Source organism: Myiozetetes cayanensis, unplaced genomic scaffold (genome assembly GCF_022539395.1).
Source record: "Myiozetetes cayanensis isolate MyiCay16 unplaced genomic scaffold, myiCay2020 scf12, whole genome shotgun sequence".
NCBI lineage: Eukaryota > Metazoa > Chordata > Aves > Passeriformes > Tyrannidae > Myiozetetes > Myiozetetes cayanensis.
The window spans coordinates 26,843,832-27,418,316 of NW_026086826.1; the positions used below are offsets into that span (position 1 = coordinate 26,843,832).

Genomic DNA, 574,485 nt, shown 5'->3' on the forward strand with positions numbered 1-574,485 from the left:
TTTGCCGCGGCAGGGCGGGCTGGGCTGAGGGGGCGGCTGCCCTCCCTCCGTCGCTCCTTCCCTCCCTCTTTCCCTCGCTCCCTCCCTCCCTGGGCGGACCGGAGGCGGCCGCGGGAGCCGCTCTGTCCGCGCTCCGCCGGCGCTCTGTGGTTTAAGATGGCGGCGGGGGCTGCGGGGGCGAGCCCGTGAAGCCGCAGCGCGGAGCTCCGCGGGCGCCGCCGGGTCCGGCCGCGGGAGCCGCGGGAGCCGCGGGAGGCGCCTGCCGGGCCGGGGGCGGCGGGATGTGAGCGCGGCCCGACATGGGGCAGCAGGTGGGCCGCGTCGGCGAGCCGGGCGCGGGGCTCCAGCACCAGCCACCGCCGCCGCAGCAGCAGCAGCAGCCGCGGGGACCGCGGGGGAGCAGCGCGGCCAGGCCCGCGGGCCGCCGGCGGGAGGCGGCCGGGCGCTCTGCAGAGGGAGGATTCAATGTCTTCACCCAGCACGGTGAGCGGCCGGCGCGGGGGGAGAGGGGCGCGATCGGCCTCGCTCCCCTCCCTCTTTTGTTGCCGTGGGTTTACTGGCGGAGGGGAGGGGCGGGCGGGGGGAGCGGGGCACACACCGCCCAGGGGGATGCTCGCCCCGGCCGCCGCGTCCTGGGGGATGCTCGGCCCCAGAGGAGCTTTATCCCCCCGGAGCTCGGGACCAGCCACAGCGGGAGTGGGTGGCACCGCCGCGAATCGGGACTCGCGGTGCTCGGTCGCTGTCACTGCGGCGGTTCCGAGCTCTGGTTTTGTTTACAAAGGTAAAGGTAACATGTGCTTTGTCTTCTTGTCTGTTTGCTGAGGCGTTTGTGACTTGCCCTTCTAGATCTGCGAGTCTCTATATAGCTCCTGGCAGAGCGAACAGTTTCGTTTTGTCTGGGGTGTTATAGCTGCCATCTGATTCTCGGTTGAAGTTTTTGCCTGTCCACTTCTATTCTTTCTTACTGCTGTAAACGCATACGGGAAATGTTTAATGTAACACGATTCGTTTCTATAACCTCTTTGGATGATCCTGCAACTTCAAATCCCACTTTGCAACCACGGTTTTTTTATTATACCTATTTGTGCATTATGTTAAGATGTTGCCAAGTTTTGGAAAGTATGATCAACTGTCTGCCTTGACAAGCACGTTGAGAATAGATGTGCGGATGCACCTCTAATCCTAAAGACCTGAATCAGCTCTGGAGAGCTTGTCTGGCTTGGCTTTAGGTGGAGAGGGATGTCAGTGTTTATAAAGAAAGGCTGCTCCTGACAATACATGTTTTCTTTTGCTCAATACAATGAGAGTAGGCAAAAAGATTAAGGAACGTGCAACCAGCAGTCTAAAAGTAAATATCATCTGCTGGAACTGCTGACATGTAAGTATCTATCACAACAAGAGCACAGCACTGAAACTGGTTCCTAAAAATCTCAGCGTTATCACAGCTTTGGAGTTCAGGGAGCACTATCAGCTTTAAAAACAGAACCAAAACAGAACATGCTTGCTGAATGCCTGACCCACTATTACTACAAGTAAAACCAAGAGTTGTTGTTTTATTACATCTTTCAACCTTAGTGTCACCAACTTCACGTTTTACTCTGCCGTCTTTGTATTTTTGTACATTAAAAGGCACTTTGGCAAAAACATTCATGTGGTAAATCATGCTGTACAATCACAATGTCAGGAGATCTCAGAAGTTATGCACATACCCCCCTTCTTCCAGTGGGGTAAGTCTGCCTTTAGCAGCAGAGCAGGATTACTGTAGAGACTGCTGAGTTCCCTCCTACTCCTGTCAAACTGTTTGTCTGTGTTTTGGTACCAAGATGACTCCTTAGTTCCTGCTCCCAGAAGGCAAGGACAGAAAGGACGTTTGTGGGAAGTACAGTACAGCGTGTGGGGATGTGTAGTGACTTCAGAATAACACAGTTGACACTGACTCAAGCACTGCTTTTCGTTTCTTGCTGCGTGTTTTGGTAGTGATTTAGTTCAGCATCCTGAACAAATCCTTCCAGCTCCTCCCTCCGCCCTGCTAAATTTTAAAGTTAGAAGGTAGGGAGCATTGTTGACATGCAGTGGCAGGGAAATGAAGAGGAAAAGGTTTCTTAAGCATGCATGCAGATCAAGACAAGTTATGTGCCCTGCCAACCCTTCTGCTCCGTCTTGCATAGAACTAGAAGCAAGAATGAGCCTGGAAAGCCAACACACTCTGAATAAAACTGTTCAGTGCCATGTGAAAAGAACATTGCTCGGTGATAAGAGTGATGGTATCTTTTAAAATAATTTCTCTACTATTTGTATTGCATAGGTTATCTACCTCAGCAGGAAGATAACGGATACAACTTAGGTTTTTGTTGCTTCTGTTATTTTCTCTGCAGACTGTAAAGGAAGGTGTGTCAAAAATAAGATACAGTGTTTTATTCTGTTGGATCATGTAAAAGGGGTGGGGTTTTTTGGCAGTCCAGTTTTTGAGAGTTTCAGGGCAGGCTTCAAACTCCTATTCTGTCTTGGTGGTAAATTGTTCCCTGATTACATGCACATTTTACTAGGAATGAGTGAACAACTCAGTATTCATAATCTGTACTAAATACCAGCCAAAGGTGGGTACCTATTTCAGTGCTTGTCTTGGGCAGTAACTGAAGATATATGTTCCTGAATCTGTAGTTGAAACTGTTTCCTGTGATCCTGACTCTCCTTGTCCACAGGGATCTCTCTCAACTTGTATTCTTATTTTTCATGTAATGACCTTTCTGCCCTGTTTTATTCAACCTGGCTTTCTTTAGGTGAATTATACACCTCTGCTGCTAAAATGCTCTGGTTGCTGGTGATATTACTTGATCCAGATTCCTCTTTTTATAGTAATTTCTTTCTGAACCCGACCTTCCATCCCATCTCAAGGACATGTGTTCACAGTGTATGAAAAGTGATGGCAAAAGCACAGGGTTCTGGGTGAGCACTCTTGGACCAGTGACTAAACCAGCCAGTCACAAGATGAGCCTGGATTGGCTTTCCTTCTCATGGATAGAAGGAAGACAACCTGTTGACTGTGTGAGACCCTTGCAGGTATAAATCCCTGCCTCAGCTCGTGTTGGCACATTTCAGACTACCCTGTGCCAGGAGCAAACCATGCTAAGTGCTCTTGCCAGACTTCATTTTGAAGGGTTGCTTCTTTGGGGTTGTTTATGAAAAGGATGGAAATAAACAATGTTTTCGGCCTCAGACCCGTTTTGCTGACAGGATTTTGAAGGATACCTCGTATCAAATAAATAAAGTGTAAAACCCCTTATGTTAAGCTACTGGAAACCCGAGACAGGCATTTGTACCCAACTAATTTGAAGTGTAGATATACTTGAAAAATGGAGAGATGGAGTTGAGGCAGCTTGTCCTGAGCTTTGCTCTGTTACAGTTGTGTAGCAGAAGCTCAATGGGAGCAGGACTGCAGGCACTCCCTGCTTCAGGATGTATTTTTATAGGAAGCAAGGAATTTGAAGGTGTTTTCTGTTTTATGGAAAGAATAAAGAGATCTGTATTGTGGCAACCCCCTATTCCCTCATGAGAACAGACACCTCAACTGCTGGGGCTTTGAGCTCACCGTGGTATTGAATTCTGTGAGCACTGCTATGAAATCGAGCAGGGAAGTCCTGAGCAAGCTGATACACCCGTCATCCATTAGCTGTGGAGCAGAGTTCTCCAGGATGCAAAAAGATAATCGTGGATTTTGCAGTCTGCTGCAATTAGCCCTTCAAAACACCCCTTTGTGAGCATTCCTGACGTGTCTGTGACTTATAAAAGCAGGCATTGGATCATCAAGCACGTTGGTTGCTATTAATGCAGTAGAAAGGAAGAGTGTAAACAGAAGGATTATTCACCACTTGTGTTCCCATGTACTCCCTCAGAACTCAGTTGTACCACAGGCACAACAACTCCAGAGAGAAAAGCTTCAGCAACACTAGTTAGGATCAAATTCTTATAGGTCAAGGCAACCAGAAGAGACAAGAAGTACTTGGTACCATTACAGGATGAGCTTTCTTTCCCTTCCAGAGCAGGAACAGGGGAGAGAAGAGCAAAGTAGGTTATCTCCTTATCCCTTTGAGTGGTTTGTTTGAGGAAAGGGGTACAAGCAACAACAACCAACAACTTCCAAGTTGCATGGGCTCTACTCGGCTCCTCGTACGACCTTTGAAGAGTGACACACTCTTAATTTGCTTTCAGAAGAGCACTGATAACACCCTACTGTACCAAGATACTCTTAGGAATGGTGTTAGCATGCTTTTCATCTCTGAAAAGACTTGCTGAGTGTTGTAGAGCACATACTGCAGGAAAATCAGATTATTTAAATCCTGGCAGGGAAGTCTTTCCAATACCTGTTTGCGATACTGCTACAGTTGCCTTGGTGATATATTTTGGGGTAGTGGAAGGCTCTGCCACACTTGAGCTTTTGATCCAGCAGGCGCAGGACATTTGTTCCCTGTTTTGTTTTCTAGAGGAGGAGTTTAGCAACCTTTTACTATGAGCATCAAGGTCAGGCAAGATAAGCCTATACTTTTAAAAATAAAATTATCATTAAAGCTCCCCTAAGGCAGTCGGAGTGCTATGCCACATGATAAAAACATTCTAAAATAGGAGGAAGCATAAATAACACTGTCCCTTTGAAATTCAGTGAAACTGAAGGGCTGGATACAGGAAAATGGAAAGAAGGGGAGAAAATAGGGTCAGTTTAACAACTGCACTTTGTGGGCTGCCTAAAATGTGCTTTATTTTTCATCCCAGTGAAATGCAGCAAGCTCAGGCCAGAACTACTTGCCCGCAGACTTTCCTGTCAGTAAATGCCCTGTGCAGATGGAATATAATCACTGTATTCAGTGCCTGACTTTTTGTACTGTAAATCAGAAATCTTGTGGGACCATAATGTATAAATAACTTTTAACTAATTATTTGGGGAATAAAGGATAGTTCAGCTCAGTGTCTAGAGAACATTTCTTGCAGAACATGAAATTATAGGAGGGTTCTCTGTTGCATCATTCTCTATGATATCTAAATTATTCCTGCAGATTCAGTTGCATTCAATGTTGATTTTTATACCTTGTGTTAAGCTGAGATTTTCACTTACTGTACTTTGCAAATGAGAGGACTATACCAACTCAGTGGAAAGGACAGTATAATACAGACTACTGATCTAATTCCCACTATATGTTTATTCCCTGTGTACTTTGCACATAGACAGGGAACACAGTCTGAAGAAGGCAAGACTGAAATGAAGTTACTTCAAAGTGTTTTAGTCAGAACCAACTTAAAAAATCAAATTTGAAAGCCCAGACAGATCTCCAGCTTCTCAGTTCTCCCCATGTAGCAGATGGTGTGGTACAAGTTGTTCTAGCAATATTTCACAAACTTGCTATTGCTTGTAAGTGCAACGTTTTGCAAAAAAAAAAAGAAAGAAATTGTGGGAAATTTTTTTGGAAATAAGGACATGGCCAAGCGACCAAATCAGTGAGAACTGAACGTGTAAGCTCTTGGACACACGAGCAAATTGTTACAAGTGGCTTCAATCATCTGTTTTTAACCGAGCAGGACCGACTCACACGATTAGAGTTGGGAGGCAGTTGGCATCTCCTGGAGATGCTCTAGCAGGGGTGGCTTCAGCAATATTTTATGGCTGGTACTAATTACAGATTCTGGGACAGCAAGCTTGAAATCGTGTTTTCTCCTGTGTTCAGGAGAAGTGACCTGTTCTGTGACCCACTTCAGCATCTGTCCTGTGTGTTTCCTAAAGCAGACCAGCCCTTGCCCAAGTCAAAGCCTACTTTTCAGATCTTTGTTTCAGGGCTAAAGCTTGGCAGTCGCTACTGTGATTTATTGTAGCCTGTTCCTCTTACTTGCCACAGCTTAATGTTTCCAATATACTTACTATCCATAAACTGTCTTGTAAATACTGCTGACAGCTGACTAATTCACACTCATAAGAAACTGTGTCAAAATCCAACTAATATAAGCCAAGAGACAGCAGTTTGCACTTACTCCAGTAGGAAGTTATTACAAGTAATACAGTCTAAAACAGGGTTTTGTCTAGTGACTTGCTGAGCTCATTTTCACCTGGTTGTATTTCAGAAAGCCAAGGATAGATGACCAGAGACCAAAGCCTCACCTTCACTCTTAAGTGTTTCAGAGTCTAATATCCCAAATCCCTGCTTGCCAAACCGTTAGGAGCACTTTCACCGGCATGTAATTATGAGTGACGCAAAGCTTGCACTGCAGATGGCCCTTGGACTGGCTTTGCAGGTGAATCTGCAGCGTAGGCTTAGAGTTCTCTCCTTAACAGCATTCAGAAAAGTGTTTAATGGTAAAGAAATATTTCTCATAGTAGTTTGGACCCTCCAGCATCATCTTCAGCACAGCAGGAAAGGAGCTTGCACTGAGTGGAGTAACCCCATTGACTTGCTGGGCCTGAAGTCATGTGTGAAGTTCTCTCACCATTACTGCATCATCCCTCACATTGCTCTGGTTTTGTGGTTATGAAATACTTCATTTTAAAGGCTGATCTTGGTATTACCCATAGAGATTATTCTCCCTAGAATAAGTGACACTTACAAAACCATTGAGGCTTCCTGTTGGTAACACTGTAAACCACAACAACGAATCTTAGTTGTATTACCCATATCTGCTTAGGAAGTTGCTTGTGCTTTGTGGGCTCTCCATAAAGACATGTGCATCTCCCAGAGCAATTGCTTTTCTGCAGATGGGTATAAATTAACTTTTTAATAGGTGGCTTTCAGTATCAGCTAAACCAGCACAGGAATTCTGAAAAACAGCCCAAAAATAAAGGCCTTTTTTTTGAGAGGGGACAAAGACGTGCAGAAATACTTCACTAAAAATCAAATTGGTTTTATTTCAATCTTCTAGTGCTCTTTAAAGACCAGTTAAACATACTTCTTTTAAGACTGAACCTTTTAAATAAATTCCTTTCCTCTTCTCCTGTACTTCCCACCCAAACATTGTCCTTAGGATCTTAATATGACTGCTATTTCCATTAAAAGTAACTACATGTATTAATAAACTTAGAGCTTCAATTATGTTAATTTGAAAGTTTTCTGTGACAATGGTGATGTGACAGTTGGGACTATAATTATGTAAGAAAAGGAACCCTCATTGTTCCTATAGGACAGTTCTGCATCCCTCATCCTTTAATTTGATAATGGTGCTGGATTGGGTTCTGGTTTCGTTATTATTTAATACCAAAGTGAAACTGTAGTAGTGTCTTCTTATTAGAAGCTGTATATGGCAAAGGCATAGGAAGCATCTTCTGCTGCTTTTGGGTCAAATTAGGAATCAAATTAGAGTTCAGGAGGATAAGAACATTCTGGATCTGTGACCCTGTGCACCTCCCAGTGTATTTCTCCTTCCTTTCTCCCACGGTAATCCCAACAACAAAGCATCAAGTTATGTCTTGGCTGTTCTTATTTGTCATCATCTCAACTAAGATCAGCACCATGGCTAATTTTGAAACAGGTGTCAGGCTTGCTTGTGGTTGAAAGAAATCATGTGACTATTGGCTAAATGATATTAATATTATACATATTGGAGCATTTGGCATAGGTGATGAAATATTCCTGGTTTTCAGATTCTCTATTCAATTAGACTCATAATTTTTGGAAAATTTGGCTGCAGAGAGCAGTGGACCTCACTGAACACACCAAAACATCCAGGACTTGCAAAGTGGAGAAACATTTCCCCATCACAAACTCTGTGCACTCCAACATGGCCCAGGGTAGAAGCTTGTTCCAATATGGTCATATCCAAGTAGATTAGTATTGCCTCCTACATGAACCCCAAATATCAGGGGTCTAGAAGGTGTTTATAGAGCACAGATCTGTTTTCTAGACAAAGCTCCCAAATATTTGTACCTTCTAATTCTGCAGCCCCTGGACTGTGAAGATAACCCTTCAAACCAAGCTGGAGTGTAAATCAGTGTGATAAGGCCTTCCTTAGCTTACAGGGTCAGCTCGGTTTCTCCAGATTATTTCCCAGCCTTTGCTGCTCAGGGTTGGTTTGGCTCACCAGCGGTGTCAGGGAGTTAACAGGACTGTTCAGTTTTACTGCTGCTATTCAGGAACCCGTGGGAGGCTGCGCGACTGATGAGAATATCAGTTCTGTGCCGCTGCTCAGGAAAGCCAAGAGCAGGAGTAGAGAGGAGATACAGCTACACTGATATTCCTGAAATTTACTGAATAATAGAAGAAAGATGGAAAGCATTGTTTAAATTAGCCTTGAAGGGGTTTTATAGGAAATGATTTTAAAGTGTTGTTTCCCATTCAGCAACCGTATATGTCAAAACTGGCCAATTAATGAAGCTGTAGCGACTGTTTAGCAATAAAGTCTGTTTATGCAGACTTTTAAAAATTGATACAAGTTATGTCATCTAGGAAGAAGGAAATGGACTCTTCTAAGAAATCTGAATAACCTTGAAGATGTTTTGAAATAGTGTCGTAGCTTCCTTCCTCCATTTAGTCACTGAGTACAGCAGAGCTCAAGGCTATACTGACCTGAGCTGGTTTGCATAAACATGGAGTTACTCATTGCTTGTATTTAATGTAGTTTTTCCTAAGAAGACAGGTTGAGTATTAATAATTTTTCTATGTCCATGACTCCCGGCAGTACAACTGAAAGATAAATAGTATCCTTTTACTGAGAGCCGATTTGTGGTCCCTTTTCTCCTGTAAATTAAGTTTTTTCATCTATAAGCTGGCAAATAAAAATACTCAGACTAATAGTTGGCAGCTCCCGGGCTCAGATTTGAAGTGCTTAAGTTAAAATAGTACATTCTTAAAACTTGAACTGTAAATTGCTGAATGTCCTACATGTACTGTTTGGAATATTGTTGATATTAATAAGTCAAGTCTTAAGTTGAGCCTGTGTTTCAAAAGTTCTCTTACAGAAGCAACCTGATCAAAGCATAAAGACTGGGGTCTAGGTGAGGCCTTGAAGAGATGCTCTGAAAGTGGTTTCTTGGAGTGATATCACTCAATTCCAGTTTGTTTTCAAGCCTGCTTTTTCACTGACTTAGCACTGATAAGCTACAATGGGCTTTATAATTTGTGGCAGTAACATCTTAAACAGAGAGAGCCAGCTCTCTGCAAGCCCCAGAGGGTTCCTTGGCTTTCTCCTGAGGGGGCTTTTGGTGGGTTTGTCACCTCTTTTTGAGGCAGGGAGATGTGAACAGCCTGGGGAGGGATGAACAGAGCTTGTGTAATCGATACCGATGTGAAACCTGTGCTCTGGCCTAATTACCCAGTGAAGCACAGCAGAATACTTTTTCACCAGTCATCAACTGTATACTTGTTATTTGGGATTGTATTTGTTGGTTTTACATGCTTTTCATTTGCGTGGGTGGTGTTTTTATTTTTTTTTTAATCCCAAGAGTAAACAGAGAAAGCAGAGGTACTTTGAGATTAAAAAGGCTTTATCTACAAATAGGAAAACAGTATATAATGTCTTGCAGTGCTAGTGTTTCGAGTTATATTTAGCAGGTTTTTTTTTTTTTTTAATTCAGGATCTTAAAACCCCTGCAGATATTAAAATTTGCAACACAGCTATGAGCTGATTTTTCATGTTAGAAAAATCTGGGATCTATTTTTTTGACTAATCTAATAAATTTGAGTCTGGTATAAACTACAGAAGAACAACTAACCTGTTTTTCATAGATTTTTTATTCCAGAGATGCATTAAATGCCTTGGGATTGATGTGCAAAGTCAGTAGATGCTCAGATGATGATTTGGGAAACCTGCCATAGCTATCCTGTGAGACAGAAATCTAGAAGTTTAATCCTTGTTACATCTGTTTTGTCAGCTGTTTTGTCGGAAAATTTTTTCATCTTTAGGTTACCATAAGTAAATATTTTTTCATTTCTTTAGGGGTAAAATGTTCAAAGATGTCACTGCCCTCTGAATTGGTGATTAATTATGATTCCTGCATCAAGTTGGAAGTACCAGTGGTCTTTGAGAAGCTGAAATAGGCCACAGGGTTTAAGTCTGTCAAGTTTGAGGTTGTCTGAGGCTTTGTGCAGAAATTCTGATTCTTATTTTCTGTGTAGCTTCCTCTATTTTGTTGTCAAAAGGTTAAGCTAAATCTGAAGGACACTTAGTACGTGTCTTCCCATCTACACACTGATAGCAGAGGTGCAGTGACTTTTTCTGTGTGCCATTTCTGCTACATAAAATGTTTTTGTCTCGTTTTTGTTGGTGGTGGCAAAGCCTGGAACTGCTCCTGGGTGCAGCCTGGCTCTAGAAAAATGCTCAGGGGGGCTCTCTACCTGTTCTGCTACAGGTGGGGGGCTCAGCCCTGGTGCTGTACTCGCTGTGGAAGCTGGAATGCCTCAAGGCCATGGAATTACAGCTGTTCAGGCTCAGGGGAGCAGTGCTGGCTCTGTCCTGTCCCCACTGGGCACTGCTGTCCCCAGGTGCTGGTTATTGCTCATTGCAGCTGCAGTAACACAACCACACCGGGACAGCTCTTGTCTGTGAGGAGCCTCTTAGGCAGCCTTCCCCCTTTGTGCAGCCTTCCCCTCTCCACACAAAGCTCCCCTGGTTCTCCGGGATCAGGGAAGCAGGCTCTGGGACACCGCATACTCAGCAGGCAGCAGGTGAGTTGCCCGGTACTGGGCACAGTGGGGGAGCCTGGGCACAGGTGGGCTTGGTTGGAAACTGTTTTAAAATATAAACTGAGAAGGTAAAAAGATTTCTGATTTCCAGCGATTTCCAACCTGCCACGAGAGGGTGCTCCAATGCCTTAATTTATCCATGGTTTAAAACTTTTTCTGCTAGGAAAAGTGGGGTGTGCTATTTAACATTACTGTGCTACAGTGTTTTAAAGTAGCTGTTGGTTCGGGAAGGCAGGCAGGATCCACACAGCAAAAGGCAGATGTGGCTGTGTTAGGATGGATCAGAATACATGTTCATTGTGCTTTTGCCTTTAAGAACTGGACTGCTTCCTTTTTGGTTATTTTGTTTCTGTTGGGCTTTATCCGGGATAACTTCATCTGCCAGCAAGAGAAGTTTCCCAACTAGTTTATGTGCAAGTGTGCAGACAGCCTTTTGTGCTTGAAAAGACATCAAATCTGATACTTTTACTAGGTAATCTGAGCCCTCGAATTAAGAGTCACTTCTCATTGCTTCTGTGAACTGCTCGTCTGTTAAAATGGCAACAATGCTCGCTTGGTTTATGAAGCTGTTTAGGCTTAACTTCAACATAAACAAACACAGGAAAGCTGTCTGCAGGCTAAATTAAATAATTAAATATTCAGAGTGCACTCTTGTCTCATCCTGTAAACTGTTAGAGAAAAGTGTTTGATGTGGCTCTAGCCTGCATTTCAAAACACCCGTGGCATGGTAATAGGTCCGAGGGATGGTTAGCCTTTGTGTTAATTGTTGGGCTTGAAATAGAAGCTCAAAGCACTGTGCTTTGTTGGAGGTTGTCTCTCAAACATCCCTAAAGAGACTGAAGCTACAGTGAATTAACAACAGAGAGAGAAGTTTAGAATAATGTCTTTGTGTTCAGCAGTAGAGGAACACAAACACAGAGAATTGCAGTAAGCATTCATGCACTTGGGTTGTTGGCTGGGAGACAGGATCTCTGCAAAGAGATCCCTGAGCTGGTGTTAAGGGCATGTAATTAGCAAAAAACTAAGATCAGCTGCCACTACTGTGGTTAGTCCTTGACTACTCAGCTGTGAGGTGGTTGTTACACTCAATTGGGATGCACTTGTGCTTTGTTGGAAAACGCTTATCATTCCCTTTAATATGAGTCAGTGAAAGGCCATAACCACGTTCATCAGTCCTAAACCAGACTACTAGAAAGAGATACAAAAAACACAACCAAGGCAGACTTCCTGTCTTGCACACACATCATTCGAAAAGCAAAGGCATGACTTCTGGTGTGCTGTAGTTGTCCTTTTCTTCTAGCCCAAACTTTCCTAATTTGATCCAAAGTTGAGATCTTGTGCAGCATTTCAGGCCTTGGCATCTGGCTTTGTTACATACACCCCTCTGTTGTTTCCTCTTACAGGCAGATTGACAATATTCATCACAGTTAGCCCCCGAGTCTGCAGAGAGGTTACAAAATGCTGCAGATACAGCATTTTGGTTTCTTACTAGAGAAGCAGACTTTGGTGTGTGGAATAAACTGCCCTGGTACCCAAAAGTGAAGGTTACCCCTCTAGGGACTGTGCTTGTAGAAATTAGATAATGGTCCTGTGTGTTGAGAGCCACTGTCATTCCACGGTGAATCGGGTGTGACAGGAGGGTGTCTGAGCTTAAAGGGAAACGGAATTGAATGGCCAGGAGTTGGTGCTGGTGACCAACTCGGAAGGACAGTTTACTTTCCTACGAGCACTTAGCATTCTTACTCAGCCACTGGTGTCTTTGTTTGGAACCATATCTGTTCTGGAAGTGAGACAGGTGATGATGCAAGTGTCCTTCTGTCTGACTCTGCTCTTAGGGAAACAGTTCGTTCCCAAATTCTATGGCTTTGCTGACAAAGGATGTCAGCTCCAGAACCAGGAATACAGATATGCGGGAATTGGAGGAAATGGTTTCTCCCTGTGAAGGTACCATCTTTGTTTAAATATGTAGAAGATATTGGCATGAGTAAAAATCCCTGCAGAACAGTAAGTTTATAAGAGGAAGACACTTATCCTACAGGTAAGTGAGGCCTGAGCACACAAGATGGTTTCTGCAGCAGAGCTGTGGATGCAGTGCCCTTTCCACGGGCCCCCGTTCTCCTTTCCAAGTTAACTTTAGTGACTTTCTATTATGCTTTGCCCTATGACAGGTTTTCTTCCCTTTTTTGATGCTTGAACTTAAAGCTGTTTATTTTAATCCTGCTTCGTCAGTGTGAGGAGGAGTAGGAGTTTTTGTTTAGAGAACATCAGCAGTTGAGACAGTAGCTATTTTCAGAGTCTTGTATGTCTTTGATTGAAAGTGTTATTTATTAGTTAGACTCTGCAAGGGATTTGTAATGAAAGCTCTAAGTGTTGCACTTTAGGAAGGATGGCTGATCAACACCAGTCCGAGCCCTGCTCTGCCACAGCTTGCAGTCTGATATTTAGCAAGTGACTTTTTCTTTGCTCTAAGCCTTCTTCTGCAGAGTACAGATTTTACCCTACTACTCTGTAGGACTGTCAAGAGGATAAAATATCAAAACTGTGAGCCACTCAGTATATCAAGTACTACAAAAATATCCCATGTAGTATCAAGTCATAATATTAGCATGCCCTGACTGAGAATGTTGTGTGGGCTGTGAATTTAATGTGTCTGAGAATAGGCATTTCCTGCTGGGTACAGCCTGGTTGGCACTAGTGAGGGTAGTCACCACAAAACAGGTACAGCCTCGGCAGAATCCTGGGATTTAATACCTTATCTTGTGCTTCTGTCCTTAAATTACTAACAAAATGTTTCAGTAAAAGTTGCAGACACCTAAGCAGGAGAGATGGTTATGTGTTAGAGGGTTTGGAAATAAATCTTACTCGAATTCATATCCTCATTGGGAAAACATCACTGCATCCTGTCACAAATCTGGAGATCAGTGATCTAAATTTAGAAGAGCCTCACCATTTGGGATGAGATGCTCATGCTGCTGTTTCCTGTCTCTTTGGGACTAAAGGAACAGGCACATCACTGGGTGACGTGTGTGCCCTCTCAGCTCTGTGTGGTAGCACTCAAGGAATTTTAAATGTGAACAGATACTCCTGCTCACCTCAGGCCGAGTCCCCGGGGAGCAGTGCCGGGTGCTTTGAGGAGTGTGCCTGGGAGACAGCTGCACTGTCACTGTGTGTGTGTCTGCCAGGGCCTGTGCTCTCCACAACCATCCCCACCCCAGAGCTCCAGACAAAAACAGGAGAAGAATCTCAACAGCTGCACAAGGTTCAGTTTATGAGTCTTAATTAGGGTTAGGAGTTGTTCAAAGGGTTTCTTTTCATAAATCTCTAATGATGGTTGTAAGGGCCACACACCCCTGTTCATGTTGTCAAGGTAATGCTCATGTCGTTATAGAGGTGGAGTTCTGGTGTCTCAGCCTGAACCCTCTAAACATAAAGAATGCTTATATAGACCTTTGTTTTCCTTTGCTCTGCCAGCACATTCTCAGTTCTCCTTCCCCTTTTCCCCTGCCCAGGTTGCACCTTTTTTTGCACACGCTGATTTTTCCAGTTGTATTTTTCCCCTAGAGTAGGGTACCACCCTTACATGATATACTGCTCTCATAACATTGGCAAAGGGCCCACCAAAACTGCTGTGAGACCTCCACACCCAGACCTGAATATTTTTCCTTGCCAGTTTAAAGGAACAACCTGCATTTTACGTATTTGTCTTAGATTACAGCAGCCACCTTCGGGTATTGAGAACAAAGCCGAGACTGTCGCTTTTCCCGTTATTCTCTTTTATCTGTCACTGTGTAGGAAGCCCTGCCCTGGCTTTTAGAAGTAAAATCGTTAGATTCCATATAATTTATTTGAGTGAGTCATTTAGTTCCACTTCTGTTGCTGCAAAATCTACCAATTGTGTCTAACGTAATTTTCCCTTAATGGGGCCAACAGTACCAGCAGTGTGAAGTCTCTTATAAATAATCTGCCTATAATATTCACATTACAAAATTTCCAGAAGACTCATCAGGAATTTTCAGAGTAAGTATTTTTTTTCTGTGCTGGACAGCTGTTATGAGCTGGTCTAGGAAATACTTGTTCTTGAAGTAAACTTTTACAGGTTAGTACCTACTTTTATCCTGCTCATCTGAATGACAATATGATAAGGCTGAATGGATGAAAACTGCTCAAAAAAGGAGTTTGTCCCCACCACACTGGACTTGTCTGATTTAAGGGTGATTTTTTAACATATGTTTTACTTCAGTGCCTGTTGAGTTCTTGGCCTTGGTGGCTTTGTACCATGTGACACATGGTCACACCTGCAGTGAAGAGCTGATGGTGACCCAGTGCCCAGAGAAGCAGCTCTGCATTGCTAGGTGGGAACTAAAAGTTGGATAACCAAATGCTTTATGCCACCAGTATTTCTGCCAAAGGAGTCTAGTTCTGTCAGTTAATCTGCCAGTCTAATTTCTCTATTAATTAGGAAGGGAGTTCTTACCCTGGTAATCTTCCACTGCTTTTTAATTAGTAACACATCAGTATTTGAACTAGGTCTAAACAGTCACGTTTGACATTACTAAGAGAACATGCCATCTCAGGTTAGTCAGACCTTCTGAGGGCTGATTTCACTTGCTGCATTTGATCATGACAATTTGCTGTTTGCCATTACTCAGTCTCTGGCGTCACAATCTGAGGTGTGACCCTGCCTGTTTCATTTAGTCATTTTTTTTTTTTTTAATGAAAATGAAAAATCTTGCTCTATGCAGGTCTCTGCTGGATGTTCTCCAGGCTCTCATTTTTTGTACCTCAGTCATTGATTTGTGTGTTGTTCAGTGGTTTTCCCTTTTTTGGGGCACAGGTCGTGATGAAAGCATAACTTTAAGGGGTGTTGGCCCCACAGTCTCTGCTGATGCATCATGCAGGAGCTTCAGCATCCTTGCTGGAGGAGCTTAGGTATGCTGGGTGCTTCCAGTTTTCTAAATTTCAGCTCTTGGTTCAGTTTTTCAGGGACTGACCATGCAGGCTTTATAAAAATTTAACACTGTTATGCTTGTTTTTGTGGTTTATTTTAGATTTTAAGAGACTCGGCTCTCAAAGCAATAATAGGTCCATATTTCCTTGCCTCACTGTTTTTGACAGTTTTGGCACCTGCTCAGTTCCATAACCAACCCAGGAGGTTGTTACTTCTAAACAGCTGATGCAGCTCAGTTATACTGACTTATAAATGCTTAAAGTAGCTTGAAAGCAGTGGGAAGACTGTGGCAATGATGTAGATGAGCAGGAAACGTGTCATTAATTCTAAAGACCCTTCAAATAGCTTTCAAATATTAATTAGCCTCTGATTCTGTTAAATCCTTCTAAGCTGAAAGAGCCATTTTAAACCTCCATGGCACAGCAGCTTGCAGTCTGGAGTTAATGGGATCTGCCTCTGGATGCTCCATGGCTTGCCAAAGAATAACTCTTGGGCTGAGGTTGTAGTTTTTCTCAAGCTACTTCTTCCTAAGAAACTTGCAAGTCACAGCAGGGTGGAATTCCAAAAGAGAGATGCCCTAAAAGGCAGGGTTTAGTGGCATCTCCAGAAGCTGGGAGTGACTGTCTTGCAGTGGTGCCATATAAGAGGTGCCCATAAGGATGAGACAGAGAAGCCCTTGGCTGGAAACAGAATCTGCATGGGATGGTGAAGGTTCTGCTTTCTAACTACTGCACTGAGGAGAGCTGGGGATATTTAAGTGTCTTTAGAATACAGGACCGCCATAGGTGACTGCTGTAAATACTAGAAATGCAACTAAAAGATCTTCTCCCAGGCTACCAAAACTTGGGAGCAGCTTTGGTTTCCAGTACCTGGAAGTATGAAAGGAAGAAGGCAGAATCCTGTCGCTTTGCTGTAAGAGGCAAAGTCAGAATTGAGGACAAGTTCACCATGATTTTGGTGGCTCAGGTGGCTGATTTGCAGTAGGTTTGTACTCTAAGAGGCTCAAGAGAAGATGTTTTGAGAGGAACACATGCAGGACTGCCTGCTGTTTTGGGATTTCCAACTTCAAGACAGCACCTGGTGTGCTGGTACAGCTCAGCAGTGAGCCCTGGTCCCACAGGAAGCACTTGGTGTGGCTGGCTCCTGAAGGGATACAATATGCCTTGTGTAATCCAAGCAGTCAGCTGTCCTGACAGCCTGTATGGGCCAGCAACAACTGGGAATGTTTTTGTGTGGAGTGGGAGGAAGAAGGAATGAAATGGAACTCTGTTGAATTAGAAAAAAAAAAAAGAAAGAAAAAATAAGAAAGGAAATATCTTAATTGAACAAGATAAAGGGACCTTTCTTGGCCTTGCAAACCAGGAGGTGTGGGGATGCTGGATTAAGTTGGCACAGACAGATTTAAGTCTCAATTTCAGTTCAAAATTTACATTTCATAAAAGAACACTCCTAAATTAAGCAGTTTTACGTGCCTCCTTTAAGGCAGCTGTATGGCTCAACTGGCAACAGTCTTACCATGGAACAGCAATACTCTTTTGTCAGAGATCCTATTTCCCAGTTTAGGTTAACTCATCTTCCACTTCATTAATTTCCCCATTCCTTGATGGTGATAGAAGAGTACAGATACCACTCCTCCTGTGGGCTGCAAGTACTGTCATGAGCTGTATGAATGGCTTGATTTCTCTGATTTATTTGTCTTTAAGAGATATTTTTCTCATCCACACATGTCCTGTATCACTGCTAACTCCTGTCAGCTTGACTGGCAGTTTCTGTGCATTTCTGCCTGTCTGCTGCAGGTGTAAAATCTCTTATCAGTGCCACAAAAAGCATCCTGCTAGTTTGTAGTGGGCTCTACTCCTTGGAAAAGCATCTATCTTACTATCCACAGTAAAATCCACAAAAAACAATGTTGTACATGGATGCAATTTAGGAACTAACCCACGCTTTCCAGCACCAGAGGAAACGAACTGCTGAGTGAGCCGCAGTGTTACACCTCCCACTGGGAATTTCCAGCCCTTTCCCTCTTCCTTCCTCCCTCAGAATATATATATATATATATATAGTAAACAGGCTAAATTAAGCACTGGGGGAGGTGGCACCCCAAGGCAGGAGCAGTTCCAGAGGCTGAGTCTCCTCAGTTCAAAGCAGCTGACAATGCCCTGACCAATCCTCTGAGCATCCCTGTCGTACCACCACGGCAGGGGAGACTGCTCAGACAGCTATGCTGGTATTAAGTGGGAGGAATGCTCTTTAAATAACTACCAGTGGGTCCTATTCCCTGAGTGTGTCAACATCGAGTTTTTGTTTCACCCTCTGAACAGGAAAAATTAGTCAAGAAATTGTGTGGCAAGGAAGTGACAAAGATGACGTTTTGGGTTTTCTAGCTGCTGGATCTGTTTTAGCACGTGGCAGATCCCTCCCTTGTCACTTTGCATTTCTATTCATAAACCTCCAAGCAACAGATGAAAACCAGAACAAAAGAGGAATAGATTTGCTAAAATCAGGGGAGTATCACTCTCTTGAACCTCCTTACTGAGCACTCCAAAAGAACACCTGTCTGGGTTTTTGTGGAGTATTTGCATTTTGAGGGGGCTAAGGCAGCGTTGCTCCCTTCCCCTCTCATTGCTGATCTTCTCAACTTACTGTGCATAATCCAGTCCTGAAAAGCCTGCCTTACTCTTACAATATACACTGTCTGCCTCTTCTTATCCCAGATGAATAACAGGTATTGTGGTGCCAATTCTATAAAGTGGGATTTAATTTAGTTAGGATAGCCTCACAGCCCATTATGATCCTAGATAAATCCATACAACTGTTTTCCTCTTTCATATTTCCCCAGCACAAGGAGGAGATGTTGGCAGTGTTATAGAAAACCAAACCATTAATTTTAAGGTTAGCACTGTAAATTGGCAACAGATCTCAGTTCTTGTGGGGATTTGTCATTTGACAAATTATTAGATTAATTTGAAATTGCAACTACCTCCTTTATGATATTTATTTATTGATAGATCAGATTCTATCCTTGTAGCCTGATCTTCTTGCTAGCCTAATTTGAGGTTATTCTAAGCATTTTCCCTGCAATTTCTGCTTTTTGAGATGGCCATCATTAACCTAGTCAAAAGATGTGGCCTAATGTTTCTGGGAAATTAAGTCACTCATTTCCACACTGTTGTACTTTGTTTGCTTTTCTTTTACTGCTCTGAAAACAAATTAGCAGAAACAACATCATCTCTGGGATGTTTTTGCTCTGTTGGCATCCAGGCACAGTCAAGTTTCCCATCTCCTGGGTTATTTCTCCCTAGAGCCAATTAGACTTTCTTTAACCAGCAGTTTCCTTTGCAAAGTCATTTTTGTCTTTTTTAAGACCTCACCTTAGGGTAGCAGTGTCTGCTGATTTAACCACACCATACTCTGTGCAAAGCATGGGTTGTAGATAGAACTTGTTGGAAGATACCGATGGTTTTGCTTAGAGAATGTGTGCTAGAAATGAAGCAACTCTCAAATAGGAATAAACTCTTTCACTCAGCTTTCTAACCTTCCTTCAATTCACCTATTTCTTAATTAAAAGCTGCTATCAGGCTATGACAAATGATGTGAAGAGGAAGAAAGCAAATGGCAAGTCATAAACTTGCTAATAAGTAATTAAAGACAGAATTGCAGGAGATGCAGGCTGGAGAAGTGGTCCAGGATTCAGTATGAACATGCAGAAGGTGGGACACAGAGGAAGATGGTTCTGGCTTTGCATGTGAGGTACTCAGCTCTGAGCTGCCCACTGTAACAAGAGAAATCAATCTCTGAGTTGTGGTAATCACGGCAACATTTAGAATCATAGTCCAAAAAGCAGAGCATTAGGAATAGAAAAATATGTAGTTGTGCTGCTGTATAGAGGTATGGTTTGAGTCCTGCATGTCCTTCTGATCTGCTTTTTTTGGGGGGTGGGTGGTAGAGCCGGAAAAATCCAAAGGAGGGCTGTTTAAAGGTGCCCAAAGGCAACAACATCAGACTGCCCAAGAGAAACCCTTCAGCCTGGAGGAGAGGAGTCTGAGGCAGAATAAGAGAAAGACACATAAAAAATAGCAGGAACAGCACCAGCAGGTAGTGATCATTCAGAATTTGCCCTGTAAAGACTGAGGATCATCCAGTAAAACCAGAAGTCCTGTTCAGAGCAAGTCAGAGCCTGTTGTTTGTTCTGCACCGTGCAGTGGAGTCACTGGTCACACAACAGTGGGATAATTGTTTGTGTGGTGAGTTCAGTTTGCAGTGCTTGAGGCAGCAACTGCACAAGAGAGGGGAAGGAGCCTGTTAGTTTAACTACAACACCGCCAGCTCTGGCTCAGAAAGACCTTGAGCTACAATATGTTGGAGGCTTGGGAAGCGTTCTGGAATACTCCCCTTTCCCCAGGCAGTGGTGACAGCAGGATGCTGGGCTGTGTGACCCAGCACGGTGGTGGCTCTGTGCCTGAGGAATCCCAGTTGTCAGCTGGCTGACATTTGACATTCTGAAGTGTTCTGCTAAATCCAAGGGGCAGGACTTAGTTTTCCTATCATACTTCCTTTAAATGTTCTATAATTTGGATGTTAGCAATCAAGAAGTACTTTACGTCCTGAAAGATAATCCCAATGCCTGACTTTACTGTAGATGTAAAGCACCTTTAGTACTAACAGATGAAATGCATCTTTTTTTATCTTTGTATCTCAGCTGCATAAAAGTCCTTCAAGTTTAATATATTGGCTAGCTTTACCTCTCTTCAAGTAACTTTTTTAGAAGGAGTGTTTTTCTTTTATTATTCTGTTTTTAAATACCAGATATGCTGAATAATATCCATCACAAACCTACTAAATTTGATAAACGTTCTCAGTCCAGCTCCACTTAACTGTAAATGAACAGATAAAGATTATGAATAAGGTATCTTCCTTTTTAATACAACTGATTTTATTTCTACACCAGCAAGTCAAACAGTGACTTTTATGTAGCTTTGATTACTTTGAAGGAAGAGAAACTACAGTAGGACACATACAATACTCCCAAGAGCTGTAGTAACGCTGCCATAACCCAGAAAGGGTTTTCCAGAGGCATTATTTCCATGGGTACATTCCTGTCCTAATGCTGAGTTCAGACACGAGGGCTGAGTGCTGCTGTTAGACCTGGAAAAGCAAATGCAGTGACACAGCCTGAAACTGCAAAGCTGGGCTTGGAATTCTCCCTGTGGCTCGTGTTTCCCTGGTTATCCAGCAGCTGTTGGGAATGGGCTGGTGAATGGAGCCCCTTGTCTGGCCTGTGGAGCCAATGACAAGTGTCTGGCTTTCCCAACGGGAAGTGACCCAGCAGCCAGGAGCTAAGTTTAGTGCCATGGGTTTGTTTCTCTGACTTCATGTGCTGCCCCCACAAAGGGAATCAGCCCGTAGGGCTGAGAAGGAGCAAGACAACTAAACCTCCCTCAGCCAGACTCTGGGGCTCTCCTGCCAAGCACCCACATTAGGAGTTTTCCTGGTTCTGAAGTTAACAGCACAGCATGCAATTTTTGGGCAAGTATTCGTGCTAAAGCTCGGCTTTTTTTGGAGGAGAGGAAACGCTGGTTTCTTTTCTAAGACAAATATATTTCAAAGGAGGCAAGATCACAAGGGTATTTTAGTCAAATGAAGTAAATATTTTAAAAAGGAACCCCCTTCTTTGTTCAAGAGAAGAAAATGGCTGTGGACGATGGTTTGAACAGCATCTTGGTTGCTGACAAATGAGGTTGACAGTTTGGTGCTTTATTTTTAGCTGGAGAATTTTTTTTTCAAACAGAAGCACTGTGTAGCCTTGGCAGCTGCTGCATATTCGGTGTGGGTGGATGGAACTGAGAAACTGCATCTGTGCTAACAAGCTTTTTGGGATTCCATTAAAAAATTAAACTCATGTACTGGAAACTGAAGCTGTATCAGCTCACCTGGGGAGCTCTGCCCTCTGAATATCCTCCACAAGGTAAGCAGTGCTGCCTGCCCAGGGCACTTGCAAAATACTTAACTTGGGCCTCAGGATGACATCAACTCAGATTTGGGCTGTTAGATCGACGTTATCTTTCTCTCCTGAGGTGGCAAGTCAGTGAGTTAGTCTTTACCCTCTGCTTCCAAGTTTTCCCTTTAACTGGAAAGGCTAAAAATAAATTTCAGAAAGGCAGCTGAGAAACAGTTGAATGTGGTCATTGTTCCAGGTGCTGAGTCTAAGGAGAGTGCCTAATACTGTAAGGGCTTCCCATAAGAAGTTGTTATGTCACTGGGAAAGCAGCTTGGCCATTTATGTCATGATAGCTCAAAGGTCTGGTCAGTTGGTGCTTTACATTTGCAAAATAAACCTCTTGCCACCTCAACTTCGTGAGTGTGGATATTTCTCACTGCCTTAGGGATTGGCTGAGCCTTGTTTTCAAGGGGTCTTTTTGTGGAAGAGCTCTTACTTCAGATGTTTGTGTTAACACTGGGAGTAAATAGCAACTTGTTTGATTTCCTTAGAAGTAGATAATATCTTGGCTTTGATGTGGCCAATAGTAACAACTCCTCAGGAATTCTGTTGAAGTGTAATCCACATTAAGCAACTTCTCTCCCCAAGTACTGATTTAAAAAAAGTGCTCAATGACTTGCTGTAAGTTGTCATAATGTTTGGCCATCCCACCTTTCCTGGAGAAGGACTGGGTGACCTAATCCTCCTCACCCTTCACACTGGAGAGGTTTACTGGAACTTGCCACAACACAGAAAGAATGTCAAACAGCCTTTTGAGCTACAGATTGCCAGTCACCTCTGAAATCTGTGTGTCCCTTCATTGCACTCCTTTCCCTAAAGCCATCACTGTGGGAGTAGTTGCTGGCCACTGTAGGCAGGATTCAGAGGAAGAGACTGAACTTCAGTACTCAATGGAAAGAGGTATGTGATCCAGAGCATCAACAGCTGCTGGTGGCTCTGCTTGTTTCTCGATCCTCTCAGTTGTAAAGCTGGCAGGCTTTTATAGGAGCTGAGAAAATCCTCAGTAATTAAGGGAACAAGCTTTCTGGTGCAGTGTTTAGGATTTTGCAGAGGTTACATTTGTAGCTTTTTGTTTTAAACTCCTTTTTATACTTGATTTTAGTTACATTAAAAGATCTTTCTTCGAGAAAGTGTTTTTCTTATTAACTGTGGTGCTGTTGGGTTTTTGTTCCTCAGCCAGAGGCACATTTAAAGAAGTCAGACTGGCACTGTGTGTGGTGCTTCTGACTATTCCTAATATCTGCTACAAGATGTGTCTGTCATACCTTTTAACAACTGTTATGTCCAGCTTTCTTGTGCTCACATGGGTTCCTCACCCTAAAGTGTTCTTCAAATGCATCTAAACCCCTACATCATTTTGCTGGCTCCATTTATACCAGAACTGCCTTCCTGACAGAGCTCTGTGAGGACAGAAAATGCTGAGTTACCAGTGAACACAATCAATACTTCATCTACTTGGAAATTCTTTCTTAACAGCAAAGCTACCGAGTGCTTCAGTAGATGGTTCAGTCACAGCCTGTACATTGATCCATGAAGAGATTTATGCATCTTGCATTCAAGGAATGAATGAATATTTCCTAGTGAAGACTGTGCAGCTTAAGCTTGATTTATTTCATATGGATTCTGCACCAAAAAGCTACTTCTTTACCAGAAATTAATCAAGGAAGAAATAGGGAAGTGCTGCATTAGGTTGATAAAGGAGAAATGGTTGTGTCAGTGACATCTGAGCAAAGACATGGGCTGAGGGACACCTCTAGTTGAGAACATTAATAACAAAGGAGGGATGACTGGTACCAGGGAAACAGAAGACAGGGTTCTTTTTATCAACATTAGTTTCTTATTTTTTTAAATCTCAATGTAACTAAATACTTGTAAAGTTCATTAGACAACTTGAATTCTTCATACACTGGTGTAACTAAATCAATTGAGATCCATTTGTCTTTCCTTCTACCAACTAAAATTTGGTAACATCAACCCCCCAAACCTTGTTTTCCATTGGATTTTTATATCAAGCTAGCTAAGAAACACATCTTCTAGGTAGAGACCCACCACTTTAACCATTATATCATATCAGCACTTTATGAAGTTGCAAAATTAATCTGTTGCTAACAGGTGAGGTGTATGGAGAGCTTTTAGGTTCTTCCATGTATTTCTCACTGATAGCAAAGGTCACTTCTGTAAGCCTTTTCTGTGTCAGATATATTTTGATAATTGAGGCAAGACAGTGCTACCAGCTTGGCTTGAAATATTTCCTTTTATATGATATGAGCTGTTCATGATGCAATTCTGTCACTGACTGAAGTCTCCTCCCTTTCTGTCTCTCCCAGACTGGTACCATAAATAGCAACCTATTCCTTGCCCATCCCAAGTTCTTGGCTCGGAGTTGTATTTCTTGGCTCCACTCAGTGGGTTGTTTACAACACTTCAGCCTTGCCCCACTCTGTGGGAGGCCCAAGGACTAACCATGGATCTGTGCTTTGCTCAAGCAAACCACCTTATTAAGAGTCTGGTTGCTTGCAGGAGAGGAACACCTAGGAATGGCATTTAGTCAGTGCCTGCATTTTCCCAAAGCCATATGGGAGCTGTCTGGCCCCTTTAAACTGGGGTTTTTCGTGGCCACATGAAAAAAGTCAGAAATGTCAGAAAAAATGGTCAGCAGAAAGACCAGGTGGTCCTTTTGGGTAAAGGGTGAAGTCTGTGACAGGGTAAAGGAAGTTCATGCTGCTTCCATGCTACCACATTATTAGACAGCAGAAACTTGGCCTGCTGTTCAGCACTGGTTTGCTTTTCAGAATGCAGTTTGTCTTGAGTATTTTTGGTTAGTAGGAAGCGCTGAGACTTGGCTTCAGAAGCAAAGCTGCTGTAGAACTTGATACTGTTCCAATCGTGTCAGCAAAATAGGAAACCCACTTGCTGCTGTGTTATCAGTTTTGTTTCCTCGTATTCATTAAGGCAGAAGTCCTCCCACTAACAAACCAGTTAAAGATCTGAAAGTCCATGATGTATGTTTTGAATATGAATTGGAAAATACCAATTATACCAGTAGTTGTTATGTACTTGATGGTCTGCTTTCCCTGCCCTGAGTTGACCAAGGTCAGTTCTTTGCTAGCCTTAAAAGCAAGCTCATAAAATGAGTCTATCTGTAAAGTAGCATCATGGATATTTATATTGGAATTTAGTTTAAAGACTCAACAGTGAAAATAAGGCGAAATACATGGCATATGCAGGGATATGGGTGGCCTTGTATTCGGGTGTCCCTGTGGGATAAAGGGGTGTGGGAGAAGGCAGAAGATCACTGTGTGAGTATAGGCACAGACTTATACACCCTGTGGTGTTTTGATGGAAAACACTAATATATCAGATTGAGACTGTTTGCAACAACCAGTATTTACCCTGTAATCTTTCCTTTGTCTCTCTCCCTTCCATTGACAAACCAGTCACTTTGCCCTGTGGCCAACAACAACAAATCCTTTTCAGAGCTGCATTTTCATTTACACATTCTTTTCTTTGATTAAGAGACACTGACAATTGGCTCTGAAATTCAGAGTATAGCAAGATTTTTAGGAGCTCCCTGAACTGGGCATTTCAAAGTAGCATAGTCACCAAGGTTTCCTTTTATTCAACTTTTTCCTACTGCTGGAAGAACTAGAAAAATGGTTCTAAATGGATGACTTAAGTTGTACAGGAAGGGTAGCCACTCTCAGGAAACAGCTTTGAAGGGCACCACAGGGAACAGTGTAAAGAGCTGGGAAGAGCTGCTGTGCCTGAAAGGTGGATTCTTCCACTGAGGAAGTTTAGTGTACTAGAATTAAGATTTTATATTGTGCAGTGTGAAGGGAATAGGAACAGGATGCAGATGTGGTGGGTGCAGATGTCAGAGTGATAGCCTGCAGCATAAAATAGCTATCTAGGAAAATCAGTTGTAAAAGAAATAATGCTCATCTAGAGGCCAGAAAGATGCTTGATTTTATTCTGCCTGGGTGCACTTGACAGGATCTTATGGACTGCTCTGCACTCCCTGTCCTTTCCAGTGGGGAACACCTTCAGGAGGGTGGCTGAAGGGTGCAAGCATAGAATTACCCTCTTGCAGGAAACTTAACAGCCAAAATATTTCTCAACCATAACGCCAGTGCTGGCAACTACATGATTCCCATCAGGAGCTTGTTAACACACCAGCCAATCATTAGGCTTTGGTTATAGACTCCTCTGACAGAGGCTAAAACTGATAGAGGATAAAGTAGAGAGACTTGCAAGTTACATTAATCCAGCCTAACTTTCTGCTAATCCTTCATTGTCCCAAATACCAATTACTCATCTGTTGTATTTTAACTAAGAAGTAAATGTGATATTTCAGCTAAGGTTAGTAACTATTTACAGCTGAGACTTGTCTAGCCACAAATCCATACACAGCTTGCCCTTTCCTGGTACCTTTTCAGATGGAAGGGTGTTTGTCACAAAACTTATCCACGTGTTTCTAAGGGCTGTACTATCAAATTCTGATTGTTCTTTGTGTATTAACACATGCACTAAGCTTAGTGCAAGTGCCAGTGTCATTCAGAGTAGTTGGAGCAAATAAGAGGGAAGAAAACAGTAAACTGCAATAAGCAAAACAAAGAGGGAAAGAGAGGAAAGCCCAGGAGCTTTCAAGTAAAGGCATCTCAACCTCTGGCTACTGGGCAGTCATGCTGCAGGATTCACTGAGCTTGGTTTTGGAAGAGGAAGAAGAGAGGTCACCCACTTGACAGAACTGTAGGACACCTGCAGACTGAAGGTATTTCTTTGTCTAGTTATTTTTTCCACACACATTAAGTGCTGGTTGCAAGGGGGAGTGTTGGTTAACCCTCCCATGTCCACCTGTTTGGAGGAGCCTGTGCTGCTACAAACCAACTCTGCTGGAAAACTAGGGCTTTTAAAGAATTCATCCAACAAATCTTGGGGTTTTGAGAGGTAGTTTGATGAGGCCCCAAAAGGGCCTCATCAAACTACCTCTCAAAACCCCAAGATTTGGGGGACCTGTTCTGAGTGTTACTAATCAGCAAATATGCAGCTCAGACAGGCCTTGCTTTCTGTGTCTTTCCAAAATCCTGACACATCCAAGAGCATTCACATGTACAGTGCTGGTACCTCTCTGAGATGTGTGTTTTCACTAACATCCTTTCCTGTTGATTCACGTAAACAGTGCTCCAGGAGTGGTATGTGGAGTGGAAAAGTGAATCAATCTGGGCGGTCCCTGTAACGGGTGATCTGCTTTGTAATTTGTGCAAAGGAATTTCTCCAAGGAAACTGTTTGCTTTCTTCCCAAACACTTTGTTGCCTAACTCTTCGTGGAACAAAACTCTGTCTCTGTAGCTCATCTCAAAATCGTTTCAACTTGCAGCCCACATCCTCTGTTTGCTCAGCATTCCCTGGAAAGCTCCACCCTCACTCCCAGCTAATAACCACGTTCACCCACAGCTCGATTTTCCCAGTCTCTCCTTTGCCCTCCCGGGAGCACTTCCTTTCCCACTGGCCCCAGCCTTGTGAGCAGCTGGTGAAGGCCTCTGTGCTGGCAGTGGCAGCCCGGGATTTGTCCTGCCAAGCAGCCTCTTTTCCCGCTGGGAAGCACATCATGAGCGTGGGGACAGTGCTCTTCCAGTCCAGCAGCTATGGCAAAGAGGGGAGGCTGCTCTGCTGCCTCGGCGAGGGAGCCTCTGAGCCTGGCATGAGCTTCTCAGGTAGGATGCTCAGGGGTATAATCCTGTCCTGTCCCTTTCCTGGGTGGGAAAGTTCCTCCAAGTGTGGGTCCTTTCAAGTCTGTCTTTGTCTTGTAGTAGGAGACCAACCACAGGCAGGTCTGAGGTTACCAGCTTTTTTTACGGGGATTGTAGGATTATTGAAATGCTTCTTTTCTACGAACAGTTACACTGTATTTCAGAAATAGAGGCCACTTCACTCTGAAATTTATAATTTAGCACATTTACCTGCTCTAGGACCAAAGAGATTGGTAACTGAAGTGTTGGCAGCAGGGGTGGGGGACAAAACACCACTTACGTGGTGGCTGAATAGGAAAAGCATTCATATCCAGAGAGAGGCAAATTGTATTGTGGGAATAAAGGAAAGGAAGGCAAGGGATGAAGTGTACCCTCCTTGCGTGACTGTGTATTACTTGCACACGACGTGATGATGTAAGTTTTCCATTGTACAGGAAATGAAAGTGATAATACATGATTTATGGTCAAAAAGGAGCTGAGGTAAAACAGAACTTCCCAGCTCATTTCCTCACTTCTGGTGCAGACACAGCTTGCAGACTGTGAATTATGCCCCTCAGCCGGAGGGGCATAATTTGCGACGTGCTTTGGTTATCTGAGTTTCCTGAATGACATCTGTACAGTGATCACACTCCACTGACCTTCCACAGCCTGATGTACTGCAGGGTGTAGATCCCACACTGTATGGAGCAGCGTGGTTATTCTGGACTAACAGCCTGCAAGAGGTGCTTTTATGTCCTGGTAAAATCCCCTTTAGCAGATGTTGGGTAACCTTTACAGTTCTTTAAGCATCCAAGTCACTCTAACGTGACAGTGAAGGAAGTTAGGGAGACACGAACTCTTAAAAGCATTTGATTTTTAGATAATGTGATTTTTGGTAAGCACTGTAGCTAAGTGATTGAAGCTTCTCATCAAACATTAACTTCTGCAGGCTTTTTTTGTACATCAGGTGGGTGTTAAGAACGTGTGCCAGCCTCCTAGGCATTCCCGAGGAAGTGGTGGGAGTCCCACGTCTGCTCTGACTCCCCCCAGCCAATCCAGCACAGCCCCAGCTTGGATATATTTTGGGAACTGCCTGCTTTGTGTTTGCTCCTTAGCAAAGATGCCTAAGTCAGAGTTCTCATACAGCACATTTGACTTTGCTTAAGGCACTGAAACAGTAACACAAGCCGTTGTAGGAGAATAAAGAATGTATTATTTAATTAAATATGTATTTTTACTCCATAAAGAGAGCTGGGTTTGGGAACTGGTGTTCTTTCTTGGAGCTTAACAACTGGACATACATATGCACACACCCAGCCCTAAAAAAATACAGTGGGATGTTAGCAGCCATGCTGTAATGTAGGGGGGTGAGCATTGGGATTTCTTATTTTCCATGAGAGCACCCAGTCTGATGGGTTAATATGTTGTAAAACTAATTGCAGTTGATAGCTAGGAATAAGAAGCATATGTAAATGTTGCATCTGCAGGCAGTGCAGTCAAGGAACTGACATTTTGATGGCTTAATCTCTAGTCCCTTTTGTTCATGCCAGAAGAACCTTGATAGAGGCTATTTTGGCAAGGCTTGGGAGGTATGTTATTAAGTAATGGCATGATGAACAGGTTATGCAAGCAACAGAACTCTGCATTGTTACCAGAAATGCAGTCAGAAGCTACTCAGCTACATGTTTAAAATGAAAACAGAACAAACTTCAACCACTTACTTTCTCATGTACCCACAATAGTCGAAAAATTGCATTAGAGGCTGGAAACCCCCCTTATCCTCATTTTCCAGGCTTGAGCTCTGTCCTGTGACACAGCTTTGGCATGTTACTTTGCCTGTTACTTGGCACAGGCTTCTTCCTGTTTTGTGTCTCACTGACTTCCCAGTTTTCCCATCCTGTATTGGATTTGAGCTCTTTGTTCTCTTTTCAAGTGCCTTATAGACCAGCTTTTGCTCACAAGTGTAAATCTCAGGGGCCTGGGCAAGGGGGTAGGTGACCACAGCACGTGTTCTCTGGCACTGATCTGACTTCTCAGCCCCTCAGAAATGGGCCAGAGCAATGACTGTAAGATAAAGAAAGCCTCAAAGTGTTTGTTTGTTTGTTTTTAAAGAAAACTTTTTATGTTTAATGCATTTAATGAAATCTCTTCACAGTGTACATTTTCCTAAGTTCAACAAGAGAATTCAGAAATAGATACTGGGACAGGTACTTACATCAGTTGTGCTATCAGAGAAAAAAATATTTAACTTTACACCTTCATATTTTTTTGCTCCCTTGAGCAGCCCATGTGTATAAAATCCCAACATCGCCCTTTCTCATCTTAATATTGAAGTTCATTCTGCTTCATGTTCCTAAAAAACCTCTCTGTGGGTTAGAAAGCCAATGAGAATCTTGACATAGCACTCCCATGAAGTGATCAGGCAGCTTTGCTTCTTACTACAGTTCCTTTTAAAACCCCGTGGATTTAGAATGGTTTTAATCATCACAAAAACTGTAGGGACTTTTTTTCTTTTGTTTACAAACACATCTGATTCCCCCCCTGCTCCCTTGAACTAACTTGTCCTTTGAAACAGCAAAGGAGAATTGCCTGGGTATTCAGAAAGGCTGCTGCTAAACACCCACCATCACCTGTACCACCTTCTGTCCCTGCCATCTCTTATTTACACAGCCCTGGAACATGTTACAAGTCATTATCATTCCTGTTAATCCTGACTCAGTTACTTACACATCTCATTTGTGTCATAATTCTGCCTTACCTGGATTTGTAATGCTGGTTTCAGATCCAGGCTTGTCTACGCCCACCGTGGGAACTATAAAGATATAAAATGTAACATTTTGGCATTGAAAAGTTTCCTTCACTGCTTCATGTAATTTTAAAAAGCACTTTTAATTTTGCAGGGTTTTTTTATATATATGAATGCTTAAAAAAATTTCAAGTAGAGGCATATAAAAATAGAATTATATATAATAAATAATAAATAATTTATATATGTAGTTTGCTACTTGGTATCTGGGTAGTTATTCAGCTTTTCCAACCCATCCTAGAAGGAACCTGTAGAATGAAGAGTCCACAATGTGGGATTGAAAATCACTGATTTAAGAGTCCAGACATAGTGTTCCCTTTCCCTAAGGGCACAGTGTGCTGTAGGAGCTTTGCTCTGCTGTACACTGGGGTTTTATTTAAATCTATTTGATAAACTTGATCCATTCCACCAGAGGGTGGTGGGGCACTGAAGAGGCTCCCCAGGGAAGTGGTCATGGCCCCAAGCCTGACAGAGTTCAAGGAGCATTTGGACAAGGCTCTCAGGAGCATGGTAGGATTGCTGGGGTGTCCTGTGCAGGGCCAGGAGAGGGACTGGACGATCCTTGTGAGTCCCTTCCAACTCAGGATTCTCCCTGATTCTACAATTTACAACTGCACCCAAAATAACTGGCTCTTCTGCTCCTTTCCCAGAGGCCCTGCACCGCCCCTACGGCTGTGACGTGGAACCCCAGGCACTGAACGAAGCCATCAGGTGGAGCTCCAAGGAGAACCTGCTCGGAGCCACTGAGAGCGACCCCAATCTCTTTGTTGCACTTTACGATTTTGTAGCAAGCGGAGACAACACCCTCAGCATCACCAAAGGTAGGGCTGGGGGTCACACAGCACCTGCCAGCCTGGAAACTGAGTGGCAGAAAACAGAAAGTGGAGTCCTTGCCCGGATAGAAGTGGGAATAATGCAGTTAGGGAAGTTTATTCCCTGAACTGATGGCAGGAAGCAGACGGTCTGTCCCTCCCTGGTGCTGGAGGGACACCTGCCGGGCAGTTTTCCTCGGACAAACACAGTCCAACCCACTCCTGTTCCAGGCTCCCCAAATCACTGCCCTGTGAGATACCTGTTGCAGGGAGGGGCAGAGGGAAATGGTGGCATTGTGGAAGGTGACAGAACTCAGCACTTTCAACCGGGGCAAAATCAAGAATTAAACATTGCACAGAGACTTTCTGGTCAGTGCATATGTCAGAACATGCTGCAGAAGTGTTTTAAATCATGTGCCACTTACGGCTTCAAGGAGACAAACCTCATCCCTCCAAGAAGATAAAGTCTTTCTAGTCTAAAAAGCTGGAGTACAAGAAGCTTTTTTAGTTCACCACTCTCACTGCAGTAAATTAGGGAGCAATATCTGTCTGAAACTTTGCTTCCTAAACACTTGATATGTAGCAGTTTAGTTATGATTTTTACTGTCAAACCACAAACCCAGGCTCAACCGATGCTGAGTTTCTCCCTCACTGAGACCCAGCAGCTTGCACTGTGCTTACTCTGCTTTCTTCTTTCTGTTCAAAGGTGAGAAGTTGCGAGTCCTGGGTTATAACCAGAATGGCGAGTGGAGCGAGGTACGTTCGAAGAATGGGCAGGGCTGGGTACCAAGCAACTACATCACACCAGTGAACAGCCTGGAAAAGCACTCCTGGTACCACGGGCCGGTGTCCCGCAGTGCAGCAGAGTATCTACTGAGCAGCCTCATCAACGGCAGCTTCCTGGTGCGGGAGAGCGAGAGCAGCCCGGGGCAGTTGTCCATCTCGCTCAGGTACGAAGGACGTGTTTACCACTACAGGATCAACACCACCTCGGATGGGAAGGTGAGGATCTCTGGAAGGGTGTTAACTAAGGGGTGGTGCAGAATCTCAAGTTGCAGGCTGTTAAGGGAGGGGGCTGTGAGAGAAAACAGGCCTGCTGGTTTATTAATATAAGAAAAGAAGAAGTATTGCAAGAGTTTGGTGGTAACTCACCAAACAGCACTTTGGAGAAGTGCAGACAGTCCTTGTCCTGGCTGAAAGTATCTAAGGAGCGAGGGAGCTGTGGTTGGAGGTGGTGATAGCCCTCCACTGGTCCCCTTACAACAAGCAGAGCTTTGGTAAGTCGGCCATTTTAACCTAGATTAATATGTTGTGTTGAGAGATGCAAAAACAGGCCTTGTGCTTGGCTAAGACTTTCAATTTCTAGTCCTGTAAAGCACAAGGCAGGAGGCAGCACAGCTCTTAAGTGATACCTTAATTCTAGCTGCCTTCTGCAAGTAAAAGTCTCACAGATTAATAATCATTCGCCCAACAGGATGAGAACAAATATTCTAAAATCTGTTTCTCTGATTCTTTAAGAAGAACATGTTAGAACATTTTTACTGTGCCTGTTTTCCAGTGTTACTGAAAGCTTCCAGCTCCTTTCATTTAAGCAGATTCCTGGTTGTTTCTTACTAGGTCTATGTGACAGCAGAAAGCCGTTTCAGCACCCTGGCAGAGCTCGTGCACCATCACTCAACCGTAGCAGATGGCCTGGTGACAACTCTGCACTACCCAGCACCCAAGTGCAATAAGCCCACTGTCTATGGAGTGTCCCCCATCCATGACAAGTGGGAGATGGAGAGGACTGACATCACCATGAAGCACAAGCTCGGGGGAGGGCAGTATGGCGAGGTGTATGTGGGGGTCTGGAAGAAATACAACCTCACTGTTGCTGTGAAAACATTAAAGGTGAGTTTTCAGGTTTTCAGCACTGTTCATTTGGTCACCATTTATGATAAGAGGAAGGAAGTCGTAGTATTTTAAATTACACCACCTAATAATATGAGTATCAGAAAATGGAGTGTGGTGATCTGCATAAAGTCCATGCTTGAGAGTAGCTTTGCAGATCAAAGGTACCTTATCAGACCTACACCAGTGCATGCGGCTTAGAAACAAGCTGGAATTTTGGCCCAGCAGGAACTGCATGTCCAAGTCAGATCTGTAGAAATGGTTACCAAGTCAACTTCCCTTCCTCCAGAGGAGCTGTGGAACCTTTAAGAAGTCAAAGGAATTGGAAATATCTTCTACAACCTCTCCTCTCCTCCTGGAAAAATTCACCGTCTCCATCTGCCTTTTCTTTTCAAAACCTTCTGTTTGCTTCAGCATTAACAACTGCAATTCTGTGTGCCCCCTAAGTAAGGGAGCTTTCAAACTTAATTGTTATAGCTAAGTCAGTGATCCTGAGAGTCTTTCACCAGACACAACAACCAGGCACTGCAGACCTGTCACCTCACTGTGCTCTAGGCCAGCCAGGCAGCTTTGCAGGGCTGTGGCAGTTTGCTTTGGTAAAAAGCCACCAGAATGGAGACAAGGAAGCTGTGATTTATATTCAGCCTGAATGTGTGGTGTTAACCAGACCTTGGACATGAAGATAAATGTTCCCTTCTTTTTCCTCTCTGTTTATCTAGGAAGATACCATGGAGGTGGAAGAGTTCTTGAAAGAAGCTGCTGTGATGAAGGAGATCAAGCACCCAAACCTGGTGCAGTTGTTGGGTCAGTGACATACGTTGCTTTTCTGTTCTTACTTAGTCTTCATTTTGGGAAAATTTCATCTTGTTTAAATGCAGTGGCAGTTTTTCTGTATTTATATAACTTTTTGAATCAGGTCAGGTTATGGGGTGGTATTTTTGACGGCTTTATATAATATTGGAGCCAAGAGACACTAATTTTAAATAAAACATCAAATACAGTCACTTACATTAGTAGACAACTTTGCTGTTGAGGCACGACTACGTGTTACATAAAAATTTGCAGTATCATCCTCCTGTTAGTTTGTGTCCTTGGCCCCAGACATGCTCCAGGGTTCAGCTATCAGGCTCAGATTCCTTCCCTGCCCTGTTGAATCAAATTTACAAAATTATTTTCCACGACTTATTTGCCCGAGAGAACAGAACAAAATTGTAAGAAAATTGGAAGTGAAAGGAAAAATTATATGGGAAGCACAACAAATACTGTTCTTTGTACTTCTCCAGTGAGAGACATTTATAGAACAGGCTGCACTGAAGAGAACAAGTTAGTCCCTAATTAAGCAGAAGACACCAGGTCGCTGCTGCTGTGAGGGACCCTGTGTATCACCAAATAAGTACATGAGATCAAAGAGCACATGACTGGAAGAAATCCACGGGCTTTACAGCTTGGCTGAGCCCCCTTGTCTCACTGGCAGATGCACCATATGATGATCATTATTAAATAGTCTGCATAGCTGTTAATTCTACAAGTACAAAGATTCTTAAGGAGACACCCTAAACCTCTGCTAGTGTTTATTTGCATCTGGACTTCTGCTGCTTTCAGGAGTGGAGCTGTCAAGCCCAGCCTAGGATGAAAGAAGAAACGTGAAACATGTGAAGGGTTTTACTAATGGCAACTATTCTGTACCCATTTAAAAAACAGGCACAGATGAAGTGTCTGCCCAGCCCTGTCTGGTTCCAGGAGCAGAGACTCAGAGATTTGTCATCAGAGAGCTGCATCTTTGCTCTTTGTGATGCACAGCACAGTTGTGTTTCACTCCTGCATATGCAGAAGGGTATGAACAGGCCCTCGGTGCTGCAGGGGGAGTTCACAGAGATATGACAAGAGTATCCTGTTGCCCTCCTCCTCCACCAGTACATGCTTTGTACAGTGACTGCAGCAAGTAGTCATCCCAGGAATGTGTGAGAATGCTGCTTCAGGAGCAGGTCCCACCGTGCTGATTCCTTACCCACCACATGGGAGCGCTTCAAGTTACTCTGTAGTGACATTTCAGTCTGGAAATCTTGCCAGCTGACAGGTACCTGCTTCCAGTTGGCCACTCTTCAGCTTTATCAAGGCAGGGAGGGGAAGAAAAGGAAATTACATGTTCAGAATATGTCCTGTTTCATCCTGTAACCTTCCAAAGAACAGAACTATTGCTTCATGTCTATTATATAGGAATAGCAGTGCTTCCATAGACAGTTCCTCTCTACCCATAAAGTGGATGGGCAGATAAATAGACAGAAGCACTGAGTTTGACGTTGGGCTGCATTGACCTGGGTCTTGCAGATGGAACTCCTCACTTTTCAGAGAAACACTCATCGGTCCAGAATCCAATAAATGAACATTAGATCAGGAGCAGTGGTAAGAAAGGGAAGCTTTATTCACATGCTCCCCTCCCCCTCCACTGCCAGGTGTGTGTACCCTGGAGCCACCCTTCTACATCGTGACGGAGTACATGCCATATGGGAACCTGCTGGACTATCTGCGGGATTGCAACCGGGAGGAAGTGAGTGCTGTTGTGCTGCTCTACATGGCCACCCAGATCTCCTCTGCCATGGAGTACCTGGAGAAGAAGAACTTCATTCACAGGTGGGTAAAGTCACGTGGAGCTGCTGCAGTTTTAGACGGCAGTGATGAGCAGACACCAGCGTGGTGGCCCAGAAATTCCTGATTTTGGGGAGGTTTTTTCCAGAGTTAGGTTTCACACTTATCCATTGGCTGTTGGTTTCAGTACTGCCTGCAGTACCTTCTCCCCAGGACTTTCACAGCAGACTTACCATCTTGTGCCTGACTTGCCTAACAGCAGTTGGTGTTGTGCTGTTACCCCCTGTGTGCCAGACAGTGCCCACCTGAAGTGCTGTTTTATTCCAGATCAAACCATGTCATAAACCAATTACCAGTGTGTGGTGAGCTGCTAATCTCATCCTGTCCTCAGGAACCATAAACTTCTCACAGCTATGATGATTGGAAATTGAATAGAATTTAAAGAATTAACCCTAATCCTGACTTACCTCATTGCTCCTAAGAGTGATTCCCCTCAGTTTCTGATACTGTTCAGGGCAAAGATCACCTTGCCTTTACCTACTGTGTTCATAGAGTGCTTCCCAGCTCAGGAGAGTGAGACCCCTGCTCTTTCTGCAGTAGTGTCCTTGTTTCCTTTGTCCAGGGACCTGGCAGCACGGAACTGTTTAGTTGGAGAAAACCACGTGGTGAAGGTGGCTGACTTTGGCTTAAGTCGACTCATGACGGGTGACACCTACACAGCCCACGCCGGGGCCAAGTTCCCCATCAAGTGGACGGCTCCCGAGAGCCTGGCCTACAACACCTTTTCCATCAAATCAGATGTGTGGGGTAAGAAAACTCACCTTCAGCGCTCTTTTCCTGTCCATTTTGGTGTTCTCTGCCAGCCTAGATGGTAACTTGCTTTCTGACCTGGGCAGAAACGTGTGGGGAGGAGGTGGTCACATGCCAGGCCACAACTTTGTGAATGTTTTTACATGTGATGTCTTCACCTAGACTGGCCTGAGGTATTTGTGAGGAAATGATGCTGCCTCAGGCTTTAGGGAAGGGCACAGCATAATGAGCAACACAAGAGGAGGGCAGACTTACCACCAGGAGTTCTGTTTTCCTCCTTTTGCAGCCTTTGGGGTGCTGTTATGGGAAATTGCTACCTATGGGATGTCACCGTACCCAGGCATCGACCTCTCTCAGGTGTATGATCTGCTGGAAAAGGGCTATCGGATGGAACAGCCGGAGGGGTGCCCTCCCAAGGTGTATGAACTCATGAGGGCATGTGAGTATCTTCCAGTTTGGGGGACAAAGCCTGAGGGTGTGGGAGGGAGCCTGACTCCAGCCACACCTGATCCCCAGCACGGCACAGAAAGTCAGGGTGGACTTCAGTAGCTGGGTAATGAGGAAGGATATCACTGCTTAAAAATCCTTCAGGAAGCTGACAAAAGCCCAAAAGCTGGGAATTCATGTGATATTAATGCAAAGTGAGCAGAATGCCAGTCACTTCCCAGACCCTCTGGTGATACCAACAGACAGTGCTTCCAGAGTACATTCCTCCAGTGTGGGTTCAAACTACAGAAATGACACTTTTCTTCATGATCCCCTTCTGTGACTTTCCAAACTCCATCTAGGATCAAAGATGGGTCTGCCTGAATTTCAGTGTTAAGAGCATGTGAGCAGGATGTTGCCTGCAGTTTTTCACACACAGGTATCTGTGACTGGGCTGGATGTGTTTAGTCCAAGCACCCAGGGTAGCAAATCTGGAATTGTCCTTTGCCTAGAAAAAATCAGAAGGAGAGAAAGGGAGAGCAGAAAAAACAGTGGAGGGTGCAAAGAGCTGGGATTTTTAGAACTGATTCCTTCTTTTCAAGGTTGGTTTGTTAGGATGCAATAGGGTGACTGACTGCTATGAATTAATACCTGTGAACGATTCTACAGCTGCTTATCAGTAGGTCAGAGTCTGACTCCTTGGGCAGAATAAAAATTCATCTCCTGCCCACTTCAGGCACTGAGACTTACTCTGCTTTCTGACATTTCAGGCTGGAAGTGGAACCCACCAGACCGACCTTCCTTTGCTGAGACCCACCAGGCCTTTGAAACCATGTTCCACGACTCAAGCATCTCAGAGGGTGAGAGCTGGTGTTGTTTGATTCCTGAAACAGCACTGGGGGTTATCCCATAGTGAGAGATGGAGAGAGACAGCAAGATGAATGCATATCACAGTCCCCTGCTGACTGCAGCAATTAGGTCACAAAATATTATTCTTCCAACCTTCATTTTTAAAAAGTGTGCCTTAATCTCTGGATTTTCTACTTAGCTACTTCAGGGAGTAAATCTGTGCAACTCAGCTCTCAAATACAATCAGCCAGGAGGTAAATACTGGTGGGGGGTGTGATACTACTCAGCAGACAGGCAGAAGTGTCTGAGCATCTGCTAAATTTTTAAATCGAATATGAAACTGATCCATCCATGTACCTACTACAGAGGAAAACACAGCAGATGGAATTTTACCAGGGAGGATCTGTAACAGGTACATCCACATTTGTGTGGCCAGGAGGTTGTGAGGGTTTTTCTCTTTGTTGGTTTTTTTTTTTTTTTTTCCCAGTCACATACCTTTTGTTGGTGTTGGGAAGGAAACATGTAGTCTTCATTTCCAATAGGGAGGTGCAGTGCAAAGCAGCTTAGATCCAGATCCAGAGAGGACACAAATTTTGGGAATCCCAGGAGCATCAATAGGAGGCATCTTGATTAAAAACAGAGGGAAATGCATTCAGTGCTGACTTTAGCTCTCCATCAACCCTTAACCCAGCATAGAGTTCGATTTGTATTAGACCTCTTGTACAGATCCTACTCCTTGATTTTTTGGCTGAATTTGTAAAGATGCAAATGAGTTTGAAATCATCATGAAAAACATCTGACCCTGAACACCTCTAGACTTGAACAAAAACTAAATCCATAAATTATGTATTTCTTAATCATAGATCTCTTCCTGCCAGTCTGGATTTTCAGTAAAGACCCAGATCATTTTTTTCCCCCCTCTTCCTCTGCTGGTCTTTGTTTCAGCTATTCTCTTTTTTTTTCCATACAGAGGTAGCAGAGGAGCTTGGAAGAACAGCCTCCTCCTCATCCATAGTTCCTTACCTGCCCCGCTTACCAATGCTTCCCTCCAAGACCAGAACACTGAAGAAACAGGCGGAGAACAAGGAGAACATTGAAGGAACACAGGATACTGTGGAGCACTCGGCTTCCAGCTCAGCACCAGGTATGGGCACTGGGACAGGGGCAGTGAGGCCACAAATTCTGGGGTAAATTCCCAGAGAAACAGAAGAAAACCAAACAACATGGCATGGGAAGGTGATTTGTGCTGCTGTGTCACGAGGGCTGTTGGCCACCTCAGCAACCCAGTTATTTATTAGCAAATAGAAAACACTGCAGCTTTTCCAATGTTCTTTTAGTAAATCCCGTTGTATTTTTTTCTTTCATATTTAGTTTTGCTGCTTGCTTTTAAATGACAGCTTCAAAACGGAAGCTGACAATTCAATAAGAGATTTTTTTTTTAATACTTACGGTATTTAGGAAGGAGGGGAAAAGTACAGGAAGGGAGTAAGAAACTGGAATAAAAGAACAACTGTTTTCTGATGTCTCTCTCCAAAGTGGCCTCGTCAGTATAGGCAGCATACAAGTCACATGCAGAAATGGAAAACGTTAAAGAAAAAATAAAATAAAAGTGCTCACTTCCTCTCTCACTCTATCTCTGCAGCAGCTGGGCAGGTAACTACCCCACGTCCATAAAGCCCACTGCAGGACAGGGAGCTGGAAATGGAAATAGATGCTGCAGATTCACACTTGTTTCTTCTGCCCAGGTTTCATCAGAAGCACACAACCAATAACTGGGTCTCCTGCGCTGCCCCGCAAGCAGAGGGACAAGTCACCCAGCAGCCTGCTGGAGGATGCCAAAGAGACCACGTTCACCAGGGACAGAAAAGGTGGCTTCTTCAGCTCCTTCATGAAGAAGAGGAATGCTCCCACGCCTCCCAAGCGCAGCAGCTCCTTCCGGGAGATGGAGAACCAGCCCCATAAGAAGTACGAGCTGACGGGTAACTTTTCCTCTGTTGCTTCCTTGCAGCACGTGGACGGGTTCTCCTTTGCTCCCACGCAGCAGGACACGAGCCTGGCACCCCCCAAGTGCTATGGAGGGGGCTTTGTGCAGAGGACCTTCTACAACGACGATGGCACAGGGCCCAGCACTGGCGGGGCCGTGAGCACCAGTGGAGGGTGGTCGGGCATCACTGGTTTCTTTACACCACGCTTGATTAAAAAGACACTGGGTTTACGAGCAGGAAAACCCACTGGCAGTGAAGAAGCTTCAAAGCCTTTTCCAAGGTCAAACTCTACATCTTCCATGTCCTCAGGGCTTCCAGAGCAGGATAGGATGGCAATGACCCTTCCCAGAAATTCACAGAGGTCAAAAATTCAGCTGGAACGGACTGTGTCCACCTCCTCTCAGCCCGATGAGAGCACGGGGAGGGCCAATGACCTGCTTCCCAAAAGGTTTGACGAAGGCCCTGCTTTGACCAGAGAGAGACCAAAAGCAAAGCTCTTGCCGAGGGGTGCCACAGCACTCCCCTTCCGAACTCCCTCCACACTGGAAGAAAAGGAGGGTCCAGGGCTAGCAGCAGCTCCTAAGGGAAAAGAAAAAAACAGTGGCCCACGACAGGGGGCCCTTGAGGATGGCGAGAGGCCGGGGTGGTCATCTCCAGGCAAGGCTGCAGCAATACTTCCAACCACTCATAACCACAAAGTGCCAGTCCTAATCTCACCCACTCTAAAACACACTCCAGCAGACGTGCAGCTCATTGGCACAGACTCTCAGGGTAATAAATTTAAGCTCTTATCTGAGCATCAGGTCACTTCTTCCGGCGACAGGGACCGGCCCAGACGGGTAAAACCAAAGTGTGCTCCACCTCCACCACCAGTGATGAGGCTCCTCCAGCAGCCGGCTGCCGGCTCCGACACAGCGGAAGAGCTGAGCCCCGCGGCGGGAGCGCAGCACGGACTGGAATCGAGTGAAGGGAGCAAGAAGGCGGCAGCAGCAGCAGCACCTGTTGGTGGGAAAGCTGGGAGGCCCGTGATGCCTCCACCTCAAGTGCCTCTGTCATCGTCTTCCACGTCCCCAGTGAAGATGGCCAACGGCACGGCTGGCACGAAGGTGACGCTGAGAAAGACCAAACAGACAGCTGAGAAAATCCCCGCAGACAAGATCAGCAAGGAGGCGCTGCTGGAGTGCGCGGATCTGCTCTCCAGTGCCATTGCCGAGCCCACCCCCAACAGCCAGCTGGTGGACACGGGGCACCAGCTGCTGGATTACTGCTCAGGCTACGTGGACTGCATCCCGCACACCCGCAACAAATTCGCCTTCCGGGAGGCCGTGAGCAAACTGGAACTCAGCCTGCAGGAGCTGCAGGTGTCCTCGACGGCCACCGGCGTCCCCGGGGCAAACCCCGTCCTTAATAACTTATTGTCATGTGTCCAAGAAATCAGCGACGTGGTGCAAAGGTAGCTACTTGTCCATCTGGGTAAGAGAAACACTCACGGGGAGGGGGGGACTTTTTTTCTGTACTGATGCTTTCAAAAGGAAAGACTGATACTTGAGTATGTGAAGTACCTCAGATCACTGAGTTCTCCTCACGTTTACAGGTTCATCTCAAAGAAATGGGGATGGAGAGGGTAGATTAAAGCTGTAAGGGGCAAACATCGAGGATCTGTCTCCACCTAATCAGGCTGATCTGCTTGGTATGGCAAGGGAAGGCAGTTTCTTGCTCCTCCCTTGGAGAGGCAGCAGAACCGATAGCAGGTTCTTGCTCTGGGAAGGATGGTTGATGTGGCAGCCAGAGTACTGGGGTGGCTGCAGGCTGCTCTGCTGCACAGATCCTGCCCTGTCTGCACTCACGGGTGCTTTGCTCTCCCAACAAGGCAAAGGAAAAGCACTGGGGCTCCACTGGTACCGACGGCCGAGCAGTCGGAGACGGAGGGGCTCCCGGGGGGGGTCACGTGCAGCTGGGGGGAAGGTCTAATGCACTGACAGTGTTCAGAGCTGCTGGAGGTGGATGTACTAGCCTGGATGGCTTAACTTCCACAGCACTGTTGCTGCTGTAATGAGAACTGCAAAGTTAGTTAATATATGAAACTATCCCTTTTCCCTCCTGTCCACCTCATCCACCACATGTTCTCATCATCATTGTGTCGGAAGCGTCAGGGATGCTGGGCAGACTTACCACTGGAATACCCCCTTCCCCACCACACAGCCTTCACTCACTGATACCTATTTCTAGTGGTCTAGCACGGGTGCTGCTTGATGGTCGTTTTTGAGTAGTTTGGGGCTTTTGCACAACTTGCCAGTGTTGTTGTTGGTGTGGGTGGGTTGTTTCTTTTTTAAGCTCTAGGTTGTTTTTAACTTGTTACCAGGTTGACTCCCCATTTCAGTTTGATCCCCTTGAGGACCCACTATAGGTCAGGGTCCCACTATAGGAGCCTCTGCCACCCCTGGCTGTTCTCCACATTCCTTTAGCAGTCCCAGCACTGCAGGGCAAGCTGGAGAGCCAGGAAGTACAGCCCGGCTTGCCCCCCACAGGGATTCCCCGGAACTGTCCCCACTCTTCACACTGCCAGATTCCTGAGATTTGTTCTAGCCCTTACCGGTCTCACAGGCTTCCAGCTTTCCCTGCATCCAAGGGTGACAAAGTGTGGCAGCACACAGGGGAACCACAAGCATCTCTATTTATTTATTCCTGTATTTTAAAGGCTAGACCAGAATCCTGTGCTGTGCTGTAGGGAACATGTGCATAAACTGTGCACTCCTCTGCTGAGAGGTGACAACAGAAGTTATGGCTCTGCCTTGAAAGGCCACCACTGGGTCTCTGATGCCTTCTCACAGTCCCAGAGCGAGAGCAGCCGAGTGGTTGACATTATCTCCCTTGGTCCTGTACTGTTTGTAGGCTACTGGGGCCTCACAAAGCTGATCTTCTGTGTCTGCACACAACTCCCCGAGGTGTAGATGTGCAAGCAGGGAGACCTCAGCTGTTGGTTTGTGAGAGGAAGGACAGAGGCCTGATACCTGACTCCAAATAAATGTCACCCTGCGCGCTGCTGCTCACTTCACACTGTTGGTGACAGAGGATCTCGCTTGCTTTGCACCTTAAATCTTTTAGTTCTGGCTAAAATGCTCTTTAAACTTGTTTTCAAAGCATGACTGTGCTGCATTTAGAGTGTAGCTGGGCCAAGTGTGACTTTAGAAGATGGACACTTCCATTGCTGTCTGGAAGCATCACCCTGTTGGTGCTTGGGAGCAGGCTGGGCTGTCTAAGTGGGTGTCCCTGCTTTATCCACAGAGCACAGCAAGACAGGGGCCTTGAAAAATCTTTAGAAATGGGCTGGTGTCTGAGAATCCTCCTCTTATTCCTGGTCTGTGGCAAACAACGTTGTGTCACGGTGTGTGGAGGCACAGCAGAGGGGCAGCATGTGAGGGACAATGGACCACGAGAGCTTCCCTGGCCAAGTGAAAGGAGAGGGGACAAAAAGAGCCAAGCAGCCCCTTGTGCTGTCCAGTTCTGCCGCAGGATCCAGTGTGCCCAGGATCCCCTGGGGGCTCTTCCACAGCCACACCCAGCTGAGCACCAAACCCTTTATCTTGTAGACTTTACTGAGGGCTTTTGTGGTTTACCTTATCTCTTTCAACCATCTTTATGGCAGGTGTGCATCCAAACTATCTGCCTTTGGAAAGGTGACCTGCAAAGGGAAGGCTGCTTGTGGCATTGCTTCACATGGCCTGTCAAACAATCAGAAGGATTTAGAAGGTAGGGGAGCTTTCTTTGGGGCAGAAGGGCAGGTTTTGCTTGGCCTGGCAGACAATCATCTGCTGTGGTGTCATCCTTGTGCAGCTGCTCAACCAAGGACAAAGGGGCTCAAATTGCAGGGATTCCCAGGGGAAGGGTATTTTAACCACAACATTTTAAGGTTTAGTCCAGTTCTGATGAGTATTTTTTAAGCCTTTTCTTTTCCTGAATGCCAGTCTTCCAGAAAAGCTCCAGCAAAAGTGATAGAACAGCAATATGGAATTTCTAACTACTGAAACTGCCCTCTTGCAGCCCTTTCAGAAGAACCAGCTGTGTCCCAGTAAAGCACTGGTTCATCTCCACTGGCCATCCCCACTTCCTTTCAGATGCCACTTCGGTTTCTTCTTCCCCCCACAGAAGAGATGGGCAGTGGGACAGGGCAGCATCCAACTGCTTTTCCCGAGTCACAGAATAGCTGAGGTTGGAGGGACCTTTGGAGATCACCTGGTCCAAACCCCCTGCCCAAGCAGGGCCACCCAGAGCCCCTGCCCAGGACAAGGCCCAGGCAGCTTCTGAGTATCTCCAGGAATGGAGACTCCACAACCCGAGTGCCCAACACTGGAGCCTGTTCAGTGCTGATCCCTCCTGTGGTGGAAAAACGTGGGGATTTGCCTGTTGTCACTCCCATGGAGAGCATTTTCCCTGCTCTTACCTATCACCACATGTCAGGTAGGTAGATGCTGGCAGAGGTAGTGCTGACCTGACAGTTGGTTCTTTCCCCCTAAATCAGAGGCTGCAGAATTGCTGCTGCTTCTGTGTTTTATTCCCAAACTGCCCTCTGGCAGGATAGCACAAGGATGCTATCTGGGGAAGCTGGTTCTGCTGTAAATCCCCACCTAGTTCTTCTTCCTTCCACTGCTGCTTCCAAAATTGTTACTGTTCCCTCTCCCTTGAGCTAGGCCTGGCTTTCTCTTCAGCCTTAAAGGTCTCCATTGTGGCCAATTCTCTGCTTTCAGCCTTGCAAAGGACCGTATGGCTCGTGATGCTTGTTACTTGTCCCAGTAGAGAGCATGTCTTGCTCTACTGGTTGGGGCAGGGGATGAGGCATAAATCCTGTTGTTTGCTCTCCCCAGCACTGTCAGGCAGCCATGGGGGCACAGACACCCTCACAGCTGGGCACTGGTAGGGGCTGGAATTTAAAGTCATTGTCTTTGCAACAGGGGTGGCACCACATCGGACACAGTAACGCCAAGCACAGAGTGTGTGCTCAGAGTGAGCTCAGTGGGGCACTTTCTCTTCCTACCACTGTGGGAATCAGCTGACTCATAGGTGCAATTCTCTCTTCTTCCTGCATTTACACCCTTTTTGATCCCCAAGCAGTGCACTCGATTTAATCACGTTCTTTGTTAGCGTGGTTGGGGTGAGGCTGAGCCAAGAGTCTGGGCTTTGGGACTGCACCAAATTTAGCCACTGGGAAAGGGGAACTGAAGGGAGCAGCACTGCTGATGCAGAACACAACAGGGAGGGAGGGCTGTCCTTGTCCCCCTCACCCAGGATGTTCCTCCTGAGCACCACCGGCCTCGTGTCAGTGACGCACAGCCCAACACGTGCGTGTTGACATCCACCACGGGGGCTATGCAGGAGTTGTGGGGCAGACCATGCTCTGTGGGCGGCAGGAACTAAACCCCACAGCCAGGGGAGGGACACAGAGCAGCCCCTCCCTACAAGGCAGGGGAGAATGAGGGGTGGGATGGGTTACACTGTGCAGCCACAGAGCAATCCCGACCCTGGTGTCCCACCACTTACCCGAGGCAGGCTTTGACTCTGGGGCAGCTGTAGCTGTAATGAGCACCAACAGCTCCAGAAGAAGGTTGCTGCAGGGCCCACAGGCTGCTGTCTCCTCTTGTTACACACTCAGCCCAGCCTGGCTGCTAATGGGGAGCTGGCAGGTACTGAAATGTAGTGACTGCAGCACACATGGAAACCTCCACCAGCGCTGTCCCGCACCAGTGGGCACTGGGATCATGCTGCAGTTCCCTGGAGTGTTGAATAAGGCCCTCAGCCCATTCCCTGGAGGCAGGTAATGAGGTTCTGGGACAGCTGAGTGATTATCACCCCTACACACTGAGCAATGTCTGTACCAAAGGAGGTCGTTCTACCCATGTGTCTGTTGTGAGGCCGATGGGCTCGGCACCGCACGTTGTTTGTATTGGTAGTGAACTCATTGAGGGCAGGAAAGGATTAAAATTGAACACATTAATCACCAATCACTCTACCAGTGTTGTCAACTGGTCTTGTTTTTTAATTGTTATTGTAATATATTTTGGTTGGTTTTCTAATTTAATTCTCTCACTATTGTCTGACTGTGAACTGCGAACAGTGTTAAACTTGATGTAAATAAGGCCCTTGGAAGGGCCTCTTTGCCTGTCGTTCCACAAAGTTTTGCCAATTTGCATTTTATTTTAAATAAAGGTTGCAATATTTTATTGGCAAAAACCACTTGAGTAGATGCTGCCTTTTTTTTTTTCCTTAGAGAATATTTGAAGCTGCTCAGTCCTAACCTGAAGTTTTTTAACTGGGGAGGAAAGAGAAGATTGTTGTAAGCCTGTTTTAAAAAGAAAATTTAATTCTGCCAGATTGCCAAAAAAAAAAAGGCATCTTTATTTATATTATTGAAACCAAACAGTGTTGCCACGGTGTGGTCAGAGATCGGTGTGGTCAGAGATCGGCTGTGGCTGTTGGGGTTGTGTAATCAAAGCTCCCTCAGCTGTGACACACACACATGACCTGGCAGAGGCAGGTCTTGCATCACCCTCTTAGTGACACCACCACCTCCCTCACCAGTCTCAACAGCAAGAGCTGCTCAACAGGCCAACCTCACACCAGTGAGACATTCACTCTGAATTCCTGCCACCTCAGGCAGTGTCAGCCTAACCCGGACAGCTGGAGGCATTTTTATATTAAAAATAAAATCCCAGGTTATCCTGGCTTTACTCAACCTTCTGAGCAACTGACCTTCAACTAACAACCTGACAGACTTTCTGCTCAGGTGATAAAACACAACCCAAGTTGTGTCCTGTGGGACAGCATCCTCCCTTCCCAAGCTGACATTCCTGGATCTATCTCTCTCTGATGTTTCCCAGATTTCTGACACCTGTGATTAAGAGATTAACTATAAACAAGTCTCAGAAATGCCAGATCCCACACGCCGGCACAGCCCTAAGGTCCTCTCCAGACAAGAGCTTAAGCCAACTAGGGAAGAACTGGCTCGTCCTCCTGCCTTGGACTATGAAGCCTCGTTAGATAACGGAGCCAGCGTGCCCGGTGGGAAACACGGACCCAAAGTCTGCAGTGAGTCTGGTCAATCTTTTCCCAGAGGTCGTGCTGCTCACTCACTGGCACCACAAAGCAGGTCAAAGCTTAAAATAGACCAAAGGTCCCCCGTGGGGGTGGCTGGGAAGCCAAGCCCTGTCCTTGGCATGCGCTGCTTCACTCACCGCCAGCACAGCTCTGTTGGAAGGGAGTTTTGACCCAGAGGTCACAAAGTGATTCCCGTAACACTGTCGAAATTTTTTGGAGCTGCTGTAACACACTTATCACCTGGCAAGTACCCAGACAGCAAACAGGCCCTTGTAATAATAATAATGCTGATACCAGCCAAAAAACCACAGCATGAAACATGAAAAGAAAAATGAAAAATGGAGGAAAAAAACCAAGCTTCTTGGATCTGTGAAATCCTGGATTCACCTACAGCCTGTTCCTTCAGCCACCATCCTGCTCACCCAGCCCTTTGCCCCTGGCAGAGGAATTCTCTCCCCTTTTTCATTTTGCAGTGAAGCAAAAGGGGGGCCCTTCCCCAAACTGCTTAGAAAATGATTGCAACAGAAGTTCTCCTCATCCCTGCACTGCTTCCATACAACGGAAGACTCCAATGAGAGATGGACACTCTGAGGTGAGAAGCTATGGATTTGGCATCTCCAGAGGAGATTATTCATTTTCTTCATGCACAAACATGATCCTGGCCCATGTGTCCCTGAGCAGCAAACACCTTGGGAAGGCATGAGAACAACATAAGGAAAAACTTAACTCCAGCAAAACAGTTCTGTGTGATCTCGTAAAGTGACAGAACTGGGGACAGGGACGAGGATGTGGCTTCTGCCACACTGAATAGGACCAGCCTGTCCCAGGCCTGCTTTCACCACAGGGCAACAACCCAAAGACTTGGACATTCCCAGTCCTCACCCACATGAAACAGATCTGTCAGCACAACCCAATCTCCCCTTCGGGCCACTGCCAGCTAAAAGGGACTTAAAACACCAGACAGACTCCAAACACAGTCCCCGTGTCCCAGGAGTAAGGCTGGGTGGGATGCACCTCTCTCCCTGCAACAGCCTTTGGAGTAACGAGGGATTGAGTCTCTGTCCCTGGGCAAGTGCCTGGCTGGGTCACCTGCGTGCCCTACCCGTGCAAGGGGAGCAGCTCCCAGAGTGCAGAACCACCTCCAGCACACGTGTGGTCCCACCTGGTGGTCAAGGGAGGAAGTAATTGATGCGCTGGGGCACGGATTTGCAGCCCTGTGCAGAGAAGAGCTTCTCCTCTTTGGGGACAAACACCATCGTCCTGGCCACCTCGTCCAGGGTGGCCTCGGAGTAGGGAAGGTCCCGGGCCAGGAAGGCGTCCCGCGCACAGAGCTTCACGTGGTGGAACTCCAGGGGCAGGAATGGCACCAGGAAGTCGATGAGGTTCTCTCTGAGGAGGTGGCTGTGGGCATAACTGTTCTCTGCAACAGAACACAAGACAAACTCAGAAGCTTCACCCGAGAGTGTCCCCGCTCTGCAAGGCAAGGCTTGGCTCCGAGGGGCTCATCCAGCCCTATGTGGTGGGAGAGAGACACCCACTTCTACAGAGCTGGCCGGCACTTGGCCTGAGCACAGTGTCCCTACAGCTCCTGCCAAGAGACACCTGAAGCCCCAGAGAAGCCTTGGTGTTGGGCTGCCTCTCCCTGGCCGTCTTTGGGGCTCAAGGGGGCCTAAAAGGGCTCTGAGCTCCCTCCTCACATGTCTCTGTCACAGCAGTGCTGTGCTCACGGGACCCAAGGGGCTCACAAAGCCAGTATCCCCCTGGCTGGGGGTGGAGTAAAGGCTTGTTCCCAGTGCCCAGCCCTGTGTGGCACCTGCTGGGTGGGAGGTTTGCAGTCAGAACTGTCCCCAGCATCCCACAGGCTCTTACCCGCAGGCTCCTGCAGCTCCCGCCGCAGCTGCTGCTCCAGGAACTCCATGGAGATCTCCTCCCGTGCCCGGCCGGCTCGCCAGAAGTCCAAGGCGACCTCATTGATGGTGTTTCCACCAAGATTGCTGTGGACACAGAGGGAAGTCCCTCGAGTGTGGCCCCAGAGAGGAACTGCTGAGAGCTGCCAGCAGCCCCCCTGCAGCCAGGCCCCAGCACCTCAGTTAGCAACGGAGGATTCACTGTCTGGGATCAGCACATGGACCCAGCCCTCTTCCCAAGGAGCCCCTTTTCATAGGCACTCACACAGCTGTGTGCCATCCTGCCAGCTCAGAGCCAGGGGCAGCAGAATTCTCCATCGCCCTCAGTGCCCTGTCCTGGCTTGGGAAGCCGCTGATCTCACAGGTGGCACTTTGATCCACACTGAACTGTCAACAAACCACCACTGAAAGTCCAAGTCAAAGGGCAGAGCACACAGAGGAGTCCCACTGGAAGCAAAGGTCCAAGGCAGAGATTCAGGCAGCAGCACAGTTGGCAAAGCATCCCCTGCCCTGGAATAAAAGCAGCAGCCTCCATACAAGGACTCCTCTGGACACCCACCTTGGGGGCAGCTCTGCCCTGGGGGATGAGAGGTCCTGACGGCTGTTGAGGGTCTCAGGGCAGCCCCTCACCCTGGAGAGCAGGTCCAGGTCAGGCTGATGAGGGGTTTGCTCCCAGCCCTGAATGCCCCAGTAAACTGGAGATTCTGGGAACCACCAGTAAGCGTATGGTGGAAGCACCAGTTGGCTGCAGAGCTTGTGTGGGTGGGAGGCAGGGAGGCTGTGGGAGGGACAGACCTTGCACCCGTCCTTTCCTCTCGTGTCAGAGGCTCTGCAGCCCAAATGGAGGGGAGGCAAAATTAAAAAGCCAACACTGTTCCCCACCCCCTGCTGCCTTGTTAGGGGCAGAAGAGCTTGTACTGATCTTGCTCCCACCCAGACCACGGGAGAAACAGCCCCCTTTAACTGAGGACAGGCAACCAGTCCCATCCTATCCCCAACTCTCACACCTGGCCAAAGGCCAAAGCTGCAGGACCATGCCAGTGTCCACGGGAGCCCTAGAGCAGAGCCAGCCCTCCTACAAGAGGTCAGTATCACACTGATCACACTGCCAGCAGGGATGATGAAACCCCAGGGATTACACACTGCTGCAGTTCAAGGCACCCTGCTCCCTCTGCTTGGTGGCACGAGGTGGGTGACATGTCCACTCCTGACCTTCATGGCTTTGCCAGGCAGGACACGAGGTCAGCCCAGTGCAGCCAACAGCACTTTCACCCCGTGCCGAGCAACAGGGCAGGACCTGCCCCTCCAGCACGGCTCCTGCCAGAGCCCCACTCAGGTGGCACTGGAATGGGGTCAGTTCCACAGGCACTGGGCACACAGACAGCTCCTCCACAGGCAGGGAAACCTCCCCAGGGAACCACCAAGCTGGGGTTAGAACACTTGCCTGGATGGTGGGAGGTGGAGGAGCACTCTGCCCACCTCCAGGCGGTGGGAACAGCTCCTGCCAGAACCAAGCTGAAGGCTGCAGTTTCAAAACTGAGGTGGCCCAAGATGCTGGTCATTCCATGACATTCCTCAGGGGCTACTTTAGACAGGTGCCTGCCTCACATCTTGGCTTTGGGATGTCCCACTTCTCCCTGCAGCTGCATCCCACCTAGGCTTGGGTCAGGGACAGCACTGGGCAAGTGCCCAAGTCCTTTCTCCCTCTGGATGGGAAAGGAACTAACCAAACCACAGGATGTGCTGATGCCAGGATCAGCCCTCACAGCACCTCCACCAGCAGCCATGTCCAGGCAGTGGGAACCCCCCACCTCCCAGCAGAGCACAGGAACTTCCCACCAAGACCTGCAGCCCCTGCTCTGCCCCTGGAGTGTGACATCTGCTAAGCCAGGCAGGGTGACACCATGTTGACTCTCACTCTGCTTCCTCATCTCAAAGCCCAGATGCTGGCTCAGCTATCCCAGCTCAGCTGGACCTCAACTCCTCCCATGAATGCCCTGCTCCCAAGGCAGATGCTCAGCATGAACAGGCAAAACTGACCATGGAGGCAACCACCACTTGTGGGAACAAGACATCTGTCCCCTCCCTGCAGCCTGAACCCCTCACATCGCACACTGCAGGGGATAAATTCCATCACTTGGTTCCTCCCCATCCCTCTGGGAGCCCAGAACTCACCTGAGGAAGAGGAAGATGGACCTCTGTTGATCTGCCTGGCCCTCGTTGCCGTAGGGAGCCATGAAGGGCCTGATGGCATCCAGGAGGCTGGAATGCAGCTTCTCAGCCTCGTCGAAGATGAACAGGGACTGCCTGCAGAGCTGCAGGGTCTCGCTGAGCTGCCGCTGCAGCTGGGCCTGTGGAGCAGCAGGGACAGGGGTCAGGAGCCCCTGGGGCTGAGCCAGAATGCCACGGGATAACCCTGGCTGGCAGCCAACAAACAGCTGATCCCTGGTGCCCTCCCACCCGGGACAGGGCAGAGAACAGGAAGAGAAAAGGCAGGAAAATGAGTGAGGCATAAAAACAGTTTAATAAGTGAAGGAAAGAGGAAAGAAAGAAGTGAAGTGGTGCAAAGGCAGCCAGCCACATCTGCCACAAACAGAATGGTGCCCAGTCAGTCTCTGAACAATGGCTTCCTGCCTCAAAACCCCTCCCCCTGCAGTTTTTATTGCTGAGCACAACAGTAAATCACATGGAATATCCCTCTGGTAACCTGTCTGGTGTGCCCCTTCCCAACATCTTGTGCACCTCCAGCCCACTGACTCCAGGGGCAGAGTGGGAGAAGGGGAAATTGAAGGCTGTGCAAGCACTGCTCAGCTGTACCCTGAACACTGGAGTGTATCAGCACTTTCACTCACAGCCCAAATTTCACAGCACTGTGTGGGCTGCTGTGAAGGAAATGAACTCCATCCCAGCCCAGCCCAGCACATTGGACCTTCCCCACGGACACACTGTGTGGTTTTGGCTCTCACCTTGTAGGAGTCCAGGTACTTGTGGTGGGGGAAGTGGAGGAGGGAGATGAACACCCTGACGCAGTCGCTCCTCAGCCCATCCCGGTACAGGTGACCGGCCACCATCCGGGCCACAAAGTTCTTCCCGGTGCCAGACCAGCCATGGAAGGACAGGACCAGGGCCTTCTCAGGCTGTGGGCTCTGCAGGAACCTCTGCACCGCCTGAACCACCACTTCTTTGGCCAAGTGCTGCCCGTGGAGCTGCTCACTGAGATCTGCCTCTAGCCCTGCACAGAGAGAGCAGCAGCTCAGCCTTAAACTGCCAGCCCAGCTGCTGCAGGTGGGAATAAAGAGACAAAAGATAGCAGGGCTGCTTGGCCAAGAGGAGTCTGAAGGGGCACTAAAGCCACAGGCTGCCTGTGCCCTGCCTGCATCAGTCTCTGGCCCCATAAAGACACAAATTTTCCACTGACTCCTGTTTTCCTTCAGGAAGAGGCGGAGGTGTTTGGCAGATGCAGAGAGCACTGATGCCCCAAGGCCCTCTGGAGCTTCCAGCAGAGGGTTTGGATATCGGGAGTCTCAGAGACAGCAGAACACAAGGACACCTGCTCATGGCTTACACACAGCTCTGGGTGTACTCTCCCAACCTGGGGCAGGGTCCCAGGTCAGTTTGGATCCCCCTGCACACGCCTGGGAGTTATGGGATGCAGGCAGAGCTCATGGCACGCTGGAGCGGATACACTGCAGAGCAAGGGACAAAGGCCTCTACTCTCAGAACTACAAATAAGTAATGGGACACAGGACTCAGCTCAGCCTCTCACCCTCCCACAGCTCAGCACCCTGCTCTGAAATGCTCTTTACTTACATCACTTGCTAAAATGCACTTCTTGTTAAAGAAAAAAAAAAAAACAAAACACCAAAACAAAGAAACAACAAAGCAAGCTCAGCCCCTACCTGTGATGTTGTTGACTATCCTGCAGTCTCCTGTCTCGCAGCACTTGCCAAAGCTGCAGTACCAGGCAGAGAGGATCTCCAGGTAATCCTGGCCCACCAGAGGTAAGCTCCAGCCTGGAAAAGGCAGCAGGGTCTGAGCAGAGATGTTCCAGCAAGTGGCTGGAGTAGTGGCTTTTGAGCAGACATCCAGCTGAACCCTGTTAAGGGCAGCCTCTCCCAGGCGCAGGGACTCAGCCCTGGCTGTGGGGCGGGACAATCAGCTCGGAACAGGCAGCACCTGGTTCGAGCTGGCACCGAGAGCTCGACGGGTGCAAGACGTGCCTGGGGCAACGCGGGGTATGCTGAGGAGGGAGGTGCCCAGGGCAGGGACCCTCGGGAAGGGAGAGGCACCACCACAGGAGTTGGGGGCACAGAGCCCTGTGCTGGGGTAGCAGGGTGTTCGGACCCGGTGCTCATTCTGGGGCACGGCAGAGGGGGAGAACGGAGGAAGGTGCTTACCTGGGCTGGGACCGGGCTCTCTTTGTTCCTCCTTCTCCTCGCAGCCCTCCTGCCACACCTTGCACGCCAGGTACTGCCAGTACTGCTTGGAGAGGGCACTCACGGCTCCCAAGTGCTTCTTCACGGCCTCGTAGCCCTCGTAGCTCGCCCTGCCCCGCGGAGCCCGCTCCCCGGCGGGTCCCTGCCCCTCTGCCCGCGGCCGCCGGGGCGCTGGCGGGGCCCGCGGGCTGCCCGAGCCCCCCAGCAGCAGCACCAGCAGCATCAGGACACAGCAGCCCAGCCCCAGCCGGGCCGGGGGCCCGTCCTGGCCCATGGCCATGGCTCGGGGGTCCCGGGGACGGGAGCTGACCCTGCCCGGCCCTGCGGGATCTGTCCACGGGCTCCCGGCCTCTCTCCAGCCGTGAGCTCACTTCCCGGCCGCCCCACAGGGCGGGGCTGCCCGAGCGCGGCGGGGCGGCCTCGGCACGGCCCGGCCCCGGCACGGCCCCGAACGCGGGACAGCCCCAAACCCGGCAAGGCTCGGGGATAGCCCCGGCCCCGGGACAGCCCCAAACCCGGGACGGCCCCGCGACACCCCAAAACCCGACCCGGCCCGGCCTCCGGACAGTCGGACTCCGGCCCCTCCTCAGCTCGGGCCAACCCTGGCCGGGAGGGGAGGGAGCTGCAGGGATGCCCAGGGAAGCTCCCGGACACCGCTACCAGCCTGATTTCACCGAATATCTGTTTCTGATTGCACAGAATATTCCGAGTTGGAAGGGACCCCACAGGGATCATCGAGTTCCACTCAGCCTGCTCCCACAGAGCTGCAGCAGGGACAGTAAGTGCCTGAGGAAGGCAAATAATCCATTTTTTTTAGTAGCCCAAGGGCTCGGCTGAAGTTTTGCTGCCACAGACGCAAGAGACAGCGGTACTTGTTCATTAGTGCCATTTCCAAGGGGATCCCAAAAGAACGGGCATAAAAGAGGGAGCAGGAGGCAGTGGCTGAGCCAGCCTGGCAGCACAGGTTGCTGCACTGGGCTGTCCAGCCTGGATTTGTTCCTGCTGGGCTCCAGGTTCTGTTCAGGAATTAGATCAGAGCTCTGGGACAGGTACAACTCACAGCCACCACCAAGCTCATCACCATCATCCCGTTTGCTCCTCACAGTTTCTCCAAAACTTTGAAAACCCCCTCCTGCAGAGGGAAGCAGAACTGCAGTCCTTAGGGATAACTGTGCTGTGTCAGGGAATCCTGGAATCCCATGTAATCCCTGGCTCTCATTTTGGAAGTGTGTACATACACACAACACACACACTTGGCTGTGGGGGGAAGATAAAAAGTGTATAAAGCCCATATAACTTGCATTTTACCTTAAGCTGTACCCACAGCTGGCATACTGTAAAAGAGACTGAGGCCTCCACAATTACTGAGCAGCAGGACAAGGTCACCCACAGCTTATCCTGAGACAAGGCCAGGATGCTTTGGAACTGGAAAGGATTTCAAGGGTGTCCCACATGCTCAGAAAAATAAGAGGGATAATAAATGCGATTCTTCCAGCCTGGAAATTCGCCGGTACCGGTAAATGGGATGAGGGATACAGCCCAGGCATGGAGTGCATCACCATCTACAGGTGGCTGCAAATATTACACAGTGGCATTAAAAATACTGGGATTAAAAAGTTGCCCCCTCCAGCTTCAAAAACAGGCTAAAATCTGAATACCAGTTGCAATAACTTAAACAGAACTAAAAGCAGTGCAGCATATTAAAAAAAAAAAAACCCAAAAAATTTAAAAATCAAACTCACTGTAGCCATATAGCAAATTAAACTGCTGTCAGCCTTCCTGGAAACTAATTTAAGCACCTGAAGAATTTATGTACATTTATAAAAAAAATTCATAGCTGTACCATTCCAACTCTGACCTCCCAGGGTAAGTGCTTTAGCTGAAGAGAGCTCATCAAAAAAGAAAATTAGGAAAGATAAACTGACTGTCCAACACTGCTCCAGCTCCACGGTGCCAGGGAATAATTCCTGGGATGTCGCCTTGCCCAAGTGCTGCACATTGTTAAGAGCTAGAAGGGAAAATAAAACCAGTTGTTTAATAGGCCCTGGCACAGGTTGCTCAGAGAAGCTGTGGCTGCCCCATCCCTGGAGTGTCCAAGGCCAGGTTGGATGGAGCTTGGAGCAACCTGGGATGGTGGAAGGTGGAACAAGATGAGCTTTAAACCATTCCAAGAGTCTGTGATCCTAACTATTCCCTGTCTGACCTGCCCCTGCAGGTAACAAAGCACTGAAGTGTTGTGGGGGCAGAAATTACCCTCCTTGAGTAATCCAATGCCCTTTGTGGGGCCTCAGGGAAGAAATTATCCCCCTATTAGAAGGGATGCTGCAGGAGTCTGCAGGAAATCCCAGAGCACTGTGCTGAGGAGAACTCGCTCCTACCTGCCTTGGGAAGGACGGGGTTAGGAAGCACCTGGGTTTTTTGGTTCCTCTGCTGAAACCCTCACTGCAGTACTTGCTCATCTTCAGCTGAGTCTGGCAGAAGCAGCCAGAAGCTGCAGGGACCTGCATTTTCCCCAGAGATGATGGAAGGATGAGCTTGTCACTTCATGGCTGGTTATTTGTCAGTCAGTCCTGGTGAGCAGCAACCACCTGGTTAAAACTCCACCATGTTGGGTCAGCTCAGCTCTTACAGCACAGCTGCCATCTACAAAGAAAAACAGCACCACCAAAATGTGGTAATGCCTGGCTTATTCCACCCCCCAGTGCAGCTCAGGACAGGCAAACACTCAGAGGGAACCTTGCACTCCAGGAGTTTACACACAGGCTGTATCCATCCACTGCCCAGGGAAATGCCACGCACCCATCTTTTCAGGATTTTTCCAATCTCCATATAGCAATTCCTTCTGCAGATCCATAGCTGCACTCTGACAGGAGGCAGGAGAAGAGGCTCACTCCAGAGCTCAGTATAACAGCTGTGGATTAGATCACTAAATAAAAAAAAGATCCAGAATAAAGGATATGAGGCGAGTCCTTTCCCCTCCTTTATTTTTTCCCCCACGAAGTCTTATCCCCAGTCTCTTAAAAATTTTGACTCTACAAAGAAAGAACAGGTCACCAGTCCCACACTTGGGATATATGAACTAAAGACTTCATTTCTATTTTTTAGATTCAATAAAGAAATCTGTAGGGAAAGAATTTGAGAAGTTCAGGGAAAGTGCTTATTTTCAACCCCTTTTGGTTCTCCATTGGCTCAAAGTTGTTTGTGTTCATTCTTCTGTAAAATTACATTCATTACATAATCAGAAACACTTTAAAATCTCCCAGTTAAAGGAATTCTCACCCTGTTACTAAGGCCAACCACTCAAAAAATACATAACAGCACAACAAAATGCTTGGAACAACAGCTCTCCAAAGTGGTGATTTTAGCCTGTCAGAACTTAAAAGCATCTGTAGCTGTTGAACTGCTCAAACACAAGCAAAAATCCTGTCCTGCTCCCAGAGCAAACCCCCGGAGCACCTCAAAAATAGAGATAGAGGATAGGAAAAGTTATTGCCAACACACAATGCTAGGAAACAAAAGAACTCCAGAACATCCTCCCCCACAAAACCCCATAAATAAACCCCAAAACCCAGTTCTTACAGAATTCAGCAATGCTGAAGTCCAAAGTTTCAACTGAGAAACTCTAGTTTAAAGAAAAGCAGGTTCCACACAACCATGTTGATGCTACAGGACAGGTCAACCCCCGACATCCACAACTGCATCACCTCCTGCCTCCCGCTCACTAGTGGGGTATTGAGAAAACAAGTTCTGACACAGCCTGAGTAAACCTCTGCTCTCAGTGGGAGCAGATTTTGGGGGCTGTTTACCTGCTCTGTCTCAATAAAAGCTTAGGAAAACCAACCATGAGCACCTGCCAACTCTGCAACACCTCTTGCCAACTCCATATCCATCCCTTGCTCCATGTAACAAAGCCAAGCTGTTGGGACACAGCCAAGAACTCAGCTCGGGTGCTTGGCAGATGCAGGGCCATGGGATGCACTGTCAGAAAACCACTCCAACCTAGGTGTGTTTTTCTTCTTTATCCCTCTGGGACATTCTTCTTTCCTTCCCAATAAGGCTCTTGCAAACAACCTGCCTGCTTTACCCCGTTCTCGGATATACATGACTGGAATAAAGCCCACTGACAACCATTAGCGAAGGAATAACTGGGAAACAGCAGCAGCAAAACACTTTAAACATTCAGCCCACATGTTGGAACAAGAGAGAGACAGACAGGGGAGGGAGAGAGACTTAAACAATCCATCAGTGTTGCTTTATTAAAATCTTTATTCACACAATGTTGCTTTATGTGGGATCTGACCCCGGGGGATACAAGCAGAAAGTCACGATAACGTTCTGTTTGCTCATTAGCAACCTCCATTTGTGCAGCAGCTCCCGGGGGCATCCTCTGACAGTTCCAAGAGGGGTGTCTGTTTCCAGCATCTTGCTCCAGCTGCCGCAGCAAATAAATTACCTTCTTAATAAATTAGCATTTTTCAGTTGAAGTTTGTTTGGCAAGACACACTCCAGTTCATCAGCTGCTGGAAGAGGAGACGGCTCGAGTGTCTCCTCCACCCCACGGCTGGCTCAGGAGGGAGGAGGTGAACAGCAGATGGCTGATGGTGCTCTCTCTTTAATTAGTTCTTGATTTCTGTGCTTCAGGCACTCTGGTATCACCGATCTCCACAACACAACCACTGTGTAACATCTGGGGCCAGCGGATGACAAGCGTGCACAGTGAACAAGGATCAGAAGGTGTCACGAAACCCTCACTGACAGAGCACAGCACCTGCCTCACAAACCACGTTATTTTTCAGAGATTCAAGCAGACCCTGCTGGCACGTGGCTGCTGCTCCTCATTTCCCTTCCAATGGTTACAGTTTAAAATTTCTCAGGGTTCTGTATTCGAGCAAAACGACGCCAGCTGCCAAAAGGGCAGAAATTATCACAAGGCCAAGATCACGTCTTCCTGATTTTGGCTAAGAGAGGAATTTATTCTCCTTTCCTGCTGCAGAACACCAACCTCCAGTAGTGTTACAGCAACCAGAAGCATCAGTATCACAAAGAAAAAAGCAAACACAAAAAACCCAACCATTTCTTGCTTCCTCTTACTGATGATGCTGGACTTCACGCCCTTTGTTCACAAGTAAACCAAAATAAACCAATACCCTGCTTTAAATCTTTGACATTCATACTGGGGAAAAACTTATCCCAGTGTTCCATCTGACAGCAAAAGTTTCAGCTTAGAGCAATATGTAAGTTCTCAACAAATTTAATGTCAGAGACAGAAAAGACCTTTTTTTGAATCCAGTATTAAATCAAATGTAAATATCAAGAGTGATCATATGGAAATCAAAACATCAAATTGTGGTAGATCCTTCCCAAAATACTAGGAGCTCATGATTAAGCTCAAAGAGAAGAACAAGCTTTTAGAAATGCTACAAGCCACCACCATGTGCTTCACCATCTCCCCTTTGGGTAAATCATCTGGAATTTCCTGGGGAACAGCTGATTCCAGTGCTCGCTCCTGCCTCAGGGGCACCTCCAAGGCTCCACCCACAGCTCCTGCAGCCTGTTCTGCTGTCAAGTACAGTGACAAAGAGGCACAAGCTTCACACCAGTGTCCTCAAAGCTGGCTGTGCATTACCAGCCTGACTAGTAACTCCAATAAATAACTCCAGATCCAAGTATCTCCATCCCATTACCTCATCCCTCTGGGCAGGTCTGTGATGTGTCCAAGCCCAGAAGAGAGACAGAAGAACATAAAATTCAGTCCCAGGTAAACAGTCACGTTCTGCTTTCAAGATACTCTGCTCATGCAGGAAGAAAAAGACATTAACAAAACAAACCTGCAGTTTTCAGATGAACTCTCTCCCTGACACTCTTGGATCAGGTGTGGCCCGGGTGCAAGAACAGGAAGCAGCTCCCTGCCCACCAGAGCTGGAGATCCTGACAGACAAATCAAGGAAACTGCCTTGAACTGACATTTTGCTGCCCTTGCTCACAAGTCCAGCAATCCACAACCACTTTGGGAAGGGAGTTCTCTCCTTACATTAAGAACCACTCTGGCTGAACTGAGCACGACACAAAGCTGTTCAATTTGGAAACAGTGACGAAGCTGCTTCACCCTGGAGACACAGATTCTATCCCAAGGGGACAAGTTTTATGGCCACAAGCTCATGGGCAGCACAGGCTGAAGTGCTGAAGGATGACAGGACTGGCACAAGACAAGTGCTGCAAGCCTGCCCTGGAAAGCCAACCTGCACCAACTCTTCCCCATCTACAGCAAAACCATCAGTCACATGGAGCAGCAGGAAGCTCTCTCAGATGAGATGGAGAAGAACAATCACAGCTCAGGGGTCTCTCCACTCTCCAGGTTACTCTTGGTAACTCAGGAAGCCCAGCAAACACCTCTTGCCTCAGCTCAACACGCCCAGAGGCCCCACATACCACAGGGCTCACAGTAAGCAGCACGGCCTTGCTACACAGAACCTGCTTCCAAGGACAGATCCTGAACTCCTCAGCTACAACAGAATAGAAGTTTGGTTTTTAATATGGACACAGGACTGCAAGGATATTTTCTCCCCTCAGACCTTGCCAGATTCCTTAAAAAACAGTGACAGGACACATGGAAACTTATGATAACCCCTTAATTATCAAGTGCTGTATAACCACCCTGTCCTCTCCTAAATCTCCAACCCTGTGGATAAATCTTTGATAGGACTTCAGCCAAAACACTGAAGCATTATCACATATGAGGCAATGTGATAATTTCCTCACTTTTATCGAGGAAAAGCCAAATGAGCAGCAGAGGTTCCCTCTCCCACCCTCATGGCATTTGGAAGAACATCCCACCCCCGGGGGGGTGGCACAACTCTTCAGTCTAATAATTATTTTATTCACCCTTTCCTCGTTCTCTAGAGAAGCAGTAAAATGCCCAACCAGCTCACAGCTGATTGTGTACAACCCTGAATCAGACAAACTCGCCAGAGTACCCTGGGGGAAGAGAAGGGGAGAGGACTGGACTGTTTATCTCCGTTTGTCCCCTCTGGATTCAGTCCACAAATTAGTGTCTGTATTCCACACACTCCCACCAACACCAAGAGCCATTTTTATGCAGTGCAGTGCCCACTGCCGGCAATGGACACACCACCATGGCCAAGATGCCATTCCAGGTGCTGAGCCATCCAAGGGCCCAGCTCCCACCTCTCACTGCTGCCACCTCTGTTCCTCTGGCTCGGGAGCCTTCCTGATCATGTCAGTCCATCTTGGCCACAGCCCTTCTGAACTGATTGTGCTGTTTTTCTATCGCTTTTTTGTTTTTTTTTTTTTAAAAAAAGAAGTTCCATCTGCGTTCCGCTACAATTACAAGTGAGACAGAGTCATCCTGTCTTCCACCAGCACAACATCTGGCCCAAACTGGTCCGTGCACTGCTTCACTGTAGCCAGGATGCTGAGGAGCCGCTGGTCCAGGGCGTCCAGGTGCGGGTCGGAGAGCACAGGGGAGATGGGGTCATGCGACATGGCGGTTTTTAAGGCAGACCTGAGCACCCCGTTCTTCAGGTAATTGAGCCTGTTCCAGGTGGACACCCGGATGCTGCAAAAGAAACAAACACACAAACACATCACACCGCTGCCCAGCTGGGGTCCTGCCTGGAATAGCAAGGCCAGCCTCCTGAGGGAGGTTACGCAGGATCTGAGCGAAACTTGGACACGGAAGGTGAAGAAGAATCAATCCCCTGTGACACAACTGATGGTACACAGGAACACCTCCAGCTGCGAGCAAGGAGCGTCTCCAGTCCCGAGGCCTCCCAGATGCAGTTTGGAAAGGAAAGAAAAGGAAGGAAAAATCAACAGTCCGGCTGTTAATTCAACACAAACTCACGTCGCCTCAGGAAGAGCATCACTGACCAACAATTAATCACAAAGGACAAAAGGCTGTTGACTGAACCTCCAAGGAAGTGAACACAGAAGTGATTCTTCCTCTTCACTGGCCACTGAACTTGTTTGTGTTGTTGTCATAACTCATGTCAACTGTCGTGTTCTGTGAAGTCTCTTGGGATTCTCCCCCAAATCCTTATGGTTTAGCACCACTGGTCCAAACTCTTGGTTTTGAAGGCCTCTAATAACCCCAGCAACATAAGCAAGTGCTGTAACAAACCTACAGTAAAAGCAGTTATGCACATGAATTCTTACATAGCATTTGCCTGGTACCAGAAAAAAAGAGTACCTAAAACCCAGGAAACTGCAAAGTCTCTTACAGAGATAAACTTCTCTTCTGGTTGCATTTGGGGAAATTTAGATGACAGAGACTGCAAAAGATCCTCAGTAGAGCAGGAAATTAAGCATTTGTTTCAAATTAATGGAGGGAAACTACAAAATTTGAAAATCAACTGTTCTCTCTATGGACTTTAAAAGAACCTGACAGAACACAGGCCAGGTGTACTGCAGAGTGCATGGAATCTTAGTGGAATCTAAGTGGAAGCAGAATAAGAGCTCAGGCTTTCTGACAAGTTCCCAGATCTAACAGGCCCTGAGGAATGTGGGAGACAGAACCTTTCAAGGACAACCTGAAGGAACTCTCAACTAAATACTTAATTTGGAAGGCTTAAAGGAGATAATGTTACCTTGAAGTATCAAAACCAGGAAATGGATGTATCAGTACTTTCTGTCCAGGAAATTTTCATAGAATCCTAGAATTGTTTGGGCTGGAAAGGACCTTCAAGATCATCCTGTTCCACCCCCTGCCATGGGCAGGGACACCTTCCACTAGCCTAGGTTGCTCCAAGCCCCATCCAACCTGGCCTTGGACACTTCCAGGGATGGGGCAGCCTCAGCTTCTCTGGGTGACCTGTGCCAGGGCCTCCCCACCCTCACAGGGAACAATTTCTTCCCAATATCCCACCTAACCCTGCCCTCTGTGAGTGTGAAGCCATTCCCCCTTGTCCTGTCACTCCAGGTCCTTGTCCCTAGTCTCTCTCCAGCTCTCTTGGAGCCCCTCTGGGCACTGGAAGGGGCTCTCAGGTCTCCCTGGAGCCTTCTCCTCTCCAGGCTGAACACTCCAAGCTCTCCCAGCCCGTCCCCACAGCAGAGGGGCTCCAGAGGAGCAGCAGTGGCCTGGTGAGAGAGTGGACACAGAATGGAAATCAACAAGTCACAGCCTCTAAAGATAAAACAAACAAACCCACAGGTCACAAGGCCAAAGCAGAAACAAAATCCTGCAAAGAAACTACAAAGGGTTGAAAGGAGCCCCCTGAGCAGGGCTGCAGTCTGCTTTAGAAATAATTTTTTGGAAATGATTCAATTGCCAGACACGTTGAGTCCTTGTCAGGGAGAGCTCAGAGTGGGATGTGAACTTTTATTTGTCAGGAGCTGGATGGGGACAGCTGCAGATGCAAAGTACCTGTCACAATGCCTATGGAAAGATCTGAACCAGTGACCTGGAGGTGAGACCACTTTCTGCAGCCAAACACCCGCTCTAGTGCCCTCATGAAAATGCATTTCTCAGCTTCTTGGGCAGTGACAATACATCACACACACAATACCTCAAAACCAAGCACTGAGTATCCAAGCAAACCTTTTCGGGTTGCCAGAAGGCTTCAAACTTAATTATACTGCAAACCTAAGGACACCAACTGCATAAATAAAGTGAACAGTACCCCAGCATTTCACTTACATGCAGCACTGATAAAGAGGAGCCAAGATGCTTCTTTCATCCAGGGCAGGGTTTCCAAAGCTGAAAGGCAAAATTAAAGCCAAGTGAACCACTTGAACTCCTAATGTTGTTCTCAACATCAAGAGCTTTGTAAAGAATTCGAAGAAATCAATACTAGGCAATTTTATGCTCCAAGAGATCAAATAATTTAAATTAAAATACAAACAGGCTATGGCCAATCACAGATACAAATCTCAAAAGCATCAGCTGACGTACCAGGTAAACAGAAGGAGCACCAGCATACCCAGTTCTGTATGAGACCAAGGCACCTTAGGAAGGAATTTCAGAAAGGTCTAGAAATGGAACTCATCTTGTGATTTAGGGGTAAGGAATAATTGGTATTCTGGGCACAGGGAATGGGAGCTTTGCCTGTCTGACACTGCTGGGCAGGGAAGGAACCAAAGAGCAGCCACCATCAGATCAACAGTTCCACAAACAGTGTGATCCACTTGAACATTTCGTGCCCACACTTTCTGAGGGAGGTCAGCCAGAAGACTTTCAGAGTATTCCAGGCCTCACCTAAACACATGCTGGTTTTATTTTGTATAGTTTCACCCTCCTCATAATACTGTTTTCAAAACAGAACTTTCTCCTCAACAAAGCTAAGTTGCAGAATTACTCAGCCCAAGTCATTCTGTTATTAGTAGCTTTAAAACTGGAATAAGCTCCCAGGGAAGTGGTCATGGCACCAAGAAGCATCTGCTTAGCCATACACTCTTAATTTTAGGTAGTTCTAAGAGGAACAAGGAGCTGAGCTCAATGATCCTTCCAACTTGAGATCCACCACAATTTCATGAAAAAACTGTCCCGCTATCCCTTATTTCAAAGGAGCTGAAAGCACCTCACTCAAGTCTTCAAGAAAATAACTTACTGGGAGCCTGCAAAGCCACACTAGAAGTGTTTTCATAGTGTTATAAGAACAAACCATAATGAAGTGGCTTGCCCTTCAAACACCATATTCACTGCCAATGAGTAATCCATTAACTTCTTTCCTCCAAGAACATTGGCAGTACACAACAGAAAGACAATTTTTGCCTGCCATGGGCAGGGACACCTTCCACTATCCCAGGCTCCTCCAAGCCCCATCCAACCTGGCCTTGGACACTTCCAGGGATGGGGCAGCCACAGCTTCTCTGGGCAACCTGTTCCAGGGTCTCATCACCCTCACAGGGAAGAATTTCTTCCTAATCTCTCATCTACACCTCCTCTCTCGCACTTTGAATGCATTCCCCCTTGTCCTGTCAGCAGCAGAGCGTTTGAAGGACCCCAATATCTGGTGGGTCATTTCTGATAAGAAGGAAAGCTCGGCACAAAAGACATTAATGAAAAAAATAATACTTCCCTGTCCCTCACCTTTTGGCATTGTCCAGCAGGATGAGCATGCTGGCTCCTTCGTCATCCTGGAAGCTCTCGTAGTGGTGCCGGTCGGCGTTGCCGATCAGGTAGTCGAAGATGGCCGTGTCGATGATGTCCAGCAGCCGAGGGCCAGAGTCGTAGGGCGAGGTTTTCTTCACAGCGTCGCAGTAGCTTTCGTCGTATTCCCACCTGCAGCCAGAGAGAACCCAAACAGCCCTTCCAGGAGCCATCCCTGCACCCCAGTGGGAGTTACAGCTGCCCTTCGGACACTGAGGAGTGCAGGAAGAAAAGCTAAGCACAAGCACAGCAGCCCATGCTGTGTAAAGAAGGAAGAGCTGGACAACAGTGATCCCTTAGCAAATGAGTTAATCCTCAGGAGTAAATCCTGCATTCACATCCCAGCGTATGGAGCAAGGTGTAGTGCCAGTGCAAGGATACACATCATCTTCCTAGGGAAGACAAGGTCAGAGTTTGCCTGCTCAGCGCTCACAGCTCAGCAGTGCCTGGGCTGCCTCGTGGCAAGGTTCACTTGCCTCCCTCAGCTTCCAGTGAAGGACTTCAGCACTGTGTCTGTTTGCAGTGCCTGGACCTGCTTCCATCTGTCTGGCTTTCCAGAGACCCTCTTCACTTCTATTCTCTAATGCAAATAATCTCATCATGGTTAGTAAAGAACCCTCTGTCCTGAGCAGGGCTTCACCTGTGTTCACTCTCCTTCAGAGTTGTCTCTTTCCTCCCCATTTCCCTTCCAGAGTATCTCACCTTCTTCTCCACTGACAAGATTTCGAGCTTCCCTCTCATCTCCTCTCCTTCTACAAGTGATGTTGTAACACGGATGTCATGTCTCAGTTCTCCAAAGCTAGGCTTTTAAATGTTCTCATTTTCTTCTTTACAGCTTTCAAAACTATTCAACACCACCACCAAAACAGCCAAATCTCTGGTGTATATCCTTTCCATCTGTCAACCTAAATAACAAGTACATCTATAACATCTTCCACGTAAGGACTGAAACAATCCTTCACAAAACAGCAGTGAAATTGGAAATGCCTTAAGCCATCTGTGACTTGGAAACAGAAATGGAGGAAACAAGCTGGAGAGACTTGCTGACATGCTCACAATTGCAGAGACTCATCAAAGAAGGAAGATCAGAATTTAATTACTAGAACTGACACATTCCCCACCTCATCTTCTAATGGTCTGGAGCCTGACCTATCTTATTCCTTCCTCCAGGTATCCAAACTAGAGGGGCCAAAAATGTGTCTTCTCAATGTTTCTGACAACAGGTCACACATACTCCTCAAATGCTGTGTCTGGTTCCCTCTTTCTTTTGCATCAAGGTCCAACTCACATTCAACTTGCAGCACAAATCCACAAGGCAAAAGTCTCTGACCCTCCTACCTCTTGTGCTGGATAAATTTCTTATGCTGCATCCCTCTCTCCCTCAAGTGTTTCTCTTTCTCTCATTTTACTTTAGAGCAGTACTTAATCTTCTTGCCACAATTTTTCAGACAGACTATTCTCTCTCTCCTCATTTTCCATGGAGTCTTTCAAGACAGGCCTTTCTCTGACACTTATTTCTGATCATTTATATTGTATTAGCACAGGCCTTGGAAGGTCAGGGATTTTATCTATTGCACATCCATTAAAAATTACTTACACTAATGTGACTGTATGAATTATGCTCAAAAGGTCAACTCAGGACAGAGTAGAAGCAGTTGGAGCAGGAAAAAAATTCTTAACAGTTTTATTTTTCCATAATTACCAGGCACAGAAAAAGGAGAGCATGACACCTAGAACGTTTCATTTTCCTGATGTTCTCTCAAAGGCAAATGTGCAGCATGACAAGGTGCAAAACACCAGAACTTTGTAACCCCATCTGAACGAGGCAGGAGCGAGTTTCAATACAGCAAAAATCAAATCAGCACAGGAATCAGGGTAAAACCCCACGTAAGGAGGCAGTTTATGATGAAAAACAGCCTCTCAATAGCAGAAACACCTCCAAGAATTCAGCCCATTCATTACTGCAATATACCATATACTGAACACAGCTAATTTTGACCTGCTGGAAAGGAGAAAACATCTGTTGCTCAAAAATCAATCCATGCATTTAATACTCTAAAACAATTCAGTGAGGTCTTTAGATGAGGTTCTGAGAACAATCACATCATTGGAAATCAATGGATACTTTAGATCAAGGACTAAAAATCTCTAAATAAAAATCACTTGTTAATGACGAAGATTTGGAAAAATTTACTAAGCTAAAAAGCAGTTGCCCTGGTCACAGCAAAAACGTCCCCAACCCACGTACTCAGACACGTCACATCTATTGTACAAGATGGGCAGAGTTCACATTTGTCTTTCTCTAAGGATTCTTTAGATGCTGAGCCTGGTCACCAAATATTAATGGTATTTAAAGCAAGGAGCTTTCCAGTGCCTCCCTTCTTAAGCTAAACCAGCTCCACAGCTCTGAGAAGAAACTACCAGGACCATGACATCAGGTGCTACCACATTTCAGAGGGACAGAGGGCCACAGTACCAACAGAAGGTTCAGTGGCACAAGAGAAGAGTCTTGGTTAGCCCACAGCCAAGATTTTCAGAGCCTGCAGTGCCCCTCCCACATCCTCCTACCTGGCGAGTTTGCCCTCCCGGTAGGTCCTGCCCCAGGGGTGCCGGTGCTTCTGGAGAGGCCACACGTCCGGCAGCCACAGCGTCACCGAGCCCTCCATGACGTCCCCGTCGGCACAGGCTGGCTCTGTCTCCCGACAGTAGTAGCACTTCCCATAGAAGCAGGTGTTATTGCCTTAAACCCAAAAATAAACCGGTATCAAAAGGGCAGAACTTAATCCGAGGAATCCAACTGAAATTCAGGGGCGTGTTGTGGCAGCAGAGCCTTCCCCGCAAGAGGATTTCACTGCACTGGACCACCTGCTTCCTGTCTCAGAGAGGGAGAGGTTCCAAAGGGGTTTCAGAGGCATCCATTCATTCCAAGCAATTAAGGACTAATATTCAAAGGAGAGAGTAATTATATTTTCTAATGATTTTACCGCACCAAGAGTTAATACACTGCACCATCAACAAGATTTTGTGATCCCTTCCTAGTCCTTGGGACCTTGACCTGGCAAACCTTGACACTGCTGGTTTTTCACATTTTTCACCTACTTCATGTGTTAGATTTGCCACCTTTTCGAAAAAGTTGACTTAAAAGAGACAAGTTAAAAAGAACACAGCAGAACTCCAATGGATTTGGAGCCCTGAGCCTTGCACACATCTCAGCTACTTGAGCAGGGGAGACAGAAACAAGCTGTCACTCTTAGGTGATGCAGGAATGCAGATCTGTCAAAGCTTCATCAGTGTCTTCTGACAGGAGAGGAGCACCAAAACCCTGCAGCCTTTAGCCTTAGCATCAAGTAATCCACACAACCTGGATTAATAGCTTTAGTTTAACCTTTTCTGTTTCCCCCTTCTAACCTGCCTTTGCTTGACTCTTGCCAAGTTAAATCAAGTTCCGTGTTCACAGATGTTCCTCCAAAATACTCCTCGACTATGTCTCCCTTTGTTGTGATTCCACTTGTTCTCTATCTGTGTTTCCTTTGGCTCTGCATCCAATATCGTCCCCAGACCAGGCTCAGCTCACCCAAAGATGTGTTTTTCACTTTGCCCCACCCTTCAGCCAGCACTCCTTCAGAGCCCTCCATCCAGACCTGGCTCTTGTGCTCCCAATACCCCATCAGACAAATTGAGCACGTCAGAAATTATTATTATTAACCACAAAGAGCTTGCAGACCACATCTCTTATTTGTATGGAAAGCCCTTCAAGTCTCACTTTCCATCCAGGGCCTGCAGCAGGTCCAGCAAGAGACAGAATTCTTTGAGATTGCAGCTGCAGCTCTAGCAAACCTGCACTGAACAGGCATGAATTATCTTTTCTTCAAAACCTCAGAAACTTGGTCCAATTGGGGTTGACAAGAGATCACAACCTTTTTCTCAAATTCACCCATTTATTTGGGTCTTGCTCTGCACAACAGTGAATCCAAGGAATCTAAGGACAGGCAATGAAAATTTCTGGAGCCAACTTTTCAAGTCAGCATTTCTACTAGAAAAAAACCAGCTTAGTTATCTTGGCTAAAATTCAAAAAAGTAGAGTCTGCTTGAGGCAGGCACCCACCTGAATGCAAGGAGAGTTTGGGAAGGCTGAGTTCCTCCCATCTCTGAGTTACACCTTGTAACTGGCAGTGTGAGATTGCCAGCAGTGCTTGTAGGAATGTACACAGGCACACATTTACCAACTGTAATGAACAACCATCTCTAGAGCTTTCTGATTAGAAAACAAAACAAACGAAAAAAGAGTAATAATTGGATATTTTATGAAAGCCTGAAGGAGTTAAGGATGCAGCATAAGTCATTTCTTGGTGCTTAATGACCACCTGGTAGGAGTTCCCATTAGTAATTCCCATTAAGTGCCCTCACAGCATTATTGCTGTAAATAACACAGGGAAGTTGTGACATGTTTGGTTCTAAATGCTCCACAGGCTCTGATGGCACAAATAGCATCAACACCAACTGACGTGTCAGCTCTACAAATTATCCCAACTCATCACTCTGTTTACGTTAAATGTGGTTTTTTTCCCTTTTAGGTCTAACCACCTCTGACAGCAGAGAGAAAATTCTTACTCAAAAAAAACCAAAAATCCCATCTGCAACAGCAGCATGAGGGAACACAGAGCAGTTACAGAGGAAAAACTACTTGGAGAAAACCAAGTCCTCCTCCCCCGCCAAGCCAGGTTATACAAGCCCTGCCTTGGCAAAGACAGAGACTTCCCAGCTTCCTGCACCAGAGTTAACTGTTCTGTAGCTGTGTCAGCCTCCCACGGCCCTTCTTCCCCATGAAACCTGTTTTCCTTTACTGGGCTGAGGAATCCATGGAATGCACTCACCCACAGTCATGAAGGTGCCCAGAAGCTGCTCCGTGGCCACCGGTTTGATCTCCGTGCGGAGGTTCACGAACCTGCCAACCACCAGCGGGGCCCGCCGGAATCCCAGGATTCTGATTTGGGGTGAAAAAATACAAAAAGAGAATTTGCAACACAGGCAGCAGTTCAAAACTGAAACAGAACAAACCTACACTCTCTGTCAGAGATGACTGAGACCGAAAAATCAAGTTGGAGCCCTGCAGAACCTCTTTTCTTCTCCAAGCAAAGTAAGGAAACTCACTTTTTTTAAGTGCCTGGATGTTAAACTTGCTTTATAAGCCATTGGTGACACTTTTTTATTAAAGCCTTTGCAACCCAGCAAAACAGGATGCACCATGCTCAGAACTCAGACCTCACACCAGAAATACCCATCATGTGTACAGGCTGCAGCAATAAAACCACATGGCCTGTGGGCTGGTCACCTGCAAGGATCATTTATCATTTGTGGGAACCACTATCTATTAAAAGTGTTGTGTTGAAAGCAACCAATCAAGGAGTTGTTTTCTGTGGCATGAGGAGGGAGAAGGGAAGAGACAACGGCAGAAGAAAAGTGAATGCCTGAAAAGTGCCTGGAAAAACAGAGGTGGGAAGAACAATCACCAAACTTGCAGTTACAAGATCCAGGTTCCAGTCCCATGTGTGACCACAAGTGACTTGGGTATTTGTAATGGAGTTTTAAAAGTGCTTAAAGGACTACGAGGATCAGTACAGATTTTAAGTCTCTTCACCTCCAAAGGGCCAACACAGTCTTCCTGTAATGAGGAGACCGAGACTGTGCTCATTTATTCCAGATGAAACTGCATCTCTAACAGCATTTCACAACTATCAGCATTACTGTTTGGCATTTTCTGTCCCATTCTTCGTATATCCTGTACTTTGTTTTTTTCCTGTAATTGCACCTCCAGGTCAGGTCCACAAAACCACCTGGGTACCTTGAATACAATTTATACATGAATAGCTGGTTTTCCTGTAGGAAATTTTATTTATTCAGTCTAGACAATAGGCTTCACTTTTTGGTGTACTGGACATGAACTTAGCACATATATTTGGTACTCCAGACTCTTCCACAGCATTTGGTTAAGCTCTTTCTTCCCTATAATATTAACTGTAGTGGTTTTAGTGCTCATTCTCCTTTCCAGATTTTTCACAAAAATCTAAAATGTTAGGATCTTGCACAGACCTTTGAAATGAAGTGTCACCGAACAGCTGATTTTTATTTTTGCCTTCAATGTGCTATGTTGGCAGGTTGGAAACAGCTCACACCTGAGGTGCATTCTTCAAGGAGCTCTGATGAAGCGTTTTCCCAAGATAATAATGCCAGGTAAGCCAAGAATTCCATACCTATCCAAGTGAAAGGCTGCCACTTCTGCATTGTGCCTGTCGTAGCCAGCGTAGGGTTCTCCTTCCACCACATAATCCCTGGCATATCTGCAATTGAAACAAGTCAAATTAAGTGATTCTGTGCAGAACTTCCATCAATTTTGCTGTTCAGAGCAACAATTTAATAACAGTGCTACCTTAGAGAGTCTCTGGGTTCCTTTCCAAATGACTGCTAATGGGAGGGGGAAAAACCATCCGCGGGATTAAAGTGTCCAGACTGTTGAAGTGGTAAATAAGGAGGAAAGATCAGTGATGTACAGTGGTCTCCAGAGCTTGGGAAGCAGTGCCTATTCCAACTAACGAATTTTAACCCAACCATATGCCAAGCTCCATCTAAGAACAAAGAGCACAGAGCCAGCTACAGAACAGGGGGCTATTTATACTGGAAAGCAGCAAGCCCACAGACGATTTTGGGGTTAGAATGGATTGTACATTAACATGAAAATACAGTCTGAAATTATGGGAGATGGCAAATGGAATCTTACAGTAGAGAGAAAATCAGCAAGCGTGAACCTGAGGACAATATTGGATACAAACAGAGCCTTTATTCTGGTGGAGAAAAGGCATCATGAAGAGCAAGAAACAGAAATTAGGCACCCATTACAACAACTACGGTGTGTTTTGGTCAAGTGGCAGGCTTTTTGCTCCCTTTATCTTTTAACAGATGTTACTTAGTCAAGGCAGACACCAATTTCTGAGTTTCCTCACATCTGAATCAGTCCTAGGTACTGTTTTAGCACTGTGCTTCAGGTGAGTGAGAAATCAATAATTCTCACAAAAATCAAAATCAAAAAATCACAATCAATACTGAGCAAATGGGTCAAATGCAACACATTTTCCAATAAGCCAAGGCCTATTTTCTCATTTCCATCTATGGATCAAATCGTGCAAAATGGATTATTTCCAACAGACTTTGGGATCAAGTAGCAAGAACAGTGTAGGAGAAGCCACTGAGCTCTACTTGGATGTTTTAGCCCTGCTCAGGGAAGGTGTGGGTGGCACAACAGTTCATTTCCTCAGCCTGAGCAAATGCTTCAGCTCAACAGAGAAATCAGCAGGGCAGGATGGCAGGGGGTTTGTGGGAGGAGGATCTGACAGATTCCTGCCAAACTGGAGCAACTTATTTCACATACACCACCAGATGTGACGGGAGCAAGCCTTAATCATTAGTAAGTCAGGCTTTGAAATGAGACAGTTCACCCTCAGGACACCCTCAGAGCAGGTCTCTGGTAGGTACCTACAGCAGGCTCTTGGAAACATAGTCACTTCTGGAAAGCTGTAGAGCTAAAATTTGTTGGTAAAACCCAACCAAACCCTTTGTTTCCATGCACAGTAGGCAACTGGTTCTTTCTAGGGTAAAAGCAACAATGGAATTCTGTCTTCCCCAACCAGTAAGTTCAGGAACTGTTTAACTCTTTTTAGCAGTAACTTTGACAGAGCTTTCGTGTTTAAAGCCAATTAAATAGACTCTCTTGCAGTGGCAGAAAAGGACTCTGCCCACAAGCCTGGCTGTTCAGCACTCACAAACAGAACATCAGCCTGCCTGTATGGCCAGGGCCATCCTATCAAGTGCTCTTATAAACATTCCCAACTGCACGTGTCCTTGATGGAGCACAGTCATTGTGTTCACCTGCACAGCCATGGCATTATGGGAATGCAATGCTCAGTGAAACACTTCACAGCTCTCACCCACACAGACAGCACCATGGAAATGCCGTGCAGTGGTGGAGCATTTACAGGACACGCTGTCTGTCACACGTGGGAAAGGCTCACGCTGCTGGAGCACAGCCTGGGCCCTCGGGGAAGCTCCAGCCAGAGCAGGAACTGGCTATACAGAAACAGGACTGGGAACTCAAGTGCAGGGCAGATTTGTGTTCCCATTCTCCAATCACAGAATCCTACTACAGTTTGGGTTGGACCAGACCTTAAAGATCATCTCATTTCAACTCCCTGCCATGGGCAGGGACACCTTCCACTAGCCCAGGGTGCTCCAAGCCTTGTCCAGCCTGGTCTTGGACACTTCCAGAGATGGGGCAGCCACAGCTTCTCTGGGCAACCTGTGCCAGGGCCTCCCCACCCTCAGGGAAGAATTTCTTCCCAATATCCCATCTAACCTGCCCTCTGTGAGTGTGAAGCCATTCCCCCTTGTCCTGTCACTCCATACCCTTGTCCACAGTCCCTCTCCAGAGCTCTCCTAGAGCCTCCTTAGGCACAGGAAGGAGCTCTAAGGTCTCTCTGGAGCCTTCTCTTCTCCAAGACTGAACACCCCCAGCTCTCTTAGCCTGTCTCCAAAGCAGAGGGGCTCCAGCCCCTGGAGCACTTCCATGGCCTACTCTGGACTCCCTCATTAACAGGACAGAAAACTTAATGGTTGCTCAACCCAAAATCCTTTGGGCAGAGATGTCCTCACTCTGTGATGACACCACCTCCCATTTGCAGTGCACTCCCCTAAAACACACCTCCCTTACTTTTTAGCATCTTTCTTTTTTCTCCTTTTCCCCCAAGGCAAACAGTTCAAAAAGCTTTACAGCCATGCACAAGCCTCTTCATGAATGTTCAATCATGTCAGATTTCCTTGTGGACCACTGTAAAGAGAGGCTGTACCAAAGAAGTCTCACCAGCCACACACTGCTCCTCCAGTACTCAGCACTGGTAGACAGGAAACTCTGACCTACCCAAGCCATTTTTACAGCCTTCATGCAGCTACACCAGACACCCAGATCTAGTTTTAAGACCACTGTCAACTTGAATTCCTTCCCTGTTCTTGAACTGCACTTTCTCCTGGCAGTCTGACATGACCCTTACTCAGAGTAGGCAAGGCTTGTCTCCACATTGCCACAATCTGCACTTCCACAGTCAGGAAGACTCAGAAACATCAGATGTAACCAACATTCCCCCAGGACTGAACACAGGGATTATTCTTTTCACCTAAAGACAGGTAGTTTTGAGCATCAAGACTGTGCAGCCTGTATCAGAGAGGCAGCTGGCACAGCAACCTACTGTTAGCAGAGCACCAGCAATGCTCCCCCCTGTCTGTCTCTCAAGTAACAGGATGGCCTTCCCATTTACAGGAATATTTGTAACTTAAAGGTGGAGAAAAAAAAATATAGATATGAACAAAGCAGTTATTATTAATGCAGTCACTGAAGGAAACATTCACCTCTTGGGTTTGAAGACAACCTTCTGCCCTCCTTCAAGTATGAGCAAAGCTTTCAGCTGGGTCCCTTTGTACCCCACGTCGGCTTTGATGATCTTCTTCGTGGTCATGGCGTGCATGACAGCGCCCAGCTCGGGGGTCTCCTCGGGATACACCTCCCGGGGCACCACCCACTGGGCGGCGATCTCCCAGGGGGACTGCAGCGTGTGCTCCAGCCGCGGCTCCAGCTCCACCTGCAGGCTCCCCATCATGCGCTGGAAGGCGCGCTGGTCCTCACGGTTGGCGGCTGAGGTGTCCAGGTTGTCGATGAGGAAAACCTTGGTGAAGATGAAGATGACGAGCAGGATGGCCAGCAGCACCACCCGCTGCTTCAGCTTCATGGTGCCCTTCCACCCTTCTCCCCTGAGCCTGTGCTTCCGAGCGTTCCAGGAAGTCTGTTGGAGATCAGGGTGAGGAAGGGGATGTCAGTTAATGGATTTCATTCCTAACTTGCATTGTGAAAGAGGTCTCGCCACTGAAGCATCTCCTGGTGCCCCTAAAAATAAGCAGAAAACAAACTTACAATCCTGCACATCCCACCAAACTCAGAAGCAAGTTTATGTTTGGAACGTAAGCCTGCATTTATGGACACTTGTATCCTAAGGCCCAAACATTTCTAATAGAACACATGGGTTTGCTGCATTCCTGCAGCCTTTCCATGATCTGCACGGAACGGGAAATTGCTGGATGGCATCTCTGTGCAGCTGAAATCATGGCAGCTGCAGCTACCATGGGCAGGATTTTGCAGAGGGCTGTAGTTTCCCATTGCACACATACTCTTCCACTGGTGTGAGATGCCATGATCACTGGTCACCTAAAGACCTGTCCCTCCAGGAAAGCTCTCAGGTAGATTTTAACACAGCTGACAGCCAGTGAGAACAGCTGCACAGCCTACTTTCCTGAAAGTACATAAGGGCAGAAGAGACTTAATTGTTTACTGCCTTTCATTTGCTGTCACTATAAGTTACTCAGATTTTTTCCATTCTTAAAAAAAAAAAAAAAAAAAAAAAAAAAGGGGTGGGGCAGGGGATGACATCTTCACTTCCTTGTGGTTGACTACCTTCTGCAGTCAACTGTAAAACCCATAACCACAATCTCAACACTAAATTAACAAGAAAAAAGTCCCACACCACTGATACTGCTTCAATGTTAGTTCTCAGCAACCTCACCTGCAACAGTAAAAGCTCCATCTGTGTTTCCATATTTACAGTGGGCTGCATGACATGTCTCCCCCCTCAACAAGCCTTGGCCAGGGCAGGGTTAGCAAGTAAGGACCACAGAAGGCACCACCACCTGTATTTCAGTGACGAGGACAGAAGTTACTTTTCTAATATTGGCTGAACACAATCAAAACCCAAATGGGAAGGGACACTCAGACACGTCTCTGAGGAGCGCTGGGAGCCAGCAGGGATTTCTCTTTGCATGAGCCATGCTAATCAAACCCTGAACAGCACTCTGAGCCAGGGAGGGCTGATACAGAAAAGCCTTCTCGTGAGACTTAACAATAAGAGTGTAAACCAGCCATTATTAATCGTGTCACTGGAGAAATGACCTGCACAGGCTGAAGTTCATTTACCAGCACAATCACAGGCTATGCCTGACAAGGCACGCACAGGTCACAGCCATCAGTGCAGGACTGGGGCTGGCTCAGGCTAAGAGTGTTTGCATAAAAGGATGTGCAAACCCACAGATGACTCCACAGCACCTTAAGCAAATTTACATTACAGGCCCATGGCAGACCCAGCCAGCCCCGAGGCTCTCCCACCTCCCTATGCATCCCTGTTAACTTTCACAGACCCAGCTGCAAACCACCTGCTATGGCCCAGGCCAGCCCCACAAAGAACAACCAGCTAAACCACTCAGTCACCAAGAGGGACGAGGAAATTCAAAGTGATGGAATGTCAGATATTCCTGATTTCACAATCCCTTTTGTCTGCACAGGGACCAAGTTGAGCACTACCCAAGTTACAGGTGGCACACTCTGATGAAGCAGAACCAGGGCTTTTAGCCCATTTCACCACCCAGATTGTTTTGCCATCATCATCCTGCCTCAGGTGACAGCTCAGTTCAGTTTGGTCCTTTCCAAGTTACACATTTTGCCTCTTAAATACTTCCTACAGAACTTGTCTGCTGGAGCAGGAGAGACAACAAAAGTCTCCTCATCACAGAATCTGCCAAGTTAGAAGAGACCCCTCAGGATTATCAAGTCCAGCTCCTGACCCTGCACAGGACACCCCAAAAATGAGTTAAAACTGGCAGGTGAACAACTGGTTTAATGTTGACAGTGACCACCCACACCAACATAGAGGCCCAAGGAAGGGCAGGAAGGGGTGGAAGAAGCCTCAGGGATGTTTCAAACTGGGGCTGTGGGCCCCTGTTAACTGTGTAATACTGATTTTAATCTACTGGAAAATCAGTGCTTGTGCCCATAGGGAAAGGCAACAAATCATGTGTTTATATGGAAATTAAAACATTATCTACTTCTGTTTTGGCTGTACTTTTCCAAACAGCCCAACAACCTGAACATCACCACTGCAAGCACCAGAATGAGAAGCACAGACAAGAAAGATGCACCTGACCCAAAAGCCCTCATTCCTGCAGATACAGACCCAGCCAGCAGGAGATCCCTAAATAACAATATTATTCTTAAATTTAAGCAGGAAAGTCAAGCAGATCCGGCCGTAACTGTTCCCTCTCACTGTAACTGCATAATTCACTTCTTCAAAAACAGTAGTTCTGCATCATTCTGAACACTGCTGTTATCAAGATCTGCTTCTATTCATCTTTAAAACCCATTAGAGTTTGTAAGGAGCTCGGCAGAAGAACACAGTTCATTGCAGAACAGTTATGAGAGATGAGTGTATGTACACATACATTTTAAGAAAGCCTCACAGCTGGCCAACCAAAGCACAGGGCAGGAATGTTCCACACCTTTGCAGCTCAAACTGGGCACTCACTTTCCTAGACTGATTTTCCAGAATGCTGAGTTTCTCTAGGGATATTCTTCCTGGGAGTGGGGGGAAGCGGGGGGGAAGGAGGGATGAATATAACTACAGTCACTTAAATTAAAGGTCACTTACTTAGTTTATCTTTTGTGACAGCTTTGAAACTAATTTTGGTTGAAAACCTCCAACGAGGTGAACAGCATTTACAAAACAAAAATAAATTAAATATTTAACTATTTGCTGGTGAGTTGGCTCTGACTTTGTGCTGCCGTCTGAGGACATGAGTCATCGGCTGCTTTCCTCCAACAAACACCACAACACCCCTGAGGTTGCCATGCAATCCATTTCCCAGGCTACCTGCACAGCCTGCACTTCGCTCCTTGGCTGCCAGTGTTACACTCACTGCTCTGCAAGCCAGGAATTGAATCCTTTTATGTACAAGTTTATCAAGACAGCAAGGACTTGAGCTTTACTGTCTTAAATTGAAGATGCCAAGAGGGACAGCCTTGAGGTGGTGCAAGAAAATATTTATGCAGTTTTGGAAGATGGTGATTTGAAAAGGACAAGTCTTTGGGAAAGACTTGGATTGGAAAAGAAGATTGTGAGAGCTCCAGAAGTGTAATGCTGGTCCTGGAATGAGGACAGAGATGGGAGAGGTGGTCACAGAAACAAATGAAGTAACAACAAACCCCCAACATTTTAAAAAGGAAAAAAAAGGGTGAGCCGTGAGCAGAACTCAGCAGAACGAAGGGCAAAAGGGTCTTGGACAAGGACAAAAGTAAACCCAGGGATGATCTCATGAGGAGACACAAAAAGGAAACAGTTCCACAAACTGCAGGGGTGAGAGGATAAGGGAAGGATCTTCAGGTTTGACAAAAAGGGGCAAAGGGAAGGAGAAACTGCTTAATTCTACATAGGAGTCACAGGAATACGGGATGCACAAAGCGACAGGATATGCTCTTTGAACCTGAAGGCATCAGAGAAGGAAAACCCCAAACTTTTCAGAAGTCAAGTACCATTTAAGTGTCCAACCAGAGCTGACAGGATACAATGACAGAATAGTTCCTGTGTAGCTCCAGTTCCAGAACACACATTCCCTCCTGCTCTTGGGATCAGCTGCTGATCTCTTACCAAGGTCAGTTAACCCTAAAAGTGGGTTTTTTCCTTGGGTTTCTGCTTAGCATTATCTCCAGCTACCACTACTACACAGAAGACACCATTCAAAGAGTTTCACTGCACTACCACTCAAACTCCATCTCCCTGTCAAAAGAAGCACAGAAAAAACTCCCTTCCCTCTCTACCATTTTACCACACTCCTGGATCAACCTGGAAAAGAAAACAGCCAGAAATAAACAACCCAACCAGCTTTTTAATGCTGTAGTCAACTGGCAGGCTTGCATAAGAAATGCTTCTTGTTTTTCATTACCTCTTCAGGGCTATTTCCTGATCAGTTTTGTCTCTCATTACAACCAGGTCTCTACTCTAAGCAAGCAACGAGTCTTCCAGCTCAATACCCAAATAACAGCATCTCCTCAGTATCACAGCGGGGTCACACAAACACCTGAATTAAAGCACATCTACTGGCACTAAATACCAACATCACACACTCGACACCCAGTTCAGAAAACTGCATGAAACTTGCCTCTTACAAAAAAATCACAGCTACCATAAGCAAGCCCACAAAGTTAGCAGAGGAATCTCAGAAAACATTTTTTATTGGAGTCACAAGATCAACACCGTGCTACATATCACAGCCTTATTTTTGTATCTCAAAGCCAGAAAGCTGCTATCTCAAAAATTGCATGTACAATTTGCAAGGATTTTGTTATGCTCCAGATGACAAATCAAGTCTGAGGGCAGGCAAAGATTTAGCTTGGCAGCACAAGTACACAGAATATCGTAGTTCAAACAGACACTGATCTGAAATAGATATGGTGAAGTACACTCTTAATTCCTGTTTAATGCATGCCTTTTTTCTTATATACACTACACCTTTTGGGATTGCCCATCAAAAGGCCTTTAAAAGTTCTCCAATAAATCCTGGAAAGCTCCTTCAAGAAACAGTGCATACAGTAGTGACATTTTCCTCTTCCCAAAATGTACTTCAGTCTCACCAGATCAATCTTCCTTCCCATCCTCCCCTCCCTGGTCAGCTCCTTGGTGGCTCATGCCTCCCCTCTCCGTGCGAGCCTTGTTATTCCCGTTTCCACAGGCAGGCTCCCACAGACCTTTCCCTGGATTCCTCAGACTCATTCTGTCACTTCCACTCTCTGTGTGCTGCCTGCCTTGTGTACAAGTTTAGTCATCCAGTGCTCAAGGCTTCCCACATATTTACTTGTCTGTTACTTCTCCTCCTCTTTTCCTGTTAAAACCCTCATTTTATCTACAGGCAAAATCTCCATGACAGGCTGTGCTCAACCGTCCCGCATGCACAGCTAAGCTACACCCCCGGCTGGGAGACACAGTGCAGAGAAATATGAAAGGCCACGAGCATTTTAACCACTGCATTATCTCTGCCTGCAGCTGTAACAATCAGCAACCGCCTGATCTGTTCTCACACAGCTTTGGAGAGAGACAAAATCGTTTTGTCCATCCATCTGCCCACCTCGCCCCGTTATATCCCTTAGGAACTCCGGAACCCAGCACCTGCACATTCCTGCTGAATTTGTCAGAGGAATACCTCCAAGGGCCTTACAGATACCACAGGCCAGAGAGAGGGCAGAAGCCTGGAGAAGCCAAGGACACCTGGGTAAATGTCCTTAATCTTTCCCAGCTGCTGGCCACTCAGCAAACAGGAACACTTGACTCATCTGGCTGCACAAACAAGGACGGGGCAGACTGGGATATGGGCAGCACCTGGGAGCAGCCCTGGGGAGGCAGAAGCTCCCAGGCCCCAAGGCTGCTGGGAGCCAGGCAGGAGCTGCTAGGGTAGGATGTAGCAAACAACTCCTCGGGAAGCCAGGCTGCGTGAATTCTCCACCTTCCATCAAGCACAGTTTCCTATGGAAACAAAGTTTATATAATCACACTTTTCACTTGGATCCACTGGTTAATTCCAAGCACATCTGAGAGGACAGTAGATGTTTTGAGGACGGGGTTTATGTGTTTACTGGGAGCTGGCAGCTGGGGAATGCTGCAGGAAGGGCTGTGGCACTGGCTCAACAGTTGCCTGTTGCCCTTGGCCATCTGGGCAACCAGTGTGTGAACAGCTGGAATGGGCAGGGAGCTGGGAATGCCAAGCAGGGAGGGAGGGATTGGAAGCACTGCAAAGTGGAATGGCAAAGGACACAGAAAGGAGGCAAGGGTACTGATACAGAGGGTGCTGGGACCTGGTCAGAAAACGTCTGGAACCACCCTCCCTTTATGCCCATCCCAGATACTGATGTTCTACCCAACCATCACAGGTCAATGAAACGAGATGGAAATGTTTTAGAGAGCCCTGTTCCCCTTGCAGATGAAGCCAAAGCAGTGAGAAAATTCTGCAGTTTTCCTTCTCCACTCAACATGCTTATGTTGATTCAGCTCCCAGATAACATGGGCACCAAAAATTTACCCAGGGTCCGTGTACCAGTCTGACATCCAGCAGCAAGGAGCCCCTCCCTGCTATAGGATAACGCCAATCCATTTCCCCACTGCCGAGGAGAAGCAGCAGTCAATGAACCAGAGGACAGAGATCCTGGTGTCAGAACTGAGCTGACAACTTTGTGCGAGGAAACAAAATCCACCTCACCCTCCTGAGACTTTGTACCGCAAACAGAGCCGAGTCCTGTAGTGACTGCGTAGGTCAGACCTAAGGACACGAGGGGTGCACAGAGTCACTTTCAAATCAAAACAAGACACAGCATTAATGCCTGTTCTGCAATAAGTACCAAGTGGGATCTATTCACTGCAAGAGTGGAATCTACATTTTACAGTTTGCTCTGTTTGCTCAGCCCCTAAAGCACCATGGATGTTGCAGGACCAGGGCCTCGGTGGGCACGAACCAAGGAGCTGCAGTGCTTATGCACATCTGTATCCAGAAAGGACCCAAAGAGAGATGCCCTTTAAAAAGGGTTAAACCCACAGCTTTGACAACCCCAGTCAGCATTTCCAGGAACAGCACACATCTCAGCTTTCACTGCGGGACGATGACCTTTGCCAAGCAGCGAGTGGCACTCGGAGAGAGCCAACGGTGCAGAGCAGATGCTCCAGCTGTGCGGAGCTATGTCCCCGGCTCAAAGCGAGCATCCAGACCAGGAACGCGCTGCAGGAGCGCGGATCACAATTCCCACTTGCGGCCCCCGCGGAGGTGGGGCAGAGCCGGGGGTACCCCTGAGCTGACCTGAACCTGCCACGGAGGGCAGGAGCGGGTCCAGGGAAGGGAACGCAGCTAGGACAGGGTCTGGAGCAGCAGGAGCGACTGAGGGAGCTGGGGGGACTCAGCCTGCAGAAAAGGAGGCTCGGAGGGAACATTCTCACTCTCTGCAAGTCCCTGACAGGAGGGTGGAGCCGGGGGGGCTCCGCTCCCAGGAACAAGGGACAGGACACGAGGGCAGAGCCTCAGTCTGCCCCGGGGAGGTTCAGGTGGGACATCAGTAAGAACCTCTCCACTGAAAGCCTGGTCAGACACTGGAAGGGCTGCCCAGGGAGGCGGCGGAGTCGCCGTCCCCGGAGGTGTTTAAGGAAAGGCTGGACGTGGCACTCAGCGCCACGGTCCGGCTGACAAGGTGGGGGTCGGTCATGGCTCGGGCTGGATGATCCCGGAACAGTTGTCCAACCTCGCCGATCCTGTGACTCCACACCCACAGGGTCCGGCCGCAGGGCCCGCCGGAGCCCCGCCAGAGCCCCTCGGGGAGCAGCCGCCCCCTTCCCTTCCGCCGCCAGGCGCGGGCGGCCCCGCCGCCCCCCGTGCCCGGCCCGCCGCGGCCCCGCGGCCCGGCCCGGCCGCGCCCGCCCCTCAGGCCCCGCCGCCCCCGCCGCACTCACCGCGCCCGCCGCCTGCCCGCCATGGCCCGGCCGCCGCCGCCGGCCCCCGCCCGCACCATGACATGGTGCCGCCCAGCGCCGCGCGCCCGCCCCACGGCCAATGGGCGCCCGCCCCGCCTGCCGCGCGCCGCCCGCCCGCCAATCAGCCGCGGGAAGGGGGGACGCGGCCGGGCGGCTCCAATGGGAGCGGCGGGGGGGGCCCCGCCAATGGGGCGGCAGCGCCGTTAACCCCCGAGCGGCCGCGCCGGTCCCGCTCCTCGGCTGAGGGGGAGGAGCGCGGGGTTTAGGGGGAAAACAAGGGAATTGGCGTTTTTGATACACGTATATCAGATTTATATGGAAATACGGGAGCAGAGACTGTGGCAACGGGTCCTGTGACAACACACACCCCTTTGTGAGAGGCACTTGGCTCCCCTGAATTTGGAATTATAGCATTATGATTAAGAATTATAACCCTATTATACAGTGTTATTTTATATATATATAGTAGGAGTATACGGCCCTGTTATACTATATGTTATGACACTATGCGGTCCTAAACAATACACCACCTTTAAAAAAATCTCCAATCAGTAAATGGGAAATCTGCATCCATAGCATCAATAGTTTGTCTGTGCTACGCATCCATAACATCAATAGATTTCTATCTATCTGCCCAAGTGCTATCGCATATAATGTATTAATTTAAATTTATTTTGCTGCGTTCACACGCTCCCGCTGTAAAACAATGCTCCAGTGCTGATTAAATTTCGCAGGCATCGCTGGAAGTTTGGCAGGGGAGGCGCAGCTGGTGCAGCGCCAGCCGTGCTCGGCAGGAGCCACCACCCAGCAGCATTGACATTGCTCCCACCAGCGCCACGGGGGGAAAGGCGGCGGAGCAGGGGCCGGCCAGGCTCGGATGTTCCAGTCCCACACGCAGGCACCACAACCACAGCCCTTACATCCCCTTCCTCCACAGCTCCCGGCTATCCAGGACGTTTTCTCCATTGTTTCCACTCCACTTGCTGGTCCCGATCTTTTTTTTTTTTTTTGGTCCCTTCTCACAGAATCACAGAATCCATTCTGTCAGAAAAGACCTCTGAGATCATTGAGCCCAACATAATTGACTGCAGTATCTTGGGCTGCTTCGAGACTGAAACCAATCCTGCGTTTGCAGCCCGGTGTGCCTGAAGTAGACAATGAATATGTTTCTCTCCAGGAATCCTCCCCTGCCCTTGTCCGTTTTCAAAACTCAGAACGAATACTTTTAATGGGACTTTTTAAAAAAACCCTTTGAATAAAATAAATATCATACCTAGTGCTTTCTGACTTGCTGCTCTGAGCTTCCAAGCTTCCAGGCATCCACACATGGGATACTGCTCTCGTGCAATGTTATTGCTGCAGGGAAAGATGCTTAAATATATATATATATATATTAATAGCACAGTTTTATTGTTATGGACTGCACCTCTGCTAACTCCTCAGCCGATTAAAGTTTTAAACCTAACCACAATTATGACTTTCATTATTAATCAGCACGTCAATATTTAAGTGCCAAGGAATTGCCTACAACTATAGAAGCATTAAGAGCTGCAAGTGGACAAGTTATTTAGGTTATGGACAAGCCGTGGAGCTGGGGATGGAGGATGGCAGAGGGACCAGGAGGAGACAGGGCAGTCGTGATGGGCCATCACCTCCTGAAGCTGACAGGCAGAAGAGCTCTGTCATCCCTTGCCAAGGAGACAGCAGACTCCAGGGAGATCAAGAGAAAGAGCTGATGGGTCTGGGGCTGCCTACAAAAATCTGTAGGTCATGGGAACAAGGACTGTCTCAGGCTGGAGAACAAGGTCTCACTGGGGTAAAACAGCAGTCCAAGGGCCGTCCCAAAGCTGGGGCTGGTGTGGGAAGGAGGACAGAGAGGCTGTTAAATAATTCTATCTGCTCCAGGAAAACCTCTGAGTGCTGAGGAGGAGAAAGCTTTAAATCAACATACACACTGTCACCAGATGCTGCACAGATCTTCCTAATCAAAGAGGTGTGTGATCCTGGCAACAGACTGAGATCAGATTTAAACAATACAAAAAATCCTCCTGAGTCAAGGACACCACTCAGACCCAGCAGAGCATGTTAAGCATCGCTTTGCAGAAAGTATCTGTATAAAATAAACCCATGTTTAATGGAAACAATAAGCTGAAGTTACAGAAATTATATCAGACAGGCTGATGCCGAGATCAGGTGTCAAGCAAAGCCTCTTGGATGGAAACTCTTCAACTAAACAGGTGCCACCCCCAGCTCTTTATTCCTCTCTGCTAGAAAGTGGTGAGAAGAACAGGTATCAATGCCTTGAATTCCCTGTGCAGAGGAGTTCTGGGATACTCTGAAACAGGAACGATGAAAGAACATCAGAGAGATGAGACAGAGACTAGGGAAGGACAGGGCAGGTGAGTTGACGAGCGCAAAGAATTCTTTATACCAGGCTTGGCTGCATCCCATCCCATCAGCATGGTGGTTAACACAACTTGGTGGCCACCCTCCCCATGCCTTCCTTGTGGTGCAGCCTTGAGGCAAGAGGAGGAGCCACAAGGTGATTGTTCAGTGGCAAGATGCCACAAGAAAGTGACTACAAAGTGGCAAAGGGGTCCCTCAACATACGGTCAAGAAGGCCAGATCCTTAGTACTGGGATGAGATGGATGGGATCCAGGTTTGGACAAGGTGTGAAGCCTGCAGGAGTCTCCCAAGCAAACACCAAACAGCAAGGGTGGTACGTGATGACTCAGCCAAGGTGACAAGGTTTGCTGGCACCCAAGGAGCAGACAGGCCAGGCAGGGCTTGCTCCTCTCTCCTGGACCTGTCCAAAGGGAAGGACAGCAACAAACCTCCCTTTCCCGATCCAGCCTGAGATAATACACCCTCCAGCTGCTGGTCACCGTGGGCAGATGAAGTCATCAGCACTGCTGAGAAGTTCTGCTTCAGGGAAACATCAGCAGGGTTTGTGTAGGTGCTCTGAGCTACCTGGGTGATTTTGCCCGAAGCAGATATGGAAATGCACACCCCAACTGCTCCCCAGACAATGCTGGATACAGGAGCTACAATAAGAAACTACATGTGTCAGTGTTTCAATAGAGCACCACACCCTGAAGCATGAAGTTAAAGCAGTTATGCAAGGGATTAAAAATCTTTTTATATCACTGTCAGGCTTATTTACAAAGTTGTAAGTGTATAATTAAATATTTGGCTTTTTTTTTCCTCCAAAGCTGTGTGTAACTGGAAAGACAAAAACATACATTTAACATTTAAACTTCCTTAATTGCTTTTAAATGTCACTGCAAATTAAACAGTGTTTATTTGCAGTCTAATTGACAGCAGCACCAAGACATCACCTCTCCACCTGAGCACAGAGGCTGGAAGGGAACAGCAACACACATTTGCATTGTACAAGCTGGTTTTATACTCCCTGCCTCCCCACCAGCACCTCTGCGTACCTTTGATGGCCCTATGCCCGCTCCTCCCTGTTTTCCTGCATGAGAGATGATGAATCCCAACTTCATTCCCTGGTGGAGTGGTCACCAGCTCACTACACACAAAACCTCCTCATGGAGACAGGGAAGAGTCCTGGTCCCTTGGAAGAAGAAAACAAAAAGCATTTAAACAAAGTCCAGATGTTTGCTGGGGGCCCATGGAGCAAAACTGGCACTCTCTGCATCCTTCCACAGAGGCTGTGCCAGGAGAAGATGGAGAACTTGGGGATCATTAACATTTTAAAGTGAAACTGCAAATGTAGATTGGTCATTTGATGAAGCATCAGTGACCAAAGTCAACTTTTGGAAGGTAAAATCTGGTGTCCTTGCCCATGGCAAAGAGGTTGGAACTGGATGATCCTGAAGGTCCTTTTCCAACCGAAACCATTCTGTGAATAAAAGCAGAGTGCATTGTTCCAAGCCTTGGGAAAAAGAAAGGGATGAAAGGGGCTGTCTTGCTTGGAAAACAAACTCTGCAGAGCCTGATAGTGCTAAGGAAAAGGGGTAAAACCTACAGCACTGAGATCTTCCCTTTCTCACTTGAAAAAATTCAAGTTTCAGAGATATTGGACTAAAGCAATTCTCGAGCTTCTCATAACAAGTCAAGCCTGTTCAGTTGAGAGGCTGAAACAAGTGACTGTGCCGTGCCAACACACCAGCCAAGTTTTTGTGTACCTTCCTTCTTCTCCCAAAATAATTCCAGATATTTAGATTGTAACTAGCTGACTTCAGAGCAAACTGAGGAAGTTGGGCAGAGGCTCTCATGGCTCTTCCTGTCTCCTTCTCAGGCTGTCAGCAGATCACATGGACGTTTATCTCTGTGGCCTTTATCAGATTGCTGGGGTGAAAGTCCTTCCTTCTTCACGTGAGTCTTGTGAAAGCTCAGTTGTTGTGAGAGAGGTCAGAGCAAGGATCCCAAACACAGCCTTGAGAACTGACCTGGGGAACTCATAAGTAATTTAATCTTGACCCCAGCTTGGCTGCTGACACAACAGCTACAGTTCCAGGGAAGGATGAGAATTGCTTTCATGAAAAAGGCTTCTAATTCCTCTCCTTGTGGGACAAAACATCGCTCAAACTTACCCAACCTTTATTTGAAAGGAGCAATTGATGCTGAGTGTCCTCCACAGGTACCAGTTGACCCATACAGAAACCCCCCATGATGGTTTCCCTCCATGGCTGTAGGGAACTGCTGCAGACTGCAGGGGGTATTTCTCTTTCATTCAGAAGAAGACTGCAGTGCTGCTCAGGGGCAGTAAATTCAGGAGAAAACCCAAAGGAAATAATCCTCTCTGAACAGCAGTCCTCTGGACCTAAGTCAGCTTTGCCGAGGGGCAGCCCCATGTTACCCCATCCACAGCTGGCAAAAGTGTGGACTTTGCATTTGGAGCATGACCAGAAGAAGGTTTAGGGGTTTAGGGACAGGGAGAGAGCACGCCCAGCCTTTTTGGGGCTAAACTGTTCACATGTTGAGTTTAATCCTATTTCCATAAATGTTTCCTGTCTTGGAAGCTGGACCTGTCCATAACAATCTTTTAAGTGTCTATAAATACTTTTCATCTCAAAGGTTTTTATGAACATGCACACTGGGGTGTGCAGAAATCCCTTCCTTGATCACTGGGGTTGGGCTCACGCTTGAAAACCAAGCGACTGCTTGGCCAGGTCAGAGCTCCCCATGCAGCAGCTTTGCAGAGCACATCAAATACTGATCTCAGCAGAGATGAAAGCACAGAGCTCGAGGGAGGGTTCACACGGCAGGTTAGTGAAGTAAAACCATGCTGCAATTTGGCCACAGCCCCGAAATTACCTATTATTTTGAGAAGTGAGATGGGATCTTTAAAGCCATCGATACAGTGGAGCTCAAACTTCTTCCAGGATGGAAGTCATCTCCAAAGATGGATGAGGGCTTAGCACTGAGGCTGATCAACCAACACCATTCCTTCAGTGGGAAAATGATTCCTGAACTGTAAGACTAACTGTATCCAGCCTTGCTCAGCCACAAAGATCAACAACCCCAGCTCTAGTGAAATGATTTTATGTGGCAATGCATTTCTACTGCATATTCTGTCTCGGCTCAGCCCAATTTGTCTCAGTTTCCCCTTCTGCAGACAATGTAAACCAAAGAGAATTGAACACCTTATCGCCCTTGGATGAATTTAATTAGACCAGGGAATTCCTGAGGTGAATAGTGCACTTGCAGCACTCAGGTGTTTCAGACAGAGGATGAGAAACGTGAGAGCTCCCAGACTGCCCCCAGCTCCCTGCAATGCCTGGCTGCACTCAGCTCACCAGGAGCCTCCTCCACAACCACCTTCTCTTCTTCCCAATCTTTAGTCCTGGGATAAAGGGGATCCTGTGCTCAAAGGGGAACTGATCCCTTTTCGACGGGGCTGCCCTCTGCCCACAGTCAGCATGAAACACAAGCACAGGAAGGCATAAGGACACACTCCCGAGAGCCAGACCATCATCTCAGTGACTCGCAGCAAGAACAAACACTAAGTTGCTGCTCTGAATATTCAAAACACACATTTACCATTAAGCCTTTTAGCTCCTGCATTTTTAAACAACAGTCCAGACTGGAAAGGGAATGATTAGCATCCTGACTTCACCTCAGCACAGAGCAGCTCCCTCCAATGCTTCCAGCTGTGCAGAAGAAAGTCCTTACGAAAACTCAACCCACTGCAGGCACATTCTTCAGATCTTGTAGAATATTCCTTATCATCCTCTTTTTGGCAAATGAGCTTTTGCAGCTCCAGCTACAAGATTAAAAAATAAAAATCCTTTATATCTTTTCTATTAGAAATATTTTTTTTTTAATCTGACTTAGAAGATGGCAAAACTTTCACTGGAAAAAAATTGAAGCTTTCTCTAAAAGAGGACATGAAGGAATATAATTAATAGCCTATAATATCAGGAACAAGGATCAGCAAGCCCTGCAGAAGGTCCCTCCACACATCTCCACAGGGTGTCAGTGTTATTTCAAATTTGGGTCATTTTTATGCTGGAATCAGACTAATTTTCTCACCACATTATTTTTATGAGTCTGCTCCTCAGAGAGCTGCTGCCACCACAGGCTGCTTGTTACAGAGCTCCCCCTTTCCTCCCATATTTTTCATTCAAATTAAATTAAAACCATCTAATTAAAATGAAACTTCTTAAAATGGGGAGACAAACACACGGTCATGGTGGTCTGGGGACAACGGGGTCGATGTTCACCACTACAAATCTGCTACCAGTTTGCTGGTGGGTTTCCCAGTTGCTGCAGGACAATGGCCTTTCAGCAGATGATCCAGAACCCTTTCACAAGCACCCACCCAGGGCTGTACACCCTTTTCCTTGACAGGTACGTGGCCACCACGAGCATCTCTGGCATGACCCATTCTGTGTTTGATGGCCTTTTGAGAGCTGGCTCCGAGGCAGAACAAAGCTGTTTAAGTTGACCCTTGCCAAAAATTATTTTCCAGACACGTTACTAACCTGGCTGTGCTGAAACAAGGTCCCACTGTACTCTGGCAGCTGTGGCAGATGTGTGGTGTGACACACAATATCCCCTCCGGGTGACTGCCCAGGCCAGCTCCAGTTCTTTGCAGGGCTCTGCTGGGATGGCCTCAGTTCCAAAGTCCCCCTTCCCAGCAGCTCTCTTCAGCTTCCAGTGGTCCAGCCTGCCTTCTACAACACTCATGTAACAGCTCCCCTTCTAACCTGTAATTATGAGAGGGTTACTGGAGGCACAGATGGCTGGATGTCCAACAGGGACGATTCCTGGCTCAGGAAGTTTCTGCAGTTACCAACTACTCAGCATTTCAGTCGTCACATTATTCAAAAGTGTGCCACTTCTTATCAATATTAAGGACATCATCCCAAAGAGCTTCTGCTGAAAGCAACGTGCCTGTAAAATGACAGACAACACATTGTGTGTTGGCCCTGCAGAGGACACATTCTGCCTCAGATATCAGGCAGCAGTTTGACAAACAGGGGTGTTTTTCAGCAGAACCATCAATTTAAGGTGCCCCTGCCACGCTCCTCGCTATTTATCCTCCCATCCCTCTGCCAGCCCTGCAGTTGTGCCAATACCACAGCAATAAGCTGAATAGCAGAACTGGCTTAAATTAAAAATAATCAGTCAGTATATATTTAACCCAGATTAATTATCCCATCTAATTTACCAACTGACTGCACAGTAGCTGTGCCACCAGGAAGAGTATGGAGGAGTGGTGGGTAGGAAGGAGGTGTTGGAACTCAAATCAGCACAACAGCGATGTTCAGTCTATGCCCCTGGAGTCTGACTTGCAGTGGAGTAACAAGAAGATGAAAGCCCAGATCTCCAAAAATACCCAAGGGTCCAATTTTCCATAGAACACAAAATGGTTTGGGGTTGGAAGGGACCTTGAAGATCATCTCATTCCAACCCCTGCCACAGGCAGGGACACCTTCCACTATCCCAGGTTCCTCCAAACCCCATCCAACCTGGCCTTGGACATTTTTAGGGATGGGGCAGCCACAGCTTCTCTGGGCAACCTGTACCAGGGCCTCCCCATCCTGACAGGGAAGATTTTCCTCCTAGATTTCAGCATTTTCATGTTCCTCTTACATAAGCAAAGAGCAGCAAACAGCCCATTCCAGAGCAGGGCAGTGGAGCTGGAGAAGGGTCTGGAGCACAAGTCTGATGAGGAGCAGCTGAGGGAGCTGGGGTGGCTCAGCCTGGGGAAAAGGAGGCTTGGGGGGGACTTTATCACTCTCTACAACTCCCTGAGAGGAGATTTTAGCCACATGGGGGTCAGGCTCTTTTCCCATGTAACAAGTGACAGGATGAGAGGCCTCAAGTTGTGCCAGGGGAGGTTTCGATTGGGTATTAGGAAAAATTTCTTCATGGAAAGGGTTGTTAAGCACTGGAATGGGCTGACCAAGGAAGTGGTGGAATCATCATCCCTGGAAGCGTTCAAAAAACCTCTGGATGTGGCACTTGAGGACACAGTTTAGAGCTGAACATGGTGGCAGTGCTGGGTTGATGATTGGACTTGATGATCTTAGAGGTCTTTTCCAACCTTAACGATTCCATGATCTTAAAACAGCTGGTTCTTTCAGCTTTCCCCTTCCACAGCAGAGCAGGGCACCAGGCAGGGGAGCAGCCTCACAGCAAGCCCAGCTCCTGCTTGAAGCTACCTGGTGGTCTGCAGAACATAAAAATGTAAAAATATTTTGGAACAGCTGCACTAGATGATGGCAGAGGAGGAATATTGACTGGGACCGCTGCGGCCGTTCCTTAAGTCTTTAAAAATGAAACATCACGGCAGCTATTTAGTATGGGGTTTGAAAATTCAAATATTGACAGAAGGAAGTTTTCCAAAGGATGCCAGCAGCTTTTGCAGCAGCCCCAGTAGTAGAAACACTGCGGTGTCAGATGTGGGCTGCAGCACAGACCAAACCCACACGCTCCACACAGGCAGGAGAAGTTCCAGCTGAGCAGAGCAGCACTTTGCCCTCCCTGAGATGTTGGGCCGTGCACTGGAGCTGGGGTGGCGAGGGCTGGAGGGTGGAAGGGAGAGGCTAAAATGCCCCGAGGAACTACAATCACACTTGCCAAATCCTGCGTTTTACTGGAGAAGGGAGAGAGTGACTTCACTTTCTACCTCCCCTTCCCCACTTCCCCTGCCCCAAACAGACAGATGTGGCTTTGCGAGAAATTAATTACAGATGGAGGCTGAAAAAAAGGGAAAAAAACCCCGCTCTCAACCACAAGGCTTTTTCCTCTGCAGACTTGAGGATGGATGGGGCGACCTGGGAAAACTGGCAGATGGAAAACCCATTACAGATGTGAGGTTTGGAGAATAAGGTCGAGGGACAATTTGAGAGTTGTAAATTTTAACTTTGGGGGTTTAAACGCATTGCTTAGCAACACAAAACAAATAGGAAACAAGAAGCCTCACGAGAGAGAGATGCTTAAATATTTCAGAATCCCTTTTTGAGGTGAAGACTGCATTACCAGAGACCTAAGGGGCTGCTATTCTCAGCAGCTACAGTCAAGTCAGAAGGAAAATGAGGACCGTAATCTCATTTCCACACAGAGAGGCATTTAACTTATTTTGGTTGAGAAAAAAAAATATTTGTTTGTTGCCATTCCTGTTTTGCAGGATTAGAATACATGGTGCATTCTTAAGTACTTTGCTACCCAGGAAATATTCTCGTAGCATCTTCAAATACATTGCAAAAACATCTTCAAATACATACAAGTACAAGTTGCTTTACTGGGCATGTGTATATTGTGTATGATCATTGCTACCATATGTCTGACCCTCGCTCCATGGTCCACTGCCTTTTTATGCTGCTGCATAAATCATCTCCTAAAATTCCTGACATCTCAAAGGATGGCAGGGGCCTCCATCTCCAGGGAGAGGAGGAGAAGGGTGAAAAAGAACAGATTACCTGGAAAAAAACGCTGAATGTTTTACGCTATTTCTTCGCCATGAAGAGAAAAGAGTAAAAGGAAAGAGAAAAAAAAAACAATATAAAAACAAACCAAAAAACATTACCAGCTTTGGAAGGTCAAACATTACAGTTTTGGCCTTTTTTTTTTTTTTTTTTTGATCCACTGAAACACTGGAAATGCAAAGTAAAGCAAAGCACGAAGCTTCTGAATGAGCCTGTGGCCAAAGCCTCACCTTCTGCAGCAAAACACTGGGAACTCATTAAATATTAAAAATATTAAAAAAGTAATTCCCAAGAAACCAAAACTCCTTTCAAAAATTCTGTTCTTCTAAGAATCTGTACAAGAAGCTCTTCAAATACATAGAGACACATTTATATACAACAAGAATAAGCATCGAGTAGTTCTTTGCCTTATTTTGGGATATTAGCCCACAGTATTACCTCTGGGATGTGCTGAACTGGTGGGAGCATGCTCTGATCGTCTCCTGAACTACTGAATGTGACATCATCGTTTTGCTTTCATGAAGGAGGTCCACATTAGTGGAGTTCAGAACTGACCCAGACATTCCCACTTGCTTTTGCTGCTTGAGTTGAAAGGGATACACCAAGACCAGAGTTTGGGGGTTTGTCCTTTTCTTTTTTTTTTTTTTTCCTATATGAAAAAGCCAAGCACACAAGCCCAACCATAAATAACTTGGAATAACTGATGCTTGCAAGAGTTAAAATCAGTAGGAAAGCTCCTTGGCAGCTTAGAACTCCAGGTCAATAAAACAGCTGTTCATATTGATACACTTAACCCTTCAAAGTCAATGAAAAAAAAAATAAACAAGCATAATGGACAGATCTTGCTTAACCTAATGGCCAGAATTATGGACAGCAAAGAGTACTTAGAGAAAAGGCATTCTGACACAGAATCCCAGAATGGGTTGGGTTGGAAGGGACCTAAAGATCACCTCATTCCAACAGCCCTGCCATGGGCTGGGACACCTTCCACGAGACCAGGGTGCTCCAAGCCCTGTCCAACCTGGCCTTGGACACTTCCAGGGATGGGGCAACCTGTGCCAGGGCCTCCCCACCCTCCCAGGCAAGAATTTCTTCCTAATATCCAATCTAAATCTACCCTCTCTCAATGTGAACCCGTTCCCCCTTGTCCTGTCACACATAATTCTTCCAAGGAGCGCACTCAGCTTTGCTGTTCAGAAAAGGTGAAGTGTCAACATACAGGCCACCTGGAGCTGAGAATGTGACAAACATCAATACATTTTGAAAAGCTTATCAAAATATTACAGGGCAGGGCTACTTGTAAAGATGAAGCCCAGCTTCATCTGGGCCCAGGAGAGTCATGTACGAAAATCTGCTACAGGAAAGATTTCAGAGAGATACTTTTAGTTTGGCCTGGGACAGGAGCAGAGACCACAAGCAGGCTGATGGTGAAAACACTGTGTGGTGGGTACATGTGCTCATGCTCCCTTTTTCCACATCCCTGTCCAAAGCCATGTTGCAGGACTGTCAAGACTTCTTCCCTCCACTGTCCTTGCATGACTTCTTTTTTTCCCCCCTTTGCACACCTAAAAAGGGAAGGAGCATATTTCCAGTCCCTGAATTAAATACTAGGTTATTAATTCACCCACATATCTCATTTACCAGACCCAATTTGAGAAAACACCTATTTCAAAAGTCTCTTGGTAGAGTAGCACCAGAAGATGACCTTAAACAAGGTCCCAGCAGCTCCCTGAAGTTTTTTACAATCAGTTAAAACTATTTGACAAGGTAGTAAATACATGCCAGAAACTGATGGTCTCATAAAAGCACAGACTCCTCTTTGCTGCTGGTAACGCCACTAACCTGGGGTAACACTGGCTGGAAAGTTTTACAAAATTCCCTCCGAGAGCCAGAGGTCCAATTTTTTGGGTTTAAAAAGACAAGGAAGCCTGGCATCTTACACTGTAAAAAAGAGTCTGTATCATTTCCTTTATTCTCCTCTCTCCCAAATTCTCGTGAGTCTTCACTGCACAATGCAAGAGAGCAAAAATAAAACACTAACTCGTTATTCCATCTTTGCCAGTTGCTTTTCCTTGAGATGAAGCTTCTTTTTCCGTCATGTTCCCGTCACAGACACGTTGTGAGGCTGGTCTGCTGCAGCAATGCTGCCCAGACTGCCTTGCATTGTTTTAGGAAGAGAGGACTATAGAAAAGGCACAGTGAGAAGTGAGGCTCACTCTGTAGGATTTTTCACCAGGATAAAGGCAGGAATTCCTACCAAACCCTGGGCACTCCTGGCCAGAAGCATTTCCCCAGCCAACGATGTGACACCAGGTCACTTCACACGGGGAGCTCAGCAAAGGGGGAAAAACCCTCAGAGTGGGTTTGAGTGAAAACAGCCTGCTAAGAGTTGCACCCGAATTAAAGAGCATTATAGTGTGGAAACTGAAACCTCATCAGATATTCCACTGGAAAACAGAAGGAGCAGCTTCTCCAAGCGCGAGACAGCGCTGCTGCTCTTGGAGAGCCAGAGGGAGCGGCAGCCAAGGGGCTGGACAGGCTGAACAAGCCTCACTTTTTTGGATGCTGCTGAAACTTGCCACTGTTGGTGAAACCCTGGCTTTGACACGAGCTTTGGGCAGAGGAGACAGATGTGGGGCAGGAGAGATGACGGGGAAAAGGAGCACGCAGAGAGATAGGGAGGGAAAGGGGCTGCTCTGTTCCCAAACCCCTGCCTGCCCCATCCCTCCTGAAAAGGCCCCTTCAGCCAGGCCTATCTGTCAGCCTCCAACCTGCCTTTCAACATTAATGATGCTCTTTGATTTTATTCATTCCTGCTGGAGGTTTTTGCTTAAATATAAACAGCAGAGGATTTCAGCTGGAATTAAAAAAATACAAATAAAAGAAATAAGAAATTCCCCAAACCTCCAGGCACATCTAAAAACCCATTAAAAAAGACACAACAGTACCAGCCTCATACATACCACAGCTGCAGTGATTCGCAGCAAAAGTAAGGGAGGCTGAATGTGCTACTGTTTTGTTCCAAAATAGGGACTTCACACTCAGGTGGGAGATCTTGAAACCTGAAGGAGAGAGTGAGAAATTCAGTGATTCCCATCTTTCCCACCTTGATATTTCTGCTTCTCCGTGTGCTGGGCAGGCTGGACACTGGGAGCAGAGGCTTTTGTGAGGTCCCCAGGACTGTGGGAAACACAGGCAGCTTTACACGAGGATTTACAACCAGTAGGTAAAGAACAACTCAAAAGGTGTTTTATTACTTGTGATGAGGGACTATCAAAGAAGCCACAGGCTGCTTTGCCAACTGTTTGGTGTTGTTTCTTTAGTTCTTATTGGCAGTGCTCTTGGCTGTTGCTCTATTTTTCTTTCCCCTCCCACTCTCTCTTATCTTTCATCTTCCAGCCTCCAACATTAACTCAGTTGCAATGCACCGAATGTTGGAAATTAATCCACATGGATGCTGGAGAAATTCAGCTGCTAAAAAAAAAAAAAAAAAGAAAAAAGGCAGCAGCTCCAGCTCCTGAAACACAGAGGCCAGGATGATACACACACAGAGGCCAGGGTGTTACTCCAGCACTTCACCACAACATTGGTTGTGCAAAGAGAAAATGAGCACTTGAGTTCTACATGAGTTACCAGCAAAGGCAGAGGTTCTTTTGCATGGATTTTACCATCCCTGTTTTCTGGTTTGAAACACAACCAAAGGATGAACAGCATTTCCTTCGGTAAGCACAGGCTTTGGCTTTGACATGTCCCACCTTTTGATTAGCAGTAATATCTTGGTTTCTTGACTTCTTTGTACATGAAGAATGGAACCAGATAACCAAACAGTGTGTGGAAATTATATCCATTTACCATATTCTTCTGCTTTTAGCATTTTTCAAACACTGATCAAAACAAAAGCTAAACTTGCCCCATGAGAGGCACATGTACAGTCGCTGTGAGAGACAAGGACTGGCCAGATTAAGAAATGTTGATGAATATTGACTGACACTTGTTTGCCCTGGGGGAAAATAAAGATGCCCAAACCAGTATAGTTCTGTGTTACAGCATCAATAGAGATGGACTGGCTGCCTGTGTGACTTCAACAAAAAAGAGGAGAGAGGGAGGTGGTGTACCCTGCTAATCTGTGGTGGAGGATTTAGAAGCAAATAACATCTATTAATCTTTTCTAGCTTGTATGTACAGATGTTTCACTTTTTGCAACACTATTTCAAGTTAAACCCAGATGGTGCAAATCAAGCTGTAATGCTCATTAAATGTATTTAAAAAAAAAAAAAAAGCCTTTTTATTCCATCCCTTCAGCATTCCAAGCAGTTCAGCAGGGCAGAGCACCCACCCTGAGCAGAGATTGCAGATGGCACACTCCATGCTGGGAGCAAACAGTCCCAGCACTGGATCTCTGCAAAGGGCTCCTCCAGCAAAGACAGACTGCCAGACCAGTGTCCTTCTGAAACAGGAGGCAGTGGTGTATGCAAAATGCACCCAATTTCTAACCTTACAGGAGCTACAAGTATTGGACCATGTACGTGTATCTTTTTAGAAAAATAAATATTTTTTTTTCTCTTAAATAAGAGTTACAAAGCATTTTGGATACCAAAACTGAATTTTAGAAGTAATTTTTTTTTTTTAAATTCTACCTTTACCAAGAATCCTCATAAAATTGCCTGTACATCTTTTCCATAAATTACACTCTTTGCAGTGACCATTCAGTTCTATACAGACCACTGTGTAAATGACCAGTTAAAGCCCAAGCAAACACTCATCTTGTTTTTCCAATCCCACCAATTACTTTTGTATTTACTCCCATTTATCTTCTGGTTTGCAATGCTTTTTCTTGGTCTTACAGCCACATTAACTTGCTACTACAATCTTTTCTACTACCAAATTGTTTAGAAGAAAGACCTATGTTTTTACTACATTAAATGTGAAAAAAAAAAACCAACCCAAAAGATAGAAAACTGCAGTCCAATGTAAATCATGATGGGACACCGATAATAAACGAACCTTTTTCATGCCAGATAAAGCAACAAATTCTCATTTTACACACCAAATAATTTATCCTCAGCCAGAAAGACACTCAGTCAGACATTCAAACAGCCGTCTTTGTACACACAGAGAAGCTGCCAAGTCTCCATACTTGAATGATCTCATAGACTCTGGAAAAAAAAAAAAAAGACAAACAAAACATTTTACCATACTAGCTGAATACCCAGGGGCAGAAAAGGATTGACTTGAAAGCATTTAAGTGGTTTGGGTCCTAGTACAGATCTGCAGACAAGTGTGGGGAAACAAAGTCACAGAAAAAAAAAAAAAACAGACCTAAGCAAAACCTCCTTTAAGTTTTCTGGCCTGTAAGAGTGCTGTCAATGAGGAACAAACACCCATAAATATTTACTGCTGCTGTCTCCCCGGCTCACACCAAGCATAACTCATACCCATTTCTCAAACAAGGAAAATGAAACTACTTGGAGCACGTAGTGACAGGACAAGTGATAAATACGGACAGAGAGCAGGGTTAGATGGGATATTAGGGAGAAATTCCCCCCTGTGAGAGTGGTGGGGCCCTGGCACAGGTTGCCCAGAGAAGCTGTGGCTGCCCCTGGATCCCTGGAAGTGTCCAAGGCCAGGTTGGACGGGGCTTAGAGCACCCTGGGCTGGTGGAAGGTGTCCCTGCCCATGGCAGGGGTTGGAATGAGATGATCTTCAAGGTCCCTTCCAACCCCAACCATTCATGAAAATGTTTGCAGCAAATGACAAGCACAGCTGGAGAAGTTAAAGTGTAGAGGCAGTAAAAGTGTAGATTCAGTTTTCTGAACCATCAGAAAAAGGTGATCAGTTTTCACCTACAATGCCTTTCCCTTTCGGTGAGAGGCACTGCTGAGTTAGGAGGGGGAGGAGAACGGGGGACAACACGGACACAAGCAAACAAGAGGACATTGATCCATGTGCTGCTACCGAGCAGAAATATCTGTGTGCAACCCCGCTGGCTTGGGCTTAGAGCTGAGCACAGATAGTTACTGAGCTCAGCCTGGTTCCCAGCTGTGTACACTGGAGCTGATCCTCCACCTGGGGAAATTTCCACAGCTCCATCAGCCTGTGAACGATGACAATTTTACCAGCTGGACACCGGCTACGTTCGGGGTTTCCAAAAACACTGTGGTGCCTTTCGTGGTGCCTGTGTGCAACCAGCCCTGAAAGGGCCCTCGAGGTGCATCTCACCCTGCTCACACGAGACACGGACATGCAGAAGTCTCAGGATTAAACAGCAGCTGATGGGTCTGGATTTCAACTGCCCCAGTTGCTGGGTCAGGATGGGCTCAACTTCCAAATGTGCCACATACTCAAACTAACTCCCACTTGACAAGAGGGACTCAAACAGTCCATTATAGCACTGAAAATCATGTCTCTGCAGGTTAAGCCAGGCACCAAATATGCATAACTAACCTTAAAATAACCCCAACAAAACACCACACAGGCACAAGTCACTTGCTTGGCCTCACAGAGTGAATAAACTGCACAACATGGACAAATAGCAGGGAGCATTATAGAGAGAGAATGTGAATTTCCTTGAAGCCTTACATCCTGTTATCTACAATTTAACTTGGTGTCTCCCCATACTGCTTTCCACAGATGAGGAAGGCGACCTCAGATGTGAGAGATCTCTGTCTCAGCATCCCTCACCCCATCCAGCCTCTCCACCAGCAAGGCCTCCAGCACCCCACAACATTCACCCACACCACTGGACTGGCACCCGACACTGCCGTGTCTTGCGTGTCTGGTGTGTGGGGTACAACCTCAGCTCTGGGGCTGTGTGGGAATGCCCAGCCATGCAGGACCAGCCCACACCCTGCACACCTGCAGGCACTCCCCGCTCAGCCCACAGCTCTGGAATATCTCTCTCCAGTCCTTTCTGCATAAATCAAGCAGCAGGGAGGCTCAGAAACATGACGAATACGTTGGCTGGAATATCTCCTGTTGTAAAGACACAGGAGGAAGGGGGATACTAAACTAACCTTGCCTTGGATGGAAAAGCAGCTGGAATTTAATGTTCTTGGAAGCCAGCCCTGGCTGTTCAGACATGGATCTGCCAGGGAAGTCCCCAGTGGAGGCATTGCTCATTCTCCAAAACTAAAACGTCAAGAGAAAGCACTGGAAATCATTAAGCACTCTGTTCAACATGTCTTGAACAATCTCAGGCAGGGCAGGAGGAGAAAAAAAAGAGCCTCTTGACCACTAACACAACAAATTCTCAGTGTTAATATAAAACAGAGGGGGGATCATCAGCAATCCAAACAGGAATTTTGCTTAATTGTGTCAATCTGAAATGATCCATCAAACCAGCCTTAAAAAACGACAAGAAGGAAAAGGAAAATAAGATAAATAAATAGAAGTGTGTTTGGCCTGGGCTTTCAGGGTCTTCACTATTACAGCCCACCCTGTGCAACTGCCCTGCACCAGCTACACCCCCCCGACATGTGGCAAAGCGTGCTTGGGCACCAGGAACGCTGAGAGGGGGAGAAAAAGCGTGGCTGGGGTTTAATCCCATGCCAATTCAGACACAGGCACCAACTGGAAATACATTCCTGGAGCTAGTGCTTCCCAGCCCTTCCAGGGGAAGGGAAGATTTTCTGACAGATGTTCTGCCTCTCCAAGCACATGGCTACAGTGAGGTGCCCTCTAAGGCACAGTGTGGAAATAACACCACGGGCACCTCCACCTCCCACCAGGAATACAAGGGACTAAGTCATGCCCACTGAAATAATTAAATTAATTGGCCATTTTTGGAAGAACAAAAGAAAATTTGGTAAGTGGTAGGTTAAACTGGATAGGTTTTTTTTTCTTGCTTGATGGTGGAAAGATCTGTACTTCCTAACAAAATCAGGTTCTGTATTTCACGAGTTGGGTAAACTGGTTGCTCAGTGTTGGCTAAACTGGTTGCTTACTGTTGGCTGATCCAACAGGTGCCAGAAAGAATTTCTCTTTTTTCTGTGTGATCCAGAAAGCATTTGGCAATCTCTTTTGGATGAAAGCTGTAACAAGGAAAACAAAAAAAAAAATCATTATTGTTCTCAACTGAAGAGTCAATCTCTCAGGAATCAACAAGGAAAGTGCTCCACATCAGCTAAACTTGATTTTTTTTTCTAGTTAGGATCAGCAGTGCTGGAAAACACAGGTAACAGCATTTTCCTGAATGGACTGCTGCAGGTTGATGAATAATTTAAGTCTTGTGGCAACAGAAAAAATAGACTTTCTCCTATTCCCTGAATGCCTGGAGGGGTTCTACCCAAAGGGCTGCTACAGAGCAGATGGCAGGGACAGGTTCTGGAGCAGGCTGGAAGATGACAACCAAAAGGATCCCCAAAAGCAGCCCTGAGGGTGTCCTGGTACAACTACTCGACTTCCTTGGGAGCTGGGGAAGGAAACAGGAGAAGCAGAAGCCTGAGGTACTAGAGAGGATTTCCCCAATTTGTTTATACACATGTACCAATGGACACATTCCAGCAGGAAAGATACATATTGCTTTAAAAAAAAAATTAATAAAAAGAAGCAACAAAATGAGAAACAGCCTTTGTGCATTGGGATGAGACACCTCTTCCAGACCAGGCTTCCAAGCAGAAACAAGGCACATTTATTCCAGTATTTAGCAGCATATATTGGGGTTGAATTGATGGAATTAAAAAAAAATAATTAAGTTTTATCCTCCCACATGCTGACTGGTATAGGAATTTTCATCTAAAGCAGCAGCAGATCACCAAGACAAACACATTCACAGGGATTTCTTATCAAAAGTCACTTTAATACATTCATTTTAGTGGTAGGAAAAAAAAGCTCTCTACTGACACCAGCAGAACACAATTTCCATTTAAAATGAAGAGCGTGGCAACTTCAGTTTTAACAGAGATTTAAGTGTGCTGGCACTGTCAACCAACTGTAAAGGCACTTGAAGGCTTTGTTTCATTTTTAACTTAAAAAATAATACAGGAACAGGACACACTGTCAGTGCTTTCACAGATCCAATCCTACTTTCCGGGTGTGCTAATGGAAGCCTTACAGTTCTCCATTCACATGACTTCAATTTGGGTTACCACAAGAAATGCGTTATGACTTCAAACCTTCAGCCTGATCTTTTAGGAAAAATTAAAAGAACATTTTTCTGTGGCTTGTAATTAATTACACAAAATCAACTGCACAAAACATCTGTTTGTCCATTGTTGTGATTAATGTTCTAATACCAACAAAGGAATCAGAGTTCAGACTTGGAGAAGCTGCATCAGTTAAACTTGTATTTTCAGAGTAGCTGATTAAACCCCACCAAAAAAAAAAAATCCCAAACACTTAGGGGTTTGTTCCCCACTGCTCCTTTGAGGAGCTGTAGCAGGAACTTAGGGGTGTGAAACTTTTTATCTGCAGCCAGATTATGCACATCTGTTCATGCAACAATATTCTCTTATTTTAGCTTTTCCCTTTCCATTTCTTGCATTCCAGTATATGGGTAAAGAGCAGCTTCAAGTTTCACAATGTGGGAATAATACATTTTTTAAATAATAAACTGAATTAGGAAGTAGATTTAAAACAGTAACATAACCTTAAAATATGAAGTGTTGTGTGCCTAAATGGCTCTTCTTAAGGAACCATGAGAAATTAAAATTCATCTAGTTACCAGCATCCAGAACAGCATTGACTTAATCCAATTTGTTATTTCCTTGCCAGCAGCATATTTTTCCTTTAAATCTAACTCCCTATTACATTTTCATTGCATATCCTTGACACTGAAGGAACAAATGCAGGGCTGATACCATCAGAGCATTCAGTGTCATTATCTAACTAGAAATGACAGGCAGAACAATGTATTAAAGAACTTGTGCTGTGCTGAAGGACTGGATGAGCTCAAGGTGAACTGGTCTGATGCATCCCAGAAGCCTCCTTTGGAAGCTTTTCCCACATGCACAGCAGGAGGAAAAAAAAAAAGCCCAGTGTATTTGCTGGTTTACCTTCAGCACTGAAAAAGCAGCACTTCAAGGATCAAACAGCAACACAAAGCACTGAGGTAGAGAAAATAATAAATGTATAAGCCTTGCAGGATTTGTTACCTCCTTTTACTCTTGAAAAGGACCAGAACAAGGGGGTGAATTAAGAATTTTGTGTACTTTCCTTTTTATGCTTTGACCTAATAAACCATTTTTCCTTTGCATTTTTAAATAAACTATTTTACTCATACTTTCCCTGGCCACATGCAGGCAAACAGAATGGCAAGAGGACCAAGGGGTTACCCCTTCTGAGACTGGTAGAAGCCTCAGCAGGAGCAGTGGCCTCTGTCACAGCTGTCCCAATGCCTCATTAATCTTAATAAACCACTTCTTGGGAGCAGGACTGATGTGCTATTGGAAACTCTTCACTCAGTAAGCTTTGTGTAGATACTGAGTTTTTTTTTATTTTTGACATTATAAGCTCCTTTGGGTGCAGGAGATGGTTCTGTCTGCATGGAGCCCCACGAAACCCCTGGGGTTCCACATCCACAGACACCCACCTACAGCCCTGGCAGTACCAGCATTTCAACGATTTGGGCTGCCCTGCATTTTTCTGGGGCTGCCTGGGACACACAGCCAGGCCACTGATGGGCTGCACCACCACCCCCCACCACCAGTGTCAAGAAAAATGCTTTAAATCAGGATAACAGACAGAGTTTTGCCAGAAACACCAGAGCAGGTGTGCTCTGGCAAGTTCTGCCTTGATTATTTTATGCAGTTTTGACCCACTGCAAAGTGCACTGGACACAATCAGCAGAGCTGGCCTGTTCTCCAGCCTGGCACTGTTACTGCTGGCTGATGTTCCAAACTGGGCAGTGAGGCATCACCACACTCCTGAGGAACAGCTTCCCCTGAAACCTCAGAACCAGCAAGGCACTGAATTTGACATCTCTCACTTGAACAAATGTGAACTGGAAGCACAGCAGCACAATTAGTATGATTTAAACAAGTTCTTGTTTAGTAAATATTCATTAGATGCCATAGTAGCAAGCATGATATGTCTGTGTATATTGGCTAGGAGATATTCTCAGATATCCAAATGGCCAATAGATTTATCCTGAAAGTTTCCTCATTCCCTTTAGGTTCTCTGAAGGGACCTCACAAATGACCTCATTGTGGTCTTCCAGTACCTGAAGGGAGTCCACAAGAAAGATGGAAAGAGACTATTTACAAGGGTCTGGAGTGACAGGATGAGAGGGAATGGCTTCAAACTGAAAGAGGAGGTTTAGATTAAATATTTGAAAAACAATTCCACCCTGTGAGGGTGGGGAGGCCCTGGCACAGGCTGCCCAGAGAAGCTGTGGCTGCCCCATCCCTGGAAGTGTCCAAGGCCACGCTGGACAAGGCTTGGAGCACCCTGGGCTAGTGGAAGGTGTCCCTGCCCATGGCAGGGGTTGGAATGAGATGAGCTTTGAGGTCTCTTCCAACCCAAACCATTCTGGGATTCTATGAAATGAAATGCAAAGCTGTGAGCAATAACCCTGTGTGCCAACATCCCATGACACATTTTGACTCCTAAAAGTAAGTAATAACACACAGGTGTCTCTGCCAGGACTTAAACCAAGGTTTAAAGGAAAGCCTGGGGAATATTTCCCATTGGCTCTCTGTTGGTGTGTTCACACCATGTTGGTTCTGCTCTTTATCATCTTGCATGCATAGCTTCTACCTCTGCTGGAAAAAAGGAAACATTAGCAGAAACATTTTCACTGTTAAGCCCTCATCATGTTGAATGACACTAAGAAAATGAAACTGTAAAGCTTTCAATACATAACAGGCATCAGGAGTCAGGGGTTACCTTACCTGGCTGAAAGTTCATTCCCCTGCAGGCTGTAGGTTGAGTCCTTCCTCTGAAGCCTCTGATACAGCTGTCAGAGCCAGGGAATAAGAACAAAAGCAGCACTGGTGTAACATTCTGGATTTAATACTGATGGAGAGCTGATTACTGAGGTGAGAGTGACTCAGGCTTACCAACAGCTTACTCACAGTGTTTTGGGTATGTAGTGCAAATCAAAAGTTTATAAAATGTTTGCCAACACCAAATATCCCCAAATCAAGAAATTGTAATAAATCACAGCTATCCCATTTAGACTGGTTTGCTTTGAGTAAATCTTAGATACATGTTTATACTCATTAAAGAGCATCCTGCTGCTTCAGAACCAGGAACTCAGGATTTGCATTTGCTGTTCCCAGTTCTGTCATAAAACACTACTGAGCTACTCACACCAGCATCAATTTGTCTCCAAGCCACTGCTGTGGGACTGCTCCTGTATGAGGCAATGGCTCCCTCTTCTCATGAGCTGTTTCTGTATTCCAGTCACTCTAAAACATTAAATCTGCAGTCAGGCAATGAGCAACAGAGGCCACTATTTGCCCTTGACTTGCATCTTCACTAAGCCATGAATTAGTTAAATGTTTAGGTGTACTGTTTGACTTTAAAACAGTTCAGCTCCTTATTCCTTTTCCACAACAGAAGTGAAACATTTTCCTACCTGAAAAGACAGAATGAAAGACAGATCAGCACTTTGCTGCTGGCTGTGTTGGTGTCTCTTTAGCTTCTCTTTAGCTTCATAAATGGCTTGGACTCATTTTGTGTTTTGCTACACATAGACAACTCTCCTTTTTTAAACCTGAAAAAAAATACACTTTCATGTTTCCCTTTGCAGATCTCCTTTGAGAGAGACCCTTTTGAATGCTTCAGAATCAAAACTACACATGGTTTTATACGCTGGGATTTTTCATCAGGTGCCTGGCATGCTCTGCCACACAATACACACCATGTAAAACCCACTTCATTTACAGAGCAAGATAAATTTACAGAGCAAAGTAATTTAGCAAAGGCTGGTTTTGCACAGCAGTAACAGTCTCTTGTACCAGCCCGGGAAGACAAGCTGAAGGTTTTATTTTGGATCTGAATTTTATCCTTAAGTACCAAATTGAACTAAAAATGAAAGAGGCAAACACCAGTGTAAAGGTAAATATCACCCATGTACGGATGTGTGTTTCAGTAATAATGCTCAATTTAAGGGAAAAACTAATAAAAATATTACTTACAAGTTAGAAGCATGGATGCAATCTTCTGTATTCAATTTATTTGCTGTTATAAAAAACATCTCTCTCCTCTGTTCTGTCAAGGACAAAACAGTATCATCTGCTTACATTTTTTGCTACCTAACATTCTCACTTACAAAAACTAAGCTTAATATATATAAAAAAAGAGAGGATGGGAGGGTGTGTGGGGGGAAATACCAGCTCCTTTCAGCTTGGTTGTTTCATACATTGTGGTTTGGTTTCTGCTTCTCCCACAGATGTGAATCCCTCTCCTCCCACTGTGGTTCCTTCCCATGCAAAAAGATTAAAAAAGCCCCAACAAACTAAAGATGAGGTTACAAAACCAAGGATATTTCAATTCTTTCAAATCATTCTTTCATGATCTTTTAACATTCAGTTAATGGACTCAGCATATCTCCTTGGCAAAAGACAGCAGGAAGTAGAAATCATTCCACTTGGGAAGCAAGGAAAGATCAGGTGCCTCTCCCCCACCTGTGTCCTCACTCTGTGGATTGGAGGCCCTCTCCTGGAAACAGCATTCTGAGAGACAGGAGCATAAGAAAAGAAGCAAAAGGAGTCCTTGATGTGTTCCTTGATTTAGGGAAAAAAAAAAAATAAAAGAAATACTCCAAAGAACTCTCGCTCCAACCACACAAAAAGAGCTTTCAAAAGGAACTAAAAAAAAAAAAAAAAGAGGAAAATAGAAATCAACAGCTAATTAATTCTGTGTTTCCTTTCACACTACTGAGCACAAAGTGTTTCCTAAAACTCAATAATCTGGAAATAAGAAAAAAAAGGAGGGGGTTACAAAAAAACTCTACTTTATTCCTTCTCTCTTTGTAAATACATTCAAAACGAGTTGTTCCATTCAGGAGAAAACGAGAAGGAGCCCAAGGCTCCCCCTCTGACAAGCATTTCACAAGCTGACCCCACAGCATTTCAACCCAGGGCTGCACGATCCAGCTCAGTAAGGCTTCACAGAGTAACAAAGGTACACAGAGGGGAGAAGCAGCACCAAACAAAGAGCTAAGGAAACACAAGGCTCTGCATGCCATTCATTCAATCTTCATTTTCAGTTTATCTTCCGTGGAGTTGCTCCTCAAGAGCCAATCTGCCTGATCGCTGCTTTCAGCCAGTTTAAATTTATCACGTCTTTAAATACAGAGAGACAACTGAAAAGAATCTGATAAACTACCACGGAGAGAAAAACCACATCATTTAACAGAACAATCTCTGAGACCAAACATAAATCTCTTCAGTGAACTGTATTTCCCTGCTAGTTTCTGGATTTCTTTTGTACCAGCAGGAAACGGTGTCTTTACATGCTTCATTTCAGAGGTTCATTAAAAAAAAAAAAAAGCCACCAAAATTCCAGCTGATCCCAGTACCATTCCCAAAGAACAGTCATATTCCACACTGCAAAACCTGGATGCGGTCTCGATGCAAGGAGTTTCAAGTGAGAAATTAAAACTTCAGACACAGGCCATCTTTTAAATCATTTATTTCAGTAGGAAAGACTTTTGAAACCTGTTCTTCAATTCATTTAAACTAGCTTATGCAAACACACGATTTTCACACGCACACACAGAGAATAAAGTATTAAAAAAAGGTGAAGAGAAAGGCTAGAGGCCAAACTGCACATCCCTCAGCAAGATCATAGTGCAATCCCTCTACCCCTCGAACGCCTCACGCCAGCAGGGAACGTTAAAAATGGCTCGTGTTTACTGCATGACACCTTGATCCCCCTGCCCAGTGATGGTTGGTCCTTACAGCACTATTATAAAACATATCTGTGGTTTCCTGGTGCTTTCCCCCCCTCTGCACAGCAGCATTGGAACGGATACGCTCCTGTACACAAGGAGCCAGAAGTGCCAGTAAGACGAGGCACCCCAGAACCCTTTATTCCAACAGTTTAATCCATTTATACTGCTTTTCTGCCTCACAGTTTCAGCTGTGAACAGCTTTGGAATGGTAAGAAATTCCTTCAGGAATCACAGGGGAAGGCCAGAACCTACCCAAACAAACAGCAGTGATACACTAATCGAACACACAAAGGAAAGGGAGTATTCACGGTGCTTTCAGTCACTGCAGAGCAGGAGCAGCCTGACTGCCAGAACCACGCCAGGAGCTGCAGCAACTTGCATTTCATCTCCTGCACTTTTTTTTTCTTTTTCTTACCAACATAACTTCAAGAAAACTCATCAGCCCAGTTCTGCAAAAGGCATGGCTGAACTAAGTAATTTGTGGTTTTTTCTCCTTTGACCCAACCCTTCTACTGTCTTTGAAGATTCTTAGAAAGCACAAGACTAATTTGCAAATAATCCTTCTGACATCTGAATTTATAAAAAGACTGCATAAAAAACTGCTGTGTTTTTGTAAGGATGTATTCCAGGAAAACAAATATTTAATTGCATAAGAACAACACATTCTTTCTTTCATTTCCCCTTCCAAAGCTTCTGAAACCTTGCTGCTAGAACAGCCTCTTGCAGTTGTTCCAGTGAAGGGCAGTGCTCTCCACATAGTATTGGCACCAGAAATACAAGACACAAAACTGAGCTTTTGGGATATTAAGACCAAGATTTATCCAAGTCTCCTCTTTCCCCAAACAGTTTTTTCCTGTGGTGTTTATTTCACATTAGCAAAAAGCCTGTAAGGAATAAATCTTCTCATGAGAATGTTCTTCAGTGTTTACATCCAAATGGGAGAGAGAAAAGCAAGCTCCTTTCTAACAGCGTGAGCTCTTCAGCTCGTGTGGTCTAGACCATGACTTGGACTACTCTTTTCAATTTTCCCCCCTACTAAATCTACTCAGAGACACACCAAAATAAAAATAAATTAATTCTTAAGAGGTCTGAGCTACTTCTGACAAAAGCTGAACACGCCCAAGCTACCAAATACCTCTGCATTTTTCCTAAAAAGAGGCTATACACACACAGGGAAAAAAAATAATAGTAAAGAATCTCAAGCCAAGCTATTTTACACCGACCAAAACAACTGTCTGAACAACTGTCTGCTGCAGAAATGCAATGACTGCCAGGAATGTCACCCCTTGGAGGACACAGCCTGCAAGGTCTGCCCTGGTGGGACTCTCAGCACGGAAATAAAGGAATTGGTCTCCAAGATAATAATAAGGCACTGACAAAAGTCCTCCTCAAATCCAAGCATTCGCCCTCCTGATGCACCACAAATCAGAATGATGGGTTTTAAAATACAAATTCCACATCCACTCCTACAGATCCTTTCAGTGACAACTTTCCCAAGCCAAACCACCTCATGCACAAGACACTTTTAGAGAAAAACAAAAGAAAAAGGGTAACATTTAAAAAGAGTAACAAAACTTTCACAGCTTGTCTTTGCAAAGAGAACAGGCAATTCACTGATGTGATTTAGTACCACTCCTGGGGTCTTGATGCTGCAGCAGGCAGCACACAGAGCTGGCCACGGAAAAATATTGGAAGTACCAATGCTGGTGAGTTAGAATATCAAAAAAAGGGACAAATAAAGAAAAACGCCACTGATAGAGCCAGAAGAAACAACATCCCATGATTTACCTTATCTTGATTTGGGTAAGATTTACTGCAGTTATCCAAAACCACAAGATCAACTTGCCTTTTGTCACAAGGGACCTCAGCTTCTCACGTGCCTCAGCAGCACAGAAACCTGCAACTGGTTCTGCTGGGAGGGAAAGGATCTGCTGTTAACATGTGTTATGTCTGATTCTAACAGAGGAGTACTATTGTTGGAAATGTATGAATTCAAACAGAGGAGGCTGATGTTGTAAGATTAGATTAGATGAATTCACTTCCAGTGAGGAACAGATAACTAATAAAACCCTGCTGTGGTTTTTAATGCCTTCTTCTGCTCCCAGTATGTTTTCAAATGTGCACACTTCTCTAAACACAATTTCAAAGCTGGGTGCTAAAGCTGATTCATTAAGTATTTATGTGCATTCATTTAGTATTTGTAGTTTTAATGCCTATAACTTGCACCTAAATACTTAATGAATCTTAACAGCTTGAGTAACACTCCTCTGGCATGAAACGTCTGCAAAACGAAATAAGTGTCTGGGATGAGCTATGTTTATCCAAAATATCAGGATTTTTAATAAAATAAATCTCCTTATTTGCTTTCTAAGAACACTGGGATAGAAGTCAGGTTTGAAAAACCCAGCCAAAAGTAGCACAGATTAAATAAGAGTTAGCAGTGAGTATTCAACTACCAGTGCAACGTTATGTGTTTCTAACGCGCTGCATCAGTTCCATAAACCAGACATTCCCTGGTTTTCAATCTTCCCCAAAACTTTCAGTTTAGCTAAAAAAACTGGGTGGCTGTCAGATGATTCACATTTACATGTGAAGTCTCACTGGAAGATCTACACTGACTAATTTTTTGCTCACATGCCACCAAAACAAGGAATTGCAATGGGCATCTTTAGTTTCCAAATCAAAACATTCAGAAAAAAACATGGTGACAAATATCAGCTGAAGTGTTTCAGCAGTTATTAACAAGATAAAGAATTAGAGCAACACTTTGAAAATAAAAATCAAAGAAAACCTGCCAACTGTCTGAAGTAGTCTGGATGACAGTCTTACCTGAACACCATGAGCTCGTTGCTGTCCTTGTTTTCTCAGCACTAGTTTCAGCTATTTAATTTTTTTAACTCCCTTTTTTATTAAAAAAAAAAAAAAGGGCATTACAGTGTCTATGACTTGTCCGTGTCTTTCCAAAGCTGAACTGAGGCAGCTTTCCCTCAGGGAACAAACCCTCCCCCTCTTTCTGAGCACCATTTATCTTCAAATACATAACGTGACAGTGTTTCTGTGTAGCCCTGTAGGGCAACAATGGGAAAGTAGTGAACTACTCATTGTAACAAGTGCCAAAAATGCTTTCTGTGTTGTCATTACTCGCTCCAGTTATTATGGCCACGCGTTTTAAGGAACTCCTCCCACAATATTCCATCTCTCCCATGGATCTCCCGTATTGGAGGGTGGAAAGCAAGGAAGAGTAGGAGGCCTAAGGACAATGAAAACTGGGAACAGCAACAATTCATTAAAGGATGATTTGTGAACTGTTTTCCCCACCCTCCTCCTACCATAAAACCTAACGAAAAACAGCTGGAAAAACACAAAAAACCCCAGTAATAAATGACACGTCCTGACCTGGCTCTGTCCTTAGCAAAGCTGTGTGCTGTCAGGCTGTGGCTCCCCGGTGCATGTTTCCTTTCACTAACAAAAGAACAGATACAGTTATGCTGCAATGAGCCCAGAATAGCTTATTTAAAAATTCAGAATCCACAGGCTTATTGTCCGCAACGCTTAAAAAAAAGGATGCACATTATTAAAAAAACAAAACAAAACAACCAAAATCCACTTAGTTGTTGAGAAGAAACACACTAAGTAATTCTTAAACCAGAAAAAAACCCCTCAAAACTAAAGTTGTGCAAAGTCTACTAAATAACACTGCTGGCTATGAAGATGTTGTCCTTACTGCACACCCAACGTGGGTAAACCTGGGAGATGTGTGAATTGCAGGGGGATTCAGCACAAGCAACCTCTTCCCAAAGTTCACAACTTCAGGGTCAGAACAGGCTATTCAATGCCCATAAAAAAAAAAAAAACAGCAACAAGAAAACTGCAAAGGGTCTCAAATTCTCCGAGTGTTTGTGGTGTAATTCCGACAGAAGCATCTTTCTACTGTTTTCTTTCTACCAAGAGCCAATTCAGAACAATTCCTGGAAACATAAACCAGCCTGTCACCCTTTACATCACCAAGTGGTTGGGGTTTGTATGTTTGGTTTGGGTTTTTGTTTTGTTTTTACTGTGAGACTGGATTATCCTTCTTTTTTGCCCACCAGAAATCAGAAATTAATCATTTCCATTACGAGATTAATTTGACTCTGGAGAAAAAAAAACCAAAACAAACCAGCCCAAAAGTGAATTTATAGGCTTCTACTCAGATGCAATAAACAAACTATACATTTTCAAAATAACAACTACTAGTAGAAACCTTTATTAGATAATCAGAGAACTCTGAAACAGACTGGTAGGTAGCTTGTTTCTTTTTTAAAAAGGAGAATTCATGGTGGAATCTGCAAGCGTATTTACGGCCACTAAACCACAACGTCAACGGAACAGTTACTAGTTTTTCACAAACTTCAAAGTTCTGATATCGGAGTCATATCTTGGGACAACGTTTCCTTGCTTTACAAAGATCATATTTTTGAAGATTAAAGAAAGACTAATCATCCAGGAAGCTAGCTGACGTCAAGGAAACCCCAAGAAAGCAAGAATCAAAATCTTAAGCATCAAACACACACATAAAGCACAGCTCCCTTTTTACAATCATAATGTTTTTCTCTGTGAGTAATTCCAGTGACCAAGAATGATTCCTGCCAAGGATAGAATGGTCCCACACCTTTTCTCTCCTTAGGTTATCCTACCTTCTAATAAATTAGTTATTTGCCTGAAGATTAAAAGAGCTTCTGCACGTAAGGTCTGCTTTAGGCCATGTTATCAACACCACACGACGTCAACTATTTCGACCAAGACAGATACTAAAATCAATTATTGCCAAATGAGAATGTGAAAGCTTTGAAGTTGTGCCTCTATCTTCTTTAAAATGTCGATCTTAAGTGATATTATGAAACACCACACACTAACAGTGGTCCCTAACTGGTCATTAGCAGACACCCAGAGAAGGAAAGCTGTACCCAGGTGTTGGTGTTTTGTCACTCAACCGGTGTCTGTGGGAGAGCCACAGGTATAGAAACAAATGGGAAGAAAACAGTCAGCTCTGCCCCAACAATGCTTTCAGTTTTGTCTCTTACACACACCCCCTGACCACCCCAAACCACGTGTTTTTAACCAGGAATGAGGTCCTGACGTACCAAAGCAGTATTCAGTGTGTAAGTGCTGCTGTCGGGCTCCTGTGCAGGACCAAGGTTTGCAAACTCACTGCTGTTTCAAACTTTATACCTGTAGGTCTGAGAGAAATAACACTGCTCCAGGCTAAGAGTGCCTGGGACAAGCTCCCATCCAGAACTCCTGGTAGAGTCTAAACAGCATCTTTAGGACATGCAGTATCTCTTCGACCCGGTTCGTACACAGCTTTAGACACAGCTCTTAAATACCAGTCTGTTTTCTTAAGAATGCCTAAAAAGGTGAGTTATTTTCAAAATTAGTATAAAGTTAAAAGAAACTCAAACTAGCTACAATCTACTGAACTCAAGCACAGCACCGCCAGAAGTTTCACACACACTATTTGGTGTTTCGTGTTGGTTTTCCTTTCACTCTTTAAGGCAGTGGTTTCCACAGGTCAGTTCAGAGAACATAACGAAGCATGGTCCATGGCAATTCATGTCGCAACTCCATTTTTCATCTGGGGGACTCTGCTCCCCAGCCATGAGTGGTTTTGTTCAGGGCTCCAGAGTTCAGAGATCGAGTGGACAGGCTCTGTTCTGGCACAGATACAGCTGGCACGTTTTTCATCAGGACCTCCTTCTCAGTTATGAGGTGGTTCAAATTGGTCTTATTTTTTTGTTGTTTTGAATTAGCCTGTTATTCAAAGGTCATCAAGTTGGCAGGAACCTGAAAACAAAAACGGAAATGATAGAAGAATTTACTTCAGGTAGTAGCTACTTACATTCAACTGTTTCACAGCCTAGACACCTTTTCAAATGCACATTGTTCTGCCTCCAAAAGAGGGAAGGAGGAATGCAACTATCAAAACATACCTAGAACTGTAGAAAACCCAGGTATAGCTAAAAAATAAAACTGTTTCAGGGGCTATAATTTTATTATATGGCCACAGAACTTATTAACTTTGATGACATTTAAGATTTGTCAGCAAAAGAACCTTAACATGACAAATCTCAGTACCAAACTTACACAAGCCCCAGCTAGAGAGTTCTTGGCACACTGAGCAGTGATTGATGTAGGCCCTCTAGTATTTTTGAGATTAATTTAAAAAAAAACGAGGCATAAACACTTGCCTGAGCTTTTCCCATAGGAAACCTGAATTGCCTGCTGCAGATATCACTCCCTTTCATGAAGATTAAAGCTACTTTGCAATACATTCGTTTACATTCCCATTTCCCCCCCCCACATCAGGAACTTGCCTGACAGCAGCATCTCTTGTTTACTCAGGTTATTAAAGAGCCAGCACATTCCTGATGACAGTCAATAAATACCCATCTGGGTCAGATTTGAAACAAGCATTTCTTGCTTTGCATCTGATCCTGATGGGTCCCTTCCAGCTCTGCATATTCTGTGATGCCACAATTTATCATTTACCTGTAGAATGCTCAACTGGGTTAAAGTTTCACCATTAAAATCAAATATAGTCCCTATTAAAATAGTTCCCAGTATTATTCAGCTGGGTATGTGTTTATATTCTATTGAAAACACATTTAAACAGCCAATTTTTCTAAGGGAGCCACACTTAACAGTGTTAAATAGTATTGTTAAACCTTATTGAATAACACCCTGTCTTCAGGGGGCATTTTCAGGCTTGCCTGGAAGTCACCACTTGTTTGCAACACTTTTCTACTATTTGCACTATCCCCACATTCTCCAGCCACAGGAACACAACTTCCTCTCCTCTGCACTGTCTCAAATACCTTCACAGGAGCTTCTGCAACCCTCCTTACTCCTTTAGATCTCTCTCAGAGGCAGAACTGAACAAGAAAGCATAGAAGGATGTGGGAAGGTCTTTTTGGTTCCCCTTGAAATTCAGTGGTGTTTCTGCTCTGGGAACTCCATAAAAAATGTACAAAGGAAAAGGGAGAGTTCAGGGAGACAAAGTAACTTAAAAAGGATTTTGCTGATGAAAAAGGTCAATAAAAATTTATATGGGAACAGCATTTAATAGGGGTTGGAGCAGTCTATCTTCCTTTTAGATTCATGGAAAATGCTACCTTCGCTATCAAAGACTGCAAAATGTACCAAGGACTAAACTACTGTTTACACATTTTAGGAATACATAACAACCAACAGAAAATATGCACGTCCATGACCTGAAAGAAATGGCAGTAGAGTTACCTGGAATTGATATTGAATTCTTCAGTTTACAGCTCTTATGTAACTGTACAAACAGCCTCTTTCAAATGGGCAGTACAAAAACACTGCCACTTGGACAAGTATTTTAGAGCACTCCTTCCATTTCCCCAATTGCTTTAAACGAGCCTCAAGATAGCCCCAAATCTTTCTTCATTGCCACAGAGTTTGCAGAGGGACAATTGCAAGCTCAGGGTACATCGCTCCTCACACAAAGCCCTCCGTGACTGCTTGGGCAGCTCGAAAATCCATCAGTTCTGACCTCTTAAAAGCTCACTCCACCCCAGCATTTTGCTCTCACCTGTTGTCTGTTGCTTTGGCAGGCAGCACTCAGGTGTTTGAACCAGAGCATTGCATTCATTCTGTTCCCAGCTTGAAATTTATACGAATTTCCTAAGTGAGAAAGAGGAAAAGAAAAGCTGATGAAGAAACACAAACAATGCTATGCACTTAAATCCTACCCTTATTCAAATACCTCAAAGTTAAGATATTATGAGAAGATTTAATAACAGAAGGTTCATATAACTTTACACTTTGGAATAGGTGCAATTGTTTGACCTAGTGAGGAGAGGTTGCAGCTTCCTGCCTTCCTTTCCAACATTCTAGATATCAACTAATGCCAGTATCAACTAGAAAAGAACAAAACATTCCTCAGAACCATAAAAAAAGGTTTGTGCTCATTGCCACTATTGCAATTTGTTTACAATACTATAATTTTTTAATGAAGTGCAAGATATCACTGAAACACTCTCTGGAAGGCTGCACTTGAAAATGTTGGAATATTGTTCCTGAACATACTGATACATTTCAGAGCAGTGTTTTCAGTGCCTGCTGTTACACAGTGCTTGCTCAGGTTCAGCAAGGCCACGTGTTACACAAACTTTTCAGGTTGCTGTTGCAGAGTTCAAGCTGCCAAGCATTCAGAATTTACACCTCGTATCCGTGGTGCTAAAGTGGATGTTTGGAAATAAAACATACTAAGACTTGAAGCAGACAAAACAATAAATAATTTTAAGCTCCTTTATCAGGACTTCTGACAATGCTCTTTCTGCACAGTTCGAAGTGCTACGGAAAAGTAACATTTTCTTCTGAGCTTAAGCTGAAACCAGGGTGCTGTGTTGGAGTGCTGGAAATCCACAAAACAGCCAAGAGCTCTTAGGGCTTTTTTCCTAGTAACAGCACTACATTTGAACAGATGGTTTGATTCTTGTTTTGCATTTGAGAGGAGAAGGGACTGGTCAAGCAGCTAGTATAAGCTGAATCTCTTTTTTTATTGTTAGTTACATTTTCACACATGTGAAAATGCCTCAGTGTTCTCAATATAGTTTGGAAGAATGCAGAGGAATACTTCCAATAAAAATCACAACTGGAGTTGTTAAGGGTTTGGAGGGTTCTCAGTACTTAATGAAGACTCTAAGGATTCTCCACAGATTCTTGTTCCCACAGCATTCTAAAGGCAAAGATGACACGCTGGAGAGCAGCTGAAATTGCAGGGATGTAACAGGATGTCACCTTTCACTTGCTCATTTAGTTGCTTATAAATGACCTCAGCAAAGCAAATGCTTATTCTGGGAATCATGGCATCCTTACCCTTCTCAGAGTCTGTCAATAAGAAGAGATCTGGGTGCTCAGGGTCATCTGCCATCATCACCATCCAGCCCACCACTGACACGTTCTTGCTCGGCGTGGATTTGAACTGGAAATACAGCCAGAGGTGTAAAACTGAATTAAACCAAGAGGTTTCAGCCAGTTCCTCTCAGTGCCGCTGTCAAAGACTGAGGAACTTCAAATGAAGCACAGCACTTCATACAGTTAATTAACAAAATTCCTGTGAAGTTAGTGACAACAGACCTTATCACAATTAATGATATTCAAAACAAATTAAAGGGAATATCACAATCTGCAAAGACTTGTCACACGTCTAAACTGCACTGCATGGAGTCAATTCCTCACCACATTACTGCACATTGAATGTACTATATAGTTCAAAAGAAGGGTATTATAAATGCAAAGCTAATCCCTCCACTGTTGACAAACAGAAGAATTGAACTTGTCTGTTCCACAACTATTCAAAATTAACACATTATAATAGTCTGTAATTACACATAACATGAGTCCTGGGGACAAGATAACACTACTCTGTAATTACATATTATGACATGATGAAGAAAATGGATCAAATGAAGATGCAGATTCAATAAAGCAGTGCCTAGAATACCATGTGCTCATTTATCAACAAGATGTTCAAAATTTTGGGGCTCCCCTCTTCAAAGTGTTGCTCACACACTGACAGATAACAATACCTGTCTCTGCTACAGTAGTCTCTCTCATGACAGCTCCTCGATCCCACTGTTTTTCATTCACCTGGTCAGCATTATTTTCTACTTCTCAGGCTTTCTGAGTTCCAAGCTCTTCTCACCCATTAAATCCAATGTATTTCCAAACCACAAGCTTCCTTCTCCCTGGTCTCCTTGTTTACCTCTCAGTAGCTGCTCTCCTTATATGCTCAGGCAGTCCCACCCACTCCCCAGTCTCAAATTCATTCCGTTCTCTCATGTCTTTAGCTGCCAGGTCTCCTCTTCCTGCATTCATGGGTCCAACAGAGACTTTTCCCATCAATCCCAGCACTCCCACCCTCTGCAGTGCTTTTCCTCACTCCTTTGCACAGAAAATCCAACTCTGCTCTATCCTTGTCCTTATCAGATGTGTTTTCCTCCTGCTTTGTGGATTCCCATTCGAACCTCCTTATTAGCACAGTAACTTTGATCTCTCTTTAAATATATTATTAGAAATCATAAAACATCCCTGAGACTGTTTTAGTTTTAAGCCATTAAAACTAACCTGTAGTTCTAAAATACTTTTATTCTTCATTCTAATGCCACATGGCTGATGCACAGCATTAAGCATCAGGTTACTTCTGTTTCATTATAGAAATATTGCTTTAATATTACAAAAATAGAGCTCTAGTTCAAGCAAAGAAAGTATTACTGCTAATAAGTTTGAGGGCGTCATGAGCAAAGTAAGAGACTGTAAGAATATTCTCTGCATGAGAATATAATTACTTTATTTATAAAGTTCCATTGCAAGTCCAATGTCAGTTATTCTAATCTGTGCTATGGATTAACTGAAAACCTGGAATGTCACAGAATCATCACAGAATCCCAGAGTGGTGTGGGTTGGAAGGAACCTTAAAGATCATCACATTCCACCCCCCTGCCATGGGCAGGGACACCTTCCACCAACCCAGGTTGCTTCCAACCTGGCCTTGGACACTTCCAGGGATGGGGCAGCCACAGCTTCTCTGGGCAACCTGTGCCAGGGCCCCACCACTCTCATAGGGAAGGATTCCTTCCTAATATCCAATCTAGAGCTGCCCTCTGTCAGTTTGAAGCCACTGCCCACATAAGTTTATCTGTCTGGCACTTGGAAAACCAGCTGCATTTTAAACTTCAGTTTAAAATCCATCATAACTTGAAGAGAACAAATGTCAGACTGGTACTTGAAAGAAAAAGCATTTTAACCAAGTTCAAAATAGTTTAAGAGTCTGGTCTCTCTCTATATATACTAGAGTTAAGTAACTCACTGTCTTTGGGGGGTGGACACGCCTCAGAAGAGGAGGAAGTAAATTATAAAGCTCTATCAGACAACATTTCATTACTGTGAGGGCTGGATAACATAACTCCTTTCCAAACAGAAACTACAATTTCTTTGAAGAGTCAGTAAGTAATGTTAGTCTGTAATGAAAAGCATTACAGTATTTTATCTGAGAGAGGGAATAAAGATAAGGAAATGGAATAAAAGAAGGATGTAACTCATGACTTCTTAAAAAAAGTGTATATTCAGAACTTGCTATTGGCCTGCTGATGACACTGCCTCAAAAAAAAAGATGTCACAGCCTACACTTTAAAGGGACCTGCAAATTACAAACTTCTAAGTAGTCCTAAAGCATTAGTAGGTCCTTTTCAAAGACAAAAATTTTAGTCACAAAGCAGTTTTAATATGTTACAGACCAATAAGGAACCTTTTGAATGGCACTCCTTCCTAGAGTTTCATGAAAACAGCACATCTGGGCTTTCCTATCTTAGTTATACATCCCAACAGGTATCCAAGACATGGCACTGCCATGCAATTCCAAACTGCTGCAGCTCCTTGCTTTTTCATTTCATTCAAAACAACTAGTTAATCATGGTGCTTCTCCAAAAATCAAACAGCTCCACACAAGGAGAGTGTTTCCCGCCAGCATCAGTCCGTCACCACTTGTAACACGTCAGCTCTCCATCCCTGTGCACGGCTGGATCTGAGTTCTGTGTTTACACAGTCCCCCAGGGCAGCTCATTCTCCACTGATGCACAGAGCCTTGCTAACAGCAAGCCTGCTTTGTTAACATGGAAGGAATGAAAGCTTCATTGTAATTTAATGTTCCTGGTTCTTATTTGCTTTTTTGTAATGTAGGCCACTGGAATGACTCTTATTACACACATGGAAAACTGCACAGCTCTGGCACCAGGCAACTTCATGACTGAGAGTTGTTGCTGTTGTTCTGAGCTCAAAGGCATTTAGACATAAATCTTTGAATCAAAAACTCTGAATTAATCTGTGAACAGACTTTTCATTCCAACCTTTTAGCACCTACAGATCTCCTCCTGCACATCTCCCGCTGAGATTTTACAGCTTTCTAATATTCAGATCATTTTCTCGGTGGCTGAACATCCCTCTTAGAAGGACAGAATTCTTCTTTGGGGTGTTTCAGTGAGAGTGCCTGAGCTACAACTACCACATTTTCTGGACTGCTAATAAATGGATCTAATTCTGATTATAACATGCAATGGAAGGCTTGGAACAAACAAAGGTTCATGCTCAAGCATGAGGCCTCCGAAAGTCTCCGTTTCCTTTCCAAGTACCTACAAACACAGAAAAATCTCTCACACACGCTATATCATCACAGCAATTGGCAAGATTCTGCAGTCCAATCAGTTTCACCAGTTATTTTAAGGGTGTATTCACATTTTTCAGGGTGAGTGCTCATTTTAAGACTAAGTTCCAGTGGCTGTCCTTCGCTAAAGGTGCACGAGTGCTACAGTTCTGTCACAGAGGCTTTTTGGTGGGTACCATTTCAGCATATGAGATAAAACCTTAAGCACTGTACACACACTCCTGTCAGACTGTGCTGTGCTCATTATAAACATGCTGATTATACACAATTCTCCATTACTGCAGTAATAACTGAGAGCTGTTCAGTATTTAAAAATCAAGGTTCATTATACCTAGTCGCCTTTCTTAGGAGATACAGCACAAGAAAGTTTGTCACATGCAGGTATTACAGCATCTCTTCCTCTCAACCAGATTCACATCTGGAACACACACAGAGCACTGGATTCACTCCTTGGTGTTTGACCACAGGTATGAGAAGAAGAGCTGGCTTGCCCATGTCCTAAAGGGAGGGGATTTCTTGCCCTTTTTGCTGAATTACACAGGGATTTTAATGATATAATTTTCCAAAGAGGTTGGCTATTATAAGCCTGGCAGAGCTTTGACTGCTGGCCCATTCCAAGCGCTCAGCCTGAGCTGCCTGGAGCAATTGCAGCAGCAGAATGGTCACAAGCATGCCTGTAATCAAGACACGTTCACCACGAGAGCTCCAGCCAGGAAACTTTATATAGCAGACTGACTCTTTTGTTGCCAGCGTTCCTTTCCATGTCACAGAGGCCTTGAGAAAGGAAGCAGAGAAGACAGTTGTTTAAATGGCTCCAGAAGATGCTTGGAATATTTTGCTGAGGTAAATCTCCAGTGTATCAATCTTTGAAAAAGAAGCCTGATTCCATGCAGACAGTTAAAAAAACCCCCAAACCTAGGTCTAACCTTGAATCTCCTTATTTTGCAGAGCAAACCTCTTAGGAATATCACTGGATTGTATCTGGAGGATATACTCATGCTCCAGCTATCTACAGATGATTGACCATCTGCAGTTCATTCTCTCTGGATTAACTTTCTTTCTGAAACTGCAACCACAGACCCCAGAACAAAAGGTGAGGCCTTGCACAATAACCCTGCAGTGAAATAGATGGGAATCTATGCCATGGATAGTCAGGCTCAAAGTGCAACACAGGTAGAGCAGCTGGACAAGTCACTGACCACTCACCTCAGGCTCCTACAGGCGTTACCACGTTATTTTCCACCTTAATTTCAGCATAAAGATCATACTCTGTGCTATAATAACCTCTGAAGCAAAGGTTCACTGTGAGCATTCACTGGGAACTATTTATCCAAATAAAAGACAATCCAAACCACAGTTAATAGTTACTACAGTATTTTCACCTTGACTGCACCCGGGAAACCGGATCAGAGACTGAGAATTCACAACGGGCTCTGCATCCACAAAACAGAACAAAGTATGTTCACTGCCCTCCCTAAAAAGCTCAAAGCAAGACATGAGCTGTGAACAGCCAAATCCAAGGTTGTGCTGGATAGTTCAATCCAACCTCACAGAGCCAACTATTAAACAAAAATTAATCTGCTCCAGCAGTCACTGCCTTTCACTACCACCCCTGCTCCTCCCTTTCCTGGGAATTGCCTTGCTCAAACTCCACTCAGCATTTGCAAGCCACGAGGCTGGCAGGTTCCTGGTGGGAAATCCTGCCAGCATCCTGGACTCAAATGTCTCCTCTCCTCTATCTGCAAACTCCCTTAACTGCTCTGCTGGATCATCCCTGGACAGAGAAATGTGAGAACATCAGGATGTGAGGCAGATTTTGGCTTCTTAGGCATCAGCCTCTGTTCATCAGCAGTTTAGTTGTTGTGGGTATCACAACACATCAGTGGCTCGGGGAATATTAAAAGTCAATTCATGAGGTTCAGCAAATAATTTCTCAAAGAGCGCTCCAAATGGCTGTGACTGCATTTCGAGCCAAAGTAAAGGCTTTTGCAGGAACAGAGACTCAGGAGGATCAGGTACCAGACTTTTCACCTTTTTCCTTCATTTACTTTTGTCTGAGAAAGGGCAGGACCATTTAAAAGATGAAAATCGTTATTCTGAAGGAAACGTGTAAGCAAATGGACCACAACAAAAATTCAATATACTTGATTTCCAAACACTATAACTACCCACTATGCAATTTTTCCAAGTTCTCTAAACCTGCATGTTATTTAGATTGTTTTAAAATGTTAATACAGAACAGTGCAAAAGAAGTTTCTGAATGAACAGATACAAGTCTGGTAAAGTCCTCCATAATTTTGTGGTGGACAGTGGACAAGAGGGACTTAAAAATGCACATTCTATTCTTAAGAGAAAACAAGATGCAATTTTGGCACAAAGCCTGAAGGAATCACAGCAGTAACAGGAATACAAAGTCTGACATTACCAAAAATTTCTTTTCCGTTTCTCGGTGTTTCCAGAAAAAACAAGCAACTAACTGTGAGTGACACAAAGCCAGCACAAGTTCTCTCTTGGTACTTTTTCTTTAATACTTGGCATTTCTGCTCATAAGAGCTTACAAGTCTGCTCTTTCCAGCTACCTTTCCTTTTAATGAGGCTGAATCCTTCCATAAAGTTTTCACTGGAACCAGAGAAAAAATACATCCAAACACTTCTCCCAGGACAGCCAGGAGACAGAATGCCTGGCTAACAGCCCTTTAGCCTGGGCTGGTATTGTCTTAACTGGCAGGACAAATTAAGTAGGATCAGTTTTGATCTCACCCAAGCAAAGCTAGTGGGGATGGACAGCAAAGAAACCATGCAAATATTTCTACAAGTAATTAGCTATTACTAAACTACTCTGAGTATTAGAATACTGTTTCCTAACAAATTTTCAATAGAAGTGGAAATAAATTTATTTATTTTTTTTAGATTAAGACAACCTTACACACCAACTTTCCACACTGCAACTTCAACTATCCAGGAGCCTGCTAAGCAGAAATCTTAAGCTTCAGATCTCTACCCTCTGAATATACAAAATGTTGGGATAAGAAAGCAGTATTTTGTACCAAAAAAGAAATAAAGTCCCTCTCACAAAGATTCCATAAGCACATCTCACTCTGCAAAATGACATAAGCTTTATGCAAAGCAAATGCTTTTCAGTGACAGTTGTCATAAATTAACCTAAAACACAGGCCAAGTAAAGTAAGTAAAGATTCTGAGTAGTGAATGAACTCAGAAGAAGATTCAAGTAACTCAGATTTTATCCAGCTTCTTAACAGAACCATTATAATGAACCAGGAGCATTAAACAGGAACTATGCACATCATAACATCCCCAGGACAGGTCTAGAAAATCCTCTGACTCCTTCCCCACAGGAGCAAAGTATTTTTAGCTTCTTTCAAATAAAGCTGCAGCAAGTAAAAGGGATGCCAGCATCACTGAGCTCTCTGTTGAACAGATGAAGTGTTTTGTGCTAATGGAATACATGATTATCCAGAGAAAGAGAATAGTGCAGTTTTACCACGTGAAATCAGTACATGTTTAATGTTGTATGCTGTGACCTCCCAGCCTTTCCTCACTGGTTCTTGGTTGGATTTCAAGTTGCTGCGACACTCAGATCATCCAAAGAGGATTTCTACCTTAGAAAAGGAACAGACCCAAGGACACAGTTCCCTTCCTTACAGACCAACAAATCCAAAGAGACACGTGGCAGATGCAAAGCAGATGTTCTCGGTGTAGCACATAAACGTAAATGATGTTTCCCTCGGGTATATCCATATGAGGTGACAGATTGACTGGGAGACAGGACGGTGCTGACCAGAAATCAGGCAAGGCCTGAGCTACTCTCCGTGTTTACATCAGGAAATCCCATTTTAATTTTGGCAGCTGACACTGGAATAGGCCTGGTTTACGTACATGTTTTCTCTCTGTGGCCTTCAGGGATTTTGCAGCGTAGTAGAAGAGTTGGGTTCCACACAGAGCTACCCAGTATTTCGTCCAAGATGCTACCTGGGGAGAAAAGAGGGAAAAAACCCAAGTGCAATGGGTAAGTGAAATGGTTCGTTACACTGAGCTGTAAAACAGGAGGCATCACATCATCCTGCAAGAACACGGCAGCACTGACTGCCCAGCCAAGCCATCAGCCACGTTTCCAAAGCTGCTGTTTGTTATTCGTGCAGGCCTGTGGATGCAGGAGAAATCCAGAGAGCAAGAGAAAACATGTGCCTTTCCTCACTGATCTGGGAAAAATGTTCTGCATCTCACTCTATACTTCCTGCAACCCCTACTGAACACTTCACTGGGTCAAACTGGTCATTTTCTTTTCCATTTTGGGTACTGCCATAAGGTATTCTCATGAATAGGTATTTTGATTTATAATTCATGATCAAGCATCTGCAGAGCAAATGCTAATGGTTATTACCAACTGATAAACTGTCAGGATTCACCTACTGTTAAGGAAGACAAAACACAACTCTGTCCTTTAAAGTGATTGGTAATCCCAGAAAATTTTACGTAGCATTTCCTTCTCTCCTACTCCCTAGATTATGGCTATAGCCTTATAAACTGAATAAATGTACCAAACAGAAGAATGAAAACTCTGGCAGTGACCCTAAATCTTAACCAGCAAGGCAGAGGAGACCTCAGACACTTGAATTAGTTGCCCAATGACCATTTTACTACATTTATAACTGGGCAAAGGAAGAAGGTGGGAAAATTAATTAAAAGAAGTATCTTACTGTAGGTTTTTTGCCTTCTTTCAACAAAGTCTTCCTCCTGAGAACACCTTGAATAGTAACTGCTCCTGGATACAAATGAACAGCCAAATCTTCAGATTCTAGGGAGCTGAAAGGAGCATGTGAAGATTTGTGTGAAAAAATATTTCTCCTAAAGTAGTTTTCCAACCATTACCAAAAACTAATGCAAATACCTTTATTGTAATTTAGAAATGTCAACTTTTTATTTATTGGACTTCATTGTGGAAAAAAACTTCGGCTATTAGAAGGAATTGCTGTTGTGGAATTTACACTCGCAAGCAAAAAAGTGATCAGAAAAATTAATTAGCCAAGCAGGTAATTAAATCCTTAATTAAAAAAAATTAAAACTCAAAACACAACTGAAAGACAAGAACAATTAATCTTAAAAAGCAAATGTCTGAAGTACATTTGTACAGTTACTGTACATGTTAAACCTCTCCTTCAGCCCTCGCAGGAAAGATTGGAGTAGTTTTTGGTTAGAAACACTGGGATCATTAGCACATCAAAACCAAAGCACAGCTCAAACATGCAGTCTTTAAAATATTGGAAAGCAGGAAGAGTGGGCAGAAGCAGGAATAAAGAGCAGAAACCCAAACCACAGCTTTAAGGTTTTAATATAACTGGTGCTCTAATTGCCTGCCCTACGTAGGACCTGAGAGCAACGGGCTGAAAGAAATGCCAGGTACAGCACTGTGGAAAGAAAACTCAGCTTGATTAAAATTACAAAGCTGACTGGCTCAAAAGCCATTTTCAATCAGAGAAAAGTCACACAAGGAATCATTTCAGCAAACATCAATCAGAGCGTGTGGCTGAAGGGCTGGACCAGCAGCTTTCCAGAAAAGCCAAAAGATTGAACAGCACCCAGAAATCATTTCCAAGTAAGTCAGGATTTGCTGTTTCATCCATCCTAATGTTCACCAATGTTCAAAGTAAGCCGGAAATCTAGCAAACCTCTTCCCTGCAGCAGCTACTGAGGATGATGACATGGAGACAATTTTGGACACTGACAGGTGTGAACATGAGCTTATTCAGTGAGACAACGCTCGGTTCTTAACGTGACAAAGGTTTCACAGTTAATGGCCATCTCTTTCCCAGCTACAGTGACACAGAGCTGGAGGCAGGATTTGCAGTTTAATTTGTCAGAATAATCAGTTATGTTACTCTGTCAGCTTGCAAATAATACTGTATATAATAAATTAGGGGCAATTTGAATGTGTTATTTTAGGCATATCTCTGATTTCAGTGAAGAGGAGCAAAGAAATTCAATGCAGAACTGCCAGCAAATAAAACACGTGGAATGCCATCCATAGCACCAGAAGCAGCTTCACTGTCCTCATGGGAACTCCCAGCACTGCTCCACAGTGGCAGGCAGTGCAAAAGCTACCCCGGCCAAACATCTTTAAGCCTTGGCAGAAAGACCCCACGGTTCAGAATTTGGATTTGCAGACCAGAATGAACAAAAGTCCTTATGGTGATACAGAGTAAAGGCATAGGAAAGTATTCACATCTGAAGAGAAAGGTCTCTACCTTTTATTTTGACATGTAAGTTAGAAAGATAACATCAGAAAACACCCACTTAATTATGAAACCAAACCAAATCACCAACACCAGAGGGAAGGTTGGACACCTCTGTGTGCAGTGGGATTGTACCTGCTGGCCTTCATGTGGCCTCGATGGCCATTTCGTGACACTCTTGTCCCCGGACCGAGAGAATGGTACAACCTGTTCCTGTTGGATTCCATTATAAATTGTATGTATTACATATACTTTCATCCACACAAACAGCACGACTGCTAAAACAGCACAGAACTATTTTGGTGTGCATATCACAAAGCCACTTCTTCCACATCAGAAACAGAGGATAATTTCGTTCAGAAAAACACATGCAGAGGTAGATACCACGAGTTTTGATTTCAGCAGATGTTCTCTTTGTCAGAACTCATAATACTGTTTTATTGGCACTGAAGAAGAATATATTTTGAGAGCAAAGTCTGCATTTAGTTGTTAGATTAAATCAATGTAAAGGAACCACACTAATAAAACTTGTCTTTAAATCTGACTTTACATGTTATCAGAAAAAATGGTTTCAATTTCTATGAGGATGCACACACACAAGCTGCACAGAAAGTAGTCATTAATAACACTGGATTTATCCCAATTTTGCCAGAGCTGTTAATTCCAGACAACTAATGCCTCTCCCTCACTTAAAGAGTCTTATAAAGAATGGAAACCCACTGTACAGACCGAAACTAGAGAGACGCCCTCTCTAGTGATCTTACATTTTAACACTTGCATGTCAGTGCGTTAAATTCCAAAATGTGCTTCAGCATCTTATAAATGAAGGAACAGACTCCAGGTTGCTGCATATCTCTAGGAATTTCACACCCAGTGTTTGGAATGTCTGTAAGGAACCCCATCCCCTTCCCTGGAATCAGGCAAGAGAACTCACCCTGAAACACATGCAGGGTGTTCTCAAAGAGCTCTCTCAGGAAAGAGGGAAGTATGGAAGGGCAAGTGGAATTTGGAGGAGGAATTCCCTGACTTAACTGTTTCACATGGAATAAACCCCCTCTCTGGGGGGTTCTGTTCTCATTAGGACAGGGATGAAAACTCTCTGCTTTGACTCAGGATCCCCAGGACAGTTCTGAAGGGTCCTACCACACGTTTCAACCTGACTAAAATTTTTAAGTTTCTTATGCTAAAAGCACTCAGCTCACCATTTTGTCTAAGGGCTTTTCCATGTAACTTTTTATCTTTGAGAAATCACTTGAATGATTCCATAAGGTGGCAGGAAAGGAAAACCTTCAAAAGGTTTTCTTATGTGCCCTGTGAGGCAGCCCTCAAGTCTGAGATTCCCTTTCTGACCCTGTTTTCTGTCTATGCTTGTGTGGAATGTTTCCATTGATCACCTAATGGAATCATAAGGGCCTTTCCTCACGTGTGTATCCATATTTACTGCATGAAACATCCAAGAGTTCACCTTTGGCACAGAGACATTTTCATGGACTTCTTCCAAAATTAGCACAGAACCTGAACTGCTTCAGTGATTTCAAGCAGAGTATAAGGCTTGTGGTAACAGTGGTACCAACTATAAAGTTCTTCGACAAAAATTCCTACGAAAAATGTCAAAGCATGGTAGGAAGGGTCATCCATGGCAACTCAGGGTTACCTGAAACATCGTTACAGAAGCAAAAGGCACAATTTACTGTGCATCTTGCTCATTTGTGGGAAGGTGAATATTGCACCTTTTTCTATATTAAAACTCCAGCTGTTGGTCTTCTTCCACATTCTCAAATGCATCATGGAAAAGGGCTTACACTGTCAACATCACCTGGGCCTTTGGAAGTGCTGGATAAGGAGCAATATATTAATTCTGGACCACAAAGGCAGACAGAGCAAGGGGCATTTCTGTGTTTTCCTGTGTAACACGGGGAGTAACAATGAAGTGAAAAGTAGAGGCAAAAGAGGTGACAATGTCAATGACAAGAGAGTCAAGGGATCACGAAGGGATGAAGTGTCTTGGGGAAAGTGAAAATGAAAACCAGATGGGTCACGTGAACAGCACACACACGAGAGATCCACATATTTAAAAATGCTTTGGGGTCTAAGGGTTCTCTGGCCCAGCTATTTAAATAATGTGTGCAATGAGTAAATACCCAATTAGACAAAAGTCCTGTTAACTACTAATGAGCAGAAGGCACTTCTCTGCTGCTTCAACAAATCCTGTGAACTTACTACAGTTTTTTAATGTTCTTACACACAAAAGACCTCTAGATCACTAAAATAAAGCATCATTTTGAGGACTGGGTAAGAAACTGTAGGCAGCAACGTGAATAGAGAAACACAGGTTTTTCTTACCTTTCAAATGCTGGCCAGGATGTCTCTTCACTGAGTTCAGAACCATCACTGCTACCTGGAACAAGATAAGAATGAATGACACTATTTCATCATCTACAATTGATCCATTTCAAGGATGTCTCTCAACACAATATTCAAGACTAAATGTGTAAAAAATCTCCAGTAAAACACTGCAAGGAAAATACTTTGTAATTTGCTTCAGGGATTTCACATGAACTGAGGCAGAGATTCGAAGGGACAAGGTCTAGGTGCACATTAAGAAGTTGAAGAAAAGGAGCACTAGTAAATGGGAAAGGCATTTACAAAATTTAAAGAACACCAAAAATGAAGATCTGTCTGATTAACACAACAAGCATTTAAAAAGAAAGGTCACTTACTGAAATAATTCCCTATGAAGTCATAACATGGTCATAACACTGAAGTGCAAATTCATTGCTGAGTCTCCAATACAGGATTTGAGAAGCCTTAAACAACTTTTTAAAGCTATCTCCCACTTAATCTACCAGATCAAAACAGCATTACTTCCTTCTGTGCTTTGTAAACTAATCCAATGTTACCACAAGTACCTTATTTTCAAAACACTGACAGTAGAGGAAAATCACAAAATCCAGTATCTAATGCATCCATCTTGGCATGCCTACAAATAACACTATAATTTACAATTACAGTAAATCCCATTAGCCTGAGAAAGACTATTTAAGTACAGATACAAGGTGGGTGTTATCTGTAATGTTGTTCAAAGTCAGTAAATATGTATCAGTGTAGAAATACTGTTAACAGAATTCAGTAGCTTCACTCACTAACTGTACCATGCACAATGTTCAAAGGAGGAATTTACTCAGTTATTTTCAGACAAACCAGAAAGCAAACCAATAAAAAAAAAAATCTAAATCAATGCATCTTATTTAAGAGTTCTCCCAGAGAAACAGCAGCTTAAAATGGGAACAAATTCCCAATAATTTTACACAGAAAATCAGCAGGGGAAAGTTGTGCCCTGAAGGATAACAAAGTCTGGATATTCACTGAGTAAACACAGAGTAAACATGGGGGCAATAAAGAGTCACATACAGCAGGAGCAATTCCAGCCAAGAGCCATGAAAATCTCAGCATGGGCTGAAGTTTTCTCTGTGCAAAATCCAAGAGAAAAGATGTGCCTTTATGTGCCAACTCAGCTGAGATGCCTCTTTTGCAAACATCAGCTCAACAACCTCACATTAACATCATCTCTAAGGGATGGTGGATGACTCGGTCCCAGCTTATTCTGAATTTTTCCTCTAAGGAAAGTGCTAACCTGGTTCACACCAACATGACAGTAAAAGAGATTTGTATTGTGGAAGAAGTTAAGAGACATGAAAGTGATGTTGCAGTGGAGCTGCTGACTCCTAAGCTGGGAATAAAGGGCTGCAAGAAGTGAAGTATTATATTCAACAAGTAAACAATTCAGGTGGAACCTGCTGTTCCAGTAGAAGTCTTTGCAAAGTTCCAGAACAATGCTTATAATTTCCTGGGAGAAAAAAAAAACCTGTCACTTAATATTTCCAGCAAACTCTACATCCACATCACAGTGAGGAAATCAGTGATTTATTTTATCCTAACAAAACCACAGCAACACACACCGTCTCTTCAAAGAAATAAGTAACGTGGTTTGGGGACGAAGAGACAGAACGAGAGGTAACAATTCAGAGGCAACTTGGGGGAGATATTTGGGGTAAGACCTCCCAGCTGACTGTCTGGTAGCAGAATCTCTTCCAGTAAAATTTTCAAGTGCTGAAATCCTTTCAGCAGGTGGAATCACAGTTAGGAAGGGAGGTTTCAAACTCGCCTATGAAAGAAGTTTTCCTTGCATGGAATTGAGATTTTTCTTTGTGGCTACTTGGAGTAATCTGTCCTGCAAAATGGTGCAGCAATTCCTCTCAAGTCATTCATCCAGCACTGAAGGAATTAGGGACACTTAGAATCTTATTTATTTCCTTATTACTGCTTAGATTTAGCTTTATACTAACAAGAAGTGCAACTTTAATATGACTTTAATTGAGGCCCATGTGATAAAAATCCACGCAATTAAACCCCAGTAATAAGATTGTATTCTGAAGTAATTCTTTATATTTAAAGTAGGCTGATACATTAAAATTCTACCTGAAATGACAGTTTGATGGCAACTGTATTAGCTTTGCTAAGGAAGCTGTAATTCAATTGCTGTACTAAGTATACTACAGAAAGATTTAAAAGCTAGTGCTGCTTTCTAAAAATGCAAAGCAATTTTAGAGGCAGAGCTGAAATGTCATCTGTCAGAAAGTGACAATCCTTGCCACAGTATCAGTACAGTTACAAAACTTGGAAAACTTTGGGGGCTTTGTAAACAAAAAGTTTCACTTAGAAAGTTTAATCTACACAGAAATTGCCAACTGCACTTCTAAGAGCAGCGTCAATTTGTCAGAAACTTGGGGCAAACATCACAGATATTGATTTAATGTTTATATTGATGCCTAACACAGGTTGTAAAAAGTTTTAACAAAAACCTGGAAAAGACTGAATTTTAGCATTTGACTATCCCTCTAACATCCAGATAGAGTTCTAAAAAACTACAGGAGGTATTTTGAAAATCGAAAGAAACCCCTTTCCTGAAAAGCAAAAGAATATACATTACACCCTCCTTCCAAAACAAAACAGAAGTAAAAGGGACTGTTTTTAACTCAATAAAAGTTAGATGTCTAGCCAAGTTCTGTTTAAACATTAAGTGCTCTATTTGACTGTCACCTCAACTGGAAATATTTCATTCATTCAGTATGCTAAAAATATATCACCTTCTTAAATTCTTCTCAAGTATGTACTCAGTATTTGAGTTTTTCCAACAACCTCGAGCAAGTCTTCAGGTTAAACTTCATAACAAATCCTAGGTAGTGTAAGTCCTTTCTATTAATGTTCTAAACACGTTTTGGCTTCATGTAAGAAGGCCACTATCTTCCTGGTTTTCTTCATTGATAATAAAATAAAATAACTCTTGTGCAGGATTTAAAAAAAAATAGAATATCTGGGTTGTGTTTATCTTTACTCCTTAACATGAAGGCTTTTTCCTCATTTAGGAATAACAGCACAATTGACAAAATCGGTTTTTTTGCCAACTGTGCTGGTGATTATCAGAGAAGGTTCAGGATTGTTTAAGGAGCTGCAGCACAGCAGGTCGGTTCAGATGTGAATTTCCTGCTCACATCTGTAGATGTGCACGTGCAATGTCTGTGCTCCCGCCACACAAACAGCCTGAGGTTCCCAGTTATGGGACAGGGAATGCCTAAACCACTCCATACCCGTTCCCCCGGTCACGGCATCCTCTCACTGCCCCAAGTCTGGGGATACTGAACACTTAACACAGGCTTCCTTCATCCAGGAGTCAGTCCCCAAAGTCAAACAGGTGTTAATATAAACAAACCAACCCCAAAGAGTTTAAAAAGTATTCAGACTAAAAATTCTTTCCCCTTCCCAAAATCTGTCATCGACACCCTCTTGTCTCCAGCCACACCGTGTTTCCAGGCCTGGGGACTGCCCTGACAGAGCTTGAAATTCTAATGTCAAAACACAAAGAATTGGTCAAGAGGCCTGAACATCACTGGCTGTAGCACAACACAGCCCAGCTGACATCACAGAGGTGGGCTCCATGCCCTCAAAGTTCTGTTCTGCTCTCTTGGGTTCGTGACCATACTGAAAGTCCTCATATAGAGTTCATTGCCATTTAACTACTGTAAAGTTTAACAGCTCAGCTTTGGCTCTCTAGTTAACCAAAGACTCAAGCTGCATCATGCCAGGGAATCACCAGAAACCTTTAATGCCATCATTGATAACGATGTGAAAAACTAACATAAGCAAATAACCAAATGCATAAAGATGGGGCAGAAACAGGGGTTGTACAACTGCATTAACTGCAACACCCCCAGAGCACAAGCCTTGGACCAAACAACACTAATAAGGATTGGGGAACAATTGTCCTCCTAGAATATATCCCTCTCCTCCTCTCAAATCCAGGCACCTACATGGGCATTTTTAACCTCTAATATTATACAGCTTTCTCATTTACCTTACCACTAATTAAGTAATTCACAATAGCAAACCAGGGTATCCACATTCAGGGATATTTAAAGGAAATATATTAAAAACCCCAACATATGCATTCTTCCTGAAACCTTACCCAAACTTTGATCTGATGACTCAGAGTCCTAAACACCTGAACAGCAAACTTGAGGGTGAGGAATCAAACACACACTGAGCAGAGGTCTCCACTACTGCACAGGCTGCCAAAACCCCTGAAAGGAAATGCACACACCATACACCTACACCTATACTTTTATTTAAAGAGAAATATAATCCCTTGTAGAATTCAATAACTTGGAGGTGGTGACTTGAAAGAGGGATTCATTAAATTCCTGATATTCTCTTATGCATTTCATGCCAGTTTAGGTTTGGAAATGCCCTGTTCTTACAAAGGTACTTTCTTACATTAATTCACACATTCAAAACACCTTCCTTTGGCTCTGCAGCATTAATTCCTCTAAATGTATTAGAACAAGGGTTGAAGTTATTCTTAACACAGAAACAAAGCCCAATGTCCAACAGCCTTAGTTTTTCCACAGCTTCCATCCATATCACTGTAGATCAGGAAAAATAAGTGGAAAAAGAAATAAACAGTTTGAGAAAGAAAACACTCCAAAGTTAGAATGGAATTTGCCTCTAACACTGCTACAAACACAATCCATACCCGCTTCCCTTTGACTTTTTAAACACCTGAAGTTACATTCTCAGTTTCAGCAGAGTATTTCTGTGTTCACACCTTGAGACACCTGTTCTTAAGCAGCAGACATGAGACAGCACTCTTAAAAAAAAAAACCTGCTCAGCAAAATGACTTTGCATCCACACAGAAGCAATGTATGAAAAGAGGGGCCTATTTTACCCTGTCCCTTTGCTACAGAATTATCTGAACAATTAGCCATTGTAAACAAACTCAGCTTGAGAAAAGAAATTCAGCAAAATAGCAGAGCTGAACTGTAAGAAATGGTGGAAATCCAAAGCTTCTGAGAACATTAATGAAACAATCTTATTGCTGCAAAGATACTTCAGAGCACCCTTAAGCAACACAGAAATACTTTAAAAGTATAAGAAAATGGGGAAGTAATAGAAAACCATATATTCTTAGGAAAAATATATTACAGAACACAGGAAGTTTGTGCTGTTTGTGAGTGGAACCTCAATCTAGAAAAAGCATCTGAATTTATCCTCCTTTTAGGTGAGGAGGTGACAGCAGCCAAATAAAGGCAGAAGAAACAGGTGTTTGGAGTATGCAGGTGGTTCCTTGGACCCAGCCAAGAGCAATGCTTAGACCTTAGAAGGGAAAGAGCATACACAGTGACCTCATCAAAACACAGCCACTGCAGAACAAAGACACCTTGCAGCTTCAGGACCTGCTGCTAGCAAGGAGTGGGGATTCTCAATAACCTCTCACTGCAAAGTAAAAGCACCTGTCCCAGTTTACTGAAAGCAGATATTCTGGATTGTCTGCACAAAACAGACATTTTCAGCACTATTCTGTCTGTGTTTTCATGTGTTGTCTCTCAAAAGTCTGTTTGCAATCAAGAGAAATACAGTGGGGCTTTAAGGACTCAAGTCACATAACCTCTTTTTAGCCACCCATCTAAGAATGAGATTAATCATAACCTTGGAGATCATAATTCTCTTTGTGATTATAAAGAGCTCTAATTATCACCAGCTCAAATGCAACTGTCTACATTATGAACATCTAAAACCTACAAGAGACTATTATTTCCTCTTGATACATTGCTGAACTCAAGAGGACATTTCCCATCTGATACTGTATAAAGGACTGGACAAGTGTTTCTTCCTTCTAATTAGTATAGCCCTGGCACTGCTGAAAAAAGATTTCTCACTTCTGTTCAGCTGACAAACACCTGTGTTATAAAGGAAGATGGTAACAGAACCAGATGGACATCTCCCTCACTCCAGCACAACACACAACCCTCAGCTGTGGATGACAATCCCATGGTTTCAGGAGCAAGAGCTGTTTTGACCAAAGCACAAATCATTATTATAAGAGGGGCCAAATCTTTTAATATTTTTTGAGTTTCAGGTTTTTTTACAGAACGAGTTAAAAGCACACAATCACCCTCCAAGCCCTGCCATGAAGAAAAGAATCTGATAAAGGTCTCTGACCGTGGCTGTCATGGCACAGATTGGCCTGTTTGCAGCAAATCCCCTACCTGGGTCACTTTCTGCACTGCTGCTGCTTTAAGAATCGTTCACTGCAATGTAAAACACCCACTTAGCATATCCTTCATATCTGAAAGACTAATTGATGTAAAAATGTTGGGTATTCCCTGCACCATTCCCAGAAGGGACTCTGCCAGTCCTTCCCAACACAACACAACCAGAATAGTCCATTATCCCTTGAAGAAGGTGTGTTTTTAGTCTAAACTAACACACACTTCTGGGTTCCTGCAGACACTGATGGTACATTGCTGCTGCTTTGATATTGAACACAGAGGTAGATTATATCAGATCCTCCAGTGTGGAAGGACTGGAAACGCCTGAACACCTCTGAGCCCTCGAAACACAAGGGCGATTTAAAGAAGCATTACAGTCGTCTTTAAAGGCATATTCAAGGTGCTGGCATAGCAGAAACTCTGTCCATGTTTGGAAGAGGGATCATTTATCCAAAAGGTTAAGTCCTATATAGGCTTATATGTAAAAAAGGTAGTCCTGTTCCTGGAGCAAGAGGTTTAAATCCACGTTTACGGGCAAGGTGAGGAATAACACTCTTTTCAGTGCCCACATTCAGAAGACATTTTCCTGACCATCTTTTGAAGTTGTGCTGTAGAACACCATAAACCTCCTCTCTGTTGCAGTGACTGTACTATTTCCAAGTCCTGAGTAAACAGACTACTTCAAACATGATGGAGGAACTCAGCAGCTTCAATCAACTTCCTTAAATCCTGCTGAGGCAGCAGCACAGAATGCCAGGCAACTTACACTTCCAAGAATTCTGCAGTCACGGATACTGCAAACCTCCAAAACTTCCTTTCTTCCCCCCATACGTATTTCTAGCACCTCCACCAATCTTTTGTGCCATTGAGACTTCCACAATCTAGAGCAGCAAAAGTTATAATGCTGCTGGACTGTCAAAACAGGGATAAAACAGAAGTATCCGAGTGTGGGGAGGCTGGAGGTGGAAGAGAATGGGAGAGAGGAAGTTTTAACCACAAATGCTGATCTTGCAAAAAATGCACGAGGGTTGCTGTTTTACAAGTGATTTATACAAGTCTTGTAAAGTGGCAATTTTGTTCCTACTACATGGAATCAGTAAGGTCATGGCTGAGCTGGAGAACAGAACTGAAAAATTCAGAGATGAGATGGAGCAGGAAAACCCCCTTTTCTCTAAAATATCTGGATGGAGACTGGTTCTCACTTGTATCTCGTGAAAAACTGCCTGTCAGCCCTGGCAAACCTTCCCTGCTAGGCTCTAATGGAGGTAAAGAAATAATCTACCCTGGAAGAAAGGATCAACTGCAGAGAGTTCCTTAGATATTCAGACAGAAAACATGAGTAGAACACTGCCCTGAGACAAGGGTAATGCTACATCTCAACAAAGGTTGCACACATTTGGTCTAATGCCACAGATTCACCTATTAATTTTTTTTTTTTTTAAATTATTGCCTCTAGATAGTTGACTTTTTTCCACATGAACTATTTAATGTTTTCTCGGTATATGGCCTTCTCCTCAAGAAAATAGGTGTACAGCTCTTGAAAACAGCATAATCTGAAAATCTGTGACCTTGTTTCTCTCCATGAAGGCTAAAATGCAAAAGTGTTTTTTAAAATTAAGTTCTCCAACGAAATGTAAAACGCCACAAAGTTTTTTTTTATTACCATAAATGCATAAAAAACAAACACCACTGAATTCTATCAAGCTAATAAATCTGAGAAAAAGGACTGTTATAGAGGTTCCACTTCCTAGCCCTGGCTGCAAAGAGGTGGATATAAGAAGCATTTGTCCTGCCCTCCCTTCACTTTAAGGATTCTGTGCACAACAGGAAAAAGGAGCAACTCTTGTCACAGAAGACACTCAGGAAGTAGAGGTTCCCAAAAAAGAATATCACCCTAAATATACGAAGATAAATAAGTTACCAATATTAAGTAGACTCTGACATTTCAAGGTATCTGAAGGTGAGATTTCTATTTACTTCTGCCCAAGTCAGAAGTATTTAGAAATGATGCTCTTAAAACTGTCAGCAATTTACAGTTCTCACTGTCAAGTCAATATGGCATTTTCAATAGAAATCCAACCAAAAGACATTTCAGAGTTGGACTGATGTCAGGGAAAAAAAAAAAGAGAATAGAAAATCATGCCCTGCACTTCCTTCCACCTCCCATCAAGGAAGGGGAATATCAGATGTTGTATCATTAAAGGGAATGGGGAAAAAAAAGTGCCTTTTTTATAATTTCCCAGTTCACACTGTGTAAATTATTCCACCCTCCTCCACCTACATTTCCCACCACTGTCCTGAAACAGAATCAGTATTTCAGAACAGTTCTGCTGCAGGCACAATCACCGACCCATCGTGCTAAAACCTTCACTAGGAGAACACACACTGCATGGGAAGGTTTTCAATTCCTACCTATTGAAATTCCACTGGAAAGGGTGGAGCTCTCAGCCTGCCCTCGGGATGGGACGTGGGGCTCCATGACGCTGTCATCCAGGAGGTGCCTGGGGCCCGCGTTGGGGAATGTCGCACTTTTAAATTCCGCCGTGTTCATCTTGTGTATGAAACTGCAAACGAGCAGGGACAGGGTTGTTACAGCACTACCTGGGATACGTTTCAGGAGCTGTTGGAACACCCTGAAGGATTGCAGGCAGGGTGTTCCTCATGCCAAACTCAATCGTGGCCAAGTCACAAGCAATTGTGCACAAACTACGGGAATTGCTGGGTTTAAAACTTCACCAAACTCACATAACAAAGACAAACTCAGGAGTACATTAACAATTACTTTCAATATCCTAAGGCATTTTTGTCTTCCTATAACACACAATTGAACTGTAGAACTGCATTCTAGCTCATTAAAAGTAAGTTTACACAACAGAAGTTATTAATTTCTTGATAGTTACAACCTGGCATTTTGGAAAGATCACAAGGTAAGTGATGACAATGATCAAAGTATTAATTAGAAGTATGCCTGGAAAAAGGTGCAGATTTTAGTGCAGCCATTACTACACAAAGTTATATGAAAGTCTACGAAAGAGGTCTCCCTATAAAAATACCAATAAAGCAGTTATTTCAGGTTGAATTTGAAAGAATTACACTGGCACTGATTTGTTGAAAGTGATAGTTTTGTCATTCAGAAAGAGTCATTTTGGTTAACTCATTGACTAGTCTTATCATCATAACTTCAGTCTTCCTATTTTGACTAATTCTCTTGGATAGGGATCCCCCCCTTACAGTTCTGAGCCTGCTCCCTGGCCACAGGTCAGTCTGTAAGTGAAGTTCTGCGTACAAATCATGCTACTTTTTAAAAGCACAGCTTTTGTAAGGAAACATGAGACATCACAAAATTCGAGATGATTTTCAGATTAAACAAAGTACTGACTTGTATCCCAGACTGTGACATTTCCTGTGCCCGTGGGGTATGAGGTTCCGAGGAGAAGGGGGTGTTGGTGGTAGCAAAGCTCCTTCAGCTGCAACGTTCTTCCGTCCACTCTGTGGAGATGCTCCCACTTCAGAGCCTGGGAAGGGAAAAGACATCACTCCTGAGTCACTTTGGAATTACTGTCAGGGCTACTTCTCAGAAAATCAAGGAAAAGTCACACAAAACTTCCTAAACTCAATGCATAAGGGACAGCCTGCAATAAAACTCACCGATAGACCGATAATTAAAAACCCTGCACTTTAGATCTTTTGCACAGGATTAAAATCAAACACCCTTAGTTCAAACAGACCATCCAGTTACAAATATTTTTTAATCCTAAAGGTTGCTGCATTTGCTACACTGGCAAATGCCACTGATTCTACATTTTCAGACTCCTGCCTTCAACCACTTTTGGCATTGACCAAGAAGAATGTCCGATTTTGGAAGCATATCCCACCATGAAAAGTTTAGATGAAGGCCCTTCTGTCTAGACACAACAAAGAATGAATATTTAATTGCTCTTCACCCCAAGTGACACTACCAAGTTAGTGCCACAATACATACAAGAACCTAAAAAAATTACTCAATTCCTTCTTTACAGATCACCTTTAGACTTTTTATTACAAATATACAGTGTTTGAACTTCACACTTCTTTATTGGTCTCAGGCAAATATTTTCCACGTTCACAACTCAAAAATAATGCCCAGGACAACCTCAAGTCTTCTCACATTTGTTCAGCATTTACCTACTAAATCTTCTCTGGAAGCAGCAGAGTGGGGGGTGCTGGTCCCTGGTTCTATCTTTAATGAAAGTCTGCATTAAAGAAACATTAAAAATTACTTCATCAGGAAACAGAAATGCAAGCTTGTGAAAAAGCATTTTTTCAGTTTACAGTTGAAAGCTGCCTGCTTCTACAATTGCAAGAAATGCTATGAAGTTAATACAAACTGTGCAGAGTTATCTTCAGCACACACCGTTTCCAAACTTGATTATTTGGTTCATACAGAGCAGGTCAGGTTTGCAACACCACCAGGACCTCCATGGCCCAGGGACCTCTGGCAGATCCAGAAACTCAGTGAGGATATTGCTACTCCAGCATAAAACCCTGAGAAGAATTAAAAAAAAAATATACAACCACTCCCCCCACCTTGACTAAAATATTTATTCCTGGCACACTCTTTATTTTAAATTTTTCTGTAAAGCTTAGTGTGCCAAGCCAAGCCTTTTGTCTTTACTGGCCCAAAAGCCAAAATCCTTTTGTGTCTTGGAAAACACATTATCAACTTGATTTCATCCATAATTCAAGGTTTTTCTGTAACAGGCACTGTTTAATGCCATTTCCAAAAGTCCCACAAGGAAGGCACAGATGTCTTTGTTCTGATGAGGAATGACAGTAAGCTATCTCCAATTATGGGATCCATCTTATTTACCGCACAGTGTTACAGTTGAGCCAGATATACAAAGTCTTTATCAGAAGACTAAACAGCCCTGAAAGTAAGGGCTTGGTACAGTCTGGTATAGCAAAGGATGGAGATAAGCCATGCAGCACGTGGAAAAGGGTCTTGGAGCACAGGGTCCTTCAGGAACCTCAACCACTTGCAGCTGGTTCATCTGAAGTGCATAATCATGGAATCACAGTATGGTTTGGGTTGGAAGGGACCTTAAATCTCGTATCATTCCAACCCCTGCCGTGGGCAGGGACACCCATATAATATAATACAAGTACAGTCCTACAAGTGACAGGTTTTGTGTTATAGAAGTTACGTTATGTTGTCTCAGTTGTAGCATTTTGTACTTACTTGTAATTGTCATCTTCTACAAACTTTTGTAGTTCTTCTATGTACTGCACTGAGTTGAGATATTTTTGGACGTGAGGCAACATAGGAATATCTAGAGAACAGATGACATTTATTATTACAATACCACTCATTGGTAAGCAATTTTCCAGAAACTATTTAAACAGATTCAGATCTCCTGACTTTTTATGTGAGATGAAGGTACAAACTACAGTCTCTGGTGATACTGAAATTTTAGAACTTGATAGCAAATCTCACGTGCTGAGCTGACACTCCCCACATCCACAACCCCCAGAGCTGCTTATCAGGGCACACGTGAAGGAAAAGAAAGACAACTTCCCAGGCCAAACTGAAGGCCCAAACCTGGACTGTAGAGGGCTCTGTCTGAGGACTCCTCCACAGCCCAAATTCTCTTGATATTGAGCTTTCAGGGAAGCCACAATCCTGTGCTAGTTCATATTCCACCATTGCAAACTCAGCCTTACAACTTTACTAGAATACGAAGGGGACTGTGAGGGAGACATTTGAAGAAACAATACACGACCTGATCCGTGAACAGAACTATAAATGTCCAAAAGACAAGCCAAATGTATTTTATTACCTCCAGTAAAAGTACTACTCCATATTTTTAAAATTCACGGTCATAAAATTATGAAACACACGGCTACAAGCTTATAACACACCAGCAAAACTACTGTCAAACAGGATGTACTCCACATTTATCATCAGGAAATATGTCCTGCAGAAATGTGTGTGATGTAAGAAAAGGGTGATTTTATTCTGTCTCCTCATGCTGATGCTCTGTCTCAACACCAAAATAAACCCTGACTTTTGGTCTGAGAGGATGAGGGAAGGTGTTCATGGCATTCCAATGAGCTGGGCCTAACTTAAATTGCAGTACAGCAAACAAATATTGAAGCTTTTAAAAAGTTCTTCTCTCTAACACGGCAATGTTTCCACAATAGCTCACCATATTCACAGGACTGCTGCAAGTCTGAGATAATTCGGAGAATGTTGTTCATTAAGTTTGTTCTTTGCTCACTTTCCAGAATGCTCGCTGTGGATGGGTAGGCAGAGTCAATATATGTCAAGTCTGACAGATAAATACCTGAAATAAGATGGAAATGAAAAGTTTCTTTACTTCCATGTCTCACACTTAACAGAAAAAAAACCTCACCAACGGTATTGTGAAGAATTTTTGCTTTCATTGACTGATGTTCAAACAGGTCTTTAATAATGTCATTATTTCTAAATCTAAAAGGTCATGAACAACTGCTCACAAACCACACCTTCACCACAGCACCAATGAACAATTCCCTTGACAAATATGAAGCACCCTGAACACGCAACGCTAAAACACCTGATCAAAATTACGAATTGTTTAGGAAGTTATGACCTCTTTCCTCCAATTCAGCAATTAAAATATACTAGAAGGAAAAATTGTATCTATAACCCCCCTTCAACTGAATAAAAGCTCAAACTCAACTTGCAGCAACGTGGGAAAAGTTAACAGGGAAAAAGGGCACTCAGACTGAAATGTGGAATGGATCCAACAGCCTTACAGATAAGACATTTTAAGTCTTCTACCTGCCTTTTTCCCCTGCACTGTTTGTAACCTTACTACTCTTTCAATCCCCTGAGCATATACAGACAAAAATCCTCCTCCTTACACACTAATGGTGTAGATAAGACACTTATTTCTAAATGTAACTCCATTTCTTGAACTTCACCCAAAGACTGATCATTCTGCCTTCAACTAAATGAAACACATCCTGACCAACTCTGCTATTAAGAGGAACTGTTCTTCATCCCCTGCATCTTCCACAAGATACCCAAACTAAAAAAAAAAAATACACAATCTTAAATAATATTACTTTAAAAACCCAATTTCTGTTAAAGGGAAGTTTTAAAATTATATTTTGCTTCACCTCTCAGCCTCGTATAACCAAAATCATAACAAGGAGTTTGGCTTTACAGGTGGAAGACTATTAATGCAACCTCACAAGAGCAGCAGTTGTGTTTGTATAGCACCTAACCAGCACAGTCCTCAAATGTGAGCTGGGAAACTCTGGGCATTCCTCCAAAATCAACACGCACACACGCGTGTGTGCACACACAGAAACAAATTAAAATACTTGTGGTTGAAAGGTGACATATAAAAAAGTGAATAAAAAGGTATTACACATGACCTGATACACCACTAAATCTCTCAATTTTCTATTCTGCTAGAAACGGTTTATTAAAAAATAGAAAGGATAATCAGAACCATCAGGCAGCCCAGTTTAATTGCCACGCTACGCTGTGTAAGCTGTCCTGAACCTGACTTTATACCAAGCTATGTCCAAACAAGCCTTAAAAATCCCAAACCTGCTCAGCCTTCCACAGAAAGGAGTAAATCATGCTTATTAACTATAATTAAGGAAATTCCCTGTAACAGGCACCTGCACTATTATGCAGGATTTTGTAAGCCACTGTATTTGTAGGATTATCTCTCTGGATGACTTGCTCAATTAAGCACAGGATTTTTCTTTCAGCTAAATGAACAACTCTCCTGTGGACAGCAGCTCTCTGAAGCTACTGGATGCATTGTTATGAAATCTAAAATAATTCTGAAAGCACACAGGGGTAGTTCTCTTTCAAATGTGACTGGCACAGCCCTTGTGAAGAACCCCGAAGGATCAATGGCAGCAAACTGAACGTACCCAAGTGCTGGCTGAGCAGGGACAGAACCCAGCCCAGACTGTGCATTGCCCAGTGGATCTCTGTGGCTTTTGCTACTTCTAACACCGGTCAGATGTTATCAAACATTGTGATACCTACCCAAAACCATCACACACACACAGAGTTTTAACATTTTCCACATGTAGGGGAGGTTTCGTGCCTTTAACGACCGGAGTTGTTTCTTATTAAGTGAACATCAAGAATCGAACGCAACATTCTGTCGAACATTCTTCTAGACTACAAATGCTTCATTTTCCCTGTTGTATCCAGCCAGGCTGCCCCTTTTATTCCCAGCAACACAAATCAGGTTTTATCAGCCTGAAAGAATCTTTCTTCTAAATGAAGCCCAGTACTGTAATAACTTGAAAGGCATCTTTAGGCAGCGTAGTAAAAATGTTTGATTTGTAATTGCCTGCTGAACTCTTGCACAGTCCGTTGCCATATGGTACCTCCCTTCTACTGGCAAACAATCTTTCCTTGTTCCTGACTTCTCAGCCTCCCTACCCCCTCCTTTTCTGGAGGGTATGGATAGGAAATCCGAAGGAGGAGTTTCTCCTGCTCTCCGAGTGCTCGCGGTGACATCATAGGTGGGCCGAACGGCTGAGCCGAGCGTGTGTTTGTTTAAAAAAAACACTGTCCAAAAGTGATGTATATGGAATCTGGGTCAGCTGGAGCTGGTTAGAGCACTTCTGCTCTGTTCTGTGAGAATAAAACACTGCAGTTTCAAAAAAACATTTCCTTCTCTCTCCTGGAATAACGCACAGCGGAGCATTACTTTTTTTCCCTTTTTTAAATGATTAGGTAGTTTGGTTATCGTATGGAGAAACCCAATTCCTCAGTACAGCTTGGATCTAACAGAGAAAGACAAAAGCAGTTTTCAGCTCCAACTGCAGATTAACAATCCACAGCATCGGGTAATACAGGAAGAAAAAGCAACTTGGCCTCTGGATTTTCCATCTCCCACAGAAGCAAAACCAGCTGGAAGACTTTTTTTCTTGGTAAGTTTTAAAGTTATTCTTACTTGCAAGTTTCATTTCGAGCTATTTGTGAATGCTACATCTCCCTCAACACACAATTGTGAAGAAACAAATCCTTCTCAGCCTTTGAGAAAAATTTGACAACTGACATTAAAACTCATTTTTGTGGCATTTGGTAGACTTTGGAAACTTGGAAAGCATTAGAAAGGACTCTGCATAAGAGCAGAGACTAACTCGTTCCAGTTGTAAGGGTGAACTGGTTTCAGTTGTTTAGCTGTATTGTTATCTACAGTTACAGAAAATTAGCACTCCCAGAGTCTTTGCTAAGCATGTAATTTGGGTACTGCGAACATACGAACGTGAAATTCCGATCCTACCAGAAAGCAAAAGCCAAAACCCCTATCGATTTCAGGGAAGCTGGATTCCACCCAACACCACAGCATAGACCTTGCATTACTAGAACTAGAAAATGGATACCTCAATAAAACCACTGTGAAAAGTCCCAGGCAAATCAATGCACATCTGTAAGTAGCAATCGTTGTATATCGTTTCAAGTCCGTTTTTATTTATGGTACTTCCGAGGAGTGGAAGTTGCCTGAGCTGTGGAGCCAACCGAGAAACCAGTCCTGCATTGATTCCGAACATAATCAGGTCTGTAGCACAAACAATTGTGCAGCTGAAAATCCAAAGACATTGCTGCAACAGGCACTAAGCCCTTCCTTCAATGATTTCTGGGAAGTGAGTTGTACCTCAACTGAACTGCAGTTTGTTTCTAAATCAAGATCCATTTCGTAAACATGAAGTGCAGTGTACAAGGCAACACTATATTAAGTGGAAAATTGGGGGGTTTGTTATAGTTGTTTGAGGAGAGGGAGGGGGAAGGACACTGCTGCAAGTCAACGATTAAAACAAGAGAGTTATTTACAAACAGCAGACAAAAGCACAGATAAAAAAATCACAAAAAGACTTGCTAATACGTAATCTACTTTTTTCCTTTCTTCATGCTGACTTGGAAGCTAAAATACAGTAAATAATCCAGAACAATGGAAATTATTTTAAGTTATGTATTTGCATGAACTACCTCAGAGATGCCTGACACAGTAAGAGAGAACCAAGGGGTTGATGCTAAAAGCAAAAGCAAACTATTACAGAAAACAAAATTAATTAAGATTTGGTAGCTATGGGAGGAAAAAAGTCTGAAGCAGCCTTGAGGAACAAGAAAGATGGATCCTTTCCAGGTTTCTGAGCCCTTTTCCTTACTATCCTTTTGTGCTTATTTACATATGAAGGAGAACAATCCAAACAACACCACCACCACCACAACCCCCACTGGAGGCACATCGTGTGCTCCGGACACCAGGCTCAGTTCATTCATCATCAGCCAAGGCTCTGATTTACGCTGCTTAGAACAATTCCTAAATCTCCCACAAATGAAAACAGCTGAGTCAATAATTTTAAAGCAATAAACTGGCTATGTGCAAGGTTTTAACTCTCTCTCCCCTTTGCTGCCTTCCAACTCTGGAGTTCAAATTTTGAGATGTTTATTTTAAGACAAATAACGCAGTACTAATATTTCGCTGCTGCCAAAAGAATGATCTGAAGTAGGGTGGAAAAATATACTATTTAAAGTTTTAAAGGAATTTGAACCTTTAAACTTTTGGCAGTAACCACATGGTTATCAGGTCTTAATTATGGTTTTATTGGGCTTTGTTTTTTGTAATCTGCCCTGTTGGTTTAGGTCCTTAACATTTATACAGCAGTGAATGAAGTAAAATTTCCTATAGCAAACATAGCTAGATGGCTTAATATCTTCAGTATCTGTTTTAAAGAGAACTCTGGAGCCCCTAAATGACACATTTCCAAAGACAAAAAAAGCACCATTTTGTTGTACCTGCCTGTTCAAACAGTGCAAACACACACAGTGGCTGCCAACACACGTAAAGGAACCCTCACGTTAAAAAAAACTCGACCAAAGTATCTGGAAACATTCTGAAATTGTGCTGTGCTCTCGGAATATCTACCATGACCAGACTTACAAACCTCTTCTGCAGGGAACTAAGAATTCATCATTCTAAAAAGTGACGTTTTCAATGAGTACTTCAAAAGCCCCTTGACAACTTTTTGGTTGCCTTTCCCAAACAGAATCAGACTCATATTCATCTCCACAAGGCGGAATTCTGTGACTCAATACACCACAGCTCTGACAAAAAAAACCCAAGAACTTATTATTCCTGGATCCCAGTCAATACAATTGGAAGTAATCCTGTTATTTCAGCACAGGCAGAGGGACTTCCCGGAAAAGCCCTTGTTTATATAGGGAAAAGGAACTTACTTCAATACAGAGAGACACTGAAAATCCATGTGGACATTTCTCCTGTAATAAGATTGTCTTCCCCACATCACTATTCCTTCTAATGTTATGGGTCCAGTTTTAAAGCTAAAAAAAATCCAGAGAAATCCTTACTTATCCTGTGTAGACACAGGGGAACATAGTTGGGTTTATTGATTTCAGCTGCTTGGGCAAAGCTCAACAGAAATGAAGGATGTATAACATCAATAACTGGGATCAGAGGATCTTTAGTCTCAGTATTATAATTTACTCTCTCAAAGAAACCTGGTCCTCTTCCTGTTACATATAACAGGGCATTACTGGTGTTCACCACTTGACCATATTCTTTTAATAAATATTCTGAATAAAGATAAGTACTGATACAGCATTTTCCATACAAAGGGAACCCTCGACTCACATTTACCTGCACCACCTCTGTCACATTCACCCCTCACACCCTACACTGCCCAGGGAGAAGGAGAGCCTTCGGCAGCTCTGGAGGAACACACTCCAATTTGTGTCGTGGGTTTCCAAATTCTACATCCTGCTGAACCTGAGTCACAGCAGTATAACAAAGAATAAATAGTTTGTTGTGCAGCAAGCTGATAAATGTCCAATATATACCAACTTGCACACATCCTCGTCCCTGCAACTCTGTCTTTGAGATAAAATATTTTGAGGGATAACACGGTCTGTGTTACAGGAGTCAAAAATAGTAGTTACTGGTTTGTTTTGCTCTTTTAAATTAGAATTTTTGTTCCTTTAAGCACTTCTAAAAGTAGTAAGTCCAAGATTAATTTTGAAAACAAGTTGGGTTTTTTTGCTTGGGGATCAATCTGGAAAAAGAAAGAAACGAGAAGAAAAGAAATGGCATTAAATGTAAAATGGTATTGAAACTCTGTCCACAGCTCTGAGTGTTTCTGACAGGCTGATGAAGAAGCCTGTGAAGCTATGAATAATTGCACATTTTCCCCTGCAGAAGCCATAAAACACCCGTGTGTCAGAACAGACGTAACACAACTTCTGCAGAAACCTGAGCCCCACAGCTGGGTGGCCTAGAAATGGGACAGAACCAACTGAAGCGACAGCTTATTCCAATTTAAAAACATGACAGTTAATAAGGAGTTAAATAACGTATTTTAAAGCAATAGTATCCACAGATTCCAAAGGTCTGCAACCAGGTATTCCAGCAGCACCACTCAGCAGAAGCAACTCCAACCTTGCAGGGGGTGTTGCAGCCTGTGGTTCTGTTTGATCAACTATCTCCTAACAGTTCTGCCCCTACCTAAACATCTAAACCTGGGAATCTGGGACAGAATGTGTCTGATTCAAAAACCCTGTAACTATTTCCCCAACTGTAATTTTAATTTGTCATTCAGGTCTTACATATTAAGGCTATCATCCTGTGATACTTTGGATAAACAGCTCCTATTTTTTTAAGCTGCTTGCCAGAAATTTCTGAAACAGTATTTTCATTTCCCTCTAAGCTGATTAAAACTCCAGGTAAATATGTTGCTCAGAACCTATTCTTGTATAACAAGTTAGGCACTAAGCTACTCAAACACGACAAGCAGCATTTTAAGACATTTAATTTTTTCAACACCAAAGTTTCCGTGGGGGCACAGACATTCCTTACCAGGTAGATTCTCGGAAGAAACTCATCCCTGCTTATCTGAATGTCTCCGTTTACTGCAAGACATTTGAATCATTTGAAATTCTAGAGCATAATCTTATGCAGCTGCTGCTTTTGGCTGTGCTGTACTAGACCCTGTAATTCATTTAACGGTCTGACAGCACATATATAAGACACAGAACTTGTAACTTTAACACGTAAGGGTAAAAGTTCAAAATGAACACATTTAATATTAAAAGAAATGCAGAAAGCAGACTGCAGCAGAATACATGGTCAGAACATGGGTTGTGTTGCAAAGTGTTTTGGGTTTGAAAGATTCATTTAGGTTTTAATGTATTTCAGGGGAAAAAAATGTGCTGCTGTGGGGAAAATCCCCAGTCATTCATTATTTCAGTAACTCTGTAGGGTATTTAAAAGCTACCAAGAACTAAAGTGCTATTCACTTTCTTGGACTATGAAGTAGCTATTATATACTGTGAAAATAGTAAAGTACTGGGCTTGTGCTAGGGCTTCATCCCCAACCACATGCCATGAAGCCACTTTCCCTCAATCTGCAAACACTGAACATAAAAGCATTGAAAAATAATTTAAGGAGACGTGAAGAGTTTTTAAGCTTCAGACAATGAATTCAGCTCATCCTTGTCAGCTCAGAAACCACACACAGAGCAGTTCCCCACATGCTTCCCATGATTCATGTGAACATTTAACCTAATGAACTTCCAAATCTGAGCACTATTCAAGTGATTAATATTTTAACTGTCTGAAATTACCAAAGAAAAACACACAAGCAGCTCTGGAGAAAAGTGATACTTTTTCCTTTTTTTTTTTTTTTTCTTCTTTAAACAGAACACTTTCAGCAGAGAAATATTAACAAAAATTTTAAGTCCTGTTTTTGAAAAAAAAAAAATTACTAGTAGACGCCAAAATACCTATTACTACAAACGAAGAGAAATTACTTTTTTGATATAAACTTCCTCAAATTTATGTGCTCCCTCCATTCATGCGGGGTAAAAAAATGGGGTTTCAGTATGTGTTAAGTGCAAGTGTTTTCTCCCCCTCCCAGAAGCAGAATTGCAAGACGACCTTCAAGCCAAGTAAAAAGGGCTTGTAGAAGTAGCCTGGCAAGGAAAGGCAGATCAACAGCTGAGGTAAGAACAGTCATCTGCTTCACAAAGCAAACAAACCATAAAAAGAGGGGGTTTCCCCCTTATTTAAGTGCTACCTTTGTTTATCATCTCCAATGTTTAAAGCTAAAAACATGGCTCAAAGAATTCCCAGATTTTTATCATTTTAAGTCTTTACATGAAGTTAAGAGAAAGTAATTATTTTCCTTTAAAGATGAATGAAACACTTCAGTGTGGTATTTATAGCGATAACACACCTGGCATTTCACTATTATTCGGATAAAAATCTTCTCAAAAAATACAAAAATAGCATGACAACAATTTGAAATGGGCATCTCAAGGCAAACAAATAGGGACACACGTGCAGAACAGTGTCCCAAGCTTTCCTTACAAACTTAAAGTTACTTGAAAAAGTAATTTTCCCTATGTAAGACAACTACCTTAAGCTAATCTCCTGCCTAACACCAGTGTCCAAAAATAGCGTTAAAGATGTATTTTTCAATACTACACCTTTGTATATATAAATTTGAAAAAATGGGATTACATATGAATAGATATTTATATAGTATTTAGCAAAGTATACATCTATACACATATAAAGCTAAGAGAGGACCAGAAATGTTTCTATAATCCAAATTCCAACATTTATAGAAATAATTTTGTCTACTTCCCTTCCATGAAGGGATTCTGCAAGCACTGTGCGTTCTATAATCTTGTGCAGTGAGCAGAGATCTGAGCAGTCCAATCAGTGTAACACACAATCTAAGCAGAATATTGTTTCTGAAAACTTAACTGTTGCAACAACTCCTCTACTAAATCCCATTTCTAAATTTTAGTCTTTGCTGCTCAAAACAGCAAGCTAATCTTTGACAGCAATCTAATGGAATCTAACTCCAAGAGATTCCAAAGGCTTGGCTCCACACCTTGGCAAATTCACCAGTTCAGGTAGTTTATCAGTCAAGGAGCCTTAGTTTTGCCTCTGATTTCTGACTTTATCTTTTATCTGTTCAGCAGTCTCCTGACAGTCACCACGCTGGTGGTAAAATGAAGATATTCAAGTGGACTTTGGGTGTCCTGCTGTTCCTGCTGTTGTCCATCGGGCGCTGCACGGAACAATCCACGCCGAGCAAGACGCCCCAGCGGAGACACCCTCGCTCAGCAGAGGGTGGGGAGGAAGGGAAGAAATGTGGTTACACCTTCTTGGTCCCAGAACAAAAAATCACAGGGCCAATTTGCGTGAACACCAATGGACCAGCTGGCGGGAACAGGAAGGACGAAGTCACCAGGATGGACATCGAGAACCTGAAGGACGTGCTGTCCAAGCAGAAGCGGGAGATTGACATTTTGCAGCTGGTGGTGGACGTGGATGGAAACATCGTGAATGAAGTGAAACTACTGAGGAAAGAAAGTCGGAACATGAACTCCCGGGTCACCCAACTGTACATGCAGCTCTTGCACGAGATAATCCGCAAGCGCGACAACTCCCTCGAGCTTTCCCAACTGGAAAACAAAGTCCTTAATGTCACAACAGAAATGCTGAGGATGGCAACGAAATACAAGGAGCTTGAAGTAAAATACGCAGCACTGACTGATCTGGTGAACAACCAGTCTGTGACAATCTCGCTGCTGGAAGAGCAGTGCTTGAGAATCTTCTCGCGACAGGACAGCCACGGCTCCCCGCCCCTCGTCCAGGTGGTGCCACAGCACATTCCCAACAGCCAGCCCTACACTCCCGTCCTCCTGGGAGGTAACGAGATACAGAGAGACCCGGGATACCCCAGAGATGTAAGGCCACCACCTGATCCAGCCACTTCTCCTACGAAGAGCCCTTTCAGAGTGCCCCCACTGGCTCTGATTAATGAGGGTAAGTTACCCATCCCTGTGTGTCTAACCTGGGATCTCTCCACTCCTGAGGGAAATTGTCCCCACTATCAACACAGAACCAAGAATTCAAAGTACCTGGTACAGCTCACCCTTGCTCCTGATTTTCTCTCCCCCTCCCACCTCCCAGGGAAGGCCTGAGTTTGCCAAACAGCCCATTTCTGCATAAGATGAATTTGTTGAAATGGTCCATATTCAGAATTTCAGCCTGAACAATTTACACCTTTAAGTCACAAAATACTGGGGGTCATCTCTCTCCAGCTGGGTTTGAGTTACAGGAATGAAAATTCAATATTCACGTAAACTTTCCACTATTTACCTGTTTCTTTGATGATGCCTGTCAGCCACAACTTACAGTAGCAGGCAAGGGTGAATAAGAGAAACTAATTAATCTTAAACAAATTAAGTGATTATAAATAGTTCCTCTTTATACTTACTTATGCACGTTTGCCAGAAGATAATCCTGCAAGAAAACTTTTCATCCTTCTATTCTGACCTGCTTTAAAATGAACATCTAAATCCACCATCACAGTGGTGCAGGAAGTCTTGGAGTGTTTGGTTGAAATATTCAGGAGTGATAAGTTTGAAAGGATAATTGAATCAAGGCTGGATCCAATTAGGTGCACTCAGCTTTGAAAATTTAAAATCAGTAACCACAATCCCAGCAGTTAGATGTCAGCAGGGGATGGCAAGTTAAACTAATACCATAAATATTATGAATACATATTCAGGAGACTGTATCACATCTTCACATATTGCATTCTTCAGGTCAGTAGATAAATTCATTTATCACTAGCAATCAAAATCAGTGACAAGATAATTAACTACCTCTGAGGTGCCCTGAAATTGTGTTTCTCACTTTATTAAATAGTTGACAGAATTGTGATTTTTTTAAAGAATCCAAGGATTCAGAAAAACAAGTTCTCAGACATCCATTCAAGTGCTTACCCTTGGCTTCTGTTAGCACAGCCAAAGAGTTTGGTTGGGGTTTTGGGGGTTTAGGTTGTTTTTGTTTTCTTTCCAACTGCCTTCAGTCTCAGTTCAAAGTTAACTTGGTTCCAAAGATGAAGCCAAATATTTGTGACTGTCCTCCAGCATTACAACCAACCAGCTGCTGATGTAAAGAACAACTATTTTTATTCAAGGCCTGTAGAAGATTTGGGCTCGAGCCCGACTAAAATGCCAGATGTCACAGGAATTTCAACTGCACCTCGTGGCACAAAGGAAACAGCTCTTACCAAACAGCACGTTGAGGTCTGCTCAGACAGCACAAGCATCATTCTAAAAAAACAACTTCCTGCTCCCCAGCAAAGCCTCACCTAAAGGTTTTGTTCTAAATACATCTTTTTCTCTCTCGATACATGCCTGCTGCACAGAGAAAACGAGCAGTATTATCCCCTAAATTATCTACCCTGCTTTTCACTGACCCCTTAACCCCTAAAACTTCAGAGTTTGAAGGCATTTTTGCAGGGGAACACAAAGAAATCTCAGAACACTTATTTTAACCTTCTTCAACTTCCTTTAATGCTGTTTGCTTGAGTTGGAAGTTTAAGTGTTTCTTGCAGTGCCTTGAGAAAAGGAGGATTGAGAATTGCAACAGTTGGCAGAGCATCAATCATCAACCCCCCAATTCCAACACAATGCCCAGTTATTATCTCTGACTTTTAAAATTAAGGTAAGCAGATTTTAACAGTGCACAGAATGAAAACTCTGTCATAGAAAAGCCACCTTTACAGTTAAAAGATAATGACTATTTATAATGTATAAAGATGTCAAAAAAGACCAATGAAAACCAAACAGCCCAATTAAAAATAGGTCTGCTAAAGGCTTATGTCAGAATAAATACCTGAACAAACAAGTAGGTACAGCTTCATCAGATACAGGTGGTGAAAGCTCCTTAAAAATACTTGCACACAACATTAAGTTTACAGAAGGGTCAATGAGCATCTTAATACTGTGGGTAGAGACTAAAACTCAAAATACATGGGGAATAGAAGGATGAGGTTTTATTTTGGGGTATTTTGGTTAATTTGCACAAATTCTGCTCTAAATTTTGAGGAAGGATAACTTTACTGTGAATTACAGTTGTCACAATTACCTTATGTTTAATAACAATCAGTGCCCCCAACAATTACTGCCACCACTGTTGCAAAAACTAGCTTCCAGCTAACCCAGTGCTTGAAAATTACACATCCTCCCCCCTCACACCCCTACTAATACCTCTCAGTTAACAATATAATATATTAATAGTCCAATTTTATTTTGCACTTTTCCTCTACTGTTGTCCCCTCAAATCCTCTGTATGAAGCTTACACAAGCACAGCTTCCCTATCATCTGCTCAAGATAACATTTGGCCTCCTAATGTTACTACAGCACCAAGTAATTAAGCTTTCGACTTAAAATATTTAATCCCTTTCCTTCTCTACCACATTTAATTTACCACAGAATATCATCTGCACTAAATCATACATCTAAACCACAGTTTTAGAAGTGAAATATTTAACAGTTCATCTTCTCAAGAGTACTTCTGCCTTAGAACTGTCTCAGTGACTTGGTGAACACAGGTTGTTACAAAAGAGTAGATGTGTGTGAGATACTTATTCCTTACGTAGATAATCTATAAAATCTGTAAGAATTTAAGCAGGAAAATCATGCTTTTTTCATTAGTCAGAGCCTCCACTCACACCAGCACTGTGAAGAACATTCCACTGTTTCTCCAATCTCAGCATTTCCACTGAACAAGATCAGTTCTTACAGCACGAACTTGAAATAATTAATCAAGAATTTGCTTCTAAAAAAAAAAACTTCAAGGCTCTACACCAAAAATTATGGGATATGCTGGATTTCCTAACACTAAGAGCAAAAGTCTGACATCGCCACCAAAACATTAATTTATGATAAGCAAACAAACTTGAGCATCAAAGTAGACAAGTTGCATCCTGTTTCCTTAATGCCAGCTGCATGCTAGAAGTGATCCAAGTGCATTATATAAACAGACTGGTAGAATTCTGTCTGCCTTAGAAACTACTTAAAATCACTCCAAACATCTGCTTAGGTCTCTCATAGAGAAATGGGTCCTCGATTCCTCCTCTGGTAGAAATCACGTTAGGTAATACCCAGATCTAATCGAGCTCCTCTTAATGTTCAATTAACATTACAAAAAATTAAGAATTGATTGTTTACACTTCTTCTAAAGCAATAACTGTTTTACAATAATACTTCTGGAACAACATCCCTGTTCAGTTGTAGAGCATCCAAACAGTTCAAGGAAAGGAAGTGAGACCCAGCTTAACTCACAAAATTATCTATCTTGTGGACAAACTCTGCAATTTTCACAATCTACCTGGAAATTTTAATTGTGAACAAGAGAAAAAGCATTCATATACCACAGCTACACGATTTCATTCCTAAACTTCCAATGGAAGAATGGGAAAACCATCACAAATCCTGCCAGTGCAGCAGAACTGGCAATGAGGGCTCAGTGCCTGTGACACCCCCGGTACTTCTGTCATAGCCAGAAGCTCCAAGTTCTCCTCATTAGATACACAAGCTTTATATAGTCTAATTAATACAAAATGTTTTAAGGATTTCTTAATTATCACATACTTGTCAAACTGGAAACTACTACCTGAATATCTAAGACAAGGGCAATTTTCAACTTGCTTTTGCCACACAACCTTAATCTGCAGTGAAGGTCAATCTCCCTCAACCTCTGCTTTTGATTAAAGAATAATCTCAACAACTGTCTCCTGTGCTGCTTTGCACATGAGCTGCTTCTGTGACTGATGAGTTCTCTCTGAACTTCCAAGGATGTCTGAGCAAATTAGCCTTCCAGGAGGAGAGGAAAGCTGTAGCTAATTTATTTTCAGCTATACTGAGTTTTCAAACATATTTAGGGCACTCACCACTAACCAGCCATTAGAACACACTTTGCTTTTCATTAGTAAATAACCAACCTCTCTAAACCAACTGAAGCCATGATAGACAAACAAATTCTTTTGTAAAAAGCAGAAAATAAAAAGTATTACCAAAAAATGAAAGGCAAAGCTTTCAGAGATATGAAAACTGCACCCTTCTCACAGAACCACCAGATGCCCTTCTCTAAGTAACATTTGTAAAACCACTATTCACATGGACTAAAATAGAGCTTTCAACAGGAACAGCATTTTTGTAAAGCCACAGCCCTGAAAAAAGTTTAAGAGCCCTTTTAGCTCCTCAGAAATCCTTCTCCATTGCTTATTTCTTCATCAGTACCCATCTACCTGTATCACATCTGCATGACCCAGGAACCTTTAAAAGATTCCTATCCACAGTTAACAGCCCCATCCAAAACACTGGGTAAATACATAAAGGCAAAACATTGTGCAGTGTAAGAACTCTCTCTGATTAAATTCCACGTCTGTAGGCTCTGGTGGTAAATATTTCTTACAGCAGCTCCCAAACTACTTATGCATTTAGAGGTTTAGTTGGGTATCCTGAGTTTGTTTTGTTTTTAATTTCCAACAGTTTCAAACCGATGCACGAGGATAATGAAGTAAATTGATGTCTACCTTTTGTAAAAAAGGAGAAAATAATCAATAAAAATTATAATGCACTTCAATATCAAGAGAAAGAGTATAAATCTTGAACAAGTAGACCTACCTAAAAAAATTAGGTGTTGGTAAACAAAATCTATTATTTATTTAGCAAAATGAAGTTTTTGCTTAAAAATATGTAAAGAGAGAGGATATGTTTATTTATAGATACACAATTAATCTCAGAGAGTAACTTTTTGCACTGTTTTCCATGGTACCTTTATACTTTAATTGAATTACTGACTTTCCATCACCAAAATATTCCTGAACAATGGGCACTGCACAGCCAAGCTTGAATGCTTACAGTGTTTCTTCTCCAAAAGGTCCATTCAAAGACTGCCAACAAGCCAAGGAAGCTGGACATTCCAACAGTGGCATTTACATGATCAAACCTGAGAACAGCAACGAGCCAATGCAACTGTGGTGTGAGAACAGCCTGGACCCCGGAGGATGGGCAGTTATTCAGAAGAGGACAGATGGATCTGTCAACTTCTTCAGGAACTGGGACAGTTACAAGGTAAATTGTGGAATGCAGAGAGTCAGTGGGTGAAGAAGGATAATTGGAAAGAATGGTCACCCCTCAGAGGCAAACATATTTCAGTGGGAATGTCCTGTTTTTCCTCAAGGCACAGTTAACTTTGTGTGAACCAACCTGTTGTCTGAAAAAGCCTCTATTTGTGATGCACAACACAACTGGGAGACACATGTTGTTCTTCACAGTGACTGGGAAGCCATTTATTACAAAGCTCTAACCAAACACATGATTTTTATTAACACACTGAGAACTGCAGCAAGTACTTGTAAAGCTTAATTGTCCCCCTTATGAATAGGCAAACTCAGTCAGTGGAATTATTCATTCAAACACATTAATAGATTTGCAGCATCGGGGCCTCAACTTAAAAACAGTCCTAAGACTGAACTGAAGGAAATAATCTCCACTTGTAAATTTAGGTTAGAAATGTGAAGATGTCAGGTTGGTGAAGGGAAACACATTCCTGTGTGTTACTGGGATATTCTGCACTAGCAGGCAGAATGCCCAGGATGAGCAATGGATGCTGCTTTGGAGTAATTACATGCTGAACAGGACATTTGAACAGCCATTTGGTTGGGCTTTTTAAATAATCATGTGCTGACTTCATACACGCAGGACACGTTTTTCCCCTGGGATGCTGTCTTCATCTGAAATGGATGTGCAATTGCCACCTGCATTGTACCTGCAGAGACAACTGAGCCACGTTCAACTCCAGCAGTAATTTAAAAATAGCCTCGTGTATACAAAGGAATTGACAAAAAAAATCAGCATAAGCACTTCTGCTTCCTGCACTCTTGGAACTTAATGGTTCAAATATGAATCATTAAATCAATAATGAATACATAAATTATTCAATCTATCAATAATCATTAAATTAAATCAATAGTTACTCAAAGTCCTTGCTTCTCAGAACAGTGGGTGGTTGGTTTGGGAGCTGTTAAACATTACAAAATGTAATAAGGAAGTTATGGAGTGCTTATAAAGTAACCATAAACATTGTGGTTACAATGCAACAGCAAACATTAGTAACACTGGTGTACTTGGGCAGAAGAGAGAGAAGACAGGAAATAACACTTCACATCTATTGTGCTGGTAGTCTGTGATTTGAAAGGAAAGATGCCTTTATATTTAATTTCTAATAAATCCAGTAAAGAGTACAGATGAATTATGTGATTAAATTCACAGTACAAACCAACACTAGTTGAAATACAAAGGCAGCAAAAAGTTATTTGCCTTGAACACTGACATGGTTGATCCAGAAATGCCTTTTTCAAACTGGAAATATACCCCTAAAATTCCATTATTCATCCATTCTTACAGATTCCCTCAGCTTTGTCAAGAAATATATTGTTTTGGTTTCCCTGAAATTCTCACCCCCCTTACCTTAAATAGAAGAGGACAGCCCATAACACAGAAATTTTGCTACCTTTACTGATTCTGGCAGCATCTTGTGCAGCTTAGCAGTCCAAGTGCAGCAAAATAAGGCACTTAAATGAATGTGTTGAGCAGTAATTCAAAAGTTTAAAGGTTTCCAGTACCCAAATTCCACCGGTTTATAACACTCCAGCTGAGGAGTGTTTTGACAAAGAAGAAAAACTAAGCCCTTCTGATCTTTGTTCACACAGAAAGGATTTGGAAACATTGATGGAGAGTACTGGCTGGGACTGGAAAACATCTACATGCTCAGCAATCAGGATAATTACAGACTATTGATCGAGCTGGAGGACTGGAGCAACAAGAAAGTGTATGCCGAGTACAGCAGCTTCCGCCTGGAGCCCGAGAGCGAGTTCTACCGGCTGCGCCTGGGCACCTACCAAGGGAACGCGGGCGATTCCATGATCTGGCACAACGGGAAGCAATTCACCACCCTGGACAGAGACAGGGACATGTATTCAGGTAAGGAGGGGAAAGGTGAGGAACACTCCATTAGTTGTACCATGTTTTATAAACAGCACCCAGAAACAGGATGTAAATCCTGAGAGAGTGGCTCTATTTATTGAAAGGTGCTTCAAACCCACGGGGACACAAATCACACTGGCAGTGCTCCCTCCAAGCCCCTGCACCAGTCAGAAATTCAAATTCTATTACCCTCACTGCGAACACACCTCAGCAACTTTGTTCAGTTCAAGGTCATCCTCATCACTTGTGTGTGACTGCACAGTCAGAATCCCTGTCCAGGTGATCTCCAAGTTGTGTTGCTCCCACACAACAGTAATCACCAGGAACTAAAGCCTCTGGACATCACGAAAGGAACTGCAAGTGTGCAGAGGCTCAGTCACGTACCAATACTTGAGAAAGGGGCAGATCACTGGTTTTGTCCTCCTTAAAGCACACTTTTTTGCTCCTTTCCTCCAGCTTTCCCCTTAGCAGTAAAGGAAAGGTTGGGGACTGCAATACTTCAACTGCTTTTCCTCCGCTGTAAATAACCATAAAGCTGGACAAATCCTGCAAACTCTCAGACAAGCCTGTAACAGTAAAAACACAAGTTACAAGTAAGTCTTTGTGGAGTTGTGGCCCCATATGCTGCTTGGGGCTGTATCAGCTCACGTGGTTTCCCTTGAAGTATTTCTAAACAGCACATAACCCAAGTTCCTTGGATGTTAGCTCATGGAGAAGCAGTGTTGGTAGCCTGAGAAGAGTTATCTCCTTCATTTTCAGCTGTCCCACTAAACACAGCGTCAATAATCCCCACTCCACCCATGGCTGCTGCTACAACAGAGCTTACAATTCAAACAGAAGCAGCAACTGAAGTGCCCACGACAGGCTGTGAGGCACCTCCAAGTGCCCCCTGAGAACAAGTCACGATACAAAACCATTTAGTAAATCTCCATTTCTCCCCTTCAGAGCCAAGATTCACCCCTTTCCCTCTGTCCCACAGGAAACTGCGCTCACTTCCACAAGGGCGGCTGGTGGTACAACGCGTGTGCCCACTCCAACCTCAACGGGGTGTGGTACAGGGGAGGCCACTACAGGAGCAAGTACCAGGATGGAATATTTTGGGCTGAGTACCGGGGAGGCTCCTACTCCTTGAAAGCAGTTCAGATGATGATCAGGCCTATAGACTGAGGAGGGAAATCCCACAGCGCTCAAGTGATCCCGTGCAAACTTCCCGGTGTTTGAGTTCCAGGAAAAAAAAAAAATAAAAAATAAAGTATTACTTTTTTAAATCATTATTTTGCACAATCTGCCCCTGCAAAAAGCAGGCCTACAGTTTTCCTGTCTTCTTTTCCCTGTTGTATTCCCCTCTCCTTTTTTTAGAACCCTTCTCTACTGTGACAGACGGTGGGTTTTTTGAAACACAAATTCACAAAAGCAGATGTTTGTGCTTGCAAAGCATATTTATCCTTTGTTCAAGACCAACATGCTTTATATAAACAGTTGTTGAAGCTGGTAAAAAAACCTCCAGATTTATGACAAGATATAAGCTTTTCCACTTCAAAAAGCTTATGCTCTTTCAGGTTAGCTCAACCCTTCAATGTAAATATGTGAAATGACACTGTCTTGCTTTAATGTGAAAATTGATTAGTTATTTAACAATTTATTTAAAAATGTGGATATTGCTTTCAATGAAAAATCTGACTTCACATTACTGTTTGATATTTACTCCGAGAAGCTATGCAAAAAATTGGAGACATTTTAGCTTTGCCAGCAGAGAGATTTTTGCAACAAATAATTATTTCAAAATGAAGTGGCAAATCAAACATAAAATATAGAATTCCTGAAGGAATTCTCTACACCACTAAGATCTGCAAGTCCTACCTTCTGTAAAACACTCCCCATATAAGAAAATTGATTTTATGAAATTATTGGCAAAACTTCAGGCAATCAAATTGCTGGGTATTTTTTTTTACTTTCAACCTCCATATTCAAACATCCTAATTAAACCAAAGTATTTCTTGATAGTTTGAACTTAAACGGCAAAACTGAAAGTCTTGATATTAAAATCATGGTTTGACACTTGGAGCCCCTTCCCCTGCTCCCATTAGGAGTGATGAGAGCAGATCAAATATTCACACAGAGTAATTTAGAGGTCCAAGTCTCTGAACATCAGAAGTTTTTGTCCAACACAGATTTCTGCTGCCACAGTAAAACAAAGGTTAGAAACCAGCTCTGAGTGTGTTCTCCCTGTCATCCCAAATTTGGGCAGCTCTTATGGCACACACGTTTCCCTTCCTCTATGTGTTTATAACTTTTGACACTGTCTCTCTTGAATTTTGTCTCTTAGAGATAGGATTTCCACTGGAATTGATAGGTAATTTAGGAAATTAAATAGAAAATACTTCCGAAATTGGGTACCACAAAACATTTGCTTTAGTTTACCGGAATCTCAAAACTAAAGCTTTCTTTTTGTTATATAAAATAACTGTACTTAGTCACACAGGTTGCCTAATTGTATTTAATATTACATAAAACTAAATATGCTGTTCTGAACTGTAACCAATGTATTTGTTTAGCACCTCATATGTGCCTCCAGGATTTTTAAGGAACTTTGCCCCTATTTAACATAAGAAACCCTGACAGCTAAAAGAATAATCTGATTGTTACGTTAAATTAGTCGGGATCAAATGATAGGGAAAGCTTCACATGTGATTCAGAGAAGAGGAAACAGCCTTCTGCTTTCAGAACACACTCTCTGGAGTAGATAAAGCTTCATTGATAATATATGGCTGAAAGGGTTGTAATTAAATCTTTGGTCAAGAGATCAAAGCCAACAAAGTTTCACCAATATTTAATCGGGGTTGGCAGCGGTGGGGAATCAGTCCCAGCATATTCCATTCCCAAATTCCAAGAACTTTAACTGACACAAATGTTTACTATTCCCATTCTGAAATTGTTCTTCATGTAAGGAATACTTGTTTGTTACAAATATCACACAGACCTCATTGACTGAGTGTCCTACAAAATGCTTTTTATTTGCAAATGCTTAAAATTCAGACTCTCTATAGCCTATCCTTTTTTTCTGTGGTAGCTGGATAGATGAGGAGTTCAGGTAAACTTAAAAGCTGAAAATGCCCTCCAAAATGTTCCTTTAATGAACACTTCTGACAGCCTTAGTTCATTCAACCAGCAGATTTCCTCTCCTTGGCAGAGAGTTTATTTTACCCCGAAAATCTCTTGCCTGCTACAAAAACAGTGTTTGTTTATTCAGTGTAGTCAGTGAAATGTGTACTCTGCAGAAACCCCAAAGTAAAATTAGCTTGCACTCAGCCTTTTAATTAAATCTTATATATTAGACACGTAAAAAGTGAGTCTTCCCCAGTTTAAAGCTGCAGGATGACATTAACTAAACATTATTACAAAAATACACCCAGAAACCTCAGACTGTACAAATGCTGAGCCCTGAAAGGAAAGACTTAATTAAGTTGCCAATTTAAGATTACGAGGAGGGAAAGCACAGCATCTCTTTAACAGGTTGGTTCATACCCTGTACAAATATTCACTTTCAAATGCCTGTAACTTTATCAATTTGCAGCTTTTGGGTTGAACTTCCTGAGCAGGGTGAAGGACTTCAAGAGTTCAATGTTTTCTCTCCCACTTCTTTTAGAGATGATTTTGAAAAGTGGTTGTAGCATCCCCTTAAACTTCTTGCCCTGGACATTCTGCCTGTGAAGGACAGAGCCTTCACCACTCCTGTATCAACAGTCTAAATTTAACAGGCAGACCCCAAGAAAGTTTAACATGACCAAACCTGAAACATGGTTTTCACATTTATTTCCAAAATCTATTGCAAGCACTATCACTGAAGTGGCTGAATATTCAGCTTAATATACTGAATATATTTAATAACCTGTTTTCAGCTTTTCTGTTTCTTGTTATAACTCCTCAAAGACAGCTACAAGAAAATATTTCACAAGGTAGTTCTGCTTAGTTAAATAAAAATCTTACTTCTCAAGATACGGCTCAGTTGTTTCATTGTGCAATCTCAGATTAATCAGAACTCTATGATAAGACATTTTTATTTCCCCCCCATAGCCTCAGTTAAATGTGGAAGGGCATCATTATCTTGTCCACAGCAGGTGAGGTATTAAGACAACAATCTGTACTTCTGTGGCTCTGCTGCCATTGCAAAAACAAAACTTAAAAGCTTTTTTGGTTTAATCTTACAGTGCTAAGATGGTCGTGAAAAAACCCTCTACACTCACATTTGATATTTGGTTGCATAAGGGTAACCCAAATATCCTCTGAAGGGTAAAACATTGATCCTGGGAATTGCAGCTGAAATTCTTTTATACACTCACTTTCCCTCATGACTTTCCAAAAGGAGCCTCCATGACCAGTGCAGCAGTATTCCTTCCAGAAATTGTAACCCAGACTGATAAGCTTAAAACAGTAACTAAACCAAGCAACTGAAGTTTCTTCTGTTCCATATGACTCTCACATGAGCAAAAATGTCTTGGAAAGGAAATCTGAGAAATAACAAATCTACTCAGGTCTTAATGGAAACCAGAGTTTTGATCAAATGAAGAAACGTGGACTCAATTTTCAATCCCCCAAGATGGATACAGATTTATCATGACTGCAGTTTCAAGGCAATTTTGTTCTTTTTGCCACTTATTTCATTTCACAATTAATTTTAGAGAGAGTGCACCAGTGGGCATTTGCTTTTCCTCTGGAGAACTAAAAAAGGCTTGAGAACATTCTTTATGTCACTGGTAAGAACTGATATCACATGAAGCCAGGTCCCAACACATCCTTTAATTCCAGCAGGTCACAGCAAAGAGCATTTCCTCCCTTCTAAATAGAAAATAACTACATATTTCACTTCAAACTTTCAAGTCAAGCCCAAAGCTTATTCTAATACACAAGTTAGACCAAGAAGCTTCTACTGTCCGGGGGAAAATAGCTGTAACTAAACAAAACTGAAAAAGCTGCTTCCCAAATTGGCCTTGGGACTCTTTATAATCAGCAAGAAAACAACTTGAGCCTGGCTCCATGTTTCAAAAATCATGGCACGTGGGTCAAAAGCATCTGGAAGGTCAGAAGCATTTCAGAACTGTGGACCATGTGTATATGCTGTGTGTGTACACATGATGGGAAAGCTACATGTTTAATCACATTACATTAGGTTTGGCTGTTTTTCTGCCCCCTTTAAATCAGGTCCTGAATGAGGAACATTAAAATTACTATTGGTTCCTCACAGCAAACTATTTTTTTCTATTTAAGTACAAAGCATGAAAAATTCAACCTGTTAATCTTGACAAAGTTAACAGCCCAGTTGAGTAAAGGAAGTATCAAACTGCAGGAACAAAGACATTACAGTTTAAGAGGTCTCAGTGACCACAAGAAGTCATCTGGAATTCAGGTGTAAGAGCTACTCATACCTGCAGAAGTACCAAAAAGTGGATACACGTTTCCTTTATTTTATGTGACTACCAACATCTTAAGGTATCAAACAAAAGCTACATTAAAAAAAAAGCACACTGATTACTTTAATGTCTTACTTTAAGTAACACTAGATTAGCCTGGCAACAAAACAAATGCATATCAAACACATTTATCTGGTTTTTAGATACTCAGGAATGTAATTTACTAATAATTACTCCATAAAGCTGAGTCAGTCATAACAACACCGTTTCTTACACCAGTCACCTTGGTGTAACTAATGCAGCAATATCTCCAGATTTTAGCATGTCCCAAAGCCCAAGCTGTACATTTATTTATCTCAGAGGTTGGTGATTTATAGCATCTCATAAATTAAAAGCCCTCATCATTATAACAGTCAAGTATTTAGCTGTAAGGGCACTAGCAGGGGTAACAATTTAAGCACTTCTCCAGAAGTCAATCAGCGTATTTGTACAACATGTGGGAAAACAATTTCCTAGCAAACTGATACTGCATGTAAAACCTGAAGTGTTTGTGAGGTTTAACAGGTATTTTCTTGCTGAAATTCTGTCTTGCCACATACAGAGAGTACCCAGAATCAACTGGGGTTATAGACTCTTTAATGAAGTATTGAAACAGTTTCATGAATGCCTAAAAGATGGTGTTTTGTTTGTGTAATTACTGGAGAAATATGCTCCAACTTACCTAAATAGGGAATACAAGGAGTCATCTTCAAGCTGCTGATATAGTCTCTAAGCCTTTTGTAATTATCTTCTTTACTCATCACATACTCCAACTTGTCAAAGGTGGCTTTATCCTTCCGGCTCAGTAACTGGCGAAAGAAAGAAGAAGGGAAAACCAGGTAAGCTTAAATTTGATCATTATGATTTCTCTTTTATCCTTATAAGCACACATCTCCATTTGTCCACTGCTGTTGTTATTGGCTGGGTTTTTTTTTTTAATACAACTGCCTCAGAATTGCAGCATTTACTCCACCAGAATGAGCAGGCTCTTTGGATCATCTCGTGACATGCTGACCCTGTGTGACTTCCCCCTGTGCTCACAGGGCAACTCCCACCATGCCTCCACTTCCTGCATGGAGGCAGAAAAGTGCAGAGCACATTAAAGGTGTTTCTGTGAGGGCAAGGAAGGACCCACTTGGCAGTTCTTCAGTTTTAGAGCTGCTTCTTTTAAAAATAGTTTTTCTTCCTCTGTCTCTTGGGCTCAAAGGATGCAAAGAACACTAAAGAGATGTACATGGGCAGAGACAATGAAAGCTAAGGCTGACAGTTCACAGCATCAGGAAAGGACTTGGACCCTTCTAAATTGCAGTTTGTTTTCTAGTTATAGTGTGCCAACCCTGAGCACAACCTTTCTGAAAGGCAAGAAAGGAGTGATGAGGTTTCAGGGTGCTGGTAGAGCAGGGTAGGACTCGCCTCGCTTCAGATTTTAATGATTATTTGCTTCCATTGCCCAAATCCTCACTGGTCATCTACAATTCCTTTACATTAACTAGAGAGAAGTTGAGTATTCTGTTCTGTGAACTTCCTGGCAAGGTTCACAACTCTTTTCCAGTTTTGAATGGGGCAAATCACACACTAAAAGCAGCATTTATTATTCTCCAGAGTTGAAAGTGTGTGCAGGCAACAGGCGAGACAAACTTGAGGCAAATTCAGACATACCGTCAGAAGACATGAATTTCATCTTTTTTAGGAACATTAGATTACCAAGCAAATATTTAATGGCTCCTTTCTACTCGAGATTCCAACCATATTAGGTGGCCTTTTTTTTTTATTTTGCAGGGGATGAATACACTTGCAGCTCTTTTCTTGACTGTGTAAGTCGAGTTGATTGAGGGTTGCTACAAACCATCTCAGAAATGGAGAAGAAATCCTTCCCTGAGGAAGGTTTTGGAGAGTTACTGCATAACTTCCTCAAATGACTTGACTCCAGTAATGGCTTCAAGTGCCTTTTCTTGCTTTTAATGCACAGAAAGCCAAATGCTTAGAATGATTTCTAGAATTTATAAACTGAACCTCCAGGAGAAGGACAACCACATCAGTCTGTAGTGCACAGTGCTGGGAGCTCTCCTGTAACTTTGATTTTGTAAAGCTTTATGTAAGGTGAGGAAAAGCAAGTGCTTGGGGTTATATGAGAAATCAAACACCTGCAGAAATGGGGGAGAAGTTACCTGGCATTTCAGAGGTCAGAAGGGGGGAAAATTTAAACACTGATACATGCCAACATCAAACAAATAATCCTCCTAAGTGCAAACACTGGCATAACCAGGCAGGAGGAGAAACTGGGGACTCCCAGTTCTGAATGGCATCCTCATGGTAGTAACTAATATAGTTGGTTTTGATTTATGGTTACAGTTACATTTATTTAGAGTCACGTACAAAAAGAGATTTAAAAGTCAATTTGGTATCACAGTTATGTACAACTGTTGAGGCATCAGCTCCTTGATATGACAACATCAGAGAAACAAAAGTTTTTGGTATGGAGAAGCAATGTCTTACTTAACTGTGCATTTGGAAAATGTTCCCAGAATTCCAGATGAGTATCCCAGCAGGAGTGGATTATATTCAGTTTTGGTAACGTTTATCAACTGAACAACATTATCATGCAGTTATCAAAGAAACACTTTTTGTAACATCCAAGGACGTGCTGACACGTGTTCAGTGAAAATTTTCACCTCTTTTTAATGATCTATTTATATGCATCCCTTGCACAGGAGTATTTCAGTCACCTGAATGTTTCTGGCACACTTCATGTCACAGCTCATCTGAAACAGCTGGAAAACTACACAATGTATGGCTGAATCAAGGATTATTTTCTAAGCTCTGAGGCATCAGTGAGCAAAAGTAATTCCTGATATTCTTCTTATCAAGGATACCACATAAAAATTATATTAATACCAGTCAAATAACGGAAGTCAAATAAAGACGGTTCCAAAGAACACTGTTCTTTCACAACTGTGCAAATGCAGAACTACAAATATACTGTCCAATGCAGTTTTAACTATGAAAATAATTCTGAAAACTCTGAAGAATAAGTGACAGATTTAGTTATCGGTCAGAGAAACAACAAATCTCTTTATGGCAACTGAATCAAGAGTTTCTGAACATCTGCTCTCCATAGCAAAAGAAAAATTCCAACAGCATAAACCCCTAAATGATTAAAGTATGACCCACTTTGGCATTCAGAATTTTCCAGCAACTAAATACAAAGTAGCTTCTGGTCAAATTAGAAGCCTCTGCATTTAGCAGAATCTGCAGGGAACCATTTTTCAAAGGAAAATATTTCTATGCTAGAATGGAAAAAATATATCCAAGAGGAAACCATAGACTTCAGAGGAACTAGAAGCATTATGCACGCAGTAGAATAAAATTAAAACTATCCATAATAATTACTGCATCCCTGAAAACAGAGTGTTGTGTTTTCCTACGGATAAATGAAGAATGTTGTATTTTCCTGAGAATAACTCAACCCCCCTCTGCTGTGCTGCTGCTCCACTTACCGCCCACGTCTTGGTCAGCCTGAAGATCGGAGCGCTCTGTAGGCCTGACACCACTGCCATGAGGGCATGGAGATTATTCAGCTCATACAGCTTCTGAGGACAAAAAAAAAATACATGTACAGCAACAATAAACAACATTCCAAGTACTGTCAATAATGGCTACAGAATAAATAGCATAAAAATGAGGAAAGCTGGCAAGTTCTTAAATGAAGAGTTACGGGGAACTGCTGTGCTATCCAGACCACTTTTATGGCACCTCCTAATTTTTCATTACTGTATCTACATGGTTTTGAATTAGACTGTACTACCTGTTTCATAGCCCACTGAGAACCCTTAAAAATACCTATACAGACACACATCTTGAGTAATATATTACAAATGCCAGAAATTTTTTGACATTCAAGCCTAACAAATTCCTTTCATAGCATTTGACAGCATTTTAAAACTTCACATGCCAGAAAGGACAACCCAGTGGTGAATGATGTCATCATGGCAGTACTTCAAGTTTATGCAGCTACCAAGGCTCTGCAACAAAGCACCCAGATAATACTGCTGCAGGATGAAATCAAGGAGTTAAATTCCAAAAGCCACATACCTGGAGTGTTCCTTTCACTGAAGGACAATTTTTGGGGTATGACAACTAACCCGTAGAAAGCAACAACTCGATCAAAACTGAGTAGAGAAGCCATGAGGGTAAGGGAATTTGCTTTAAAACTCTCTACAAAACACTGCTGTTAAGTGTTTTTTCTTACATGTTTGGAATTTCCCTCCCTTTCCTTTTTTCTTTCCCTCTGTCCCTAGCACCATCAATCTGCCTTGGTCACCTGGTACTGTCACAAAAGTTTAAAAATGGTCTGGAAGAAAATTGTTATTGAACCTCTTCTGCAATATCAATTATTCTGGTAGGCATGAGTACCCAAATATCCAAAATACATTCAGGCATTTTTGGTAGAGTGCACACAAATTGAGGTTTTACCCCTAACAAAGAGACTTTGATACAGGGAAATGGACACTCAACCACTGTACTGCAAATCCTGCTGAACACATCTGGAGCAGTCACCAAGGCAGGTCAGGATTCCAGACAGAAAAAATAAGGAACCCTTCCTATTCACAAAATGGTGGAAGTCTTTTTTTCCTGCTTGAAACTTAGCTTACCCAAGTTTTCTTTCTTAGGAGGCCTTTCATGAGGTAACAGGACAAAACCAGCTGGACTAACATAATACTGAATAAATGCTGAATATCAAAGGAGATCTTCTATTTGGGAGGATGAAAGCAATACTGCAAGGATGGTTTTCTGGATAATAGTTTTGGAGCAGAGCAAATGATTCTCTCTTACAGCTCCTATAGGGCAAAGCACTCATGGGCATTACTCAGAAATGCTGCTTTTAATGGCACCTTAAGAGCAATTCCAGTCTGGGTGCTCAGCACCCCACGATTCTACTGACAGTGGAAGTCTGCCCACATCTACTGATGAAGTGCTTCCCTCTCCTCATCCTCTCTTGGGAGGATTCTTTGGTAACCACGTGTAAAGGGCAATCAGTATTTTGTGGGGCAAGGTGGGAAGGGGGTGGATATTTGTCCTGTACCATAGTTCTACCATTCTTCTAAGTGGTCCTGCTGGAGTTTGTCCCTCCACTTACACAATAACCCTTCTTACTCACACAGGGACTCCAAACAAGGCAAAGTCCATTGTCCTAAAGGACAATGTAGCTGATTAAAAAAGGGAAAAAAGGGCTTTCCCAGCTGCTGCCAGCACTGAAACAGAAGTCATCACCCACCAGGATAGCCTGGGAACGCTGGGGGAATGCAACCATCAGGTCCAATTAGTTCATGCATAAAGCAATATTGATGAGATACCATTAAAGGACTGAGAGCTCTACAAGAGATGTCAGCACAAAGAATTCACTGTGGAGTGGATTCAAAGCTTCTCTGCAGAGAAGTTCATTAGTGTGACCCCTGGCACCAAGCTGCTCTGATACCAGCTTTGGGGTACACAGGAAATCCTTCAAACAGCACTGACTGCAGAACCTCCCTGTCAGCAGCTGTTTGTGAACCAAGCCAAGATAACACACACAGCGAGCAAGTTAAAAAGTTTCTTGGTTTTTGTTACTGGGATTTTTACAACTCCCAGGTAGAGCCAAGCTCAATTATCTAAGTGTTAGAGCACGGAAAATTAGCTTGCTTTGCCAAAATTTAGAGTCAAATGCTACAGAAGTAAAATATTATTTCATTAAAAACAAGACAAGGAATGCATTTGAATACAAAATTATTGACATAAGTTGTACATCTTTTGTGACAGGTAACCCAAGGTGGTCACAGCACTCAGCTGTAGTAACAGGCACCCACCAACTGACAGCAAAAACTTGGAAAACATCCCCCTCTTCTCACTGCAGGGGAGAAGTTTCACTCTGCTTTGAAGGGCCAGGACTGGTTCACCCACACATCACTAGAGATTTGCTGACCCTTTTCCTATGAGTGTCAGTCCAAAAGGTTTTAGGGAAGATTGACAGCTCCAAAATATTTTTGGAATTCAAGTATATTTTTGAAACTGTATTTATTAACTTGGTATTATTTATGCCACAACTGGAATAAAATATAAAAGACCCTTTCCTTCCAATGGTAAAGGTAAAACTATTTTTTTATATATATATAGTTAATAGTTCATATATAAAAACTGTTTCTGTTCTGATTGATGCTGTTTGAACTGATTCCACACACAGTATTTTGGTTTAACCAACACTGGAAATCACATCTGGTAAATTATAGTATCTAATAGGCAATATGTCAAATAAAGCATCTTTGCATTACCTTAATTAAACTAAATCAGGTACCAGAAAAACATTTCCCTGTATGTATTTTCGAACTGACCAACCTAGGTATAAAACCTTTAATCTTGGTGAATCCCTTTCCCAACCCAAATTCTTACCTTCGCAGTTTTAATGTAGTGGCTCAAAACCTCAGCTCGTATTTTCAAAGTCTGTGCATGCAGAATCTCTCTAACAACCCAGAAGCTTACCTAGAAGGTAGAAAGATTACCTTTTAAAAAATACAGAGCTTCAACATAACACACTGAATAGTTTTATTTATTTTTATAGAAGCACAATCTGGGCAAACAGCCTTGATTTCAGGCTGAGCTCCAGGGTGAGATCTCACAGACTACAAACCAAATGGCAAGACTCTCAAACTTCAAACAATACCCTCCCAGGAAAACAAAATTACGAAGAAATTTTATGAGAAGTCTACAGATTGAAGGAATAGAAACACTAAAACTGAGTTATATTCGTTGGGTTTGCTTTTCCACAGCTTCAAAGCTGCACTACCCAATTCTCAGATGAGCTGAACAGCTTCGACTGTAGTTCACTGACAGTTCCAACACCTCAAAAAACATCCATCCTGAGCAACACTGGAACATAAGGTAGGAAGTCGCTGCTATACCCTGGTTTATAGTTTGTACCCTCATTTCTGGCTGTGCCCATCACCTGCCAGTGGACAGCACAGTTCCACACTGCTGGGTAAGTCTGACAGGATTAACTTCCCTGGGGTGTGAAATCACTGCTATATCCAGTGCGTGTAAAGGATGGTTGCTGCACTTCATACTTACAGGAATGACTCAGAAAAACCTGTACTTTAAAAGTGTTTTGTGAACATTCTAATATTTTGTTTTCTCTGCTTCCCCTCTGCCCCCACAAAGAATGGTAAGAAATAAACACCTTCATAACTGTAATAAAGCAGTAGCAAAGAATTAGCCAATGGTAACAAATACTGCAGCTTTTATTCGTGTATTCACTACAAGTTAGGAAAAAATGACTTATCAAGGTACAGCATGACTGCTATTTACAAAACTGCTGGAAATGATGTAGGAAGAAAGATACCTTCTCATACCCAAATGCCTTTCAAGCTGTCATGTTGCTTTGATTTTTAAGTGATGCTAAAGAACTTCTTGTAAACTAACACTGTGTGTGTATTCAGGTTCCTGCCCAAAATTTCAATTAAAAAAAAAAATGAAATATCCTGTTTCACTTTGTCCAGTGTGACAGGCTTAATGAAAAACAGCATGAGAGGATCCACACCCCCAAAATGATTACATTTGCAGTGAAGTTACAGTGATCTGATGACAACTGGGATGTTTAAAACACAACAGCTCTTTGGAACTGCAAAATGAAAGAATGACAAGAAAACCCACAAAAAAATCCCCACAAACATCTCCTCACATGACAAACACTTTCCTTCAGTCTGTTTGTCCAAGGCTGTGTTAGCCAGGAAAGAATTCACCATGGAGCTCAGGTTTCTGTTTCCTTTCTTTCTTCTTCATTTTCTTTGAATTTCCTTAATTTCCTTTTTTTTTTTTTTTTAAGCAAACTATCTCCAGATAAACTGTGTTGTCCTCATCAATAAAATACACAAGTACTGAAGACATGAAATATTTGACAGCACTTCAAAATTCTGTCAAAAAAAAGCTTAACCTCAGTTTGATGCTCTGCTGTAGTAACACAGCTTAAGAAAAAGAACTTTTTCCCCTTGACTGACCAATGAGTTTCTAAGGAGATACCTTCCCTTTGAAGATCAAAGGAATTTAAATTTTTAACATAGATTTTTGTATCATAAAGACTCAGTTAGAGACAACACATGCCTTAAAAATCCAAATCTCTTTGATTTCAGGTTAACAGTGTCCATGTAACAGGAGAATGCTTTGATAGCCCAGACTGAGAAACGCTTGCTCAAACCAGAAGATGCTCAAGCATTTTCACAAGGATGAAAAAACCAATTTACTCTGTTGGTCCTGACTTCCGTGAGAGTTCACAGTGACTGTGCCACACTAGTGCCCTTGTTTATCCCAGGAAGCCTGGTTTCCATCCCAATCCCAGCCACGCCTATCCCAACACTCCCAAGCTCCTGCAGGAAAAAACAAACCCAAGCCAGAAGAAAATGCAAAACTTCCTTCGGAGCTCAGAGCCAGCCAGTCCCTTCAGTGACAGAGTAAGCAGGAGATACAGAATTAAACCCACTTCATCACTTCCATTTCAACCACTTTCACTCTGATTTGATGTGTTTTTAGCAAACACAGACACTGGTTTTTGGCTGGTCTTGTCTATTAACTGGTATCTTTAGACACCCCCATAACCTAATGTATTCCAAGTATTGAAAAAGAAATCATTCAAATGGACCCTTCCATTAATTCTTCATGTAAATCCTATGTATTTGTTTAATACATTGTGGTTATTTTGCTTTAACTCCTCTCTCACTGCATTTAAATGTTATTCTACCAATATCCATCAGCTGGATGACTCACAGTCTTTGAGAGCAGATCAAAACCGCATTTCAACCCTTGACATATAATTGCACATTTATATTCTTCCCTATTAAGGTCAACCCAGAAAAACAGGCTTCACTTTAGAACATATCTGTTCTTGAATCACATCTTAAGCTTTTTAAATTATCTCATGTTTGCCTTATCTGAAATACTGGTTTTGTTATACTGGTGCTTTGAAGTTCATAGTTGTTGCTTCCAAAACTAGTTGTGCTTTCTGTGCTAATTAGAAACCAAAATTGAGAACCTCTCTTTAATAGTTTCTCACTTTCTCTTCAAAGTATCTTCCATGCACACTAACCCTCTTCACCACTCCATTTCTTAATTTCTGATAGGCCCAGTCAAATCCATGGCAATTCAGCAACACTACAATATTCAAAGACAAACTTCTCTTACACATAATGTTTGCATTTGGGTTAAAAAGAGACACAAAAACCTCAAAACCAAAGCCCCAAAACCAGAGCCAGTAAAACACAAAATCTGCCTTTTGCAAGTGGAATCTTTTGCTTTAAAACTGGTCCAGTGTATTGAATCTAGCTGACTAATTTCTCTAATATTTTAAGCTCTGTGGCAGCACAGAGTTCCATTTCCACTTGACTAAAAACCTCAAGAAGGAGGTTTTCAATAGAGATAATCTGACAATCAGGAGAGCAATAGTGATCTTTACACAAACAGTTACCTTAGGTAAAGTGTTTGTCTGAAACATATGATAAATGTTTATTTTCAAAGGTAGAACAATGATCTAGTCAGTAAACTTGGCAACTTTGCCCTGACAGATTTACCAGTAACAGCAGCAGTGTGCAAGTATACAACCCACTTTCAGAAGGAAGTGGAGAAAGGCAGAAATTGGAGTTTAAAAATAAGAAATTACATATTTATGAACAACACTCACTAGTAAATGTGTAGATCTATGGAGTACCATGTACCAGTGTATTCCCTGACAACAAGAGAATCCTGGCATGGAACGATTCGATCGATTCCTCTTCCCTGAACTGGATCTGTTTTTACGGGCACCACATATAATTATCATATAACTCATGCTGGAAATACCCTACTTCATCCTCAGCGGACTGCAAACACAGAATCACTGCTGCTTCCAAAATGCTACCAGCAGATCAATCTGCTGTGAGGAAGCTCTTAGTGATTTAATATTCTCTTTACTCGAGAAGTGAGAGCTGTTCATGGTTTTCTTTTGGCAAGTTAGGGGGAGGAAGAGACAGATGCATAATGCATAATTTAAACCCAGTGAAATTTCAAAGGTTAACAGAAGTTTGATGAAATGTGTTCCTGCTTGAGAACGCCAAAAGTTGCAGTGATTTTCCTGATTACTTATTTTAGGAGGACTAAGCTTTAGAACCTCCCCAGGTAAGTGGAGCAGAAACAATCCCTGTCCCTCTCCACTCCTTCTATGCACAAATAGGACTCATCAAGGCTTTCCTTGATGCCAGAAGTGGAAGTCCTTATTCCCATGATACGTTTTCCCCTCCTTCCTTCTGTCTACTGAGCACATTTTACCAATTCTTTGGTATGTCTAAAGTGCCCCAAACAATAACAGCTGAAAAGTGGGGGCCTTGATGAGGTAACTGCCTGACACAGCCCTCACTACAAAAACAGCCCAGAATATTCAGCAAAATTAACATCACTTGGAAGAGACAACTGCCATGAATTCCAGTAAGTGCTGGAATCAGTGCTGTATGAATGAAATTAATATGCCAAGTATTGGTGTTCTTACACCAGTCTGTACACTCAAACAGGAGCAACTTGAAAAGCTGTATTAAGAAAATTTCAACCAAATGCAAGACAATCACCATCACCAAAATAAAATAACACTAGCAAAAAAAACCCCCCAAGTCCTCAACCAACACCCCCCCCCTCCCAGATCTCAAGAGATGATGTGATCACAAGAAGTTTACAGTGTAACATTTTCTCTTTGGTCAAGAGGAAAATCGGGTCCAAAACCCATGGTCAGGCAAGGATTTAAGTCATCAGAAGGTTAAGACATACTCTGTGTGTTTTTGATGAGAAGTTACAGGATTTGGTCATATCCTGAATGTGAGCAATCATGAAAAGGGAGAAAATACTCAAGAACTCACAGGGAAAAAAAAAACAACCCGAAAAGGTTAGTTTGGTCTGATTTCAGGATAAATAACAAAGATGTCTGTAAGTCTGAGACTGGGTACAGAGGTTAGATCTGGAAGAGAGCTTGTAAGTTTGGGACACTATTAAACATTTACAAGAGGAGAGATGAGAGGAGTAGAATTACTTCACCTGAAAGAGAAAATACAGCATTACTTAAAAAGCATTACAGTTTTGAAACCTGGTTGGCCAACTGCATAGCTGGAGTCCTCCAGCTTTAATTGTGGAGAAAGCTAAAGTTCTATTCTTCCTTTAAAGGTTGATTTTATGCTGAGAAATTGTTAAGAAAATCATAAATCTCAAACACGCTACCTGAAAAATCTTGAAACAAGTCCTGCCAAAATAATTACCTTGAAAAAATTCTGCCAAACGGAGAGTTAAAGAACAAATTCTTTTGTACAGAAAAATCGTTCAAGTTTGCCTAGAATCCCCTTAAAAAGGTACCCATACTGACAGCAGGCTTCTATTTCTAGGGACAAAAGCATCTATGTGAAGCAAAAGACACGAACACAGAAGGAAATTACATCTAATTACTGCTCCAGAAATCCTGCATGGTAAGCATTTAGCCTGTAATTATGATTCTGTCTTTATATAAAGGACAGCCAGCATTTATGGGGAAAATAGGCACTTTTCATCAATTACTGCCATTTAAAACAGAATCACAGCTATTTCTTCAGAACTGGCTTGGTCTTTCTATATATCCTGCAGATAAAGTGTCTGCTATAAGGAGTTCCTTAAGTTCTCAAGTAATCAGCTGTGATCCAAAATAAAGGTGATGTGCCAGAACACTTAATCCCACCGACTTTTTAAAATGTCTACATGTAATAACACTGGAAAAGAAATAACTCACATGATTGAATCTTCTGGTGAAAGCAACAGCATTCGGTGCAGAACTGTATTTCTCTTTTTTATTCCAGCCACAGCTTGCCAGCTCCTGGGAGAACAAGGATGAAAATCCACTGCTATAATTTAGTGCATAACACATGATCAGAGCCATGTAGAGCCATAAATCTCTTCAGTTTCAAAACAACTTCACAGAGCGACAATACATTGAAGTGATCCAGTTACACTCCTTCTCATTCCTTTGGCAAACTGGTATTCCACAAGTGGAATTTTTTTGAGTGACTGGATTTCTACAATTCATCTTTTGTTGAATTAGGCACTTGGATAATTCACCTCTTAGTGGAAGATTCCTTTTGTTACCACAGAAAATCCTGCCTTAAATGTGGATCTCAGATAGAGAGCAACATGTTCTTTTGTTTTTAACCACCTTCTGAAGATACTTCAAAGCCCACTGAAAAGATACACCTTGTTCACTCAACCTGAGACAACCATTGTTTTCATTTGGCATGTTAATAAGTGCCCCACTGCCCTGGCCCTGCACATCTGAAGGCCCACATGGTGCAGACATCAGAAGCAACAAATTTGGGAATCCTCCGGCTCTGGAGTGAAAGCACACGGCATTGGACACTGCAAACCAAGAGACGCCGCTCCTGACTGGACAGACACACATCCAAAGCCTTTCCCAGGGCTCTGCAGACCCTCAGGCCTGTGCTGTCACTTCAACAGTTTAAGCCAACACCTACACCACGTCCAGGGACAGACACAGAGCTCTGTCAGTGCCAAAAGCAGTGTTTTCCCCTCCCTTTAAGGAGATGTAAGAAATGCTTCTCCACCTCACTAGCAAGACCTCTCTCCCCTGTACAGGTAGCTTTCTTTTCTCCTGCCTATAAACTAAAATATTTCTCAGCATTACTGACTGACCCCTCTGCTCCAGGGGTCACTTGTTAAGATCCCCTTACCCCTTGCTAGAACCAGTCTGTCTAAACTCACTGCCCTTGAAAAATACTCTTTTCTCTGCTAAACAGACTGTGCTGCCTATTCCATTTCTCTATTTCAGGCACAGTTCTAGGTTTTCCTCTAGAATCCACTTATTCTGCTATAAGTTTCAAACTGAAGTGTTCACCACAGTGACTTCCTTAGTCTGCCTGTCAGCTTGGGCACAGGAGCTACATCACCACAACCATCCATTTCTTATTTTATGTGATGTATCTAAAATGAGGTGAAAACCTGAAAGATTCAGGATCAAGAATAAAACCCTGAACTTCCTTCGTAACTCATTTTGGTTTTTATTCTTTTTTGAATACAGAGAAAATTTTATTTTCCTCAGCAAAATACTATGGGAACACTTAAATTATGACCTATATTACACAGTAGAAAGAGAGATTGTGTTTCCCACTAAAAGCTTTATATGGGTCAAAGTGAAAGTTTCAAAAAGAGGTGAGAAAAAGCAAGGATTAATAGTAGAACCATTCTACCACTTCAGAATTATCAGAGATTAAGAATATTCAATAAGTGAGGGATTTTTCACTGCCTAGCCTGGTGAAGCAGAGGGGATGAAGAGGTTAAAGACAATAACCCAGTGAAGACTTTCAGTGTGAGTACATATGGGCAAATAATTTTGGATCATGTATTAAAATATGTAAAGTAATCAGATTTTCCAATAAAAGCAAGCTGATGTGTTCTGCAAGGGGACATCTGGCCCTTGGTTAACGTTAACATAACCAGCAGGAGCAGCACAACTGAGCAAGGCTGGGACTCCTTTTTGCTTCACAGTCACTGCTCTCTGGAAAGCCACAACCACTCCAAGAAAGAGGGACTAAAAAACAACACCCCCCTTGTCACTGCCAGGGAAGAGACACAAATCTTATGATTGACTGGGGGAACTCCCATCTTTATTTTTTGTTTTTTTCCTAAAAATTAAGATGCAAATTGGCTGCTTTCATATGGACAGAAGTTTGTGTCAGAGAGGTGTGTTCCTTACTACCCTCATTTCTTATTCTGCAGTCTGTTAATTATTAATTAACAAAGAAACAGTCATTCCTTCTCATTTCTTTTCTCAGGAAGTAGTTGCAGGCATGTTTTGGGATGCAGAAAGGTGGTTTCCACAACCCCTTGGAGTGATAAAAGCTTGCTTAAAGCTCAGGCAGAGGGTCATGTCACTATATAATGTCCAAGCCATGGTAACAGGTCAAGTTACCAAGATGAAGTTCTGATGTTGCTTTAAAAAAAAAACAAAAACAAAACAAAACAAAAACAAAAAAAACCCAAACAACAACAAAAAAACAAACAACAAAAAAAACCCACACCCCAAACCAAACCAAACCAAAAAGACCTATAATAATTGTAAAAATATGGTTTCGTACAGATGCAAAAAAGGAATTTTAAAATATTAAAATACATTTAAAAATACTGCTCACACACCCTAAAGATGGTGAAAAGTCATCTCCAGTAATTTTTAAATTAAGCATCTTGGAGTACATCTTACAGGACCCTCATCTGGGAAAACTAAGGAACATACATCTAAAGGCTCTAAATTTCCATTCAGATACCATTCCACAAAGTTTGGGAAGTAAAGAGCCTGTATGACATAGATTTGCTGGTGAATTAGAACAATTTGTCATAAAACACCCTGTTCTTAAATCTCAGCACAGTGAGAAAAATGTTGCTCCTCATCTCCCACTGCGCATGCAAGATGAGAGCTCTGAAATTTGGTATCAGTGTCAGCAGATCCTGTTTTGTTTTCTAGTTTCAAATTCCACAATGCTTGAGTGTACACGTCAAGGGATGGGTAAAGATTTACAAGCTGGGTATGGCAGAGTCAGGTAGAAACTTGAAGGAAACTCAGAAATCCCCAACACTCCATTAACCTCCTGTCAAAGACACCTTTAGGCAAAGTAAGTCTTTCCATGGCTGATTTTCCCTTCTGCAAAGCAAGAGAAAAGTAATTTCATTGTGTCCAGCTTCTTCTGACCTGAGAGCTGACCTTCATAGCCCCTTTCCTTAGGGGATTAATACAATTTACAGACACATCAGACAACAGACCTCTGAGTGGCTGTGTGGGAGCACTGATGGACAGTGCAACCTGCACCCTGCCAGAGCCTTCAGCTGCTTCTGTGTCAACACTTCAGAAGAGCCAAAACAGCCACCCTTCCTCATGGATATTTTCCAGGGAAGACATCTCATCAATTTTTTCTTATGCAATACCTACAAATTTCTGACAAATAATGACTTTCTGGATATATTCACCTACGCTCCAACAGTTTTTTTTGCATATCCTTAGAGTGCTTTTAATTGGCAGAATATGTTTCTCCTGATCTTCTAAAAGGGTCTCTTTTTTTTCCAAGCTCTTTTCCAAAACTTTAAAGCATTTTTCCATTTTATCTGACTCTTCTAAATATTCTCCTCATATTCGTGTTTGTGTACTACTTTTTCCAATGTTAAGCACTGCTGTGATGTAGGTTCAAATCAGATCAAATGGGAAGCTCTTTGAAAGATTAAACCACCCAAAAATCCCACACAAATCCCACAGGGGCTGGGAAATAGCTTGCTGAAATCATATAAAAGCTGAATCACGACAGCATTTTCAAGTACAGATCAAATAGCAGCTTTCAAAAAAAACCTGGAGGTGCACAAATGATGAAATCAATAATCCCAACCAAGAGACTGAGCAGGTTTCTCCACTGGAAGCAAAATATTGTTCAGTGTGTCACAAGAGTGTCATGACAGCCTTCTACCAGTGAAGGTGGCTGATGAGCTGAGAAAGACTTCTACAGTGCTGGTAAAATGGACAATAAACTGAAAAATAAACCCTCAGAAGCACAAAGCAATACCCACAGGAAAATGCTAATGGTACAGAAATAAGGAAAAAATTAATAATTTATTACAGTCACTGTGAAGATACTGAAAATATCAGTTCAAGTTCAGCTGAAATCTGAAAGGAATTACATAAAAATAAACCCAAGAACACAAATCATTGATATATTACCCTGATAGACCCACAAATCACCAACATCTTGAATGTTAAGATGCCATTACAATCATTTTTGGTTTTCCAAATAGGATATGAACCAGTTACAGGAGCACAGGACAGGATGAAGTATCAAACAGGTATCAGCAGGTGAAACCCAAAACATTATGATCAGAATAATCAAATCAGGATGTTTTTCATTCAGAAGCACTGAACCCCAGATACTTCATCTCCAGCACTAACTGAATATTTAAATACCAATATTATTCCCCAAACAAACTATTAGTTCCAGATATTCTTGTGTTAGAAACCATCTGCCCCAGAGCTACATTAGCTGGGACAAAAAATTAAGATTTATAGACATACACTTTGCAATTCCAGAATTTGTACTCTGGCATAATTTTTTTTCATTTACATTTGAAAACAAGGCCAATGAAATACTTACCTCTGGCTGAATTGCTTTAAATACAGGCACATCCATTAGCGTTATTTGACCCTGGAACAAAAATTTTAAAAGTCATAAGTTGAGATCAAAATTAACCTTGCATTCCATTAAGGTGTTGTGCTGCTTAAGAACTGCATTTGTTCTGTTTCCTTTTCTCATTTGGCTCTCATTTGGTTGCTGATTTCAGAGGTTTTGCCTCCTGCCTCAGGGTCATCCTGCAAAACCAGGCAACGAAGTGCTCCCAACTTTGCATAAACAAATAATAAACTAATTATGAGAAATTCTCCTCAGGGATAACCCTGCAGTTACAGATCCAAGTCAGAGCTCGAACTCAGTGTGGAAGAGGCTGCTCCAGAGGACAAGGAACCGACTTCAGCTGCTCAGGGGCAACTCCTCTTCAAACTCTGCATGTTCGTGCAGGTGCCACACAATTCTATCAGAACACCCCTAACCTTTTGCAATCAATACCTCAACCACATTTGATTAACTAAGCAAAGTCATTGTTCAGTTGCTCAGCAACAATTAAAATTAAACAGAGCCATCTCTCTTCACATCTCTCTCAGAGCCAGTGAGCACATCTTCATTCTGGGATGTCCGGTTAGTTTTGAAAAGCATCAAGTCAAAGACCAGTTTTGCATTTTGAAGCATATTCACAGAGCCTTCTTTCAAGCTTATTTAATCCTGTATAATTTAGGATTTCCTTTTGACTCCACAGGCTGTCAGAGAAGGCCATTTCTTTTCAAGAGTACAGAGGCAGCCCAGAAATACCAGTGCCATCCAAGTTAGATATCACAAATATCCTTCTAATGATGAATCCAGGGACCTTGTTGTGTTCCCTCAGCTGTCAGCTGCACAGCTTTATTCCCATTTCCTTGAAAACAGCAGCTCCCCATTTGTACACTCCAAGGTACACACTGACAGGTTTGTGGCTCTCACAAATTGCCACTGCCCCTGAATGACACTGTGCATGGTGGAACAGCTCCTCAGAGAAAGTCAACCTTGCAGGAAATTTTTAACTGGGATGCTGCAGTTGAAAGCCAGCAAGTGCAAAGAGATCCACCTGCTCTAATGATGACCCAACCTGCACTCAGTAGCACATCTCCTTGACTTCTAAATCGATCTTTGGATAGGAATTCTGACAATAAGCATTAAAAAAAAATCACACAGAACAATTTTCTGCAACCAACACACTGCACACGATCATCTGGTGTTCTGCAGTTCAACATCACACAAGTAACGAGCCCTTTAAGTGTTTTGTTTTTACACACTTCCTTTCCTGGGCTCTGCTTTAGCCAGTTGCTCTTTCTTCCAAACACCACCAAGTTGGGCAGAAAGGTTCATCTGCTGGAGGGCAGGAAGGCTCTGCACAGGGACTGATGGTCCTGGGATCACAACAATCCCAGGCAGCACGACAGGCTGGGGGGAGAGTGGAGGGAAAGCCACGCTCTGGGAAGAGCTGACTCTTCTTTTTGATTTCCACAGTGAAGAACCCAACACCTGAAACAGCAGCCACAAATCTCAGTGTCCTGCCTCCCACTTGCCTGCTTATAAATATCGAGCTGTCTCAGCAATGTATTACTGTCAGTGAATGTGGCTGATGGGACTCCACACTGTGCTATTCCACAGAGGAAATCAATAGGAAAATCGGTTGGGGTTGGGAAGGCGGAATGAGAAGAACGGGCACTTCAATAAAATTCCAATCTAAGGTGTATTAAAAGATCCTTTCAAAAGACACGGGCATTTCAATGGTTATTAATATTTCACTGCAAATCCTCCTTACTGAAACAAGATTACAATAACAGCACAATAGAAACGAGCCAGGAAACTGATTCACTGTTCACAGAGCTGAGAAAATGCTTAAAAATAAATGTCTTTCTTCCCAGCCCTCCAGCATCTGTCCTCTTCATCAGCCTGAACCGCCTCAGCTAAATCTGACTGCTTGCTTCAGTAGCAACTCCCAAACCAATTATTACTTTAGACAGGCTCAATGCCAAATGTTTATGAAATAGAAAGTTTTATTAGAACTTCACAGTAAAATTTCTAGATCAAAAATAAAGGCACATGTTTCACATGGGGATATTAAAAAGGGTATCTCAACACTGAAAAAACAGATGTCAAGGGTCAAGATTAACAGTCATGAAAGTGCTATTATGTACATTAAAGTATTTTTAAAAGTCTGAGAACTCAAAACGCTCAGTAAGTTCTAACAGAGGGAACCTCTTTCTTTCAGTATCACGTTGATATCAGGCTGATTATTTTTTTTCTTTTTGCTGGTTTGGTTGACGTGTTTCTGCTTTCACTAAAATCTTCAGTAACTGCATCACATTAGCACTTGTTCAAGAAACATCCCTTATTGAGGTGCCTTTCTTAAAGAGCTTGAGATTTCCATTAGGAGTTCCAAGTGCTTAATAAATTGCTCATAATTCAAAGGAATCAAGCCACTGAGAGCTGATTATTGAAGCTGATGGATGATTTGACTTTGTATGTGTGACATTGTAACTCACATTAGAGTTTAAAAATACCTTTGACAAAACAGACTCTTTGAAACATTAACTTGCTCACATTTATAAGTCTAATAACTGAATTTTTACCCTTTTACAAGGTGCTCTCTCACCGCTAAGTAAAAAACAAAGCAAACTGAAAGGCTGGTAGTCTAATTAATAGCACTTGAAATGACAAAACTTCCAAAATTATTTCAGATTTTTCTGTCATGTGCCATTGCTCAGCTTTAACAGCAACAAAAAACTTGCCCAGCTCAGGGGAATTTAAACCCCAACAAACAGAGCCACTAGTTTGGTTCCTGCAGTGAGAGAGATACAATGCACTAACTTTTCTCACTCCAGCTCCTTAACCCAGCCAATACAAATTCCTGGAGAGCTTCCCTCTCCCAAATGTGGTTTCATGCTTTAATATTCAAACCAAAAATTGTAAGTGTTCACATCAACTTGTTACATGAAGCTGGCCAACCATAACTTCTCTGTTTTTTTGGATTGTCAGCTGCGTAGATTTAAAAAAATTAAAATTATTACATGTGCAATACAAAGCTGTGAACTTGTCCTTACTTATCTTTTAAACAAGCATTCTGATCATGCAAAGATAGGGAAACTTGATATTTTCTGTCCTCCCAGAAGTGATATGTCTATCAAGTTCATTTATATATTACAGTATTCCTTCATTGCCAAGGCAGAGAGGGAGCCAAATGGAATTTCTGTGTCTGTGTTTGCCCTAGATCCTAGATAACAGCTCTGGAATATGATTAGAAGAGGTATGTTTTTAATATATAACTAATATATTTTTCCCAATTCTCAGCCACTTGAAGAGTTCTACAAGGGAAAAACCATCTTGGAAAAACAGTGAATGATCACTTTCCAATTAACACACCAGAACAGTAGTTGGGTAGATATTTCCCCACCCCTGCCCAGCCAGGGGAGTTTTGCCTGTACAGGAGACCTTTCCTGGGGACAGTCTCCAACAGCCAAGTTCAAACATATTTTATCTCCCGGGGGTGTTGAGCAGTTGGACTCGTTAACAATTAAGTACTTCAAACTACTAAAATTATGATCACACAGCTCCATATAAAGAGGTTTTTACCCCTCTCTTGGGGAGATCTGTCAGGTCAGAAATTTTACATCCAGACAACTAAGAGTTGCTTTTCTGTGTCCTGCTTCTTGCAGGAACACGGAGAAGCTCAACAGAATGAAGTTTTAAAGAGTTTCCTGATTTTTTCTCTTTGCTATGAGTACACCTGGATTATGCTCCTTCCAGAAAACCCTGTAATTTAAGAACTCCCAGATCCACTTAAGACCACTATGTTAAGCTCCTCTCCATGCTCCTATATGAAAATTCCCAATGGATCTGGGCTATGATCCCACCTTTCTAGTCCCTAGACCTTCTCAAGTGTGAACTCTTTCTATCAGGCCACTGCAAGTTTTCCTGACATGTCCCTACCCTAAGGACACTGCACTTCCCACACAGTTTCTGGACAGACACCCTCAGTGTAACAGGAAAAACTAAGTTTCTGTTTGGGATGAAAAAAAAATAAATAAATTTAAAAAAAAAATCAAATGTCTGCATTTTGGTTATTGATGGTTATTGCCATCACCTGATTTTCCTTGAAGCCATGTTGGTTCAAGCAGCACTTCATAAATTGTTCCTTAATCTGAATTTTTAGAAGGAATTACATTTAAGCCTTCCAACTTGGCTTAGCACTGTCTCTCTGAGCTGCCAGGACACTTTTCCCTCACTGAAAAAATAGCTAAGCCTCTGTTAAAGTACGGCATCAGTAGGAGAATAATTCTGCTGTCCTGAAGGAACACCAGGGGATTCGAGTTCCTGTGTTGAAACTCTCCTTGTTTTCTCACAACGTCCACTCCAAAACTTTCATCATTAATAGCTCCTCCACATGCCATAATTAAGTTGCTGCTTCTTGCTCTCGTTGGGAACATGTTTAATATTCTTCTGTAAAGTAAAGCTAACAGGACATAGGTAACTTGATATCTGACTGTCAGAAGAACATCCCTGAGAAAAACTCCTTGTTTCGACCGGACGGTTTTTAAATAAACTCTATTTGTGTATTGTTTCCAAAATAAGCAAGATCTTCTTCCAACAACCATTCGACAAAGCTCAACTGGAATCAAAAAGAAAGAAATGCACACACATCTCAGCATGACCTTACTCCACAGCACTTCCAGGGACCAGGGTGAAGAATAAAGAATCCTTCTTAGATAACTCGGTGGAAAGAAAAAAAGCAATGGATTTATACAGCTGTGCTTCCCTTAATTCTACCTCAAATATTTACCCCACCGTGGCTAGGCCGAAGTATAAAATGGAAAAGTGAGTCAAAAAGTAATAAACAGGCAGATAATTAAACAGTAGCTGTCTAAGAAATATGAATTTACCGTAAAGCAAAAAATAAATATTTCTTCAACCTGAGGTTCCCCAGCGCCTTAATTTGGAGCTCATGTCCCCAGGTATTTTCCTTTTTCCCCCTCAGCCTCCCCTTTCCACTGCCACTGCACCACTAGCATATCCCACCCCACAAATTGTGCCCTGTATGCTCCAAACCACACTCCTCCCCTGGCTGAAAATGGGGAGCATTCACTGGGACCCTGCACACACAACGGGCCAGACCCCGCTGGGCAGTTCTGGCACCAGCCTGGTTGTGGCTTCCAGTCCACTCATAAAGAATTGAGCAGGGACCAGCCTCAAAGCAGGTATTTTAATCAGAGATGGTCTCAATTTCATCTACAAAGACGTCTGCAGAATCCTTGGCAAAACACAAACGTGTCCTAGTTCATATTCACTGAATTTCCCCAAAATCTACGCAATGTGCAGGTATTCAACACGTGCCCAAGGGGGGTGGTGTAAGCTGCAAAGTTATGAGGCAAACTATAAATCTGAAAACAGCAGCAGCTTGGCCTGAAGATCTCACCCCTTTCAGCTGTAACTTGGTCCTTCCTAAAGCAGCCTTCAACCTCACAAAGAACTTAAACCATCCAGTTGGTAACAACAGTATAACTGACTGTTACACCTAAATTACAACAAGAATTTCCATTACAGTTTAAACTGCAGCCCTTGAAGGGCTGGTAGATTTTTGCTTCAAAGTTAGTGTGAGATAAAGGACCATTACATGGAAAGGCACACCAGGATAACTGACATTCAGGGTAGTGTTAGATGACTGCCAAAGGGGAGAATATGGAAAGAAAATCACCAAAAATATCTGCACTCGGGTTTCTGTTTGGCTTGGGAAGTGGCTTCTTGAAAATACAGGATTACGAGTGATAGCTGTTGTTGTCCAACTTGCCTCTTACCCACTAACTGACTAAACAGATGGAGTTTTGAAATAACAATGATGTCTCTAAGTCAGTGGGAACTGAAAAGACACCTGTGTGTCTCACTGGTACTGAAACCACTGGCATGGATCTTATTTCCAGTATCTCTGGAAATCTCAAACAATTACCTTTCAGAATGCTGATCTTTTTCTGCCCAGATAACTGTGTGTGTCCCATCTGTACACAGTGACCTGATCAAAAAGCAACATTATCATAAAGGTACAGGATGAGACTTCACAATACTCATGTTGATTTGTTAAACTCTCATCTTTATGCTGCCCGTGCCTTGGAATTCTTTTCCATTCCAGCCAAGGTTTCCTGGCCATTCATCAGACAGCTGTCTAACCAGCTCCTGTGCAACAACCTGCTTCCCTTGCTCTTTTACTGGTTTTATCACATTATCTTTCCTCTCAATGAGCAAGGTACTTGGCCAGCCCCCAAATCATTCAATCAGTGTCCCACTTTAAAATTAATTATATTTTTTTAAACAGTTTTCATTCAGCCTTCCCTGGTGACAGGTGTGTGTAGTCTGCACTGCATCCATTTTACAAGAGCTATCAGTAAACTAAAAGCTTTCCCATACTTTGAAAAAGAAACTGGTACCATGTCCAATCCATGCTGGTGTCCTCACATTTAACACTGAAATCCAGATTTTACACTTCTCTGTTATAGCAGGACTAAACCCAGGAAGAATGAGGAAATGGCCAATAAAATAAACACAAGTGGAAGGGTCAAAGGTATTTTTCCTCCAAGGTACCCAAGTTTTTGGCAAATTTACTTACTTCTACCACCTTCAGCAAGAATGATCAGAAAAAGGCAGCACTCAAAGCAAGCAAGTGCTACTGGAAAAGCAGATAAACCTGCCTGGGGAAACAAACATTAACAAAGAGGTGCAATGAAACACTGAGAAAGAAATGAAAATAATTATTTCCTTGCCAAAGGGCTGAATGATGTTTTGCTCAATTGCTCAGAATTCTACCTGTAAGATATTTCATATCCATTTACAGTAAATAAAACCTGATATGAAGAACTAGATACTTGGAAAGGAAAAAGGTTGCGAGTAAAGATATTTCTTTTGGGGAACTGAGAAAACAGCAAAATTATACCAGGTAGAATAAACCCAAAACACGAGCATAGCTTCAACATTTTATTGTGAAATTCTTAATTAAAAGATTCCTAATTGGGGACAGTTTGAGACAAAATTTGAAAACAGTAAAACTACTGGATTTTAATATAGATTTCTATCTAGTTAAGATTTACTAAGTAGGTAACATTTAAAACACACAAAGTAAAAGGTTTCTGCATATGAGAGATGAAGGATTAGACAGTAGAGCAGAAAGACTACGAAATGTGATACAAGACAAAGCATTTTGGTATATTTGGCTGTCCAAGTGAGTGACAGCAACTCCAGAGAGACTCTTTGCAGCTCTGTTCTGCTGCTCCACAGCATCCACTGCTGGTTGAGCACCAGGGCCATCCAATGAACTCATTCTGGCCCCAGTGCACAATTCCACTTGAATTCAAGCCCCCAGCCCCTAATCCCTGAAGTACTTAGATTTCCTTTATGTAGGGAAATCACAAGATAAAGCTGAGAGGACAGCCAGCCCCCAAACCCTTCTCATGGAAGGTAGGTGATGCCTTGCCCAGCTGTTCCCATGCAAAGCAGAGGCCCAAAGCACACGACAGGAATTAATCCCATTAACTCTCCAAGAAAAATTTCATGTCTAAGTACCTGCCCCTTCATAATCCAGCTGCTTTGAATATTCAGTGTGCTCATTAAAATCAATCTAGCCATTAATAATTAACAGAAATAGTTATTAATGATTACAAACCGGAACAAATTTAATTAATGGGAGTATTTTGTGACCCATAATTACCACATATTGATGATCTCCCCAGGACAAATCCTTGTGGATCTCATCACTTGAATTATAAATACAGTAAGAGCAATAGGTTGTTAGCAATCTTTCTAGTAACATACTTGAATCACCTAGAGGGACCATCTGTAGTCCTAATCCTTACAAGTAGGGTAAAAATAAAAAAGTCACCCAATTTTTTGGTTAAACACCTCCTTTCTCTGTACACTCCAAAAAAAAAAAAAACCCACAACAAAAAACAAACCACCACAAACAAACACAACAACAAAAATAAACCACTCCCTACAGTAAGAATTAACAGAATTAAAATTAAAACATCTTCAGAAAAAAAAAATACAGCACAGATCAAATATAGTCTTGCAACTCAACTCAGCACAACAGTCCTGCAACTCAACTCTGCATGTCAGAATAAAGATGCATCATGTAGATTTAGGAATCTTTGGTCTATGCTATGTGTAAAAGTGTGAAAAAATTGTTGGGCAGTAGAGCCTGAGAAGATTACTTACCATTAAATAAAATATAGACAATGCAGAACTAAAGCACAGGATCTGTTTTTAAAACCCACAGAAGGCAAGCAAAAAGTACACAGAAATGGAGAAGCAGAGGAAAAGCTGCCAGGAAGATTCACACAGAAAGCAATAAAAATGCCTGGAATTGCTCACCGCATATTCCTCTGGAGTGACCTTTAGAACATCAAACACCACGGCATCAAAGCTCTTCTTCAGCTCAGCTGACCCTTTGTCACTCAAGGACTCAGAGCTGCTACTCTTCTGCAGAAACAAACAAAAACACTGAGGATATTTTGGTCCTCTCCTCTTCTTCTCCTCGTCTTTTCTTCTTTACACCCCCAAAAGCAACACTTCTGTTCAAACAACACAGTTCACAGAATTGTCATACTGGGTAAGTTATCAATTAAAAGTAAGCCACAGGACACACTTTCTCCTGACACAGACTGCTAAAGTTCTCAAGGCCGTGGATATGGGTCCTTGAAATAAATTCTTGTCCGTTTTTAAGCACTTCTGTTATAAGGACATATAAAGAAAACACTCAATTATCTTGTCCACTTATAATCAGATTCTGACAGTATAATCTCTCTGCAAAACCTGTTTTTGAAAACACCACCAAAAACTCCAAACCAAGCAGGCATTTTCAGTAACCAGTGTACTTAGAGACACATTTCAGCTACAAGTCCTCTCTCCTCCTGGTTAGTCAAGATAGGAGAAAAAAAATATATATTCCTTGCTGAAAGCAAATTCATGTAATTTTGCCAAAATGTATTTTAGTCAATTTTATCAGACATCACATGAACATTCAAGACTATTTTGCTGAGTAAAAAGGTGGTTTTTCTTCCAAGAAAATTTTTCAGGTGCTTGCCCAAAACCAGTCAATGGTTCATAAAACAATAATAAGGGAAGTACAAAAATTTGTATAAAAACAATCGGTGGTCTTGGAGACTGATGTCAACTGTCTTGCTTAGATATTGACAATATTTGTGAAATTATGCTGGAGATTATTTGAATCCTTTTGATAACAGAAAACTCTGGTTTTCCTTTCACCTTGTCTGTGGTGCTTCCCATTTCCACGTGCAAGTGCGTAGCACACACATCTGCTAACCAAGTTTGTGTGTAAATATATAAACAAGCCAAACTCCTTTGGTAAGGTCCAGTGAAGGAAGCAGCTACAGTCAGGACTATTGACTTTGCAGAGTTCTAACTTCAGCCCAAGCTGCCTTTTCTTCAACAAATGCAAAACTATATTAATTTCAAAATAAGAGGCACCAGCAGACGAGGCCAATCTCCACTGCTGGGATGACACACACGCTCTCAGCTGTTCATTTCTCGAGGGCAGAAGCTTTGGTGGGCAGGAGGGTCCCATATTTATACCAGAATATAGTCCAAGAGACAAAGGGAACAACTTTATTCCACTGCTACTGTGCCAGACTGTCCCTAAACATACACACACACAAAACATTTCCACAGGCCTTGCCAGCCCAGCTTATTGCACTAAGAGCATCTTTTCTTGTTGAAACTTGAAAAGAAAAGTTTTTCTTGTCCAGATGTGATAGAAGAGAACACAAAAAAGGTAGTTTGGTTATGGTAAGGCTGTAAATGTTAGCTCATGCTCCTTTTTGGTATGCAAAGATCAGAACTTGACATTGTTCACATCTAAACTGGGGGTGTATGAAACCAGCACACAAAACATGAATCTGTTGGATGAGACCTGTGAAAAGGAAAACATTTTAGTGCATTTGAAGTGAAAATAGAGTCCTTGATTCCCCAGTAACTGAGGTTTGCAGTCCTTACCTCTGAAGCAGTAGCTGCAATGTTAACACTGCTGGGCTGTCCGTTCATCAGGTCCATCCTGCCCACACCATCCGTCTCCAGCCCTACATTTACAGCAGCAGGATCATCTCCAAGGCAACCGGATAACCATTCCTGCAAGGAGCAGAAAGTCATCAGAAACCACTTGTTCCTGCGTTTTAACCAAGAGACGGCATCCAGAATCCTTAACAAAATTAAAGGGCTCCCAAAAACGGCTACACCGCTTTGAGGTCCAGACTTTAAACTCTTACACATAATTTAAAATTACCTATTTAAAAACAACATAAAGAACCAAAGGTTCCATTGAGATCCATCCCTTACTGGCAGTATCAACTTATCATATTCTTTTCCTGTTATTCCCTATATACCAGGAATCAATATGTAAATGTATACAGCAGCTCTAACTTAAGGTTAGGTCTGCAACATCAGTTCACAGTTTTTTCCTTTTATTACCAACTTTAAAAAGTTTATTCCAGATGTTAACTCTATTAGATAACTTTGATAAGGTGCTATCCAATCACTTCCTATCTTATATGCCTCTTTACCAGCTTCAAGTGAAAAATTACCATATCAAAAGCAATTAAAGAGTGCAAATAGAATTTATACTTTTCTCCACAAATTACCCAAATTATTGTTTGGTAAAAACACCCAAAACAAACAAAAACACACCAAGGAAAACCCCACACACTGACTTTTAATGCATCCTTTCAAAAATACTATCACTTTTCATTTCTACAGAGAAAAATGTTGCAAAGAAATGGAAAGCTTTAGCACCCAGTATAAAAACAGTAAGAATACCCAAAACTGAAGTGTTACAGAGAGTAAAAATTGGTTTATGCTTAAATTTAATGAGCTCTTAGTGCCCTCTAGTGTGAAAACTACTATAAATCAGCTTCCTTAGGTCTATGTCTGTAACAGGTGTGACTGTTTCCAGAGTTGCTCTTATTTATGAAATTCACTTTAGGTTTGTAGTTTAACTCCAGTATTCCATGGTCTGCAAATAAATGGAGAAGGGAAGTGACAGGGAGCTGGGTAATTCCACATGACAAAACAGTATTGCAGTAGCTCACGCTCTAGGCCTCTAAGGAATGAAATAAAATAACCTGGAAAGCTGTGTCTCCAAGTGACTGTCACACAGACAAGCCTGGAAGGCAAGAAATTGCAATATTTAAATAATAAAATATCCTCACAAAAGTAGTAATTTTAAAGTAGGAATGCAATACAGAAAGCAGGGCAACAGAAGAGAGCCATGTGGCAAATTTCAATCAAATGCTTCAGCTTCCACTGAATTGAGTATTCCACTGTATTTTTGAGTATCAACAGTCCCATCTGAGCTGTACTTCTGCAATTCAGAGCAGCCACCCACATTCTACCTTTCCTTGTTTTGGAAAAACTGATGGGACTGTCTTATTCACAGGACAGAGGATGCTGCATTTCACTTTAACATTATACTCCCAGCCTATTTGCTCTAATTAAGAGTGATTACTCCACTAAAAATGCACTTAACTGCACTTAAACTGGTGTTACATTAACAGAACACACAAAGGGAAAAATACACCTCATCTCTGCCTTGTGGCTGTCACTGCTGTGCTGTCCTTCCCCACCTCAGTTACCCTTCAGATTATCCTGTGTGGAATGTTGCCAAATGCCCAGTTCCCCAGTGCCTCTCCCCTCTGGTCTTTCCATTTGCTGGACAGAAAAGCACGGAATAAAACCAAGTGATGTGTCACAACTTTCATGTCCGTAGTGACAGCAGAGGACAGAGGTATCACATCTTCAAAGCCAGTTGCAGGCCCCCCCTACACATTCAAAATAGTACAGCTGTCCCAAGGTAATCTCCTCTGCTAAAAAAATTACCCTGCAAATATTTGTGGGGGGGTTTTACCTGTTTTTAAGGAAAACTGACACTTTGCACAACTCCCTCATAATATCTGGCCCATAACACAAGGCAAATCTTAATCTAAATCTTATACATTTGACCCTTGGCTCACACAGGCTTCAGCTGTTCCCCTTCCCCATATTAATGGGAGGCAACAAGGGGGAGAGAACTAGGAAAGTGTTTCTGTGCAAGGAAAAGCAAAACCTGAAGTCTGGGGTGGTTTTTCTGGGAGGTATTTGGATGGTACTCTTTAGAATAAATTATGCATATCATAGAAGCCTGTGGAGTCGGCAGAGCAGCCTCAGTTAAACAAAAGCAAACTAATTCCTCTGTAAGCAAGTGTTAAAGGCCAGTTTCCTAAATTATGAGTCTCACAATCACCCACAGGCTCTCACAGTAACTTCCTCCACGTACTTCCTAACAGATTTCCACCTTAGAGGATCTACCTGGAGGGCACAGCAGTGCTGCACGTTGATCCAGGTTTTCCTTTTAGACCTGGTTACTGTGATGGGAATTGAGAGAACTCTGTCCCTTAGTCAAGGAGGGTTGAAATTGCCCACCATGCAAAGGAAAGACTTCTACAAGGAAAGGAAACACTGGATTTTTTTTTTTTTTTAAATAAGTAGAAAATCACTTAGGAAAAAAAAAACCCCAAACCTGCATGCAAGGAAAACCGAGATTACAAAATAAAACATCTGCCCCCAGGCTGTATCCTAACAAAGCTGTCCACACAGTTTTGTGCCCACTGCTGCATTACAAGAGTATGGTTGAACACATTTATACCTTTCCCTGCTTTGTGTCTCCACAGTAAGCAGCTGCATAAGTACTGAACTGCCATAAACTAACATTCATCAACTTTAAAGTTCCAGGACTTGCAGCATTTGAAGCGTTGTCATGTTTAATGCAGCTTTACCACTCCCATAAGAATGACAAGTCACAGCAATGGTTTTGGCCAGTGCATCACTGAAGACAGTTATTGAAAAATATCCTCACACTGGAATAATTAAATCATTTGCTTCCTATGCTACTCTTCTGCTCGACACCAAAATAAGAAGGAAACAGCAGTATCAGAAAGTAATCAAGAGCAGAGCAGTGCAGATAGCACAGCTGGATGTGTGGAATGACTGTGACAGTGAGTCACAGACTTTTCACTGTGTACCCTCTATATCCAATTACCAAAACTGAATTACACTGAGTAATTTGAACTTTCAGTCTGTTTCTCCTCTCCAATTTAATAAATGCCTCTAGGCTCAGAAATGGAATTGAAAGTGTTTTATAGGATACACAAAATACTTAAAACATGCATTTATGCCAACCTGAAGCCTGGACATGCTATGTGGTATTTTGCTACCTCTTTGTGCCATGCCTACTGTCCAGTGAAAAGCAAACTGAAAATACTGATACTAAAGATTCCTCACACCCAAAGAATGAAAATATCTAGACTATTGTTGTGGTTTAACCCCAGCCAGCATCTCAGTCCCACGCAGCTACTCACTTGCTCCCCCACAGCGGGATGGGGAGAGAATCAGCAGAGTAAAAGCGACAAAACCCATGAGCTGAGACGAGACAGTTCAGCAGGGAAAGCAAAAGCCCTGTGCTAAAGCAAAGCAGGGAATTTATTCACCCTTTCCCAAAGGCAGGCAGGTGTTCAGCCATCTCCAGGAAAGCTGGGTTCCATCCTGTGCAACAGTGACTTGGGAAAACAAACACCATCACTCTGAACGTCCCCCTTTCCACCTTCTTCCTCATCATATCTGCGGCCTGGAATATCCCTGTTGGGGTCAGCTGTCCCAGCCATGTCCCCTTGGCCCAATCTGCTGTGCACCCCCAGCCTATTTACTGCTGGGGTGAGGAGCAGAAAAGGCCTTGACTCTGTGTAAGCAACCAAAACATCCCCGTGGTATTAGCACTGCCCTCAGCACACATCCAAAACACAACCCCACACTGAACACTACAGAGAAAATCAACTTTAGCCCAGCCAAAGCCAGCACAACTAAGCAGGGGCTGCTGCCTTCAGTGAGTTGTTCTGCAGATTCACCCAGGGTTGTATTTGATGACCATTCCCTTCCTACCACTGACCTATAGATGCCCCAAAAGGGCAGCTCAAGAGGCTGAGCAAGGGCAGTGCCACAGGAGTGAGTGAGCACAGCTGACTTCTCTCAGCACAAAGGGGACCAGAGGGTGCCCTTTGTTTTAGACAAACAGCTCTGTCACAGGAGAGATCAACTGACTGGATCACAGCTGAGTGAATCAACCAGTGGTGTAAATGCTTCTCCCTGAGTTCATTAAAAAGTGACTGTGTCCCAGGGTTATCCAGAGCAGCGTGGGGGAGTGAACACACAGTTCTGCCCAGAGTACAGAACTAAATAACAAAGGAATTTCAGAGAGCCTGAGCTGGCTTCAACACACATATTCCTCCTGGTGGCTGGGGACACCCAGCATTGTGGCAGTGAGCACACTCCAGAGACCAGGAAGGGGCATCACATTGCTATTGTGTTTCAACTGCTTTATTGCAATTGTTGTATTTTGCTAAACTGAACTTGTATTTATATTGTGATCCCAGTATATTTAGTATCACATTGCTAAATCAGAAATCCTCTGTAACAGCAACTGTATTCAGATTGTTAATTTAACATCAAACATGACACCCCTTCCATGTGTGGAATGTCTAAAAGAACCTGGCCAGGGAGTGTTGGACTCTGCCAGGTGTCTAACACAACACCTACACTGCCTTCCATAGCAGCTGTTCTTGACTCAGCTTGGGTCACACACTGTCCCAAAAATACACAAAAATACAAACAGCATTTTAAAAGACAACTCTAAAGTTACATTAAAAACTTCCTGTGAGAGCAAAAGCTTTGAGGAAACAGCCACAGTACAGTTTTGTGAACAGTTCAAGAGTCATGATGACCAATATCCTCTGTTCTTATTCATAATGTCAGTACAAAGTGTCACTTGTTTCAATCACAGATCCCCATTAGGAAAACAGAAGTGCCTTGCATAGATGCTGATCAACAAACATGCAGAGCCACTGCAAAAGGCTTTGGGGACCAAAGAACAATAAGGACCAAAAAATCAGTCCCAGACACAATGAACCTGAGCTCCTGATATGGTGGAAACATCTAAAGATTAAAAGAAAACTTACTGTCTAAAAGGTAAAAGCTGAGACAACTCCTAAAAACCAACAACAACACAAGGAAAACAAACAAACAAAGTCAAGAAATCAAACATATTTACAAAAACCCACAAACCATACACTCCACACCAAAACAAAATATAACCAACAAACAAAAGCTCCACAATGAAGTGGAAAATCACCAAGGAATAGGCCACGGGACAAAGAACGTTCATCCAACTAAGAAAGCAGATTCTGCCAAGTAAAACCAAACTGCACCTTCCAAAATGTATCCTTCAGTTTTACACCCAGGTCACCCAAACAGAAACCCAACCACGTTGCTGTACTGTAAGATTAAAGGCAGTATGCACAGATAAAGAAGAAAAATGAAACTCACCTAAAGCCATGCCTTAATTCAGTTTTCAGCAAGCAGGTTAATATTAAGAGGCAGCAAAACTGATAAAAATAGAAACTACCACAAAAGAGAGGAAATAAAAGCCCAAGCAACTAAACATAACCCCATCCTCCTGCAGGAAATATATCACTGAATAATAAAATCCCAGACCTGGAATCACACACACCACAAAATCTGCTGACACAGGAATCTTGGCAAAGAGTTGGGTAAATTGCCACTAGTAAAGACTGAGATAAAGGGCACCAGTGTAAGGTACACATTGGGCAGAGGTATGACAAAAACAGATAGAGGAGTTTAATATTAGAGAAGGAAGAGATTATCAACAGTTATTAAATATGCAACACTAGTACAAATATTAGAGTAATAAAACATTTGGCAGTACAGGAAAGCAATATAATAGAGGACAAATAAAACTATCTGATGGACAGAAGAATAAAAAACTCAAGTCAATCGTTAAAGGACTCTTGGAGCTGATCCCTGTAAAATTTCTGAGTTTCAGTTGGAAAAGATGCCATCAATGCTGCAAGTGCAAAGAGCCACAAGAGATGTCTGCAGGAGTTATGGGCCAACACTACCTGCAAAACATTCCCAAGGAGACACTGATGCTGCACTCTGCAGTTCTGGTCACCTGGCTGCTAAAGCATTTCTCAGTGCAATGTGTGCACAGCAGGGCTTGCAGGGTCTCTGAAGGCACCACTGCAGAGGTGCAAACCAGGAGAGCTCAGCTTGCCTGTGCCACCACACTGAGATCTGCTCGAGGATACACCTGCCACGATTAAATATCAGCAGGGCAAACCAGGACTGCGAATGAAATGAAAATTTACGCTCAAAATCAGAACACAGCAATCGGATTCTTAACAGTTTCCAGAAAGCATCAGTAACAGCAAAGTCCCCACAGCTGCCTGAGCTGATCCTGGACTCCTTCCTGGTGGAAATCATGTCCCATGGCTCCTGCAGCAGCAGCACAGCTGACCCAGTAACACAGACTCCTGCTCTCCCTGGTGTGATCAGTCCTGCTGCAAACTCAAAGCACTTCTGTCCTCACACAGATCACTTGTGCCACACATACATTCCTTCCCTAAGCATCTGCTGCACAACAGTCACAACAGTATCAGCTGGTTAAGCTCCCAGACAGATGAAATTAGAATCCACAGAATAGTAAGGAAGAGAATAAAGATGCTTTTTATTATGTTTGACACTGAAATTTTATATTAAAAAAAAAAAAGAGAGGCTTCATTTAAATGTGTTCATTTAAATTCACATTTTCTGCTCTTACCTTAGAAAAGTCTTTACCTGGACAACTAAGTAAAACTGTTATTCTTTTAGAAGCCACCACCCACACACAGCACTTTCACTATCATGTACATGCCCCTGTTCTGAACAGCAAGAACAAGTTGCTTTTATGCACCTCATTCCCTGACTTGGGGGTAGCAGGGGAAAGAGAGGTAACATCAAGGTAATTCATGGTCAGGTTTTGTCTCATTCATATCTTAGTTTCCAGCTATCAAGATCTTTTCTCCATGGTGCTCCAGTACCCAGTGCTCTCCTTTTTAATCTTGAGAACTGGTACAACCTGTAGCTCCCACATCCTCAGATGAGATCAAGAAAAAAAACCAAACCAGAGTATCTTTCTCTAGGGCACAAGCTACTCACTCACCAAACCCCATTACAAAAATCAAACCATTAGCTGAGTTTGTGATCAACTCGCAGCAACAATCAAGAGGTTCAGCTCCAAATGGAAAGTTTCCCGGGGTAGTTACACACAAATAGAAAGTAGATCCTTACCCTTCCGACTTCCACACTCAGGAGCAGCTACTCCTCAGAGCCAAGGCTTCACTGGGAGATATTCTAGCACAAGGTAACAGATTGTAGCACCAGCACTGGTGCACAGCTGCAAGCAGTGGCAGATCCAGGCCCTCACACAATGCAGGCAGGAAGCAAACAGAGGGATCATTGCAGGCAACAAATGGAGTAAGCCAAAAATGTGAACATGTGCACGTGGTATTTAAGTTTAGCCTGAGGTCCTTGGCTTTCTGCTAACAAAAGGTCTCTCCAGCACACTTTGAGTGTTAAAAGACAAAACATAAGTGCGGTGAGTAAATAACTGCACAAAACCTGAAGAAGTTTGTGCTCACAAACTACTTACGGCTTATCAGGTCCCCAGCATTTGTTTCTTCAGAGTTCACCAACAAGCTTCTGTGTGGGGGTTCTTTGGAAAGGACAGGGTACAGGAGAAAGTTTTATTCCTTCGGATCTGGCTCCTACTTTACAACTGCTGTCAGAGCAGACTGAACCTCGGAAGTTATGAGACATGGTTTGTTTTACTTCCCATGTGCCAAAACAGTAAGCATGAGGAAACCAAATTATTTTAGCACAGAAGATACATCAAAATTATAACAAGGCTTTACTCTGCTCAGTCTCCTCTGCAGAATTCAAGCCTACCTGAAGTTCAGTCTGTCTGAACAGCAATTCTTCTAATGCCTGAAGAAGAAATCCAGGTTTGCTCAGTGAGGAACCAGAGGAGGATCCTTCCCCACCCCAAGGACACAAAGCAGGAGAAATCATAACCTTGAGACATTTCTGAAAGATAAGAGCCACTGATTTCTCTTTCCAAGAAGGAGAAGCAAAAAGAGGGCAAAGAAAATAAATAAGACTTAAACTAGAAGCAGACATTTGTAATTAATTAGGCAGTTCTAAAAGATGATAACCTTTCCCCAACTGGTTTTTCCAAGACCTCACCACATGGCCATGCAGCTCAGTTTTGTTTGCAAACAAGAGGAGCAGTAAATGATTAATGTCCTCTCGATTAACTGAAGCTCAATTTGCAAAATGTTTTTATTACATGCCTAGATGTGCAGGCACCACATCAGTGGAATTAATAAAGAAGAACACATTTGTGGACAACACTCTGCACAGGGAAATCATACTTAAGAGCATGTAACAGCAGAGCACTGAACGCTGCTAGTGTGGACTTCAGGATCCAAATACTCTTTTCAGAGGTACTTAGATCCATGTTTTCCCTCTGTTTGTGGATAATCCCAATAAAACATAAATAGGGAAGAATCATTAAGACTGTGCAACAGCAAAAATATCACAACATATTCCTGTTGTAAGTCTCTGAGAGCTGCTTCCATATTCTTAGTTTTAATTTTTTTACTTTTTAAAATTATTTTAAACAAGGCAACACTAACAATTCCAGTAGAAGACAGATTATAACCGTCTACATTCACCTATGCAGGTCACAGGTGTTGTCTCAGAACAGAAAAAGGGCTTCATGAGAAGAAGATTTGGGGAAAATATATAAAATTTTATGTACAACTCCACACCGCTAAGTCCTGAAACAGGAGATGACAACTGACAGCATGAGCTTTGTTACTGTCAGCTGGATACAGGAACTCTGACACCAACAATCCCCACAACTCTCCCGCTAAAAGCACAGATAGGCACATACAAGAACTGATTCTGAGGATGCAGACAATGCTCTGTGCGAACCTGCACATCACACATGGATGTGACTCAAGGAAGTATCTTCTGTAGGCATTAAGTGCCAGAGTCAAAACTGTGAGCAGCCAAATCAAAAGCAAGACGGTCAAATCATCCTAGGACAGGTTTTTAACAGTAAGAGGTGACAAAGTACCAACCAAAGTTGCTGAGGAACAGCCTCCAAATCCACTGAGGAATTGAGGACTCTGTACATACACACATTTGCTTTGTAGAGCAATGCAGAAAAGACTGACATTTGGAGAAGAGAAGGCAAAGCTGTCCTCCCACTGAATGCCTGACCTTCTCATTCAGGAAGAAACCACTGTCGAGGGAACATTTCCCTGTATTTTTGTAAAGCCATTAATAGACAATGAGGATCTTTCTTGAACAAGACAAACAACATCTTAGTCTGGTTTGAAATTCAGCTTTCAGAGAGATGAGTACAGTCTTCATCCATAACACCTGTGATGGCAACATACTCAAGAATAATCGTTCTTTTCTGCACATGGCACATCAATATTCACCGTTGCTATAGAAATGGTCTAACAGGAAAAATCTACCAGCCCAGGAATTGCCTGTGTTTGGCACAACTCCTGAAAACTACAACAGGCATTTGGGGAAGAGCTGGATCTTCTGCCTGTGTCCCTGTCCCCTGCATTCCTTCATGGAAGGGTGTCCAGCCCAGAGCATCCAACTTCTACAAGCGAACAATACACAAACCAGTTAATTATCTACCAGAGCATCCACATCTTCCCCACATTTCTAACTCCCTTTGGAAGGGCCTCAGTAATCAGGCAACTAACAAGACGGCTGAGAAAGACCTAAATATTAATATTAAATGGGTTTTTTTCACCCAAGATCAGTCAGCAACTGACCACCACAGCACCTGCCTATTAAAACATGACATAAGAAAATGAGCAAATCTGAGTTAATTCAGATACAACTCCAACAAAGTGAAGGGATGTTGGAACCTTGTTTCAGTGTTTAAGAACAATCACACAAATTCAGAGGATTTGTCAGTGACCTGTTCAAAGTGTCTGAAACTGGAGACCAACCAAGTGTGTTTGTTTTGACTGAAATCCTTCAGAGTAAATGTCTTCATGAAGGAGGACTTTATTTTTAAGATGGCATAAAACCTGTTTCTTGTTATTGTAACAGAAATGTACAGTAGCCCACAGGGCAATCTTGTCTCTTTATTACTCAAGGCAGACACAAATTTATTTGAAGGCCTGAGATTCTGGTAAACCCACCTTACTGCTCTGTGCAGTAACAACAAAATTGAATCACTAGCAAAATCTAAATGTGATTTCAGGTAAATGGGCACTATCAATGAGAGCCCTGCTGGAGCCATTTCTAAGCCATCTATCTACATTATTGATGAAAGGATCTGCTCTAAAGAAGGAATGGCATAATAAATACCTACAGAGTTAGTGTAACTGATTTAGAATACAATGCTTTCCAGAAGGCATCAAAAATACACTGAGATGTAGCCCAAGCATTAATCTGAAGAGCACAGCTGGCAAAGAAAAAGAACCAACTATGCAAAAACATGAATATACCTCTAATGGTATTAAAGGCAAGCCTCAAATTCTTGTTACAAAACAGGCAGAAAGACAAACTACAGGGAGAGATTAATGACATGCCTTCAATACAGTCTGTCAAGCAGGATTTCTAAGATTATTCCAGCACTGTGAACTTAGCACAGGATGTTCACAAGTGATATCCTACCCAACTACTTGGATATTTGAGCTATTCAGTGGATGACTGGATAATTACCACTCAAACATATCCTTAAGCTTATGAAATGCAGCTGTGTCCATTTCTGCCAAATCAAGGAATGCAGACATTAAAACCTGATCTAAGGGCAGGTATGTGCAAGCTGCTCCAAGAGCAGGGACAGAGGCAGCCTGTACATAATCCAGTTCTGACAGAGATTTGGAGGGGAAAGGTGGTTTGAATGTAAATCAACTTTTACAGCAGATGATGGTATTTCTTCTTAAGGAAGTCATGCCATTTAACAGTTCATTTAACTAAAATGAGAATTACATTCACCTTTGTGTTAATCTTCTAACTGATAAAAAGTAAATCTAGAATGCTATAATAAGCAAGTGCACAGCATGAGGTGGCAGGCTGTCACAATTAGGAATATAAAACCCATTATCAAGTGACCATTCAGAGATGTTAACTGCATCCTAAAAAGCTCAGACGGGCACCTTCCAAAAGAATCCCCTATGAACTGCTACTTATGTTGGTACCAATGGCCAAAATCTCTAATCTTTAATTGGAAAACGCTTTGCTTTCTTTTTCTTGGATCACCAAAGCCATCCCAGTGATGAAGTGCAAAGCTCGGGGAAACCACAATCAGAACTAAAGCAAAGGTCGCCAAATCCTAGAACACCAACTAGGTGAGCTTTTCTGTTCTGTAACTTCTGGCAGGACACCTTGCAGGAATTCTGCCCTTAATTTAGCACAGTAATCTTTTTTTTCCCCCTTCTACAGAGAGGGATCTTCTGGCCCAGACTAATCAACAGCACTGGTTTAGTCTTACCAAAAGCCATCAGTCATTCTGGACAAAGCAGTGAAAAAGCCAGTTCTTCACCTCATCTAACTGAAAATACAACACCTCTCTGAGACCCTGCCATGCCCTGTATTGCTGAGTTACAGCTAAAAATATAAAAAATAAAATTCAATAAAAACTGAAAACTTGAAAATTCAGCTACACAAACAAACACACAGCACGGCTAAGATGAGCATTTTTGCTGTCATGCAAGATTCACCTTGAATAGGAGGAAATGCACAAAAAAAAGGCCATGACAAAGAGAACTGAAAGGAATAGTTCCTAAATATTTGGAACAAGTACCCTAAGTTACAGTTTGGACAAGGATCCTGCTTCATCATTATTGATATTAAATTGTCCTGGAGGTACAAGGAAATCTGTCAGTAAGAAAATATAAGTGGACACTGCTCACCAACAATGGAGCGGCCTTGCTTTTGAAGCAACAAAAAAGCCCCAGTGAAGAGAAAGATGTGTTGGAGGTGAGAGGTGAGGTGGGAGAGCTGGACAGGGAACTCAGTTAAAAATACATATTTAAACTAAATGAATTAAGATCTTTCAGTACTGTCTCAAAGCCAAGATCAACCACATCAGTGAATTAAAAGAAACAAAACACAAATTAGCAACTCCTTTCCCCATTCCATCCTACCAAGAAGTGAGTTTTCTCTTCCCTGCTGAAAGAATGGCTGAAAAAGTCAATACCTTGGCTACACTTTGAAAACCCTTTCATCTTTTAGTTTCACATTCAGCCTGCCAAGTAGGGGAGGTTCATGCTGGCCATGCTGTTATTTAAACATAAACGAGAGCCAGCCACATCATAAATAGGGGATTAGAACCTCCCTGTTGAAATACTGCTGAAGTCACCAGCCACAACATGGTTAGTGTGTTTTGGCAGGTGAGACTTTTGAAACAGCTTTATCAGTTGAAAGCAAAGATATTTTAATGACCTGTACAAATTCATCTTTCACTACCTCCAAGACAACAGAGGAAAAACATCTCAGCAAAACCGGCAAATGCAGCTACCAATTTAAATGCAACATTCATGCAGGGCTTTGCAGGATATTTCTGAGAGAAGAATCTGTCACAAATAGCAGAGTAGGGTTTTCCAGGTGAGTTGTGTGTGGCTGATAAACCCCACAAATCCGACAAAGCCAACAAACATCAGGCAGCAGGGCTGCTCCACCAGACGCTGCTGCATAAACCAGCCCCCTCACTGAGGAACAGAGCAAATTCAACATCAATTCACTCTGCTCAACTCAGCCCCAAAAAACAGCACAATTCACAAATAGCATCTCCAACCTAGGCAAGACCCCTTTTTCTCTTCCAAGACGTGTTCTCTGATTTTGAGGATTGTGACATTAAAAAACATCAGTCTCCTCAGTATTAGAGACAATGCTACTTGAGAATTCCAAAAGACAGCAATTTTCTTGCTGTAAGCAAAGCACTTCTACCAATTTCAGGAGAATCATAGATACAGAAAAAGCCACAGAGAAATAGAGATCAGCAAGTCTAATGATAAGATCACAGAAACACACCCTAGTGCCCTGGGGGAAAAGAGATATCCGATTCCATTAATGACTTGGAATGCAATAGGGAAAGGTGACACCACAGAAAGAGCTCAGCAGCAAAACGTTCAGTTGCTGAAGCCCATCACTTCTCCTCATCTTCCCTCCCTCCCTCCGAGTAAAATCAAGATGATACCAGCGACATTCAGCACCAGGCACGCAGAAACGGGACACCTGAAAGCAACGCAGAACTCCAGCACAGCCCAAGGGAAACCTGGCTTTTCCTGTTCCCTGGAGAGACCTCACCTCTGTCCGTGCCCTTTGACTCCACTACTGCCTGATTCTGTTCTCCAGAATATCATTTCATAGAGAGAGAGGACGAAAAAGTATGGAAAACCATGGATTTTTTTCCTAGGACGTGAAAATAAGAGCTAGCTTTAGAAACATAAAATACATACAGCTGAAATAAAGCTCTAGGCTGTTCTGCAATATACCTTTGTTTACAAATGAGAGATTTAACCAAAGTTTTGTGGGTGCAACAGCTCAGCAAGACATCTTTCACATTAGCTACTTGCATTATTAATCAAACAACCTTCCCCTTTTAGCAGTATCACTTAACAGAGGCCAACTAGATTTCTGTGTCTAACAGCCTAGCACAAACACTGCACCTCTCTGAATTATATCACCATATAGATCTGCACAAGAGATTTCACATTTTTCCAGAGCTATCCTTTATTATTAAAGGCTTTTTGGCCTCAGCAATACCTTTTCAATTCATGTCTTTAAGTTGTAAAACTCAGATCAAGAATTACTCTTCAACAAAAGCACATCAGCCTCAAATCCACAGCACATACACCTTTCTTTCTCTTAGTCTAAACTTGTTTAAGAATTCATAGCCATGTTGCATATTTGCTGAGTTTCTCTAGAAGCCCTGACATAACATCACTTTAAACACTTTAAAACTTTCTGTTCTACATACAATAATAATTTGGGATCTTATAACAACAAATACACAGGCGCTTCCCCCCCCCCCCTCTCCCAGTCATATGGCATTTGTGACCAAAAAAAGGGATTAAAGCAGTTCCAATTGCTGCTCTCTAACAGAATTTTAAACATCTCCCCTTAATAAACCCATGTCCCTGAATACCAGCTTATATACAGCTACAGAAATACTTCTTGGAAGATAAATTAAATTACCTTATCTTAAACATGAACTGTGTCCTAATTGAAGAAGCCTTCCCACCACTAAGAGCTTCAGAAAGGAGTCAAGATTGACTTCTCAGAACTATTAAAGGCAAGTCACAGCATGAAATACAGTTCAAGTTCTGTCATCACACAGACCCTTATCCACATTAGAAAAAAGCCAGCAAGTTAATTAAGTACAAGGGCAAGCCATTACATGCAGACACTGAGGAAGCCACCCACAAGAAGGTCCTAAAGCACTCTGTCTGCTGAGCTGCCATTCCTCAAAGGGAAAGAAATACTGTACCTCAAAAGTAGAATTTTCCCACTTCATGATGCTTTAACATGCCTTCAGCTTTATATAACACTGCACCTCTGGCACACCCCTCAAGAGAAAACTTACCAAGCTTGCCTTTTTGGTTCATCTCCTCGCTACAATTTGGTTAACAACATTTTCCTCTCCAAATTGCTTTAAAACTCTTCCGGGTGAACAATTTGACTACTGGAACAGATATTGGCAGTAAAGCTGAACAACTTGCACAAATAAAATAATCTTTTTACATAGTTACACAAGGGTACAAAAAATAACCAAAGAATCAGTTTCATTCTGCAGTTCCATTTGGTGCTGCTATCTCACTACATTTGTAACAAAGACCTTGTCTAACGTAGCTCAATGAGTACTTGCTTAAAGCACCATTTAAAATTACCTATTCCCACAACTGGATCAAAAAGGAAGTTACTGGCCACTATTAAGGAGAAGAGCACTTTCAGTGAGGCATATCACTAAGAATACCAAAATCTATTACCAAAGAGTTACCTGGCAAACTCTGCTCTAAATCAATCCAAAACAGGCTCAGACAGAGGAGAAAAACAAAAATCCCAAAGGAGGATTATAAGAAATTATGTACCATCATTAGGGCAAACAACAAGCAAAGGGTGGCCAGCCAAGCACTTTTCAAGCAAAACCATTTCTACTACAGAGAAAAATTTGCTATTATCCTATAAATGAAATGGAAAACAGTTTCCTATGAAACCACACACCTGACACCATCCACGTCCAGCACATAAAAACTAACCAACAATAAAGCCTTACGCCCAGGTCACGTTCATCCCCCTCCTAAAGCAGACCTGCAAGGCCCAGGTTACACCTCCCTAATGAACACCAAATTTTAGGCTGCCCCCTGTCCAGCACATTCATGGCTCTTGCCAGCACAGGGTCAGGGAGCAGCTAAGCAGAGATCTTGCTAATCCTGTAGGAATTTTGCACCCTGAGCTCCAGAAGAAGATCAATTCAACTGCACTGAAGAACTCAACTGAATAGGTTCTACTCTTATACATTATTCTTTTCCAAAATGCCTGCTGGCATATTTCCATAGGAGTCTGATCAATAATAATATCACAATTATTTAAAGGTACTTACCAGAGGAGGCTGATGACTAACGCCCAAACAAACTGGTCAGTGTAAAAGCAGGTGACTAATATTCTAAAACTAAACGAGAGAGCTGCCACTGCTCAGGTGGACTCACCAATAAAGCACATGGGAAAACTGGCTGCTAATCAAGGACAAGGCTGTTGGCAGAGTGGTGTGGCCCTGCCAGCAACAGCAGCACTGCTCTGCTCAGGTGCCCTTTAACCACACACGGCAAGTTAATGACGGGCCAGAGTAGGAGAGGAAATACAACAATTATGGGTCATCCACTCACCCATGTGCTTTATCAATGCACTTTGTGATATTAGAGTTACTAATTAGTACCAGCACAAAACAGTGATGCAGCAATGGGAGAGAGAGAAGCCCAAAACTTAGGGCCTTTTCATCTTTCACCTATTTAGCACTTCAAACAATTTATGAGCATTTTGAAAGCCAGGTAAGAAACTGCGTGATGCTCCCAACATTCTGACACTTCACAGCTGCTGACTGCAGGTGCCTTGGGAATCCCTAAAATACAGCACAGACTTGATCAGCTCTATGACCAAGTTTCCAGTAACACCATCATCTCTCCCAACTCACTCCACCAGCCGACTGTAAAAGATGCAGTGATGGGAAAGTTCAGCTCCGTGCAAAAGGAGTTTCCAGAAATGCCACAAGGATCCCAAAGTGCCTCCAATTTTTCTGCATAAAAATCTGAAACAAAGTTTTTCCCAAGTTCACAAACCTGCAAATGCAGACAGGGATTCAAGATCACCAGAAATCAGCACTCCACAAGCTCAGCTATAACCAATTAAGGAGTCAACTGATCCCCTTAATCGATTTCAGCAGGTTTATGGGAACTCTGGTTTTGTATTTGCCATCATCTCCACCACTAATGCTTTTTTCCATTCTCCTCTCTGCCATGACATTAACACAACATTTTGCATGGCTGAAGAACAGTTTGGGGGAACTATCAAACAGAAAAACAAAGCAAGGAAGAGGGTGGGGGGATGAAGAAAGCCTAATTTCTTAGCTGGGTAAGTTCCCTGATGCAGTTCTCTCTACCAGTATCTCTGCCAAACCAGTGTGAGAAGTGATCAGTCAATAAATAAGCTGCCCCACTACATGTGGGGTCATGGCCTAATTCAATTACAAACTAATTTAAGTTAGTGGAGGACCCCAAAATTATCAAGCAAGTGACACTTATGAGCAATCAGAATATAAAACAAACACCCTGGCAATAAAAGAGGTGGACTAGAAACAATTTTTCAAAGCACTTATAAATTTGAGTTTTACATGTGACCTAAGAAGTCTCAAGTCCACCTATGCTCAAACACCTCCCCAGATAAAAATTCAGAAATGAAACTTATAAAGAAAAACATAGTAAATGAAGACCTTCAGCTTTTCACTGGAGGCTTCTGCCTGCCTCAACATTAATCTGAAAAGGATGCATCACAGCAGAAAATATGCTTTGTACTAGTCCTGTCTGTTCACTTATTAGTCTAACTACAGTCACTCTGTGACATTATACCACTAATTCTAAATCTAAATGAAAATATAATACTATAGTCTAGACAATTACCCCATATCCTAGGCATATTAATAATGTGATAAAAGGAATCCAATATACAAACTGCATTAAGATCACTTTTTCAGGATCTCTGCCAGTTTTATTTAGCCACTATTATCTAAGAAATATACCTTCAACTTCTGAAAAAGATCAATATCCTTCTTCCCCAGCACAATCAATCTGAGCCCATTTCCATGAGAGCAGATTCCATCGTCTCAAAGATGTCCCTTAATGAATAATGAGGGAGGCACAAATCAAACAGCTTTTAATGCCACACTATAATAGCAATGGTCAGAGCACTGACAACCAGTCCTGGGTCACTTCAGACCTCCCCGACTGCTGCCAACCCCACAGCTCCATCAAACAGAGGTGACACACACAGATCCCAAAGCACAAGTGCCGCTGAGACAGCTCCAAAGCCAGCAAAACCTTCTACAGGCATTTTGCCTCCAAATTACTCTAAAATGGAGTTAGGGCAGCAGAGCCTGAGTATCTCCAGCTTCTGCTCTCAAACCCTCTTGTGCATTCCTGCTCTGAGCACTTCAGCCCTCGGGCAGCTGGTGATGGACACACAGGACAAGAGCGTAAGTGAGGAGACTCACGAGCTCCAAGAAATTCCTAAATTGGACCAACCACTTTTTGGCAGAGGAGCTCACAGTAAGCCTAACAATCAGACTCCCTCTCTGGCAGTTCTGCTCAGAGCTGGGCATGCTGTTTGCAATTCCTTAACTGACCCAGGCTCTCCTCGTTATATTGCCTTACTTGCACTAGGAACTACAATATAACCTAAAACTAAAAGGAGGAAGGGAAGGGAAGGACGATTTCCAGCCAAACTTTCCAGCTCTGATCAGGTGAGGAGGCCTCAGTCTTCCAGTCAAAGATTTAAAAAGCTCATTTTACTGCTTCAATAGGATTGCAAAGAACAACTAATAAACATGAGTCACCAGAGGGCACTAACACTTCTAGTGAATGGCAAATGCAGCCCTTCAATTAGGAAGGTTGATAATTACATCCACATCATCATGTATATTTTATCTGGATTGAACTTCAGCCAGCTTGTTCCAATCCCTGTTCAAATCTCAACCACATGTTGATGAGGCACTGAGCTACATTAACTGTTGTGGTCACACTCGCAATATATGGGAGAGACTCCCAGTCTTCCCGGACAGACCAGAGACAACAGGGTAGGGAATAAGGGCAAAGCCTCCAGGACCTGCAGGGCACTCAGCTGCTTCTCCTCCCCCCAGCTCTACCTGAACTGTCATTCCTGCAGTCAGGACTGTAAGACAACACAGCAAAGGGAAGGAAAAGGGAATCCTACCCCTATGGAAAAGTACACATTGAACATGGAGGCTGTTGTTTCTCTGCACTGAACTCATAGACAGGGAAAAGGTTACACTGGCAATAAATTGGGACAGGAAGGACTCTGTGGGAATTCTCAAGGGATCTCAATGGGCTCAAGGAAGACACCACTTGTGCCATACAACAGTCTACAATCCATTTGGAAGCCCATAGGGAGGCTTCCAAAGGCAGCTCTGAGTGTACTAGAGCAGCACACCTCAGAACAGTCCAGAGAGTAAACATCAACCTTTTATGCACCTCAGGAGCTCTGCATTTTAAAATACTTGGTGCTGACTCATTAGATTTTCCAGCATTTTATGTGCTGTACTGTAAGATTCAGAGAACAGCTCCTTTTCCCTGGACAAACTCTCCTATAAAGTGAAACACAGACACGGAACAGCTTCCCTCAGCCTCAGGTGGGTTCAGTGACCATTCTGACCCCTGAGTCACAGGAGCAGCTCCAATGCTCACCCCTCAGAAGGCTGCAGAATGTAAACCCTCCCCTTTTATGACTCTGGGACACCCTCTCCACCACACCCAGCTCCTCCTGACTGCCCAGGGCCAGGGCTGGGAGCCCTCTGACACCCCACACCAGTGGGGACACACTCCAGGCTCCTATTTCGGATGGGCCCTTCCTGGTGGGCAGAATCCCACGTTGGATCAGCTTGCCCACAAGAAGGACAGCAAAGCCATTTTCCCTGGAATCCTACATGGCCTTTAAGGATCTTTGTAAAGAAAAAAAAGAGTTGCAGTCACACATCCACACGTTCTAGGGGATTAAGACACAGCAGCCTTTTAGGGTGATTAATTAAGGAACAGACAAAACATGAAACCCACAAAGCTTCTGTTCATGCAGTAAATATGAGACACACACACACTTACAAGATGATTTCTACTGCAGCAGTTCCAGGTATTTAAATATAAAGGTTATTAACAGAAAGATTCTTATTATATTGAAAACATATTACTAAGTATCTTTTCTAACAAGGGCTTTAAACCAACACTGAAAACAGAAATATACCATGCCTTTAATGTCTTATACCTTGACAAAATGCAACCAATTACACTCCCCACCCCTAAAGGACATTTTCAACTCAGCTTTACTCATTGAATGAAAGGAGGAGCCCAAATGACTCAGCTTCAAGCAAATATAAAGGAAAATATTAACCCCTAATTTCAAAGAAAAAAAAAAATAGCAGAGCAAACTGATTAAGATGGAGGTGTGGTTTGTCAATTCAATCTTCTAATATTCAAAGACACATCAAGCAGAACATTAGCACACCATGACTGCATTAGCTCTCTCTACAAACACAGCCAATTTTAATAATCAAAGTTTACACAACTACCTAAAGTTAGCCCTGTATCTTCATTCTTGTTCATTAATGCTGAGCAGCACCACGATCAATAAAATATCTGAACGTTGGCATTTTTAATCTACACAGTGACCAGGCAAGATAAAAGTGCAAGGAAGGAAAACATCCCTCCAAAATTCTGCAGGAAAAAAAAAATTCTACAGGAAAAAAATTCCACAGAAAAAAAAAAAGAAAAAAACCCCCCACTGATGAGTAAACAGGACAACCTCATGAAGAGGGCTTTTGTGGGGGTTTTTGTCTCCATTAGACTGAGGAACCAAACGTTTCTCATCAAAACCCAGTGACATAAATTGCAAGGTACAATTTTTCACAAGGACTCCCAGACATCAAGTGACTGCTGCGCAGCCTCCACATTAACTCACAGGTGACTGCCCGTCCCCACCTCAGCCATGACCCACCAGCATTTCAGAGCAGACACTCCTCCAGCCTGCTGGTGGGAATATTCAATTCCAGACTAGCTGGAGTGTTCCTTTCCCTGCAAACCAAGCTCCAAATACAGATGTCACCAGAGGGCACCCTCTCAATTCCAGTGACCCGGCTTCAGCCAACTTCTGAGCAGGACTGCAGACAGGAGGGATGTGCAGAGGCTCTGCAAAGCAGGAATAGTTCTGCTTCTGCAAGAGATTTCCTCTAAAATATAAAAAAACCACCCCTCACACAAATTAAAAAAAAAAAAAACAACAAAAAAAAAACACAACAACAACAAAAAACCAACAAAACAAAACAAAAACACACACAAAAAACCCCGAAACTTATATAGCCAAGAAACGTTTTGCAGAGTAACCAAGGCCACTGCTAGAAAAGATCACAAGCAATTACCAATTCCTGTAGGATGTTATTCTGTGGCACTTGATGGTGCCAACTCACTCCAGCTGTTTTGGCACCCATGTGGATCATATCAACTTACAAAAACAGGACCCAAGCCAGCAGAGCTCATGCAGAGGTGCCTATGGAAGTCCTCTGCCTCAATTATCATAAATCACCTCACAATAATACATGAAAAAAATGCATCTATGTTGTCAAGAGAAAGTGATGGGAAACATTATATTCTTCTACTCCTCGTTGTTCTGTATCTGAGGTTAAGAGGATCAAAAAGTAAACTATTTGCATGAACATGACACAAAAGTATCAGCAGTGAGTAGTTTTGAACCTTTGGTCCAGGTGTGATTTCTAATGGCCTGCTGAGACCTAATAAAGTTTTAAACCAAGCACCTGGTAAGCTGAAGTTCATTAAATGAAATTACGCACAACCAGTAAAAAACACAATAGGTCTGTATATCAAAAAGGGTCTCAATCCACTGAATAGTAAGTTAAACCCAATTTGCTTAGAAATAAACACCACTATAATACTACTAAAATGAAGTCAGCTGCAGAGGCAAGCAGTGCTAAGAAAAAAAAAAAGAAAATCATCATCATCATGCATCCTATATTTTCCAGTCTTGAGAAAAACTCAGAAGCCAGAGACCTTTATAAAACATGCGACTGCCTGGTTATCCACCTATCCCATTGAAATGAAATAGTTTCCATCTCTCCTAGTTGTCATAGTAAAACCCCCTAATTTAGCACAGGAAAAGGGGTGGAGCAGGAGTAGGACCTGTGCAAAGGCACCTTCTGTCAGCATAAGGATCCCTCAAATAGTGTCACTATAAGGGACTCTCAAGTAGATAAACACCCCCATGGAATTTCACCAGGCCTGTGCTAAACACACAGAGAGACAAGTTACTCCAAACTATTACCTGTCACCACCACTCATCGTGGTTTCAAACATATCCACAGAATTGCTTTTCCAGTATCTGCTGCCAGGACAGGAATAATGCCAAACACTCCTTGTGTCAAACAAACACCGTTTATTTGTCCACCCTCCGTCTAACGCAAGGCCACTCGGGGCTCTGAAATTACCCTGGTTTATATAAAATCAGCGCTATATTGGTGTTGATGCCCTACCTATGCCCTGTCCCTCGTGTCCCCATCCCTGTGCGCTGTCCTGTCCCTCGTGTCGCCGCCCCTTCGCCCTGCCCCTCGCGTCCCGGTCCTCGGGGCCCAGCCCCGGGGCAGGACCGATGGATAGCGGTATCTCACCGCCACAGCCACCGCTCCGCCCCGGCCGCCCTCTGGCCCCCGCACCAGCCCTGCCGTCCCCGGGGGCTCCGCGGACAGCACGGGGGTGTCCCGGGCATCACCCGCCCTCGGGCCGCTCCCGCAGGTGCCGTGGGTGAACATCTCGCCCCGCATCCCTGCATCCCACGCCCATCCCGGGGGTCCCGGGCACACACCCCCACCCCCAGCAGGACCCGGCCCCGGCCCCGTCCCCGCCGCCCCCGAGCGCGGCGGAGGCGGTGGCAGGTGGGCGGCGAGCCCCGGGGGGGCCGGGACCCTCCCCGGATCTGGGAGGGGACGGAGCGCCTCCAATCCCCTGCCGGCAACAGCCCTGCAGGGCCCGGCGTGCGAGCCGGGGTGAAGCCTCCTTTCCTCCCTCCTCCTCCTCCGAGCAGCCGGACAATGAGCCCCGCGGAGGCGGGCGCCGGCTCCCTCCTCCTCCTCCTCCTCCTCTTCCTCCTCCTCCTCCCCACCGCGACAGCGCAGCTCACCTGCGGTGCGGGGATGGATGGCGGCGGGGCCGGTGCTGCGGGCGGCGGTGGGGGCTGTGTGCGGGTCCCGTTCTGCTCTGTGTTCCGCGGTGCGGGGCGGCCGCGGCCACCCCCGGCCACTCTCACTCACTCACACACACACACGGGGGGTGGGGGGGCGCCCGCGCCGCCCGCGCATGCGCGCACAGAGCTCCCCCCTCCCCTCCCCTCCGGGCCCGCCCCCGCGCGGTGCCGCGCGCGGGCTGCGCACGCGCCGCCTCAGCACCACCCCCTCCGCCCCTGAGGGAGAGCGTTCCCAGCGCCGTCCCTCACGGAAAGGCGGGATGAGGTGGGGTTGGAGAAGACCCGCGGGATCGCCGAGTGAGACCTGTGACCCAACACCGCCTCGTCAACGAGACCCGCGGCACCGAGTGCCACGCCCAGTCTTTCCTTAAACACCTCCCGGGGGACGGGTGACTCCGCCGCCCTCCCTGGGCAGCCCGTTCCAGTGTCTAAGCACGGAATCCCAGAACTGATAGGGTGGGAAGGGAGCTCTGGAGATCACCCAGTCTGAACCCCCTGCCAAGGCAGGGTCACCTAGAACAGGTGACAAAGGAACGCGCCCAGCTGGGTTTGGAATGTCTCCAGAGAGGGACACTCCACACCCTCCCTGGGCAGCTGTTCCAGGGCTATGCCACCCTCAACGTAAAGAAGTTAATTTACACTTACATTTTCACTCTTTCTGTGGAGAAATTGCTCCTGATGTCCAATCTAAACCTCCTCTGGTGGAGCTTAAGGCTCTGTCCTCTTGTCCTGTCGCTTCTTCCCCGGGAGCAGAGCCCGACCCTCACCGGCTGCACCTCCTGTGAGGGATTTGCAGAGAGTGAGAAGGTCCCTCCTGAGCCCCCCCAGCTCCCCCAGCCGCTCCTCGTCAGACTGGTGCTCCAGTCCCTTCCCCAGCTCCGCTGCCGGGGGAATCGAGGCACGGAAAGGCAAACAGCTCTCCGTGAGGCACCGCTGCCTTTAGGAGACAACGGGGACAAGGAAAGGGACTAGCCCCAAAATAAAAACTATTACATTGCTAAGAACTCCGTCCTGAAGGGACACAGTGCAGTGAATCTCAAGACTTTTCTCTGCTCCCACAGTCGTTAGGGAACGATCAGCCTACAAGGGTTGAAAGCAAGGCCATCAAGGTGTTTGCGTCATTTCGGGAGTGAAAGCCCTCAGAAAACCACAAGGTTTTGCACGATTGCCCTGAAGTCACCAGAGTTGGCAGTGCTGCTGCCATGGAGATCGGACTTGGCATTGCCACCTTCCCATCCGCACCCCCTGCCAGGCAGGCTCCAGCCCCAGCCAGTTACTAGAGTAATTAATAGCTGCCGTTTATACGTCTTCAGAATGCTTTGAAAGCAATACCTAATCTCATTAAGTAGCGAATTGACTTATTTTCATCCTGTCACAGAGTTACGATGGTCACTGCTTCCTTCAGCCGTGGGAAATGGACTCAATAATTTGTATACCTGGTAACCCATTGCTGCCATGCAATCTAAGGCCACCTGCTCTGTGATTTTGATGGAATATAGAGCCCCCTGCTATGCACAGTGCCTGCTTTTTAACAGACTTGCAGACTGGTGAGAATATAGGTACCAGGATCCAGATTAAACAAGTCCAGCAAGGCTGGAAAGACGGTACCAGCTTTCAAATACGGCAGGAAGAATTTGAGAAACTCAAGTGTGACAATAAAGCAGAAAAGCCTTACTTTTAGGTACAGTGCCATTTCCCCACCTTTAATAAAGCTTTGTGCCTAGAAAGAGAACATTGTTTCCACTTGTTTTTTTTTTACCATGGTAATCTGGCATAGTGTCAAACTCATTCAGAACCAGGATAAGTGAAAGGAAAATAAAATGCCAAATGCCATCCTGCTGTAAGGTTTTCAACAGGTGAGTCAGTGGATGGAAAGAATGTTTCACCAGATTTGGAAACACAACAATTTGTAACAGAGAAATAAGAAAATATTACAGAATCATAGAATTGCTAAGGTTGCAAAAGAGCTCTAAGATCATTGAGGGATAAGAGGGGAAAAAAGTAGTAAAAACAGCTCAGAAGGGGGAAGCAATGGGAATTATTTCTGTAAGCTATTCTTCCTCACTACAGCAGGAGACAATGTATCTCATAAAACAAGCTTCTCAGCATTACTTAAGGGGTGTATATGTGGCTGAGGTGACAAATTTTTCCAGACATTTTACAATCCTCTCACTAAGTGCTTCCAGAAAAACTGCACAGTGGCTTGTAAGGAAAAAGCAATGTCATGGGCCAAAAAGTAACAGAGATTGAACAGCAGAATGTGTAGTCATTCATAATGAATGAAAAACCAAAAGAGTAGGGTGTTTTTAGTTTTGCTGTAAATACCCTTAAAATAATCCAGAAAAAGGGTTGTACAGAAGGAGACAACATTTGTAGCGGACATAAAACTGCTCACAATTGTGGGGTGAATTGTGAAGATACTTGGAGTGACTCAACTGAGTAGGAAGAAAACATAGTGATATTCAATAGTGATAAATAGTCATCAGTACAATATAGTGGAGAGTGGAGGAAAGAATTCCTGGTAGACACTGCAGAGGGGTCTAAAACAAGGGCAATAGTTTAGGAAATGCACAGACATCCGAGGCACTGCTTCACTAGAAATCTCTCCTCAGTGTATGAACACAGCCTTGCATGCAAAACATCAAGAGATCAAATGGAGACAACTAGAAAATATTGGCTCTCTTGGCATCATTTCATAGGAGATAGTTTTAAAGAATGAGTGGGGAAGAGAATGTACATCAGACTGTGAAATTGCAATGCCCAATTCCTCTCCAGTTTTACATTAGAGTCCCATGTTTAGTTGTTTTTCACCTATGATTCCAAAATCTTTTCCAAGAAACCACCTTCCAATACTCAGTTGCCAACTCTACACACATAGCTGGTGTTTCCCCAATTATACTAAATATTCCACTTAAAACACATTATTAGTTGAATGTTGCAGCTGCGCTGTTAAATATTCAAATCACAGGAAGCATCAAACAGAGAGGAAATGACAAGATAAAAATATGTGGCAAAATAGTTAGTTATAATGAAGAAAGCTGCTGCCAAAAGTAACAGGAAACTGCTGTCCCTCATGACTGGCAGCCTGTTAGGGTGCAGAGGGCCAAACCTGATCCAACATGATCCTGGGAACAGCTCCAAACAAAGGTGGCTGAAAATCTTCCAGCCCACAGCACATCATGTTTGCCATCACCACTTACACCTGAGAGAGCAAATTTAGAAACGGTATTAGTCAAGCCAGCCCGCAGCATTCTTCTGAATAATTATTTACTATGGTATTTTTTGGACATACCTATCCCACATTTTGTCAGCAATGATTATTTTTAAAATCCACTGCCCAACAAGCTGCGTCTCTCTGCGAGAGTGTAACTCGTTCACCGTACATAACCCCCTCAAACTACAGAGGATATGACATTTCCCTCTGAAAGCAACAGCTTGCAACTTCAACATTCTCTACTGACTGAGAAGAGGAAATGGATCCATATATTTTTAATTTCACAGATGAAAACCATTTCTCCATTAGGCAACACCAAATGTGGATGCTCCTGTAACAAACCACGATGTGTTTGCAGTGGCAGCTCTAATGAAATGTTGCGATTGCAATCCAGGGCACTTGCTGTTGGGAATTCGAAGACTACAAAAATGCCAGCAGACTACAGTTTATTGTACTCTTTCATTAACAGAAGATAGCATAAGCATTTGGGAATAAAACACTTCTCATGTAAGTTACTGTAATACAATCATCTCTGCTTGTGCGGATTATAATCCAAATTATTCAACACATTTTAAGAGAAAAAGAGAAATAGTGCTTTATTATGATGGAACATATCCTGCTGCATACAAACCTCTGGGAGTAAAACTATATATTAATATAAAATCAAATTAACTTCCTTGCCTCAGCTGAGCTTCCTGAGTACAGTGTTAAAGATACTTTTTAATCTTGTTTTGGTAACCAATGATTTGAAAGACTAGAGCTTACATTTTGGCACCTAGTTAGCACTTCATTAATTACTAATTGCTTGGCACTAAGTAAAGTTCTTCTTTCATTGCCTGAATCTAGAAACAGTTATTATCATAAAAAGTCATTAGTTAAAGTCAGTCTGATATGAGATGTCCCAACTGGAAATCTGCTAAAGCATATACTTCCCTAAGGAATGAGGATACAGTAGAAAATATTTTATTTATATAACCTGTGAGTGCTATTTTCTATTCTTGCTCTTTGACTAAAGCCTGACTGCACTTAATTCACAGAGTACATCAGGGTGAGATGTGCTAAACAAATGTAAAATGTTGCTAAATTTACTTGTCAATTTACGAGAGGAAAATTGTATGATTTTCTGTCGAAACTGTGTATCATTTCTCAAGATTGCAGCACAGTTGTGGCACCTGCCACCTGCCACCCTAATTCTGTTATTTCCTGATTTTGGAGTGCTTACCTATACAGGTGTGACTTTATAAATGCAGTGCAATTAAAATTAACAGTGCAATTAATATCCACGTTCTAGTAAAGTGTGTATTCTGTGACATTTACGCTTACATATTCCCACATTTTTGATTCTCTGTAGTGTCCCTGCCTTCGTTACAGGGGAATATAGGAGTCAGAACGGGAAAATGTAACTTTGCTGTAACCATCACCTTCTTCCTCTTTCCTTTTGGAGGGATAAAAAGCATATATTAGCTTCTACGCCTTAATCAGGAGGATGAGCTTCCTCCTTCAATCAAAATGGAACTTTCAGCTGGTTCAGTTAAACTTGAAACTAAGCATAAGGAGTATTTTAGTGGCTTAAAGTGTCTGTACCAGAGAAATCTAGTTCAAACAGACACTGACACCCTCCTTGTTTAGAGGAGGAAAACGTTACCAAGACTGCGGTGCTGAAGAGTGGATGGATGTTTCACAGCGCCCCTCACTCACTCTATTCAACTGATGTGCTAATATTTGCTCCCAGAAGTGTTGTGATTAACACCAGAACACCTCCTTAGGTTTACACCTCTCCTTGTTTCTCAGTTCCATCAGCAATGAAGGGATGAGGCAGAATTATAACATTATAGCAGTCCCAATTGGCTCGGGGGGTTTTCTTAATATTCTTAAAATCATGACTTAAAAAAGAGCGTATTCAAGCAGGAGCTTCTGAATTCACCAAGGTATATGTGTAAATACATGCATTTACATGTAAAGTGAGTGTAATCACACACACACACACGCTTTAAGAGAACTTCCTCTTTACAGCTGCAAAACATTGTTTCCCCAAGGTCAACAAGGGCTCTCCCGCGCGTCTCAGCCCCGAGGAAGCCGCACACAGATAACACGTTATTTCCTCACTGTCTCTCACGCAACCTACGGATTTTTCCACAGGAAGAGAGTGCTGTTCTCTTACTGTGCTGCCTTCCCACGCCCCAGATGTAGGGAAGTCAGAAACGTGCTTTCTGTTAGAGGCGTTCGAGACAGGGACACTGCGAGAGCGCCGGGGAGGGAGCCAGAGGCAAAGCAGGGATCGGCAGCACAGGGGCTGAATGCAGATGTCCTTCTCTGCTTCCCCGGTCCATCATCGGAGACAGCACATCACTGGAGACGTTACTGGTAAACTGCTTAAAAGGAAGTAAACACCATTTTTTATGTTGTGTAAATATCCATCTACATTTTTCCGTAAAGAGTGGAGATGCTGGGATGCCTACATGATTTATGCACAGTATGGAAGCAGCACAAGCACGATGATTTACAACAGGTTTTAATGACCATCTGAAGGGGAAAAATCCCAAATATGGACAACAGCAACTGTTAATTGAAACTAGCAATATTTCATCTATGTAAACAAAGTAATCATCACGTCTGCCACAAGATTTCAAGAGATTTATCTTCCAGGCTCCCTAATATGGTTACATCTGTCCCCTGCTTAAATCCTATGTTCTTGCCATCTGCTCCAAAACACTTTTTTTCAACCTCAAGCAGTGATTGAACAGCTACAAGGAGAAGAAAAAAAGTATTTTTCAATTTTCGAGCAAAATGTTTAACAACTGGAAAAAGCTGAAAAACCAAACCCCCAAACCCCTTGGCTCTTTGCTGTGGTTAGAAATGTTATGGGTGAGATGCTCAACTGGAGTTTCCAGGAATCTTTACATCTGACTGTACATCAGGAAACATTGCACCCAGAGATTTGATGTCATTTTGTTATGGAGCGTAATAAATTGGGAGCAGATTAAACCAGTGCCATTCAATTAATCAGTCAAATTATCACAGAGAGGTAATGTTATAGGGGGAAACCAGGAAGCATTTTGCTTTAGAAAGAAAGAAGCTTCCTAGAATTCTTTATTTGCACTGTGGGAAGCCTTGCCAGTTGTACTCCTTTGAGATGTGCTTTGTACTTACCTCTGTCATACTAAAAAATTACCTCATCCCTTCTCTAGGAGTTGTGTCAAACTTTATTTTTTATATGTTTCTTTCGCCTGCATAGAGGAAATCATTGATTTTACCATTCCCCTGAGCTTCATAGGAGCTAACTGGACTCGATACCTGTGCTTTTCCACCTTTACTCATTTGTCTGGTTTATTATGCTGCTTCCATCCTCTGCCATTGGAATTGTTACTGCTAGTAAAGATGGGAAGCCAGAACTTTTTGCAGTGTTTGTAAAACACAGCAAAGTGTTTTCAGAACTAATGAAGAACAAAGCAAATCGACACTGGCTTTTTTCATCCACAGTTAATAAACCTTGCTTGAAAATCTAAGAGTATAATGGTGCAACTCCACTGAAGGTCTTGCCATGCATTGCTGGAGAGCTTTGTTATGAAGGATGCGGAGAGTTAGGCAGTTCAGCTTTAGATTTAATAAATATCATCACTTAAATTAGTAAAATAGACAAACTACATTGTTTTATAGCCAGCATTTTCAGAATAATTTATATAATTGTCTAGGGAATACTATTGGGATAAGCAAATCAGCAAGCCATTATCCCTTGTAGTGCATGTTTTGCTCACTAAGTCTTTGCTGCTGGTAATCCCCTTGGGAGCTGGACTTAGGTGGAATAACTACCATGCTCTGTACCTGCTTCAGTGAAAATCAAGAAACCAAGTTATAACACAGTTACTCATTTTCAAGTGAACAAAAAAAGGTAATGCTTCAGGTACTCTCTATATTGCATTTTTTCCTGTGTATCTCAGGCACTGGTGGTCAAGTTCAGTCACAGAGCCAGGAAGTCTAGAAAATGCTGAATGTTAGGACTTAGCAAACACTGTTCAAGATCACTTACTTACATTAAAAGACAAAGACAACCTTCAGAAAAACATCTATGTAAGGTTTCAGTATTCTCTACTGGAACTGAGAAACCCATGGATAAAATTAATCCAGGTTTCTAGATCCAAATTCTGGCTTAAGCTGGGAAACAGTTTTCATACCAATATAAATATTATGGGGGATGTAGAGACCTCTCAAAATTTCATTTTAAATAGTAAAGATAATCATGACATTTTCACATATATAATGCCCATGCAGAAAAATCATTTTAGCTTTCATCAGAATAAGCTTATGATAAATGGAAAAAAAAACCCCAAACCAACAGACAAAAAAAATAAATATATATGTTCAAAGTAAATAAGAAGTCAGTGTGTACGGAAGCAAGGCATGTTTCTTGAGAAAAATCATCTGACCTGGAGCATTTGAAAGGTCCAGTGTTTATAAATGTGACTCAGCTGGAGACAGTTGCTGAACTTCTGAAATTCTGAACAGATTTTTCCTGTATGCTCTGGAAAGGCTTCAAAGTCCATTCAGCAAGCACATTCCAAAAATACAATGGGTGTATTTTAGCTACTGTTCACCTACAGTTTTACTGCAATCTGATTGAATCTGTGGCCAAAAGCCATGACTTCTCTAAGGTAATTTTCATTTGCGTATCATCCTTTTCCATTGAGATCCCAGGGCAGAATAAAAGATCTAATTAAATATTGAAATCTAAGTCTTACAAACCTAAACCAGATGTATGCTGAATATGTGAGAGCATGAAATCTGTTTCCAGAGTTTTCTTTTTTGTGATACTAACTGACAGAGTTTCTCTCAGTTTGTGGTTACTACTTTCTGTAAATATGTGGTAAATTCTAAAAAGGTAAAAACATTAAAAGTAAACATTCAGCACTGCTAAAATCTGAGTTGGGCCTTCACAGTGTCCTCTCCAGCTATTGCTGTATGTCACATAACATCACAAAAAAACCACCCAAGACTCAGGGGAGTATTATTACACCTTGAAAAACTAGATCCATCCTAAATCATCCTTTGAGAGTTGCAAGAGAAAATACTTTACTGGTTATTCTAACATAATGTAGTATTGGAGGGTTTTGTTCTACACCACAGTTTGTGGCATCGCTTTGGCCAACGCACAGTCTGAACACTTTTCGGCACTTTATGAAGAGCAACTAAAATTGGACCAATTTATTGTCTTCTTCTCTCCCTGTAAATTTCTCTCTGTAAATAAGCAACACTGTTTTACTACACTTTGTGTTGTAGTTATGTACAGAGATACTCTTGTTTTTCCCTACAGAAGATAATACTGAAGAGGCACACATTGCACTGGAGTCGGAAAATAGGGAATTTCCCCAGGGTTCTTCACAAGGACCATTATGACTGCTGCACACTATCCAAACAAACTGAATTTAGGAACTCCTGTCTAAATCAACATCAGCTCAGGTGGGTTTTGTAAGATAAGAAAAGTATGATGAAATGTATGTTTGATGTGAGGGGCAGATTTTAGGAGATGGACTTCAAATCAAGCAGTTTGCTCAGTTATGGGCACATACCAATAATAACTAAATAGGAGGCCAGCACAGTATAACCAAACAGAGCATACGGAAAACACGGAAAACATGACAATATTTTCAGCAGTAGATCCTTAGCTTAAATACTATTTTGCATTTTCGCTTCTCGCTTAAAATATATACATAAATATATGTATACATATATATGTAAACAAAATAGGATTAGGGAGAAGAATCTAAAAGAGCACAAAAGAAGACTGTAAAACAAGAGAAACTAGAAATGGAGTGTGTTTAAGTGTTGTGTTCTACAGGTGAGAATGAGAGACAAATTTTTATCTGCATCATCATCATCATCCAGTGAAACCAGGCACATCCACTTGTAACCAGTGACAGTTTCCACTCCCTTTAGATGCGTATTAATGCAATGTACTTTGGCTCTGGGATTTTGTGCTTGAGAACAAATAGTTCAGCAAAGGAAACAAAGAGCTTAGAAGATTTTTTTTTTAAATGATTAGACATGTACATGTATAACAGCAACACGCTGACAGGGAGAACAACTGCAAGCATCAGTGTCAGCATAAACTGATTAGTCACCAGAGAAATTTTGCTCCTTTATCTATTTTGCATAAAGTTCAGGTTCATTATGCCTTGGTTCTCGTATTTGGGGTTTTTTTATGATATACTATTAAAAAGTCAGACTGTACTGATTTTGCTTTGAGGCAGATGGAATAAGCACGTGCATGTGTGAAATTTATGTCAGTGTGCATTTGGAAAAAGAGCATTAAGAAAGGATCTTAAGAGAAAGTCTTCCATTTCTCCCTTGTATCCTCTAATCCCATCTGAGCTAAGTGCTTACAGGTTGGATTCATACAGGTAGGAAACATCTTCCAAGACTTTTCCTTTTCAGTGCAATCCATTTCTTCTGTTGGTTTCTTTCTATTAAGTAACTGGAGACAGGTATTTAGACCAATTGCTGCACAATGAGCCATGAGAAAAGGCAGCAGGTTGGATGGATTCTTACAGGAGTGCACTGAGAAGATATTACCCAGTTCCCAGCTCTTATCTTTCTAAAGCAGCAGAACAGAATGAGGGCAATTTGACTTACTAGCTGGTCTACTGACCTGCGAGAATAAAGGGAATAAAGATGCCACTGGGAGATAAAACAGGTTAACACTTTCAAAACAATGAAAGAACATGCATAATAGCTCAAGAAACATTCCCAGGGAAAAAAAATTAATTAACTTCATACTTCAGTTTTCATTAGGAAAAATATAAAGGGAGAGAACTGCCAGTAGTGTGGAACAGAGCAAGCTTTTCAGGAAAAGACACAGAGCCAGATCTTCCCTCCTACTTCTTCACATGTTTTCTGCTCTTGGGGCCCATGGAAGCATGCCAGGAAAAATTAATTGGCAGAGGACCATATTATCTCTTCTGCATAGTTCCCATGTAGTGTCTCAGGGAAAGACCATGCAGCCAGAGAGCTGGCTGGAAAAGCTGCCTGCCTGGGGAAAAGTGTCCTTGACTCCCACAGCTCCCAGAGGATCTGCCAGATTTCAGTGGGACCTCTCTTTCTCGTTGATCCGAGCAAATCTGAAGAGTTCTGTCACTGAGATTTCCTTCTATAGATGAAAAGCTGGGGCTGATTTGAGTGTCAGGGTTTTTCCACGTGGATTTGTGGAAGTTCTGGGCAGCAGGACAAACGCTGATTTAAAGACAGCTCTCTTAAACCGAGCAGTACTGATGGGTCACTGATTGAATGCGAGGTCAGTAAGTCTGCAGCTGCCTCACAAATGTTGTAGAAGAGGATTTGATCTTGGATAAAGGAAACAGGGAGTGTATAAAGTCCTGGCTTGCTCCCACACAATCCACCCCCTCCCCTACCACTTACCCCTCCCCTTTAGGAGTTTCCAGGCTCTTGGTGCCCAGGGCAGAGGACTGATGTAGTCAAAAGTAGCTGATTCCTCACTTTTATATGCTATGAATATAAAGCTATGATCCAGCCTGCTGATTTACAGAAGAAATATCAAACAACCAACCTTCATTTCAGTTTCCTATTCAGTAATGCACATCCTTCTTGTCCAGTGGAAAATCCCATGAAGTAGAGAAAAAAAACATCATTCTGGAGTTCACACTGATAAATTAATTAAAAATGCCTCTCCAGCTGGGGTCTGCGAGGCAAGTGGAGGGGTCAGAGCCTCCATGTCCTCATCCCCTCAGCTCCTCGGGGGATTCCGGTATCACTTCCATTGGAGTCCTGTCCCCTCCTCCCTCATTTCCTGCTCCCTTTGCCGTCTCCACCATTGCAGCAGCAGGGCTCAGTAAGAAACTGTTCTGCCTGAGCTCCCTCCCATATGGCCATGCACTAATCCCTGCTCCCACACACAGCCCTGCAAAGACAGGAGAAACTATGGATGTGGAAGCAATGCTTCCTGAGCAGCAGTGTCTGCTATCCACACTATGTTAGGCAATTAAAAGGTGCAAAAGAATCCTGCTGAACGGTTGCTGTTTTCTTCACCTTTCTTTGCAACATCTGCAGAGCTCTCAAATATCCTGAATTTGCAAAGAAAGATTTTTTTTTTTAGGGGGAGTCTTAGAATTGGGAGCCAGCTTGCAAATGTCTCCACTTGCAACATCGAGGTACTTTCCGAGGTACTTTTTAAATTGCTGTTTTTGCTCCATTGTCTCTTCTGTTTGATCAAAAGAAAAATCAACCCTGGAACTTACTGAAGAGCAAGAGAAGATAGAACTGATGTGGAGATTTGGGAGACTTCTTTAAAAAGCTCTGCTCCTGTCTATTTACATGGAAGCTTTTTTTTTTTTTTTTTTTTGGATCCTGAGAAAGCACGTCAGGAAGCATACCTTTTGTCAGGTCGGGCTGTCAGCTCAGTGCCCAGCAACTCCCTCTCCCCGCGCAGGGACATCCTGGCATTACAGGCACTGTCACGTCTCATTGCCTAATGCCCTCCCTGACGCCCTCCCTTGCTAACAGCGTGTTCCATCAGGCTCCTCACTTGGGAAACACGGAGCCACCCGCCCCACTGTGCTCACCTAATGACACCGATAGGATCAGCAACATCTGTTTCCTTTAGGATGGCAGATTTACTACTCACAGACGTCACAGTGCTTTTACATGGACTCTGAGGTTAGCAGACACTTGGCATTGGTGTAGCATGGACATTGCAGTCCTTGAAACGTCAACAGGCATTTTAAAACTTATTTCTCAGCACTATTTAGTGATCCCCATAAAGCCATTCTTTACAATAAGAAAAAACCACAAGCGTATAAATAAACCCCCTTTGCTTTACCCACACCAGCAGCTGGGTAGTGTGATGTGGCGACTGAAGGAAGGAAGTTTGACTTGAGAGCTCCTGGGTAGGAAATCTGAGGTTCCAGCCTCATCACTGACAGCAAGTCACACAGGGGATTTGGGGCCTCAACTGGCTGTCAGATGCTATTGATTGTCACCGTGCAGGTCATGGCTTCCCCTCCCAGGGATTCTGTTCTCCAGACCCCCTGCTGTAATACAGTGCCACAGGAGGAACAAAACTGAGGCCCAGAACCCTGTATTATTAAAAAAAACCTTTAAGAACACATGAGAAACCTGGAGCTGAACTCTGTAAATAACAGCCCGACCTCAGAGGTCACAAAAATGCCAATTCTGCAGGTGAAGCTCTTTGAAAAACCCCCTGTGCTGTTTCCAACACAGCTGTGTTCAGGCCTTTTGAATTCCCAGCACTGAAGCATCTCAGTGAGGCTTGTAACCATGACAAACAGCTAATGCTCTTTTACTTAAGTCAAGAGTTTGAAATACAGCCTTTAATATAATACTGAAGACAAGACTTAAGTAAAAACTGTACTAAGTGAAATAGAGGCCTTTGACTGCCTCTTTCACCAAACACACAATCAAGAAATATACTGTGAGTGTGGGGATTTTATGTACATATACAACTCAGTGCATGCACATTTTTAACTATCTGCACATTTCTATACAACTGTATGGGAAAGAAAAATACAGGACCTTTCAAACATGCACTGGGAACAGTATCAGGAGTGTTCAGGAAATGAAGCATCCCTGACCAAGGGACAAAACTTGCATATTAGAGCAGAAGACTGAAATGAGTTCCTCCAAGTGAGACAGAGAAAGCTAGATAATTTTTAGGAAGCCAGAATCCTATTCAGAAGAAATCTTCCTCCCTCTTAATTCTTTCAGAAATTACCCAAATATGTGCTTAAACTCTTAATTATTTTCTCAATAAGCTGCCTTTAATACAATTATTCTGATGACTACTGTGTGCACAAATGGATTTCCCATGGGAAAAATTGTTATTGATAATTATAACTTTCGTATTGGTCATGTTATTTTTTATCACTTTGATTTTCAACTACAGATTCAGTCGTACAAATAAGGGAGGCAGACGCACTTGAAACACTCAAATTAAGGCTGAAGAATTGTCCATGACAATGTATAACACTTGCCAGAAAATAAATGCAGGCAGAACTTGGACTCCAAACAACAAAACTGTCTCACAGATCATCCATCACTGTGCTAACCCAATTCATTTTCCAATTCCATAAATGCTGATAGTTTTTGAGCTTGTTAAAGAGACCATCAGCATTAGAGTGTCTTGAATCTGGTGCAACTGCATTTCTGTGGGCAACTCACCACGCTGTCCCTTCAGCCTCCTTCTCCTCTCCACTCAGAGAAGCAGGTTGGGCACTGAGGAAGAATTTTCCAACTCAGAACCCTCTGGCATCGCAGAGCCTTTGCTGCTGAGCAGAACCAGAGCACACAGAGTCCAGGGGCAGCTCAGAGTGCTTGTCTAGACACCTGTCACCCAAGCCCTGCCGTGCTGTCCGGTCTATCTCCACACAACAGACAGGCCTCTCCATGATAACTTGATTCCTCACGTCCCAGACAGCAGATGGGACCCAAGGAGCAAATTAAAGTTGTTTTAGCTGCAGCAGCCCCAAGGGATCTGCAGAACACAGCAGTGCTCCAGCCGTGCCCTTTTCCCTCCCTGCCCTTTCCTGTGTTGGAGGAGAAATGAGGGTAATTCCCAGCTGTCCACACAGCTGTGTCCTTTCCAGGGCTCCCCTGACACCTGGGAAATCCTTCTGCAGCCAAACAGCTTTGCAACTGCTCAGCTTTATCCTGTATTACTTGAGAGTCTTGGGGCAGGATTACTCCTGCTGAACTCTGCTTCCCACATGGCACCTTTGCGTGTGGCTGCAGTGGAAGTGGGGGAGCCTACACGGGCTGACCAGGACTCCAGGCTGGGACGTGGCAGTGGGGTGACTCTGCTTAGGACTGGCAAGGGACAGAGGCCAGGCCGGTGCTAAAACACCGTGCTGGGGTGTGAGCTCTGCCAAGGCTTTATTCCTGAGCCCAGGATGAACACAGAGCTCCGGAGGCACGGCCGGGCCTCTCCACAGGCCCAGGCCTGTCCCTGGCACGGCGTGCACCCAGCTATAAACACTATAAACGCTGCACAAACCCGTAAAAAACCCTGCCAACCCTGGCTTCTTGTTCTAGAGCTACCAGAAAGAATGGGGTAGTACACGTCTTTGATGGCTTTCGCAGCTTTTGTCTGGTGAAGCTGTGAAATTTTCCAGTGTTTCCACATAATGGTGTCAGGAAAGAGGAATCTGAATATTCTCAAGTCATGCAACAGTAAGGACCCATAACCCCTGCAGCTTTACCAAATAAGCTCACAATTGAAGTCTCATGCCCTTGCTTACTCCAACTGCCAACATAGCCAACAGTTCCAATTTGGAAGGAATTTCCTTCTGTTTTTTCTCCCAGAATCTGAGCCCTCCCATAGGTCACTGTGCTTCACCTAGCTCAGGGTTCAGAGATAACTGACTCCTAAAGATTTCCCAGGATCCATTCAGTTCTTGAAGAACCCACACAGCTGGAACTACACCATGTTTAACTTAGAAGGGAGGGTACAGAGTAGATTTTATACTATGTGGGTCACTCCTGTGAGTTTCCCAGTTTGGGTTAACCCAGATCTCAAGGGTTGCTTGCTTATTACAGAGAAAAGTGCAATCATCAATTATAGTAACAGCAAGTTCCTTTATCTCATTTCTCCTGTATTTTTAAATCCAAACAAAAGCTTCACAAAGTGCTGATTCACAGAGCTGGAATCTATAAAAACGGAAAAAACATCAAAAGCACCTCTAAATCTGATCCAGAAGTGGTCTTCCCTGGAGTTTTGTCCATGACACCTTGGCCCAAAATCATGATGGGTGGTGGTGGGTCTTGTGGCTTCTGCTAGTGGGCAATCTCTCTCAGAAGCACAAAGATTTATTCATTGCATAAATATATGTATTTTTTAAATAAACTATAAATGTGTTAAGCTAAAGTTGTATGAAACAGAACAATAAAGAAGGCAGCACAGAATCACAACACAGTAAGATTAGGCCTTCAGATGATCTTAAGGCTGCAATGGTAATACAATGGCTTTAACCCAGCTGTATGGTATTAGCCCCTTCTTATCTCTGCTATGCAACTGCAATTACAAATAGCCTTAGAGGATGTGCTCAGCTCAAGGAACTGGATTTTTGAGTTGCAGAGAAAAGATATTTGCGTGCCTAGTTCTGTATTTGCCGTGCACTCTGATATGCACCCGTTGCTTACAGGAGATAAAAATAATTACTGATAAAAGTTGCATAACCCAAAAGAGTCAGTATTTGTACAGAGGAATTATCAGTTCGCTAATGTGAAGTGAAATAAACAATTTGTCTTAATTATTTGCTGCATGTTTTACATTTTAAAACATGTGAACAGAGTACGTTTGTTTATCCAACCTGAGGTGTTGCCAGAAGTCACCTCCTCAACACAAGATGTCTGAGCTGCTGGCTGCATGCCCTTTATGTGACAGAGAGAAGTCTGACACTTCAAAAATATCACAGGACAGAGAATTTGATAAGATGGGTTATCCAGGAGTAATGAGATTTTAAAAGGGATAATTTTCTCATCCGATTTTCTCATTTATAGAAGTTATTGTGCAATTTTAAAAGCATAGATTCATGATCCTTACACATTCATATCTTACAACTACTCACTTTTTCACCTGTCTTAATAAAACAGGTTAAATTTGACAGAGATGTTTAAAGTACCACATAAATTGCCACATTCCCTGTTGGCTCTGATCCTGCCACACGCAGATATCAGGAGAAATCACTACTGTGACGGCCGGCTGGACAATCAGGAACATCTAACAAGAACCAAGGGAAAGACAGTGTGTCTGGTTAAAAACACACACCAGTGCATGAGAGCAGAATGTAAGGATGTAGCTAAACAAAGGGAAGAAGTTAATTTGCAATGGAAGAAGCAAAAAAATTTAACATGTGGAAAAGGAGCAGCACAAGAGGGTCAGTGTCAGGCCTGCCAACAGCCAGCAATGTGCAATTCACCACAAATTGGAAAGGCATTTAAGACCAAAACAAACACAGTCAGAAGATGCTCTATTTATGGTAGAAAGTATTTTTTTCTTGGGTATCCTAAAGAGTTTAATAAAAAAAAAAAAAAAAAAAAAAAAGGCTTTATAACCACATAAATAAAAAGCAGAATGGCTAGAAATACAGCTACTGTAATGGCACGGAGAGCAATTATATCCAGAGTATAATAATAATATTACTGGGGGTCTACTTTAAAACAAAAGAAGCCCTAATGCCCTTTCAAATGTGAGCACGTGGCAGTCCGTGCTCCCAAGAGCAGATGTACCTCCACAGGATTTGTGAGAGAACAACAAACAGTCCCATATGTGCTCAGGTTAAAAGCACTGCCCAGATAAAGATGATCAAATTGGTACACAAACCTGCCTGCAGAAGGGGATGCAGAAGATAATCCGAAGGAATTTGATTAAGTGCTTAAGAGCCTATAATGCATTCAGGAAGTAATACACCACATTATTGCAGGTACCAATGTATTTATGTATTATGTAAACACTGCTGGCACTCAAAGTTAACCTGAGGAGTGAGGTTGACCTAACACTAAAATAAGACTTTATTGAGACAATGTTAATATTGACTGGAAGAATTAATGGCTTGGTTCCTGTAATAAAACATATGTGTTCATAGTTCTACTAGAATAAAACCAGCCAATACTGGGTGTTCCTTCACGGGGCCAATTAAGAATACTGATATTTCTGGATAAAGAGTTATTCTGGTACATCATCTGAACAGAAAAGCTGTAAACATTGCACTCACAACTCACTTTCTAGAAGCTTAAAAAAAGGCATCTCGGAATCATAAATTTCATACAATAGCACTGAAATAACAGCATGGTTTAATAAAAAATAAAAAATAAAAGCAAGCCTAAGATCTCTATCATTGTAAACACACGTGTTGGAAACCATCCAGCAGGAATCCTGCCCACCAGCTTCTATGTAAAACTGAGGTTTCTGTAACACAGAACACTTCCTGCTGCTCAGAACTGAAGCTGGAACAGCACACATCAGCTGTGGAAATACAGCAGCTTCTAATAGCTTATATTGCCCCACAGTAAAGCCCCAAAGCTGCAGGGAAAAAAAAAGGCTTTTTTTAGAAATATGCCTCAATATTATTATGTCTTTCTGAAACACAAAGTGATATGATAAACTCAAATACAAAATATAAAGTGACTCAAGCCTATCAGTGCCTGCGAAAGCAATTTCCAATGCAGTTATGGATTGCACTGGTTTAGGCAATGGAATAGAGGGAGAAACCCTCTGTGATGGGCTATTTTACCCCAGGAAAAATATCCCCTGGCCTATAAAGGAAAGATGATAGGAGCTGGCTTACCTTCTAAACTTGCTCTGTCTCCACACTCCATTTGCATTTGAGCTCTCTGGTTGCAGTCATTGTGCCACCCTCTTTTTATGCAAAGACTGAAGACTTCCTACATTACTACCACTCCCAACACCAACCGTGTTCAGGGTAACATTCACCCTCCATGCACCTGAATACACACAAACTTCACGTTGCTGGGATGTTTTGGGAGTGAAGGAAAAAAACACAAGTGACTCATCAACACCTGACATCCATAAAAAACACGTAAGGTGCTCCCACAGCTACTTTTCCAGAGAGGGATGAGCTGCTCTTACAGAGGTGAATGCTGAGTGGGAAAGGCATGTGGCTTCTATTTTGGCAATAAGTGGTTTGGTAATATACAGTTTGACCACAACAGCCCTACTGGCCACAGAGCACTAAAGGAACAGTTGCAAAGGTCCTTGAGCTATCCAGGAAAAAAAAACCCTTCACATAAGGCAGAGCAATTAATTGGCTGCTATATCCATGTTGTACTGCTGTATACTGAAAAGTGATTGAGCAGTGGGATTTAAGCAGGTTTAAAGTTAAAAGCGGTCTCTCCTTAGCTGGAGTTGTGATGACATGTTTTTACAAATTGAAGTTTTGCTTTTGAACACGATCACTGTTGAGAGATGCCAAACATACACACCCTGTGTCACAACTCTTCAGCTTGGCATCACATTTCCAACAGTGTTCATAGATTTAAACAATATAAATGCTCTGCTGAAAGAAATTTTAAATACCTGTGATCCACACTGTCAGCCTGAAGGGAGATGGGGGAATTAAAAACTGAAAGGGAGAAATATTCCAGTAATAAAAGCTACAGCAGAATGGACAGCACAGAGTGCAGCACTCCAGCTGTTTTTAGAGCTGTGTCTGTCACAGCCTGTACAACTGTGTATCAGCACAAACTTCCTGCATTAGAGAGAATTACAATCCCTCTGAGCCAAAAGGAGAAAACAAAGATGACACTCAAAATCCACACAGACAGACTGGCAGCACAGGGACACGCTGACCAACTCCTGAGAGTGCCTGGGAGAGCATCAGCGACCTGTCAGGCCCAGACCATCATGAGTGGGAAGCCTCAGCTCTTACAGGCACCTACTTGAGCTGCAGAGCCAGGCAGAGAAAGGCTTTTCTTCTTGCTAAAAATACTTCCCTCCCCTCTCCAAAATGACAAAAGTATAACTGTGCCTGACCTATTTTTCGTCCTTATTCATTCTGTGGAAATCCTGCAAAATTGACATCTAATTTCCAGGTGCTGTTGCTTAGCTTCCTAAATTATTAACAAGTGTAATAATTATCCCTTTTCACCATCACCCGGGCCAGGGAATAGATGCAAAGATTACAATCACTTCACCACCCTCACATCTGAGAATGTTTACAATATCAGAAGATCTCTCTACCAGTTTCAATCAATAAGCTGAATTCCACTTGCATTTGATGTCATGGTCTAATGACACGTTTTGTTGGTCTACTTTAATTATATCAGCAGTGACCCAGGGTCGAGCACAAAAAATTCAGGAGAAATAGGGACTAAAACCAGGCTTGTCTGACTTGTTCACTGTGGTGCCAGGTGGAGCCAGTGGCTGGGGGGCACCGTGTGTGCTGATTCTGGCATGGGTTTACACACAAGACAAGAATTGAGGAGCAGAGGGGAGGTGGAACTGGTAATTGGGTCTTGTCAGGGAGCTACTGACTAAGAGAAAAACATCAGACATCTTGAAAATATTCAGAAAGACTTCAAAAGTGAAAACAAGGGATATTTCCATGCCACAGGTGTACCTGTACCATCAGAGCTTCCTATTAGAACTTGGCCAACAGGAAGAGCTTTTCTGCCAGGTCAGCTGTCCAATCTCCCGAGGTCAATGACTGACATCCTCATCCAGCAGTTCTGGCTGAGCTGAATGAAGATGTTCTGCCTCACAAGTGTCCATCAGCATCTGCCAGCCAGGAGTCACCACCCCACAGCTGGGGCCACAAAAGAAATCCTGTGAGTGCACTCTCACATTTTGGACAAAACTGGATGAGGAGGCACTAACCACTTTCATCAGTACCTTAAATCACTCCATGGATCTCACCTGGAGTGGGCCAGAGCACAGTCTCTGCTACCTGCATGTAAAGGGTGCTGGAGCCTCCAGGAGAACAGCAGTAACAAGCCACAAGAGGAGAATTTAGGTCTTCACTGGTCACAGCTGTTGGCAATGGGAATATCTTCTATGGTTACAGCTGTAGGCAATGTGAGTGTCCTTTCATGGCCTGAACAAAATCGAGCTAACAAAAGCACAGCTTGTACAGTGGTCCACCTACACCTACAGCTTTCCCTGGTATCAGCAGACCCTTGCAGGACTAGAGCTTGGAGCCACAGTCCCTGCTGGATTCAGCTCTACCTGTTTTGCTCTCAGAACTGTGGCCATGGAGACATTGAGCCACCATAGGTAAATTCAACAGGCATCATTAAATGGAGCTCCTGAGCACCAGGACTCACATCTCAGGAAGTTCAGCTCACTGGTGTTATGAGCTGCCTGTCAAGGCGCTGCACAAAACAGAGACACAGCCCGCGGTGCCACCTTGGCTGGGCATCTGACACCCTCCTGGAGAGGGGCAATAAAGACAGGCAGGGCAGAAAGCTCTTAAAGAGCCACCCAGCAGTCAGGAAACTGGGCTTTGGGCCGAGCCAGCTGCGGGAAAAGAGGGCAGTGGCAAAACACTGAGCGGAGGAAACAGTGAGATAAGGGGAGTTTGGTTGCAGGTGGAAAACAGGGAACTGGAGCCCAACTGAGCAGGACGGGACAAAGAGCAAGTAATGAGCACCAAGTGATCCGAACAACTGCCTTTGCCCTCCCGCTGCCCTGCCCATCTGCTTGGAATTTGCTTTCAAAACAAGTCCTATTTTCCCCATATCTGTCCTGCTCCTGCTCCCATCTTGTCCTTTACGGATCCGGTGCTGTCACTCAAAATCATTCCGAGCAGAAAAGCCGCATCGAGAAACAAAGAGAACTTATTGTTTAATGTACACATTCCTCACCCCGATAAGTTTCTTTCAGCTGTGTTTTTCCTTCGCCTATTCAGGTCAGAGCCTTTATTACAGGCACTTAATGATGATTTCACATGACCGACTGCGCTACAAATCCATCACAGGTCCTGGCTGTGCCTGGCGTGTCGGTCCGAACAACTGCGCACTGTTGGAGCACCTCCACCCCCAAAAATACATCCACTGACCTCCCCTTCCAGAAGAATGAGGTCACCAGGATAACGAGCGCTCCGATCGATCTGTAAACAGCCCGATTCACAGTGTTTTTTCTCTACAAAAGCCAAGTTACGAAAGGAGCGGTACGAACAAAAAGGGCTTCAGCTCCACCCTGTGGTCATGAGGAGGTTCCCAAACCATTCATCTGCCCCTGCTCTGGGCACCTGGGACCAGGAAAACACCCCTGGTTTGTTAAGCTGAAGCACCGGAGAGCCCTGCGTGGACACTGCTGTCTTACAGCTGGAGCTATTCCAGGGCAGAGTGGCGTTTCTTTAGTGGCCCGTGCCTTCAAAAGCTGGGGATTAATCGTTACTCCAGGATTACAGACACCAGCCATCACCATCCTCTTTGGGATTTGCAAATTCTGAACATTTCAGACACCATCTTCCAAACAACCAGCTGGCTGGGCTTAGCACCACGACCTCTTCTCTCTCTGCAGTGATTTTGGGAGTGATTAATATGTAAAACTTCTCTTGTCTAACCCCTGTTCCTGCCTTTAAATCGCTTTTTATATTTCTCTGATGAGGCACCACTTGCTGACATAACTTTTGCAAATAACTTTAAGAATTGGGGATGTTTTAAGGCCAAGTTCTGAAAAAGGGAATGGCTCTGTAAATGAAATTTGCAATTTGAATGACGGGGACCTCGAGGAATTCAAGGCCAGCTCCAGCTCCGTTGGCTGGCCATTAATTAAATAGTTCACGTCTGACCTAATTAATGCTCAAATACACATGAACAACTCTCAGGCTCTGAGGCACAAATACATGACAGGAGGGTCAGGCAGATACCATCTCCTCACTCACCCCAAACCCCCCTCAGTCTTGCCATCAGCTACACGCCGTGTGCTTTGGGGTGGCACTGAAATTCTGCTTTTTGTGACCCTCTGGGGAGCAGGTTCTGGATTACACAGACTCAATCCTGTGTAAAACGTTTTTTTTATTTATTCTATTTCTACCTTTATTCTCTTTCTCATCACTGTTCTGGTCCTGCCCCCTGCCCCAGGTGCTCTTTCTGAACTTTTCGGAAGGTGTGCCACGTTTTTACCTCCTTATTACCCCCCCTGTATCAGTATCGTTACTGTGATTCTATTTACATTTCAAAGTGTTGAGCCTGTAACATTTGCCTGGGAGTTTTGAGATTATAATTAGATGCAGAACCTCATTTTCAGCTAAACAGGCAAAAACATATGCAAAGGCTGAAATATATTTTCAACCAGTGTGTGCTGCATGTAAGCAAAGCTGTGGGGGTTTTCCAGCCTGAAAAGCTTCCAAACCTATTCCCTTCAAGCATTGCCTGGTGTGTTCTCTCTCACCTACGTAGAGAGGCCCATATTTATTTTCATTTTAATACCATTTTCACCACAACACTGGTTGGATATGTTTAGCTATCAAATGACACCACATTCATCAGTTAAGGCTTGAAAATGATACACAAACAACATAAAAAAAAATTTAAAAATTCAGCCATCTTTGCTTCTCCCATGCAAAATCTAACTTGTAAAACCAGAGTTTCACAATGTTTTACAGCAGCTATTTAATTTTTCAGCTCGTCCCAGACAGAGCTGGTTTTATACACAGGACCAATTTGTAAAACACATTGAGAAAAGCCCTCAGATGGTTTTACTTCCAGGAGAAAGGAAAGTATCCAATTCATCCAATTTGAATTCATCATTTTATCATCATCAAAAAACCCTCAAAATCTGACCCCTTGCTAGCACAAATCTGCAATGCCAAGGGGGTTTGTGAACCCTGTGCTTCGAAATAACACTCAATCTGTGCCCATCTCCTCACCTTTTGGGTAGTGCTGTTGGTAGTTTAGGAGATTTCTGTCAACTGAAAGTATTTTTATAATGCAGGAATTTTACTTTTTTTGGGAGGTGGATTTTTTTCCCCAGGTTGAATAGGGAAAACAAAGCCTGTAAGAGAGATATGGCAGGCAAACTTCTAGGGAAAATGATTCTTGTTGCAGCCAGAACAGTTATTGTTTCAGTCTTCCATTTGCTATGTCATTTAGCAAAACCAGAGGATAAATATTTTGGGTTTTGCCATTTAGCCACTAGCACAAGCACCTTGCTTCTGGCCTTTAATTGACTCTTTGGCCAAATACAGCCTGATGACACAGCTCCAAATATTCCTTTAACACTCGGGGGAATTTTCAGGGAGAAAAAGACATTTCAGAGCCCCTCACCTTGCAATAAATTACCACAACTGCAGTTCATATTTCATTTAAGTTCTATCAGGTAGATTAAGCCCTGGATAGAGACAAACGTCCAGCTGCCAAGCAGGCAACTGTTAGACCACAACAAATGAGAAGGGGAAAAAAAATCTCGTAGTCGGCTGTGAGCTGAGGGGCAGAAACGCTTTGATATTTTCATGAAACATTAACCTTCAAACATAATTACCACAGGCACAGAGACTGCACCTGAAGGCTGCACTGTTGGGGAGAGCTGCTGTAAAAGTGGCCTGCAGGGCAGGAACGTGGCAGGAAAACAGGAGGAATGTCTGTGCAGAGATAATGGGATACAGGGCAGCAGGAAGAGCGTGGCTTTAGGGGATGGAAGTGCTGCCACTGACACTTTCCACATGCCAGCAGAGGTGATGGTGACTTGTTTGACATTGCCTGGACAGCAATCCTTGAAAACAGACACTGAAGCATAAACTGAACAGGGGAACAGGAAAGCAATGCTGTCCCCGCTAAAATATTGAAATGCTGAAACCACTTAACAAACTGGAAAAAAAAAATTAAGCTAAATTTACTGTGAACAGTTCTACATCTCTGCCTTGAGATCAGGGGTAGGAGGAGAAGATATTTCAGTCTTTGCAAGATTTCCAGCCCTATTTTGCAGATCCATGAGTTAAGAAAGAGAAGTAAGCATCCAAAATCTTGTGTGGTTATTTGATTCCTATCTTCTGCCTGCAGTACCAGGTATCCGTAAAATACAGTGGCTGAATCTGTGCTGTTTCTTCTGAAATTACCACATAAGGAGAAGACAGGACTGAAAATCAGCTTTTGTTTGTTTGTTTGTTGTTTTTTTTTTATTTATTTCTGGACCACTGCAGTATTTATTCAGTGTGATGCCCTTCATGATGCTGCTGCACTCAGATGTGTCAGGACAGTATCCGGCCCAAAGTGGATACTACTACTTCAAACACAGGGGATAGAGAGGTGAGTTTAAATTCCCTGCACTTCACCACTCAGCCTGACCTTTGCAATGACTCCATCAGCTCAAAAGCATCCAGAAGATGCATGCAAATATAAAAAGATGTAATTGTTGAAGCTTGCATTTCAGGGAATGCAAATCAGAGTGGCATGGAAGGGGGCCAGGTCTGTTCAGGGTGTGATCTGCAGAAGCAACTGGAGTGGAAGGTCCCAGAGTCAGCAGGCACGGGGGAAATGGGAACAGCAAATTCGGAACCGCAGCAATTTCCACCTTCCAACCTTTTGCTGCCTGGGATAAGTTTTGGGGGGTGTGCCAGGGCTGCCTAAAGCTCCATCTGGGGGAACACAGTGCTCTGGAAATTGAAAACTACATCAGCACACAGGCCTGCTTTTAGTGTTTTAGAGACAGCAATACCCAAACAGCTTTCCCCAGAGCTCCACTGAACCAGACATAAAGGTTTTCTGCCCCTGCCAGCCCGAGCTGTGTGTCCCGGGCTGCAGGGACACCGCGGGACCACTCTGGACGTGCTGACGTCACCTCTCAAATCCGCACGCTCCGATGGCTCTGATAAATTTGTGCTTTAAAACCATTAATGCTGCAGTCAGGGCTGAGCCCGGGGGATTTTACAGCACTATTCCTGTCTGCCTGCAGCTCCGCAGGGGGCTCGTCTGGCTCCACACTCGGGAGCGTGAGGAGAGAGGCACCAGCAGCAAACGCTGTCACGGGGGAGGGGGCACGTCCTGCCTCATTTCTTGCCTCCACAATTTGCAGCGTCCCGCCCTGAGTTTTGCTTCTGTGTTGATGTTCCGTTCCCGGCAAACTGGGTGCCTCAGGGGGAGCAAATACACCAAATTCCATAAGGGGTGTCCTTGTGCTGCAGCTCGGCATGAACCCCCACAAAGCCTCTGCTGGGAACACGCTATGAGAATCCTCAGTTTTTTTCCTTCATTCTGGGCTGGATCTGTCCTGCTTGCCTATCACATATTTTGGACTGACCCTCCAAGGCCAATCATCACAGGATCCTGCCCTCTCAGAATAACACACTGAAACGTGCCATTAGCAGCCTCCAAAATGTTGCCTGAGGTGGCACAAAAGCCAGGTCTCTTTTTTAGCCCTGTTTCCAGTGAGCAAATCATCCATCCCACATGACTGTGCAGTTTATTCTACTCAGGATTTCTGTTGATGGAGCACATAGGAGAAATAAGAATCCCTGATATGGGTAACAAGTCCCTGTCCCTGAAAAGGAGATACAAATTGGGTATTGCTCCCATGGCCCATGGTTTGCATGGTTGCATGTGGAGCAGCCTTCCTGTGCCTGCTGTCTGTCTGTCTGACAGGCCAGGTGGGATTCCATCCCACATTTCTATGCAGGGAATCATTAATTATAACATCCAAAATCAATCACAGCATTATTACTATCTGTACTTGTATTTTAACTATCTGAATTTCCAGTAGTTCCCTTCCTTTCCCCCATCTGACCCATTCTTTCTATCCCAGCCCACTGAGTTAATTTTGCAAGATACTCTGATGCTCCCATGTTTGAAGATGGCTCCCAAACTTGCATCCTCCACAGTCTGCTGTCCATCCTGAGCTCAAAATAAATAAATGCTAATCCAGGTTTTGGAACTGCAGTTCATGACAATTTACTGCCCTCCTTTCCAGATGGATTCTTACCTTCCAGACTGGTAGTGATCTTGTGACCTCCATTTTAAGCAACAGCTTTCCATGTGTTTTCCAGCATCTGTTCAAAGTTCCGGGATCAAGACCTAATGCATATCCCTCATGGGGAAAGCCCCCAGCTTGCAAACGAGAGATATTTCCACTCCTTTGTCCCAGAAACATGAGGTTCTTTACTCACAGTCTCAACACTTGATCTTGTTTGTTGGGTTGGAAATCTGTCACAGAAGGGCAGGTTACAAGGTGAGGCACCTCCCGAAATGCGTGGAGGCCACAGACACAAATGCTGTCACCTCTTCAAGAATTAAGATCTCTCCACAGTTCCAGAGCGATGGCCTTGCAGGCCCAGTCAGTGAGGCTTTCTCAAAGCAAATCCAAGGAACTTGGATTTTTCACTAGTCTGTCAATGTGGAACCTTCACATTATTGTCTTGGACCAAGTGCATTCTTTGCACAGACACACCGCTGGAAACTCTGTGTCTTTGAGTCTTTTTCCCTGACAGTTTCCTACAGGACCATTTGTCCTTATTCCTGGGATATCTCCTCAAACATCAGTGAAGAGCTGGGGAGTAGAAGTCAGGTGGGAGGAAAGGTGTGGCAAAAGGGACACTGGTTTGAATAGCCCAAGAGAAATCCTTCACCAGGCTCCTACCAGACAACTTCCCCACACAAATCCCTGCTGCAAGGGGCTGGTTTGCTCTCTGTGAGCAGAAGGACTGAAATGCCCTTTAATTCTTGACATGGTTTTCCAGCTCATTCCTGTGATTATTGCTGTGTGTCAGCTCCTCATGTCGAGCTGTTTGTTTACATCAGTGCATTATTGCACAGCTATTAATAATTAGCTCAGTTTTCCTAATAAATATCACTTCTGTAAGAGAAACATTTCAGCCCAGTCTGTGGGTGGGAGGGAGAGCTTTGCTGTTTAGCTGGTCAGCATCTGCTCTGTCCTGCTTTTTAGGTTTCTAGTACTTCATTGGGACATAAATGAGAGGGCAGCCTGTGTGGGAAGTCTCTGTGGACTTTGTCACAGTGACAGATCTCGATGTGGCCTCAGAGAGGACTGGAGTTAGCAGGGATGGCCTAAGGCTTTCAGGAAAGATGAGCATTTTACTGACAGCAATTCCAAGCGGATTGAATTGCAAATGTTACCCCTGAACCAGTTTGCTGATAAGGCCTGTAGCTCTCCCAGCATCTGCACAAGTCTATTTGCCCAGGATACTCCACATACTTGTTTTTCAGGCTGATAAGGGAGCAGTGTTAAAGAAACACTTGTAGCAATGAGTGTGTTCATGTCATTTATCAAACTCATTCCAGACTCACTCTAGTAGAGGCCTCTCCAATAGCTGTGACCCTTAGAAGCCAAAAAATGCAGTGGGAATGTGAGAAATGAGGAAAAACTGGGCACCAGCGTGGTATGTACTCACTCACCACTCACACAGGTTTTGGAGAGACCAAAATGAAATTAAAAACTTGCAAGTTTCCTGCAGGGCCCTGACAATGAAAACGCCAATCCCCACATGGAGGAACTACAGGTAGATTGAAAGAATAATGCCCAAACTCCTGACTCACCACATTTTCTCCTCTCCCCAGGGGAAGGCAGACAGGTGGTCACACGCTGGGCTGGGGCCAGTTGTAAGCGAAGCAGATTCCACGTTGCTGGGCTCCTCCACATTCTCTATCAGCTGGTACAAGACCTTTGTGATGAGCCCACCAGGACAGGCTCTTTATAAGGACAGACCTTTGATCAGTCAGCTGCAAATGCTGTACTGGAAGGTATAAAAATGTCACTGATAATATAAAATTTCCAAACTGTTTAATTGCGTCCTGCTTTGTGCCCATGGGGTCAGCAGCCCAAGTACTGACGTGCTGGTGCCCTGAAGACTGAGGGACAATAAAACCCCCTTTACTGCACGAAAGTATCTGGAGCAAAAGCTGCTTTTGCTGTTAAGGGTCAGGAAGGGGCCAGGATAACATTTATTTACCCAGTCTGGAAGTATGTCTATTGTTGGGGAGCATGGGCATGGCATATACACCAGGTCTGTCCCAGTGAGAGAGAATAAATCTGCACCAGCAGAGTCCTGCACCTGGGCAGACTGCAGGGAAAGGTGAGAGTCCAGGAAAGCTGCACAGAGCCAAACCAGGAGGGAAATACCTGCCCAAGTCTTAATCTCCAGAACCAGCCAAATACTTGGATCCTAAAGGCACTTAAATCCATCTGAAATCAGATGTCTGGGTATTCTTGACCCAAGACCAAGCTCCTTCCCAAGGGGACAAATCTGCCAAAGCAGCTCACTCCTGACCCACAGCATTGCAGCCCTTCCTGCTCTGGGCTGAGGGCAGAGCAGCAGCTCTGCTGCCCTCCAGAGTGGGTGACACAGCACAAACCCCTGTGACAGACAGGTCTGGGGTGCTGCCATCCAACCTCCCTGAGGAATGGCTGCAACCTGCATCCAGGGCTAAGGAGGTGGGTTTAGTAGTTTTGAATGGCATTTGAAAAGCCACCATCAGCACCATTAGCAGTAAATGGTGCCTTTTACCGAGGGTTTCTGATCTCTGGGATAACTGAGCCTCTGCCCTGACCAGGACAGGGAATGCTCTGCATCCAGGTGGGAGCAAAAAACCCCATCTGGCCCCTCAGGAAAACCCCTCCAGCTTCTGTGAACCCCCCAGCACAGGGGGAGAGACGAGCAGAGCAGCCCTGAGTGGGGAACTGGGAGCAGGACTGAGGACACGGCCTCCTTAGGCCTCCCCATCCTTCCCTTTGGGCACGAGCTCCTTCCAGCAGCACAGTTGTCAAGTCAGCAGTTGGGGCAGATGGACTTTCCGTTTTAAGCTCCCTGTTTTTTTCCAAAGCCACAATCTGGAATCTGCCCACAGGGAGAGTATTTCTTCCAAGAAAAAAACCCCTCAAGAAACCAACAAAAACCAAAACCCACGAAAAAAATGTGACTGAGGGAGCAGCAATCTCTCTGCCCTTCAGTCAACCCCACAGGAGATGCTAAGTATTTTATCTGCTTTTTTAGCCTTATTGGTTGTTGTAGCAATGACTTCCTAAATGCTCCCCAGCAGAGCACAGATCCTGGCATGGCAGGGAGCTGCCAGTTTCCCAGTGATGGAGAAAAATCTGAAAGGGGTTGCTCCACTTAATCCCAATTATGAGTCTTGACCATGGGTCCAAGTTCTTCAGCCGTTCCTGATCCTAAAAACCCTCCAACAATATAAACCCAAGTTTTGTAGTGCCTGCTGGTACTGAGGAAAAGAGAAGTCAGCCCTCCCCTTTCACTGCCTTCCCACTGGGGAGGTCCAGAGTCCTGGAAAGAGTCCTTGGAAGGTGCTGAGGGATCTGATGCACACATGGTACTGGAGAGCAAAGCTTTGAACAGGGAAACACAGGCTACGGATCCACACCTGAGGTCCAGGGAAAAGGGGACACACATTTTAGGTATCCAGAGGGCCAAACAAATTATCTGACTGGTAAGGACTGAAATCCACCTGGCAGCTTCTCAGGGCCCTCAGAAAGCCCTTTGCCACTGGACATTCCTGGTCAGTGTCCTGGTAAGGACAGCTGCTCCCTACGGAGATGCTGCTGGCTCTGCAGGGGGATGTTCTGCACAGCTGGGGAACGTGCAGGGTGTCACAGCCCAGGGCCAGGCCAGGGCAGGAATAATCCATCAGCTGAGCTCCAGGTGTGGTCATGTTGTCTGACTCAGGTGAGGGGAGCAAAGGGAGCGAGGCAGCAGGAAAGGGGTGAATGGCTGCATCCTGAGCTCAGCTTAACTCCTTCTCCCTCCCTGCACACAGGACTTGCTCCTTGCCAAGCAGAGCAGGAACTGCTCCCACTGTCTGCATCCTGCTGCCAATAGAAGCCTGGACAGCAGAGAAAAGGGGAGGGGGGAGAAATGTCACTCAATGTCACTCATCTCTGTGCAGATCACGTTTCACTGTGTTAAACTCGGTCATCACTGTATCATCCCTCACTCCTGGGGTCAGCGCTGGGTATTTGTCCCTCATGATCCCCCTCTCCCCAGCTGTAACACAGCAGCCCTTTGGGTCACACTGTAGCTGGGAAAACCTGGAAGGTGCTGGGAACATCCATCCCCAGTGCCCTGCTCCTGGCAGCCACCACAGGGTCTGCAATGCTGGGAATGATTTCCTCTCTCTCTCAGCCAAGCTTGCTCTGCTACTGAAAAGGGGGTTCAGGTCCATGGAACTCGCGTTTCCAGTCGCATCAGCAGGATGGAGCTGAGGCAGGACACGGAATTCATCCTGGCTGCAGGAAGGGCCCACAGGTAGCCAGGTTTCATGCCTACACCCAGGATATCTGATCTACCTCTCACAGCAGAAAGCAGGAATTCAATACATCTTCTGGACACATGAGGATATTTTATCTGTGGGACCAGGGGAAAGGTGAAGGGCAGCAATGTGAGATGTGTTCTAGCAAGACCAAGGGCTCCCTTCTCATGACACTCATATCTCAGTGTAAGCAAATTGCTATTCCATCTGCTATTTAATTTATAAAAGCAGCAGCTGTTGCTTAACTTGAAGCAGCAGCACAAATTCTTGCACCCCAGAAATCATTCAAGATTTTACACTTGCATCCTTTGGGCAGGAGGACTCTTGGAGGGGATCTTCTCCCAAGGAATTTCCCAAGTGAACTGCGACAGTGACAAGGACAGGTTCCAGAGCCCTGTGTGCTCTGTCCAGAATGGCTGGAAATGGGAGAAGAGTTTGCATATTCACAGTTTTACACAGTGGAGTAAAGTGGAATTCAACACCCACCGCAGGACAGAACACCCAAGTGTGGGACAGAAAAGCCCAGACTTCCCCCAGTTTTAACTGTGTCATCCCAGTGCCATCCTCACTGGCATTTGTGCAGTGCTCCTGCTCTACCCTCACCTTCCCCCCCTCTGCTTCACTCAGCACACCCTTCACCTGTTTCCTCCTTCCCACCCCTCTCCTGTTGGTTCTGTTTGCCGTGTGCATCCCGCGGGCTCCAAAGCTACGGAAAGAAGAACGTTGTTCGTGTGAGATGAAAATAAAGAGACCTTTTGCAAAACATGCCCTTGAGTCCAGATTTCACACTCAGTGAGGTCACCCTGGAAGGGTTTCCCACTCATTATTTACAAGACTTCATACACGTATGAAGAATAAATGTAAATTGCTTAGAATCCAGTGTTTTATGTGAACCTGTGAATAACATCCCTCATCCTGTTTGTGCCTCCCACTTTGCAGTTTTGGGCTGCTGGGTGAGAACCTGTAATGTGGGAATGGACTGAACAGGAAAACTGGGCTGATCACGCTCGCTGGGCTGGCGTGAGAGGAACAAACACGTTAATTAATACAAGGGAACTCTCTTTTCATCCCTTAGACAAAAACACCCCCTCGGCGGAAAGAAGCTGAGAGCAATTCCCCGTGTGTCCACAGCTTGTCGCTCTCTCACTCCACAATGCCAGATACTTCCCAGCTTCGGGAAGCACTGAGGTCTCAGGCACAGGGAGGCAGAACTCAGGATGCTGCCCCAGGACCTGTGCTGGACAGCCCAGCACATCCCACGACCACAGACACAGGAGGCAGGAATTAATCCCAGTGCTCCACTTGGTCCCAGACCCCTTGGATTGCTCAGGCAGCTCCAGGTGGGAGCTGCTCTGTCCCAAACATTACATTACTCTGTCAGAGTTCCTTCCCCTCCACCCTCTGCACTTAAACACAAGCACAAACCGAGTGCAGGAAGAGCAGAATTTTAAATCAGCATAAATGTACAGAGTCCAAACTGTTTAAAGTTAAAGTTTATTTGTACTCTTTGTAGGAATATCAATAAAAGTCCTCAAATGTATCTGTATCTGTACATATTACAAGAACCTTCAAAAATTATTCACAGAACAAAAATAAATCTTCTTTAGAACAAACCCAGGCAATGAAATGCAGAAATGGATCTCAGAGACCAAACAGTCCAGTGCTATGAGCATAAAAATACAGCTTGAAAAACAAGTTTCCTTTTTAAGGTGTACTTTGTTGAAATAAAAAATAAATTATTTAGAGCTATCACTGTAAAACAGTTCTGTGTAGTAACACTCTTATTAAGGCCCTTGAGACAGAAAGTCTTATTTTTACAGGTAGGATTCCTGGCAGGTATGATCTGTAAGGACATACTCACTCTCCTGGGAGTTAACTTACTGTGGAGAAGGGAACACCTAAAATCATTGGCCTAAATTTAACCCTTTTTCCTCTGGCAGACTCAGCTGCATGACTTGTGGCTGACCAAGCCAATCACTGATGGAAACACATTTCGTGGTCCAACCCGGACAGGAATTGTTTTCCAGGAACAACACAGACATTTGTGCAGAACACAAGCAGAATTCACACACACACTAGGTAAGTATTGCTGACACATCCCACGGGCATGGTTGGACAACTGATGGACTTCAAGCCAAAAGCTGGTGGACTTAAGCAAGCATTAAAACATGAAATTAAGGTATCACGGGAAATAAAAACAACCTAAGCCAACCCAAAGCAATTGCATGAACATAAAATAAACCCCATTTCTCGGAGGATTTATTAGATGGATAAAGAATTTGTTAGTGAATGCACCTCATATTCTCTAACTAGAAAATACACACATCCCTTTCCAGGCCCCTGTAGATCCCCTGATTGAGTTATGCCACTGGAGAGGGACGTGGCAAAATGTGTAGCTGTACAAATCTGTGCTTTTATGCATAGCTGCCCATTTCTGATACAGCAGGGAAAAAACAGCTGGTCATTCCTGGATGTGAACTCTATCTCCCTTAGAAAAAAAAAAGGTTTGAATTCCTAGAGTTGCAAAGAACAGGGATTTACAGGATGCTGCCTCTAAGCTGTGCTCTCAGTGCCTATCCCATGTCACTCTGGCCACCTCTCACACACTCTGCAGACACCACACACAGCGTGCCAAGAGGCCACACACAAGAGGCTGCTCGGCTTCCCTGAGCACTCAGAAGCCTGGATGGCTTCGAGGTTTGGGAAGAATCCTCCTGGAAAGATATTAACACAGCCAGCACTGACAGAGACGCCAGGATGGGGTGACTTTCCTGTTCAGTCTGAGGAATACACGAGTATTCCTTCCTCCTGCAGGCTATTCCACTTTTCCTGCCCTCTTTCATCTGTTCCCAACCGAGAGCAGCAGTTCCTTGCACAGCATTAGACACAGCCCAGTGCCTCTGCTCAGATTACAACGCCAAACTCGGTGTCTGTCATGCTCCCCATCTCACACATCACTGTTCCCTCCCTCGCTGCTGCAGAACCCACTGGCTACGAGTCTGACCCCAAACGTGTGCAGGCCCGGGCAGGGCTCCTGCTCCTGAGCAGACACGTGGTTTAGTGCCACTTGAGTTTTTATCAGTCTGGACAAAATAGGAACTGGCATTTTCACATATTGTCAGCTTGAGGCAGCTGAAAATTTCTCTGGGAAGCTGCTCGGTAACAAATTAGGAGAGACAGCTGCCAGGAGCAGAGTGTTTTGTGCTGCAGCTGATCAATTCTAGTCTTGAGGCACTGAGTCTGCAACCCTCACCCCCTCTGGGGTCAGCAGGCAGCAGCTCCTCAGTGGCTGGACCTGGAGAACACTTTGCACCTCAGGGGAGAAACTGGAACAGGAGAGAAACCATCAGCCCAGCAACGAGCTGTGAGGATGATACTGATGGGTCAGACTCTTTTAGAGTCACTACTTTTCCCTACAAACTTGAGAAACACACAGAAGGGACATTGTTAGAGCGATGCACTACCGAAGCAGATGATCAGGCCTCACCAAAACAAACTGATCCTGGGGCAGGGATCATCTCCCCTCTAAAAATCCGGGCTGAAATTCTGCCCCCATTGCATTTCACTGCAGAAACCAAAGTGGACACCTCAGAGCCTTCAGCATCAAACCACACAACTCAGCCAGCCCCTCTGCCAGCACCAGGGTGCTGGGGAGCTCCAGCAAAAGGCATTTCCCCAGTAAATGCCAGACTAACACTCCAAGAATGACACATCTGCTTCTGCCTTGCTCTGCCAATGCAGATCAGCGTCCTCACACCTCAGGCACAGCACAGCCCCCTATCCACACACTGCAACGAGTCAGCAATGCACATGCCCATCCCAAAAGGCTACTTTTGGGAACACATTTCCAGTGCTGCAGCTGTGAAATTCCAGCACAGAGCTGTGGGGAGATGCAGGTCCCACAGAAATACTCCACAAAGAGGGGGTTGCAAAGGTTTCGTGTCAAAGAGCCACTCACACGACAGGTTAACACAGACTCGAGAGGCTTCTACGGCTGCGACACATGAAGGGAGAAGGAAGGAAGGAGGAACTTAAAGGCACAGTTTGAGGAAGAAAATATCAGAGGTCAGCACGGACCTAGAGCTGGAAGACAGTTTGGAAAGAATGGAAGAGTAATCACTGCTGAGCAAATGCAGAGCACAAGCCCAGGTGTGTCCGTGCTGACCCCAGGCAGGCCAGGGCTGCTCCTCAGCCTTCAGCACCAAGTCACAACCCAGCAACCAGAACAGCTTTGATCTCAAAGAACACAGCACTAAACACCAATCCCAACTGGCTGCAGACTAATGAGCTCCAGAAGGCCTTGCTATTATTGATCCACACCCATCCTACAGCGCAGGACACGGGGTCTCTGCACGGATGCACAGTCAGTCACGGAACGCCCCGGGGTGATAATGGTAACTCAAGTATCGTGACACAAGCGTCAGGCACAGCAGTTACACACTGCACCCACCAGCTGCATTCACACAGAGATTCATTCATTTCCAAAAAAAACCCAAGCAAACCTGACAACCAAATTTGGGTCTTAGTATTGCCAATAATTCACATGCAAGAAACCGGCTTAGAAACTCCTGCGTTTTTCGTGACACATCCCACACCCCTCGAGCTTTTGTCTCCAATTCAAGTAAACTTTTTCCAATTTCCACAACATGGTGTGAATGGTTAATCACACTCATTATCAGTATACTTCTGTAATTCAAGATTTCAATCGCTGCTGCAATAAGTTTATTTGCTGTGAGTTTGAGGGGCTAGAAATGCACAGCAAAAACTGGAAGTGAAGATTCACGTGCTGTTACATGACTCCAGAATCTGGGGCTTTTTTTAAAAAAACCCCAAACCTTCAGATTAAATATTGTGGCATTTGATGAAATCACGAGAATTGACAATACAAAGCCATTTACTGTTCATCTGTTACAGGCTGTGAATGTCATTATCTCCCAGGAGAAGGTCACTTTGGAATGATATCCCATTCACACACAGCCTGTAAGCACGCTTCTATGAAATGCAACTGGAAGGAATTGGAGACAAAAGCTTAGTCAAAACTCCTCAAGAAAAACTGGTGTCTACAGAACTCAAAAAAAAAAAAAAAAATCATCCCTTTAAAGTATCCAGAGAAAGGAAAATTTCAGTGGAAACCGAAGATCTCTTCACACCTTTAATTGCAACTAGGCTGGCTAAGCAAGTGGCTGAAATAGTGAAAATGAGTGAGTGTTGAAATACAGAAATCCTCTAGAAAAAGGGAATTTTGCATATGGAATCTCCTGTGCTGGGCACGAGCACCCTTGGATTAGCCCTTTCCTGAGAGCATTAACCTGGTTGTTCCGGATGGAGCGCAGAGAGGGAATTCAGGGTGCTGCTGCACAGTGACTACAGCTGGGACTGGCTATAAATTGTTAAAAAATTATTTACAGGTCTGTAAATTCTCCAAACAGAAAATATAAAACTGCATCAGTAAAAAAAAAAAAGAAAGAATCCTACTAGGAAATCCTGCAGATTCCCTCTGTCTGACGGGAAGCCTGACTGTGCAAATGCAAGGAAACCAGGTTGCTGCTCCCACTTTGTACCTTGTCAAAATCGTCAGAAATAGTATTTTTTTTCTGGAGTCCTCTTGAAAGCAGGTACAGGACACAGCAAGAGTCAGTTTTCTTGCTAAAATGTTTGCTATCGAGTCCGAGTTCAGTTAAAGACCAGCTGGGGAGGAGGGGAACAAACCCAGCCGATGGGTTTTCCTATGGAATCCATTTCATTCCACTCATGTCCTCCCATCAGCCAGATGCTGCCTCAGGTACCACTGCTCACCTCTCACAACACACACACACACACACTCCCCTCTTCCTTCTCCCACGACTGCAGTGCTTTCAACAAGAGAAAACCATAATAATAATAACAACAACAACAACAACAATAATAATAATAAAAATAGCAATAATTAAAAAAATTTACAGTATTCACCTCCTTTCGGTATTTTACATTGGCATTTTCTGTACACGACCCAAGAGCTCCCTCTATTTACACAGTGATCCAGGAGGACTTGTTCTCAGGAGCCTGGTTCTCCTGGCCCTGAGTGGGGAATCAAAGCCCACCCTTCAGACTCAGTTTTTCAACTTTATTAAACTGAAAAAATGTACAATACTTTATTAAATGTACAATACTATCCTTAAAACAATCTTAAATACAACTTCTTTAAATACAACCTTAAAACAACTTTAGAATAACTTTAGAACAAAATTTTTTTTTCTTTTTTTTGCTTTGCAAACAGAACAGTTTTTAAACAATAACTTTCCAACCTTTTTAAACAATAACTTTCCAACGTTTTTAAACAATAACTTTCTAACCTTTTTAAACAATAACTTTCCAACGTTTTTAAACAGTAACTTTCCAAACTTTTTAAACAATAACTTTCCAACCTTTTTAAACAATAACTTTCCAACATTTTTAAACAATAACTTTCCAAACTTTTGAAACAATAACTTTCCAAACTTTTTAAACAATAACTTTCCAACATTTTTAAACAATAACTTTTCAAACTTTTTAAACAATAACTTTTCCAAACTTTTTAAACAATAACTTTCCAACGTTTTTAAACAATAACTTTCCAAACTTTTTAAACAATAACTTTCCAAACTTTTGAAACAATAACTTTCCAACATTTTTAAACAATAACTTTCCAATGTTTTTAAACAATAACTTTTCAAACTTTTTAAACAATAACTTTTCAAACTTTTTAAACAATAACTTTCCAAACGTTTTTAAACAATAACTTTCCAATGTTTTTAAACAATAACTTTCCAACGTTTTTAAACAATAACTTTATAACGTTTTTAAACAATAACTTTCCAATGTTTTTAAAGACCAATAACTTTCCAACCTTTTTAAAAACCAATAACTTTCCAACGTTGTTAAACAATAACTTTCCAATGTTTTTAAACAATAACTTTATAACATTTTTAAAAATAACTTTCCAACCTTTTTAAAAACCAATAACTTTCCAACCTTTTTAAAAAGCAATAACTTTCCAACCTTTTTAAACAATAACTTTCCAACCTTTTTAAACAATAACTTTCTTAAAGTACAGAACTATGTACAACAACAACAGCAGCGAGGATCTTGAGTCTGCTCCGTGTCGGCTGTTCCGCGGAGCAGGGTCAGAAGCTGCTGTTCTTGAATTCACCATTCTCCGTGATGGAGAGCTTGGGGGGGTTCCCATTGCGGACGTGCATGGTGTAGCGCTCCTTCACCTGCGTCAGGGCGCTCATCAGCCGCGTGTTGGCCGAGTCCAGGAACTCGATCCGCTTCTCCTGCAACAGAACCCCACAGCGTCAGAGCCTCCCCGCGGCCTCGGCGGGAGCTGCTTCCAGGCAGAGGTGGCTGGGCCAACATTCCCCGGTGAGATGGGCTGCCTGCCTCTTTCTGTTTTCCGGGGGTGCCACGGGCTCCGCTCCGGCCCTCCTGGCGTGGTGGAAGGCACAGCGAGTCCCGCTGACATCGGTGAATTGATCCAGCCGTGGGATCACCCAACCCCACCCAGCCAGCAGGACTTGGCCACAGGGGAGCCGGAGGGCGTGGGGGGTGTCGGTGTTAATGACAACGATAGCCAATTTAAATATTGCTCTTAAAACCGTGTCAGAAAAACAGAAACAGGCGGCAGAAAACAAAAGTGGGGGGGGGCTTTCGTCTGGCAGAGAACACAAGTGGTGTCTACCAGCCATCGTCTCCGTATTTTGGATGGAGTGTGCTCAGAGTAAACTCATGGGATGCTTGAAATAAATAAATAACAATAACAATAAAAAAAAAAAAGCGGATAACGGCAGCCTGCGGTGACGGTGCAACAGCAACACAGAGAAGCAGCAGCCAAAAGCTAACGCTCAGGGGGTATTGGAGGCGAGGGGGACAGGGCAGTGTGGGTGGAGGGAGATGCCATCGACAAAACACAAAGAACAAACACGGAACACGCGGCTCCTAGACCCATTCCAGCTCAGGGGGCTCCCGGGCTCCACGAATCCGCGTGCCTGGTTAGATTCTCCTTGCACAGAAGGTGCCAGCCTCAACTTTCAGCAGACAGCTCCAGGATGGGGCCTAAATTTATATAAGCCATCCCCAGTCCCAGCCTGCTGGCAGTGGGGTATCTGCAGTGGGATACAGCACCGGAGGGACAAGCCAGGGAGTTGGCGGCACAATCAGAAATGACAATTTTCATCTTCCCTAAAAAAATAATAATGACAGTGCAGCCACAGAAAGCAGCACTAGAAGTCAGCAGAGAGGTAACTGTGCTCTCCGTGCTACCAACTTGATTGGCTTTTGTTCTTTGAAAAGGGAAAATGTCTAATTTACTCGACTGAAACAAGCTGTGTGCAGGAACTCTTCCCAGTCCAGCCCACTGAGAAACAAAATGGAGGGAAAAAACGATGCAGGGAAGGTACAAACATTAAGGAAGTTCAGACACAGCACACAGGAGACCCACGAGCTACCACAGGCCCTTGGGATTCAGATCCCAGCACATCAGTGTGTGCTACAGCACTAATCAGCAGTGTTTGCTTTTCTCAGCGGGCTCCCCCACAGGGTTAAGTGCTCAGGGGCAAAAACAAGGCAGGATTTAGGTCCTGCTTCTGTTACAGCCCTGAAGAGACCAAGCTCTGTGTAAATAAACAGAAGAGGAAGCACAAGGCACAGAGGCCTGTTCGAGCCCTCCTCCTGATCCAGTTGATGGGAGCAGGGAGAACACAGAGCAGGGGAGTTCCAGGCCTTTCCTCTCCTGTGCTGAAATGAACCCTGCAGAACACAACTGCCTCAGCAGGAATGTGCTCCTCAGCAAGGCAAAGCTCCTACTCCTAAATTTCACCTGGAATATGTAATTTAAAATGAAAATTTTCTCTCTCTGAAAATTTTTCTGAAAAATTTCTGCAGAGTCTTTCCTGGGGGTTCAGAATAAAAGGCTGGTTTGTTTTCTGGCCCTGATGAGCTCTCACTGAGCCACTCTGTAAAAGAGCTGGAAAGCTACACTTGGAAAATCCATCTGAGCTTGCTGAGTAGAGGCATCTTCTCACTGAAAGGAAAATTAGACCTACCAGGCACATCTGTAACACGCTTGGATCGGGCACAGGGAGCGGGAGGAGCTGGAATGGGTAGGAGGGCAGTGCGCTGGGCCAGGACTGGGGACTGCTCAGCTAGAGAACTGAGTGGGTTTACTTGCCTGTTGGAATTATCTCATCCCCATTTATGACCTGTAATTTAACACAGCGGAGATGTCACTTGCAATAGCAACTGGGCCAGTATTCTTTGCAGCTCCGCTGCTCCCAGGAGAGACTTTAGTCAGACCAATCCCCTGCTTGGTCAGAGACCCAGAGCCAGGCTCTGGACCCACCCGAGGTGCTGCTCAGGGTCAGGAGAGCAGCTCGTGCCCTCTGCCAGTGCCAGTCAGCACAAAATCCCGGGTCAGTGCTGCTCCTGGCAGCCTTGAACTCTTCAGCCAGGTGGGATGGGCTGGGTTCCAACTCCAAGAATTTCACATTAAAAAAACCCTTTCCTCTTCTAGCCACTGAAGGAATCACAGACTAAATAAAATCTTCCAAGCACAACTTCAAGGGATTGCTACAGAACCCAGCAAGCACCTGGGCTCCTCTGGTGAGTCTGTTCTGAATTTTTCACCAGTCTTCTCCTCTGCTCAGGTACCCAAGGAAGGGCAATGACAACTACACTTCCCCCATGGCCTGGCATGCCCATGACAGTGAAGCAGTTAAGGTTTGCTGATCACCTTGCTTGTCCAAGAAAAACAGAGTCAAATTAAAAGAGGAATCATTACTGCTGCTGTTTTGCTCCCATTTTTTTCGCAATTCCCCACGCAGGTCATAAATGCTGCATCGTTTTATGAAGTGTGATGGAGGATCACCCCCAGCCCTGAGGGTTTGAAGGTCTCACAAGTCAGCAGTGGCCCCTCTGATAGCTGGTGACACTGGGATCAGACTGGTCCACGCTCTGCCTTGCTATCCATAACCAACACCGAGGCTGGGAGCCCCCTGGCACGGACAGGTAACAATGGGAAGGGCAAGTTTCCTACTCAGTCACAATCTCTCAAGTCCTCCCCTCCAAAACACACTTTTCATGTTTGCTCAGTGCCTCTTCCACCTTCTTGAGGCAGATGAAAAGTGTGTCACCCCCTTTGGAACCCAGGCTGCTGTCCGGATCAGCTGCCATTCCATGATGTGGAACATGAGATGCCCTGACTGTGCCTATCTCCAAAAAAACTGCCCAGCACATTCACATCTTTAAAAAAAAAAAAAAACAACCAAAACCTGCTATAAATATGTGTTACCAGGCTTTTAAAAACACAGGTTTTTGCTGCTTTATATTTTTCTCCAGTTCCATGTGAATTCAAACATTTCTAATACCCCAGTGCCATCTTTAACCAATAGAGGCTCCCCCATCATCACTCTTTGTGTAGGGAAGCAACTTTCTGACATAACTTGGGTTATTCCTGAAAAAATTATTAAGGAAAGTTTCCAGCTGGAACTCCTGAAAAGCCCAGAAGCAGGAAAGAGACCCTCCAAATGCAAATACCACAAATGTAACAAGGCAGGCAGATACAAACCAGTCCCAGGTTCTGTTGTGGGATCAGCACAGACACAGAGGAAAAGCTGGAATGACCCCATAGGATACACCCACATGCACTGCCTGCTGGATTCCCTCCCCACAGCTGCCCTGGGGTGGCCAAGGCAGGCACTGCAGGTTTGTGGAAAATGGGCATTTCCCCAGGACTACCAGGGATGGCCAACTGGGGTGAAATGCCACACGTGACATTCCCACAGCAATGCTCCACTGCAGCATTCTCTTTCCTTGACTCCACTGTCCAAAGCCATGCTTGGAGCTGGCACAGCTGAGATGCATGCACATGGCAGCTGAACTATGCTGGGGTGAGGCACAGCTTTCCCAGAGGTCCCAGGCCTGCACTGGAACAACATCTCCACAGTGCACTGCTGTTCCTTTACTCCCTTGGGACCTCACAAAGCAGTAAAGGTTTTGGAGACGTGATCGGTCCTGGGATTTGCTGCCAGGCTGCCTCAAAGCCCAGGTCAGGCAGGTCTGTACGAATTAAACCACCCCAATTCTCTCCCAGAAGGCAGTAAGGGACACCATGGGCCGACCCGGCTTGGGAGATAGGGAACAATGCTGGGGCAGGAGAGAGGGAGAATAAGGGGTTCTACACACGGGTTCTTGGAGATCCCAAGCTCCTTACCTACCTGTGCATCGATGATTTTCTGCTTTGCATCAATGACAGCTTGCATCTCTGCGTGGTCCTTCTTCAGCTCCTCTTCAACAGCCATGAGTCTGATGAGCAGAGAGGGACAAATTAGGACAGTTTAATACTATTCCCGAGTGTTTCAGGTACTCTGGCCTGTTGGTTTGACTTCTGTGCTTGTCCTGGCTCTGACAAAGGAAGCAGGGAAGAATTCTGTTGCTCACAGGAAAGTTTATCTCTCCATCTGACACTCCCAATTGCCCAACCTTGTTATTCTTAGAATGGACACTGCCAAAAAAAATGCAACCGCTCTGACAAACTGATCTCACGAACGGATTCCAAACAAAGGAAAAAAGATCTGCAATAAGTACAACAGAGACCAGGGATAAAAATTCCTAAACATTTTCCTTTGCTGTTCTGACAATCTCAGGCAAGCTTCCCCACCTGCATCCCCGTTTCTTCACCTCTAGGACACGATGGAGAGAACACATGGCACAGGGGAGCCGCTTGTCCTGCCCACGCCCGAACTTTCCAAAGCCTCACCTGCTGATGATGCTTTTCATCTGGCTGTCCTTCTCCTCCTGCTGCCTGCGCAGTCTCTCCTCGCTGTCTTCCAGCCTAGACTTGTACTCCAGCAGCAGCTTCTGCATCTGCTGCTCCTGCACCAGGAGCCGCCGCTCGTACTCCTCGAGCCGGCGGCTGGACACGTGCAGGCGCTCCTTCAGCTTCGCTATCTCCTGCTCGTACTGCAGGGGGGGAAGGAGGTTTATATTGTGTTACTTTACGAATCAGATGCAAAGGAAAAAAAAGGAGATCAGATCATCGCAGTGCTCTGCTGCTCTTAAGAGGACGTTGGTTTGTTTTTTTTTTGAATGAGAAATAAGTTGATTGAAGTAAAGGAAGTGACAAGCAAACCTGGGGGCAACCAGAGAGAAGGAGCACGGAGGCTCCCACTGGGCATCAAGCTGCTCCCACGCTGTAGGGTGTCACTCTGCAGCACAGTTCAAGCAGTCAGGGGGCTCTGACATGGCTCTGAGTGGTAACATCTCCTGTTACTCCAGATCTGAGCAGTTCCCACACAGATGCTGCTAATGGTGCTCAACTGCTCAACTGGCCTGGGGTGCCCAAACCTCCAAACCAGACCCACGCAGGACACAAATAATTCTCTCTTCAGGACCTAACCAGGGCATGAAACCTCAGGTCAAGTCAGAGCAAACCAATCACTGCAGATCAGAGCCTGTCACGTTACTTGGTTGCTGTTTTGCCCTTCTGCTTCTTGTCTCTGTGGATAATCACTTAGTGCCATGGATCTCAACATATTTCTTTGTTTTGGGTTCATTCACCTTTCTTAACAATCTTACGTTCTGGCTTCTTTGTCCACTGAATGTTCTTCTCCTCACTCCCTGTCTTCTCAAAATACCAAAACTCTTACACAGCTCCATCCCCACAGCAGCATATGGATGTAACTGTATTTGGAAAAATGGGATCTACTTCTGAAAACACATATACTTTAAAAAAACAGATCATGAAGATTTCCATGCAGCCCAGAAACATTGCACTACCTGGGTGACAGGCATTTGCCTCAGGGAAAGCCCAAGACAATATTTGACTGCAGCTCCTGATGAAGGCTGAGCTGCATTTACCGAGCCCTGCACAGTCACTGAGCACATCCCAAGCTTTCCTCTGTCAGGTTAACAATCCTGATTTTTTTTTTTTTATGGAGTTAATGATCACTAAAACGTTTTGCAAGCAGAGAAGAATGGCAGAATGTTGTAGTTGTAGTGCATAAATAGAAAATAATAAAAACTAATGACTTGAGCAGGATGTAATACACTCGGGCAGCGTGACTCACGATGCACTGGGTGCCAGATACCAGGCTGTGATGTACAAGCTCAGCTCTGTCAGTTTGCTCCCATCTGACATGCTGCAGCCTGTAATCTGTGCTATGGGATGCTGTACTACAGGAATGTGTGGCAGCACGTCCAGCAGGAGCTCTGCCAATACAACCCGTGTGTGAACACGCGACACCGCGACAGCACGGCCTGAAAGCCCGTCCGAGCTCGGCTGTGGGGGCACAGGAGTCACTGGTACCCCTGAGCTGGCTGCACACAGAATAAAATCTACCTTCTCAGCGTGCTTGAGATCGTCCAGGCTCTGTGCTGTGTCCTTCTTGGCCTCCTCATACTGCCCGTTGTTGAACACCCAGGCCGCTGTCCTTTCCACTGGTGACAACGTGGCAGAGTCCACAGGTGACTGCACCTGGGGCAGAGACACCTGTGAGCATCCCTCAGTGAAACGACACACAAACCAGCTCTAAAATTCCCTTTACTTGGAGGAGAAAGACGCCCATGACTCTCTCAGTCTCCAAGGATCCCCAAAACCTCTCCTGCAGGGATACACCCTTGACTTTGATGTGCAGCAACTACCTGAACCCCTCTAAAACCAATGCACTTGAGATATTTTTCTTTCTCTCTAAGTTCCTGCTTCCCAAACCTGTTCTCCCCTTTGCCACAATGTCAATAAGGCTTTCTCACCCTGCCACGTCTCCCCCAGAGAAAACAGAGTGACAAAGCTTTGCTCACAGGTAGGACAGGTTGGTTTCCCTGGAGTGCTGAGGAGCTAAACTTGGGAGCAGCTTCCTCGGCCAGGTTTGGACAGACTAAAGTGGAACATGGGACTGCACAGCTTGGCTCTGGGACAGCACAGCAGGACTGGAACATGGCAGAGAGGTGTGACAATGTCATAGCAGTGCCTGCCAGATTTGGATGGTCCATTTGTAGCATCTGTGTCCAACCAGGGCCAGCAGTGCTGACTGGGAGAACTGTCCAACCTCTTTGGAGGCTCTCTCTCCTCTTTAGGGGAATCCAAAAAGGGTGCCAAGAAAAAAAAAACAACAAGAAACTCTGCGCCTGGCTGGGGAAAACATGGCTTGCTGCAAATTCCAAGCAATTTTCATGGACAAAGACGAGTTTATAAGCACAGGAATTAGCATAATTACCCTGAAAGAGCAACTCTGTCTTAAGTTTTTGAGAAATGCAAAAGACCAACTCCCCCCTGCAACTGCAGCTTCTTTTTGTGCCCAGGCAGCTCTTCAGCTCCCTGCCTGGCCTCCTGTTAAACCAAAGCACAATGTTCTCCCTGGCTGGGGGTTTTGTAGTCCCAGTTTCAGCCAGGAGCTCTCCATGGGGGAGGAACAGCTTCTTTAGGAGTGAGGGGTCACGTCACCCTCCCGTTGTGTTTCTCCTCCCAGGAGGACAGGGCTGGCTGGTGCTGCATCAGCTGCCACAGCCCCGCTGTCCTGAGCAGCCACAGACACTGCAGCACTGGAAGAAGCCTCAGTAAAGATGAGTGTAAAGGAGACGTGTAGGAATTAGAAAAAATTCCTGGATTTAGCAGAGGCCTTTTCCCTAGAAGGCAGTTTTCCCAGTAGACAGGCTAATAGCCCCCTATGTATATTGTGGCAGCCTGGCAAAGCTCCTTAATTCAGTTTTTTTTTGATGGCATTTGCTATCAGGCAGCCACAGCAAGGGAGACCATGAACTGTGTGTAACTCTGCCACCAACAGGCCCTTCCCAGGGGTAAATACTTTGGCTCTGTGAGTATCTGGAGAAATCAGGAACAGCGATGGATGAGCATTCACTGGAGTTATGGAGGACTAAGAAAGCAGAAATGTGACTACAGAGTAGTCCATGCCCAGCCATGTTCCCGACTGCTGAGCAGCAGCAAACCTGGTCAAACAACCTTGCAAGTTTAGGACAGATTATTTCCAGCAGCCAAACTCTGAAAGCCAACAAAGGCTAAGTGGATGGCAAGCACTTCACATGCTAATGGGTTATGAGTTACACTCTAATATAGAGGGGAAAAAAGAATCAGCCTGCTAGGATCATGTATTAATTCCCTTCTTTGCCTCTCTTCCAAAGGAACACACTGACATTTCTGTTCCCACCTACCTCCTAAATGGAAATGGAAGGCAAAAAGTGACCTCTCCCAGCAAACAAAGGGCCCAGCTCTACATTCAGAAACAAATGGGACTTGTAGAGAACAGAGTCCGACAATTATAACGCCCACAAAACATGCCTAGAAAGAACATGCCCAGAAAGAACATGCCCAGCTTCTCTCTTCTCTTTCTCTTTTTTTTTTTTTTTTAATAAGAACAGAATTCCACAACAAGATTTGCAATTAAAAGGACGCAATGGAATTTGCCTCAAAAAAAAAAATGTTGGCCACTCGATTTGGCAACACTTTGAGACGTTGTTCAAGGGTGTGGGGAAGGAAAGAACAAATTGATTTCTCTGAACAAAGCAGGAGCAAGTACTCTAATGAATCCAGTGGAAACAATTAGTATAGAAAATAGAGCAGGAAAATAAGTGGATGCACATCCCTTTCAAATTTATCCTTATTACTGGCCTAAAAATGCCCTGTCACCACCACACGAGGCCTAATTGTATTCCATAAACACCTACCCATGCCTCTGTGACCTAATGGGAAACATGGGAGGACACAAACATACCCACTTCAAATAATACACAATTGCTTTTTTGGGTATTACTAACTTGGCCTGTTAAAGCTTTGCTTTGTGATTCAGCGTTTCTGGTCTCGTACTTCAGTGAGCGTCAGGTACCAAAGCAGTTTTGAAGCCCTGATTGCTCCTGGGTTCCCAGGCATCATTCAGAGTTTCTGCCTTTAATTGTAACATTCAGGAGTTCGCCAAGAACGCTCCACTCACAGGGACAGCAGGAAAACCTTGGGCAGAGGTTGCTCTGCCAGCTTCACCTCACAGCCCAAAGCCTTCCTCCTGCAAAACCTCTGACCTGCACGTCGAGTTTTTTACCTTCACTGCAGTGCCAAGCATGTAAATGCTCACTTTCTCTTTAAAATGAAATTAACTCAGGAAAAGATTTTCCTACGTGGCAAAGCCCAACAGGATTATCATTATTTCTTTTAAAAATGGTAAAGGACTGTTGGCTTTTTGACAGGAAACCCTTGATTTAGAGTTGCCTCTGAACAACTGATAAAATGCATTAGGAGCTGGTAGATATAAGCACTCCTTTCCAGAAAATATCTGCATTATTCATAGTTTGGGATGATTAATGAAAAAAACAGCACTTATTTTAGGACCAGCAAGAGATTGTTTCATCATGGTGAAATATGGATTTCTCCACACTTTAGACAACCGTGCTTATTTGTTACTCTGGCAGCAGATTATTCCGAGATGTTTTATCTTTGTTCATTTCCCCGTTCTGAGGCAGCTCTGCTTTTAAATTAGCACCACAGGGCAAACTCAGTCTCACGTGGCAATCTGAACTTCCATTTGGAACAAAGCTGCTCCTGTTTTTTTTTTTTTTTTTTAATTCAGGGATTTTTTCCAGTCCTGTTTCTTTCAGCCGGTTTGCTGCTACCTTAGTAAATGGAAAGCAGTTCTTTTTGAATTTAGTACAAAAGCATCCCAGTGTAAGAGATAAGCTGGCTTGCCAAGCCCGCAATGGTGACAAGCATGACTAGTCCTTACGCTTGCCACCGGCTTAAGTGCTGCTGCTCTCGATTCAGCTCAACTCCAGGGTCAGGAGGCTTTGCAGGTCAAGGAGCAGTGGTTTGAACCCCCAAGCAGAGAGGCCTGAGCCAGGCTTTCCTTACCTGCTGTGTCTGCTGCCGCTGAATCGCCCGCACCTTGGGGACGGGGCTTTCCCTGGAGGAGGAGGACTGGTGGCGGGAGCGGTTCCCGTTCTGGATGGGCTCAGTGCCCATGGGCCCTGATGCCCCGGACATGCTGCCCGTGCTGCGCAGGGAAGGGCTGTGTGTCAGGGCTTGCACTGTCTTGGCCCTGGCGCCCAGCATGGCCTGGTCCATTTTGCGGATCTGGGCCTGGCTGCTGCTGTTCTGCCGGGGCAGCACCACCGGGACGTGCTTGTCCGTGCCCGCGGTGCGCTGGGACGAGTCCTCGCTCAGTGAGCTGCGCTTGGCAGAGTCCTCCAGGCTGCTGTTGCTGCGCCCGCTGGGCTTGAAGTCCTCGCTGTTGCTGCGGCTCCGGGAGCTGGCAGTGCTCAGGTTCTCCGGGCTGGAGTCCACAGAGGCCTTGGCCATCGGCGGGCTCGGGTTGTTGAGCTGGTAAACCGGGTTCTGGAATGAGAGAGGCCGGAGGCTGCCCTGTTGGTTCCAAGCCGGGTGCAGAGGCCTCCGAACCTGGGGAGCGCTCTGGGGGGTGCTCTGAGTGTCCCACAGCTGTTTGATATTGGCCACCTGGGTGACGGAGAGCTGGCTGCCGGCCAGGCGCAAAGGCACGTCGTGTATCATGGATCCAGAGTCATTGTGGGTCGTGTGAGGGTCCTGCAGGTCCATGAGGGAGATGCTACGTCCGTTGGGCAAGACACTTACCTTCTCATCCTTATCCGAGCACGTCATACTCTGGGTGGATGCCTGCTGAACCAGCAGTAAGGTCTTGCCCCTAAAATGTCCATCTACATTTTCCTGGGTTGGAGACTTCAGTCTATTTATGTCACTGTGGAGTGGAAAGGAATTTGGTTAATTTTTGAGCAGTCAAGACCCCGAGAGATCTGTCCCAGAGAAGTCCTTCTACCTCATTTAACCTCCCCCCACTGAAACCTTCAAGGAACCAGACTTCCTTTTATGAGCATTTCGTGTGCAAGTCAGAACACACTCTTCCTTAATTACTGCTTATCTTGGAGAATTGTGTTTGATTCAAGAAGTGCTTCATCTTTATGTTTTTTTTTTCAGAGGTGAAATCCAAACCATTCCCACCAAATCCTCCCCCCTTAGCCACATCTGCCTCCAACAGACTTCAGATCCCATTTAACCCTTTGCCAGCGCTATGGAACGAGTGGAAATGGCCTCAAATTGTGCCAGGGAAGGTTTAAATTGGATATTAGGTAAAATTTCTTCACCCAAAGGGTTGTCAAGCCCTGGTACAGGCTGCCCAGGGCAGTGGTGGAGTCACCACCCCTGAAGGGATTTAAAAGGAGAGTAGATGTGGCACTTGGAGATATTGTTTAGTGGTGGCCTTAGCAGTTCTGAGTTAACAGCTGAACTTGATAATCTTAGAGGGCTTTTCCAACCTTACTGATTCTATGACTCCATGTACTATGGAGGTCTGAAAATTCAGCAGGAGTTGTGTGAAGGCTCCTGTAGATCTGGATGTTAGCTCAGAGGGCAGAGAATTCCACATGACAAAACTGGCCCCCCTGACAGCAGAGAAACTACTCTGAAACTGCAGTAGCCGAGCTCTTTGGCAGTTCTGCCATGTCACAGCTCCAGATTAACAGCTGTTACAGCAGGAGAAATGCTGCACTAAACACAACAGGGACTAGTTTTGCTGTTCCACAAGTAATAAGTTCCACCTACAGCTCAGTTTTTCCATCAGCAGTAAATAAGCAGCCTGATGGCCAGAAGGAAACACAATGGCTGACTGTGCATCTGGACACCCAGGCCGGCAGTAAATCCTAAAATTGGTTTTAGCAGCTTAAGTCACTGACTCCCAGAGATGTGGTTGAGTCCTGGGTAAGTCCAAAGCTTCAGGTCCCCAGTGCCACCCTGAGAGAGGCCCAAGCTCCCCGTTCCACAGCTGGGCTGGGCAGCCAGTTGAGGTGACAAAGCACTCGACTCTTAGAATCACAGAACCACAGAAGGGTTGAAAGGGGACCTTGTTGTGGATTGTCTTGTTCCAACTCTTCACAGGTTCAACAACCCCACACACACCTGCCCTCCAGCCCTGGCTGGGACATACCCATCGGTGGGGTCCTCGGTTATCTTCTGAAGTCCTGAGGAGAGGCTTCCTGTGACATTTGGAGTGGAGCTGTGCTCAGTGAAACGCTTCAGCTGCTGCTGCGTTGGTGTGGGGTTGGTCATTGCTTTTGTGATATCCGCAAGAATACGAGGAAGGGGTCCCAGTTTTGCCACGGTTGCCTGTAGGAAGGAATTTTCACCCTAATTGGATACAAGCACCACGACATCCGCCGGGGTTTTGGTTTTTGGTAGCGGTGCCCGGAGGCGGAGGGATGGAGGTGGAAGGAAGGAGGGTGGGTGGTTGTGTGCGGGTGTGCCAGGATCGGAATGCAGTGTGTTATGGAGCAGTGCAACGACGGCGACCAGATGGATGGAGGAGACGAAACGGGGTGCGGCAGACATTGAGGAAAGAAAAGGAAATAGAAAAGAAATTAGGATTGACCCCCCAAAAATAAAAGACATGCTCAATAAAACAAAACTATTGCCATTCCAATGCAAAACTATCATGCAAAGCACACTAAGTCCAGGGTGGGTGAGGTCAAAGTGAAAACTACGGCATCTGTTCATTGAAGGGCATTCAAAGGCTACAGATCCAGCCAATGTGGGGAACTTTCCAGGCAGAGGGTGTCATGTGGTAAAGGAAATGCATGCCAACAGACAAGGGGATGTAGCACTCCAGGGGATCGTGAGGGGATCACAGGGGTTGAGGGTGATGGGGAAAGGGGAGGTTTTCTTCATCTCATAAGCCTGTCACTTTTGGCATCCTGCACCGACGCCTTCTCCTGGCGCACCAGTATCAACAGTGACGCCATTCTTCCCTACCTACACGTGAGAAACAACTGCATGAGAGCACCAAAGATCCTCATATCCCAATATCATCCTACCAGCATGGGATTAAATGTGTGGCTGCAGTTACAGGTTAGCTCAGTGCTGGCCAGGCCTGGGGTGAGAGCAGCTGGCCTTCAGCAAGGAAGGCTGCTCCTCCAGGCTCTGGTTTCCTCACCCCTTTGGGCCACTGCTGGGGTATCAGCTACAGGCCATCTCCAGGCTCTTGGGACTGCAGGAAGAAGGTGAAGATGCTGCATATTTATACAAAAAGTAAAAATCTGCTACAAAATCAATGCCCTTCTCGAAGATACCCTTATTTTCCTGTAGGCAGGTATTCAGTTGGGCTCCAGAGAAAGGTCTCTTTACAGACATTTCTGTGGCTATTAAAATCTCTGAGGTGACTTCTCTCGTCATTTCCCAGTTATTCCCTGCAGTAAAGCTGTATTGCATGTAACTTTACCCCTCAATTCTCTTTTTAGCAAATCCCTATACCAGTTCCCAAGGGCCTGCTAGGATAGATCCATGTGTCTAACCTATGGAAAAGGGCAATGCAGATCCATACATTTGGAAAGTACACTGTGTGCACATATGAGGGAAATGGAAAAACAAGATCACAACTTGTTATCCAACTAAGATTAATACATAGTCTTTTTGAGTCAAGGACATTTCAATTTACTCTGATGCAACAAGCTCAGTTTTGTGTTTTCTCTTTTAAATAATGCACTGTGAGAAAATAAGATACCCAACAAATAACTATTTTGGCAAACCTTAATGCAATAAAAATATTGAGTGCATTGCCATTCACCTCACCTCTCCAGTTTCAAAAGAAAGAATAATATAAATGGAATAAGGACAAAATAATGCATGTCTAAAAGTTGAAATATGGAACGGTTCCAAGCACTTGAAAAAAAGAAAGGACTCACAGCTCAGCTTTTCTGGGCCTTATCAACTACCTTTGCTATCAAGGTCTGAATGATTTTGGACCTTGCAAAGCCACACAGCTAAGGAAGAGCAAACTCCTGCCTTTCCTCCTTCTGCAGCTAAATGGAAGCAGTGTTTATTGTTGGTGGTGAATACTGGGATCAGAACAGAACCTGGACACTGCACCTGGACCTCAGCACAACCCACAGCAGAAAGCATCTTGCTTTTTTACAGGATGGCACTCGGGAGCGCATCCAGTTTTTCACATGGCATCCTCTTGTATGCCAAAATCAAAGACTACGGAAATGAGCCCATCTCAGCAGGCTTTGGATCAGGTCCTTGGTGAGAACAGTTCTGCAGGGCCAACACATTGCTCCACCAGAGCCAGGGGAGGGCCTGGTGCCCAGCAAAGCACCTCCCTCGGCACCAAAAGGGCACTGCAGCATTGCCACTGTCAGTCCAAACACCTCCCTTTTTTCCACCCTGCTTATGAGAAAGAACTGGCTGCTCAGGGAATTTCAGGTGTACTTTTAAGTGCTGCCTTCAGCACCTGACCTTCCTGAAGGCTCCCCAAAGTGTTTGCAGTGCTGCCCAAGCCCAACCACTTCACATGCCCCGCTACAGGCCTTGAGCCTCAATCGCGGAAGGAACAGTTGTGAAATATCCCCTCCAAACATTCCCCTCCAAAGCTCTTGGCTTCAGCTGCTCCCTTGATATTTCCCAGTGTTTACTGTTGCTATGATACCATCCCTAGATCCACCCTCCCAGGCCTCCAAAGGGCTTTACCTTATCAAGCTGGGACACAACCTCCCACAAGAGGGAATGCAGCACCGAGAGCTCTTTGCCCAGGTCGATGTAGCCGTCGTATCCAGGCATGTTGGAGATGCTATCTGGGTTAGAGAGCTCCCTCAGAAAACGCTGCATTCCTCCCCACTCGTGCTCCAGAAATTCGTTCATGAAGGCCATGTATTCTTCTTTGATACCAAACCTGCAGGGAAGGGAGGTGGGGGGAGAAAACCCAGTCATCAACCTCCACACGAAATAGAAAGTACAAGTGCTTGCAGACAGTTTACTTAAACACTGAACTTTAGACCTGCCTTTCTGAAGATCTGGAGTGCTTAAAAAAAAAAAGGAAGATTCAAAATCTGGAGATTTTGACTCCAAAATATGCAGATCTTGAAAATCTGAAGATTTTCAAGCCATGGACAATTTCTATTTTCTTGGACTTACTTAAATACTACTAATTCACTGTTCATATGACAGTCAAGGGCTCAACACATCTCTTCCCTCTCTCTCCCACAGTCTTTGTCTCTTTCCCTTCTCTGGATCTGCTCCCCTGTAAGAGATGTGCCGTGCCCTTTGTATCGTTCAGCTGGGAATTGCGGAGGAAGGAAGGAGGAAAATCACGATCCTGGGTGGGAACAGGCTTCTGTCGTGCGTTCTGCTAATGCACAACTCTTCCTGGTTTTACATCATGTGCCCTCCATAGAACTCAACACAGCTCCAATCTGCGTGTGGAAAGGAGAACTGATCTGAGGTGGCTCCAGGGGAACAGCACTCACACCCAACTGAGGAGTTTCCTTCTTTTCTAAACTGGCTTCGTTTTACCAGAGAATCAGCTGGCTGTGAGCACGACTGGGAACGAGGGCTCTGCTTGGCACCCCACAGATTTCAAGTTCATTGCCACCACCTACTTGGCAAAGTTGGCGAGGTTCTGGATGACTTTAGCAATGAGGGTGAGCGTGCGAGAGGTCTGGTCGTCAGGGTACTCCTGCATGAGGTTGAAGAGGCTGGGGGACATGATGGCAGGGCACAGGAAGCGGAGGAAGAGAGAGGCACTGATCAGGCGTTCACTGATGTCCTGCTTGCCCCTGTTCAGGCACTGCTGCTTCCAGGATGCAAATACCTCCTTCAGCTCGCGAGGGAACACGCTGAAAGACAAGAAAGCGGGAAATAAAATCGCACCGGCGACGAGATGCGAGAAGTTGAACTGGTGATCAGTCACCTGCAGTAATTATCTGAGAGAAAACATCATTAGCTCTTTTTTTTCACCTCCCCTTTTTCTCTCTCTAGGCTAGGTAATGTCATTAGGCATCTATTCATAGATCCCCATTTAATCTGGTGATACTTAAGCAGTCTTTAAAGCATCCCTTGTTCATATGAGTTAAGTGAAGCCATTTCCAGACATGCTGATTTGCAAGCTAAGAACTACTTAGCCATTGCTACCCTGGAGCAAACGGGGTGTTGGGAGTACTGAAAACAAACTGAACTCATCTCCATAACTGACAGTTTTACCTCGCTTGTTAAGCTCTCAATACTGTGCATGTGCTTCGTTCTGAAGCAGAAAGGCTCCTCTTCTTTCACTGCTCCTCAGAAACAGAGACTAATAGAAATCTCTCTGCCAGCACTTCCTCCTTGTGATTTCCTGTTCAATTCCACACACCTGAAGCGTCTAAAAGCTTTCTGTACACATCCAAACCTGCAGCTTTTTATGCCAAGTTCAAGCTGGGCTGTCATCTCCCCACTTTATTCCCTCCTTATCCAGTCACACTCAGTACGTGTTCCCTTGGCAGAGGATTTGGGCAGAAGCTCCTGCAGGTATGGTGTGTGTGGGCTGGGACCCTTCAACCTGGGCACAAATTCCATCTGCAATATGGTGCCACATGTAGGAAGGTGGAGGAGGGGAAAAGAAGGGAGGCTGGGAAGGTGGATGGGTCTGTGCTCATTCCTGGAACCACTGCTGTTCTCTCACTGTCAGGGGAGGAACAGGCACACTCTGAGCAAACATGGAGAAGGGGAGGGAAGATGCCTTACCAGTAGGAATTGATAATCTTGCAGAAGACCAGCTCACAGCACATTTTCAGGTTGCACTGATGATCTGCTAATTCACTCTGAGAACAACGGTTGGGGTCCACCTCGCAGTTTTCATCAGACTCATACACAGCTTTGATGAACTCCCCTGGAAAAAGGGAAGAGGATGAGAAACAGGGCTGGATACAGGAAAAGCCTACTTGATACACCTTTAAATCCTGATTATGTCTTCCCTTGGCAACTGCCTGTCCTGCTGCCAGTGTCTGCAGTACAGCCTCCAGACACCAGATGTTGGGGACAGGACTCCTCCCAGCCTCGTCCGAGCAGAGCACGGCCAGAGCTCTGATGCTTCAGCCTCCTGTGCCCTCACTGTCCCCAAGCACAGGTGTAAAAACAAGATGGCTTTGCCTTAGCAACCCTGCAGACACTTCACTTGGGGCCTAAAGAGGAGGATTTCACTTTGTATTCAAACCGTGTTATCAACCATAAATTATCCACAATCTGAGAAATGAAGCTCTGTGTTATTTTGTCCTTGTAATTTCTCCAGGAAATGCACCTGGCGATGATATTTATTTACATTATTTCTAAATATGCAATTTTTTCTAATTTTTAAAAAAGTGTCACCTTGCTCTTGAGTAAGAGTAATACCTGAGTTCTAGCTGGATGCTGCTAATTTTCACAGTCTCTTTATCAGCACCTTACAGCATTTTTATAGCCTGCATCTTTCAAACTCCCTGGCATTTCTGTCACCCTCCCCTTACAACAGAAGCTGCACACACACAAACCAGATGAAGTTGACTTTGTCTGACATACTGGAATGAACTGCTCACTAGTTTCCCTCTTCTATATGCAGGCACACTGAGTGGTTTTCAAACTGTTGGTGTTCACTCGGAAAAACTCTTTATTCACTGATTTAATGATTCAACGTCTTTCAAGTTCATCTCCTCAGATGATCTCGTTGGTTCCGAGCAAATGTCACAAGGCTTATTTGTGCTAAAGGGGTTTGTTTTCAGCCTTTGTCTTCCTCAAACACCTCCCACCCCTCCCCAGATCTCAACTCAGCAGTGTGTTGTTGCAAGCAAAGTAGGCAACGCGTTTTCTTTTTTTTTGTGATGGGGTCCAAAAAATTTCAGGCTAAGGCCATCTAGATCATCTCTTCGCAAAACTCTTGGCATCACCTCTCTTGAGCCAATTCTCTTCTAACTGTTGTTTACTGGATAGTATTTTTCTTCCTTAAACACATTTCGTGCTTACTCATTGTGGCCCACGAGACCCCGCCTTAATCATGTCTAATATGTCCTTACAGATGTGTTACGTCTCTAACACCAACTGTGGTGTCATCAATCCTTTCACAGAACATGGCAGTTGAGCAAAATGACATTTAGAACTTGATAAAGGATTCAAGGGGGATACTGTCATGAGCAATGCTGCCCCGAGACACAGACAGGCTGGACGACCTTCGGGGGATTTTTCCATCTCTCCTGTCTGTGATTTACCATCTTATCACTCAGTGCTAAATGATGTATTAGAAGTCATTAATGTTAAAATATTTTTATGCAATTACTGCACATTAAGGAGCTTGCAGTCAGATATAATGGAGTGGTCCCACAGCTGATGATGGCTCAGCCTGCTGGGAAGCACAGCACAAAGTACCACGGTGCTCGTTTCCCTGTACCAGGCAAGAGCCTACGACTGCCATTTACGCTCAGCGGTTCCACCCAGGAGAGTAAGAGCACCAGAACAGGCTCATTACACTTCAGAAATGGCCAAACTGGATATAATCACAGACCTGACTATGCTGACCCTTGGAGCACTAATTTAGCCAGCTATCTATCTCCTTGATGCCTTGCCAGCGTCTGGGACTGCTGAGGACAAGCGAGACTGCTGGGAAAGCAAGCTGCTTGGCTTTTTTTTTTTTCTTTTTCTTGTTTTTTTGAAAGGATGTGGTGTGGGACTTGGCTTTGGCCTGATCTTGTTTCCCTTGTATCAATTTCCAAAGCTTTCCTCATCCCAGAAACAGCAGGGGGATGGGTGGCTCCTTGGGCAATTGTGGATAATGCAGATTGTGCGGAGTTGGTAAAAGCTGACTGCAGGGTTTCTGTGGAAAACAGTGTGCTCTTGCTGCATTTGGGGGGACAGGAATTCCCAAGGCAGCGCCTTATGACTAGAGCAGAACCTTTTGGTGCAAGTGGGACAATAATACAAATATCAGAATCCACCCCAGCACATAACTGTGGACATTAGGACCCTGTGGGGGGAACGGAGTAGGAGATCCCAGGTTGGCCAGGCAGTTTTAATGAGGCAGTGAATAATGAGCACCTGGGATAAACACAGGCAGGAAGCTCCCCTGACAGGATACATCTTGATCTCCTGCCCTGGGATGCTCGGCAGCCCTGCAGCCTCACTCCCTGGCCTTCTTTCTCCAAGGACACTGTTTCAAAATCCCTTTTTTAAGCCTGTTTGTTTATCAGATGGAACAATCACCACTGCCCACAAAGAAACTGCAGTGTTACACCTTTTCATCCCACTAGGGAAAAGTTACCCAGAAAGATAGACCGTGGTAACAACAAGCTTTAAGAGGGACTCAGCTACGTCAAATCAACCTGCCTTGCCTTGGGTGCTGCTCCTGCAGGCACCAAAGAGGACCCTCCTCAGTGTGGAGGAAGAGCACTGAGAGCAAGACAAGAGTGTGTTTTGCTGTCTCCATACCAGACTTTCTTACCCAGTGCATCCTGAAGGTACTTCTGTCCTACCAACTTGAGGTACTCCTCAATAGCTTTGGTAGCAAGTGTGTTCTCCCTGAAGATCAAGACATCATGTTCCCCACAACGATCCACCTCAGCCATCACCAAATCAGTCAAGAAGTCCTGAAGAAAGAGGTCAGATGGCAAAGGTTGCTTTAACCAGACTCAGTTGTGCCAGGCTAACTGCAGAAGCCCAGAAGGAAGGATAAACAGAGGAGCCAGAGGATTACTGAAAATAATTGCTCAGCTTGGGACAAGGGGTGTGCAGCTGACATGTGAAATAAAGGCCAAGGAAATAGCCACGGCTCCTCTTGGGTTTATTATACTTACAAAATACTACAGATCACAAATTATAAAAGGAGAAGCAACAGTCTCTAAAAGAAAACCTTTATAGCCAAGCTCGTGTTTCAGTTTAGCTCCTGAAAAGAACCCCTCACCAGTTTGTTTATCTGTGGCTTTGTCTGATGAAAGAAACTGTGCTATTATATTTGTATTTTTATACAGAATATTCCATACAGAGCTGGACTTTAAAGTCCAGGTTGGAAGTGAGGCACAAGTTCTTACAACTTGGTGAAAATTAAATAAGAAGTATGGCATAATAAATTAGATTCACAGAAACAGTGTTTCTGGATTTGGGGAAAAAAGTTATTGTACTTGCTGTGGATCTGTATGACTTAACTTGAACTGTATTCAATTGCCCAGATAGGAACTATCAGCAAGCCTTGATACAGAGAATAACCTCTTGATATAAGGTCTAATTCTACAGTAATACTTATTTCCTGAAATGATAACTTTGTGTGAGGCAAGGACATTTAGTACTCTTGGTTTTTAATCCATTATTTCAAAAAAATACTAGAGAATTCTTTTCACCTGGTGCAAATTTGGAACATGCAGCTGCATTCCCATCAGAAACTGGAAATGCACCTTCTTGGGAGCTTTAGGTTATGGCAGCCTGAGCCACTCAGTGCTTCCCATAAACAGAGGTTCAAATCTTCACACACCAGGAATGCAAAGCTGTAACAGCTGGCACTGCAGGGATCCAGAGCCTGTTTTCCAGCAGGATTTCAATACAATCCCAGCTACCAGCTTCTCTCAGACAACTTGTTAAGGAACAAACTCCTATCACACATTTGTCACAGAGCACCAGCCTCCCGAGACGTACGTCCAGGAGCATGGTATTATGTAAACAGAAAAGGACCTTTTTGGAACAGTTAAATGAGGCTGTCTCTTGGATGTTGCTTATGGCCATCCTTCCACATCTCTGTCCCTCTGACTTGTGCTTGGTTGGGCTTAACTTGCTCCAACTGGCTTCACTGCAAGGAGCTGACTAGAGCGTGGTGCTGCTCACACACCCAGCTGGAGGCGGCTCCCAGATAAATCAACGTCCCTTAATGCTTCTCAGAATTGCCCAGGACCCGCAGGATAACTCTCCCACGATCCATGTGAAGCAATCAGTGTGCACCCAGAAGTCCTAGCAACATCCTTGGGGCAGGTGGGATCACCATTAACTCGGTATAGATTCTCCAAGTGGCTGTTCAAACGCCAGCCAAATCGATGACGGCATCGATTCGCTGACTCAGCGCTGACTCAGCGCTGGCACCCACTGCTCATTGTATCACAGACTTATTTAGGGAAGATTCTATTTGGAGAATTCTTCAGTTTATCCATCTCTTGCTTTTTTGACTCTTAACCTATACCCTGATTTTAGAAATGCAGGAAAGGTTCCTGAACATTCAAGTGTAGGCCCTAATTTTTCAGAAGAACACAAAGATCTGAACTCCCTATGCTTACACTCTGTACACAGCATCTTCCGCTGTTGCTTACAGCCATGGGCTCCCCAGTTTCCACCTGAAATCACCCATCAGTAGCCAGAGTCGCTCCAACAGGAGTCACCTGTGCTTACCTTTGCTCTCCCAGTGCTCTGAAGAATGTGCACCAAGGCACAAGCCATCTCCTCCTTGTTCTTGACGCTGATCACGGGTTCCAGCACGGAGCACAGCAGGCTGTAGTTGCTGGTAACATACTCTCCAAATTCTTTGTATTGCTCCATGGGCAGGATGGTGATGGTCTGGTAACGGGACTTGATCCGAATGGAAGGCCCCCCAGACTTCCCCTTGTTGGCTGTAGGAGTGCTCACTGGGTACCATTTCTCCACAAACTGGCGACTGGTCACGCTGGCCGTGGGAATGTTGACCAGCCCTACGTAATTGTTCTTGTCCTTTTTCTTTTTCTTCTCCACGTCCTTGTAGATGTGAACTGTGATGCTCTCAACCTGTGGCAGAGTGTAGAACTCGAAGTGCTCCCCCCAGAAGATGTTGTCCGCTTTAGCTTTGCTGGTGGTGCGGGCAAAGAGAGTGTCATCAAGGCACAGCTCACAGAAATATTTCTTCTTGGGGGTCAGGTCCTTGGCCTCAATGATCCAGAGGCGCAGCACGTTCTCAATTCGACGGCAATTATCCTGTGCAGAAGAAAGAGCTCAGTTTTGATCCCAAATCCCGAAAAGTTCTGTCTCCGAAAGCAGCCTTTTGAGTCTGAGGTAAGGACAGTGTCAGAATTCAGCATCAGACTGATCCAGAGAAAACTAGAATCTCTGGAAAACTGAACATTTTCTAAAACAGAGGCAAAGGGATGTCTTTCGTGTGTCAAGGGTGGGGACTAGAAGATTTTTCTTCTTCAAAAGCTGTATTTGAAATGCTTTAGAAAACAAACACGCTGCACAGGAGCCCCTCAAAAGCTGCTGGACTGGTGTGGCACGCTGCCTTGTTTACTCTCGTGAGTAACTCCCAGAGCACTGTTTGCCTGTCCCTGGGAGGTGGGATGCCAGCTCTGCAGTGACTTATCAGATCCTCCTTCTCACTCCAGCTCCAATTACTTTTATTTTTGGTTTTTGTTTTGTTTTTTTTTCCCCCCTCCCCCAACTGGGCCCTACAGTAAAACATGACCCTTAGGAAGCTACTGCCCCATCCTCGGGGGCAGGGCAGCAGAACTCCAGCGTGCAGGATGCTAGGCAGGCCCTGGGGCAGGGATGGGCGTGTATTTACTCACTAAAGGTTTGACCTACTGCACTCCCTGGAACAGCACACGGCAGCTTTAGGCACACGGATGAGAGGACGGCTCCCCAGACTAAATTAATTGAGGATGCATCTGTGGGAAGCCCTGGTGCACCGGACTAAAATCCAATCATACCACCTCCATTCCCCTGCTAATCTTATTTCCGCAGTTCCCATTACCTTCATCGGCTGTGATATTCGGCGTATGTTTTCCATCCACCAGTCCCTCTCTGCTGCAGAGGAACAACTGAAGCATTTACTGCCCTTGGAGTAGGTTACCTGCAACGGGTAAATGACAGGCTGAGTTCAGGCAAGCCTGGGAGACATGTATGAGGCTGCAAAAAGCAAAGGAGATAAGCAGTGCTCGAGTAACAAAGTAAATAAGAAAAAGGCAGGTGACTGGCACAGCAGCCTGAAAGGGAGAAAGGTTTAAAGGCCCACAAAATGCAGGGAGCAAAAAACCCCTCTGAATTTATATAAAATTAAACAAACATATGAGGAGCAGCAGAGGCTTCTCTTAAAGACTTTTAAACAAAGCTTTAATCAACCAGTTAATTTATTTTTTTTTAAACAGCTGTTAATTAATCCATAGCTATTAAAGCTTGCTGTTTTTCCTGTTAAGGCCCAGAGGCAGATGACTTGGTTACCAACAATGTAAGGGCAGGCAGAACGAACAATGCATTAATATAAGGCAAAACACACTAGAAACGATGACTTCAGTAAATAAAAAAAGTATTTCCAAGGGTCCACACAGGCAGCAACAGTCTAAAACAAACTGAGGGAGCTGTGCTCTGCTGCAGCCACACCACTCACTGCCATACACTGCTCTGCTTTCCCACAGGAGGGAACCACCTCAGTTTCTTGCACTGTTACGTGGCCTGACAAGCCTCATTTACTCTTTCCATTCATTTGTGCACACAATTACAAAGCAGTTTGGGGCTGCAGCGTCACAGCTAAGCTGTTGCCAGTATTTTCCACCCAACTCCCCAAACCAAAGCAAGCTGCAAAGTGCTTCCAACCAGAAGAATGAGGCTGAAGCAAACAGGAACACTCCCTGGATACATCCCGGGGGAGCAGAGCTCGATATGCTGGTTTACTGCCAGAATTTTCCAGGCTGTAAACAGATCTTTGTTCCAGAAGTTTAGACCCATCTGACTAATCCTGCAGAAGACAGAGAGCCACCCGGCCCCGCCATGGGCAGGTGACGATGGCTGAGCTGCATCCAAACACACACAATCCCTGCTGGAGCTGTGAGGGGAGGACTCCGCTCACACACACGGCCTGTTCCTGGTGCAGAGCTCGGAGCCACGGCCTGCAGCCTCTGCTGGAAGAGCAAAAGGATCTTTGGATCCTGCTCCACAGCACGAGGGACACGTCCCTGGTCACTGAGGCTTCTCCTCTGGCAGCAGAACGGGCTGTGCTAATGGAAGGGGGCTCTGACTGGAAAGTCCATTTCTCGGTTACAGTAAATTTTCTAAATTTAATTGTAGGTGAATTTGGACGTGAACACACAGCTTACGTCCATACTACTGCAGGTTCATTGCACCGCACAGACCAACTGGACATTTGCACGCAAACCACACGCGCTCAGATATTTATCGAATTAGAGAGATTTTTCAATTAGGAGACCTGGTAATTGAAAAAGATTCCTCCCTGTTGAGTGATTGATGCCCATTAGCCTCAAGGACTTTAAAATCACGTGCCGGTTCAGCAGCCTCCACCCAAAACTCGGCACGGCAGCCAATCTATTTTCCAGTTCCCAAGTCCCAGAGCAGTGATCTCCAAGGGCTCAGGGAGACTGAGAGCTGCGTGTTTGGAGCTCACCTCGAAGCAGAAGTCCCGTGCAAGGATGCTGCTGTGCAGTGGTTTGACATAAACTGCTTCTTCTGCCGAGAAATCCAGAGTCTCGAGGATGGTGTCGTGGTTCAGTAAAGACTCATGGGAACGCGACTCCTTCAGCTTGGGCAGCTCCCGTGGTCTGCAGGGCAAGAGGGAAAGGAAGCGTCACTTTTCTCACAATTACCAAAAGAGCTGGCAAGATCCCAGACAAAGCTGCAGCTTGTTGGTGCTTATTCAGAACAACTTCTGCAATTAGTCTGCAAACCTTATGAAAATAACATTAGGCCAGTAACCCCAGACTCCCAAGGGAATACCCAGCTACATATGCCTAGGAAGTCCGTTCCCACTGACCTAGAAATCATAGCTGCTAAGCTGTCAGTGAAAGAAAAACAGCACCACAAAAAGTTCAGAACTTAACTGCTGAAATTTAAAGAAAACCCATAGATAGCTTTGGACATATTACTGAAAATATTTGTTACTAGCTGGACTAGTAGAAAAATATTGTGTATTAGCAGCAAAAAGCACACGGAGCCCTAAATCTGTAACCAATGCAGAATGAGAGCAGATGCTCTTGATTTTTAAGAAACAAAACTTTTACACTCAAGTCAAATATGCAAATTCCTTCCCACTTCACAAATGCTTAAGTCAGTCACCTGCATTCCTCAGGCTTCTTCCAGTTTGAACTATTTCCCATTTTCTGGATATATCCATTCTCTTTTAACTTCTCCTCACTAATGCTCGTGGCTTCTCCTTTTCAGTCAACTGTCCTGTAAACCCTTGAGCTCCACCACAGCTGGCATCCCCCAAATTCACAGCACCTTTTTATCAAGGCAGCCTTCTCTTTGTCCCCACCAATTCTTGAATATTTCTCAAAGACATGTCCCTCCTTCCACCACAGCACAGCTTTTGGCAAACAACAGCACCATTATAAAACATGCTCTAACACTTTCTGTTCTCTCCCAGTTGGATTTAATGCGACATTTGTGCATAGCAGAGAGCTCTGCTGTCACCCAGCACTGCAAAACATGCCCATTTATAGGTGACATGGTTCCATCTCTGCTCCTTCTGACTCCAAAGTGACACCTGGACAAGAAGCTCCTGCAATAAAGTGATATAATACTTGAGGCACAACCTGCATCTCAAGGTAAACGCCATGTACAGACACATCATATTTTTCCTGGGAAAAAGTCCTGGCTGGAATTCAGTCAAAGCCTTCACAGTTGACCAACAAGCAGGAAGAGCACAGAGTTCCAGCTTAGCAGAAAAGGAGCTGTTTACGTGGCAGGTGTAGATTTTGTAAAGATATTGAAGCCCCTATGGTCAGTGATCCCTGCGAGTGTATCCATAATGTAGCTGCCCATCCAGCAAGTGTGACTGAGCACAAGGAACAGATATGAAAGCAGAGAGGCATCAGCTCTCTACACATCACCTAGAGAAGGGTGGTGCTCCTGTGTCCATCCTCAGAGTATTCCCTCTTTTTTCCCCTTAATTTCAAAAAGTAATTAGTTTTTCTATACTTCCTTTACAAATCTTATAAAAAAACCCCAAAACTCATATTCTGCATCCTTCGCTAAATCAAAATTCTCCTACCTGTGACCAACTCTATAGGGAAACAAAGAGATAAAAATTCCAAACATATGGAAAAGGCTTCTTAACAAGACCTTGGGTACCACAAAGGGTACATGCAATGCAACAAGCAGAGCTCACCTGACTGCTCTCTTGTCCAGAATGAAACGCTGAAGGTATTCGAGCAGATTCACACGCGATAAGATTTATTACACAGTAAGGGAGAACTCTGTTCCCTTTTAATATATTGAATGACCTAAGTGCAGCCAGCAAAACCCTTTGATGGGAGGAATATTCCAAAGACACTGATTTCAGATGCAAAGCAGCAGCCCTGGTACGAGGCTGTGCTTTGTTCTAACAGGTTCCAGCAGCAGCTGAACCAACGCAAACCGAAAACCTCAGCCACGTATAATTGAGCACTTGCTGCAGTTAAGGTAGGGCAAGTCTAAAATAAACACACCACAATACACCACTTTAATGCCATCTCTGCAAAACACTCTCTAATTTCTCCTCTCAAGAAAGCACTGCTGAGGTCACTTGGCTTCTGTCCCTGCCCCAAACTCTCAGCGATTCCAGTCCTTACGAAGCACTTGGGTGCTGAGAGCCTGCAGCCAGCTCCTGGTTGAGGAAGGAAAGCATGGAGTGGTGGGAAGAGGAGGAAGAGGAAGGGAAAGATAAATGATTGCCAAAGAAAGGAGAAAGAAAAAGAGATTTTGCAAATCCCAGTTCAGCGGAGGCTGCACTTGGAGCGAGACAAGGCAAGCAGACCTACATGAAACAATTGTACAGCCACTTAGCAGTGCATCCCCAAACCATAGCGGTGCCACATGCCACGGCCCTTCCCTGCAAACTTCCTTCTCTGGGCTACATCTCAGATAAGAAATCCTGCTGGGGGAGGAAGAAAGGCACAAGACAAATCCAAGAGGACTTCTTCCTCAAGCCTCAGGTTACAGATTTCAGCCGAACATCCTGCCAGGCAGATAGGCTGGGGCAGGGGGAGCAGCCAGTGAAGAAAGCTCTCTCTCCTCGGTGGCTGCGCTCCCACCAACCCCACGAGTGCTCAGAGAGGCTCCCAGGAGAGGCTCCCAGGTCCATGTTGTCATGACACAGCCTCCCCTAAGGAGATTAGGGAGGGCTGGCAGCCCAGAGAGGCAGCAGGCGAGGGGAGGCCGCTCCGCAGGCGTGGCAAAGGTGACCTTTCCAGAGAGGGAAGTTCCCTCCTCCTCGTCCTTTCCTATGAATTTGATGAGATCCGGTCATTAAAACCAGAGGGAGAGAGCGAGTCATCTGCCAAAAAAGCCTCCAAACAGCCTCTGGGGACAGGGCAGGGACAAGGGCAGGTATACACACACACTGACTGCACTCCCTGTCTCCACATCCCATCCCACAAGTTACACCTTGTAGTAGCATCTCTTGCGCTCCATCGCTCCTCTGACTGGGCAGCTGGGAGCATTTGGGTTTGCTGCAGAGCAGCTGGAGCACTGCTAGTTTTGTTGACTCAGGGTCCCTGTTTGAACAATCCCTTGAAGTTACTGTACTTAAAACAGCTCAATAAACTGATTAAGTGGCTTAGAATTGGCGCTGTGTCTCCCACAAACATCAGAGCAACAGTCGTAAAGCTGTTGGTTAGATGCAACCACATGCATTTACAAACACAAGCACATGCATTTGTAAGCACCACGGTATAGATTTCATCTACTGATAGATCTGCAAAGCAGATCATTGACTTGTGCCTAAATCAGCAGCATCCCAATCGATGTAGGCAATAATTATACAGAAATCATAGTTCTCTGCAGCTTTAAAGCCTCATCTGATATGCTGAAGCAGTAACAAGGAAAGGAAATTGCTTGCTGGCTTCCCTTTGGCATAGATGCCACGAATTTATTTCCCAATGTCCAGCAAAGGGGCTGGATTAACAGGGTCCTTCCTGCATTAGGTAGGAAGCTACTGGTAAAATGAGTGTTGCTCAGTCTCTGTCAGGAGAGAGGTAATCCCAGGGAAGCAGATTACTGTAAACAGGAAGATCACACATGCAAAAGGTGGGGGAAGGGTTGTTTGTACAAATCTGTTTCTGTTAAACAGCTCCATTAACAACACAAATCCTGTTTTAAATTACAGTTCACCTCCCGCTATCAACTTTTTATCCTGCTGCTTTTTCTATCTACAACAGAGACTGCGAAGGAACTACGTGGGAGTTCAGAGCAAACAGTTACCAAAGCACCAAATAATTCTTACACAGGTATTCTCCATACTTTCTTTCCAATAGGAAGAACAGGCAGAGGAGGAGCACGTCAGGGACATTTTAAACTTCTCACCTCTTTTCACCTGTTTTGGGGTACTGGTCTTCAGAGCTGCATCATTTCCTTCTAAATCAGAGCCCAGACAATGCTCCAAACCACTGACCTGTGACTGCTACTGGAAAAAGAGTTCTCCAACCATCCCATCTTGCTGGCCCAGCCCCTAGCTGACCCTCTCTCCTTGCCCACTGTAATTCAGTACTTTTCCACGACAGGAAGATCTCAGTTGTAAGCTGGGAAATGGGAACCTCTGGCTTTCAGTGGCCACCCATGGCACACAGCAGCCTATTAGCCAACTTCTATTATATTCCACCGTCTGTAAGGCACGTAGGATAAAGGGTTAAAATGCTAATTGCTACGGTTATGAAGCTCTCCTGCTGGTTTTGATCTCTTTAAAAGCCAACCTACAAGGCACAAAAAGACTTCCAATTATTGAGTTTACCAGGGAGAGCACTACTTTGCTTGGAAAACAAGCCTGTGGATATCAATAACCCGAAAGATTAAAAAAAAAAACCAAAAACACCACATTTAAAAATGAACTTTCTTTTACCAAACTGGCATGAAAGGCGAGAACACTCAAGTACCCAACTACTAAAGCAGCCAAACCTCCACCTGGCCTCGCAGGGAGCTGCACACTGCAAGTAATTTCAGCACAATCCCCGCATGTTTAGAGACACTCCCCGAGATCAGAAAGTCAAATTCAATACTTAGCCACTCTGCCAAGTCTCTGGGCTGTGATGCAGGGGGCTTCCTGCTGCCATTCCAGCTCCCAGCCCTGCCGAGCAGGGCCGTACCTTCCTCAGCATCACCTGCGAGGCACCTCCGCTCTGCCAGGGCTGCAGCACCAGGTTTCCCTGTCCGAGCCTTCATTTTGTAGGCACCACACCCAGCTTCGTTTTCCAACTGCCAATTAGCTGAACATCCCATTACCTGGTCAACAATTCTACAAGTCTAACCAGTTTCATTATTAATTTTTTTTTTCCCTCCAAAAATCAGAAACTTAGGGTAACTTATTTAGCTGCAAGTTCTACTCAGGTGAGATTAGGCTTTTTCTCAGCCTGTTGTTTCAGTCTTCCACTGCAGTTCTGTTTTCTTTTTTCTGGCAAGGTCCTACCGAAAGCCTCATTGTTTGAATCCTGGATTTGCAAAGCCCTTCCCTGACTGCCCACTCTCCCTGTGCATCACAGCTTGCCTAACAGACACCTCTCAGGATGAATTTGACAGCAGGAGAGTTCTCCTTGTCTCTGCTATTAACGTTTCCAATTGTTGTTTTTTTTTTTTGATGGACCAGAGATGTCAATTGATTCACTTTCATTTCACTGCTCAACTAGAGGTGAATGCTATGAGGAGGAGCCCAGGCTTTGCCCAAAAGCATCGGCCATTAGGAAATATGTTTTTATTAAGGGGAAGGTTTGTGACAGCCACTGGGAACTTTTTCAGTTTTCACTGAAAACCAAGCAACTGTGTGAGGACTGAAAAAACCTTGGCTGAAAGAACTATGTCCACCAAACCAGGAGAGAGGCATCTCTCCGGAAACAAACCACTCCTCCCCTCTACCCCATCCTCCAGCGTGCTGATAGCAACAGATATACTGAATGGATGCAAGCTCAGAGTGAGTCAAGCCTTAATAAGCCATTGTGTAACACAGATTTCTATCCTGACATCTAACCCAGGGTGAAAATCCCCCACCCTTTTTCAAAACCCGGCATTAAATTAGCACAAACCCGAAAAACCCAGCAAGTTTTGCTTCTATTACCTACACGATCGGTGCTATTTTCTCACTGCAAAGACAGGGGGAGGGGGGAGAGAGAACTCACCGAAAGTAGAAGAAGCTGCTGCTGGAGGAGTGGCACCGTTTCACCATGAACCCCAGAGCCATGGTTACCTGCTCCCCTGCAACCTGCCGGCGCCCATTCCGAGCCAGCACACGGCGGATCCCTCGCCCCACTCGGCCCCCGCGCCGCGGCTCTCTCGTAATGCCATGAAATGACTTTCAGCAAAGCAGGAGGATTCCCACGTGGCACTAAATCCCAACAGGGCAAAACCCTCCCAGCTGTCTGCAGGGCTTTGCTGCAGTCGCCGAGACCATATGCAGCCAGTCCCAACAGTGTTCGTCCCCTCACCGTAAACAAAACTGTTGGTCCTCTTGGAAATACTCTCAAATTCCTGGCCTCAAATTGAAAATGTTCATTTGGTCTCTCCTTTCAAACGTAATTTTCATTAAGTCTTTTCTCGTGCTTTTATAAACACGTTTTATATATTAATGATACTCATTAATACGCAACAAACTCATTAGTATGTCACAAATTAGTAACGACAAGCATTAAAGATGAACACGAGTGCTGAAAGGCTCAAAGGATGCAGCAGGAGAACAGGCTGGGGAAGCTGTGAAAGCTGCTGCGGTGACAGGGTGCCAGGTCACCTCACAGAGAGAGCTCTTGGCAACCTGGGGAGCTGCTGTACTGGCCACACACCTGAAGAGCCTCATTCCCACCCGCCGTGGGTCACAACCCAGCAGAGCCTGAGCCTTTCCACACTGGTGCCTTGTAAAGACAAAATACACGTTTTCAAGCACGACAGACCACCCAGCAAACAACCTGAACCCCAGTAACAGAAGGGATGTGAATTCCAGACTGAGAGGCTGTGGATTTCTACAGGACACCTGGATGCTGATCCACGTTTCTGGAGGGGCACCACAGCTCTCTCCACTTCCCCCATCCACTATTCCAGACACACTGAAATAAAGTTAACAGCCAGAAAAGGCAGGTTGGCCAATTGCTTTCCGCTGAAACAGAAAATCTGATTAAGAAAAATCTGCAACTCATCTCCATCACTGCTCCCTTCGGCATTCCTGGCTCCTTTCTATTTTGAATCAACTCTGAACAGACACCATCCATCCTCTGTTCCTATTCAGTGTGGCATGCAGTGTTACAGTATCCCAAATCTTGATGTACACCAGGATAAATAATCTTCCTTACTCCAGAATTTTGGAGATATTTATCTATAAACATCTCCACTTTGTTAGCAGGACCCAAAGATCTCGAAAGCATGAGAAAGCAATATGACAGTAGCCTCTATTTCCTTCTAATCCTTGCAGAGTTTTGATTTATAAAGCTGTATAATACTTTCTTTGAAGGCAGGGCTCTTGTATTTGTCAGAACAGGAAAAGAGAAATGCTATCAGTCAACCTGGCCCTAATAACCTGTGTAACACCATGACATCACCTAGAACCACCTGCTTAAAATGGGAAAGGGTTGACTCACCTGGGTAGGACAGGAAAGTTTTTGCTGCAACAGATCAAGACTCAGACAGAACACAGGGAGAACAGAAAGTGAGAGAGTGGCAGTTCCTCCTCCTGAATTTAGAGTCAGCTGCTGTGTTCAATAATGCCACCATGTGACAAAGCACCTGGATTTTACGCTTTTGCAGGCCATCAGAGAAAATCCACGTTTCACTCAAGCCTAGCTGATAATTTGTGCCAACACTGGCAGGGAGTAGAAGGGGACAGGGAGTAGATCTATTTTTAAAGAGACTTTGCTGTGTGTAACATCATGCCTTAAACCAAAGTTGTAGGAATTAATTATAGCTACATTTATTGGCTTTCCCGGAATGACAGCGCTTCCTTGACAATGCAGAAGCAAGTATCCAGTACAAGTACCAAGCTCAGGAAGGACAACCAGATTATTTGTGGCATATTTATTACAAAAATTCAAGCAAAGTTGGTTACAAACCAGTAAAAATAACAGGTACTTGAGCTCCTTTTATAGCCACGTTGCAATACCCTGAAAATACAGATTTATAAGAAAAAACTTGACTGAAAGCAGACTGGGTGGACATTACCATGACTGTAGGAGCAAGGCCATCCCCATGGACAGTCACAGCTGGGAAGCAGCAGGGTTTGCTGTAACTCCTGGCATTAACAGACCTCCAGCATCCCCAGCCTTGCTGGGAGATCCCTGATTTTATGGTGCTGCCTTTCAGATGGAGAAGACAGCACCATTGATTGAAGCAGCACAGCATGACAGATACAACTAATGAATTCTACTCTGCCAAAGGAGAAGGGAAAAGGCACTACACAATGTAAAAATCACAGAAGCCTGGCGTGGCCTCGAGTACGGGGCAACCTGTTTTTCACTCAGTCTAGGTCTCCTGCTGGGCTACTGTGGAATGCAACACAGAGTAATGTTTAATAAAAACAATCAAGAGACTTTACAAATAGTTAGGAAACACCGTGTGTAGGAGCTTTTGATTGCCTCATGTACAATCCATTCCCAGCCTGAATCGCCAGCCAAAAACTAAACAAGGATACACCAAATGAAGGACTAAAAGGGTCAGAAATTACTGAGTTTTCCAGTTTTCTGAAAAACAGACCATCTGTTCATTGCAGTAACACTGCAATAATTAAAATACCAGCACTGCAATCATTAGCAAGGATCCTTGGTGTGCCTGAACTGCACTGGGCACCTCAAGGCTCTTCCAGCGCTGGAGGAACCGACCTGCTCACACCAACACAATTCCTCATCTCAGCCACAGCACTGATCTGCAGGCAAGCACTGCCTCCAGCAAGGCAAATTTCTCCAAAGCTGATCAATCCCATGGCTTTGTATCATGGAATTGGAACTCTGCAGCTTAATTGAGACAGATGCAGCAAAACGTATATTGGAGTCCATCTGCTTAACCCGAACTCATCGACAGCTGCTCAGAGCAGCAAAGTTTGCAGTCCTGTATCAGCAGGACATTGTACACTAAACTTCTGTGTCAGTCCACAAACCACCCATCTGCCAGCTGCACAATAAACCCTTTCCTTGCCCTCCTCCTGGGAGTGCTCACACGTGCTGTGTGAGGCACTGAACCTTACCTGTCCTCGGAATTGTTGGGAGATGGGAGACGGAAGCTTATGTTCCTGTCCAACTTGGACTGGCTCTTTGTCCTCTTGATGGATCCCTTCAGGCGTTTACTGAAGAAGCCCTAAAATGAGAAGTTGCAGAAGTGAGACAGGGAAAGTGATGCCAGTAATAAATCAATCACTGCACTGCCTCCGAGTCCAAAGGCAGCGGTGATTCCCGGTGATGCCCATCACAGAACAGCCTGCTCTGGGATTCCTCTGAGCAGGAAGGAAGGCAGAGCAGGATTGTCAGTGACAGTTCCAGGGTGTAATCACTTCCAATTGCAATAATTAGCACTGCTCACATTACGGGGGCACTTCAGTGAATTCCAACTCTTAAACAAGAGAAACCCCACAATTACCATTTAATATTTGTTCCTACTAATTCATTATATTTGTTCCTACTTCCCCTTTACACGCCATGTTTTTAATTCCTGGTGAGCTTAAGAGTACAGATGTCTTTTACTATGAGCTTCTATTGTGCCCGCAATTGCACTTAGCTTTTCCTTTTTTAATTTAGATATATCACACTAAATCTTACAGTAATTTGAAATGTCAACAGTCTCACTTACCAGAATTGAAAATTTCAAGATTTCACACACCAGTGACTTCAGATATCAATTATGGTGTTGATACGAAGGAAAGCTCAACTCAGAAATCTACTTAGGTTCTAAAAATAAACTAAATCTTCAAGAAATCTCTTTCAAAATGCAACTGTTTACCAAACAATTGCAGCCCAAAGCCATGTGACTTGGAGGGAGCCTCTGGGGATCATCTCCTGCTCAGTGGGGATGTACTGCCAACACTAGGTCAGACTAACTCTGACTTGGTCTTGCTAAGTCAGGAAAACCTCTGGAGACAGAGGGAACAGAGGAAGGGTAGTCTGTTCTCTGCATCTGAAGGCAGGGCTGCATTTAAGGCTGCCCTTCAATCTCTGAGGCTTGCCAGCCAGCAGGTTCCTCAGGGGTGAAAGCTGCTATCTTCTCCTGACACAGTGGAAAAGAAAAAGGCCTTCTATCTAAATATAGGAAAAAAACACCCCAAAACCCCACCCCTCAAATGTACACAGGATGCTGGGGGAAAAGGTACCGAGAAAAGGGAAGAAGCATTTTCAGCTCTGTGTGTGCCACTCAAACTCTGCCCGTGATCTTGCACTTTCCTTAGTCCTGGTATTGAAAAAGTGCCTTTGAAAAACCCCTGTAATCAATAGATGCTCTTGGGCTTCTCTTGGGGCCACTGCTGGAATTCAAGTAGAGGATGCACAGCGGTTTCAAAGGCACTTTCATATATGCTGACCTCTCAGCATAAGAGGTAACAAACCCAGCCACAGAGATTCAGACCTGGTGGACCCTGGCTTCAGTCCAGCACCTCTCACATTGCAAACATGAAATAACATGTTTTTCTCCCCTTAAGGGCAAATAAGACAAAGCTGACACAATTCAGCAGGGGTGCAAATGTATTTATATTGAATCGTTCCAAACCCCACTCAGAGAAGGACGGTGAATATTCATTTTTGTGTGCATGTACAATTTTAAATTGGTTGTGCTTTAACATTGCTGAAACATGTTCTGGTTTTAATTGAACATGATCTACTCCCTAATGGAACATTAATGCTGTCTGGGGTTGAACAGGGCTATCCAGTCCTGATAGCACCAAAAAAAAAAAAAAAAAGGGTAAGAGCATATTTAAAGATAAAAGTTATTCAAACAAAGGGTGTTCTAACTGGTCATCCTCAAAAGGCTCGAAAACATTTGCAATTATTTGCTCTGTGCACCTTGCTGGCAGCTCATGCAGAGCCAGTGCTTACAGATGGACAACCTGGGAGCAGCATGAAAAATTCACGTGCCAGAACTGAGCAGAGTTTTTCAGACTTCCATTTGCCAAAGGAAATGCTTTTAAATACTGAATGCAGACATAAAAAAGGATGCAGTGATGAAAAACAAACTTCTATCTGCAGCAACACCAGCTAACTGGAAGTTTTATTTCCTCGTGCTACTGTAAAGAAGAAATCCCTGCCAAGGTTTATAATGCAGCTTGTATCATTAAAAAGACAAACCCATGGTTATTGCTTTTCTTATTGTCTGGGTATTTCATTTAAATACTTATTTCAACACAAAACAGACTCCTGTGTGGTTCTTATACCTAAAAGGAATGAAGTGGTTGAGCTTTAAGAATCATCACGAAACTTCTTTCAAAACAGTGGGAATTTTACTGCTTAAGCAAACACCCTCAGACAAAAATAAGTAAATTTCTTACCCAAACTCCCGGAAATGATGAGGTTATGTTCTTAATAAAAAAAGTACAAATATTTGGTTGGATAAAACGCCTAGGATGCAATTTGAAGAGATCAGTACCGTGTAAACACAGTGTTTCAAGAGGAGACCAGCGAGAGAATAACTGCACAAGAACTGTGCCTTAATCCTTTGAGAGAGAGATTTGAGGGTCACACTCAGTGGGACGAAGTTCAATACAAATTCCCCTCAGAACCACAGGAGGTTTAGGGGAACAGGGATGGAAAGGAGAGACGGGGAGAGTGAGCAGTGGAACACAAGCACACACATAATCTGTGCAACAGGCTCAGGGCAGGTTTGTCATCTCACCCAAAAGCATCAAACACTGGGGTAAAAAATCCCAATGAAACAGCATCTAAAAATAATTCAATCCCACTGAGAATTCTAGTCATCTCATTTGGAAGTTAAGCAACTTGACTCTCACTCTGCCAAAATCTCCATAGGAGATGGGATAATTCACCAGGCTGTTGGAACTTCCCTCCATAGCTGCACGGGGAAAGTACAGAAACTCTGACCCCCAAAGTATTTCCAACCCAGGGGAGGTGGCTGTTGAGGGCAGCTTTGGCTTTAGGAAATGCTCACTCCAAAGATGCCAACTGTGTGTTTGTCCTTAACCTCAGAGCAGCACGTGAACTGTCCAACAAATTCAGAGACAGCCCCAGTAGGAGCTACTCAACTCCTTGGCTGCTGCTCCCACAGACACAACGATTCCTCACTCTGGGGAGAACTGCCCATGCATAATAAATAACGATTGTCTTGGTTGCTTTGAAAGGGAAAGGTTAATTCAGCCACGAACAAATAAAAGTGTATATAACCAAACACTAATTATCCATTGACACAGCGCAGTGGCACTAGTGGAATTTTCAAAGCACTAAAACCAGGTGAAATGGGTGAGAAAAAGGTTCATCTTAGACACAAAGCTGTTTCCTACGCTGGCTCTTTCTGAGGACAAACACATTTGCCTTTGGGAGCTTTGCAACACATCTTGAACATCTTTAATTCTCGATGAGGAGCACCAATGCATTATTAATAACACCAGGTGGGCAACTTCATTTACAGAGCCATGAGACTTATTCTCTCCGAGGGGAAGGGTTGGATGGGTACAAAGATAACCCTCAAGTGACCGTGGATGACAGCAGAACTGCCTCCTCGCTGCTGTGTGTGGTGAGGACATCAAGCTTTTTATTTCTCAAGATGCTCACAAGCAGCTATCAAGAAAAGAAAAAATAATGCCATAGCCAAGTGAAAATGCTCTCCTGTGCCAGCAACATTGTAAAGCTATGGGAGGCAAAGAAGCAGGGGAAGATAGCCAGTTTGGAAAATGGAAAGATAAAACTAGCAGGATATTCTAGGAACGAGCAGCAAACATGGAGAAGTTAACTATTCCCTACAAAACAACACCACAAGGCCAATCTAACTGGCAAAGAGGTGGAGAAGTTTGCTTATAGCCCAATAACACTCAATATTAAAATATGAGCAGTGACTGCCTTCAAAAAGTCTCTCAGCCACTCATACAGTAGAAAAGCAGAGGAAAACAACTCTGGATACACCTTGGAGGCAAAATACAGAACAAGAGAGTGACTTACACAGTCACACTCCACCATCAACCCATCCAAAAAACCTGGCACTATGTCACTTGAAGAGGTGGTTTGTGCACAGGCAGAAAACAATAAAAAACATGTTTGAATGTACAAACAAAGGATAAAGCCTGATAAAAGTAAAGTGGTGTTATGTAAATCTGCCATAGCTTTCTCCCTAATGCATCACTCCCCTGGTTTTCTCATCTCAGCAAGAAAACTAGAACAAAACAGAACTCCAGAAGTATAAACTGATTAAAGGCAGACAAGAGGGGGATTTATAAATGATAAGTTTTAAAGACCAACTATTTATTTTAGGAACAAAAGCAAGAAGGGATTATAGATGTATAAAACAAATAGAATGGAAATTACCTAAGCTCCTCATGGACCCTGTTACATCAGAAAACCAAGGGGCAATTTCACATGAGAGGCAGTACATTTCCCTGACTGTCAGGAAACCTTTCCTAATGCTGTCTATAAATGAGCCCATCCAATTCTCCACCACAAGATATTATACAGACAATTTTTTTTTCAGCAAGATTAAAAAAGGATTATGTGTTTATATAAGGAAGAATAACATATGTAGCTGCATTAGTCAGGTTTAAAAATAACAAGAGTGAGCAATAATCATGCTTCAGGACACAAGCTGATCAACAGCAAGGATCAGGAAAGATATTTTTCCCCTGATGGGACAGCACTGCAGATTTGGCCGGATAACAATTTCAACTTTCCAATGAAAAACGGTCTACAGCCACAGGAGGGATGCAGAATAGGATGAACAAGTTTAGGAAGAGTAATAAGAAACCCAAGGAAATGCAGAGGATACTGTAACAGTGATACAGTGATGATACACCTGCTAATAAAATGCATTATAAGATTGCTTGCATTCTGCATGATATGCAGTCAAAAGTACTAAAGGAATCAAATTTCCAAGTCACTGGCAATTAAACCAGAAAATTCATGAAGAAGCAAGAACTACCTGATAACCAGGGAGGGCCACATCAGCTTTTCAGATCCCAGTTCAGCATGGACACAACTGGGAGCAGAGCCTGGCTGCCCTTGCGGGACCTGCCCAAACAGGGCCCAGCAGAAGGAAAGAGCATCCTTAAAAGCCCCTATCCAGGAATTAGGGAGTAAAGGTCAGAAGCCTGGCTGAAGAACAACAAAGCACGGTGATAGACAACATAGACGATAAGAAGCAGGTCACCTGAGCCTCTCAGGAAGGGTAGGCAATAATTTCCTGACCCTGGTTCCTCAGTCCCCTGGCACGCAGCCAGTCAGCAGCCCAACACTTCAGAACACTTTCTGATAACACAGCACACACATGCTAATTACAAAAATGAATGGAAATGAGCTTTGTGAAAGCTCCTAACGCAACCCCGAGACCTGGCTGCAGGAATATCTAAAAAGAGTAATTACAACAAGTGATAAAGTATCAAGGCAGAAGAAAGGGTCCAATGGGATGTGGTGAGGATAGTGGCACTGCTGCTTCTGCTTAACATCCCTGTTAATCATCCGGAAGAAAAGTTAAACAGCACATTAATTACACTGAGCTGTATTAAATTAGGAGGTGAAGTGAGGGCCAGGGAGGACAGGGAAATGACACAAAGGGTTGGGAGCAATTAGAAACTGGTAACACGCATTCCTGTGAACTTTAGTTCCAGAACTTGGAGAATCAATTGAAGGGAATTAAAAGCTCAAGAGCAAGAAAAGTGATAAAAAGGCCAGAAGGACTGATTTGCAGAGGATGCATTAATTAAACTTTGCATAACTTGACTGTTATGGAGGTGAAGAATAGACTGAGTTGGTATATATTTAAATACTACTAAACCAAGGACAGTTGGAATGTGAGCAGTGTTTAAAGTTATGTACATTCACAGTTCCTTACATTAACTAAGGAATAAAAAGAATTGGATAAAGTCAGATTTACACCAAACATGAGAATAATGTTCCTGCTGTTGAGGTCCACCAGGCAGTGTCACAGCCTGGATATCCCCATCATCTGACTCAACACTAAAGTTTGATGTAATGAACAAATCTGCTTTGGCAGCAAGACAGCGTGAGGGTTATAAAGCCTATGAACAGCACTATTCCAGAGTAAAGATATGGGTGAGAGCTTAGTGAGCACCCTGGAGAAAGTCAGTCACCCATTTGTGCCTTCTGACACGAAAGTCACAGAACAGGCACCACATCTAAGCCATCACATCACAGGCAAGTGATAAAAAACTAGACCAGATCCAAACAAAAGTGTCACAGAAGAAAAGGGTGGGAAATGGAAGGAAAAATGTTCATCTCTGTTAAGGGGCCACATTTGAGCACAGCTGGCTTTTCAAGGAGGGTGCCGTGCTGCCTCACAAAATCCAAATCAACAATTCCATCTCTGCACTGGTGCTGATGCAGAATTAAAAGCATGTACTTGTATGCCATGGGGTCACACAGCCAGCACAGCTCAGACTTACCCTGTCCTGGCAGCGCGGCGGGAGCAGAGCAGAGCTCTGGAGGAGCAACAATCTTGCTGACTGCATAAAAGATGAGGCTGGGCAGCCACGAGATCTCATCAAGCTTTGACCTTCACTTGGGCTGGCTGCATTGTCTTCTGTTCCATTTAGCTGTACTCTTAAAGAGCAGAGAGGCAGACAGCATTTCTATGGATCCAATTATACCCTCGACCAGAAACAGACCAAGGAAGGCAATCCGCAAATATCCTCCACCAGGGTTCCTATAAAAATCATTTTATTTACTTCAAAGATTGCGTTTGGCTTTCCTGTCTCATTTGCACTTGTTTCGTAGCCTCTCTCTCATCTTTTTTTTCTCTCCTATTAGCCAGCAGACACGGATGAATCACATATTATTTGTGATAACAACCCAGCCCCAAAGAAGCCAAAACGGGGGAGCGCAGTGCGAGCCTGAAGAGCGGTTCAGCGATCCCTCTCCATCCTGCCACTGCAGGGGGTTTGAAGATGTCGATAACCTCATATTTACCCCGGCTCCTCGACTCCAATGGCAGGGCAATGAGGGAATGTGTCAGGTTGCCACAGTGCTCCACAGTGCCACAGTAGGGAACGGGATGCACGGAGGCCGAGATGCTGCCAGGACATGGTGTGTGTGGGAAGGGAAAGGCTGGTTCCTTGCCCACTTATGTGTCATGGTGCCTGCTTGTAGCCAGTTCCCTCTGCCTCCCTATTTGTTCAGTCCAATAGCACTCATTATTAAAAATATGACTTTTCCAATATATATAAAAAGAACACATCTGTCTATACGTGAGAAGGCACGTTTCTGAAAGACCTGAAAATTGCCAAATGGCAATTTACACAGCTCTTAGATGGAGCCTGATGTTTTAACTGAGGATAAGAGTATTGGGGGAAACAGGGAAGAAAAAGAAAGGACAAGCACCAAGAGCTCTTCTCTCTGCATGCACACCTTGTGTTGTGCAGTGTCAGCATTAGCAGAATCCCCTTTAATCCCCTCGGTGAGATAACCAGAACAAATCATAGAATTACAGAAGGGTTTGGGTTGGAAAGGACCTCAAAGATCATCTCATTCCACCCCCTGCCATGGGTAGGGACACCTTCCATTACCCCAGGTTGCTCCAAGCCCTGTCCAACCTGGCTGCCACATGCAGGAATGGGGCAGCCACAGCTTTTCTGGGTAACCTGTGCCAGGGCCTCACCACCCTCACAAGCACGTAGCACATGCTGGTCCATCTAGTGGTTTGTCCTAGGGAAAAGTGTAACCCCTGAAATTCTGTTTTTCACACATTAGTAAGTTTCAACATACATCTTTTCCTCCAGTGCACATGTAGGAGGTGGGAAGGCAAATTTCCTGAAGTTTACACATCAGCCCTTTAAAATAAATCCTTCACTGACCATTGCCACTGAAGAGGCTACTTAAAAAATGTCTTATCGAGCAAATGTTTCCTTAAAGGCAATTATGCTGTTATAAATCAAAATTCCAGATGCTAAAGCAGTGCCAATTAGCAGTATTAAAAAAACAGATGCCTTGTTCTGAGAGAGCACCACTGCCTGGTGTTTGAAAGGAAAAAACCTGCACAGAACATGCTGGAAGCCACTGTCCTATTGAGAAGACAGCTTTTAAATAGCTGTTCCGAGATGCAAACTTAAAAAGCTGTAAAAGCAACTTATTATGAAAGTCTCAGCATAATTTTCTGTCAGGATGGAAGAAGGTTAAGCTGTCCCCTGCCTTAAGCTGCTTTCTGTTAGAAATCCAAGCAGTGAGTAGAAGAGGTATGGCACAGAGTCAGGGCCACGGAAAGAACAACTGAGACAGCACTACTCTGCAGCTGCCCCTGGCCCTCCAACCTGCACTGGAGGTGACAAAGTCTGGAGAAACAAAACAGCAAGTTCTCTTACTATTAATCTCCTTTACATGTAGAATAAATCCCTGTCAAATAAAGGCAACCTCACAGGCACAAATTCAAAGTTGTTACAGGCACCTTTTACATCCTTGACTTGCAGCTCTTCTCAGACCAGTGATCCAAAACTTCCATGAGGCACCCAAGTCACCTTTCCTGCTTCTGAGAGCTGGGCAATTCTTATTATCAGTCAAAAGGCAGAAACGTGATTCCTCCCCACCTTCTCACCCACCTATTAGATGTGTTTGATTTCAGCAATTTTGGCCTGAGCTCATCTGTGTTCTTAAGCAATCTGACTTAATTGCAGTTTGCTCTTTTGAGCAGATCACAAGTTGGCTCAATGTTTTAAAACATGGGTGATCTCAGTCCCCACCTGCATCACAACCTGCTAAGGAGTAACAGAGTGTAAATGGGTTACTCAGAGCAAAACCTTCCAAGCCAGAAGCCACGTCCCCTTGAGAAGGACAGGAGGGTGCATTCTGCTCCTGGGCATACAGGTGGTCAGGCAGACAAAGCAGCAGAATCCAGCTCCATGTGGCACAAATAGCTTCTAGCCCTGTGCTGGTTCATGCCCAAGAAAAGCATCCATGTGCTGCCTCCTGAGCCTATTTGCCAGAATCCTAAAAGCCCAGCACACCACCAGGGAAAATAAGAAACATTCTGCAAGGCCCTTGATTTGAAAGTGAGCAGGAGCTAAGAAGTATCAGAGAACTGTTAGACAAGAATTAGAGAACCATTAAACCTTTGCATAAGAGATAGGATCAGTATAAAAAAATTGTCCCCAAAAAAGGAGGCCTATAAAGTAAACAATACCGATAATCATCAAACACTTCTGATATGCAGCTTGCAGTTGCCAGACAAAGGCTACTACAGTGCATGCATACATCTAAAGGCAAGGGCTATTACTTATACATGAAGGCAGAGAGAACAGAGAATTGCTTAGACATGAAGAAAAAGATCAGACTTTTGAAGGCTCTCAGAGTTCAGAAATCTTCCTGGAACTCTGTGGACCGTGGGCTCAGGATAAAATTCTCAGAACCTGACGTAACAGAATATTCCTGTAACAACTTCACATACAGCCCAGACCAAGGCCCTTTTCTCCCCAGGTACCACCCAGAAAACAGGTCCCTGAACTGACAGAGGGCTGTTCACGGAACACAGAATAGCTGACCTGGGAACACACCTCTGGAGATTGTCTTGTCCAACCCCCTGCTCAAAGCAGAGTAAACTAGAGCAAGATGCTTAGGACTGTGAGCCCAGTCTGCTTTGGAAAACATCTCCAAGGATGGAGACTCCACAACCTCTCCAAACAACTTGTTCTAGTGCTTTATCACAGTAAGAAAAAAGGGGCTTGTTATGTTTAACTGGGATTTCTTACAGTTTAGTTTGTGTTCAGAGGCTCTTGCCCAAAGAGCCTGGCTCCATCACCTTTATTCCCTTCTATCAGGTATTTACAACAGTGCTAAGGCTTCCCTCAGAGCTTTCCCTTCCCAAGGCTCAGCAATACCTTCTGCTTTAACTGCTACTTCAGGTGTCCTTTGAACTAAAGGAAAACACGATTCATGGTCTTTCAACAAACATCAGCTGGGAGTCCAGGTTTTGTTCTGACAAGGAAGCCTTTACAAAAGGAATATTCTTCCCAGCTAGGACAGTCAAGCACCAGAGGAGGTCGTTGAGCAAGGCTGTACAATCTGCATCCCTGGAGGTTTTCCACACCTCACTGGGGAATGCCCTGAGCACAGATGGAAGTTGTTCCAGCTTTTAAGAGACGTCCCTTCCAATCTGTATTATTCTATGACTCTGAAAAGTGACCAAGTGAGGATATCTAGTATATTCACTGCGTCCCTGGTCCTTTTCTCCATTCCAGTAAACCATGAGTTCACAGGCTGCTTTAAATATCATGTATTCTAGAAACTCTGACCAACATTAATCCTTTAATAATTTAAATAGCTTTCATTAAATCCTCGGTTGTTTCTTAATTTTACTTTTTAAATGACATGATGTAGGATTTATCCAAAACCAAAGTTGCACACACACTTGGATCTAAAGGGAGCTATGAAGTGTGCTTAAAAGGGATGAGTGTTATCTAAAGCAAAGCAAGGATGTAGACACAAAGCTGCAGAAATACTTGTGTCCAGAAATGGTACTCACGTCCATAGAGAATATCCAAAAAACTTCAGTGTTTGCTAGCTAATTCTTCTCCTGGTTTTCCTCAGGTTTTAAAGTAGGTAGATTACTAGCATTTGTCCTCAGTCTAATAATAGAAATACCTTTGTGCTTTTGGATACACTGACCAAAAACTGACACAAGCAAGAAAATCCAGGCTGTAGCTGAAAAACTCTCATGCAAACTCAGAGCCAGCCAAACTCAGGACAAAACCTGAAGAGCTAAAGAGGACTTAACACATCTGCAGAAATTTCATCAGCTTCTGAATAAACTATAAAGCCATTTCAATTTTCTATGTACTTCACTGGCATGAGGGGGAAATAACATGCCACTGCTAACCTAAAGGAGCTTCTCTTCCAGTCAAGATTGAATATGGAATGCAATCCCTGGAGGCAACTTCAAAAGTATTTATATAGGTCGCTGCCCACATTAACTCTGATGTTTCACTATCTGCAACTTTAGATCAAGGCAATGAAAAGCAGCAAGCTTGGGATCTTCTTTGATATCTCATATATCAATATATATATATAATAATCTATATATAATATATAATAATATATGATATAATATATAACACAATATATAATATATTATATAATATATAATAATATATAATATAGAATGATATATACTCTATATATCTATATAATATATCTATATAATATATATATAATAATCTTCTTTGAAATCTCATTGATAATACATGATACTTGGTAGCAAAACCCCCTTGGTCAACTGGAAATATTAACTAAATATTATTCCTTCCCTCCCAACCCCCCCAGCTTGGTTTACACACTGTGATATTTTAATCTCCTCCCATCCCACAGGACAAATCCCCCTCTGCAGGGCAGGCACAGCACACTTACTGGTACTCGGAAGGGAGAGGTGTTGGGCACCTCCATGGAGTTGCTTTTCTCAGAGGTGCTGGTCCCCGAGATGCTCCGTCTGCGAGGAGATCTCTCTGCCGGGACCTCTGAGGAAGAGAAGAAGGAGAAGAAGGTGGTGAATGGGTGCCTGGGGGTGGGGAATAGTCAGGTTTTGTGCTCTGCAGGACAGACTCCTCAGCAAAGTTTCAAGTGCATTACTAAACCGCTGAACTAACCTACCTATTTCTCTGTATCTTATTTACTTACTAAATTACAGTGGCATTTTCACTGGCAGATCCCAGGTTGTGAATCTGACTTGAGTGTAGGCAATTAAAATTAAAAATGCTGGTAAAGATAAATACCTAGACATATTTAATATTCTGTTACTGTCTGAGAGACAGTATTCAGAGAACTTTAATACATTTATTGAATTTAATTTTTTAATGTAAGCAATGCAGTAATTAACAGATAATTACAATCAAGACCCAGGCAAGCTCAATTTTAGTCCCAGCTAAATGCAATTTGACGAAGGTCAAAGTTTGGTCGTGTGTGATCCCACTACTTGCTCAAACCATGCAACCAGCAGAAGACTCATAAGTGCCTGGGTAATATGACATATATATCTCTGCAGATAAAAAAAAAAAAAATAGGTCAACTTCTCCTCATTCTGGCAGTATGACCTTACTAAGACACGACTTTGGCATCTTAAATCCATGCCGGCTGATCTGACGAGCACAAATAAAAGCTGCACTGATATGTTTTTCTAGTCTAAATACTGGAATAACAGCACATTAAAGTACACCCAGCATTACAACCCTCTCCACAGACACACATCTACTGCACATAAATGCATTTTTTATATATAGCTAGATATGCATCTGTATGCACACAGATACCTTTACTACAAAGGCTGCCCATCTCCAAGCTCAATTGCCAGACTCTAAGCAATCCAACTTCTCAAAACGCCCCCCAACGCGGGGAGTGAAGACGGCGAGCGACCTTCCTAGCGGAAAGCCCGTCGCTATCTGCCGAGTCTTAAATGGAAGGAGCGGTGCGCGACTCCGGCCGCTGACATTGTGACGACTCCCGCCGCCGTGCTGCTTCCAAAAGCCCCACGCCGCTCTAAGTTCCATCACCGGCCGCGTTGCCCTGGGGACCGGGGCTCCCTCCGCTCCCGCGAGCGCCGGGGCTGCGCTCGCCCTCCCGCGCCGGGAGCAGCGAGCGAGGCAGCGGCGCACGGGGCTGCAGCTCTTCAATCAATCGCTCCGGCTGCACATCCTCACTAGTTACTTTCAGGCTATTAACAGACGCCCAACTGCCGGCTTCCCCTCTCCGCTCCCGAAAATCTCGCTGTACATCCTGATTCACAGCGGCACAAAAATAAAAATAATAAATAAATAAATAAATAAATAAAGCAGGGTTTATGGAGAGAGACAGCCAGCTGGTGCCACGAGGAGCAGCGTTTGCCTCCGAAGAGCCGAGGGGGGAAAAAAAGGAGAGGAGCCTTCTTCAGGGATAACATTACTTGTGATGTCTTTGCGTACCAGATTTTGATTTCACCAGAGTTATGATACGTCTCTGCCATGGATGCTCGGAGACCGACAAAATGGAGCGTTGCCGGAGGGGAGGCTGATGAGCCTGGACCCTGCAGTGTTAGTGTCTCACACGGGAGATATTTATCTTAAAAAAAAATAAATAAACATTAAAAAAAACCAAACGGCTGACATTGAGCCCCTCAGTCTGCTCGGGGGAAAGGACTGAGAGGGAGAGCAGCCTCCTACACTGGGCAAACAAAGTGTAACACGCGGCGTGGCTACCACTGGGAAAGGGGCAGGGCACTGCCGAGCCTGGGGACGATGCGTGAGCCCTTCTCGCCCCGACCAAGCACATCCCGGGCTGTCAGAGCTCGTGTTGTCCACGGCAGAGTGAAACCCTGGAGAGACTCCGCCAGCTGAACATCAGGCACTTTTTCCTACAGCTAAGGAAGCATCACCTGCTCCAGAGATGGGGGGTAAGTCCCCACCAGGGCACTTTTAGAGAACAAAGCCCTTGGAGCAGGGCCAGTGGCAGCCCAAGGTTTTTAACTCAGTCCCACCGTGTCAGGAGCCTTTGCAGTGCTGCCAGTTTTATCTGAAAATATGCTTTGGTATCACGAGCCGCCTCCCTTGTCTATACGAAAAGGAAACTTATTTTCTGCAGCACCTGTAAGTACTGCCCTGCCCAGAGAGACCTGTGTTGCACAAGATTTAAAACACTGCCCCTGCCATTCCAGCTGTCCACGTAAGGAAGGCAAACGGGAGGGATCTATTCCCTTGGAAATGAGGGATAGAGCGAGCACCTTTTATGTTACACTGAACAGTAAAACCTGTAACGTAATAGGTTTGGCTCTCTGCACTTCTCACACGCAGGAAATCACATCAAAGCTGCTCCGGTAATTTAAAACAGTCTGTTAACTTTGCTGAGTCATAAAATGAAAACAGGAGCCTGAATTCCCCACTGTTTCCAGCAACACGTTCTGCAGGAGGGGCAGTTTGGGAAAGAGTTTAAGTTTGAACTGAATGGAGTTGAAAAGCCACCACAAGGAAAGTGCCTGGCTCCCCTTGTCTTCCCTCTCCCCCCCACATCCACCCAGCAGCAATCCAAGTTGTCTGCAAATAAAACACTGAGATTTCATCGGTAACATGAGTTTTTTTTCTTTTCTCAGACCATCACAGAAATGTAGCATTTGGAGAAGGGAAAATAAAATATTCACTAAGTGCCTGCAACAAACTAAAAACTACCTTTCCCTCTCTTCTCCTTCTGAAAAAAACAAGAGTAAATAAACATGCTTAGTCCCTAGGAAAAGGAAGACCCAGATATAGCAAAATTGTCGGGATATGTTAACTGGAAATCAAAAGCTGAAGCAACTTGCTCTGACACCCGTAGAACAGGATTTTTGCTGAGTCGTGTAAAAGAAATCTATACTGTCACCACCAGGCAAAAAATTAGACAGTTCCCTCCCCTGCTCCACTGGTAATGCTTGGGGCTGCTCTTGCATAATCTTCACCTGCTGTAAAAATCAATGCACCTCTCATCACCTTAGTATTAAATTACAACTGCTTTCTGCATTGCTCACTCTCAGGGACCAAGGCTACAGATAAATCACATTGTTTATCCATCAAAATAATCTGAAACCCTTTCCAGCCACTCTCGGTTTCTGGGAAGAAAGGAAAAGGAAAAAAAATTAGGCAAAAGGAAATAAAGGAAGGCAGACAGATCTTCCCCTTTTCAGCCTTCAACAAATAATGGTAGAATCCTACAATGTTTTGGGTTGGAAGGGACCATAAAGATCACCCAGGCAGGGACACCTTTTGCTACACCTTCAAACAAATGAGTCATAAACATCCCTACGGGACACTTTTATCACCTCATGTATTGGTGATATGCAGTACTATTTATGTAAATAAATATTTATGCAAATAAGTTTTTAATTACTATTCCTACATAGTAATAGTCGGTTCCAAACTAGCTGAGCAGATTACTCTGCAGTGGCAGGTGCCTCTGAAGAGGGAACTGCCCAAGGATACAATGCAGGAAGGTCTCTTTTCCCATCCTATTGCACCACTCTACCCTCAGCAACACCAAAGCTTGTTTTGTTGGCCAGAAGGCAGGTTTGTGTAAGACAGGTGCCATTTACTACTGGGAGCAGTGGTGAGGACTGTCCTCCTCAAAGGCAACCCTCTCTGCCACACTGGTGTAGCCTCAGAGGCCTCTGGGGCTTAACCTAAACTTCCTTTCGCTGAGTGCCCTGGCCACTTGAAATCCAAGCCTTGCTGTGGTGGGAGTTTGTATTCTCACTGTGAAGAGCTCTTTCTCTGGGTGGGAGAAGCAGAGACTAATCAAAGTTCCCAGCTCTGCAGGACTAAGCCACACCAGGTAGGAAGGGTTGGGAGACAGAACAGGAACAAGAAGAGGAAGAAAGGTCTGAACAGCATCTTTCAGTTGGGTATTACCTAATAAAATAGGAAGCCTCATGTGTTAATGTTTTATCTTGCAGTAAGCATTCCCTCTCATTTTGCTCACCTGGGGAGAATTCAGACTTGGGCCCAATTCACAGACCGTCATAAAAATGTCATTAAATGCCTGTGTAAGAAGCTTAAGGTAAAAGCAAACTCAACCCCCCCAATCTGCTTTAAGTCCTGAAGTCCAAGTTTGTGTTCTGACTAGAACACATTATGCAAATCCTGCAAGGTATAACTTAAAGGAAAAAATGGAAATTCTCAGAATATAGCTTTTCCACATTTATCAAGGCAACTAGACAGGGGAAGAAAGCCACAAGAAGATACATCAGAGTGAACGCAACCAAGTCACAGCACACTGTGCACAAAAAGTGCACAAAAGCTGCCAAGCCTGGAAAGGGAAACACAAAGGGAACCCTGCAAAGCTCACTCGCTACAGAACTCCAGCATCAAACAATTGCTAGATACCAACTATGACCAAAAACTCTCCCACTCCATTAGCAGGGGTTTGAAAGGAGATACTGTGCTTTACTAGGGATTGAGACGATCAGACAAGTCTTGGAAGATGATCCAGTAACTACAAAAGATTTTTAATTTAGAGACAGGTAATTCTGTTGGTGTTAGATACTTGCATTGTGCTGGTACATAAAAAAAGTGTCTTTGAACTAGTGCCCAGTTCAGAAGGTGCATAGCAAGCAACCTAAATGACACTTAAGTCATTTAAAAGACATTTAAGTCATTGATTCCTAAAGGACTTCACAGTCTGAAAGACAAGACCTACCATGCAAAGCAGATGAATACTAGAGGAGGCTGGAAAAAAGGGCACAAATATCATAGGAGAGAAAAATTTTGGGGTTTCAAGTACAAACTCTCACAATTTCTTTTTGCTGAATGTTCAGAGGAAACTGTACATGGCACTTAGTGAGTACAACATCAGCTGTTCTCAGACTGATGCATTCCCTTTGAAGGGAGGAATGAAGCCTCCAGCTCTGCAAACCCAGTCAAAAATCAAACAGATGCATGTCCCTAAACTGCTCAACAAATCCTCTGTGTCACGTGAGTGGCTGTACAAAATTTGGGATAGCTGCTCCTTTTTGCCCTCCTCATGCAGCAGCCTCTAAAGCCTCCTTTGATGGTTGACTCCACACACAGCCAAACAAATCGCCTGGACAACTGTGCCAACACAACAGCAGACACAAGGAGCTACTGCCCATGACCTGGAGCTGCTGATGTCCTCGTTAGTTCCTAATGATCTTGGACTGCCCCTGCTAATTCAAATTACCTTGTGTTTGCTGCAGAGAGACTGTACACACACAATTAACGCCGATCAGCTGACTCATGGTAACTTGTTCCTGCAGCCTAATTTGTTTAGAGGCTTATGACTTAGACACACATTAGTATGATATCAATATTTATTGTCCTTGTTATTAAACAACAGCCTTGAGCCACGGCTTTCCAAACCAATCTTTTTACTCTCTGCAAAAAGGGCTGTGAATTCTCTAAAAGGCAATCCTTTGGGATTGTCTCACAAGGGACTACTGGCTCTTGGATGCACCAAAGCTCAACAGCTCTTCCCTGTTCCTCTCCGTGGCCCAGAAGGCTGCTCTGAGCCTTAGCACCCCCTTGCTCACAGTGGCAGGATTTTGCCCCTGAGCAGTAAGAATTATTGTTACGGGCACAGGAAATCTCCCAATGTACTGTGTATTTCTCCTCTCGAGAGGGAGAACTTTGAGCAGTCCCCCCTGATTTATCTTACTGCCATCACTCAGTCCAGGAGCCAGGCCAGCTGACAGAAAGGAGTGGAAGTGGGCTGAACCCAGCGATCAGCTCGTCAAAAGGCACGGAGAAGAAAAACAGAGCAGTAAGTAACAGTTTAGTCCAGTTCAGCTCATTTGCTGCCCGGCAAGTGCCCATTTACAACCTAACCTTTGCCCAATGTGTTTGTAACGACTTCAAACAGGCTGTAACCCAGCTTAATTAACAACTGCGCACCACTTAAAAGCTTTTAAAGAGAAATAAGGTCAGGTAACTGAAGGACTGAGGAAATTAAGCACCTAAGTAGTAAAGGCTTTCCAGTAAAGTGCTAAATAACAACAAAAAAAGAGATACAGTCAGTACCCTACCGTACCAAGAAATGAGAGAAGGCTTTTCTCATCTTCTGTGCTGCTATCCAGCCATTCGGCCACATGCCCAGGAGAAAGAAGACTTATTCTCCAGCCAGAAAACTTTTCCATACAGAACACAATGAGTGAACGAAGCAGGGCAGGAAGGGTGGGGAGGAGCTGATGGTCTTGGGATTCCAGTACTCCAGTTATTGTCTACACTGACAACATGAGAGCGTGAGCCTGCTCTGCTCTCTCGACCCTACATCTGACACAGCAGGCATGGGTGGGAGCAGTAAATGGGATCTGTACTTGTTGTCCCTTTGTGTCAGGTTTCAGTCCAAGCAGGAACAGAAGGAAGGCAAAAAAAAAAAAAAAAAAAAAGAAAAAAAAAAAAAGAAAAAAAAGAAGAAAGAGGAGCAAGGGAAACTGAGGTTTTAAAATCCAAAAGAGGTAGCGGGTTATGATTGAACCAATTAAAAAAAAAAAAAGTAGAAATAGGTCTCAGTGCTGAAGAAGCTCAAAATAAGTGAGCACAATAGCTCACCAGCTACGTGCAATGCATCCCTACCATTCCTCACAGTGTTGGCTTTGTTTGAAGGCTCAGGTATTATGCTTTATGCTGGAAGAAAAAACAGCAAGCTCAGAGGCAATTTAAATCCCCTCCCCATTACTGACGAGCCCGCATTCCCCTGTTTACAAGCCCCTTCCTGCTCCAGCTATTATCCCAGCATCCCAGCCTTCCTTACAATGAATTTGTTCATGCAATGGCAGGTTGATCAATCTGTGAATAGGAAGCTCCCACCCCTCCCTCTCCCCTCCTCCTGCATGGCGGCGGCATTGATCGGCAATAATGGAATCTGCTGCCCAGGGCAGGATGGAGGGAACTGCTCCTCTTCCTCAGCGCCGAGCAGCGGCAGAGAGGGAATTGCTCCTCTTGCCCAGCGGCCGCTTCAGCCTCGGGGCAAAGGAGAGAGTGAGGTGAGCAGAGAGCAGCGGTGCGGGGGGCTCAGAGAAGTCGTCAACACGAACGGGTGGTTACTTGTTGGAAAAATAAAAATAAAAAAGGAGATAAATGGGAAATAATCCTGCCCCGTCTAGACAGCTCTGCAACAAGGACCCGCCACTGCGACTTTAGGAAGGGTCGCGTTTAATTGTAGCAGCATTTAAATGTTACAGCATGTGATTTATTCCACACAAAGAGCGTTTTACAGGTTTGCACAGGCACGAGCGGAGACGACTCCCGGTAAGTGAGGGACTCCCGGGCCCCACAAATCAAAATTGCCTTTGTCCTCAGGGGATGGAGCTGATGCTCTGATCAAACTGCGCTCTTTAAAGAGACAGCCGCCTTTTGTTCACCAGCTTCTGAACCTGTCTTTATTTTAAATAATTTATACAGTTGCCAATCCCTATTACAAACAAGGACATTCCCTGACCACTGACTAAAAACCCAAGCTAAAACTGCAACACCAAAAATCCATTAGATCAGCAAAGCAAAAAATTAGATACCAACCAACAAATGAAGAAGGAAAAAAAAAAAAAAAAAGAAGAGCTATCAAGTCCCAGCAGGGAGGAAAATTCCAATTACTAAGACAAACTGTAGCAAATATTGTTTGTGCAGGACAGATATTTTCATAAAACACCTGCCAAGCAGGGCAGGTGCTCTCCAGAATTCCCAATTAATGAGGGAACACAGGACAGGCTGTCCAGGAGTGAGGTACCACAGCAGCATGGAAGGCTGAGCTGAGCAGTCCCCCTGCTCACCCTGGACAAGCACACACCCCACCCCAACGTGAGCTGAGGGATGAAACCCAGAAACATTCCCTCGAGCACAGAAAATCCAGCAGCAGAGAGATCTACGTCCCATCTATGCAAAAACAGATGATTTTTTTCCCCCCCCAAAAAATGAGCTGTTCCAGCAAATTTCCCTCTATGTGTGGGAAGATCACATTTTGTCCAACTTTTACAAGTAGAATCTTTTCTTTGAGTTAAGACTGTGCAAACTGATGACGTAAATCTACTTGCAACAAGAATGCAATAAGAATGGAATAAAAGAACTTTTAGAAAGTTATTTTGGTCCATCTGGTTGTTCAATATGAAATGAAAACTTTCAGCTCCTTACTTTTTAGTTCCCTTAACAAATACTGTGCCCACAACCACCTGACTTCCTGTTAAAAACTGGTTTATATTGCAGTATCAACTATCAACTCCATAAATAAAAGGTTCTAGAGAAAACACAGCTAAGAGTATTGATTTCCCATAAATGTTTACCAATTTTGCATCCTTTCTAAGGGCATAAATCATGTGCAGATCCTGTATTGCCTCCTTAGCTGCCTCATCTTCTACTATAATTTAATTTATTAATTTCTTTCAATGTTCTATAATGTTCACGATAACAGGGGAAGTATATTAAATATCAAATATGACACTGGTTTATTGGAGTATCTTAAAATATGGCAGCATTAAAGACTTGGTAAAAATATGGAGGTAGAAGTGGCAAAGATTAATTCAGGAGGATGCAGCTAAGAACTGAAAGGACACTGAAGTTTTTGACAAGCAGAGCACCCCTGTGCATTCACATTCCTGGGACAACCCACAGAGGGGGGAAAAACCTGCATAAATGCTCTCCTATTATTAATCTTCACTTTGTGTGGTTTAACAGCTCAGTATCACACAGGAAGCCTTCTGCAATGGACTATCAGAAGGTGGAGACCCACATCAGAACAAAGGCAGAAATTACAAAGTCCTTGTAAGAAATTAAGTCATGAATGTACTCCCACTAAAAATCCTGGAGTTTTAGAGTGATAGACTGATGTAGAAGAGCCCCTGACATTTAGAAACACCAAATCCATGTAACCTGACTTGAAACACCTTCAGAACATCACTCAGAGACTTCATCCATTCATTGCATTATTTCTGGTTGAACAAAGACCTGCCTTCCAGAAAAAGGGACATCCCATTGTAACCAGACACTGAAAGGCATAAAGAGCCTGTCTGATCCCTTGGTGAGCTGTTCCAGTGGTTAACTTCACTCCTGCTTGGCAAATTGCTCCTTAGTTCCCAGACTGAGTTTATCAAATCTCATCTTCCAACCACTGGGCTCTGGCTGACGCTTGTACGCTTTGATAGTCCACTATCAAACTCTGGGATCAGAAATGTCCTCTCCGTTTACATCCTTTGAATGCTTAGTTTCAAACAGGCCTTTCAAATGGATCTTCAAACTCCTCTGGAGCATGGATTTTGAATTTTAAACCTTCTGCTCTGCGAGAAAATCAAATATTGAACTTGCTCCACAGCTGCAGGAGCGACGTGGTGCTGCTCACAGCCAAAGAAACACCGTGAACAGCTTCTTAAATTTGTCTTGAAGGAGTTCTTGTGCTCTAGAGCTTACCAAAAACTATCCAAAAGTCTTGTCCGAATTTTCCAGGACAGCCAGATTGCAAGATAACATGCATATTAGGATGAGAGGAATATTCAAAACACGATTAACTTATTTTCGTGTTGTGGGACCTACCTACACTGGAGTTGGTTGAACCAATGCAAATCCAGACACAAATTGCTCCATCGAGTGGAAGCATGGAAAATATGAAAATATAGAAGGGTGGGAGAGATCAGCAAAGTAGTAATTAAAAAAAAACACAACCAAAAAGCAGGAGCAAGAAGCATCTCATGGCTGCCTTGAGAGACCGCTTTCCAAAACAAGCACCAGTAGCTAATTTCGCTGTACAGAACAGCAGGTGAGAACACCAGAAAACTTCTTCAAAGTGTTTGGGTTCATCTCTCTCACCCCTGAGCTCCAAAAGCAGATGAGTCCACAAGGCTGGAAATTAAACCAAGCCCTTCTGCTTTGGAACCTCTTACATAAACCAATCATTTAAAACTTGCGTGCATCCCTTCCCAGTAATTCCCTGCATTACCCTCAGTGGCTGAGCTCCTGCAGTTGTCACAAATGTCATTCTCCTGCAGTTATGTGTCTGAAACTTGTGAAGTTAAGCAGCTTTGCCATCCTGTGAATTTAAAAATTAGCATTCTTGATCAGTGAAACTACCCAAAAGCATATGAATGCTCAGATTTTTCTACAGGAATTTTAGTAAGTGATAATTCATAATATATGCAAATAATAGAGCACAAATGCCTTGTGATGCAAGATGCTCTGTAAGCAAAAAGTCATGGTGGTATAAATCATAATGTATTAATGTTCTCTGCATGAGGCACTTACAAGAGGAGGAAAAATGGGTCTTCCTTGCACTAGGGACAGGCTCTGACAGACTGATTGATGGATATTGCTCTAGTCAGTAGATGATGTCTTCACAGCAATGTAGATTAGATATTGTACGCCCAAGTCACTCTTATCAAAATGTTTTACAGATAATTTAGGAGCGAATAAGAAATAATAAGCATTTGTTTCTCCAGTTCCTGCATCAGTGTCATGTGTCAGGCACAACCACTCACCTTTACACCTGCCCCTTAGGAAATGAGGATAGTTATTTGAGGCATTTTGCCACAGAAAAATGCAAAGCAGTACTAACTTCCCGATCCTATTTTCAATGCCACGGCACGGAACAAGCAGCTGGCTCGAAAATAAGTTCTCCAGATACCTAAAAATGTCAAGTCTATATCCAAAAGGCTCCGTTTCCTGCATTAAATCATTTTAAATGCCTATCCATAATGAAAGTAATTTTGCTTTGAGGAGCAGTGTTGCAACGTTAACAGCCTTCCAACTACGCTGTGATCTAGTTCAGGAGCATCCCAATGGATAAGGCTGAGTAACTCAAGGTGCAAGGATTCACAATTATTCTGGAGCATGGATAACTTCTTTGGTTTAGGCCACCTGAGCCAAGCCAGCGTGCAGAGCTGTTACAGGATGCTGGGAACAGGCTACGAGCAGAGTTGTTCTCCTGCAGCACAAATCCACGGCAGATTTTCACCAGACAGGAGGGGATGTTGGAAAGCCCTGGTGGAGCGTGGCAAAGTACACAGAAAGCCCTTTTTAATCAGGAAAAAACAAAAGTGGATGGACACTCAAGTATCTCTTCAAGTCAGCGCATCCTGTTGTGGAAAGTGAAACCGTGCTGATGAAGTACCAGCCCGCACATCCACACTGGAGTGTAGTGTTTTATCCTTTCAGATTGCTTAATGAAGTGATTGCAGCACAGTCACTGATCTCCAGCACTCACTCCCTCCAGCTCTCCCCCAGCTGCAGGTGACACCCTCAACATGCCACAGCACTGGTGGGATATTGTCACTTACCAGGGCAAGAGTCCCCCCTCACTTCCAGAGTGAACCCCACCAGCCTTCCCAGCCCAGCTGAGATCACAGACCTTAACTCAGTGGCGACTCAGGAGGGGGGCAGAGCAAAGAATTTCCTAAATAACAATTTCTGGAGCAGAGAGGAATCCAGGGGCAGCAGAAGCTGTGCCTGCTGACAGCCTGGAAAGATAAATAGGGACAGAAAGGCTCAAAATGAAGGTGAGAAAAACAACAAACCTTGAAGTTCTCTAGTGTACAATAATACAGGTATTTCTGCTGGGCAGAACGGATGGATTTACAGAACTTCATTGATGAATCAATCATTTTTTTTTTCCATTTCCACACCAATTTAATTGCATTTTTGTACTCAATCCAACTTCAGGTATCCTCAGAACAGCCAAGGGACTCGGCTAAATTACGCTGCTAGCAGGAAGGTAAGTTTGTAAGTACCTATTAATGACCACTCCAAAAACATTAAGCTAATTTAATTCCAAATTAGGGCCAAGGCGTTATTTACAGAGCCATCCACTCTGGAGTGCCTTTCCAGACTGTGAACCATATGCCTCATGTCAACAGACATCTTGTACTGAAGTATGAATACACCCAGCTATATATTTAATGAGCAGCATGTAAAGGGTACTTAATTTCTGATGCTGGTATTCACATGGTGACTTTTTTTTCCCCCAAGGATTTTTCTTCCTCACCTTGCAGGCCACACAGTTTGCACAGCTCTTGTCTTCAGAAGTGCTGTGTTTCGTGAAAATAATTGATTCAGGCAGTTTTGTTGGCCTGCTTCCACCATTCAGGTTGCTCTCTGGTATTACATCCTGACTTGCTGTTTTTCCTTGGGCATAGAGGCTCAACTGGAGCAAGGAAAAAACCAGGAATGATTTTTCTTATTTAGACTCATTTGGATGACACCTCCAACAAGCAAACAAATGAAAGAACCACTTGGTGAGGGCTGGGGTTTGGGAGGTGGTTGGTTTGGGGTCTTTTTGTTTTCTCTGACTAGACATGATCACAGAGATAACAGAGAGCTACGATTCTGAGAAAAACAGGAGAGAGAACTAAACATAAGAGAGAACTAAATGTTTTATCATTCAGTCTGCAGTATTCTGGTGCCATCATAATGCCTAAGACCCACACAGGTGGCTTCAAAGTGTTTGTGGGATGTGATTCAACATGATCAATACACGGTAGTCTACTGACCATGACTCTTCTTAAGCTTCAGGTGAGATCATACAGGAACTGCCACAGCATCCCCTCGACTTATGCGCTGTTTACCCTCTTCCTGCAAGGTTTAGCACAAGGTAACAGCCTGACGTAGCACTCCCACAACGAGTTCAACTCGCTTGTTTTCAGCACAGCCTAAATACCAGCGATTCCTGCAGAGCAGGGTTGAGTGTGCTGTGCCAACAGGGAGCTTTACTCCACCCCGAGGTCACCGCGCGCTCCCTCTTCACGCCAAGAAACCGCAGCTTTGCCAGCACCACCAGGTGGGAGTTGAACTCTGCTTGACTGGCACAGACCAAAAAGCAAGTTGCACTTCTAACACCAGATGATGAGACAGAAAACCACCAGCAAGAAGCTCTTGGTGTCCAGCAGCCCAAAAGCACGTGGCTGGCACTTATCAGGTATGCAGCAGAAGAGCAGGAGCATTTTTAGAACAAATGGTTGTGACCAGCAATGATTCCCTAACCCTGCCCATGAATCATGTGGTCTCCCTCCCTCTTACTGCCCAGTTCCACCTGTGTTTATAGGAAGACTGTGTTTATCTCTACAGAAGCACCAAAACAAGGCAACTGCCAAAGCCCAAGGCCTTACCAAACAATAGAGAGAGTGCAGCACGTGGAGGGGTTTTTTAATCCGTTCCCAAATTAGGGACCAAGTTTAGTGGTGAAAGAAGGAAACACAGCAAGGGAAGAGACTACATAGTTGAGGGAATTTTTACAAGGACATACCAAGTCCTCCATCTTGTGGACATGGGCTTAATTTCTGACTGATGTAATACCTTAAAGCTTCTTCCTGGACATTCTGGTGAGAATTCCCCTGGACAATACAGCCAGCATTCTGGAGTGACCTTAGGATATCCCAGGCCAGGGCTTTAAGATCGTGAATGATGTAAAATGTGGCATTAAAATTATGCCGTATTTTGTACAGTTGTTTTTTTTTTTTCTGTAGCCACTATTCCTGGAATCAAACAAATGTGGAGACAATTACAGCCTCTATTCTAGAAAAAGGACACGGCTATCACAGTTTGAGTGCAACTGAGGTTGGAAATCCTACCCCAGAAAGGATCAAAACAAGCAGGAAAATGAATAAATAAATAGAAAAAATATTTCCAATCTCCTCTTTTCTAAGCCAGACTTGCATTTTTCAATGCCTGTGGCTGGTGACACTTTTTGAAGGTTGCCCAGAGACTTGACTCTGAGCAAATGTGTTGGTGGAGCTGTTTCACTTCTCTGGCAGGAGTCCATGTCCCAACATTGCCCTCCTAAAGTCCCTGCTGAGCACGCTGCAGGTGCAGAAAAAAGAAAAATGCCATGCTGTGTGTCACCACAGCAGATCCACCGCCTAAGGAGCAGCACTGGTCAGCTATGGGAGAATGGAGAGCAGTAAAAATTTCTTCACTGAAAGGGTGTCAAGCACTAGGATGGGCTGCCCAGGGAAGTGGTGGCAGAGTCACCATCCCAGAAGTGTTCAAAAAATGTGTGCCTGTGGTGTTTAGGGACATGGTTCAGTGGTGGCCCCCGAGGTGCTGTGTTAATGGTTGAACTTGATGAGCTTCAAGGTCTTTTCCAACCTTAATGGTTCTGTGGTTCTACACAGACTCACCCCAGCCATTTGCAGCTGCCACCACCTGCTCAGAGAACCAGCTGTTTGCTCTGCAACCCAATCTTTGCAGTTACCATGAGAATTTCAGCACCATTTCCCATTAAAGACATAACATGTATTTTCCAAGTCTGTAGACAATTTCATATGTGGAGATGATCCTGCTGCAACCATAAGCACTGCCTGTAGCTGCATCACTTGCTTCTTGACTTCCTGTGCAGATTTCCCTCTCCCTTACCAGAAGCAGTCACCCATCTATGTAGAAAATTAAATGGAAGGGGATCATTAGGTCTCCCTTCTGCCATTGGCCCAGTTTCAAATCCCACCATTATTAGCTATCCTAAAAAACATTTGTGCTGTCTGATGCCAATTAGCCAAGAAATTGAGATAAAAGGAAGTATTTCTTTTGTGGAGAATTAAAGCTTGGACAAGCACATACCTCTACAGGCTGGAAAATGAATCGTTCTCTTGATGCCAATGAGCCATTTACAAATGCCACCCCATACCCTGTAACTTGCTGCATCCCAGAATTCTCTGACTTCCAGTATTAGACTCATTCCCAGATAACAGAAAATGGCAAGGGGCAGGTCAAGGCTCAGTTTACCAGAATGCCTCTGCCTCCTGCTTACACACAAATGAAGCTGATTTGTTCCCATGAGCTTTAAAGAGCCATGACAGATCTTTCTGACACAAGTCACCTCAAGTATTCATTGCAATGACCATTTTCCTCTCCCAAGGGATTTTAGAAAGAGGGAGAGCACCCACAGAGTATCAGACCAAGCTGGGCACAACCCGAAGGATTTGCAGGAATGTAAGTTGCTGCTCACGTCTGCCTTCCACAACTGCCCAGTATTGTACTCTTAATTCACTACCCTATTAACATGTTAATCGTATGAAAGAGCCCCCAAAAGAGGCAGGAAATTCTAAAGGGAACCTCCTGGTAACCACCCCAAAATCACCTAAATGAAACTTGGAAGTGATGGGCCTTGTGGTGCCTCGAGCTCTTCTGAGCGCTTTGCCAAAAGTTTGCTTGTTTTTCAAAGAAACACGTGTTTGCCAAGGGGGGAAAAAAAAAAAAAAGCTAAGGCAGAAGGTTTTCATTTTCTGATCATGTAATTCAAAGGCAGCTGCAGAACAAGCCCACTGGTTCAGGCAAACAAAAACAGTCTCTCCAAGTTAGTAAATTAGTATTCACCCTGTCTACGGATGAGGAAGAAAATGACTGAGGAGGACGTCGTAATCAGCACCTATTAAAGGAGGTTTCCAAGGTAGAAAACATTTGACTCATGAGATTCCACTCCCAGTTTCCTTAGACAACATTTATTGCTTTGGTACCTACTGAAAAAATGTTTAACTCTGTCAAAAGGCAGGAAATTGAAATGCTTCCCTGCTTGCTATCACTGGGGAGGAAAAAAAAAGCTGCCAGAAAAGCAAGCAGCATTGCTAAGGCAGGAAAACAAATCCTCCTGTTTTTATGAGCAACCTGTAGGATTCCCTGAACTGCTTTGATTTACCATCCCTTGCTGCAGGACAGGAAGCCAGGTTGGCAGTATCCTACGCTGGAAACATCACGCAATGCCAGCCACAAGGAAACACGACAAATATCCCCACAGCGTGCCCTGGAACGGTGCTGTCAGGCCTCATCCAGAAATCCAATGCCATTCAAAAATGCACTGACTCGTGTGAGGTAAGTAAAGCTTTATAGTGAGAGGGAGAAAGAGAAGCCTCATGATTTAAGTGGCAATAAAACAGTGTTTTAACTCTGAAAGCTGCTACAAAACCTTGTTTCTCATCTTAGCATCTACACGATGTTTGAACAGTAACATTTCTGCACTAGTGAGCAGAAAAGTACCGATAATCCACTTTTCCATTCATCCCCACTGAAGCCATGCAAACAACTGTAAAAACTTGCATATAAAGCTGAAATAACAAAGCAAAGAGTTGATATATACATGCAACACGGATAAAACCCCTTCAAGTCTCCAGCTGCTTTGAGTCCAGTCACTTTAAATCCCCACTAAAACACCTCCGTGCTTCCCACGCAAACCCGCCTCGCTGGGAATGCCGCGGCAACACCGTCCCCCGCTCGCACGGACGGGGCCGGGAGGGATCTGCCTCACCTGCGCGCTGCATCCCGTGGGAATCCTGCTACCTCCACCATGGTCCTGCCAGGGCGCCGAGCAGGAAGGCAGCGGAGCCCGTGCACGGTCCTGCCCCGGCCGGGCTGGAATGCGGCAAAGCCAGAGCCGGAGCCGTCCAGCGCCAGCCTCTCTATTCAGCTCCTTGGCTCGGCTCGGAGACAAGAGCCGCCCTCCTCTCGCTCGCCTTCCCCCTCAGCGCACGGGACGGACGCTGTGCTCCCCAAAACCAGCGGCGTGCTGCAGCCGGGATGGGCAGACGCTCCATCTTCCCCGTCCCAAGGGAGCATGGGGAGCAGGGAGGCAGCGCCAGCGCTCAGGTGGGGCGGGAGGGGTGTGGGCAGGAGGAGACGCTCCTGAGCGGTGAAAACCCGCCTGATGCTGAGAAAACTCCGGGATTTCAAGCAGCTGAGTCCCGAGCCTAAAACCAGCTCCAGGGAAACTTCAGAGGGGGGTATCACTGCGTACACTGCCCGGGCTGCGATAGGTCGGTCAAGATGAAAACATCTGGTCAGCTGGACGAGGAACTACACCTGAATGTGTTTAAAAAGCTGCACTTCGTTTGAAGATGTTTCCCCACTTCAAAAGCTTCCACAGCTTAGGAAATACACAGCACCAAAAAAAGCCCCAAGAGTCACTTAAACAAACAATGAACTCTTCCCTCCTCCCCTTTGTTTTTTGCACTGCCTTTTATGTTTGGCTTTAAATTCAAAGAGCTGTGGCTTTGAAAGTGAAATGGTGAAGTCTGATACCAGATGCCTTTTCCTGAGCTCTGGTGGTTTTTTTTTTTTTTTATTTTATTTTTTTATTTAGAAGTGCTGAGAGCTGAACTTCCAGGCATAGCATTTCTATTTATTTATAGCTCTTTAAGGCACAGAAGCCCAACCCTACACAGAGTTTGGTTACTGCTGCCATCCTACTGTCCTTTACATTATAATACCCCTGACAGAAGAATGTGTCAAGTTGGATCAGTTTAAAAGTCCACGGTTTGATTCCCAGCAGATCCCATCTGCCAGTCGGGCCAGGGCAGGGGGGGAACCAAAACAGGCAAACGCAGACACAAGAGGAATGCAAAGTTGTTCAGCCTGTTGCTGAACAGGCTAAAATTGCCCACCAAGAGCTAAGGGGCTGCACACACTCTCCTACCTTCTACTGCTCTTGAGAGTGATTTTTGTTTCTCATCTCCTGTATTTTTTCCTAATTTTCTCTATTTTTTCTTCTAATTTTCTTGAATTTTGCCATTTGATTGCGCTGCAACGCTCTCCTCTGATTCAGCCCTTCTTTGTACTACCTCGTTTCTCACAGGGTTACTTAAGATGAGGTTCTGCACATTTTCTCAGGCCAACAATTTCCCACACCCTCCGTGCTTCCCCTGGAAGAAACAGTAGCTTTGGCCTCCCTAGCAAGGCTCAGGTGAAAAATCTGCAGGAAAAGCCCTCGGGAAAGAAACTTGTTGAATGTGTGTTTAAACAACACTGAGGGCAAAATAAATAACAGAGGATTGTAATTGCTCCCTCACCCTCCAAAGGCAATCATTAAACTACACCCAGGGATCCTGCACCAAGAGTAGCCCTGGAAAAGAATGGGGAAAAAACCAAACATACCAGTGTAACTAAATAAACAAACTAAAGGACAAATTGGTTTGACCTGCTGCTTGGAAATGCCGGGAAAGAGCAGGAAAAAGGGTCTTGGGATCACAGTGGAGGCAGATTCTGTAGGAGAGCAGCAACAGCTGATAAACTACTGCATCTCCTCTCTCTCACCGCCCCTGCACCACAAAAACCCCATGAATGCCATGGTAATTGCAGAGCACACTTCATTCCAGAGCTCTGTACCAGCCTCAGCCACAGCACCACAGAAAAGCATCTCTCCGGAGGGTGGAGCAATGTCAGGCAATTCCTGTGTGCCACAGGGCATGAGGGAAAAGATGGAAAAGCTAAGGACTGGGACATAAAAGTTAACCTGTACATCTCTTCAAGAGTTCTAATGCTTTTATGGGAAAATACTGTTTTGGGTTTTTTTTAACTTTATTTACTTTTTTCAATTTGTCAGGTTTTGTTTCCATGTTTTCCTTTTGCCTTTCATGTCACTTAGGAATCCTGTGTTTTAAAATCAGGTTCAAACACAAGGGTTCAAATCCAGCTCTGACATAAGGCCATAATCTGCCTATTTCTCACAAAGAAGGCATTTTTGGTGATGTGGGAAGGTTCAGTCCTGTTTTCGTCAACCTTACAACTTGCTGTATGTACCTTAAAAAAAAAAATCTGAAATGCTGAAGGATCTGCCAGTTTCAAACAAATACACCTGCTGAAGACTTAGGAAGAGACAGTGAATTTGGGAATTAAACTGGGGGGGGGAAAGGTAGATTATACAAGTATTTGGAAGTATTCTTAATCTAATCTACCCAGAATCCTAATCTACCCAGATTAGGAAATTTGAAATGCAATTTGCAATGTCTAGGAATAAAAGCTGTTTTCAAAAGACTGTTACATTGAATAAAAATTATTAAAAAACCCTTGGTAATATTATTTGACTTCGGTTCAAATATCAAGACTTTCCTGCTCCTGTTTTAGCCTGTCCCTGCCACAGAACAGAGGAAAACCTTCGATGAGGAGGATCAAGTGAGATAACTGGAGCCTTTAACGGTCAGACTCTCACCTAAACTGCATCCAACTCACTGAAAGGTCCAGGAAATATTTGTAGTCCCATCCAGGAAGAAAAAATGAAGCAGAAAAACCCTTCAGTTCCTTCCCTGGGTGACACACAAGACAAAGTGGCCTCAAACATGCATCAAGAATTACTAGCCTGTAGCCAAAAGCACTTTACTGGATGCCAGTTGTATCTTAATGGGTACTGATCCCTGCTAGAACACACAGTCCTCTCCATCTCCAAGGCTGCTTTTGGGAATCAGGGATTTGCTTGTGATACAGAGGTGCTTGGTAGAAGAGTTCCTGATGAACTCCAGCAGAGTTCAATAGCCCCAGTTTTCCTCTGTGTGGCTTCAGTATTTTTCCTGTAAGTAAATTATCTCCCTGCTGTGCTGCTGAAACACTTTTGTCCATTTTCCAGGTAAAAATCACGGGTCTAACTCTCACCTGGTAAGAAACAGAACCAGCACGAAGGAGGGTGGGAAACACAGGAGCGTGCATATCCCTGCACAGCAGAGAAAACTTTCTATATTTAATTTCATACAAACTTCAAACTAGATGCACCTGACCCAATCTCATGAATATTTGCAATGTTGAGTATCAATTTACACTACAGCAATAAACTGATCAGCAACTCACACCAAAGCCTGAACCAGATTTAATTACACCAGTACTTTTAAATTTAGTTCAACAGTTCAAATTAACTCCAGACAAGATAAGGAAATTCAGGCTGTAGCAAGGAAGGCTAATTTTCCATTAAGTGGTAAGCCAGTTGTTACTGAAGGAAAAAAGGCAAGAATACATGGTTGGTTGAAGTGTAATTACTTTTTGCCACAAGATCAAACAACTATAAAAGAGAAGCTACAAAACTGAACAATCCACAGTGAGTTCATGCATGATTTAAGGTAGATCTCTTTAAGGAATTTAATGAATAACTTTTGATTGTTGTTCTTGAGGAAAAGAAGGAAAAATAAACTTCCTTCAAAATCAGCTGAGGTTTGGTTAGAACACAGGCAACAAATCTGCCCCAGATGGCCCAACAGCCACCAGGTCTTAAGAATTACTACACTGCACAACATGCTCCCCTTACAAAGTGTTCTTGATGCTCACATCACAAAATTTTAATATCTCTAAAGTGATTTTTTTGTGTGCTCTGGAAGTAGTGGGCAGGGATGTAACACACATTTCCAAGGGGAAAAAGGAAAAAAAGGCCCTAATGGATTAGGCATCGATATTAGAAAGTTAAGATTATGTGTTCATACCCATGTTAAATCTCTGCCCTAAAAAGGTTTAAGATCTAAACAGATAAAATTTACTCCATGATGAAAGTTGGCTTTCAGCACAGATGATCTGTGTGCAGGGGAATAAAGTTTCAGCAGCATTCAGAACAAACCAAAATCCTTTGGCTTCGCTTGTGTTATAGAAGAAGAAAGATAGCAGCTTGGCAATTTTCTGTATACAAATAACTCCCATTGCCCAGGGGAATGTCACTGAGATCCAGGCATCCTGTTGGTTACATCCAGCCTCCCTGGAGTCAGTTTTAATTTCAAGCAGAGTTGTCTAAACTCTTCATCCTTCCAAGGCAGGCAAATTGCACTGTACATTGTCCAAATTTCACATTACTTCAGGGCTTTTCCCAAAGTTTCCTAACCTCTTCTGTGGATGCAGAAGATAGCAGGACACTTTTCACACAGTAGCTCAAGAGCAGCTGGATTTCACAGGAGGTTGTTTTTAAAAGGCAGCTCATGGCTTGCATGTATTTGCATTTTGGGGTGGAACATGATGGGTAAACAATGTCATCTGAAGACTTAAAGTTTGGGAATTTCAATCGATCGTGGCATAGCCACACTCCCTATTAATCATCCCCAAGTCACAGCCCCAGGAGATTGTGACCCAAGGCACCAGGCAGCGAGGCAGGCAAAGGATGGAGTCATTGGCAAACCCTTGTTTGGGTAATTACATGAGCCAAAGGCTTCAGATCCTGCCTCACTAAAGGCTCCCACACAAGGATTTGGCAACACCGGCAGGTCCAGGCTGCAGGGAAGCAGAGAATGGAGCCGTGGGGTTCCACATGCCCAGGACCACCTGGAGCCCATGGAAACACCAGCAGTGTCAGTACCCCGGAGGTGCAGGATGGTTCTTTCCAACCTCAGTAATCTCTCACCTTTCAGCTGCTGGGGACATTTCATTGAGATTTTTGGCACAAGGCACAGGTCAAAACAAAAAAATAAAGTCCCAAATAACTCACTGGGGGTTGCTAAATTACACAACGAAGGGAACTGGCAGTAATGCATCTGATCCTGCAGATCCTGGGTTTGCTCTCTCCCAAGCACATACAAACACGCTCCTGCAAGCCCAGAGCAGGCAAACCCAGGGAGCTGCAAACAAGTCAAGTCAGCACATCTGAATCCATCTTCCTGCCAGAGATACTGCTAAACACACCCCTCAATTTGAGGGCTAAACCCAAAGCCCTCTTTTGTATCCCTGCCATGCCTAACAGTTGACAGGAGATGGATATTTTGCATATGGCAGCACGGAGAAGAAGCAGACAGTGCTGTAGGGAAAATTACTTAATCAAGACAAGTCATAAATCTCTACAGCTGAGATACAGGGAGCTGTAAAGTACATGTTTTCATCCCTACTTTCTAACAGCTATTCTTGGTAGGCAAAGTTGGGTGGTGAAAGGTGAAGGACAGAGCTCTAGTCAGCATAGTTTTGTTAGAAGTTACAGGATTTCCATTTCAAATTCCTGCACATTTCCTAAGTAAATCTTTACTGAATATGTAAAAATCAGTGCATTGTAGATTCTTCCATTGACCAAATCACAAATAATCTCTCTTTTCCTAAAACAGACTGTCTCCCTCTCCCCTCCTCTAAAAGTAACCCTTTCCAGGTATTAATCCTAAAACTTAGCGCACAAGGATCGTAATTATGTGGTGAGCATGGAGTAAATTTATTTATTCTTTCATCACAAATACTCATTCCAGCTGGAATACAAAGAAAGCAAAGCTCAGCTTTGATAGTTTCAGTTGTAAACAACTTTGTCTCAAAACCAGCAGTTACTGAAATCACCCTCGAAATCTTTGCAGCTCCTGTCTGTTCTCTCCTGCCAAGTTTTCACCTGAAGGAAGAGAACTGGCTGGGTGTTTTCTTGGAGCAACCCTCCCCAGGAGGAGGGCTCAGCAGAGGCTTGCAGGAGCTGTTTTAGGAGGCAGCAATGAAACCAGACGCTGCTGAACTGATCTGCTGTTGCTCAGTCCATTTCCAAGCCTCTGGACTTTCAGAAGTCCAGGGAGGCAGGATTTCTGCCCAGCCAGCTGCTCACCTGGTCACACTGCAGTTTGGGCCTGGCATCAAGACAGATCAGTGCTTCATCCTCCATGCTAGTGACTCAAGGTGAGGACAAAACTAAAATTTGCAGGGAGCATCTTCACCCCTGACCTGCTTTCAGCAATCTCAAGAGCTTCACTTTCAGGCTGAGAAAAAACAGGGTTAACTTGTTTCAACAAGTGGAAGAGTCTTCATTTTCTTCTTGGGTGACTTCATATCCAAAATACAAAAAGAAAAATTATTTGCATCAACACTAGCTTCTCTAAAAATCAGACAATCTCAAAAACTCTCTCCTTGATAATGCTCTTTCCTAATGGCTTAAAATTAAAAAAACCACCACCAACAAAGACCAAACACTAAAGCCTTTCTCACTTTCAATCCCTCCTCATATTTTCACACATGCAGGCAAAAAAAATCTCTTATTAATGCCACAGAGATGCCAGAATCCAAACTTCTGCTCTGTATTCTCCTTAACAACTCTCATTTACTGGGAGCAGGTGGCGAGAAGGAAGCAGAGTAAGAGAGAAGAGGATTATTTTGGGAAAGGAAGTGATAACTGTTACTAGCCTGTCTAACAGTATGAATGGTGGAAATCTGAATCATGCTTTTACTGTGTGAATGGTTAATTCCAATATGTTATTACAAACAATGATCCTTTTAAAGGATGTAATCTCCCTAACAGGAAAAAATACACCTGTTAGAAAAAGAGCAGGATCTGAAGCAGAAATGGAGGCAAACAGAGATGGACCAGCTTGAGTTCTTCTTCTTGTGACATTTCTGTGCTGGTCTCCAGGCCTGGATCCCACTTCATAAGAGAATTGGCCCATTGAAAATAACACTTGAAAGAAGAAGGATGGAGACTGTCAAGCTGGAGTTAGGGAGAAATTACAGCTACATTTTTAGCTTGGAAGCTCCTCTCAGTAAGTGCTGCCAAGATGAAATCCTAGCAAGTAAATGACATATTTAGAGTGTGCCTGTTCACTCACAGAGGTATTACTACAATCATAGGGATTAGGCACCAAGGAAATTTCATGGCATGTATTTAACGGATGGCTTGCTGACACAACTCAGCGTACAGTGCACCTTCCAGACAGGAATTAAGAATTCCAGCATTAGCAACAACCTCTCCAGTTCCTGCAAGCAGAGGGAAAGCTCCTAAGCCAGCAGTAGGTGCTGAGTGCCTCTGGAGTTAGTTTTGAAATGATCTTATTAGTTTTCAGTGTTTAAACAAGTCCCTCTCTGTCCCGTGTTTTATCTCCGTGTCCGCCCCTCCGGCTCCCATCCCAGGGTGACCACAGCGGTTCCTGCCTGCACAGAAGGGATGGCTCAGCTGCTCTTCTGGCAGCTGCTGAACCATCACAAATTACAGCTTGCTGTACTGAAGTATGTGGAAATTGGTGCCTATCTCAGTACAGGGGACTGCAAACCGTGGTGGTTCAGCAGCTGCCGCCCCGACAGCTGAGCCAGCCCTGCAACCAGGGGGAAAGAGGAGAGAGGCAGGAAGGGCCATGGCAGCCCTGGGGGGAGGCACCCCTGACTTAATGCTGACCTTTGGAGGGTTACACATCTTTTCCTTCTACTTCTCAGCTGCAACGTGGGCAGTTCCTTTCCCACACACTTCCTAGGGACGGGGCTACAAGGATGTGTGCATAATGCCATAAAGAATGCCATAGAAATTTGCAGAATGGGTTCTGCTGCTGATTATGCAGAGCCCTTGAAGAACATGTGCTGTTCCAGTTGCTCCATTAACAAAAAGATTCTCATACAAGTTTATTGCTACAGATGAAAAAGAGCCCCACTGCCTGATTCCCCCACCCCCTTCTATTTATTTTAATAAATGTATCTATTAATCACAAGGGAGATATGGCAACCTTACACAGGGGAAAAAGCAAATGCCATTGCTATGCCTTTACCTCAGCACTAGAGCCATTCCTAAGGAGCTCTCCTGCAAGGAGTAATTTCAGGTATCATCCTAAGATGTAACACCTGCAGTTGCCATGTTATCCACATGCCTCCCTAGGACGAGCTCAATATTCTTATCAGCCCTGCATAGCAATTTCTCTACTAGATATTGTAGCTGCCTCTGCTGTGCCTTTCAGCTTTGGGTGTCCATTCCAAAGCTATTTTAGTGCAGTTGTTATCTGCACTGCTTGTGATATGTTCTGGCTGCCACCATCTGTTTCTTTCCCTGCATAAAGATGTTCAATGGTTCCCTTCACTAATGTGTCCTCTGGCTCAGTATCTTGACACACAAAGCTATTCCCACTGCTTGCTATCAACCCACTTTTCTCCATTAGCAGGAACTCTGTAATCGTGACAAGAGACGTTTTTAACCAAGATATGAACACAAGGGAAGTACCCAGGGTGCTGCAATCAGGGATTATATATAACCTTCCCTCCCACTCGCCCTCATCCATCCTCACAGGGTAGGCATTGCTTTGGCTACACACACTCTGTGACATCTGTAATTCGCTGCAGATGCAGCTCTCACATGGAGAATACCACGTACCCCCGTACTTTTAATATGTTCTTGCCAGGCACGCATCAAATAACACGCTGCAAGATGCCACCTGCATTTAAAACTGTGGCAAAATACATAGTGAGGCAGATACCACATAGCAGAGTCACCCATCCTCTCTGGCCATCCAAGACAAAGAATGTTGCAAGGTTCCATTTAAAAACACAACATTGGGATTTCCAGCTATTGAGGTGCTTGGTGAAGCCTAGACATTCTTCTACATGTTTTTTTGTACAAGGTACACAAGTAGAAGGCATTGAAATCTTAGACTTTAAAGGTCTTTCTAGCCTGTGGAGCTGCAAATAAAATTCATTGCCTAGAGCAGGCTGTTTGCAATACAATTCTTCATTCACCTCAGTAGCCACACTCCTGGAGTAAGTACTGTGCCTACAACACTGTGTAAACATCTTTAATACTGATTTTAGTTCCAAGCAAGAATGGATATTTGTTCATATGGCATTTAGAGGTGCATTTGAAATGTCACAAACAAATCCAGTCAGAATCTATTTATATCACTAATCCCCAAGTATTTTGCAGTTTTGCCTCCTAAAATCCCCAGCTTGCCCTGTTTCTTTTCAGACCACCCATCCAGGAACCGAAGAAATCAAAAAAAACCAAAACACCGCCATGTGCCTTTCTCAAATAAGTAAGAGTTACACAGTGCTATTGGCAAGTGCAAATAAATAAGTACTATGGTTGCAATGTGTTAATTAACCATCTACAAGAGTGAGATTTTACTTACTCGTGTGCAATATATTCACAGAATAAAATTCTTGAGGAAAAAATCCAGCTGAGGCTGTGAAATGCAAAATACCTTACCTCCTCTTCACCTTTGATAGCAGCTATCAAGGCTGATTTATGTTTAGAGATGCATGTTTTTTCCTCACGGCTCAGAGTCTCCCAGGAATGACATTTTTCACGGCTGAACTAAGGAAAAACTGCTCCTAGTTCTCACCAGCCAACACCAAGGAAAGCTTTTGCACAGGTTGGGAAGAAAAAGAAGAGCTCACTTGTGTGTGGTTGCTGCCTCTTCCCTTTTTCTGGAAAGAGCTGGAATGATGCTCTTTATGCAACCACAGGTGTGGTGGAATAAAGTGGGGGAACTGGGCCAAACCTGGACCTGGGAAACCACTGCAGCAAAGCCTTTTTCTGTAATTTTTAATACCTGCCCTTTCTTTTGCTTTCCCTAAATTTCAACATGGATAATTATAGCCAGCAGCAGGCAGATGGTTGGTTCTTTTAGGAACTGCACCCTGAACAGGCATGAGGTAAGTTAGAGAAAAACCTGTTATTCGGTGCCTGTTGTGAAAACATGTAGCGAAGGAAATTCCAGAGGTGAGGTAAAACATAACCACCTAACAGTTCTAAGCCAGCAGGAACCACTTACAGCCATCTGCAAAATCTGCACTGCGCTGACCTGCATCCAGCAGCTCTCCCTTGCAAGCCCTAGGGCTGCCCGGCAAGTTTAAAAACACAGCTACAAAGTCTCCGGAGTGCAAGAACAGCCACACTTCTCAGGTATCCCATAACAGTCTCACTGGTGGTTGGATACATCCTGGTGTTTGGAGGTCATTTTGCTGGAGGTATTTACAAACAAAGCCTGGGTTGCAGGACCTTCCCCTCCTGCTGTGGTACCCACCTCCCCAGGCTGCTTTGCCGGGGTGCTGCCCGGCCAGACGTGCCCTCAGATACAACTTCCAGCTATCAACTAATTCCACGTCTGGTTTCTCCTTACCTAGCTGGGTGGCCCCCTCTGCCGGGTACTCGGGGAACTGGCCCTCGGAGGGGACGCTGACTGTCCGGCGCAGGCAGCGCCCGCGGGAAGGATCCTGCGGCTCCGGCATCCCTTCCGTGGGCACCTGCGGGAAAAAGATGCCAACAGCTGTCAGTGTGCCACGGGGCCACGATGTTAATGCACCCTCTTCATAAGGAACTTCATTTTCTGCTCATCTGGTAGCAACTCTCAGGCACAGTTTGGCGTTTCTGGCCTCACCACAGAATTCCAGAGGCTCCCCAGGAAAGCATGGCGGTGATGAGGAGACCATGGTGTACAGCCCCCCTGTACTCCGCAGGTATCCATCACAACACAGTCCACCTGTCCAACTAAAGGCAGTCCTGCCTTTCAAGGCTGCTTTCCCACTGCCTTGCCTGCTTCCACACTGGGAAAGTCAGGCAGAGGCAGATGGCTACGTCCCAAACTTGGGAACAACAAAACTTCCGACAGCTGCCTGCTGGTCAGCGGTGCAGCACAGAGAACCCCGGCTGCAAAGGCCTCCTCCAAATCACAAGCACAGAATAACCCCAGTTGGAAGGGACCCACAAGGATCACCAAGTCCAACCCTCAGCCCTGCACAGGACCATCCCCAAAAGTCACACCATGTGCCTGAGAGGATCATCCAAACACTCCTGGAGCTCTGTCAGCCTTGGGGCCGTGCCCACTGCCCTGGGGAGCCTGTTCAGTGCCCCACCACCCTTGCGGGGGAAGAACTTTGTTCTACCAAGATCCTTGAGGTCATGGTTTTGCAGGTCTTTGCAAGGTCAGATAATACATTAGCTCAGTATTGGTGATTTACTGGATTTGCAATTGTTTTAACTTGGACAGTTGTGCCACTGAGTTACTGCTGTAACCACCCAGGTAATTGTGCTCCTCATCTGTATTTGTCACCACAACATTGTTTGGAGATAAACTGTTTATCCCTAAAGCTCAATAGTCTGGTGTTTGTTACCATATCTGGAACCTAGAGGCTGGTAGGGCCACCCTAAACTCATATATTCAACAGCTGGAAGAAACCTCAGGGATGAGGGAGATGCAGAATCCAGGGGCTGGAGGGAGGCCCAAAACATCTCAGCACATTTTTGATGAGGACTTTGGCTTCACCAGCACAACTGCAATACACGCACTACAGCTATTTCTTTTCACCCAGATACGTCACAGACAGCTTGCAGCTAAAGGAATAGGAACCCCCATCCCATTTCCTGTGCTGCTTATCCTTTCATATCTTCCACCATCTCTGAAAAAAACAGTATTAATAGCAAACAAAAAGATATCAGTCATTTGCATTGAAGGCTGCGAAAGATGCACAAGATACTGCACTATTTTAGGAACAGGCTGCACTACAATGGCTCTCACAAACTAATACTGGAATTTCCTGACTTCTAAGCACTTAGCATTCTCTTAAGGTCACTTTTTAATGCTATTTATTACTAAGCTGGTCTATTTGGCATTTTCCAAAACAAGTTTCCCAAAGCCCCTGTGCTTATTCTGTTCAGACTATTGTCTTTGCTGGTAGATTTTTACAGCAGCTCCTTTGCTGCACGATCTCTGTGCAAAAGCACATTAGGAAGTTAAACAGAGACTAATTTTGTTAGTTTATGCCACATTCCTTCAATCAAGTTCACATATTAGATTTTCAGTTCTCATCTGGAGGCTCCATTTAGTCTTATTCCCTTCTAAACTCTCCTCTGGTCCACTGCCTTTCCCAGCTTCCTTCAGAGCATTTTTGGGTGGGATGCTGCGAGCTCTATTTCCACATCAGTTATTAGCAGTACCTGTTGGATGCTTTTCAGGTGTGCTGTGATCCTCCTCTCTCAGTGAACTTGCTGCACCCTCCCCTCACTGCTTGCTCCAGGCCAACACAGCTCCTGTGGGATGGATTCCTCCGCTATTGGATTTTTTTTTCCACCGAGAAAAGAATAATCCCTATTTTTTATTTTTTCCAAGCACACCTCTTCAGTACCTGTGTGTGCTTTGAGACATGGATTGACAGGAACATTCCTTTAATCCACTGACGCAAAAAAAGAGCACTACTAACCACCCTGATGCCAGCAATGATATCCACAGGGACACTGTGGATGTGCTGATTTACTGCCACAGGGGAGCAGGACGATAGGGATTGAGCCTCTGAAATCTGACTTTAAAATGCTTTGTTATTTTAAGCTCCTCCAAAACCATAATCTCAGTCTATGCTGACAAAAAACTAACTCCAAGATTACAGGACCAGTATTTATCACTTAGTGTGAGACCACACTGCTTTGTGAACGTGAAAAAGTGAGCTTGATCAGCAGCTCTGCATCTTTGGGGGCTGGACATGTTTTAAACAGGTGTCTAAACTGCAGGTTTGCCTGTAGTCAGGCAAACAGATTCAAGGATTGGGAGGCACCAAAACACAAGGAAGTGCACAAATGAATAGCACATAAAGACCAAGCCAGCCATCTGCAACCTTCCCAACACTCCTCTAGCCCCTGACAGTGCAGCAAGTTCAGCAAATGATCGAAGGGAAGGACACACTCTTGCAGAGTCAGGACTCGAATGGTGATTCAGGTTTTTAGCAGAGTTTTTTTTTTTTTTTAACCCATCCAGCTTTGTTATCCTGTTCTGTGCTCACCAGCCTGGGAATTGTCCGACCCTGAGCTGACATGCTCAAGCTGCTGGTTCAGGGCTGGACTCTGAGCAGTGTAACTCTGGGCCAAAAAGGTACAAAAGGACAGTCCAAATGCTGATCATTTAGCTAACCTTACCAATTTTCATCACAGGTTATGTTTCCCTCACAAATTCCACAGCTTATCAACGTTGGGTTCAGCCCTTGAACAGCATCATCCCAGCTCACCTGACACTGAACATGCATTTTTAAGTATAAAAAGCCTGTAGTGGGGATTTCTAGTAGTTTGATGACAAGCAGATTTCAGAGGAAATAGGAGTAAGAGCTTTACAAGCATTTAATGCCTCTTAAAGGCAAACTGAGATAGTCTCTCTAAAAAAAAGTAGGGAAACAAGTTTCTTCATTGCAGATAACATTTTCCAAGATTTGAAAGAGTGGTTCAAGACAAAAACTTGAGAACTTGTAGGCTTTTCTGAACTAATAGTCAGGAAGTTAGGAATCACGTCAGCAAACCAGTTAAATCATTCATTTTAATTTCTACCTTCCTCCAGAAACTCCAAAGCTGGCTAAAATTTTGACATAGAAATCCACTTTAAAAAGATGGACAGCAAACACTTCTCTGGGCTTTCAGAAAATAAATAGCTGAATTTGTTTGGGAATTGAAGCAAATCTTTTCTTATGACTGGGTTCAGCTTTGACAAACTCCTGTTTACAGGTAAAAGGTATTTGCTGTGAGGTCCCAAGGAGACAAGTCCTTTGAGAATGGCAGTGGGCATTTCTGAAGAGCATCCCCTGGGGCCCCACACATCAGTGTTTGTTCGTGTTTGTTCTTGCTGTTTTCCCTTGGGATCACTGCTGGCCTACCACTACTGGTGTCAGCCACAGGACATGGAAGAGTAGGAAAATCCATCCCAGTTGTCCTGCTGCTGGCCCCTGTCACCAGCAGATCATGTCACAGTGAGAGCAGGTCTTTGCCCTTGATTAAAGCCACCCCTAAATCCAAGAAGGAACATGAGGTTTGGGTGCAGGGAGGAAAAAAGGAAGAGTCTAACACAGTGAAAAGCACTTTTCATCTTCATTTCCACCCGAACACACGACTAAAACACCCTGCAGGCCCACAGCCAAGTTACTGACAGGGACTGACTAAAAGCAGCCATTTGTCACGTCCCTCATGGAAGTGCTGTGCACAGTGTTGTCTACCTGAAACCACTCTTCATGAACACTAATTCATCCCCAATCCCTGTTTAAATAGCACTGATTCTGCAGACACTTCTACTGTGCCCTCACAGCTCCTTCCCTATGGAACGGGTTTCAGAGAGCAGATGAAAACATCTACACCTTCCTGACAGGGAGAAATCTTCCTTGTGTTAAAAATATCTGACTTGTACACACATCAACCTCAGACCTGTTCTCCTTGTCTTGGAAGATGATGTTAAATATTATCACACCAGGATATGTTGTAGTAATTGCAGATCTCCTGTCACTCAGGACTCCTTATTTGCTGAATTGTGTCTCATGTTCCTACTGGGATTCATTTTCTTTGTACTTTTGGGCATTGATCTCTTCCTTTCACTAATAATTTTCATTCTTCAGTCTCACCTACACTCATTTTGTAAAGCTGACAAGGTGTCAAGTAATTAATATTTTCCTACGCTGCACAAGGTGATACAGCCAGACTATTTTGGTCTAAGTAATTACAGATATTTTTGGATCAAGTTGTACTTCAAAATGTCTCTGATTTCCAGCCCACTCTTGTTCTTGAACAGCAGAGAATCTCTCTTGAACATACTCCGTTCAAACTGCCTTGACAAAAAATCCATAGCGGTGGGATGCTATGAGAAAAGAGTTTTCTTTATTACACTGTTTATTTCTGTAATGTTCTTTATTGTTTCCTCTTAAAAATCTGTGCAAGTTATAATGCTGTATTTTAGCAGCATTAACTGAAAGAAACCAAACTTAGCATTATACCTGAAACAACTAAGACCTCTTTCATTCACCTGTTTGCATTTTGTATCTGTTTTCCTACTTTCTGAGCTGGACACACAGATATTTGCAGAGAGATTTTACAAAGCACTACAAACTTCAAACACTTCTGTTCCCTTCCAGTTCCACGCTGGCCAAGCTTCTTGGATTTTTATTCCATGAAGTAACAAAGCAGATGCACAGAGAACTCAGTGAGATGCTTCAGACTTTCACCTCTATGCCAGCCTTGCAGTGATGTGAGGGCTCCCTCTGGGCTGCAAGGGCACTCTGCTGGTCACATCAACTCCTTCTTCCCAGCTGAGTGATGGGCAGTGTTCTGCCCCTCATACTGTTTCCAAGATCCTCTTCAGCAGTCCAAAGAACTTCTGACCTACTCAGTCTATCAGCAATTATCATGTTCAGAGCAGGAACCTCTCCAGCTCCTCTTGCCTATCACCTTGTTTTAACGAAACACCTCCTCCAGCATCACCTTTACAATAATTTTTCTTTAAAAACAATCTTTAGTTTTCTTATTTAAGTAACCTCCCTCTTCCTCATTCAGCTGGTCTGTTCCTTAGACTCCCTGTACCTGTGGTCCCACCCAGGGGCTTTTCATGATTCCCCTCCTACATACTTTTCCATCATTATGCTTTTAACAAGCATCTCCCCTCACTGCTGCCTTAGGCCTTCGTGCACTCTCACTTCTAGATCCCATTTTGTGGAGTCTCTTTCAACTCTGAATGACTTGCCAAGAAAAAATTTAATTGTGTTACCTCCCCTCCCCTTCCTCATGAAAGCTGCAAAGGGGTATTTCCACTGCAGAAAAACGAGAAGAAGGTGTAAATCCAGAGTATCAGGTCTGTGTCTCTCTCTCAACTAGCACCTGTATACACTGTGTGTTTCTGTACACTGCCCTATGTACAGACTCACAAGCCAGACTAAGCCAACCCTTTATTTTCCTGCAGAGCACACCTGACTCTGCAAGGAGTTCCCTTTTTCCTTTCACTTCACAGCAGTCACAAATTACTTGAAAATCAGAATGGCAAATCTGACTCCAGCTACAGGCTCCTGAAACAAATCACATTATCAGCATGTGGAGTCACACCTGCACCAAAGGCATGTCTGCTTGGCCCATCTGCATGCAGCATTTCCCAAAGCAAGCTATTTCTCTCACTGTCACAGTGCAGGAAGCCTCCCTTGAGAGCACACGGCAGAGATTTTCACTGCTGCTTGACTTCTTGGGGTTACTGCTACACTTAAACCTCAGGCTCTCTGTAGCCTGATATTGAATTTCCTCAGCTTCTGACAAAAAGCAGAGTGGTATTTAAACATAATATATAATGCCTCAACACACCAGTCCTGTATCAGACTTCCCACATTTATTCCTCAGGATCTAAGCAAAAGACTCATCTTACTCGCAGCAAAATGCTTTCAACTGTCTGTGGCAGGAGAAATTAAGAACCCCTAAGAGCATGATTACCACCTCCAGTCAATTATTTGTGACGTTGAGCCAGTGTTTTTCTCAATTACATTTCTTCAATGAGATGCACCCTTTCGGTCCAGTTGTGCCGGTACAGCACAGTTTTAGGAATGATTCTCACATCCCCTTAAGTTTCCTCAGTATATACTTTAATTCCTTAGGTGACAGCCCTGTCAGACCAGAAAAAGAATTACACGGTAAGCAAATATCATTAAATGGGCCTTCCATTTTCCCTTCGTTTGATCACCTCTCCCACGCATTAGCACTGATGTTGTCCCCTTCCAATAAATCAAGTCCTCCTCTAAACCATTTCCTCCTACTCTCCTTATGAAAGGCAATACTTCATTGTAAAATAAATTGTAAATAAACCTGAGCACAGCTGAGCAATATTTAGTGCTATACCCGAAACAGGTCTCAAGCTTCTACAGAATCAAGAAAAAAACCCACAAAAATTCAGGTCATCTCCAAATACAAGAAACTATGGTATTAGACTAAAATTTATGGGTCCATAAAAAGCCTTCACTTTTCCCTACCTTAGTGCCTGCACTGACGTAAGGAGGCAGGTTTACATAGCTGTGGTGGCTTTCACCACCATTAAAAGCAGCAATAACATAGGAAGACGTAATGGCAGACTTAAAGACAGGCTGTAAAGCTCCAGGAGGGCCTTTGCGCACAGTTTGCTGACACCTCTTCCACGCAACCGGCATCTGGGCCAGCTGGATTGCAACTGTGCCCCACACCATCCACACACAGCATAGCTTAGCTCTCCTTTTCATGGAATCACAGGATGTTAAGGAGTTGGAGTAGAGCTTAAAGACGATCTAGTCCCAACCCCCGTGCCGTGGGCAGGGACACCTCCCACCACACCAGGTTGCTCAAGGCTTTATCCAACCTGGCTTTGAACACTGCCAGGGTTGGGGCATCCACAACCTCCCCGGGCAATCTGTGCCAGGGCCTCACCACCCACACAGTAAAAAACTTCTTCCTCAATTCCCTTTTTCTCCCTTGCAAACATTTCAACAGTTTCATGGATGAAATAAAGGGGAGATGAGAAAAGCTGCCCTTGAAAAAAGCCAACGTGAGCTCCTCTCACCTCCTTCTCCCTGTTGAGCAGCACCAGCTGGCTGTCCGTCAGGATGCAGTATTTCCTCTCCCATGTTGTCATGTCAGTGTAGGGGGACTGGCCACAGGACAGCCTGTGTGTAGGTGGTCCTTTCACATCTGCAAACAGAAAACCACAACGCCGGAGTCGTTAGCACGTGCCATTAATCACCTTCTCTGCTCTTGCTGTTCTGCAGCGAGATGGGAACCAAAACTGCACTCTGCACTTGTTTCAGCATTTTAAAGAGACAAAATGGGAATCCTGGGAGGCACCCATGTGGAACATTACCTAAGGTGCACTATGAATACTTATTTATCTACAGCATGACTTACAAAAATGGCAATCCCTGAGATGAATATAAATGTCTTTGTCAAAGGCTGAAATATAATGAAAACAAAAGACCAGGAGTGCCTATGAAAACTTAATCTTCTCTCTATTCCCTTCTCAGAACTGTCATTCAAAGGGGTACAGCCTTGCATGTACTCTAAATCTTAATACAGTGGATTATTTGAGTCTAAGGATAGAGAGATATAGGAAGGAAGATGGGGATCAAGGAAGGCAGGCTTGAACAATGGAAGGAAAAATTCAAGGGGATGGGCATTTAATTGAGAAGGGCTTGCCAGCATCTTTTGGTGGGGAATGTAGTCAATTAAACTGTGCATTTTTATTTAGCCACAACCACTACAGTGACAAAAACTAAAACAAATAACCCAAACCAACCAAACACAGACAAACCCAAAAACCCAAGAGAACCTGTGGCTGCCCCATCCCTGGAAGTGTCCAACGCCAGGCTGGAACACCCTGGTCTAGTGGAAGGTGTCCCTGTCCGTGGCAGAGGGGTTGGAATGAGGTGAACTTTAAGGCCCCTTCCAACCAAAGCCTTTCTATAATTCTATGATTTATCTCTTTCTAAAGCTCTGAGTTTAAGTTCTGGCTGCTGTGTAAGATTAGGTTTCATTTTTATCTTGCCCTCTAGTTCTACACAATGTTGCTTGCACTGATCTAAAAATCAGCCATTCTCTCTGTGGATTCCTGAAGTCCCTGGAATACCTCTAAGGGGTCTAAACCACCGTAAAAATCCAGGGGCTTCCTGAACAGGAGTCCAGGACCTCCTTTAACCATTTCAGGAGCAAACTGAGTGTTCAAACCCAAAACTTTTTGCAACGTGATCTTCCTATTAGCTCAACTGCCAACGTGCACAGCGCTAAACGTGCTGCCTCTCGTATCCTCTCCCCAGCGTCACCACTAGAGGCCAGCGAATCCTCAAACACCCGGCATCTTCCAGGGAGAGCCGGCCCAAATGCCAGCACTAAACCCGGAGCAAGGAACCTCTCCAATTCGCTCCACTCCTTGCAGCCCCTGCGTGTGCCAAATCCCATCTCACCATTAGTAAGAGATGCAACATCCTTTGTGCTCTTCTCCCACGGTTTTGCCTCCACATTGAATGGAATGTATCAGCTTCCAGAGCCAGGGAATTACCTTGGAATATGGCTTTTCAGTTCAACCTGTTGTTGCATTAGGATTTTTGTGATCATTCAGGAAAATGCTTGAAACAGGCAACTTGATACCTTTAGGCAAGAGAAAGAAGAGGGCTGCATGGCTCCTATTGCTCTGAGTAATAAAAACCTGCACCTTTGCTCCTTTTATTTCAGGTGCAGTAATTCAGGGAAGAAGCTGAGGTGCAGAATCAGGCTCCACACTGTTACCTGTCCAACACAGCCTGCTTTGCAGTTGTGATGAGCAACGTTGTGTCTCTCCAAATTGCCCAAAACTCTATTTAGGTGTAAACATGACTAAGGGAAACCACCACAACCTCTATGAAGCAAAAGTGCATTTGTGCAAATTCCTGGAGCAACACAGACTCTCTCTCCCACAAGTTATGTACTTGTCCATCTTACAGACACGAACCCTCCAGGGAGATTTTTGGCACAACTGCATCTCACATTTACCACGGTGTCGAACCAAAAACCAAACCGGATGCAAAATAAAACCACTGCTTAGACCTTGGTTTCCCAAAGAGCCCTGCCTGAGCACAACAAATGGACGAGCAAGGGGCTGGTAGAGGCAAGATCAGGGCGAAGGACGAAGCCATGGGCTCCTGGCACGAGTGTGCAACAGAAATGGGAACACAAGAGCTCTGGGGATCTCATCCCCTGGGTACTGAAAGCACATGATAAATCACCACGGGGAAAAAAAGCTGAAGGCTTGCGTGCCCTGTCCTGCTCGTGTGGGTGGGCTGGCAGTGAGAGTGCCTCCAGCTGCTACGCTGAGCAATAACCAAGTAAACTCTGTTTTGAGCTGCTGGTAGACTTTTTTATGGCAAAAAAAAAAAACCAACCAACCCTCCTGGACCATCAGCTCCAACGCAGAATCTACAGTCACGACGTGCCCAGCCCCAAAAGATTTTTGTGTTTAATTTCTACTAACTAGAGGCCTTGGCAGGATACCATCCAACTGATCCATGGGCTGCACAAAGGAATTAAAGAACAGAACGACTTCTTCCACTGCAATAACAACTCCAGGACTGAACTGAGTCATCAGGCACCGCGGGCCAGCCACGGCTCTGTTGCCAAGTGGGTTGGCTACGTCAGAGCAGCTTTCCACAGGCTGCTGGCAGACTGACATGCCATCCCAGTGTCTGGAGCTGTCAATCACCACAGAGAACTCCACAGCATTAACATTTTGTGTTGGTATCAGTATCCTTTTGAACACGTAGGGACACAGCCCCACCACTTTGCAAGCCTGACCACGTGCTCTCTTCAGCAAAGAGCAGCCACAAGCTGGTTTTCTGATTTATCAGGTCCTGTAACTTCAGCCCTCTGCCCAAGGCTGGTGCTGCAAGCACACATTGCAAACCACACGGATGCTGAATGCGTGTTCCAAGAAAACTCACTGCAACAAAGACGGCAGCAGAGCTTTGGTGGGTCGGTCCTACCTCTTTAAATTATTTCTCAGCTCACTCTCCTGCATGGTTTGATATCTTTGGAGCCTCTTGCAACAGCTGTGACTTCAAAATTTATTCTGAAGCATGTTACCAGTTTAGACAGCAGACTCTCTGGGACTTTGCACGGTATCACATTTACACTTGGTCGCCTCACAAACCCTGTTCTGCTTTCTGGGACTCTTCATCTTCAGTTTTCACTTTACATTCTTGGCTCCGGCTTTTCACGTGAATGTAAAATAAAACCCACCGACCTCTTCCACTAAGGTCTCACAAAACCAATTCACCACCACCGTTTGAATCGCGATGGAAGCGAGCAGCAAAAAGCTCCACGTGTAACTGGGAGCACTCCAGCTTTTGGGAAAGACCAAGAGTCAGGGCTGTCCTTCCTCACTGTGGGGCTACTCTCTATCAGCTCATACCGCAAGGCTTGAGCCTCTGGAGATGAGTGATCACTCACCGATGAATGCAGTCGAGGACAGGAGCTGGAGGAGAAATCAGGGAAGTGCATCTGAAAGCTCTGAGTTTGCAGATGTTACTGGGATGGGCTCAGGCAGCCCCACACCTCAACAGGCAAGTTCTGGTGGCAGAAGTTTTCTGGCGGGTCTGATGCAATCCCCTCCATTCTGCAGCATTACAATGAGGCATTCAAGTAAGCAGATCAGCCAGTCTACACACAGGATTAAAGGTCAGGCCTTATGTGCCTTCAAATGCTAATATCAGTTAAGTAACAGCTTGGGGAAAAAAAAAAATCCCCTTCTTGGTACCTCCCTACAGAACTGAGAGGAACGTCAGTCGCTGCCACATCCGACACCGCCGAAGACTGGAAACCACGTTGTTTTTCCTCAGGGCCCTGAAATGCCATTAGCCATGTTAAAAATATCCACAAAGCTCCCTTTCTTTCATCCAGATGACAATTTTATACCTCATTATTTTTTAAGTACAGAACTTTTTTTCAAAAACAGGTGTGTGTGTGGGGGGGGGGAGAATGGAGGGACAGTGATGCCATAATCACACAACAACTGAAGTGTTGAGAGGTGCAGGGCGAGGGAACACGGAAAGCAGGAGCCAATGCCAAGCCAATCCCCACAGACAGGGTAAGACATTTCATGAAAACTGACGGCACTTTAGGAGTGTTTAGGGAGCAGTGCAGTGCTTCAGATGGGAACTTTTCTGAAGGTCCCACTGCAAGCACGCAACAATTATTTTTCCTTAACATTCCAAGTGCAAAATCAGAAAATGATTTCCAAAAGATGACGGCCGTTCCACCGTCATTCAGTCCCCAACAGCTCTTCTACAACCAGAAGAGCTGCATATTCTCTCCTCAGAGCTAGTGAAAAGGACAGAACTACCAGAAATCAGGCCAAAAAAACTACATTAAAGGTAAATTCACGCTTTCAGCCTCTTTGCCAAAAAGCACTCTACTTGCCATCAATAAAAACACTGAAATAACCCTCTGTCCCACTGATGACAAGAGCACCCCTGGCATGTCTCAGAGCTTCTTTTTTTTCTGAACCACACTCTTCCTATGGCGAAATCAAGGGCTCACTGAAGTACCTGCCAAATTTTCCTCGACTCTATTAGGGTCCGTATTCTGTTCCCAGTATTTCCAACAAGGAGCTGCCAAGCAGCTGAGTAACTAACGGAGTGGCCAAGTTTGTACGCTGGGAGGAATTTTTTTCCCCCCTAAGAGAGATTAGTAGGAGCCCTAACACCTTCTGACAACAGGTCTGCTTACCCAATGTCAATGTTTCCATGGTGTTTTATGTACTCACCATAGAGACAGGACTCAGAGGGAAGTGTTTTAGGTAAGTGCTGTCATCTGAGAGCTTGTCAGAACCCCAACCTGCCCAGGTGTGCGTGACCATGCACCAGTCCAGTTTGAATAATCATCCCTTTGAACCTTTATCAAGCAAGTTGAGCAGAAGCTGCAACAAGCCTTACTGTTGACACAAACCTTCAAAGATAAATAGCAATTATGAGTCCTTTCACTAAACTTCCACCATCTCTAGAAGCTTGTGAAGGGATTCAAGGGAAAGATATGGCAGAAAGGGAAATAAACCATGTCTTGACACGTTTCCTTCCCTCAAACCTGCACCCGGTACCGAGGCAGGATTTCCGCGAAAGAAGTCACTAATGAGAGTGAAAATAAACAGCAACAGCAGCTCTGTGACACACAGCTGTGTGTGCATGTGCAGCTATTTCAGACAGCTGCTGATGTTCAGATGAAGATCTTCATGGTCTGGGTATAGAAGAAAAGAGAATTCAAGTGCTGCTGCCCTGAGAACAGACAAGGGTGCCGGAGCAACCCCGGCCCAGCTGAAAGAGGGACAATCTCAACACTGACACAGAGCAGACGACAACAGAGGTCACCCACGGAGGGTCTGTTAGGGAAAGCACAATCAAGACAACTTCCACTTTCTCTCATGCCAATATACATAGCTTTTGTTTACATTTCTTATTTCTGAGTCCCAGCCATATGCAATGGTCTCTGACCTGAGCAGGATCAGGGCAGTGCAGGCAGACACTACAGAAAACAACTCTTCGAAGAGAAACCTATTGTGGTGCACAAATTCACTTGGAACAGGAAAGGACATTCCTTCTCCAGTTTGTGACCAACACCACAATGCCCTAACACAGAACACACAACACTCATGACTAATGGTATCACACAAGGAAAAATCAGCATATACTGTGTGTGGCAACACAGACACTCACATGCTACAGAGAAAACACAATCCTCTCAAGGTTGATTAATTCTTTTCTGAATCACAATGCACTCAGAGATATAATGACCGCACATTAGAAACACAACCATCAATCTTGCCATTTTGTTTCAAACCACAAAGTGGGCAGTGACTGCAGGTTTCCCAGGAAGCTTCTCATAGCCACTGTGGGACATGGCAGCGCTCACTCGCCCCTCTAAATCACTCTGTGGCACAGCTCCATTTCAGTGACAAGTCACCTACATTTTCGTGGTCAGCAGCAGATCCCTGTGGTGAAGCAGGTGGTATCTTGAGTGTAGAAAGCACGAGCAGATCCTTTGGGATGAGAGGCATGCTATTTATGTAGGATGTTATTACAGAGGTAAGTATCTAGTGTGAATTCTTCCCACTACATTTAATATCCACGCTCAGCAAAGTTCAGTACACACGCAGCGACCAGCCCTGGGTTCAGTTGAATCCACTCCCTCTCCTCCAGCAGCTGCGTGCAACGATAACCAAATTCTTCTGTGGACATCTAATATCGTGGGTGGGAGGTAAAGAAAGCTTGGTCAAACCATCGGGTTTCAGAGATTCCCCAGAGCTCTCATGCCAGCTGGTTACAGCCAACATGCTACCTGGAAAATCCATCCTGCACAGAATAAAGCCATAAAAGGTTTAAGTAGGTGAAAATGGCATTTTGGAAGCTGGCAGAAGCCATGACCAGTGCCATGACTTTCTCAGATTCCAACGTATTTGGCATTGCAACACATGTTCCTCACAGGATCTTTCATTTTTCTAGCTCAGGCCAATCGTGCCAATCTAAGCTATTAACTTTCCACTGCTCTTTTATGGAGTGGCAGTGATCAGCCACAGCCTCAAGACTGGTTTTCCACTCTTCCACTGAAGAATCTCATGAGCCACAGACAGATTAAAACAATAAAGTTCAGTCAGGTGCATTTTCCGTGCCCTGCACCCTCAAAGAAATACCACTGTGGCAATTTCTATGCTTGCTGTGTGGGCTTCCATTTCCCTACAGTCTGCCAGCTCTGGGTGAAGGAACCTCTTAAAATTTGGAGCAGGGGAGTCTGAAGGTATCTGCTGTTCAGTGCTTATGGGTAAGGTTTTGAGGATTTTCCCCTCCTCTGAATGAGGACTGTGCATCTCATCTCTTCTGCCAGCAGCTCAGGGCACAGCTTTTCCCCACCAGCTGCTGGAAAGCTTTGCCAAGATCTGCAATAGGACTGGAGAAGAGCCTCACTGCTCTGAATTTCTCACGTGCAGCAGTCTCACCTCAACGCCAAGAAAGAAAAATGAACCTTTAAAGTTCAGTGAGCACCAACAATTTGCCCACTATCAGAGCTACCAGCCAGATTCTTAAATTTCCCACAGATTTTCTGCATTAAGGAAATATGTCAGGAGCAATTTTTATGTGGGAGGGAATAAGCCATCAGATGAGTGAATACCTAACAGCAGCCAAGGGCTGTCTCCTCTGCAACCAACAGGAGACAAAATACAGAGTGCTACTGTTCAACAAACCTGGCATTTCCCAGCAGGATGAGCTCTTGCTGCCTCTCCTCTCCTTGCTGACATCATTCCCACTCCTTCAATTCCTTCCCTAGGAGAGATGTGACTTGTCTGTACAGGAGCCGCCAGCAGCGAGCGAGGTACAGCCGGCTCGCTCCCCCAGCTGAGCTCCCAGACAGCTCTGCCAACTTCCCTTGGTCCCCAGTCAATACATCTGCCCCGTTCTTGCAACGTCACCACTGAGCCTATTTACAGCTCAGGAGTTTTCACACCAAGGCTGAGACTCGGGCAGAGATCAGCCCAGACTTCCCCATAACACACACAATTCCAAACCCAAACCTCCCCCAAGGCCTGCGCCAACATGTTTGCCACCCTCAGCCCCTGACACTCGCTGAAAGGGCTCAGTGTTCCCCGGCACCCAAATGCTCTGCAGAAGCTCGAGAGAGCACAAATTCACTTAGGCCACAGCCATGTGAGCAGCTTCACCGGGATCCTATTTTCAAAAGGAAAAACCGTGGAGCCTTTCCAGAAGAGAAACCACAAGTCTTAAAATCTTACGACTAGTTTAGCGAGCAGATGCTGAGTGTGCCAACGGTCTTGAGCTTTCCTGCAAAGTCCTAAAAAATGAGAGCTAAGGAGCTAACAGGTGAAGCAAAAATTAGGCATAAAGCTCCAACTGGCCTGGTAGTTCTGATTGGAAGCAGAGAGTTGCACCCGCTCACGGTCACCGTGCAGCTTCTCTGAGCAAAAGGTGTGGGAGCTCTTAATAGCAGTTTAAAGCTACCAATTAGCTTGAACACTGCTGAGCTCCTCTAAGCTTCTTAAGTGCTGCAGAGCCGATTGCAAAACTTCCAAAGAGTAACTGATCCTCACTTCCCTCAGCTCTCCATCCCCCTCTCCACGGCCTGTACCCTGCCAGGTTCACAGAGACAGCGTGAGGGATGTGCCTATCAGGAGACATCAGCACCTTCTCAACAGGACGGGTGCCAGCAGCTCCCAGTCATGCAATCACCTGTGGCTTGACAAGTGGGACAATCACAACATAATCAAGGTGGGGACCAAGCAGGCAGGTGAGCTCTGTGCTCAGCCCAGCCCCCCACCCCGAGCGCCTGCAAACAAGTGGCTCATTGTGCAGCCTCGTAAACCTCATGACATCACCACAGCAGAAGCTGCCATCCCTGTAAGAAAACAATTTGGTTCCCAGGATACCTAAGATTTCAAATAACCTGCAGTTGCTCGAAGCCATTGCTGTGACCCTTCCTACAATGCTAAGCAGGTTTGCCTTCCTTCTTATTCAGGTCTCGTTCCCTGGCCAGGACCACTCATCTTTGCTCCTGAATATTAAGTACATTTTCCTCTCACACTTAAATTCCCACTTGGCCTACAAAACACTTTGGAATCTCAAAACAGAAATGGTTATTACAAACCTGTAGAGAGGATTATAAAAGATTACATGCCCCTATTACATAGCTGCCAAGTTCTGAGAAGACTCTCAAGTGACGCTTCTCCCCAAAGCAAGGAGAGGCTTTCATGAGAGGTTTAGAAAGCGGAAAGTGGAGAATAGCAGAAAAGTTAATTATTCGTGGGAGCAAAAAAAAAAAAAATCTGCAGTTTTTCTTCTTAATTTATGCATGGTCCTTTTCTTACCCAGCTCTATACCCTTCCCCTGTTCTCTTCTTTGCTGTGCTTGCTCTCACCAACCTCTAATCTCCATCTCACAGCATCTTCAACACCAGGCATCCAGACCGGGCTCTGTTCCCTCTTCATTCTTTATTTTTTTGCAGCAGTGAAGGAAGAAGAAGAAAGAGAAAGCACCCTGAACTTAAAAAGGACCTTGTCCCAAGGCAACTGTGCAAAAAAATCAAAATAACAAAACAATTTAAAAGCAAATGCTGCCGAGTTCCTGCTCACATTTTGGGTGCACAAAAAAAAAAAAAAAAAAAAAGTACAGGTGCACTTGGGGTCAAAGCTAAAGATGTGCGTGGCACAAGCAGGGCACAGAGCTTGGCAAGAGCACCAGCACCAAAGGTTTACAGACAGCTGTGCCCCCACCCTTGCCAAGAAGGCATCAGCCAGCTGACATTTATTTGTTTCAGAAGAGCAAGACTCTCTTGCTTTCTCCTGCCAAGGAGAGAGGTACGGGAAGGGCAAAGGTAGAGAAGCATTTCTGTGGAGGCGATGAGCCACAAAAACAGACCAGGTGATGAGATAACTCTCCTTGTGTGTGGTGTAGCTTATGATGAGAAGGAATAAAGTAAAAATAAAGAATAATAAGCCCCACAAAGCTCTCATGTGGTGTTTTAAATGCTCCCTCACCACTGCATGGACTGTCACTGCTGTACAATTTTAGTTATTTTCAGTCCGAACCTTTCTCCACACCTGGGTATAGACATGGGCAATTGGGAGCTTCTTTTGGGAAAAGAGAATGTAGGAGTTGTGGGCACTGCTGATGTCTCATAGAGGGCAGCTGATTTCCCTTGTCAAAGGGGGAGTTCACAGGACACTAAAATCTACTACAGCGATGTGCATTTTTTTGCATATTAACCAGGTCATTCAGGCATAGAGGCTAAAGTTAGTTTTCTTATTTTAACCACTTAAAACAAATGACTTAGTACGGGACCACCTCAAGGGATTCAAATAAAATGTAAAAAAGCCCTGCAGTTAACATCCCTGTGATGTTTATTTAGACAGACCCACTCTGCTTCCTTCTGGCATCTTCAAAATGTTTTCAGGAGAACCTGGAACCAGCTATTACACACCACTTCGTTGATTTGACCTACTTAAAGACAAAACCTCATACAAAAGCAGCAGAATGCTCCTCATTCCATTTTCCTTTCTCACATCTGAAAAGTCTTCCTGTATCTCAGTAATTCAACACTAATATAAAAAAGGATGGGACTTTTTTCATCCTTTAAAGATGGTTCAGACAGAAAACTTTAGAGGAAAGAGACTGGACCTTACATAAATGCAGTGGGGATCCTGAGCCATATTTAGATTTATTCAAAGAGATGTCTCATGGCAAATAATCTGCATCCCACATTTAATGCCGTACAGCAGCGACCTGTAATACCTCTTATCAGCTCTACCCTTTAACCTTCAGTTAAGGGTTATGTGAGGTGACTTTCCCTGTGTAATTTAACCCAGCTATTGCATCTGGTTTAGGGAGGGAAAGCTGGCCTGGGGAGAAAAATCTCCTTTGGTTAAGCATAAAGAGGTTACCACCAACATGGTCAAAGCAGGACACTGAGCTGCGGGCTGGGATCACGGCTCAGGAGCCTCCTGACTTGAAGCACTTGGCTCGCTCTCTCCTCATTGACACACAACATCAATATCAGCAAATTAAGCACAATTTCATTCCAGAATTTCAGAACAGTGGGTGATTTCTATCCTCTATCCTGCATGATATTTGTTGCCCAGAGAAGCTGTGTGGAAGTGTTCAAGGCCAGGCTGGAGGGAGCCCTGAGCAACCTGCTCTAGTAGAAGGTGTCCAGGTGGAAGTGGATTATCTTTATGGTCCCTTCCAACCCCTATGTTGTGGGAAACCAACTGTGAAAGGAAGAGGCAACATGGGAAGAAATAACAGTGCCAAGGCAGAGAACTGCAAGTGCTGGGCTCACCCTGTGTCAGGGGAAGGACGTCCTTGCAGGACAGCTTGGTCTGGACATCTTTGCCGTGCTGAGATCAAGGCTCCTGAGGTACCACCAAAACAGGTGGAGCAGGTTCCCTGTGCTTTTGGCAAACCCAAAGCAGCGTGATTAATGATGTGTCCTTTGAGGATGGGCTAGCTAATTAAAAGGATCTCGAGCTAGGGTGCAGTATTTCAGGTATTCTTCAGCTGGGTTTTCCCTCTACTGAGTGTTTCCTTCTCTCTGCAGTAAGGTTAGGCTGTGAAGAATAAAGGCAACCCCATATGCTCACCCCAAACACTCTGCATCCTTGAGTCTTCACCTACTCAGTTTTTTAATCCTTGCTCCTTGCTACATTCCCCAAAACCTGTAATGCTTGTGAGGACCAAGCCTCTCGTTATTCACTATGCTCCTTTTCAGTCAATTTGTATTTTTAAGCCAGATTTTTATATTGTAAATTTGCATTTAAAATTTTATTTTAATTTATATTTACATTTAATGCCTAAGAACAAACAGGCACTTATTCGCAAGCGTTCTGCAAACTGACAGCACGAAGCTCCCAGAGAGAATCCAAACCCCCTTCTACCCGAAGGGTGAAGCCACAGGTGCTCCTCTCCCAAATCCTAGGAGGAGAACAAATGAACCCAGTGAGGATAAATAATAACCAGTGGAGAGAAAATGTGTTTCCTACAGCAATGCTAAACAGAAATTTATAGGTCACAACCTTGCAGAAACAGGCCTGATAACATCTAATTAGCAGTCCTGCTGCACAACCCCGTCTCGTAACAGTAAATCCAACCAGACCAGGGGGAAAGGGAGAGGGGAGGCTTTATACAAACACAATAATTATAATATTTTGAAGATATTTGCTTTATGCTGCTGGTTTGTGGTGTTGCCCTCCCCCAGTAGGAATAATCTACCCACACAAGCGATTTTATGAATTATTACCAAAATACGCTTCACTCCTATTGGGAAACAATTCAGAAGGGCAGCACAGATCTTTTTTAATTATTTTATTTTTAAACTGAAATGCTAAGAATTCTGTCTGCTGACAGAAGATGGGTGGAGAAGGCAAGGAAAGTTCACATACCCAAGAGACTATTAACTAGAACCAACTTGGACAATACATTTGAGAAGCACTTCCTTCCAGCTACTGTAGAGCGCTGTCCTTAACATGCCTTCACTTAAGCAGCCAATTTTCCACCACTGAGTACAATGAGGTTTCAAAACACACATGAAATCAGAGCATAAACAGACACAAACATCCCACTTAGTGACATAACAAAAGAAAATACAGGGCAGAAAACTTGAGCTCCTCTATTTTCTGCCCTTCATAAAATATCTTAGGGTTTTACATATACTTTGCTCCCCTCTTGATCCCCCCCCCCCCCTTTAAGTGACAGCATCATCACAAAATAGCCCCCTCAGCTGTCTCAGCAACGGTGTTCCTGAATAAAAAACAAATTATTCCTGGGGGTTGAGGGATGAATTCCATGACATTGTGACACAGGGAATGGAGTTTCAGAGGAAGCAAGTGGCCAACAAGGCATGAATGAGGCGGCAGAAGCAGAGACAGCAGGAAGGGGTGGTGAACCGGGCAGAGCTGGTCCCTGCCAGCAGCACAAAGCAAGAACGTTTAAAATACGCATGAAGATCAAGCCACAGACAGCAGGAATGACAAACAGATGAGAGGCAGCACCCAAGGACTAAGGAAAGACTAAGGAACAACCCCCTTTTTCCAAGAGCTTTAGTTTGCTGGAGACAGATGGTGCTGCTTCCACACGGTTTGGAGCTGGATGGTACCCTACCCCCAGCCCCCGACGGATGTCAAGCTTATTTTTGTAAAGCTCTGGTGATAAAAACCATCCATGGCATCTTGTTCGTTTCCTCCTTACTACTTAGTTTGCCAAAAACTTTAAACTCTGCCTTCCTTGCCACATCTACAGACCTGTACTATTTGTCCTGCTCTCCGTGACTAATGATGGTTGTGCACATCCCTTGTCTTTGCAGAAGCCTCTTTAAACAACAGCACAAGAGCTGAAAATGATATCTCAGTACCTGGGACCACTTTTGTTAGCCCTGAAGCAATCAGACACAATGATGAAAAGAAAATCAATTTTTTTTTTTCTTTCCCAAACTCTCATGTGATTAAAATCCATTAAAATGCAAACAGGCTTGAATTTTATTTTATCCATCAGTGACCACACTTCGTTGTCCCTGGGCTATGGCTGTCTCCTTGTGAATTCTCTGCACGTAAGAGGAGCCAAGCTCCAGGTTTAGGAGCAATCAATCTAGCAAACCTTGCTAGATATATATGTGTGTGTATATTTTGTAATGATTTCCATTTTTCACGTTGATTTACATTGATCATTGAAAAGTACATTCAGCCCCATGTTTGCTCAGCTCTGAATAAACAAAGTGAAGGCTGTTGGGTATCCAAAGACAAATGAGACATTACAGATGTAGACAAAACCTATCATCACCCTGAAAGCATTTCTCTTTGAAATTATATAGCCATGCAGAAGTTATTTAGAGTGCAGATTGCTGTATGTGTTTTTAATTCAGCCTGGGCCCTGCTGGCGGCAGGGAGGGTGTCTGAGGAGCCTCTACGCTGCCACTTTTTTCCCTGTGTGTGTACCTGACAAGTCAGAAATGTCTGACTCAGGATGTTTTCCTTCCCCTTGCATTCTCTAGTTTCCAATTCCCAGGATAGGTCTCCTTAGGTGCACATGTCTAAGTGAATGTATAACACAACCACCTGGGATCCCACCATTAAAATTAAAATAAATACACCAGCATCCATTTGAACACACGACTCCATGTCAAGCACAGCCATGAAAACCCAGCCCCAGCCGGGTTCATACTGCACAGGAGTATTTCTTTCTCATCTGCAGACTTTGTCTCCTTTTGCAGACAATAAAACCACCCCTGCTTCAAGGCCATGTTGGAAATTATAGTTTCCACAGTAACAGTGGGAAGGTGTCGGAAGTCTGGGCACAGACACTGCACAGCACAGCCAGGCTCCTGCATCTGGGGGCTCCTGGCTCTACGAGATGCTGCACATGCACCCAGTAAATTGTTTTCGTTCCTGGGCAGACACAAATTTTTCAATTAGTATGTTTGAGCCATTCATGTCTTTTGTCAAAGTAACTCAAAACTCCTGCTATACTCATATAGTCCCCCCCAGACAAACCCAGTGGTATTTTACAATTATATTTAAGGGCCTTCACCTCTGCTTACAGGCATAAAGCATTCACAGAAAGCCCAGAAGAAACTCCACAATGAAGAAGGAAAAATGTGTTTCCTGGAAAGAAGTCTTCCCCTTTTGCAGCTAATAGAGTAGATCCAAGCAGGAGCTAATGAAGTGTCGTCACAATGAGCTCCTCAGGCAGCTTCTGTGGCAACCTGCTCCCTGCTGCTGCAGATGCACCAGCTAAAAACTACCTTGTTAGCACAGTTAAAACAGCGGCTGCACCAGTCAGAGATCTGGATAAGGAGAGGGGAAAAAAGTCATCAGCACAGTGCTGTGTTGGATCTGGGTATATCCAACAGCAGTCTCAGCTCCCCAGCCCTGTCCCATGCTCAGCAGCACCCAGAGAGTGTGTAGGAGGGCACCAGAATGATTTTGAACATGTACAGGATTTGTCTCTCCTGGAGCAAGCCATGGAAAATTTTGCTCCATCTTCTACTGGCACATGTTGGTTTGCTCTTCTCTGATTATTAATTATGTACACTGACTTTGCTGAAGTACCAGGGCGACTATCTCAGCCATTTCCTTGAGATTTGCGTATTCAAAGATATAAAAAAGACATGAAAGTATACAAACCTCTTGGTGCTTAACCCCACAAAGGCACAGGGGCCTCACCTCCCACCCTGCCAGAGTGTTTGACCCCCTCCCAGGTGCCCCATGCTTTCGACAAGTCCTCTGGATTAAAGAGCTTTTACTGACACAGATCACCCCTAACACTGAGACACCATTAAAAAAAAACAAAAAAGAGTCAAATCTTCACATGACACTTGCACATGTAAGTGGGGGTGGAAGGCACAGTTGGAATTAATGAAAACTAACGTTAAGAAAACGATTTGTCTCCGTCACAGCAGACTGAACACATCCCTTTCTCTCCCACTCCTTTCCAAAACTTCCTCGTATTTGTAAGAGTAAGTCTCAGTATCATTTAGTGCTACCTCAATAAAGGAATGGACTGTCATTTCAGGACAGCAGTGGCTTGAACCACACTGATTTTATCAGGCTACAGGAGGGCTGACAGGAAACGTACCACTAACCACAGTGCAGCCAGAACCCTCCCCTCGCTGAGCACCACCACACACTCACCAGCCCAGCCTGCAAATGCAGCACCGTGGCACATCAGACATGCAAGGCTTCACTGCTTCAGAGAGCTGGCACAGGAACTGGTTACTGAGACAGGCTATTTACACAGGACACAGCCAATATCCTCCATCAGTAACAACGGAGCTGTTCGGATCCGTGTGTTCACCTTCCTCCCTTCAGGGGCACTGCCTGGAGCCCTGTCACCAACACAGCCTCTCCTGTACAAGTGCAGCCAGAGCCAGCAGGAGAGATAAGGTAGATGGAGACACAGTGCAAGAGTTTTAAGTTTGGCAGATATTTTTTTTTTGCAGTAATTTGTCAAAACTGCTTGCCAAAGCATCTGTGTCACTAAATGACTGTTGGGAGGAAAATTGCTTTTAAGAGTGTCTGTGTTAAAAGGGCTGTTGTTTTTTTCTGTGAAAAGGAATTGTAAATTCAGAAACGTAAGTAGAAGAAAGATCTACAGCAATTCATGGTAGGATGAGGGAGATGCATTAAAACTCTGACAACATCACAGAAGCATGCCATAATCTCAGATTTTACTTGGGAGTAGTCAGAGTATGGGATGCAGGAAAACACTTCAGTACCTATAAAACGTGCAAAAGCAGCTGAAGTCAGACATAAAATGAATAAGCAGGTCTGCTTACAGCTTGCCATTGGACTTGATAGTGAACTTGCTTGCATTTCACTTTTTACAAAGAGGGATTTGTCTGTGACAAGGAAAGGCAAAAAGAATTGGAGATACGATTGCCCAATAAACAAATCTCAAGAATGAGAATTCAAACTTCATTCAAAGACTAGAAACTATTAAAAAAGCACACAACTCTGATCCCTGTGTCTCACACCTACAGACAGCACCAACAGCAACATGTGGTGACAGCTGACACAAACAGATGCATTTTGAGCTGCAGAAGTGGATTTGTTCATTGCCTCTTCTCACACATCACTGCCAATCGTCCAGCTCCTCTCTGCATCAGTTTTCAGGCAGGTGGTTTTTCACAGAACCACTCAATCCCAGAATGGTTTGGGTTGGAAGGGACCTCAAACCTTATCTCATTCCAAATCCCCCTGCCACAGACAGGGACACCTTCCAGCATCCCAGGTTGCTCCAAGCCTCATCCAACCTGGCCTTGGACACTTCCAGGGAAGGACAACCTGTTCCAGGGCCTCCTCACCCTCACAGAGGAGAATGTCTCCCAAATATGGAAACTAAACCTGTCTTCTTTCAGTTTAAAATTGTGTTCCCTTATCCTATCACTACATTCCTTGTCAAATATCCATGTTTTGTGAAGGACGCTCCTATACCGAATGCACGCATTTAAAATGACCAGCTTATTCCCCATAAGGAATGAAGACAGAGAATGCCTTCTCTCTTAAAAAATGAGCTTCTCTGAGGAGCTATTTCAGTAATTTTTTTTTTTTGTCACCTTCTCTGTAGGAAATATATTTTGACTCCACTTGAACAAGCGGTCCCGTAACTTGCAAAAAGCTCTCTCGCCCACAGAAGACCAGATGTCGAGCTTCAGCTTTCCTCAGAGCAAGAACAAAACCACTCAGGGGACAGTTGGTTTCGATGCTAACATGTCAAGAGTTTCATGCATTAGCCTATTGTTTACACAAACAGCTTCCTTTAAACAAGCGATGTTTTACAGGATTATGAAGTATTTATTTCAGAAGAGTTTAAAGAGTCTCTTGAGTAACCACCGCAGAGAAACCTATCACCGCAGAAAGCATAAGGCCAAACGATGATACAAGTTAATTAGTTAAGGCAAGGGATCAAGTAACTCTACAGCAAAGCAATGGGATAAATAAGGGCACAGAGACAATCTTGCACGTGCTTGTTTACTTCTAAAATGCCATCGCTTCGAGTCCTAAATCACACACTGTTAGCATTACAAACCCACCCCCCCCCCCCCGTTATTTGGAAAAAAACCAAAGGCCTAAAACCCAAATGCTTTCCTTGGGGTTTGTTATTTTAAGGAAAAAAAGGGTCAATGTGCCTAGGAAGCGGCTCGTTTTTGTAAGCATGCAGGCAATTTTCATCTCGCGCCAAGTTCCATTACGGACAGAATTTGTGGAAATGCAAACCAGGGAGCTTTGCCTGCAGAAAATTTCACCCCGGCAGAACTCACCCTCCTGCCACAGGCCCCAAATGTACATGTCTACAGCAGTTAGGGCTCCCATTTCCAGTGTCAAATAAGCTTAGCAAGGACTGAACCACTGGGTACAGTTCCCCTTTCTGCACCCTCTGGCAGCTGCGGTTTAGGCCTGTCTTTAAGAACAACGCAGAATTTTGAGAGAAGTCTAACACAATTTCCTTCATACTTCCTAAGCCTGGGCTCGCCAACTCCTCAAGGGAAGCACTAAGGACCAGACTGGGCCCCTTCTGGGCTGTGGGGCAGGTGCCAACATGCCACAGACACCCCCAGGCCATGAGCATCCCCCGCTGCCCTCCAGGAGATCCTGCCCCGCTGGGTCTCGCAGCTGAAGCTTCTCCTTCCGGAGAGTCAACAGCTGAAGCGCAGAGCTTTGCCAAAGACTCCAAATCCATCTGCTCCAGACATAGCCAAGACTGTTCTTCCTCCTCCAGCCACTTCCTTTCGACCCAGTCTGGCCTGTTATCAAAGGAAAAGCTTCTCCCACCAAAAACCCCAAAGCCTGACTTCACCCGGAGCCCTTTTTCCTAATCTCTACATTTCCACTCTTTGGCTGCCTCTGAGAAAGCTGCAACTCTTCAAAACCCCTCTCTCCCTGCACAGAAAATACAGGAGGATAAGATGTCTCTAGAACATAATTACCTTCCCCTCAGATAATTCCTGTGCAATAATTTCTCATGATCAAGGTAATCACAGATAATATTCCTGCATGCTCCAGCTGCCAGACTCCTCTGCACGAGCAACATAAGGCACAACATCCCAACAGGCCCACAGACACAAAGCACAGAAACTACAAAAAGCAACCTGGGACCCAACACCCTGTCAGTCACTTGTGATTTCATTGGGTCAGAAAATACATATAAATTAAAAATATAAACGTCCTCATTCATCCCACTGAATGTGAATTTTTGGATTCTGACGAAGTGGCCTGGGGATTAAATACATGAAAATCACCCGACAACGCTGAAATAACTGAAACTACCTTCTCAGAGGCACCATTTGTTAAGTGTAATTAAAATCAGATAAGCATAATTTTATTGGCTTCGGATATTACGGCTCATTATCTTGTGTTCATAAACATTCAGCTGGAGACTATTAGCCTATTGCCCACTTTAAACATCACAATGCCTGGGATGAACCAGGCAAGAGGAAATAGTGGGGGTGGTGTTTAAGTGATATTCAAAGCTGTTAAACACCAGAAATGTTCCCTGCACATCCCCACCTCCCCTCTAATTTCCAATATACCATGCACACAACATTTACTACCACAAAGCCACACCAAAATTTAAAAAAGAGCAATATGGAACTGCAAAGTGTTATTTTCATGCTTCTGACTACAAAAAGCTACAGTTGTTTTGATGCAACGAGGGATTAGGTACAAGCAGGTATCTTGGATCTGCTCTGATAATTAAAGGTGAGGGGGTTTGAATACCTTGAACACAACACCAGGGATCGCAGCACAAGGCATTTGCACAGCACTTAAATGAACACATGAATAAGCTCAATTGTGTAAAAGTTCACTTACAAAAACCCCACCAAAAATAAACTACTTAAGAGCACAAGTGATTTGGGAGTGGAGGGAGGAACATGAGTCAGTGGAAGGGCTTCTAAAATGAGAAAGTGGTTTTAAAAACATGAATATAAAAAACCTGCTCCAATGAGTAATAAATACTAAATTCCTACTCAGACAGGAAGAAACAGCTTTGTATTTTGGGAATAGTGGAAAAAAATCTGAACGTGGAGCTGCCTTGGCTTTGAGTTATAAATTGGAAAATACAAATCTCTAAGTAAGTTTATATGGAAATACATAAAAAATAGTTTAATAAACCCAGAGTGTAAAGATATTAAAAAGAGCATAGGGTTCAGATAACTTCAGTGAATTATAAAAAACCCAAAATCAATTCTGGAAAAGCACGGATATAAAATATTCTCTCTCACTCCAGGCACAAAAAACCCTCTGTAAAATGAATGAAAGCTTAAAATAAAAATAAAAGACTGCAGAAACATATCTTTATTCCAGGTGAAGAAAGACAAGGAAGTAATACTGAAGAACTGTCTTTATAAAAATATTAACAAGAGAGTAATTGTGAAAGACAAACACACACTAAATAAAAGAAATCAGTGTTTATCCTTCCCCCTCCAAACCAAACCAGAGATACCCAGGGAAGATATAGGTAATTGATTCTACTGAGGGATTATTTTGTCATCAATCTACAATTAAACTCACACCACCCCGAGATCCAGATAAGAAGCACCAGTGAAATAAATGTTATCTGAGAACTCTCTCCCAAACCCATTCTCAAGAGTGCTAAAAGGTCACGTAACACTCAGAAATAAGAACAGGTGCAGCTGCTCACCAGCAACCCTGGGATCCAAGGCTTTGTCTCCATAGCTCCTTCCTTATCTTGTGCCTACCCAAACTGTGGTGTGTTCACAATCAACAAGTTTATCAGAACAACAATCCTCCCTCCCTAAGCTGATACATTCACTGGAAATCAAAACGTTCTTCGGTTTCTTAACCTGAAAATAATAATACCGAGTATAAAACCTTTTACCTTCAGGCTTTGCCCGTTCCAATGGAAATGCCCGTTCCAAATGCCCAGCTCTAGGAGTGGGGAGAAGTCGGCAGACAGGCACCAAAAGCGCTTCATTCCCACCCAAACCCTGCCCAGGCTGCTCCAGGGAAGACCCACGCAGCGCACTGGGAGAGAGCTCAGCTCTTCCTCCTGACTGTCCACTCCATCTGTCCTCTTGCTCCCAATCCCACACCGCAGTGGGATGCAGGAAGTCTGCCACGCGCTCCAGGGAGCCTCTGCATCTCGCCAAAGCTCCGGGCAGAGCCGAGGGAGGCAGCTCTCCCGGGGTTCAGCATCCTTTCATCGCCCGGGAGGATGAGCGAGTCCATCCAGCAGGGATTTCCACAGCCAAGAACCGATGAAACAGTGTCTGAACACGCTTCCTAGACTGTGAGACCAACTGGAAAATATTTATCCAGATCTTATTTTTTTTTTCTTTTCTTCTTTAAATCCCACTTCCCTCTTCAAGCTGCCATAAAAACAACAGACCCTGTTTTGTGAGGTAATCATTTCCTAAAGAAGAGAACCCCTCTGCCATTCTGGTGCAGAGATGAAGCAAGAAAGAGGTCAGCCAAGCACTGGAAGGAAGACAAACTTTTAAAAAGTTGATAATCTCCAAGTATTTCAGAGAAAAGTGGAAATACTTTTAATTAAGTGAGCTTGTGGAAGTAAAGGACTTGGCTCCTTGGACAGAAGGGAGGCAAGAATGTTCATCTCCAGGTTCTCCTGGTTGAACTCCAAAGCTCGGCTCTCCCACTGAGTATTTCACAACACAGGGAAGTTCCTCTTGGGTTTGTGTCAGTGACAAGAATTTCTGTCCCAACTGATGTTTCCTGGTAGGCTTTCGATCAAGCTTTTCCAAGTAAAACTGCTGGAATACTTCAGAGAAAGCCCAGTGACTTTACACCCTCTTGTGACTAGTAAAGTGCCTGAGCACTTTTACCACAGACCTCAGTTGACCTGAGGTTTTCCAAATTCTGCTTCTCACGGAGAGGAAAAGATCCATTTTTTTGGATATTAACTTGAACAGTAAACATGATGGTAGGCATGGGAAGACACCTTCTGCTCATCCAAGCACCAAAACAGTCACTGGGCAATTTGACGACTCCCCCCTCCAATTAAACTCTTGTATTTGAAAGGAGGACACAAGATTTGATCCCTCCTGAGCATTCGGGCTGTGGTTGAAGAACACGACAGACGAGGCACATTTCTCTCACCCCTTTTATCCTCAGATCACCTCCCTCAGACCTCAGATCTAAACCCCAGGAGCTCATAGGTCTTACCACTGTTTTAGCAGGTCTCAGCCTACAGCACTGCATGGGGCAGGAGCCTCTGCACAGCAGCACAGGCAGCTCTTTAGGGAAAAATGAAAGCAGTGGTAAGCACTCAGATTTCCTGTGGCTGCACATCCCACACAGCTGAACCAGTTCTCTCAAACACATTCTGTTCTCTGCTGGAAGGATCAGAGGTTGAACCTTTGAGATGGCAAAGGCTGAAATGAAACTCCACAGAGGTTTCTGTCCATGCCACCAAAAGCTCTGTTTTCCTGTGACAGTGACCCAGGACCTCAAGCAGGACTTCAAGCAGGACCTGGCCATTGCAGGTGATTTTATGGGTGACTTCATTTCCCCAAACACCTTCCCGGCTATGATTTCCTCCCTCGAGAGAGTTTGACTTTTAATCTAGAGACCCATTGTTTTTCTCTCAGTTCCTGAATTGTGACTCTCTTTGCAAAACCAGTTTTGGCAGGCTCAGAGGGAGGTTTGGCCGACCCCAAAGAGCCAAAAGGCTCAGTCATTGTCCCATACCTGACATGAAGTATTTACCTAATGGTGGCTTTTCACAGATAATCCCTTTTCCTCTGTTTACTTTTCACGCTACTAAAAGCAAAGTATCCCAATAACCCAGCGACTGGAAATACTTGCAGTGTAAGAGAGAACCATCAAAGTGCACAAGAACAGAGGGGGGAAAAAAAGGAACTACAGGATGCTCTGCCCTTCATATACTGCGAGATTTTGATCCAAAACGTTTCTATCACAAAGAATGTCTTCCCAGGAGGTCTCAAGAGCAGTGGGAGACTGCAGGAGAAACTTTTGTTCCTAATGTGAATAAATACAGAGGAGGAGGAAAAACCAACCAAACACTTCAACAGAAAAGGAAAAAAAGTTGTTCTGTTACTTTTTTTTATTTTTCTTTTCATGTGTTCCACAAAATTTAGCAAGCATCATCAAGACAAATTCCTGTTGGGAAAGGTCTTGCAGAAACAAATCAGTGACTGTACATAACTGGGCTCAAGCAGATATAGTTCCTCCTTAGTTATTTCTCTTTTTTGGCCTTTTGTTTTAAAGCAAGGTGACAGCTTCCAGTAGCAAACACAAGCCTGTCAGGGACATTCCACAGGGACTGAAAGACTGAACACCCCCACAGACAGAGCATATTCTTCTTTCACTACTACTACCACTGCATTTTTTTGAATACTGATGACTTGTCCAGCGTTCTCAACTGGATCCAGATGTTACCAGGCTTTTGACATGATAATCTGGAAAGTGCTGAGGTTTTGGGGAGAAGGAAGGCTTATTTTTGGTTTTATTACAAATTTAAACTTTGTGGATGTTTTTCCAAGCACCATCAGTTTCCAGGTTCAGCCTGGGTAGCCCACTACAAAGTTCAAGACAGCCCAGGAGCAAAAAAGGGCAAATTTCTCCCCTTTCCCTCCCTTTTTCCCCCCTCTGCTTTATGAGTGTTGTTATAAGCAGAGTAGATTTAAATGAAATCTCAGACTGGCATCTTGCTGACCTCAATCCCAGTTGGCTAAACCTTTGCAACACTGCTGTCCTTGGCATCTACCAGAGAGCAGACACCGATTCAGCCGCTTGATTACGAAATGGAGAATCTGGTATGAGGAACTAGAGCCATTCCACTGTCTGGAGCACTGTTTAAAAGACAGCTTAATTTCTCTCTCTCTCCTTAGTACTTCATTGACAGTAGCAGGCTTGAGATCTCAATCAGGGCACCACACCACCACAGAGGACACTGTGCCTGCAGGACTGCGAGCACCACACACAGGGTGCACTTGAGAGGGAAATGCTGCTGCTACCACCCCGTGATGCTTGTTTTCCAGGGTCCTCCAAGTTTTTAAGCACCCACCAAAACATCCCACATGACTTCCTTATCAGGAAAGGCTCTTTTTCACATTGCTTTAAAAAAATTAAGATAGAACATCAGAGAGTGGCCAATGTCATGTTCATAAAGCCAAGTTAGGCAACAGTTTAAACAACTATCATATGTCCCAAAGAATGTCCCCGTACACTCATCTGTTACACAAACAGAAGTAGAACAAAACAAAAATGAGTCTGTTACCTGCACTGAAATCAACCTGATTGTCCTCTGTCTTCCCTTCGTTTACGGACTCACTGCCAGGCTCCCCTTTTCGGCTCATTATCTTGGAAAAGCCACTTGAGAGAGAGGAGAAGATGCCCCGGATGAAATATCCCTGCTGGTCGGAGTCCACCGAGCGCACAGCCGGCAGGAATGGCTTTGTGCTCCTGCTCCCGGTGTGCGGCACAGGCTCGGACAGGGAGCGGTGGAAGGGAACCCGGAACGGTCTGGCCCGTGCCTGGAAAAGTCTTTCAACTGGGTTTTCATGGAGATCATCGGCACTGGCACCATCCATGCTTGCAGAACTTTTGGCAAGCCTTGGATCACTGCGCTCCCCTCTCAGACTGGAGGGGCCCTCTCTCTTGCTTACCCTCCAGGGAAGCCAAGGATGAGTCTGCCACCTGTGCACTCCAGGACCTCTCTCTGAGTCAAAACTCATTTGTTTACTCAACTTCTTGCTTCTTATCTGGTGGTACCAGTGATAGTCCTTCAAGGCAGCCGTTCCAGCATCTTGTTCTGACAAAGATCTTCTGAAGGTCCCGGGAGGGAGACCATAGTGCTTTTTGAAAGCGCTCATTTTCCACCCCTTGGAGTTCAGCACCTCTCTTACATTCCTTGGTGCTCAGCAGTCACGTAGCTGTAGTTCCTCACTCACCATCTCGCGTCCCTGGTCACTTTGTTCACCGCCGTGAACTGCAGGACAGCACAAGTTCTTCCCGAAGACCTCGAGCATCAATCCCAAAACCAGGTATTGCTACATCTCCGCAAGCAGGACATGCCCTCACCTACAACACACCGGCCCCTAACAGCACACGAAGCCCCGCCGAGCCCGCTGCCGCTTCCTGCGCTGTCACATTTCTGCACCGAGCACTCAGGAAGTGACTAAAAAGAGGAGCCCAGCCATGAAAACCCACAGTGCTCTTCGCTTTTTTTCGGTTCACATTAAAGATTTGGTTAAAAAAGAAAAATGAGTGCGAAAGTCCTCAGCTCCAGAGACACTGCAAAGCCTCAGAAAAGGGTTAAAAAAACCTGCAATACTCAGCTACGAGTCATGCACGTGTTCTTCAGTTAAGCAGCAGAGTATACTACTATATATAGTTAAGTATAAAGTAAAGTTTCTATTTACCACTATAAGTTGTTTCACTTGAGAATACCTCAGAGCTGCCTTTTGGAGAGAGGTAAAATAGGCAGATTCATCAGAATCGAGTGCTGGAAGCACCAGAGAGGAAAGCAAAGGGGAGGAATGAAGTGAGGAGAACAAACGCTGCAACTTAATGCAGTGAGAGTGTAAATACACTGAAGGGAAATAAGTAAAGGGGAGGAGAAAAGGGACTGAGAGGGTGGGTGGGACTTCACCAAACACAAGACCAGAGGGAAGGTTTTGAGGCATGGCAAACAGAACAGGGCAGCAGGCAGATATTCCTTTTCCTCCTCCCCCTCCCTCCCTCTTTCAAACAACAGAATAGGAGGTTATTTTTTTATAAATCTAGCTGGAATAAATGAGATGGAAAAAAATAGCCCTATCTGTCTAACCAAGAGGAAAAAAACCTTCTTGCCTTCGCTACAATTTAAGAAACAGCTGACTGTTTTAAAATCTCATAAAGAAAATATCCGCTGGTGAACTGAGATCACGCTTGCCAAGTTTTAGGCCAGAACACTTAAATCTCAAGTCTACTCAAATCCCTGAAAATAGGGGGTTTATAATGGAAACGCTGACAGACCCTTGGCAATGAAGTAACAATGAAAACTACTTCTCTGGTTAAATAAAATGATAATCTTGTCTGGCAGACCAATAAAGCTTAACTGACCCACTATGGGATCCTGCCTTTAAGCCAGGCTGAGTTCATCAGCCAAAGTGCATTCCTGACAGCTGCAGATGAAAAAACTTCCTTACTTAAGTGTCTATCTGGAAGAGGGTATCACTGCTCCCTAGAACTGGGATGGAGTTCCCCAAATACCTCCATCACACCAAAAAATAATTTCTCTATTCAGTAGCAAGTCAGACTTTTCAATCAGAAGCAAAAGAAGCAACAATTTAAAATCACCATAGCATAGAATCACAGAATATGTTTAAGAAGTCACAACAAATAACCTCAGAAGCAAGAACAGCTCAAGACTCTGCAATGCAAATTCTGCAGCAAATAATGATGATGCCTCTCGTGCTTTGTAGAAGTCCTGCAGCTCAGAGCACGAGTCTGGAATGACAAAATGTACCTAAGCCACAACACTGCTACAATTTCCATCCAGAGCAATGAACTCTCAAGGAAGCACAAGCAGCAGTGAATACAGAGAGATACCAGTACTCCCAAGGCGAAAACGAGATGCAGACTCCACCAGAAAAAAGTTGGCTGGCTCTTGTCTTCTGCTTCTTGATCCCAGGGGTTGCTGATCACCCTTGGATGCAGCACATGGCTCACAAGGTTTGAGTTCTTTAAAGTGACTCATGACCCTTATCCACTGCTGGGAGCTGTTCTCCTTGGTGCTTTTCACCAAGCAGAGGCCTGGCAGTCCATGTTTCTGAAGACTGAGGCCAACACTGCAGCATTGAGGGCCCCAATTTTAACCAGGTCTGCTACTGGATCAGCCACCCCCTTCCAGCAGCGGGTTCTCCTTTTCCTTGTCCAGCCTTTTCCTGCTACTGTGGCAGTGGTGCTTTGGATCAGGCAGCCTGGTAAAGGAGGCTTTATGGAACTCCGGGAGCAAGTACGAATAAACCCAACAGATGACGATGTGGTTCGCTCTAATGGCATAGCCCAAAATCAGCAGGGAAAGCTGAGAATGCGAGGTGGGTTTCTGGTCAGCTCTGCAAGTCTTGCTTGCATGAATTTCCACTAACACATCGGCATCTACTTTTGCTTTGGGAGAACAGGAGGGTAGAAAATGCAGACAGACAGCATAGTAGCTGAAGTCCCCCTGGGGTTTGCTTGTTTTCCAACTCCTGCTGGTATCTCAGAGCCAGGCTGAGCACCCACCCAGACCACAGCTTGAAACAGCATTTGAGAGCCCTTATCTGCCCCATCAGAGGCCCTGGTATGACCGAGGAATGACTCAACTCATGACACCAGCTGCATCAACAGGATTCTGAAGCAGGGATTTATTACAACAGCACTTTGGACAGGACAGAACTTCAGGTGAGACACTGGTCAGCGCATGAGGACTGAGATGGTCACCAGGCTGCTCTCTCATGCTTTTCCATCACTGTCCTGTGGACGCCTGACTGCATGGAAAGATCCCTTCACCTCTTTCCCAGTTCAGCTGGCACTACACCCATGACCCAGACCACCCATTTCAGCAAGGGAACACACAGACAGAGTAACCACGTATCAAGTTACAGCACAAAGCAACGTGCAAAACCAGTTACGGGTTAACTCCTACTTCAAACTATTTTTATTGGTGTGGCCAGGGGTTGGACCACAGCTCTGTACAGAGCTAACAATAGAGAGAAAGGCTTCAATAAGCACTCTAAGTGAAGTCCAGGAACATCAAAGTCACAGTTTAGTTAAGTTTGAATAATATTGAGACGGACCTTTACTTTTTCTGATTTCACTTTTGATTTCATGTTACCACTGCTCAGACAAATGCATTTTGTGATCAAAGAAAAGTTACCCAGCTGCCTTGGCCTCACTGAGATTTCCCTGTGTGCTCTTCAGAGGGTCTTTCTCAAAGTTTTTCTAGAAAGGCATACAAGGCTTACATGTTTATCAACATAAACCCATTGATACACAAGTTTGCTTAGTCTACCAATAAGGCAGTTCTTTTAATTTGCTAACTCAAAAATGCTAGCCTGGGCTTCGAGTCAAACTGGTCTCTCCCTTCCTTGTACACATCATCAGTAGCAAAGATGATGCCCAAATAAACCCTTCTGTCTACACTAATCCAAGGCCACCGAGTTAAAACCGGTCTCGAGTGGCTCCAGCATTTCTTGTGTACACAGAACACACAAGCCAGTAATTCACACGGCAGAACCTTCTCCTTGATCCACTGTCCAGCTACTCAGGCAAAAACCCAAGTCCTTCCAGAGCAGTTCCTTGTCCTGGGAAGATTTCCATGGTCTCACTATCAGAGAGAAATCAGCTTACAGCAGTGACTGCCAGCAGATTAGTGATGTGAGATCCCCAGCCGTACCCAGCCACCCACGCAGCTGTCAGCAGGTAAAATAATGTCAGTGGGAGAAAGGAGTTTGTCAATTGACTTGAGAAAAATCTTGAGAATATTTTCACTCCTGTTTTTAATACCGACTGCCTACAAACGTGATTCTCTACTCGCAAATTTTCCTCAGAAGGTTTTTGGTTTGGGGTTTTTATTTTTTTGGTAGTGTTTGCAGTTCATTGTGCCAAATCATTCATTTAGCTCTTCAGAAAATTACTATTTTCTTCCTAGCAATCCAGTCACTTAATCATCCCATTTGACATGTTTAACAGCATATATTTCACTACTCCGAGATATTTAAGTAATTTATGCACAAAATGCAGATTTCATATGCTGGGATGTTAGCTGCATTTCAGCTTTAAGATTGTATTGGGAAAACAATCTTCCTTAACTTCCTAACATTTCACAGAAGATGTACACAAGCAGCCTCACATTTGCACTGAGCATATGAAGACAAATCTCTGGCAGCGGGCTCCTGCGTGGGAAGTCCCCTCTCCACCATTCAGCTTTCCAAAGGAACTACCCAGCTCTGCTCCACGGAGCTTCAGCAGTTCCTCAGAGTGCCTGTTGTTTAATAAATACTACCAGACAATTAAAAAAAAATACAAAAAAAGCAATACCACAAAACCCCCCCACATGCATCCTTGCCCAGCAGCTGGAGGGAGAACCTGTCTCTGATGATACAAATTAATGTTTAATGCTTGGCTGCTCTCTGAAAGCTGTCTAGTGCTTGAATAAAGGCACTACAACGTGGAAAGCTTGAGTTCATAGCTTATATCAAGACAAATATGAACTGTAACCACCCATGACCGAGCTGCTCTGTTTTAACTTAGTTTGGGACCAAGCACAAACTTACCAGCTTCTCACTTTTAAATTTTTTTTTTTTTGCCAAGACGAGGAGGGAGAAAGGGGAAAGAGATTAGAGTCAAAAAAAGGAAAAAACCCCACAAACACCCACAAAAAAACCCACAAAAGCCTCACAGCCATCAAAATCCATAATAAAACCTGGACATCTATTCATCACCACAGCTGGATTTTCAACCAAGTCCTCTCTTCTAATTCAGAAGGACAGCAGGTCAAGCAAACATCACTTCTGAGATGGTCCCAGCTTAAGTCCCAAATTACCAGCCATCAAAAGAGCTTTAACCTGTAAATAGTAAAACAAATTGCACCCTACATCTTTCCCTGAGAAACCAGTAGAAATACAGAGCGACAGGGATCCTGGATTTTGCAGTTGAGCTCCCCTTAAATCTTTGCCCATTCAAAACTAGCCCAGTAGTCACTGCACTGGAACAGTTCACAGAGAAGTAATCAATACGTAAAGCAAAAATCACCACAAAAGTTTTCCAATTGACCCAACTTGACATGTAGCTAAATAGCACGGAAGATGAAAGATTTTTCCTTCCCTTTAAATTAGAGACTTTTCAAAATATTAAGTTTTGTTTATGCAAGGCTAAGTAATTAATGACCTAACATCCCCTTCCCATCTCCTATCACCAAGATGCATCTGTTTCCCCCCTCCAACATTTCCTGCAGGTGGATATCACTTTTCCTCGGCTCAGAGCAGAGCAGTGCACCTGACTTTCTTGACCACTTAATGGCTAGTGTTAATTAACATTTAGAAATTATGCAGAGGACGAAAGAAACAGCACCTTAGAAACTGCTGCATTTGGGGATGAGAGTGGCTGGAAAAGCAAGTGTGACTCTGGGATTAGAGTGACTTGGAATTGGCGTGACTGGAACACAGAGATCCCTTACTTGAGCCCAAATTAAAGTTCCTGAGAGCAGAGCTGCCACGTGAGCCCCTCCCGAGCTCTGAGATGGCAAAGCCTCCCAGTGACCACGCTGCAGGCTCACCTGTGCCAGATAAATCAAGATGTGCTGTTTTCACTATGCTGAGAATGAACTGCCTCTGTGAACAAGCCAAATGGTGATACCAGGGCATTCAAATGCCAAAGAGCACCTCATTTTCCTCCTGTGAATTCCAGTGCCAAGTCATGCTGTGAGTGCTGTACCATCCCTGCCCTGTGTTTCCAAGCCCTTTAACCTCCACCACAGCCAAAGCTGCAGAGATGCAGCCTGACTCGGCTCTGCTTTTGCCATGGTCCAGTTTCTGAAGGCAGGTACCAAAAAACCTTTCCAAGATGCACAGGAATTTCCACCTGAATATGAGGAAGAACAGCTTCACTGTGCAAGAGACCACACACTGGAACAGACTGCCCAGAGACAATGTGGAGCCTCCCCAGCTGGAGACATTCCAGAACTGTCTGGACACAACCCTGTGCCATGTGCTCTGGATGGCCCTGCTGGAGCAGGGAGGTGGGACCACATGAGCCACCACGGTCCCTTCCAACCTGGCCCATTCTGGGATTTCTGCTCTTTAATTCCCTCTAGAATTTCCCTGCCAATAGGAACTCCCCACGTGAAAATCTCCTGGCTTCATTTTTCCATGCTATTCCCATGATCCACATGCGAAGCTGCTCCAGCCCTGTCAACTGAGCAGAGCAGAGAGAGAGAGATGACATAAATTTATGAGATGCCGGGCTTTGGGTGGACGCCAGGAAAAGTTAGCAAGAAAACCCCATTTCAATACACGGCGAGCAGACCTGCAGAACGGCCGTGCCAGGTTTTAATTTCACCAGCGATCTTCTCTTGTCCTTGTTGACGACCAAACGCGGCCCGTGCCAAGTTTCAAGGGCCATAAAAACGCACATTTAAGAGGCAGCCGAGCTCACGCAGAGGCTGAGGGAGCCCACACACAGCTGCGAGCCACCCCAACCAGCCGAGCATTTACCAACGTGCACTGGTGCAAATAAGTAAGTGTATGGCCTGCAGGTAAACACTGGCAACGCTCCTGCAGCACAGAAAGGCACAACAGTAAAAAAGACCTGTGTGGAGTGAGTGGTGGCACCTGCCTCCAAGAAATTTGGAGAGATTGGGGGGATTCTGGGAGGAAGGCAAGCCCCCGGCCCTGGCCTGGGACATGGCTGCTCCCACAGGTCTGGCTCCTCCGTGGGCTGGACAGCGAGCCAGGGACACACACAGGGAGATCAGGCTGGCAGGGAATCCTCTGGAGCCACAGCTCACCAGCTTCATCACTGAAAACAGACAGCTGCACTGACCTACTTCACTGACAACTTTTGCAACTCCATAAGTAAATCAATATATTTATATAAATACATAAACTTCAATTGTATAAATAAAAAAGCGCTTATGCCCACCCTGACATCCATTTCTTGATGATTACAGGTTGGGCTTGGTACCATTGGAACTATCATATACAGGCTGCTGATTTCAGTTTTTAATGGTGTTGTTTTTCAGCAGGCAAAATTATGTTTCCATCACCCCACTCCTTTCTCAATTGTAGTGTCTGGGATTTTTGTGGAGAGAGTTGAAAAAAACAATAAATCATTACTGCTGCAATCTTAAAGCAGTACCAGCAGAACACAGTTTTATTGCTAGACATGATCCCTCTGTGCATCAAACCAACTAGAGTTTAAACACTACTGAGAGGAAAAATACTTACAGTATATGGGCAAGTTAATGGATAAACATCACAAAAATGGTCTTGCTAACTTTACTCAAATAGCAGGTGCATATATTGCAACTTTACAGCCTTTATTTTTATGTAACTATAAAGGAGCACATCCTCAGTGCAGACTGTTGCAAAAATAAGACCTACCAGCTCTAGTCTCCACCAAGGATAACAGGAACTGGGTTTATAATTTCATTCTGCATATTTTTTTAATTAACAGCTGTTGGCCTTATTTTATCCTTGTTTAGAATGAATAAGCTATATCAACAACTCCTTCACACCATACTAGCTTTGTAAATATATTTTAAAGCAAGCTTCTCAAACACTGGAAATCTTGCTGTAAAGCCAAGTAGCAGCAAAAGATAATCACAAGCTAATTGAAAATACTCTCCAAAATCATTGGAGAGTGTACTCTTATGGTGTGTATATAAATAAAGAACTAACTTCAGCAACATGTAAAATTAAATTCTTGCATTTACCATCTAAACACCAACAGAAATAGAAATATTGTGTCTGCTGTGATGGCCTTTGAGATGGAATCCAACCATAAACCAAGTGCACCACTAAGTCACATCCCCAGACAGGCACTGGGAGCTAGGCATACAACCAACCAGAAGGGAGAATTCACAGATCCACAACTATTTTAGGTAGGGAAATTCCTTGAGCTGTATGAGAATTATCCCAACAGCCACCTTGCAGCCCCTCTAGAATGTTGCGTCAATATTAGCAGATTAAAGCGCAACAACTGACAATAAATCAGTGACATCTGGAGCTTAGAATTAAACCTTTATCTAAATGGAGAAATGAATCACAGGGAGGAATGATGAAACATGCCAGGATCTCAAAATGCCAGGAGTCTGAAGTGAAAACCTTTAGCAGCAGCGTGGAAGGAGGGTCTGTGTAAAATTCCAGTTGCTGTAGTACTGATTGCTATGCACCACACAGAGAAAGTAGTAAAAGAAACAGCCAAAAGAGGAGGAAAAAAGAGCATTTATTAAATGTAAATGACCTTCTAACCAGAGAATTTTGTCTCCACAGGTTGTCTGTCAGGAGAAGTCTTGAATGAGTGCAGAAGCCACGTGTCAGGGACAGTGATGAAGCGCTGAAATGAAGATGTACCTTCTGCCAGGCTGAGCCTGCTGCGAGCCCGGCGCCAGCACTGGAGGAGACTCCACAACTGGCAGCAGTGTGCACAGCCACAGGGTGGGACAAGGTGACCTGCAGGCACCAAAACAGCACAAGGCTTGGGGAGAGAAAAGAGCACTTGACTGAAAGCTCCTGTGTTTGCAATTTAAAGAATAATTAAAGATGTCCAGTGTAGGACACTGCTTGTGATGCGCCGCGTGATGTCTGAGAGATGAATCTGTATGTCCTAACCCGACCCTGGACTGTGAATTTAAATGAAACCCCACAAAAGTTAATATCAACTTGTGTCTGATGGTAAGATGTACAAAAGGAGTCTCTCCCCAGAAGAGAAAGATATAGAATAACTCCAACCTTTGACAGAGAGGACGGAAGGAGGGAAAGAAAATAATTTCTCTCTCAGAGACTACTTAGGGAACAAATTTGTTTCACATGCACATACTTCCCCACTAAAGGGCAAAAGAAAGAAGTGAACACTGGGAAAAGGGATGTGCATGAAGCACAAGGCACTGCATCCCAGGTAGAGTCCCCAGCCAGCAAAGCCATCCCGAGAAATGCTGTGTGAGCTGTGTAGGGAGGCTGAAGCCTCGTCCTCCAGCAAGCCATCACAACAAGCACTTCAGTTCTTTTTAATGTCTTTTTATTCATTATGACTGTACCAGAGATCACTTCTCTTTCAAGTTCCAAACTGACTTTGTTTTTGTTTCATTAGGTGTGAATGCTGCCATACCAGACGACAGAACTGCCTGTTTCTGAGGTCAAGCCCTCCCAGACTGAGCACCAAAGTCTCATTTGTAAGCCTGCACATGCAGAACTTCCAGCAGCCAGCCACTGCTCAGCAATCTCTTTAAAAAAAATACAAATTTTCAATTATTTTCCTTGCCAAAAAAAAAATCTCACCAAAAGGTTTAACAGGACCAGAAAAAAAAAAAAAGAAACAAAATCCCCCAGAACTGCACACTCTTGCTTAGAGCAGAATCCTCTGCAGTTGACATTTCTGAAATGCCTTTTTTTTGTTTTCTCACTTCATCATTAAAAGGGAAAATGAGCTGATATTTGCTATTTTTACCTTGACCACACTAGCAGTGTTAGTAAACCATGCTCCATCCTCACTGAGTGGCACAGAACTGCCGTGAGCGATAAACTCCGACTTTAAAATTGTATCTCGAAGTCTCAAACCAACCTGCCAACGGGTCCAGAATATTTGCTTTAAATATAAAACACAAAGGCACTTTGCATTTTTATATACACAAGCAACCACCAAAGTTAGACTAAATTAATGAGCACGTGCACTCCAATTCCAACAGACAGGACAGCACCCGTCTGGCTTCACTTAGGAACTTGTTATAATCTGTGCCTTATAAAAAGGTTTTACACATATGAAACACTCATATACCAGTGAGACATAAAATCAGGATGTAATCAAATCTCCACAGTTTTATGTACAACTCCCTCAGGGCCTGAAGCTGCAAAGCCAAACATGAATAATTGCATCTATTTTCTAATAAAGGCCATGTGCTCTGGGACTCCAGTACACAAGTTTTCAAGGGCTCTGCACAATATTTTCGGAGGTATTTCTACTTCAAATAAGCAATCCAGTTAAGCAGAGATAAACATGCACACACATCAGTGACCTTGTTTAAACAATGCACCAATTATTGTGATAAATCTGGTTGCCAAATCTAAATATAGACTTTAAGGAAAAAACAATGAAGTTTGAGTAGGAGACGGCCTTCTCCTATTTACTGTTTACCTAATTATCCAAATGAATGTGCAGTTTGGCCTCTCTCCCCTTTTCGAGCAGCACGACCACTTTCCCTCTGGGAGCCAAGAGAGCTCTGGCTGTTACTGGAATCGCAGCGTGATCCGGCACATTTGATGCTCGGAGTGCACTTGGTGCGATTTCAAAGCTTGTCTCACAGTTCGGGTATGTGCACACTCTGCTTCCCCAGACAGCCCCATGCCTGACACAAGGCAGATAGGCACCACAGGACTGAGTCACTGCTGCACAAACAGGCTTTTTAAAAAAAAAAAAAAAAATATTATTTTCAAGTGAAGGCATGGAGGGGGAAGGAAGAAAAATCCCATTCAAGATCCACTCGAAGTTTCCAACTTCGGGTGCCGAAGCAGGAAGAGAGGGGAGGAGGGGAAACAGGGCAAAAAGGAGGAGAAAGTTCTTTGATTCAGGGTTATATTTTTAGACTATTACTAATTTTGTTCTGTCACCGTGCTACAGAAGCCAGACCTGTGTGAATTAATGTAGCATTATCCTTTCTAATTTTTGCTAAGTCCAGGCTGCAGTCTTAACCTAATCTCCTTACGTGGGACACGGCAGGGCACTCGCTCCCCCTGCCCTGCTGCGGCTCACAGCTTTCCAGCACAGATATTCCTGCCTGCAGCACACATCCCCTCTTCCCCCAAACCACGCAGGAACACGGAGAGTTCACCCCTTTTGTGTTGGGGGGGGGGGGGAATGAATAAATCTACGTGCTGAGGACACTGAACCCGAGATGCTGATTTGTTTTGAAGCTCACCAAGGTAACGGATTTACAACCGTAAGGTATGGGAAGGAACTCTGCTGAAATGCTTTTCCTCCCTGCTAAAAATACTCGTCACTTGAAGTGCCTTCGCCCTTCTTATCTATTGATATTTATAAAAGTAAGGCCCAACTTTGCTGGGCAGGCTGAGGCTGGAGGAGAGAAATCTGTGCCCACTATTGCACACTCTATTTTAGTCCATCGCAGTTATGCATCCCATTTATTCTTATTGTTCCAAAACAAGTTAAAACTAACTTGGATTTTTTTTTTAACAAGTTTCTCTCCCCATGTCATTACAAAGGTTATTGTCAAACTATTTTTTTATTTCCTTTCTCGATGTTTGCACACCACGGGCCAAACCCATTTGCAACTTCCCCCCCTAAGAGCAAGTTGCCACACATACACCAGTTACACAGAAATACAATGACTTACAGTAAAGGAATCATTTGGGAAAAAACACAAACATATGGAGCTCAACTTATTTATAAATATCTTCAAAAGGGATCCTGGAAACATCCCACCCTGGGCTGGCCATGCATGAGGCAGAAGTGGTGGGGAGTGGCAAGGGAAGAGGCAGACAGACAAGGACTTTATTTTTTGTCACATTAAAGTTTTGTTTTCTTCTTTCCAGAGAAACAAGAAAGGCCAGGAAATCCTCAGAATTCGGCATTCCCAACACCACCTCATTAGATGCATGCAAGGCTCTCGCTTCCTGTTCCACACCAAGTGAGGATGGAGCAGGACAATGCCAACCTCGGATTTCATGGGAATGCTACAAAAGGAGCCAAAGCCCCACAGGTCAACATCCCCCCAAATTGGGGTTATACCATTTGCTTCTATCCCGTACTAACGCATCCAGTTTTTAACTATGAAAACCCAGATCATGTCTTAGGGTCAGCAAAACTCCTGCACTTATCTCTGAACCAAAGATTAACGGGTCAAGGCTCCTGCAAAATAGGCTGTTCTGTTACCATCATCAGTTAGAAGAATTTTGGGGGCAGAGTTGGTAAAAGTGAAGGAAGGATGGAGGGAAAAGTTCCCAAAGCTCAGGACAGCTCTCTCCCCACTTGCAACCCTGATGTAGAGGGAAGGAGAGGGACAGGGAGGGATCCAGTTAGTGCTGCTCCTGCTCATTCCTGGCGTAGAAAGGTAGGAAAGGTGGTGGAACACACACAGGATTCTCCTTTCCCACCCATTCCTTGGGCTCGCTCTTGGGAGCAGCCGTGCCCTCATAAATCCCAACAGCAGAGTGAGGCACAAGCGGTTTCACACTACAAGGTGCTGGTGCACAGGATTGACACACAATTTTGGGAGCCTGGAGAAGCTGTTGTGGGTTTAGCACCTTGCAGTTGGCTTGATGTCCAGCAACAGAGGCCAAAACTCACCTCCCTGTATAAACACACACAGGGGGACAACTGAAATCAAAACAAATCAAGTTCCTCCTGTCTGAAAAGCTGTCAAGCATATCAAGTCCTTCTTTTACCTTCTTGACTGTCTAAAACTGATTATTATTCTGGAATAAACTGGAATAAAGAAAAAAGGGATATATCTGGGCTTATCTTCTTAAGACATAAACCCCTCAAGGAATATAATTTGCTGCAATTAAATACAAAAAGACAATCCTTGAGATAAGCCTGAACAAATCACCTTGAGAGTTTAATAAGCTGTGGTTTGGTTTGGGGGATTTTTCAGTTCATTTATTAGGGCTTTTTAACTGACCTGTCAAATCATCTTTGGAACTTCTCACACCCAGAGAAACAGGAGCCAGAACAGAAAGTGTGCAAGACAACCTGCCCATGGCAGGGGGTGGAGTGAGATGAGCTCCAAGGTCCCTTCCAACCCAAACCATCCTAGGATTGTATAATATATTTATCTACCAGACACAGGGATGTCACCATGGAAAGCTGCACATCTGCCATCCCACTTTTGGACTCGGACTCCCAGGGATCAGTAGGAAATACTTGATACCAAAGTGCTTGGAAAGAGCTGATAATGCTAAAGATATTTACTGGCCTACAGTAAAAACACTGTTGCTTTTACACTTCAGACAACCTTAACTGTTGATATCTAAAATAACCCTTTATATACTCCTTTATCTAAAGAGTGTATCACTTATTTTAACAAGTTCTCTTTTGAGCCTTTCCTTTCTGGGTCACTAAAGGTTAGAAACAGGCTGTATTTCTGATGCACAGAAGGCATGAGCTCTTCTCTCCCTCTTTCCTTACTTGCTTTGTTCCATTCACAGATGATGTTCCCCCAAGCAGCTGAGAAGTGGAATGCTCTGTTCCCAGAGCTGACGCTGTGATTCACTGTGCACTCACAAAACAGGGTGCAAGATCCTTCCCCCCCAACCCCAGCCATTTTGCAAACTTGCGCGGTGCCTTAATTAAGCGGGTTTATGATCAAGTGAATAAAAATTCACATTTCCTGCCAAACCACTAAGCCACGTTCATATCACAGAACACACCCCCAGCTCAGCATGTCTTGGTGGTGTGGGTGGAAATTCAGGTACACAGAGACCGACTTTGCAAAGCTGCAGTGGTCAGCTTGGCAGAAGGATAATTAAAGCCTGCCAAGTCCAGGGAGAATCAACCCGACATTTACTGGATCACAGAAGCACAAGCGAAGACCAACCAATCCCAAACTCACTGCTCCCACCAGGCTGCTGTGGGACCCTGGGGAAAGCTCTGGCTGTGAGGTGACCTTGTGGGAGCACTTTGTTGTTCTGAGCTGTTTTAAACCTTTCTCTTTGGTGACTGTGAATTTACAGCTCCTCGGTTTCAAGCGGCTCATCCAAGGAACCTGTGAAGCAAAGGTGGGAGGGCACAGAGACCTCTTAAACTGACTTTCCTAATTAAATCAGTCTGCAGTGGAATTTCAAGTCTACAGGAAGTTTTCCAGAAATAGTGCATGATTTATACCGAGATGATTGCACATCAATTCCTTATTCAGAATCTTTGTCACATTCACTGGGGAAAAAAAAGGTTGGGTTTATTTCTGTCCTCCATTCTTCTGCCCTACTGGTTTTTTTGCAGTTACTTTTCCCACTCACTCTCCTCTGCTCTTGCCATGTAACAACTATCAAACACAGCCAATAGATGGATTAAATCACACAAGCCTTCCTGTTGTATCCACTGTATTTTTCACGGCTGAATAGTCCATAGCCATTTCATTTCAATTTATTGTATTTTAAGAGATTGGATATCACTGAACTGAACAAAAGAGATCACCCACCTGGACCCCTGCTTTCAATCCATTTTTGAAAGTCCTTCTAATAATCACAGCTCTAGACTACCAAATGAATCACAGTTCAATAGATTTAACAATGCCAAAAACATCTATTCTAACACCAATATACATTTTCTTTTTTTAAAGCTGGCAATCAGAGGAAAATTAAAATACAAGCTGCAGCTCTTTTACCTTCAAGGTCTCTAAATTTTGTGCTACACAGATATTAAGGAAATTTCTGAATGAACCAGAAGGTGGCAATTTCTGGGTAATCCCACCGAAGCCAGGGGGAAGGGAAATCACTGCTTTCACATTCTTTTCCTATTATTAAATGCAATACAATTAAATGCAAGCATTCTTAGTAAAAGAACTGAAGCCAATCACCACAAACTACACTACAGGGAAAATTAGGCAGAATTTATGCAGCAATACAAAAGAGAGTAGTGACACACAACACAATTTCTCACTAAAGGAGGAATAAATGGGCATTTACAGCTCAAGAAATTTAGAGCCAGGAACAAAAGGGGAAACAAGACAGAGAGGAAGGGGAAGGGAAGAGAAGGAGCATGTGTTTATTATCTCAAGATCTTAACTCCAGGGATTCCAGAGGAACTCAAGAAGCAGCAAAGAGGTTCCAATGCCACTGCTTCTGACACAGACAGGTCTAATTTGCCATTACCTGGCCATACAGAGCCAAGGATTGATGGGGAGCTCTTGAAATCTGACAGCTAGAAAGCTGCAATTTAGCAAGAATAGTTATTTTGAGCACTTAGTCTGGAAAAAGCTGGATTTAGCTCAGAGAAGAACTAGCTGCTGCCTGTGGTTGTCCCAGAAAGTACCTGACGACGGCAAAAGTTTCATACAGGGACTTTTAAAGCTTTAAAATCTACAGACTCAAGCAGGAAATTATTGTTTGTACTTTTTCTGACCAGCCTAATTATAACTTTCAGCCCTGAAGTAACCTCCAGTATTCACAGAACTCAGTTTAAATTCAATCTTCCTTCTACCTAAACTATCATTTAATTTGTTATCTCCTCTCAGGCCCTGCTAAGACTGGAAACCTCATATCCAAAACTACTTCTCTCCTTTGCTGTCATCAAGTAACAACCCTCAGGATTACGAATTTAATCATGATAATAACAGAATAAACTGACAAATGAACCCAAATACTTCCAGTGGTTACACCAGCAGCAATAATTGGTGTTTTGTCATGTCAGAAAGTGACTGCAGATTTACCTCCCCAAAGAAGAGTGACAGGAGCAGTACAAGTAGCCTCATTGCAGTCCTTTAATCAAGAGGAGATACAGAGATATAAACAACAGGGAAAAGGGTACATTTAATATAAGGTATTCAGAGACAATATGATTCATTGCCAAAGTGATTTATTACTAACCCAACTTTGCTTTTTAGAGGCCAAAACCTTTTCATTATTTTAAAGAAAGTTAAAAATAAAAGATACATTAAGTTCCCAGCAAACAGAAGTAGGAGCTTGTAGACATTATTTAAGAATTTGTACTTTACATGGCTCAGTTTCCTCTCCCTCCTGCAATTATCTGTCTGCAGAGGAAATAACACACAACGTCCTGTGCCTGCCTAGGAGGTTCATCAGAACAATGAATATACAAGGTAATGACACATTATTTTGGGGGGGAAGAAAAGAATCTGTTTAAGAACATTAAAAGCCTTTCTGCAGACAGGATTCTGATGGCTCCATGGCAGCAGAACGAAGCACTGCTAAATGCAAAACAGATTTAGAGCCTTTCCAACACCTGCACTGCAAGGCACTCATTAAGGGAGATGCTTTTGTTGGTAAATATGTTCTAAACACGTTCACTTGAACGGGCAGCATAAATGTCACTGCACTCAGGTGACTCAATCAATCCTGAAGCTCCCTCAGCCATGGGTTCTGATGTGACAGCTCAGGGGCACCACCTTTAAGAGCCACACCATTTCATGGGTCACCCTCAGCACTCTCAGACAGAAGATGTTCCTCGTGCTCAAATAAAATCCCCCTTCCAGAGATCCCTGCTACTGCCATTATTTACCTGCCAACAGACAGCAACCATTAAGGCTGTTACTTCGCTGTTATTTGAGAGCTTTGATGTGACAACTTTTAACTTTCACTTAACAGCTCCTTGCCTTCGCTGCCATCCTGCACAACCCCCAGGTGAGACAGCAGCACTTTGTGGAGATGCAGTTCAAATAATGGGCGTCCCAGAGCCAGCAAACAAAGGACACTGCTTAGCTAAGTCCTTCTCTGCAAGTTTTTGCTGCTTTGCCGTTCTTTATTCTGTCGAGTTTTCCACCCAATTCGCGGTTTTTTTTATGCTTTTTACGGCAAACAATGGCGCTAAAGAACAACCAGCTTCAGTTGATTTATGTGTCTCTTCATCCAGGGCACAGCTCAAGCTCGTTTCAGTTTATCTCCAATTTAAAACGCGGTTTGCATTTTCTCCTGCAGCCACGCACCAGCAGACAGGCCACTTAAAGAGTATTTCAAAGTAGCAGGGATCTCAGGAGAGGAGGGATAAATACAACAGCATTTGTTAGGCTGGCAAAATGCCATTTGCTGACTTTGACCATGACATTTTATAACCTTTTTTGGTTTAAATAAAGATCAAAAGCTCAGGATGTTCAGTTTCACCACCACTTCGTGGAGTGCTCACAAGTTCCCCACAATAACTAACCTTAAATATATTTATACACTAATAGGGGGACATTAAGAATATTACTTAAAATATTACATTGTATTAAAATATGACGTTATATGGGGGTCATTCAAAATCCAGCTGTCTCAAAGTATGTAGAATAAATCCTGCTGAAATAGCCTCTGACCTCATCTGTTCTTGTACAAAAGTCACCACCTAGGAGTCCCTTCTAAAGACTGATGTTGTTTCATTAATCCTGAAATCTCTGAAAGCTGCTGAGAGTTGTCCCTGGCTAATCAAATGCAAAAATCTGGACCACACAAACCCAAAATCACTTTCAGATTTCCATCAAGTAATTCTCTCCTCAGCAGCTAAGAACGAAAGAAAATACTATTTTTAATGGCATGAGAAGAGTTAATAAGGAAGCTTCAAGCACACGCTTTGCACAGGGCAGAACAAGTGCCTGTATTTGTACACCCTCTGCAAGTGCTTTTCCCAGTAGGTTCTACCTTCCCACCAGCTGTTTCATCCCATTCCCCCAGCATCCTCAACTTGCTGACATCCTGCAGGTATTTTTAAAAAATGAATTTAACACACCTCTCCATGGCATAAGTAATAAGATTTAAGTAAAAAACCAAAACAAACCACAACTCTGCAGGGATCCTGAAATCATGCTGAAAATTATCAAGCCAAGGATTTTAACACGTTGCCCTACAGGCCATGTTTCCCTCCACAAGGAACTGTGCTTTCAAACACTGATGGGCTAAAACTTCTCTGAGGAAATCTAAGCAAGGTGGATGCATGCTCTAGTCACTGCAACACTTGCCTGTTAGAGAAACTCCTCTGTTAATTTTCAGATTTTTTTTTTTTTTAAGTGAAATTTCAACCAAAATAATTTCATTTTCCTTATCTCTGAAGCAAGTAAAAGGGGCCTACAAGAGAGTTGGAGAGAGGGTTTTGACAAGGGCATGTAGTGACAGGACAAGGGGGAATGGTTTAAACTGACAGAGGGCAGGGTTAGATGAGATATTGAAAGAAATTCTGCACTGTGAGGGTCAGGAGGTCCCGACACAGGTTGCCCAGAGAAGCTGTGGCTGCCCAAGTGTCCAAGACCAGGTTGGATGGGGCTTGGAGCAGCCTGGGATAGTGGAAGGTGTCCCTGCCCATGGTAGGGGGTGGAATGAGATGATCTTTCAGGTCCCTTCCAACACAAACCATTCTAGGTTTCCATGACATTTAATTTCCCTCACTTTCTTACTGTAAAGGCTGGTTAATTTACCAGTGTCCCAGGCTATTTACAGAGAGATCAAGGACATCTCCTCTACAGCTTCCTGTATTTGTCACACCACATCTGTCACAACATAATCAAGGTGATTACTGTGTTTCAGTCACATCTCAGTCACATTTCCTAGAGGCAGAAATTTCTGACAATTCTTGAGTGAGTGAAAAGAGACCTGAATGTTTGGACTAGAATGGAATAACATTGGACAACCAGACCTTCCCAGCAAAGGACAATGCAACACTTGCCACATCCAGTCCACAACTTCTATGCAAGAGACCTTTTTGTGCCTGAACTGTGCCCTCCACAAACACAGAGTTGCAGCCTCGGGAGGGACAGGCAGCAGCCAGTAACTCACACCCAAGTCTTAACTTCCAAGAACAACCTTTCATTAAAGTTCACACTTTGAACAAAATTGGCACTTGCACGAACTTCACCACATGTGGCTCAGGTTGTACCCTGCAGTCCTTGTCACAGCCTGGAGCACAGAAGTTGTCCTGCTTGGGGAAGGTGGTTTCAGTCTCCCACAACTCACCTAATCAGTCCTAATTAACCCGAGTCATTGAAGAGCCTTTTGCCTTATTAAAGATTCATTCCCTCAGATATGCCACTGCAGAAATTGTTTCCTGCTGAGGCTTTGTGTGATGTCTGCTCTGCAGAGGAGCAGCACCAAGAAGGGCACTTGCACCAGAAAGACACCAGGCTAATAGAATCAATTCTTGAAATTTGAGACAGCCTCCTAAAAACAGTCACTGGGTATGCATGTAATCACACTCCATAATTATTCTAATTTGCACAATTAAGAGCTGGATAAACACCATAAATTTAAATGAGGAACCCCAGGCACTGGCTGGTGCTGCTACTGGAATATTTTAAAATCCAAAATATCCAACACAGCTGACGATGATTTCTGCAACCATGCAATATGAGAGCACCTCATTGAAATCCATTTAGATACTTGCCACCAAACCAGAAGAATAAGAAGAAAGCAAAAGAATAAGAAGAAAGCAATTAAATGGTCTTTCCTACAGCTCATTAGCACTATTTTCTTCTCAGCCTCATCTTGTGGTACAGTCACAACCGACACAAGAGTTTAAATGCTCCTGAGATGCCTGTCTCCTGCAAGCTCCCCACTCCCCCAAAAACCTCCCAAATCCAAAGCCATCCTATTTAGAGAGACTGCTGCTGTTACAGAGCCAAGCTAAGGCAGGAATCCCAGGGCAGGCTAAGGAACAGACTTTAAACACACATTCCTCTGCACAAACATCTTGTCCATGGACAAAGGTTTTGGCATTTCTAGGCTGCCATCTCCCACTGGAGATCAAAGATGAACACAACAGCAGCACCCACCATCTCTCTGCCTGCATTTCTCCTCCCAGGCACCCAAACCAACCCTCTGATCACTTATCTTTCCCATCAGTCAAGATGTTTCCCCTACTCACCACTCCACGTCTTCGCCTGCACCAGCACCTTCCTCACCAGGCTTGCCATACTGGAATTTTTACCCGTGTTGTCTAAACCTGCTCAGGGCCAAACCGGGGGGAAGAAGAGGTAAAAAGGGACGGCCACATCTCGTCCCTGCTCCTCCAGCAGCCCCGTGGCTTTTGCGACTGAGGCTGCTCAGCATCTGGAGGAACGAGGCTGAGCACACACACACACACACACACGCGTGCATGCACACGCACAGGAAGCTTGGAACTGAATCAGGTTTAAAGGGACTGACTTCCTTCTTCATGCTCCAGTATCTCGGCTGTAAACAAGCCCTGCGCTTTAGCTAAGCCAAGCCGAAAAGTCCAGCAGCGAAGGACAAAAGAAGGGAGTGGCCCCAGCAAGGAATAACCATTTTAAATACACAAACATCTTCCCATCAGATTAAAACTAGGCTTTTAAATTAGGCAAATTCTGAAGCCATTGTTGTGACAGGGTAACTCAAGACAAACAGGAGACGCTGCTTCCTCCTCTGGAGAGGGCTTCTGGATTTCCAGGATGAAGTGTCCAATAAGCATTGCAAGCGTCTAGGCGAAAGACTTGAGAAATGTTCATGGCACTCCAGGGCTGGAAGGCAAAGAAGGGGGAGAGAAATGCAGAAAGAAGCCCCAGAGGAGGCACCACCAGCTACAACCGCTGCACCTCGTAGGAGCAATGGCAGGAGCCATGGGGAAGCCAGGGATGGCTGGGTCAGACCACGTGTCAGCCAGCCCCCAGCTCTCCAGGAACAAGCTTAGCCTGGCAGGAATGTGTGTGTGTGTTTCATACACAGCCTGCTTGTGTTCTGGGAGATCTCCACCTCACCACACACGGCCTCGGGCTCCTTCAGTCTCCAAGGGGTTTTCCCCACTGTTCTGAGGCATTTACCTCGTGGCAGCTCCACCTCTGAGCACACAGAACACACCACCAGCACGCACCAAACAAACCCTTTTTGCACAGATCCAGAGGGCTCTAACGTTTGCCCCACTGCCAGCAACAAAAGCTCTCTTGAGGGAGACCGTCCCTCTATTGATAGCACTAATGAAGCACTGCCTGACCTCTGTGTGGTAAAGGCTGAGCGAGCAGAAAGCCAGCACTGGGCAATCCTTAGCCCCAAGGTGGGAAGAAGTGCCTCTCTGAAGGAGCTGCCATCCATGCCTTTTCAGACATGTTTTTTATTTATCTTTCTATCAGAGACCACTTATCGCATAAAAGACCTTTATTACATCTAAACTGAAGCACTGAAAGTGCTGCAACTATTCAAACATTCTTTTTATTACCACCTTTGCAAAGCTGGCTACTAAAAGATTCTCCATTTTTTCTTACCCTCTTAATAAAGCAACAGCAGATTCCATTGTCCTCCCCTCCTCTGCCCACCTTGTCTTTCAAGAAATCCAATTCTTACAAAAGTAAAGTACAATCAAACTGCTGCTATCCCTTCAGGTAAGTGTGAGATCAAGAGGCTGGGGTCAAAAATGAAACAGTGCTTCTCTCAGAACCAGAAAGTTGACAGGAATCTTTCCAGATGCACTGGATGAGGTTCACAACAATCCTGTCCCGAAGAGAAGTCCCACTAGAGAGGCAGGGGAGCACAGGACAAGCAGTGTGCAAGCTCAGCAGCCCTCTGCCAAAGGGCTCATTCTCCTTCCACTGTCCAAGCTTGAGAAGCAACACTTCATTACAGAAGAGCTGCACACAGTTCAAACCTTCACTGCCATTAACCAGGAACAAGCTGCCAGCACATAAGAGTCTGACTGAGAAATCATCCCTCTGTATTTGCTCCCCTTCACTTGACTGGGTTTGGGTTGGAAGGGACCTTAAAGATCATCTCATTCCAACCCCTTGCCATGGGCAGGGACACCTTCCACTAGATCAGGTTGCTCCAAGCCCCGTTCAACCCTGAACACTTCCAGGGATGGGGCAGCCACAGCTTCTCCGGGCAACCTGTGCTGGTGTCTCACCACCCTCACAGGGAAGAATTCCTTCCCAATATCCCATCTAACCCTGCCCTCTGGCAGTTGGAAGACATTCCCCTTTGTCCTGTCATTCCAGGCCCTTGCAAAAATTCCCTTCCCAGCTCTCTTGCAGCCCCTTTAGGTACTGGAAAGGGCCCTGTGGTCTCCCTGGAGCCTTCTCTGCTCCAGGCTGAACAACCCCAACTCTGCCAGCCTTTCTTCACAGGCGAGCTGCTCCACCCTCTTCTCCAGATCACCTTCATGGTCCTCCTCTGGACTTGCACCAGCAGGTCCACGCCCTTCTTATGGGGGAGAGTTTTGTGCAGTCCAATAGAGCAGCCAACTGCCTCGGTACAAGTGTCCATGTTATGCACACACCCACCAAGAGACATTCAGAATTTAATTCTTCCAGTGTAATGAAATCGCTGCTGCAGAACAAAACATAAATCACTTCTTTAATACCCATCAGCCCAAGAAGGCTTCACATTAACACCCTCAACTCTGCCAAGTACCAAAACAATTACCACATGAATATTAACGGGGGTTCCTTGGCAGGGTGACGGGATTGTCACGTGGAATCTCAGGAGACAGCTCAAGACGCCTCAAATTTGTATTAACATACAGAGCAGTTACTTCAGGCAGCAGAGGCTCCCCAGCCTGGTTATGGAGGGGGTTCCACGCAGTAAAAATTAAAGCTCCAGGATGAGACTGTTTGGGAGCAGGGAAAAGAAGGAAGAGAAAACATTGCTGCTTCCAGCAGCAGCACTCTGAGGGATCACAGCCTCTCGTGCTCCAGAAAGGGAAAGATGCGACAGCAGCTCTGCTGCTCCTCACAACCCATAAGGGGAAGAAAAATGGGCTTGAATGTGGGATCTGTTTAAGGTCAGGTCAAAAGAAGAGTCTGGTCACTTAACCCCTTGAAGGGGTTTTCTGGGATAAACCAACACTAACAAACAGAGATGGGAATAACGAGAATGGAGAGCAGCACACAGGCTTCAGACCAGCAGAGCTGTGCTCAAACCCTTCCACTGGCTTCCACTTTCAACTCCACTTCCCCAACACTTGGGGCTTTCACCTGTGACACACCAAACTTAATGGTATGTTTTATATTTCTGTGGTGAAAGTTGACTACAGCTCCTCACCTGGTTCCACCAACACAGGAGTTATGCAAATTCATGGAGGTGAGCCCAGGATTTTGGCTCTCCTGACAGCCAAGACTTGCAAACAATCTTCATAGGTTTAATGCTTTAGAATAAAGTTTCACTGGCAGTATCTTAAATCTGGGCACCTCCCCTTAGCTTGCCGTGTGATTATGGAACAGTCACAGTAAAAACTGGTTCCTAACAAAAATACAAGGTCAATCATATTTTTAATGTTACATATAAACCTAATAATTAGAATTTTTGTTTCAATTACAAATATACTCAAACCCAGAGAGATTATCACCTTGGGTAGTTAGGATCCCAGGATACATTTTAAGCTTGGGATCCACATATTTATGAGACACGATTCTGGACCAAGACATAAAGAGGTGGTTGTGATTTCAGGTCACATTTGTTCTAAGGATCCACCAGCACCTCTGATTTTACAGGCTTTACCAAAAAGGAAGGACATCCTCTCCCCACCCTTAAATAAAGCTGCTTCTGCAGACTCTTAAAAAAAAAAAATGAAGAAGAAAAAAAAGAGAAACAAGTTGACACCCAGCACAGTGACCTGATGTTTTCCACGCATTTGCCCTCTGATAAGCACAGAAATGCCTTCTGCTGGGCGTTTTCCCTGTTAACCTTCCTGAGCAAACCCATTAATGCTTGGGAGAAAACGGAACCTAATGCAGTAGGTAATGATACTAAATATAAGCAGTGAATCAAATCACTTTGTTTCTCAGCCATTCAGCTCCACAGGCTGTTTCAGAAGTTCAAAACCACAGTCCCTGCCTGTGCAGACCCTGGAACAGCTGATCATTCCTCGTTTTTATGGGTTTTTTGGGGGGGTTAAGTGAAATATATTCTTAGAAATAGAAATAGAGTTTAACAGAACTCTGTGAAACAGATGCAGTTCAGCAGCTTTTTTAAAAAGCCTCATCACCAATGACCATCTAACAAACCATTATTGCAACTGGCCTAAGTAAAGAGAAAGGAGGGACAGAAGAAAGCACACAGGGCAGGGAGTATCCAGGACACCGCTGGGACTCCTTTCAGATCGCTCCTGCCCCGGGTTTGGCAGCAAAGCCATGCAATCAAAGCATGCCCTGTTCAGGCAGGACAGATTAACCTGGCTTGGATGGTCATGCCATGGGGAATCTGCTCCCCAACTCCTCCAACTCCAGCAGAAGGACAAGAAAAGTCCAAGTGTTCCACCGCCCTTGGAAGCCAAGTCTCCAGGCTGGCAAAGCGACAGAGCCAGCAGGAGATGCTTCCCCCTGTGCAAAGGACAGTGGGAGGCTGCTTTTGAAACAGAGAAACACACACTTGTCAAAAGGAAGAGATTAAATATCTAATGGACAAGTCAATGGAGGAAATCAATGATGCATTAATAGCTTCGATCATTCTCAAAGTACTGGCCCAGTCTGCCTTCAAAGACTCCCTTTGGAAAACAAAAGAAAAACCAACAAAAAACCTCAAAACACACCACAGATCAAAGACTTTTATTATTAAAAAAAAATAGGAAGTTATATATTTAAAGTTTACTTCTACAGATAATCACCTCCCACCCCAGCAAATTGTGTCCAATCTGGAAAAAATCATCTGAGAAATTCAACCTTTTAAGCCTTTTCAGTGCCACGTCTGTCTGCACATAAAGTAGGAATTATGACAGCCAAGGAAGAGAACACTGAGACTACATGGGAGATCGCTACAAATTTGTCTCCAGAGAGACAGTCTTTATTTGGGAGCAGAAGTATATTTATTTTCTATGTTTAAACGCTGATAGGAGTTCCACGTCTCTGGTTTGCTTTAGCAAAATTTAAAACACAGGAAAATTATCATTAACTGCAGGCAGCACTGCTGCTGTGACTGATACAGGACATCTCTAGCAAGGGGGGAGCAGGGGGTGTGGGGAGAACCACATACATTTCCAACAATGTGCTGATAAAATGACAGATTGTCTCCTTGAATCTAAGACATCGAAACCAAATGTCTCTAATAACTCTTGATAGGACAAAAAAAACCAAAACCAAAACACTGCAAAGAAGTCACAAACATGGAGTCACCCTTTCCTGCGGCACAGAATTCTCTAAAATACAGCTCAATATTTTACCTGAATTTCTACTGCCTGCAAAATTGAGCTTCACAGCAGCAGCTCTTCAAGTTCTCAGGTTCCTCCTTCCCCTAAACAAGCAAGTTCCCTGTGGCTGTGGGGTCTGAACACACATGGTACAGTCCTCACTGAGGTTTCCAAGAGCTGGTTTATCTCAGCTTTTTCAAACCTCTGGCTCCTTCCCCGAATCCGGCCTCCCTTTCTACTCCAACAACCTACACCCTCTGGAAGAAGTCCCCTTCTCCCTGCACCTTCTCTTACCCATGTTTGCACATTTCAGAGGAGAAAAAAAGAGAAGGAAAAAAGTAGAGGGCAGGAAGACAAGGTCAGGTCCTTTCACGGAGCAAGTCAGCAGAGGGGATCTCATGTCTGTCCTTGCAGAAGCAGCTGTGGGAGTCAGCAGGGCAATAGAGAATCCTAGAAAGGATCTGGCTGGAAGGGACCTTAAAGCTCATCTTATTCCAGTTCCCCTGCCAGGACACCTTCCACTAGCCCAGGTTGCTCCAAGCCCTGTCCAACCTGGCCTTGGACACCTCCAGGGATGGGGCAGTCACAGCTTCTCTGGGCAACCTGTGCCAGGGCCTCCCCACCCTCACAGGGAACAATTTCTTCCCAATATCCAATCTAAACATACTCTCCTTCAGCCTAAAGTCATCCCCCCTTGTCCTATAAGCAGCTACAGGTGGTGGCAAAACAAATAGGCAGATTGGTGGTGCCTGCAGCTGTCAATCATCTCCACACACAACCTGCAAGAATAAGGCAAAAAAATTCCCCCAAAAATACAGTCTACATGGTGACAAGTGCTTCTCACCTCTTACACAACATTCTCTATGAGTAAGTTAAGTTTGCTGGAGTTCATCCAGTATTTTAAGGTGTACTCAAAAAAAATAAAAAAGAAAAAAGAAAGAAAAAAGAGTGAGGTTTTAATTTCTGTCAACAAAAGGTTTTGATAAGGAAGAATTTGCAGATTGTTCTCTCCTCTCCCGCTGCCCTCCCTCCCTTGGGAGACAGACAATTTTCTGTATAAATGTGCAAGGAAAGACATTTTAAGGATTGCTTTTGAGCTGCAATTTGAGCCAGACAAAGAAAAAAAATGAAAAAGAAAAGAAAAAGACAAGAAGCTAAATTCAGAAAATGGGAAATCTGAACCCAAAGATGAAAAAGAACTGCGCAAACTGCCAGTAAAGGGGGAAAGGCTTTGGGGCTGACACACAGCCCGTGTGCCAGCCTGGCACATCTCAGCCACAAGGAGCTTTCAGCAGCCTAATTGCCTCCCTTCACTGCTGAGTGAATAACCCAGCACCCAGACAAACAGGAAATTCATTGGGAAGGGAACAACAAACAGCCTCATTCTGCAGGTTAAGGTGCTTTGAAATGACCTACTAAAAGATCACAGCTTCCCCATCAAACCAACATGTTTGCAGGATGAAGGGAGGAAAGAAGAGGGAAGTCAGGGAGACTGAAGATGGGAAGATAAAATAAGAGGAGCTATCTGCAACCAGATTAAATGGGGTGAAAACAGAAGAAATGTGTGCCTGGGTTAGTCTTTACATCCTTGCATGGTCCTTACACAGGACTCTGCAGTCCTTGGCCCAATGGAAACAGATGCACATAAACTGGAAATGGCCACGGCATCTCTCCAGGAAAATAATTCTGGGGTGTGCATAAGAGCCAGAAGGGGATTTCTATAACCCTGTGTTCAGCACAGGGAGGAGATGCTGCTGCACCTGCACAACATCCATCTCCCTGCTGATCCCCGTTACCCAGGGCTGTTCCCAGTTCTTGCCACTGGCTCTGCTGGGAGGTGAGATTAATGACTTTGCTGCCAGCACCAGTGCAAAGAAAAACACATCAGAGCTCAGCCTCCCCTGCACCTCTTGTTTTGGAGGAGGATTTCCAGCCAAAGGATGCTAAAAAGACAAAAGAGCAAGTGTTTCCTCACACAGTTTACTTGCTGGTGTGCCACAGAAAGAGCACATAATTCATTAGTGTGCTAATAAATTTTCTATTTTACTGTAGGATACCGCCAAGGTAAAATAACAGAACACTGCTATTACTCTGTTAGTGAGCTACCTTATCTTTATAAATAACAAAACATGCAGTTAACTGACAGTAATTGCAGCTTTGGCTTCTCTGAAAGGGAGAAGAGACTCAAAGGTATCCATTTCCCTCTCTCTCAGTCACCCCCTGGTGATATCATATTTACTCAGTGCAGCTCTATTGGTAATTCTTGAGGTCTGGAATAGGTTTACTGCAGGTGCCAATACGATAAGAGGAGGATGCAGATATTAATCTTTAACATAAAGGTTTTTCTTTACCAAGAGGGTCAGCCAACTAAAACAACCCTTTCTTTAATCCAGGACAACTTTTCTTCCTCTCACCTGTTGGAAATGGTTCTTTAAATACTAAAATGCTCCCCTAATTCTTAAATGTAAGTACTAAAATTGCAAGAGGTATGAGCCCTTTTGCCTCCCCAGCTTGTCACCTTTCCAGGGTGACACCCTTGAGACAGCTCGTGGCCACCACACAGTTTGTCCCCTCTAAAGGAAGGAGTCCTACGCTCTGTGCAGTCCAGCAGCTGACTCCAGTCACTCCTCAGAGCTGGACATTCCTCTACCTTCCATCCCTCAGGAACAGGGACTACTGAGCTCCAGAGCTGGCACAAGAGGAGAAAAAAATCCTGGTGGCAGCAGGCAGTGACACTGGTTTAGGTGTATTATGAGACTGCTCTGGTACTAAATAAACAGAACCAACCCCAAAAGGCACCGTGGACTTGCAGGAGGGGACAGTGTGGAGCCACCCTCCACCTGGAGTGATCCTCCCAGCAGGAATTTACGGCGTGGGAGGAGGCCAGACTACTTCAGTCCTCCTGGAGAACAGCAACAGAAACTTGCTGGTCTCTGCCTTTCTTTCCCAGGATCTCCCTCTTCCCCCGTGGCAGACCAGGCATGTTTACTGGCTGTGAGTGCATAGATCATACCCCTGCTGTTGGCAGATAGCTGCCAGAAACCCACTCTCAACCCCTGAAATTGAGCACAACTGTAAGGAAAACAGAGTTCAGAACTGCACGAGAATCTTGTAATTTGCTCTCCAAAATAACCCTAAAAGCCCATATCCATGGGCAAAGGAATGCTGTTTTCCCTCAAATGAGCGTTTCGGTCCCAAGTCATCACAGGAATCAAAACCACCCTTTTTGAAAACTCATGGATTGACACGTTGGCTGCGTGAAGGTCTGAATGTGTCGTTTAATGAAGCAATTGTTTTTTTCCCTTAGCAGAAGAGAAAGGCAGTTTTTGTCAATTGTTTCCCACAACTCTTCCTCATCAGCTTTCCCAGGGAGATCTTTACATGAGCACACACACACACCTCTGCCACGGGGCAGGCACTTGTATTTTAGAGTAGGTGAGAGGAAAAAAAAGCTACAAGACATAGTAGCCCAAAAAAAAGAAAAAAAAGCAAATCATATCTTCACTCTTGATTCCAACCACGCTAGTAGATGAATTTTCTTTATGCCTGCAGTCCTGGGCTTTTGTCTGAACTACAATTAGAGGCCACCAAGTAAGAAGAAAACCCACCTACCTTCCTCTCTTTCCTTGCCTTAAAATGTTTGTCTGGAAAGGGTGAAAAAGCACGAAGCAGGGTGCTAATTTTACTGCAGAAATCGGGAATATCTTTAAGAGCAACAGTTGCCTTTGTTTATCCAAGCAGAGTTGACCCAACCACTTGTTGCTCTCCTGCGAGTGTAACCGAGTCAACAGTCGGCTGAAAACCGTCAGGGTGCAGCTGATGTTATGCCAAAGCTGCTCAAGTTTTTTTCTAGGAGGGGGGTAAGTCAGGCATTTGACAGGCTCTTGGACTGCAAGCAGGGGAAGCAACAGGCAGCCAAAAATTTAGTTCCCAAGAGAGAAGCCCTTCTCCACTGGCGAAAAATAGCTCTCAGAATACCGTTTTCGTGCAAGGCAAAAGGCACCCTGGCCCCCCAAAGTGGGGTTTCAACAGCTAATTCACCACCAGCATGTCAATAAGCAGCTCGAATCATCTGTGCAAAATAGTTTTATGTAAAATGACTGTTTGAAGGGAGCAGGTGAAGGGTGAGCGATACCCACAAGTGCTCTTTTTACTCGCACTTTTACTCTCCCAAATAAAGCAGAAACTTGGAAGTTGAGTGGCAGGACAGCAGAGATTGTGCCCTTGGCTCAGAGAGAAGAGAATTTCTAGTTCTCCCATAGACTGAGCAAGAGTCCAGGTAAAAGATATCCTAAAGAACATCATTATCAAAAGGATAGGAATTTCAGTACAAAAATCAGCAAGATGGTACCACTGCTGCACCTGGGACAGCAGTAAGTGAAGGGAAGCACACAGACAGAAGAGACAGGATGAGAAATACCATGAACTACAGGAGGAAGGAGGAAATGAGAGAGGAGGAAGGCAAGAAATAATATAGCCAGACTGGTTGTTTCGGGAGTGGGAGAATAGATAAAATATAGGAAGTGTCACAAGCCAAGTGCATATTACCGGTTCTTTCCTATAAAACCATAGGGGACAAGATCATACAGGTATTTTCCACCTCAGCTAATAAGCACACATCCCCAGGCTAGTGAGTGCCAGGTGTATTTTTCCAATGACTCAAGGAAATGCTCACATTAAAATTAAAAATAAAAGGGAATGCTCAGTTAATCTGCTCTGCAACCTGAGTCCCACTTACAAACGGCAGGGGCTGGAGACAATGAGAAATTGCTAGATTACAGAGTCCTCTGCAATGCAGAGAGCAACAGCTGAGGGGTAAAGTTGGAACACCACCAGCGGGCCTCAGAATGCCAAATTAAGTTTGCTTGCACAGTTGTTGCTAATAAAAACCACAAAGCCTCTCTCTCTGTCCCTGCACTGCCTCATTCATCCCGCTCCGTAATGCTGAAACACAACTTAAAATCACAGAGAGAGCCTCAGGAAGTAAATCCTGTCTCTAGCACCATCCAGTATTCCCCACAGTCAAGTGAATGGAGCAGCTGCAAAGCCAGGTATGGCTTCCCATGGGATCCCTCACCCAGGAAGTTTGATGAAGTCCATTCCCGATGCAGATGGGAGTTGTCTCTCCAACCCATCCCAGCAGGAGAGGCACTTGCAGAAGGTGCCATTTCAAGCCAGTGAAGTCATGACAACCCAAATCAGACAGGAAAATATTTTCCTGTCTATCTCATGGACAAACGGAACTTGCTAATATTTATTGAAAGGTCTGTTGGGAGCTACAAAAGCATTTCTCCATTTTCTAAGGGCGTAAACTCCTCACCGAGCGCAAAAGGCTGTCCTGCGATTCCCAGGGATGAAAATGGAAAGGGATAACGTGCACTCAGCTCCACAAGCTGCTCTGTCAGAGCTCGGTAATTACATGAACGAGCTGATCTATTAACAGAGAGTCCAAATACAGCTCCCCAAGGGGCTACAACTCAATCAGTGGCATTTTGAAAGGCACGTTACTGCTGTGAGGGAGCGGCGACGGCAGAGGGAAGAGCAGCCATGTGGTTATCAGCGGCGAGGAATTACCTACTTACGGAGTAATAAATCATGCTATTTAAAAAAACCCCACCACATTACACTGCAAGGAACTTCATTTCACACAGGCCACATTTAGAAGTACATCAGTTAACTCTAATTTGCCTTTATATAGCAGATTAGCAACAGAAATTCTCAGCCTGCCTCGAAATCAAAGGGTTTCCCAACTGCATTAGCAGAGCAAAAATCACGGCCCTGCAACTTCCTAACAGTTTTACTGTTGTGAAAATGATTCTGACTTCAGAAGGCAGCTTCTCCTGCAGTAAGGAAGATGTGTCAGGGAATTACTCAGCCCAACAGCCCTCTGACAGTTAACCCCACCAGCCATCCTCCTCCACACGGGGAGAATTACTACTGCAGCACAAAGCATTTTGTAGAGCAAACTGATCCCAAGAGCCCCCTAATAAAATTCTGTTGTAGCCTGAAGAGTCATCTTTCAAAGAAACATGTGTTCCTGACTGTTTTCTTGTGTAAACAACACTGTAAAACAGATATTTACTTGCTCAGGTCAAGCTTAGTTAATCACATAAAATATGTGCATGCTTTCTACAACTTCAGATTATTTTCATTTTATCACAGTGTCACAGTTAAAGATCATGATTCTGGAGAAAAGAAAATATTCAGGGAAATACTTAACCTGCCTGAAGAATATCACAATCTCTCCTTTCTGCAAGTAGCCACCATGGATACAATGAAATCCATGCATGGCTCTCATCCTTGTTTAGATACTCTCTGGCACAATATACTGATCTTCACAAATAACAGCCTTACTTGCATCCTGGCCACCTTATGGATTGTTCTGGGCTTTTTAAGAGTGGTTAGAAAAAGAGGAAGTGCTTCTCCATTACTCATCTCTCCTCATTACAACAGGGAGAAAGGGAAAAAAGCACCCAGCAGGAGCTGCTCTATATTCCATGCAACTCAACACACAGGAAAAGCCCTTTAAAGAAGAGGATAATTTGCCTGTGGCAGAGCTCAAGAAGTCAGAGAGCAAACATGAGCAAGGCTGTGCAGTCAGATGTGATGCTGCATTCCTTAGAAATACTATCATTTTATTACATTCCCCTTCAAGGAATTAGGCAAAGCTGCAGTACTTGAGAAGATGAACAAAAGGAAAAAGGGCTCAAGAAATGAAGGTGTGGCAAACCCTAGTCAAAACCAAAATTACTCACAAAGACACCCTCATAAACAAACATGCTTTGTTGCCTGCTTTTTAGTTTGCATCTTTGACATTTTTCTCTGCTTATATTTGTGCATATGTTTGGTTTTTCTTTATAAAAAAAAAAGGAAAACTGCACACAGTTTGGACTGTGCCTATGAAAGTGTAATTCTGTATGAGCAGGGAACAGCCACAGGCCAAGTCAGCAACTTTCAACACAGCTGGCATCAGGGATTCCACACACTATGGTCCTTTTGTTCCCAGAGCTGAGGGACGTCAAATATTTCTCTCATTTGACCAGCACATGTTGCTCTACCGTACTTGGATTTTATGCAGTCTAAGCTTTCCGTCTGAAACGGAGAGGAAGCTCTTAACATTTCTAGTTTTATATTTCCAAATAAGACTGAAGGATCAAGCACTAGTCCACTGCAGTAAACAACCTGAAATGACTGATCTGACAAGATGTTAATGTTCTGAATTTTTTATCATCAGGTTCGTAGTAAAGCAGAGTACTTCAAGTATAATTTTTTTTTTAATCACCCATTTTTATCACATTTTGTCCAAAGGAAAACACAGGGGAGATGGAAAAGCCACATAAGAATACATTTCAAAGATCAGATATAAAAGAAGTAGCAGCAGATCTTAAAGGGAAACCTTTTAAGTGAGCAATGCTGATTGCAAATGAAAACAAAAGTGTAAAGAAAAATGTTGCTAAACATCGTCAAGGCGTTGCTTTATGTGAATTTACATCAGTAAGAGACCTGCTGAAATGCCAGACCTGGGGCTGTGCACATGGACATCCAATGCCTCATGGCAGCAGGTGCTTGCAAAGCAAGAAGCTCACGCTCCACTTCTTTGTTTTTTTCAGGGGGAAAACCCACTCCAAAAATCACTTCCTTTCTGACACGCTGGCTGTCAATATTTGGGGTAAACAAAATCATAAACACAAACACCACTCCTCAGGTTGCTGAGAACCAACCATCTCCACATGTGGTGACTCGGCACAAGAAGCCACAGTCATAAATTGTGCTTTTATTAAGTGTGGTTTGCCTTTCATCTCCAGTTATTCCATACCACAATCCAGCGTTCTCTGGGAGGCCAAAGCTCCAAGATCCCACGGACTCTCCGACAGTCCCTAAGGCTTTTCTCCTGCATAACACAATCCTCAGGCTTTCCACTAGTCATCCTTGGGCCAAGTCCAGCTATTTTGTTCAGCATTTCTCCAGGAGGAACGTACACACTGCGCTTGCACCAGAGGCACTTCAGACCCCATCCGTGGGTTAAAGTCCCAGGGCAGGACATGGGCGTGCACGAGCATCTAAGTCAGAAACCTTCTGGGACAGCTGCCAGCAAAGAAATGATCGTAAAACCAGGTTTATTCAGCAAGGAAAATGATATCATTTATGCAGGAGGCCTCCTTGCCCCGTTTGCTCTTTAGGCACTAAATCTAGGCTGAATGTAAGGCACAAGACTGACTCCTGCATAAAACGCATAAGAAAAAATCTCAGCTTGAAAATTAAAAATGAAATCCAAGACAGCTGTCAGCATGAGTGTAGAACAATGAGGGGGAGGAAGAGAAAGGGATATTGAACATTTCTCTGAGGCTAAATATTGAGGCAACTGTCCAGGGAGGTTCTCCTTTGGAGCAGTCCCTCCTCAGTGCAGAGAAACACTTCAAAGCTACCACTTGCTGAAATTCTTCAATTAAATTGCAGATACTTCGAAAAGAGCTTCAAATTATAGAGATGGGCCCTGAAGACTCCTTGTAAAATTACTTTATTTAGATAATCAATAACAAAAATAAAGGCTGGAGAAAAAGTGGCAAGAGCAGCACAAAAACCCTGCTTAAAAAAAAAAAAAAAAAAAAAGCAGCACACACACACAAAAAGCAAACTACCAAACTCCACACTTTAGCCTTCAGAAGTCTTCTTTCTGCCTGCCCCGTAACAATAGGACTGTGTTCCCTTTGTACTCCCGAGATGTTTTATTTCAGCCACCACACCCAGTTCTGGGAAGGGCACGGCGATAGCCGCTGATTTGTTTGCAAGATGGTGCAAGGTGAAGTCAAAGTTACTGTATCCTGTTTAATTTATTTTTTAATTTGGCACTAGTAAATACGGAGAAAAAATTCACTCGTAGGCTAAAAGGAGAAGGGCGGACGGGGTAAAAAGTTGTCCTGTAGGAGCCCTGGATTAAAACCCAAAGCGACGCTGCAAAGGAGAGCGGCAGAGCTCAGGAATAGCCCCGGGCAGCTGCAGGCAAAGGAGAGAGAGCAGAGTCCCTGGGGATCCTTGTGCTCTCCGAGTTAACAGGGCACAGGCTGCGGCAGCCCAGGGAAGCACAGCAGCACAACTTCCTTAATTGGCACGAGCTTCAAAGAGAGGGAAAAATTCTCCCCTCTGTACGCTGGAGCCTCAACCTTTGCAAAAATCAACAGCAGACACAGAACTCTTCTTCAGGAGGGAACAAGTCAAAAATCAGATTTGCTTTGCTTATAATACCCTGAGCTTATTTTCACTGATGACCTAGATGAGTTATACAAATCCAGACTTAAAGGAAAACAAACCAGCGCATGCATTGCAGGGAGGGGCGTGAGTAATATTTAAGTTGTACATCACATGGTGCATCACAACCCTTAACTGAGGCTGAGGACCCGAAGAGGACAAGCAGATAAGGGTTTTACAAGTCTGCTGTGTTGGGATCACCGAACTGGCCGCTCAGCCAGAACAATAAAAGGATTTCAGCCAAACGAGCATTACTTCCTCCAGACCATCCTTTAAAAATTAAACCCTGCAAAGATAACAACAGTCATGCTCAGGGCTAATTATAGCATGAACCTTATAGTGGCTAAAAACGCTAAAAAGAAGTGGTGGGAAAGGAAGGAAGGTAGTTTAAAAGGGAAAAAAAAAGACCCAAAAGGGAATGGCAAAGCTGTCATGTGTCTGTCACACTTGGTCTTCGTGCAATGCTCACAAGGAGAGGGGAGGTAGGAAGCAAATAAGGGCTGGGGACAACCAACATCCCAAACCCCGAGACACAGTCAGAGACAGACTGAAGGCCCACAGACAGGGCAAGAAACCTAATGAGTAATGTGCAAATTAAGAGGAAAAATTAAGAGAAGATTCTCACCCTGGTTTTTATCCCAGCTGAGAGTGTGAGGGGAGAACTATCCTGCTCTGGCACTCAACTCTCAAAGCCTAGCCTGGACAGGGCACAGGTGCTGGGCCATTTCATTTTAGGCTAAAGGAGAAGGCTGCACTCAGGAGCGATTTTAGCAGGAGAACTGTAAACCTGAAGAAATCCCCAAGCCAGCAAACCTCATGAGGAGCAGCAGAACGTTCTGCCAGGCTCCCAGAGCAGCTGAGGGAGAATCTCATTTTCATGTTGAATCTGCACTTGGCATTTTCCTGCTGTATGATTCTCTTTCTAACCCTATAATCACACGTTTAGAAGCTGCTTTGACAGCACACATACTACTTTTTTCCTTCTATTCCTAAACTTTGGCTGGTAAACAGGTGATCCAGCAAAGGACAGACTACTCATTTGTTTGGGAGTGGCAAATCAATGAACAGAGTCAAATTCACGGCGGCCTTTGCCCAGCACTAAACTGGGTTAGTACCTTTGCTTCCAGCAGGACTGGCTGTATCTTTGGGGAACCACCTACTCCTGGGATCAGAGTGTAAGAGCAGTAAAATATCATGAGAAAAATATGAAAAGCCCCTAATTAATCAAGCTTTCCAACGAAGCAAGAGGATGTGCCCAAACAGACTTACAATGCTGACCTACAGTCTTAAACTGTAGGATCCAACAGAGGATCCCATGCAGGACAGGGGATGCAGAGGGATCCAGCAGCATTAAATGACCATGGAATTGCCCGATGCCTCCCTGCCCTCCCCCAGAAATCATGGAATCATTAAGGCTGGGGAAAAAAGTGCTATTTTTTCCTGCACATACAAGTGGCTGTGAATTCCTAACTTCTCAAACCCACACACACTAACAACTGTCCTCATTTAAAAGATTCCTCGCAGTTGCTACAAGCCAGGAATAAAGTAGATATAAAAATATTGCAAAAAGCACTGTAAGAAGAAAAAAATGGCAGCAGAAAAGATGCTGGAAAGTTACAGAAAAGGTTTTATTCCTGCTTGTTACACTGTAGGATGATTTCCCTCCCAGTATTCGTAAAATCAGCTTGTCAAATTGGAAAATAAAAGTTTCACTATCTGTGAAATTAGCACAAATACCAGGGACCCTAAGTTCAGCTCTGTGTGAGATAGGTTAAAAAAGCAGAGGGTTTGGATGACTGAGGATGCCTGTCCAAATGGCACAGCACTCAAACAAATCCGTGTCCCTGAGCTGCAGCACGTTATTGCTCCTGTTTCCCCACAGGGGAAAACCAGTTCGGGAGACAAGAAGTCAGGAAAAGGAGTTGGGATAGGCATTTGACCACAAAAATAAAACTCAAAAATTCAATTAAGGAAAAAAAAAATAATTTACAAACATGTCATTTTTAGAGACAGAGCAGTGCTGGTTCTCCTCTGGTGCTGGAAGTCAACCTGGGAGTCACTTTTGCCCGCACTTTGTCTCACACAGCAGGTGCAGCCAGAAGGGCTATTGCTACAAGCCCATGATAAAATGCCATTTATCCCTGCAAATACTAATATTCATCAATTCTCCCCGCAGATAAAACAATAAATGTTTGCTTCCACAAGTGGGGGGAATGTTATTTAAACCATGATACTACTCCAGTAAATCCGAGACAGATGGGCCAGGATTCGGGGGCCACTGAAGTTGCTGTGTTTATGATAAGGGAATTAGAGTGACAGAAAGCCTCTTGCTGGGGAGTGGGGGATCTGATAGATTTGCTTCATAAAGGCAAACATTCTACAAATACACTATTCAAGGTCAGTGAGCCAGAACAGTTTGGAGGTAGTGGGTCAATCCTAAAAGAAGGCACCCAAATTTCCAGGTAATCGTTCTTGAGAGCACCATCCACAGAGTCTGGCAGGTCACTGCATGCAAACCTGGTAAAAGACTTTGATGTATCCTGTTTCTCTCTCAGTGTCTAGAAACAGTGAGAGCTTGGGTGAAGGAGGAAAGCGGGAGAGGAAGAATACCCCACTCTCTCAGATCACGAGTATAAGAAATAGAGGGAAAACGTATTCTAAGTTTAATTTCGAGAACATTATCCTTCAGCATATTGACAGTGATGCAGAGTGTGATCCACTGATACCAAGCAGACACAGAGCAACTAAAACTCATATAACCAAAAATACTGTTGAAATGCAGACAGGATTCAAGTGTGCTGTACCTCCACCTCGGCTACAGGTTACTCAAGTTGTTTGTTGGGTTTTTTTTTTTTTTTTAGCCAGCAAAGAAAGAGTCAAAGGTGTTGACAGAAAAGTGGACCTGGTACTCTGTGACCAAGGAAGCAAAATTTATCCCCTTCAGCAAATGTTGACAGAGCCATTACTCAGGCAAGGCTTCAGATAAGTCACCACTGAAGTCCTGAGCCCTGACATAACGCAGGGGTCCCTCTCTTGGTTCACTTCCCACAGCTGATAATACACTAGGGGAAAGAAAAAACCATCAGAAAATGAGAGACAAAAAAAGACAAGCTTGGATAGACTATTGGTACAAAAAGCAGATGCACACAGGCTCTATGAAGATGATGTTAAAAACCTGGCATTTTTCTAATAGGCCTGTATATTTTAATGATGTTCTCTGAAAGAAGGATCAGATTAACAAGGCTGCAGGGCAAAAATGAAGACATGAAGAAACCAATCACATGTATATGAACTAAGGCAGCTGCCAAAATTCATTTCGAGTGTTTAACTGAACAATCAAAACCATGGTAAAATTTAGCCTAAGTAATCAGGTTTACTGAACAGAATCTGTACAATTTCAGGCACAGCAGATGCTGTGCATCTTCCTTCTATCCCACTGTCAGTCTGCTTTCTGTCTATCTTCAAAACTCGACATCAGCGATTGGATCTTGCCGAACTTCGAACTTTTCCCCTCGAGAAAGATCTTGGAGCACAAAAACAGAGTAATTCCTTGACACTCTGCCTGTTTCTCACTTAAGTATCATCACCCTGTGAACTTCAGCCTCCTGATAATAATAGCAGTGTTACTAAAGGCTTCGAGCCTGCGAGAGGAAAGACAACCCTTTTTTTTTTTTTTTGGATGTATTTGAAGTAAATGAGGAGGAAGTTGAGATAGTACAAGTTGAAACAGAGGACAGAAAAACCAGGGAATGGATATGTGCTGCATAGCTGAAAATAAGCAAGAAATTTTGCTTCCTGATGGTCAATCTTCAAATCCAAGCAGCAGAAGAAAGAAAAATTAAAAAAAAGAGATGTCTCATTCCAACAGGAAATGAAGGTCAAAAGCACTGAAATCAACAACTTAACATTTGAGAAGGGGAAAAACAAACATATTATTATTGATGTTCTGAGGGACAGGGTCAATAGGCAGCGGCAGTTTCCTACACCACTTGTTACAAACAGGGCAAGTTTAAAAGGCCGTAATATTTGCCTGTATTTATGCCTTCACTGATTTTACAAGATGAAAAGACAACTAAAATAAAATGGAAAACCAACTAATCGCTCATGCTCTGCAAAACAGCCTTCTGAACTTGCTTCGTCACATTTCCTGACTTAATGGCTGGCGTGACGTGGCAGAAGGGAACGAGCTTCTCCAGGTAATTATCCCGTCTCCTGCTTTATCTCTGCCTTCCTCAAACACTTCTTAAAAAGCAAAACGTTGCTCAAAATGCAAGAACCATTTCATCTTTACATCAAAACCTGTTTCTTCTGGTCTTATCAGTCATTTCATTAGGAGGTGCTTTTAGCTCCTATCTCCCATCTTTACTACTTGTATCCACGTCGATGTTGAAACACTTTCAAAGTGCGCAGCAGCTCACAAGCTCAAGCCCTGCTGTTTTCTTCCCACATTATTTCAACAGTTTCTTAGAAACAATTTCTTCCTGCAGAGGTGAACAGGTTCCTCTTCATCAGGCTGGAATTCCAAAGCCTTTGTTTACTTCCTCATTTGCACACAATCCTCCAAGCCCCATTTTTAAAATAGTGCAGTTCTGGGTGTATGTAATTTCTTGACAAGCTGTCACTGAAAAAAGCCTCACAATAGCAATATTACTGTCACCAGCAAGCAGGTAGCTTAAAAAAAAAAGGGAAAAAAATAAAATCAAAGCTTATCTAGGCTTTGCTGTCTCTCCTCAGTACTAACGGATGTAATCACTGCAAAAGTGTCACACATTTTATCCTTACTTTATTTCTGCTACACAGGCTTTGATAGGAGGTTTTGACAACTATTAAATTATTCTTCTGTGGTTTTCTTAGGTCAGTAAATGTAGCTACTGCACTCAATCCATCTTGCTTTGAAAATAGGTGTCCCACCCCCAAAGCCCAAAAATCAGAGCAGAGCAAAGGATGGGAGTTGAGGGGGAACCGTGGGTAGAAAAGAGGTGAGAAAAATCAGTTTGACATGCTAGCATTGATGATTAAGACAATATTTTGCTGGGAGATTTTATTTTGGTTTCAGATGCTCATCTAGGCTTCCCATACACAGCTTTCAGATCTCTTAACCAACATGCTGCAGCTCCTCTCCTCACTGACAACCAGCTTGGTAGAGTGTGAGACGAAATGACACTTGAGCAAGAGGACAAATATTCAAAGCTGCTGATGGGAAAGGAACTCAAAAAGCAGGAGTGTTGGAGCAATCATAGTCAACACACTGAACATGAGGTTGTTACGGAAAACTGAGCCAATAATGAAGAAAGGTTTTGGATGCAAGCAAAGGATCCCAGCAGAAGTATGTTATGACCATGCCTAGATCAGTATGATATTTTTTGACATTTCTAGTGTTGCTGTGAGTGAAGAAAAGCAATAGCAGAATGCTGAGCTGCAAGACTAAACCTACGTGGTGTGACAGCCTGAAAGCTCACCAGCTTGAAGGAGCTGGCAGTAGTTTTGGGTTAGAGAATCACAGGATGGTTTGGGTTGGAAGGGATCTTAAACCTCATCTCATTCCAACACCCCTGCCATGGGCAGGGACACCTTCCACTAGATCAGGGTGCTCCAAGCCCTGTCCAACCTGGCCTTGGACACTTCCAGGGATGGGGCATCCACAGCTTCTCTGGGCAACCTGTGCCAGGACCTCACCACCCTCACAGGGAAGAATTGCTTCCCAATATCCCATCTAAACATACTCTTCCACTTTGAGCCCATTCCCCCTTGTCCTGTCATTTCAGACCCTTGTAAACAGTCCCTCTCCATCTTTCCTGTAAGTTCCCTTCAGGCACTGGAAGGCCACAATCAGGTCACCCCTGAGCCTTCTCTTCTCCAGGCTGAACAATCCCAGTTCTCCCAGCATTTCCTCCCAGCAGAGCCCTCTGATCATGTTGGTGCCTCCCCTGGACTTATTCCAACAGCTCCATGTCCTTCCTGTGCTGGGGACCCCAGAGCAGGAGGCAGCTCTGCACAGATCCCTAACCCCAACAAATCTCTGCAGTTTAACAGTGCCCTACTCCTACTTTCCAGATTCCCCCAAGCTCTCAGTCACAGCATCAGCACAACAGAAAGCTCCACTTATTACTGTCAGCAAATAACACACATACCAAACAAAATGCTGCAGCACCGGCCTTGGTGTTTGGGGTGTTGGGTGTTTGCTACAGCAAATCCTTCTCCAGACATTTGAAAGATTTAAATACAATAAGATGCAACTTCTCTGCATTGACTAACAAATAAAATTATAAATTCAAAGATCTCAATATCCCCCCAAGTGTTCTCTGGGAACATCCCAAATGCACCAAGAGAAACTGCTGAAGCAGCACAACCTGGAACATGAAATTAAACTGGAAATACCTATAAGCATTCTTGTAAACAGATCATGCACAGCTGATGGGGATAAAAGGCTGCTGTGAAAGACCAGATAACCTACTGAAATATTCAGTTGCTGAGGATATGAGGGAAGTATATTATTAAAATGTTTATTATGGTAATCATATAAATTAATTTGAAAAAATCAGCTCCCACTACACAAGCCTCATAATGAGCTTATAGCCTAAACACTGATGCTTTGTCAGATTAAGCAGACTTTCTTCCTTTGTGTTTTATGATGTGATGTAGCTACATGCTGGGGTTTTTTTCTTTAAAAGACATCTCCTTCAATATTCTATTACCAGAGGAACAGGACTGAGAGACAGAAGTGTCAGCCTTTGAAAGGCAACAGGATTTAAAAATGAACTGAAGGGGGAAAATGTCCAGTTATCTGTTAATATGAGGCCTTTTCTTAAATTTTTTTTCAAGCAAGTTAATGTCATTTTACAGATCAGAACTTGCTAGTGTTGGGTTACAGAGATAACAGGATTTACATGATCATGACAATTTCTAAAATAACCCATCACTGTTACTAAATTTTACTTGTCCTGCAGACAAGTCAAAGCAATTTTCTACTTGTCAAAGATGATAAATCAGTTGTCTGGTGACACTGACAGGTGGATTTGTCAAATCTCCCTTGAAGAACTTTGGTCTCTGCTTTCAGGCTGCCTGTGAACTCCTAAGAGTGCAGTAACATGATGGAGTAAGGGGGGGATAAGGAAGAGTTTGGATTTTCAGGGCTGCTGCCCATTGCTCCAGCTTCCTTGGTATTTTTCCTTCTGCTTTCCCATCAGAGTGGGTGAACAGCATCAAGCTGCTGCTGGGTTTTATTCTAGCACTTCACCCACAGAAGTCCAGTTAAAAGTAGAGCAGTTAAAAAAAAAAAAAAGAAAAACAAACCTCAAACCAAACAGACTGTATTTGAAAATACATTATTTGGATTAAAAATACAAATTTCACTTTTCTTCAAGCCCAAACCTTCGGAGGGATAAAAATCAAACCCCATTTTTTCTATCCACTCTGCCACTATGAAAGTTATTCAAAAGAAACAACTGGTATTTGAGTGAGAGCAAACAAACAAAGGCAGAGATGTGTGAATGGAAGCTCATACCTTGTGCCCACTAGGCACAAAAACTTCCACTCACTGACAATACAGGTGGAGATGCTCCAGTGAAGAAATACTTTAAGTACTGATGTTAAATAAGGCTGACAAGACAACTAACACAAATTGTTCCCTTTATAATCCTTTCTCCACAAAATAAGTGAGAGTGATGTTAATAAGCTGTTTGAGCTGCACTGTAAAAGGGATAAAATTGCACTTAGGAGCCATGGTGGGTGTAGAACAGACAGAGACTAATTTGGAAAAATAACAAGCTGAAGATAAAATAGAAGAAATGAGAAAATGCAGAAGAGGAAATGTTTCTTCCTACTACCCTCAGAAGTCCCACCACTTGGGCACTGTGCTTCTCCAGGGGTGGTCCTCCAGGTCTCTGCACTGAGCTTCCAACATTCTTGATCCAAAGACCAGACAAATACAAGCAGCAGCTGACACTGATCCAGCAGATCTGAAAGGATGGGAAGCCTCAAAGTGAAGCCCAGAGGCAGCATTTCCAACTGAATCCTCCTCCCAGGGAGCCTGTTGGTGAGGCCTCTCCAGGTGCCATAAAGCACCTCCTCCTCCTCCAGACTTCTCATAACAAGGTGGATCCTGGAGATGAGCTTGACCTCCAAGACTTGCCCTGCTCCATCCCCAGGACACTGCAGGCACAGGTTCCCTGGGATTGCACACACACCACTGCCTTCAGCAGGTACTTCCAATGCTAAAACGCTCAAAGAACTGGGAAAAGCAGCAAGGAATGTTCATCTTGCCATACAAAATGTGAGCTGCTCCACAACTAACAAAAGGCAACTCCCTCCTCACGAGCCTGTTCTTCACTGGAACACCTGAAAAGAGCAAGATTTTTCATTTCATTTTCTCTCTCTCAGCAAGGAAAGCTGCAGAGTTTGCAGCTTTGAGATGGAGCACTGGTTTTGCTGTGTCCTAGGATAACACCTGGACCGTTCCTCTGAATTTCCACATTAAATCCTCAAGCTTAAGGACACTTTTATATCATTCTCGCAGAAGGGTAGTTCATCCTTATTCCTGAGTTGTTTGAGAGCAGGTCTGTCTCCTGCATGTTACACTCAGTGTGCAGTAAGTAGGGAAAGAGACATTTCTGGCTGCTGACGAAGCCTGAACAAATCTCCTGGCAGTGGCTCTCGGTTCCCTGCATCCCATTTATCCAGGGGCTGAGTCAGAGCTGTCCTTCCCCACCGCGTGCAGGCAGCGTGGAAACGATGACAACCTGGTTTTAAAGGCTACAAGATGAACTAAGACCTTTGGCATCGGCGTAACACAGACACAGTTCTAATTCTTGTAAAGTCATTTATTGGAGCTGCTTAGTGCAGCTGTTCTTCCCACACTGCACTGAGAGCAGCAAGAGTGAAGCTGAGGGGTGAGGCAAAGAATCCAAGTGGGAAAATGAAATAAATCACTTGGAAAACAGCTGGATGGTAAAAATGGCCAGCCCTTAGGCTGGAGAGCTACTCTAGATCCCACATTACCATTAACTTGAATATAATTGCCATCTGGGTAAGCAAACTGCATTTTACAACACACGTAAATTAATCTGCAGTTATTTCTAAAGATAGGCTGTCACTGGAATTATAGTCCAGGCCAGAGAATCCAGAGCAGAGTTGCTTAAAATCTTTAGAAGCAAAAAGTTTTTTTTACCTGGAAAGGTTGTGACTTCTCAAGAAAAATTTGTTGAGGATTTCTTCCCCCGGATGAATAATTTATGTGCCTTGGTACTCACAATATTAGGCACAATTATGAACAGAACAGGAGATAACTCTTCAGTTTTCAAAGTTGCTTCTAATTCAGGCTTCATTTCTACTGCGGGGGGGGGAGGTGGGAGGAGAATCATTCTATCCACTCTCTCCCTTTCTGCTGTCAGAGGCAAACTGAGCGAAGCAGAGACCCAGCCAATATCTCTTTTAATCCTAAACCAACAGTATTCAGATTGCAATATGGGTTTCAAGAATACAAAAGGGGAAAAAACACAGAGGAATAATACCCACGGTGGCCTGTCAGAATATTAAGGAGATTGCAGATTGTCAAAGCTCTGGAATCAGATGCTGATAATTCATCAGAGCTCCTGCTCAGCTTCCAAGCAACAAAATGCATTTGCACGTGTTGGGGAATAGATTTGCATTCATTGTTTCCTATCTGCTGATGAAGGGCAAGATTAGGGGAAAAAAAAAGAAAAAGGTATAAAACTCAGTGCTATCCCTCATGGGCACTGATGTTTCACTTGCACTGCTGGATATTTCAACCAGGGAAAAAGAACATCCTAAAACCACTACAAACCACTAGCAGCTTTCACATGCCATGCCTCTGGACCAGCGTGGCCTCTTGTACCGAGTTGGCTTCCAACAAAAACAGCACCACTCCTCTTCCACCCAGCATCCTGCTGGCAACAAATGTGCAGAAATAGCTGGTGTATCCAGCAGACCACTGGGTAACTCAGCTTGGCACCATCCTGCAGCTGGCACCCCAGCAGCTGCTGAATTCTGCATTTCTCCCCAGCCCAGTGCCCCAGGTTGCCTGTTGAGGTGAGTTACTCTGATGCAGCTCCTTTTAGTTGTATTTTTAGCCCCTCTGCCTCTTCCAGGGCTCCATTTACAAGCATCACTCAGCTTCCAGGTCCAGCTAAACGTGATGCAAGGCAACAGGGAAGGCAGTGAGGATTATGACATACACCAAGGGGCTACAAGAACTTCCTCCTCCAATTCCTTGCTACCTGCAGCACCAGTGAACACCTCCTGTAGTTTAAGGTCTCCATTCACCCCCTGGTAAAGGTTTTCCTAAGGGCACTGCACACCCAACACCAGTGGAGTGAACACAAGCTCATCTCCACACCTTAATGGCTGCTGAACATCACCTTTGTTGAAATTCCTTTGACATCTACACACACAAAGCCAATTTCCCTCATGGTTTGCTTTGCTGTTCCAAGCAAAAACTGCCCAGCTAAAATTAATGGCATGTTCATGTAATAACAGAGGCCCACACACACCAGAAAAAAAAAAATCAAAAAAAATCTGGCTACTCTTTGCTGGAAACCAAAAAGCCACCAAGGTTCCAGAAAAAGGACTGGGGTAGATTTTTCTTTAGGGTAACCAGTGTTTATACCAACATGACACCCGAGTGAAATGGAGTGTGTGGGGGGAAGCAGCCAGTTTTACGAGATGATGATTACAAATGCTACATCCACTTTGTGAAATTACACAAGTGAATTATTTTTTTTTCCAATGAGGCATTAATCCCTCCATAAAACTTAGCTAATGTTATATATCCGCTGAAAACTGCCCATCTGCATCACACTAACTGGCTTTTAAGTGTGCCCACAAAGAAGTGAGCACATACCTCCTGCCCCAGATAAAAAGCAAAGGCACCACTAATTGAAGAGAGATACAGCTCAGCCTCAAACTGAATCACCACCACCAGTGGAAACTACAGGGAAAAAAAAAACAACACCAGGAGCAATGCAAAGGAAGAATACCCAGAATGAGTAAAAGGAGTAAGAACTGGGATGTTCCTCCCTCCCTCCAGCTGTGCAAGTGCTTAAGAAAGAAGCACATGACACACTGCCGGCCCCTGCAAGGGCAAGAGGCCAACACAGTGCCCTCAAGAGTCACAGGGCTCACCAATTCCAGTCATGAGTAATGAGAGCTCCAAGGAAATACAGGCATTTCCTTCCCTAATTATTCTCCAAACACCCACCTCCAGGGTCTCAGAATGGTTAGCAACAGAGCTGAGGAAGGAAAGTCCCCAAGAGTCAGCCGTGTCATCTACCCTGGGTGTCGGCAGAAGGCCACTCAGCCTGGTCCAGGCTGAGCATTAGAGACTGGCTAGTGAGCTTCCAACATTTCTCATGGAAGGCACTTCCTTTTGGAAAGGAATGAAAAAAAAGCAACCTTAAAGTGCTAAAAGTAGGTCACTAAGAAGCCACATCAATAAAGTCTGGAAACAAAACAGGGAGGGATCCTGTGTCAGCTACAGAATTGAGTGGTTATTATAAATGGAAATCAAAAGTACATTTCGACTGGTAAGCTGATGAAAAGGATGAAACTTAAGCACACTGTAAGTGATACACTACAGCTTTTCCTTTGCAATCTGCAAAGCTCCTCTAAGTTTTAACCTTAATTGCATGCTTTTTAGACTGAACTCATGATAACCCTACTGAACTCCATCAACAATAACAACAGATCTGATAGCAAAGATTGATGTTGCTGGGCATCAACCCCCCTCTATCACCACAGTTTTAATTTGAGATTCATCCCCAAGTTATCTCAGAGCCATCTAGGTACAGGATAATCTGTAAACAGATGTGCTGGTTATGTTCTACAACTGGATGGGCATGTCAGCCAAGAGACCTCGTGGCCTGGCCAGCAGACACCTCTGATAATCCTGCAGAGCTGGCTATAAAATGTACTCAGCTTGAATGCAGGGAAAACTAGGGCCCAGCAGTCCACTCTCACCTTTTTTTCCCCAAAAACATTAATGAAACATCAAAGTTAATGTAACCTGCAATCACAGCAAGCAGTTTCTCAGCAAGGAAGAAGCAGGTCAATTTAATTCTTGGCACCTGTTTATAGGAACCTGCTCATATGGGAAACCACCTGAACTCCCATCAGAGCTCTTGCTGTGTCCCAGGCTGTCTGCTTTCCAACCCATCCCGAGAAGGGGTTTGGATGCAAGGAACACACTTACCATCTCTGGATACCTGTAGCTATTGCACTTCAAATTCTTCATATAGAGAGGGCTTAAACTTTTTCTTTTTTTTAAATGTAAGTCAAAACATAGGACTGTGAAGATAACCACCTTTTAGTTATGGATAATTCACAGTTGCTCACTGGCTAGTGCATGTAATAATTAGACATAACTGACAATGTATCATTATATCACCATTATATATAAGATCAGGTTAAAGGTGCCAAGAGAGCCATTAAACCCAAATTACCAAAATGTACATTTTGAGATAACAGGCCAAACACCCCGATGAAATCAGGATCCAGAGAACTCTGAGACACAGCGATTCAGATGAGTGCTGCTCTTCCACCAAACATACATTTACCATCGGCAGCCACGCTGCATTTTCAGATAGTTTTGTATTTTCACCCTTTTCTGGTTTTTAACACAAAAAAAGCCATGTGTTGTAACAAAAAAAAAAAAAGGCAGAACAAGATGTGCCAGAATTGGGAAGATTAATGCCTTTTCATACTACTTAGGTTTAAATGGTTATTACTGCATTCCTCTCCAATTTTTTTTACCAGCAAAGTTTCAGACATATTTTGACTTTTACAACAGGTAAATTCCCCATTTCCAGCATCAGTCTGGAATTAAAAAAAAAAAAAAAAAAATTGTTTCCCTCTTATCATCCTTCCCTTCTCCTCCACATTCATCATTTCGGAGAACAGAGGCTGTTTACTTCACATTCCTGACTTCCCTATTAGTACTGCCCCCCCCAAGAAAAAAAAAAAAAATTAGAGCGGAAAATGCTGAACTTCCGTCTGGAAAGCTTGTCTAGGCTGAAAAAAAAAAAAAATAGAGCCTTTCTTCCTTAATTTGATTTAATGGTTTTAATGATTTAATGGTTATAAATTGAGAAATTAGCAACCACTGGAATCAAAATGAGGATGGTTGAGTTAGAAATGGCCTCTGCTCACGCTGCAGTGCCGCTGCTGACAGAACTTGACAGGAACAACCACAGGAGCTTCTTCAAGCAGAGGAGTCACCAGCCAAGGGCACGGGAAAGAAAACTGTCATAAATATTTATGGCAAGGCCATAAAACCTTTTTTTTTGCTACTTCACTATATGGGATATAAAAGTCGTTATCTCCAAGCAGTTGAGGAAAACTTGAGTGAGTAAGGCCTTCCTCAGCTAATGGAAGGATTTAGGGAAGGACCCCATGAAATCCATCCAGCAGGGTGGGTAATCCATCACCCCACACCTCACTGGCATCCTAAGCAAGTGCTGACAGAGAGAAAGAGACCCCAATGAGCCTATGCCATCTAGGAGATAAATCTTCTTAAACCTGGGTTAGAAAGATGTTGGCTTCTTTCCTGATGTCTTATTTTCCAAGACACCTATCAACCACCCTGAACAAAAAAAAAAAAAAAAAAAAAAAAGATGGAAAATAATTACAGAAACATACCTCAAAATAGGAAATACTCAGTATTATTTGATGAGGAAGTCTAATGATTTCCTAGCAAGTGTGAGCACATTGTGTTTCGGGTGCGTGATGTACGTGTTCCAGTATATTGAAGAGAGTAGGAAACCCAGGGAAGGCAGCAGCTTGTCTGTACAGCCAGAAATACAACTTCATAATGTAAATAAACATCTTTTCAGGAAGCTTTTTGTCTTCACTTATTTCCCAGTGCCTGCACTGCACTGTACTCTTAAGATAAAATCCCTAACTAAGATGGAAAACTACTATGGATCAGTGAAATGTTGGCAAATCCAACAAAAGCTGTGTTGTGCAGTGGCAATGCCATGGGAAGGATACTGGAGATTGAGGTGATTTAATCATTGCTCTATGGTTTTTCAGTCTCAATCTGTGATACATTTTCTTTCCCCAGTCTACAGTGAAGAGTTACCAACTCAAAAATAATGATTTAGGCAAACACCTGACCCTGCTCACAAATTAAGAGCAGTTAATCAGTGCTGGCTACCCTAATTCCTTCATACCACCAGTCCAGCCTGCTATCACACTGTAGTGAGGCAAATTTGTTACATTTTGAAGGGCAATAAAGCCCTACCTTTGGCTTTTTCTGGGGGAAAAAAAAAATAAAAAAAGAAGATGTAATCACCTGAATGAAAGTTTCCCCTCTGAGAACATCTTGCCCTGCTGACCTACAGATCAGACAGAAGGCCTAAAGGTACCCCAAACACAAAACAGTGCAACCCAAAGCATGCAAGCAAAGCACTGGAGGTGTCTCAGGAGATTTGGCTTTTGTTGGCAAGTTTCTTGTATGTCCTTGGAGAAGTTATCTGACCTACTTGTGCCCCGTTCCCTCACCTTCCCAGCTCAGAGCAGCCCTCTCCCATAAAACCATTCATGCCCTGGATGCATTTACAGGGCAAGGCAATGAAAGGTGCAAGTGGGTGAAACTGCTCCTTCCTCCTTTAACCCTGGAATTATTACCAAAGCTGCCCCCCACTCGCCCAGACCAAACGGAACAGAGAAGTGAAGCAAAGCCATCATTTAATTTCTTAATGAGATTCAAGGCCTGGATTCAGCCACTGCTGCTCTCCACACATTTCCCTGGAAGCCTGGTAGCACACAGTGTGCTGAGCGGTGCAGCATCTGTACCCTATCTTGTAGAGGGCGGTATCAGTGCACTAAAGAGTCAGCTAAATGAGGGTGTGAATTACTGCCGCTTATCTTGAGCCAATCCACTGACTCAAGTAATGAGAACCTCAAGAAACCAGGCAGGTTTTTAACTCTATCTGCAATTCAAGGACCAAACATTGAACAGAAACCCCTCCAAGGGCACCAAACCCACCTGTGCTTCCTCCAAACCCTCACTAGCAAAGGAGGATGTGCTACCCAAGAGGAAAAACACAATTATATTATTAAATGCTGTTATATTCCATGTAGCCACTCTAAGTTCTCCCATGAAGGATATCCCAAGAAATGGATGTGTCATGAATGTCTAGACTTTCCAGCTTATTCAGATAAACACAAATGCTGCTATTCCAGAGCTGGGGAACCTCAGTGGTCTCACAGGAGAGCTTCAAGCTGTTGCTGGTGCAAGTTGGGTCACTGCCATCCAACAACAGCTCCACAGCCCCCGCTGCCTTAAGAGCATTTCCCCCCTTTCCTTCTCACTTCCACACCATGGAATACCTTGCAACCAAAGGGCCAAAGCTGGAGGTGCTGCATGCAGGCAGTGCTAACTCATCTGGCAGGGTGTGCTGCTCCCTCGGGTGCTGGCCAACCCAAAAGTGCTCTGCTGGCTCCCAGGCCTCCACAAAGCCACGGCCAGCAGGAGACACGGGGCACCACAGCTCCAGGCCTGCATTCCTCGAGCGTTAAGCTTCGTTTGGAATACTCCTAAACTGCCTTTTGGTGCCTTCATGCCAAAAAAATCCCTAAAAGCAGTCCTGACACAAAACATCTCCTGAAGCCCCAGCAGGTGGTGGTGGGCATCCAATGTCTGATTACACGTGGATACAACGGACTCAAAATGTCAATTCCTTGGAAGTTTCTCACTCCACATTGGGAGTTTCATGTCAAGTGCCTCTCTCCTCGTGGTAAACTTCACATCAAAACACAAGTTCTCTTCCTCTCTTCCAACCTCCTGCCTCCCAGTACCTTGCTTCAATTCCCTATTATCAGAGTATGGAAAGCTCTCTCAGAATTAATACTACAGTGTCTGCAAGAGAATTTTCCATGCTTTTTTCATGCCATCCAGACTGGGAACAGGGCTGAGGTGAAGAGCTTCTGCTGAATCCTTCCGACTGCTACATGAAAGCCTAACATTGGGAGGGATTAAGTCTGAGATCATTTTTAGCCACAGATTCCTCAACACTTCTCTTCCTCTCCCCACTGTACCGGTTTCCATTCCCACACCTCCTTGGAAGCTCAGGCTGAATACACACAATCCCCTCCCAGCTCCTGATACTCCACCGTGTAATCCTCCATCCACTCCCAAACACGTTTGCCATTTTTTATGTGTTCCAGATCCTTTCTTCTCCGCTCCAAGGCTACAAATTCCAGAAGACAAGCAAAGCAGCCTCTGTCTACACAACACCAGGCGCATCCACAGCGCAGCACCACGTAAACAGAACGAATTATCTCAACGCAGAAGAAAACCGGGGTATTTTCAATTAAACCCTTAATATCCAAGAATGCAGACGCAGCACCAGGGGAAGAGAAAAGGTGCCTGCAAGTTTTAATCAAGCCAGAAACTCACAGAGAAGAATGTGCATTCTTATGCAAATCGGCAGCAGGCGAACGGCACATCTGCTGAAATGGGTGTCGTTTTCCCACAGTTCGCAGAATTAATGTGTTTAACTAAGTGCCTGCCAGTGCTTGCAGTGTCAGAGCTAATTTCTAATGGGGTATCCCCAGTTGTAACAGAAAAAAAAATAAAAATAAGAAAATCCCTTTAGATAATAATAAAAGATCTAAATCCAGGACTTGGTTTTACATTTACTTAATGCAAAGACCCCCTTCACCTCCAAGAGCTCATTACTCGCCCTGCTCCAACTTGCTTTATAATTAAAAATAATCCCCGTTCTTGGAGAAGAGCCTTTCTACATTTTCTGACCTTTTGAAACCCCATTAAAGAGAATTAACAAACGCTATTCCCTCCTGATCACTTTTATAAAGGCTTTCTGAGACAGGGGGGGCGTCAGAGCACACAAAGGACTTTGTGAGGAGTTTACAAACCAAAATGCAGTAATTTTTCCTCTCACTTGGTTACTTTCCTTGCAGATACAATTTGTATTTCCATGATTACTATGTGTCTTCACAGAGGATTTCAAAAGAATTCAGATGAGAGCCTAACTTCTGACCCTGAGGCTAAAAAGGCATATACGCCACAAAACGCTGCAATCTCAGCTGTTTTTTTATAAAAACCTATAAATATCAGTTAAAAGGAATCCATGATCTCATAATAAGTCAACGGGTCACAGTTATGCTCTTCTTATCTTCCCCTTTTTTCCCCTATTGTTTAAAAATAGGAAACAGCACCACATGAAAATGTTCAGCCAGAGATAAATCGTGTGACTGAAATACAGGAGTCAGGAAACCGGTGTTTTAAAATAATGTCATCCTCATTTTCCCCAGCACACTTTACTTTTGTTGATGCCTCCAAATATTTAAGTGACTTAATAAATTAGTAACCTAGGCAACATTTGCCACAACACAGCCAGCTGAAAGAGCCCAGCTAAAAACTCCTACCAAAAAAAAAAAAAAAATCCATTTGTGCGTAAATTAACACAAACATTCCTTAAAAAGAGGAAGGGCTAACAGTTTTAACGTCAAAGGGCTCATTTTGCAATAAAGTTTGGGAGTAAAGCAACCAAAAGGAAAAAAGGCTGTATCCAGCCCTCAGCTGCCCTCCAAGTCACCACTGCCAGTGCACAAGAAAACGAGCAGAGATTCAATAGCTGCTCTGGCACAGAGGAGCCATAATTCACCCCCTGCACGCTTGTGAAAATTCCCTGGAGTCAAAAAGGGCTACCAGAGGAGCTGCCTCAGAGCAGGCATGAGCAGATCACCTGTAAGAGCACTTCACTGGCATCTTTTGATATTCCCTGCTGCTGGCTGGCAAGGGAAAGTAGCATCTCTGCCTGCAGCACACTGGACTGTTTTTCATCTGTAGCAAATGCAGTCACTTAAAACCTTGTTTTTGATTAAACTTTGCCTTTTACAATGGGGCTCCAACTAGAAATCATTGTCACTCATCATCTCCTCAAAGCGAACAAAGGCTTTGTGCCTTTGGTATTTCGCGTTTGTCCTTAACGCGGTACCTGAAGGCCACGATAAGGTCAGATATCGCCACAGCAGGCATTGTCCAAACACACAGGAAATGACATTTCCCGGCCCAACGAGGTTTATCTCCCAGGCCTGCTTTTGCACCAACTTTCTGGGTGAGTTAAAAATAAATCCTATTGATCAGAAGGGAAAGAAACGCTGGTGAACACCGACCCTCCCTACTTTCCAACGCGAGACTGGCTGCACACGCCGTGTAGCTCTCCAGCTCCCTCCCAGCCTCCCAAGGGTCTCAACAGCAGTTAAGGTGAAGGTGCAGCTGAATCTTTCCTAACAGCAAATGTTCTCCTGCAAGGAATTGCATCTCCACACGCTCAGAAACGCGGCAGCAGACAAAACCCAGACCAGCTGACAATCTGCACGCACCTCAAGGAGGGGAAAACCCTCTGTAACAGCCATCCCGCCCATCGGGTCGCCTCGTTTACGAGAGTCTTTTGGGATTTTTTTACCATAAATACACCGTTCCCACCTTCCCCTTCTGCTTGTAACGGCGCTGGCGGGGGTGAGCCCTAAGGTTTGGAAGTGTAAAGGAGGCGATATCCCAGGGCATCCTCGGCCGTCCCGGCAGGTCCGGCACCACCGCAATGGAGATGCCGCCACCTGGTGGGACCTCCACGGGCTCGGGTGGAGCCCGGGGGGCAGGCGGGACCCCCGCGGGGACGGCCGGGGTTCACACCCAACATTCCCGCATGGACACTTCGGAAAAAGCCCGCCAGCAGCACGAGCAGGGCTGGGAGGAGACGATCCACTGATCCACTGACAGCGATGAGATGCTCCTCGTTACCAAAGCCTGTTGGTGCTGATCCAAAGCCAGAGGGTTTGGAAATGGGTGACCTTCACATTTTTAGGTACAACCGCAAGAAATGAAAGAAAAGAAGAAAGAAAACCCAAGAAGAAAAGGTTGGTATCAAGCTGCCTACAAAACTATAAAGAACCAGAAACCCATGAGAACAGAGTCATCGATATAAAGCAAGGAAGACAACGGATTGCTGGAATGGATAACTCACAGAAAACAGGCTACTGAACTGAATTTCACATGATTGGGAGATGCTTCTGCTCAATGCCTGAGCCACAGCTATTTTTTAGTCTCCACATGACACTCTGTGCATCACCGTGGCTTCAGCCCTGAGCCTGAGCCTGGTATTTTCTGAGGGCCAATCCTTAAAAGCCTGGAACTCGGGTGTGAGGCAGCCAAGAGATGTTTCTGTCTGGTTGCACGAGGTCTGGGGCTTTTTCTGGAGTCAGGGCCAGCAAAGCTCTGCCTGCAGATCAATATCCATGAAAAGGCATGGATCCCTTCTAGCCTGTGTTTGAAAAGCCTTCTCTTTCTGCCAGGAGAAAGGGGGGTGAGGAGGCTCATTCCAGCAGCAAGGAATGTCTCCAGACTGCCTACGGGATTAGAGGACAAGGTGATGAAAATGTCCATATCTGATCTGCACTGGAGTTTGTACAACCACCATCATCATTTAGCACTGCTGCTAAAAGAGAAAGACATTTCCTAGTCCAGATAAAGCCCCAGAGCAACAATGCCTGTTCATAAGATGAACACTCAAGAACAGACTCTTCCCTGTGCTATTTCAGCAACTCTTCCTCTGCAATTTTAGCACAGGAGCGTTTGCAGTGATCTCAGGGCAGGCACATTAAGAACGAATCTGACAACCCCCGTTACAGAAGTTTACAACCTGTTTAGACACAGACTGTAAGTCAGGCAAAAGCCCATTCTGCCCCCATCACATGCAACATTTAACACCAATGCTGTGATGCTGGCTTTAGAATTCATTCCTACAAAATCCATGGATGTTCAGTCAGCCACACCAGGCAACGTAATTACCCTGTTTTCAGAGTTAGCTCTGAGAATGCTGCCAGTTCAGTTATTCTCCTGCCTCCTCCTCCCAAAACCTGTTTCAAAGAGCAGAGAAAAAGACCTTGCAACACGGGTGGATGCTTTCAGAAGTCAGTTATCCCTTGTACAGAGAAAAAAAAAATCATACCATTAATCCAGGTAAGAGACCCCTTCCCTCCTACCCGTTCCACACACGCCACGAGTCTGAATGGAAGCCGTCACCCAGAACACATGTCAATACATATTTTACAGAAACATTACTTGTGTGTCAAAACCAGTTCTTGGAAACATCATCTAACAGCACTCACATGATTTGTGTTTCACGAGCAATTAAACCTATCACTCCAACAAGCAAATCTGCTGTTCCTGTCCACTACACAAACACCAGGTTAGAAGAAACTAATTATGTTTCAAACTCTGTCCTTCGGTAAGAAAACTGTATTTCCATGATAACATCCCGGCTGATTCCCTAAAGCAGAACCCCCGGAATGCAGAATGAAACAGCCACCCTTGGAACTGGTGCAGCTAAGGCAGGAAATGCAAAAATAGCCAGACTGTGATTTAGATCTCATAGTGAAGTCAGACAAGACCTCAGTGTCACACTGAAATCACATCCCAGACATTGTAAAGTCCTACTGTATTCACATCACTGTCATCCTGCTGGCGAGCCACAGAGACCAGTAATGATGGGACTTTACTGCTGAATTCTTTTCTCTGTGCTTACAGATGAAGTTTTACAGGCTCTGCAACCAGCCCAGCTCCCCTCATGCCAGTAATTACCTCCCTGGATAGACACAAAGTGGATGGCACACCACTACTGAAATAAACCCAGAAATAAACAGCTGTCTGTCTTCAGGCGGCTGCTGAACCCTTTTTCTTTAAAATACATGTTTCCACTCCTTGGGCCACTTTTCAGACAGTCACCTTTCACTTGGGATAGCTTCCCAACACAGCGCTCCATGTTCACGGAGACACAGTGGAAAAGAAATGTGGTGACACCAAAAGCTTCGCTTCTTGCCATGCCAGAAAATGCTCCTCCACTTTTCATGTGCTCGATATTCCTTCCCTCCCCCAGCCATTCATGGCGAAATAATTAGTGTTAGTGTTCTCATTGTTTATCAGACAATACAGACTAAGCTTTCTGCTCCTGTTTTCTTTCGCTGTGCTGCTGTGGTTCCTCAAACAACTGTGCAAGGCTTTACTTTTAATCCTATGAATAACACTTGTCACTCATAGGTTTGTAACCCACATTTAGCTGTGCACAAACATGGCACAGTTTCAGCTTGATTCATTGTCTGCAAACTTCTCCAGATGTGCTCATGCAAGGAAAAAAAAGGCTAATAAGCAGGAGGAAACAAACAAATAGGAGCTAATCCGATTGCAATTTCTTAGGGAAGGAGAGAAGACACTACCCCATCAGATTCTTTATGAGGGAGAGGGATAATGAGCTGTTTTTAAACACAGACTAGGAATAATTAGTTATTGTCCTTGGGCCACGAGATGTATTTTTACATGCTTGAAGTCTGCCCTGATTTTTATAGCCTGTGAGTTGGTTGGGCCCTGTCACAGGGAATTTTTTCCCATTAATCTGCATGTTAGTGTCAGACTACAAACACATCACAACATATGACTTTATCAACAAGCAATGTTCCTCACTGTGGCTAATTTTGAAACCGCATTCCTGCTTCCACTCATGGAAGATACAACCTTGGGTAACAATCAGATAGCCCGGTGCCAGACATCCTCTTCTTAAGTACGTTCTCATTTTACCTCTAGAAAGTGTTTTCAACAAACAAACAACCTGAAGGCAATCTGCTTTCTTTGGAGCTCCCCCTGACAACAGCAGAGAGGTATTTTTGAGGAAAGCTGCGTTTTATAGTCTCAGCTTTAGGCTGGGATTAACAAAAGCAAGCCGGGCAAGAAGCAGCAAGCAAGACACAGTAGAAACTACTAAAAATCCCAAACTTCTATTACCATTAATTGTGCTAAGTATAACTTCACTCGCTGATGCACCAGACAGAAAGTAGACAGACAACCCTGTCCCACTGCACCAGCTTTTCAAGCTTCCAAAATAAACACAAAGGTCTTTGAACAGACCATGCTCTCCAGATCATGCAGCCTGATCTTCCTCATTTGATATGTGCAAAGGCTGAGGTTGGTGGTACTCACAATAATTACCTGTCACCAGGCAAGGAACATAGCAGAGTTCTTGCAGATAACTTATTCATGTCATCTTTGTGTTTCAGGAATAATGCAACCAGTAACAGATCAATGACATGGGTAACAGAGAGCATTTGCTTCCAGTTTTACAGGGCAGGGAAAACCGGGGGAATCTCGCTGGGATTCAGGGCAGGGGAGGAAAACGACAGGGAGGGATCACCAGCGCGACAGGGTCTGATGTTAAAAAGTATCAATAAAGAAGGGGGTTTACAGGTTCTCCACAATCATGGAAACACAGAACGGTTTGGGTTGGAAGGGACTTTAAAGCTCATCTCAGGGACACCTTCCACTATACCAGGTTGCTCCGAGCCCTGTCCAGACTGGTCTTGGACGCTTCCAGGGATAGGGCAACGATATTAGACAAAGGTAACACGTGCACACACCACAACCGGCGCCCTTGCAAGGCTGGACCATCAAATTTGTTACAAGAGGGGAAAACAAGATATTGCCAGCAGTGCTCTTCACTCTGCAACCTGGGAGTAATTATCGTTAGATTACCAAGACAAACAAGAGGGAGAGACAAGGAAGAGATAAAACAGAATTTCCACTATTTAGGTGCTGATGGAGAGATTAAGCCCGACTGCACTTCAGCTGTGGGAGCCTAAACAAACCAGAGGCCAGGCCACATAAATCAAGCTAATTTTAAGAGGTTACATACCAGGGAGAGTTTGACAAAGAGGTGGAAACAACCCCGCGTCCTGCGCTGCTAGAGATTTTAACATCCCTTTTATGAATAATTAAACGTGCCAATTCAACACAGACCAGTAAGTCTGGGGCGACGGGACCCACCGTATCAGCACCTCCCAGGCCCTCAGTACCTCATTAATGCTAATCAGAGCCGGCAGCGCTCAGCCCCGCCGGCACCCGCACCCCGGGACTGCGGGCACACAAAAGGTTTGGACGCGGATCCCAACCCCGCAGCATCCCGCACCCCGCCAGAGGGGGAAGGCGTGGGGTGGGGTGAACCGGCGGCTCCGGGGAAGGGAGGTGGGGACGGTGGAAAGACTCGGGAGCTCCGGCAGCGGGGAGAAAATAAAGGAAGGGAAAGAAGTTGGGGCCGGGAAGTTTTCCGCCGCTCCCCGCCCCGGCGCCCCTCTCACCGTAGACGCGGACCCAGCCCTGCTGCTGGCAGACCGACTCCCGCAGGACGCGGTCCAGCGCGCCGCCCGCCTCCAGCTCCTCCGCGCCGGGCTCGGGCTCCGCGAAGGGCTCGGCCGCCCATCCCGCCGGCTCGCCCGCCGCTCCCGGGGGCGCCTCCATGCTGGGAACGGGAGGGAGGGGGGACGAGGAGGCGCCGCCGCCGCCCGCGCTGCGCCCCGGCCGCGCTTCGCCTCAGTGCGGCTCCATCCCCGCCCGCCGCTTCGCCGCCGCGCCGCGGCGGGCGGGGAAGGGGCGGGACGGGGGATGGAGCTGGGATGTGGCGGTGGTTCTGAGGGAGATGTGGGAGGCGGCGATGGTTCTGACCCTGCCGGCTCTCAGAGCCCCCTCCCTTTCTCCTTCCCCCGCCGTCCCCAGCCCGGGGCCGCCTCGCTGCGCGGGGCTCCGTGTGGCTGCCCCTGAGGGGCTTCAAAATGGCCCCCGCGCCGTCCCTCCCCTGAGGGGCAGCGCTGGAAAGGGGAGCTGTGGCGCTGGGAGAAGCATCCCAAAGAAGTACAAATCGGGATAATCCCGCGGGAGGGGGGGTGTGGGTGGGTGGGTGTATACAGCCACAAGCATCTCGCAGCGGCCCTCTCTCCCGATAACGCCAGGGGAACGTGAGGGAGATGGATTTCCCGAGGTGGGCTCTCCCGGGCGCAGACCTTTGTGGGCGCTCGCTGGCAGAGCACGTCTGACCGAGACTGATAAATCTTTCATGCGCTTTTATCACAGTCTGTTTCTCTCAGGTACGCGAGGAGGAGATGGGCTGCAGGGAAAGGAGGACAACCGGCTTGATTAAATCCTTTTCATTTAGGGGATTTGCGGGCTGGTTTGTGCTGAACGCCTATTTACCGACCTCCCTGCGTACACCACCTTTTAGTTTTCTATTTCCCTGTTTTAATTTTGGTGAATTTCCCCGTGCTTAAGGTACACAAATAAAATAGCTGTGAACGAACCACGCATCCCACGTTATCTTTTAAGTCACAGCATTGTGACTGGAATTTTCAGGGAAGATGGGCAAAGGGGTTCATCTTGCTTTGGGTTCCATCCCTATGGATCTCTTGGGCTGAGTCCACGCCTGTCCGTGGTCAGTATGAACTGGGCAGGTTCACCCAAGCGCGTAGATTCAGTGATTATCCCCATTAGCACAGGCTGCGTCCAAGGGCTCATCTCTGCACACAACTTCTGCGTCAGTATAAAGGCACTAATTTTTTCTTTATTGAAATAACAGTTGAATGAGTGGGGACTCCTGGCAGTTACGCTGCCATTCAGCTGCCTTAAAAGAGATCCAGCTCCCACACCTTCTAACTGTGCTTGTGTCATCTTGCTTCGTTTTGCACTAGAGCAGAATAAGAGGATTCAGACAGTGAGTTACTGCTGAAGAGCAGTAGCTTCCCTCAGAAAGGGCTGTAACACCCTGAGCTCTGCAGCTTGGCAGGTCCCAGTCAGCTGCCTGAGCCTGAATGTTTGTCTCAGGAATTCCAAAAAGTTCCTCCTGGGAGCTGAGGGCTTGCAAAGAGGCAGCTAACAATGCCCTCCTGATGCAACTGGGTTGGAGTACCCTCGCACCAGTGTAGTTGTGTCCATGGTGGAAGGTGTATTAACTATTTCAGTGGAGGAAAAAGTCCTGCCAGCCCTATGATTAATTGATGAAACCTTGTTTCCTCTGGGTTTCTGTCTCATGCTTGGCTGAGAGCTTGACCTGAATCTTGCCCTACAATTGGGTCAGTCTCTACCCAGTTGGGAGAGAAACGACACGAGTTCACATCAGAGTTTTTCCATTCTATGGTGGGAATATGCATCCTGCTGCAATTTCCAAGCTGAACTGGAAAATGAATAAACCTCCTTCTTCCAAATGTTTGGTTGTTTCATGATTAGCAAAACAGATGTGGCCCAGCTTCCTACAAATTCACACCTGGTATCTAGCAGAGGGTGGACACCCTCAGCACAGAGGCTTGTAGGATCTCTCTGCTTTACCTTGCTGCCAATTTTCATTATTCCTGCAGGGATTTATTTAGCTCTTGGACCTTTATCCCTCTGTTTGTTTTATTTGAAACAGACCAGCAAGTTCAGCACTTCCTGAGGTTGTAGGAGGTAAGAGGCAGGATCTGGGGAAAGAGAGATCCTGTGAGCTTGATGGTGTCAGCCTCAATTCTTTGAGAAATAAGGATTTTAAAATTACCCCCACAAACAAGAAGAGTTAAACCAGGATGAAATCTGGTGAGGATTTATCCCTCCACCACTGTGACAGGAGTGACTCTGCACATAGCAGCACACCCAGTAACCTCTCCTTGCTCCTTCCCACCCTAAAACACGTTCTGCATCATGGTTTCCAAAGTTCTGGGAGCTGAGGGCATGCAGGATACTCCTTCCAGAGCAGATATCTGCATAAGTTGCCATAATAATACCGTAAAGCAGTAGGAAAAGCAATTTTTCCCTCCTACATTCTCTCTACCCCTGCTCATTCCCACTGCTGCTGATAATATAACTATGTACATATTCTCCCAGCTTATCATTTAGGGGCCACAATCTGATAAACTCCTCAAGTTTATCCTACTCTCCCAGAGACTTCTCCATCCTTCACACAAGTCTGGGCTGTCTCCCTGCTGTGGGAAAGGGGGATGAAGCTGCTTTGAGAAGCAGGAGAGGAGCTGGTGTGTTGTGGGGGAAGGACGTGGCTGCTCAGCTACTGCCAAAAGTGGAGTTTTGAAAAGCTGCAGCACAATCCTGGGACAACATTTACTCAGGAGCAGTGCAAGACACCGGCAACTGGTTCCCATCAAGTGAGGACCGGTTGTATCTGCAAGTATGATCAAGTCATCCTGACAGCAAGGTCTGGAAGGACTGGCTAGTGTGGTTTCTGAAATTCACACAGCAGCAGGAGACAAAATCCATTCTCCTGCCCCATTTGTTGGGTTTGGGGCAACACAAACAATAATAAAGGGCAGGGATGACTAAAATAGGGAAGCTGGTTTTGCAGGCACAACAGGAGCAAAAATAGACATATTTTATAAATAAAGATGTCCTGGAAATTAGAGACTCCCGAGTTTCATGGTCACCAGCTCAGCTGTTCTGGCTGTGGGTCTTCTCCACCAGTAGTGCACAGGGGATTTGTGCAGGAATAAATGAGCAGTAATATAAGCACATACATGAAATTCCCTTCTTGTAAACCAGACCCATTAGTTGATCTACTTGTGGATGTCACATTAACCCACAGGCTCTGGTTAAACAAGGGCTGGAGCTTTGCTCAGAATAAGTTAAAGCCAAGTGTTTGAAGAGAGCTGCATATATATTTCCATTAAGCCCAAGACTGTATGTGTTGTAGAAGAAATTGAACTACACAAGAGTGACTTGAGGAAAAAAAAAAAATCTTTTGAGCTGACCTTCTTCCAGCAGAACGAATTCATGTCTTCAGGAGTGATCAAGTCTCAGTTCAGTGATCTTATCTCAAAAAAAAAGCAATAATAAAATGAGAAGAGACGTGGAGGAGGGCGGTAAGGACAGTGGAAATGATGGGATAGATACCATATGAGGAGGAAAGGCTAGAAAAACAAGGAGCTCCAATTTGGAAGAACAAAACCTTGGGACAAAGAAACACAGAGAAGTCTGAAGAGGTCAAGAGAGGTCTGGTGTGGACCTGGAATTCTTTTTCCCTTTTCTTCACAACACAAGAGCGAAGGATCACAGGGAGAAATGTTCAGGAGCCAGGCCTAAAGCAGACAAAAGGAAGTACTTTTTCACACGACACATAATTAGATTGTGGAACTTATTGCCACAGGATGTCGTGGAGGCCAAAAGTATAAACGAATAATAATAATAAAAGAAAAAAAAAAAACAACAAAAGGGATTACACAAATTCATGCAACCTCCGGCCTAGGAAGTCCCTCAGCTGCTGATTGCCAGGAGCCAGGAGGATATGCCGGAGGAAGGATCACTTTATACTCTCCCTCTTCCGATATCCCTTCCTAAGCATCTGCAGCTGGCCATGGCCAGGCACTGGTTGTTGCCCAAGGTGGATGTTTGTTCTAAGCCATCCAGGCAATGCTTATATCCTCCTGGGAACTCCCTGTGGATGCAGCCTTAGGGACCAGGGGCGTCTCCTGGACAGATACGGGACTTACCCCTAATTTTGTTACCTCCAGCCCGACGCGGTCGCAGCGAAGTCCGTCGTGGCCACTCTTTGCTGATTTAGGCTGGTGTAATTGGGGCCAGATTGAGCCCTGGAACCTTCAGAGAGACTCTTCCGCTTTCCCTGCCCCTGGGATTAAGCACTGAAATCTCTGCGCTAAAACCCTCTTTGAACGGGGATGGCAGATAATGCACAAACTGATTAAAAAAAAAAAAAAACAGCACTGGGGAAAGTTAAATATTAAAGAGCCAAGGCCCAGTTTTAACTGCTGCTGCCATCCCTCCTTCATCTCATGCCAACTGCCTCCAGGATACATGTGCTGACACTGAGTTTCTACCTCACAAAAGGCAGTCGCAGCATGGGCTTTAAACTCAACCCGTTAATACCAGGATAGGAAGCAGCAAAATAGAACAAAGGCAGTGAGGGGCTCCTCCAGCTCTCACCCACTCTGACCATGCCCACTCCATCCCTGCATCACAGGGCATGTTACCCTCTGCCCCAATGAGGCATTTTGCCCCTTTGACTTCCCAGCATTAGTAGGTCTAAAATATTTTGCTGCCCGCTTCACCCTGCTGTAACTAAACTATAATTTTCACTAGCAGAGAGGAGGGATTTGGGAGAAACATCTGGTCTCATTTCATCAGGATAACAGCCCCGTCTCTATTTATACACACACTGGGATCGTTGTAGCTCTCAGCTGTTCTTCCCTCGACAGCCCCTTTCAAGCTGCCGTGTCCTACTCCGTCGGGTTGAGGCCAGGCTGCTGTCCTGTGAAACAGGAACCAGGGCAATTCCACAGAAAAATGTGGACTTGTGAGAGCTTGTCCTCTCCACACTTGGCGCTTGCTGTCTGCTGGGCTGGTGACAATGGGCCTTGATGGATGGTTGCTCCTGTCCTTCTATCCTGGTGGAGAGAAAACAGGGAAAACCCGTCCAGCTAGACAGCTTGCTGGAACTGGGTGATCTCTAAGGTCCCTTCCAACCCAAACCATCCTGTGACTGGGAAAATAATAGTAATTTTCTCAGTAATCCCAGAGATCTTGCTGGTTGGGGATCAGAACTGAAATGAGCCAGCCTGATTGGCCTGAATACACCTATCTCAATAGCCCGAATTTTTCTCCAAAACCACAATGTGGATTTTAGGGGAATATTCAGACCATTCAGAAAAGCCCAGGCTTTTCTTTGTAAGGTGTTAACAAAGAAACTGTGACCCTGTAGAGACACAGGAGGGCCAGAAACTCCGCTTAGGAAGGCAGCATGTCCTACTTAATTCACCACGGTGGGAAAAACCCACTCTGCTGCCTCCACTCCAGTGCTCACGAGACATCACATCTCATCCAGCATGTTTAAAAAAACCCTCAAGTCAAATGGCCAAGAACCTGGAAAATTACCACACTGCACGTTCAGCAGTGCAAGTCACTGTCTAAGGGGAACACTCATCCCTTGAACGATGATGGTGTGTGGGTCGGCATTAATCATCCCGAGGAAGTCTATCCCACTGCCCTGCTTTTCCCTCCAGTGGGCTGTTGTCTCCTCCCATCCCGGTCCACTTCTAGCCCTGCATGCCCCCAAAACACAGCTATTTCACCATCACTCCCCCTCCTCTTTTCATTAGGCCTGGACTGTTTATTAATTATTTTCTGACACAGCTACTAGAGGAGGAACCACTCGAAGACACCGGTTTGTGTAACCCAGCGTTTTCAGATGCTCCTATTGATTGTACTAAGGTTGCAAACTCCCCTGAGCTGGATTGAATTTCACCCTGCCTTTATAACCATCTGATAGGATCCTGCCCCTTCAATACACTCCTTCAGAACACTGTTTTCAGCTGTGACCTGGGGGTGAGCAGATCAATATTTGTTTACTCAGCTCTAATTTTCATACGCGCTCAGTAATCCAAGCGCACCCGAACGCAACAGAAAGGGCCACTCCTGCCTATTGCATGAATCAGACAGAACTGTGGACCCTTCCTGCAACACCAGCCTTTCAGAGCAACTCTTGAGCAGGAAATATGACTCAGTCTTGGAGAACATCATCCACAAATAAACCCTGGTGATTCTGTGGACAGCTTGGGGTGAGGGGTGACCAATTGACCCCTTGTGAGCTCTTCACTTCTATGACTCCGCAATAGCTGGGAAACATTTTTATCCTCATTTGAGCCAGCCCTTCTGCAGCACATTGAGAACCTTTGTGAAGTATGTCAGAAGTGCACCAAACCAGGCAATTTCTGTCTAATTGCTGACAAACATCCTCCCAACCTGAGAAAAACTACTCAGAGGAGACGAAGGGAGCAGCCAGAGATAACAGCACCTTGTCCTGCCAATGGAATGCTCTTAGGGTGAAATCTGTCTTCATCCCATGTCTTTTATGAAAAGCAAATGCACAGCATTGATTTTTTTTTTCCCCCCTCTCATGGGATTTAAGGAAGACAGAAATGAAGAAAGGTTGGTGCTGGAATACAAAGTTCTGATTTTGGATCTCTTCCTTGGCCAAAAAGCTCAAGGAATGGCTAGATATAGCTGTGCCAGGGTACCTGAAATCTGATCAAAGGCACTCACAAGTCAGCACAGGGCCTTTGCTAAAGAAGCTGGCGGTTCCTCTCTGTCTGCTGGAGCTGCTCAAATCCTCTGCTCTGACAACACATCCCCTTGCCTTGCAGGTCAGGAATATCCAGAGATAAATCCTTCAGCTTGTCAAAAGCAGTCAGCTGGCTTTAAAGCCAAAATGGTTTGGTTTGGTTTTTTTTTTAATTTCTCTTTTTAATAGTGGCTGTCTGTCTGCTGCTGCCCCGACTTTAAAACAAAATAACCAGCCTCCAGCAACCTTCAGAACAGATCTGTAAAACTCTCCAGCTGACTCTAACAAGCAAAGGCAAGACTGTGACAAACCTGCCAGCTTTCTCTTTGTGGGTTGGATCATCTTCAGGGAGCCCAGGACTGGCATTTAAAAATGTAGCCTTTGAACCAGTCCTTTTTTTTGTGACGAAGCTGGTCCCTAGGACACTGGGGAGGTGACGACAGCAGATGCTGTGATGAGTCAGTGCAGAGAAGGTCGTGGGATGGACATGGGAGTCAGTGACAGGCTGCAGTTACTGAACTGTGCTCAGCCAAAGAGGTTTGGGTTTTAACTTTGAGCGAGAAATGAGGCCAACAAGGAAGGAATGATTTATTTGTCCCTGTTTTTCTTGTCAGTCTCCCGGTTAGATGACTTGGCTCAAACTTTGGGCAAAGAATATTCACTAGATTTATCTACTTCTCCAGAAACACGGGATTCTTTCTCTGGGCTGCCTGTATTATGAATTTAATCAACTTCTCTCTGCTGTATTTTTGTCTCCCTTGCCCAAACAGATGGGTTCCCTTCCTTGCCTATTGTGAACAGAGACAGACACAAGTAAATAGGTACTTGTGCTTTGTGTGGTTACCTGGAGAGGCTGTTGTTTGCAAACAAAGGCTGTACCAGGACAAAAATAGCCTCGTTTGGTGTAGTCTAGACATGATTCTTCATTAAAAATACTGTTGTGGGGTCCCCTACGCTGCACTTCCATATTTACCATCGGGTGTGGAGGCAGTGGGATCATCCACCAAACACGAGTGATCAACAGCACTGTGAGATGCAGACATTTCACAGGAAAGGAGGAGCAAACTCCTCCTCTCCCCTCCCAGTCCTCCAATCTATTGTTCCTTTAGGTGTTCGAACAAATAAAGGAAGAACACTGCTCTGGAGCTCACAACAGCTCACACACACATAGAGAGAACCTCCAGCCCTCTCCCCTGTCCTGTGAGCAGACCCTGACAGTCAGTACATGTTCCCTTGCACCACAAACAGGAGCTGCTTGTAGTTTTACAGGGGCTGGGTGCCAGTTTGGGCAATTTCCTCCTGGACCACACACGAGCAGTTGACTGTAGCTGTCAGCTCTCAAAGCCAAGTCCGGCCCTACCTCCCACCAGGAGGGCATCTGCAAAGATGTTGGGATGGAGATACATCCCTGCCTGTCACCTGGGAGCTTCGTGGCAGCAGAGCCTGTCCCACAGGGTTGATGGCCGTGGTGCCTCCTCATCCAGGAGCAGGTCATGGTGACAGGAATGAGATACTCAGTCCCTGTTGAAAACACAGAGGTTATTAAAGCTACATGCCAATGCCTGTACTGATTCAACATGCATTGAAACAAAATGTAGGAATGCCAGAACTGGATCATACAAAAGAAAACTCAGTCTCAGAGCAGGAACTGCCTTACGGTGAAAAATAGCTGTGTGGTGCTGGTCACAGCAGCACTTCAGCCCCAAGAGTGCAGCCAGGATTTAGGGTTGCAGGAGGAGATTCAGGACACTGGAAGGGTACAGAGGCAGACTGAAAACCATCAAAACACCTTGGGCACTTGAGAAGAAACACCTGAACAGCAAGACCTCCACTGAACACAAGGTTATAAACAACAAGACAATAACAGCCACAAGCAGAGCAGTGATGTAGCTTTGCATTTCTGAGGGCTGTTCTCTCCTGAGAAGGTCTGGGATTCCTTTGTTACCAGGTGAGCCTGAGGTCTCACTCTCCAGGCCTTTGTTTTGCCTGCCAGGGTCTCCACAAGGATTTGGTGCTCTCTTCCCCTGGGTGAGGGAGTACAAACCTACTTGGGTATTTACTTTAATAGATGGGCAGCAACATCCCTCCAGGGGGTACCTGCTGCTCCCACTGTGCCTACACAGCATTTGGGGCCTCAGATATTCTACCTCAGTCAATTAAAAGTGTCCCAAGGAAAAAAATACTGCCATTTCCTTTCAGCTTTTCCAGGAATCAAACAAGCATTTGGAGTGCAGGTGACAGCAGTGTTATCCATACAGGAGAGAGTCCTGAAGGTGCTGAGCAGACCAGAGCAACACTCAGGGAGAAGACAAGCAGCATAGGATGGAACCCTTCTTACAGTCCCTATTCTGCCCTTAATTACAAGCTTAAGTGATGGCTAATAAAGATGATCCAAAACAAATAAATTGAGCTGCTGCTCTAATTAAGCAGTTTTTGCTGCATGCAGTGAGCCAGGGTCATCTGTGTCATAGTTCAGCAGAAGCCAGGAGGGTTCCATGATGGATTCGTTTCGATTTCATCTGAACAGCTTCAAGGAGGAGCTGACCATCCTGTTTCCTGCACTGCTGGCCAAGAAACACCAGTCCATCCCCCAGACAGTCATCCTGGGCAGGGGCACAGTCATTCAGCTTGGTTACATCTGCCTTTATGGCAAGTACATTAAGGTGAGTCCTTCCTTTACTAAGGGGAGGGAAGCTGGAAGCTGTTGGGAAGCAGCAGGTTTTTTTCTCTGGTCAGAAAATGTCCCAGCAATGACACTTCAGGGCTGTGCCCCTGGTTTTTAAGCAGCCCTGTACAGCAGAGACAAGAAGCAATTACTACTGGCCTTATGCTTATGTGATGGATGAAATGAGCTGACAGACTCCCCGTGGCAAAGTGCAGCAAAAAGCTTTTCAGGTTGTCCACTTCAGCTCGCAGGTAAGGGCTGATGCCTGGCAAGGGCAGATGGGAAGGACAGTGTATAATAAGGAGAGAGCCCAGGCCGTGACTGCCCTGCAGTTCCACAGCTTTAATCCCAGCAGCCTGAACTCCCAAACCACAGCTAGTGCTCCCACAAACCTCCTCTCTCCAGATGTGCAGTGCCTGATCATCTCTGCAGGTACAGCCCAAAATGTTTAGGGCTCCCTGTGCACGAGTGCAGACTGACAAGCACTGAGCACCCAGGAGATATGTAGGATATTTTCCCTGGGAGTGTAATCTCAGAACTGCATCTTCTATGACCACAGCTGATATTTTAATATCCACTTAATGCCCCAGAGAAGAGCCAGTTCATGATCCTTTCGCAGGATTCTGATCCAAGTCGTGCATATCTAGGAACAACATACATCTAAAAACAGTACCAGCACTCAGCACAAGCCTGCTCCCTCCTCCTTCACATCACCTCAATGCTCCAGGGCTCATGACCCCAGTAGGGAAGGCACTCTCTCCCTAAGCTACTAAAATACCACTAATTGGAGCCAATCCTAGAAGGAAAAAGTGGATAAGTAGAAAAATCTCACATCCATTCAGTCACAGTGCATCCCACATTGTGGCACATCAGCTGTAGCTCTGATCTGTGCACAGATCCTGTCTCTCAGTTGCTTTGGTCTTCAGGGCTCTGGCAGGATTTCATTAGAGGAAATCACCTCTCTTCCTCATCCTGAGTGCCAAACAAAAGGGTGATCACGTGCAGACACGTGCTTCACTTGAAGGTAAAGACACACATGTGGTGTGATCACCACACAGGTGGTGTGATCACCACTGCCAAGCAGGAGCTGCCTCCGACACGAACAGCCTGCAAAGTTTACTCCATGTCAAGGAATACCCTCGGCAGGACATGGGATGGACAGCCACGTTGTCCATGTGGCACAGCCCAGCCCTGTGCCTCTGTGGGTTGACTGCTGCATGGAGCAGTAACTGCTGGATGGACCATGGTCACCCTCTTGGGGTCACAACTGCACCAGACAGCCACACAGGCTTCTCCAGACTCATTTAGTGTCTCATAGTCCCTCCCCCACAGGCATTCCCATCTGCCTTCCGGACAGGGAGTTATTATAAGATGCTTCAGCCCAAGCAGTACATTATTTTCTCTGAAAATAGTTTTCTCCCAAAATCATGTGCAAAAGGCAGCACAGCTTTGGAGCGCAAGATCCCCTGAGGGGAAGGGATGAACTTGTGGTTAAACCATGGGACAGAGAGTCAGCAGATCAGGGATTCTCATCCCCATCTCTCTGGGGCTCTGTGAGCTCTGACTCAACCCCATGGCCCCTGCATGTTTGGTTTCTCCATCGGGAAAACCAGTGTGATGACACACTGCGATGGCAGCACACAGCCCTTCACTGCTGCTGGGAACCAGCACGTGCTCCTGCAGAGGAGCACTCTCTCACTGCAGGGAAAAAAAAAAAAAAGAAAAAAAGATATCAAGCCTTTGGAATGCAAAATGCTCCTCTGCAAAGTTTTCCACTGGTGTGGTTCACTGGAGCTGCAAAGATCTACTTAGACACTCTGCATATTTACCCAATATCCAAAGCCCCAGTCGGAGTGCTCAATGCCCAGCTCCCTGTGGATGCACAGCAACGTGGGCAGCTGTGTCCTGGGATGCCGTGTAGGGGCAGGACTGCAGGGAGCTGCAACAACCCTGCTGCCTCTCAAGTCCCCCTGAGGTGGGACAAGGCACCCTTTCCTTTTCCCCATCCATTCCTCTCTCCCCTCCAGCACCTGGTCTCCCCCAGGGGTGCCCACACCCAAATCCCATGGCAGGACTTCCTTTGCTTCCCTGCCAAGCCCAGCACTGAAGATCTTTGCTCCCACACCACCGTGCTGGAGCATCCCAAAGATACTCCTCAGCTTTATTTAGAAGGGCTTTATGAAACACTGCCCTGGCAAAACGATGGAGAGTTCAGTCTTACCTCCTGCAGGCTCCTCTGTTCCAGGGTTGGCATCCTGGAGAGGAGATGCTCAGGGCTACCAAGCTGGCAAAGCCTCTGGTTGTGCAGGGTGTCCCATCACCTCCTCTGCAGCCCCACCAAGTACAGTGATCACTGCAAAGACTTGTGGCATTTGCTGGATCCCTGAGAATAATCTAATGACCTCACACTGGGGAAGTAAATCAATCAAGGGAGTTTGTACCTGCCCTGCCTGGTCTTATCTCCAGGATTTGCTGTCCCTCTGTTCCCTTCTTTCAGCTCAAGTCATCTCCCTCTCCAGCACCCTCTTTCCTTTAAATCTCTCCTGCTGTTCTTGTCCCTCTGCAAACATCGCTGCCAGGGCAGTGGCCACCAGATTCACACAGCAGAGAAAGTCCTACTGTGGGAGTTTGACAGTGTCTCCAGATCCCCCTCTGAAGCCTCTGCCCCGTCCACTTCCCTGAAACTCTCCCCAGCACGAGGGGCTACCTCTCTTTTTAGTATTTGCGCAACACCTTAAAACAGCATAAGCCCTGCTTTCAAATCAGCCCCTTCAATGCTGTATTAGCAAGAAAGTTACCTCTCCTCAACTCTCCAGGATCTTTACAGAGAAGAGGGTCTTTGCCTCCTTTTGACAGGTGTGGACACTGAACTTACAGAAGTGACTTCTCCAAAATATCCAGGTGGAGAAGCAGCAGCAGAGCTGGAAGATGTTGTAAATCCCACCCCAGTGAAGCGGCCTAAGAACAGGATGTGCAAACAAAGGTTATGTGCAGGTTGCAAAAGGTGTAGAAGACCTAAGGAAAGAAGAAGATTACAACCAGGATGCAAGGTAGCATGATGTTCAGATCTCACTCCCGTGCCACATGTCACTTCCAGTGTCAGCCAGCACATCCCAGCAGGCACCACCACCACTGTGGCCTGTTCAGGACCAATTTCCCATGTCCTTGAAAGAGCAGAGCTCTGAAAGTGTGTTTTTTATTTCTCCAAATCATTTGCACTGGGGAAAAGGATTGTCAAGCTTCAAATCCACAGACCCTCACATATCTCACTCAGGAGCTAAAATCCACACAAATCTCCTGTAATGATCAAAGACTAAAAGAACAAATATCCCAAACTGCAGCATAGCACAAAACTGCCCCAGCACCACAGTGCTCCTCAATGTATGCTGCTCCTTTTCCACCAGCTCCCACAGGACAACATCCCACGTATCAGGAAAACCATGCTTAAAATCTGCCTCACGTACCTGCACCCAGGACCTAAAATCCACAGAAGACTCTGGGAACGTTCGACACAGACTGGAAGAACAAACATCTTTCACTGCATGGGTGATGCTTACGTGGTCCTTCTCGCACCAAGCCCTTCAGGCTGAGGCATCTCCTTTGATTTCCCAGTCCAGGAGGGGCGTCTCTTGTGCCTTGATCACAATTTCGAAGTCCAAAGGTGTGAAAACGACTCCTTTACTCTGCGAAAGCACTCCGGTATTCCCGACGGAAGGAAATCCCATCCCGGCGAAGCCAGGCGGTTGCTGGGCTGTTGCTGCCATCTCCTGCCCACACCGTGCTTTGCCGCTCACAACTCCCCCAGCCTTCAGCCCCCGGGCAAAGTGAAGGAGGCAAGAAAATGCGGGAATACAAGAGTTTGGGAATGGGCTCGAGGTCCCTCATCGGGCACTGTGGAGATTGAGGTGCGTGCCGCGGAGGTTGCTCCCTCCAAGCCTCGGCATCGTGGCTGTGGATGTGGGTGAGGGTCGCCCAGCTCTGCTGACGGAGCAGGAACAGGCTCTGCGTGAGGAGTCACATTCAGAAAGATGAAGGGGATAAAAACATGCAGTTAATGCAATTGCTAAGTGGACTGTTACCAGACACAGCATGAGCTGTTCGCAGTTCTTCCCGAAAACACAGGGAAATGAAATGTTTAATTCAGAGAGAACAGCAGGGCTACGTGGTGTCTCTCCTGACACCCATCCAATACGGTTTTTTTGGCAAGGATACAGAGTAAGTGGTGTGACTGGCACTAAAGCTGTGGCAGCAGAGTGTGTGGCTGATCAGAAGGTGAGGATACAGAGCCTTTGTTTTCCAAAACTTGAAGGACTTTTGTCTCTTTGTTCAAGGTTTTTGTTCTGCCTGAACAGCTGCCTGGCAAACTCAGATTACTTCTCTCTCTTGGTCTGGGCACCACTGGCAGAGTGGGATCCTTGGGGGGTGGGGGGAAGGGGGGGTTCCAAACACTGGACTGTTGAAAGGTGTAAAAACTGTTAAACCAAACTTTCACATACCAGCTCAACAGAGCCTTGGGATTACTTGTGTCCCAGGTCTTCAAGCAGATGCTGTGAGAGATCCCTGAAGGTATTTTACAAGGACATCAAACACCTACATCACAGTTTTGCTGATTCTTGACCACAGAACATGGACTCAACCAGGGTAAGTGGCAGCAGCAGCAGCTCAAAGGGCAGTACGTGGAGCACAATCCCAAACCTGTGCATTCAGCTGTCAAAAAAACCTGGCATCTTGTCTCTTCTGCACACATCTGTATAAGCTGGGAGGATCATTTCAGGTTTGCACCTTGATTTCCCCTCTCTCCATGTGGGTCCCATGGAGGTGAGGATTACACAGCACCCAGGTGGGATATACCCAGTGAGAAATTCTGTGAACATCCCTGACCTGCTGAATTTCATCAGTATGAAGGTGGAAGGGGCTGCAGGAAAGGCAGCCCTTATAAGCTAAACCCACACAGATACAGTATGAGCTTCAAAACTGTTCAACACAAACTTTCTACAAAGAACTTTGACATTGCTGGTGAATCAGTTCAGAGCTGAGGGCCCACAGGCCACATGGAATTCCCCATTCCTCTCACTGGGAAGCATCCTGGGCTGGCACCATCACAAAGCTGTCTCACCAAGGAGGAGTTCAGTGTCCTCAGGGGCAGAGGGGAGGGGATTGCCCCCCTTCCCACAGAGGTCCTCCTCAAACAGCACATCCCTGAGGGCAGGGGGATTCCCATGGCTTAGAAACATATTGTACCTTTCAGAAATCAATGGCATGTCTGTCTGCTGTGCCATCTATGTATTTTAAATATATACAGTGTTGGCCTCAAGTTCCCACTTGCAATTAGTAAAATAAACCCACCTCAGCCTGAGCTGCTCTGGGCTTCTCTGAGCAGAGCAGCTTTTGCAGGGGGTGATGGGTGTTCCTTCGGTCTCAGGTGACAGAGGCAGCTGGGAATGACACGAAATATGAGCTGGCTCTGAAGAGCAGCACAAGCCACAACATGAACTGCAGCTGGAGCAGACACAGAGGAGGTGAAGGTGCTCACAAGCAGCAAAGCAGCTGACATGGCATGGAGGTCATTGTGGGGGATGTGGAATCACAGAAAGGTTGGGTTGGAAAACACCTTAAAGTCCATCTCATTCCAGCCCCTGCCGTGGGCAGGGACGCTTTCCACTAGACCAGGTTGTTCCAAGCCCCATCCAACCTGGCCTTGAACACTTCCAGGGATGGGGCAGCCACAGCTTCTCTGGGCAACCTGTGCCAGGGCCTCACCACCCTCAGAGAGAACAATTCCTTCCCAATATCACATCTAAACATATTCAAGGTAGCTCTGGAAAGTTGCCCTGAAATAAAAGCCCTCCTCAGCACGCAGGTCATGCCTCAAGACAAGGTGCAAGACCTCCAGTAGATCCATCTTCTTTCCTTCCTCTCCTTGCAGGTTGGTGTGTGGATGGATTTTTCAAGAAGAAAAATCCCCTCTATTCCCCATAATTTGCTGCTTCCCAGGAATCTGTCTGCAATGGGAGCCTTTCAGGTCCCTACCAGGAATATGATTTCTCTATTTTTTTTTCCTCTATCTCCTCCATTCCCCAGTACTGCCAGGAGGGAAATATCCATGCTCATACTGGAGCACTCTCCAAACTAGAAGGGGTAAGCACAGAGCAGATTCCTCAGAATTATTTTAGCAAAGCTCCTTTATTTTGTAGAAGGAGGGTTTTGTGTGCAGTTAGGCCCCTGGCACAGAAGTCTCCAGAGTCCTGGTTCTCTAAGAAACAAAAATATTGAATCAAGAAATCCCATTTTCCCCTCACCCTTTTTAATCTCCTTTCACTGGGTTGGAGCCAGGGAGTCATTAATTCCTGGTTGGACACTGCAAGGCCAGGATTGCAACGTGCTTAATAGCAATGTCATAAACCCCCCTTCGTTCCCTTACCAAAGGGCTTGTGTTCTTAAAGAATAATGTGTTGGGATAATACTTTAGAAGTGGATTAGTGGATCCTGATGTGCCTTCATTTGCATTTCCCCCCCGGGGCACCTCTGAAGGTGTTCAAATAATTTTTTTACTTATTTGATGGTATTTTAATCCTTAAGTAACGGCTTAGCTCCACAGAAATATTTATACAGCCAAGATCCAGCACACTGAGGGATGTAGAACAGAGGAATACCCAGCAGCTGGTCTGGTCCTGAGTTATTCCAATGGCAATAGCGGATCCCAGGAGTGGAAAGCCAAGACTGGGATGCAGACTTCTTCCTGTGCATCATTCTGCCCTTTCTGCTCACTCACCTTCTATGAGGCTGCCACATCAGTGGCCACCAAAAGCCATCCGGAGGTAACTCTGCAGCTCAGCCACCGTCCACAGCCACACAGGTCTCAGCTACCCTTCCTGCACTGGTCCCGTCCCTGCTGGCCATTTCCTTCTATTTCTAAAATTTCTAAAAACAAACTCCAAAAACTGCCCAAAACACACTTCCCAGCTCCAGGGAGTTACAGCTCTGGCAGGTATCTGAGCAGCTTGACAGGAAGGTCTGATCTGAAATGAGGTCCAGAACGAGAAAGGTGAAGGAGCGAAGGTTTGCTGTGAGTGTTTCGAACAGGGAACAAATTCCCCAGCCCATCCTGCCTCCAGCAGTGATCAGCAACGAAGGGACACTGCTTTCCTGTCTCCCCTCCACCTGGCCCACCACATTCCCAGGTATTTTTTGCCTGGGAAGAAGGAGCGTGCTCCTGACCCGGCTCGGTCCCCAGGAGGGGCGATCACAGACCCTGTTTCCTCTTTTAAGAGTCGCTGCAAACAAAAGGAACCTGAAACGCCGCTAACGAGCTGCCTACAACTCTTTGAAGCTTAACTAGAGAAACCTGAGCTACAGCGGACTGTAGAGTGACAACAGCTAAACCGTTTCATCTGACAACGCTGCGATTTGTCTGTGCTGTGCCCCGCTGTTCCAGCATCACAAACTCTGGCTGCACAAGCTGCTTCCACAGAGCTGCCTCTGCTGCAGTGCCCCTCCTTGGCCTGCCTTGGTTGCAGCAGCGACTCCAGCCCTGCTCGGCAGTGCCTCAGACCCTGGAGGAAGTTATTTAACTCCCGTCCATCGTTTAAAAGCTTTGCGAATTCATCACATGCCGCGCAGCTTCTCATTGCAGAAGAAGCGGGTTTTTAGCTCATTTCGCTGGTAATAGCAGAAAATGGCCCATTGCAGCAAAGAATGTGTCCAAATAAGCTGTGAGCCATAGCCAGTCTACAGATAACATCCAGCTCATTTTAGAGCCCTGGAAGCACTCTACAGGTATCCACTATTGAAGCATCACTGTACTTTAGATAAATGTGCTGCTTAAAGATAGCTGTCAGCACAGACTGCTGAATAATGCCTTCATTTCATACATCAAGCTGTCCCCAAGTTATTGGCAACTCCTTAAGCTGGTAGTCTGACAGCAGAAAAATTGTCAGTGCAATGGTGGAAGAGCAGGACCCTGGCCCTGGGGCACCCACTGAGCTCCCAGCAGCATTTAAGGGCTTTTATGTGTTACACTGCATTTGTTAGTCCCCAATCATTGTCCTTCCTTCAATTTGCTTTAGGGAAACTGTGTCTTTGGTGGGTTCAGGTCACACCACAGAAGGTTCCACACACTAACAGCTTGTCCATACAAGAAGCCTGAAGAAACTCATTCTAAGCTTACCTAATGGCATATATTCTGATATATTATTACAACTACAACATGTGTTTATTAGTGAATGCTACTCACCTCTGCCACGTTTTCTCTTCGTCTTCCTTTGTCCAAATAAAAGTACCTTCAAGCCTTGACAGACTACTATGGATTATAGCAACATCTCTTCAGGGACAGAGAAACTTTTCTAAAGCTCCTGTTTTATTTTTTTTCCCCTACATATTTATGTAAGGTAAAAAAACATCACTATTGTTTCACTACTCTGGGTTATTTTTCAGGCTTTATATAACACATAACCACAACAATAATTTTACTTCAGCAATCAGCCCTAGAGCACAGCCCCCCTTTTCCTGTTCCACCTCTTCATAAACCCTTCCTGGGCCTCTGAGTGTCTTTATAAGCTTTGGTGGCCCTGACTGGCCTCAGCTGAGCATCCCCACCCATGGGCTGGGGCTCTATATAAATTCCACCTGGGGAAGTATTTTCTTTTCTAAGCTCAGTTGTAGGAAGAGCAGTCTCTACCTCAGTATACCCAACCTGGCCTTAAATCCTGCTATTCTGGGTGTAGCCAAACATGTTTAGCCTGAATGCTTTCCCTAGACCTGATTCTAATTTGGGGACTGTCTTGCCAGCTGGACTTAGGACCTACTTCATCGCTTCAGAGGTGCCTGATGCCTGGACCTGATGCTTTCCATCTCTTAGAGGAGGTAAACCCTTATTTTTATATTCTACTGTTAGCAATTTGTCATAATTTGTTGCTCTTGCTGAATATTTTCCACCGTTGAGGCAGTTCCTGTGAAGCATCTTTCCTGGAGTGGTTCTGTTGTTATCCCAGTGTTCTCCCTGTGCAGCAGGAACTGTGGGGTCTGATGCTCCTCTGCATGCACAGCTGGATGGCAGGAGGCACCCTTGGGATCTGTTTCCCACTTGAACTCCTGCAGCCAAGGCCTGGTGGCCTACGGGGAAGCTCCTGGGCAGTGTGGGAAGGTTGTGCATCCCACCCAGGCTTCCTTCAGCTCAGCTTAGGGCTGTCAATCAGCAGCTGGAGTGCAATGATGGGTGTCTTCCCTGCTTGCTGAGCACTCCTCCTGAGCAGACGCTCGTCAGCCTCACGCTGGGGCAGCTGAGCAATTAGGGAGGAGGAGTGTGTTGTTGGCCAGGGTGTATCACACCCCTACTAGGTACAGTTAAGCGGCGGGGGAACTTGTGACTACCTACAGGGTGTTGCCTTTCTCAGGAACTGTGAAGGATTTCTTTAGCTCCTCAAAATGTCTGGAGTTTTAGTACTTAGAATCAGCAAAAATTGGAGTGGAATATCAACAGAGCACAGCTTTCAGAAACTCATTTTCTTTTTGCCTTTCAAGCTGACAATAGGATTTTAAGAAAAACTTTGAATAATGGATACACTTTTGAATAATGGATGCTCCACAGCCAAAGTCCCTTGACTTTTCTCTCCGTGCCTGAACGAGAAGCCTTTTAATTGCCCAGCTCGTGGCGAGGAGGTACAAAATGCTTTGTGTCTTGTGCTGCTGATTAACTGATGCATATGCTCCCATTAAACATTCAGAGAGGGCTGAGTGTAGCCCAGCCCGAAGCTGTGTTATGCACGTTGGGTTTTTATCAGCTGAGGATCTGGCACGAGTTGCTTTCTGCTTTTCACTGCCCCTGTCATGGCTGCCCATAATTTTCCTCATTTTTGTGTGTGTACGCCTTGGATCTTTCCTGCTTCTAGGGAGGCATTTTTTTCCACGTGGAGAGCTTGTACCTTGCGCTCTGGGCTCTGTGGTGTGAAGGGAAGATGACTCCTGAGCTTAGACTATGGAATAAACTTTATTTTTTTTCCAAAATAGCAGTGCCTTTTGATGAGAAATGGTGAAAGAGCTGCATGGTGCCCGTGCCAGGCTGGATGCTCTGCCATGGTGGGATGGAGCAATTTAAGCCCCCTACAAATTGGCAGTGGGGGATGCAGGGAAGGGGAATTAGCAGGAGCACCAGTTGTCTGGGTCTTCCTTGCTCTTACTCCATCACACTGCTGTTTGTCCCTGGAGCTGGCTCTTCTCCAACTTAATTCAGCTTTCATGAAAGTTTAACTTTGCTGCAGAAGGGAAAAGACAAGTCACCGTGCCCCGGAAAAATGTAAAGGGTGGGTTTGGGGTCAAAGCTTTTTCTTTGTCCTCAGTTTCCCCAGTTCTTGGTGCAATGCCCAGCGCTTTGAGAGAGCCCAGATGGGCTCAGCAGAGCAAAGCCCTGCTGTGCTAGTACTTCTCTAACTTCTACCTGCACAAAAAAATCCTCTTAAAACAAGAAGCTTCGATCCCATCAGCTCCCCAGTTTTCTTTCCAACCACAAATCCAACCCAGGGAAGAAGCCTTGGCAAACAAATGCTGCTGGAACCTGGCTCTGTCCTGCTCCCAGCCCTCTGTGTTCTGCTTGTGGGACCCTGGAGCTCAGTTTATAGAAGGAAATAGTGTGAGTTTGGGCTATTTTAACTTACAGAAAACCTATGGAGGCAGCTTGGGGTGGCACAGAGGGGCTCGCTGCTCTATCAGCCTTTTCTCTTTCATGTAGAGGTTTTTGGTGGTCCTTGTCTCTGCACAGGGGAAGCTGCCAGCCAGGAATCTGGCTTTAAACAGAGCTCATTCTCTCTCAATTTTGCAGCTTCTTGCCTTAGAGGACAAGTGCAATTTAGCTTTATTTCGCAAAATTTGACATGACTTGAGACTGTGATTTACTGGCCTTGGAGGATACGGTATAGGTAACTGTGGAGGGCATAAGTGGCTTTTCATGGTAGAGGAGTCATAAATTGAGATGAAAAAAAATGAGGGAAGCGTTACTGTCCAACTTTACAAGGTAGCAGTAGGAACAGGACACAGCCAGGCCATCTGTAACTGTCACGGGTCTTTATTGTCCCTGATTGCGTGTAATAAAGCTCCAGAATGGGCTCGAATGTGAAGGCAACCGGCGCTCAAGTGCCTGAAAAGACACAAGATGGCAATGTTTTCCAAAGGACATCCTTGGAATATCTCGGGGCTAAAGATTTCCAAGCCATCAGCTTTCCTTGCTCCGGCGCTTGGAGACCCTGGGAGAGGGTCTGTGTCCGCCTTGCTCCCTCTGTGGCCCACCAATAAAGGAGCCTGAGAGTGAGGGGGTGGGGTGGAAATCTCCAAGGGCATCGGCACGAGGAGGGCAGAGCTCAGCATCCCTTCCCTGCTCCTTCATGCCACAGACAGCAGGAGGTGCGGGAGTTAAGGCCACTGGGGCTTGTTTTGACCTCTGCATCCCCCTCTTTGTCCTCTGTCCCCTCCGACAGGCACAGAGCCAGAGAGACGTTTCACCCAGCAAGGAGATTTTGGACAAGGAATAACAACCTCCCCTTGGGTTTTTTGGTTTTTGTGGGGTTTTTTTTTTGCTTGATGCCACAGGAAGAGCTGCAGAATTCGTCTCGCTTAAAAATTAATTTTCCCTGGTTGAGCAGGGGGTGGTGTGGGGTGGGTGGAGGAATTACCTCTGCTTGCTTTTCTGCGTCTGCCCGACAAATATTTCCAGGTCCCTTGGTTTTATATGTTAATTCCCAGCTTAAAGGTTGTAAGGCATCACAACGTGGCAGGGGTGGTGTGACAGTTTCCAGGCTGCTCCGTGCTCGTTTTGTCTGCAAATGGTTGGATTTGCAATGTGTAATGATCTCTGTAAGGCAGTTAGAAGCGAGATAAACATCAATTTTATGGCTGGGAAAACATAAGGGTGGTGTTGCACAGGAAAACGAGAGGATCTGAATACTGAAAACTCTCCGACCTCCTCAAGGCTGTTGGGTTTAGCTCTCGAATCTCCAAGGGCCCCCTGTGCATTCCCAATCCCTTCCCAAGGTGGGTCCAGCCTGGTGAGGTGCTGCAGAGCCTGACGTGATGGGGTGCGAGAGCAGCACAGCCTTTTCCTGTAGAGGTGGGGGATGCAAATAACAACAACTTGGTATTCACAGCCAAGAGTTGAGGGTTTGGGCTGAAGTGGGAACAAAGCAAGGCGAAGGCTAGGAAGGTTTTTGGGATTTGCTTTGTAACAGGAGCTCATGCACGAGGCTGGGGGTCACTATTCCGCTGCAGCCAGACCAGGAATGTACTTTGATTTTCACAGCTTTTTGCAGCTCTGTTTCCTCACAAGACAAAACACAGGGTATAAAATGCTTTTTCTTATTACGCTGAATGCCTCCGGAATGCCATTAATATTCTTGCCTAAGTCTCCAAAAATTAATAGCCGTGTCTGGAAGCTGCCATGTGTGGCTGTGTGCATGCAGGAGGGTGGTGGGGAGGGACAGCTTAGTTAGTCAAGCTTAGTTTCTTAGTTAGAAACAACCTCACGTGGGGGAAGAAAGGTGCAAAACCGTCGGCGAGAACTTCAGCTCCCAAACTGCAGGAGGGTGTGGAGTGATGGCTGGATCACATCCAGGTGGGGGTGCTAATGCAGTGGCTTGTAGGTGGGAGCAGACCCCATCTCGGCTGTTTAGGAGCCACCCCCTCCCTCCCAGTGGGATGTCCCTGGCCTGGGAAGCTCCAAATGCCACCCCCGGCTGGAGCGGGAGCTCCCGCCGCTCCTTCCCTGTGAGCCTGGGAGGGTGATCAAGCTAATTAGTTAATTAGCTGTCATTGAGACTGATTGAGGATGAGGGCTCTCCCCATGCTGGTGCAGGTGCTCAGCCTGTCTGGGAAGCTGAGTCCTGGGTTTCTTGTTTGGTTGTCTTGGTCTGTGTGACGTGTAATACGCTGTCAAACATCCTGAATGCTGGTAGCGCATTCAGGGCTGACGTTTCTGCTGTATAGAATGTTCAGGATGAGTTTTCACACTTTATGTAGCTCATTTGCTGCTTGCATTTCTGCCCTGCGTGATTCTCGAGACATCTCCACACACACACACACACAAAAGTGTGGGTTTTTTTTTTTTTTTAATATAGCTCTCACATTTCTAGAGGGCTAAAGCTCAGAGATAAACAAAGCTTCCTATCAGTGCTGCTTAAAAAAAATAATCTTGTCTCAGAACCAATTAGAAGCAACATCAGTCACCTCAAAATAGCTTCAGATTCTGAAGCCACCTGGATTTCCAGTCCTAGGTTACAAAGGTTTTGGATGAAATTGGGTTTGGTGTGGGGGGGACTGACCTGAGAGTCTGGGGCTGTCTGTGATCCGGGCCCCAATGAGCTGCACAAACACCTGGAGGGCACGAAAAAAAAAATGTTTTCCACCTAATCTTGTTACTGTGACAACACCAGCAAAATCCTTTAAAGCCGAAAAATGCGATGTTGTGAAGCGATAGTGGTGTCCCTTCAGCTCTGTGACAAATGCTATCTGTAGCGCGTGCTGCCTGCGTCACACCGCTCCTGTGAGCTCGGTGGCAGTCCTAGGGCACAGGGCTTGGATTTCCAAGAAAGCTGTGAATCCTTTACAACAGTGATTTCTTGGCCAGAAGTGATGCAGTTAAAGAGTTATCCTTTTCTTTTCCTCTTTCTAGCCCATCAGATCCTTTTATCTCTGTTTTTTCGTCTGTCACTTTTCATTCCCCAGCTCCATCCTCTGAGTCTCCTCTTCCAGCACACTTTGCTCCTTCTGCCTTTAAATGAGTGTTCCCCTGTTGCTTGTTTTAAACTACTTTTGCTCAAAGCTTGATGTTGCTGATAGCATTTCTTGACTCTTTCCCTAGCATGGACCAGAACAGTTTCCACCCATCTCAGTCATAAGCATCACAAGTTGCAGCTGCTTCTATGCAAGTTAAGCTCCCAAATCCTCCTTGCAATCTTAATCCCCTGGGTTAGGCTGGCAACAACAGCTTGAGGACCACAGAGTTGGAGTAGTTTGGGTTGGAAGGGATCTTTAAAGGTCAGCTAGTCCAAAGCCCCTTGAAATGAGCAGGGACATCTTCAAGCAGACCAGCTTGCTCCAAGCCCTGCCAGCCCAACCTTGAACATTTCCAGGGATGGGGCATCCCCAGCTTCTCTGGGCAACCTGTGCTAGTGTTTTGCCACCCTCATTGTGAAAAAACTTCCTCCTTATACCTAATTTAAATTGACCTTCCTTCTCAACATCTTCATGTGATGCTGATTGAACCCTGCAGGTTCCTGGTATAGATTTGTCTTCTTGCTAGATATAATAATAATAATGGCCAGTCTTTGCGAGCGAAGATCCGGGGAAGGTCTTTCCACCTTCCAGCCTGCGCATTGGATTTTTGAGGTGAGACACAGTGTGCGCGGAACTGAGCCCACCCTTTAATCCTAAGGTTCATCTGCCGGGGCCAAGCGAGCTTGGACGGTGGCAGCAAGGTCCTTAGGATGTAGGTGGGTTGCCTTTAAGGGCTAACGAGCCCCACCTGCCCGGGAGTGGCCCTGACCGGGAATCGAACCCGGGTCTTGGCGGCGATAGCGCGGCGCCTTTACCACTAGACCACCAGGGGCTCCTTTCTTGCTAGAAAACAGATTGGAAACACCCAGCAGTCACCTCTTGGCTAAAAACCTAAAATTATTAGCCAGAAACCAAATGGAATTATGATATTTATATGTGTAAAATATCATATCTATTTATATACTTTAAAAGTAGCTTTCTCATGGTCTCCAGGGGTACTTTCTAGCTTTGCCCTGAGACCTGATCTGTCCATAACAGACCTTTCACTTCATTCAAAACCTCCCAAAGTTTTGAAGGGCAGCTGAGAAATGGAGAGGAGAAGCTTAATTTCACTCTGCTGCAGCAGCTCAGCAGCGTGAAGGCAGCGCTTGCCTGGTTTGTGTTTCTCCCAGTCGGATCTCGGTACGGCTGAGTGCTAAGGATATTTTTTTTTTTACTTGAAATCTTGAATTCTGCAGAGACCAAGCACTTATTTCTTCAAATCACCAGGAGAAATTTCGTAGCTCTCCCAGTAGGGTGGAAATTTCAAGGGTCTGAAGCTGTAATATATGTAGTCTTTCAACATCATTAGAAGAGGGGTTTTCTGACAGAGCCACTGGGATGCAAAGCAAACCCTCCTGCCTGTGGATCCCAAATCAATCAGTGCTGTGGTGTCACGGTGGAGGTAATTTGGAGGTGTTGGGAAAGAAGGGGAAAGTGGCACATCACTAAACTGCTGGGTGGCAGATGAAGGATCTTATAAGTAGCTTTTACTGCAGCTTTGTGTGGTGCCATTTGCCTTAACTTAGTCTTTTTTTTTTTTTTTTTCCTCTCTCCAGTTTTTAAGGTCTCTGGGTGATTTTGGAAGAGAGTGTCCAGGCAGGAGTCCCCAGCCACTTTTACAGCAAGGCCATTATAGTGCTCCTGGCCAAATTCTGCCCTGGGCAGCATATGGTGGGATGGATGTTTTTTGCTTTTCTTGTGGCTAGGTCTGAATTAAACTAACAACTGATTAACAACTAACAACCAGAAGGTTTTATTTATTATTTAGGAAGTGTGAGGATTTACAGGGGAGGGTACTTCATAGAATTATAGAATGGTTTGGGGTGCAAGAGACCTTAAAGCTCATCTCATTCCATTCCCTTGCCGTGGGCAGGGACACCTTCCACCAGCCCAGGTTGCTCCAAGCCCCGTCCAACCTGGCTTTGGACACTTCCAGGGATGGGGCAGCCACAGCTTCTCCGGGCAACCTGTGCCAGGGCCTCCCCACCCTCACAGGGAAGAATTTCCTCTTCCCATCTTATCTAAATCCCTGCTCTTTCACTTTAGAACTGTTCCCCTTTGGCCTATCACTATCTGCCTGGACTTACCTCATGGTAATTCTCCTGTGATATTCTCCACAGGAGAAATACCTGGCTTGTTTTGAGCCTGGAGGGCTGTGTGCTCCTTATCTCGGGTGAGAGGAGTCCCAAGGGGTGGAGAAGGTGACCCTCAGGATGCAGCAGCAGTGTCAGACCCCTTGGGAGCCGAGTGAGCGGCTGCTCTGGGGCGGAGGAGCCGGGACTGCCCTTTGCCCCCGCGCCGGCCGCCGGCCCATGTGGCATTGGACTTTGGAAGTGGCAACAGGGAGTGGAAGAAGAGCCCCAGCGACCTCTAAGCAGGTGTGTGTGGCTGCTGTGGGGGTGGATGGTGGTGGGAACCTCTGGCTGAAAACTGGGGGAGCCCTCGGTGGGACTGAAATGATGTTTTATGCCTGGGGGCTTTTTAGGGCAAGGATTTCCCTGGATTTCACCCAGAAGGGCACAAACTGAGCCGCCTCTCTTCAGACCTGCGAGTCTTCCAGTCCTGAAATTACCACAAAGTGCCTCAGAATTTGAGTGAGGGGGTGAGGAGGGGTTCAGACAGTGTGTGACCATCTGCCAGTGTCAGGGAGGCTTGTAGTGGTGGGGGCAGTTTGGGTACCAGTGCTGCAAGAGAAGATGTGGGGGCTTGAGGAGGGTGACAAAACCCCCCCGGCAGCTGGAGCTTCACTAGTGCACTGACCTGGGTTCTCCTTAGAATTTCCTCTTCTGCATGGGACTGTAATAATTAATTCTGGTGTCCGCTGGGAATTCTTTCTGGACCTGATAGGCAGGAGGAGAAATCTCTGTCGCTATGCCATCCCATAGCTCACAAGAGCAAAGCACCACTTCTCCCTGCCTCTGTCCTTACCCATTTCTTTGCACATAACTCCTTGTCCTGCTTGGAGCTTTGCCAAAATCCCTTCCCTACCACGGATAAAATGGGGTTTCACAGCTGTGTCACAGAGGTGAGGGTGATTTCTCCCCTGGCTGGGAGGCCTGTGAGCAGTGGTGCTTTGCAGCTGGGAATGCAGGAGGATCCTGCCTGGATGCCACCTATCTAAGGGGACTTTGTAAGCAAGATGGGGACAAACTTTTTAACAGGGCCTGTAGCAATATGACAATGGGCAATGGGTTTAAACTGAAAGAGGAGAGATTTAGATTAGGTATTAGGAGGAAGTTGTTGCCTGTGAGGGTGGGGAGGCCCTGGCACAGGTTACCCAGAGAAGCTGTGGCTGTCCCATCCCTGGAAGTGTCCAAGGCCAGGTTGGACTGGGCTTGGAGCAACTTGGGCTAGTGGAAGGTGGCCTTGCCCATGGCAGGGGGGTGGGATGAGATGATCTCTCAGATCTTTTCCAACGCAAACCATTCTGGGGTTCAAAAACGCTTCCAAAAATGGCCCATTTAATGGCTGGTATTTTATAGGGACCTTCAAGTTAAGGCAGATGTGGAGATGGCTTTTCCTTGCCTCTGGGCATCCTGGAAAGGATGCTCGTTTTCCAGTGCTATCCCAAAAACAGAGAGTGGCTGCCAACAGGCTTCAAGGGGGACTTGGAGGGGAGTGAGAAGCTGCTGATCAAACCCACTGTGACTTTTCCCTTGCAGGCCGCTGAAGCCATTTGAGGCTTTAGCTCCCCAAAACCGGCGAGGATCTTGCTGGCAAGCTTGTGATGGACCCCCGGGCCCCTGCCCAGCCCCCCCAGCCCCGGGAGAAGCCTCCGGCCTGGGGGGCTTGGGGAGAGGGGCACCACGGCCCCCCCTCCCCACTCCGGCGGCAGCTCCTCCGTGCTGGGCACCCCCCTCGCCCCGGCTCCTGGGACGGGAGCCACGTCCCGGGACACCCCTGGGAGCAGGGACACCCCCCCCGCAGGGACACCCGCAGACCGGCCTCGGGGGCTGAGCACTTGGACAGCACCTACCCCGGCCGGCCCTACTCCAGGTGAGCGCTGCTCCTGCCCACCCCTCTCCCCGAAAACCTTCCTAAAATAGGAACCGTCCGTGTCACTGCTCGCGGGTCCTGCCCCTGTGGCCGCGCAGGCAAACAGCGGGTGATGCTCAGCTATTAAAGCAGCCCCCGACTTGCGTGTTTAAGGCTGTGCAGCAGTCGTAGCTCTGATTTCTTCTTCAAAGAGTGGCCTCTGCGGTTGCCGTTTCACACGCTCCGTCTCGGGCCTCGAGGTGCGTTTTTTTTTCCCTGCAGATTTGATTAAATGCAGTTCTTTTTTCCTAAGTGCAAGGTGAACAATAAAAATGCAGAGGCTAATATAGGAGCAAGAGGCAGCCTGCAAGCTCAGCTGCTGAAACAGCGGAGGGTAGAGGGATAAAATGTGGGCTGGAGGATGTTCTTGGTGCTGAGAAAGAGCTTCAGTGCTCCAGCCAATTTGGGTTGATTTGCCTGAGTTATGGCCCTTGGTGAGTTATGGAGTGGGCACGTGGGGTTTTGTGCTGAGGCTCACACTGGGAAGGGAGGGGGTGTTGCACAGGGCAGACCAAATCCCTGTGTAAATTGGGAAAGGTTAAGGAATCTGAGCGCCAGTTGGGTGGCTTGGGCTGGGAGCTGTGGACACAGCAGCTCCAGAGCTTGGCAGAAAAGACAGGGGGAGGTTCCAGCAAGGCCTCAGTGCCTAAAGGGGCCGCAAGAGAACTGGAGAGGGACTTGTAATGGGGCAAGGAGTGACAGAACAAGGGGGAATGGATTAATGCTACCAGAGGGCAGGGTTAGATGGGATATTGGGAAGGAATTCTTCCCTGTGAGGGTGATGAGGCCCTGACACAGGTTGCCCAGAGAAGCTGTGGCTGCACCATTCCTGGAATATCTCAAGGCCTGGTTGGGTGGGGGTTGGAATAAGATAGCCATTAAAGGTCCCTTCCACTCCAAACCATTCTGTGGTTCTCTGAAACTGCAGTGCACAGCTTTCTCATAGGGATGGGACAGAATCCAAACCTCCTACTGCTCCTTCCAGGTGTGATGCTGGGTCAGTTTCTGGCCCTGCCCCTGGTTAGGGATCCTGGCTTTATTTCCATCACCATTCCCACCTCCAAAGGTCCCATTCTTTGCACAGGTTTAACCCTAAATGATGTGGTCCAGAACCCACAGTAGTGCCCTTTCCTTCTCAGACCATGTTGTGTTGTTTTTCAGGCAAGGATATGAAGACCCCCACTGGCAGTATCCAGCAGCCAGCTACAGGGGTGACTATCCCTACCAAAGCCACCCTAGGCAGCCGGTGTCCTGGCAGGGTGGCAGAGGTATGGGTTTATCCTTTGGATCTGGGGACGGAGGCATCTTGCTGGCAGAAGTGATGCTTTCTCTGGGATGGGCTCTTCTCCCAGGGCTTGCACATCCTGCCCATGCTGCTGGTTGGTGTTCTACCTGTGCAGCACAGGCAGCCAGTTTGCATCTGGGAAACCTGAGCAGGACCCAGGTGCACCCAAGGGATGTTTGATCTTCATTTCCATGGCTAAAATCCTGTGTCATTCCTGGTTCCGGGGTGAGCTTGATGGTGCTGTGTGATCACGGTGGCCAGGGCCTCTTTTCTGCTGTTCCTGAAGCTTTTGGGCTGAACAGAGGGGAAAGAAGGAAAGGGGAGAGGACATCAGTGCTGTGTTGACAGACACGTCCAGGAGGCTGTTATACCTCCAGCACATCAGGATAATCTGGATGCAAACGGGGTGTGCAGGGCAGATCGCCTGACTCGTGGCTTTTCTTTTTCACTTCACTGTTGCTCTGGAGGGGCAGTGCTAAATCTTGATTCCCTCTCTAGACCCAAGGCAGGGAGAGCCTTATGGCAAGAGCAGCAGTTACCGGGACCAGCACTACTACAGGGGCTACCACCCCAACCTGACCACGGGCCCCCCTGGGCAGGACAGGTAAGGATGGGCGGTCTGGGCAACCTGGGGCAACCATCTGCCAAAAAATTAGCAGGTTTGTGGCTGGTTCCAAAATTTCTGACCTTCAGGGTGTTTCCCTTTACTTCCATCTGCAGGATGCAGACCTATGGTTCCCACGAGGAGAGCTACACCTCGGCTGCCCGGAGGGAAGGGGCAGGGGGAGGAACCCTCGGCAGCAACTCAGGGGAGGCTGGTGGCCAACCCCAAGAGGTAACCTCAGTAGGGGTGGAGGTGGAGAGGCTTGGAAAATTTCCCAGAGATTCGGGGAGCAATCCATGTGTCCCCACTCCCAGCTAAGGAGCAGAGCCTGCCCGGGGAGGTGGTGGAGTCACCACCCCTTGGGGGAATTTAAAAGACTCATAGATTATGGCACTTGGGGTAGTGGTAAAAATGGCTAGGTCAGTGGTTGAACTCAATGATCTTAGGGATCTTTTCCAACCTAAAAAATTCTATGATTCTGTGATTCAGTCCTCCCTGGATAGCTGCCAGCTGTGTGTCAGTGTCAGCTCTGTCAAACCAGTCCTGCTCCATCACACTCGTATCCTGATTGCTGTTTTGCCAAGGGAAAATTAAAAGATCAAATGAAAACATCAAATCAAAGCTGTTGTGGTGATTTTACTGCTGGGTGATGATTTTTGGGGTTCCCAAGCCCCATCTCCTTGGCTGTGTTGAGGAGCATATCTTATGGCCAGGAAAGGTGTCAGACTAGACCAGTGGCTGATGTAAATTACTTTTCAAAGCCTTTGGGTATGACCAGGGTATGTGCCAGGATAAACCCAAGATGCTACAGGACATGAGCTGGGAATTGGCTGTGCTGCTCCCACTGGGCACATTCCTGGAGCAGCAGAGCTGTCCCACTGCCCTGGGAGCAGGAAAGCAGAGTTGTCCTCAGTCAGGTTTGTGTCCTCCCTTCCCTGTAGCCCAGCCTGCTCCTGCAGTACCACGAGTCAGGGCTCAGCTCCAGCAGCCATGAGCTCAGCCAGTACATCCGTGACAGCGCCGACCAGCACGACCCTGTGATTCCAGGGAGCTGGAATGTGGAACAAACAGGTGAGCTGTGATGGAGTGATCTGGCAAGGAGGGAGCAAAGGGGAATACATGGCTGGTGGTAGGAGATTGGCTGTCTCACAGCTTGGTCTGTTCCTGGAGGAGGCTGTGCAGGCACAAGGCATGACTGGGGGGCTGTGGGGTGGGACCATGGTCTGGAGGGCTCTGCCTGGATAGGTGCAGGACCTGTTGTGCACACCTGGTGCTTTTGGGGACAGTTCTGGCACAGGGGGGTCAAGGGAGAGCTACTGAAGTTGTGGGACAAGGTGGGAGCTGGTCATGTCCTCCATAGTGGATGTGGTGTGGGGTCATGTTTTGATCTGATTGAGAGACAGCTCTGCCTGAATTAAGGTGCAAAGGAGACCATATGCTGAAGTCAATAATTTGGATTTTATTTAACAGTAAATGTGAGGTAAAGAGAGAGAAGGAAATAGGAAAGGGGCTGGAGGGGAGGAGATAGGAGATATCAAGTACAAGACAGTCACCATCTGTGGATCCAGTAGCATCCTGTTAGTCCTCCTTCACCCTGGGCTTCTCAGTGGAGGGACTGCTGGAGTTGTTCTTCTGGGGATACCGCCTTTATCCAGTCCAAGTTCTGGGTATCCACCAGGTGGTCTCAGATGCTGTTCCCATAACTTGGGACGATGTGTCTGAGCAGTTGCTTCCTTTCCCACAGCTTGCCACAGTGGGAATTCTTGCGTGGATGCGTTAACCAGGCTGTGTGAACCAGGCCTGGAATTAAGCACCTTCCTGTTGCAGATTCCTTCTTCCTGTGCTTATCTCAAGTTTCCACTGGGGTGGCAAGTTCTTTTTGTGACCTTCACAGTGCTGGGGACAGGCGGCTGTGCTCTCCAAGCCCTTACAGGTCGGTGTGAGGGCACTCACAGTGGCCTGTGTGTCATTGCAGGGGGTCCCTCGGTGCCCACTCCGACCCCGGCCGTTCCCCTCAAGTTCTCTCGTCCGCACGTGTCGCTGTGCTTCGGGGCTGGAGGACACCTGGTGCTGGCATGTCCCCACCACCCTGCAGAGGGGCAGCTGGCCCACGTTGAGCTGCACAGCCTGGAGGTAGGACATAGCCTGGGCCCCCAGGCTCCCCTGGTCCCCTCGCCAGAGTGGTTCCTCTTGCCCTGAGGGCTGCAAACACCATTCATCACCCAAACAGCCTCCTTAGCAGCCTTCCCGTCCCCTGTTCCCATCTTCTCTCCATCCCCCATGGATTTTTGAGTCTGCATCGTGCCAGGCCGTGTCTGGGTGTTGGTCTCAACCTTCACCTCTGTAACCCTTGGCACCAGTGGTCCCTTCTGATGGAGGGAGACAAATGTGCTCTGCAACTCTCTGAGGGACAACTCCAGTCACCCTCCTGAGGTGCCCCAAAACAGAGGCTGTATCCATCCCTGGAGTCTACCACAGTGTTCAGTCTCCTACTCTTCCTCCCAGAGGAGGCAGGTGCCACCTCAGCAGGCATTTCTTTCCTGGACCTTAGCACTGGGTCCGTGTGCAGGCTCAGGCTCTGTGCTCTGGGATCACCTCAAGGCAGCACAAACAGTGGGTTCACTGGCACCACTGAGCCCTTGGCCAAGGCATCGGCTTTCAGCTCGCCCTGCCGGGGCTGGCCCTGCTTGCTGGAGTCCAGCTGCTGAATTTGCTTCTGCTTTTTAGGTAATCCTTCGTGGCACAAAATTGCTGGAGGAGCTACAAGCCTTCCCAGGGCCCCTGGCCAGGTAAGCTGCACCGGCAGGCCCGGGAGCTGCGTCCTCCTGGCTGTCTCCTTTCGGAGGAGACATGAGCTCAAGGCAGACTCCTGTGGTTTTGAGTTATCTGCAAAGGCCACATCTAAGTTCAGGGTGGGATCCCAGCCCCTTTGATGCAGTGTGGGCTGATTTGGATAATGGGAGACATTTTGGGGTCTTTTTTTTCTGAATATTCATGGGGTGTGCGTTCCGTGTGGTTTGTATGTCTGACCTTATTTTGTACTGATGTCCCAGAAAAATGACTTTCTTTTTTTGCATCTCTTTGTAAGTCTCAAGTCCTGGGTCAACCTGTGGTTAAGATTTTTCCTAATGTTTTTGTCCCCTGAGGCTGTTGAGCACAGCATGTACCTTCACCCAGTGTGAGCCACGGTGTGTTGCATCAAGCTGTGTTTGTGTTGTACTGGTTACACCCAGTGCGTTTCTGGCCACTCACAGTCCAATCAGGGAGAGAAAAGGAAAAACTATTTACTGAGCAAAAGAGCTCCATATACAAGAAGCTGGATAGAGGACCTGGAGATCCCCCTCCACTGTGCTCTCAGGAGACCCCACTTGGAGAACTGAGTACGGTTCTGGTGTCCCCAACATAAGAAAGGCACGGGAACTGTTGGAGAAAGTCCAGAGAAGGCCCATGAAGTTGATCAGGAAACTGGAGCACCTCCCCTATGGAGACAGGCTCAAAAAATTGAGGCTGTTCAGCCTGGAGAAGAAAAGTTTGAGTGGAGGCCTCATGTCAACCCCTCAGTCTCTGAAGAGATCTACAGGGAAGTCAGAGAAGGAATCTTCACTGGGAATTGTAGTGATAGGACAAGGGAGAATGGCTTCAAAAAGAGTACGATTAGATTAGATATTGGGAAGAAATTCTTCCCTGTGAGGTTGGTGAGGCCCTGGCACAGGTTGCCCAGAGAAGCTGTGGCTGCCCCATCCCTGGAAGTGTCCAAGGCCAGGCTGGATGAGGCTTGGAGCAACCTGGGCTAGTGGGAGGTGTCCCTTTTAACCCAAACCATTCTCTGATTCTGGGTTACCACTTGTGCCAAAGGGTGTGTTGAGAACCTCCATATAATACCTTGGTTTGGTTGAATCAGGATCAACATCTGCATCCCCAGTCTCTCTCCCTTGTCTCATCCATGCTTTCTTTCCAGCTCTCTGGTAATTTTGTTGTACTACAGCAGTTTTGCCTGACTTGCACACAGCTTAAAGGTTTCTGCTTCTGTTTCAGTCCCAAAGGGTTTCTGTGGTCACCAGCGTGACCCTCCACTCTGCCCAGTTAAATAAAAGATTGTGCCTGTTCCTGCAGCCTCGGACATCCATGGATGTAATGGCAGCCCAGCAAAGCAAAACTGAGCTTCTTTGCAGATGGATGGAGGAAAATATTATCAAGAGGGCAGGGCTTGAAATGCACTTCGCATCCCTGAAACAGAGAGTCGTAATAATGAGAAAGTTTGAGTGGTTTTGAGCTTAAATGTGGCATGTGGTCATTGGCACTGGTGATCTTCTCTCCTCCAAACTCTTGCTTGGAACCTTTGGCATTCCCATCAGTGAACCTGGGGACTCTTTAAGCCTTAATGATGTCCTAGATGGCTTTGCCTTGGGTTTCTTTGATGCCTTTCTCTGCTGCTGTAGGGAAGATCTGCACAAGGTGGACGTGATGACATTTTGCCAGCAGAAGATCGCCACGGGCTGTGACCCCTCAACACAGAGGGGCAGAGATTCAGCTCTTCTCTGGAAACTCCTGGTCCTCCTCTGCAGGCAGAACGGGGTAGGTATCCCATGGAAGGGGGTGATTTTTTTGCTCTCAGAAATGAGACTAGTTATATATCCCTTAGGTGCCTCTTGATCCAGTAGCTATTTTTAAGGGGAGGATTCACCTTAAGAGAATCCCATTTCCATAGCACTATCCATCAGTTTGATGCTGCCTGGATTATTTGGAGCAAATCCTTCTCTGTGATTGCTTCTGATCCTGGTTAGTACCACCAGCCCAATGAAAGGGACTGGTGCCACCCTCACTGAGCAGCCAGAAGTTGCATGTAAGAGGGGATTGTTCCCTTCATCCATGGAAATCCATCCAGTCCTAACCTGTGGCTGCATGTTGGAAGCAGGTGGATAAAGTCTTCAGAGAGAATGCTGTGAAGGTCTTCCTAGTTGTGCTGAATCCTTTTCCCTGTAAAGCTGTGTGCTGGTGGCCCAGGCTGATCTGTCTGGGGAGATGTGCTGGGATGAGGGCACGGGCATCGTGAGGGTGTCGGACTGGCGGTGCCATCGACCTTTGCTCCCGGGGCAGCCTCCAAGTGCCTTGTTCCTTCCCTTTCCCAGTCCATGGTGGGCTCGGACACGGCTGAGCTGCTGATGCAGGACTGCAGGCGTGAGGAGAAGTACAAGAGGCAGGAGCCTGCGGCCAACCTGGTGGGCCTGGCGGACGACGAGTGGGCATCACGGCAACTGGGGACGCTGGACCTCATCACCGGGGAGGTCCCTCCCGTGGTGGAGACACAGGCACAGATAGTGGAGAAGTTCACCAAGCTCCTCTACTATGGTAGGAAGAAAGTAAGTGGTGAGTGGGCCCCAGGACACACGGGGCTTGAGGGTTTTCTCTTGGCCCCTTTGGCCCCTTGAGGAGGGTTTTAAAGGGAAGGGTGGCCAAGAGGTGGCTGTGGGATCGACCTCTCAAATTGCGTTTGTACAACGGTTTATGGCAGGGATTTCCCACCTTTGGGAACTGGGATGGGGGAACCCAAGTGAAGATGAGATGCAGAGGCTTTTACCAGCACTGCACCTTTAGTTTCATAGAATCCTAGAATGCTTTGGGTTGGAAGAGATGTTAAAGCTCCTCTAGTTTCAACCCCACCTGCAGCTGGGATCTCGAGGGATACCTAAGGCACAAGAAGACAGCAGGGTTGGATGCAGAGAAATCTGAGTGCCCAGGCTGGGATCCCACACTGAGAGCCGTGCAGGCAGCACAGGCTGCTGGAAAATCAGGACTCCTGGAAATCCCCAAGTGACAATATTGCCATGAAGGTCCAAGTTCTTGTAATTGTTCAAGGCAGAAAATTAAGGGGATCTCTCTGGAAGAGATTTTTGAAGGGTACTCATTAAATCCAGAGCAGTTATGGGCTCTTTTCTGAGCTGGGGTAGTAGAGGGTTCCCTGGCAGTGGAGGAGGGCAGGGAAGCAGAGTTAATGCAAACTCTTTTTCTCCTCCCCCTTGGCTGCAGGACGCTCTGGTCTGGGCCATGAGGAACCAGCTGTGGGGCCATGCCCTTTTCCTCTCCAGCAAGATGGACCCCCGGACCTACAGCTGGGTGCTCACCGGGTAAGTGGGAGAAGCCAAAGCAGGGTGTGGTGCTCCATGGCCTTGCCAAGCCTGCTGTCCCTTCAGTGCCCTCAGCCCCAGAGCGCTGCAAAAAGAGCACTGATTTCAGATGGAGCTTTTTTAGACAGGGCAAAGAGGGGAGAGAGCATTCATCCAGATGGGCCAGAGTCCTTCAGGCTTCCTGATGGACGGGAGAAACCAAGCGAGGGCTGGAAAGCAGGAGGAAAGCCATTCCCTGGATATGTGGTGTTGATTTATTCTGAGTCTTTGGCTTCACCTCTGCACAATCAAAGGCAGCCATGGGGCAGGGAAGCTGAGCCATCTTCACTGTGATCCAGCCTGGTCCCAGCTGTTCATCCCACTCGTATGAACATTTTCTGGTGGAATTAACGTGCTTAGTCTGGATTGGGCTGATCCCTTCAGGGAGAGTTAAGCAGAAATTTTCTGTCTTGTGGAACCCAAATCCTTTTAAGGAGGTTTTATCCCTTGTTGTCCTGGAGACCTGCCTACTCTGGAGGTAATGCAGATCGTCATCCCTGTGGGCTGATGGTCCTCCCTGCTTCCTTTTTACAAGGGCATGGAGTGATAGGACAAGGGGGAATGGTTTAAACTGAAGGAGTGTAGATTTAGATTGGATATTGGGAAGAAATTTTTCCCTGTGAGGGTGGGGAGGCCCTGGCACAGGTTGCCCAGAGAAGCTGTGGCTGCCCCATCCCTGGAAGTGTCCAAGGCCAGGTTGGACAGGGCTTGGAGTAACCTGGGCTAGTGGGAGGTGTCCCTGCCCATGGCAGAGTGTTGGAACAAGATGATCTTTAAGGTCCCTTCCAATCCAAATTATTTTGTGATTTACTGGAAAGCCCCTCAGGGACATCACTTTCCTGGAGCATTTGGGACATGCCCTTGGAGGTGAATGAGGGTTTGGGGTCCCTATCTCTGCTGTCTCCTTGCAGGTTCACCAGCACACTGGCCACCAATGACCCGCTGCAGACCCTCTTCCAGCTCATGTCAGGAAGGATCCCTCAGGCAGCACTGGTCTGTGAGCAGGAGGCTGTCCCTGGCATGTTCCCCTGTGCTGTCACCTGCCTGTGACACCCACCTTGTGCTGACAACCTCTGCTCACCTTTGCTCTCCTCTGTCTCCCTCCAGTGCTGTGGTGATGCCACGTGGGGGGACTGGAGGCCCCACCTGGCCGTGATGCTGTCCAACAAGGTTGGCGACATGGAGCTGAACCACCGAGCCATCGTCACCATGGGGGACACGCTGGGTGAGCTGAGACCATGGGGAGCAGCTGTAATGGGGGGTGGGCACCTGCGATATCAGAGCTGCTCAGGCTCCCCTAGTTCTACCACTGAACTGAAACCGAGGTACAAAAATCAGCAATCAGGGAAAATGGACAAAAAACATGGAGAAGGGAGGGATCAGGGTCTGCATGGACAGGGAAGGAAAGCAGGGCGGTTGGGTTTGGCCTTTTGTGCGACCCTGGGGGCCTCCAGCACAACACTGACTATGTGGTGGTGTCTCAAGACTCAATGTTTGCCTTTTCCCTGCCATCCAGCCAGCAAGGGAGCAGTCGAAGCAGCTCATTTCTGCTACCTGATGGCAGACATCCCTTTTGGCTACTTCGGGCACAAGGCAGACCGCATGGCTCTCCTGGGCAGCAGCCACCGGTGAGCGAGCCCGGGTGGGGCTGCTGCTCCTGCCAGAGGCACCTTCTCCCCACCCCTGGGATCTCACTCCTGTGCCAAAGAAATCCCTCTTTGCTGTGTGGGGTTTTTTGGGCAGGGACCTCTGCTCTTGCTCGCTGACCCTTCTCTTCTCTGCAGCCAGGAGTTTGCCCAGTTTGCCAGCACGGAGGCCATCCAGAGGATGGAAATCTTTGAGTACTGCCAGCAGCTACGGCAGCCTGAATCCTTCCTGCTCCCCTTCCAGGTAGCAGAGATGCTCAAGCACATCTTGTGCAGCACCTCAGACCTGCCCCAAAACATGAACCCGTCCCCATAAAGCCAAGAACTCAGGCTGCTCCTGAGGATTGTTCCCTTGCTGGGCTTTGGGAGCGATGGGGAGGCTGCTTTGGCACAGAGGGGGCTCACCCAGGGCAGATTTTGGGATGCACAGTGTGTGTGATCAGTGCTTGCTCAGGTCTGGTTGCCTTCTTGCTCTGTGGGTAGAGGATGGGCCAGTCCTATGGCAAACCAGCACCTGGCTGTTGCTGCCTCAGGCACTGCATGGATTGGGTGGATACATCCATGGAAATGTTCCAGGTCAGGTTGGACAGGGCTTGGAACAGCCTGGTCTAGTGGAAGGTGTCCCTGGCCTTGGCAGGGAGGCTGGAAAGGGATGATCTTTAATGTCCCTTCCAACCCAAACCATTCTGTGATTCCATGAAGCTGCTGTGCTCTCCCCACCACCTGCCTGGTTCAGGGAGCAGGGCTGGGGCCCTTAAGTTGCAGGTGACCTCTGGGTCATGAGATCCATGATCCAGGGTACTCCCAGTCCTGCTGGGATGATGTGCCAGGGCAGAGGGCCCCCCCAGGCAGGTCCCTCTCCCTGCTCACCCGTGGCTGCTGTGCTCCCCTCTGCCAAGGTGTACAAGCTGCTCTATGCCTGCCGCCTGGCCGACCACGGGCTGCCAGCCCAGGCCCTGCAGTACTGCGAGCAGATCTCCACGGTGCTCCTGCGCCAGGACCCGGCCACCCACCCTGTCCTGGCCCAGCAGGTGGTGAAGGTGAGTCTGGGACGTCCTCCATCCTCATCAGGGATCACCCACTCAGGAGCTGGTGTGGTGGGAAGCATCCTTGGCTTTCCCTGTGGCTGGCGGTGCTTGGCAGCTCTGAGCAGCCCTCCAGGGTTTGCTGCCTGGTGTGTGCTGAGTACAGCAAAGCCAACACCTCTTTGGGGTCTCTAATCCCCAGGGATTTAGGGTAGAAAGCAAAGGAATTACACTGATTGCTAAGTAGGGGCAGAGTTATTTGGAAACAAAGGATGCTTTTAGTTCTGGAGTGGCTTCCTGAACTTCTAAATGGCACAAACTTCAGAAGCTGAAGTGTGAGTGCTTCACGTTTCCCCTCTAGCACATCACCCACGACTCTGCTTACCTGCCGGGGCATTTTTGGGGTGACAGTGAGCAGGAGCATGTCCTGGCTTGTAGCACCCAGCACAGCCCTCTGCTTCATGAGGGTGCTGGGGCAGGGAGGAGTGAAGAAAATTGTCCCAGGTTCCCTGAGAAGGTTGGGAGCTGTAGGGAGACCAGGTCTGCCCTCTCTGTGCACATCACCAGGGCAGTGCTTGAAGCCTTCCTTCATTCTTCAAGGCCACTTCCAACCTGGTCTTAGCAGAAGGTGTCCCTGCCTGTGGCAGGGTGTTGGAATGAGATGATCTTTAAGGTCCCTTCCAATCCCAAACCATTCTGTGATTCCATGAAAGGTGCAAAAGCTGTGGTGCTGTGAGGTGAGGGGCAGCAAGGATACCCATCCGAAGCAGGTGCTGCTGAAATCACCCAAAACTTGGCTGGCACAGCCCCCCCCTCATCATTGAAGCCTATTTACTGTGTAACAGCCTCTCAGATCTGCTCTTCTGCTGGGGATAATGCTTCTCCTGGGAGAAAACACTTTCATCTGAAAAACTAGTGCATTGGTAGATGCTCTTGTCTTTGATGTTTTAGACTGTGTTACAAATTATGATACACATTAGTGTTTGATTAAGACTTCCCCTCTTTTGAAGCTGGGGACTATATACAACCAGGTGCTGGTTCATTAATATTGGATCAAAGTGCACATTAGCTTTTGGATTAAACATTCCTCCCGTTTAGGAGTAATCATGCTTATAATTTCCTTTTTCCTGCAATTGATTTAGGTGTGTTTGTAAAGAGGTGGGACAGTGGGTTTGTAGGGAGTTCAAACTCCTGGCTGGGTGCTGGGTGACTCTGCTCTCCATGGCCAGGCCCTGTCCCAGGCTGGGCTCTGGCTGTGCAGGTCGTGTCTTGCTGTAACATCAGAGTTGGGAAGTGTGTTTTGTGCTCCTTTTGGAGTTTGTTTTTAGAAAGTTCAGGAATAGAAAGCAATGTCTGATGGGGACTGGTGTGGGAGGCATAGCTGAGACCTGTGTGGCTGTGGAGGGTGGCTGTGCTGCAAAGTCACCTCTGGATGGCTTTTGGTGGCCCTTGATGCAGCAGCCTCATAGCCAAGTGTCAAAGATAAATGAGTGTGAAGGAGCTGGGGGATAACTTGATAAACCTCCAAGAAGTGGGCTGGTGCCAGTAAGAGAAAATTCAGTAAAGATGTGGATGAAGAGCAGTGCTTTGAGTGTCATCTCCCATCATCCAGCTGTCTTAAAACTGGACTGTTGTCTAAGCAATTCCTCCAGGCTGGGATTTAGCTCTGCAGGGAGCCCTCCATCTCACTCTGCACTTCTGGGTTGCTCCAGAAGAACCTCTTGCTCCACTGATGGCAGCTGGAGCCCCACGTCACTGAGAGGGCTGAAGCCAGGGCAGCAGGACTTCCTCTTTTGCAGGAGGAATTAAACACACAGCAGCAATACTGCAGAGAGGGACCTGGGGGAGACAGTGGAGCATGGAAAACACACCGAGCAGCAGCATAACAGGATGCTGATACAAAAGGGGGAAAAAAGAGCCAATGTTACAGTGCTATTCAGGGTTTTAAGAGCAAAACCTGCATGTTTGAGACAAGGAGGTGATAATCCCCCTGTATTGGGGTCTCAGGAGTCTTGGCTGGGGCACTGTGTCCTGGTTGGGATGCTGATTTGGAGACGGGGCCAAATTGGAGCAAGTGCAGTAGAGGAGAGTTGGGGTGATAAGAGGCTGAGGAAGAAATGACCTCTGAAGAAGGCCTTGGGGTTATTTCTTCTAGGCAAGATATGCTGGGGGAGGAAGGGGCACGGGGGATGAGATAACAGCCCTCTGGCACGCAGGAGGCTGCTCTGTGGGGATGCTGCCTGGCTGTCCCCGCAGCTTCCACGGGAGCAGGGATAGAAAGGCTTAATTTGCAGCAGGGAAGATTTCACTTAGATATTAAGAAAAACTCTTTAGCTCTAAGGATGTTAAGCATCAGGGGACAGGCCTGGGAGGCTGTGAAATCTTCTCAGAGATTTGTAAGTACGGATCAGACAAACACCAGGTCCTGCCCATCCTCGTGGGGTTGTTGAGGGGCTGATGCACAGCTCTTGGAGCTGGGCTCTTTCCAGGGCTCCTGGTGGGGTGTCCTGCAAACCTGGCAGTGCCCCAGGCTGGCTGTTAGGTGGGATTAAAGTTACTTGTTTTCCTCAAAAAAAAAGATGATGGTATTACCTGCCTGTTTGATGCGAGGAGCATTTTGGCTGCGGGTATTTTGGCATCTCTGTGGATCTGTCAAGACTCTCTGCAGGGCGCAGGGTGGGCCAGCACCTCTGTGGCAGTGTGGGAGAGGGAATAATTCCTGCACAAGAGGCTGGTGTTACTTGTACCCCCATATTATGAAGTGATGCTATTTTCCCGTGTGCCCAGCCATGTGCAATTGACCCCTGTGGGTCTGACGTGTGTGATGATCCCTGTTGTCCTCCTGTCCCACAGCTGGCTGAGAGGCTGAAGCTCTCTGACCCTCTGCTCCTGGAGATGCCAGAGCAGGACCAGACACAGGAGCCCGACTGGCTGGAGCAGCTCCGAGCCTGCTGCCGGGAGTGGGAGGAGTGAGGATGGAGTGGGACAGCTGGTCTGTGTTGTTTTGTCTGCAGGAGCATCCTCCTCCCCTGTCCTCAGTCTGAGGGGATGAGGATGGATGTTCAAAGGTTGTTGTTGCCCCGGTGTCCTCTCTCTCGGCTCGCGAGCCCCGAGATGTGGGACCTGCAGCTTCAGTGTGAGAAGTGCCCGAGGGCTGCAGAGCATCACAGGAGAGAAAACACTCCTTGTTTTGGCTCAAGGAGGGCAGGCAGGGGCTGGTGGGTGGATGATAATCTCCCCTTGCAGGGAGGATGTTGCAGAGGACACTGGTGGGGTGTCACCTTGCGGGTGTACTCCTGGGTCCTTTAGCTGTAGCTGGTCCTTGGATGAATGCTTTTTGTTCAGGTTTCACGCCTGCTTTTACTTTTGTGGCCTTTCCCATCTCATTTCTCCTCCTGACTGCTCTCAGTGGTGCTGCAGTCCCCCCTCACTTGCTGGGACAGAGCTGTCTCTGTGCTGGTGTGGGTCTCCCCTGCAGTCTGGTGCAGGCTGTGAGGCCCAGACCCACAAGCACCATGCTGTCCTTTACACTGGCCTTGTGGTTGGTTTCCTTAGTTTTTGCTCCGTGCCCTCCTTTTTTCTCTCTGTTTTGTCACGTTTTCCCTCTGACTCCTTGCAGGTGGAAGATGACCTTCCTCCAGAGGTGGTACCCGCTCAGCTAGAGCTCTCCTGTGCTGTTCCTTCCACAGCAGGTAAAGAAAACAAAGCAGCAGATTGTGGTCACCACAGCAGGTTTTTCCATGTGTGGAATTGGGCTGCCATGGGCTGGGAAGCAGCTCCCCACTGCTTGGAGTTTTTTCCAGCAGCTGCTCCTTGCATCCCCTCGGAACTCAAAGGTTGCTCCTGCCTGGATGCATCCCTCAGGCATGGGCTGCAAAGTGAGGGGTTGATAGTCATGTCCTCGTGCCAAGTCTGAGTAATTTGGGCCTAATTACCACAGCTTCAGGGGTCCCTGGGGGTGCTGTGGGAGGAGAGGAGGAGCTCAGGGTGGGTGCTGGATGAGGGATGTGCCTCCCGGCTGAGCCTCGGGGGAGATGGCCCCATTCCCAGGCAGTCCTGTGAGGGTGCAAACTGGAGCTGAACTAAAGGGATTTCACACTTAGAGAGTGAAGGATTTGGGAAGGAGCTCGTCCTGCTGTGTGCAGAGCTGCAGGATGCCTGTTGGTGAGGCCCCAACATTTCCCCTTCCCTGCTGCCTCTTTGACCCCTCTGCTTTGCCTCTTGGTTGACCCCAAGAGTCCCCTCCAGCACCAGCCTGCACAGAGGGCCAAGAGACACCAGGATGAAGGACAAAACCCTCCCCTGGTGTCAAGGGAAGAGCGGGAGAGCTTTACCTTCCTAGCTGGACAGTGAATCCATTGGAATGTCCCACTGAGGAAAAGCCAGGGGCTGGTGACCCATCAGCATTGCTTCACATCCACGTCCATCAGCTGGAAACCTCTGCACAGCCCCCTGCTCCTTGCTGCTGCTTGGATCTAGCTTTCTGCTGGGAACGCTGGCACTGAAGGGTGGAGAACAGAGGCTGGTGCAGACAGGATGAAACACAACTAATTCCTTCAAGACATTGCTTCCTATCAGCTTCCCCTGCTGCTGCCAAATTCCTTTTCAAAGAGCTTTCCCAGGCAGTAAAAAGGATCATCAATCCTGATTGCCTTCTGCTGCTATGAGGGCTGAGGCTATGATCTTCCTTCCCTGGAAGGAAGTCCCAGGTGTGATGATCCCATTGGCTTGGCTTCTCCAAGCAGTCAGGTCTGCTCCATGTGCTCTCTGCAGCTCCCTTTGCCAATGCTTGGCCCTTTGGTTCATTGTGAAGGCCATCCAGAGTCATCACCTGAGGGACCTGCATGCAGAGAAAGCTGGCTTGGTGCTGAATCCATCCATCTTGGAAAGACAAAGCCTGAAGCAGGTGCCAGAGAGGGATATCCACATGGTCACAGCAACCTCCCTCTCCATCCTTACAGCCTGGGCTGTCCTCCCTGCCTTTTTCCAGCTGAGCTTGCCAGGCAGCATCAAGTTGAGCATCCATCCTCTTCCCTGTGGATCTTGAGTATCTCCAGGCCATGTGGGAGCAGCTCATTGAAGCCAACCCTGAGCAAGCTGGAGGCAATGCTGGCAGCAAAGCAAAGGGCTTGGTAGCACTGCATCCAAGAGGTGCCATAGTCTTTCCCTATGGGATCTGGGTCCTGCCTGCCACATCTCATGGCAATGGGAGAGAAACTTCCCAGTGCCCAGCGTGTTTCTGGCAGGAGGCTGCTGAGCTGGAATAAATAGGACTCCCACCTGGGACCAGTGTGTGTGTGTTAAATAAAACAAGCCCCGCTTGCTCAACCAGCCTTTCAAACAGAAACCCAACCCTGAATAAATCTGCTTAAAGCAAGAAACTCATCCATGGGCGCTGCTGTGGAGCAGGAATAAAACCTTCTGGTGAATTTTCTTTCCTGCTCAGGGTGTGCAGCAGGATGGAGGAAAAGGCTCGAGGCCTCAGGCTCCTTTGAAATTCTGGTGCATATGCTGCTTGTGGGCTCTTTGCTTTCATAGCATTCCCCTTCTGAGCTCCTTTGCAACCTCAGATACATTCCCAGTAGTTTTTTTCCCCCATGTCTTTCCCAGCTCACCTTCCTTGAGGCCTCTGAAAGGTTCCTGCTGTTGTGCCTTGTCCTACGTCCTCCCTCACCTGATCCCTAGGGTCTTTCCTCATTCCCCCAGCTCCTGCTGATGTGTAAGGGAGAAGGGGATCATTCTGTGCAGAAGGCTGGTGGAATTATAAACATTATAAAAACTGCAAGCTCCTGAGGTGTGGGGTTCTTTTTTTTTGCAGAGGGAGAGCCTGTCAGTGATCTTCCCCAGAGCGAAGGCTACCAGTACGACCAGTGGTCCCAATTTGTGCCGGCCCAGGGACCCAGCTCCCAGGAGGATGTGTCCCCGTGGTCCCCACCCCCAGCTCAGGCTGCAGAATCACCGCTGCTCAGTGCTGGACAAGAGCTGCAGCCCCCCGCGTCCCCCCCAGGGATGGCCACTCCTCCAGGAGGGGGTTTTGCTGAGCCCCCTCCTCAGCCGGTGCCACCAGCAGGTGAGTGCTGCTGCCTTGCTTCCCCCCAAAAAATCACAGAATCCCTGAATGTCTCTGTGGGGAGGCTCATCTTGTTACAACCCCCTGCCATGGGCAGAGATACCTTCCACTAGCCCAGGTTGCTCTAAGCCTTGTCCAGCCTGGCCTTGGACACTTGCAGGGATGGGGCAGCCACAGCTTCTCTGTGCCAGTGTCTCCCCACCCTCACAGGGAAGAATTTCTTCCTTAGAAGCTGCCTTTAAGATGTACCAGTTCAGCCTTCACCTCCCTGGTGCTGGCAGGGACAGGGACCAGAATGGCCTCTGGCATCTCCTGGGGGACATCTTGACCACCACAAGGGTGACTGTGCTCTGGGATGGTGTGATAGAAGCACTGGAAATACCTCCAATGGATACATAAGAGCTCCTTGGGTCAAACCCTGACTGTGTCCTCCCCTGTCTCTCTGTCTGCAGGAGAAGCTGGAGAGCCCTGGGATGACCTGCTGTGTCCCAGGAGGGTGCAGCCAGCCTTCCCAGCAGAGCAGGTGAGTCAGAGGGGACAGGGACACCGTCCCCCATCCCATTGGGGGTCCTGGGGGGATTTGGGACTTGCTGGCTTATCCTTCCACACACTGAATTTGCACACAATCCCCCCATCATGGTCTCAGTTTTTCCCCTGAGGGACAGCTTCCCACCACTGGAGTGCCTGGCTGTGCCCTGCTTTGTGTGCTCCTGCTCCCCACCTGCTGTGTAAGGGACGCAGGGTTCCCTAGGGATGCTCTCCACTAATCCTGGCAGGGAGGATTCCCAGGGGTGCTCTGACCGTGCCCTGTGCGGCCCCTCCGGGGACAGCACGTGGCAGCTCCAATCTCTGGCAGCAGGAGGAGTTACCAGCAAGGACTCGGACTGCCTCGGAGACCTCCACTGTGTCCTTGGATGACAGCCGTCCTTCCTCGGAGGGCGAGGACGCTGCCGAGGAGGAGGCGGGGAAGCCGGATGAGGACAAGGTGAGCACGCTGGAGCCGAGGGGAGCCTTGTGCTCTCTGAGCTTGCACGTCTCTTTGCCAGCCCTGCCCCTGGCAAAGTGGTGCCCATTCTCAGCAGGTGGCTGGGGGGCCCCAGGGCATTCTCACCTTCTCATCCCTTTCCTCTCTTTTCCTTTGTGAAACCTCCATTTCCCAGAGCTCTGGATTCAGGTGGTTTGGCTGGTTTCGGTCAAAACCCACCAAGGAAACATCTCCCAAAGCTGCATCTGAGACAGACTCTGACTCCCCCACGTCAGAGCCGCAGGTAGGGGACAAAATGCTGTCCTGGCCCTGGTGACACCCCAGGTGACACATCTCCCCATCACCTGCTGGCTCTGTACTCATCCAGAGGCTGTGCCCAGCTCTTCATGGCCATGTCCCTTTCTGTGTGGGGACAGAGCAAGACTGGGAGCCCTTTTTAGTCTGGAAGTGAATCCTTGATTAATAATAATTGTAAATTTATAAAACCTCTTTAATCTGGGAGGTCTTCTGAGCCCTTGGCAAACTCCACAGGGATTGCTTGCCCTCCACTGGAGCAGAACACAGCTGTGAGTGGCACCACTCTGGCAGGGTTTAGGAGCTGAAAGGATGGGAAAAACTCTTTAATTGGAAGCACAGCAGCAAGGGGGAAGCAGTCATGTGTGGTTATCCCAGTCCTGGCCAAGTCCTCAGGGTGTCACATCCCTGAGTGTGGACTTGGAGCAAGGTCCTCCCATTAAAGTTTCCCCCTGGTTGAGAAAGGCCTACAGTCCCAGGGCAGGAAATTCTGGGATATTATTCCAAAACTAGCAAGAGATGAAGGACAGAGAGGGATCTGTGGACCTGGGTGGCCACTCATGCTGTACCCAGGCTTGGTGTCTAGCCCTCTTCCTAATTTGAGCTGTGGGGTGGTTTACCCTTGTGGCAGGGTAGCCACTCCTTAGCTGGGTTTCCTGCAGCTCCTGGGGCACCTCTCCAGCAGGACTGGGTGCAGTGGGACCCTAAAACATCGTGTGTGGTACCTGGCACAGGGGTTTTCTCACCACACAAGGAGTTTCTGCTCTAAACGGGTGGCTGTGGTTTCAGGAGTGGACGTCGCCATCCCCACCCGATGCCCCTCTCACAGCTGGGACAAACCCTTTGGCTCAGCCTCTCTCCAGAAATCCTGGTAAATGCTGTGTGGGTCCCCCCACCCGTCTCCCCAACAGCCTTTTAGAAGCTTCTCTTAATTTTAAGGTTTGTTTCTTTGTTGTTGTTGTTGCTTGCCCCAGGAGGAATGCAGGTTCAAAACACCTTTGGTTTTAGTCCAGTGTCCTTGGAGGTGACAAGCTCACAGGACAGGGACGGAGGGCAGTCAGCAGGACAGCAGGTGAGGAGAGGAGGGAGCTATGTCTGTGCATGATGAGGGGTGTCCAGGACACCTCTCTGCTTGGGGTGGCTCTGAAACTGGGGGGTGGCTGTTAAATTTCTTTCTCTTCAGCCCTTCCAGATGGGCTACCCTGGACCTATCCCACCTCTCCCACCCCTGGGGACAATCCCCCTCTACAACCCTGCCCAGGTCTCTCAGGTGAGAGCATCTTCCTGAGAGGGGTGGTGCTGGATGGGACTGGGGGTGGTTCTTGGCTTTTGGGGGATGGCTTTTGGGTTTGGAGGGGGGTGGGTGTCTGCTGGCTTTGGGGTGATGCCAGATTGCAGGCTATCTGCTATGGGCAGGGGGATTTAGGGGATACCAGCTCTGGGTCTAAGGGGGTTTATAAGAAAATAAATTGGTGGAGGACAGTGATGGGAGAGTGATAAAGGATGGAAGCGGTGGGGGGGATATATGTGTGGCTGTGTCCTGATGACAGCAAATCCAGGTTTTAGGGGTACAACCCACCCTTACACCACCTCTCTCTCTCTGTTTCCCAGTTTGCTGCCACTGCCAGACCCACCCAACCCAGGCTGCTTTCCCAGCGCCGCTACCCCAACCCTCTCTGAAGGGGCTGGAGGGGGTGGCACATATCAACGGCAGGAAGTTTTTTAACTAAATTGGTGTTTGTGGTTATTTTGGTAGAGGGGTGGTGGAAAGGTTGGCAGTATCTGCCACCCTTTTGGTGGGGGGTATTGTAAAATAAAGGGGGAGGTTTGGGGTTTGAAGCCAATACGAGCTGGGGGCTGGATGAACAGTTTGGGTGACCCAGGTGGGACCCCACCTGCGAAGCCTTCCTTCTGAAATCATCCAGCTGGCCCTGGCTGAGTTCACCCAGGGTCTTTGGAGCAGGGAGGAGCCAGAGGGTGAGTGTTTAAATTCCCTGAGGGGATTCTATGTAAGTTACAGGGTGGATTCATGTCTCTCTGGCAGTGTAGCCCTGAGTCCAGATTTGGTGGAATTACTGGGTTGAGAATGGGTGTGCAGCTTGATCAGAGGAGGTTTGGAGACCCTCATAAGGCACAAGGGGAAGGGGCATGAGTCTATTCTATGGTGCAGAAGGGTTTTGGAGACCCACACAACAACACCACCACAATGAGGTGTCTGGGGGCTGCCATCCATTTGCTGGGGGGCGTGTGTTGTAAAATAAGATTGAGGGATTTAATGTCAATAAAGTGTGGAGGGTTGGGGTTTTAAAGTCAATAACCGGGGCAGGAGGATGAAAAGAGGTATCTGGGTGCTGCAGGCCCAGCCTCTGTCACCCATTTGGTGGGGGGTGCTGTAAAATAAGATTTGGGGATTTAAAGTCAGTAAATGGGGAGGAGGGGTGGTGGTGTTTCACAGGATAGGTCAGGTTGGAAGGGACCGACAGTGGGCCATCTGGTCCCGCCTCCCTGCTCAGGCAGGGTCATCCCAGAGCACATGGCACAGGACTGTGTCCAGACAGTTCTGGAATATCTCCAAATGAGGGAGACTCCACAGCCTCTCTGGTCTCTGTTCCAGTGCTCGGTCACTCTCACAGGTAAGAAGTTCATCCTCACCAGTTTCTGTCTGTTGCCTCTCATCCTATTGCACAACACCATAGAGAAGAACCTGGCTCCATCCTTCTGGCACCCCCTCCCTTTAGATATATATACACTCCCTTTAGATATATATACACAGTGTTTTATTCACCCCTCTCAGCTCTGTCTGAGTAGGTGGAGCTCCCTCAGCTTTTCTGCATATGAGAGATTTTTCAGACCCTTTATTTGTCCCAACACTGGACACGCGGTTCGGGGATTTAAATACAATTAAAAGGGGGTGGGAAGGGGCTGGAAAATCGGTGTGCAGGGGAGGTGTGCAGAAGGGCAGGAACGACGGAAAAAAGGCGTCCGGGGGAGAGTAGTCTGAATTGGGTTATGGGGCGCTGCCCCACCTCACCCATTGCACTCAGCACAGCCGGCCGTGAGTCTGTCTCAAAGCGCCGCGGGGCCTCGAGCATCCGCCGGGGCTCCCGGGGGAGCCGGCGCGGCTTCTCCTGCCCGGGCCGGCCCGCGCGGCGCCCCCCCTTGCTGGTGGCTCACCCGCCCGTCGCGGGCGGGGCCCTGCTGGGGCCGCGGGCGGCCCTTCCCTCAGACCTTCCCCGAGGCGGGGCGCGGGTGACGCGCACCCCGTGCTGGCCTCGGCGGTGAGCTTCCCCCGGACGGCTCCCCGCCTGCTCCTATGGGTATATAAACGCTCAGTGGCTTCGTTCCACCCAGCTCAGGGTGAGGGCCGGCGCTACCCAGCGCGCACTGCGCCGCATGCTAATCTCGGGCCGCCCATTCGCCGGGAGGGGAGCCGGGGGCGTGTCCCCGCGCGGTGGGAGGGGCGAAGCGGTGGATCGTGGGGGGGACCCCCCCACGCGTGTCGGGCTGTGGGGACACGACCCGCTGGGGAGGGGCCGGGACACGCCTGTGGCAGAGGGTGTGGCCAGGAACGGCTGGCACCCGGTGTGGGGCGCTTTGTGATGTGCCGTGGGGCCAAAACCTGCCTGTGACAGGCTTATGGGGTTGGGACCCACTCATGACGAGCTGCGGAGCTGGGACTGAAACCCGCCTGTGATGGGCTGTGGGGTTGGGACCTAGTCGTGACAGACTGCCTGTGATGGACTGTGTAAATCCAAGCCCTGTTTGCAACAGGCTGTGGGGCTGGGGAGCCAAAACCTGCCTGTACAGATCGCTGGGGTTGTGGACCACTCGTGACAGCATGTGGGGTCGGGACCCATTGATGGCAGACTGTGGGGCTGGTGCCACGTGGTGCCAGGCTGGGCTCCAAACCATTTAGGCAGCAAGCTGTGGGGCTGGAGCCCATCGGTGATGGGCTGTGGGGCCAAACCCTGCCTGTGCCAGGCTGTGGGGTTGGGTCCAGGCTGCCTCGGGCAGCCCCGGAGAGGGCAGGGGGGCTTTCAAAACTCCCCCAGACCCATCGGCAGCCTCTGCAGTGCTGGGGCTGTTGGCTTTTAGCAGAAGTAGAGTATTGAGGTCGATGCAAACTCGGGGCACCTGCCTGGGTAGGCACAGGTGCCCCCACTTGGATTTCCCTCTTTCCAGGGCTGATTCTCTCCAAGTTCGGCTCCCAGAACTGCAGAGCTGGGAGTGACTGGCTGAGTCAGGGATGTTGTGCTGGTGTGAGTTGAGCTGATCGCAACACACTTTTTGCAGCCCCCCGGTTCTTTGAGCTGATTTAAAGAGGCTGCGAGTGTGCAAATCTCTCACCTGGGGCTTTAAACATCCTCCTTTTCCGAGACTGAACGTGGTCTGTCCTGTTCCTCAGGCAGTCTCTTCTTTGGAGGAAAATGATACATGCAGGGCTTTTTCTTGCTTGCAGAAGTTGCAGACCTGGCAAATAATTTTAGAAATAAATCCTGTGATTTTAGGATTGCTCCTCAGATCTTTAGTTTCTAACTCTACACTTGATCCCCCTGAGGTTATAAGGAGTCAGATAGCAAAACTTTTCTGAAGCAGAGTATAAGTAAGCAAATCCCCATAAAGGTAAGCTTAGTGTGCAGCCATGCACACAGGGCTCAGGAGGTTCCTTGCTTGAATGTGGCCTGTTGCACTCTCCATTCCAGGGGCATTTGGAGATCAAGAGTCATAAAAGGTTAGAGGCTGAATCAGCCTTACCTGGTGCACCTGAGCTGGGGATCAACATCAATGAAGGAACTAAAAAACAAAGAGGCTGTGGGTGATGGTGGTGTCTCGGTTTTTTGTGAGAGGTGATTATCCATTAGCTTTTTCCTGTGGAAAGGTGGAGATGTAGGGCAGCTGTCTGATTGGACTAGGAGGGCTGGAGGAGCAGATTTTTTCCTGTAGGGCTCTGGTTTATTTGGAGGAATATCCTGGGGGAACCTGGGTGCCTAGAAGATTTGCCCCTGAGTTGCTTTCTTATGGCCTCTCGGTGAACTCGAGGTAAACTGTGGGACTAAGATTCCCTTTTTTTTCCATCCCCCCATCCTCTCTTGAGAGCAGTGGAAATGCATTAACCTGATGCTAATTGTTACCGTGACTGATGGCAGCAATTAGGGTCTGTAATCCCAGATCCAGTCTCTGCACGTGGAGCGCTGCAGTGCTGCCTGGGGAAGCTCTCTGCCAAACCCCCTGAGCTGGGATGCTTCCAGGAAGTCCCGGGGTGCTCCTAAACGCTGCCGCCCTTAGAGGGAGGTGCGCGTGTTCCCTGGGCTGGGCTGACTGTGCCCAAAGTAGTGATTTAATTCAGAATTACACATCTGATCTGCTGGATGTTGCTTCCTCCGGCAGCATCCCGCTGTCAGGGCTGCTGAGAGGAGGCACTGCCGTGCCCGGCGCTGCAGTTCGGGCATCTCTGCCCGTGATGCTTCACGTCCCACGTGGGTCCCGCAGAGCACGGCAAGGCCACGCTCATTTAGAGCTGTTATTTATTAAAAGGAGTGCTGGGTGATGGCCCTGTCTCTGTCCCTTCAGCTCCCGGTGACATGGGTGACGCAGCTGGTCTTACGAGGTCACTCATTTCCCTCCGTTTAATGATCTGCCGCGCGAAAACGAGCTTTCCTTGCTCGCTGGAGTGTCACCGGGACATGAATATTAAGGAGAGCCCGGTGGTCCCGTGGCCGTGGAGGGCTCATTTGGAGCTGCTGAGCAGCGCAGGGAACTCCGTGATGGAGCGATAATAAAGTGCTGGTGAACTCTGCTCCGAGGTGCCGCTCCGGACTCAGAACTTGCGGGCTCCTGTCACAGCAACGTGAGGCTGGGCTGGTGTTTTCCAGAGCAGGGGCACAGCACCGTGAGCATCAGCGAGGGAGGGACCCGTCCCTCAAACATCCATGGGCATGTTCTGGGTGCTGCAGGTGCAGGAGAGTTTGTTGGTTGCAGCTCCAGGTGGCAAAGAGTCTGCTTAATGGAACCTAAAGTTTTCCAAGGTGGAACTTCGGCGAGGGCAGATGCAATGCAACATCAATTAAAAAGTTCTTTTTGGGCTACCGGTATGGAAATCACCTTAAGGAATGGGATGTGGCTGTTATGTATGAACCTGGGAAGAGCATGATCTTAAATCTGCAGGCTGCTTTAGTCCAGGCAAGTCACTTCCAGCTTCTGCTACCCTGTGTGGAAAAGTCAGAATAACTGAGCTTTTGTGAATAAAACAGTGGTTTTTGGGAAAAAAAAGAGGGGTTTTACATGCTAGTTTGTAATATATCACACAGTACATTGTGCCTTTAAAAAGAGTATGTTTAATACCTGTGCTTGAATGGCAGCAAAACTGGTCCCCAAAAGATAAACAGGGAGAGAGAACCACAAATCTTGCTCTGAACCCTTCTGTGGCTCCTGCAGTGAGAGCCCAGGGTCAAGCTGTGTGGGGAGGAGGGCTAGTGACTCTTGTTTTCCTGTCTGTGGAGAAGGACAAGCTCGCTTGGCCCCGGCAGACGAACCTTAGGATTAAAGGGTGGGCTCAGTTCTGCGCACACTGTGCCTCACCTAAAAAATCCAATGCGCAGGCTGGAAGGTGTAAAGACCTTCCACGGATCTTCGCTCGCCAAGACTGGCCATTATTATTATCTTCCCCTCCTGCCTCAGGTGTTCTGTGGCTACAGAGGTTACAGGGGAGCCCTTTCTGCAGGGATTTCTGCTGCATTGAGGCCACAAGATTTGGCAGTGCCTGGTTTTAGTAGTGGGCACTAAAATATACATATTTTCCCTCAAAACATTTAGGCTTAAAAAAAAGGTGGGTGTTGGCCTGTGTGATCTCCAAGCCTATGGCCAGTGCAGGCTGTTGTGGCATAGCAGTGTGGAAAACCCGCTGTAGTAGGAAGACTAATGGGCTGCACTTGGGAAGGATGCACATGGATACAGATACAGTTGGACTTGATGGTCTTAGAGGTCTTTTTCAACCTTAATGATTCTGTGATTCATACTTCTCATCTTTGCTAGGGCACACTGGAGACCCTCAGGCCCCTAAGGATCTTAGGATAAGACTGACCTCCCAGATCCTTTCAGAGCTTGTGCCTGTGTTCTGGAGCCTAATCCTTATGAGTAAGAAGTGGGAGGGGTTGCTGTACCTGTGAGCCCTGAGGGATCTGTGCCACTGCTCTTGGAGATTTAAAGGTCTGAATGTGACTTTGAGGCTGTGGATTATATTCATGGAGGGGAGAAAAAAGCAAAAAAAAATTACTAGAAGCCTTTGGGTGCATAGGGTAAAAGCATCATCTTTCCTGACATGTTTGTCTTGAGCAGAGATGGTATCTAGCAGTAGGGTGAAGAGAAGTTGGATGCTGTCTGGTGTTAATTACAGAGGGAAAACCACATGGAAATCAAACGAAACTGAATCCTGCTGCATTTGATATTCCCAGAGTTGAAGGCCTTGGTATGTCTCATTAGTTTAAAACCCCTGATGGAGAGAGAGCTCAGCTTGGAATGGGAAATTGATATGACACTGAGACCTGGGAGAGGATTAGCTGCCTGCCTCGGAACCTGTCCAGAGGAGCCGAACATGCAAATGTTCCCGGAGAGCAGCTCCCTGCGAGAAGGATGCTGGATAATTAAGGCCCCTGGGACCACGTAGCTGCAGTGAGGGAGGGATGAGGTCTGCATGTGTGGAAAGTCCTGCTGCTGCGTTCTCTCTGTGGGGGAAATACTGCATGGGCTGTACAGACAAGCCCAAAGCTTTGGGTGTGCTTGGCTGCTGGTAGAAGAGATGCTCTGTCTCCTCAGTGGGATTCACAGGTGCTGGATTAGGATTGAACTACAACAGGGAATGGCATTCTGGGACTAATGTGTTGGCCTGTCTGGCAGAGGTGTCTACAAGAAGGTGTGTGACTGAGACACTAACCTGGGTTCGGCCAACAGGTGACCTGAGCTTTTGTAGCAAAGAGTTTGGATGCATTTTGGGACCCTGCAGAGACACTGAGGGCCTAGAGCTCAGTGCCCAAACACATCTGCTTGCTGTGACCTGGTGCCTTTACTCTAATGGTGTGAAAGTTGGAGCACTGAGGCAATGTGTGTAGAAAGCTGCAACTCCTTTTTTTTTTTTTTTTTTTAGTGCTTGAGCCGGCAGGAGGTGTTTGCCAGGGAATGCAGGCTGTGGGATGTGCTGTGCCTGCCAGTTTGCAGCTGGGAGCCCCACTGCTTTGGGCCCTGCTGGGTGTCCCCTCCTGACAAAGCGTTCTCTTTGGAGAACAGAACAGCCGTATGTGGAGAGAGGATGTTTCCCATTTGCTCCTGGGAGCTCCAGCTGTGCTGTGTGCACTCTCGGCGAGGTGCTAATGACGAGGAATCCACGGCTCGGTTCAGTGGCACACGGTGGGGGGGAGGGTTTCAGCGGTACTTCGCTGCTTTCGGAAACAACGTGTTGGTGGAGTGGCTGTGATCTCTGTGGCAGGTGGAGCTTGCAGACCGTACCAGCATCTCTGGTGCTCGGAGGGCAGTCTCGGGCTGGAACATTGCAGTCCCCAGGCAGGATTACTGGAAGGGAGGGCAGGCAGGACCCACTGCTCCCAGCAGGGGGATGGAGGCCGTGGAAGCCTGCAGGGATCTGGCCATCAACACGATGCCTCTGCTTTGGACAGAAACCAAATGGCCAGGAGGTGACGATTTGTGTCCCTCCCTCGGAGGGAAATCTTCTCTCTGGCTGAAGTAGTGACTTTGGGCAGGGTTCCTCCTTGCCCATCCTCTGCCTGGGCGTGTCCCAAGCCCTGCTTAAAATAAACAGACCTTCAGGTTCTCTGTGGGAAGAGCAGCTCCAGTGAGGAGCCCCAGAGGAGAACACTTGTCCCAGCACAGGGCATCGCTCACGCTGACGTTGCTGCTGGAGAAGAGATTGGCAAGAGCAAGGAGCTGTGCTTTATATAACTTGGTGGTGTCTCAGCTCCCATCTGAGGGTAACCTAGGTCAGGACTCACCAACTTGGAAAAGACATCAATGAGGAGGACTTGAGACACTAATAAAAATCATCCAAGAAGGTGATTAGGAGGAAATTGTCTGTTGTTTCCTGCAGGGTAAGAAAATAATGTACTGCAGGTTTAAATCAAACAGCTTTGCATGCTCTGTGTCTGTGGGAACTAATTCAGCCTCGGAAACTTGGCCTGGGATGTCGTGGTGGCCAAAAAATATCATGAACCTTTAAAAAGGAACTTGGCAATTTCATGGCAGATAACTCTTGATGATGGGCCTAAACACAGCCCTGAAGGAATTTACAGCTTGGGAGTTTGTAAGTGCTGGGCTGCTGGGAGCTGGAGAAGTGTCCTGGGAAAACACCTCCACGTTCCACCTTCTGTTCAGCTCTTTGCATGAGCATCAACTCGGTTGCTGTGGGAGACAGGAGGGAGTTAGAGGGACCTACAGTGTCTTGGCTGACGGCTGCCACGAGTGGACAAGGGTGGGTAAGTGACCTTACCACCCATCCCCTGAACAGAGAGACCCCTGTTTTTGGCAGGCTGGGATCAAAAAGAGCCATTTCAGGTCTCACACTGGTGCCATGTGTTTCTCTGTACAGGCAGATGCTTGAGTGACTCCTGCAGTGCCCACGCCTCCCTGTGCAGAAGTTGAGGCTGTGTTTAGGGGGTTGCTTGGTGACAGTTCTTCCCGGGCAGGTTTAGAGAATTAAACAGTAAGTAGGATTAATAAAAACGTATCAAAATATGTAAACATATGTATCACATCTCTTTTCGATAATGAAGGAGCAGTTAATAAGTATTTGCAATCAAAGTTCCTACCTGGAAGCTTTTTCTGAAAGCATTTCTGAGGCTGCTCAAACAACCCATTTATTTCTATCATTTTAACAACCTGTTTTCCCAAGGCAATTGAAATTACTAGCTCAAAGAGCTGTCTCCCCTCCTCTCCACCCACGACATGCTCCATTTTACAAAGCCCTCGCTTGGTCCCTGGCTTCTGGCTGTGTCCTGAAAGGCTGGGGAAGATCCTGGGCCCAGTGCTGGCTGGGATCCTGCTCTGCTGGAGATGTTGGGGGGGGGGGGGGCAGCCTTGAGTGATTAGCTGGGTTATAATCACTCGTGGAGATCCCTACCTAAAAAACAGCTCAGATGGGAGCCAGGAGTTGCCTTGGTGCCTGGCCTGGGTGTAGGTGTGCACTGGAAACACTTGTACTGGCTGAAGGAGCACAGGTTTGGCAGTTTTGGGAGCAAGGCAGTTCTTTTGCTGTCTTCCTGAAGCAACACCTCCCACTGATGTGTCCTGAAGACTTGTAGTACAATTCTTAGTCATCCAACCTCTGTGCCTGCTGCTTTCAGTGCCTTGATGAGCTGTTGTATACATCCCAGTTCTCATCTGGTGTAGAGAGAGCTCCAGGTCCCTACCTGCTGCTTCCAGGGTGTGTGGGCATCCTGTAGGTGTGGATGACTACTTTGGGCTGTTGGATCAGTACTTCCTCGCAGCAGAGTGTGTGTGTGGGTGGCTGGTTCCCAGGACAATGCTATGCCTTCTTGAAGCCTGTAAGGTTTGTTGTGGGTGGTGCAGGAATAGTCTGGGTCTTCCAGCACATCCTGACCTGGGCACATCCCAGGACAGGGCTCGAAAAGGTCAGTGCCAAAGGTGTGGGATGATCCCTGCCCCTTAACAGGAGCAACTTACTCTTGGCTAAGGGAAGATGACAGGTGATGAGTGAAAGCTTCAGCTTCCATGGCTCTTCCCCATGTACTTAGGGTTTCAGTTCTCAGGCTGTACTGCTGCTTTGCCTTTCCCTGGGGAGATGGGAGCCATGTGGCTTTGGTGTTCTCCTGTGCCCTGGGGTTATTCCCTGTCCCCCTCTCTGAGGATGTGCTTGGGCTCTGCTTTGCGAGATAATTAATGGGGCTGTCAGACCCCTCGTCCCCACAACCTGAGAAGACAAATAGCCCAACATGTGCAGCCACTGTCCCAGGTCCTGCGGCCCCGGCAGGAGCCACGCGGTGACAGATGTGCTGACAGGAGGGGCTGACACAACTGGGTCTGTGTGAGTGTGGGAGGGGTGGCAGCCATGCCTCCTCCTCCCCTCTGCTCGGCACCCCAGCGCCTCTGGGCCAGACAGTGGCCACTTATCACGCCCTCCGTCGGTGCCTGCTCTAAGCTGGCAGCACCAGAGCCTTGTCTGGAAGAAAGACAATAGTCATGGTCCTAACGCTCCACTGTGGAGCTGCCATCTGTCCTCTCCTTGGATGTCGCTGCCAGGGCAGCCTGGGAACATAACCCAGCGCTGATGCCCTGGCAGGTAAACATCTGCTTAGACTGTGCTCCATGCCTCTGCCTTCCCAGCACGCCGTGGTGCTGCTTTCCCTCCAAGAAGGTGAGCTTCGTGTACCTGCACATACAGATGTGTGTGTATTTATATGTATTTTTAGAGCTCCAACTTTGTGCTTTGCATCTTAATGCCTCCTTCCTTGCCCAGCCTCCTACACCCTCTCCTCTCTCATCTGGAGCCAGCCTGTGTGCTGTGGGCAGGGCTGCTTGTTTGGAGGGGAACCGTGCAAATCATCTCATGAGTTTCTCCCTTTGTGGATGGGTGAGGAAAATTTGGCAAAGCGGCTGCGAGTGGGTCTTGTGAGAGCCCTGGAGTGATGAGCTGAGAGCCCTGAGCCAGTCTCACTGTGCAAAATCCATTAGCCACGAGCAGAGCTGCTTCTGGGCTCAGCATTCAGTACCTGTTACGGCCTTGAATTAGTCCCTAATTTCTGTCCCTTACAGTTAAAATGACTCAGACGTTTCTTTTTGAGACGAGGTATTGCTTCTGACTAAGTACCCTACGGTCATGGCTCTACTGACTATTAAATTGTTCTCAGGAAGGCAGTGATCGTCTCGTCTCCGGGTCAGGGTAGGCTGGTGCCAGAACTGCGCCTTGCTGTGGGGCTGGAAGAGGCACTTTGCTTTGCTGTAGGAGAGCAAATGCCGGGATACATCTGAGGACTCAAAGGCTGCAGGTTTAATAAGATCAATACCACCTCTGCAAAAGATTACATGGTATACTAGGCAGCAAATAGACCACTTGTGCTGGATTTGGAAACCGTTTATGGAGTCTATTAGGGACGGTGAGGTAGAAGGGACGTATCCAGAGTGAACTGCACAGTCGCAGTAGTTGAGACTAAGGATTTTGCAGTCTGTTAAATAATGGAATTAAAATCAAAATAAATGGGAAGTCTGTGTCCAGGAAGCCATACCTACAGCCAAAGAACAGAGGAGAAAAATGCTGCCTGGAAAATGAGTGCTTGCTCCTGTATGCACTGGCCAGAGCCGTCCTCTTTTCTGTTGGGACGAAGAGCCATTCAAGGGGGGGAAGGCTGGAGATCCTCGCTGCTACCACCCAGCAGGCTGTTGGGTCTTCCACCCCTCAGCTGGCAGGTCAGAGGGTGTCTTGTGCTGTGGAACATCCCCTTTTCCCTGACTCCATCCCATGTAGCACACCACGTGCTCTGCAGCCAGGGTTAAGGCTGCTGCCTGTTGTAGTCCTCAGTGGGCTGGCTTGAGCTGAGGAGCAGCTTTTGGGAACAGCCACTCTGTTGGCCTTGTTTGTGCTGCCCTTGTGCTGCCGTCACCTCCTGTGGTGTGCCCTCGGAATAATTAACTCTAATAACACATGAGCAATGGCCTGCCTGGTCACCCTCCCTGCTCCCGGGGAGCTCAGCTCCTGTCATTCCTCCTGTGCTCTGCCCGGCCTCATTTGAAATGCCTTGCAGGATGAATTACAGTGCTCCAAGGGAATCTGCAAAATAGGATCACAGGCCAATTGAATCCATCCGCAAAATGCGGGAGGATGATACATGGCCCTACGGGTGGGTTCTGCCCTCTTCTTTTTTTATTTTATTTTAAAGATCTTGATAGTAAGAACAGCACATACTTAAGGAACCTGCTCTGTGATGTAACGAGGAGCTGGATTGGGCCTTGCTGACTGAAGGTGAGGGATGCAGAAGGGGGAAGTGGGGAAGCAAGGAGGGCTTCATGCTATCTTCTGCCCAGTCTGGTCCCTCCAAAAGCAGAATAATGCCTGGGAGTGTTCCATGGAGTAAAGTGTGCTGAATTTAATTCTTGGAGATGCTGGAATTACCAGCCATGGTGGTGACGGTGGGGTTTTACAGACAAATAACAACATGCCTGAGTCAGTCAAAGCAGCCTCACTAGGAGCTATGTGGGAGCCGTGACCCACATGGAAATCTTGGTACCCCAGACCACCTAAGGGCACAGGGGCAGCTGAATGCAGCCCTCAGGGTCTCATTTAGCAATTCCTGGCAGCCTGGCCCGGCCAAACTCCCCAGGGAGCGTGGCCAAGGTTACCCACCCTGGCCCTTGGCCCTGATGTGGTTGGGCTGCCAAGGAAGAGGTTTGACCCCCTTGCACTTTGGGTGGGTTGAGGTTGGGTTGGTGTTACGGAGCCTCCCTCCTCCTCCTCCAGCTGGGATGCTCCAGCCATGGCCCGAGGGGGAAGGGAAATGAATTAAACCCATCTTCAGACACGTTTGTATTGATTCTGTCACTTTCTTGCTGCTTGCTGACAGGTGATGGATGGCTCATAATGCGACTGGCACAGTACATTACGTTTCCCATCCAGGGACTCCTAAATCATTTCAAATTTTCAAATTCCCTAATCAATATTTTATCAGTAGCAGAAGAAAGCGGAACAGACCCATTTCTCAAGAGGTAGGAGAAAGGAGCGTGTGTGGACGCGTGCCTGCACAGACACAGGCAGGGGAGTTTGGGTATTTATAACCACAGCTCCGCTACCCTTCGTGCAACAATTATATCTGCAACCAGAAAAATAAATACACAAGCAGGACCTGGAGTGATGCTTACATTTAAGTGACTTGAGGATGAAGTAAATTAGAGATTTAGGTGTCTGATTTGAACGTGGAGGATTAATGCTAAGTGGTGTTTGAGCTCGTCTCTCAGCCACTTGCAGGGGGGTGGAGCCAGGTGGAAACGTGCCTCGTTTTTGGGGGGAGGAAAATGGATTTGCAGCTACCTGTAAAGCAGTGGGGCTCAGATCTGTCACCTGGCACTGAAGCAGTAATAGGGAAATATCCCTGGCAAGCCTGTCTGGAGGTGGATTATGTGGCCCAGGTGGTTGGTTGCATGGAATTTTAACTGAGTGTCGTGTTGCTTTCTTGGGACTGGAGTGCTGTGGGCAGGGAGGGATTCTCTTGCTGCCACGATGTGTTGACTCCTGGTGGATGCTGGAACACTGGGAGACTAGATGGGAATGTGCTTGCGGTCATGTGCTTGAGCTGGTGCCTTTCTACTGCTCTGCTGACGCTTGCTGTTGCAAGAGGATGTGATCCAAGTGGGACCTGATCCAAGTGGGCTGAGTGAGGATAGAGAGGGAAGTACTGGGGCGTTTCAGAGGAGGTGCAGGTGGGCTCTATGGTGTTAGGCTTCTGTGGGAAGTGGCTGGTTCCAGACTGAGGCTCGGTTTTAGTGACTTTGCATGTCTTCCACAGTGGGCTACCTTCACCAGTAGCTCCCAGTTCCTGCCTGGCCTCTGGCTTTCTGCTGGGCTTTGGGGTGGAAGAGTTCAGGGAAGAATGAAGCTGTTTCCCCTCTGTTGGGGGAGGTGGAGGTGTGGGTCTGTGAGAAGTGGAGACAGCACAGGGCTTCATTCCTTCCCCTTTCAGAAGATGACCCTGGTGAGGGGAGGCAAGGGGAGCAGGATCATGTCTGTCTGCCTTAAGCATGGCTGTTTTCCCCAAATCTTCCTTGTGCTGGTGGTCCTGCATGTGCTCCCTGCATCCCCTGACCTCTCCTGTTCAACAATCTCTCTCCATTCAATTACTCATTCTCTTAGACTCCTGTTTTTTATTCCCAGGCTGGATGTTTTCCAAGTAAAAGATTTATTCTTAAGCTGGTTTTTTTTTTTTTTTTTCTCCTCCCTGCGAAGAGAGACTCCAAACAGCACAGATGTGAGGCTAAACATAACCTTCCTTGTTACTGTCACCTCTCCTCAGTGTTTGCCTGGCTGATCCGGTGTTGTCTTTGCTTCCAAGTGTTGTTTCACAGCTCAGTTGTAAGTTTGCTGCTGGAATATGTGGGGTGAGCTGGCAGGAGGGAGCAGGGTCACTGGCCTTGGGAGCATGCAGTGGAGCTCGAGAATGGCACTTCCAAACCTATGCTGACTTCCTGGCCCTTTCCCAGGCTGTGTGGGGACCCTTAGCCTTTTTGGCTGGTGTGGTGGCATGGGCTGCACAGCAGGAGAGTCAGACTCTGCTGGTAGAGGTAGTTTAAGTGAAAAGCTGTTTTTTATAGAAAACACTTCATGCCTTTCCATCCCACCCTCTGCACAGTTTAGGGAAGAAACACATGCTCTTTCCCCAAGGCAATGGCTGCCTCACTAGCAGCAGGGAGGTCTGATGCTACCACATTTTCTACCAACATTTTTCTCTCTATTCAGAGTTTTCTGTGGCCTCAGTCTCAGAGACTACATCCCTGCTGTGCCCATGTGCAGGTGGAATTTGCTGCTATACCCTTTTGTCTCCCTGTTATCCTGTGCTCAGGGTTTGACAAGGATGGGGAAGGCCTTTGGTTTGTGCTGTCCACACCGCTCCCTTCCCCAGAGGCATTTTGTGTCGCAGGAACCCGGTTGAATGTTGCAAAAAGATGTGTGGAAATAACTGATTTTCCTCTTCTGAAAGCCTGTGCCTGATGTGCAGGAGCAGGAATCCTTTTGAAGAGCTCCTGCATACTTCATGTGTACCGCAGGCAGGTTGTGAGGCTGTTTTCCTTTTTCCTTGGTTAAAGATAAGGTTTAATTGAACCAGGGCCACGTCGCTGTTTGCTGTGTCCTTCACTGGTCTGGTGGCTGTTTGGAGTTGGGTGTGAGAGGCCTGTGGTGCAGTGGAGCTCCTTCAGCCACGCTGTGCTGGGCAGTGTCTGCTGGAGCGGAGCAGCAGATGGGGAAAAAAAAGCTACTGAGCCTCCCAGAGAGACCAGGTATTTGTCACGTAGCTGTCACCAACCACTCTTCAAAGCAAACTTGGTCACCCAGACTGCCTGCTGCCTTCCCTCCTTAATGTACAATAGCACAAATTGCCTTCATCCCCACACACACTTTGGTGTTAACCTCTGCTTGTTCTGCTGCTTTTTGAGGATCCATCACGTGTCTCAGAGCAAGCAGGGCATGAGTCAAACCCAGACCTTGGTGCTCCACAGCTGCCACCTTTGCCATATACCTCTGAGTCCCCATCAACAGCTGATCTAGACAATGGCTCCATTCAGCTGATAAACTCAGTCCTTCAGCACAAGAGGTGAAGCCCATTGTTTGGGCACAGATGGCCTTAAATGCCATTTCCCTGGGTGAGAGATGTTCTGAAAAACTGAGAGGGAAAAAAACAGGCACCTGAAAAACTTTGCTGTGGAATTGTGTGTTTCAGTTCTCATCTTCGCAGTTGTTGTGTCTGGGAAAGAGCAGAGAGGCCGGGAAACTCTCTGCAAGCAGTGTTGTGAAGTGTAGGTCAAACAGGAGGGAATGGGATGGGATGAGCTGGCTCCCCAAAGGGCAGTGTTTAACCCTCATTTGTCCTTAGGACAAGGAATATATTCAATCCCGAAGCTCCAGGACACAGCTCCACCCTGTATCTCAGAGATCCCTTCAAACCATATCTTGCATTTTTTAAAACATACTTTGGGGTCCTGGGGGGTTCCTGGGTTGTAGTGGGGATTATGTCCCTCAGGATAAAACCCTGTGGCAAGCAGATCTCAGCTTGGCTTGTCATCTGCCTCGGCTGGCAGAGCCAAGGTTTTCTTGCCCCTCGTGCATTAGGACAGAGCTGGTTGTGGTGGTAAGGACAAGGAGCTGCTTGGGCAAGGAGGACAAGGGCTGAAGATACACAGAGACTTCGTGTCAGAGCTGTCACTTGCCAGCCTGACCAGAATACCTTGCAAGGGAAGTGAATTTTGGGTAACTTAGCAAAGCAACACAAAGGCTCCACGTGGCTTTCAAACGAGCTGTGATGGCACGAAGGGGAAATGCCCAGCTGGTTTTAATATCTAGCTTAAGGGAAGTCCCTTTGTTCATTTAGTCTCGATTTAAAGTGTTCTGAGGAGGTGAAATCCTCCTGCCTCATCTGGGTCTAAGCTGGGTGCTGATAAGCAAAGAGCTGTTTTTCCCTGCCAGCCGCTTCTGCCAAGCCAGAAATAGCCTGCCCGGGTAAGCTCGCCATAGCAGCATTTCTCATTCAAAAGTTAATAAGCTTTGAAATTGGATTTTAATCAACTAATCTTTGATCCTAGGCACTAGAGCTCGATTAGGAGCGTCCAGTAAACCAAGTTACATCTTTCTTCCCCGCTGTCTCTTTTTTTTTCCCCAATCTAGCAAAGAAAAGGCTGGGAAATGTTTCGGCATTTGAGGACCTGCATGTTTTAAGGTTCGTGTTGCCTCTGTTCTTTTTCATCTGATGCATCCCATAAATGAATGGAAAAACTGATCTCTGGTGGACATCTACTCTTCCAAGGCTGTAAATGTCTTTTAGCAGTTCCTTTAGGGGAAAGGGCTGGAGCTCCTTTTTAACAAAGGTTTGGATTCAATCAGATGAGATGGGACAAGGGATAGAGGATCTGCTGTGGCCCTAACCATATCCCTCCTATTCCCAGCATCAGAATAGGGTACCATGAATCCTGCATCCAACAGAAGCACAAAGTAGCTGAGGTTGGAGGGACCTCTGGGATTTTGCCAAGCTACAAAGGAAATTGTAGCTGGACTTTGAGGGTTATGTAGTTACACTTCCACTCAAGGGGATGGATTGGGTTCAGACCTCTCCAACTTGTTATTCCACCTCCCCATAAATCTAAACAAGCACTCCTGTCTTGGTTTACCCTGCAAACACTTTTCTCTTGATCTGATAGAGTGGAGGCTGATTTTATTTTTTTAAAGCTATATTTAGATTCTGATGCACAGGCTCCCACTTCCCACAGCAGTGCTGGCTTAGCGAGCTCCCTGGGGACCACACAGTTCCTCCTGTGCTTCTGGACTGGTCAGATCAAATCGGAGAGCTTTCTTTTCTCAGCAGGGTTGTCTTGAGCCACTCCAGACACTGCTGTTTTGTCCAGGGTCAGGGCTGGACTCTCTAATGAGCACCTCATTCCCTGACATCTCAGCACCTGAGCTGCTGGGAGAGTGGTACAAAAGCTGTGATGTGGGTTTGCTGGAGGTGTTTTGGGTCTGGGCAAACTGCTCGTGCTGTCTCTGAGCAGAGTCTCTGTGTGTCTCTGCTCTCCAATACTTCTCCCAGCTGTTCCAGAGGATGTATTTCCCTTGCCCTGGGCTATGAACATCCATCTAGACATTTATCTTCCTTCCTCTGAGGAAGGGCAGGGGGGGGAGTGTAATGGTCCTTCCGAACACTATTTACAACACAGAACATCTATCCCGTATAAAACTGCCCTAATGGCCAGGTTTTACTGTTTCCAATCCTTTTCAGGGGATTTAATCCCTGTGATGGTGCTTGCCAGGAGTATGAACTGTGGTATGTCAGCTTTAGGGGCTGTCCAGCCTGTGCTAGGTTGACAGGTAGCTTGAAGGGAAGCTGGTCTGCTGGACAGGACTGGCCCTATGGAACACAGTGTGCTTAGGGTGAGTCAGCCTCCCCTGGAGGTGATGCTTCCAGCCAGTGATAAATGAAAAGTGACATTAATCTACCAACCCCCAGGCCAATGCAGTTAGAGAGTTGATCATACCAAGTTATGAAGAGGGATGAAGTTGCCCCAGTTAGCATCCTCCAAAGGCTCGGGGTTTTACAGATCTGGGGGGTACTGATCCCCAAACCTCCCCAAGCTGACAGTGGATTTCAGTGGCCCTGAGCTGGGCTGATCCTTTGAGGCAGTCCAGAGCAGGTTTGATGCCCCACAGAGTAGCAGATGGGGTCCCAGGAGCTTTTCCCAGGACATGCTCCAAATAGAAGGGGTCTTGCCTTATACAGCCCCAGCTGTGAAGAGACTATGGCCCTGCACAAGGCAATCTACTGATCCTTTTTCAGGTTTCTTCCTCACCTCTTTTCCCTTCTTACTTGCTGTGTCTAGCTAGGGCTGGTTTTCTGCTTCTTAAATTCAGATAAAGAGCCCCCGCAACGAACCTCAGCCCTTTTTTGGGTTACCAAGGACCAAAGCGATATCACTCTGGTGGCATTTGGTGGTCAGTTATTTTGTGAAGCTTTTTGGAGTGAAGCTGCAAGTCTGGAGTGGCTAAACAGCATCACAGGCCTCAGCTTGTCCTCCAGGCTCTGTGAAATGTGTGAACAAGCTGCCAACAGCCATGGTAGGTGAGAAGACCAAATCCCATGCCTGCTTTGGGTTGTGTGAACAGTTGCTTTGACCTTCTTAGGGCTTCCCACTGCGGCGTTTCAAGACCGGGTTTCTGACAGAGCTCTGCCTCTCCCAGCTTGTGCCCAGGTCTCTTGCCCACTTGACCCCAAATCAGAGCATGAAATCGGTTTTGGACACTTCTCCATGTGCTGTTATCATCTGTGTGGGGGAAGAAAACAGGCATAGCTCAAAATAACTGGGAAGAGGGTACCTCGTCCTAATCCTCATCTTCCTCTCAAGATATTTCCTCCTCGTTATTGCCAGCCTCTGGAAGGACTGGGGTCACTGGAGACGTCCCTTCTGGAGAGTGAACAGAGTTAGAGCCAGCTGGTGAGCTACAACTTTCAAATCTGAAACTTTTCAGATGGTGCTTAGATGGAAAGGCTCCATGTCCAGTGAGTTGTTTCCTTACGTTTTTCAGGAAAAAAGGGAGGCTGAATTAATTGTATTGTGCAGGTAGAGGTAAGCAGCTCATTGTCATGGAATTTTGAGTTCCTGAGGGTCTGCATGAATTGAGAATACAGGAGACCCAATTTTTAGTCTTTGTTCCACATGATTGAGTTTTTTCTCCCTGCTCATGGCCTAAGGAACCTCTGATTTGATCTGTTCTCCATCTCACCTAACATTTTGGATATATCTCCTGGTAAAAGGTTGGCAATATTGAACTAGAACTTTTAACTGTCTTTTTTGTGGTTGTGTTGTGTTGTGACAGGTTTGGATGTGGTTATGGGAACTAGTAGGAGGATGCTATAGAAATGTTATGTGCTGTAGATTGTGCGAGCCTGAGCGAGTGGGAGGAAGAAGGATGGAAATCTATTGTAAAACCATTGTTCCACAGGAAGGAGAGGGTGTTTGCCTGGGAATGTTTTGAAGGACTGGTGCTCAGTGGGCTGACAGAAGCCAGTCTGTCCATTGCTGTGGTTTTGGGGTGGGTCCCAGGGGTCCATCTGGGATGAACCACTTGAAAGATTTGATTACACTTAGAAGTTTAGCCTGGAGACCCACCAGAGACATTGTTCTTTATTTTTCTTTTAATGAGGGCAGAGCTTGTCTCCATCCTTAAGGACCAGACCCTGAACTCCCTTGTGTATGGATGGCAGTTCCCAACTCCTCCCTGGAGGGCTGGGGCTGTCCTGGATGAACTGTAGGTTTTGTCTGCCTTTCTCCCTGTCCTAGCACAGAGTCACCACCAGCTCAGCCCAGGATGTGTGGCTCATCCCTGGTGAAGGACACAACTCGTTGGAAGGAAGTCATGTCCAGGTGACAGTCCCCAGGGACTGGTTTGCAAAGACTTGCCAAAGAGCTGTGGCAGCCACAGAGTCACTTAAATTCCAACAGCAAGCTCTTTGGTGCCAAATCCCATTTGTATCACTGAGAAAAATGGTAAAATCATTGTTAGGTGTTCACTAAAATACTCTAAATTTTACAGAACACGAAGCATGAGTCAGGCATTGAAACCAGCATCCAAAGGAGGGAGGGAGTGGGGAGAGGCAGCAGGAGTGCTTATGAAATATTTTGTTTCACTGGCAAGAGGACAAGAAATAATTGGGCCCTAAATCAAGGAAATGGGAGAATAGGAACAGCAAATCAAGGGAAATGGTGGAAAATTAGGTCTTAGAGTAGAGAAATGTGTACACATGATCACCTGGTGGTTCTGGCAGAGATATATACCCATAAATCTTCTCTTTTAACCTCTTCCCTGCTGCTTTAAGGGGAATAACGTCAGGCCTGCTGGCCCCAGCCATCTTTTCTAGAGACTACTGGATTTGGTTTCAACTTGCCTGGTGCTGAGCACCCACTGAGTGACCTGAACCCCCTTCAGAGCTGGAGAGGGAGCTCCCAGGGTGCCTGGAGTCCTTGGGGCAGCCTGGGGACTGTGACCTCCCAAGAGAGGATCGATCCACTGTGCAGACCTGTCCTGTGTCTGAAGTGGTGTTGGATGGACAGGGTGAGCTATGGAGGATTCTCTCCTAGAGCTGCACTGTGTGTGTTTGTAAATACCTTGGGGTTCACCTCAGCAGGTGTGGTTTGCATCTTGTACCCTGAAAATGGGTGCAGGTCATGATTCCTAGAAGGTGAGTCCTTAGGCAGGGGAGAATATACAGATGGTCTAAGCTTTCTCTGCCTGACCATGGCTGCAGCTGCATCCCCAACAGGACCCATTAATATAGGATGAGGGGTGTCTCCCTTCCACACCTTGACTAGAAGAGCAACCTGTGATGTCCCGCGTGGAACTCCTGCTCTTCACCTCTGGGCACGGGACATCTCCGCAGGTTCTTCCAAGCTGCAAATTCTGCTATTTAAAAAAAAAAAAAATTTCCTTTATGACTCCCTTAAGATCCCTGGCTTATTTTTCTTATAAAAAATAATGAAATGTAAAAATAAAGCTTTCCCTGTTTGCTTTCTGCCAGCCCTCCCTCCCCCCGCACAGTGCTCATTAACTCCCCAAACGCTCCAGTCAGACGCGGCCTCCGGTTAAAAACAGCAACCACCCTCGTGCCTTTGCCTGCTTCCCAGAAGCTGCAGCCAGACAATAACACCGATGGGATCGTCTTCATCAGAAGATGTCAGCCCCTCTGTGAAATTTAAATAACTTGAACTTGGAGTCGGGGAGGGAAAAAAACAACCCTGGATTAAAAATAAATAAAGAATGCTGGGAAAAAAGAAGTTGAAAGAGGAAAGCTGGTGTTTGGAGGAGGCTGCTGGAGAAGCTGCCTGTCCCTGCTGGGGGGGCTCTTTTGGGCAGGCAGGAGTTTCTGCTCCCGGAGCACAGGTGATGTGAGTTATGTCGCTGTGTTATTGGTTGGGCTCTGTGATCTTAGAAGTCTTTTCCACCCTTAATGATTCTGTGCTTGTATGATTTTCCCCAGCACAACCTTTCTGATCGCTCTGATACCTGGGGGTGAGAGTACTCAGCGAGAACAGGGTGCTAAATTATTCTGTCGGAAACAAAAGCCTCAGCTGAATGTTGTTTTAAAATAGCCAGCCTGGGCCACGTGGTTTCGAGAGCTCGATTAGGCAGATAAAGGCATTGTCTCTTGGATATTTAAGCAGAATGTCTTGAATATCTTAAGGGGGTCTTATCTTAAATGTCATAAGGGGCGTCAAGAAATGTCTTAACACAAAAAACCCGCTCTTGCAAAGCCTTTAATCTGATTTTCTTTGGTCTATCTTAGTGGGAATCCGGCGTTGGCCCACCTCTGGCTGCCCTGGGGCAGCTGCTCGAGGAGGGTAAACCCAAACCCAGGGACTTGTTAGAGTGGCACTGCTGATCCCCAGTTCCTGCTTGCAATGGATTGTGTGCTCAGGGTCAGGCTTCCCCAGGGGTGTCCCTGTAGGGAGAAAGTCCTCACTCACTGTTTTGGTGTGGGAGGACTCTCATCCTATTTGGGCATCTGGGATGAGGGTCCTGGAGGAATCTCCACTTGTCAGCATAGCTTGGTCTGGTGTTACATGGCCCCGGGGCTCAGAGTCCTTAACTCCATCCTGCATTCCCTTTCAAGGCCTGTACGCTGGTTTTTGGTTTTGTTGTTTGTTTTTTTTTTTTTTCTTTCTTTTCTTTTTAGTTATCATCACTCTGAAGCGATGCAGAGGAGCGAACATTTGTGCCAGCAGCAGCTGAGGGTGTCTGCAGCTGTCTGGGGCCATTATGCAGAGGTTCAAGTCCTGGCCATCGTGCTGCTTCCTAACGACCCCTGACTGAAGGCATGTCCAGGAGCTGTCAGGCAAAAACTTATTCTTTATTAGTTTATGCCCTTTTGAACGTGGAAGATGCTGTTTGGAATGTATGTCCGGGCACAACAGAGTAGCTATTCCCGCCTGCTTTTTCCATCACCTCGCTCTCAGCTCGTTTGTTTGCTGTCGTGCCTGTGTTATTTTTTTCTCTCCTCCCCCCCCTTGCTTCATTTCTAGCATACAAAAGTTATTTAGCCCCCGAGTGTGTGGGAGCCTATTGTGCACGGAGAGCTGCGGCACAAAGGATTCTAGAGGCAATCTCGTTCCCTCTCGCCACCACAGGCTGCCCAGCCACACTCAGAAACACATCTGCAAGTCTTAAAAGGAGCTGTGCTCTGTTTGACTAGAGCTTAAAGCATGGGGAATAGGAGAGGGAGAGGCCTTTCAGGAGCCTGGTGGGTTTTATCAGCCCACTCGTGGTCCTGTGGCACAGCTGCAGCCCGGCCCATGCAGATATGTCCGTGAATGCCCGTGTTTGAGCTGGGGCTTTAATTGGCAGCTGGTCTGGAGATTAGCAAGGGGCAGACATTCCCCTTGGGAACCCCTGTTTTGTGGGTTGTGGAGGTGCCTCCCCACAGGGCAGGCTGCAATTTTAGCACGGGAATGGGTGCCCTGATGGTGTGTTTGCATCCTGGTTTTCAGCAGGGCTCAGAAATCTGGGTGGAGACCTTTATTAACTAGTTCTGCTTTCCTGCAGTGGCAGCTCTGAATAGCAACGTGATGTAGGGATGGATCTGCTTTCTCAGCAGTAGATTCAGTTTTCCAGTGCTCCCACCGCCTGGAGAGGCGCCTCTGCAGGGACCCCATGGTGGCTGTCAAGGGGGCTGAAGAACCTCAGGTGAGTTCAGGAGACTGAACCTGGTCTGCAACACTTCCAGGGATGGGGCAGCCACAGCTTTGCTGGGCAGCCTGTGCCAGGGCCCCACCACCCTCACAGGGAAGATTTTCTTCCCAATATCTAATCTATCCTTCTTTCTTTCAGTTTGGAGCCATTCCCTCTTGTCCTGTCACTCCAGGCCCTTGTCCAAAGCGCCTCTCCAGCTCTCTTGTAGCCCTTTTAGGCACTGGAAGGGGCTCTAAAGTATCTCTGGAGCCCTTTCTTCTCCCAGCTGAAGAACCTCAGCCTGCTTCCATAGCAGAGGTGTTCCATCCCTCTGAGCACCCCTGTGGCTTCCTCCAGACTTGCTCTGACAGGTTCACATACACCTGTGGAAGAGCAGGGAAACCCCTCCCAGATCTCATCTGTGGATCTGCACGGTTGGTTAACCCCACGCCACAAACCATTCCCTCCAGTCTTGCGAGACAAAGCATTCCCAAGCCTACGGATCAACCCCCCAGCTGAGACATGCCCTGAAATGTCAGAATTCGGGTGACCTCTTCTGTTTCACCTTGGATACTGTTGGAGTTCAGGACTGCAGCAAAGTGGGAGAAGAGGAGGTGCCCAGCAACTGGAAGGGACAAACAGCTTTAAAAGAGCTCTGTGTTTGCAGGGTGCTGTTTCTTTTAACCTTTAAAGACTCTGCCTTACTCCTTTCAAAGCCTCCTGCTTTGATTTCCCGTTCACAGTTGTCTTTCTGGCAGCCCCTGGAAGAAAGGAGACGTGGATGAGGGTTAAAGAACAGCTGCAGGAACATAATTAATGCTTTGCAACATTTCTGAAGGCCTTTAGCACCTTGCCGTGACCCAGCCTGTAACATCTGTGCTTTGGCAGCAGCCAAGCTGTAAAAGTTCCCTCCTCCAAGTCCTGCACAAAGCGACTGCCGCCTGCCCGAGGCGTGCAATTAGGGCAAGAACTTAACACATCAGTACAAAAGGCAGGCTGCAACACAGATGGCAGGTCCTTGGGTGCTGGGTTTGACAGTGGTAAGGGGCTTCCAGCTGCTGATCCTTGTTAGGTGTCCAAGGGGGGAGGTGGAAAACTGCTGCTCTTGCAGGGATTTGATGGGAGAAAGAGGACAGAGCCAAGTCTGAGTGTAACACCAGTGCTTGTTCTTACCCGTGGAAGGGATGTGGGCTGAAGCCAGAGCCCAAGCCCTGCCTGGTGCTGTCAGGATGATTGCCTGCACAGCTGTCACGTACTCTGAGGGATGCCAAACGTGTCCCCATTTGGATCCTGTTTTATCGAGGTCTGTCTTTTGCAGCACTTTTCCCTTTATGTGGTTAAAGGGCACCTTCAGGGCTTGCCACCCTCATTTTTATGTGAGCTGTAACTCTGTACAAAGAAGACACAGGAGTGACTCCAATTCCCAGGGGTTCCAGCTACCGTTCTCCTTTCAGTCCCAGACCCAAGTCACAGCTGGAGTTAACTTGGTGACCAAAGACAAGATGAACAAAAACCACTTTGTTTTTGAAGAGACAATTTTTTTCTTCTTCCACATTTCCATTTTTTTCTCCCTATTTCACTGCTGCCAACCCCGCTGAGTTTCCAACCTTCAAAGCCAGTCGTATCCAGCTGGACAGGAGAGAGCTTGCCAAGGGGAAGTGTTTGTCCTCTGCTCTTTCTGGTTTTCTGAGAGGCCCCTGACTGTAACGGATGCCAAGCAGCCCTGACCTTCACCTGACTGGAGTTTCCAGCTGCTGCTGTGTTATTACAGCATCTCTGCCTGATAGAAATTCAGCTTTGTTCCTCATACCTGGGAATTCTATGTGACAGGTGGGTCTTGTTTCTGATTCTAGCCTCCCTTTGGACTGGACTGTCTGATACCTGGGAGAGGTTTGTAGATCCAAAAGGCTGGAAAGAAGCATTGTTTTTCTCTCCTTTGCCTCCTGGTAGCAGTGTGCCAGAGGCACTAATCCAGCATTTGGATTTCAACCAGGTAGCTGGAAGGGGCTGCACATCCTCGGCACCCTCCTCTGATGGACTATCCAGCATTGCTTCTCTTCATGCCTCCCTGTACCTCTCTTGCCTTTGGGCAGGAAGGAGGTGTTGCTGGAGAGACCAACTTGCTTTAGAGAAATCTCCTGTTTCACAAGTCAGATGAGGATGTTTTGCTGCATCCCTGATAAAATTTTTTCCCTTCATAAGAAAAAGTGATTGAGTTTGCAGTTGCTTCCCTCCTGGTCATAAAAATGGTGGGATTACTTCAGGGACAGAGGCTGGGGAGTTAGGGCTGAGTAACAGTATGTTCTAACATCTCAGATATCTTTGTTTATGCAGCTTAAACAATGCCTGGGCCATGACATCCCCGTGGGTTTGGTGAGCCCCTACCAGCTGTATTGGCATCTAGGGCACCTCAGAGACAGAGCTCTGGTTTTGCAGCAGGTCAGGGTTTGACTCCATGTCTGTTATTCCTGCCTGTGTGCTGCTTTCCTTGGTGGAGAAGAATGGGAATTACTGCCTTGCTGAGATGCAGTTTGGCTGTGTTTAGATTTCTGGGGCTGAACTGTTTTTTCTTTGCCTGGCATTGTGTTTTTTTCTGGAAGTAGCACCTTAGGGTCCTAATTCTGGACCAACTCCCTTTGCTGGATGCTATGCAAGTCACTTCTTCCTCACCCTACACTCAGTGTTGTGTTTTTTTTTTTTTTTTTTTTTTCCAGGGGATTGGAAGAAGCAATAGAGTATTATTTTAGTTTGGGAATTGCAGCTGAAATAGCAAGTGCCTTGCTCTGATGGTCAGTCCAGTGTCAGGCGTGTCCAGCTGTGCTGGCTGGAAAATGGTGAGCAAGGTGCTGCAGGCTGCATGAAAGTGAAAAGGAGAGAGAATAATCATGGGGGAGTGAAAGCTGAGAGGGCTCTGCAGGTCTGGCATCAGCAGTCAGGAGTATGGGGAGACCCTCTGGACTCTGCAGCCACACCAGAGCTGAGGAGGAAAGAAATGGGATGCTAGAGAAAAAAGGGCAGTGGATTAATAAGTTATACAAACCGGATTGCCATGACTCCTGCTCTTGGTCTTATTCCCCTCGGCTTCAAGACAGTGATTTTAAAAATAAAATGAATGCTGAAATTGTGTGTGGAACATACACAAAATCCCAACTGTCTGGTGAGGAAGCTTTTCGTTTTCTCCCAAGAATATGCTTTCTCTCTGTGCAAATGTATATGCTCCGGGCAAATCCCCTTAAAGTTCTCCTGTGGTGAAGGCCCTTGAATACTGGTGTTTGAAGGAGAATATATTTCATGTTTGCACTGGAATTTCTGATTGTGTGGGGAAAAAACTCGTGTTTCCAGCCAATTCTCCTGAAGCAAGAAAGCTTTACATTCTTCTCCTTTGCCTCCTATTAACAGGGTGCTGAGCTCCTGTGTGGCCTACTGACGTGAGCAGGCCAAAGAAACCCTGAAAATTAAATGTGAGAGCTCTCCAAAGAGCTTCCTTGCTATTCCAGTGCATCCTGCAAGGCCCCAGACAAGAGACAAGGAGTGTTTGCTTCTTACCGGCTTGCCTTAGGAATTCCTGCCTACTTTACATCCCTGTGTGCTGGGATGCTCAAGCCAGTGAGTCACTGATCAAACCAGATAATGGGGAACTGACCTGAGCACTGTTACTTTTGGGTGGTAGTCATCTTCCTTTGATTGCTGGGCATAAACGTCCCAGGGATTTCAGGAGGAGATAAACACATCAGCGAGACCCTGGCTGTGGAGTTGGAGCAAGCGTCTGAGGCACTGCCGGTATGTTTGTTCCCAGTCCCGTTGATGTGACAGCGTGCAGGGGACTAGTTAATCAAACTGGAGAAATTAGGTGCCACCAGGCCGTTTTTCAGTTGTCACCTGGTGATCAGACAGAGCAGCTGCTTCGACAGCCCCAGGAACTCAGCCTGTGGTGTTTGAGAGTGAATTAAGCAGCAGGACCGTGTTTTCTGCTCCTTTGCTCTTACAAATTGGGACTGAGTCCTCAAAGCCACTATTTACCTGCATAGGGGAGGAGGGAAAACCGGGGTTGTAAAATAAAATGAAACAGACCGGTCAAGTAATTTAATTCTTAAATCTTGTCTCCCTTGGGCTAATCTCCTCCAGGCCATTCTTTGCTCAGGTCAACTGCTTTTAATTAGCAAGCTTCATTGATCAGGGCAGGAGTGGGAGCTGGTGGGTTGCTGTCCAGGTGTTTTTAATTAGAGGCTTTTCTTCCTTGCTGGAGGGATGGTATTACCCAGAGAAGAACCTGGCAAGAAGACCCTGGAATTGTTTGAAGAAGGCTGACCCGCGATCGCCTTGACTGCAACTCTCCTGGCAGTGTCAGAGGTTGGCGGATTTTCAAGTGGAGAGAGAGGGAGGAAAAAAGAATCAAGCTTGAAAGGAGGTTGTGGTAACGCTGGGAATTACTGTATAGATACAGTTGCAGACAAAGGTGTGCCAATGTGTTTTTTTTGTCCTTCCCAGGGAAAGGCAGAAAAAAAAAGGATCCTTGCACACAGCACCAGTCTCCCCAGCATCTTCAGTCTGCTTTCTCAAACGTGGCTGCCCAGCAACAGGAGGAGTACCTTTGTGAGGAGGAGAGTGGCTCATGGTATCTCCTCCCTGCCTTGGGGAGGGATTCCCTGCAGTCTAACAAGGTACAGGTTCCTATTATGGTGTTCCAGCCTCTTACAGTCATTCTCTGGGGCACTGATAGTAGGGATGGGGTTCACCATGTAACTGTGCCTTTGGGCAGGGGTGGTGCTGCTGCTGCTGACTGGCTTCTCTAGCTGGAGTTCCCTTAGGGTACAAGGCTAAAAAATGAACCCTCAAACTCTTCCACCCTCCTGAGGGAAGACACTCTACTCTTCTTCCCTGTAAATAGATACTAAGCTGTCTTTACTCCATTACCAGATGTGGTTGGACTCCTCTGTATTGAGTAGATGCCCACACTCAGAGGAAGTGGGTGCACCAGCATCTCTGTTCTTTGCCAGGTCCCTTTGTGGTACAGTTGTCCTGCATTTTGGATGCATTTGGCACTGGTAGTTGTTTGTGTGGGGACTGTGGATACAAATCTATGGCTGTCATAACATGGTTGCTGGGTGATGGCACTCCCTGCCTCTGGGTCTCTTGCAATTCATAGTTAAGGAAAATGCATCTGATATTAATTAATTAGCAAAAATTTGCCATTTTATTTATTTGATCAACCCAGCCATGAAAATTCTAAAATGCAGTTAAATCAAACAGAAAGGAAGTGGCTCAGTATCAAACTATTGAATTAATATAATTATCTTATTGATTAAATCATCAAATCAACCTGCAGCTCCTTTATCTGCTTTACTTGGCCATTTGGGAAGGCATCAGCTCTCAGTCCCTGAAGCACCAGTCTCAGTGCCAAGGCTGCCTTTATATTCCGGTCAGACAGCTGATCCAGCAGAGGTGATCTCCAGATGAATATCCCACTGAGAGCAAGGCTCTGATGTCCATTACAGCTGTCAACCAAAATTATATATATTTGGGTAAGAGGTGATCTCTCACATACCCACTCCACTGTGAATCTTAGAATGGTTTGGACTTCAGGGGGCCATAATGACCATCTAGGTTGTTATGCTTCAAATTCCAGGGGGGAAAATGCTGGTGAGTCATAACTTTTCGGGGTTCTATGTGCTGTAGGAATACAGGCACCTGTCTTGCAGGCCAAGGGCTACATTAGGGGCTGCTTTTAGAACTAGGGAGGTGCTCTTGAAATATCTTATTCAGTGCATTGTGTGGCTCTTTCTCTGCAATGGGCTTCCTGTTCTTGCATCTTGAGAGAAAAATGTATGACTGGAAATGTATTGTTAGTATTATTAGGTATTATTATTAATAAATACTAACATAGGCTGGCTTAGGGAGACCTCCCCAAAGGACTGATGTTCTGCTGCAGGTAATTTTAACCAGCGGGTTTAGTTGCTCAGCTATTTAATGTATCACACTGGTTCACTGGCTGTCTGACACCTGTCAGTTATGAGACCCTGCTAGCGATCCTGATCCTTGGTGGCTCACCAGAAGGGTGAGGAAGGACCTGTGTCACAAAGAAGGTAGGTAAGGTAGAGCCTGGCAGCTGCCGTGTGAAGCTGTAAAACATGGGCTTGAGTTTAAATTAGGGTCAGCTTCCCATTGGAGTAATCCAGGTCTTTAACCAGGCAGCCAGCCAAGCGCTGGCTGTGATTAGTCTGAGCCATTGTGGTCTGTGAGTCCGCCTGTGTTGACCCTGCAGGACTCCCAGCTTGAAAACATTAAAAAATTGCTGCAATTTGGTGCTAAAATTATCATTGAGCCCCACAATATTTAATCCTCCTTAGGCAGTTGCAAGAGGCAGTTGCTGTCTCTGCAAGCAGATAAATGTAAGTTGGTTTTAGGCTTTGAAGCAGCGCTGAGCTTGTGTAGGAGTTGGACAAAAGGTTGGGGCTTTTGAGAATGTCCCTGTTCTGGGCTGTTTCCTGGTACCAGTTTTGGGCTCTCTCAGGGGTCCTGCAGCCACCTCATTGTTGATAAGGGATGCCATTTCATCCTTATCATTCCAGCTGGCAACAGCGAGGATGACTCATCCACAGCTCTGTTGTTGGAGGGCGAGTTTAGCCTCTGACTGTGCTGTGAGGAGAGAATAAGCAGGACGGGTTCCTGAAGAGGCTGTATTGTTCCTGCCAGCTCAGGGCTGCTGGCTGGGGGCTCAGGCACAGACACATTTGCTGGGCTCTCTGAAATCTCACTCCTAACACGCCTCAGTGGGGGGGGAAGCACTAAAAACCGAGAGGCACAATCCAGGTTTGGCTTTATGCTGTGCTCCAACTTCTCCATGGTTCCTCCTTCCCCAGGAAACAGTCGCTCTGCAGGTGAGGCGTGAAATGCATCTACTGAAGAAATTGAAAGAGACTGGCTCAGCAGGGAAGGGATTCGAATTCTGTCAGATTTGGGGGGGAGGTTTCCAGCCTTCCTTGGATGCAGATTTCCCAGGGGTGATGCTTTTCGTCCTGCATGTGATTTTTTGCTTTTGGCAAGCTGCCCTTTGGCGCTGCGTGTTGCTTGAGATGAAAGGCTGGAATGAAGCATGTTCTTAACACTTAGGAAACCAGCTGTGTTGTCAGATTCACCTTGAAATACTGATGAACAGCTTTGCAGGGGCCAACACTTGTGTTACTCTGCACTGTCCAGGCTGCTGCCTTGGCTGCAGTCCATAGATGTGAGGAAGACCACGGCCTCCCTTCCTGGTGGAGACAGCAGCAGGAGAGACAAGTTGGCTGAGGACACAAAGAAGGAGTGGTTTGGTTCTAGCCAGAGTTTCTGGAAGTCTGGTTTAGCATTTGAGCTTGCACCTTCTGTGACGTGCCAGTCCCACCTGGGCTGTCCCTGAGCAACACCATTTCTCCTGGTTCTCTGCTGGGGGATGTCATGGTCACCTGTTGGTGCCAGCTGGTGGGACCTTCCTGTTGTCCGTCAGGATCTGCCTTCCCTCTGATAATGATGTGACACGGAACCTTCACCGTGGGGAGATACTTTGGAGTGTCTAATTTCTAGGTGGATGGGAATGGCTGAAAAAAAAGATAATTTGAAAATGTGTGCAGTTCAGGTGCTGTGAGGGTGTCCTTGGCCTGTGTAAATGACATTAAGGTCAACATTTCTGGCTCTGTACAGCAAAGTGATGATTTATTGTTTGTTCCAAGCATCTGCAGGGTGAAGACCTTTCTCCTGTGGAAGGTCTCTCTGTAGGGGGTGGGCATCACTTGGATGGTACCTGGTGTGATCCAAAAAATCAGTCTGGTGTCAGCTCTCAGATTTATAGCCCTGATGGTGTTATGGTACCCAGACTGCAGTGTTGTCAGGACACCTCACTGTATAGATCACCTCCCCTTCCTTGATGCCTCACTTTCTTTGCAGTGGCAGATTTTAGGAGATTTGTGTAAGGTCAAATGCCTATTCTTACTCTTCCTCCTCCTAAGTCTCAGTATGCCTGAACAGCATGAATCTGACAGGTTGATCTGCCCCAAGAAGACTTATCTGTTCCCTGTTGGACATCACAGTCCTTTTCCCTCTTTGCTCCTCTCAGCCAGTCAAGGTATGTGACGGGGCAACGCTCTGACTGCTGGACCGTGTTGGTGCTCGAGCATCGCTGGGATATGCATGAGTTGCAGGCAGGAAGGTCCCCTAGAATGCTTGATGCCTTGGTTTTCCCCTCACATCCAAATGTGGCATCTCAGGAGGATGCAGTGGTGGTCTGCTCCCCTTCCTCATCTGTATTCCCTCACCTGAAAGCAGATGCTCCAGCACAGCGTTCAGTGTCGGTGCTGGCACTGCTCGTGATATCGCACGTGCTAGTGGCTCTGAACTGCTCCAGCCCTGCAGCATCTCCCTCCTCCTTCCCTTCCTCGCCCTCCTTGGGCTGCCCACGTGCCCGGACGGGGCCATGGCCGTTGGCCCTGGGAGAATGCTGAGGCTGGGCTGCTCTTTTTTGGCAGAACAACAATCTGTGCTTAGGTCAGCTGTAAATTTAATCGAGCGGTGCAAAGGATTTAGTGCACCTTGCAGATAGAAATTGCCTTGGGCTGGACAAAAGAAATACATATGCCATTCCCTTTCTCTCCTCCTGCGACAGCTTAGGCTGTGGTTGGTTTTTTTCCCCTTCTTCTCCCCACTCCATGACATACAACTCAGATGTTATTTGCATCTCAGTGTGTCTCAAAACACTATGAGGCTTCTTACCTAGCGATGATGAATTCAGCATATACAGCCCAGCATTGTGATTTCCCTCAGGGTCCTTTGTAATAATAATTTCTGTAAATAAAGGCTGGAATCAGGATCCCTGCTGTAATAGGATTTTTTTGTGCAAGGGTTGGTAGCTGTGTCCCCCTGATGCTGCCCTGTGTCAGGATCGTGGGATGTGTCACAGTTTTGTGAGTGGGTTGGGAAGGGTGGGATGGCACAGACTTGCAGGGAGGAAGAGGGGTAGGACTCACCTTTGGGAGGTGTTGGGAAGTTTGCAGGCCACAAAACAGTGATGATGAGCAGCTCTCGAAGTCCTGGATCTTGCCAATCTGGTTTGTGTTCCTGACAGGGTGCAGGCTCTCTGCAAAGATCCCGTGGCCAAGGTAAGGCTCCCATTCCATCTAAGGTGCCAAAGCCTGTGAGCCCTGAAGGAGGGGGAAGTGCCTGGGAGGACAAGGTCTAAGCTGTCTACAGCCTCTCTTGCTGCTGCTGTGACTGCATTATCTGTGTGGAGCAACGCTGCAGGCTCTTCACTCACCTCTGGACTCACAGAACTCACAATTCCATGTGCCAATGACCTCAGTGACCCGCACCCTGGAGCAGCTGCCTCCCCGAGAAGCTCACGTCTGTAAAGCACAGACCCGTTGCTGAGAGAGCAATTTGTCAGGCCCCTTGAATGAAGGGTGTGAGAAAACCGTGCACTGAATTACGCCCGCCTGGAGAGAGGTGGGTGAGGAACACGTGTGATCACAAGCCTCGGGGGCTGTGAGATTCTTTTGTCACCGGTTCTAGCAGGGAGAAAGAAGCGCACGGGGGAAGCACACAGGTGTTCACACATTCACTCTGCTACCCCTGCCGGCTTGCAATAGTTCTTCCCGTGCTGGTGGAGGGATGCTGATGGAAACTTCTCTTCAGTAGTTGTGCTGGGAGTGATGGGGGTCTTTGTGCCTGGGCTGCTGCAGAGTGTCATCACTGCAGGATCCTGAGTGGCATGTTTTCAAGATACACACCTTAGACACGATGGTAAATTAAGATTTCTAGTCTTGTGCTGGCTATATCTCATCCTGAACTGGTTCTGTGCCCGGGTTAGGTGGGCTCAGTACCACCCAGTGGTGTGAAGAGAAGCTGAGCTGTTCTTACACTATGGAGGTGAGAGGCTTTTCCCCAGGCAATTCTGATGGCAAAAGATTTGTACCAAGCACCAAGTTGTGTTGTTCTCAAAAATAACCAGGAGCCAGAACCGTTTGTCACCACTGCTTTGTGAAAGGTGTGCTGGCACCTCATCCCTCCTAGGTGTCACAGGGAAGGCTCAGTTAGCTCTGCACACCATTCACAGTGTAATTAGCACCACAAGTCTTGCTAATTGCTGAGGGTTTTTTCTCTCCCCCCTCCCTTTCTCCAGCACAAAATTTCTCTAGTTATCTCGGGTTATCATCATGGTAGACAGTGTGCTAAGCCTGGATGCTCCTTCTGAGGGCTGGTGTCAGGAATAATTACTGCTATAGTAAGCTGATCAGCCCTTCGTTATTAGCTGCTGTTGTTGTTACCCGACATTGATTAGTAATTTGTAGCTGCCAGTGCTTTCCTCTGCCCTCAAAGCCGAGTGTTTGCTGGGGCTGCTGTGCTGTTTTGCCGAGGACAAATGAGCATTTCCCCCACTCCCGCTCCTTTCCACCCACCCCGGAGCTCTCCTACCTGCAGTTTGGTTTCTAAGTCTACAGCTCGTGGCTGGGAGAGCAGCAGCAGCCCTGCCTGAACGCTGACTTTGCAGCTGAAAACTGCCGAGGGTCCCAGCTGGCTGCGGTGGTGGAAGATCTTGTGGTGAGTGACCCAGCGGTGGGACAGTGTAATTTCAGGTTGAGAGCCTTGCACTGATGTCCTGAAACCACACCCCCATCATCCCTGAGTCTTGCCACTAAGGAGAGGACAACAGAGATGCCACCCTAAATATCGACTGGCTCCAGAGAGGTCCATGGTGTTTGTAGGTGGCTGCTCAACATATGTTCGTGTCTGAGCTGGTGAGCAGCAGCAAAAGTGGGATTTGGAGGGGAAGAGGGAGAAAACACAGCTGTAGACTCTGTCCTGTTATGAGATATTCAGGGTTGTTTTAAAGTAAGGCCATTTAGTAACTTGAAAGTGCAAATGCTTCCCACGCTCGACCCGGGGTCAGGGGCCCTTGCTCACAGTGCTGGCTCCCTCCGTGCTCTCCCTGTGCTGGGTCTCTCTCTTATGTCTTTTGGCTGTTCCTCCCCGGCTCGGTGAGCCACGTGCCATCACTTGTTTGTCTGATCTGCTGATCCGTGGACCAGCTGTGCCTGTCAAAGCGGGGTCAGAGAGCAGAAGACAGGCTTGCAAGTCTGCACTGGGATGGAGAGGGAAGTTTTGGGAAAGGAAGGCAGGAATGCAAGTGCCTTTCATGTGCTCTGTGTCTCTTGTGCCAGTGTGTTGCTGGCTCACAGGTTGTCTCAGTACCTCAGCAGCAAATCTTTTGAACGTTTTGGGTCATCTAACATGGTCTCTTGCATGGTCTCACTCCAGGAGACACTCCTGTTAAACACTGGCATGCAAACAAATGATAAAATAATACAAATAATCTCCCCTGGGCCAAGCCTAGCAGTGCTGGCAGGGGAAGGGAAAAAGGATTAGCACTCCTTCGTGCAGGGGACATGGAGGAGGTCTTGGGCTGGCATGGAGCAGACCAATCTCCCCACCCATCTCCGCCAGCCGTGCTGCCGGTGCCGGGAGGCAGCGAGTGCAGCCTCGCCAAGGTCTGTAAATGCCCGTCTGACACAGCAGGTATAAATCAAGGATGGGCAGCTGGAGACGGCGGGGAACGCGCCTCCTCTAACCCCTACTCTCACTAGCATCCCTGGCATGCCAGGGGGATGGCAAGGGGCAAAGCTTGATGTCACTTCTTGGCACTCCACGAAGACGTTATTCAAAGAGACGGTGACCTCTCCTGGCACGCCGAGCGCTGCCGGGGACCTCCAGCCCCGCGTCTGCGGCAAATCGAATGATGTGCTGTGGGAGGGGAGGGCTGGCACTCAGACATCCATCACCAGCCTGCTGACCGTGGAGGAGAGGAAGAGAAAGCCGCCAAGAAGCCTCCCCTCTGTCAGTCCTCGAAGGTGCTGGTTGCTTCAGTCCCGGTGTGTCTTTCTTGCTCATCCGTTACTAACCACGGCTCCCTGCACAGGCACCTTAATGGCTGCCTGGCCTGGACCAGCCCTAATTAAGGCTGAAGAGTGGTTTCTTTTCAAAACCCATGCTCAAGTGTGTTTTTCTGGTTGCTCACCTCCCCAGATGAGATTTCCAGGGCTCAGGCTGGGCGATTTTTCTTTTCTTCCGTAGTTCCAGTGATTCACCAGTTTAAAAACATGAGAGGACTGCAGGATACCCAGTGAGACTTTCTTTCTGATCAATGCATTCAGGGGATTTTATTATCTTTTCTTTTCCTCCCCAGAGAGCTCAAGCTCCGAGGTAGCTCAGGTAGAAACCTGCAAACCACAGAAATTAATCTTTGCTGACAAAAGCTTCCCGACTAAGCACTGGTCTGGATTTGAGGATGTGCTTGATGCTCCCAGGTGAGCTTGCAAAAGTGGAGGGAGCACTGGAATGTGTCACACCACTGCAGTGGTGGATCCTACTCACTGTGGGGCAGAATTAGAGGGGTCCAGGCACACTCTGGCTGTGACAGTGACTGTGTAGTGGCACAGACCTTGCTGTTGCTGGGGATTTTGGAGGGTGAGACCAGCAGGTGAAGTGCCAGAGATCCGCATCTTGCTCTCAGGCTGCTCTGTGGAGCTGAGAGGTTTCTTCAGCTTGGAGGCTGCATGCTCCAGCTCTTGTTCTTTGCTGGTACAATCCAATCTGCAACTGATGAATTCAGTGGGCCAGCTTCAGTTTACCTGAAATGAGGATGTTACCTTTGACCTCAGCAGAATTCTCTGGTGCATTCTCTCACCCGTGGTCCACCCAGCTTCTTGTCCAGCTTGCCCCTGCTGTTGTGGCCACCACCTCAGCTACAGGAGCAATGCTGGGCCTTGGCTGCTGGTTAATGTGTCATTGGAAAGGACAGAGGCTGCTGTGCTTTCCCCCTTCCTCCTGCATTGGGATAAATGTGATTTCTGCAGCACTGAACACACCAGTGGAGGACACTGTGGGCAGCCCTGCAAGTGCCCCAGGTGTTTGCTGCCTGAACAGTGTTCCTCTGGAGAACCTGCCTCTCTCTGCTGATGAGGAGGTGCTGGTTGATGTGCCCCTCTGGTCTCGTGTGATAGAGACAGCATGTGAGAGGCTGTCGAACTTGGAGAGGAATGTGGGCCAAAAAACGTTCTGGAGAATGTGTTTCTGTGGAGTACGGGCCTGATTCGAAGTGCTGAGCCAGGTTCTTTCACACTCATCTCCATTTCACAGGCTCTGCAGTGATGTCTCCCCACAGGACATCTTGGTCACCTCAGGATGGTCTGCCCATGGGTGAAGGGTGTAGGGAAGATTCCCCAGCTCACACCTCTCCAAGTGGGTTGCCAAGGGCAAGACAAGCCTTCAAACACCCTAAAGCAGGAGGAATGACTGTTGCCTATGCTCTGGCCAGGTTCTCCTAAGGAGAAAAGAAAGACCTGAGTGTTTCAACATCCCTTAAAGCTCTCTAAGCAATGATGATTGAAATCTCGTGGAGTCTGGCCCATGGTGTGCTCCCAAACCTCAGGTTTCCTGTCCCTGCTAGCAGCTCTCTTCTCCTGTACAGGTGCCTGGGGAGCATGGAAATTCCTCCCAGGTTCTCCCCAGCCCTTCCACAGGCAAGGCAAGGGGCCTCTAGATGGCAATGTTTCTGTTCAGGAGGCCAGCAGCTGCTTCTCAGGCGAGCTCTACCGTTCCCTTTCGTGCCAGACTTTGGAGAAGCTCCGAGATTAACTCCAAGCTGAAGTGGACAGCTTAGCACCCCACTGCCTCTTATCGCTTCCTCAGTGAAAGTGGCTGGGATTTTGTGACCTCAGGGGACCAGTTCTAGCAGGCTGGACAGTAGTTGTCTGGCTGTCCTTCCCCTCCACGTGATGAAATTGGCTTGGGCTTGATCATTTGGAAAACTGCCTGTTGGTCTGGGAGGTACCAGGGGTTTTGGAGGTGATGGGAGTCCCTTGGTGTGACTGGGAGCTGCTGGTAAAGGGCTTAGTGTTGTTGATGCTCAGCTGGTTTCCCATGTGTGCTTGGGGATGCTGACAGAAAAGCCTGCTCCTCCCAGCGTGTGGAAACAGGGCCTTGTCTTTGGCTGGAGGAGAGCTGGGAGCTTAGGGAAGGAAAATGTTGCTGGAGAAAGGACTGTAATTGCTCCTGTACACTTGGAGCTGTCACTTGCTACCTCCTTCCTCCCTGTAACGAGCACTGCTCAGTGCCTGAGTGAGGGGGATGCTGGGCTTAGTACCCTCCTCCTTTCCCAGGGCTTCTGCCGTGATGCTGGATGGACACCATGCCTCAGGGCCTGCATTTATCTTCTCTCTGGGATGCCAATGTGACAGGTACTTTCCTTGTCCATCAGTGTCAAGGGAGAAAGGATGGAGGGAGCCAGAAGGCTGCTGTCCCTCACTGGCTGCACTGACAGCCTTGCTTCAAGCTTGGGACTGAGCTCACTTGGCTTCTCCTGACCACATTTTATCGTGGATTCAACCCACTTGTGGTCAAGGAGAGGAAAAGAGAGCCAGGGATGTCTTCCTGCCTCTGGGCACTGTGAAATGCAGCACATGTAGACTGGAATCTTGTAACTCTCCCCTCTTACACCCCTTCCTGGGAGCTGGCAACAAAATCCAGCCCCTTGCCAAGGTTCCCTGGAGAGCCAAGCAGGGTGGAAGGCAAGAACCATACTCAGGAAAGGTCTGAGCAAGAGATCAGGCCACCTGTTTGTACGTGCTGTGGCTCCCTGGAGTTTTATGAATCCATGTATACCCTCACCTTGTGAGGACTAGGTTTGGTTTGTAGACCAGAAATAGAGGCTGGACCCAGATCTTGCTTGCACTGGTGTGGTGGTAACAGCTGACCTGGGATCTGAGGCCATCTCCTCTTCAGCTTCATGGTGGTTTGAGCTGATTCCTACTGCTTCAGCCAAGGGAAGTGTTGAGATGTGTGTCACAGTGTTTCCTACCTGCATGGCAAGGGTGGGAGTAGCAAGCCCTGCTCCTGAAGCTCTCCTCTTGCTCTCTATCCCTTCCCTTTCCCCTGTGCCTGCCAGGCCTGGCTCCCCCAGCCTGGCTCCTCACCCAGGGCTGCTCATGCTTCTCTTTGCCAGCACTAGAGCTGGTCCTGAGCAGTGGAATGATTCTGGTGCTGCAGAGTGTGGAATGGGTACGGGGTTTCAGGAGCTACAGGAGATGCTGATCGTTTCCTAGCTCTGCCACAGCAGAGGAGAAATCATTCCTATCTCCCTGTGCATCATTTCCCTCTGTATAAACCAGACAGTGATCCTTTTCTTGCCTCCTTGAATTGATGCCAAAGGAGAGAGGCTGGCTCCTCCTTGCTTTTCCCCCAGCATGGATAAGTCTCTTTGGAGTTGGCATGCCTCTGCCAGGGCTCTCCAATCCAGGAGACTTTAGACCCTGGCTTTCCAGGAGCTGCCTGTCTCAGCCTCTCCGTGCACTCCAGGCCATGGGAGAGCTCACTCCCTGCTCCAGCCTATGCAGAAGATTTCTCCGCCAGTCCTGCACCTGCAGCCTGGGAAAATGGCTCCAGTCATGCTGCAGCGGGCATGGCCAATTGATTATAAGCGGTCATAGATTACCTGGAGCAATGCTATTAAATTTAATACAGTTCTGCACCGGCTCTGGGGGCTCAGCCTTGGGTTGTGTAAGTGACATCTTGTTGCAAAGCATTTTGGGGACATCGCTTAGGGGCGCGAGGCAGAGACAGTCAGCTGCAAAGAGCGGGAGAAGATGATGAGTTTCTGTAGAGATTTATTTCCTGCCCAATAATTGCCCAGAAAAGGCTGTGTAAACCTTCTCTGTTTGTGGAACAAACACTGCAAGAGTTACTGCTCTGACCTTTTTTTTTTTCTTTTCCACTGGACAATTGTCTGTGCCCTTGGTGTTCCGGAGCCTTGATATGCTGCTGGCAGATTTATGCCATGTTGAAGCCCACTTCTTATTGCCTTAGAGTTGATTGGAAGAAAGGAGACTTGTTTGCTGACAAATAAACCCGCTGCCATGCGCCCTGCATGCCAAGCTGGGGTTGAAGTTTAGAAGTCCTCTTTTCCATGTCAGCTCTTTGTCTCCTGTCACTGTGTCAGCTGTGAGAGGTGAGGGACCAGTTCTGAAGAGGATCACCACTGGATTTAGGCAGGACTGAGATACCTAATGAGCAACTAGTGCCGTGATGGAGCAAGGCCACTGCTTGCTGTGGGCTTGGTGCCTCCCGAGGGAAGGGCTGTTCAGTGTGCAAGTCCTACCCTGGCTTAACAGAAGCTTGTGGCAAATCCCCCTGTGAACACTCTCACATTGATTTGGCAGCTGCTAAATTTGGGAATAAATCCACTTTCCTTGGCAGCAATAGTAAATCAGATGAGGCATGTCCAGCGAGGGTTTGGAGTCCACTGCAAAATGCACTCAGTCTGTGTGTGGCTCAGAGCTTGGCTGTGCTGAAGAGGAGCTGGTGCTAAAGCTCTCTGGAACAAACCTCTGAGTTGAAATCCTGTCCTGGGTGAGATCCCAGGAGTCTGTTAGTGCTTTTTGGGATCTTCATCACTCTGCAAGCCTCTGATAGTGGTGCTAAGTGCCCCTTCTCCCTCTGTATCAACAAAGAGCTGATAAGCCAAGGGGGTTGTGTAGTAGCCAGACAGCCTGGAGAGGCTGTACAACGAAGGCCACTTAGAATCATTGATCCTCCCTTTGGATGCCACACAAGAGCGGATGCCATTTGCAAACTGAGCCTCAGCTCCTCATGTGTTGGGTGGCTGGCAGGTCCGTGGCTGCTGGGACCATTTGGAGCCTGTGTCCACATCCACCCTGCCATAAAACTGCCCTGGCCAAGCAGAGGTGGTTCTGCCTGTAAGTTTTGTTCTTGGTAATGCAGGATTTTTGTGGTAGCTGGTAAATGTCAGCCCTCACTACAAACTATACCATCTCGTGGGTGTGTTTCTCCTCGCGTACAAACCTGTTGGAGGCTCCCGGTGTCTCACGGAGTGTCTGGGCGGAGAATCAGGCCCATATGTGTGTGTATATATGTGTATGTCCCTGTGCTCTTCCTCCTGCAGGTGACAGGAGAGTGGAGGGTGTGGGTTTTAATCCGTGTGTGTGTGTGTGGGCAGCTCTGCCGAGGCTGTTTGTCAGCTGGAATCCCAGCACAGGGCTCTGCGGCATCAGCCGCGGCTTCCTCTTTGCCTTCTGTCACGTTTGGAAGGAGGGAAGATGTAGCTGAGTCTTGCAATAGTAGGTCAAAACATACTGCAGCACTAAAGATCAGAGCAAAAGCTTTCTTGTACAAACACATGGGTTTATTCATCCTGTTATTTTCTTTATCAAATGCTTACTTGCCTTTACAGAGCAGCTTTGAGCCCCAGGGAAAGCAAGCGTCTTGCTGGAAGGGAAGCCGGGCTAGTGACTGGAGTGGGTGACAGTTGTGGAAAATGGACAATCTGGAGTTTTATTCCCGATTCTGCTCTGGCTCCTGTCCTCCAGATCTCTGTGAAGAGCTTAAGAAATGAGGAGCAGGGGCTGTCACCACATGTGTATGCGACACACGGTGTGGTGGCACCCCCAGAGCACCCTGGGCACAGCAAGAAATGCCAGTCATGACTGCAGCTGTTTGTGGGTGGGTGGCAGTCTGGTTAGGGTACATCCTGGTTAGGGGGCTGGAATGAGCTCTTTTATCCAGACAAAGCTCTGCCTCAGATTCTTCAACGTCCAGACGTGCAGACAGCTTATTTTTAAGGTCTCATTTGAAAGATGTCAGCTCCCCCTCCCTGCTCTTCCCCAGGCAGCGAGAGCAGAAAACTAAATTTATCTGCATTGGGACAGAGAGAGCTGGAGTAAACCAGCCAGGCGCTGCTCCAGATCTGCTGGGTGGAACAACTGGCACAGAGCTGTCTGTCTGTCCGAGGCAGAGATGCTCGGGTGCTGCTGATCCTGGGTGTGACATCCACACAGCATTTCCCATTCCAGCCCTGGGCTTGCAGAATTTGCTGGAAAGTTTGCCTTGTTGGGGGTGGCATTTTGTCAGTCTCTGGGTTAATTTTTCTTTTCGTATGAGAGGCAAAGCAGTCCCTCTGCTTTTTGAGGAGACAAGTGAGAAGCTACAATCCTTGCCTTCCTTCCCAAGACCTTGCAAGGACCCTGGGGTGGAAATGATGCTGGAGAAGAGATGAAGCACAGCCTACAAAAATAATTTCAATTTGAGGGTAGCTGCCTTTTTGGGGTCGTTATTGATTGGTGGAAGGGAACACAGGGCAGATGTTTGCGTGTGTGCTACACACTGCTGTGTGCCTGAGGCAGAGAAAAGACTCTTCAGTGTATCCCTTCCTGGGGCTGTCTGGGGCATGGGCAGGTGGGGGAATCAGTGGGATCAGTTTTTTCTTTTCACCTCCTAAAAACTGGAGCATCCTTCTCTGTCAGGCTGCTGCTAATGAGTTAGTTAAACAGCATCTCCTTACTGGAAGCTCTTTTCAGTCCAATTAAGATCTTGCAACATGTCAGTTGTGACAATAAAAGTGAATTAAGGCTCATTTCTCCTTTTTTTACGATGTTTATTAGTAGATGGGAATGCTCGTTTAGAGGAGCTAATCACGGTTATTTATTTGTCAGTGCTACCAAGAAGCCCCTGTGCAGGCTAAAGGCCCAGCGCCAGATGCTGTGTGTGCTCATGGAAGGAGTGGGAGCCCGCCCTGGAGAACGGATTATCACGCTGGAAAAGCCCAGGTGAGGTAAGGAGACTCCCATGGCCATGCAGCTGCAGCTGCAGGATGTGCTGCTGCTTGGAGGTGCTGTGAAAGCCACTGAAGTCAAAGAAGGCAAGAGAAGAGTTCATCTGCCCTCTCAAGCTGTTTTGATTCCATGGCTTGGCCAAGACTTAAAGCAAGCTCTTCCAGGGGATGGGCTGCTTGTCAAGGTGCTTTCCAGAACATCTAACAGGGAAAAGGAGTTATTTTGTTGCCTTGAGGAACCCAGGCAGAAGGATGCAATAGAAAAGGCCTGTGGGAAGGTTCGGTGCATCTGCTTGTTTTCAACGGGAGTTTGGTTTCTGCTTCTCAAAACCATTTAATTCCATCCTTAACTGATCAGCTTGAAAGATCCAGCAATCAAGAGCAGAAATCTGAGGACCTGGAGGCATGGAAGGCTGAGAAGCTGGCCAGGAAGGAGAAAGCCAAACTGGTAATCATCCCCTGCTGTCTGCCCTGCAGAGAGCCAAGAACAGAGCTGACCCTCCATGCCTCTCCCTGTGAGGAAGACTCCGGGCCATTGCTGGAGGAAGGAGTAAGGGTCTGACACCCCTTGCCCTGAGGTTTGGTGGGGCCCTGTGGGGAGGAGCTGCCATGAGCAGAATTTACTGAGGGTAAAGGGGAAACACTGAGGATGGAGAGACACATTGTCCTGTGGGTCGCAGCAGTCCCATGCTGGGATCAGTTGTCACCGAGCTGTTGGCTGCTGGGCTCTGTCCCTACCCTGTGTTTTGGGCCTCCAGGTGCCTGTCTTTGAGCCTGAGTTGTGGGCTCCTTCATCAGGACTTTTGGCTTTGTGCTGGTGATGCTCATGAGTGTCATCCAGACTCTGGGTCCATCCTTGACTCCAGCTCTGCACAGACACAGGTTGGGGTTATGAAGGTTGTTGTGTAGAGGACAGAAAGTGGGGGCTTTGAAGATCACACTGGAGGTGAAGAACGGAGAAAACTGAGGAGATGACTGGCTCCCAGCTCCTTTGGCAGGACGGCCAGGCTGGGGTGAGCCAGCAGCAGCCAGCCCATGTTGGGGACTGAGACCTCCAGGCTGGGCTCCTGCTGGTGGCCACACCAGTACAACACCCTGGGACTCTTCTCTGTCCATGAACCCACCGTGCTGTATCACAGCCGCCTGAGTCTCTGTCTGGATCAGTGTAAAACATCATTCTTCTTCCTTCAGTCCTGCAGCTGTTGATGTTTTGAAGTTAAGAAAACATTGAAATGATTAAAAAAAAAAAAAATACCCAGGCTTGGTTTATCAAGGGAACTTCTAATGAGCAGAAGGGGAGGGGGAACAGACACAGGAAGGGCAGCAGAGACTTTAACAGCCTGGCAGAGCACTTGTCATCCTGACAACGCAGTTAAGTTTCAAACTGGGCTCGCTCCTGACGTTTGCCTGAAGGTATATTTAACTAGTGCGGGAGATGCTGGAGCACAAGTGTGCACCTTTGAGCCCAAGGAAGCCTCCATGTGGGTTAGGGAAGGGGGGAGACGGGCTCCAAATGGAAAATGTGCCTCCTTTCCTCCCTCCCTGTCTGTGCGTAGCCAGACTGCAGGGCTGTGCTCGCAGCTTGGTGAGAGAGGATGCTAATGAAGCGTGAACCGGCTGCGCTCAGTGGCAGCTCCGTGTATCTGCCACCAGCCCACCTCTTCCTTTCATTCCTTCTGAATTTGCATGTTGCGTTTGACGAATGGAAATGTGGGCTTCGCTTTGAAGCGGGAGGGATGACAAACAAACAGATAGGATGGGAGCTCAAACTCTGCTTTCCCAGGGCAGGGCTAAATTGTCAGAGGATGCACAAGGCTTCTGGGAGAGATTTGCAGCTTTTGGGACTGGGTTTTGCAGGTTCAGTGGGGTGCAAAGGCAGGGTGGCTCCGTGCTCTGCCCAGAAATCTTTTCTGTGTTTTTTTTGTTGGGTTGTTTTGTTTTTTTTTTTCCAGCCCTGACTTTGAGTGCTTTGTGCTCCAGGGCTGCTGCTCCTGTGTATGGAGTCTGAAGCTCCCAACCCTTCACTCCCAAGAGACACCTCCCACCTCCCTTAAACCCCTTTCAGCTCTCCCTGCTGCAGCAGAACCTGCTCCATCTCTCCTGTCCAGGTACCCCTGCTCTTCTTCCCCACAGCCCCTGGCACTCACCTCCCTTTTATTCCTCAGCTTTCACTGTTTCAGTCAGGTCTTTGCTCACTTTCTGTCCCCATACCCTGTGCTGTGGGATTTTAGGCACCAAGATATGACCAGTGTGCCCAGAAATCCCAGGATGGTGCCTACAGACCACAGGCTTGTGTTGAATTCACATTGCATGCACTTGGGAATAGAAAGCCTCCTCTCCCAAAACTCTCCAGCTACCAAAATCACAGAACTGATAATGTTAGAAAAGAGCTCTAAGATCATTGAGTCCAGCTGTTAATGCAGTACTGCCGTGTTCACCACTAAATCATGTCCCCACAATAGTCCAGGCAGCCCCAGGAGAGCAGGATGCTTTATGTCTGGTGCTGTGTTGTGAGAAGTTTCTGTGGCAGAGCTTAAGGCTGATTCCTTGACATCAGATGCTGCTGAAAAGAGACGTGATTGGGGTTTTGTGTGGTTTTTGTTTGTTTGTTTGTTTGTTTTTGTTATTATTTTATAGTGAGTGACTTCTTGGCATTTTTGAGAAGCAAACTCCCAGCTAGGAGGCAGAACAAGCTGGGCATGTGAAATGGGAGTAATGCAATGAGCCAGAGCACCTGCTGCCTTGGAGGGTCTGAACTGTCCCCTTGTTGCTTTCATCACATCCCCAGGCATCTCATGGCACCTCACCTGCCTGCAGAGAAACATCTGGAAGGGTGCAAATGCCAATCTGTGTTTTTACTGGCCCTGCAGAACAAAGCCAGTTCCAGCAGCAGTGACAGCAGGAGGAGATGGAAATGGAGTGTTAGACACTGGAGTACCTGGGATCCTTGCCTGACAATAGGTGTCTGCAGCAGTATGGGAACAGGCTAAAATCAGGGATGTTAGTCCATGCTCTCACTTGCAGCTGTGTGGTTTTATCTTCCTTTCTAGATTGGCTTTAAGATGTAGGAAAGTGTCGAGATCCTTCCCACAGGAGAGATTTGCTGAGGTTCCTTAGCTGGTACAAATCAATCAAGCTCTAACTCACAAAGCACCCTATGGGGACGCAACTTCGATAGGAACCTTCCCTCTGAAGTTTGATGTGATTTCCTTTTCTGCCAGCCACATATTTTCCTCTTTTCATCGCAAAAATAAAAGCTGTGAGAAAATCTGGCCAAGCCCCGGAGCTGGTCCCCACCTCCCTTGTCCCAGCCTTCGTGCCCTCCATCAGAAAACTGTGAGTCATCACCTCTTGGCTCCACCAGCTTTGTAATGTGGTTTGTTTTTTTTTTTTCCTCCTCCTCATTCCCCCATCCCAGCTGAGGTGAAGAAGCGAGAAAGCAAATAGGAATAAATACCTCCAGCCATAAAAGTGAAATAAATCAATATCTCTTCTCTGAAGCCAGAGATGCTTAATAGGCAAGGATCACTGCCAGATTGTAAAAAATGTGTTTAGTGTGCAGCTGGGGCAAGTTTAACCCTTGGACATAAACAGCTGAGCGGCTTCTCACATCTTTGAATTAAATAACTTTAACTGCACAGGGCTGTGATTAATAGAGGTGCCTCTGCTTGGGATGCACCAGGTATTTGGTGCCTGAGGATTGTCTGGGAGGTTGGCAGGGAGAAGTTGTTGCCAGGTCACCTCTGCAGGCCCAGAGATGCTTTTTTTTGTGAAGGTAGAGCTCTAGTTGTGGGTAAGGGAGCTCCTGGGCACCGGACTGAGCTGGTGGGGCTTCAGCTGCCTTTCCCAGGAATTAAGGACTCTTCTGTCTCTCCATCCTGCCTTTCTGTGGTGGGAAAGCAGAGGAGCAAAGCTCAAATGAGTCAGTGATAGGATATGAGGGAGTGGCATGAACCTGTGCCAGGGGAGGTCTAGGCTGGGCATTAGGAAAAGGCTCTTTCTCCCAGAGGGTGGTTGGGTACTGGAACAGGCTCCACATGGGAGTGATCAGGGCAACAAGCTTGACAAAGGGAAAGTGTTAGTCCTGCTGTTAGTCCAGCTGGTTTGGTGAGACCACCTCAGGAATAACAGAGGTACTCTGGCCAATCTTTCTGAAGACCAATGAAGCCAAATGGGAACAGGGTATAAAAAGCCCTGCACAGAAATTCATAGGCATGAACATGCCAGCACACAGAGTTTGACTTCACAAAATCAAGGCTGAGAGGTGATGCACTTCAGGAGAAGAACTATTTAGAGATGTTGGCACCAGGACAGCTATTTATGGGCTGTCCATGAGGTTGGGAGATTGGTGACAAGCCAAACGGTACAAATCCCTTCCAGCAGTCATGGAACAGGGAAGCACTGGGACTGATTTAAAGTGAAGTTGAGCAGGAGTGATTATGTGATATAACTGCAGCACTGCTCAGAGGCTGGATGCAGGGATGTGGCATTTCTTACTACTCTTATTTACCATGCTCTGTGTGCCTTTTGTTGGGGCTTGGAGCTCAAAGATAGCCAAGGTATTTCAGAAGAGGATTAGGGTCAGTTTTCCACAAAGCCTTCTTGCACCTCTATAAGCCATTTGTTCTCCTGGCACAGTCTCACACTCACTTAAGTGCTGCCTGGCACACACATGTTTTCCTGACCTAGAGCAGAAGCCTTTTGCTGTGGAGACCCACATGATGGAAATTCACTTGGTGTTCAGCAACTGGGCATCTGGCACAACTCTCAAAATCAGCTTGTTTCTGTGCAAAAGGAAGGCAGGTTGTAGTGGGCAAGGTGATCCTGGAAGCACTTGTATTTGTTTTGATTTTTTTTTTTCCTCACAAGTAGAGGAAATTCTATCTCTTGCTAGCATAGCCTCTGCTTGCCACAGGTTTGGGAGTTGTTAAAGTAGCAGTGGGACAGGCTATTCCAAGTTGACCCACTTTTGCTGTTCTCCAATGGAGAGTATTGCCCTTAGCTGGGACAGAACAAACGTGTTGAGGTTGTGGTTTGCATAAAGTGGGCAGGATTTGCCCCATCACTTTTACCAGGCATTCTTTATGGGCAGGAGGGGAGAAACCTGGGTCTTCGGCCAAAAAAAGGGCTTTTACTGACTCTTGATATGTTGCCTCTTACCTTGCTCTCAGGCCTGTCAGTGGCTCCTACTCCTCTCTGCCAGATTTGAGTTTGGACTTGGAAGTCCTTGTAGTCAGAGCAGGGGGTGTCAGTGGTAGTTCTCCACACCTAAATCCACTTGAAATAATTAGGGCTGGGAAAGGCTTTTCATATCAAGTTCAACCATTAACCCAGCACCGCAACTTCTTGTTCTTGGTCTCTTGATCCCCTCAAACAGGAAGAAAGGAGGGACAGCATTGCCTGAGTGAGGTCTGTAAGAGTCCACTGCCTCCAGGACTCCAAGTGTTTTGGGTGAGGTGTTGTCCCATGGGCACCAAAGATCTGTGTGGCTTTGAGTGTGTCATTCCTTCCTTGCCCCTTCCTCCACCTCCAAACGTGGGAGAAAATCCTCTTGTTGGTGCCTGCAGAGCTGTCTGTGAGAGTCCAGCCACGGAAGAGCTGGTGGATTGCTTTTCTCCCCAAGGCAATGCAAGTGCTCCTGGTGGGATAATCAATCTCCCCGGGAGCTCCCTCAGCCTGAGGCGACCGCCCTGACTTTATGGAGTGTGGAGCATCTCCCCTGCCGTGGCCGCGAGTCCCCCTTCCAGGCAGCAGCTCACCCGTGGGATGGGGAGCGTCTGTGTGTGTGTTTAAAGGTCGTAAAACTCTCCGAGGAGGAAAGCTCCAGCCGTTCCATGTGCCGACGGGAGAGCTCCCGGCGCTCCAGCTTCCTTGGCATAAAATCACAGCGGCGGGTAAATCCTGGAGAAATAAAACCAACCCAGTGGGATTAGCCTAGAACCTTGTGCAGGAGGTGGGAAGTGTTTTCACAGTGTTTCCTCCTCTCTCGTGGGTACTGAATCACTGTGGGTGATTTTTCAGCTTGGGGCTGGTCAAACCAGCCGGGGCTCCTTGTTGGTTAATGACAGTGAGGGAGAGAGGCCCCTCTTTGATGTTCTGACAGTACCACATTCCCCTTGCATTTCCCAAAATGGTGATAAAAGGCACTAGCAGTGTTTTTTTGGGGTGTCTTTTTGCTTCCTCCCTGGAGTTTCTGAGGCTGTGCCCAAAGGCAGGTGGGGCTGAGGGAGGGAGGATGTTCCCCAGCACCATCCAGCATTGAGCTGGGTTGCTCTGCCTTGCTGGCTGCCCCGAGGGCAGGAGCCATCACCCAGGCTGGGATTTCTCCCGAGGCTGGGAAGTAGCTGCCAGGCCAGATCTGGTATGGGGGGAAGGGAAAGACTCGGTTTCTTTGCGTATCTGAGGGTGGATTAAGTGGAGCGTTCCTTGTTAGCTAATTGAAACAGTCAAAATGTCAAATGAGGCATTTCAATAATAGTGATGTTTAGGAGCTTTACGTTTTTATTTCTGTCCCTCTCTCCTTTGTATTGTGCCTTCAAGACATGGGGACCTAAGTCTCTGCCTTTACAGAAACCCTCTCAAAGAGGGGCTTCAGGGTGATGGGGCAAGGACTGAAGCCGTTTTAATCCCCTCCAATTCCAACATTATTGTGTTTCAGCAAATATTTTGCAAAAGGATTTTCAGGCTGAACTTCAAACAGGAAAATGCCTCACTCCAGTGACTCGGGGAGCTTTGCAAATTTAGAAAAGAAAATGAAGATTGTTTTAGCTGACATTTAAACCTCTTCTCTTTTCCCAACCTGTCAGGAAGCTTCATACACTTCTGGTCAGACGCTCTTTCCCTGAAGAAGAAAAGGATATTTATAGCCGGGTAGGACCATAAAGGGGAAATCTCCAGGCTGCAGTACCTGTCAGAGGAGGTTACTTATGGCCCCAATAGCAGCAGCCAACCCGGAACCCACTACAGGGAAGCAAAAAGGGGATGGTCCAGCCCTTGGCCCCACAGGAGGGTTCTAGCCCAAGTAATTTGAAGGTAGGCTTGGCTGGAGCGTGGTATTTTCTAGGAAAACTTTTTCCTTATGGCTCACTGTGTTTTGTGCCCTTCTGAATCTTGGGAAGAGTTGATACAGAGAGACCTTGAAGTGTGGATGATTCCTGTCACTTGGAGAGGTAGGGAAGGGGTTCACTAGAGATGCCAAACCCAAATAAAACCAGTTCATCCCAGAGACAGGCTGTGGCTTCCTTGCCCTGGTTGGTTAGGAGTTCCTGAGGGGCTGATGGAGCACCTGGCTGCAGGTTTTGGTTCCTCCTTGCTCCCTCTCAGCCAGGGCTGAAGCCGGGCCAGCGGCGCCAAGCAGCGAGCAGCTGTCTGAGCTGTGTTTGGAGCAGTTTTCTCCCAGGGATTAGAGTGATTGGGGTTTCTTAAGGTAAAGACAGCGTGCAAAGAGAAAGCAGCGTGTCTGGGGACAGCAAAGCTCCTCTGCAACCTGCTCTTAACTGCAGCTTGTTCTACACAAAGAGTTTTTGTTGGCACGTCACCTCTGATCCAGCCACTGGTCCAGAAGGATGGGAGCTTGCCCTGTGGGGCTGGGGAGTGGGGTTGGGGTTGTTTTCTGTGGCTGACGGGGCTGTACAGGAGGTTTTGGCACAAGAATTTCTGCAACCCGAGCCCTGGGGCTTGCTCCGAGGCCCCAGGTAGGACACTGAGGGCATTTTGATGTAGCACAAGGTAGCTGGAAGCTGGATGATGGTTGGTGTCAGGCTGTTATTTCTGTGTGGTGTTGGCTCATTGGACTATAGTGTGGAAATCTCTGATGAGCTTAAACGCGACCTGGGAACATCTCTCATGGTGTAGGTCCCTCACTTTTCTTTTTGGCCAGTATGGGCTGATCTTTTTCTGTGTTTTCCCATGTCTCTTTAGATTTTAAGGAAAAGGAATCCAGGTGCAGTGCCTGGAGGGAACCATGATGTGGTCTGGCCAAGAAGGGTGTGGGGACCCCTTTTCCATGGAATAGGGGGTGTAGGTACCAAAAAGAGCTGTGTAAGGTGCAGCAGGCATACTTTTCTTATAGGAAAACCACCTGGGGTGAAGGAATAACAAATCCCCTCTTGCAGACCATGTCTCATGGAGGCGAAGCCCAGAGGGATCTTCCCAGGCTGATGTTGCTCCTCTGGGCTGTGTAGAAGTGGGAGAGCCCAGGACACTGTGCAGGATTATGATCTGGGGCACATCAGGTTTGCCCTGTTGGCTCTGCTTCCGTGTCCCTCCCGATCCCAGTGCAGTCCTAAAGCTGAGCTGCTCAGGTTTTCATGATCCCAGAAAGGAAAGGAGCAAATCTCTTAAACATTGAGCTCACTACCAGGGTTTTCCTGCCTTCTGCCCACCCCGGTGGATGTTAACAAGCTGGTAGATCTAGACCTGCTGTGCCTTGATAGAAAGATTTATTTTTAGGACCTTGATATTTAAAATGATCTGTTATAATTTCATGCTTAAATAACACTAAATAATGTTCCCTGTTTGCACAGTGTATTTGGAGGAGGCGAATAAACCAAACAAACCAGCTATGACTGAGTTTTCTTAGTATTTTCAGAGTGAAACAAACAGTAAAAAACAAGGCCTTGGCCAATTTAACACTTTGGGGGTATTTTCTATTTGGCATTTCACTTTTTCATTTTCACAGGCCAAGAAACACGAGAGTTCTAAAGAGCCAGTGGCTTTTTGCCAAAGAAGACTCAGTTGATCTTAAATTGAAAAAAGGAGAAAAGAATGGAAAAAAAAATTAGAAGTGAACTTATTGTTTTTTTCTTAGGAACTGGCAGGGCTAATGACTCTGGAGGTGCCATGGGATTTTATGCGAGTGCAGAAAAGACTTAGAAAATATTCAGCAAGTTCATTTCGGCTCCTTTCATGCTTCTCAAATCCCGAGCCTTCTTTTATTGCTGCTTTATGTCGATTTGGCACTGCTTGATTTCGCTGCTGCTCTCGATGTTGCTGCGATGGCACTGCCATGCTGCGTGTGGAGCAGGTCCCGCCCTGACCACATCCCTGGCATTCCACGTAACCTGCCTGGGCTTTGAGGTGATTGAATTAAAACTCCTGCCTTCAGCTGACCAGGTTTGGGAATAGGAAGTTCAGGCCAAGCTGCCCTTACCTGTGTGCAAAGCCACAGGTGTGTCGTTTTAAGCAAAGAGACTTTGTGATTAGTCATGAATGGGTTGTGTTCCCTTCTGGAAAACTGCCATCGGAGAGGGAATATAGCCTGGGCTGCTGCACATCAGCTCATCGGTGTGCCTTTCTCTGGAAGGATCCCTCCCTCCCTGCCAGAGTTCAAGAAGCATTTGGACAATGCTCTCAGGCACGTGCTGGGATTCCATGCAGGGCCAGGCAGTGGACCCGATAGTCTTGCGGGTCCCTTCCAACTCAGGATTGATTCTGTGATTCTCCTGTTAGAAGGGCATGAGTAACTTTTCCCTCTCTGTCCCTGTGTGTATTTGCCCCACGGAGCATCATTCCTGCAGGTCCAGGCTGTGGCAGTGAAGATGCTGAGGCTCCTGAGCAGCCCTGCATCCCGCTCTCGGTTCTTCCCTTTCCCTCCAGTCCTCCCTCTGTCCCGCCTGTCGGGGTGTGAGCGGCCTTCCCTCAGCACCTCCCCTCCTTCCAGGCTGGCAAAATCTTTCTCAGCCTTCCCCTCCCTCCTCTCCACACAAGCCTCGGCTCTGTTTGTGCCCACATTAGCATTTCTGCTGACTGCAAGGATCAGTTTAATTTCATGGGTGTCATTTCCTTCAAGAAATCTCTCTCTGAGCAGCAGCCCGACGAATGCCTGATAAAACATATTTTCCTACGGTAATGATTTTATGGACCCATAAGTCATGAATTTATTATGATCTCAGCCCCTGCTGCTGATTGCTGTAAAATGCAAAGTAATTAACAGCGAGCGGTAGCAGCTATTCCCACCTGGTAGCGTGTTCTTGGGTACGCTGATGGCTCTGATTAAAGTAATGGCTGAAGTGTACAGCCCGGCTGTAAAATATTAGCATGATTAATGCAGTATCCCAAATAAGAAACAAAACTAATGGGCATGGTTTAAGGAATTAAATATATATATATATATATACACACACACATTCCTCTCCCGCCCTCTAGCTATTGTTCTGGCTCATTTGTGCTTTCTTTTCTGTTAAATAATGTATGGGCTGGAGGACTGGGGGCCAGGCTAGAGATGCATATTGCACTTTCACAACATCTTAAGTGCTTGTGTTAATTTTTCACTCCTTCCTCCTCTTTCCCCTCAGCCTGCCATCTCCCATCGCGCAGGGGGAGAGAGATAATCAAGTTTCCCGAACTTGGCCTGAAGTCAGATGTGATTTGATTTGGATTGCAGGACAGCCCGGGGAAGCGGCTGGGAGGCAACTTGGAGAGTTGGAGTCCGTTTCTGGCCTCGCAGGAGAGAAACCCTGACGCTGTGTGTTCGCATTGCCGTGGCTGGGGGTGATCTCCGGGCTGTCTCAGCAGACGGGAAGCCCGTAAGGTTTCTGCTCGTGAAGGATAACCACATCTGTCCAAAAGCTGCAGTGCTTCTGCTGGGAAAAGAAGGCTTTTGCTTTTCTTTTTCTGAACAGCTTAAAAAAAAACAGCAGTGACTGCATCCAAGTGAAAAATTAGTGAAAATAAGACCCGTGTCAGATTTCTCCCCGCCACCCTTCCCAAAGCCATGATAAATTTGACTTCTGCTGTTGACCAATGGGAAAGATTAGAAATTACTTGGGCTTGGGGATGAGAAAGGAAAAGAAAGTAGGCTTTTTTTTCCTTTCTTTTTTTTTTTTTTTTAAGACAAACACTTAAAAAATTTCATTTGGAAATAGAGAAAATACCCTATTAAAAAAAAAAAAAGGAAAAAAGGAAAAAAAGGCTTTTCTGACTTACCTATTTTGATCAGCTCTTCCAATTTCTGAAGATGCATACACCAATGTCATCTAATTCCCTGTGATCTGCCTCTGCCTTTTCAGGTGTATTGATCTGCTCTAGTTTACGAAGCTCCTGACTATTGGAAAGAAGAGTTTATAAATAACTACAGAGAATGAGGGTTCTGTATCACAGGAGTTCCAGCTGGGCTGCTTTTGTTTATCGCACAACACACATTTTTTTTTTGTTTGGAACTTTTCTTAACCAGGAGGTTGCAAAAGGAAGCTCAGCATGCCAATGTCACTGAGAATTGTTGTGTTGTATTGTACTGTGCAAACGGTGTTTGCTCCCTCTTGGGATGGAGAGGTTTCTGGGTTTGTTTTTTGTAGATAAGATATAAACTCAGTAGTGGTTCTGCTAGTAAATACAAGTAGCCCCAAGCTCCAGAACGCATTTTGTTGGTCCCTCCAGTAATTTGATAAAGTATCCTTCCAGCAACCTCCTGAAAGTACAACACGAACAATTTTGTTGATCCTTCAGGATCTGGAGTAGTTGTGGGAAGGGATGCTGGGCTCCATCAGTGACTCTGCACAGTGGCCACTGCCCTGCCAGCATCGGTGTGGGTTTTGGATGTCTCACCTGTGTTCAGGAGTGGTCAAACCCAGGAACTACATGTGGTACCAGAAGGGTGAGAAATGAAGCTGCTTCTCTAAAATTGGCCCCGCTGGAGGTGTGACTACCTTTTTTGGGAAGGGTATAGGAAACCTCAAAAAGACTGTGATCAAAGGAGGAGCTTCCAAGTAAAGGGAGATGATTCAGATTGAGACGTGTTTGTTGAGTAGAGGGGCAGATGGGGATGAGTAAAGAGGAAAGGGGCATGATCAAGCCATGCATAGTCCAGAGAGGAGTAGAAGAGGTGGCATGGGTGGATTTGGATTACAAGGGTTACCCAGTGGACTCATTAAATAGAAGGTTTAAAGAAAATGAGGGGAAGTCCATTTTCCTGACATGCATAAGTACATATGTATTCCATCACCACGTCCTGCTGTGGAGTCCAAAAGGGAAGAACAGAGGTGAAGCAGGACTAGATCATCATAGAAGGCAGATCTGGATGTAACCAAAGGGTTTGCAACAAGAAGAGGGCCACAGATATTCCATCCCTCATTTTCTTTTCCCTCCCTCCTCTCGGCAAGGCTGTGGCCATGTTTTTGTGCCCACTGTGTCCTCTTGTCACGGCTGACGGGCTCGGAGGCTGGGAGCTGGAGGATGTGTTTGACTGACACACTTTCTTTCCTCAGGAATGGATGTCCCCAGCGTCTTCCCCCAGCACCTCAGATGGGAACCATGAGGGAGTGCAGGGCAGGTGCTGAAGGGAGGGCGATGATGCTGGGCTACATCGTGATTCCCACCAGAAACATCCATGTGGAGGACACCACCAGCCCCTGGGGCTGAGGCAGTGACCTCGAGAGGTAAGAGCCAGGTGTGTGAGCGTCATCCCAGCTCTGAGGTGTGAGGCTGGTGTGTGGTGGCTGGGCCAGGGGAGGCAGATCCTTTCCATCCCTCGTTTGGGCACTGTTTGAGTTCGGCTGCTGCAGTCGGGCGGTGTGGCTGTGGGGTCTTACTCAGAAGGCTCTGTCAGCAGTGCACATGTGTTAATGATGTTTGAGGAGTCATTTCTGTGGGAGACCTGAGAGCCAGACAGCTCTGCAAATCAGCCCATTAGTATTTTTAAAAGAAAATCTCCATCCTATAGGAACTGCTGGCCTCTGGAGACGTGCTAGAACTGTATCCCAGACTCCACTGCACCTGCTTCTATTAGATCTTTCCCTCTCTCCTTTTATCTACCCCTTTTCCTTCCCCCCTGGCTACAGCTTTCTATTGCTGTCCTATCCAAAACACTCTTTAGCTATTGCTTTGGAAGTTTGCACAAGGATAAGTTGGCGTTTACTTTTTCTCCCCCCACCCCCTCTTCCTTACTCTTTTTGGAGCTAATCACCCTGGTGAAATTGAGCTGTAATTCAGTTGGCAGTGGTCAGATTGAGCTGAACGTGAGTGCTCCAGCACATCCCCAGATTCTTTGCATCAACAGAAATGAGCACAGACAGGCGCAGAGCGAGGGAGAGATCGCGTGGCCTTGTTTAAAACACACTCGCGCAGCAGCGTCAGCTGCCTGAACAAAAGCTGCCTGTCTCCTCCTCGGAGGTGGGTGAAGGAAGAGGTTACTGGGCTTGATGTGCACGGAGAGAGGGGGAGACAGCGTTCCCCCCCTCCTCCCCTTGCCATCTGCAGCTGTGTGGCAGGTAGGGCTCGGTTTGGTAGGGAGGATTTATAGCTGTCGTGAGTCAGTCAGTGTGTCAGGGTAAATCAAGCCTGACGTTTTTAACATCTTCCCCACACAAAGCAGGGGGGGCAAGGGGGAATGGAGGAAGCAATTGTAATTTTATGTCTATATCCTGCTCGACTAATCAAGGTGAGCAAGAGACATGCCAGCCAGGGGTGATTTTCCTCTTGTTAGCGTGAACATTGCTTTGCTTTGGCTTCCCCCTTCCTTTCCTGGGCTAGCGTAGCAATCTCCTCTGTCAGGAAAGAAAGATCCAGCTGATCGATGCTAGAGGCTGGTAGACAAATGATTCTTGCTCCTCCTGACTGTCTTTTGTAGTATGTCTCTAATTAGGTAAGTGAAAACTCATGGCAAAACACATTTTGGTAGAGTTTTGCCTACCTTTGACGCTGTGTCCTGCCTCCTCACTCCTATTGAGATCCCAAACCCTGATGGCAGTGCTGCAGTGTACCATATCCTCTCCTGCCCTTCTCAAGAGCACCTTGCTCAGGTTGGACAGGCTATAGAGAGAAGGAATATCTGCATCACACCTGGAAGGTAATTCCAGGGGATTTCCAGCAGCAGCATGGAAGAGTTTAAGGAAGAGTTGTCTTGGTATGCCTCTTGTCTTGCCTCAGGCACGTGTGCTGCTGCAAAGCCTCCCTGTGCCTTTTACCTCACTGCCAGCACAGGCTGCCTGCTCCCATACCAGGTGGGCAAAAAAATTCCCTCTGGTGAGCAAGGAGAGGAAAGGAGGCCAAACAGATACATAAGTAGGTGCCACCTTCCTATGCCACAGTCCAGAGTGTTGGTGTAATATATCAGGAGAATCCTGGTTTGAATACTGGGATTAACAGAATGCTCTCCCTTTTGCCAGAAGTGATGATCCAGTAGGCTGGAATACCCTGTGGCAGGGAAAGGGGTCTCTCCCCAGGGAAGGACCTGGGCAGCTTCAGTGCTGTCTGCCAGCCCATGGCACAGGTTGTCCTGAAGGTGAGTGAGGCAGATCATGCACAGTCCTGAGCTGGAGCTGTTGGGCAGCATTAAAACCTGCACGCTGGGTCCATGTGCCATCTAGGCAGGGCAGCATCATTAAAATTCCTTGTGTGCACAGAAGTGGACTAAGTCATCAGCACAGGGCAGGGAGCCTCCAAGTTCTGTGGGCTTGTGCTGATTTACACCAGCTGGGGAACTGGGCCAAATCTGTCTCGTTCAGTGAATGATCATTCAATTTTTCTCTCTGCTATCAAGCCCTTAAACAAAAGCCAATTGAAATCAATGGGAGACTTTCATCATTTTCAGGGTTATAGGCCTAAAAAATTGGATGCTGGGGGAAAAAGCAGGCAGGGGAAGAGAAAGGGAAGGAGGAATAAATGCTGCTGTAACATTATGGCTTACAACGGAAACAGATGGAAGTGAGAAATGCTTTCGTTACGATTCTCCAGCAGCATCAATTCAGCAAAGCTGTACATGGAGATGTGAACACTGCAGAGCATCCTTCCTTATGTAAACAGCTCTATGGGTGCAAAGGGAGCCCGTCCCTCTGTGAATCCTGTCTCTGCGTGTCCTATTTCTATATGTGATTAAGTTCTCTGCTCTTCCTCTGCAGTTAGGGTTGTTATTAGTGGTAAGCACATGCTCCACAGGCTGGCTGTTCCACACAGAAATGCAGGAAGAAGCGCTGCCTTCTGCTCCCAGAAACCAGCAGGATTTTTTTTTTTTTTTTGCCATAGCTGGAAGAGGGGGAGGTTAATATCTCACCAGCCTCTGGCTGTGTTTTGATAAAATCCTTTGTCCAATGACTGCAAAGCTTTTTGCATGTACAGCGGGGTAAAGCCCCTTCAGACAGGTATTATCTGGCCTATTTTTACAGCTGAGAATTTGCAGCCTTCGGAGCCATCTGAAGGCACTGCCTTCACCTTGTGATCTCCTCGGCTGAATGAATATGTCAGGATCGGTCCTTTCAAACCCGGCCCCAGTTCGAACACAGCCCTGCAGTCTGTCTGGGCACGGTTAGATCCTTCCTCCCTCAGCCTCCCCCTCCGTATAACAGGTATGACAATCATCCTTTCCCCCCGGGTAAACATTTCATTATGCGGTGCTGCCGAAGTGCCTCGCAGGAGAGAGGACCTACAGATAAGTCTGCATTCTCATTTTGGCTGTATTTGTGTGCGTGTTTTCTGCTTTAGCTGCTCTTCTCTTTCTTTGCCTGCTCATTAGTTCTGCCTGAGTGCAGGACCTCTCCAAAAAATGCAGTGTTGGCAGCGGGCATGAATTCTTAACGACTGCTGTCTCTAATGACAGAATCCGGGGCCAGGTAGTCAGTTTGCTTGCTGGGAGAAAGGAGAGGCAGATGAGACAGTGGCTCTTCCCCTCATCGTGGGGTGAGTCTGCAAAATCACAGAAGGATCTGCAAAATATGCTCAGGTCTTGGCCTGCTTCTCATGCTGCAAGGAGAATTGCTTGGGATGGCAGACGGAAAGAGATGCCTCTCAGGCTGTTGAATTTGTTTTTAAAGCTCACTCTGGCCTCTCTCTGCTGTTCTACCCAAGCAATCAACAACAGATTTTGTCTTTTGAGCCAAAGCTGAAAATCTCGAGCCTGACTTGCCCAGTGCCCTTTTGTGCAGTCCAACTCAATGCAGAGGGAAGTAAAACCGGGGGGAAAAACCCACACAAAACAACACAACAATCAATTCAAAGGAAAAAAATGCCAAGGGTTCGATTTTAGCAAACAGGAGAAGGACTTCTTCTAATGAGGAGCTTAAAATTTATTTTTAGCAGTGTTTTTGTTGCCTTTCATTCCTATTCTGTCCTTGATTCAAAGTTTCCTTGACTTTTTTTTTGCAAATGCAGCTTTTAACATAAGTTAGCTTTTCTCTTCACTTTATTTTTCGTTTAGAGAAGAAGGAAGTCTTGGGAAGTTATAAGAGGCAGAGAAAGGGAAAGGCATGTGAATCCTGCCTGGGTGCCATTCTTTCTTTTTCATTTAATGTAAGGAATGAGAAGCAAGAAAGAAGAAAAAAACCATTCAAAATCCTGAGAGTTCTTTGAGTTTTGATCCTTAAAGGCCAAACCAAGGAAAACTAAATTTTGTAGTGGAGGTGAAATGCTGAATTTTCAGTTTGGTAGATTTACCCTGCAATGTCGCCTGGTGGAATTGTTTTGTTTCTGGTGAAATCTCAGTATGCGCTGAGAAAATGTCAAGTTAATTCTGTGCTGTCCAATCCCTCTTAAACGCTCTGGTTGTTTCTTTCAACTTGTCCTGGTTTCTACTTTCCACCTCCATCCTTGCTGATGTCTTTTCCCACTCCTACTCTGTTATATTAAAATTGCCACAAGAAGACAGCTGAAATGCCCATGAGGTGTTTCCTTCCTGGATGGACTAGTTGGGGTTGAGACCTTTGTGATTCCCAGAGCTGTTATCTCAAGCTGCCTTCCACTTCACACACTGTTGCTGGAAAGTTCTCATTGTTCAGCTCAGGGTACCTCTCTCCACTTGTTATATATGGAAGGGCAGATTCTGGCACTGGGATATTCCATGTGGCCCATGGAGATCAGTCAGGTAGACTGGATCCCTTCCTGTGGCTTTGCAGTAATTGAAGTTCAGCTTCCTTGGTGGCTTACTGTTCCTTGTATCTCAGATCAGTTAAATAAATAAGTAAATAAATTTAAAATAATGGAATCCATTTGGGGAATCTTCAGAACCACAGGTAGATCTTTGATTTGGAGGTAAGAGAAGCTGGGAGGTGTCTTGCTCAGGGATTTTGCCTTCTCTTTCAGTCCCTTCTGTGCCCATGAGCCCAGGGAGATGAACTGGAGTTCAGCCTCCTTCTGATAGACAAGAGCACGCTGAAACACCAGTGTCTTGTACCTCTGCTGATGGTCTTGGCAGAGTTGCCTGAAAATCAGACAATCTCTGCAATCTGGAGCTCTCTTCAGAGCTCTGGGAAAGCTTCTTCTACATGAAGTCTGTGATGTGACTGTGGAGACGTGACTTGCCCATCCCTGGACCAGAATGTTCTGCAGAAACGTGAAGCCACAGCCTTTTGTGGCACCCCTGATGCTCCAGACCAGCTCTAGGATGAAATACCCAACATCCATTTGTAATGAGGTCTTTGGGGAACCCTTTTCCATTTCTTCCTGGCAGGCAGTTCCCTTCTTGTCCGTGTACCTCCAGCCCCTCGAGCAGATATGCTGATTCCACCTTCCTCCTGTTCTGGAGGGCAGGTTTTGAAATGCTGTCATAATTATTCACGAGCTGCGATTGGAGCCCACGCTCAGAAACGCTATTTGCATCCAGGGAGGATCTGATTATAATTGTCACGGGGAAGTTTGTTCGAGGCTGATCCTGTGTCAGCCCCAAGTTTCTTGGTGATGCTCCTTGGGCAGGAGAACTGTGCAGGCACAGGGTCCAGAGAAGGGTAATGAAAGGGACTGGGACTGTCAGGTTCAGGGATGGAAATTGCTTTTTCTTCAGAGAAGATGGATGTGGTAGGACTGCTCAGCTGGAGAAGGAGCAGAGCAGCAGAAACTGGAATTACCTGACTGATCTTCAGGGTACCACTGTCTTCTCCACTTGAAAGGCTTGAGAAGGAGGCATGTTTTGTTCAGGGTGGTTGATTTAAATCACCCATTTTAATCATGAATTAAATCAGCAAGCAGGAAATCTTGATTTAAAAACCACGTTTTAATCTTGTATTTTAAAGTTCATTTCCTAATGAAACCTGGCTTCTCATTGGTTGGCATAATTCAGTACTATTTTTGGCAAAGCAAAAGGGGACGCGACACCCATGCATATTTATTGGCATAACTGTATAGCTTAACATATATCTGTTCTCACTTTTACATCTTTTTTATTACATTGAAGAAATGGAAAACATGTAATTTCTGATTTATTAGCCAGGGCTTCGTTTTTTCCACTTGTCTCCAGCTATACGAGAACAAAAATTAAAATGCAATTAAAAATGCATGAAGAAGGCAGTTAGAAAGTTTGTTGTTGGTATCACAGAGGGCTGGAACGAGCCTCTGCAGATAATCTACTCCGTGTGTTGGCATTGAGGAAAGATCAATTACCCCTCTCCCCCCACACAGGTGTTTGTTTAACCTTTACGTAGAAGTCTCTGGTGAAAAGTTCTGCAACTTCCCTGTATCTGTGCTAGGGAGAAAGTTTTTAGTCTTTCCATTTTTATTTTTTTTTAAATGTCTAAACTTAAGCTTTCTTTGCTCCGAGTTAAATTGTTTCTTCTTCTGCCACTGAACACAGAGAACAATCGACTGCTGTCTTAATAACCTGCAAGCTACTGGAGGATTGTTATGCCTCTCTGCCTTAGTCTTCTCCTTTTTTTTTTTCCCAGGCTGAATGAACCTAGTTCATTTAACCTTTCCTTGCCAGCTCTTCCTAGAGCTGTGATGGTTTAATTTCTTCTCCTCCGGACTGCCTCCTGCTTTTTCATCTCGTTCTGCATCTGCAGTGAAATGACTTTGGGGGTGTTGCAAGAGGAGAAATTGCTTGCCATGCCACAGACTGTGGAACTCATTGCTATGGGATACTGTGGATGCTGAAGTTTTAATGGGTTTGGAAAGAGTTTTAGCAAAGTAATGAAAGGTGTTCCTAAGCTGTGCATTGCAGAAAGGCCTTGGTAGATAGGGATAAACAAAGGGTAAAATGCTGCTGCTTTGTCTTAAGGTTTCATTGCTGGTTTTGGGGTGCCACAGCGCTACAGGGGGTTGCACTGCCACCAGCGCACTGCTCTGCATCCATGTCATGCTGTTGTGATGTCCTGGGAGTTTGTTCCACTGCTCCGTTTCAGAGAAGTACTGGGATGTGCCCATGTCCTCCCCCAGAGCTCCTCTTTCCAGGCTTCCCAGCCTCTGCCCTCCAGCCAGCTGGAAAAACGGGAGCCAGCTCTGACTCGAGCGCGCTGGGAATCAGAGCCTCAGAAAAACCCGGATGGCAGCAGGGGGTGTATGAGTTTCCTGGGATTTGAATGTTAACTAGATGCTTTTTGAGTAATGTTCTGCTCCTTTCCCATGGCAAACACAGGTGTGGGGTGGTGCTGATGGCTTTGCCGGAGCACTGCGGTGGTTAACACTGCCCCAGCCGCTCTGGTGCTGTAAACAGCCCTTGGGAAGCAACATCTCTCCCTTCCCCTGAATGTGCTGGATTCGACAGCTCTCCTTTCATCTGTTCAGAAAGTGCTGAAGTGTTTCTTGCCGCTCTTCAAAAGCGATTCTGCACTGCCCAGAGGGGGCTGTGATTCACGTGGGGAGCCAGGAGGAAACGATGCTCCTCATCTCAGCAGATGTGTGTAAACCACACAACTTCTGGCTTCAGCTTCTGAGCGAGATGTAAATGTGAGGATGGAAATGTGGTGGCAAAGACTCTGTGGGTCATCAGCAAGGTAAGGTGCCCTGGGAAGCCATCAGTTCTGGAAAGGCAAGGTTTGAGGAGAGCACTGCTTAGCCCTGTAGCATCTTCAAGGGTCTCCAAAAAGGCAGTTGGAGTCTTTGACTTTCCTGTTTGCTGAGCCCTCGTGGTGCTCTGTGGTTTTCATAAGAACACCCTGTTATTGCAGGTCTTTAGGTGACAGTCCCTCTTTGCTCCCATCTATTCTTGGATTTCCAAATGCCTTTTTCCTTTTCAGTTTACCTTGTGGAGGGGAGCACTTTCCAGAAACACACTGCTTGAGTTTAACTCTGCTGAGGCCACTGGAGCACAGCAGGGATGGGGTAGGTCTACCGTTCCTTGGGGGAGAATGAGACCACTTCAACATCTATGAGGAAGGGTGGGATGTGGCTGCTGGTGGGCCTGGAATCATAAAATCATAGAATGGTTCAAGTTGGAGGCGACCTTAAAGATGATCTTGTTCTGACTCTCCCCACCCCACCCCGGCCAAGGGCAGAAACACCTGGGATGGGCAAAGCAATAAATTGCTCATCATCTCCCAGGTGATGATCCCAAAAGGAGAATGGATGTGTCTGAAAGAGACTTGTCACACTTATTTCATCTCTTGCACCCCTTGAAAAATATTTGCACTAAGAGATGTTGTTGTTTCAAGAAATAATAAAGCTGGGCAGCTTGCAAGCCGCGTGCCTGCCTTCTCCCTGGTGTTCCTGTGCTTGGCAATGCCTTTGCTTTTGCTGGAGGAGTGTGGATTTGTTTTTTTAACTCTTTGCTGCTCTGTGAAAGTAGGAGAGCATAGAGAGAATGAACAGTTTTGGAATCTGCAGGTAGGCAGGGGCTGCACGCCAGTCCTCTTGTTTAATCTTGGGTGCTGAAGGTGATCAGAGCATTTTATATAGACCTTTATCTCTTGGCAGCTTAATTAACTAATGGTCCCAGAAAGCTCTTACAGAACAATTGATTTTTTTCCACTTCAGTATCGTTATCTCTGTCCTATTGGCACCCAGGTGGCTGTGCAGGCTTTCTTGGGTGCTGAAAGCCGGTCATGGCTTCCTTCCCCGACTCTGCTTTTTTATCCATAGGTTTTTGGATTAGAGATTTAACTTCAGAGAGAATAAAATCCTCTCTGTCTGTCGCTGTGTGGGGAGCACGTGGCTGCAGCTGCAAGTATGAATGGCACAGGGCAAGGGAAACATGATCAGCATTGTTCCATTGCTGCCTTGCCTCGCTGTCTGTGCTCCACACCTGACCCGAGGACACACGTGAGAGCACTGCAAGATGTTCAGCCCCTCATCATGTCGTGTCTTTTCCTTGCCTCCAGCCTGAACCCGGGCCTTTTGGTTACTAGTTCTTGCAGTTTTGCTGGTAGCCCTCCTGGTGATACATGTCACGTTGAACTCCCGTGTCGTGGGTGCATGTGACAGGGAGAATCACAGCCCTTGTTTTAATAAAGCTTAATTCTCCTGCCTCCATGAAAATATCAATGTAAGGAGACAAAGCTGAGCCCTCAGGTCTAGATATGAGAAGGTAAGGGAAGATCTCCCCCTGGGCTGTGTGTGTTTAAGCCCTTTCCCAGTGCAGGGATGTAGGCTCCTGGGATTGTTGGATTCGCTGAGACTGCTGCAACAGGGATTGCTGGGGTGAACTGGGATTTGATGAGAATTGAAGCTGGCTGTGAAAAAAAAAAATTACCTGAATCCTCCTCCAGCTTCATACTAAGTTGGGTTTTGAATCATCTTTGCCAAGGGCAGAAGAAATTCATAATGGCAACTAGGGCCAGAGCAAACAGCTTAAAGATTTAGTGGAGGTCCTCCCCTTCTCCCATCCCTCCAGATCCCCCAGACACCTGCTCATTCCCCCTTCCATCCACCCATCAACCCAGTGGCTCATCATCTGGCCAGTTAAGCACATCCACTTCTGGTCCCTCTATCTGTTCCCGTTCCCTTCTTACAGCATCCTTGATCCCCTGGCATCAGGGCAGGCTATTTTCTGGAGCTGAGGGTGGTTCTTTATTAAAACACGATAAAATGGTCCAGCAGACATGGTGGCATCTCCATGCGGAAGAGATTGGGGTCCTTCAAGCCTGGAAGTGAGCAGAACCATTCCCTTTGCCCCGCCAGGCTCTGGGATAATCCTTACATGTTTTAGTCCCTCTGTGTGTTCTTCTGTGCTGCTGCTGGTTGGGGGATGATGTTGCTTTGTTTGAAACCCAGAAAGGGTCATTAAATCAGTTTGCCTTCCTGTATGGCTGGGTGAGAGCGCCCCAGAAATGTAATGGTCTGCTTTCATGGGCAGCAGCTCATGCTTGATATTTATAGGGACCCTGTTTCTTAGTCCCTCCTGCTGTTCTCTAGCTAGGGCTGAGCCTTGCTGTTAATAAGTGAAGTGCAGACATATCTTCACAGTAAAGGCAAAAAAAAAAAAAAAAGAACCTTTTGCTTTCCTTCCCATCTTGTCAGGAGCACCCTGCTGTGCCCCTCCGCTTTCTTCCCATCTCACAGAGGGAACGGATTCTCTCTCTCGGCTGTGCTCCTCACTAGAGCACTGGCTGCTGAGCATGTCCATGCAGCCATACTGGATCACTTCAGCTGGCTCTTTAATAGCCAGCAAAAAGCAAAGTGCGATGGTGTGGGGGGAAGAGAGGGGATTTGGAAGATCTGGGGTCAAGTCTTGGCTGTGTTTTGGATTTACACTGCACAGCCTTGGAAAAGTCACTCCTGTGCATCAACTCTCTGCCTGTAAGCATCAGTGTGGTCTGCCCAACTTCTTCAGTGTATTAAATGGTCACTGTGTGTTGCTTTTAACCATATTCCATCCACGGAGGAAAATATGTAGGTGTTGAAGCAAAGGTCACTTTGAAGCTGAGCCTCAGCCGTTTGTGTTTCTCAGGTGCTTTCAGTAATATGACCCATGCTTTATGTTACAGGCTGCAAATACTGCAAAAGGCTATTTTGAGCCCTGCTAGCTTTAATTGAGATCCAGGCTCCTACTAGTCCTTGCAAAATGAGCCTGACACCCTGCACTCTGTCGTTCTAGTGAAAAAAATGGGTTCCTTGAGCTTTTCGGCTGTGCTTTTGGAGAGGCGTTTGTGGTCCGAGGTGTCACCGAAAGAACAGGGGCCCTGGCTCTGCAGGGCTTGTTGGATGTGTGTCAGAATTCTGCTTTCATTTTCTCTCTGCAAAAATCACTGGCCACGCAAGAAACTCCGATGAGAAATTGCTCGGTTAAAAATTCGGAGGGACGCTCCCTGGCAAGCCCACGGGAGAAGCCATTTCCCAAGGCTCCTCCTGTCTGCAGGGGCTATTAGGAGATTCATTTATTCTGCCTGAAGCCTGCAGGTTTATAAACACGGGCTCTTTTCTTCAGCTGAGTTGAAAGGAACAACTTCCATTTGATTTCCTTTGGGACCGGCGCTGGCTGTCTCAATCGCTCAGTTTAGGAGTGCAGCAGTGGGGAGAAGAGGGGAGGTGGGAGAGCCAGGGGAGCACTCAGGGGGTCTTGGTTTGTGCTGGACTAGGAAAATCTGCATCGTGGCAAGGATGGGCAGAAAATCTCATGATTAAACTTATGCTGCTGCAGCACAGAAGGATTAGCCCCTTTAGAACTCTTACTGCAGCATCCCTGGTGTAGGTGGGTGGATGAGGAAGGGGCTGAGGACTTGATTGGGCTTTTAGGCTTAGCTGAACTACTCAGCTTTGGAAGGTGGGGGTGAGAGGCAGCGTTCCTTGGGCTGGTGCAACACCCAGAAGAAAATACTGGCATTTCTGGGGCCTCTGAATGTCACCAGTATGTTGAAGATGGCTTTGAGTTCATGCCTGAGAGATTCTACCGCAGTGTCTGAGAGGTTGCAGAACTGAGGCTGGAGAGAACATGTGGGATGGCTTCTCTTTCCATTTTGTTTTTCCTGTGCCATACTCTGGAAGATTCAAATACTCTTGGGACCTGTTCAGGTCTGAGGCTTCTCAGTCAGTCTGTAGCTGGCAGGGACACTTTCACCTTGCAGGAGGATTGAAAGGCTTTTCACTGGAGCTCCTCACCCTCCTGCACGGGGATCGAAGGGTGGTGCTCCCTGGCTTGTGAGACAGAATGACTGCAGTTGCTGTGAGAGGGCAGGAAATCATCTCTGTAAAGCTGTCCAGAAAGCCTTGAATTCAGGTACAAGCCTCATGTTTATGGGAACATAAAAGGAACCATGGAAACTAAATGTGGGTCAGAGCACCCGCAAACGGAAAAAATCAGAGGGATTGCAGAATTACCTTAATTTCCCTGCCTTTGGATTTGTTGTGCTGGTTTCAAACCTGCCTGGGGTCCTGTGCTTCTGGATCCACAGGAGGAAGGAATTTTCTGGGGAAGGCAGTGAGGAAAAGACCTCACCTAAATGCTGTTCCACGAGGGTCATGCTGCTCAGTGGTACGTGAGATGTGCTGGCTGTGACGTTCCCGTTGAGCCCCAAGGGAGATCAGGTGCCTGGAGAGGAATGAGGAGCCTTACACGCATTGTTGACATGGAACTTAAACTTTGCTTCCTCCCGTTCCCTTTTCCTGGAGGATCACCCTGTGCAGCTCTGCGTGCCCTCCTGGGCCCTTCACAATGATTCAGCTGCTCTGCAGTCTCCAGCTTCATCATGGGGAAGCTTCCTCACCTAGCTGCTGCCAGCATGCTTTTGGCGACCCTGGGTGTCCTGTCAGCTGTTACAGGCCATTAAAGGATTTGTTTCTCGGTGTATGAAAAGGCTTAATTCAATTCTCATTCTCTCCTGGCATTCCTCGGAGGTGAGCGCGTCCCCTCGGCATGAATCCTCCAATGCTGCTAATTGACTTGAAAGTAGCTCGTGTCTCCTTGGAAATGTCACCCAGCCCTTTTCAAGTGCAATTCCAGGCAATCAGGATCAATATGTTTCTTTAGCTAAGGGTATTAGCACATGACTGACAGCCCTGCGGCATTAGCTTATTCATATGGACTTCCAGATGCTCATTTTTCTTCCCTGTCTCAGCTCCAGTCCCGGTAAGGAGGGAAAGAGCTTGGAGTGGAGCCATGCCGTGAGCTGCAGTTGTTCACAGAGCACAGGTGGATATGGTGCTGTCTCTCCCACCCCTGCCCCGAATCCATAGGGTGCTCTCACCCCCTGTCTCTCAGGCCAAGTCAAACTGCACCGCCCCATCCACTTGTTCACCCCATCACAGGCTCGAGATGTTCCAGAAAGGAGCATATTTTTGCAGCATCTTTGCACAGAGAATACTGTCAGTGTAACTATCCCTCCTCAGGTCCCAACCCCCTTGTGCTCCCAGGGAGGCTGTGGTCTGCAGCAGAGGATTTCCCTTGCTTTTCCTCATTGTATGGCAATGATGGGATGGTGCTGGTGACCAAAAGCATTTGGGGTTTCATTACGTTTTTCATCAAGCAGACATTCTTCTGCTTTCTTGCCTCAGAAATGTTTGTGAATTCATCTTCCCAGCACCCTGTGAGGAAGGGGAGTGCTGCTCTCTCTGCTTAGAGATAGGGGCTGAAAGCACTGCAAAATGAATTTAGAGGAGCTTATGAAAGCACTTGAGGCAGTGCTTCTGTGAGTGAATTTAATCTGAGCCCAGGTGCCCTCTGCTTTTCTTGCCTCCCCTTCAATAAAGCTACCACGTAGCAGCTCAGCTCCTCTGGAAAGACTTCCCACCCCTTCTGCACCCCACCTGGGCTTCTTTGCTTGGGAAGTGGAGTGGAACCTACCCCCCACTTTGGGAAACACTGACTTCAGAGGAAGCAACAACTCAGAAACAGATCATAGAGTGTTTCAGCTTTTCAAAGGAAGAAACGGAGATGGTGAGAGACCAAGAGCCGCATCCTAGGTGAGATGACATTTCTCAGACTCGACTCTTCTGGTTCCCTCCCACCCTGCCCTGCAGCTAGTGGTGCTCACAGCTCTCCAAGAGCTGCTCCCTGGCTTCGGCACTTGTTAGAGCCTCAAGGAGAAAAACCCTGAAGTTGGCTCCCAAGAGGCAAATTTAACATGCGGAGGAACGAGGTGTGCAGCACTGGAGTGCTGGGAAAACTTTGAGGGCTTCTCTGCCACTCTGTGAATTCAAGCACAGGTGATGGCACGTCATGTGCTGCCGCCTGGGATTTGTGACTGCTACAGAGGCAGAGGTGGGGAATCTGTGTCAGGGAGCTGCTGGGAGCACGATCCCGAAAGGCACATCAAGAGATGAATGAGAAAGCCTGGAAGTTTTAATCCGTGAGGCTGCCTGGATTCCTGCGGGTGCGTTGGAATGCTGAGTTCCTCAGAAGTGAGCCAGGAAGGAGTTAACGTGCCCTTGTGAGACAGCCAGGAGGAGTGCATCCGAAACTCCCGGCAATCAGAGGCAAGCAACAATTATTAACGCCTCGGCATTTAATGTGGCAGATCGCTTACGCCCCCAGTTATATTGTGTGTTCAATTCCAGAGCTCTCGCAGTTGTCAGTCAGCAGGTCCATAGATCATGGCGACCTTAGCATCGTGTCAAGGGGCTTCACTCCATCAGGGATAATGAGCATCTCCCACCGGCTCCTTCCCATCATTCATTTGGGATCCAGAAGTTCATCATGCAAATGACAAACAATGTTAATTTTCTGCAAATAATTCCTCCAGATGTCCGCAGGATTCCAGCACTCCTTGCCCAGAACAGTAAAATATGTTTGTCTTCCTCCCTATAATTCATCACCAGGCACACAAATCTCCCCAAAGTCTCCATAAACAAAGCAGGAAGCAGAGTGCAGAGGATAATGGTTCACTGCAAACATGTCTCCTAGTTTCGCCATGCTATATGAGCAGTGGGAGAGGTCCAGAAGTTTCTTCTCATGTGAGCTGACTTTGACTGCATTTAGTCTTGCAAAATACAGTGAGTGTGATGGTCTGAGCCAAGTCTCGCACAAACACAAGTCAGTGTGTGAGCAGAAACTCAGGAGGGATTGTTCTGGGCTTAAAATTTAGGTCTGGCATGCTGGAATGGCTTGATCTGGAGCAAAACCTGCTTCAAAAAAAACCTTGTCTGCATCACTAGGGGACTCTCCATCAGATCCATGCTTTATCATGAATCTGTATCATGCTGTGTTTTCTGATGAGTACTAAAGCAAATAGCCAGAGTTGGGTTCCTCCAAGCATTTCTCAGCTCCCTGGACTCCAGATCCAGCCAAAAATACATGAAGAGCTCAAATCCATGGAGATTTGGGCAACAGAGCACAAGATGTAGTTTTGGCTTGGGCAAGTTTGGAGATATGATACAAGAATTGGCTCCAGCCAGTGTATCTGTAACAGAGCACACCCAAGATGAGGCAGACAGAAAAATGCTTCTATTTTAAAGTCACACCAGAGGTCAGCAGGCAGCCAGGACCCAAATCCAAAGAGGGTGGCAAAAATCCCCTTTCCAAGTAAAGTTCAGGAGAATTTGAGGGCACCCAGGTTGGCCTTGGGCTTGAAAAGCCTCTGTTGGGTTCTATTTAGTTGGATACATAGAAATACACTCTTGCTTTGGGTATGTAGAAGTGTATGTACTGCTTTATTTTGCTGGGCACAGACAAGAACAAGGATATCCCGAAACTCTTCCTCCTCCGGCTGCTGAGGAGGAGTGGGGATTGTTGCTCTGCTCTCTGGTTTTCTGCCACTTCAGCAGGCCCAGCTTTGCTGTGGATTTTTCCTTTCCATTCCCCAGCTCCTGCCAGCCCTGGAAGGCACGCGCCCGCTCCCTCCCTCACTGACCTTTTGGCACTGGAAGGGTTTTTAAAGGTCCCTCTGAGCAGCAGCTGCTGTGTGGCTTTTTGTTTTTTTGGTGTTTTTTATGATGGGCTGGAAATTAATTTCTTTTTCACTGGCGTTGGACTATCCATTCCCCACGTCACGGTGCAGAATGAGCTCGTAACTCTCTCGACTGCCTTGTGGCTGAGTTATGGGGTCTTCTGCAGCGTAGCCCAAAGGGTTTAATTTAATAGTGGATGTTTGAAGAAAGCAATGGAGTTCTGACAAGTGTATGGTGCTTTTGCTGTCTGTACACTTGGAAAGTTTTTTTTTTAATGTTTGGCTGAAAGGTTCCTTCTTTTAAATTAAGCTCAGGACTTCTTGTCCTTTCCACAGGTTGGGGGTTGTTTTGGGGTATTTTTTTCCCTTTCCTTTTTGTTTGTCTGAAGGCTGTAACCATGTCTCCATCCTCTCTACGCTCAGCATCACAAATGCTTTCCGTCCTTCTTTGCCAACCATCTCCTATAGATTTCCAGTCACTGTTGTCTGTCTCCTCTGGACTGTCTCCAATTGTTCACACCGTCTGGGAGATCAGCATCCCAAACTGGACAACCTGTTCCAGCTGGGGACCACAACAGTGTGGAAGGCACGTGAGGGTAATTTGGGCTTACTTACACATGACATCGCCTTTGTGCTTTGATCCTGGTTGCCCTTGGCGTGATCTTGAGCCTGTTTTGGGGCAAGTGGGGTGAAGTGTTTCAGTTACTGTCTGGGCCACCTGTTGTGATCTCCTTGTCACCGTACAGGGGCACTAATAAGGCCATCTGTCATAGGAACCTGCGTCTCGGATCAGGGATGCTCGGGTGAGCTAATATGAAAGGACAAAAAGTGCTGGCTGCTCGCAGGAGCTAGAGCTTGTTAACCCCCCCTGCAGATGCTCCTCCGTATACTTCCCTTCATGAGACTGTTTTAATGTGCCTGTTAATGTGCATCCTGTGCTGAGTCCCACCTTGGATGATTTGCCATGGCTTTCCCAAGTGTCTGTGTGCAGCCAGATCGATGCCACGCAGGACCCTTGTCTTGCGTGTCCAGAGACTGGAGGAGCCACCAGTGACTTGGATTGAAACCCCTGCATGGGGTATGGTTTGAGGTCAGTCCCTGGCCATGCCACTGGTCCCTTTGCTGCCTGTTTAATGTTCCTTCCCTATGGGAAGCAATTGATGATGTTGTGTCCCCTGGAGCACTCTTCTCCTCACAGAACTGTGGAGGAGCCATGGGGAGAGAAAACAGGTCCTTGCTCTTTCCTCATCCCTAGCTCTGCCTTTGTCATTTCCCCTCACAACCATCAGCTGACTCAGGTTTTTTTGAGGCTCAGCTTGTTTTTGGTCCCCTTAATGAGTAATAACATCTTAGTGACACTGTCCCATGGCTTTGTCCCTTGCAGGGCAGCATCTAACCCTGTGGTGTTTGCTCAGTTGAATGGGTCACTAGTTTTACTGGACTTGCAAAAAGGACATGATGTGGATCTGAGGGGCTGGGCTCTTGCAAGAGGGTGATTATAGACTCACAGAGTCATTTGGATTGGAAAAGACATCAAGTTCAGCCAAGACCCCAAGAGTCTTGGGGACTAAACCATGTCCCCAAGTGACACATCCACATGTTTTTTGGATACTTCCAGGGATGGTGATTTCAGCCCTTCCCTGATCAGCCTGTTCTAGTGCTTGAACAACCTTTCAGTGGAGCAATTTTTCCTAATATTCAATCTAAACCTCCCCTGGCAAAGCTTGAGGCCATTTCCTCTTCTCCTATCCTTTGTTACCTGGGAGAAGAGACTGACCCCCACCTGGCCACAACCTCCTGTCAGGCAGCTTGTAGGGAGTGATGAGGTGCCCCCTGAGCCTCCTTTTCTCCAGAGTAAACAACCCCAGCTCTCTCAGCTGCTCTTCATTGGACCTCTTCTTCCTCCATCTTGACTTTGGGGTGTGGAGAGCAAAACTGAGGCATCTAGCTGTGAAGCAGGATGGCAGATAAGAGTCACAAACAGGGAAGGATTTGATCCCAGCCTGCCTGCTTGTAAGCCAGCACAGCTGGAGGTGGAAGGAAGGGCAGGCCCAGCTGGAAGAGGTGAGTAGGAACCCTCAACCTCCTGGGGGAAGGAGGGACTGAGATGTTTGAGTCGTTCTCCTCTTGTTCAGGACTGGGCCTAAACTAGAGCATGGATCTGACAAGCCCTGAAGACCTCACAACATTCCAGCAGCATGGATGGAAATGCAGATTGACTGTGATACTTTGGTGTTACTTCTTGTGTGTGCTTTGTGTAATTAACCTCTGTGTCAGTGGAAATGACCAGAGATCCTGAGAAATCCGTAGTGTTTCTCAGGATTCACCCCCAAATGAGTAAGTAAATCAGTGTAGCTGGGCTGCCTTGCCTTTAGCAGTGTATTTTAGACAATCATCTCTTTCTGGCATCACTTGGACGCTGTTTGCAGTCCAAACACTGACAAGTTCCGTGGGACAGCCCCCGCCTCCACCTCAAACGCGTCTCCTGGAGTCAGGCGATTAGATGAGACTCTTTCTCATCTAAGTGCTTTTTTTATCTTTCTAATCTGTGGAGGGAAGCTGGCAGATATCATCTTTGAAGGTAAGGAAAATGGAGCCAACGTTTTGTATTCCAGAAATCTCATTATTTTCCGACTAATATGCTGATTTTGGATGCTGGGGTTTGGCAGTGACACAAAGGTCATTGCTGAACAAAGCAGAAGCAGGTCCATCCTGGAAAAGGCTGCATGGGTAAAATATGCATTTTCTATGGGTGGAAAACATGAATTCTCTGGGTCATGTCAAGGAATGAAGCATGGTGGGTAATTTCCCTTTGGCTCTGACTTGATGAAAGCTTTTACAAGAGGAAAAAGTGTGTTTTAAGAAGTTACTTGATGCTTATCTGTCCACAGCGCTTTTCCCAGGCTGGATTTGGGGAGGGATTATCTCAGATTTTCATTTAGTTTTGAAATCCTGGGTATTGGTTTTATAAACTAAAACCCCTTCGCAGCAGGTTGCTTGTTCTGCCTTGTTGTTTTAGCTTGATGCATAGGAAGGAATTTAAATTTCCTGAGTGGATGGGGCCCAGGCCTTGCTGGGGTAAATCAGCATCGTTCAGATATTTAAAGGCAGATGCATCAATACTGGCAGCTGAGGATCTGGCTTACTTTGATTAAAATCTGATTGAGATTACTCAGCCTTGCCAAGGGACTTGGATTACCAGTCTATAAAAAGAAGAGGAGAAGAGGAGAGGACATTAAATATAAAAATAATCCAATGAAGGACGTGGAGCTCAACTCACTGCAAATTGAACAGTAATGAAAACATCCTCCTTAAGCAGGTGGAGCAGCAGGGCTTGCAGGCAAACAGTGGGCTTGGAGCTGGGGCTGAGGTAGAAATATTGCTCTTGGGTTTCTCGTGGGCATGGCCTCATCTTTTAAAGGCTTTTTTTTTTTTTTTTCCAAAGTAGGGCCTCGCTCATTAAAAAATCCCCGAGGAAGCGTTGCGGGAGGAGATGTGGGTGACAAATCCTTCGGAAAATCCTTGCCTCTGCCTCCTCAGGAGACCTGGGCTAGTGCCAAATCTCACTAGCAAAGAGGTGATTGAAGCTGAGGAACAGAAAATCAACTCTCTTACAGATTTCAGAATGTGAAATGTGCTTTTGTCTTTAGGGCTTCTTACAGGGGTTGAATTTCAACTCTCTGCTTCCATTGCAGCATTTTTTTTTTTTGCCCTGGCTTTTCATTCTTTTTTAAATGTAAAGAGTATTTAAGGGATGTTGCTATGCTGTGGGATCAGGCTCAATGGCCAGTGACTGATGGGGACACTGCACCAAGCCCGTTGCTTGCTGGGATGTTTCGGGAATCTGTCAAACCACTTGGCACATGCCTGGATTTTCCAAGATTTCTACAACTTATGGTCCCTAAACCCTGGTCTAGTGGAAGATGTCCCTGCTCGTGGCAGGGAGTTGGAACTGGGTGATCTTTAAGGTCCCTTCTAATCCATTCTAGGGTTCTATGATTCCCTGTGCTCCTGTGAAGTGCTGTAGCTACTGGTAGGGCAGGCACACCTGGGTCCTAACCTAGAGTGTTTTGGAATCCCCCAAACCCCACTGAGGATAGCAGATTTCTCCCTCCTCTTTGTGGAGCATGCTGGCTTGGTAGGATGGGAAGCACATCCCTTGCTGATCTCTGTAGAGGACATGTGGAAGGAGATCTATGGAAGTTGCAGGGCTTGAGTGTCCTTTTGTATCCAAGACAGGCTGTGGTGAGCTGGATGCATGGAGAACTTCCTCATCCAGGACCTCTCCGCAGAGACTGGAAGATGCTTTGGCTACGTCAGAGGACTCTGGGAGTCTGCAGAGTGGGGCTGACTGGCCTTAAAATAGAATCCTAGAATGGTTTGGCTTGGAAGGGACCCTAAAGATCATTTTGTTCTCAGCCCCCTGCCATGGAGGGGTGACATAAGCTGAGGCATCTCAGATTGCCGAGGGGATGGTAAGGGGGTGTTTGTGGGACCTCCTGGGCAATTACACACACGGATGGTCAGAGATGCTGCCTGAGTGCCCCAGCACTGATGCCAGTCTGTCTGGGTTTCTTTAATCAGAAGTAGGGTCAGATGAGGATAAGATTGTGTTCTAATAAATATTTGTTAGCAAGTGCTTTCCCTTCCCGCCCCTCCCCCTCGATATTGTTAATTTTCCTTGCAGTTACACGTGCGTTCTTCAGCTTCTGTTGCTCCATGTGTCGTGCTCCGTCACTCCGTCTCACTCGCAGCCACGGAGCGGGAGGAACGCTGCCAGAGCTTCTTCTGGGAATTCGCTCTGGTCCTGCTACTTCCCTGGGAGTGCTCAACCGATGTGTCTTGTTTGCAGGGCGAATAAAATGCTGTCAGCTCCTGAAAGGCCAGTCCAAGACCGAGGCAAGGACCTTTGGCTCCTTTGGCTTGGTGTGAGATGCCCACGCAGCCAGGGTAAGATTTGGGCGGTGACTTTTGGGAGAGGAAAGCTGCTAAGCAGTAAAATGTGACCTTCTTGCCCTGTTTCAAGAGATGTGAGGCTTTGCTTGAGGCATCCTTAAAATAAAGGTGAATCCCCCCCCCCGCTCCTTTCCCAGGTGCAAAACGAGGGGCTACAAATGGCTGTGATGCCCCGTGGAAGGGCACCTCTCTCTTTCTGGAGACGTGATTGTGTTTTCACGGGTGTGAAACAGCGTTTAAAACCATTGTTGATTGAAATGCCCTGGTGAACACTTTTTTTCAAACACGTGCTCTCTTGCTGGAGACAGGATTATCCCTGCCCAGACTGAATGGCTGCAGGGAAGGTGGAACTGCAGTCAGCGCTCTCTGCAGCGCCCGGGCCCTGCGTTGGTTAACGTGAGGCTGAATTTCTGATGACTCAGAAGGGAGCTCGGCTGCCCCTCAGCTGTTTGCAGATCTGAGGATCAGTGGGTATGAACCAGCACTGCGTTGAACAGAGCTGGGACCAAAAGCCAACTCAGTCTCAAAAGTGCCTATAAAAACAAGCAAAGGTTTTTAGGGTTCCCATGTGTCACGTTTGCACAGGGCACTCGCAGGCGAGTCCCAGAAAAATAATAAAGTGGATACTAGGCAGGGATTCTTGCTGCTTGCTTCAGTTTCTTTCAGGCCACGTGAGGGAGTGGGGGAAATCTGAACCATCTGATGTATGTTAGTAATGAGAGATATGAATGTTGTGTATAAACAGGGGCTTTCCTACTGCAGGAGCTGGTGATATTGAGCATCTTATACTTTCTGACTTATAGTTCCTTCCTGGTCTGGAATCTTCTGTCAAATATTTTTGTACAGAAAGCCTGAGGAATATTTGATGGGAAAGCCCCCTTTCCTTGTGGGACATGCCTGGAAGCCTTTGCTACCAGGTCACAGCAACTTCAGAGCTCTTGGCCACCAGAGCAGGCCAGAATGACACAGGATTGGTAAGCAGTGGTCACTGGTTTGTGTAGCTCCATGACCCACACCTATGCCTGCAGCACCTCTGTGCTTGCTCAAGGTGTTTCAGCTCAGCTCTGAGTGATCTTCAGGTTGCTCTCTGAGCTCCTGGGCTGTGCTTGACCTGCTGTCCCACCTGGATTTCTTCTCTCTGAGGTCTCTAAGAGCTGGACAGGGCAGCTGCCCACACTCAGTTGTAACACCCTTTCTTTCTTGCCTTTTTCTTCCCCTGAGAAAACAGGGTTAATGTGGTTTTGACTCCTTTTTGCCCACCCCTAAAGACTTTCCAGCCTGATGGCTGATTGCAGCTGTTCCTGCCAGAGATCTTAAAGATAACGAGTTCCTACCAGCCTGATATAAATAGATGGCCAGGGAGGAGACTTTATCTTTGCCCCTCTATGCAAGAAGAGTTCAATCCTTATCAGCCCAAGAGCATCTGTGTGTGAGAGAAGGAGGAAGAGAGATGTTATGAGTGCCTGTGGGGAAAGCTGTGCTTGGAGACAGCATTCTACTGCATCCTGGAGAATCCCACCAAGATGTCTAACTCCATGGGAAATGGAGGTACTGCTGGCCCTGCTATGGGCTGAGCCCTGTGTGAGGCTTTCTGTTGTTTGCTTTTACCACAGCCTTTCATCAGGAAACAGTGATGTGCGTGGTGTTGCCAGCCTGACTCTGAGGAGGAAGCTCAGAAGGAGGAGCCTGGCACTGGAGCAGAGGGTTGCAGCCTCCTTCCCAAGGGTATGAGGCTATTTCAGCCTCTGCCTACTTGATGGGACATCTTTCTGTTGCAGCAGCACTTGCTTTCCCTGGAGGATAAACCCCTGTTTCTCGGATGGGCCTCTGGCTCATCACCCAGCTCCTTTCCTGCCCTCTTTGCCTTCTACAGTAAGCTGTTTAATCAAGGGTGCATCAAAATCCATCTGTCTACGCTGGTGTCAACAACTTGGCTTCAGGGACATTTTAAATCATTTTCTTACTGCATTCTGTAATGGATTTTGTTGCTGAGAGAATGGAAAGCAGGGCAGCAAAGGTGTTTTAATTACATCTGATTGTGGCATCTTGCAGACTTGCCCTGTCAGTTGTTCTGGCACAGCACCATTTAGAGCCTGCTATTGCCAGCACAGGCACGTTAGCTGGGGATTTACTGATCACAGAGGAAATCATTGCTGTTTCACTCCTGACGTCATCCTGGGGCTGTGTCTTCTTTCTCCACCTTGCTTGTGTGGCACGAACTTCTTCCACATTAGAGGATTTTAGTCCTTCCTTATCATGTCACTTGGAAGCAGTGAAAACCACAGTTGCCTGCCTGTTGTCTGAGCATCATATCCGGGCAGAGCAGAGCTGCTTTGCTTGCTCTTAAGAACCTGTGTTGCTGCAAGAGAAACGTCCCTCTGAACCTTTCCCCAGCTCACATCTTGGTTTCACAGCCTGTCAACATAAAAACAGCTTCCCTTTCTCTGAATCGAGCAGGGGAAGATTGAAGTGATGTCTCTAGCAAGAGTATTTGGGGGAAGAAGCAGGAAACGAGAAAGGGAAAGTCGCTGGTCTTGCTGGGCTGGAATACCCTGATCAACCCCAAGGGGCTGGCTCAGCGGGGGGAGTAAATCCTGGGAAAGGCAGCAGTGTGGTAGGTGCAATAAAGCACGTTTTTGGAAGTGCCTGCTCACCACACAAGAGGAACTACAGCTGGGTACATGTTGAAATGCCAAGAACTATTGTATCTGTCCATGTTTTAGGTGTATTTGCACTGACACTCAGGGCTAGTGGTTTCCGCAATGCTGCCTGTGTGTTTTCTGGAGCATTCAGCAGGTAGCAGCTCCCAGTGCCCATACTTTGACCTGCCTTCTCAAACTGTTTAACAGGCAGTCACTGTTTGAATCTAACCTGGGGTTTGGAGGAAGGAGAGTCTGAGGAGGAGGAGGGTGGAGTTAGTGTCATTTTTTCTGTATAACAGCTAATATGTGCTTCCATTCTTACCAAAGCTTTTGGCTCTGATTTAATAGGTACCAATCCACAATTTTTCAATGCTAGAGCGTGTTTGTGGTCCTGACAACACTCATCTGTGTCACTTCCTCCTCTTAAATGGATATAACCTCAGCTGCAGATTAGAAGTGCTTTGTCTGTGATTTCTAGGTGCTCTACACTTGATGCATCATCTTTTGACAGACACGGGGCAAACTCTGCTCCTCCCTTCTGGCCTGGGTTGCAATGATGGATTAAGTAGGTAAGTAATAGAGTGGTAATGAGATAACCACTGACATCGAGCATTAACGTGGGAATAAATGAAGTTACCATCCAGAACTAATGGCCTGAACTATCACTGGGTTGTAATTAATGAATGTGGTGGTTGAGATTTACAAGGATATTTTAGGATGCTGCTTGCATGCAGCTTTGGGTTTTATGGCTTGGTCGGAGAGAAATCAGTTAATGCCAAGAACTTAATGAATGGGCAGAAGCTGTTCTTTGTCAGTTTGTAGTGCCCTTTTTGTGAAAGAGGCCAGACTGGCACATGTGGAGTATTTGCCTTTTCATTACTTCAGGATGTAGAAGGGGGTAGGATGCTGTGGCCTCTGACTCTGGGTCACTCACTCTTTCAGTGCAAGGTATCTTGTAAGTCTTGTTTCTTCTGTTTTAGTAGGGCAGAGTAGCAGGAGTCCTGGTGCAAACAACACATTTGAAGTGAACCCATGGACAAGTTTGCTTGCATGTAGAAGAGGTTGCTGGTGACAGGAATTCGCCATCCAGGACCTCTGAAGTGAGCAATGACAAGCTGCCTTGTTCTGCCCCGTGAAGGTGGGACCTCTGGTTCCTTCTTCAGGTCTCCTCCTCCCTGTGGCTCTGTCTCCTGCATGTCACCCCCTGCCTCGCCCTGCTCTGGTGTCCCTGTGATCCACTGACCGCCTGCAGCTCTGCATGAACTTCCTGGAGCAGGAATTGAGGTGTCCAAGCTGCACACAGGCAGTGTGTCCCTGCTCAAGATCCATCCCTGCCTGCTTCCTTGGCATGTAACCCCTCTAAACCCTTCTCCATGTGTGTGTAACACTTTGGAAGTGGTTGCTAGGCTCTTGCAGGAAACACAGCAGAGCAGGCAAAATCCTTCGTGGTAATTGGTAGGAATACTCCAGCCACCTCACTGCTGCCTCCCTCATCTTTCCATGGCAACACTCTCCCTACAGCAGCCCAGGTGCTTGTGGTTGGATATAGCAGGAGTTTTGAGCCCTCCATCTTCCAAATCGTCCCTTGGAGCATGGAGGGAACATCTGTACTTTTAAAGGATGGGCATCATGTGATACATCAAACAGCTTCCCTTGCTCTCACCATATTCCTTTTCTGTGCTGTCAGAGACAGAAAACTTTGGAAGCATGCCTAAATTGAACCCTTGCATTTCTTTGGTGGAAAGAGCTGTTGCCCTGTTTTTTGTAACGGGAATGTAAAGCTACTGAAAGAGTCCTGAGTGTTTCTCTTCCTTCCCGTGGCCTCAGCCATCACACCTCTCTGTGAGCTGGAGAAAGGAGTGGGACCACACTCGCAGCATCTGGTCAGGAGGAAGAAATTTCCACTTGCTGTGCCAGCACAAGCCAAGACCCTAAAACTGAACAAAGAAGGGACAGTGTATTAGGGATATGTACCCTCCTCCCCCGGCCTTGGGAAGTTTATTGCCCTCCACAAAGTACACAGTGTGGTTGTCATTCCTGAGCAGCCCAGGCGGGCTGTTAAATGACAAGGGAAAATTACCCAGTCTGTTCTCCAGAAGGCAAGTGAGTAGGAATTTTCCTCCAACTGATTCAGGACAAAGTTAATGTAGGGAAAGCCATTAAAATTAATGCTGGTAAACAAGGATAAAAACCAGCAGGGTTGTAACAAAATTTGGACCAGATTGGGTTTCCCAGCTGTCGTGCTGCACGCTGTCTTAAAGGCAGTGGGCGGAGGGAGGGGGTAAGCTGAGCTCAAAAAGCTCTTGCTGGAGGGGGCTGTGAGGTTGGGGTTGGGACACCTGGGCTTCAGTGCCACCAGCTTTGTGCTCCAGCACTTTAATCCACTCGGGTACACTGTCACTGTCTGGGAAGCAGCGATGCTGCTGTGTGTGATGGTCGTTCCATGGGGTATCTGTTTGATAACTCCAGTGGTAATGGGAGCATGCCCAGGTTGGGCAGAGTGAGGATTACTGGGCATATAGGTCTACTGTGCCTGGAGCAAGGCTCAGGTTTGATGCCTGGTCTCATATTCGTTAGGTACAGGCTAAAAGGGACCCAGAGCATCCCAGGGAAAATATCCTGGGACAGGAGCTGTGTATTGTGGCAGTCCTCTAGGTAAACAGCTTCTTCCAACCCCACAGCCTACTAACATAAGCCAGTCAACTTCTCCAGAACTCCTGGTACTGGAGTTGACACTTTGGAATAGGTCAAATCCAGTATAACCAAGCCAAAATTTCTAGCCCCAGAACTGAAGCAATGCCCCATATTTTCAGGTGACCACTGATTTGATGTTGCTGGTGAGAAGGGAGAGGTACAAAAGCAGTCAGCCATTTCCTTGCAGTGCCTGAGAGAACTGGAGATTATGTTTGGAAAGAAAGAAGGTAACAGTCTCATCTCTGAGCACAGCCATCTTCAGCACAGATGAACAACACAGATGCCAATATCCATAGAAAACCTCCCAGTCCACCAGTCAGTGAAAACAACAGCAGTAAGATCCTTTGGTTCCTCAAGAAGTATCACATCCCTTATATATCTCTCTCATGAGGCTGTGTTTGCTCAGACTTCAGTGGTTTTGATGGCTCTGTCCTGGATGGTCAGATTTGGCAGGGTAGGTTGGGTTTTTGTGGAATGTCCATGCAGCAGCTCACAGAACAAAGTGAAGCTGCTCAGATAAGGAGCTGTGATGCCTCCAGCCCAGTGCAGAGAGCTAGAGCTGGATGTCTGAAGTCATCTTCATCAAAGAGATGAAGGAGAGTCTGGGCAGGTCAAGACCGATGCTGGAATGGAAAGCAGCATGGGGGGAGGCCAAGAGCTCAAAAAGCTCTTCTTCTTGAGGCCTCATCCCCATGGGAATCCACAGGCTGCCTCTGTGAGGAGGCATCAGCCCCTTTTCACCAGTCAAGCTGCTGTCAAGGTTGTTGCCTCAGAGGTGGGGAACTTTCTTTTCTTTTTCATGAGACATCACCAAAGAACCCGGCTAACAGAATTATTTTTCTGTGACTATGTGAAACATTTTTTTTTTCATTTGGATTATTTGAAAACTAAAACTGTTCATGGGTTTTAAAATTCATGTCCCCTCCAGGTTGCTTTACTTTGTTTTGTTTCTTATTCCCTCTCCCTTATTCCTCAGAGGAAACCATCCAAACCTACACAGTGTGTTATTTCTTAAGGAAATGCAATCGTTTTCCAGTCAAACCTAGGCTAGAAATGCTTCTGGTGATTCATTTGTCTGAGAAATTTAAAAAAAAGCTTGCATGGAACAGAAACCGGGCTGGTTCAGGGAGAGTTTTCTTGTGTGTGAAGACCCACTTGAGCGGAGGAGTTCTTTCAAAAGCTTCTTATTGAAAAAATAAAAGATTTTACAGTCTTTGTTTGGGAGACTTGGGCTCCAGCCATTCTTTTGTTGTGCTTCTTGTATGGTACCAAGATCTGGAGCCTGGTTATCTTGGTCCCAGCTTCCCATGCCTGCTGCTTTGAAGGGTCACTGATTCTGCAGGGTGGGATGTGTGGGATGGTGGTGATGCCACCTTTGCCTTGGCTACTCTTTGTACCACAAGTCTTTCCAAAGAACAAGGGTCACGTGGGTGCAGAGCTGCCTTGAGTGCTATCACACAGTGAGGGGTCCAGGCCCTACATTCACTGTTAGGGTCTTCTCAAGCTCCTTACAACCAAGAACCCCTTTCTGAGGTTTCCCAGCATCCAACAGGGTTCAGAGCCAGGCACCAGGAAGGCAGATTCAGTGGCAATAACCACCACAAGTGGTTGCCCCACCTTTAAACCAAGCCTTGTTAATGGTGTGCTCTTTGAGACACAGCTTTCTGTTCCCTCAGGCAACAAGGAGTTGTGGGAAACCCCCAGGCAATGGCTGAAATCAGATGAGCTGGTATGTCCCATCCCAAGAGCTATCCTGGTTTTTGGGGGCTGTTCTTATCATCTCTGTGGGGTGTCCCAGAGGTAGCAGGATTGGGGGCAAGGAAACAGGGCTGGCTGGAGAGGCTTGGACAGCAGGGATGCTCTATGGGAGACAGGAGTGCTGGCACGTGCTGGTGTGACTGGGAATAGAGCATGATGTGGGCTGGATAGAAGAGAGCACCACTCCTGTAGTGACTGCTCTTCAAGCTGCCACCTCTGCTGTCTAGTGCTGGCCAGATCCACAGTGTAACTGCTCATCTCCAGTCCCTGCCTCCCCTGTGTCCCATGCGCTGTTTTTCCTATAAATAGTCCAGTGGGAAGCCGCAGAGCCACCGCAGATGGCCCCCGGTTCCCCGTGCAGTCTTGTGTGAGATCCCAGATAGGAGCTGTCAATTCCTTGCCTCGAGCCACCCATGAAACCTCATTAAAAGTGGTGTCCTCTTCCTTAACCCCCATCACTTCCTCGCTTCCCACTCTGACTTGCCTGCATTCAAGCACCCTTATTAAACATGCACTTCCAAGCAAGGAGCGCTGACTTTCCCTTAATTGAGGCATAATAATTAGAGCATTAACACATTAGGAGGGTGAGACAGCATGTTTAGCTTTTGTGATTAATTATCTGAGGATTGTAATAAGTTGTTAAGACATTAATTACTCTGGCATGTTTATTGCTCTTTATTGCAGAACAGACACTTGGTAGCTGCAAGTGCTGGTTTGTCTGGCAGTGGAGTGAGAAGGGGCCTGGAGGGAGGAGACCACCTACCCACCCACAGTGAGCTGCTGCTGGTGGGGACAGGGCAGGGGCATCCCCTGGCTGTGCCTTGGTGACCAAATAGGTTTCTTTCTAACAGATGGATATAGAAGTGATATCTAAGTCCCTTAGGACAATTCAGGACCTGGAAGGTCCCTTCTGATCTTTTCACCTGGATTTTTCTCCTCTTTCAAATGATGTGTTTGCTTCCTGGCGGTTTGAGCTCCCCCTCATTGGGCTCTGTGTGTTGCCAGGTTTGGTCAGTGTGGCTCAGTCTCCATCTGGATCTTACCAGGAGGGTTGTCTGTATTAAAGACAGGCTGAAGTTCAGTGTGTCAGCAGTGGGCAGGGAATGAACCACGACTCCAGTGCCCTCCCTCACCCCTCCATTGGATGAATTTTCTTCTGGATTTTTGGAAAGTAGGTTAGGGAAGGGTTTGGGGAGGTTTGGGTTGATATAACCTCCTCTTCACACAACAAGGTGCTCTGTGTCTCCTAGACAACTCCATGCTGGTCAGTAAGATTGGGTCTGACAGCAGAGCTCAGGCCTGGAGGATGAGGAGTTCCTGTGTGTTCCTGAAACTCTGAGAAAGAGAAAAGGCAGCCAAATCAGCAGGATTGACACGGAGGGCCTGTTCCCAACCTTCGCTCCTCCCATGAAATCCTCCTGCTGAGGGTCCCTCCCTGCCCCAACCTCCCCCTGCAGTTATCTGGGCTGGGGAGCACCCTGGAGACACAGTGGCAGCCCCAACCACTGTCATGGGTAAAGGGATTTGGGAAGATGATGGAAGTCAAGAAGACAGGGAAGCTATGGGTGCAGTGTGTTGATATCAATTTCCTCTGGGACCCCTGGACCTGATGTTTCTGGTTTCCAGGCTGTTCTGTGCCCTCATGTTATGGCAACATGTGCTTGTGTCTCGGACAGCAGCTGATGGATGCAGGGGGCGGGAAGAGGGGCTTTCTCTGTTGCCTCTTTTTGAAGTTAAAACTTTAAAACATCAGTGATGATCCTGACTAGTCTTTATCCTTCCAGGATTGACCCAGTGGTCCCTTTCCCTGTGGCTTCCACCAGCTCAAGCCAGTGTCGCTGTCACTCAGTTGTCTGGACAGCTGGGGAGGAAAAATCCCTTCCCTGTGCACAGTCTGGGATCAGTCCTGTGTCAGCTGAATGTGATCTGCTGCCTTCAGCCCCCCAGAGCCCCAGCCTGCCTCTCTCCAGGCCAGCCTGGGATTGGCATTCACTGTCAGGTACCTGCTCCCTGCATTCAGAGTATGGGATGTGCCAGCCCGGCATTCCCAGCTCAGCTCTTGGGGACAAGGCAGGTCATGACTTACGAGTTTTAGCATTAAAAGGAGAATTTCCTCTAGATGTGTGCAATAAGACAATGGCAGTGACCTGTGATCCTGGCACTGAGCAGCGTTAATGACTCCCCTTTGCAGGTAATAAGCAGCAAATGTACACATTTTGGGGAGATGTGAATATTTTCTTCCTCCTTTTAAGACTGCTGTCTTCCTAGGCCAGACTTAATTAGAAGACCTCATTATTTCCTGAAATGTAACTTGACTTCCATTGAATGAGAATTGTTCAGTGGATGGGGAGCAGCAGAGCGGTGCTGCAATATTCATATTGTTTTAATTGCAACATTAACATTTCATGCCGCTCTTGGCACACTTTCAGGTGCGGCCCTTTAGCTCAATACAACACTGTGAAAGGTTGGATCAGAACAATTAGGATGGAGTGACTGGATTTCTGGCTTTTTTCTTTTTCCTTCTATTTTAACGAACATAAGCTTGGATTCAATCCCCATCACTCCTTTTGTTGGGCAGAACAGGGAGTCAAACACCCCTGGAGTGTAAATCCTCTTTTTTTTTTTTTTTTTTTTTGGAATAAGGGATGTGCTGTAGTGCATGTTTGAATTGTCCTTTTGTGGAGCTGAGGCCCCGCAGGTACAAGTGATACGTGATCCACCAGGCTGGTGGCACCTCCTGGGACTTGACCTTTACGGGGTGAATCAGTCAAGTCCCAAAACGCATGTGGCCAGCTGGGCCAGTGTCACATGTGAGCTGGAGGGAAAAAAGGCTGTTTCTCACTTCTCAGTTACTTCCAGAGCTCTGGAAGGCCTGAGGCTGGAAATGGCGCTGTGAACAGATAATGACTGGGCCAGTGCAGATCCCAAATGAGCACAGATCCCTGCTCTGTCCCCAGATTGCATATAAGATTTGGCTTTCTTGCAGCAGGGTCAGACAACCCTGAAATGCTGAGCTCGGCCTCAGCAAGCTCTGGTCACCTTTGCTGCCTTGCCAGGTACTCTACACTTGCCCTTAAACTTCCCCATATCAGACAGGGAAGATGAGTGACAGGAGTTCCTGGCAAAAGCATCTCTGGGTTCCACCCTGGAACAGCCTAACGAGGGTCTCCTAATTAGGTCACTGAAAAGAGCTGAGCAAGGAAGGGCAGCCAGCAGCCCTAGTCAATGGTTTCTTGGTGTTGTTCTCTAAAAGTTGTATCACACTGTGTGATATGTGAACTCTGACTTCAAAGGAGAACCAAGAGGTTGTTGTGCCCCCTTCAGCCTTTAAGAGGAAGAGGAAGGGTCTCTGTGGCTCCCTCTGTCCTGCTGGGGAAGGATACCTGTGCTGCTGACTCCCAGCTCCGTGCTGGCTCCAGCTTGCAGATCCATATGGGAGCTGGTGTGTGGGTCTGGTGGACAGCAAGGACTTGTGTGTGGAGGAACAGGCTCTCTCTCAACTCTCACTCTCAACGAGTGCCACTAATCAGCCAACCTGCTAATGGGCAGCTTGATGTGAGGGTGATCCTGCTCAGAGCTCTCTGGGCAGCTGCTCAGACTCTGGGCTGCCTTCCTGGCATTTGCTGGCAGCAGCCTGTGGATGAAACACCTTGCTGGAAGGTGAAATCTCTGGCAGTGTGGCAGAGAGGCAATGGGAGGGTTGTGGGAGAGAAGGAGCTGGTCTGCCTGTCAGTGCTCCCCCTTGGAGCTGGGCATGTCCCTTCCATTTTAGGCAGCAGCTGAACTCAACCATAAGTGTGGGATGACAATTAAAGTTGGAAATGCAGCAGGACCTTGCCTTGGTCACTAGAAAAAGGGCAAGGGAAGGGCACATATTCCCTTTCCAGGGGCTTTCCAAAGGCTGACATGCCATCTTAGCCGGCTGGCTGGCTCTCCTGTGAGCTAAAAAGGCTTGAAACCTTCTCCAGCTAGTACTGTGTGCAGTGGAGTCCATGAAATCTCATCTCCTGCGGATATACAGTTTGGGTTTGGAGTCTCTGGTGTCTTGTAAGCTGTTTGTGCTGAATGGAGCCTCTCCCCTTCCTGGGATATTTATAGTCTCTCTCTCTCTCCCACGCAGATTGTCTGATGTCTAATAAGGGATGATACGCTACAGTTTGGAAGGTGCTAATAACGTCTCTCCTCTGATAGTCTAGTCCCATGAAATTTATAGGCTCTGACTGTCTCCAAGACCTCTGTTTCTCTGTCACATCAGGCTGAAATCTGTTTCAAGTGTCAGAAGTTGCCGGGGAGTGGGCAGAGGACAGACTGATGCAGCAGGATTGCATATGCTTTGCACTTCTTAGGAAATTAGGCTGAAAACGCGCCTAATTGTTTCCTGCAGATCTGGGGTGGGGGGCAGCTGTGGCTCAGATCACGGAATTTCGTGTTTGGGAAAGCAGGCTGGTTGTGTGGGAGGAAGGTGATGAGCTCGGAGACTACCCAGGAGGAGGAGAGCTCAGCTTCCACTGCCATGCTGTGGGTTCCTCAGGCACATTCGAGCTGCCTGGGGCGACCAGCGAGTGCAGAGCGCGGCCTCTTGAGGGAAACAGCCCTGGAGGAGGATAAACGAGGCAGCCCGGAGCTCCTGGCTGGTGTGAAGAATTGTCTGGCTAAAGGATAATGAATGCCACAGCAGGAGACAGAGCGTTTCTCTGAGGCCATTCATCCCCTTTATCACCCCACTAACAAGCCCCAGAGTGCCTTCGGAAAGAGTTCTCTGGAGCAGCACCATCCCTCAGCCGTGCTGCTGGCTGGGTGCTGGGAGTCAGGGGCACAGGAATCCACAGGCCACCCCCCCCAGATAGCAACCCTGCAGTTGGGTGTCAGCAGTGAGGGCAATGCTACTTTGCTGGCGTGCAGACCGTGCCCTCCTTCGTGCCGTGCTTGGTGCCACCTGAGAGATCTGGATGCCAGAGCTGAGTATCCATCTTTTTAAAAATACTTCTGGGCAGCGCCTGCAGCACCCTTGGGAGCACTGCTCTATCCTATCTCCCAGCTTGTCTGAGATGCAAGATGTATAAGATTTATACAGGACCCAAGAGGAGTTTGGGGCCGCCGGCACCGAGGTAAGTTGGTTCTGCTTCACTTGCAGCACAGCTGAGCCTGTGCGTGAGCCCTGTGCGAGGAGGGAAGGGCAGGAGTGATGTGCTCTTGGTAAAGAGCTAATAAAAGCTAATTCATCCCTTTGCTCCAAGACAGTAGGAAGCATTAGTGGCTGGCTGAGTGCCTCCTCCACTGCGGCAGCGTGGTGGGTGCCTCCGCCTTCCCCCTGGCTGGGAGCAGAGCGTGTCCTCCCGTGGAGGGGAAGGCGTCTCCGTCGGAGCTGCGCCGTCGGCAGCTGCGTCAGCAGTCAGCCCGTAGGGCTCTCTGTAGCTGGCATCCCTCCTGGGAGGAGAAGCCAGCCAGAAAACCTGGGCAGGTGGGTGTGGCAATGAGGATGGACATCCCTCAGGTCATCTGGATTTAAGCTCCAAACAACTGCCTTTGCCTCTGCCCCACGGCTTGGGCTACAGCTCATGGGAGCAGAGCAAAGCACCATCCCTCATTTAGCTGGGCTATAGGAGAGCCTCAGAAAGGCTGGAGCCGTTTGTGCCCAAGTGGGTGAACAAATAGCCTGGAATATCTTCACCAAACAGCTTGTGTGCTCACCTGTGCACTGCTTGTGCAGGTACGTGCTGTGCCACCCTGCATGCCCACCTGCCAGAGTGATTTGTGTCTGGGGCACGGGGCACAGTGGGTGAGCATCAGGTAGAACTAATTGCCAGTAATTGGAAGTTTTTTTTCTTTTTTCCTCCTGCTTGTTTTCTTAATTTCTCCTTCTTATCCTCCTCCAGGTTTAGCTGTTGGAGGATGCGTTTTGTGTGGTCCACGGTAAGAAGGGAAAGCAAACAGGAGAGTTTGTGTTGTGTTTGTGTGTGCTCAGCAAATGCTGGTCGTTTTGGAGGAGCAAAAAAAAAGAGAAGAAAAGCTGCAAAGCTTTGCAGATGAAGAGGACCATGATGGGTAATTGAGTTGTTTCAGTGAGGGCAGCAGGAGCAGGGGAGCAGCAGTTGGTGGGGATGGTCTGGAGTGTGTCTGCAGAGCTGTGGAGCAGAGGAGAAAGTGTGTCATGGAGCTGGGTGTCTCCTTGAGAGTGAGCAGCATATCAGCAAGAAGACTGTAACCCTAATTTTTTCTCTCCATTTTTTTATCAGGAGGTCTTCAAGCATTTTAAAAGGAAGCTAACACCACAGATTGGAAAACTTTACATCTTCGGGCTTCAGCGACTGGTTTGGAGCCAGCCAGAGAAACCTGTGAGTGCTGAGCCCTCACGCTCTCCTCCCAAACCATCTGCACTCCAGACTTTGGCCTCTCTCCCAGGCCCCTGTGCTGACCAGACTGATGTTGGAGAGCTCACTGGAGGCCAGTCTTGTCCCACAGGGTGGAGGCAGGACATGTTGTCTCCTGTGGTCACTGCCATCAGCTGGAGTGGCTCTGGGAGGGAGGATGCTGGCACATCAAGTGGCCCTTCAAATTGAGGTTGAATTTATAGAGGTGCACACTGGTCCCAGTCTGTGAGATCCCTGTTCCTGCCCTGCCCTCTCTCAGCATTTCGGGAGGAGTTCACTTAGAATTTCAAAACATGTGGTGCATTTTCTTGTTTTTGCCCAGCACCACTAAGTGTCGAGTTGAAGGGAAATACAATACATCACCTTCCTCGTGGGCTGCCATTCAGCCAGGAGTAACAGAGATTAGCCTTCAATCACACGGGGGCCAGAGCTGAAGGAAACCTTCCCGAGGACACGCCGGAGAAACATTTTCATTAGCGGAGGAGAAGCTGACGGAGATGGAGTGGCCCTTCACCTCAGCTGCCAGACCTCTCGCCTGCCTGGCGTTAACAGGACGGGGAGATGCTAATGGAGGAGCTGGTGCCAGCTGCAGGTCTTTAAGCGCTGTCTGCATCCAGATGTGAGGAACAGCTGTGACACAGCAAAGCAGTGCTTTTAGAGCCTGGTGGGGGTGGGTTTGGTTTGGGTTTTTTTTCCTTGCCTATGAGTGCTCACTGCTGGAAGCAAAGTGTTTCTCAGTTAAAAGGGGGAAATGGATGCTGGGCCACATACCTGAATGGATACCCTGGCATGGGCCAGAAAATTATGTCCTTGGGTGATAAGGTGCATAGATCCAGGAGATATCATGGCCTCTGCCTCCTGCAACATGTTTTGCAAGTTTAACAGGACTACCTTTGTGGTAGTGGAGGCTTCCTCTGCTCTGTGGAAAGCTGTTCCACAGCCTGCTGTTGCAGGCATTTGCTCTTACTTTGCATCCCCCCAGAGCAGTTGAGCTGCCCAGGGTTCGTTTCTGCTATTGATGTCTCCTTTGTGTTGAAGAAACACGCCCTGGACCCCAGCTGGGTGCCTGGCACAGACCTGTCTGTCCCAGTTACCAGGAATTATCCAGCAGGATCCCTGCAGCCACATCTGCCGGCCCCCCCACCTCACCTCCCTGGGGCTGCCGTGCTCCTGACAAAGGCAGGCTCCATCTCTTTCACTCACAGCTGAAGGATGCCTTGCCTGGTCCTGTCTTGCAGGTTGGAGGGAAATCGTTTTAATTTGTGTGGCACATTCCTTTGGGCAGCAGGTGGGGGAAGGAAAAAAAAAATCCAACAGAAACTCTGGCTATTCTGGGTATTTTTAGCTATTTGTAAAGGACCATTAATATCTCTTTCTCTCTCTCTTTTTTTTTTTTTTTGGTTTGTTTTGTTTTGGTTTTTTTTTGTTTGGTTTTTTTGTTTTTAACTCCCTGCAGACCGTTCTCTCTCAGGGGCTGCCTGTGGTGCTGCATTAACGTCCCACCTCTGTGGTGAAGGTAAGCAGGTTCTCAGTTTTCTGAGAGACTCCCAGGGAGCCTCATCTCTCCTCTCCCTGCGTGCCCACCGTGTGCACAGCCCTCTGAGAAGGGGCTCCCTGGCTGGGAGGGTGAAGGCTCAGAGATATTCACACCTTCTGGGATGGGTTTTATCAGGAATGGGATTTGAGCTTCCTGAGAGGGAGGCACCCCAGCCTGCCAGCCAGGGAATTGGGTTGGAAGGCCAAATCAATGTGGCTTCTGGTTTTGGAGCATTCTCACATGAAGGTAACTCTCTCATCACCCTCCTCCCTCTCAGAACTGAGTGCAGCCAAAATGAGAGGAAAACCTGGCTCCTGAGCATTTTCCCCCCCACAATGCCTTCACCTGGCTTGTATTCCCTTTTCTCCTACAATCTCAGCTGGCTGAATTTCAGTGCCAGCCTATTGAAAGGAAAGGCACGTGCTGGCTTATGGAGGGAGAGAGACCTGAGACAGGATAAATCTGGAGGCAATGAGATTGGGGGGAGGCAAGTCAGCTGCTCTGACACTTTTATTATGGAGCCAGGCTGCTTGGGAATGAATCTTTCTTGAAATGTGTTGCTGGATGACATTTCTGCCAGGTCTCGGCAGTAACCTTCTCCAAGCCTTGCTGCCCAGCCCTGTGCTTGCCTTTTCCTGGGACAGAGAGGAGTATCAGCTAGAAATGCCACAGGCTCCATACCCCTCCAGTCAGTTTGAAGACTTTGGCACCAGAAGCCCTTCAAGCTTTGCTAACTTGCAGCTGCATGTGTTGTTTTGCAAAGGAGGTGTCGGCTCTTGTGTTTCTCATTTCAGAAACAATGATGATATAACAGAGACCAAAATGAAATCCTCCTTGGAGTTGCCAAGAATGATGGATAACTGCAGGAAAATATTATTCTATGGCTCTGGAAAAGGAAGATCTACTTGCTTAGTAACCTGGTAATGAGGTAGTGGCTCTACTCCGTGCAGAGACTGGAAGCCGGGGGAGATTTGGGGTTACAAAGAGGGCTGGGCAGAGTTTGCTGCCCTTTCAGCTCCTTTCCCCTATCACTGTCAACTTAGATTTCACATCAAGAGGGTGATGTTATGCCTGGCGGTGACAACAGCAGAATGTCACTGGCAGAGGTGAAATCTTTCCCTCCGTGAGGGTAATTCTTCCTTTCCCGTCCCCTTGGCTTATGTCAAGAACCTCTGGCTCCTGGTGCCCAGTGGGCCATGCACACATGGTGCTGAGGGGACAGCACATTCTGTGCTGAGCCTCACTTTTCTTGCTGTCTTGGTAAGCAGCTCTGTGTCACTGATGGCTCTTGGCTGCGTGGTGACCCGGGACAAAGGGAAACCCCTTGTCACTGTCTGAGAGAAGCCAGGGCCACGGGAAGCTGCCGTGTTTGCCATCATGGCAGTGCTGCTCAGAGTGCTCCTCTGCCGTGCTGGCACACTTATATCATCAGCAGTTTTGCCAGGGATGTCCCTTCAGAGACCATTTGTGCTCTTCAGGGGCCAGGTCTGAGCTAGGTCAGGGTCTGAGGGGCAGACTTACACATGGTAATGGGTAATGTCCCCCACAGGCTGTCTCTCACCTCTCTGAACAGCAGCTGATCTTGCAGAGTGTGTCTGTGCCCACCCGCTCCGGCAGCCCCTCTGCCAGCTTCTGTCCCCAAGGGCTGGTTCAGCACAGCTTAGTGTTGTTCTGGGCCCAGCCTTCATTTTCTAGCTGGTTATGGAGGAGAGGACAAAGGTTGTTGTTGCTGCTGCTGCCACACCATGCCAGAAAACAGGCAAAGGGGACCAGCCTCTCAGCGCGCTTAAAGATCCAAGAGTTTAATCTGGCTCTGGTTCTCTCTTAGCCCTGAACCTGCTGTATCTTTTCCAGCTGATGCCCGAGCCTTTCTTTGTTATTTTTATTTTTTTTCCCTTTTCTCCTCACCTTATGAAAAATGGCTTTCCCATCTGCATCTGTCAGGAGTGTGCCGAGCCGGGGGTACGGCTCAGTGAATATACAAATGCGCGGTTGGACCGTGGCCCCCCTGACAGGCTGGAGATGAATTCCAAACGTGCAGGGAGAAGAGCTCCTGCTGCCTCTGATGGTTGTTTTTCTTATCCCGAGGAGGTGTGAGAATCGCCTTTGGGAGCAGCGCTTCCTTCTGCTCCTGTTCCGCCTTTACCAAGGATCAGTTCCCTGCCATCCATCATCAGACGAGCCCTCTCCTCGCTCCCACGTCTCAGCTGCTGGTGGGAGTGCAAGGGAAGGGGGAAACTGTTTTATCCTGCTTTTTACTACCATCCTTTTTCCTCTCCCTTTTGCATCCCACCTCCTAGGCCTCTATTAGGAGGCAATTGGCAGGCTGGGGCTGGAGGGCACTTGCCATTGCTTGCTGATCCAGGTGGAGGGGAGGGGATTGTTTCATATAATCACAGAATATCCAGGGATGCACAAGGATCATTAAGTCCGACTCTTGGACCTGCACAGGACACCCCAACAATCCCCCCATGTCCCTGAGAGCATTGTCCAAACACTTTTTGAACTTTGTCAGGCTTGGAGCTGTGACCACTGCCCTGGGGACCCTGTTCAGTGCCCAACCATCTTCTGGGGGAAGAACCTTTTCCTAATAGCCAACCTAAACTTTCCCTGACAGAGTTTCATGCTGTTCCCTTGGGTCCTGTCACTGGCCACCAGTTTGACCTTACCCAGGGAGCTTAAAATGTAATTCTGATGGGAATTTTTCAGAGGTGTTGTGCATGGCTCCACATAAGATGCACTGAAAGCACCCAGGTGCTCCTGCACGTCTCAGCCTCGCTGTGTCCCCCTCCCCTGCTGCAGGTGACCAGAGCTCTGGGGCTCTGCAAGCAGGAATTCACCATCTCTGAGTTGTGTAACTCTGCAGGGTCACTCAGGTACCCAAAGAGATGACAGCCTGCCCTGACAGCCATGAATTTGCTGAGCTCTTCTCCTGCCTCTTGGCTTTCTGCAGTGAGGTACCCGAGCTGCTTCCCTGGCCTTGATGTGCAGAGGAGCTTTCAGCCAGGTGGGCAGAAAATGAAATGAGTCTCTCCATGCTCTTGCCACAGCTATCTGGTCAAGGAGGGGAGGTTTCTGGGTGGGCAGACCCCCTCTTTGGCAGGAGGAGAGAGCAGGCAGCTTGAGCTGAGCTGGTTTTTCGGCGAGCAGATGGATGTTCAGTGGGGACCCAAGAAAACCCTCTCGCTCCAGGCTATCTGTGAGCCCTCCAAACCGGAGCATTGTGCTGACACAAAGCATCGCCCCGTTGATGCTCAGCCTGAATTGCCTCTTCCAGGCGCCTGATTCGGGACACAGCGACCGTCCCCTCCTGCCACCAGCTCCCGGGAGGAGCCAGCTGCCTGCCTGCAACCAGGCAAGGATGGAGCAGGGGCCGTGGAGCGGCCAGGAGGGAGGAAGGCGAGCGACGGCAGATTCCTCCGGCATCTCCACGCCGCGGGGCTCTTGGCGAGCGAGTGCTTGTCTGCTTTGAAAGCTCTTAGTGCTCCTGCAGGTGGGAGCCAATTTGTCTGCTTTCCTGCCCAGGTGCCATCTGTTTGTAGGATTGCCTGTGCGGTGGATGAGCACGACGGGGATGGCGAAGGGAAAGGGCTGCTGGGCTGGGAGAGATGAGCCTAAAACTTTCCTTGGGTATCTTCAGCGCTTCTGGCTGCCGTTGTTCCCTCTCCCCTGCGTCGCAGCGGGGAAATGGCAGCCTGTCATTTGCTGTTCCTGGAGCGTGGAGGGGAGCTGAGGCACTGCTAATAGCAAACTATCATTCTAATGCTAATTTCCTACCATTAGCTCAGGCTGGGGGAGGCTCAGCCTGGGTGGAGGGAAGCCATTAGCAGATGGAGAAAGGGGGAGATGTGTTAGGATTTGTTCTGCACCCCCAGAAGGGATTTTCAGAGGGCAGATGATTAACCACCATTGGGCAAATTGGTAACACGAGCTAGGTTCAGGCTCTGGTGGACGTGGGAGGAAGGGAAAGGATGCTTTGTTCCAAGTTGTCCTTCCTCTAGGGATTTTCTGAGTGCTTTGGGCTTTGGCTTGAGTTTGGTGTTAGCTGCTTTGTGCCAGCCCTCGTGTGCTGTGACCCAAGGGAAGCTCAGAGCGCTGGCAGGGCTGCAGCTGGGGGCATCAGTGTCCTTTCAACAAAGGAGCCAAGCAGGGTTGGTTTTAGCTGCTGTCTTTTTGGGAGGAGCTTTTCCCCGTTCAGGAGCCAAGGACGTCTGTGTTTGGTGGCAGGTTTTGAAGCAGGGAAATTTTGAATCCAGCCTTGAGATACCCAGGAGCTAAAAAAGAAACCTGTCCTTTTGCCGTGGGAACAAACCCAGCTGCCCCAAGCTGGAGAGCTGTCAGGAGGAAACCAGGGGCTGGGTTTGGAGTTGTGAAGGAAAATGAACTATTTCCCTGCCCTTTCCAGAGGTGGGCGTGCCTACATCCAGCCTCTTCATCAGTCTCCTCTAGACAAGTGGAAGAGCCTGTGCTGCTCCCTGGACTGGTGAAGGTGCCTGGGAGCTTCTGGGGTGTCTGAAGAAGGTGATTGGCTACAGTAGGACTGTAGGGCCTGTTTGGAATTCTTTGGGCAACAGTTAAAGAGGTTCCTCTACCATTTCTAGACCAGCTTGGTAATCTTGGGACTAAAGGGATGCAAACTGTGCCTGGTTGGGAAGAAACTGGTTGCCTGCTACTGAGGGACAGCATTGTTTGAAGGCAAGGGCCCAGTAGTGTCCTGATCTGTGGTGTGACACACCTCCTGAAGGCCCAGCAGCCTGTCTGTGGTGATCTAGACCACCGGCTTCATCAATTCATAGGGAAGCGTACAAGGATTTTTTTTTTAAACCCACTTTAAGATGGTTTTAAAACTCTTTTGTCATCTAGCAGAGATGCAGTGGAGGGACAAAAGCAGCCACAATAAACCAGGAGCTGGTTAAATGGCAAAGGGGGAGGAAGGCAAGAAGGGACTATCCTGCCAGGAGGACAATAGCACAAGGCTCCATTAGCAGAACATCAGTGCTCACTGTGGTTACCAGCTATCAGATCCATCCCGGTGTGGAGCATGACTCACTCTTGTTTAAGAGGCTATTTCCATCTGAAAAAAAAATAGCTCCTACCTTTCCGAGGGGCTCTTCCCTGCCTTGTTTGAAGAGAGAAGTAAAAAAGTGAAGGGCTACTTTTTCCTAGTCAAGGAGGCTCAAACAAACTTTCCCTCAAGTAGCTGAGCAAGGAAATCAGCACGTTATGTGTTCTCAAGAATAATACAATCAAAGCAGTGGTGGGGGGAAAAAAGAGTAAGAATAAAATAGCTTTGCTTTTCCCAGTTCAGCACTTTGAATAATGAGCCTACAAGCCAGAGGGAGAGCTCCCAGGAGAGGAGCTGTGTACGGGAGATGGACACAACAAGTGTCTCAGATGGGCCGGGATCTGAAGCGCTCTCTCTCTAATTTTCTACATCAGTGAGAACACAGCACAGCACCATCAATCATCGTCAACCTCCCCTCAAAAGCCACCTCCTGCCTCTCCGTGTGGCAGGTCCCCCTCTGCTCCTGCCCCCGCTGGGGACCGCAGGTGTCCCGGACAGCAGCGCTGCCGGCACCTTCCCTCACAGGAGGGTTCTTCCTCCTCGTGTTTGAGCCTGCTTGTGCTTCTGCCTTTCTCCTTCCTCCACCCCCAGCACCTGTTCCTCGCCAGTGCTTCGTTTCCAGATGTGTCTCCCTCTCCTGGAGTCAGGAAAGGCCAAATACTCCTTTAATCCCCGATGAGGAGAAGGTGTGGAACTGCCTGTCCTGGTAAAGCCTCTGTGTGCTCCCAGGGACAGGGGTGGGTGTGGTTTTGGTGCCTGTACTGCTCATCTGGGGCTGGGGAGGTTGGACTTTGCAGTTCCCCTGAGGGCATCAGGGCATGTTCTGGGGGATGGCTGGTACTGGGACTGGCTCCTTCTCCCCAGCTCTGGGCATGGAGCACCTAAAGGGTCATCTTTCATGCTGGGCTGGTGGTGTGATGCAGCAGCTTCTGGTCCCTCATTTCTCCTTCTGAGAAGTCCTCTCTGCTCCTTCCTGGCCTGGCCAGGTGTTTCGACCAGACCAGGAGCAGGAGCACTGGTGATGGGGCTCCTCCTGGGCAGGCCCAGGCCAGGCACACTTCTAGGCTGGCCAGAGGGCTGGTGGGATGTGGGTCTATGCTTGTGGCTGTTTCTTCTACTGGAGCATGGACACAGCTGGTGGGTTCGGTGCCTCTTTCTTCTTCATCTCTCTCATGTGCTCTTGCTCAGCTGTGGTGTTCTCAGGCCTACCAAAACCTGCCTGAATGTCATGACACAAACATTTCTGGCCTGTTTCTGGCTTTGTGGGCAAAAGCACCAGCTAGAAAACCAAGGACTGAGCTTCTTTCTTGAGCACAGCCCTAGAGAGGAGCATCTTCTGAATTGCCACCTCCCTCTCAGCCTCTTCACTGGCTTCTGAGAGCTGCAGAGCATCCTTGACCTCTGTTTCAGGCACGGTTTCCTGCATGTATCAGCCCTGCTCTGGTGTCGTGGAGCTATTGCTGGCATCTGTAATAGCTGTGTTGTTTACTTCCCAAGTGCCTGCCCTTTCTGTAATGAGCTGTAATTCATCCTGGTTTATGCAGGGCTCAGAGATACCTGGAACAAGGAGGGTGTGCCATTAAACCACCTTCTAGGCTGCTCTCTGGACCTGGGATTGTTGATCTCCTGGAGATGTAAAACAAGGAGGACAAGGGGGACCAGATGGAAATGGGGAATAATTACCTTGCAGGGTTTTTACCCAGGGCTGGCTGGGTTGGCAACTGCTGTGAGCTGCCACGCAGGTGCAGATGGATGGTTACGGCACACAGGGCAGAGGGATGAAAGATGCCTTTTTAAAGCATCTGCCTTCCTCTCTTCCTCTGCTTTATAACCTGTTTTTATAGACACTGCACGAGGAACACATTTTTTTTATTAGCAGCTTGGGAGTGGAGAGTAATAAAGATTAATTTTTTTAAATAATTCCTTGCATTATCTTTTAATTTCCTGTGGCAGGGTTTGACTTTTAAATCTGCAAATGGACTTTACTGCTAATGTGCTCATCAGTTCAGAAACAGCAGCCAAAGGAGCCGTGGGACTCGGTGAAGGTGGGAAAGGCCCCAGGGTTGAGCCTGGAGTCCCAGAAGAGGCTGTTCCATGGGCTAGTCCCTGGCCAGAAGGACCCTTTCAGGTCCACAGCTGTGTCTCCATCCCCCTGGCATTGGGGGAAGGGCTACAGGACTGGGGAGGGGGGAGATGTCAGGAAGGAGGTGAAGTATGAGAGAGAAGTGACCACACTGGGGATCTGAGAGAAAAGATCCTGCCCCTCCGTGCATCCACCCTCTCCTTCCCAGCCTCCATGAGCACAGACCTGATGCACTGCTGGGCTTTAACCTGCTTGGGACGCTGGCTTACACTGGAGCAGGACAGAAGTGATGCCCAGCATGCAGAGAGCCCAGCCCCAGCTTACTTTGACCACTGACCTTCTTTTCATAGCTTGTTCTGCATCACATGGCCATGCTAGTGGCTCAAATTTGCTCTGAACTTCTGATCCATCTGAGGAGAATGTGAAGGAGGCAGAGAGCAGCTGTGTGGAGAACCAGCCACTGTGGACAGGAGAATTTTGGATCACACAGGTACGAAAGCAGCTGTAGCTCAAGTGCCTGGTGTGTGCTTTGGGAAGGCAGAGGGGAAGCTGAAGGAAGGGGGAGCACAGCTGGAGCATTGATGGAGTCCTGGAAAGGCATTTAATGGGATTACATCACTGCACTGTTGGAACCAGGACTGGGATGAGGGTTTATGGAGGTGCCTGGGAGCGCTGTGACCCAGACTGCTCCTGTCTCCCTCTGCCAGATGCCATCTGGAGCAGGCTCTGGGCACGCCTGGGTGTCTGTGTGCCTTGGCAGCCCTGATGGCCAGCTCTGCTGACCCAGCGTGGGAGGGCTGTGCTCCCCTCCTCCTAGTGCTTGGAAGATTGTGCAGAGGATCTCCAGGCTTGATCCAGCCTCACTGCTGCTCCCACACCTCCCCTTGCTCCTGGGAAGAGGAGAAGCCCACTCAGCCCATCCCCAGGTCGGTTGGGCCGTGCCAGGTCACCTGTGTTTGTTGGCATTTCATTGGGCAAAGCTGTCCTGGGTGAGGTCTGGGTTTGTGGGCACAAGGTAGGATGTGGAAGGGCTGCCTTTGGATCTGTGTGACTGCCTGGCACCAGGAATCCTGCCTGCAGCAGTAAATGTGGTTTGGGTTCTGGTTTTGCTCTTTGGCAGCCGGCTGAGCTCTCGTCCTGCTGGCCAGGCGTCATCCGACTGGATCCTCTGGTGTCCAAGGGAATGCCAAAAAGCTTTGGTGCCTGTGGCTTGTGAATGTTGTGGGTGGGAAAGCATTCCTCAGCCCTTTCTTTGGATTCTCCATCTATTAAAGGCTTGGACCCTGCCCTCTGCCAGTAGAAGATGACAGAAGTGCAGTGTGGATGCTCCTGATCTCAGCAGGGAAACTGAGGCACAAAGAGGTGACTCGATGCCTGTACAGCTGCCAACCCCCATGTCCCAAAGTGCTACAAATAACTACAGCTCTGAGGAGTGTTTTTCAGCCTAAAGAAGCATCAATTGTTAAAGTTCCCAGGTGTCAGGAAAATGGGGTGGGGGAGGGGGGTGCAGTCCCTGATTGTCAATATCTGTCCAAATGCAGGAGCCTCTGCCATTGTAGTGGGTTCTTTTTATACCTTCTGAAGTTACAGAGAGAAAAATGGAAATAAAAAGCAACAGGGAGAGAGCTGTTAAAAAGCTTAAAGCTGTCACAAGGCATTGGTTAGTTTATGTGCAGTGAAGTATACAAACAAGTTTTCAGCTTGTTGGTTGCAGCAAGGAACGGGCTTTTTTTTTTTTTTTTGGTGTGTGATAAATATGTTTTATGGGTCTTTTATGGGATTTTTTTTTTAAAATGCCTGTCCCAATAAATTATTTACCAGGGTAATAAAAGATCAAGGAAATTGTTTCAACCGTATCGCTGAGCATCTAAATCCCAAACTTTTACTGGGGTGGAAGGACCCTCTGAATTCCTGTGTCCTTATGAAAGATGGTCCAGGTGTGCTATGGTGTTCTTCTGGAGGCCAGGTCCCCAGCCACACTGACACTCCACGTATATCCAGGAGGTGCCAGAGGCCTGACATCGGTTTTCCATGCCCTCAGCATCTATTCCTGGAGATGAATAGTGTTTCCCTCCATCACTGCAAATCTCTTGATAGTGTCTGACTCTTTATTTAGGCTTCCAAAAGGCCTCAGAAGCTTAATGGTCCTTTCTGGGGTGAAGAGGGAGGTAGGAATCGCTTAGAAAGCGGGGAGGAGTTTGAAGAGCATCCTTAGCTCCTGCAGCACGGGCTGGAAAGGCAGCCCTGTCTTCCTGCAGACAGCAGGGACCTCCTTCCAGCCCAGGTGTCTGGATGGGTTTGTTCCTCCTTGCTTGGTATCCACCTCTGCACAGGGGAAGGGGCAGGTTCTGCCAGCTTGGTCTCCATGGCAGACAAGCCCAAAATAGCCTTTGTGGAGGTGAAATAAAAATTGACGCCGTTTCAGCCACAAAGTCTATAAATACGTCTTTCTTGGGCTTTGGAGTAGGCTTTGAGGTGTTGTCAATCCCTCTCTCTTCTCCTCCCAAGAGGAAGGAAAGGTCTTGGGGTCCTATTGAAGGTTCCCCCTCAGGACAGGGTAAATGCTTTGGCTGCAGCCCAGATTTTCTGTAGTAAAGTGGGATTAGGTGTTACCCCCAGTATGGTTTAAAAGATATCCAGTTGTTAATGTGTTGGGTTTTGTGAGGACTCTGATGGGAAAGATGCATCCCTGTGTGGTAAGCTGGTCATAAATAAATTTAGATGGGGTTTTAGAAGCGATTTCTGAGGCTTGAAAGAGATCCTTCTGGAGTGGCCTTCAAAAGGGCTGGTGGGTGGGAAGGGACAGCCACTGTTTCAAGATAGCTCTCAATATTCATGGAAAGGATTATTCACTCTGAGGCTTTCAGAGGGGAGAGTCCTTTCCTATCTGATGTGTTGAAGCGAGACTGGATTGATCTTTGTTTGTGCTGTCTTTGGCTTATGTTAATCCCTCGCTTCAGGGTGTCTGCTCTCCTCTGCAGGGTCCAGGGAGGAATCCTCTTCTCCCTTGGTGCCTAATTTGGCTCCTGGGTTTGGTGGTGGTCCTGTCTCTCTCTGAGGTGGTGGAGAGTGGCCACATCTGGGGACGGGGAGCAATTTCCTTAGTCAGCCAACAGGGAGCACAGGGCTTTATTTGGGCTTCCTTCTGGTGCCTGGAGGCTTCCTCAGATCTTACAGTTTTGTGCAATAATTCCTCTGCTGTCACGAGGCTCCAGGAAATTCACAAAGCTGCTAATCTTCCTTGTTTGCTTCCTCTGCTATGTCATAGTGGTGGCTTTTGGACTTCCCTTGGGCTGGCTCTGCAGTCTGAGGCATGGCTGTGTCTCCAGGTCTGTAAGAAGCACTCCTGGATATCCTGCTCTGCCCTTCTGCCCCTCTCATCTGAGAGCTGGGCCAGCAGGAACAGCCCTGTAGCATCCATTCCCTGGTGGCTGCCAAAGTTCTGGGCTGTGTTGGCTGCACCCCAGAGGGTGTCGGTGCTGGTGCCCACTTCTGTGAGTGGGCTAAGCCAGGCTGAGGGCTCCAAGCCCGTGAATCCTTGAGGCTTTAGCCTGGGAAAAGTTTAAATTAGTGCTGTGTGCTGTAATGGGGGATGTTTGCTGGGGTCAAGGCCCTGTGGTTTGGCTTTTAGGCTGGCAGCTGGGGACCAGGTTTTGGAGCAGGCTTTGCATCACAGGGAGCAGAGGCTGGAACAGTGTCTGATGTTCAGCTTTAAAGAAGAAAAAAGGACTCATCTCCCCACATCCCTCTTATTAATTATAAACACGTCCTGCTAGTTTGGGAACGGATGCCGTAAATTTAAATGAGAGTTGAGCCGGAACAGGGCCGGTACAAGAGGCCCGGGTGGTGTGTGTAGGCCAGGCTTAGCATCTCCTCCTGCTCACTCCAGACTATGCAGCACGACTCCGCTGACTCCGGTGGCATTTCCTCCTGGCTCTCCTCCTCGTGATGGGAATTGGACTGCACGTAATTGAAAAGGATGGGGCCTCTGCCAGCAGACTGTGAGCCACATTCCCCTTGGTAGCTTGAGCTCGCTGGGTGAGGACAGGGGAGACAGGCTGGGGCAGACACCTGTGCTGGGGGGAGATGAGCCTCAGCATCGCGGGGATCCCAAATCCACCTCCGTCTGAAGCTCTCCGGCCGTGGTTTCCCGCTGTGCAGGGGTTGCCCGTGCCTGCAGGGGGACTGATGCCTCCAGCTGCTGCTGCGCGAGCAGTAATTTGCTCTTACTCCTGATCTCCCCCACACTGGCACCAGGACAGACATGTGAACAGCTGCTCCTCCAGCAGCTTTCTTAACCAAGGACTTGAACTTGAAAAGCATCCTGTGATCTGTCCGGCTGCTGCTGACCCCGGGCCTTGTACCCCTGCCCGAGCATCAGTCGAGAGCAGCCGAAGGAGGTAAAAGGCTCCTGGGGTTTGTGTGGTCCTGAACACTAACAAGAGCTCGTCACACACGGACAGTGCAGGGGGCCTCGGTGTAAGGCCAGTGATCAAGATGCGAGGGCGTTGTAAATCCGGCACCTACAAAGATGCGGGAACAAAGCGGGGCAGGATCTGCATTTCAAAGAGGGTTGTTTCTGCAGCGCTGGAGCTGCCGTGCTCCTGCTGCCAAGGCAGAGACCAAGCTGTTTGAACCGCGGTCTCTGTGAGCCTGTAAACCACCAGCTGCACGCTCAGGGCACGGTTAAAGGAAAGCTTCATGACCCCGCACTAATTGCACGGTGAGGTGAGGCCTGCTGGGCACGGCTCTGCCTTACACGGGTTGCAGCAGATGAAGATGTCTTGGAACTGGGCTCTGCTTTCAAGTGTACGTGGTCCCTCACGCAGCTGCTAATGATAGAAACGTCCCTGCCGCTGAGTCGTAGAATCAGAGAATACCCTGAGTTGGAAGGGAGCCACAAGGATCATCAAGTCCAACTCCTGGCCCCGCACAGGACAACCCGAGTCAAGGCTGGCCGTGCCAGCGCTGGGAAATTCTCTTGGGGAGAGCCAGCTCCTACCTCAAAAGCCTGTGGGCCAGGCAGGAAGGGCAGCCATGGGAGTAAGAAGTGAAATAAGACCCAGTGGTCGTGAAATGATTTGCTTTTGTCTTCCGGTTATGGCAGAGATTGAGTCAGGAGTGACTGGATGCAGCCAGAGCTTGGCCATGGTCTCTGGACACAGAGGCCTCCTTTACTACAAATGGCTTTTTTTTCCTTTTAATGGGGTTATTTTTGGCTGTGAATTGGGTTTTTTCCTGTTGGTATTTTATGGAAGGGGAAATTCTGGAGTGTGGGTGGTTTTGAGCAGTATAGCACCATTTTAATTTCTCTGTGCTGGCCAACTTGGTGGGAGGAGGAGCATCTTCTTCCCAGCACTGCTGACTGACATCACACTCCCAAGGCAGCTGCTTCCCTGGGGGAAGAGGGAGTACCAGCAAATCCCAGTTTCTGTGTGATTCCAGCCTGCCCTGCCTGGCATGGAGCCACGACAGTCCCAAGGTGATGGGTGAGCAGAGGACTGGGTTCCTTGGTGGCCCTGCTGCCATCCAGACCCTCCCAGATGAGAACAGGAGCAGGATTCTGATGTCTGGCTTGTTTTGGAACCTTGTGTGCCTCAGAGGTTCTGGGAGGAGAGACAATTCAGGGTTCCTCTAGGAAGCAAAATTAAATAGAGCAAGGAGGTGGCTGGAAATAGGAAGTGAGGCAGTTCAGTCTGTCCCCCCATCACCAAATTGAGTGGGAAGCAAGGATGGTTTTGTGAATAAAACTCTGTGTGTCCTGGTCAGGCACCTTTCCGAGTCGCCTCTGTGCAGTTATTTACATCTCAGAGGGCACCACCAGGGAAAAAAAGAAATCAAACAGAAAAAGGAAAGAAGAAAAATGCCATCTGTGTCACTAAACCCCCTCAGTTCACTTGGGCTGTGGTCCAGAAAAGCACTTAAGCGTGTGTGAGCACCTCCCTGGGCAGCGGCGTGTGGCATCCCTGCCCAGGGCAGGTCAGTGGGGGGCTTGGCTGTTGATTTTGGGAACGAGGCATCACAGAGAGGGCCCCTGCCTCTCAGCACCCTCATGAGATGCTCTGCAAGGTAACCCCCCTTGGCCATTCCTAATCCTATTGCAGCTGGGCTGGGAAGTTTCTGCTTTTTAACTTTTGTTCCTCAGTTAAGTGGCCCTGCCTGTGAGAAGCTGAAACCTTCCTGGAAATGAGGACTCACTCCTTGCTACTGGGATGGCTGGAGACCTGCAGGATGTCACCCTCAGGCAGGGCATCTTTTCTTGGAAAAACACTTTGGGATCTCTGGGATGTTCCTCTCCAGAAACACCCACGTCAGCAGGAGGGTGGGATGGGCTTCTCCTCTGGCTCACTGAACTCATCTAGAGAGCTGGGACTCAGAATGGCCACCACCATGGTAACAAGCAGCAGGACAAGAATAGACATCCTCAAGTTTGCGCCAGGGGAGATTTAGATTAAATATTGGGGAAAATTTGTTCACTGAAAGAGTGGTTACGCACTGGAACAGGGATGTGGTGAATCACCATTCTTGGAAGTGTTCAAGAAACGTGTAGGTGTGGCACTTGGGGACATGGTTTATTTGTGGGCTTGGCAGTGCTGGGTTAATGGTTGGATTCAATGACCTTACAGGTTTTTCCAACCTTAATGATTCCACGATTCTACAATCGCCAGGCTGCCCTGGTCTACTGTGACAGGGCACGTGGCTGAGGACCACTCTGGTCATTGCCACCACCACGGAGACATCACAGAACCCACCCTGTGCTGGCTGTCACTGTGCAGGGCATCACACCACCAGCAACCACTTGTGCATTTGCTGTTTTACAAACCCTGGCCGGGTCATTAACGGAGGAAGGAAATAAAAAAGCAAGGGCTCCAAATGGATCCCAGAGGGAATCCCTGTAGCAATTAGCTTTAGACTTGAAAACATATTTCCAGTCTTTACTGCCTGCTCTCTGTATTTGCAATAATTTTCTACCCAATAAACCTTAGTAGCCCCCAAACATAATTTCAGCGGTGCATTAATTAACAACAAGGTGACCGGGCGGTTCAAAGCTGAGCAAAGCCTGGTGCATCTCAAGGCAGCGAGGCAGTATTTCCTTGGGGCTCACCAGGGCAGCATGTGGAGGTAGGAGCTTTCTACAGGACATCACCTAAGGCCTGGCTGGCCCCCAGGGCAGTCTGGGCTCTGGGGTGCTGACAGGCACCTTCTGCACTGGATGATCACACTGGAATTCAAGACTTGCAAAGCTCTGGTCCGTTCTTTGGTCCTTCATAAAGAGTAATTTTGGATATCTGTTAGGCTTAGAAAGGTCTCTCTAAACCTGAAATAAACCCCCACTTAACATTCCTGGTGCCTTGTGACAGGGAGTTTCAGGGGCTGGACGTGCAATACATCCCTTGAGCTGTTGTGCAATTGCTCCCCTTCCCTGTGATTTCTGTCCCTGTGGGTGCATTAACCAGCAGGACCAGCTGGAAATCCCTGGTGGCTCCTTACCTGCTGCTCCTTTGGCATTAATTCACTCTGGAGGGAAGCATGAGCCTAGAGGTTCCTGGTTGCTGCTGGGGGTCCGAGCCATTGGATCAAAGCCAGTGAAGGCTCCTGGGCTGGGGAAAGCATCAGTGGAGAGGGAATATGGACTTGCTGTGCCATGTGGTGCTGATGCAGCTGGAGCTGGGCTCCCCTGAGCCCTGTTAACCCAGTCCTGGGTGCCTCTGGGACCTGTTCCCATTCCGGAGAGCAGGTGAGGATGTGGGAGCATCTCCAAGGTGATTGGATCTGCAGGTCAGGAGCCCACTGTGGACTGGTGGAGAAGGATGCACTGGTGTGATGCCTTCAGCAGGGCTCAGCTGTCCATCTGGGAAATGATGAGCCATCAGCTGGCCACGACCATGAGGGTGGGGACCTTGCTGGTTGCCACCATTGTGGAGGCAGTCAGGGCATGGATCCAGTGCTTCCCAGTCTCTGTGCACGAGGTGAGTGTGTAATCTCCTACTTAACAGAGAGGGGAGGTGGCATTACAGGCGGCTGCTGCTGCTATCTGGGTTTTCAGCTATCATGGGCTCATCCTGCTTTATCTGTTGCATGTGAAATATCCCACGTAAAGCTACGCAAAGCTGCAAAGCCACCGTAATCCTTCCTAAAGCCACCCTGCCCTTCCCTGCAAATATTACATTAGATATGCTTATTAAACTCACTCAGCTGAAGTTTTTGCTTCCAGCCGGTGGTGATATAGTCTCGAAATGCCGTTAAGGTGATAATTATATCACGTTGTCCTTCATCCAGATTTTGGGTGGCAGTTGTTCACATCTGCTGCCAGCTATTTAAAAGTGGTGGTTGGTGCAAGGGAAGGTTTTGGAGTAGTGGGTGCTGAGATTCCAGCTGGATAAGGTGCTGGTGCCATGCTGGTCAAGGACTCCCCTGGCTACGTGTGAATCAGCACCCCACATGGGGTTGGTGAGTGGTGGGAAGTTCCATCTCCTGCCCTTTTCCATCAGGGTTGTCCCTGTGCCTTGGAGATTGAGATGGTGCCATTTAATACCTTCATAAAGTGTTTTAAGTTCTGCTGGCAAACAGACTGAGGAACTTCATGCTCAGAGGAGGAGAAAAGGAAGGGAAGTCTTTGACATGAGGCTGTTGTGGCTCATTCTTACTATCCATGGTTTTGTTGGATCCAGATCCCTCTGTTTTGCCTGGTTTATGGGAAGCAGCTGGTTGGCCAAACCCCTGGGTTTGTAAGAGATAGAGCCGTGGATGTCACTTTGCTCCTGGCCCCTCCACTCAGATGGAAGGCTGTATTGACTTCAATTATTTCTATGAATCTTACATGGAATTAATTTCCACCAATTCCACCTGAATCTCTGAAGGGCAAGAAGTTGCAGTTTCAAATTTAGCAAAGTTGAAGCAGGTGGTCATTTTATGAGTTAAGTGAACTCTGTTTATCCTGCAGCCAGCTGTAATCCCACTGCCTATCACCCATCCCACCCCACTCTGCCACAGCCCTACCGAAATGATCTGGTTCTGGGTAATCCCTGTGAACCTCCTGGGTTAAAACTGGATTTAGCAGAGATGAAAGCTTCCCCTCACTTTGCTGGTATCAAGTAGGAGCAGAGCACAACCTGACACCCTGGTCCAGTGGGATTTGTAAGGCTCAAGACTCCCAAGATTTGTTGAGGTGTCTCCTTGGGCTGCAGTGACCCTTTACTTCTAGCGAAGAAATTGGTTCAGATTTTGCATGAAATGGGATTGCTCTCAGTGACTTTGCCAGATTCTCCTCCTTTGGCCTCAGTGAGATACCAGGGAGCCTGCTAGGCTGCTGGGTAGCTTGGAGAGGGATCCAGGAGGGAAAACCAGCCAGGAAGGCTGATGGCTGTGAGGTGAGGTGAGGTGAGGTAGCACTTCATTCCTGTACCCAGTGCTGGTGAGACGCCTCAAATCCTGTGGTCAGTTTTGTGCCCCTGGCTGCAAGGAAGACACTGAGGTGCTGGAGTGTGTCCAGAGAAGGGCAGTGGAGCTGGGGAAGGGTCTGGAGCACCAGTCTTGTGGCTGAGGGAAAGAAGGCTCAGGGGGAACCTCTGTTGCTCTCTACAACTACCTGAAAGGAATCATAGAGGTAAACAGATGGACATGCCCTGACCCTGGGCTCTGATGCTGGGCATCCCATCCTCTGCCTTCACCTTCCCACCTCTCTGAACCTCTGGAACATAAGCTGCTGGCTTGCTACCACCAGCCATGGGTGAGGAGTGATCAGCTGGGTTAGCATGACACTGATGTAAATTTAAAGCCTTCTTTTGCTCTCTCTGCTGGCAGCCCTGTATTTTCAGGAAGAAAGAGAATGGGAAACAACTTTTTTAATGAAGTAGAGCATTTAAATTCTCTTTATATTTAGTCCTATCTGGAGCTCTTTACCCAAATGAAGCAGAAAGCATTTACAGCTGTATTTTCCATCACACCAACCAAGGAATATATTCATTTGCAGCAACATGGCACTCAATGAAGCAGAAAATAAGCTCCCAAAATTGCTCTCTCTATGAAACGGTCTCAATGAGTAGGAAAAGCCTGCTTGGATTCCACTGACCAGTCACTTTGGTTATGATAAAAATTAATTTGATTGAACACCTGAGCCGTGGTAGAGCAGGAGGCTTGGCCCTGGGATCACTCTGCGATCCGGGTTTTGGGTCTGGCTCCTCCACTCCGGCTCCCTCTGCTCCTGCCGGTGGCTTTGCTTGTCCAGGAGACTTGGCTGAGCCCCTGGTGGCTCTGAGGGGTGGTCACTGGTGGCACGTGGAAGCACAGCAGGCCCTGTCCCACCTGTCCTGCTCCACACGACCTCAGGAGGGAACAATGCCAGGCCGGTGGTGGGTGACATCGCTGCCCCCGACCACCGTGCACAGACAGGCTCCGAGCAGAGGGGATGGGAATGGTTCCCCCTTCCCTGCGCCGCAGCCCGGGGAGGACGTGAGCGGAGCGTTAAGCAGGTGCTGACCGAACGCCAGCGGAGGGTTCTGCTAATTGCTTGTGATGCCTCGTCCAACTCCATCGGCACGAGCAACAATTGCTACTGGAAACGCGATTAATAATTAAGCACTCGGCGCTGGCAGGTGTCAGCAGGAATCCGCAGGGCCTGGCACTCCCCGCCTGGACGCCTCCCTCTGCCCGCGCCGGAGCCCGCAGTGCCGGCCGGGATGCAGCCCCTCGCTGCCTGGATCCATACTGGGCAGGAAGAAATCCCGCACTGTGAAGAAATAACTTGCTGTAGGTACTTCCCCAGCGTGGACGAAGGCTGCTGGCTGTCGGGCAGCGGGATGGGGGCCCAAGGCTGCCCGCCCAGCTGGTGAGAACTGTGTGTAGTCCTCACTGAGCATTTCAGGGAGGCTTCCCAGCTCAATCCATCTCCACTGAGGATGTTCCGTGTGCATTTTCTGTTTTTGCTGTACAGACAGAGTGAGTTTGGGTGGAAATGGCTCTGCAGCACTTCTCCACAGTGTTGGAGGCTGGGAGCATCCCCTGGAGCTGGCACAGGCGGGCTGGGCTGCAGTGGCTGAACAATGGTGCCCTGTCCCAGCAGTGGAGGCAGTCAGGGATGACAGCACACCACCGAGATCTCCTAGGCCTAGCTGGCAGAAAGCACCACCTTGATGGATTGGATGTCCTGCTGAGATGCTGTCCTGGCTCCCTGCAGTGTTGGGACCCCCTGTGTCCCTAGTCGCAGGCTCTGCCAGCATCGCTTTTGCTCGCAGCGTTGGCTGCTGCTTGTGATGACTTACAGCCTTCTTCAAGCTGGCTTTTATTTTTAATTACATTTTGCCTCTGAAGATGGGCTGCTTTGCTGGTTCATTATTTTCCTCTGCTTTTTTTTTTTTCATTTTTTAAATTTTTTTTTTCCTCTTTTTTTTTTTTCCTTTTAAAGCCCAGCAGAGTTTAGGCTCCCTGAGAAATAGCTTCACCCTTTAGGAAAGTGCAGAGCCTTTTCCCTGAGTAGCAAAATGTTGATTTGCTACCACAGGGTTGAGTGATGGTGATTCCCTTATTAAACTGCACTTAGAGGCAGCGACTGTCAGGCAGGGATGGAGAGCTTCTCCGATAAGTTGGAGCTATTCATTATTAAATTATCTTCATTCACTTGAACATCTCATTTTCATTGAATTAGATGAAAAGTGCTCAAAGGCAGCTGCTGCAGCAGCTTGGAGGCTGCCAGGAGTAGCGTGCAAATGTCACTGCTGGCCTTTCTGGCTGCATCTGACCCTTTCCATTGGATGGATGGACCTCGTGGCTGGTGTTAAATCTCCTGGACTTGCACCTGCTGATAGCCTGACCTTGGAGATCTGATTCACCAGCTCTGAGAGCTGGAGTTAGAGGAGATTGACCCCACCAGGGAATAAGGTAATGTAGCCCCTGGGTTGATCTCTGGAGTTGGAAAAGATGATCAAGGTGGGTGCCCCAATAACGGGGCCAGTGTGGCCTCTCAGGAGAGCCTGCCCCAGTATTTTGAAGGCTGTTTGTCCTTCTGGGGGGCTGCAGCTGGATTTGGCTGAGTTACTCTTTAGGCTTGGCTTCAGGTACCTTGTAGGGCACGGGAGCTTGCCCAGGGGCTGCATCTTGGTGATGGCTCGTGTGGTTGTCCTGCCAACAGTGACAACCCTGTCCTTTGTTGGTCACCCAGGTAAGAGCTTCCCCCTCCTGCCACCACCCCTTGCCCACCTTCCCCCCTTTTGTTGCCTCCTTTCTCAGCAGCACATGCTGGGCAATCACAAGCCAGGCATAAAGGCAGGACTCATGTGAGCCAGCCAGACTCCAGGTGCTCTTGGGAAGCACCAGTAATGGCACTGGCTCCCTGCCTGCCTATCCCTGCACTTGGCTTGACCTCTGCTCCTGCTGTCCCCTCCCCACCTGGGACATTCCCCCTCAAGGCAGCCACCAGCCACATCAGGCCCAGCTTTAGCCCCCAATTGCAGATGAGCTGTGTTGTGTCCCGGTGGTTATTTTTGTGGGAAGATGCCATCTGGCTGCCTGATCTCTCTGCTTTCACCTTGGCATGAGTAGCTGGCACCCAGCCCCGTCGCTCGGCACCGAACCAGGGGGCTGCTGTCTGGGCCTGCCAGCCCAGCACTCTTCATGGGGCTTTGTGGAGTCTGAGCTGCTTTAAAGCTGCCCCCTAGGATTGGGGGGCTTTTGTTTTGAGGCAAAAGATCTTGGACACGGCCACACTGTGCCCAGGCATCGCTGGTCTCTGTCCCAGTCATATGTAAAGTTGCATCTTTCCCTAGGAGAGCTCCGAAGTAGGATGTCTGGCTGCTGCTCGGTGCCAAATGTCACAGCATCCCTCTCTCCTGTGACAGCCTACAACCCCACTGGTCACTGAAAATCCCTGTGCTTCGCTGCCCTGGGCACTGTGAAGTCCTTCTCACCTCCCACCCACCGTGCTACCATCTTCTTCATGGTGAGGAACCGCCGGCCCCTTGGACCAGCTCCTCAACAACTGTTGCTTTTCCCTGCCAGTGAATCTCGCCCGAAGAAGCCGCTTTGATCAATGTGCTTGGATTTCAGCCTTCAGCCTTGATCAAGGCAGGGGGAGGGACGAGAGAGCGAGTACTCGCAGGCTCTTTGGGGACGGTCTGGAAAGCGAAACTCATTCTCCAAGAAAAACCTGCTTCAAAGTAAGAGGCGTCGCTGTCAGAATAAGAGTGAATCAGGCAGGCAGAGGAGGAGGAGGAGGAAGGCTGCTGGGTGCCCAGAGCCCCAGCTGGGATAGGGCAGGTGTGGGTCCAGCACGTGGCATTGCTGTGGGGGCTGGAGCTGCTGCTGGGAGAGGGCAGAAATCCATCGTTTGGGAGGTGCAGTGGGGAGGGGGAATCTACGTCTGCCCATGCACTTAATTCCGTGGCAAACCAGGCTTTCTGTACTCATTAGCTTTTTTGGCTCTCCCAGCTTCCCCGGGGGACCCTGGGATTGAGAAAGTTTTCAGAGCTGAGAACAGACTGTATTTGCTGCCTTGGGTCAGTGGTTTCCTCCCAGTCTTTAACCGGTGGGGATGGTGCTGCGGGTCGGGTGTTGCAGACCTGAGGACGGCTCTGGAACAGGAGCAGGGGGGACAGAGCACCCCTTTGTTGCCAGCAGGGCCTGACTGTTTGAGCCATAAAGTCTTTGTGTGGGATAAAGGGAGGCATAAGGCAGTGCTCAAGGTTGGAGCAGATCAGAGCTTCTGATTAATGGAAATTAATGGCCAGGAGGCCATTAATTTTCAACTTCCAGAGACTTGTTGGCTTTTTTTCCCCCACCAGTGCCTGCAGGAATACTGTGTCAGCAGCTCTGGCAGGAATGGGCCCTTCCTTTGAGGGTTGCATTACCTGGAGAGAAGCAAAGGACCGAGCAGAGATACAGAACCTGAGTTCCCCATGAGCAGGGAAAAGCCCTGGCCAGAAACCACCCTCCAGCAAAAACCTTCCTCATTACAGCAATCCTCCTCCTCCTCCGTTCCTGCTCCCACTCCCTCTCTCCCACCTTCCTCAGGTGCACACACACACACACACACACCTCTCGCCTTTCCTTTTGGCTACAGATGGTAGGCAGGAAAACCAGCCAGCCAGATGTGTTTTTCATAGCTCCCAAGCCAGGCATAACTAAACATTTACATTTATTACCAATTAGAGGGGAAACAGACTGTAGTTTTATGTACTGGATGTGTCTGGATGTATTTCGGTGTGTGACCTTACTACACTCCCCCCCTCTCCCCCAGCAACTAAATCTCTCTTGGTTAGGAGCAAACCCGTGGGAAGCACCTGTAGCACTGGATCCCATCCCGGCATTCCATCACCCCGTGATTAGATGACATGGATGCCGTAGCAGCCCCTGACACTCAGCCACTGTGCAAGAAAGCCTGAGCAGGAGTTTGCTCCTGAGTGATGTTGTGTATCCCCAGGGCCCAGAGAGCCATGGTGGAGGTGATATCCATTAAGTCCATGTATGGATGTGACCACGGTGCAGCTGTCAATGGGTGACTCACGAGTGCCCAGGGCCCGCGGCTCCCGAGCCAACATCACAGCAGCTTTTAAATGACGTGTGAGCCAACAGCAAAATGCAAATAAATCCATAACCAGACTCTGAGCCTTGCTGAGAGCAGGAGGAGAGAGGGGGGGATAAATGTGCATGGTGCTAGTGATGTCCCATCCTTTACCAGCAGGGTCGCTACGGGATTGATGTCCTAGCAAAGACTGGATCCTGGCTGGAAATTGTCCAGCCCTGAGGTGGTCACAGTGCCACTGCCATGGGCTCACCTCTGCCTGACCAACACCTCAGCCAGGGCTGTTCGAGGCACAGGGGTTCAGGACAGAGTTTGCATGTGCCCACTAAGCCTTGGACAGCCTGACAGATTCCTAATCAGGTGGAGAAGAGGACTTATTGTTTCTATGGAGATACTGAGTTTGCCGTACTGGGTCAATCACTCCTGCCTCTGGGCAAGAGTTAAGGTGCAAAGAAAAGCATCTCAGTCTCCTTCTTCAGGTCACTTTGGCAAGAGAGGAAAGAGGAATGTGTGGTGAGGCCAGGGCATGCTGGACAACAGTATTCTTTAAACCACATTGTCTCAAATTCACCCTGATACAGGGAATTGTGCCCTCCCCCCAGTGCTTCCCCTCCACAGCCACCCAGCTGGGATGCAGGATGCTGCAGGCACTGACTCTGCTCAGCCTGTCATGCCTCCCCCACCTCTCCACAAGTCTCACAGCCATTGATTCATGCAGCAACATCCCAGTTCCTTCCTTGCTCCCACTTTTTTCCCACAGGGTGCCTGTAACCCTCCGGCAATTCTGTCTGAAGTTCACCCCTGGCTGTGTCACCCGGATCCCTGCACCCACCTCTGCTGTTGCTCAGGCAACAACCTCTGGGTTGGACACAGGGTTCTATTTCCCTCTTTTTTCCAGGATGCTGCAGTTGGGGAGGCAGCCCAGACGTGGAGGGAGAGCCATGGGCGGTTGTGTGCATCCCTCCAGGGATGCCAGGGGGAATTATTCCATCATGAGGAGCTTCAGAATTGCAGTATTTTATTAGAGGTCATTAAACTGTTCAAACAGGTGATTAAGAGAGGGATGATGATGCAAATCAGAGCAAGGTGGGGGTGGATTTCCACCTGAGCCGTGGCTGGAGGGCTGAGGTCGGCTCTGTGAGACCAAGATAAGGAATGGATAAAGCTGAGAGGCTGAAGTGGGGGGGAGTGAAGGGCTGCAGTATTTTGGGAGAGCTGTTGGAGAGTGGAAGGACCAGCCCCAGGGTGGAAAAGGTCCACCCCAACCTCAGCCCATGGAGGAACATGTTGATATTCTCCAGGAAGGGCTGGATGGAGGGGCAGCATCTACGGCTCCATGCATGGATTTGTCCCATCATCCTGCTGATCAGCAAAAGCAGATTTAACTGGGGAGCTGGATTTAAGATTCAAAAATAATACTTTATTTTATTTTCCTCCTCTCCCTTAACTTTGCTGGAGCGTGACAGGGTGGGAGCTCTTGGCAGCTGGGATGTTAAATGTTTTTCCACATGGTCTCTTGATTATTAATGGATTTTAGCACTTGACAAAGTCGAAATTAGGAGATAAAAGCTATTAGAAACTAATTTGGGTAATCACTGATTCTGTTCCCCCAGGAGCCTTTCTGAGAGCACTGCTCCCAACACCACTGCGGAGGCTCAGGAGAGGAGGAATCTCTTCCTAAGGGAGCTTTGTGGGCTTTGGGAGACCCCCCTGATTTACAGCCGATGATGAGATGACTTGGACGGAGCAGGCACAATCTAAACATCTCTCTTCTTCCAGCAGCCTCCTGGGATTTATAGGATTTCCCATCCCTGGACACTATTTGGGGTGGTTTATGTGCCATACTTTTTTACTGTTATGTTGGTGAAACAACCACAGAAACCAGTTTGGGAAAACAAGGTGGGAGATAAATCCTTGGTGGAGTGGGCTCTCCCCGTGATAAAATGGGCTACAGGTGGAGAAATAGGCCTCTGAGACCCTTTATCTCCCTCAATTCCCATCTCCCTGAGTGGATCGATAACGCCAGGGGCAAGGAAAAGGAGAGGAACTATCGCAGGGAATCACATTAAGGGAAAAGCTGGAAGGTGGTAACCGATGTAGCAACCCCTGCTGATTTTGAGGCAGATGGGCTGGGAGGGTTTCTGTATCCCAGGAGGGTTTGTGTACGGAGAAGAGGATGCCTGTAGGCTGGGAGAGTACTTTTAAAAGTAATTTGACTGGTTTCCCTCCTTCTTTCTTTCCATCCAGTCGGTCTCTGCTCCTGCCAGGTGTAGCAGGAGCAAAAGGTCTGTCTTGCAGATTTGTCTGGGATACTATTCCACAGAGCTTTGCCCTCCAGCGAGATCCCTCCAAAATGCATCCTGCCATCCCACCAAAATTCGACTGTCTCAACCTTTGATCCAGGGGCACAGCCCAGAGGTCCCCTGAGAGCATTGTCCAGGGGGCAGATGGGGGGTTCTGTGTCCCAGGGTGTTCACTCCTGGGACCACTGTCCCAGGATGGGGGGCCAGGGTCCAGCCTGATGAGGTAAGTCCTCCAGCCAGGCTCCTGGCCATGAATCAGCCATGCCCCTGGCTCCAGCCAGGGGGTTGAGGTGCCACCCCAGGGCAGGGCACCCGTATTTAATGGATGGTGGTACCACTGCTGGCAGCAGCAGCTCCCAGCCCTGAGCCTGGGGAGGAAACAGCAATTTGCCGTCATCATTCCCAGTCCCCTGCAAATTTCTCTGCTTGCAGAATGGGGTGCTGTGAAGAGGCTTTATTTGATGGTGTCTGAAGAGGTCTCCAGGTTCTCCTTGAGAGCTGGGAGCAGCTGAGGGCACTCAAGGAGGCCAAGAGGTGGTGCAGGTGGTGGGGTTGGGAGGGTAAGGTTGTGCTTTTCCATCTTTGCTTAAGGAGGAGTCAGTGGGGAGGGAAGAAGGGAGCTGAGGAACTGGGACCGGGGATTCCTGAGGCCCCCACCAGCTTGAGCCACCCCAGGTCCTCAATGGGCTTCTAGTGGGGGCACAGGAGGGTGACTGGGACATCTGCATACCTGGGTTCACAGAACCTCCCTCTTGCCTGCGCTGTGCTGCTTCTCCTGCCTCCTTCAGAGACTGCGGCAGGAGGCTGAGGAGGAGGAAGAGGGAGGAAGAAGACGAGGTTGTCATCATTTCAAGAGCCTGTAAATTGTCCCCTTATGCTCCCTAAGAAGTGGCCATTTACCACAGGCCCTGTAAATGCTTTCTGGAGAGAAAACACCAGGGAGCATGGCATGGGAGGATGAGAGCCTCGATGGCTTTGAAAGAGGAAAAACCCAGCCCACCGTCGGTGAAGGAAGAAAATAGACCCAAAGAGAGAGAAGCTGAAAATGTGCTGAAGCAGCTGATGACAGCCCAAACAGCAGGAGAAGGCTCCTGCCTGCCAATTAACGAGGCTCTGGTGTTAATTTGCCACCTTGACTGCACTTCTGAGCTTGTCAGGAGAAGAGGGAGGAAAGAAAAGATGAGGCTAAAAAAGGGGTTTTGGCTCATCTCTTGGCTGTGCAGATGTCACAGGGCTTCAGGGAGGCAGGGGGAAGCAGGGGGGCTGATGGCAAACCCCACCACCCACGAGCCTGGAGTGCGAAGAGAACAATGACAAGTTTGTGGGCTCGTGTTGGCAGAGCAGCTCTGGACCAGGACACTGCCCAAGCAGGGGATGCTGTTTCCCAAGGATCACATCCCACCATCTGCTGGGTTAGTTGGGAGAGTGAGTGGCAATCCCACACGTGCCCAGGGGCATCTCTGGTACCTGTGGTGAAACTGTGTTGTAAGGAAGAAGCTGGAGCAGCCCCGTGCTGGGATGGAGAGGTCTGCAGGCAACTTGGTATCGCCTGCCTCCCCCAGAAATGCTGTCAAACAGCAGAGCAGATCTGTTGGCAGCTGCCTGGTGGTTCTGTGCAGCTAACGGAGCCGGAGGAGCCCTGGGCAAAATGCTCAGCATGAAGCCTCCTGCCAAGCCAAATGTGTGATTCCCACTTCTTGCCCATCCTGCAGCCCAAACCAAGAGACCATGGGGATGGATTTCAAGCAACATCTGCACCAGTGTGCTGTTTGCATGCAAAGAAAGAGAGTATCTACCAGTGAAGTGTGTTACCCTCCCCTGCCCTCCCTCTTCCCCTGAGAGGTTTTATTCCCTGTGCATTCCATGTTCTCCCAGGCTCACACAGCATCAGCTGGGAGCTATGAGAGGGTAAACTGAGGCAGGCTGGAGCAAGGATGCAGACTTAGCCCCACAGCCTCTCTCCATCCTGGCTTGTCATGGAAAAAAACTGTCCCGGCTGCTTCGGCACAGTCTGACGTGGAGATGCCTTTGGCACACAGGGCTGGAGGCTCAGCTAATGCTGCAGAAAACGGGTGAAAACAGGAAGGGGGAAAGGGGTGTAAGTTAGACAGCTGGAGCTGTGAGCTGTTTGGTTCAGGTGTAGCCCATCACTGGTTGTCTGAGGGCGGGAGATGGAGGTGGGAGCAGCCCCCACCTGGGAGCCGTGAGCTCTTTCTGGGGAGAGCTCTGCAGATAACCCTCTCCTGCTGCTGGGCCTGGGGGGGAAACATCCCAGCCTTTCCCCGGCCTCCTTTTCCCCGGCACAGCTGCTGAATAAACGTGTCCAGAGGGAACCAAAGTGTCTGCAGTCAAGCAAGTGAGGAGCTCCACTCGTTATTTCAAGGCAGTTTTCTGGCTTTCATGCTGCAGAGAACCTCATGTGAACACAGAGCCCAGGTAAGGATAAACCCAGTTTTTAAAACCTGATGGGTTTGATGCTGAATTCCTGGTGCAGGGTGGCACACTGGCTGTTTACATCCTGAGGCCAGATCCTGCTGGTGCTGTGCAGCAGCGACTCTCCAGCCAGCTCTGCTGCTCTCGGCATTGTTCTTTGCAGGGGAAAACACTGCAAGGTAATCAAATGCTGACCTACAGTTATTAACCTCATCCTCTTAATCACCTCCACTGAGCGCCTTAATTGCTGAACAGGGATGGGAGGACCCGGCTGCTCCAACCCGAGATTCCCACGCAGCCTGGAAGTCCCCTCCTGGGGTGTGTACACTGCTGCTGCTGCTCTTCCTTTAGCTCACCCCCCCAGCCCCCCTCAAACAAAAAAGAGGTGGAAGTGGTTCTCTCCCAAAATACAGCCATTTAGCAGCAAAATTCAAGGCACCAGCCCTATCTTTTCCTCCAGTGGGTTAAAGAGGGGGTGCAGCCCCATGGTGTTGGGGGCCGATGGCTTTGTCTACAGACTCCTATGCTTGCCAAGTGGGTGCTTTGCTGAGAAGGTGCTGTGCCAGCCTTGGAAGGCCATGCACAGCCTCATTCCTGATGGGAAATGGCAGTTTGGACTAAACTTGTTGCTTTTGGGCCATAGTCAATGGAATCTTGCTGAGGGGGCTGTGGAGAGAGGAGAATGCATTCCCTCTGATGCTGAGGATGCAGAGTTGACAGCACATCCCTCCAGCTGTCTGCCTCCTCCTTTCCCCCCTTTTTTATTTTTTGCATTAGATTGAAAGTAAACAGCCTTTATCCACCTCTGTCCTTGCCCACCTGCCTGTCTCTGGATCCAGCACCAAGGCAGAGAAGCCTGGGCTCTGTCCCTCAGTGGGTGCAGGCTGCCAGCCATCCCAACAGCTCTTGCATTCATGTTCAAGAGGGTTTAGGATGTGGGACTGGTTCAGAGCACTGAAAAACACTCTGTCTGGAGAAGACAGAAGGCAGGGTAGAGAAATGTTAGCCTGACACGTGGCCCATGTGACGATGGGGAGAAGAAACATAGAATGGTTTGCGTTGGAAGAGACCTTAAAGCTCACCTGGTTCCAAACCTCTTGCCATGGACAGGGACCAGGTTGATCAGAGCCTCCCATTCCAACCTGGTATTGAACACTTCCAGGGATGGAGCAGCCACAGCTTCTCTGGGCAATCAAGAAGTGATGTGAAGATGTATAGCAGAAGCCAAAACAGCCTTACTAGCTGGGAAGGCTCCCAGCAGCCCTACCTGCTCAGGAGCATTGCCAGCCTTCCCACCTCTACCCTCCTGATTCCTGGGCTGATGTCTCCGGGCTTCCTCTAGGGAGCAGAGATGATGGCTTTGACTTCCCATTTCCTCCTGGTGTGTTTCATTGCCTGATTATTTTTTCCTTTAGGACTGGGAGGCAAGGGAGGAGAGGTGGGCAGAAGACAGATGTGTAGAGATGTCCAGGTGACAGATTGAGGGATGCTATAGCCACAATAGCCAGGCTGATGGATTGATAGATTAGACAGGGAATATAAATAGCAAGTGTGGTTTATCTATCCCAGTTTTATTTTCCTCTCACCTATCTCTTTATCTCTCCTGGTGTTATTTTACTCATGTTTATCTCTTTATCTGCCCAGCCTGAGGATGGAGGAGAGGCAGGTGACAGAAGCAGGATGGATGAGTTTGGGTTACCACCGCTTTTGCAGCATCCAAGCAGGCAAGTTTTGACAGGTGGGGAGGATTAGGAAGCAGGCTCAGATCCACACACTGCTACACTTTTCACACTCCTCTCCTTTTCCCTGAACCATCCCCTCTGTCCATACCTCCTGCTCTGGTGATGCTGCAGGTCGGAGGGTTGCCTCCTTCCTCTCCCTAGCTCATCCTTATCCTAGGAATGAGGGCATCCAGTGAAGCAGTGAGCTCCACTTGTCTGGGTACCCATCATTCCCATCTGACAGCCGGGCAGCTCCACTGCTTGATATTCCAGTCAGGCACCAAGCACGGCAGCAGCACCGGGAAGGAGGGAGGGATGGAGGCTCACAGCACAGGAAAAGCCAGGGCCAGGGATGACAGTAACTGTTCTGTTCTTTTTTTTTTTTCTTTTTTTCTTTTTTTTTTTTTAATCTCAGTTGGTTTTGGTTGCTCTTTGCTCAAAAAAGGCATTTTTTTAAAAAATATATTAAACAGATACATTTTACTAAGATGTCTCTTGGCTGGAGCCACTGACAAGAAATGACACTCCCCAAATAAATAAGCTTAAAAAAACCCCTCCCAAACAAACCAAATAAATAAATACATAAATAAACCTTTTTTTTTCCTTTTTCTTTCTTTTGCTTTAGGGTTTGTTTTTTGTTTTGTTTGTTTTTTGTAGGGAATTGTGGCCCAGAGGTCTCCGCCGGTGTCCGTGCTGGCAGCGCCCATAGGGTAGGTGCCAGGTCTTTCCCACACAAGGCGGGGGGATGATGCCTTGGTACCCCAGCAGGTGTGAGATGCTTCTGAAGGGGGCCCAGGGGAGATCTGCTGGATCTCGGTGCCCTGTGCTGTGGACCCCCACCAGCACCGTGTGCGAGGGCCTGGCTGCAGGATGGATCATGGGGGATGTGGGAGCGAAGGCGCCTGTAGAAACCTTTTAAAAAGACTACAAAAGTTGGGATGACGAGGCTGTTGTCGGGTGATCCTCACGGTGGGTTGGGCACCTGCTCCAGCGGGACCAGCAGCTGCCCCTGGCCAGGCCACATCCCCCTGGGCACATCTCCCCGGCTACCGACGTGGCGGCTGTGCTGGCACCATCCCCGCACCTGGAGCCAGGCTGTGCTGCGCGAGCCACCCCTCCTCCACAGTCCCCTGGCACCCTCCATCCGCTCGAGCCCCGTGTCTCTTTGGCCAGTCGCTGGGTGTACCATGGAAGCACGCGGTTGGCACTAAGGTAAGGCCTTGATTTAAATTTTTTCAGGGTGGTTGTTTCCCCCCCTTCCCCAGGAAGTCCTTTCTCCCAGCCCCCTGGCTCCGAGGCCGTTAGCTGCACAGCTTGCCCGTCTCCTGCTCCAGGGCGTTGGGCAGCCTGGCGTTGAAGGCTCTCAGGGAGGACTGGATCCTCGCCACCTCGTTGTTGGCCAGCTTGAGCCGGTGGCGGAGCAAGCACGTGAACAGGTCGAGGCGGGTTTTGCCAGGGGGTGACAACCTGTTCACCCGGTCCCTGATCTCCAGCAGCTGGAGCATGGCCGAGTCCTGGGAGCCCTGGGTGTAGGGGTAGTCCAGCTGGAGGATCAGGTCACGGATAGCATCCGGCTCAAAGGGCAGGCTGTAGCCAAACACTTGCAAGCTGTTGATTTTCATGTACCCCAGGTTCTTGGAGGGATCTGACATCTCCAGGGGTTCATAGTAGATTGTCTCGTTGGAGCTGTCATCCAGAGACTTGATGCGGCTCCGCAGGTAGACGTGGACCGTTTCAAAGAAGGTCTTCCACTTGTTGCCCAAGGTGAGCGTCCAGTTCTGGCACTGGGCAGAGGCATCTACGTTAGTCCTTTCCCAGTCTGGGAAGCTGCCTTCGTTGACGGGCATGAACCAGCTCTCCGAGTGGCTTCCCCCAAAGGGGTTGACGTAGATGGCCATGACGGGCTCCAGCGTGCTGTTCTTGGTGAGGCAGATCTGCAGGGAGAGCGCCAACATGACATGAACCAGCCCGGGCTTGTACTTGTTGCTCTTCAGGGTCAGGAGCATGCGCTTCCTCCAGGAGGGGTCGAACCAGCTCCCCAGGCGCATGTCGTTGCTGATGAAGATGGAGTGCACCTCGATGCGGCTGTCCCGTTTCTGCAAGAGGTACTTGAGCTCCAAGTCCTGCAGGTCCGTCTCCAGCCCCAGGTAGTGCTCCAGCGAGTCGGCCACCTCGGGGCGGCAGAAGCCCTGGCTGAGCACGTAGCCGTGGTTGCAGGTCCCGCAGCGGGTGCTGTTGTCCTCGGCACAGCTGGCACAGGCTGGCCCCTCGCCCAAGGCACACGGAATGGACCCCTGGCAGGAGGGCTGGTCCGAGGGACAGGTGCAGCTGTGGCTTTCTTCCAGGAAGGTCCCAGGCACGGTGGTCTCGCTGCAGTACAGGAGCGACTGTGCACGGCTCCACCAGTAAGGGAGGGACCTGATGGAGAGCAGACACAGGAAAGGTGCTTACATGGGACACAGCTGACTTTCCCTAGGGATGGAAGAGCTGCCTACTTTGTGTTCATTTTCTGCTCTGCTGGCGGCCCCCCATGAACTGAGCCCAGATTCTACCTCCAAGTTTGGCCACATCCCAAGGTGGCACGGCTGCCCCTGCTGTCTGCTCATCCCCAGGCACCTCTCCAGCAAGCCAGGAGCTCCTCCAGTCCCAGCCACAGGGAGGTGGGTCACAGATCTGAGCCACCCTCGGGCAAAGGAGCAGCATCCCTGGCACGGGATGGGGATGCTGGGACACCCTACCTCTCCTTCGGCAGCTTGAAGCGAGGCTGCCGGTGGCAGCGCTTGCTGAGGTTGAAGAGCCGCCGGATGAGTCGGTAGGTTTTCCTGGAGAGCAGCTTCAGGCTGGTGCCCAGCTGTTGGTAGCGATGCTGGACATCCAGATCCATGGCCCAGAAGTGGGAGATGGCCGTCCTGTTCAGGAAACGGTCTGTGGGGAGCCTCTTCACCAGGGCCTGAAACTCCTCTGTGCAGAGAAGGAGACGGCATCAGGAAAGCAAGCAGTGAAGGCGGGGCTGGCAGCCACCTCCCTCCACCCGAGCTCCAGAGGTCTTCATGGTGAGATAACCACCCTGGAGCCCCACTGCCCAGCCTGGGCTGCTCGCAAGGCCAAGGAGATGCTTGGCGGGATCTCCCCAGCCTCACCTGACTCCTCAAACTGGCCGTGGTGGCTCTCCCAGGCTCTCCAGAGCTGGGCCAGGCTGCTCTCCAGCGCCTGGATGTCGGCCTCGGGGCAGTTGCAGCGGGGGAAGGCGGGCTGGCACTGGCAGCGGCAGTCGCTCCGGCGGCACACCAGCTCCCCGGCCGAGCTGCAGGCGATGTAGCTGAGGGCGGCGGCCACGAACCTCTCCCGCAGGTAGGAGGGGAGCACCGTCTGCAGCCCTGCGAGCGGGAGGCGGCCCCGGCAGCGTCAGGGCACACACGGAGCCCCTCAAACATTGCCCGGGCGAGGAGGGCATGAGCCTCCCCCCGCGCCCCGGGCTCCCACCCTCACACGATTATCATATCAATTTGCTGTGGAGCCGCTTGTCTGGGCTCTGCATCGATCTTGGCTCCTCTTGGCAGACAAGCAACAACCTCATCCTGCCCAGCTTTCATTACTTTCATCCCCTCTCCTCCCCAGCCCTTAAATTAAAAGCAGCATCTTGTGCCAGCATCCTCCCCTGCAACCCCCTGTGCACCCACAGCCATGCCACGGTGGCACTTGTCCGTCCCCATGTCCCCCCACCAGCCCGGTCTTACCTTGGAGCTGCACTTTGTTCTCAGGGCTCTGAACCAGGACGGAGCTCACCGAGTCCAGGTTGTCGTAGTTGCTGCAGCCGAGCGGCCCTGTCCGTGTTTCGGTCACCTAAGGGGGGATGTGTAGGTGGTCAGCGACACAGGAAAGGATCCAGGGCATGTGCTACCCCGCTGAGAGTGCTGCAGACAACCCCTGCCCGGCCTGGCCATGCCCGAGCGAGGCAATGCTTGGAGAGGAGAGCTAATTAACTGCTAATTGGCTTGTTGACAGGCGGCAGCCCTGCCTGCAGCCCGCTGAATAATGTGCCTTTATTAGCGTGCCCAATTTCCCGTAAATAACGGGAATGTGTTAACTTTCCGTGCTCTACCCTATCTGGTGATGCTGTTTGAGGGTCTCAGCCGGCTTTGGGGGGGCTGCTGCCTCCCCGCTCTGCCCCCTCCCACCCTCGCCTACCTTGATGGCGGCCGTGGCGATCTGGATGTGGTGGAGCCGGCGGAGTGTGCTCTCCCTGTCGATGAAGTAGGAGGCTGCCAGCTGGTGCAGGGTCTCCAGCGAGACCCCCGAGCTGTTCCCAGCCCCCACGGCGGGCTCTGCCCTCCGGCTCAGCTTGCGCTTGTCCACAAAAATGGTCAGGGATTCCTCTCCTGGGGGGACACACACAATGCTTTTGGGAGGCTGCTGGGCTCCCTACATTCCCTGTCCTGGCTGTATTTCCCTCTGCAGTGCTTATTTTCCCACTCTCCCTCCTTGGCACGCTCCTTGTGCGAGGGAAGCGAGTTGGGTGAGGGCCCCAGCACTCACCTCCCAGCGTGGCAGACAGCAGAAAGTGGGTCCCATACTTTTTGATGAGGCTGTCGGTGATCTGCTGGGGGCTGGGCCGGCGTCCCAGCAGCCGGATGTTGCGGATGAATTCGGGGGCCAGGGGAAGTGGTAGGCTGAAGAAGTCTTTCCTCTCCAAGGCCAAGTTATTCACCTTCCAACGAGCAAACTCTCTGCAGGAGGAGAGCAGCAGTGGGGAGACAGTTTGGAGCAGGTCTGGCCACGCCACATGCATGCTCTCCCTTCTTCTGTCCACAGGTGATGAGTAGCTGGAAAACTCCTCTCAGGATCATTCCAACCTCCCCATTGGAGGTGAAGGATCTGCTGCGTGCTCGCCAGGTATGGATCCAGCCAGGACAGAAGTGCTGTCCCTCCCTAAGCCATTGATGGTGATAATGAGCTACAAGCAGCGGAGATGCCTGGTATTGATTAATCCAGCACCTCCGTCAGGCATTCATCACAGCCCAGGGCTGGGCCAGATGGGTCTCATCCATCCTCCAAACCCATGCCTACAGATCCAGGTGAAAATCCAACATCTGGGGGTATTGTGGTGTCAAGTACGGGCAGTGTTTTGTAGGAAGCTGGAGGTGCTGGGATGCAGTGGGATTGGTGGTGGGTCCCCTTGCAGCCTCAGAGG

At 46.1% G+C, this 574,485-nt stretch overlaps 8 protein-coding genes and 6 long non-coding RNA genes across 48 annotated transcripts in view; 6 read left to right on the forward strand and 8 right to left on the reverse strand.

Annotated features, from left to right (window-relative positions):
- Positions 1 to 274: 274 nt before the first annotated feature.
- Positions 275 to 45,719, forward strand: ABL2 (ABL proto-oncogene 2, non-receptor tyrosine kinase). 3 transcript variants are annotated; one of them, XM_050307528.1, is made up of 11 exons: positions 275 to 483; positions 30,784 to 30,954; positions 31,652 to 31,947; positions 32,563 to 32,835; positions 33,555 to 33,639; positions 35,289 to 35,466; positions 36,044 to 36,228; positions 36,518 to 36,670; positions 37,428 to 37,517; positions 38,477 to 38,650; positions 39,252 to 45,719. In XM_050307528.1, the coding sequence occupies exons 1-11, from the start codon at positions 300 to 302 to the stop codon at positions 40,946 to 40,948; spliced, it is 3,486 nt and encodes a 1,161-aa protein (XP_050163485.1). In that variant the 5' UTR covers positions 275 to 299; the 3' UTR covers positions 40,949 to 45,719. The 3 variants fall into 3 exon arrangements, with proteins under 3 accessions (XP_050163485.1, XP_050163487.1, XP_050163486.1); XM_050307530.1 differs by lacking the exon at positions 275 to 483 and adding an exon at positions 21,484 to 21,565; XM_050307529.1 differs by lacking the exon at positions 275 to 483 and adding an exon at positions 26,735 to 27,312.
- Positions 28,628 to 35,267, reverse strand: LOC126635870 (uncharacterized). The gene is made up of 3 exons (XR_007627817.1): positions 34,844 to 35,267; positions 33,845 to 33,981; positions 28,628 to 30,139 (listed from the first exon to the last, which is right to left on the reverse strand). It is a non-coding gene; the product is annotated as an uncharacterized LOC126635870 (long non-coding RNA).
- Positions 45,720 to 45,780: 61 nt separating the features above from the next.
- Positions 45,781 to 53,269, reverse strand: TOR3A (torsin family 3 member A). Its single transcript, XM_050307538.1, has 6 exons — positions 52,885 to 53,269; positions 52,387 to 52,500; positions 51,454 to 51,719; positions 50,663 to 50,838; positions 48,450 to 48,574; positions 45,781 to 48,000 (listed from the first exon to the last, which is right to left on the reverse strand). Exons 1-6 carry the CDS (start codon positions 53,201 to 53,203, stop codon positions 47,750 to 47,752), a joined length of 1,251 nt encoding a protein of 416 aa, XP_050163495.1. The 5' UTR covers positions 53,204 to 53,269; the 3' UTR covers positions 45,781 to 47,749.
- A 3,900-nt stretch (positions 53,270 to 57,169) lies between these two features.
- FAM20B (FAM20B glycosaminoglycan xylosylkinase) lies at positions 57,170 to 81,457 on the reverse strand. 3 transcript variants are annotated; one of them, XM_050306990.1, is made up of 9 exons: positions 80,192 to 80,206; positions 74,686 to 74,809; positions 73,481 to 74,012; positions 70,282 to 70,368; positions 68,905 to 69,014; positions 66,599 to 66,770; positions 63,971 to 64,162; positions 62,579 to 62,638; positions 57,170 to 60,499 (listed from the first exon to the last, which is right to left on the reverse strand). In XM_050306990.1, exons 3-9 carry the CDS (start codon positions 73,855 to 73,857, stop codon positions 60,268 to 60,270), a joined length of 1,230 nt encoding a protein of 409 aa, XP_050162947.1. In that variant the 5' UTR covers positions 73,858 to 74,012; positions 74,686 to 74,809; positions 80,192 to 80,206; the 3' UTR covers positions 57,170 to 60,267. The 3 variants fall into 3 exon arrangements, with proteins under 3 accessions (XP_050162947.1, XP_050162949.1, XP_050162948.1); XM_050306992.1 differs by lacking the exons at positions 74,686 to 74,809; positions 80,192 to 80,206 and adding an exon at positions 81,427 to 81,457; XM_050306991.1 differs by lacking the exon at positions 80,192 to 80,206 and having other exon boundaries at positions 74,686 to 74,823.
- Positions 81,458 to 105,913: 24,456 nt separating this feature from the next.
- RALGPS2 (Ral GEF with PH domain and SH3 binding motif 2) lies at positions 105,914 to 211,087 on the reverse strand. Of its 4 annotated transcripts, none has more exons than XM_050306373.1 (20): positions 210,953 to 211,087; positions 187,814 to 187,945; positions 186,173 to 186,280; positions 177,803 to 177,853; positions 173,398 to 173,481; positions 168,030 to 168,119; positions 165,104 to 165,196; positions 162,289 to 162,415; positions 139,459 to 139,596; positions 138,492 to 138,582; positions 137,438 to 137,505; positions 136,653 to 136,788; positions 135,686 to 135,837; positions 127,010 to 127,064; positions 124,802 to 124,879; positions 123,134 to 123,239; positions 122,313 to 122,405; positions 115,073 to 115,178; positions 113,784 to 113,875; positions 105,914 to 112,015 (listed from the first exon to the last, which is right to left on the reverse strand). In XM_050306373.1, the coding sequence occupies exons 2-20, from the start codon at positions 187,868 to 187,870 to the stop codon at positions 111,986 to 111,988; spliced, it is 1,755 nt and encodes a 584-aa protein (XP_050162330.1). In that variant the 5' UTR covers positions 187,871 to 187,945; positions 210,953 to 211,087; the 3' UTR covers positions 105,914 to 111,985. The 4 variants fall into 4 exon arrangements, with proteins under 4 accessions (XP_050162330.1, XP_050162328.1, XP_050162329.1 ...); XM_050306371.1 differs by lacking the exon at positions 210,953 to 211,087 and adding an exon at positions 210,245 to 210,386; XM_050306372.1 differs by lacking the exon at positions 210,953 to 211,087 and adding an exon at positions 209,393 to 209,618.
- ANGPTL1 (angiopoietin like 1) lies at positions 141,812 to 160,136 on the forward strand. Of its 3 annotated transcripts, none has more exons than XM_050306378.1 (6): positions 141,812 to 142,207; positions 147,212 to 147,296; positions 148,287 to 149,136; positions 154,052 to 154,245; positions 155,886 to 156,156; positions 157,139 to 160,136. In XM_050306378.1, the coding sequence occupies exons 3-6, from the start codon at positions 148,317 to 148,319 to the stop codon at positions 157,324 to 157,326; spliced, it is 1,473 nt and encodes a 490-aa protein (XP_050162335.1). In that variant the 5' UTR covers positions 141,812 to 142,207; positions 147,212 to 147,296; positions 148,287 to 148,316; the 3' UTR covers positions 157,327 to 160,136. The 3 variants fall into 3 exon arrangements, with proteins under 3 accessions (XP_050162335.1, XP_050162336.1, XP_050162334.1); XM_050306377.1 differs by having other exon boundaries at positions 141,813 to 142,207; positions 148,284 to 149,136; XM_050306379.1 differs by lacking the exon at positions 147,212 to 147,296 and having other exon boundaries at positions 148,284 to 149,136.
- A 2,863-nt stretch (positions 211,088 to 213,950) lies between the features above and the next one.
- LOC126635318 (uncharacterized) lies at positions 213,951 to 221,343 on the reverse strand. The gene is made up of 2 exons (XR_007627667.1): positions 221,080 to 221,343; positions 213,951 to 215,890 (listed from the first exon to the last, which is right to left on the reverse strand). It is a non-coding gene; the product is annotated as an uncharacterized LOC126635318 (long non-coding RNA).
- A 20,350-nt stretch (positions 221,344 to 241,693) lies between these two features.
- Positions 241,694 to 410,992, reverse strand: RASAL2 (RAS protein activator like 2). Of its 23 annotated transcripts, none has more exons than XM_050306514.1 (21): positions 348,353 to 349,133; positions 325,126 to 325,253; positions 317,947 to 318,070; positions 291,396 to 291,502; positions 280,097 to 280,206; positions 271,361 to 271,514; positions 269,717 to 269,815; positions 268,390 to 268,944; positions 266,465 to 266,609; positions 263,746 to 263,890; positions 262,626 to 262,862; positions 261,718 to 261,919; positions 259,184 to 259,383; positions 257,080 to 257,941; positions 253,570 to 253,704; positions 251,989 to 252,191; positions 251,447 to 251,534; positions 249,403 to 249,433; positions 247,257 to 247,510; positions 246,958 to 247,205; positions 241,694 to 246,619 (listed from the first exon to the last, which is right to left on the reverse strand). In XM_050306514.1, exons 1-19 carry the CDS (start codon positions 348,945 to 348,947, stop codon positions 247,380 to 247,382), a joined length of 4,251 nt encoding a protein of 1,416 aa, XP_050162471.1. In that variant the 5' UTR covers positions 348,948 to 349,133; the 3' UTR covers positions 241,694 to 246,619; positions 246,958 to 247,205; positions 247,257 to 247,379. The 23 variants fall into 23 exon arrangements, with proteins under 23 accessions (XP_050162471.1, XP_050162466.1, XP_050162465.1 ...); XM_050306509.1 differs by adding an exon at positions 246,789 to 246,812 and having other exon boundaries at positions 241,694 to 246,547; positions 247,006 to 247,510; positions 348,353 to 349,132; XM_050306508.1 differs by adding an exon at positions 246,789 to 246,812 and having other exon boundaries at positions 247,006 to 247,510; positions 348,353 to 349,132.
- A 15,398-nt stretch (positions 410,993 to 426,390) lies between these two features.
- LOC126635364 (uncharacterized) lies at positions 426,391 to 431,410 on the reverse strand. Its single transcript, XR_007627680.1, has 4 exons — positions 431,235 to 431,410; positions 428,652 to 428,703; positions 427,011 to 427,189; positions 426,391 to 426,478 (listed from the first exon to the last, which is right to left on the reverse strand). It is a non-coding gene; the product is annotated as an uncharacterized LOC126635364 (long non-coding RNA).
- Positions 431,411 to 431,489: 79 nt separating this feature from the next.
- On the forward strand, positions 431,490 to 452,996 carry SEC16B (SEC16 homolog B, endoplasmic reticulum export factor). Its single transcript, XM_050306902.1, is given in 27 exon segments — positions 431,490 to 431,525; positions 432,810 to 433,143; positions 434,344 to 434,450; positions 434,966 to 435,071; positions 435,188 to 435,302; positions 436,013 to 436,142; positions 437,047 to 437,204; positions 437,799 to 437,860; positions 439,511 to 439,646; positions 440,201 to 440,431; positions 441,099 to 441,196; positions 442,147 to 442,228; positions 442,343 to 442,460; positions 442,752 to 442,863; positions 443,020 to 443,125; positions 443,781 to 443,921; positions 446,760 to 446,886; positions 447,395 to 447,402; positions 447,526 to 447,598; positions 449,725 to 449,976; positions 450,429 to 450,499; positions 450,836 to 450,961; positions 451,137 to 451,244; positions 452,045 to 452,126; positions 452,230 to 452,327; positions 452,439 to 452,525; positions 452,867 to 452,996. Coding segments are annotated over 26 exon segments (3,072 nt in total). The 5' UTR covers positions 431,490 to 431,525; positions 432,810 to 432,874; the 3' UTR covers positions 452,936 to 452,996.
- Positions 452,997 to 478,585: 25,589 nt separating this feature from the next.
- Positions 478,586 to 494,440, forward strand: LOC126635608 (uncharacterized). Its single transcript, XR_007627754.1, has 5 exons — positions 478,586 to 478,787; positions 479,428 to 479,531; positions 479,670 to 479,842; positions 493,709 to 493,827; positions 494,186 to 494,440. It is a non-coding gene; the product is annotated as an uncharacterized LOC126635608 (long non-coding RNA).
- A 31,648-nt stretch (positions 494,441 to 526,088) lies between these two features.
- Positions 526,089 to 539,285, forward strand: LOC126635568 (uncharacterized). 2 transcript variants are annotated; one of them, XR_007627746.1, is made up of 4 exons: positions 526,089 to 526,166; positions 529,293 to 529,383; positions 529,795 to 529,952; positions 539,143 to 539,285. It is a non-coding gene; the product is annotated as an uncharacterized LOC126635568 (long non-coding RNA). The 2 variants fall into 2 exon arrangements; XR_007627745.1 differs by lacking the exon at positions 539,143 to 539,285 and having other exon boundaries at positions 529,795 to 530,535.
- A 216-nt stretch (positions 539,286 to 539,501) lies between these two features.
- Positions 539,502 to 548,792, forward strand: LOC126635799 (uncharacterized). Of its 2 annotated transcripts, XR_007627804.1 has the most exons (5): positions 539,502 to 539,601; positions 539,960 to 540,256; positions 541,094 to 541,153; positions 541,969 to 542,094; positions 548,673 to 548,792. It is a non-coding gene; the product is annotated as an uncharacterized LOC126635799 (long non-coding RNA). The 2 variants fall into 2 exon arrangements; XR_007627803.1 differs by lacking the exon at positions 548,673 to 548,792 and having other exon boundaries at positions 541,969 to 542,731.
- A 20,963-nt stretch (positions 548,793 to 569,755) lies between these two features.
- BRINP2 (BMP/retinoic acid inducible neural specific 2) overlaps positions 569,756 to 574,485 on the reverse strand; it is a 13,504-nt gene continuing 8,774 nt past the window's right edge. The window contains exons 3-8 of one of the 2 annotated variants that reach the window (XM_050307137.1): positions 573,831 to 574,021; positions 573,483 to 573,673; positions 573,032 to 573,137; positions 572,435 to 572,671; positions 572,033 to 572,255; positions 569,756 to 571,712 (exon numbers count right to left, since the gene is read on the reverse strand). In XM_050307137.1, the coding sequence (XP_050163094.1) occupies positions 570,596 to 571,712; positions 572,033 to 572,255; positions 572,435 to 572,671; positions 573,032 to 573,137; positions 573,483 to 573,673; positions 573,831 to 574,021 (2,065 nt within the window). In that variant the 3' untranslated portion in view covers positions 569,756 to 570,595. The remainder of the gene's footprint in view (positions 571,713 to 572,032; positions 572,256 to 572,434; positions 572,672 to 573,031; positions 573,138 to 573,482; positions 573,674 to 573,830; positions 574,022 to 574,485) is intronic. The other variant, XM_050307138.1, reaches the window with a different exon arrangement.

Bases quoted from the DNA above. Each gene is read 5' to 3' on its own strand.
- ABL2 (XM_050307528.1), top strand. From the start codon at position 300: ATGGGGCAGCAGGTGGGCCGCGTCGGCGAGCCGGGCGCGGGGCTCCAG. The intron at 36,229-36,517 runs GTAAGAAAACTC...CTCCTTTTGCAG, and splicing joins CATCAAATCAGATGTGTGGG to CCTTTGGGGTGCTGTTATGG. The intron at 37,518-38,476 runs GTGAGAGCTGGT...TTTTCCATACAG, and splicing joins CGACTCAAGCATCTCAGAGG to AGGTAGCAGAGGAGCTTGGA.
- TOR3A (XM_050307538.1), bottom strand. From the start codon at position 53,203: ATGGCCATGGGCCAGGACGGGCCCCCGGCCCGGCTGGGGCTGGGCTGC. The intron at 51,720-52,386 runs GTAGGGGCTGAG...CTCTCTGTGCAG, and splicing joins GATAGTCAACAACATCACAG to GGCTAGAGGCAGATCTCAGT. The intron at 48,575-50,662 runs GTGAGTTCTGGG...CTGTGTCCACAG, and splicing joins TCCATCTTCCTCTTCCTCAG to CAATCTTGGTGGAAACACCA.
- FAM20B (XM_050306992.1), bottom strand. From the start codon at position 73,857: ATGAAGCTGAAGCAGCGGGTGGTGCTGCTGGCCATCCTGCTCGTCATC. The intron at 66,771-68,904 runs GTGAGTGCATTC...TTTGGGTTTAAG, and splicing joins GGGCACCTTCATGACTGTGG to GCAATAACACCTGCTTCTAT. The intron at 62,639-63,970 runs GTGAGGGACAGG...TTTGCCTTTCAG, and splicing joins CTGCTGGACAATGCCAAAAG to CTTTGGAAACCCTGCCCTGG.
- ANGPTL1 (XM_050306378.1), top strand. From the start codon at position 148,317: ATGAAGATATTCAAGTGGACTTTGGGTGTCCTGCTGTTCCTGCTGTTG. The intron at 149,137-154,051 runs GTAAGTTACCCA...CTTCTCCAAAAG, and splicing joins ACTGGCTCTGATTAATGAGG to GTCCATTCAAAGACTGCCAA. The intron at 156,157-157,138 runs GTAAGGAGGGGA...TCTGTCCCACAG, and splicing joins AGACAGGGACATGTATTCAG to GAAACTGCGCTCACTTCCAC.
- RALGPS2 (XM_050306373.1), bottom strand. From the start codon at position 187,870: ATGGACCTGATGAACGGACAGCCCAGCAGTGTTAACATTGCAGCTACT. The intron at 138,583-139,458 runs GTGAGCTATTGT...TCTGTTCTCTAG, and splicing joins GCAGCAGTCCTGTGAATATG to ATATTCCTATGTTGCCTCAC. The intron at 127,065-135,685 runs GTAGGAATTGAA...ATCTTGTTCCAG, and splicing joins TTCCAGTGGAATTTCAATAG to GTAGCAGTGATGGTTCTGAA.
- RASAL2 (XM_050306514.1), bottom strand. From the start codon at position 348,947: ATGAGCGCTTTCAAAAAGCACTATGGTCTCCCTCCCGGGACCTTCAGA. The intron at 318,071-325,125 runs GTGAGAGGAGCT...TTTTTCCCGCAG, and splicing joins TGCTCAACAGGGAGAAGGAG to GTGCCCACGGAAGGGATGCC. The intron at 280,207-291,395 runs GTAAGTGTGCTG...TTCTCATTTTAG, and splicing joins CCTCTCCCTTCCGAGTACCA to GGCTTCTTCAGTAAACGCCT.